The sequence below is a fragment of the Anguilla anguilla genome, chromosome 7, assembly GCF_013347855.1.
Source record: "Anguilla anguilla isolate fAngAng1 chromosome 7, fAngAng1.pri, whole genome shotgun sequence".
NCBI lineage: Eukaryota > Metazoa > Chordata > Actinopteri > Anguilliformes > Anguillidae > Anguilla > Anguilla anguilla.
Genome location: NC_049207.1, coordinates 14,995,442 through 15,537,551, shown reverse-complemented (window position 1 = coordinate 15,537,551; position 542,110 = coordinate 14,995,442). Strand labels below are relative to the sequence as shown.

The following is a 542,110-nucleotide window of genomic DNA, read 5'->3' as shown; positions in this document are numbered from 1 at the left end:
CAGGTCCAAACAAAATGCTTACTCGCATATGGAAGCACCCGAGAGCTCTCCACTTCCAGTCAGTGAACAACAGTTGACAGCATAGATATTTCCACATGTGGCTTTAAAAAAAGACGCACAAAGCTGTTGTTTGCAAGGAAATGCTGGAATCATTACTGAGATGTCAAGGCCTTCCTGAGGCTGCTAAATTTGATTTAAAGACACCACACTGTATTTGGTTCCTCTGAAGTCCAGTAGTGATTCACTTCTTTATCTCTTGATTTAAGAGGACACCGCCCATAAATAAGGATTTTATTGTCATGATTGTTGCTTAAAGATAAATATATAACGTTTCGTAATAAGTGTCCTGGTGCAACCTTTTAACATGTTACAAATTCATATACAACAAAAGGCAGTGCTAATACCTAGACTAAACTTTTGCCATTTTATAATTCTCCGAGACAAACTAAAACTGCTTTTGGTTACCCATTTATTGGCCTGATTGACCTTGGGAGTCACCCTAATCAAATGTATTAGGGAATAACTACTTGACTGATACCCTCCATCCCCGGATGACTGCTGGCCGCAGGCAGATTGGTTTCCAGATCATAGGGTGTCCCAGTACACAAAGGGTTAGTGATTAAATTGATATGCCACAGACAGATTGGCTGAGAAAAGGCCAGCTAGGAGAGTGCCGATTACACCAATCAAGAAGGCTGGATGGAACCAAATGGAAACAACTACTGGATGGAAACAACAAGATGTCTGTTTGACTTATTTGGTCAATTGAACAGGCTTTTTCTAAAAGTTAAGTTCTTAAGTTGCCAAATAGTAAAATGGACCCATAAGTTTAAATTGCTGTTTTATACGTCTGTGCCGTAGTAATGACAGGGTGGGTATTTTCCTGCCATTTTACATCTAAGCAATCACAAGGGACTGGGATCATGGACGTAAACTGAGCGATCTTACAGTTTCTGGAACAGAATCCAAGAGTGGTGTATGCTGGATTCATCTGAAAGCTGAGCTTTATGGCTCATAGGGGTCTTTGTTCTGAAACAACATCATTTCTCATCTGTTCAAAGGAGATTTATATTTTAAAACAATCGTAGCATGAATTATTTTTCAGTCAAAATTGACCAAATACATAAGTTCATAATGAAAGTAAAGGAATCGGATGAAATGCATGAAAAGTCATAATCTATAAAAAATGCAAATATTTACGCTACATGAGAACCAGGCAAGGTTTGTAGACTTTGTACACATTAAAATCTGACTGGAACATAACTGTAACTAAAAGGACGTATGGTGCATAATACAGGCCCAAGTAATATTTTACAGATTTTTGTGGGTACATTTATGAATAGCGCACATTGAGCCCATGAGTTCATGCAGTATTTAATGCAAAAAATATATATACACCAGCTTACTTTCTGACAAAATGAATGTATATCCCCAGAGGGAACGTGACATATCTTCAAATTAGCTCCATGTGGATTTAGATGCATGTAGACAAAATTAATGATACATTACGGCTTTAAATCTATAATTTTGCTCCCTAAAATTATGCACACTTTCCTGTGGAAATGAGGCATTCATCTGAACACTGAGGGATTATATGCAAAACCACAATCAATCCCTTTCAGATTTCTGACAGTTATATGCTCTCACAACAACTCAGAGCTATGGGCAAGTCTGACCAAGTTTAAAACTCAAGGGAGTATCCAGGTGTGGCCAGGAAACATCCTTACTTACGTTGCAAGTTTCGACTCACATGTTAAATGTGTAATTGTTGAAATATTTCATGCTGGCGCATATACATCCTTAAAATAAAGTCTATAAATCTATATGACACAAAAAAAAAAATCAATTTATATATATATATATATATATATATATATATATATATATATATGAACAATGTTTGTGATTGTACATTAAGATTGCTTTGTAAGAGAGTTTCACAGTGGTGGTCGTGATTGTTTGGCAGCTGGTAAGATTTAATTGACACTGGATCCTTTACCTCCAGTCACTGTATATTTGGATGGCAAATGCACGTCTCTCTGGTGTTACACAAAGACCCAGGAGGTTTTGTGATTTATGCATGGTTTTGTTCTATGATATGACCCATTTATGCTACAGCTTAAAGTGTACTGAAATAAGCACTCCAAAGATGGAAAATGCCAAAATAAATCAATTTAAAAATTAATGTTGCCATTTAGCCAAATAGTATTACATTAGCTATTAAATATTGCCACGTGGTTATTATGCAACATAATTACTGTAAATGGAGCTAACATTTTAGCAGACTACCTGGTCACAGAAAATATAAGATTTGTTTTTTTCATATTACCTTTAACTCAAAGCATTTGTTTGGAAGAGCTCCTTTCAGCCAAAGGAGTGCTTACTTGAAAAATAAGATTCCAGTTACTCTCCTGTAAGCATTGTTTTAAAAATGTTATTAGTGTATTTGTATCATCATGTTTTCTGATTCATGATTACTGATTATAACAAATATTATGGTAAAATTAATATACAAGCCTATTCAATCAATCTTGACTGTGAGAGAGCCATCCACACATATGTCTGGCCTGTCCATGTAGTGCATGCTTATACACACAGGGCCAAGTGACTTGAAAGAACTGAAGAAATATTGGGTAGCATTGCTTTGGAATACATCTTATTTAATTTCGGTGAGGCAAGATAGCCTATATTGTTTGTAGTACCGTAACGTGGCGTCATTTTGATATCAATACTTTTGAGTAACTTGGCATTTTTGTACGTTGAAAACGTGTTTTTTATGAGATTATATTATATTGAGACAATTCCGCAATGATTAAATGTGATTAACTTCTGTGATTAAATGAACATTTTCATGTGTACATGCCTTGTGGTCATATAACCTAAATACCAGCAATGCACAGTGGGATATGTGGTTTAGAAGGGATTTGACAGAAGACAACACTAATGGCAGAGAAGCTCTGTGTCTTTCCAGCCTTTTCAGTGTTATTTTCTTTCATCAATGTGCATGAGTTCATATTTTCTGTGTACTAAAATGACTGAAACAAGGTAACACAGTGAAGGCAGCAATGACCTGTGCCGACTGTACCTTGTCTAATCTGACTACATGTCTCCGGTATACTATAACTGCAAACCACTGTGAACAAGCATTGTAGAACTCAATTCCAGAGAAAGACCCCTGGCCTACATACCTCTTTGTTGTGTCATCTCTTGTGGTTATTTAAAATATCTATAATGTGAATGAAAGTCAAACTCAACAATATGTCTGTGGGCAATGTACATACTGTGCTTTTAGAACATAGTCAACTTTAATCATTAGAAGTATTAAAAGATATTGGGCCTCGTTCACAAAACCTTTCTTAAATTATTCTTACTTTTGTTCTTTAAAATGTTCCTATGAAAAACAATAGGAGATTCATGACATGTGTAGACCTTTTTTTGTGCATATCCTAGGTGTATGAGATGATGAAGGCTGGCTATTTGTGAATTATGCATAATCCTGTTTATGTGATTCGCATAAGGAAAAAGCTATGAAGAAATACAGATAAGAAAAAAATGCCGAATGGCGAAATGTTCTTGGAAACGTTCTTACACACAGTTTATGATCAAATGTGATCGTACACATGTTTCGTGAGGCCCATTAAGTCTATATTTGTACACGTGCCATTAATATATAAAGCACATTTTCACAAACTCATCTTAGTATCAGGCCTCATTCCACAATATTTGTTTCTGCAGCACAGTCCTGGCCACAGCTCTGGCAAACAGTATATGGTACATTTCCCATTCTAAAAAATAACCGTGCAGAACCGCAGAACTGCCTGGGCCCAGGCCCAGATCGTGTAACCTGTAATCTGCTTTTGGGTGTCTCTGTCAGAGGGAACCTCGCTTGGCCTCGGGCCTGCAGAGTGAGTGAAACAGAGAAGGTTGCAGCTGTGTAGCCTGCATTCCCTGCTCTGCCAGGACCCTTCCCTACAATAACTGTCCAGTCAGGCAGCTTCCATTTGATGTCAGCAATACATGCACACCAGAGATAATGAAACACAGAAAATCTGAACTGTGCACTCAGATGACAGAATTTGACAAACATTTTTGGAGGGTAAGTGCCTGCGTTTCCTGTTCTTCTTTTCTGGAACTACTGGCAGCCTGTAGGTCTCGTCGTGCCACCACTGGGTACAGATGTGCTACTGGATGAAAAACATGCAGTATGTCCATAGTCCAGAAGCAAGGATGGTTGAAAAAATAAAATAAAAACATCAAGCAAAAACACAAATAACCAAATAACTCACAAGTAAAGGTAACTACCAGTCTGACAGTATATACTAGCAAGCCCTGCCCATACCTGGACTAACCTATTCAGACAGGTGGGGGGAATGTTGGAATGAATGCTGGGATTTATCAGTGGAAGGGAATTCCAAGGGATTAATTAGGCAACATAAAGAAAAAAGAAAAGAAAAAAAAAAGAAAATATTTATCTATATACCCCTATGTCAACACACTGGATCAAACCACTGCATCCTCAAAACCCCTCCACAGCAATACTATTTCCTGGACCTCATTCTAAAAATAGGGCGAACAGGCGCACGCTCCTGCGTACCCCCGACTAAAACCTGGACGTTTCTCCTGCAGCAAGTTACCGAAGTTCACGTGATTTCCAGAATCAAACCGGTAGAACTGTAAAGGACATGAATATATAACAACGAGTACCACCGTCCTGACTAAATGTCACATCGTCAGCGACATTGAAATTAAACCAACAACAACAGAAAAAAATAATACAACACCACGCGCCAGTACTTATGGGAAGTTCGCGTCATAATGATATTTATAATAACTATCATCGTCTGACTAGTAAATACCGTTCACGTCAACATCCAACTGGTAATTACGACTGGGAATTTCGCATTTTTCTGAAAGCGCGGTTATATCCAACCGACCGAAAACAATGGGTGTCTGATGGAAGCCTCAACTCAGCTGAAGCCCACTATAAGGTAAATAAAACCTAATTTATGCATGTATCCTGTTTTGACCATGCATGCTGTTTCCCCCGCACTGTCCAGCTCTGCATATCTTAAAACCACATCTGAACGTTACATAACAATTCGTTTGATGTGCAAACACTCATTACAAGTAGCCTGAAAGTTGCAACAGGTAAGAGGCCATCTTGCTAGACAGGTAGGCCTAATCACCATCTTTGAATTTTCAGACAGCGGATGTGAATCCTTGCAGGTTATAATCATGGGAACTTTTCCTGTCACTGCCTTCCATTCCATATAACGTGAACACAGCATTATAGGATGTAATAATGATACATCTTTATTTATATAATACTTCACAGAGAAATACATTTAAAACAATGATCAAATTAAATGAAATATGAAGAATATTTAATAATAAGCAATAAGAAGTTGTTTCTTCCTCATGTGAGGAGACTGGAGTGAATAAAAAACTAAGGATGCTCTTTTTCATAGTGTTGTTATAACAGTAGTTTATTTATTTATTTATTTATTAGATGGAATTAAGAGTATCCTTTAAAATATCCTTCGATTATGAGGATACATATTCCTAAAATTGCTAGATTGCTGAGGATTGTAGGGGGAAAAAATGAATTGAAATATAATTTAAGATACAGAGAAGTAGTCATAGCTCTTTCTGTTACTTTTTAGCAGATGATTAGCTTAATTGAGACTTGGCATCCTAAGAATAACTGCAATTCTTTATTCAGATGAATTGAATCCTCAGACACACATCTGAATAAAGAGCTTGTGGGCTACCACCTCAGGAAGTGGCAGCTTTCAGAGTGCAACAGCTTCAGTACATCTGAGCTGGATGAGGTAAAGCTGTTGATGTGAAATACAGAATGCAGACATTTTCTTCCGGAGCCAGACAGTCTGGATATCTTCAGATGCAAGACATTAGAAATCCTGTTCTGTGATGTTCAAACTGAAGACGAACATTCAGACCTCTGGTTGCAATACATTTGGTCTGCTCTGAGCTTGCCGTTTTAAGCGGTGGCTATAGTACACGTACAACATCAGAACATACATTAGGTCATGTTATATCTAAGACTGTGTACTGTAATCAACTGTCCATTTTGTTTGGTCTGTTATATTAAGTGAGTCAGCATTAATCTGAATTAACCGTTGGGTCAAATACAAATTTTTTTTTTTTTGGATCAAATACAGAGTAGCTCAATTAAATACTAGAATTTTTCAACTGCAATGCATAATTTCAAATAGCAAAAATTGCTGGAAAGAAACTGCTGAAACATTTGCAGTAATAAATGTAACTTTGCTGCATAAATGTGAGCAGTATACCAACTACGCTGGTGGGGTTAAAACATTGTTTGCAGAACAATTGTGTGTTTCAATATGGAGTAATATGAAGCCTTGTCAGAATGGCATTTGCAAGTAAAAGTTATTTAATTGCAGCATTTAATGTATCAAAAGTAAGTTTTCTTGGTTCTCTAAGCAACTTCAGTGAGGGATATCTGTCTGGTAACGTATTAGACAGTCCAACATACCATGTGTACCGACATACCAAACATACTTACAGTACAGTGCAACTGTGAGATAAGAGGTAACATATTGTGTAGTAACTTATAGCAGAAATTGATATTTGATACTGCTTGAATATAGGGGTGCAAAATGAATGCTATGGAGAAGGTTTGCAACCCTTGCTTGTCACGCAAGCTACACTTTGCCTTCAGCCTTTGCCGTGAAACTGAAAAATGTTAATATGTAATATGTAATCTGTTAATATGTAGAGAAAATGTTTTCATTAGCCTTAATGCAAAGAAAATATTTGGCCTCACCTTCTAGCTATCAAAATATCTGCTGAGCAGTGCTTACCACCAACCCATGTGGCTTTGTCTTTGAATGAGTGTTACTATGTCTGCCCAAAGGTTGAGCTACAGTACCCACTGTTTTAGCCTCAGCAAAATGACCGGGACATTTTCTTTTAAATCCTTCCCATTCGCAGGAGATGTGTGTAGAGTTTACACAGGTGTCTGTCACATGGAGATGTCAGTAGCACACATCCAGGAATGTGGACGCATTTGCATGGAGTGGTGTTGCCTCCTGCAGATGTCAGGTGTTTGTTTTACTTGAAAAGAACACGAATGTTCAAGTAGTGCTCGGCAAAAAAAGTTATAAAATTAACACAGCAGTACAAGTGAATGTATGGCAGAGTTCTGTAAGATTACTGAGTGGGACCCTTTATTACAATGGAAGTATTAAATCCAAATCAGTTAATTCAAACAAATAGCAACTTCATGCAAGTTGGAAAGCTGGACATTCAAAAAAAAAAAAAACTATGAATGCATTGTCTTGTTCTCTTATGTGTGAAGAAAGTGGCTTTGAAGTTATTTCCCTCTTTGTGTGATTTCCACTTCTGTTTTCTCATGCTTGAGTGTGCGCAGAAATTTAATTTGAACCTAGAGATACTTGGTCACTACACTTAACACAGGATGAGGCACAAACCACCATAATCTACTGCATGAAAACCTTGTGTATTTCTAAATGGGCCTAAATGAAATCTTTATCATAAATGAAGGACACTTTTCATTGTTAAATGTGATCAAGCAGTGGAAAAATTGCAACGATTAATTATATACATTATTTAGATTATTTGGAACTGATACAAAGATATATATTGAGTATTTTGCATAGGCTACATTTTATTACTGCATTTCTTTAAAACCTCAATAATGCCCTGGGTATATTTGACCCCAGTTAATAGCTGCACAGGTGCATGTAAGTAAACAGAACACGAGGATTAAAGGTACATATTTTATGTGATAACAATTTGTACAATTCTTATGAGTACTTTTTGTGGAATAAGAACAGCACTGGGAAGGGAAGCTTTACAATGATTTTTTATGCACATCTTGAAGGTCATAAAGTGGGCTGCATAATGTAAGCATGTTAGTTATACTGTATGGAAAGACTGCTTTTTAACTGTATAACATTTCAGAAACACATCTCTTACAGTTTTACAGCAAACTGTACAACATACCTTTCCTAAAAATTCTGAAAATTAGTATTCAAAACAAGAAAAAATAAGCCTTGTTCTGATATTCAGACTCATTATTCCTTGTCATATTCAAGGAAATAAAACCAAGGAACTGAAGGAAACAGATGGATTACACATTAAAACTGCAATAGAGAGCACTGCTGTTCTACTTACAGTACCTGAATAAAGCATTTTCTAAAATTTAAAATAAAGTCATAGGACACTCGTATTGCAGTCAAGCAAGATACACCAAGGCGTTCTTGAAAAATATTTACTTTTAAAATCTGTTATGATTTTAGTTTTAGGAGACCATTCCAGTCTTCTAACTGAGTCATATTGTGGCTTATGTTATCTACATTTTTAAAGAAATGTCAAATAAAAACAACAGACAAATCTGGGTTATGAAATCCTTGCCTTTGTCATAGATGATGTCATTCTGTTGACCAGTTTTGGAACATGGAAAATAGATGCATGTTTTTTATTTTTTTCTTAACTATTGATATAAAATATGAAATTTTCATAGGAAAGGCAGCTATTTGCAAGGGTTATGTGAGATATTTTTCTTGGGTGATATGTGCTAAAAATCTAATGGGCCTGACCTTCCTGTAACAAAAGTCAAACCCAGACAGGATGTGAGATGAGTTAAACAAACATTGCTGTATTCTACTTTCTATAGTAATTATTTGTTTTATGTCCCAAAGAAAGTTCCCTAGAGAATGTGCACGCTCCATTCAGCTGTTTGATATTGAAATAGAAACATGTGGTTCATGCATGACTGTCATACAATGACGGGTCACACAATGGGAAATGAGAGGAGAGGTGCTGATGCACTGACCACAGCACATTTTTCACCCAAATCCATGGCTTACCGACTCTCTGCATCACTCAACAGATAAGCATCTCGCTGCTGAACGTAAACATTGACTTTAGCTCATGGTCACGGCCAAAGACACATTCACTGTGTTGATTTCTACAGCCAATTGGGAATAGGGAAATTGACTCCCTTCCTGGATGTGATCTGTGAGATAATGGCGTCCGACGCTGAGGTCACAGGCTTTAGAATCAGGAAGCTACTTCTGCACAGTTGCCGACAGCTATCTTGCTCCTCAAAAATGTCTGAAATGTACTCTTTGGAAAATAATCCCTCAGGAAAGGCCATTTAAGAGGCACAATCCAATGTCTCTTTGACTAATATCTACAGAAAGATTAAATATTACCTCTCAATCAAAATTCTAACCAAGTACTGGTCAGTTGACTTTAGTAACCAAAACATCATTTTCTACCTAAAAGGCACTCAGTCATCCAAAAAACCTAAATCAATGGTTGTTAGAACACTTTCTTACAATGAATGAAAAGTGTACTGTTCCTCCGAGCCTCTGAGAAAAATGGAAACACATTTCCTGGTGTGTGACAAGTTGCAACTACTTTTGGTCTGTGTGATAGAGGTGCTTGTACCCATGGCTACAACTAAAAAGCAAGTTAAACAAGTGCAGAGTGCATCTGCTAAGCCTAAGGCCCTGTCTGAAACACAGCCACATTGCTCTACCATCCATGCTGATTTTGGAGGCCATAATAAATTCCAAATTGCGCTTCCTTACACTCCGTATTGCAGGGCTATGTGTGACTAATCTTGATTAGTTTTGTGACCTGAACAGAGGACCCTATTCAGGGCTGAGCCACAAGGATCATCCTTTCATTTTTAAAGAAGTATTGCATTTTTAAAATTCCTTTATATCATCACAATTCTGGCAGTCACTGAGTTTAACAGAAGACAGTGATTAAGAATGTCAAGAACAGAATGTAATACTGGCTAAAATCCATGACTTTGAGATAAGGAGTTTGGTTGTGTTCCGCTGTTTCTGTAATGGACAGTGGTTAACTTCACAATTTTACAGTTATACACTCTATATACACAATTGTATAAGTGATGAAAATAAAAATTAATCTGGAAATACTGTATATAGGTTATATGGGTCCTAAATACCCAGTTCATGCATTAGTGTTTGGGTTGTGCAACAGCACAATAATGGAGACTAAGCAATTTACCACTGGCATTCTTGCATTAATCTGCCACGATTTGCAGAGATTACAAATATTAACTATTTGACCCAGCCTGAACACTTAACAAACTCTGTGTGACCACACCTGCAAATGAACCGAAATAAATAATATATGAAATAAAAACCAGACAGGTGAATGATTCAATGTTCAAATCTATTTTAAATTGTGAGTTTCTATTACTGGTCATATTTTTTCAATTGGCCAACTCTTCACTTGGTCTAGTGTGTTCTTGAGCATAGAGCCTAAATGAACAATGTTAGATAATTACATGAGGCCACATGAGACACTAAGGGAAAGGCATTTGTGCCACACACATGGATCCATGCTCAGGTACAATCAGAGGCAGACTCCCAAGACGCAGAACACCAGGTGCATGTGCTTTGCATGGCTAATTGCACTCATATCAATTCTGTTCAGTTATGGGAATTACTACATGACCTCATGCAAGCTTGTGAAATTCCAGGCCATGTGTTTAAGGGGAGAGGGTTCAGCGATGAGCCACATGCGTGTACAAGTGTTTTGTCCTCACCCCATTACCAACATGAAATGTCAGGGTAGAACTGTTGAGATCATAGCAAAGTAATCTGTTCCCAAGACAGTTGGGTTTAAGGCAGGTTAGGTCAGTTTGAAAAAGGCCATTAGCACTGGAATGTGGTCATTTGAGTCTTTTCCCATGAAATTGTGTCAGCTGCTCATGGCAAGGTAACACCAGTGCTTTATGACCTGTGCCACCAAGATGCTTAAATTATGTTATGTGAATGGACACGCATTAAATTGTTGGCCAACATCTGTACATGAAGAGTAGTAATGTGAACTGTCAATAAAAGTTATAATGGATAGTTTTCCTTTGATATGTATCCTGGGCTTCCAAGTGGGGTATCTTGCCATGCCACTTTCTTTTGCAGTGATACACCCTGTAGTCTGGATTGCATAACTTTGCTAAAGCCAATGGTGCCCGGGAGACCAGCAAAGTAGCACACAATTTGCCATAGCACCATAACTGCGGCAACACGCCTAGTGATCTGGAGAAAGAAAAGAAGCAATGTTTGGCTTCAGAAATGGAATGACATTCCAATTACAATTGGGAATTACAAGTTAGAGGAAAAAATTTGAATAAATGAGCAACAACAAATATATTATAAAATAATTTGGAGCATTTAATGGACTCTTTGCTCCTGATTCATTGTGCGGAAAAATGCTGTAGCATTGAAGAATGATGACACATTTGTTTAGGGAAGCACCCTGTAGCAGGGTTATTCGAATGAAAGGGAGTTGGTTCTGGTGAGCGTTAAACAATGACCTGGCTGCATTGCACAGCCTGACTGCACCAGGGCAGGGGAATTCACAATCACTCTTCCAGCTGAAGGCAAATGCCACTGTCAGTCTTACACCGAGGTGGTGGGGAATTTGCAGTGGATGCCTGTGCTGAGGCTTCCTCTGCTGTGCTTTCCTGTACTTACTGTGGCACAGAGAACAAAGAATGAATTAGAAAATGTGAAGTGCGCGCTAGCTTTTAAGAGCACATTATGAGGGCAGCTTTTAAGAGTGTGTTGTAAGAGCAGAGCATCCACAGTGCCTGCATGCCTTTTGCTGTCTGGGGAAAACATGGATATGGTCTTTGGTTTAACAGACATTCCACATCAGGTTAGTAGACAGGCAGCCTGCATTTAGGTTTGGGGTTTCGTGGCTCCAGCAGGCGCCGTGGGTAGGTCAACAAATGGCGGTTAATAACAATGGACTCCACTAGCACTGGCACACTGGGTCAGATGCTGGAGTACTGTACTGCTGGGAGCATGGCTTTGTATCAAATCCTAAATCTCTTGCTAACGGACAACATGGCTTTCATTATCTCTGCATTCTTTCTGGATGAACATCAAGGGTGATACAGAGCATAACTATCCTTTCTGTGGTAATTGTGCCTGATGATTAGCTAGCCACAGAGTGTAGCTCTGAGGTCAACTGTTTAAACACTGAAAAGGCTACAACTACTGTGTTCTTTAGCACTTCCAGTGATGCTTATGGGCCTTCTATTTCCCTTTTCCTGTGGAGTTTATCTTTTATGTCATTTGCCTTTGATTGCTGTTATAATTACTTGTTTCTACAACTTTTTCAGTAACTACTGGAACTAAACTTAAATACTTCAAATAAGGCTGTATTTGTTGCTTTGCACACAATTGTTTGGTTTAATTTAATAGAAACCTGTCTGGCAGTCAGGTTAACGGAAGTGCATAGTATTTGGATTGCGCCTCCTGTCCCTCAGGAGGAAGCTTGCACACTTTTGGCCTCACTCGGTCACGAGCAGCCCGCTGACCTGCTGCGTGCCTGGACGAGCCCTGGCTGGAGCTCGACCCTCGGCTACGCCTAGCTTCCGTTCCCGTCTGACAGGAGCCTGTGGGAGGCAGCATGACTTGGGTTAGCACAATCACAGGTCATGGAAAAGGACCGGCCTCTGGACAGTGACTTATTGCCTTTTCCACTTGTGTCCCGAAGGAGACAGAAATCACAGTCGTTCCTGAAGGAACGAGGTGGGGGGAAAAAACGCCAGTCACAAATGCAACCTTGTGCTATCTGTTTAACTCACACGAAGGACATGAACAACAAAACACAAGAAATTCACGTTTCTTCATTTATTAGATTGATTTAGTGAAGGATTTATACACAGCCCTATCCTTTGGTTCACTTACATGTCCAGTTCTCTGACGACCACTTTAGTGAACAAACAAAACTGATTGTGCAATTTAGTGTGGTTTAAATAAACTCCACAACAGAGAGCAGTGGGAATTGCATTCGGGGAAATGATTCCAGCCAACATCACATGGTGGAACTAGCTGGAATGCACACATGCTGAGAGAACCAAAATTAGGAGCAATACTGAACTTTTACTTTAGTTGCAAGCAGATATCATCATTAAGAGGAAGACACTTTGTTACCCCCGTGCATAAACTCCACCCTGGCCTTCACTACCTGACACTCAGTGGGGCCAGTTTGATGTGGACAGCCTCTGTTACCACTGGCGATGACATGATTGGCAGATCAGAGGCCGTCATTCTCACGGTTGCCAGCCTGGTTTAGCAGGCCCTGTGAGGGAGCTCTTTCATACGAGGCTATAGGAATGCAGAGCACAGCCCGAGCCCTGCAGACAGATTTAAACTCATGTTCCTTGACCCACGCCCATCTGAGAATCAATCCTTCTGTTAAACTGTGCGGTATTGCATTAGGAAATAGCACAGGTCTGTCTTAGTGTGATATATGTTAGTACTGGCAAACAAAATCCAGCATCCTCTTCCGTGTCAGCTATTTATTGAAATGAGGGGAAGCTTGAATGGTTACAGTTACAGTAAATTGAATTAGAGGAGCACTCTACATTAGGACCACCCAGAACATGGAAACTGCTGAGTTATATTCAGAGGAGGGTTTCCTTCCTCGGAAATCTTTTTGAAGTGGTGAAAGAACGGCAATGTAGGAGCAACCATGTCTACTTTGATTAATGGCATCAAATTGTCACAACATTTTGTCGCATTCAAGTTTTCTGTTGCAAAAAAACTTTAAATGCGCAAAGCTTTCAAACCCTGGGTCACAATGAATGAATCTTATTTTGAGCCAATTTAAACACAAATGGGTAACTTCAGTAATGGCATTGTGTGAATAGTAACTTTGGAGCATCACCATAACGTGACTGTCTAAAGACATCCATATGGTAAAAAATAGGGGAGTTGGACTGTTTACAAATATACGGTATCTGCATAATATTTCTCTACCCCTCCCATGACCGTTGACCTTTGCAGAGAGCAGATATCACTTTAAAATGGCATGGCTTTGTTTGAAAATGGACAGGGATTATTGACAACTCTACCATTGGCACAAATTACCAGCTGTCGGTCACTTGTCTTTTTCTGTGAAGCAGCACTGAGTCAGCTCTGCTGTAAGTGCTCTTTTTGGAAGCTGAACCACAGTTTGATTTACTGCTTTCAGTGTAAAAGTGTGCTCTTACTGAAAGCCACTTACTGTATTGACTAATGCACAAAGTGTATGCATAAACTGTATATTTGTCATGTTCATGAAAGCAGGAGGCTACAGGTAAATGTGTGAAAATAATGTAACTGGATATTTGTCTGTCAAAAAAGAAAAAAAAAATACACATTTGCCTGGAAAAAGACCACGGAAATGATACATTTCTGTCTTCCTGGGCTCACAAATAGCTATCCCGTATTCTTTTCACAGAATCCACTTCTACAATATGCTTTGCCACTGAGATGTAGATTTCATTATTACGAAGGCTTTCAAAAGTAATTTGCAGGTGCTTCAAGTGGCAGTGACATTGACCAGAAACAATATCTGGTGATATTGGTGATGGAAAAAGATGGAGCCAGCACACATTACCACCTGCTTAACAGCAGTTCAACGTTTTATGCCTGCAGCTGTGTCTCCTGCTGTACCTCTTCTTCTAAAAAGGTGCTCGGTGCTGACTCTACAGTAAGACCTCTGCATTTCCCTGTATCTTTCAAGCATTTGACCACGTGCTGGGCTCGGAACATTTCATTAACAGAACTGGTTTGCACTGTTATGGGAGAGAAGAGTAGAGTAACAGGCATGTGATCAAGGCCTCTCCTTCCCAGCCTGGTCTCCTACATGCCCTCTTCTTCAAGATCATGTTGTGCGACCAAACTATTGACACCTCCTCCAAGGATTAGGATTAATCTAATTACTTCGAGAAGCTTTGCTCCTACTTTAGAGAAAGAGCCGGAATCAAAGAGTGCTGACAGTCCCAGATGTCTCTCACATTGGTCATCTCTGGGCCTTGTCAGATCTTCCCTGCTATCGTGAAAGGCCGTTTTATCAATTTATCTTAAAATTGATGTCTTTAACCTCTCATGATAACCCCTGCCACACTCCATTTCGACAGCCAGAAGTGTATACCACGGTGCCAGAAGGTATGTCATGTTCTCCATGTAGAGCCGTATTGAACATTAAACACAAGTCACTCTATGTAAACACCAGATACCCACAAGTCTATCTATTCATCAAATATGTCTCTGAAACTCATCCTTCCTTCGCTGGCCCACTTCATGGAATTTTAATATTTTCATTCTTGACAGATTATGTAAATAAGGATCAAAATCATTTGATAACATCAACTCTATTTTTTTGTGAGGGCAAGAGTGCATTTTTAAAAAGTGCATTAGTGTTAATTTTTTTTTATAGAAATGTTTTTGCTTGTAATGCGACATGTCAAAACCTTCTATGCAAAATCACTTCCCTCCACTGAAAATATAATGAAAATGGACATGAGTGTTCTTTTTAAAAACTGATCTGTTGGTCTGTGTTTATATAGATTACTATATTGATGTACTTTGCATGAATGAGGCGGACTTCAGTAAAGACCATTTTCAACCTGCATTCATTGCTGTTGTACTGGATACATCTGTCTGTCTGCCATGCGTATTAAAGAGACTTTCAAATAGTCAGAAAATAGGGTATTTCTGATCATTTTCTGCTTATAGGATACATATCTACCTATCATACCAATTTATCTTTACTCAAAAAATTATAAATGAATTCATAGTCATCACCTTTATGAATCTATTGGAATTGAATGCAATGGGATTGCATGGTTCGGGTCAAGTAGTGACTTAAAGCTATTTTTAATGGGCTTTGCATAATAGAGGAATGTATTTAATAACTGATCTGATATGATTATGAATATGACTGAGTGTTATTTATTGACATTCTGCCATAAACAATAAACTTAATTTGCACCACATGTGTCATTGGGATGCAAGTCTTTTTGCAAATAATTTTTCATAGCAATACAATAATGTACTGTGCTAACTAATGGTTGTCGCATCACAAACAGATTTACTTTGCCTAAAATGCATGCTATTTATTCTTCCCCACACGGTGCTGGCCCTGGAGCAAAGCAAGGCATTTTCCAGAAAGCAGACAACCCTTTCAAGTTTCTCAGAAAATTCCAGAGCCAAGGTGAAGCACAATTATTTGTACCGTAGCCATAGCAACAATCACCCAAGAGTCCAGTACCAACATTTCAACCAAGCTTCTCTTACCTTGAAGACTGGTTTTCTGCATGGTTTCATAACTCATGTCTGACCTTGTCCCGGCAATGCTACTTCAGAGGAAATATGTTACATGCTTTAATATTGGAGATTACATATCATAAAACTGCTTTCTGTGGGCACTGTCTTATCAATGAAGGGCGATGTAGCTAGACAAACCACAGGTATATGTCTCAAGTTCAGAAAACAAAATGGCTGAAATTCTGTGGCTGAAAATATCATTTTAATCTTGTGAACGCCAACCTTAATTTACTTATAAACTGCATCGTTTAAACCAATTAAAGCATAGTTTAACAATAATAATGTTTGTCAAAAGGAGGTAACTGCTTTCCTTATGGTAGAACGGAGAATGTCTGTCTTTGAAGTGACTTAGGCACCAGTGACAGTACCTGGCAATCAAGCTCATATTTCTTATATCCAATCACTGAAAAGGAACTGAACATCCGCCACTAAAATATTTCTGGATGCTGAATACATGGTAAGAAATCCTCTCAAAAATAAATGGAAGGGAGGCAACTGTTGTATGTCAGTCTTTCAGAGGTTTTTCAGTGCAGACGTCATTATGGCATCCATACTGGTCACTACAAGGGCTTTGATCTGAGGCACTCGATTAGTACTTGGTCAGTTTACAACATATCGTGTGAAGCGAGCAGCGTAGTAAGCCAGCGTTTTTGTCAGCCTGTCTTCATGGACCTTGATTATCAAGCAGTTGGGGTGCGACCTTTTGACCCCCGCAGTCAAGGAATGCCCCAGTGAGCTGTGAGGTCTGAGATATGGACAATGGCTCTGTCTGCGCTCACCGAAACGAGGATTACCCCCATGCCAGGGGTGCTGGTGAATTTGTTCATGGGTGACCCCAGCTACTCTCCAACCTGCAACATCAAAGCAGCGTGCTCGCAAAAGCCAGCATCGGAATGAGAGACAGGCATGCTGGATAATATCTGTGTAGTGTACAGTGGATCACGGACTGAAAGCTCATTATTTTGGTACTGGTGCTGGTTTCCAAATGGATTTCTCTCCTTGCCTGACAGTTTAAAATTTTCACTTTGTGCACAGCCCTCACTAAGAAAATCATTTCCATATTTATACTGATTTATGAAACACATACATAGTGGGATTTCTTAGTAAAAAATAAAAAATAAATTGGGTTAGTAATTACTGTGAGAAGAAGCCACGTAATCAGCAAGTTTGCTCATTATATATAAAACAAAATCTTACTTGCCTTTTGAATGTTTAGATTTGCACATTTCAGTAGGCCAAAATCTTCAAACTGTGACTATCTGTTTCACTATACAATTTAATTTGTGTTTGGAAAATTAAGCTGTCCTTGTATCAGTTCTTAACATGACTAGTGTGTACAGTGGTGTGAAATTTAAGAAGAAGAGGTCTTAACTTCTGGAAGAAGATGTTATAAAACGATCGCCACGGAGATTAAATAATGAATTGTTTTGTAGTTTAGTTTCTAAATTGGAAAGGAAATGAAAACGATGTGTTTTTAATCGATGGCTGAGTGTCTGGAACCATTTTAAGGTAAGAAGAAACCACAATAAACAAAGTTGAATGCATGGCCCAACCCCGACCATTCTACATCTATGATACGTTACATCTGTCTCTTAATCGATGACACAAGATTAAATAAAGTTCAAATAGATTAATGGGCCAAATCCCCCCTCCCTCAACAACGCCCACCACTACCACCACATGTGTACTTTCATGACCTTGAAACTCAAGGAAAGCTTGATTTATGTATAAAGAACCACTTCCTTGTGAGATGTATTGAAGTGAATAAACGCATATGTCTGCATACGACCATTGCCAAAAAAGGATAGATGTCAAACGAAAGAGATATTTGTTGTCTTCTGACCCTTACAGACAAAATAAAATAGGAATGTTCTGGTCATGTGCCAGATGTCTGTCTGCCAGAAACTCAGACATCTTTATGCAACGATAATCATTGGTCACAAAAATAATCACAAAACATGGATTACCAGTTATCCAAGGGCTTTGTGAATGGCTTGAGGAAAGGTATCTTTTTGCAATGTTTTAACTTAGCTGCTGGAACCAGTTCAAAACAGGCTTTCATTTTCACCCCATGTAATAATATCCACCCTAAAATGTAAGGCAATTATGGACACTCGTGATTTTATGGTCAAATTACCTCGTTTTCCAGGTTTAATATGACCAGGCCAGATATGAGAAGAAAATGGAAATCACTGACATGAGTTTGGACCTTTTCCATTTGGACACAGTGTCCGTATACATAAAAGTGTCTTCTGAATGAATATATGGTATTGTCCACATAATAACTGCCTGCACCTGGATGAGAACTGATGTAGAAGAATCAGCACATTTACAGACACATAAGGAGGATCTTTATGAAAGCTGGTGTTGACATATATAGTGATACTTGTTTTTTACAATAAGAAGGGTTCTGATGAGGGTAAAAATTAAAGTAAACCTCTGATAAGAGGCAACAACTGTGTTCTGTATGTAATCTTTAATACTTTCTGTCTTTTTTTACCTAAAGATTTTTTCCAGTGTGTACTCTTTTGTGGAAGAAAAAAAAAATCAAACACGTTGTACGCACATTCTTTTTGGGGGCATTCTGCAAGCCTTGTATAAGCTCCAACATAAATATGGCTATACAGCACTTCTATTTATGAAGGAAAACATAGCCAGTGTTAATGTATAATAACTTCATGTGTTATTCACTGTAATGAATATTCTTCAGCTTAGCATATAGTATATCTGGTTGCTATGCATGTGTAAAGAATTTTTTGAAACCCATGAAATGTATGGATTACATGTTCAAGCTTATAAGTATTACTAGAGTGAGATGAAATGGAATATTCCACACTGGGTCTAAGACTTATGAATGAAATTGTCAGTGGACCAAGTATATGCTATAGTCGAGACCTTAATCCATAAGTAGGATTTCTTTTACAGCAGGGTTCTGTGATTGCTGTCAGTTAAGCATGACCGTTACCTGACATCTTTCTAAAAAAGTTACTTACTGCAGTTACTACTGCCAAATTTGCTATGGATGAAACTGAAATAATGTGGACGGTATAACTGGATATGAAGTCCACAGCTCTGTCAAACTCTGTTCTGATTAAATGACATCATGCTTTCTTTTACCTGCTTAAGTGAGATTATTCTCCCAACCTACATTCAGGTCTGGAGGCCAATGGCTATGACAAGTATGTAGTTAATTAAGGAGACTAAATACTTTGGCATCCAAGCACTGGATGTAATTAAAATCACTTTCCTCCGACATTTTATACAAAGAGTTACTGTACCATAACGTTTCCTTTTGTGTATTGTAAACATGGGGCTGAAGTCAGCCATTCCTGGCTCTGGCAAGAGTGTACAATATAATGTTCAACCATGCACTCAACAAACAGTTCAATCCCTGACATACCTGAGCAAAAGAAAAGAAAATCAGGATGCTGTCTTATTTCATACTTCATATCATTCAATGCCAAAGCTAACATCTGGCTCTGAGCATGTAAGACTAGTCATTTTCTGAAAAGCAGTGAAATGCAGTGACCAATCAATGTCGGTAACATCAAAAATCAAAAATACAAAAAATAGTCCATCAATTTTAATTTTAATTTCTGCTATTTACTTGGTTTTCTCTTTTTTTTCTTCCCACCTGTGTCTCTTTCTCCTCAATCTAGAATTGTGGTTCAAAATCCCAAAAAATCAAAAGGATTGAGATGCAAGAACAAATGGTGCCAGAATTCTGTCAATCAAAGACAACACTGGTGGTTTACCTTTGAACCACACACTGCAGACACAGCGTGAGCGTCGAGACGGTGGTGCCGAAAAGTGGCCATTTCAGAGGGGAGGAAAGCAGCAGAGTATTACATTGAAAGCAGCAAATCAAACTCTGTGTGTGATTCAGCTTCCAAAAGGCCACTTACAACAAAGCTGACTCAACGCTGCTTTGTAGAAAATGACAAAGTACTGACAGCTTCTTTTGGTGCCAATTATAGAATATCTATGAACATGTACCGTACTGGAGCAACAAGAAATGGGCTGTGAAAATATACTTTATGTTGCAACACTCAGAAAAACTGTAATGGGTCTTGTTTACGATTACCTCTTTCAAAAATGACAAAAGTCAGTGAACAAAACGTGTCATTCATATAATGCATGGATTTACAGTATTTGTTCAGATTTTTTTGTAACAAAAAATAAAAAATAATTATGATCACTAAATGTGCTTACAATATATAGATGCACAAATACGATTCAGAATGTTTTGTGTATAGACACAAATGCATTTCTTTCAGAAAAGCCTTTTTGTCTCTTTTTTTCCCATCCAATACCTTTGATGCCTTCATTCCCATTCAGACAGTTGAAGCTAATAATCCAGAGAAGGGTAAAATGCGCAACATTTTACAAATGCACTTACTGAGTGTCCTTCATAACATGTTCAGCCAGCCAAATGCTTTTTATCACCCTGAAATTTGTTTCCTGAGATGCCACACAACAGTAGACTGCATGGCTAAAGAGGCAGGCACAGGCACAATGCAGAAGCCAATCAATCGATTGCTGCTCGCGAATGGTGAGGCAGGGGTTACCCTACTGACTGGAACCCCTCTCACGGTTAAAATGCAGCCAATCATGCATCACTCTGTGGGCTAGCAATCATGCATAATTGTGGAACTCTGGTCTATATCAGTTCTTTTGGGACTGAGTCTTTCCAGGCTACAGGGTATATCATTGTGCTTCTGCTCCTTACTCTACTCAGATACTTACCATAGAACAGATTCTGCAATGCATATGGAAGGAGTATTGAATTATACAGTGAACACTGTGCAGCCCCCCCTACCCCCTGCCCCCCACCCCCTCTCTATCTGATAGGTATGTTATTATCCTCTACAACTAGCTATTAGTGACAAGAACCAAACATTAAAACACTGCTATATTATATTTGCAGAAAAGCCCAGAGAAGCCAATAAAAGCCTGGCTGAAGCAGACTCTGATTTATTTTAGAGATGCAAACTAGTTAGCATTTAATGCATGCAATCCTGGTTTTACAATTCCTTGGGATGCAAGGTACGTTGAAAACAATACACACTTCTTGTTTGCGTTAACAGAATGCAACTGCTGTTCTAAAACACTTTATGAAAATGTTGGTCTCACATTTTAGAACATGAGGCAGACAAGGAATGTATATGAATCCCAATGCTTGAGAATAAGATTTGAAAAATCTTCAGACGTGCGGTATAAGGACCAAATAAACTCTGTCAAATGACACGTTGTTTTTGATTTATGAACAGTGGTCATGCTTCACTTCAAGTTAGCTGGACATTTATAGACAGTAAAAAGGCACACTTCATGCAGTAAAGGGGATTTATCATCCGAACATGCATCTAAATACACATCCTACGTCCTGTCACATCTGTGGTTAGTGGTGTAAATTGAAAGATGATGGGAAGAAGATTGGAGTGTGTGACATTCAAAGTGGTATATGGAAAGAGTATTCTGACGCATCCCTGCCTTTTTAAATGACAGAAGAGATTACCACTCAGGAATTCAAGGTATTCCTCACAAAATATTTGCAATACTTCATTTTATAATACAACATGAAGGCTGTTGCAAAAAGGGCAAACAGCAATTGCAAAAAGCTAAATTGCACACTTGAAAATATTTCATGCATACACATTTCAAATGAAAATGTGCTTTCTCCTCTTACTGGGGACTTACTTGGGGTAGGTCACCAAAAAGTGATGAAGTACATGGAAGTGCACATGTTTATAATCCAAAGCCTATGGCCATAAATGAACTCCTCTCCAAACGTATAAATATTTACTTATCTTATGAGGCACCCTTAACTGCAATGGACAATGCATGTTTGCGTGAATTATGGCTGATATAGTTTGACTGGTGATCTCAGGAATTGGAGCAGATATTATTAGATAATGGTAACAGCAAAAAGGTTTAAGTTTTGTTCTAGGAGTGTGATTGTGGTAAAATATGCAGCTAGATCCAATATATTCTAAATATGTCTCATCTTCTATCTGCTACATTTGACCATTGAGCGCAACTCCATTTTCTACCAACATATGCTAAAATTAAATAAACAAACCCAACCGTATGTTTATTTACAACATGGGACATGGTATGAATGTATTTTAAATCAAGGAATGTTAAGTGTATAATTGAATTTCTCGCTGTTGATACAGACACAATATATGGGCTTCCTCCATTAGTTACAGCCCGCATGGAATTACACACAGACTTATACTGAACATATTTAGCCATAAATCATGGCCATGTATAAACAATATACGGAGAACATTTGGCCAAAGTTTCCTACATGCGATAAACACTTTTTTCATCATTTGGCTTTGATGAACTGCATGATGGGACAGAAGAGCAGGGTCTCCATGCCCCATGGCATATGTGAAAATAAAGAGTTAAATCACTGAGACAAGCGGTGATGAACTGCTGCGTGTCTGTGCCTCGCTGTTCACTCAGGTGCTGAACAGATGCCCCGGAGTGAAATGAACGAGAATGACCGATGCACACCGCTCACCGCAGACGTGCATCTCAAGCCGAAATCCTGCAATAATTGATTTGCTTTGTTATTGTTAGCCTACCGTACGGTCTTTTTGGAACTATAGAAAATGAATGTTTCCATGGAACAAAGAGAGTTTACGATTTCAGGTTTGGCCTTATTTTTTTCTGGTGACTGTTTTTCATATTGGAAAAATAATGGTTGATTTAAAACGTAATTTGCTTCATTATATTGAAATTGAACTGATTGAAATTGAATGTGTTTTAAAACATAAAACCGCAGGTGTTCATACTTGGGATCCTACCGTGGATCATTTTCCTCAACCGATTTAATGGCCTTTTAGTTGGTCAAATTCCATGCCCTCACCCAGAAGATTTGAGGAGCTGTGAGGGTGGACTTTTCTGCAGAATTGTGATCTTTTCCCTGATCCGTAGTGACTAAGGTCTGAGAAGGCGAGCGAGGTGGCGTTACGATTCATCGCCTTTGCTGGGCTTTGAGAGGCAAATGCTAGTCTCGGAATGCCTGCCTATTATTCTCAAAACGGAACGGCTTTTTGCCTATATAGGACCCTAAGCCCTGCAAGACCCAGTCACCAGATGCTCTGCAATCAGGTAGCAGGTTAGAAACAAAGAACACCATATAGGATCTGGTTATGTCTCAGTAAATGAAAGCAGTATAACTCAGTAAAAAATACTGGTATTGCCACCGACATCTGATATCCCTTAACACTCATTATATGAGCTACAGCACTCAGATTTTCCATAAGTTCTAAAAACCAGGACGGATCTGTCACTGAGTGAGGTTTGGTGCTTCCAGGTTATTGATGGCTGGATTTGTGTGACACACCCACCTGGCTTTCGATCAGGGGACGATTGGTTTTGGAGTGTCATTGAGCTCCCCAGGGCCCATGACATGGGGTTGACGCATCAACTGCACCTCCTGCTGTGGCTGCTTTTATGTAAACTCAATTCTCGTGGGCTTGCCATAACGGGGCAGCACCGGGACAAGAAACGCACACTGGCGGCTCTCCTCTGAACACATGGACCCATTCGATTTTAAGTAGCCCCACAGGTAACAGCTTTAAATAACAAACAGCGGGTTTTACTTGTCAGAAAAGCGTACACAGAACAGCAGGTTTCAATCCCTAGGTCTCTGCGGTCTTGTATATCTATCATACCGATATTGATACAAGTGCTCACGGGTGTCTGTCTGCATGCCCAAGGGGGGGAGGTAAATTTGAGAAGGTACTCACAAAGACTACAACTGATATAGCCGTAGCCGGTGCTTAAACAAACAGGACGCTGTTCTGCCAGACAGTCGCTGTGGTTTTATCTTTCAGAAAATCAGAAGCAGCAACCTGCGCGATGTTGCGTTGCGTTGCATTCAAGCAGGTTTATTGGATTACAGTGGAAAATGCAATCCATTTACTCATCAGACACAAGTCACCTGTTGGTGTTCCCCAATAAATCACGGTAAACAGATGAAACATCCATCATTGGAATGACATCTCCCATTCAGAGGATCAGTGAAAGTGTAATAACAAAATGTCAAAGGGTTTCATTGCTTTTACATCACGGGCAAATGTGCTGAAGCAGTTTGCTCCAGTTCTTTGTCCTATCAGTTACACTTCTATAAACTTCAAGAGACAGAAGACATATAGCATTGTCATTACAGTCATCTGTAGCCAATTACCAAAAGCTAAGCAGAGTTGGGCTTGAATACCGCTCGGCTGGCAGACCAGACCTGGACGTATGAGGTAACTGCTGATTATGGTGTTGGAGAGACAACAGGGGGCTCTCTTCCCCTTTTTAACCAATGCCTCAGTCCTTCATGAGAAAACTGCTGTAGCAGCTGCTGTCATTAAGGCTAATGTTAAACCAAGGTTGTTAAATGCATATAGAAAGTTCATTGTGGTGTCCTGGCAAAGTGCTTAATCTGGACATCTAATCATGGTATGGGTTTGGTGACTAAGAAGCTAAGGGGCTGTGGTTGTAAGTACAAAGTTACAGATGTGGACCAGTGCCACTTAAGTGTTTAAAGAAACATACAGATGTATAAAAAATATGTAAAAATGCAAACTTCAAATTAGCCTTTAAAAAGTGCATATATTGCTAATTAACTGTTTAATGCAAACTGTGTTCTTTTTTAATTATTAAAAGTAGAAGAAACCCATTTACCACTAGAAGTTGAGTCTTTCTGTATAATTTAAATAAACAGTAAAAAATAATTGCATATTATGACCTGAAATTTGAACTTACACAAAAAAATAGTGAGGTCCAAATGTATCCAAAACTGGTTTTAATTGATGGCAATAGTAATTACACACATGGCCACAAGGTGGACCCAGAGAACTGCAACTGTGCAGTCCTCAAAGGTCTGCGTTATCTGCATCATTTCAGTTTTGATGTGAAACAAGGTATGATCACTATAGTATACTGAATGCCACTTTCAGCTAATAGGATTTACGTATTTGTATGCAAAATCATTCAAAGAAAACGGGGGATTCTTGAGCAATAAAACTGCTGACTTAATAGACTGGTGTATCCCTTAGTGAAGATTATGGACAAATGTATCTGGCAATAGAACATAACACATCTGGATAATTTAAAGATCTTAGTACTGGAACCATTTGTTGAAATAAATAAATAAATAAATAAATAAATAAATAAATAAATAAATAAATGAATAAATACCCATCCTTACACAGTCCTGTCTTCACGGTGCCTCTTCAGGGGACACTACCGTCTACACTCCACCAGGTGGCAGTCATGGCCCACAGTTATATTTTTCTTTTCTTACCTGCAGTAAAGACAAAAGTCAAGAATGTATATGACAAAGCCATTTTTTATTTATTTATTTTTTTTATTTGGCTCTGTACTCCACAACTTTACGAGTGTAATCAATCCATGCACATGTTTTTTACCCCCCCAATTCAGGGCATCATACCATTTGGGACATATTGATGTTATGTAAATGAAAGTAGTCATGTTTAGTACTTTGTCACATATCCTTAGCATGCAATGACTACTTGAAGTCTGTGAACCATAGATATCAACAGGTGAGTTCTCTGGTGACAATCTGCCAAGCTTGTAGCACAGCCATCTTCAGCTCCTGCTTGTTTGTAAATGGTAAATGGAATGCATTTATATAGCGCTTTTGTCCAAAGTGCTTTACAATTGATGCCTCTCATTCACCAGAGCATTTAGGGGTTAGGTGTCTTGCTCAGGGACACTTCGACACGCCCAGGATGGGGATCGAACCAGCAACCCTCCGACTGCCAGCCAACTGCTTTTACCTCCTGAGCTATGTTGCCCTATGTGACATGTGTTTCAGGGCATAGTTGTCTTAGGTTTTCTCTTCAGCATATGAAATGCATATTCACTTGGATTTATAGGAATTTACTAACTTAGATAGTTGATGATTTTGAAAAATTCCTTTGTTACTTCTGCAGTATATTTGGGATCATTGTCTTGTTGTAGGATGAGTTTGGAGACATTTTGTTGAATTTGAATAGATAAGATACTTCTGTACACTTCAGAATTCATTCTGTTGTTATAGCAGTTATATCACCAATGAAGACAAATGAGCGAATAACTGTGGCAGCCCTGTGTTTTATACCATAGTTTCCCGTGTTTGAATTAAAGTTTTTTTTAATTATTTTTTTTTTTAATTGCATCGTCATTGGCCACAATTTTCTTCCTTATGGTGACATTTTGAAATAAACAAGTTTGTTTTCCAAGAGAAAATTACTTACAAATGTCATCAGCAAAAAATGTAACACATTTTACAACCCCCTTGGACGTATGACATCATGGAATTTCTACTGTCATAGGACACAGAGTAAGTCAGCAGATACTGCTGTTAGAAATAAACTGCAAGACGGGATTATTGCTTTGTACTTAAATACAAATATAGTGTTTAGTCATACATTTTTGATGAATTACTGAGGGTACAGTTTGAATTTGGTAGCTAAAGTATTGACGTTAAAAATGAAAAACATGAAATAAAAACATATAATTTTGTTAAGACAAAAACAACAACTTGTTAAATGCATTTAGTTCCTGTTTCTAAGAAGTTATAAAACAAGTGATTGCACAGGGTTTGCAACATTGCTATAGTTTCATTATTTTCATGTATTTTTCTTACATTATTTTGAGCTAGTGATCTATTTAGTTAACTAGCTAGCTATCAGTCGAGCTGGCTAATTTTGTTTCTAATATTGATAGATCAGAGTTGGAAATGGAGTTATCCAGCTAGTTAGTTTGCAGGATTGATAACGTATACAATTTACAATATGAGCTGCCAGCTAGATTGATTCTATCAAAACACATGGAGTGTTTGGCCAGATTATAGCCTGAGGCATTGAACTAACTGGTAAACTAGAAAGTCTAAACAAAGAAATGTGTATTAATATGTAGAGGAGCTAGGCAACACTGGTGATTAGCTGGTGAATATACTTTCACTAGTAGCTGGAAAATGAGCTGTCTAATTTGGGAATGGGGCGGCACAGTAGTGCAGTGGGTAGCACTGTTGCCTTACAGCAAGAAGGTCCCGGCTGGGGCCATTCTGTGCTTGAGTTTGCATGTTCTCGCTTTCAGCGTATTTCTTCAAATAGAAATAGACATTGGTCCACCTTTTGCTGCTATAACAACCTCCCCTCTTCTGGGAAGACTTGCTGCCTGGCTCGCCGTTGGCTTTCCAACTGATCCCAAAGGTGTTGGATGGGGTTGAGGTCAGGGCCCCGTGCAGGCCAGTCAAGTTCTTCCACACAGATATCGACAAAACCATTTCTATATGGAGCTCGATATGTGCCCAGGGGCATTGTCATGAAACAGGAAAGGGTCTTCCCCAAACTGTCGCCACGAAGTTGGAAGCACACAATTGTAGCCCAAACCATTCAAAACAGCCCCAGACCAAGGGGTGTCCACATACTTTTGGTCATACAGTGTATGTTATGAAATGTTATGCCTATTGCATAAATCAGTTTTATTTATATGAGTTATTCAGTAGGAATGATTTTGTCTTTGTTCAAAGACTAATCATTCTCAGTTTATTGGTAGGTTCCATTTCCTTGTCACTATTTACTCTAATGACAGCAGTAAACAAACAAAGCAAAGTGAAAGACACAAAAACACTCCAAACATGAATGCAACAGTCAAGTCACCGAGGACAGTGAGAATTTAATGTTTTAGAAGAAATGTTTATTTTAACAACCGAATACACATGCCAAAAGAATCATTTACAGCAGCAGTTTCTCTTTCGTTTCCCTCTGCTTCCAGAGTCCATTTCCCCAGTGGAGTGAGTGGAGCGAGCATGTGACCACTCCGTTGTCAGGAAAACGCAGCCGCGCTGTCCAACAGATACTGTAGTGTTGCATTGAAAGGTTTGCTAATTGTCTTTTCTTCAAATGTGTGGAACATATGACGACTTCAGGTGAAATGTGAAACACAACACATTCGGGAGAGTACCTATAGATGCCAGTACTTTACACTGTACCTTTGATTTATCTAAGGAAAAAATATATACACCTTTGAGAGAGGTTAATGTGTACTGAATTAAGAAGGGCAGGTCTATTACACACAACATTAATAGATACTAAATAATATAGAAAAACTGATGCACTAAAATAGCATTCACATGCAATTTGTACACAGTATCTCATTTCTTGGACCATGACAAGATTCTCTTTTTTTACATTAAAATTCACAGCTACTTTCTTTAGGGTATATATTATCTTGCAAACAATAGCAAATATTCACTTTTAGCATACTGGAAATGAACCCTGTAAAAGGAATTCATGAAGGAGATGCAAAAACATTGGCTATGACCTCTGTACTTTTTCTTCTCATCTAATTATGGTACTAAAAAATCTTAAAGCTCCTCTGATGCATTTATGAGGCATGGCAATTGGATGAAAATACTGGTAGAAACCAAATAAACCAAAGAGGTCAAATTCAGGGTCAAGTGACCTCAGATGAGTGTGTTTGTTCTCCATATACTGTTACCTAAATAATGTAAGCCCCATGCCATTATAGGCCATTGATTTTCATTCAATATTCCAATTTTTTTTTTTTTTTTCAGAAAACACACGATATGCAATGTGACATACGTGAGCTGTCATCTGAGACATTTTGAGGTAGCTGTGACGTTATGTTAATCTTGTTGCTTTCACAGCTTTATATCCAGCTTGTCCGTTCTACACACTCAGGTCGGTAATGGGAGGGTGAAGGTTTTGCCAACATCGAGCACTTCCTGCTGATAGGCTGGCATCCACATCTAGGGCCGGATTTTTAAAAGATGATTTGAATGCTAACTGCTCTCAAGTGTAGCAAAGCACTGAATGATAATGACAAGCCAATCGTTTTCTGTGTAACCATTTTCAGTAATGATAAAGAACACACCTGCATTATGGCAAATGCTTTGAGACCCACGTATAATATTGTAATGTTAACTCCCTTTTAAATTCTTAATGAGGGGTAGGGATGGGGATAAAACCTTATGTTGCAACTGCAAACCCCGAGTGGATTCAACACTGGTTTTTAAAATCTGTGTTGTAAAAGGCTGAAGCATTCTGGTACCAAATACACTTGCAGGTCCTGCTAATGTTGTGACTGTGAAAAAGGTAGACGCAGCCTACATGTCCTTTTGATTTAATGTTGAATTTGTCGGCCATCATTAACAGCCATATATTACATGTCGATACTGCAGATTTTACTGTTCATACCAAAAAGTCGAAAAATATGATTGCATGTAAAGCAAATATGGCCTTTCCACAACACAATGATGAATAAATTATAGAATGTTGTTGGGTTTAATATATGTACATACAAAAAATGACAGTTTACTTTTCAAAGACAAATTATTAATATACATATGGAATAGCGCATAGGTATTCACGGGAATATACTGCAGATTTAGTCTCCAAAAGATACAACCTGTCCAAATAACTTAAGTAAAATAATGCAATATGAAAGTTTAAGTGTTTTTACCCCATGGGGATGCAGTAGTTTGTGTGGGAAAGCAAGGAAACACACAATACAATACAAATTAAACTAGGTTAGAGACCTTTTAGATAGAACTCTGGTGTAAAAAATAAATCATTCCTTTAGAAACATGTTTAAATAGGTATCGGATTTGTTACAGCTTATTCAGATTATAAACGCAGAGACACTCTCAACCTATTGCTTTTGGAAGAGGATAACTGGACACATAAAACAGATGTATCAGCTTTGATAATTGATTAATGAGGCTTTTATAAACTGTTGTCTTATTATAAATAATAAAGATAATGGTAAGGAAAAATAGTGACCAGCATGTGCCATTTGTAAAGTCTTCATCCACATCTTAAAGACCCATTCAGAAATCCTCTATTTACATGGTTTGGAATCAGGACACCACAACAAAGCCTAGTAGGAGATTAATCTGAGATTAATAATGTCATCATTAAATGTTAAACTGAGTTTGAGATTGCTTGGGAAACTTCCACTGTGATTTTGTCCTCAAAATCACTTTCTTTATGTATCCTAAGGAACACTTCAGTATGTAGCTATAGTACGTGGTACCATCTTTTCCAAAGATGGTAATTTGAAGGTGTACCCCCACCTCAAAACCAGGGCAATCAAAACAACCAAACCATGAACAAAACTAAACTAAAACCCGGAATCGATGTCGAACATAGTTCTTGCCGTAGGCTATTTACAGGAATTTGCGTCCAAGTGTCGGCTTCTGTCATTCCTTGGTGGACATCGGTCAACAGGGTTTGAGTACGAACACATTATGGTGAAACCAGTCCTCTGCGTCATACCATTGTAAACATCTTCACCAATGCAATGGCTTGGATCAGGGGCATATTGCATTCGTTTCCAGTTTGAGTTTTATTTTATTTTATTTTTTAAGTCTGTTCAGAAGAAGTCTTTAGAAGATGGCGGTGCGGGGAGGCGTCAGACACTCCGTGGCGGCCTCTCCAGCTCGTGGGTCCTCCTGTTCCTGCCCTTCTTGTTCTCTTGTAGGTGTTTCCACTTGTTGGTGTGAGCCTGGGCGTTCTGCGCTTTCTGCCGCCGCTGCTTGCGCTCCCTCTTCCACACCTGCTCGCAGAACTCGTCCATGCTGTTCAGGTTGGGGTGGTTGATGAGGGACATGAAGTCCCTGTACCACATCTTGTGGCTGGCCGGGTGGCCGGGCAGTGCCTCCCTCGCCCGGGCACCATCGCCGACCTCCTCGCCCTTGTGCAGCAGGTCCTCCAGGTGATCGGTGTCGATGACCTCCAGCGTGACCTTGAGCAGCGTCTGGATGAAGCCGTGCTCCACCGCGTGGCAGTAGTAGATGCCGGAGTCCTTCCTGAGGAGGCTGCGGACCAGCAGGCCCTGCTCTGTCCTTATGAACCTGTCGTCTGATTTCACCTGCAGTGCCAGCAAATGCGTAAGATTAATATTCATCCTGTCTGTGTTAACCAATTGTTGCCGGTTAAGCAAAACGATCAAGAAGAGTAGCATGAATGAGAATAAATGTACTGACACACACACACACACACACACAAACAGTCTCTTTAACGCTAAGCCAGTACCCTCTCTCTGTCCCATGCCTCAGAGCCAAAAACAGAGAGTACAGAGCCCAAACAAAAATGTGTCACTGTCCCAATACCTTTACATTTAACCGTATGTAAATAAATACAATAAAATATAAATAAAGATAATGATTGTTTTTTCTTCTTCTCTTTTTCTGCCACTAAAAAAAGTCCAAAAAACCTGCAGACCTTTATCTAGCCTTACACATGCAGGGTGTTCCCTTAAACAAACCAGGACTCCTGTGTGTTTTCAGCTGTGCAGGGGCTTTTTCCACAGTGTCCGTGAAGAAAACCCCTGCTGCAGTGTTAAACGAGAATGCTGTGCAACACTGGAATGATAGGAAAGTAAAAGAAAAAACATGGGACAGATTCCAAAAGGCAGCAGCTGATATATATATATATCTGATCCCATGGTGAAGGGTTGCATAATAAGTGTAAAAGTTTGTAATTTTCTTTTTTTTGGCCTCCAGACAGCTTAAGGTCACCCAGTTTGACAGATGGTCATGGAGGGACAGACCTACACCTGCCTGGTGCCTGGATTTGATTCTTTCCACAGTCAGGTGATAGGGTTCCCTAACAGGCTAAGAATGTTAAAAGGGAGACAAGAAAAATAGAATCCTCAGCTCAAGTGAAACAGGAGAGCTCTATCCGAGGAGTGGTGTCACTTATAAAAGCAATATGCAGCTTAGACGCATTAGCAGAGGAGTACATCAGCTCCATATTTTTACAGGGAATCAGCTGCCATTTCCCTATTTTTGATCTTATCATGCCCTGGTTCAACAGTATGAACCAGAATATTAAGGTCAGCATACTATGACACGCACAATAATTCTCTTGTCTTACTGCCATATGCTTTTCATTAGTTTGAATCTGATATCGAATACCTACAGTGGCCAACATATTACTGTATTTAGCATGACTGAGAGCTGCTAACTCAATTCCTATTATTACACGGCATTTTATAATTTGTGTGAAGATCTCTCTTAAACATCACCGAAGCTCCTTTCATCACACAGAATTCACAAATTCATCTGATACTTATCTGATAACTGTAATTCCTATGCATTGCTTCCTCATTATGCAGGCACAATTATGTTATCATTAAATATATCTGAAAAATCTGGATGTGTGGGCAGGATTGAGCTCATTTCAATTCACTTTAAAATGACAAAAAGAAAATTTTCTTGCAAGTGAACATCTCTGACACGCGCTCAGGGATGTTCACCTCATGTTTGCGCTCTTCGTTCTGTTTCTGGAACTGCCAATAGATGAGCGCGCGCTGAGACTTGGGGCTGCACTCCAGAAACGTGCTGCTGTTCTCTACGCCATAGATGATCTTGTTCACCACGGTGCCTTGTCCATTCAGCTCATCTGTCAAAAGAAGGAGTAAGCAGCACATTAGAAATGCCACTTGCAACATTGGTTATGGTAGTTGCATTGCAAAGCAGCGTGATTTTACATTCTGCACATTGAAGTTAACATGCCATCTATCACAACACACAGAGATGCATATCATGTCTAATGGGATTTTCTACAAATAACTGACAATATCTACGTATAATGATAATTTAAGTCATGTAGGACACGATAGCAGTTTGGTGTTCTCTTTTAACAGTGAACAAAGCAAAGAAAATTACAAATGTGTAATGTTGTGGAATCTTATTCTCATATAGAGTATGCAGATTAATAGGGTATATATTGTGACATGCATTTGCACTTAAAAAATGTCCTGCAAACGAATTAGACATTAATACATTCACTGGTTAAAAAATTTCTGCCGACTACAGGGTTTACATTACAGTGTCCATTTGTCTTCATTCTTGTTGTGCTGCAATGCGCTAAGTAAATTTCTCTATTTCTTCTCAGAGCTGTAAGACTGGTCCTCAGGCAGAAAATAACCCGCCAGTTCTGAAAGCCATATTAAATGAGAAATCGATGCTCGGCCTACGCAGGATGGACGGGTAGCTGCGGTCTCTCTCCAGTGCCGAACATGAAAAAGGCTGACATTTGCAAAGATGACTGCAAGAGCGAAGCAGTAAAACACCTAATTAGCTACAAGATAGAAACAAGACAAAACTGCCCCAATTTAGAAGACTAACAAGGGTATTAAATTAAATGGGAAAATTCCATCCAGCACAGAGTGGACCGGAAGTATCTCTGAGGGGCCCTAAAGACTTTAATTAAAACCTTTGGAAATTAACACTTTCCACATTAAACACACACATTTATTTTCCCAGCATCTCCTCTTTTCTTTGATATATTCTCCTGTTTCACTGCAAAAGAGTGTAAATAGATTGCATGAAGCTATATTTATTAGCTGTTATTAGCTTGGTTGAAGAATATGCTTTCCATAGTAATGAAACTGAAATGCTGAAACCTTACATTAGTCTCTACTCAATCCATTCAACTTGATAGTTCGCATTGTTTTTTTCTTTCTTTTTTAAAAATGTTATTTCAGTTTTAGTGTATGTCTTGATTGCCACATAGTTGTATGTGCAATTAAAGATATTTTTGATACAAAAGTTACTTGATGGAATTTTAAGTAACTCCAAAAATAAACTTGCACAGTCATGTTTCCAGAAGTTTCAGATACAAACAGATTCATTTTAAGTATGAACTGGTATTTCTTTACTTAACAGAGGACAGAACTATTCTGAACTGTGAAGAGTGGATTAAGGCCTACCGTGATGCTGCAGGTCTGAACACTGTGTCAGTGGATCCCCATTCCTGATGTCCTGGCGTCTTGTTCGTCTACAAACGCAACAACAGTACAGTGAGCTAGCTCTCTCTTTCCTTCACTCATGTACAAATACTGGTGTAGTCAGTGCCATCATTGTAACACTAAAATTCATAAAGCCACATTATAACTCATAAAGCCAGCGCAAACAACTCATTGGGCTTCATGAACTCATAAATGATGAAGTCACAATGTGCTATCATTGTTATGAATTTGAACCAGTCCTCTATTGTTTTCTGGGGAATTTTTGACAAACAACAAGCCATTTTGATTTTTTCATTGGAATCAGTGATTGGAGCCCCACCAGGAAGCCTAACTCTTTAAGACTCCTAATGCTGGCCTTACACTAGAGAATATATTGAGTGATTTCATAGCCTTAGAAGTCGTAGGTAAATCTTGTCAGTCTTACAGTCTGTGTGCTCCCCCGTAATGACTCATGATTAATGTGAGATTCTATTAAGACGGCTCTGACTGAGTTTGTCTTTTTCTCATCTTGACATTCCGACAAAATCAGACGTGCAATATTATCTTATAAGTCTATATATCTAAAAGTCTGTAGTCTTGGCTCAAAATGTTTCGTTTTAATTACTGCTAAATTCTATTTATGTGATGCCTTGCTGTCCGTGGTAAGAGATAGAGCATTGTTTGGGTGCGCTTTCTGTGTGTATTTTAAATCCAAGGTCAGGCTTTGCTCCTCTGCTGCAGTCTCGGTTGCAAATTCATATCATTGCAGAGGTTCAGCTCTCGGATCAATAGACGGAACCAACATGGCTGGCTTCTTTTACAGGGCGCGCACCATTTGCTCCGCGAAGCTCGAGAGCAATGTTGAGCCGCTGTAATGTGAAGCTAAAATCAATAACCCGACAGAGCTTTCTCTTGGAGGGAGGCTGTTTTGCCCGAGTGCAGGCTAAATTTCCTCTCATCTTCTCCTCGTTCCACCTCCACAAATTTACGAGGAGGTGTGAGGAGCAACGCTTATGGTAAACAAAATGCTCTGGGTGCAATTTATCTTTCTGTAAGGAATTTTTACTCTTACCCTCAGGCGGTTTTGCCTTTGAAGATGCAGGTTTTTATTCATGTGCTTGCTCTCTGAGAGAATGGTGTCAAATGCCATATGTACTCTATCTCTACAAGTACGTACGCCTATGAGGTCATTACCCCAGTATAATGTCTACAATATGCACAAGACCTTACTATGCATGTTACCTCTCTATGTCCTTCCAACTCATTTGTACTCAGTATAGAATCCCAGAACACTCCAGTTGAATTTGTGCTTATATGTACATATGTGCATGTTTCTTGAATAGTTCAAATCAGTACTGTCAATAGGTGTAATTCAAAGGAACAATACACCAAGGGAATTTCTGTACTGCACAAATGGACTGCATTTATATAGCGCTTTTATCCAATTTAACAATGACTAACTAAAGAACTACATGCTCTTAAAATTAACTTTTTTTCCAGTTTTTTTAAAGAAAAATATTACCTTATAGATGAATGCATTTTTTTGGAGATAAATAGTGTTCTCAAAAACTTCAGCATATATAAATATAACGGGTACATAAAAGATATATTCTTCACCTCGTGAAACGTCCTGCAATGTACTCAAAGTTCCTTCTAAAAGGCTTCCCCTTTTCTTTTTGACATTTTTTATATTCCAGTAATATAAAACTGTTCCAGTAAACAAAACAAAAGTGTCTTATTTAAATTAGCACAGCATCAAAGACAACACCCCATTGTGACGCATGAGCATGAACAGATTACTTGCACTCCTGGATTCTCCTGGAGGTGACACTAGCCGAGCTTAGTTCATTTAGACCATAGCCTAACCCCTATACAGACTTGTCGGTTCATCAGACCGTCTAATGGAATTAACTCACACAGTAAACAGATTAAGATCTTTTCCATTTGCATTGAGCTGATCCCAAAAGCCCTTTGCAGATGTGCTGAAGAGATCCCAGTATTCCACGAGGAGGGTTAAATAACTCTCTCTGAGCCTCAACTCCTTCATTTTTTCCTCAAACATTCCTGGCGAGCCTGTGCGACCCTTGGCTGCCCGTCTGTTTCTCATTTCTCAGCTGAAAGCAAACATTTGGAGAGGGCTCGGGCACCTCCTGTGGCGCTCTCCCAGGATGCCCCACCGCCGCAAAGGGGTTTTGGTTTTGGGACGCCCGCGGCTTTACCTCTTGGCGGTGGGGAAGTAGCGGGAGCACTCGGTGCCGTCCCAGGCGCAGTACGGGTCCCTCGCCAGGCAGCACTCCGCGCAGGCCTTGCCGTAAACGTCGCACCGGTGCAAAGGCATCTGGGAAACGCCGATTTCGGAGCCAAGGTAGAGCTGTTGCTGTGGAAATTCAGAAAAAATAAAATGCCTTTTGTACAATCTTTTCTAGTTAATGTCAGGTAAGGCCATGCACAAGAATGCAAGGTTGAACTGGTGGATAAGAAAGTTTTTTGTAGAATCCTGTTCTCTCACCATAAGCATGCGGATGGTTGAATAACGCATTGGTATTGATATTGCAGTGGACACACACCAGGGCACCCTTGCATTCTTCCAAATCTGAGCTAAACTGACACTGGGGAGTTTTACTACATAAAAACTCCCCAAATCATTTAAAGAAGAGGGAGTTTAGTTATCAAGAATAATGTATACAACTTGTGTAGTAATAATGGAGAAATCACTGATCTGTGATGCATTCCAGATCCATCAACAGTTAACACAGTATAAAAGAAAATATGCTTGTTTTCGTTGTTGTATTGATTTTCTTTCCCCTTTGGAAAAGTTTATCTTTGTGTCGACACGCACTGAGGCATGCTCTATGGCTAGTGTTTCTTTGGAAGGGTCATGTTAGTTTATGCACACTGCTTTTCAAACAAGCTCTCAAAGTTTTTACTTTCAACCTCCGAGCGACCTTTTGCAAAACATTTGTTACCGCGAGCCTGTATATGTGTGCTCCCCTCTGTCTAATTTCCTGCAATAGTCCTCCCTATCGATGCAGTTCGGTACAGGGTGAAGATGAAACAAGCCGACAGGAAATTACACACACCTTTATTACTAGGCTGCTTACTTTTGTATTGGCTCAACTTGAAATATCATCTCACACATTCATTCCCTCGAGATGTAGGATTTGCATTGCAAAAGAAGCCTAAGTCCTGTGCTTGTGTCCTGTTGGACTGGAAGCCCAAGGAATGACAGGCTCTTAGAGAACTCCTTAAATGCAACTCATGCTGTGCCACGGTGTTTTTGTGCATCTGGCAGAGGCTGTTTTGGATGGAGATGAAATATGCCTGTAGGATATATGCACGTTTTGTTTTGCAAAATTGGAACAAAAAGTCTTGCCTTGCAAGAGCAACAAATATTGTTCTGCATATTGTTCATTTGCACAGTATTATTATTTGATTTGATACAGGTGGTTCATATGCCAGATTCTGCTGATATTGTTCTCCCTACCCTCAACCCCTCCTGGTTATTTCCAAAGGGTCGTATTAGGGTCTTATTATTTGTTCTGTACGACAGCTGTGGCAGATTTATCCTTTTTGGCGATACCCGTCTATTTAAAATAAAAAATTGTGTTTACATTCTGTAAATGCATGCCGTACCAAACCCTTACCTGCTTAGTTGAAAGTTCCATTGCTGTAATGGTGGTTGGTTCCTGGAGAGAGATTCACAAAGAAAGCACATATCAAAAGGAGGTATGGGGGTGAAAATGTCAGTGTGAAAAGTCACCATTGGAAATAAGTGGCAAGCAGCTCTGATCCAGATTATCTCTGCATCCTGGTGTGCCGCTATTAGTTCCACGGCTAGCGTTCTGCTCCAGTGATTTGGGGCTTATGAGCAGTGGAGAGTCCAGAGAGGCCTCATCTTGATACTTCTGGGCTCCTTGGTGCCTTGATGTTTTCGGCTCAGAGCTCGTGTGTTTAAAGAGAGCACCTGCATCCTTACAGAAATTTGCGGGCACCCACGCATAGCCGTGGCTCCAACCTCTGCTCTTCACACCACGTTGCCCTTTCAGTTTGTGCACAGCTTCAAAGGCCCCCAGAGCTCTTCTGAGCAAATCATCATCCTGTTGCTACATCTTGTAACTGAGCTGTCCAATTAGTTACAGGGCCAGTATTCTGTCAGGAAATGCCCACGTTTAGGAAACCAAAAACCTTGTGGAAGAAATTAATTAACTATCACTATTTTTCTTTTATGGCAAGCTCAGGGTAACTGCAAAAAAAATGGCTTCTCTATATAGTAGGCCCTGAGCTCTGAGTTTTCAGCTATGCTCTGAAATGAGCATTCATGTTCATAGTTTAATGGAATAATGGACTGTTGGAATAATATATTATGTTAAATTTACCCGGAATACAGTCATCTCCTCCAGCAGGACTTCCTCCAGGTCATGCCAGGTCTCTCTCGGTATGGACACCACTTTCAGAACAGTCCCGATGTCTTAAAAACAAAACCAAATAGGATCTCATTACACACTGCATATGTGCTGCTATGGCATTGGTTTCATTTGTAAAGAAGCATGAAGCTGATGTAACTTTAAAACAGTTTTTTAATGGTACAAGACCAGAGCAAACAGGTACAGTGAGGTTTATGTTATATTATAAATCTATATAAATTTTCATGTATCAAACAGATGTATATAAGCACCTGTTCCGATGAACATGACATCATACTGGCCATCCTCTGCCTCTACCCTGTCCACCACCATCTGAGTGAACTGGTAATCCACATCGGTCTTGATAATGATTGGCCGGTTGTTGATCGGATGGACAGCATTGAACATGGCAGGGTGGCCCCTTGCAAAGGTGATGACATCATCCGGAAGATCCTTGGTGGAGTCGAATCCACCAAAGGTTTTGCTTGGACACTGGGGACCACCAAACATGAGTTTAACATTATAAAACGGCATTTTATGAATGTTTTTATATTTGCGCAACAGATACACATCCTCGATGACTCACCGTTCCAGGACGTGGGTAGGGCACCCTCCCCTGGAACGGTACCCACTGGTAGTTGGGTCCGTCCCTGTGGGCGTAGGGCCCGAGGAACACTCTCCTCACGTCTGCCATGCTGTACATGCACACCGCCGAACCCTTGAAGATGTTACTGAGGGCACAAAGACAAATTCATTACAGTCAGTCTTCATTAAATAATAGTTTAATCTAGGTGATAAACTGCCCCCTCTAAGCATTTAAAGCCACACATTGACTATAACTATAAAAAGATGAATGCATTGTGCTAGTGTTAAATACTAATTTGTAAAAGATGAAATCATCTTACATACTGATTGTTATCACTTGCATAAGTTGGAAGTTCAGATGTTCTTTTGTAAAGCTCCTCAGAGTAGGAATATATGACATAATTTAATTCCTATTAATTCTGTCAAATTCATCGCATTTTGTAATTAATTTTTTTCTATAGTTTTGCTTTTTCTACATTTTCTGCAATTAAACCGTCTGGCCATTCCTATTTATCCTAATAAATATCTGTAGTTTAAGTTTTGAACTACAGATAGCAAAAAAAAAGTAGCTTCATGCAGTATAGGTAGGGTCACTAGGACAGATTCAGTCATGGAATTGGCTAAATAAATTCCATAATACCAGCAAATGTACAGACTTATGCAACTATTCTACTCTAATGCAGCTATTGTTCAGTCTCCAAAACAGTATAGAACCCAGTTCAATTATGCTGTAGCGGTTGTGTTGACGGAGCTGCACACTGCCAGAAGGCATGGAGAGATGCCAAAATGCTGTTGCACCACACATGTTGTTTGTTGGGCACATGTCATCAATACACTGGCAGAGGTCTGGGCACACCACCAGGATGTGATAAAGAACATTGCCACTTTGGTGACAATGATGAAGTAGCTTTCTGAGCGTGATTTGTTTTGCCCACAATATCCCACTGAGTACGGCCAGACATGGTGGCCATGTCCAGACATGGTGTCCACAATATGCCACTCCAAATATTCTTGTACCAAGAGTTTCTGGTGGGGAAAGCAATGGCAGTGCACAGTAAAATGTCCATTGTTCATTAAACTCTAACAGAGTACATATGAGTCCAATAGGGACCATGATTGGTTTAACACTGAACATGTTACTGTGGATGGAGAAGGTGTTAGGAAGCTGATTCTGGCAGCAGTTTTGACTTGGGTTCCGCTATCTGATTATAGTGCTATCATTACAGCAAATAAACAGCCAATAAATATGTGCAGCAAGGTTGTATGAAAACTGAATGTGTCATGTGTAATCTATCATTTCTACAACCCTTTCCATTGGCAATAATAAAAAGTACCTGGAAGTTGTGAACACCCCATATATGACTGGATTCTTGGGATCCTTTGAACTCATCAAGAAGACGTCCTCTGAAATGCACATACAAAATAACGTTGACTTACATATGTACTGTACAACACCATCACAAACAGTTAAATGTTCTTTAAAGATAATGAGGGATAGGGGGTGGTGACCACCACCACCGTTTGAATCCAACACACATTTATAACAAATGCATATGTGATCAAAAACATGATCACATGTGCATTTGTTCAAAATAACACTGATCAAAAACATGTTCACAGTACTTGTAGCACAAAGGACACTTACGCAGCTCATCAAAGTGCGTGTCAATGCCATTGACTCCTGGCACCGAGCAAATGAGTCGCGCTTTCAGGAAGGTGGTCCACTTATTCACAAGACTCCTGTGGCCCCCAAAATCATTCTGTCGAGCACAGAGACCAACATTCATCTGAGAGAGTTCACTTCTGCTAATTATTTAACATTTTGTTTATTTGAACTTTTGGTAAATGGTAAATGGACTGCATTTATATAGCGCGTTTATCCAAAGCACTTTACAATTGATGCCTCTCATTCACCAGAGCAGTTAGGGGTTAGGTGTCTTGCTCAGGGACACTTCGACACGCCCAGAGCGGGGATCAAACCGGCAACCCTCCAACTGCCAGACAACCGCTCTTACCTCCTGAGCTATGTCGCTCCGCCTTTTCACTGATGTCACGGAACGGAAAGAAGAAAATGATTTGGCAGAATACACTGACACAAGATCTTTGCAAGAACATTTAAACATTGGCAGTTAACTGAGGAACAGTTTGGGGAGGAACAGACCAGATGATATGACGCAGCAAATGTGGGAACAATGAGCCACTGTAGTCAATCAATCAACGCCCTGCCTTGTTTCTGTTTATTGACAAAGGCAGAGAGAGAGAGAGACACTAGGTCGTCCATCCGGCAGTTGACTGATTCATTTCTGTAGCTGGTTTTTTCTGTTTATGTTTGGTGGGGCTGGCAGTACATGAAGCAGAGTACAATAATAATAGTGCGGATTTATGATTTATCTGAGGCAATTAACAATACGAAAACTCCATAACCCAAATCAAAACAACCTGTACAAATAAACAAATTATTTTGGCTCGTTACGAACAGATTCCCATCATACCAAAATATCAGGTCCGTAATGAAGAACATATTGTTCTCTGCTCAGTGCTATAGTCATACTTAAAACATGAGCGGACGTAAAATGCTGATACTACCGACATTAAAACCATGCATGTACCTCTTTAAGATACCAGTTCATACTAAAAAAAGCTAGAAAAAAGCACATACAACTCCCTGCTCCAGTTTTGAAAGAGACAGATATTAATAGCTGGCTTGTTGACCATGCCGCGAGGGCAGCACTCCTAGTGGAGATCAACAGGAGTAAGGATGGGAAATAGGCTCTCAGCAGCTGGCCATTAAATCACAGCTGCAGTGTAAAGTGACCTGGGCTGAGCTTAGCTGCAGGCTCCGCACTAACTGCCGATCACTTTCCCCCCTCTCACAGACCCGCTGCCAAAGGGCCACAGACAGCGTTGGCCCCGCCCTTATAAACACTCTCTAGATTCCAGTTTATACACCAGCTATGGGGGGTCTGTCGCACGCCCCGGTTTGTGTTCACATTACCAGTAGCAGAAGACGTGAAGCTGCTTAAAACGTTGAACAGTTGAAGGAGGAGAATAAAGAGGCTGCCTTTTTTGCCAATCTGACAATCTGATTGTTTTCAATTTGATTTGGATTGACGGTTTTTATCCCACTGAGTGGTTGTGGCATGTGGTACCTCTGTTAGCGTGAGAAGAGCCGTTACCTTACAGAGCTGCCCAATCCTGGCGTGCGTGGCTTTCCCAGAGTGCTCTCCATCCATGGCGTTCTCCCGGAAGAACAGGTAGACCTTATCATCCTCTGGATTGTCACTCTCAGGAATCAGATGAACACTCACAAACCTTGGGTCTGAGCACCACATACACAGACAGACAAAGGTGTATGAATACGCAAGTATGCTTGGAGGAGCATCAAGCTAGTGATTAGCTTTAAACTGCCAGTTCACCCAAAAATAAAATGAAGCTATATTTCCACTTAGCTTGAGTGTTCTTTATCCATCCATATACTTTTGCTGAGATATAAGAAGTTTTTTAGATATCTGCTGAAGCTCACCCTGATACAGTGGACCTCAATGGTGCACTGCAGTAGTGTGATATAACATGCAGTCTGAGACTAAGCGATTAAACATCAGCCTGCGTATCATTTCATATCTATATTTGGTTCATATCTACACTTAATAACCAGTGAAGCGATATGAAACTCGCGTGTGCCTGCATGTGATATGCTCTGAGAGAAACAAACTGTACCATGTTACACTCTAATAGACATTGGTGTATGTGTATTTTGAGTCTTAAGAAAGTCCAAAACTGGAAATGTATGGCAGGTGTAGGTTTTTTTTTCTGTGCTAGAAGGAATCCTGCTGATAAACAAGGACATTTGCGGTGCAGTCAGACAATGTGTCCAGTTTCTTATTTTAATGAGCCCTACAAATGATCCACCAAGTAATATGGAACAATATTTTTAAAACTTGGTGGATGCCATTCACAGTACCTACCAATTAAACATAAAACAAAAGAGAAGTTCTCCTTATTTTGCCTGATGGTTTGTCTCACCTCCACATCAGGGTGTCTAAACAGCATGTGTTCACAGTCCTGCTGGGACTACTGTTTTACCACTAGACCACATTAAGCTTGCAATCAGCTGGCAAGCAGAAACAAATTAAATTGCTAATGAGACCATGTTTTGTCACAGTCAGGGAGAGCTGTGTCAGCTAAGATGGTCACACAACCCCTGTTGACATCAACAATTGTACCGTTAATGGCATCCCACTTAAACCTGTTTACCCAACTCCCAGCAATGCCATACATGCTGAAGCCAGCAAATGGTAAAATAACTAATCCCACTGATACATATTAATGGTGTGTGTGTGTGTGTGTGTGTGTGTGTGTGTGTGTGAGAGAGAGAGAGAGAGAGAGAGAACACAGAGGAGAGGGATGATGGAGAAAGAGCACCAGACATTCTGGAAGAGAGAGGGCAGTGAAAGTACTGAGCTGGTCTGAGGACATTGTTATTAGTATATTGACAGGGCATGTACTAATTGAACTGAGTTTAGCCGACAAAACTTTCCCCACAATGTTACACATCAGGGCTACACAAATTGTTATATCAGCTCACCAGATCTCCCCCACCTCCATGGAAGTCAGAGTTTCTAAATACGTTAAGTTTTCCCCTACCTATTTAAATCACCCATTCCTGGTGAAGCAGTCATCAACGAATGGCTTGCTATGGATACGTTAATGACATTAACAACAGGCACATAAGAGTATTGCTGTGGTAAATTTTTCCAGTTGACCTGTTTCAGAAAAAGCCTTTTGATGCACGTACACATTTTCCTTCAACAGCAACTGTGCACACACTCATAAACTCGGATAATGGAGACAAAACGTGTTGACAAGTCAGAATCTGATATCCATCTCCAAAATCCCAAAATTGCATTGCTTTTCAGAGACAACATTTTTTACAATGAACGCATTTTAAAAGGACAGACCCAGCGTGAAGAAGACATATTAAATACGTAATGTATCCATGGTGATAGTGTACACAAATATGAACGGGCTAATGCAGTGAAAATGCTAAATGTTGCTTTAATTTACCGTGTATTCACTGCTAATGGACAACAAAATCCAGTCATGCAAGTGTAAAAAAAACCAAGCTATGCCACTGAAATAGAAGAATGGAGTAAGGCTTAACTGCCTGAGAAAATATGAAAATCTTAAACCTTAAATTTAGCTATTGTGTTTTATAAATCCCCTCTAAAGCTGACAAGTTGCCAGAGGGTACATTACTCCTTTCTGTTAACGTCCAGAGTGGGCAGGAAGCATAAAGCAGGCGGGAATGAATAGACAGTATCTGATAACGCTGATCCTCTTAATACCATGTCAATCACAGACAGGATTAAAGGGAGGTGAAGCCAGCCATTCTGACCTCACACACTACTCTCTGTGAGCAGTTATGCTAAAAAAAGGAAAACTAAAAGGTCTCATTCTTTTGGTATCAAAAAGATGTAATCCCTGTTTATTGTGATGCAAAACAAATCGATGTTTGAACAGAATGAAGAAGCTTACACACCACACTGTACAGTGTGAGAATGGTAGCTGAACTCATGTCATGAAGACATAGTGATGGATTGATCTAATATCACTGACCAGAGATGCACACATACATTTCTAAACACACAGATATGTTCACTCTACTGCACTTAAAGCAAATGGGCCAGTTTCATTACCGTTCAACCATCTTGAATCATGCTGCTCCGTCCTGATTGGATGATGCTGACCCAAAGTCCGAAAAATGGCAAAGTCCCTTCCCATGAAGTCAGCTGATGTCCCGGAGTATAACTCCCCATCTATGAATCGAGAAGCAAATAATGTTTCAAGAATGTGGGGTCAGCACTCACAACTGTTTACATGGACTGCACTCAATGGACATGTGGTGTCCGCTGAAGAATGCATTGTAAAAACACATGCTTCTAGATACATTTAGGCCACTTACAGACTACACACATTAATACTCAATTCAGATTTTTTTTTTTTTTTTTTGCTCATATTCATTATTGAGTGACCCAACAGTACTGCCAATACAGAATTATGACAATAATCTGTTGCATGGAGTTACATAAAAATCACTCCACCAATGTACCTCCTGTTGGGAAGTAGGGAAAGTCCCTCTGTACCAATTCTGCCTTTGATTGAGGACATAATCCGGCCAATTGGCATGCACCCAGTGCTCGAACTGAGTGACCAGCAATAGGTGGTGAGTCTGTTGTTAAATAACTAAAATTCCTACTTAAACCAAGCTCTCTAGCTAATGTTAACTAGGCAAAAACTATTTTAAGGCACTTCCAGGGCCAATTGCCAGTGACAAAAGACAAGAGAGGTGACAAGTATGACAGGAGAATTAAAGGCTCACAGATTAAGAGGTTTAGAGTGATTGACTCTGACTAGCTGTGGGGGATGGGGGAACAGTAACAAAATGACGCCATCAACCATGTCATGTGTAATTTCAGCCTTGAAATTTCATTCATAATCCTGATGATTTTCCCACAATTTTTGGGTATTTCAATTAACATGTATTGTTCATCAGGACAATGTTCTTTCTCAGATATTCCAGGTACAACTTTTCAATGGCTCCTGATGTCTTTGACATTTTCGAGTTCACTAATGCTCCAATTATCAGTCAATGAATTAGCTCTCTTCATAGGTATTTTCTGTGGCAAATCAGTTCTAATGATAAATGTATTTGTGCTCATGCGTACAGATGCATAAACACAGAAACTGTTAGGGATTACCTTTACACAATACTTTTAGTAATAGAACGACATCTCAAAGTGCTTGAGTTTGAACAGAATTATGTCAGAAGGAAAGCGATTGCAGCCCTGCGTGTGTGCATTCCTCAGCCAGGGCAGCTGTTCTCATCTCTTGCACGGCACACGGCCAGCGCACAATGACGGGCACTCGGAAATCTATTCAGGCCCACCAGAACCTAATCTGCCGCCTGTCAGGCAGATCTATAGTTTAATTACTTTTCTCGCTGGGCCAGACAAAAGAGAAGTCAAGCACGGTGGAGCCGCCGCGGAGGGTGTGCAGAACCTAAGCCTAATCTCTGGAGCGCTGGCAGCCCACTGACACCTCGCACGGCGAGGGAACGCTATCTCATCACGGATCTGTCCATTCAGTGGGCGCGCTCGCCAGAGAAGATCTTGTCTCTGCAGCTCCTTTGAGCACCGAATGAGTCGCTTTCACTCCCCCGATGCCATTTTGAGCAGCAGCAGCAGGAAGTAAAAAGGTAATGAAAAACTGCAAAGTGGGCAAAACTTTTGTTTTCCACAGATTCATTTGCCTATTGATTTTGCTCAGCATTTACAGGAACTTTAAAATGAAAAAAAAAAAAAAAAACTAGTATATCATGCAGTTTGCCCTTTTGTAAATTATGTTTTAAAAAGACATATTACAACATTTTTTGTACCAGGCTTTTTTTCAGACATGACGCCTTTCAAAACCATCCACATACACCCTAAAGCACGAGCATATGTACTTTTGCACACAACTGGAAAGTATGGCTATCATGAGGTCTATACTGAAGCCATATTATTAATATGGAATAGCTTTCATGTGTGGGAATTTAGTGTTGCTGCTCCACCAAAGAACATGAAACAAGCCTCAACTGGCAGCAAAAGAGGTGTCAGGTCTGAGTCAACATATGTCAGGGATGACACGTGATCATATGCTTTTTAATCGGATATGAAGTGCATGTACGGATTATAGAATGGCCATTATTAAAATGGACACAGATATTACTTTTAGAGTTATTTGTGACTGAGAAAGTATTCATCTGGAAGCAGTTTGAGGACAGGGCCCTTTGAAGCTGCCCTCTACAATAAAGAGCTTTTGTGATGGAGGCCACAAACATCTGGATGTCGCCGCCATTGTGAGTCCTTTGTTAAAGAGTCTGTAGGAAGGGCACGTTAGATCACTGAAACACTGGCAGGAATGACTAAAAGAAGTGCATGTTTCAGCATAGCAAAGGTTCACTCTATAAGGCAAATGGCACGCTATATAATTGTAGCCTCATGTGTAAAAATTGTGTTTAAAAAAGTAACGGTTCCCTCTTCACATTCGGAATTCAGAACACTCAACTCAGCAGAAACCACACACATACACACACACACATACACATACACACACACACACACACACAGTGGGTTGGCTCTTTGTTGCCACATTCAATTGTCTCTCCACCTTTTGGCCACTCAGTGTGTCCAGTACTGCTGTATGACCCGAGAGGAAGGCGGACTCAGCATGGTCCTTTCACAACTCACCAATTAGAAGAGAAGCTGTCAGCAGCTTTGGGTCATAGGGACTCTTTCCACGGCCATTCTCAAAGTGTGATGCCTCCAGCCTGAAGACGCTGTCCTAGTAGCAGAATATTTAAAGCGTGTTCAGAGGAAGAGTTTTCAGTCTCATTAGCCTTTCTAAGTGTATTAGTGATTCACACCATGAATGCCCGAATCTCTGCCTCTTGTCTGAGATAATTAATGGGCTTAATTGAAAAGCTCACAGATTTTTTCTCCCAACTATTGTTTGAAAATTAGATTCTAATGGAAAAGAAGCTTTAAGACAGCAATTCATCTTTGATAATCATTGACATTTCGTGGAAGAAAATGGAAATTCCATTTACAAATGATAAATTAAAAGACCTCTCCACAATGAAACTTCTTTTTAAATACATTTTCTGCTTCATCTGGTTAATAGGATAACTTTAGGGGCAATCAGGAAATCATTTAGAGGTAGACCACTGTCACACTTGGCCAGTGAAGGGTAATTTGTGATATTAAAGAAAGTAGCATGGCGCTTCCCAAGATGGATAGACTCCCCAATTATACCTGGACAGTACAATTAGCCTCTTTGAAATATCTCCTTGCCATCCTAGTCATAAGGTCATTTAGGATGAGGCATGATGTAAATGGTAGTTGACCTGAGACAATTCAAATGGCCAAGTCAGTTATACTAAAGATCTCAAAATCAGTGATCATTATTACTCAGCAGAGGACAAGTAATCACCAGACATGTGACAGCAGAACACAGGTGTGATGTAGTACCTTGACAATGATTCAAGATAGAGAGGTGAAATCAATAAAACATGATGTTTCCAATTAAACTAAACCTTAACCTATGAGGACATAATTTATTTAATAAAAACAGAAACACTGCCGTTTATTTTAAATAAATCAGACAAAAATGAATATATGGCCAACATTAAAAAAAAAACATTCTTATTGATTAAACTTATTGACAGAATTCATGATTAATGACATTTTTTTTACATTTATTTATGACTGCGTCATTATTAGATTTTCAGTGGGGGAGACACTGCAGCCCCTTCAGAAAACGAATGCCAGCTCCAAGTATTAGCCACATCAAAAGGACAACATGCATATCCAATTTTAATGGGATCACTTCCTGTGGACTAACCAAGGACATCAATGTTTTCGAGGGACATCAAAACAAGACCGAAGACCACCGAGGAAATTTCACAACCATCTCAAAACACTCAAGCTGAGAAAGAGTGCAGACAATGCTTCTATAAAATAAATTATTATTTAAAAAATAAAGGCATTGAATTCATTTCAAAGTGTCTAGATACTAAGAATTTTTTTTTTACTTAAACATGATTCTGTGCAGCAGAACCATGCTTTTTGATAAATTTCTGGCAGTTGTGAATATTAACCACATCTTTGAAATTGGTTGATTGGGACATAAAAAACATGAACATGGTGTGAAGAGAAACACAACTTAAATACACCGATAAAATTAAACTCTGGAAGTCACACCACTTAAAAATGGGTTTCCTACATTTGTACAGCCCTTTTAAATTAAAGCTCAAAGGTTTTCTGGACATATTTATCAGATTGCTTGTGAACAGTAATTTATCATCACTGAAATTTTACCTCTGGTCGTTTTCCCACCTCCAGATAGGCACAGATTGGGTGAAAGGCCCCAGTTCCGCAGGCATACAGGTGGGTTTGGTTAAACGTCTGGAGCACCTTGATGAAATTTGAGCATTCTTTCTGCAGGGAAAGGAGAAAGCACAACTTCAGTTGGGACCTCACTGCTAAACCCGTTTCCCCCCATAAATATCAGATCAAAGGACCTTGTGCTGTGGTTTGGAAAAGTACTTTACCAGACTGTTGTCATTCAACATGCATTACCTCTGGTCCTAACGACTCAAATGTGGACACCTCAAACTAAGCCATGGATTCAATCAGCATTTGTCCTAAATTTTTTAAACTTAAATTAGATTTAAAAAATAAAATAAAATTTTATCATTTTTGGTGAACCACTGATCACAACCATAACACTCACACTGAAAGTTATGAACACATGTACAACGAATTTTCAGGTGAGTCAGTAACAAACATGCTTTTCATTTACAGTGTACATCTATCAGACCACCACCTGCAACAAGCACGGCATCTCAGGCCAAAACAAGTTGAATGGCTGTCAGCCATTTTAAATACTCAAAGGCCATGTGTGTATTTTTAAAGCTGCATGTAGGTGATAACTGACAAATGAGCTTGTTTTATCATCTGCACATTAGTCTGCGCCCCCTCTGGTGTTTATGTTGGAGATGATGAGGGAGATGATTGGTCAGCATTTCCTCCATAATAAACAGACGTGGGGCCCTACGAGCCCCGCCCACAGATAACACATAGGCCCTGTGTGGCCTCATTAGCTAAGGCTGAGGCAGACGGGCCTTTCCTGTATTGTTAAGAAAATAAAGATGCCCATCTGTATAAACAAGTGTTCCAGGATACCCGGGAGATTGTATCATCCTTGGCCCATGGAGACGGATACTCTGTCCCTCATATTAGGGACGCCTAAGTGCTACGAATGGGGTGCACATGCAATGATGATACCTTTTCACCATAAGAAAAAGCTTCACTGTTGGATAATAAAGAGTATTATTATGCAGTAACATTGCTTTGACAAAGTAAATTGTATTTTGCATTGTATTTTGGCTTTTATGTACTAGTACATCTGGAGCAAAGCAAGTTTTTTTTTTGTTTTTATCCTCATATATCTATTCCCAGATGGAATCCTTAATTGCTATCCTATGCATATCCCATCACTGCAACATCCTCTGAACTTTTTACAGCTCTTAGAGCCAACAACTTGTGTTCACTCTGCAATCTGCAATTGCTGCACTGGAGGACGGTATGACTTACACAGATGGTGCAGATAAGTGTACATATGGCTAGAGGAGTCACTCTTGTGTTATGAAGAGAACACCCTGCCGATTGAATCTCTCCCTCTCTGGGCAAGTCTATTGCCAATTATGCATTGCTCTGTCTTTCTAAACCTTGCTCCTGGTCTTGGATTAATCTGACTAATATGCCAATACATTTCAGACGTGAAAAGGCAGGGAGAGCTTTATATAATTACACAAATATTGTACTATGTTTGCTATTTAAAAACAACAAATGTATTTCAAATGAACTGTCAATCAAATGTTTTCCTCATACACATGGGACTTGCAGGGAGGATTAACATTTTTGATCTCAAAATAACTTACAGAACTCATAATCCAGATCATCATTTCAATTTTGACACAACAATGACAGATTTATTCAATTTATTGTCAATGGGCTGAGACAAGACATTGTTCCAGTTTGGAAACATCAGGCTTCAGTCAGCCTTTCCTCTCATTATAGCCCTGCTGACCTGACACAAGACAGCTTTGATAGGATCATCTCACATTCACCTTCAGCATGTTTGCTGGGTAACAAAAATAACACGCTAAAGATTTTACGGCAGTTCAGACAAGCCCTATTTAAACAGTGCTAGACATTTTCCACATGAACTCAACACTCAGTAGCTATGGTTCTCTTGCTTTTTGGTGGGTGTTCTTGGGATGGAAGCATTGCAGTCATGCCTCTGTATCATTTATGCAGTTGTCTCTCACATTTTGAGCCAATTCACTTGTCCTTCCACAGAAATATATCATAGCGTTTGTATTGAAGCCAGTGTTGTTTTAGAGCTTTTGGAAGACAAGTGCTATCTGCCAAAGTAAACTGGTAGTAGCAGGATCTTTAAAAAATCTCTCAACTGCCAAAAGTCTGTTCACTGCTGAGAAGAAAGCACTGGATGTACCTGACTTACACAAATACTTCATGAAGATAGCAAAATACAAATAACAATTGTACAGGTTATTACATGCAGCCTACCAAAACCTTGATATGCCATGTTTGAATAAACTCATTGTACTCATTTATATAACTCATATATAACAGCACAATGCACTTGAAAAAAAAAGATTAGAGAAATTACCACGGATCAGTGGATTAACAAGGAAGCGATCCAGTGGCTATTTTTTTCAGCAACATCTTTATAACTACAGGCTACAAGTTTTACAGTGGTGATTAATGCAAAAAGATTGTCTTGCATCTCTTTGAAGCAAAGCCACACACACACACACGCATTCACATAAGAAATTCCATAGGCCTTGGTGAACACAGAGTAATTTGTTTTTATGACCTGACTATTTTGTGAAGCATTCAAACTAAATTAGGGCACTTATGTTTGATTACAGTATATTACAGTACACAGGAAATTGTTTAACATTTAAAGAAAGAACAACTGCTCAATTAGGGCATTTTACAAATATTTAGCTTTTGCAAACATTTTTGGTTTTAACCTTAGTGCTGGAGCCACTGTTTGCTGGTTGTCCCTTTTGAATACTGTAGTATAATTCAAAATATATAATGATGTACTTTAGCATAAACTCTGTAAGGCTGCTTTAAAAAAGTGTTAGTCACACAGTATGTCTGATATAAGTATTGCATTACTTGCTACAGATGAATGGAAACAAGTCATGTAGAATTTTTCATTCCAAACCCTATGGGTCCCCATGGACAATTGCAAGTATTCTGTATCTCCCCCATGAAGGTTAGAGAGCCATGTAATTTTGATATAGCACTGAACTAGAAGTGCAAAGTGTGAAACACCACAAAGAGGCAAGGACCTTCATTTATGTATTGCGGTATTTCCATGCTCAACCTGGCATGTCGTATGCACAGGGGCAGACAGGAACTAAGTCCAAAACGTACAAGCCACGTATGGTGGCATGAAATCATTTGACCTTGTAGGCTGTTTTGAAAGTGGTACTTGGTTCGTTATCTGAACCAAAATGTATTGCATTTTATTGAGGTTTTATCATTTAAATAAAGAGAATGGAATCCTGAAATGTTCAGGATGGGGAGGGAAGAATGGAATCAATCCTTATAATACCATGCTGGCCCCCAGCCACCACCTTTTGTTGAATTTAATTAAGACTTTTCTCTTTGTGTCTTAGAATTTAAAAAAAAAAAATGACAATGGACAAAAGAAGCCACATCATGCGCTTAGCACTTACCAAGATGTCTTTCCCAGCCCACTTGCATTCGTCTCGCCTTGATAAGGTTGCTGGCCATGCGATCTTAAACATCAAAAGAAAAGAATCCTCTTAAGATAACACTTCCTTGACAATAGCATTCTTTGCAGTTCTGTGTTTTTCTTGAATTTTATTTTATTTTTTTTTTAATCACATAATACATTTGCCTCTAGTTATTTCTAAAAGTGGACTTCACTCTTACTTCACTCTAGTGTTTCTTTTGCGCCTCTACATCATGAAACCTATGCACTTGTTGTACGTCGCTCTGGATAAGAGCGTCTGCTAAATGCCTATAATGTAATGTAATGTAATGGACTGTTACAACAACCTCTTTAATTCAGTATGTATGTTATAAATCATTAACCTTACCATTTACTATAGTCACAAGAAAAAAACTATTTGAAATATTTTCTTACATGCATAGTTGAAGATTAAAATGATTTTTAATCTTAATAATTGTGATAATCACAATGCTTTTCCAATATTTATATTTCCATTATTTACAATATTCACCCCAAAACGAATTATTTTCAATAAACAAACAAATTTAAAAAACAAACAAACAAGAAAACAAATAAATAATAGTGGCCTTGCCCATAGGCTCTTCGTCTTATTGCAAACGCTTTTAAGAATCAGATAAAAAAGGTCCCATAACCTGTTCCAGGTGGTGTAATGAAATATCATACAGTGCATAGCTCCCGGGCGAAAAGGAGGGAAATCAATGTAATCAACCCCAGAGAAACGGACTTCGGGGCGAGAAAAATAGCTGAGATACGATCGGGGCAGAAATGAAACCGAATCGCGGTCTCGTGTTATTTGACTTCCTGACCGTCTCCAGTCCAGGCCGGTCGTCTCGGAAACAAACACGGCAGTCAGACTCTCTGCCAGTGAGAGAGGGAGGCCTGCTGCCGGGAGTCCGTTGGCCGCGTGTCTCCTCACATGGTTTCTGTCTCCCCCGTGTTTCGTTACACGCACGTTCTAGCGAGTGGAAAACAGGGCGTCTCTTTACACAGGCGCCTTTGCGGCTCATTGGATGCCGGACAGTGTTGGAAAGCTATGAGAAGTTCTCGTCGGGACCTCCTCTGAAAAGCCCATGAAACATGTTGCCTCATGTTTAGCTCTACCATTGGGCATTATACAGCAACAGTAAGATCAATAGCGAGGTTCAGTGCTAAGCCATGCTGCTGATATTGTAATTGATTCCCTATCCTCTTGAAGAACTGTTTTTGGACCGGTGGGTAATGTTCAACAGCCAGTGTGTACCAGTTGGTGGAGGTGGGAGTGGAAAGGGAGCTGGGTATTTCAGAGTTCCTGCCCGTGTTCTTGAGGGAAACAAAATGCAATTTGTCTTCACTTTGTTCCAGTTTGCCCTCCATTATTCATCCAGGTGAAGGATGTGCCTCTCGCGTGCTTCGGACAGCTGAGATTTCCGTGACAGCTTTGCCTTTAAATATTCATAGGAAGCTTTTCTGTTGAACCGCAGTCCCTGGTTGCCCATATCAGGGCTGTCAGAGGGGCAGCTATTCGGCCATGGGAGACCACTTCTCATTGGTTACGTCCATCACTTTCCCTTTTTACTTGATTTCTTGACAAGCTATATTTTCTTGAGATGGACAGCTTGTCAGCTTGAGTTTTCCGGCATCCACTCAAGTATTCGCCCAGTTCAAGATGCCAGGCACAGAGGGAGTGTGTAATAACAGGGGTATAGGAACTTTATTTCCACTCAATGCTAGATGACAAAAGCAAGAAATCTCACAATGCACTTCAGATCTATTTTTCATGGCTTGCATGGTTCAAGTGAACTTTCCTAGCATAAATTAAGGCCATAGTATTTTATGTATTTATCATCATCATCATCATCTTCTTCTTCTTCTTCATCATAATAACGTATTGTACCCGGGGAAGCAGGTAGCACTGGTGCCTCACAGCACAAAGTCCTGGGTTTGAATCCTGGCCTGGGCCTTTCTGTGTGGAGTTTGAATGTTCTCCCCATGTCCATGAGGGTTTTCTCCAGGTACTCCGGTTTCCTCCCACAGTCCAAAGACATTCAGGTAGGCTAATTGGAGACTCTAAATTGCCCATAGGTTAAATGGTGTGTGCCCTGCAATAGACTGGCAACCTGTCCAAGGTATATTTCTGCCTCTCACCCAATTCACACTGGGATAGGCTCCAGCACCCCCAGTGACCCTTACCAGGAATAAGTGGGTATAGAACATGAATGGATGGATGTATTGTACCCCTCTTAGCTCAAACAGGTAATAACATTTCTGAAACTGGAATAATTACACAAATAAATTCCAGGTGCAGTGCCTCGTTGTAGGCACTAATACAAAGTAGGAGCCATTTCAATCACTATGCTCTTAGTAAGAACTGTTTTGAAACAAAATAGTCATTTTCAAAAGGTGGCACTCCGTGTGTCAGCATAGTGGTAAGCCTGAGCAAACCCCATAGCATTGACTTTGGCTGTGCTCCTCCTTTTAGCTCTCATCACCCTTCCTCCCAAAGAAAACTCTGATGGGACCTACCGTCAAATAGTCCTTGTTTATGTTGAGCAGATTAAAGGAGAAAATGTGGTCCTTGGCTCCCACCAGCAGTCTGCCCTTCTCCTCGTCCAGCAGGAAGGTGTGATAGCTCGAGCTGTTAGCCAGGCCGTTAAAGGTAATTAGGTTGTTGGACTCCAGCATCTCTGAAAGGGAAAGGAGGACAAGGGAGGACATTAGGACAACAGGAAGGAGCAGAGAAATACTGACTCAGGAAAGCTCTGATTTTCTTTCAAGAAGCCTTTTCTCCGACCTGCTGCCAATGGCATTGTGGGTAGGAATATGACCAGGCCTCTTGCTATCCCTGGCAGGTGCGTAGCTTGCGGAAACGGGACCAGCGCTGAGGAAATTGCCAGCATCCGCAGTATAAACACAGTGTCCCTGGCAAGAACCCGCAGCCGCAAAGGCCAGAGTGTGTGACCTGCCTATGTAAATTAGCGACTTTGGGGATGCAACTCAGAAAATGTGACGTCTGTAGTGTGACTCACTGGGAGGCGAGCTCTGCCTCACTGACAGCTCACATCCACCCAGTCCTCAGAGTAATTCAAAATGAGTGGAAGGAAGTTCACTTCTGTGAGCCGTCATGCACATATTGCATTGTTTAGCGCATGCTCACATGCACAGGGTGCTAAATCTCAACAGGACAACAATGCTAAATAATTTTGATCAACTTTGTAAAAAAAATTAAGTCTGTCCATCAAAATAACTTTTCAGATTACAATTGAAATGTCCTTAGTCTCTGCCACCCATGATTCATGAATCTAAAGCCTCATGCTTAATGACTTAATCATCCTGAATTTGAGTGTGGTGAAAATATGCACATTTTTGACCATTCGCTCTTAATAATCTAATCTGTTCCTAATCTAATTCCATGGACTGATGCAACACTGTCTGCCATTTTGGAATTTCGTACAACCGTCAAGCGTGTCGTAAAACGGCTGAAATGAGATTACTGGATAGGCGCAGCATGACTCAGTATGTGCTCAACCATGTAATTAGTGCGATCATTCACACGCGGTTAGATATGCCCAATACCTCTTTTCTTCTGTCAGCCTCGTGAAAATGAGACCAGAGAGGCCCCTGCGATATTTAATTTATGACTTCCCCAACCGAATGAATTGTGAGTCAGATGAAAGGAGGGCAACCCGTGGCCCAGCATGGGGGATGTGGTCTTTGGTCGGTTTGTTGCATTCAGCTCAGATTTTGAGTGGTCTCTCTGAAATTTTAATCACTGATGGAATTTGCAGTGAATTTCTGAAAGCAACCTTCTTGGTGACATACAACACTGAGATCTTAATACGTAAGGTAATCTGCCTGATTATAGTATTATAGTACAAACTCATTGTACATATTAAGCATTATCAGCACTTCAGTATTAAGGTCACAAATAAATACAAAATTTCTTCCATTTCATTGGACAGTTGGTTTGAATTTGTGTTATCCAGTTGGACAGTGCTAATGAAGTGTGAGAACTGAAATACACATTGCTAAATTTTAATGCATATGTAGAGATGGGTGTTTGGTGTGAGCAGGCAGGGGGGTAGATCACAGACTCACAACCCTGTGGTTCAGCTACCTTTGGCTAATACCTGCCAGACTGTGCAATCCCAGCCAGCCGCCACACTTGCTTGTTCACCCCCCGAAACCCCGGAACCATTTAAACAATGGGCTCTACACTGGGCAGAGGGGCCAGCCAGGGTGTGCTGGATGGGTGCTGCTAACCTGCAGCCAGGGCTGGCAATGACCGAGGTGACCTTGAATGTGGCAGCCAACTGAAAGTTCCCTTAATATAAGCTGCCAATTATTATGAATTTTGTCCAAGCATAGTGGCCTTTCCAAAACAAATGAACAGAATGGCAACTGACCACGAATGCAAAATGAGTATTGTAAGAATGCATGTTCATTTCAACATGACTTGAACCACAGCAGTACAAGTATATATGAAGCTAATAAAAGTTGTTTTAAAATGAGCAAGAGGGTGTAATTCCTGCCATACCCATCTTTCAGAGTTTACAGGAAACCCACAGGAAACCCACAGGAAAACCAAAGATCGGTGCTCCAGAGGGTTATGGGGGTAAGGGTATGAGCACACATTAGTGAAAAAAAAAGATCCCACAAGTGACTCAGAAGAGCCCTTTCCACACCCCACTCATACCTCCATCATTAGTCAGGATGAACAGAAGCCAGGACAGGCACACCCCAAGGCTACTCTTTTACCCCTTGAGTCTTGACACCTGCACCCGTATTTTGGAATAAATGGAGAGAGAGAGGGTGGGTTCCGATTTCCGCAAAAAGGTTCCGCTCAGCAGTTTCTGGTGGTGTTAAAAATTAGTATGTGCCATACACTGCAAGCCTCAACCTTGCCTCATTTTTCCTTTGGCTTATACAGTGCCAGATGTGGCTTTTACTGCCATGACAATGACACACTTATTCCTCCTGTTTATTCTGGTGGAAAGTGAATGAATTCATTCCAGCTTCACAGTGGAGTTTTGGGGGAATTTTGGGGAGTTCAGCTCTGCCACGGAGACCTATTGTATTTATCATCATGTCATATTTGTCATCAGCTGGATCCAAGATTTGTTCTTGGAAGAAAATGTGGAGTACTGTAGGTGCTTGGGTGGGAGAGAAATTTGGAGCCACATTACTGCACAAGACAAAATAAACGTATCAATTTCTGTTAGCTGTAACTTAGCAGGAGCTTAAGAAAGAGAGAGTGCTACAACGGCGCAGTTTTATAAAATAGTTGTATAAAAAAGGTAATGGGAATTCACACAAACAAAATACGGGTGCAGTTTCAGTACTTGAAACAAATGAATTATATTATTGTTTACATGATCCATAAAACCCCACCGTGAGCAAGAGCAATGCTGCAATAGCTGCAGCAATAGTCTGTTTTGAGAATGGGTAGGGATCTGTTTCCACAGAAAGATTATTTTAGGCGGTTCGTATGCTGACAGGGTCAACACGTCTGTTCCAACAGTTCTGTTTTTTATATCAGCCGTTCCACATTATTATTATTCCACAGATATTATAAACTCTGGGGGTGCAGAGAGCTATCTTTTGTGTGATCATAACAAAAACACCTTATGATGGGTTTCCCAGTCTCTAAAACTGGCTTTTAGAGTGTGCTTGTATTGCTCTCTTCCTGACCTGTGTCAGTCATCAGAAGCTGCTGGCCGCGTACGCTGGCATGGGGAATGCAGGCCAGCTCATCTTTTGGATGTCGGAGTTCCTGTTTTGCCAGAGTACCTCAGGTCAGACCGGATCTGAGTGTGCGATCTTATCTTGAAAACATTTCCTATCAGATAACCTCGTAACGACTTGCAGTGGACAATCCCCCCAGTTAAGCATCGATGACGGTTTGAGGCTGAGGAGTCTGGGAAGGCCAGTGCAATAGTGATTACAGAATGGAATAAGGAACAGGGTATGGGAAACTTTTTAAAATTAATTGTAGGCTTGGCTAAGGGAGGAAATTAGATTTTCCTTTAAACAGACACAGTCGTCATTTTAAAGTTGACTCAGGGTAGCAACGGACACATCAAACTTGGGCAAATATATTAGCTATAGTATAGCTCCTAGGTGCCAAAATGTGTTAAGTCCTGTAAAACCAACTCAAGAACCCTATCTCTCAAATGCAAAGACATTTTCATTTAAATACATAATACAATAATTCCAAAAATCAACAAAAAAATATAAGCATTAACCAAGTCAGGTATGGATCCAGGTTTGCTTCTTGCATTCTGCTTCTTTAGAGAATGTTCGAGAATGGCTCCTCCAATCACAGCCCTCTTCCTGCTTCTGTTTAAAGAATGGTCCATGCGGTCAGTCATTGCTGAGTACACAATTATAGCCTCAATCACAAGACAAAAATGTGCATTCATGTAATATTTTGCATCCATTTAAATGCATCCTTAAATGACATATCTCATCTCCTCGTCTTGGTTTGTCATAACCTGAGATTTCATGGCACCTTAAATACAGAAATAGCGACAGGTTTAAATGCTTTACATGCCATCGTACTGCTGGTGTCTGAGTATAAATATGAGCATGTATTGTGCAGTATGTAAAAATCCTTACAATGCTTTTAATGGTGTTATGACAACGCAACATATGCTCATTCACTTTTGCTCTCGCACTCACACACCATAATGTCACTATAACATGATATTACTGTGCTGTATTATTCAATCTGAAATAAAAGCCATATGTTTTCATTATGAGAGAGGATTTATAATTGAGATTTCTATTAAGGCGGAACAACTCAATATAAGCTACGGTTTCGCCCTCAGGGATAACCAGATAGCCAAATACATCTTCATTTCATTTTAGCAAAATAGCATTTCCATCACTTAAAAACATCTGCCCTAATATAAGCCAATACATGTATTTAGTAATGCATAAATGTGAAGTCTACACATAGTTGCTAAGGGAAAGACGTTTAAATTGCCAGAACAGATATTCTGAAGTTTATTGCACGCAGCTTGATTTTGAGTTATGCATGTTATGATTCTACCAGCATTATCACATGGCTTTCCTTCCAAACTGTGTGCTATAAAAAGACTGCTACTAATGAACTGGACTGGGTGAAATCTGATCAAGGATGTGTCAGATCTGCTTCTACAATCAAGACAAAATGAGTAGGTTTGCCAATTCAAAGAGCACCATGGGACATCTGAAAAACTACAAAACTACATAAAATCTTATGGTTATAATTTGACTGATCCATGGAATTTATTCTTAACGGAAAATATCACCCCATTTTGGAAAATGCATATTTGGTTGCTTATGTTTATTGTGTTAGAAACATAATTCCAAAATGAAGTTTAAAAGTTCATCATATGATAAATACCGAGAACATGAATGCCACTGTACGCATGCTTTACATATTCGGAGTGGAGCTCTTCTCAACACATTTGGAATAATCTGTCTAACTTTATGAAGTGCTGATTATTATGTATGTATTGTTAATTGACTGCTTTTTATGTCAAGCAAAAACCTGTAAATATTTTTAATCAAATCCAGAGGAAACACTGTACCCATTCCACTCAATGCCCTGAGTCAGGCCAACCAGACACTTTCCTCAACTTGTATTGTTTTTTCATTTCTCTTGTTTTCTTTTGGTTGTTTCTTTAATAGAACTACCTTAGCTGCCTTTTGGCTGTGTGCAGGGACTGATGTGGTGACTGGTGTTATTTAGTTAGGGGTGAATACACTTACACGTACATGTATGCCATTCCACTGTAAGGTTCACTGCCATTAATGATATATCCACAGAAGAACAGGTCTATGGTGCTCAGTCAATAAAAAGAGTAACGCTAAGGTGGCCAAGACATATTACAAAGGACACCTGGCAAAGTTTTAACAGCGTCTTGTCCCCTGTACGGAAGTGCAGACTGAAACAGCCTCAGGCCTGTCTCTCAGTTTAAAACACAACAGACCTCTTGAATTATGTTGCTGAATTCTGTAGAGTGCCTTCTGTCAGACTCCCCAAATACACTAATACACCAAAAAGAATGAAATAAACCTGTTTTGGAAATGACGTTCACATGCCTAAGGCAGGGTAGTCAACGCGTGAAGCATCAGCTGAGCTTAACAAGCATGCCGATGTGGCACCGTAGCAGAGTAATGGCTTAAGCACTGTACCAGACCATGACATTCAGAGCTAGGGATTAGAATCCCAGGTGGGACAGAGCTATTGAACCCTTCAGCAGGGTGCTTCACCTCATTTGCTCCGATAAAAATCCAGCTGCACAAACAAACTTGAGGAATGCAAACAATGTAAACTTGTATCATCTTAAGTCTCCCTTGAAGAAGGGCATCTGCTAAATAAATAACAAAACAACAAATAAAACAGCTTCGAGTACGGAACGTGGCTAGCTTCCCCTTTTTAACGGCGTGTGGTTTCCTTTTGAAAGAAAAAAAAGATGAAAGAACGGAGATGAAGATGAACGTCATATATTTCTTTTGTTTATTTTTGAGATTTTTGTCTCCCAGAATAACAAAGTCCCAAGCAAGCCCTGACGCAGGTCCCTCCCCCCTGGCTACGTTCTCTTAGCCCCCTTTGATGCCAAACAGGGCAGTCTGAAGCCAGGCCCAGCGCAGTAAAACAAAAGGCCGCTGTGGACGGACAGAAAAGGGCCGGTGCCTTATAAGCCGGGGGGCACAAAGTGACTTCTCAGCTGGATAATTCCATTCGCCGTGGCGTGTTCTTCAAAAGCCCCACGGAAGCGCCTAATGAGATGACGACTGCACCTGCCAATGGGAACTCGCAAAAATAAATACCCACAAATTCAGCTAATCTGAGCTTCCTAATGGCTGTCTGAGATTGCAATTTTTGCCTTTGTAACCTCTCTATAGACTAGTTCTGTTAAGAATGCCAGTTGTGCTACCCTTGAAAGTGAATGGGAATTTATTTATTTATTTATTTACCAATACCACCAAAACTAAGGTTTCTACCGTATTGATATTAATGGTATGTCACATTATGTGTGATACATGAATGTATGCACATGAATATAATACATAACACAATTATTTTTGTTACATGTAAAGTGTTTTAGTGTATATTTCTTTAAATGTTGAATGTGTGTTTATGCTTGCTCACTGGTTATCACCCTGACAAAGGCATATTTTGCTGAAACGTTGAAAGTTGATAAAGCAATGTGGAACTTGAGTATGTGATTCTCTGATTTATTAATATTTACAATCAGTAGTCTGCAGGTCTTTAACTTTTGGGAGTGCGCCATTTTGTGTTTATACATGAGTGTAGCAACACACCACGTAAAACATAATGGGCCTCATTCATGAAACTTGTGTACGATCAAATTTGATTGTAAACTGCATGTAAGAACGTTTCTAAGAATATTTTGGAACAATTTCATCATTTTTGTTTTATCTGTACTGGTTCATGGCTGTTTCCTTATGCAAATCACATGAACAGGATCGCACATAAAATTTACAAACGGCTATAATACATCATCTCATCTCTGGGATATGCACAAAAACAAAGTGTGTAATGAATCTCATATTGTTTTTTTTTTGTTTTTTTTCATGGGAATATTTTTAAGAAAAAATAAATACTTAAAGAAAAGTTTTGTGGTTGAGGCTCAATGATAATAAAATAAACACTTGAAGTCACATGCTAGTCATTTAGATGTTACGCCTTGAGCAGCTTCACTGATTGCAGAAAGATTAGAGAAGGGCTGCTCAACCGAACCAGGCCCAGATCAGGCTGCTGGAACTGCCCACGGCTCAGTGAAATCAATATCTTCCACCCAATGGTCCTTTCCATGGAAGTGCAGTGAGTGCACATCACCTATTACTGTTAGGTGAGTGCTGCTGTTCTCTTCCTGCATTGCCCAGGACTGGGCATGTACCGTACCAACTGCACTGGAACAGGCAGCCCTGGTCCACAACAGAGCTGGGCTAACTCACCTCAGGGCTAAAGCTGGCTGCCGTGATGCTGCAAGACTGCTTTTCTGTCACATTACTCACTGCAGCTGGCCTTTGTTAAGATCAAGATGACTGCCTACACCTCATCTGCACTCAGAGTCAAGATGTTTCCCAGAAAAATGCAGGCCTAACATTACTCCCAGTCTGCATCTGGTTTTTGAATGTGCTTGGTGATGCTGTTCTTCTTCTTCTTCTGCCCAGGGCTTTGGGTGCTATTAGAACCAGTGTTAATGGAACCAATGTCATCACATAGCTAGTCCACTTTATAACAGCTCACTTACAGTATAAGCAAACCAGCAAGAGCATGGCTAGCAGTCAGCTGACACTAGAAAAACAAATGAGCAAAAAGACAACTTGAACTAACCAAAGCGAGCAGCCACAGTCAATGCCATCCCATTCATACCTGTCTGGACTTCTATCAAACATACATTTAAGGTAGAACTTGTTTCACCTTTGACATGAATGCCTTTGCTATTGTCTTGGTGTAGATATTCGTATCTGTTTATATGAGGAACTTTTCATATGTACTGCATACTGTAATACCTTCATCAGGACCACATTCACAACTCTGACTGTTCTCTTAGAACAGTGCAATAAACACAGGCAGAGAGGTCAGAGCTATTACAACAGGGCCAGCAGCCCCAGTCGTGCGCTTTGAGGCTGTTCTAGGTTGGTATCACATTATGAGCATTCAGAACCAGAAGAATAACACTCACAGAACCTGTACAAATATTTTCTTTAGACCTCCCTGTGAGCAGCTTTGGCAAGTCTCCTTGCGAGAGCCTTGGAATCTGTCGAAAATGAACACTGTAAAGCGAGCAGGGGGTCAAGGAGGACTTAGTTAATAGTTCCTTTCTCTTCCCCTTCTCTGTGCATGCATTCAGAGCAGAGAGGATCCTGTGAGCTAGGGCCTGCTTTGTGATGTTAAGTGCTGCTTACACAATCCACTTGTGCCGCCCTGTGAATGCCATCAACGCACTCCACGGCGCAGCGAAATATATTGATTCATGCAAAGCAATCATCTGACGATTGAAAAACATAATGGAAATGAAGTGGATTCTTTCGAACTTAATTTTGTACTGGAAATAAATAGGAAAGTTTTTTTCTGTCTGTTTTTTTCCTCCTGCCAGCACATTTTGCATCTCTTGTCTTTGCAACAATAGTTGAATGATTAAACAATTAAAGGTCACAACACTGTAAGCGAGTGCTAATTTTACTCCTAGAATGCAGTAAATTCATTAAATAAACCTGGTCCAACATTTGAAAAAATAAATAAATATATAAAACAGTACATTTTCTAATCTAAACTCAAGTGTACCAAAGCCCTTAAAAGAAAGTATATGATTTAAGGCAATGCCTTTGTATTTTCCATACTGAGAAACCTCTGAAACATGCTTCTGAAGGAAACCAAGGTCGCTACTGTTCAGAATTCAAGCTTTTGTCCTCCGGTTCAGTACAACTCAGGCATTGTCACAGCTACGGACACAGGTGTTGGAGACCAGCTTCTATGGCAATGGCCCACATGACAGAAGTGCTAAAATGTTATTGCAAGCACACAGATATTTGTGGGCTTGCGCTTCCATTTTCTTCCATTTTATGCAGGTTTGTACCAATTTCCCTGGATTGCTACCCGGGAAAGGAATTCAGAGCCGTATAGCCACCGGCAATTTTATTTTTAATAGCCAGCTAACAGTTTGAAAAGGGAGACAAATAAACAAAGTCATGCTTCAGGTGGATGTCTTGCTCAAAGTGATGCTGATACAAAGAGCAAACTCATAGCAATGTGTAACTAAAGTGTGTCTTTATGGATGTTAACTTGTCTGAAAGTGAGCACCACTCTGCTGTGGCATTGTACAATCTAACTGCTGAAGGGCTTCGTCTGTAGCTGAGTAAATAATTTCAGCATGTTACTGCAAATCTCATCTCTTTATTTGTTTTGTCCTCTATTCTCCAATGCAATATAAACGGTCAATTATAGGCCTGTCTCATCATTATAAATCCCTCTGCAAATTATTCTCTGAAAAGCATGCCCAACCCATCTGCTGAAATAAGTTATATGGCTTCCGGGCTTTAAAACCTAAACAGCTGACACAGGCCGAATGCAAATGCCTGATCTAGGAGCCTCTATCATATGATGAGGCAGACAATATCCTGCTGAATGAATCCCTCCTCATCAAAGATGATGCTATGTCCAGTTATGCATCACCCTCATTCCCAGTCGCAATCCAAACCGTCGCGCTAAGAGTTAGTTCACTGATAGCTGGATGAACTTCCCGTGAGTCACGCTACAGAACTACGCATCGTTTAAAAAATTCTGTGCAAATATTCTTGGTTAAGGGGCTAACCACCAAACTCGTGATGACAAGTAAGAAGTGAAAGAATTATTTGCCTGAATTCCTAACTGGAATTTGAGATTGAATGCCCTCCCTGTGTAACACCATATGTTGCGTATGGATTTGCAGATGCATTACAGTGTTCGGGGAACACATTATTTTGCTGAAACGCAATATTTCTGTCTCACCACATTCTGTTTTTTTTCCTTTCCATCATACATAAGAAACCAAGTATATAAGGAACCATTTAATGACACCAAATCTCCAATTGAATTTTGGGGGAAAACCACAAACTGCTATAGACATCACTCATTGAAAATGCTGTTGTAATAGAAAACTATATTCTATTAATGATTCTGCTATGCATGAGGGCTTATTGTTGATAGCATTTTATATTTTCAAATGTAATAAACAGCTGCAGTCACTGTACTGGGGATCAGTTTCCTGAAACTGTGAAACTATTAACAGTACAAAAGGGGGCCATCCATCTCAGTGGCATTGTTAGAGTAACACTGAAACTGTGGCACAAGTTATAAGTCCTTGCACTCCCTGGATGAATCTCCTGGTGAACGACTGCACATAGTCACAGATAACGCCACTGTCTGGTAGGGGTCAGTCATCCTAACTCTCTTCCTCTCGCACACCCCCACTCTCCCCCTGTCTTTTGTCCTGTTTACCTTCTGTCTCCATATTTTTTTTTTACCTCTCTCTCTCTCCCTCCCGTAATCACTACCTCCCACTCTCTGTTTTTGTCTCTCGCTGTTTTATCTTCTTTGCCTCTTTCGTCTCTTGCCGTCCCTACTCCCATCTCTCCTTATCTTCCTGCCTCCCTCTCTCTCACCTTCTCTACAGGTCAAAGTATCTCACACACTCTCTATTATTCCCTTTTTCCATCTCCCTCTTCCACTGTGAGCTCATGACTCTCTTCTCTTCTCTCGTGTTTTCATTAACTCTCCTGCACTCTTCCTCTGTCTCACCATCTCTCTTGACTGTTCTCCACCTCTTCTTGCATCTCGCACTCTCGCTCCATCCTCCTCCCTTGTGCTCTCTCTCTCTCTCTCTTTCTCTCTCTGTCCTTTTCTCCCTCAGATTTATTCTGTTACAGTGGATGTCAGATGCAGAGGGCAGATGGATGCACCGGAACAGTCCCATCTGAGACTGATAAAAATAAACTCTCTTACCCTACATTCTGATTGTTCACTGTGGTGCACTGTGGGGCACATGGAGCCAGGCTCAGTGCTGCCTTGTCTCTCTGTTATTCATTTAGATCGGCCAATTAAACCATAAAACCCTTTCCAACAACGTTTTCAAATGAATATCTGACTAAACTCCACATTATTCACCGCTGTGTTGATTTATGCATTTTACTCACAGGCAATTCATCTGATTCAGTGACAAAACTAAGCCCTTAACTACAGGATTCCATAAATAGATTACCTTTGGTTGTTTTCTAAATATATCAAGTGCATGGAATTACTGAGGCTGCTGTATTAAGTTAATTTAAATCCATTTTTCCATTTATATTACAACAGGTTACTTTGAACAATGTGCTGTCTCTCCTGGTATTAGGTAGTGCAGCATAGGTGGCTTCTGTAGGTGAGGAATTCATTAACCTTCCATTTTGAAAGGTAGAACCAGGCCAGACAATCTCATTTTCTCTTTAACATGAGGCAATGACAAGGGGATACCTGCGAGAATCAGAGCCATCCCATGGTCCCGCGCCACGGGAGCACAGCGCTCCTGGAACGCCCAGGAACGTCTGACACCTTTTTATTTCGCTCATCACCTGTGAACGCATGTCCCCAACACACCGGTCAGCACTGCGAGGTGCAAATAGAGGGTGTGGCTGCCAGTGCAAGCATGTAGGTGCTCTGGCATGAAATGACAAATAGCCCATTCCACCTGGCCAGGTACATCACTGTGCACCTTGTGCAGTGTCAAATGTAGGGCACACCAACATGTTGTAAACTCAGCAATGGAAAGGAAACTGTTCACACGCCCATCGAAACCGAAGTCGAGCCTTTAGATTCTTAACGTGCTTGTGGATTAAAAGCTTAATGAGGGCGTTAAGTAAAACCTTTTCTGTCCCCACAGTAAATGAGGCCTGCTTGTAGGTCTTGCGCACAAAACAGCAGGCTAGCTTTACTAAGATAAGATTTTCGTAAGGCTTGAGAAACAAATGTCACTCTTCACAGAGACTAATATTACTGTAGACCTTGGCTAGTGATATAATGGAGACATGCTGGTGCAAGGCACTGTTGCCATGAAAACCAAAGATGTACCCTTTTTCTGAGTGTTTCCTTTTCCAGTTACGTTGTGTTGATACAGTCGGTCTACGTTGCCTTATGTTTGAGTAAGCCTGCGATTGTTTTTATAAACCCTTAACACTAATAGACCCTTAAACCAGAGCTCCAGGCTCACCAGTCATATTGGGATAGCCTCCAGTTTGCCCTGAGCATAGCAGGGGATGCAGACATTTCCCATAGGCTGAGGTCCAGGCCTTGTGGGAGTCTAAACCCACAAATTGTCAGCGGGGAGTTGTTGACAGAAATCTAATGGCAATCATTGAGCTTATCTAATTATTCTAGCCCATTTAAAGTCTACTCCAAGGTTAATCAATTGACCTAAGGTATATATGGACATATGTGATATTGATTTTATTTTTCCCATCACTTCACAACTAAATAATTATTGCTATTTCTACAGCTGAACCTTTTCATATGGAATTTAGTGTGCTGGTATTACTCCCCATCATGGATGTTTAAGAATCACTCCGTTTTGTGGAGAAAGAACAAACCAATAGTATGCTAGAGTAGCATGGTTTTGGTCCTGTTTCCTAATAAAAGAAAGCCTGTCTCATATCATCAGCAGTGGGAGCAGAGAGCCCAGCTCAGGTCAAACCCCCATGTCAGCCAATCAGCTGAAAGGACCCATCTCCACCAGCCCCCTGCGGTGAGTGAGCCAGCCTAGCAATCCCAGTGATACCTGACACCCGCCCCACTGACGAGCACTCACAGGTGTGCCTACCAGCAAACACTGGACCCAATGTCCATTTGGAAACTAACTGCAAAATGCTGTCGAACCCCCTCCCCCTCCCCCTCCCCCAACAAATGGTGATGCAACAGATCGCACAATGCTATGTTAGTGTTACTTTCTTTATAGTACTATGTATTTTTGCATCGGTTTCTAGCTTCATGATACTGTCCAGCATCATTGTGGGCTGAAACAGCGTCTGTGGTTGGAGTCCCAGTTCCAGCGGGGGGGCCTACATGTGACTGTCACAGTTGGCGGTCTGTCCACAGACAGGCTGCAGCGTCTTGTCCTAGGCCACACAGAGCTAAAGAATCCCGAAAATATCCGGATATAAATGACTGGCCGTGTCCAGGGCAAGACATCCACTTAAAGAGTGACACTGAAGACTGTACTTAAAAAACATGTGGTATGTGGCTTTCTGAGAACAGTTCCACAGGGAGATGATCAAATGGAGGAAAACAACATTGTGGGGCTGGTATAATTGAGCTCACCTTGTAATTACCCATATCCGTCTTGTCACTGGAATATATCGCATCTAGGAATTCACGAGAATGTAAACTTATAATAGGACAGCTCCAGACTGTGTACAGTGCGGTCAGTGTAGAGCGTGTCTATTTTGAAAGATTCATGATGAATTCCTACAGCACACAGTCTCTTTTACAGGTCCACCCCTGCAAAAAATACTCTTTCCCTCAGATTTCTTACTTACTGTTTGTGGCTGAATGGGCAGCAATTATCCCAATTGTCATGTTGTTTAATAAACCCATTTAAGTTCTGATACATATTTTTACAATCAGAATATTTATGATTCCAAACAATTTAACATTGGATTCTCTCCTACAACCTGCAGGGGTCAGTGTTTTCCATAATGAAGAGCTCCTTAAAACAGCATTCTCAGAATTAAATTAGCCAATATGGACTCAACACATAACCGTAATATCAAATAGAATACAATAATATTGCAATGGACTAGAATTCTAGAAACTGGAACTAGAATTATGATTCTTTTGGATTTGTTTCAAATTCATGCTATGACGTCCACATTGGATTTACTTTAGAAATCACTGAACAATGTTTCCATCTTTAAAGACAAGCTTTAAATCCTCACCCGCAGAAAAAACACATGGCTGACATACACACAAACCCACTCACTGATGGCTTCAGATAAGAGCCTTGCAGGCGTACCTTTGTTGAATAAAATCCCGCTATACTTGGTGGTAAAATAGACGCTCCGCGTAATTATAGAGCCAGAGAGAGAAATCGCTCATTTTGCACTTCCTTGGATGGCCGTCTGCAGAGAATTCCTCTCACCATTTATTTTGTGTAATTGCTACGCTGGATGCAAGTGCTAAAAAATGAATGCCACTTCGCTTAACAATCGGTTTCTCTCACATAGTTTACTTTCGGCAGCGCTCTTCATTAAATATATTCTGACAACAGCCAGAGCGGAGCGCGAGGAGACGTCTCTTTTATGGACATCAAAAGCTCAATCTAGCACCTGTGGGGTCTGCCGTATTATTTATCTAATTTAATGTATGTGATTGAGTGGCCAGGTGCCTGTTCATTTGATTACGCGTCTGTTCTGACACACCCGAACATCCGAAATAGGTGAAATCCCAATTCAGAATTTAGCCAGCGTGGACGTATCCTTGGAATTAGTTTCAATAGAATAATATCATTTTGCTGATAACTTCTTTTCTCATTATGTAATCACTCTTAATTAAATTGGGTAAATATGATGTTTCCACAACAACGTGTCATTTTCTAAAATAGTTATTGAGGAAATGATTATATTCGAACCATTTGTAAACCTGCGGATGGCTTGTTGGTGAAATCGATTTTGTAGGTTTCTATTCTAGTAAATCTAAATCAGTGTTGTGTTATCTTTCTTAACCAATATTTGACCCATTCACGTATTATTATTATTATTATTATTATTATTATTATTATTATTAATAATAATAATAATTGTCTGCATATGAAACGCTAGTTTTTAACAAACACTAGGCATTCTAAGTATTCTAATAGGTATGTATTTAATAAGGATGCGTACCGTTTATCAGTCTACATGCTTATTTATTTATTGATTGATTCATTCATTCATTATAATAATATAATTACGCAAATGCCTGGTTAATTTAAAATCGCGCGGCATTTAAAACCAGACAGACTTCTTAGGAGTATTTCTCTAACTGGATATTTATACCTGCAAGCATTGTATTACTGAAAAAAAAGCTTGGTTAAAATGACATGGTCAGGCCAAACGGATCGGAATATATTTAATGAAATACCTCTGGGTAAGCATATTTAACACTATCAGTATAACTACTCAAATACGTAATGAATGCTACATGACCAATTTGACAAATCTAAGCGCATGACAAAATAGCTAATGATTTGAATAAAACATATTTACTTTGCATTGAATACGCAGTAAGCAATGCCTTTTCCTTTAAAAAAAAATAGTTTACAGCTCAATGGCTGTATAATTACTATGGTTACCTTGTGGGTTTGCCAAGGGCATTCAAAATTCATGTGAAATCAATAGTAGAAATACACACACTTATATTTAAAGTTCTGCAACTGTGCTAATTAAGGAGTAATAAATAATACTTAGAAATATCTCACTCAACTCAACTTCAGAAATCGTGGGTCAAATTTACACTATCCATACTTACTTACACGACTTGTGAGCATGTTATGAATTAATACAAATCAAAAAATAAATGAAGAAATATCATGAACATTTCACAATCCCACTGTCTATGATTGACGGAAACATACTTTCAGAACCATTTTTAAAAAGCCTCATTAAATTCAACCTTGGGCTTTATAGCTTGTTGCAAGATAACGGTGATAGCAGTTTCCCATGTAAATGGGTTTATAATAAATTACCATTCCAAAATTGGAGGTAATTTCAGGTAAACATTTTCCTGTTATACTGTGATATACTGTAACTGCACCACAGCCGTCTTAAGGCCTAAACCTGAAAGAACAATAGTACAGAGCTTGATCTGAACATGGTCATCAGAGCATAGTGCATACTGTAATAAAACAACTTTGTAATACGCTGTTTGAATGCTTACACTTCATTTGCCAATATTCGCATTCATAATATCTGCGTGCATGTATGAAGTATAGTGCTATAGCGCAAATAATGTACTCCCAAGAACAGACTGTAAAATCACTTTCTGGGCCAACAGAACAAAGTGTTGGTTTAGCTCAGCTGTCAAATGTAATTTCATTACAGGGCGCTGGAAAGAAACAACATAAAAAGGTGCAAAGAGTTAATATGTATTTTTCATTGAGACTTGCTGAGCACATGGAAACAATCTAAAAATATTGTACAAAATGAGGACTCCAGTTCAGGGGAACCAGATTTTAGTTTCCACAGCCGAAGCCGGGACAGGAGAAACAGGAATAAATGACTTACCCTTGTAGGAGAGCTTGAGGCGTGGGACGTTGTGTTTCGGCTGCTGCGACCCCTCGCTTGAAGGCAGAGACACTCCACAGAGCAGCAGTATAATCCCAGCAAGGTAGTCCATGGTGGTCCCGGAGCCACGGGCTCAGGGTGCAGTCAGTCAGCCAAAAAAAAAAAAAAAAAAACCCAATAGTCCCCAGAAGAGTCGGAACCCCAGAACCTGAGGGTGAACAGGTGACAGGGGACGTGGGTCAGTATCACAGAAAAAGAGCAGGGAAACGCTCCAGAGCCACACTCACATTGCTCCTGTGACAGTGTGGAAATCCACAGCCCTTGAACTTCACCCAACAGGTAAAAACTGACCACACAGAAAAATGTGTGGTGAATCAGAATCGGGAGGCTTTGGAGAGAAAGAGGAAGAGAAAGGCAGAGATGTCACCTCGGCTGTCCCACCACTGCTTCTCCTTGAATGATTTAGACCCCAGAGCAGTTCTCTCCTCTGTCTCTTCTAGCACACAGGCAACGTCTAATCCTGTCCACAGCTCGGCTAAACTGAATGCTGCTGCACCATCAGGGGGAGGGAGAGTGAGCGAGAGATCGAGCAGCTGAGGGAGAGAGAGGGGGAGAGAGAGTGCGGGAGAGAGGTCTCTCAGCTAGGAGATGACAGAAGATATCCTGAACAGGTTTTGTCTTAGCTCTCTCTTTCTCCACATTCTTCCCCTGTCTCTTCCTCTCTCATACATTCCCCCTTTTCATGATCTTACTCCTCTTTCTGTCTGTCACTTCCTCAGTCTCTCTCTGTCCCCTTGTCCCTCTCTCCCTGTCTTTATGTCTCTGTCTTTGACAGAATAAGGTGGGTGGCAACCAATGTCTTTAACTTCCCACATTCTCACAGTGTAGCCAGGAGGGGGGTATAACTCTCCTCCACCATGGGGGCTACACTCCCCACAGTGGAGAAGATTGGGCCAGTTCCCCCCTGTTTTGGTCATGTATTTTTAGCAAGGATCACACCGTGGCTGTCTCTTGAAAGAAACAACGGAGAAAGTGAGACGCTATTCTGTTAGCACCTCCATTTCTCCCCACTTCCACCCCTCTGACTGTAACACACACACACACACACACACACAATGCAGTACTGAAATTATTTAGTCAAATCACTGGCTTTCGATGCCTCAAAAACAAGCCCTATTCATTCCACACAGCTATTATTAAATATGGCGGCTTAACCTGCAAGCTTTTATGAAAAGACGATGTTAAATTATTTTATCATCAGGTTGGACAGACTACAGATGTATTGATTTAGACAATGGGCCAAATTGATTACTCTTTTAATGTCATAAGTCTGCAAGTGCATATAATTCATTTAAAGTTTTATGACTAAATTCTCAAGGGGTTGTCACTGAGTGCGAGGAAAAAAAATGGTGTTGTCTGCCTGCATCTTGTGTAAGAAACCTGACTTGTGTAAATGTGCTATTTCTTCCCCTCAGCTCCTACTCCTCCCAGCATGACACACTGCAGTTTCCTTTCAGATGGTGTGACCAGCACTTAAGTGTTAAAATGTTTGATAAGCAGAGCCACCCCACGCCACTCCACACCCCACAATGACCATGAAAAGACGCTCCGCCACAAAGTCGCCCCAGCGGGACATTCATTACCCAGACACAGCTAGGTCTAATCTACGGGCTATCTGAGATGTTTACCCACAACAAAGACACCGGATGAAAGGATCATTCTCAAACCGTGTTACAGTTTTTTTTTTTTGGGTCAACATGACAGCTATCAGGAAATATCAAAACATTTATCTGTGTTTGGGGCCACAGCACCTGCGACGGTCCCTGCGGAACGAACAAGAAAAAAAAAGTGGCAGATAAGATCGGGAGTGACGCGCTGAGAGTTGACCCTACGAGGCCGAAGCGCTTATCTTCACGTTTTCCATTTCACATTATTACCGGCAGGTCAGAATATTTGGGCAGTGACGTTTTAATAAGCTACGACACGCCACCGGCCCTAAATGAGAAGTCACTGACACGGGCTTCCAGAGCTTTCAGCACCCGCCATTAAAAATAGAAAACCTGCCGGACACTCCCAGGAGCCACTCTGCAGGGCCAGGGCCAGGGCCAGCGCCCGGAACGTGACTCATTATGGACGTGTCGGCTGGATGCGCGCAGAAACCAGTCACGGTCCGGCTCGCCGACAGGACGTGGGGTACGAGCCGAGCGTTGGCGGTGACAAAGGGAGATGAGTGAGGTTCTGAAGGAGGGAGCAGCTCTGAGTACTGCCTTTGATCACGCGAGCCCCTCTTTCACCATTATCTCTTGCTGACAGAAACCCTCGGCCTTGCATCGAGGACACCTGCCCCTCCCTTTAAAGCACTCACCTTGTACTGGAACTCTATACTTATAGTGTTCGACAAAAAAGACTGCACTCAGCGTCATCATCATTACTTGCTGCATCTATAACAGTAGACTTTTGATACTGGTCCACAGAGATTAATCTTTTGTTGGGACAGGAAACTATAGAAAGTTTTTAATTTAAGCTCCTTAAGAATGGGCTCTTTATATACATGATCATTGTTTTTGCTTGAAAGATTAATGAAAGAAACAACTGCAACCATGGCAATACTCCCGGACTAGCGGTACCCACCTCTGATCCAGCCATAAGTTACAGATATGTAACTCTTCCTCCAGGAGATCTTATGTCCTACTCCTTACCGTGTAACGCTGAAACTGCATTCACTGTGCACTGACGTACAGTGGGGTGGGTGTGTGATGAGCAATATCCATTTCAAGGTCCCACACATCCATCACCAGCTACCTTTTATAGGGCCCGACTTCCACTGGTCTCATTAAAACCACAGCACTGGGAGCCTGGGGTCTCGCACAGGTGATGGAAGGAGGCCGGTCTGTCTTTGAGAGCCCTAACTAGAGCGGCACACACCCGTGAATTGGCGCAGTGCCAAACACACCCTTTCAGAGATAGCCTTGGAACGAGAGGCAGAGAACGATTCCCTCCAATTAAAACAGATCAGGCCCAAGCTACTGCTGTGACCTGGGTCTAGTCTGCCAGTTCCACTGGAAAATATGTCAGTCTATGACCCTCTGAGGACACCACCGGGTTCTGCAGGGGCATGAAAGGTGCTGGGTCCCCAATGTCAGCCATATCATGCAGGGCCTGACCACGGTGGCCACTCTCCCACTGTCTGACACATCGCACTAACAGTGCTGTCAGCAGTATTCCCTGCATCTGCGTTTCGATCAGTCAGTCTTATCAGAGGACAACGCAAATGATTACTGGCATGACAATTCTGCTGTCATGTGTTAACGACGGTTCCAATCGGGGGGTGTGTAATGCCTGCAAACTCCATAGCCCGTGGCTATAATAATTTCAACAAGGCCCCTTTTTATATCTCCGTATGGAGGCGAGTGATTCTGACCACTCGCTTTGAGTGAGAAGCAGTGTCAGGGAGGGAGAAGAAACCACATTTTCCCATCATGGCAACCAATGACATGCATTCCAGTGTTCTCTTCCTAACATGGTTTGGACTCGATTTTTGTGGTATATAATCATACACATTCCACAAAGTGGAGTATGCATGTATGAATCTGTGCTGTGTCCTCTCTTGTACAAAAACAATTTCCCTGCAAAAGAATCACATTATACATAATTTTGAGAAACTAAAAAAGATTATACCCTGGAAAGTAACTCATAATTCCACGAGAAAAGTTAGATCACTGTGATTTCTTCTTCATTGAATTGAAGACAAAGCATAGTAATCTCTGCGCAAATCTTTAAAATACCCATTACAAAATGTCCATTAAAATGGCATTAGGATTTTCCCTGAAATAAAAGGAGGGTTGGGGGCGTTATTTCGGTAAGCTCCGAAAGCTGATCTTTGACTCAGTGGCGGGCGAGCCGACAGGTCCCAGCCTGCCCAAAATGTCAAGCTTTCTGCTGACCCTGCTGACATGTCTGTGTCCCCCTTTATCTCCCGAAGCATCATGGGACGGCACTCCAGCAGCAGTTGTTAGCCCCTTTGCTTTGCTACCTTCCCCTAATTAACATTTTTCCTCTTGCTACATCTGTTTTTGCCCCACCTTTAGTTCCTGTGTGGTCCCTCTCTCTCTTGTCAGCGCTATTACATATCCTAATTTGACTGAGAACTTGCCTGTTTTGCCAGCTCTTGTGCCTTCTTGTATGGCTCTTCTATATTACAAATTAGACATTGTTCAGGAAAGCCACAGTCATGGCAGAGCAAGCTCACTCGCTGTGTGTGATTACAAGACTGTCTATTCAGCAAATCATTCTGCGCAAGTCTAGGGTGAAGATTTTATGTAATGCCATCAATGCCCTTTGGGACCACAGTGTAACATCACAGAGTGCGTATGGAAGACTTTTTATGAAAGCCATTACTCTTCTATAAAAAGAAGCTGTGGTTGTTCACTGATGTTATCTAATCATTAATCGGTGAATTCCAGCATGTTTAGTGCTAAGTGTAACTGGTGCATGTGTGTGAAGTACATGTCCTTAAGCTATGTCACTACATATGTAAACATATAAGATATGTACAGTATGTAACTCCAAATATAGGTGAATGCTAAGCAAGTGTAAATAAATTATTTGAATAGCATAACTAAATTAAATGGCCACCGTATAGTTGTGATAAAAGAAACAAACCAAAAGGTAAATAAAACCAGATACAGAGTATGAGGTCACAGCATTCTCTGCTAATCGCCTAATGGCACACAGAACCGTGCTTGTAGAATCAAACTATGAACAGAGAGGAGCCTTATTTGTCTTATTAGAGATCACTTACACTGTAACTGTGCAAAAAATGGGCTATGATGGGGATATTACACTGCATTTAATCACATCTTCAACATTAAACACCACACCCATTTCCAGCTAATTAAGGTGTTATCTGCTCTATATAGCACTGCAAGTTGTTACCAATTAACTGCTAAAAATCTTGTTTTCCCACTGGTCATTGAATTAATGAGCATATAATTGAGTCTTTAACTGTTCTGATGAGTTTTTAATGTTGATAACCAGCCAGTAGTTTGTGACAGTTTGCTCACAGAATGTGCGTCACTTATGCAACGTCACACCTTTCAGGGTGGAAATGGATGTTTCCAGTAATAGAACCACAAAAAAATGCAACCTTGGTTAAAAAAATAATAAAAATACAAAACTGACTACCATCGCCCCACCCATGGAGTGTCTGGATATGCAGGGTTTGTTGATCAGTTTCTGTAATCATGATGTTTGTCCTTTTCACACGGCCATCCTAATGTGTGTCAATTCCACACTGTGGTCACAGTTTACGCTAGAGGAGGACAGCACATCTGCTGATATCTGCTGTGCTGATGACATCTTCAGTCACTGCCTCCCTCTTTCCTTCTTTATATCTCTTTAACAGAAGCTCTCTCCCACTGGACTGACTCTGACAATCTGACAGGAGTTTTACAACAGATTTCTGGGTAAAAATGGAAATAAAAGAATGAAACACTGACCTAGTATAGCAAAAGCTGTGTTTTTCCCAAATTTAGCAATCTGGTGCCAGTCTGGAGTGACTTGGTGAAGGCACCTAAAGCATTGTACAATAAAAGCCTCAGTTCCTCCCGCCCTGCTTGCTGTGTGAGTGATTTAACTGATGACAAATCAATTTAGGCATGAGACAGACGGGAAATATCCTAAATGGATATTAATAGGCACATCAGGAGGGAATAAAGGCCCCTCAGAGGCCATTGAAGGACTGGAACTAATCCTCGATCTGAAAGTATTTAGGTCTCATGTATATGTAAATGGGAGGTGGAGATTGGAAAGACAAGAAAAGAGGCTTAGCTGAAGATTGTCTGAGACAACAAAAATGATCATTATTCACCCTGTGTAACACAATCTTTGACCCAGAGCTCCCAAAATCCTCTTGTCAAGGTGAACCGGCCACTCGAGAATTTTAAAGCGCATTAACTTTTTCCCAGTCTGTCAGTGAAATTAAAGTGTAATCTAATAAAGTTGAGAGGATGTCTGTGTGGGGGTTAAGTTTTTTTTTTTTTTTTTGGAAGCAATGCAGTACTGTTTCAAAGTACGATTAGAAACCTCAGGCTGTTTAATTAGTCATATAACACCAAGGTGTTTAGAGAAAAAGTGGTAAAACTGGAGACATTATAAACACTTAACAGTATACGCACTGTTTCTAGGCAACTGGCATGCTAAAGCAGCCGGCTACTGATCATATAGCGTGAACCATGGTCGCAGTGCAGACAGCTCTCCTGTTCAATTAATTGTATTAATTCATGTATTTATCGACCACCAAACACATTTCTAATTTACATTTGCGCAATTTGTGTGTTTCAATAAATAAACCAATTAGCATGCATGCATACATTAATGAGGAAAGCTCATAAATGCAAATCACGGTTTAATATATTCCCATTGGCCGTAACACAATATCGGTGTGGTGGGAAAGCCTGGATCTCTGACACGGGCTGGCAACGACTGCTAGACAGATAAGAGCCCTTCAGTCCATTGGCACTATCAGATCTCCTCCCCCTGTCACAGTACTTCTTCACAGCATCTGATTACAGGCTTACAGGGCTGTAAAATTCATAAAATTAACCACAGTAGCTTGAGTTTCCACTCTACTGGGAATGACTCAAATAAGGTTCAAAAATACATCCAAAAACATTTGTCAAATAAAAAAGAGATGTACCCGATCAAGCAGGCAGGGAATGTTTCCCAGTTATAAATCACACATCAGGGACTTGTGGTTCCTCAGCTCCTCCTGACACTTTTCTGGGTGTGAAATGCCCAGCCGAATTGGACATGACCATAAGGAAAACACCCGTAAATTTAACACTTAGAGCTTACCCAGCAACGAGAGAGGAGCCAAGCAGATCAGTGATCTGACTTTCTTAGATGGATTTGAGTGCTGGATAAAGGCCATTACAATGAGGCAGGGTCTGGATCGGTCAGAACCCGCTGAGAAAGCTGAGCCCCGAATGGGGCTCTCTCCCAGCCCTGTCGAACAATGTGGGCCTGCACTAAAAGCCCACCCTCCATCTCTCAGTCATTCCCAGTCTGACCTCCCATCTGCCTCTAAGTGGTTCTGTGCTGCGTTCATTTTCACAAATTACTGACTTTCTGGGAAAATAATCCCATAAACACAAGGACTAGTTCAGCAATTAACCAGCATTCCACAGACTAACACCCACTGGTCTTGTGTTAGAGCACTTGTGCTGGTAACTACTATGTCTGGCTGTGTACCTAATTTGATAACTGTCTGAGAAAAAAAGCATGTAGTAGAACAACTTGTAAAACAAACTTAGTAAAGCAACCCCGCAAAAAGGTCATGGTATATCTGTCTGAATGATGGACGATTTTCAGTTGCCGTCCCTGTGAGACATATTTGAAACAAAGATGGCATTTTATTCAGCGTCATTGATACTAAGCTGCTCTTAACAAAGTGGCACACACATTTGGCATTCTCACGACATGAATGGCACATATTTCCATCGTGATGGTGCGCAGCTGTTGAAGAAGTCAGAATTCTTTGTTTGAAAGGGAAAGCCATCCTGCTTGTCATCGAGTTAAGGATGGCTGGCCCTGTGCCACTGCTGTTTACAATGAGTGACACTGCTGCCAAAACAAGAGACCTCGATTTGTTTGTCTTAGTTATCACATCTAGTTATCACATCTTTATCTTCATCATGAAGTAGACTGGAAATCACTGAATCTAAGAGCAGAACCATAACTACCTGCTGCTACTCGTTATGAGAATCTTATCCTGTGCAACTGCATCCAGCCTGCTTAAGTCAAGGTGACTAAAGGAACAGAGAAATATCTGCTGAAACTGGGTAGCATATATTCACTTTGTGGGCACAATAGTGCCCCGAGCTGTTGGCTGTGCCTTATATTCTCTCAGAGGTCAAATTTCCCACAGCATCCTTCATAGCAGAGAAGAGGCAGAATGCACCATGCAGTATTTATGACAGAATGAAGCACATGCTGGTTTACTTGGTTACTTGATTTACTTCATCTTGATTAAAAATGGATGAAAAAAGTAAATGTGCCAACACAGAACTATGAATAAATTAGTTTGAGCGACATGTTCAGGAAAAATTCATAGCAGACCTGTCGTTTACATCCATCACATTAATGAAGGTGCACTACTGGTACTTGTGCTCCATACAAGGACGTAAGGTGAGATTTTAACAAACCCCCCCCCCCCCCCCCCCACACCCAAACAATCAATCCCTACACATTCAGGAGGACATGTACTGTATCCCTCGTTCCCTACTAAATCTACTACTATGCCACTATGGCTCCATATAACACAAGGGACATTCACGCTAAAATAACATAATGTAAATGTTGTTTTTCTGGTACAAATAAAAGAACTGTAAAATGTGCTCTCCATTTCTACAAATTAATGTAACGTTTTTTGCAATCGAAACTTGAAAAAATCTTATCTGGGTCAATATACATCATTTTTAATTGACTGTGAAGACAAATTAATGCAAACCAATACAGCAAATTCAGTATTTGTAGAGATGAACCCCGTGTTTCTGTTTTTCTCCTCCCAATCCACTCGAACAAGGCAGACCCTTCTCTGCTTTTCTCCCCCACACTAGGCTTGGTAAAAGGTCATATTAACAAACTGATGGAGGATAATGGTGTGGCTGAGAGTGGGACAGGCCTCATCATTAAATTCTCAATGGAAATGTTCTGACCCCCCTGCCATCACTGCTTATTTGCTATTAATTTAAGATATGTCTGCCTGCTAACCAGCTGAATCATGACTACACTGTGGGACTCCATCCCTGTTCCGCCACCTGCATCAATTAATGATCATTTATGAATATTTCAAACTTATTCTACCTGTAAGTACCTACTGCGGGTCCTCTTCTATAAAAAAAGGAAAGCCTTATTTCAGCTGAAGTGTACTTTCTTAACTGTCCTGGCTGCAACACATAAGGAGCCTTGCATGTGCAAAATTTAATCTACACACCTGAGGTAGTGTACTATTCTATCTAGCCTAACTTTATGTTGTCAGACTACAAATTACAGCTACTTTCATGTATGACAGATGTCAGTTGTTGTTCTTCAAGAATATAATGCACTCTACAAAGATCTAATCAATCAATCATTTGAACATACTGAAGAACATAGAGTTCCATGTGTTTCCTATCTTTTTTAGTTCACACATGGGACACCGCAAGGCAAAATTAACTTGTCATAAGCAATACAATGCTATGCCATCGCAGGCGATTCATGCAGGGGATTAACAAAGCAATTTGACAATAAGGATGCAGACAATTGTGTTACATACCAGTTAGCATTCTGCAACTAGGCTATATATAAAATCTAATATACTGGTCTGCGCAAGCAGCCAGTAACTTACAGCAAAGTGAAGACAATCACTTCAGCTTAGTGTTATTTGAGACGTCTTCATGCTTTCTACATGGAGATGTGAAATGAAAAGAAAATGCCAGTAATGCATGGTGATAATGACCATGTTACAAAACTAACACTGCGTCCAGTTACAGCACAGCTGAGGAACCCTGGGAACAGAGTATTTCCATTCCTGTCCCTTCAAACCCTTCTCTCTCGTCAGCCGACTATTCAAACCAATGTACGTCTGCGCTGAAAACGCCTGGTGATACCGATGAGGTGGAGGGTGTCGTCATTTTACCGCTGAAAGCCTTTGGTCTGACTCACGCGTCGCTACGTTGGATTCCCACCTTGGCTCTTTGCTTTTATCAGGGTAGGAAAAGATAATGGCTGCCTGTCCTGAAAGGACGGCACATGTCCAAAAGCCTGGGGGTGATGAGTAATGGAGGGGAACATTTTCTTTCGCTTGCGTTCTCCACGCCAGGCAGAACGGGAGATGATACTACTGGATAAGATGTCGGAGGAAAACAGGCGTGTGGCATTCCTCACTTCTCTAAGGTTTCACTCAGCAGCCCCGCACATAATAGTCGACTATAACACTTCTGAGTACAATGAAGCTACAGTATTGTGTTTGTACAAATCAACCCCGTAGTGGGGGGAATCAGTCCCACAAAGAGCAGGACACGTTGACCAACCTGTAAATACGCTATGCTTGCGAAACTTCCTTCACGGTTGTGGTGCAGTGAAGCATCATTCGTCTTCCCCATTCTACAATCTCAGTCTGCTCAATAATAACACAATCTGCAACCATCGCGGTGGGCACCATCTTTTGCAAACTCATCCGTGTGTGATTAACACTCTGTCCCATGGCCTTCCTCATTACGAAGAAGCAAATGGACTAGCAATGACCTATAGCCTTCAAACCCAATCTGCATCCTGTGGTACTGTGTGTTTAACAACAGCATGGCTCTTGTCATTTGTTTTAAGAGGATTTTTGATGAATGATTCCTCACCCCGTGCCTCCCGGTTCTCACACTGAAGTAAGGCAGACTGTTGGTGTTGGCTCAGATGAGTGTGTACTCTAGCCCAGTCTGAAGTGCTGTCACAAGTGGATTCTGGGAAGGCACCACATCGGAATAGCAAATCCATTTGTGCTGGGCCTACAAGTTTCTGACAACTGTAGCTACATAGAATTTATGAATAGAGACAATTCTGTACGTTACATTACAAATACACCAGTGAATAATAAAAAAAAGAACTGTTTTTGGTTTCAAGGTTGTGCCTTTTATGAGTCTGAAATCAAATATGACAAAATCTATGTGATATAGATTTTATAATATATATTTCATAACACAATGTTGCACATTGTATGACTTATTGATATGGCATTCTCATTAAGGGAGTGTTTACAAGTTTCAACTCGACAAACACAGAAATACTCTGTACGAAGCCCCCAATGTAAAGAATTTACATTTTTACGGAACAAAACAGATCTGGAAAAATCTTACCTATCTCTTCCCGTCTGCTCTCTGTGTACCTTCTCACCTTCGCAACAAGCAGCAGCACAGCAGACAGGCACTGCATTTTTATTCTGTTAATCCACTACTGAATTGAAGGCTTTGTTCTTCACGTTCTGTGATTATACTAAAACAACACTTGTCTTAATAAAAATGTTGCAGAACCTGAAACATTCAGCAATTCACAGATAAGACACGCCCACAGCATAAACATGTTACCTGCTAAAGACAAGGTACAAACCTATAAAAAGTACAAATTCTCTGCTTTTTTCACAGACGCACGTGGTCCATGACTGCACATAATGCAACTAAATGATTAAATACAAAATCATGATATAAATCTAGTACACATTGTTCAATTTCCATAGAAAAATAGAAACCATAGAAAAATATTAATGTAAAACCGTGAAAACAATAAAACCATAATGACACTGTTTGAATGCCAGATTCTATTATATGAAGATAACAAATGTGCAATGTGAAAAATGTCCAGACATGACTTTTAAAAATATGAGTAATGCCTTAATTCTGCCTCCACTATGAATATGCCAAAAAAAAGTTCATTATTGAGACTGCTGCTGCCCTCATAAGCAGGAAATATATTTTGTGGTAAAAGCATATTCCTAAAAAAACAAGTACAATGTTTTACATAAAAGTGTATAGTCTCCATTTTGAGAACATACAAACAGTAAATATTTGTGTTTCTATTTTTTTGAGGGTATTGTACGGTTAAGTAAGTCTCATTGTGCAATACCAGTACAGACTGGGGAAATGATATGGTTCCAACCTAAAACAGAAGACTGCACAGCAATGGTTAGTTACATCGCCTTGCTGCATGCCTGTGTCGTATGGCAAACTTTATTGGGGTGAAGCCCGCCAAGCGCCCCGCTTTCTCAGCTGTGCTCAGTGTGATGCTATGAAAGCACAGGAAGCCCTGAGAGGCCTCAGCAGCTTTGTTTACGCACACTGGGTCCTCCCTGCCAGCATGATTCGAAGTCAACAATATTCAAATGGCCTTATCAGGCACGAGGCCAGCCCAGAGGACCATGCAGCTTTCACATGTGTTAGGGATGCCAAAATAAGAAATACCCGCCATTTTTCAAGATACATTTCCACATGGAAATGATTGGAGTTTAAGTACTCTAAAGGCATGGTAAAAAGTAATCAATGAATCTTCTTGTTTGTACAGGTAGTCTTTGAGTTTCTTCAATATGTTTAGGCCAGTAAGAATGATGTCACTTTTTGGCCATCTCTCGTATTGTGCTGAAATGTGAGAGAGCTCGCCTAAAAAAAGCAAGCTCGTGTGAACCATTGAGATCAAATTATTTCCGCGTCTCCTAACATGTGGCCCGATGGCCCCTTGACATGTTGCCCTGGCCCCAACCTTCACCGCGGTGAACCCTGAGCACAAAAGAGAGTTTGCAGAACGGCCGCAACGGAACACAATGCGTATACATTCCTTGGCGGGATTCCAGCTCTACCTGTAGAAATGCCCGGTGATAGCGCTGTGGAGAGGGATTAGATCAATTTGGCGGGGTACTTCAGACCCGACAAAGCCACACTTCAGGCCCACGCATCACTAATCACATCCCAGCTGGACACAGCAAAATGCTCCCTCAGCCTGTCTGAGCCAACCTTCCAACGTTTTCATAGAGAAAGGACAAGAAATTCAGACAGCCAGTCAGACGGAGGCTTTAGTAAAGTATGCAAAGTCTACTCAGCTTATTTAAAGACATGACAAGTGTTATTAAAACAGATGTCTTTCTCAAATGCGCCAACCGCAGTTTCATTCTGAAACCCTCTCTCTGCAACCCTGATCATTGGAAGTCTGTTACAAATAAACCAAAGTAGAGAAGCTTCATGCTGGAGAGTGAGCTCATATCTTTAGAAATGGATCAATAAAGTTCGGAAAAGACTCATATACAAGCACTTCGACAATTTTGGATTTGGCTGCCTGAGTCTGATATCCATCATTTTCCCTTTCTTTCAAAAACCCAAACACTGTGATACTGTGACACAATGTACTTGTGATTCATTATAAGCTGGCTATTTTCTTTATTATGTAAATGTTTTTACTAACTCTCACCAGCCTGTTTAATTCACCAAACGCACTCCAACTTAAACAGTGAGCACCAGTCAGTCCTTTCAGAAAGGCGATTTAAGCATTATATGCCTCGTTTCTGAACTTTCTAAAAAACCTGTGTCCTGTCTTCAGATTTCCAACCAGACCAAAACAGAACCATGACTTCTACATATGTGTTGGTGCACTCCACATGCACAGTGAATGTGTTCTGAACAACAGTGAAAACTGCTGTTTCTGCAAAACTTTCAATCAACAGCTCCACTTGATAAATGCCAACAATCTATGTTTCATATCTAACGCATTAGCATTACAGTAAAGGCAGATGAAACAGGTTCAACTCCACTGTAAGCAGTTTCAGAACTGATTCTACAACTCAAGGAAGTGAGCTGTGTCTCAACACAAAGAGGCATATAACCTTGGAAACCCATTAATTGTAGAAGAGTAGAACAATAGATGATCAGACTAAATTTGCGGAGTCCAATTGCAAAATTTCAAGCAATTAAAATCAAATCCCGGTTATGGTTTAGGCATGTTAAACATATATGACGCAACATTTAACATCATTTTTACATTTTTTTTTTTTTTACACCCATGGTGAGTTTTTAATTCATAACTGCATTCTGTTTAATCTGCTTCTGATGCCAATTGAGTTGAGATTTCCCACTAAGGTTACAATCAGTGTATTTTCCTGTTCAGACTAGTTGCTACCCTACAGTGTGAAGAGTATTATGTTACACTGTTGAGCGTAACTCAAGCAGTGTCCCACAGATTTAAACTGTAATACTTCCTGCATATTTCTTAGAAGACAACATTGAACCTATTGGTACATCTGTCATAGGGTGCAGGTGTTCCAAAAGAGCTACAGATTTATACAATGGCTAGATGTAAATAAAATGCAAATTCATATACTGAAAATACATCCTTGTCCAAATAACAGCATGCTGTTGTGTGCTTGTCCTGTGTTGCATTGATTGGCTGCTGAATATAGAGAACCAGAGAAAAAAAATACCCTCATTTGAAAACTACACACTGATTATATTTCATTTACATAATGGAGAAAAAGAAATTATACTCAGAGTTAATAAAAGAGCATTCAAAATGTACATAATGTTGCATGATTAGCATTCAATTTTAATATTCAAATACAGCAAACCTTAATAGTGCAACGTAGCTTTACAAAGTTTTGAAGCTTACACAAGGGACACAATAGGTTTTTAAATTATCATTTGGATGATTAATAATAAGTCAGATCATTCAGTGTTCATTGCAACACTGTTCTCACATTGTGCAGAACAATAACAATAACATTATTTATTTATTTGCTTGTTTTTTTAAGAGTGCACCTTTTTTGCAATGTGTTAAAACTAATATGTGATTGATTGACGGATCCCTTGACAAACACTTTATTGTTACTGAATACATCAGCATTGCTAGTGCGATGTGTTATACAGTTTCCAAGATTACACTACCACTACAGAGCATATAGTTTCTTGTTACTATAGCGTTGATAAATAGTCACATGAATTGAAACTATTTTGGACTTGCTGAAGTTAATACATAATCCTGTGAACCAGTATTATAAGCATTTATATAATTGTAACACACAACCAGTTACCATAACCATAACATAACCTAACATGAACATTTAGGATTGAGGGCTTACCTCATTTTTCTAGGTATTCTTGGTTGACAATGTGCACTAAACCTTATATACCACTGTATAGAATTAATCCATGAAATTCCCTCCCATTATACACTGTAGCCTGAAGAAAAACCATTCTGACAACAATAAATGGTGCATTGTTTAAAATCAGGTGTTTGACTGCTGGAATCTGAACACAGCGTTAAGTCACATGATTACATTGGCCTCCAATTCATTGTACAATGGTGCACAGATGTGATGTGAGCACATGTACGTTTTTAAAACGTTTTTTGTATAAATAAAACTGATTAAAAATTTTTTTTTTAATTTGCTCAAATTCATTTTCACTTCAAGAACAAAAAACAAAAAAAAAACAAAAAAAAAAAACAATCCATTACTTTGAGTATTGACTGCACTTGGCTAAGGGCATTCTATCTATCACTTAAAGCGATTGACAACATGTGGTGCTGATTAGGAAACTGTGTCTACAATCCAAACATTTATCTTAAACAATGGTGGTGGGATGAGGGGGGAGGGGTCATCGGTTCATGGAAAACTATGGTAATGGAGGTAATAAAGTGAAGGAAAGTCAATGCCTTGTGTTTGCTGTGCCCTGGACAGAGGACAATAGATCCGGCAAATGGACGTCTGGCGCTCGGCGTGAATAGTGTGGTTCACTTATGCGGTCTCCTTATCAGTGGCAAAACAGAAATGTGGCATTAATGGGCTCTCTGCCATTGTGTCGTATACCACTTAATCACCTTGGGGAGTCAGAACTACACAGTAAGTCAATGCTATAGAATCAAGGTGAAGGCAAAGGTAAATTGATCTGTTTGTTTCCACATCAATGGCAGATGGATGGCCAGAAACGCATCCTCCTTACAAAGTAGCATCAAAGAATGTATATTGCTTTGCAAGAACACGTGCACTGCATTACTTCAAGTCCTGTGACTCAAAACACCACTAAAATGCTCATTTAGGTAAGATTAGCAACTTTTTATGAGTCAAGTCATGCTGAATAACCAAACGGTTCATCAAAACCTGGGCCAACAGAAGACTGATCTAGGCAACTGCCGATGGATGCACTTCATCCATTATGAGTGCCTGGCTATTAGGTTCATCGACAGGTTCCCCTTGAGCCAGACTGGATTTGATAGCAGAGCAGGGTTGTGTGTGCAGTCCATCCTGAGACAGATTACATCAGCATCATACATTTGTCTGCGCACACAGCCTTCAAGTTAGCCCCAAACACAGTCAGAGTTTTGTGCAACACCTTCCTTCCACCACGGTAAAAACACTTGAAAGGCTGAGAACCCATAATAGTCATTCACTCACTTGCAGGGCGACAGGGATAATGACACTGAAGCATTGGCTCAAACCCGTAACTTTCCTGAAGGACTGCACTAGTGATGTGGCATGGTCTGAGTACTTCTTAAAATCCCTGTATTTCATTTACTTGAGAAAATATAAAAGTTGGCTTTGAGGCCTTTTCTAGTTGGCAGACATTTCTCTTTCAGAGAAACTGTTGAACAAATTTGAATATGCCAACATTCTTCCACTTCTCAACCTAAAGATAGGCACATTTGAACAGATGTTTCTAATTTAATGTACAGCCACCGTATATAGGCAGGAAGGCTCTACGAGAAACTAAACCTCTGGGCCTGAACTGGTCATTGTTCATAGCGAGCACTGCGAGAGCGGGCTGTGGCTGCCAATGTTTGTATTCGCGAGTAATCAGGACTAATCAAACCGCAGTAAACACCTACTGCGACGCAGCAGGCCACAATGGCTTTTTGATGGGCTGTAATTTTCCGCTGGTCCCTGAGCATTCGTTTGCATTCCTCACTCAGAGCGCTGCTAATGTTGATGTCACCGGCATTTTCCTAATAAAGATAAAATCAGCAATGCAAGGCCCGTCCTTTATTTGCATGTCCAATAGTCCTCAAAGTATAGCCCGTCCAATGCATAGTGTTTTTCATTTAAATTTTAAATGGGACATAACAGGACGATAAAAACAGAAAATGGGAAACGGAGGGAAAAGGTGCGCCAGTCGCACATTTCAGTGCTAAGAGGTCATTTACAAAATTACACTCTGTAGCTGTATATAATATGTTGCTTGAGTGCTTAAATATTTAAAATGTTTCCATATGCATTTATCTAATAGCATGCATGTTTAGATAGCTTCATACACAGGTAATTGGATACTTGATTTTAGGTAGTCTGCCATTTTGCATTGATGAGCATTCACTCTTTCTGTCCGCATTAGGTCGAGTCACATTTCAGCTGTTTTTTTTCCCCGCTAAACACAGGCATGTCAAGTTGAGCCACATTGTTTGCTTTCAGCCTCAGGGGAAAACACTGAAGCTGAGGAAACAGACAGTACCAATTTTCTGCTAATTGGATCTCAGGAAATTGAATGTCATTTTAATTTAGTGCTGGAGAGCCAGACAGATTTGACACAGTAAGTTTTTTTTTCAGACCAGTCCAGGTGTAGAGAGGCTGGCTGACTAGATATGGCTACACATTCCAGTGAAAGTGTTCCCAACCTGGGCCTACAACTGCCATAACGCCTGACTAAGGCAAGCTCTGGCATCCAGTCATTGAACTCTGACCAAGATTATGGGGAACCGCAATACAAGTTGTCCTTCAAATAACTGGTTAAACAAGTATTACTTTTCTCTCGATACTCTCATAACAGCATATAGCTATATAGTATTGTTCAGTATGTCCTCGCTTCTCTTACATACTATTTATTTATTTATTTTTTTTGCATGGCATGGGTTGTTGGGCAGACCCGTTTGCAGAGGGAAAGCTTAGATTACCGTAATGAGGAAACAAAATAGTTATGCTTGGTGAACTCAGATATTAAAAGAGACATTATACTTAGTACAGCTGCTCAGCCCCATCATAGATAAATAAAGAAATGCCTCTGCTTTATTCTATATATCTGATTACTTATTAGAGAGCATGGAGTGTTGTCACCAGTTCTCTCTAGGGCTAAATAATGCAGACAAAAAAAAAGAAAATCTTTTCCACTGTGGCTCAATTTTGCAGGACCAGAGCTCAGCTGTTGTTTTGAAGCAAGGCCAAAGCCTCATGCTACATTAGGTAGGCACTCCTCCCTGGCAGCTCAGTTCTATCGGTGGCACAGAGCATCCATTCACAAAGCAGGAAGTATTAGAGGCATAAACCATGAAGCCCTTCGCCCTCTGGGGTCCACAATGCCCCTAGACTGGCCAGCCTCTCTCGCAGAAAAATCAGCTCCTCTCTCATCGACACTGATTGGGCACTGACAAACTGAGGACAGCTGCTTTTCTGGCTCTGTTGCATAATTCTGGCTCTGGTATGCATTTCATCCTGTGGACCCCTTTGACCTTTTCTGTTCTCCAGTTTTTTTTTCTATTATTTGCTGATTTGTTTTCTGCGTGTGCTGCTTCTTTGTCCATTGTGAATAATTTGTATGTCTCGTAAATCTTTGAATGATGGACCGGGGATGGGAGAGGGAGTTTTCGGTGGGGTTTAGATCCTCAAAAGCAAGGGGAATGGAGGAAATAGGGAGGACTTGATATCTGAAAGCTGACATTTTGTTTTGACCAAATAAAAATAAAGAAATTTTCTCATTATGTTTACCTTGCCAAATAAAGCAGCCCTCCAAAGAAAGTTGTTGGAGGCCGTGGGGTATTAGAAGAAGAAAGGAAAGGCCTTGGCCGGTTATCTGCAGAGGACGAGGAGCTGCTGAGGACCGCCGGCATTGCTGTTATGCTAGTATGAATGGGCGGCACTCGAAAGCCTGAGTGTTTGAATGCGGGGCTGAGCAGAGCCTCTTTCACAAATGACAACAATGGGCTCTCTTCCCACATCTCCGCCGCACTGTATGGGTGAAAAAAATGGCCTTGTACAGTGTCCCACAAGCAACACTTTATAGAATGGCGGCCTTTGATGTGTTCAACCCATTACATTGCAAAGACTAAACATGTTAAAATGCCTTTGAAGTGTGTACTGTAGCATTTGGTAGTTGAAGTTGAGGCGTGGTGCTTCTTTGAAAACTTGTGTACCGCCCTTTCATCCAAAAGGCCCAAGTAGTTTGAATTTATCATCCTAAAAGACAAAGTATGGTTCATGAACCGTAATTCGTACATGTTTCATTATGTCCCTGGCAAAGCAGATTGTTTACCAATAGTGTAAACTGTTTAAACTTTGTAATAAAAATGACAAATTTGCAGAGTTTACTGCAGTGAAATTCTCTGTCGAACCTTCTGACTGGGAATGGTCTGCAGTTGTTCTGCATTATGTATTCAAAAATGTTCCCCAGACTTTACAATTGTGTTTACTGTGCTTATTTGACACAGTCTAATGAATTTTGCTGAGAAAGTCATGTCTTTCCAGTATGTTAAATGGACCATGGCAAAAGTGTTGTCTTGAGGGTCCAAGTTTGAGTTCAACTCAGTACGCTCATGGTCAGTAGCTATTCTGTGTATTTGTATGTGTGTGTGTGTGTGTGTGCATGTGTGCATGTGTGCACATGCACCTTTGTCTTATGTATTGAGAGCTGCATTGCCTTTCAATAAGAGGCCAGCACCATTTCGCATTGGTTGGTAGCGTCATGACAGACATTACAGTCCAACCAAGATTTCACGATTTCTACACAATGATTGCAATAACTTGCAACCATGTCTAATTCCTTCAATATTTCTGCATAATATGGAAGAATATTCACAGAAAACCCAATCTCACACAACTCTTGGATAAAAAATGTTCTTAAACATTTGTTTTTAATATGAAGGATCATTAATGACTAATTGCCATTAATGTGTGTTGCATATTTTTTCTTCAGCCATAAAATGCAATTTATTTTTTATAGAAATTCAAGGAAATAAATTGTTCAACACTTGTAAAATGCTACACTATACCTCTGTCCTAATCTCATAAATATGTACACACATGTGTATCAGATGTGCGTTGCTTTGATCTGTTCCACTGTGTGCATTTTCATCAGAGTGGCATATAAAGATTTATATGAAGAACATCATGGATCTTACGTAATGAATCTGCCCCATTCTGATTAATACACTTGTCAACATTTGTGTCACTTCCCTTCCTTAAAATTGACCAAAAGATAACATCAATCATCAGAAAATTCAAGCCCAGTTACTGTACATTCAGCATATTTCAGATTTCTACAAGCTACAGTCTGAGAAAACTGTATGGAATTTAAAAATGACTTCTGTGACTAGGGGCAACATTTCAGTGTAACACTGACAAAATGGAAAATGATCTATAAAAAGTCAGAGTGTGACTAATGGGGAACAGTCCTCTGGATTTTACTAGCTGTACTGAAGCAGTAACCACTTTAGCCAGTGCTACCACAGAGCAATTATTTATCCCACTAACAAACCTCAGGTCCCAGCAGCCTCTGCCCCCTGGGGTGGCCCCGTCACCCTGTGGTCTAGAGGCTTTACGCCACCCTGGGGTTTATTTGACAGGGGCTAAGATTTTCTCATTTCTGAGGACAACTAATTTTTTTATTAATTTTTTTGTGGGGGGGTTAGTGCTTTTTAGGATGGTTGCTAAATGCAGCCATTTGCTTCTGAGAGAAGGCAATGGAGAACTGTAATGTACATCAGGCTGACAGCAAAAAGGATAATGGAATCCAGTTTGCCTTTTGTGTTCTCAAGTACACACTTACACATCAATCTGTGGTAATTATGGGGGAGGGAGAAAACAAAGAGATGGGGGATTTAAGTGAATTATTAAAAATCCTCATCAAATTATGTACGTAAGAGGGTGTGATGTGATGATTTCAGTACATTTATCCTTTTATCCTTCCGTGACAGGACATTTTCCATATCACCGTGAGTGTATTGAATGGTACAGAATGTGAGAAATTAGCCGTAAAACGGAATGTCCTCCATTTCCCCGAATGAAATGTTTATAGAACATTCTTTGAGTACTCGTCTGCACTGTACCAGAGATCCTGCAGTGATTTTAAATGGCATGTGGTCTCTGCACTGTCAGAATAATTACAGCACATGCCAGCAACACTGAGGTTATACCCAGGGAGTACTACAAACTGAGCTTCTGTTAACTCTGTTTGGAAGATTTTTGTGCACATGTTGCTCGTAAATTCATAGATTAACATAAAAAAGAGCCTTTTGCATTTGGACCAAAATATATTTGGAATTAATTATATAAACCTAACGGTCAGTTTGCCACATGTGTTCCTAGATTTATTTTATTTTATAAATAAGAATATATATGCACAGATTTAAAAACCCTAAAGGGCTAATAGGATGGCAATCTCAGACAAAGGCAATACATTTAACAAAGAGAGTTGTGTAGTATTCACTCACTTGATAAATGAATAAATAAATAAATAAATAAATAAATAAATAAATAAATAAATAAATAAATAAATAAATGAAAAGGAATAATGAGGAAACTAAACTTAATTCAATTAATTCAGTTTGAGCTATGAATACATTAATGGTAGGGAAGAAAAAAATTAGCACCAGCTGGAATTGAGAACGATTTAAGAATGATTTGTTTAATAAGACAAGGTTTTGTTTGATACAATCCAAGGTAGAGTAGCTCTTAAATACCATACTGAGTTTGTCCCATAATATTGTGTAAAAGAATCTGAGCTTTTCATGCATCATGCAGGACTATAAAACATAGTACCAACAAAGGCAACCCAACAAAGGGTGTCATAAGGACAGACACAGCAAAGGTACAGTGAGCAATGCAAGGTATCACAAGTGGAAGTTAATTACAGTAGATGGCAAGAGAAAAGTATTGAAACTCACATATCAGCTTCCACAAATGTTCAAGTTGGAAGAAAAAGCCAATTTATCCGGTGATTTTTCAGTATATCTGACATCAAATCCATCAAGCCTTTACTGAAAGCAGCAAGGGAAATCTGAGTCAAACTACACTCCACCTAATGAGGCGATCTCCAGCCTGCTTCACTGTTCTCATCGCTATCATTTAATGTTCACAAATGTCAAACTTTGACACAGTCTGCCTTTTGTAGTTGATGTGAAGAGGCCAGTAGAGATTTCAGAAACCATCAGCAGAGTACTGTTATTCCATCTCAGAACTTCCCTGAAATGCCAGTCATAGGTGATTTTAGACTGTGCAAGGCTAATTTGACATTTAGATATATTTTGATGTGAGCAAAAAAATGCTAAACGCTATTTATGTACAGTAATGCCAGTTGAAAGCGACATGGCAAAAAATAAATCCATAAATGACAAATCCGTGTAAAATAAAGTGCTGTAATTTCTACATGGTGAAACCAAAGTGTATAAAAATACCCTTAAATAAAAGCAGCGAATGTGCACTTTAGCCACATGTGAATTGTTTCATTACAAATCTAAAATATATTTCATCAATGCATGTAACTTACACATATAACTATTAGATTTTTTTTTCTGGAACCGAACCATAAAATATTTGAAAATGAACTCAAGGGAACGTTTCCGGATGGGGAAAGGAAACACACTGAGTCAGCCCTCTTTTTATAAATGCTTGTTTGGTCCAACCATACTTTCCCCAAGGTACATGTTCACTTAAGGTTAAATTTATATTATTTCAGTTTAACTAAAGGGCTAAGCTAACTACACGAGGAAGTTCTTTCTCTGATTACATCTGCTATCTTAAGTTTCCTCACTGACCAGTTGTTAAAGGGTATTACTGGGTAGGCCACACTCATGGCTTTCATACCACATCCATTCAAAAGTGCGCCACACCCTGTGACCTTTCATATCTAGTATATCCACAAATTTCATCTCTTACTCAAATGTCTCAGGCTACAACTCCATGTCAGAGCACTGATAATTAACATGGTACTGAATGCACAGTGTGCAGAATAGCACAATGTGCCTCACTGCAGAGAATAGTCACAACTTCTGTATTCCAGTACAGTGAACATCTCTGTCTGTGGTCATCCCTGCTTGCCTCCGTTCTGGACAAAGTAAAAAAAAAAAAAACATCATGAAAGGAGGACAAACAGTCCACTCACACAAAAGGAGACAATGAATTTAGACACCATAATAGTTTAGGCCATATTCAGGAGAGGTAATTGCAGTGTATATTTTCAAATTGGATACGTACTTGATTTATTTATATTCCCTCAAGGCATGATCTGTTCCACATGAAGTCTCTTCATCACAGGCTATCACTCACAAGTGTAAATAAAGCTTTGAATTCCTGCCAGTACAGAACTCCATTGTTGGAGCACGTATTTTAAACAAGCAAGTTCATAAGAATCACAGGGTTTTCTGTTTAGAATGGTTATTTCAACATAAATCCAAGTGACCCTTCTACTGCAAGCATACACCGCGCTGTGCTACAATTCCCACAGTTATGCTTCTGAGGTGAGGGGCTGCGGTTCATTTAACTACCTTGTATTTTCTCTCACCCATTGTTGTAATACGGTTGACTTTGCAATCTTATTTTCCTTGTAAAACAACCTTTTCTATATCGAGCAGTGGGCAACTGTACTGTGTGCTATTGTATATTTATTATTTCACTTCGTCAAAAGAGAAAATGCTCTCCTGTCAACATGTCAGCAGAGCATAAAGTGTCAGAATTGGCGAAACAGCTCATTTCCTTCTGTAGCCTCTTTGGGACCAGGGCTGGTAACCAGGTGCTAACGAGGGTACAATCACAGCAGTTCAGTGGCTGTACAGCCTGCCATATGTACACTCAGTAAGGGCTTTAAACATTAGGCAATTTGAAGAACCTAGAAGAAATGTCTTATAACTGTCAACAAAAATAAGAATGTGGTATATTTATTCCATATTTCTAAAGTGCAGAACAGAAAGGTACATATGCCAGATCAAGAGCACATTTCACAAAGCCATTCTCTTCTTTTGATATCCATTTATGTCATTCTGTGTCCTCAATAACACCGATTTATCACTTCGCTGTATGGCACAGTACTATACTTAGGCAAGTCTTTTTCATGAAACTATTTTTTTCTGCTGCTGTAGCCTTTCAGTCACAGAGGCTCATCTTCAAAATAAAAAGTCATGTCGGAAATGTAATTTCAATTAAAAACCAAAAAAATTAAATAAAAATAAAGGCCGGGGAGATGTGGGGGGGGGGACTCTTCAGATGCAGAAATGCCAGTCAGTGTAGAGTCAGAGATTTCAGCAGCCATGTATCCCAAGAGCATGGACAGCACAGGCTCACACAGACACCAGAGCTATCTATTTCACTTCAGCAGTTCATATGTGCATTAATGCTTTGTGTGTGTGTGTGTGTGCGTGCATGTGAAAGTCCCTGCAGCAGTGTGCTGTTGAGTGACATTAGTCACACTATGTAAACCACGGAATGGGGAGGCGGGCCCTGCCTGAGGCACTCCCCTTTCAACACTCAGTGCGGCCATGTTTCACACAGATGCTGCACGCAAAGCACTGACTTCTCCATAACCCCTTAAAAAACAGCTTGTCCTCAAGTAGAATTACTTTGGGCCATTTAGCGATAGATTCAATCCAAGTACAAAACTCTTTATATACTGTATATAGATATATAGCGTGTTTATTGACTAAGGTTTATTTTCATAACTTGTTGACTCATCCTTTCAAAGAAGATTAATGCTGTAATGCTTATGTGTGCGAGAGTGCAGCTCTATCATTTCAGGAATGTGATTCTGTGATAGTGAGCAGTACCTTTCAGGTTCTGCCCTATTTGCAGCTCCTTCTCAAATCATTTGAAGCTGAAGGCTAAAGCCCTGACTACTGGGTGAACACCTCTGTATATAATGTCCCCAAGCCTTACATCAGCTTTTCTACACACTGCTGGCTCCTATATTAGCAAAATAGTAGCAACAAGGAACATGTATTTGCAAAGAAATACTGTCTCATAAACCATAACCGCTTTCCAACTTATATATTTGAAATATGTTCCTCACCCATAAGCTTTGAGACCTGCGCCACGCTCGGAACCAAAAGAAACATGGAGAGAGATGCCATTTGGGCACAATGCCGCAGGTGGAGTCGTATTTGCAGAGTGCACTCAGTCTGTTGGAATGGAAGTGATGAAAAAGCAGGAGATGGTAGGGGGGACGCTGTCAAAATTGTGCTGTCCGGGCAAGTGGAAGGGTGGGTGGAGCCCAGCCTGCCAAACAGGGCTTTGTGAATCCCTCAGCCCTATCTGAGTGGCCCATCCCAGGATACGTGAGCGCCGCAGGGGGAAGGCTGGAGGGGGTCACGCACGCTGCATCCGCAGAAAGGAGAGAATCTGACACCATGTCACAGTTTGCAAACAATGCAGCTCGTCCACTGCAGGAGAGGTCAGATGGCCTGAACCAGGAGATGATTTGTTTCTTTCGACATTCATCAAAGCTTTGGGTGGGGAGGTGGTGGAAAGACTGCTCTAATTCTACAATGGCCTGGTGAATCCAAAAAGTAACACAGAGGTCAATTGTCTTCCGTACAGGTTTGATGCTTTTCTCAGGGGCGGCTGTTAAAATTATGGGCGCATGTACCCATTTCCACAAAAGAATATGCTGGAGACAAAAATACATGCAGACATTCAGGACTCCACCATACATAGCTGAGTTGAGGATTAAAATATAGAGGGTGGTATTAGCCAGGTCTCCTGACAAGTTCCCTCAAGACTCCTCTAGCCATGATTAATTACACATTAGGGTACCTGCAAGGCAACCTTAAACATAATCTATGACATGCTACCTTTGTTTTTCTGGAGTTGCAGGCTTGGCTTTGCCTGTTACTTAGTGTGAGGCAGCTCAATAGTGTATGGTGGAGTGTGTGTTTGCGTGCCTGTGTGCATGTGTGTGTGCGTGTTGGGGTGGGGGGGGGGGGGGGGGCAGGTTTAGGTCTTGTCTCAGTGATTGCATACACTTAACACAAATGATTAAAAGAATTAGCAGCACTCCTTGGGGCTACTTAGGGCAGCTCCAGACTAGGCCATTCCAATTCCACAGCTTTTCTTCACAAGGATCAGTGGAGGATGGATTAGCAAACCTTTCACCCCACAGACTTCAGGAAGTAATTATAGAACATCTCACTGCGCTCCTGGGAGTCTCAGCCAGCGTGAGGCAAGTGTTGGATGAGGCTTGTGAGCATTCTCTCTCAAATTTAATATATCATCACAGTTCAAGAGACTGAAAAATATTTCAGTCCAGTCCAGAACATACTGTCAGGCTATTCAATCATTCAGCATCTGTCCTAAAATTAGACTAAAATTGAAGCATGTGCTTCTTTTTCTTAGCTTTCTCACATCACATTATCTCACTGACAATTGAACAGTATGCAGAGATTGATATTCCATGCAGTATAATGGTTAGGAAACTGGGCATACAATTCAAAGTCTGCGGTTGTGATTCCTAGCTGGTGCGTTGCCCTTGTAACCTTGAGCAAGGTACTTAACCTGAATTTCTTCAGTAAATATCCAGCTGTATAAATGGATCGCATGTGAAAACTATTTAATCTGTGCTAGTCAATCTAGACAAGCTCATCTGATAAATATTGCAATGTAATGTATAACAGACATATTGCCTTTTCGGTTTCAGACCAGAACACTGCATATTCCTACATTCTTTCTCTGTCTGAGAAGATTGAATTCTGAGGTAGGCCAGGATAAAAGCCACCAATGTTCCATAGCTCTCTAATAATTTAGAATTTAACTGTCAGCAAACATGCGCCATGATTCCTGTCCCAGATCAGAGCCCAGACAAGGCTGTCTTGCCCAACTAGTCACCTGAGTGAGAATTCAGGAATCAACGCTAAAGTGGCAAGCCAGGTAAATACGTTTTACCATGAAGCAGCTCCATCCATTCATGCAAATACCACTGATCATATGAATAAGGCTTAAGAGTTTCCATACCTATGAAATTTTTTTGACTTGCCACATAGAATAGAATAAATAGAATAAATAGCCTCATGTTCTGTTCTGATTTATTGATTGCGTTTGTGTGTGCGTGTGTGTGTGTGGTAAGGGGTGGGTGAAAGGGGTACAATATTTAACTGTGAATATAAGTTGGGTCTATTTTGTAATATAATACACTACATGACCAAAAGTATGTAGACACCTGTCATCCAACATCTTCTCCAAAATAATTATGGGCACTGATATAGAGTTAGTCCACTCTTTGCTCCTATAACAATACTCTTCTGGGAAGGCTTTATACTATATTCTGCAGCATCGATGCAGAGATTTGCAATGCTCCGGGGTATTGTCATGCTAAAACAGGCAAGGGCCTAGCCCGAACTGTTGGGGACGCACAAAATCATCTAGAATGTGATTATTTACTGTACAATTAAGATTTGCCTTCTCTGGAACTAAAGGGCCTAACCAAAACCATGAAAAACAGCCCCAGACCAAAGGATGTCCACATACTTTTGGTCATATAGTGTGTGTACTTTAAATACCTAGCACAGTAAATTATAACCATTTTCCAGGTATAAATGTGTGGTTGTCTGCATAATTTGATACTCTAAACTGAAACAAACGAAACTGTTACTTCTGTTCAATGCATGTCAAAGGAAAATGGTTGACAGTGCCAAAAATCAGGCAGAGAAGTGGTGACAATAGACAGTGAGGGAGGGAGAGAGAGAGAGAGAGAGAATGCAAGAGTGTGTTGACAGTAAACACTCTGAGTGGCAGGTCAGTTTTCGGGGGGTGGGGCGGGGGGGGTGAAACCAGAGGAATCTGCAGCCTCTCCCACGTAAGTACAGAGTGCCAGAGCGCAAATCACGGCCATACAGCGATGAAGGACCTAAATGTGCAGGGAGAGAGCATTACAAAGCCAGAACACCGAACACCCAGTGCCCTGCACTGCTTACTGGCTACTTCAGAACATGATGTCACAGAACTCACAATACCTTCTTCACTTTTCACCAGCAGACACACTAAGCACCCTACCTTGACATAGAAACCATGGTGATGGATGATAATTGCCTTTTTAGCAAATTTACACACTTGAAACTGAAGCACCACCCCCCCCCCCCCCCCACCCCCATATAATCAATCACTTTATACAGCCTAGTAAAACTGTCTGTGTGTCACTCACTTTCAGCATGGATCTCTATAATAATTTAGCACCTTATTATATGAGTTGAGCAAATAGTATTTACTGTACAAATCCATAAAACAGTTTTACTCTGTATAAACAGTGGGAAAATAAAGGCGGACAATTGCATAATAGGTTGAATAGGTTGTTTTGAATTGCTGTTATAAAGAAAACAAGTCAACACTTGAAACAAGAATTAAAACAGATGTGTTGACACCACAGTTCTGTGTTTTTGGCTGCCTTCATTTTGGGCTGTAAATTTAAGGAATCTGTGGCTTTTGCAGAAATATTTTTTTGTCCCATAAAGGAATAGGCTAACTCAAGAGGGAAAACATTGCTTGAGGTTTATATCAACAATCCTGAGGGTAACATTCTAAAGTAGCACTTAGAACAGGGTTTTTAGAATATTTCTCAGAAATGGTACAACTCAGTTCATTAGACGCAACACTACATAGGGAAGTCATAATTTGGCAGTGTGAAAAACTATTAATTTGATTTTGCATAGGATTGGTCACTAATAAATTTCCATATCTTCATAAAGCCTAAATATTAAATCCTTAGGGCTCTGAAAATTCAGACTATATCCTGATGATGCTGATCATATCACAGCTTCAGGGCTGTGATACTGTGCCCTTTTTCCTACAATAAACCATGCACTCGTTGTACGGAAAGGGAAAAGAGGTTCAATGCAATAATTATTCTGATGTGGACAGAAATCTAATCAGGAACCCAGCCGTACAGTATCACACCACCAGCATGTACTTTAAATACTGCGTTTCATTGCAAGTTGCCCACAAATTGAAGCTTCTTTAGAGAATGAGCAAACACAGAAATAATGTGTATGGGAATTGTCAATATTCAAAATAAGTACAATGCAAGTTGAAAAGTCCTGAAAAAATGGGAACATTCATGTATCACATCCAACATCAATGCACCACAATCTAAAACAGTGCTTCTCGCAAACAAAAAGTTGTTTGAGAAGTGATTCAGTTTTGAGTAACTGCATTAGTACAGGTATGAACGGAACTTAAAGAGAAGAATTGTAAATTCACATAGGGTTTAAAGATTTGCAGTTAGGGTGATTTAACTACATCCAATAAAGCAGAAGGGCCTCAGCAGATATCGCATTTTATTGGGTGAGGGGGTTAGTAAGCGGTTATTGACTTCTCTTGATCTAACTCCTATATGCTTCTGTGAACCTCCGTAAATGAAAAGCCATTATGCTGTGAATGGGATAAGAATAAGCAACGTGTGTGCTGATATTCTGCAGACCATCCATCGCATTGCACCATAAAAGGCTATTTGTTTATTAGGGTGCAGTACTATCCCTTGAAATCTGTAAGACTATATGAGATGCACATGTAACATGAAAACATCAACCCAACCCATATGGTGTTCTTGGAACCTCGTATATAAGAGTGGGATTATCAGACTAGGCCACAGGGAAGTGCCTTGTCAGTCAGGTAATCAAAGATTCAATTCAGTCACCTTCATCAGAATCAGGTAAACCGACTATAACTTATGAATACATATTATTTTCTTTTAAGTTTTGTTCCCTATAGTGACAAAAAGTTGGAAACAAGCCATGCGATCTTCTAATAAATCAGCAACTCTGGATTATTGGACTGTATTAATGTGGGTGATGAAATGTATATGGGACACTGCACCTCACCAGTGACCAGGGTGTACTTGCTCAAGGAGGTTGCATGGAGAGCTGTTTCAAAATAGGCCCAGGTGTGTAGTCTGTTACATAGCACAGCTGTAATGAGGTGTGTTTGGCATTTCACGGCTGTGCAATTCTCGACTTGGAGCAGTTTCAGAGGTACATCTGATTGAGTTCCGAATCATCAGCTCTGGGTCAGTTTTTCTGACTCAGATCCTGTTTTACACAACGAGCCTAATGAAAGCAATGATGAGTGCCTCTTCGGAAGAGCCAGAAACGATCCCAAATTTAGTTTGTCAGAACTAGCACAATACTTGCTGCTGTACTTGCATATTTCTAATTCACATTTAATATGCTGATGTCATATCTGCATGTATTCTTCACATGCAGTACCTTCAATTTTTCTCTATGCAAAAATGGGAAAGTTTGAATGCAATTTTGTATGCTATGCACAAGGAGCCTCTTTAATTTTAATTGTTCAGTGATTTTTCCCCAGTTAATTTCACAGCAGTCCCACACATGTGACCTGGGTGCTGTTGAAACACCGTGCTGCTCGGTATGTGAAATGATTTAAACCATGGGCTGGGGCCGAGTGATTGCCCTCATGTTGACTGTGAATGGAAATCAAAACACACAGCGAGGCTGTGCAGCTATAACAGCCAAAAGCTCTTGGGGCAATGATTGGTAGTTACAAGATGCTGTACTAGCTGTGTTGCGTTGAAAGTTCAACTGAATCGCCTGTCTTTGGAACTTCACAGTCCGACCATTTGAATAGGAGCTGGAGAACTCCAGCCAGACCAGGACCGACTGCAGAGTGCATACACTCCAGAAAGCTGTCCACCTTCAGAAAATACAAGCACTGAACAATTACATTTGATCCCTGTTGAAAGTCCCTCTACAAACAGTTCTACATTCCTCTTCTCTCTGAGCTAGGAGCACAGCAACATGAGGTCACCTTATTGTATCAAAGCTTTGGCTGAAAGAAAATGGAGTGTGAGCGGAAATACCAAAAACGCAAACATTCCTCGCCTCATTGCCACCCGTGTGACCCATGGGGAAATCACTGCGCTGGTGACAGTCAACGTTTGGCCTTGAAATGAAACTGCATTAGTCTCTCTTCAAAATATGCAATGCTATAACTGAGTAATCATACTGAAAAATGAGCAGAAATAGCTAGAACTAGACCACAGAATTTGGGGACTCTATCTAATTGTTTTGTCCCACTGTCTCAAGGAAGTACAGATCATGAAACAATTCTTGGAAAAAATGATTAATGAATTGTAATAATCATCATGTGGTTTGGTGGAGTATGGAAATCGTCATGCTTCTGTCTTTCTTGGTCTGCTGAGTAACATACCACTCTGCCAACATGGATACATGCAGAGAAGCTCTTTTAAACATACCCTTATACAGAACTGGACATTTCACATTGGGATTTCAGTTTAGGATCTCATCTACATTAGGGTCTTTTCACCTGCCACCTTGCATCGAGAATGTCTTGTTCACTACAGAAACAATCTCCCTATTGTTTCAGTGACTGTACTTTTAGTTCTTACAAGACAGTTGCAGGGTGTTTATTTCACATTTGATGAAACAGAGACCGCATAAGAAATTACAGAGCAATTCAGGCTGAGGACCGAGTACATCCTGGCAAAGCGGTCCATGTTAGCATTGAATTTATCATCTGATGGGTCCCCATTTCATTACACTTTAGAGCTCATTGTTGCTGGAAATGTCAGTGCAACAATGGCACTTCCTGCTTATGTAAAGTAAGCAGAATTCAAAGCTACTAATATCCCCTAGGCATCATAATGGCAGATGGTGAAATACAAATGACCAGAGCTCGATGACTACAGCAGAGGGGAATCACTCAACACAAATGGCTCGGTGAAGGGCAGCCAAGCCTGTTCTGTATCACACAGGTCTCTTTGCGTGGATGGCAATTAGAGTAAATGCACAAAAGGGCCGCATTATGGAAGCGGCTGAAACCGTACCGTACGGTGCACTCAACGGAGAACGAACAGCTGCACAATATCTATTTCTGCTTAATGGCGCACGCTTCTCTGTGCCTGGATACCGTGCCAAGCCCAATGGCCGCCTGTCGTCACCTTCAACAAATCTCCTTGGAATCATCCAAATACAAACAAAAGGGCCATCTTTCAGCGGACCCGCAACCCTGTTGCACAATTATCGCTCCATTCGAACCGTTAATTACACATACCTGAGGGCTCTCACCTTAAAAATGACAACTTACATCAGAATGATCAACAAAGGTGGAATTCCTTTTTTCTTCTCCTCACGGTCTATGATGGGGAAAACAGAAACAGTCTCAAGAGGCTAAATAGGTGCATACAAGGAAATGCAAAAGGACAACAATATCAACTTAAATGTGATTATACAAGCCCACCAGGCCTTTGGATGTGTTCCTTTCTGATAGCTGTGCTTCACTGACTGGTTGGACCCTCTGTCAGTTTCTGAATGGATTTTTAAAAAAGTTGCATTTCAGTTACATGGCCTAGGTATTGAAGGCTGTTCCTATAGGAAGCAGCTGCCACTTTCTGCTCCTGTTTGCTATTAGAAGTCGCACAATAGGAAAGATAGACACCCAAATAGTGCCAGAATCCCTCATCCCCTCAGGAATCATTGCTTCATATTTGAACAAAATGTAGGCTGTTGACACTTGAAAGGATCTGTTTTCAGGAGGTTGCATACAAAGATGTTCTGTTTACTGACCACATATTTATGTACTTCACTCACCCATATCAAGCCTAAAGGAATATAACAAAGTCAATCTGAGGAAAAAGTATATCAAAATATTGGTGTCATTCCTCTTTTATATGAAACTGACATATTTGGATCAAGGACCATCATTACCAGGTCAATACATAAAACACTGTTGTTGAAACATCCAAGAATTGAATCCCCTTTAGGGTCCACCAATTTTGATAGATTGATCTCAGATGACAGATTTGTGGGAGGCAACCATTCCTAGCAGAGGGCACCATTGGAATTCTATTGACCTCTGCATTATGTTAGAGGCAACAGATTGAAATTGATAGATGTTTAACCAAAACACATGTGACGTCTTGGACTGCACCTTCATCCTGTCCATCAGTTTGAAACAAAGAGCCTTGATAAATGTAGTTTGTTACGAGACAAAGCATGTGAAATGCACATCAATCTTTCATATATATTTAAGGGCAGATAAAATATGAAAATTGACATAGTCTTGATACAGACTTGTTTTGATATCTCCCCAACATTAAGGGATTCAATAAGTTTACTTTCAGAAAGAAATCATATGGAGTTCTGATATTTATAAGAAAATGCCAAAAAGAAATATCTATAAAGCAATGATCTGTACCGATTTTGATTCCTCCTCATTTTAAATAGTCTATTGTCTAATTTCCCGAGAGAAGTTGATAGTTATCAGAAGAAGATCCACAGACTGAGGACTGCTTACTCAGGCATTTAAATTAATTGACACTTACATGCTGTAAAGAGCACTTTCGGGGAAATCAATACCGCTATTTTCTACTTAGAAAACCCAATTCCATCTAATTAATTTTCTAATTTCCTCCCAGAACCCAATTGATTCTCCAGTCAAAAAAGTCAATTTGATCTTCTTTGTACTGAGATTATTGTTTCCAAATCTTTCATTGTAGCAGCTGCACTTATCACCTATTTGTGCAAGTATTTGTACAGCTTTAATAGTCACTTTTCCCAGAAACATTATCAAAGTGGTGGATCTTCCCAGACTCAGCATTCTCACAAGTTGTGAGAAACATAAATTTCATGTAAAGTCATATCTAGAAATAACTTTAAATTCGTATAATATTTTAAGTATTTCATTTTCTTGTGTGAACTATGAACAGTATACAGTAAAAATGTATATTTAAAAAAATTTATATACTTATAACATGCTGCCATACAAAAAATGCAATGCATTGCAATGTAAAAATGCCAGAAGGTGACCTTGGAACTATCAAATGTCATCTCATCAGATTCTGTCAAGCAATTATGGAGACATGATAAGCTCAGAGATGATAAAATATCAACCAATCGTCCAGCTTTATAACAAGGGGCTTGAACAGACTATGCTGATTCTGAGATAGACAGTCCAGAGAGACTGAAGTTGGAGCTTTAAAGCAGTACCAATGTACATGCACAGCATTTCACACTCAAATAAAATCTTTATTAAATCCCTGACCAGAATATCAAAACCACCCAGGCCACAATCTTCATTTAACTGGTCTGAGTAACTTGCACATGTGTCCGGTGGGTGGAGTTTTATGAAGGTGCTTTTTGCTAGACATTTGCTGACATTGGTTATTTCTGTAGTCTCCTAAACATTCTGCAGCAGGAGATCTGCATGCAATTAGGGGCTCGCTAAATGCAGTGTGAGGCACTACACCCACTGTCTAGACTTATTAACTGACTGGTTTAGAAGAAATACACAAAACTTTGACTGGATTAATACCCACCATAAATTAAACTGTAGGTGATGTGCTTTATTACAAAAAGTAAGAATTTCATTAACACAGTTAAGCCATTTAATGGCTGGAGTCGATGCTCTTTTGCTCCAGGGTGTTTATCTATCGACTGCATTGATGGTTCTTTATTAAACTGATTGAATCCATTTCTCTTTCTCGACATTACTGGGGTGGAAGTAGAATATAGATGATGGAATTAAATCAGCAAAGTTTCAAGTACAATGAACTGCAGAATGTAGAAACATCTAACATAAACATCAACTGTGAAATATTCAGGCAACACTCAGCATTCCTACAGTAATCACTAACCACAATAATGACCATTGGAGACACAGGAATTATAAGGTTCCATTCACAGACAGCATGGCTTTCACATATCAAGCCTCAGCATTTTAAGTAACATTTTGCATAGTAGCATTGTTTTATAGTACAGGCATATACATTGTTTTGGTCAATTGAATATTTCTATTAAAAACAGTAGATTTAACATAATAAATTGTCAACATAAATTTATGAACTTTGTACTAGAATAACTGAGAAACTATTACAACTGAACTGACACTGTTAAACTTAGAATCCTACTGTCAATTTCTTCAAAACTAAAATACCTGAGGAAATAGAATGGCTAAATTAAAAGCAAGCTATACCCAATCCATAAATACATGTATTGTGCTAATTCACTTGACTTTGGGTGTCTCAGCAAAAAATAGCATTGTCAGGTGCATTTCACAGCCACACACAGTAAATGGGAAAGCACTTCAGCAACATAATTTCTAAAATTATAATAGGGCATTCTATAATGTTCTGCAAGGTACACTGTGCCATAATATAAGGAAAGAACACAACACACCTGGAAACCAACTATCATTTTTAACTCCTCAACACTGTGACATAAACATGTCACAGTTTTGAAGAGTTAAATAGAATGTAAAATTGTAAAATGTGAGCATAATCTTTAGAGTATGAAAATAACAAATATTTTCACAAATCTATATTATACTATCATTAAAGTGTTTAAAATATTGAAGCGGAACATGGGATTGTAAGGAGCTGTTTCAGGGAACACCATCATGTCTGAAATTTGGGATGCTTGAGAACAAATTATCAGGAAGAGAATGCAGGACTTAAATTCTGGAATGACAAATGATCTTGTGGAGTAGTTAATGGCGCTTAAACCACTGTATAAAATTATTTAAATAGATATAAAAAGACCATTATTAAGAACCACACAGGAAAAGGTTCATTGTTAAATCAATTCTGACAGAGTCCAATAGGGAGCAATTGCAATCTATCAAAGTAAAATATATTCCATCAGAGCTAATTAACCATTTTACTGTGGAATTCTGATTTCTTGTTGTAAAGAAAGAAATATTCATTTTCTTTTTCAAAGTTCAGTAAGGGCAAATTCTTTATTATTTCTATAAATGTAACATACCAGCTAAAACCTGTGAGCCTCAAGACCCAGTGCTAAATTATGTGAGACCTTTTGATGAAGGTGAGGGAAATGTTGTGGACAGATAATCTCAATAAACCCAGAGCAACCGTTACTGCACAGCTCACTTCATTATACCAGCTCATCATAGTCTGTTTCCAGATACTGGAATTTTAAATGCAAGAGTCCAGATAGATAAAACAATACAAAATGCTCATTGGAAAAGGGTGTTGCTCAAAATGAACTCTGCAAGTGTCTGCACATCTGAATTCTACTTCCTCGGTGAAGACTGGTTTGCATTTCTATGCTACCATGCCTTGGACATTGAAAAAGCCATGTTGAAATGCATATAAGAGATCATATTTGATATAATAAATTCACTGCACTACCAGTTCTCACCTTTTAGAATAAGAACGTTGTTCTGGCATTTCTCTAAATCTATTGCTTCTAAACAACAAAAGGCTCAGAATAGAATCAACTCTGATAGAGTATTTTTTACACTAACATGACACCTTTTAACCAGTGTAAACTCACATAAACTTGATGAACACCTAGAATTTTATTGTGTGGTGAGTCAAGAGACAACCATTCTGCATCTTTATGTATCCCATAATGTGTCAAATGTGTAAAAAAAATAAAATAAATAAATAAATTAAATTAAAAAAAAGGTTAGCAAGCAATAAAGAATAAAGAATTATCTCCTACTACACTTATGAATGTCTTTTTCACCAAAAAAGGATGATTACAGAGCACATTCAACTATTATTTGGATCAGTGTAAAAAATAAGCAGCGTGAAAAGCAGTCAGTTGTTCAAGGCAGATGGAACCTGCAAGAAAGGTCCAAGCTGACCTGTGCGAATATTGCTTTGCCCCAGACTTTTAAACTTTAAAAGATTGCTTTTTCCCCCACCCACCCCTGAAAGATCAAAGGAGCCAATGTCAGATAGGGTACATCTGGTTATGATATCTCTGCCCTTCCTGGGAAAACAGACCCACTTCATTCTGCCATTAACTGTCTCTTTAATAAATGCCTCCATGATGAATTTACTCGGACCAGACAGAGTGACGACTGGGTTAAAAATCAAAGCGAGCAATTAAAAATATCACAATCATCTTTGATCATTTTAAACTAAATATTTAAATGCTCAAATACGGAGCTGCATAAAACATAACAGGCCATCTGACAAAGGTATGCCAACAGCTGTGAGTTGTGATGTAAATTCATCAATTGGTCATGCCATTGTGTAAGTGCTGATCAAAAAGCAAATCCACCCGGAGAAATTTTCAAATTGCTTGCAGTTGCACACACATAAACATGTCATAACATTCTAAAATATGACTGGTGTGTTATAAATCTTACTTAATCAACATTTCCGCCTATCACGTGTGTTCATTTTCCTTCAAGATCCCTTTCATTTTCAGATGTCTGGTATCAAATCCTTCTCAAACAATAAACCATTTCTGTAACTGCCTCAAGGTGACAGAGGCATAAAATTGCGCACAGGATGCTGAGGACACGTTTTCATAAAGCACAGTGAAAGCCAACAATAACCTGTCAGAAAAGGTCACTAACGTCCCATTTACTGCAGCCCCAAATAACTGACATTATTTCAACCCGCAATTGGCAATATACGTCAGAGCAATACAAATAGACACACAATGTGTACAATTGTTGGTGTGCACTTACTTCCTGCAGTTACGGTCTGAACGGATGCCCTCTCCTCCCCCACAGAGTTGCTGTTATACTGTTCTGGGCGTTTTTTTTCCCTCCTTCGCTGAACTGTCTGAGAACAGAACGGCGATTAGAATTACTGAGAATTAATAGAGTGAGCACAAATCACGTCTTTCCACATTCATTTCGTTTGTAGTCGAGCTTGCCAGCGTAGTAGCGCAGGCGCACACACAGAGCGCACACGCCTCCTTAAAAATAAAAAAATAAAAAACTGCCGTGCTCTAATTTGAGCGCAACATGTGTTACCCTGGAGGCTGTGGAGTTTCACCTACACCTGAGAGCACCTTATTGCCATCGCGCTCTCTCCTGGAGGAGCTGCCGCCTCGGTCTGCAAGGGAGTCAATGAATGAGAAGGTGAATGTGACTGACTTAGCAGGTGATCGAGTGAGCCTAGCTCAACAGGTGGGTGAATGAGCAAGTGAGTGTGTGAGTGAACGAGTGAGTGAACGAAGGTGCTGATGTGGAAACGGGGGTTGCGGCACACTGGATTCTCTCAGGAGGAGAATGGGAATAGAGTGTGTGTATGCATGAGAGAAAGAAGGAGAGGAGAGTCTGGTGAGCAGATGTGTGCGGTGGTCCCAGCGGAGCGAGGGAGCGCAAGGACAGGCCACGCCTGGGCACAAACAACACAGGAAGGGGGTGGGGGGGAGTCAATAATATTCCCCTCCAATATTCCCCATCCAGTCCCGCGTAAACCGCAAGCAACACAGTGTATTTCATGACACTGAGAATAAACATGAACGCCTGAAGCAGTTATCACCGAGGCTACCATAATGGGGGCTGTCTGTCAAACATGTTAGCATATTTAGCTATTGGATATGCTTTGCTAAAGGAGAACAAGGAAAATCCCTGACTGAATTATACATGAATAGCATAGACACATAGCATTGACAGAAGTCAGAAACATAATTTACACACATTGTGACACTGAAAGTATTGCTGCGTTCTCCTTGTGGAATAAACTGTATTGTACAGAAATCCCAGAATTGTTCATGAGGCAGATCAGTTGTCAGCAACCCACAGATTTCAGACAACAAATACAGGAAATCCCCATTGAGACATACTGTAACATTGCCGCATGTTGCTCCATGCAAATGTGTAGAAAATAGGCTGACAAGGTTTTCACTCTAAAAGTAAATATTTGTACAAAATAGCTCAATCCTCTGAATGGGCTCCTTTCAGCACCTGAAAGGTTGAAATACTGTCTGGATCGCATACCTTCACTATAACTCAAGGGAAAAGTCACTTGTAGATCGAGACATTTTACTACTTTGGAGAGAAAGTGCTCGCGCCATGGTAACGATATGAAGGGCCCTTGAAATTGGATTATGCAGGAGTAGAAACAGGAATGTCTACAGTACAACACAAAAGAGCTCACTTGGTGAAATGCCAAAGGTGTTGTACAAGGAGTGAAAGAAAACAAAATGCTATAAAATCACTGTGGGAAACAAGAGAAGCCTCACAGCTCTGGCCAGTGCCTAACACTATTCCTATTATTATACAGAAAATCACGTCTCAGGAAGTCTCAGCTTTAACTATCAATAGAAGAGAACCCCCAAAACTGATTATTGTTTGTCTTATAGTTTTGCTGTTCTGAAAACAGTGTGTGTCCTACTGCGACGGTTTGCAAATATCTTTGGGTGACTGCCCAACAGTCGTCAAGAATTCAGGACACAGGATGTTTCCGTGCAGCAGTAGAGCTCTGAGGTTCATGGCGTCTGTTTTCTGGACCTGCTCAAAACAGCTTTCCTATCTGAAGGGTTCCCACAAGTCACGGAGAGGGCTTCGTTTACTGTGCCAAAGGGAGCCTGACAAACCCGATAACCGTGAGGTCCACGAGGGCGATAAAACCGCCTCCTGCGGGAACCGTGATCCATGACCTGCGGAAGGCCAGCAGAAAGCTATCCCAGCTCCCCACGGACGCCGAAACACAGCGCAGATGCATAAATCTCGGCGGGAAGTGGTTTGCGCTGTCAAGCGCTGTCATAACTGCTTGCAACATTGCTGTGTAACAGCCACCTTTGAGGGAGCATTTTTTACGTTTGTGTGCACATAACCAATAAACTGAAAACACATGGGGACCACACTGGCGAACGGAGAGGCCGATATTGATATTTGCCAGGCCTTGGGCAGGTGACCGAACGTCTGGACCGCAAGGCCGCCATGCTGAAAGGACCGTAAGGAAGCAAGCTGCGATTTGAGCCTTTCCACATCGGCACTGAGAGTTTGAATGAAATGTCATCGGAAAGGTACCTGAGGCTGCGTTCAATCCTCCCGAGTTGGCTCGCCCTGAAGTGCTAAACAGTTATAAAAAGTAATACAATTTGCAGATAAAAATTACAGAAATGTTGAAAAGCAAAATGGTTGAATAGTTGATTCATGTCCAAGTTGTTGGTACCTCTTTATCATTTAGGTAAATATTATGATTGGCTACATCGTCACCTACCATCTACGATTGTGATGCAATACATAGAAAACAGCACAGGAAAAAAATGAACTGGCCCAGCTGGATTTGATTACTGAAGCACAGAGTAGTCAATGCCTTAGCCTATTGGACCGAATTTAGATCTATTGCCTATTACATCCCATAGAGTCCAATGCTCTCCTTGCCTGAAACACACGCTATATTACAAACTGGGATGAGTCAACATCGGAAGTTTTACATTGAGTAACCAAACAGATATGGTTTATATTATATTAATAATACTGTATATACAACTAGATAATACACCTTAAACGGAACCAAAAAAACAAGCCCAGGAAAAAGTTATTGCTTGGACATTCAGGTACATCTGAGACTGTAATTTATACATAATGTGCACATGGATACATTATAATAAATTACTGTGACAGTTTTTACAAACCATATATAACTTTAGCCCTGTTCTATTAACAAATTTTCAGTTTGCAGTTTACACTGGTTACAGGTGCAACTGAGTCAGTGGTCTAGAGCCAGAATGGTGTTAGGGGTCCCTTAATTTCTATCAGTCAGACATTGCTTCTACTTCGACATACTGTAGCATCCCCATCTTTAATAAAAGCTACATCAGTTCATGTTACAGTGGCAACTTGCAATTCAGTGTTTAGTACACAACAATATCAAGGCTAGACGGATGCTGGGATAGCCTGGCTGTAGGAAATATTCTAGTTGTGTTTAATTAGATGTATGTATGCTAGTAAAACGAGATATAAGATAGAGCTTATTAATTTTCCAATAAAACCGTAAAACTATTAATTTCAAAATAATAGGCCCTCTGTCAAAATTCATCTTCATTTTTTTCAGACCCCCCTATCCCCCCGCTAAAGCTTTCGTTGGGTTTTTCACTGACAAAGCTATATTGTGACCAGGTGTACTCGGGGTCAAAATCAATCGGGGGAAACTTGTGGGCTGGCGCTCGCCACGTTCCAAAACATATTGAACAAACATAACCCCTCCCTGCCCTCAGCTCTCCAGCGTGAATGGGGCCTCATTTAGTGTTTTCAGATACCCCAGGGGTGACCTGCTCTGTTTCAGACTCAATCACCATCCCGGAGGTGCTCTGAATGCCCCGGGGCTAAGAGGCGAACTCAGAAGCCCAGAATGCGTCATGGCTACGGCAGTGTGAGCTTCAACGCAGGCTCCCCCACCAACGCTCACCTGAGGCAGTTCATTTACAATAACCAGCTGTCACGTTGAGCATCTATACCAGAAATGCACAGCCCAGGCAACTTGTGGTGGCTTTGTGATTGGTCCACGAGCCCTGAAAGGATTAGAGTTGCAAACAGGGTAGACAGTCAAAACACAATGCTCAGAAGTCAAACTAAGATTTCAGTTTAAGGTAGAAAGTCATGTGGTGACAGCGGGGGTGATGAGGATTACACAATTGACTCCAGTGGAATGTTAAAAAAACAGGGCAAATTGGTGTGGAGGCCATGTAAGTTGTTAGAGTTCATCTGAGAGGAAACTCATCTATCAGAGAATGAAAAGCAAGCATAACCCAGCCTGGGGGCTTGCTGAAGGTGAATATAAACAAGCCTGGCCTTCTTTTAAACTGCCAGCACACACCACAGGGAGCATTCAAGGATCAGGAATGCGAGGCAGTTCTCGATGATGAAGTCTGCCACTTTTGGGGATGGTTAGTCAATCAAGCTCACTTTGCGATGCTCCTTGAACCGCAATAATCAGCCGTGTTTACCTTTTGTTCCATGTGCTTGGTTTGCACTGGATGTGCAAAACTAAACAGTGGCTGGTAGTCAGCACAAACATTCAACACAATACACTCTGCTTATCACCCTCCCTTCTTCCCAGAATGCATCAATACCACCGTCAGTAGGAGGACTTTGGCCTCCCTCCTCTTCCTTCTCCTGGCTATGGTGCTGTCTGTTCTGTAAATCTGACCTCCAGGCTGGCAGCCTGACTTAACTTGGAAGACTATTGGAGCGTCCTATTCTGTGTATCAAAAACATATTGTATAAAAGTAACCATATTAATTCAACAGCATACACAGAAAGCATGTGCTTAATGGAAACTATACTCATAGCAATCCAATTCTAATAAACATTTTTATGTAAGGCATAGCCTATGTACTGCCGCTCCTCACCCAGTTATCTAAACAGATGAATAAATCGGCAGCACACAATTTCTGAACGCGCAATGAACCTGCACTGTGATGGAGTTGCTCAGAGCCCCCACACACTCAGGCAGCCCTTTCACGTGTGGAGAGCAATTACGTCGCGCTCGGAATTGATAGTTGATGTCTTCCTAAGCTGCAGCAGCTGCAATTATCTATTCACGCATGAAATGCCTCCACACAAAATATCGATTCCAGCTGTGTGGGGGTTTGGCGTGCATCGGCACACTGATGCGCGGTGGAACGGGACTGATGCGGCTCTGTTTGTTTAAAGGGACGTCTGTCCTCAAGGTGGTCAGCAGCACAGGAACCAGTTTAAGGAGGCAAAGGTTGGCGAATAGCCAGTGATCTGCAAAGGGTACATTTCACTTAATATTTCGAAAATCTTGTTTTTTAATACATTCAATTCAGGACAGAGCAAAATATAAAATATATGAATGTTGTAACATTATATTCTAAGGCAGTTAAGGATAGTAACTTAATTTCCCCCCCTTAATTTCCTTATAAATGTGAAAAATATTTTATAATATTTATAAAATGGAGGTTCATTTTTAAAATAAAATAACAAATACAGTACATTTATTTAAATACACGGTTACATTTTATCTAAAACAAAATCTGAAATTAAAGCATTTCCCCTTATGGTTCATTAATAACCAAATAGCGTAGTCATGTTGGGTTACATTAGCAGATGGATGTCTGCACATCTACATTCCAGATCTCGCCTGTGTGGAAGTTATTTGGGGTACTTGGATGGCAGACACTATTTTAAATTTAAGCCCACAAGTGCACAGTGCATTTGCTCAAGACCACACCTAATAATGCTGGCTTGAGGCTGAGGAGGCTGGTGTTGCAAGCTCTGACAGCTAAGAGAGCCACAGAGCCCATTTAGATGAGTGGAGACTCACTCGACTGTGCTCTGCGGTTAGATGTTTTTCAAATCAGACCATCTGTCCAAAGGCATTTGGGTCAAGAGGCAATATCGTTCGTTCGACATGCAGTCAGTGATCCGCCTGGGGTTGCCCATGAATTACACCAAAGTGTCCTAGACTTACTTCTGTATATGCCCATGGGACTATATAATTGAGTCAGAGTAATGGAAAATAGGTATCTGTTAAGAAAATCATTTCCATTAAGTCGTCAAAAGCCTACACAGTATGCCAACACGTTGTGCTGCTGCGGTTTGCGATATAGATATCTGACAGATGCTTTATAAAGAGAACCTTTGTGATCACAGGTTGGGATAAAGCAAATGGTTTACTGCTTATAGACATGACCTTTGCATAACAAAATGGTGTCAAAAACTGAACTAAGAGTCTAAAATTCAGAGACAACCTGTGGCAAGAGTTTATCCACAGCATAAGTAATGTATTATTTTTATTTTTTCCATGATTTAGTCTATTGGCTCCAAATGTAGTGTTTTGTTTGTCTGTATGGAGATGGTGGCCAGTTATATTGGTAATTAAACTTTTAGCATGGTGTTGGTTAGCTCAGTTAACAAATGGATGTTTTGTGTTTGATGTACGGCAGAAAAGTTATTTGCAAACACACTATTTACATACCTGCTGATACAAAGTCACACCGATTTCTTGGATAAAATACGTCTTCCACAGAGAATATAGCATTTAACTGATACCAAATAGAATATTTTTTCACACACAAACAAACAAAGACAACAGTAGACTATAGGCTTATATAGTCAAAGTATCCCGGTTTCAGTGCAGTGAAATGACACTAATCTTTCACGTTCAGTTTTTTTTTTGTTATTTGAATTCTTCATTATATACAGCTCCCATTTTTATATAAATGTAAACATTGCAAATCCCAGGTCATACTAGAGGGCTACCAGAATAGCTATTGGCAAATGGCTTCCGAGATTCAGCTCCACATTCAGAGAGAAATTGCCTACAAAGCATTGCTACACATTCTTGCATAAATATTTGTTAATGGTTCATACTGATGTTGTTTCTGGTCGTTCACTCCAACATAAGATGTTGGCGTAACAGGACATTTGAAACAGGTGGGAGAGATTTGCCTGCTGAATTTTGTCTGGCCGAAAAATGTAGCAGGCCAAGCCTGGCTGAGTCGGCACAAAGCGATGGCAGAAACCTCTGCTCCTGTGCCACATCGCTTCTGGATGTTTATTTGTAAGTGTAGACGGCTTCCTACTCACACGCTAATTGTGATATAATGTCTCACACTGGTTTCTAGCTTTTTTTTCTGCTCTTGGTTTTGATTAGCTTCAGTGAAACCATTCTACTGTATAAAGCCTTTCAATTTAGTTGGTTGGCAATATTTCATCAAAATTTTTAGTTCACTGCAATCTGCTACAATATGGTCTGTACCTTCACTGGCCATTGATTAGATAATTTATTTGATTAATAATCAAACAGATGCAAATTGTGAAATGTGCAGGTCTGGGGATAACCACGACAACACATGGTAACCTTTTAGGTCTGAGAGAAAGGCCCTTTCATGTGATTAGGCAATGGGCAGCAGCTAAGCTAATTGGAATGAGCTTCAGCTGCTACCCTGTCTGTGTGTAGGACCAATGCTGTCCACCAGGGGCAGTATCCCATCTCTCTTCCGGGCATTACAATGTCTATATATGTTAAGCATGTTTTTCAGTTATAGACTTCTGGTCTTCATGATGGTGTACACCTTCTAGCTCCAAATGCAATCTCCACAGATGAAAACAAAGGCTAAAACCAAGATTGGACACTCACTGCTCTTTTATGTGAAAACAATTGATTCAAAAGGAAACACCTGAGTAACAATTAACACTTGTCAGTTATTTGTGAACATAATTTCGCACAGATGATAAAAACAGCTGGTGCGCCCATCCCACAATAGACCTTCTAGTGTTTCTGGAGAAAGAGTTTGACAGAAAGAAAAGATTTATTGGTTGATACAGTAAGTACAGGGCATGGTTCTTTCCAGGCTACAAGGGTAAGACCTAGCACACTCTGTGGTCAGAATAGAAAATTGAAACCCATAGACGTTTGGCGACAAGCCGACTGACATTTTGCTGAATAGAGACATTTTATGCTATCCAAACATCCCTGGGGCAAGTCACAGGAAATCAAATATATTATATCAAGGGGCCATTATAAAGGACTCTTATGGTGACACTGATATGAACCGGCTCTTATGCCCTGAAGATCTCATAGGTCAACTTGGGCAAGGGTTCTTGATAAATTGTTCCAGCACCACTGAACGTAGATAAGATGGCTTTCTGAAGTAAAATACATGAATGGGAATATTCTTGATGAATACCATGGAAACAACTTATGGCAGCTTATCAACAACTTCCTGGAAGGTTAGACAGATTTTTTTTCCCCAAACTGTCCTGTTCCAGAGAATTTCAGATACCCTTGGCAGTGATACATGGATGATCCTTACAGCCTTTAGTCCTTGGGTGGTACAACACGCATATTCTCAGTGACAGGATATCCTGGGTACAGTGTTTCAGAGAGGAAACAGGAAGAGACCGCATGCACTCTCTTAATCCCAGGTCAAACCTGTCATTGTGGACATGGGCTGCAGAGATCACGTCTCTCTGCCTTGCTTCCCAAAAGTGATAAAAGAACACCGGACATTCGTACGCGGGAGAGGCAGAAATTGTGGAGCCCAAACCGACATCGTGAAACAAACTGTCCAAGAGGGCAGGAAGAACGATGGGAAATACGACAAACTGGGCTGGGCGTTGCCTCCAACTACGCAGCAACAGACGGTACTCAAACAGCTGACTCAGCAGATGAAGTGTATTTAATGTGACACGTGAGACATCCTGCTGGAACTCATCCGGCACTTATGATTACATAAAAACCATGTATAAATGATGGAGATAGAAATAGATAAAAGGGATATATTGATGCAACACATGACATGATATCAAACTGTAAAAATCAATTATTTTTGCTCCTACTGTGACTGTTCTGCTCACCCAGTCACATGAGAAACTGTCATGTGACTAATTATATTTTATGTATAAAAGTACAGTTTTTTAAATTAGATTCAATAAACCAAATTCCTAAAGTTGTAGATCATAATATACTGTATAGTGGAATGTTTTTTTGTTTTTTTTTGGTACATCTACTGTAAAATGCACTTAATTCTATCTTTACCATGTTAATACAGAAACAAGCATACTTATTGTGCCTTCTTGAGTTTTTGCTTATACTATATGACTTAACCAATCTACATTTTACACATGATGTAAAATGTATCATGAGATACAAATTCACAGGTTAGGCTTTAACTGCTCTTGTATTGAGGTCTGTGGATGTGTATGGCTAAAAGAGGATGAAGATAGCAGATGCCTTGAGAATGTCCCTGAGCTGTGTTCCCCTTTAAGCTTGAGCCGCTGTGATAGAGCACATTGTGAACTACTCCTCAGCTTGTCACAGACATAGTAGGATGTGATATTATCGGGATGATCTCTTGCAGCCGACTCCCATTCATACACATTTATCGCCCATCAAATCCAGTTTGTCCAGAGAAATTGGCCGCAGCAAGAGGGAATCGCTTGGACTGTGGCAGTGTGTTTCACTATAACAGAGAACATTCAGCCTGATTTTTTTTTTTTTAAAGGCTGCCATTATTCCTAAAGACTTCCAACAATATTTAATTATAATGTTTTCCCATTGTACTGCTATTAACTAAACCCAAACATATCTGATTTTTAAAATAAATTAATAACTCTCTTTTGTATAGGAGGGCATTTCTTATAATACACAAAACACATGAAGGCACCTGATATGTTATGCAGTATGTATTGGATTATTTCACAAAAATCTGAATTTACCTTTCATTTTATGAATGGAGCTGTTATAATATCTATGGCAATTATAATTCCACTCCAGTTTCCACAGAGGAGATCTACAGAGTCACATTTCCATGCAGTTTGCAAAGACATAGATAAAACGATAAAGCTGTCCCACAGATTACTTGGATTTGCCCCCTCGACCTTTTCTCACACTGGAAAAAGAACTATTGATGAGGTCGAAGGTAACAACGCCATCGGTTTCGACATGTGACCACAAGCTTCCACAACTCTGAGGCCATCAAACAGCCACCGTGGGCGTTGAGTGAATCCTCAGCAGATGCTTTTTGCTTCAGCTCCCAGGGAGGCACTGGGAAATGGAACATCGTGAGGCGAGCTGTGGGACCTCATCCTTCACTGCTTGTCTCTTGATAGCACTGCGGCTCCACCCCCTCTCCGGAATGAACTGTGGCGCATAGGAACGGATGCGAGGAGCCTATTTTTTTTACTACCAATGCCACCATGAAGTCTACAACGGCTGTGAGCATAGGTGGCTCAACCTACGGTCAGGGGAGCAGAGTGATTCATGCTTTTTGAACCCCAGAATGGGGTGGGACGAACATGCATCATGAGCAATCAACTTTATTATTCATTTTTATTATTGTTTTTATTATTTAACTGTGGAAAAAGCTCTTACCTGCTCGTGCAAATTCCGGTTCCTAAAATCACTGAAAACTATATGACAGCTACACCCATTTTTGGATCTCGAAGCCTCTCATGACAATTAGGTGGTTTCTGCTCATATTTCTCACCTAGTATGGTTCCAGTGTTCTGCATCATTCATTAAGAAGAAAGCCATATTAAAATGTGAAGGAAGATAGGGAGTGCAGAGAAGAGAGAGAGGAGTGACTAACTTTCCATTTTAAATTCTGATAAGCCTTTGAGTGCCGCAGACACTAGCTTAATTAAGGACCTTAGAGTGGTGAAAGATGCTGAAAACCATGCAATAAATATACTTTGCGAGAACAAAGATTCAACTGACTGCAATGTCGAGCTCTGGAGAAAAAGCAGGCCTCCTCAAAAGCCATAGCATCCACCTGCTGCTACAACCCCGCCAAGTGGCAAGCCGGTTGCTGTCAGGCCCTGATTTACGTAGCTGGCAGAACAGAGGCCCCTTGTGTCAATCAGTGAAAACTGACCTGTACCCCCAGGAAGCAGAACTAAAACAAAGGAAGCCCAAGTGGTAAAACAATTTGCTTTCTGTGCGGAGGGAGATGGGGGTGGGGAGCGCAATCCTTAGAAAAACAGGGACATTAGCACTCACTGGGAAACGCAGCAGGGACTGCATTTTAGGAGTTTGATCTCAGAGCAGAGGTCTGAACTGTGCTCTCTGGGTCTGGTGCTCAGTAGAGGTAGCACAAATGGTAAAAGGATCAGGGGTGTTGGAAGTGGTCACATTAGCCTGATGGATCTAGCAGTGCTTGTACAAAGGCAAAGACACATGTATTAAACAGAGTGGAAGAGCTGTCCAGTGGGTGTGTCCTCTCTGTGGGTGTCATGACTTGAATGAATTCCAATGGCTTTTTAACTGAAGTGTCAAAATAGCAGGCTTCTGTTGGGCCTGTTTTGTAAATTTGGCGGTTGTCAATGTTTTAACATCATTCAGATGGCTTAAACATTATGGTCCTCACTGATAGTGACCAGACATCAACACAAACAAATGTCTAGAACCGTTTGTCTTTTTAATGGTTCCCCATTTGAGCTCAAAATTAACTGTAATTCACTCAATAGGTGGTCTTCTACTTATCATGAATAAAACAAATTAACAGTTTTAAACAGTTTTTTCAATATAATAAAACTGATTATATTTAGCATTCACAAACATAAATAATTCATATTATTTAGCATTTTATATTAGTACACTAGGAGAAGAGGGAATGCATGCTCATCATGTTTCAAATCACATTCCAGAAGAAAAAAAAACAACAACAGTGACATCAGCAAAACAGGATACCTGCAGCATCATCATCACGATCATGTTCTAAAACGAGAAACAGTTCAGCCTGCTGGAAAAAAAACAGCACGGACAGAACCTGCAGTGTTACGTCACTGGAAGGCCATCCCTGCAGAACAAAGCCAGCACTGTGTGTGTGTGACTGCGGTCTGCTCCTCCGGGGAAGCTGCTGATGAAGGCAAGGGCCGCGCTTGCTGGTTGTTTGCCCTAACTGCCTCGCAGGAGAGGTGGAAACACCGACAGGCCTTCAGAGAGATGACGAGAAACACGCAGGGAAGCCACGCAATTACGAATCCCACGTGGTGTTAAAAACAGACCCTTTTCTACATCATTTCCTTTTATTCTACCGAACAGCCTCATCACAGGCTACTTGCAGAAGCACCAAGTACCTGGTAATTTGCAAATGCCCAAACCACCCTACTAGACTAACACCCCCATTCACACTTACTTATCATTATCGCTGCTTGTTTCCAGACACCCGTAGCCATGGTAGTTTTCAACTTTACAACTTTGCCACCATTTTCAAACCATCTAGAAATGTAGAAGTACTCAGTACTTTAAGGTACAACATAGGTATAATTCCTAGGATAAAAAAACCTGTAACCACCAGGTAAAACATAAAAATGTCCCCAAAGCGCACTCTATCACTCATTCCTACTTCCTTCACTAGCAAAAAGGAAGCATTTACATAATCGTGTAAATGTATTCTACATATCTTTATGAAAAATATTTATATAGTTTCAACTGTTTCATTGTGATTTTATTCAGTATTCCTCTTGTTGTACATACATATGTGTCTCCAAAATTTGTATTGTCCATCAAACACTTTTAACATGACATGGAGATTTCACATATTGCAGGCTAATTCAAGACTGTCAGAGAGCTGTACTGTAAATCACTTTGGGAAAATCCATAGCTAGATACCTTGCTTGGTCCCAGACAGTGTGGAGCAAGAAACATGTGAAGCCATGTAAGGCAATGCTAATCTTTGGTCTTGATTCGGAGGGGATCTGCAGATAATCCAGTGAGATTTTTCCGGGATGGGATGAAGACCCTCAGACAAAATTTTGACCTTTTATGGTATAATCCATGGGATTGTCAAAGTTTGCATAAGATCTCCAGCCAGGGCAGTGAGCATGTGGGTCTACAGAGCATTGTTTAATGTTCTAACTCACCCTCTTTCTCTGAGAGGTGAACATTAACACATAGGTCACCCTCAGGGCAAGTCCTGACTGAGTACAGCTGTTCTTATAAATATCTTCATTTTTGCGTCCTGACACCCTTAACATATATGCATCGATCGCCAACTTCCCTGATTGCTAAATCAATACTCACAAAGGCCAGGCAATTTCAAATCACGATTGAGTCATTTGTTCCTAGATTAAATAATTTCAGGCATTTGTTATTTGTTTATGTGGTTTATGATATTAATTATCTTACTGGTGGCATCTTAACAGTCTTATTAATGGAATTTCAGCAGCAACTTACTTTGCTTTATATAACACAGAATGCTTAATAACTTGCATAGTTATATCAAAAATTCAATTTTATTAGTTTTGTTTTCCATGATGAAATACACATTACAGTGCAGATATGTTAAAAATAATAATAATAATTTAATCAAAATCACCATCCAGATCGTAGCCCTATCAGTCAGCCATCCCACCTTCAACTTTTACAACTGATGTGTTGGTGGACAAACAAACACACACACACACACACACACACATATACACACGCACGCACGCGCGCACACACACACAGACAGACACACAGAAAGGACATTTGTATAATTACAGCATTAATTAATGAAATGAGCAGTCACAAATTACTCCTGACATTTAAGGGTTAATTACGTCCATGCAAAATAAGTGGAACTGTCAACAATTAAGTCCATAATTGACTCCCTTATGTGTTCACTCCAAGAATTTCCACACATTTAAAAAGCTGAGCTAAATGTTGCAGGCAGAGTGGCACTTTTATGCTCTTTTGATCAAATAAAATGACCATGGACACATGCCCATGAGGTAGATTGAGTTTTCACAATGACCATTTGTTTCAATGCACATATGCGTATTCAGAGCAGTCTTTCTCAGAGTAAAATACATAATAATGCATTTTGGAAGGCTTGTGTAGATTTTGTATTTTAATTCCAATAAAGTGTTACCTTTGCCTTTAAAGCATCCTAATGTGTCCATTTTTCTTGCAATGGGGAACTTTGCTCTGATATCTGAGCCTTTCTGGAATCCCAGATGACTTGTCAGTTAATGCTGCCATCAGACTGATACTAATGCTAAATGGTTTTCCTTTCAAATCCAGATCTGTAAAAGTGAAATGATCTCCATTCACATTCTAAAATAATTTCTCCGCAAGCTTGGAACATGACATGAATAAGCAATGCAAATGACTAAAGTGATTCCAATATTTAGATGTACTATGTGTGTAATATTGTAATATGTAAAGATGCAATATTGCTCTTATGAATAGTAATTCTACTCCATGAAGTAGGCATGCTGATGACCTAGTGTGAATGCACACCCAGTTCAAATTAGCTGGAGAGATTACGAAATGAGGGACACTGGCCATGCAAAATACTGGTGGTTAAATTATATTAATGAGAGCAAAGTGATCTTTAATCAAATGCAGGTTGTAAATCAAACAGTGTTATATATTTGGGTGCTTTTATCAAGTCCAAAGCCAGCATCTTTCATACTGTCTGCTTCATCAGACCAGCTGATAATTGTTACCAAGTGATAGCAACTCCCTAATCTCCAATAGGAACTCACTGCAGCTCACTAGCCTCCCAAAGAAGCATTAACTGGCAACAGCTTTCTGCAGGGAATACCTGGCTTCCCCTATCCATCAGGGAATTTGTATGTGTATGTCACAGAGAGGAAACTTAATTTCCAAACCCATTCAACACATTGCATTTGCAGCAGTTGCATGAGTCACATCTACTCCAAGAACAAGGGCACTGAAAATATGGATTTATTTGAATAGAATGGCAGCCTAAAAGACAAATATTTGTCCATGCATGGCATTTGTAATTGTTTACGAATGAAAGGAAGAGGGGTAGGGAGATCAATGCGGGATCTGGAATCCAACAAAGAGGCCTGTTTGTCCACCCATCAATCAATGAGGGATTAGGAGGATTTATGGAGCCGATGTCTGTAGGGAACACAGACGTAGTACAAGGGTAACTGTTTTTGACATTCACACATGGGGCCACAGGTCTCTGTCCTTTGTGTCTTTGTAGTTTACTCGGTTTCATTGTGATTGGTGAAGATCTGCGACTTTGGTCTTTTTTTATCATAACTTTAATAGCATTTCAAACTGAAGTATAAATTGTTGTACAGGCCCATTTTGCTGGATGATGCTGTATTGACACACCACAGGGACTGAAATGAAAAATATTTTTTAAGAGTCCTTTGGTTGTAAGGAAATACAGATCTGTTTCTCATTTACCATCACTAATTTGACCCAACACTGATATGACTCATTAATCTTTAGACTAGTTCGAAGAGAAAAGTCAACTTTCCTATTAAATTACACTTTTTACACAAGAAAAATAGACTATAGAGCAAGAGGAAATATATATATATATATATATATGGTGTATGTGTGTGTGTGTGTGTGTGTGTGTGAGAGAGAGAGAGAGAGAGAGAGAGAGAGAGAGAAAGAGAGAGAGTGAGAGAGAGAGAAATAGTAAAAAGTATGGGTGTGTAGATGAAGACTTCATCAGCACAGGTGATGTCAGAGTAGGGATGCATGTTACCACAGCACAGGGCATAACGAAAGGAACAACTGTGCTGACATGCTGCGTGAAGAGATTTCAATTCACAGCAAGGTCGTGGGGGTGGTTGGGATAAACTGCATTCATGGTTCACATTTTATACGAACACGCATTTAATATACATGTAATGTAGTGCTTATTGGTGATGGGAATACATGGAAAAAATGGTGACGGCAACAGGCAGTTAATCAGATAAGCTTTCTCCCTGGTTGTAATTTCGCATTCTTCTATAATTTACCATGGCAATATGAGTTTTTTATGACCGTGTTTAATTTAGAATTCAGTGGCACTCAGATTTTAGGTGTAATTTAAATATTATTCTCTAGCCTCTGACCTCCTGTAAGGCAATTTGGGTTCTTATGGACGTATACATTACAGGGATTCAGGAATTAATCCTTGGTACATTTATTTTTATGAGACTCTCCTAGTTGAAAACACTATGAAATAAAAGACCTGCAAGATGCTTTATTAATAAAATGAGTTTGGTAATTCAAAAATGACAGCCATCTTGCCTCATGTCCCTAAGGATCTTTGAAGAACTCCATCATAAACTGAAAAAATATCATGGGAAGATGCTGTATTGACACTACAGATTTATTGCCTGAGATCAAAATTTAATGAATTCAGCGTTTTCACACTGGCAATAAATGCATTAAAATGGATTTATCATGCCTGCTACAGAGCTCACGCCACCTCCTCACGAAGGTAATTTACTGTAAAAAATTAAACTGTTTTCTTCAGGAGTGGAAGCAATGTTTTTGCTGTACTGCTTCATAATGTGAGGCACTGCTTCCTCTGCATGGGAACCCTTCACACTTCATTATGCAGACCACTCATGTTCAAGTGGATAAAATCAGAACCAGACTAAACACAGCAAAAGGTATGTATGCACACAACCATTCAGTGGAAATAGTCAGGCCAACTTTCAGCAGTTGATGACTGGATAATTAAACAAACCCTAAAAAGTGCATTTACATTTCAGTCAGGAGGGGTTGTATATATCTGACCGGGGTTCATTCGATGGACTAATTATAGAGGGAATTATGTTGAACTCACAATAAAAATTTAAAATGTTTTTTTTTAAAACAATAACATTGAAAACAAACCATATTCAGAAGTAGAATATGGCCATGTTTAATCACTGATTATAACTTTATGCTCTATAATGTGATTGGTCGGAAATGAATAACCACTTCAGTGAATCAAAAAACAAAAAACAAAAAAATAAATTTTAATCGAGGTATTAGGACCAAATACTGTATATCAATATTGTTTCATCTCATTGATGTGATGTGTATGCAAGCACTGATACAATCGAGCAGAAGCACTTTTTCCCATGTCCTTATCTCCTATTCTTAGCTGAGCAGTGGTAAAAACACTTGCTGAAATAAGGCAAGAAAGAACACAGCAGAAACTCAACCATCAACATCTGCAGGCCTGAGGGAGATGGCTATTGAGGCAAGACAATAAAACCTTCGCGGGACATAAACCTTTCGGGACCAGGCACACCTTTGTCCATCACAACCAGTTTCCTGTGAAGGGATGTAAAGACCCGCAGAAATTCAATATAGGGAACATGAGGAAACTCAGACCCCTTCTCCCCTGTGTGTTCTCTGGTTTTTTTTTTACGTCTTGCGACTGTTTCCAGAATACAATGCCGTGTTGAAAAACCGATCGACTTTCAGACTGGATTGGGCTGGGGGGTGGGGTTTGGGAGCTGAGGGTCCCAAGGATGTTGCAAAGACTAGATATTGCCTGAGCTAGATATCCATGAGGTGCAGATAAGGTAATGGCTGATGTAGAACTGCCATAGCTCCAAAATGACAAATTGTTAACTTTCACTCTCAGGGGTTGATCCTCTAAAAATACGTACAGAGCACAAGTCATGCTGTTCATTGAGAACAGCTGTGAATGCCACTACCCATGCCAAATTGAATGACTGATTCAAGCACGATTCAAGTATTGATGAAAATAAAATAACTGAGCACCCAAATAGTTCGTGAGTGTAGCTCACAAGTACAATAAATATGTCACTTTCTTTTTGTTTTAGCTGTGAAACAAAATGTTTAGTCCATCAGATCAGCCTTCATAAGGTATTTTATGAGAGAGGATTATGTTTCATCTCTGCTGCACTCGTTTACATTTTGAGGTTTTGTCTCTTCTTCCTTGTTTGAGCAAAATAAGTAAATAAAAGTCTCAAAAATGGTTCTTGGTGTCAAATTATCTCTGAATGCATAAAACGTGAAAGGGTAATTTTGTTGATACCTATTATTGAATATGAGCAAGCGTTGATTCAATAACAGGACTGTTACAAACAAAATGCCTTTTTACGATTAATTACTTTGGTGCATAAATAATGGTGCAGAAATATTAATAACAAAACAAAGGAACTGAGCCACAAAAAGTGACATGGTTATTGGAATTGTAAATCTAAATTATAATCTAGATATTTGTCTCTGCTCAATATACAACAGCCTATTTACATTATAGATTAAAATAAATTATAGGGGGCAGGATCAATGTAATCTTTTTCATCATGCAATTTGGCATGTGGTGATGAATAATTTCTGTCTCTCTTAACCCAAAGGAACCTTTGTTTAGAAGATCCACATTAGTGCCAGGTTTCAGGTCATTTTGAAAACCCTGATAATTGTGAGTGATAAGTCGTAATTATCTGTGTGAATTGGACATGCCCTGTACTGAGCCCAATTTGCATAAACATTTGTCATTTTGCTTCTGAAATTAATGTTGAAAGCAGTGTAGTTGCATGTGCTTTCCACCCACTGAGGGTGCATTGTGAATCATATGCAACTTTTCTTTTTTTCTGGTGCTTGGCGATGGCTGAAAAACCATCACAATCCATTTCTGAATTCCTCCTGAGATTTTTCAGAGAGCTTGCAATGTTTTAGTGATATCGAACAACACAGAAGCCTCCAAATTTAGCAAGAAACCTCCAGCCAGTTATTCTATCCTTCTTTTATCCTTTTGTATTTGTTTACCCTTAAACAATATTATGTGAATAATATATGTTGCAATTAAGTATAATTTCATATAAAATATGCACTTTTATTTATTGCTAAAACGTTTTCCTGTTTCATTTTCTTTGAGTCATGCTGCCTGTTACACTGCTGATTGCCTCCAGAAGTGTTGAATTAAGTCAAAATTCACTGAAGTGCTCAAAGTCCAGGTAAATAGAGCTATTTCTGTTATGAGAATTAAGCAGTTGCTTAGTACATGAGTGAAGTTTGTGTGAGTGTTAATAGCTTTTCCTTATGCACTGAGCGACCATCTACATTTACTCAGTCAGAGTAAACTGGGCCAGAATTAGAAGTTCCGTAGGAAGCTTTCATGTTTGCTCATATTACCATAACAATTTGTCATATTTATGTTACTAATTTACTATGTGCAGTATTACTATGTCCTAAGTCTATGTTTTTATGCTTTTTGGAGTTTTGTAGGTAACACCATCACCACAATGTCTGTCCTCTCAGCAGTAGTAGGGAAATGTAGATTTATTGTTTAACCCATCTAATAAAAAGTATACTTTCAAAATTTTTTCAGACAGCACAATAAAAACATGCATTTGGATTAATGTTTAATTATGTGAACTGATTGAAGCTACTTTGTCTTGAATACAGGATAATTAACAATGCAAATTTGCAGTTGCTCAGCACATAAAATAATTGCTTGTCTATATGTGGTACTTCACCTTCAATAACTGATGGGACTATTTAAAAATACCTAGAGAAACCAATGAGGAACACATGTTCCATACCACTCAGAGCTAACACAATATGAGTAAAATAACATTTTTTTATTAGAAGAATATCTTTACTGGGTGGCATTGTCTCCTCTCTCCTACTCTTCGTCTAGGTCTAACTGGGCTGGAGTAATCCTCGGCGAATCAGGAGAATGAATGACCACTGCAGTTCCCTGATTCCAGACTCCCAGAGGACACAATGGGGCTTCAGGTCAGGGCATGAATAGACAATACAGAAACATCACCCAAAATGGAAACACTGCTGATCAGGGATTTCAAATTACATTGTCTGAGACACAGAACACAGAATATAATTGTAGGTCCAAACAAAGGCAGAATGTACAGGTAATGATTAACTTGAGGGGTAGGTCAAATTCATTCCTTAAATCTGCATAGTTAAAATGCCACAAAATTATGCCAAGTGTTTAGTAATGTTGTTTTAAATAAAAATTTTAAGGTGTTTTTTTCTTAGTGAAATTCAGGTCAGTTAGGCTAAATAATTTTTAAGATCAGAGATCTTTCCATTTCTCTGGTTGAGGATGAAAAAATGCATAACTTTGATCAATTGTCTTGATCACTATACTGCATTGTACATACTGTAGCTGTGTAGTGATTCCTTTCAATGTCTTACATCATGTTCAAACTGCCATTTAAAACCTGTTTTCATTATATTTTATGTTGTCTTATACGTCCTTCTAAATCTTACATTCTTAGGATACTTTTTTAAAATGAATATCGCCCATTTTCTGTGTGTCATGGTTGCTTGCCCAAAATTACATGCAGACACGAGGGCAACAAGGAGCAAGTGATACGAATAGCTCCCGCCGAAGGGTGGAGAATTTATAGCTCGGGTCAAATTTCTGTCTCGTACACATTTTCCGTTCTGCAACACCATAACCTCGACTTTAGTACATGCAATAATCTTCAAGGACAGACAGTGTGTTGTTTTGCTTAGGATCTGGTACTGCGGTTTAAAACATAACACTGAAAAGTAGAAATGAAATGAAGATGGGCTTTGTTTTCTAACTGAAAACAAAATGGCTCCCCAATAGCTATAATTCACAGTTCCTTTGGGAGATAAGGACAACTAGGGTCCTGATAAGAGCAAAAGTATGCTAAGTTGCTGTACGGCAGCAGATCTGAGCCTGCTAATTGATCTGCCTTGCCCTGAAAAATGCTGATAAAACAGAATCATATCCTAGAGGACAAACATGTAACCCAACATTTGATTATTAATGGAACTTTATTTTAGATGATACTTCAAAATTGGCCAAAAAATAATGAAAATAATATTTAAAAAAATGTTTACAGTCTGCTAGCCTCCAAATGACAGATACATCCTTTTCAACACAGGAATAAGCAATACATTCTGCTGTTGAATCCACAAAAATAGTCAATCAGGGAAATGAAATGGCGATGCACAATCCATTTTATATGAATAAACATTTTCTATTAAATAACCAAGACATTTTATTTTATGCTATTTAGAAAACTCTAGCTATTAGCAGTAAAAAGCATGCAGTAGCACAGAGAAATGGCAATGAATGTTCTGAAAGTCTGGTCCAAGACCAAGCAGTAACTCAACATGTCTGAATACAATCCACAAACACAGAAAATGGTAGTGGAACAGTACAAACAGTACACAGGTGCACGCATACCCATGTGCAAAGGCAGAGATCCACACCCAAATGGAGAGTCTAGAAATCAATGAAATCTATTCAGCCCAAAAAAATCAGCAAAGGGTGGAGGCATTATAGCACATGGCAATTTTGGAGATTACAATCAGCTGCTGTATTGGGCTGCTTCTTTCCAGCACACTATAAAACACGGACATAGTTTGAAGTGTCTGAACTCCAAAGTCACAGTTAAAGTAATTAACAGTGTTTACACATTTGGAAATGCATTCTTCTTTACTTCTACCTTGGTGATAGAAATTATATTACATCACTAAATTTTTCTTTTTTAATTGGAGATTTTACTCAAAAGTTTAGAACTTTTTAAAATTATCATGTAAAATACAGTATTTGCAGGGCACATTTTCAGCACATAGTACATTCTTTTTTCGCATGACTGTTTCTGCGGTTGGCAACCTGTATCGTTTTCAGAGATCACATTTCTCCTGCCACCAGGTGAATGAGACAGCCTGGAAAAGTCCGATTCTCTTACAGTATAAACATAAATAAGGATATTGTGTCTCCAGATCAAGTAGGTGCCGGTGAAGGCTGCTTCCACACTGAAATGAGTGGGGAGGGCTTAGATCACTTTCTGACAGACAGTTCCTTTCGCCCACTCACAAAAATGCCATTATTGTTTATGGGGAGCCAGAAAAAATAAAAAAGTAGGGAGGGTATTCTGTTTTCAATTCCAGAAAAGATGCATTTTACGCTTGTACTGTACTACTTTTCTCATCTCTGATATTATGCATAACATTGGAGATTATCCCTGTGAAAATATGTTTTGTTGTTTACCCAAGTCGTCAACACACAAACATTCATTCGTTGGCTGTCAGCATGGTTCTGGGTCACCGTACACCCAACGCTGAGTAAATACTCAAGGCAATATAATATACAATGTGGTCTCAGTAATAAAACTTTTTTGTGTCCCAGAAGAACAGGTCACCTTGACTGTGAAAGGCAGTCTGAGGGAAAAAGTAACTGAACTAGTACCACCAGGGGTACGTTCTCTTTATGGCTGAAAGCAGGCCATAAAACTTATTTGGCACCTGAGAAGTCATTCACTAAAGCAAACAAAAGAACTCCCCCCGATTCCATTTGGACCAATCAAGATCTCATTTTCTTTAGACTTGGCAGTAGAGTGTAGAAATCTGGAAGAAATATATTTTTTGTTTGTTTATTCGTTTGTTTTATAATCACAGTTACTGCAGTATTGTTTTTATATGCTCCTGCTTACTAAGAAACTGATCCAGTTACCGTTCCATCACTAGGCAAGCCATGGTATTGTCAGCATAAACTGCAACACTGAAGAAGTATCATAATTTTCTTATTTAGGGAAAATAATAATATTAATATCAATAACAATATTCTGATAATGATAAAGAATGCCCTTTGTTAACAGATCTCAGCATGCCATGACAAGAGGGTGCAGTATGACTCATTAATGCACCAGTATCAGATTATTTCCAGTGTAGCGGCACGGTCACAGTGATATCTTACAAACACCCCTTTCTTCCTTCAATCATCAAGACTTCAGAGAAGCACACCGTTGTGAGTGAGCTCATTATTAGTACATCTTTAGCTGAGAGCAACCAAAAAAACATCCTTCTGATTTGGGTTGTGCACTTGTCTCCACACGCACAGAAGAATTTTATGTCTAGACCAAAAATGGTCAAAAAAGGCAGAAAGGGTGACATGAAAACTCCCTTGGAGGTCCCGAAACTCCTTTTTTGTTGTCTAACTGTTTAATACAAATGGCACTCCTCTTGTTGATTCTACTAGGGAAAATTCCACAGGTATTACATTTCTCTGCAACACTGAATGAGACTGGTAAATGGATAAGAAACTGTTGGTGTAGAGGGTGGGGGGTGTATATAGCTTGGGATTGTCAGGCCTTGCCCACCGCGGGAGCAGCAGGCGTGCTGCAGACAAATGGAATGGTGTTGTGTCCCGGCAACCGGGGATGGTTCTCAGAGACGGGCCCGCGGTGACATGACTGGGGTCTGCCGCGTCGGGGATCTAACGGCTGGCTGCGCCAACGGAGGGCGGCCCGGGGTGCAGGTCACACGGCTGCGCCAGGGACAGCTGCGGCGCAAGCCGGTGACCCCCACATACTGCAACAAGGCCGCACACGTTCCTCCGGAGGAAAATGGCGGACTGAGGGGATTTAGGGATTTATATAGGATGCCTGGTGCATGTGTGGTCTGTAACGCAATGCACTTTTTGTTATGGAATACGTGCCGGTGGCTGCTCAAGCAAAATTTGCATTTGTGGCGGAATGTCACGCCAACACACAGCTATCAAAGAGGCAATAAATTTGCACATCCTCAGCTGGGATAATGTGCGTGAGTTATTGGGCACTCTAAGATCTGAACCACAGAATGGTTGATATCTGATGTGGTTTTATGTTGCAAGAAGATTTTGGAAAGGATTTGAAAAGGAACCCAAATGAAGTGGCCCTCACAGGATCTTACATTACTTCAAACAACAATATCCGTACAGTAAAGCACAGTTACGTTTTTAACCCCACAAAACTACTCTTGGTTCCTCCAAGAAAATGCTTAAGAAAACATTGTCTGAAACAAATCTACTGTATCAAGTCGTTGCAGAGGTTTTTCCCGATTCCCTTGTTGTTTAAGCAGTCTGGCGTTAACACTAAAAATTGTGCCAGCAAAGGACTTATTCTCAGTAGAATTCAATTGCCATGACCATGACTGTCCAAATAACAGAGAAGTATGAAACAAGCTCTGAGGGAGGTTAACTGAGCAGAAACAAATCTGCATGAATCCTGTCGTGGGTTTTGAAGTATTTTTTTTTCAATACACAATTTTTAATAATTTTATATGAAAAATATTTTGTCTCTCTGAGCCATTATTCTGGGAAGTTCTGTACCTGTTTCAGATGAAGTCCTTTGCTCTTTTTTGGGCCAGGAGCACCACCCTAAGCATTGTGTGCAGTGTACTTGATCTATCCCAATTTTAAACATATTTGCTCGACTGGACTGCATATCTGTTTTCAAATATTGTGTATTAGACATATCACCTTGACTAAAATTGATTAAAATGCTACTGAGCATTTTAATCAATTCTGATAATTTAGTATACTTGAATGTGTTAACTGGCAAATTCTAACAGCACCTTGTAGAAGGTACCCCCTTTCTATAATGTCGTTCTTGAAGCATTCCAACCAATGGTCATTTTTGGAAAATAAAAAAAAGATAGCATAAAGAACAACCACCAAAACCAGTGCCATAGCAATTCATAGCAGTGCACAATGACAAAAAGTCCTATCAAAATATGTGGACAGTTAATACGTGCCTTTCATTATATAATCTTGAATAATTACAATCTTATCTCTTTGAAACCCATATCAAGACCATATGTCTGGAAATGACCCGTGCGTTATAAGGGCAGCGAACAGAAAGGCTGCTGCTCTGCCTGTCCGGGAATTAATTGAGTTTGCAGTTTAATGAATAGCAGGCCATACGACAAGGATGACCAGCTGTAAATAGTTTCGGCATTACTGATATTAATAAAGGTCATATTATGATGTCCCTGGGAGTGATTGAGCGGCGAAGGACACACCCAGGTAATGGGGATCCGTCCTCAGAGCTCTCTAGAGATGTCGCCCTGATGAGGCTAATAATAGCCCCCCTCCCACGCCCTAAGCACAGGCAGGGGTGATAACCACTGGACAAAACGGCTGCATCCTCCGACTGGACGTCTTTATAGACTGACATGTCTCTATTTCACCGGAATGCGCGCCTGGCATGCGCGTTTATGTGGAACCTATTATTTTTAGTCCGAGTAAACAGTTATCTTCACTTGAGCCGTCAGTCATCACCGTGAGAGGACCGGGGATGGAACTGTTTAATTATGAAGGCAGACCCAGCTCTTGACGGGAGGAGACATGTCCGACGCAAAAAAAATCTCTAAAATCACGCCCACCTCCCCTTCAATGTCTCCTCCAATGTCTGCCTGCTAGAAGTAAAGTTATTACCATCTCCCTGTTCACTGCTAATGTGTATATCTGTTTACATATTAACTAAATATTCTATTGGGATTTTGCAACCTAGCAGTTGTCAGTAGTAGAATCAAATGTGCCTCACGACTCCTCCATGGTGTTCATAGTTGATAGACTTATCCTTCCTGTCAGTTAATTATTGGTCCCTGCAGCAACTCCTTTTACAGGTTGCTGTGTGAACTTTCCCCCACAACTGCTTTTCACCGCCCCTCTGCTATGTAATGTCATTGGCTGGGTTCAATGTCAGAGTCAGCCACACAGGCAGAACAAGAATATGTAAATACCTTCAACAGTATGACATTCACTTGTGTAATTTGCATTTTGAGTAAGCGTTTTTCTGTGGAAACAAATATGAAAGGACAAAAAATGAATTCATTTGCACATTTACAGCGCTAGTCAACAACGTTAACATTAACACGTTTGGTTTAGCTAGAATTTTAACAAGCACCTGTTTTTTTTTTTCAGTAGGAGACAATAGCCTGCCATCATATGGCATCATGTAGCACCCTGTGCAACCAGGCAGTAAAGAAATACACTAATCTGCAAATGATTACACCGTGTCGAGGGAAAGAAATTAAATGGTTGGGAGATAAGATGGACGGTCTAATTAAGCAGAATCCACTGCACCACCGCAAACATAACGTTCTAAAATAACTGTGCATTAGATCTGAGAATGCAGAGTGCTTTAAGAGGATGCTGTGACAGCACTTGCAGGAAAATGACCCCAGCGCTTCCTGAGTGAGAAAGGGGCGCAGGTCGTGTTTGATTTGGCAGGGCCATCCCGGCTTTTGAAGGGATTTTTCCTGTCCCTCTCCAGGAAGTGGTGACGCGGGGGCAGAGATGGGGGTGGCTGTATCTAATGAGAGAGGGTTATTTCCGCTCTCTCTCTCTCTCTCTGTCTGTCTCTCTCACTCACTCACACGCACACACACACACACACCTGCATCCGCTAATCGGTTACCCACCCACACTGTTATCAGCGTTCTCTAACACTGAAAAACTCAACGCTGCTATACTGAAGAATTTAGCTGAAAACCCTGAGAATATGATGCTGATAGAATGATCCACACATCACAGCAGGTGACATTACACCCCAGGAGAGAATAGCACTGAATAAAGATATCAAAGTGTGTCTATGTATACAGGCATCACACTGTAGTGTGCAGTGTTGGAATTTTTCCATTATGTTTTCACAAGTTGCCAAACCATAGCAAAGCCTCCAATATTTCAGATCCACAACACAGACTTCACTGAATGTATGCATAATATTGACAGCAGGGCTGCTCAACCCTGTTCCTGGAGATCTATCATCCCTTTCATTTCAACCCTAATTTGGCACTACTGATTCTACGAATTAGCAGCTAAACAAGATTTATTGAATGAGGTGCGCTTTGGTAGGCCTGGGGTGAAAACCCACAGGACAGTAGATCTCCAACAACAGGGTTGGGCAGCCCTGGCCCAAAGGCTGTGAACAAAAAAATGTCTTTTTAACACCATTTTTATTAAACTGGCAGCTCTCATGCCAATTTTAATTTGTGGTGAACTATCTTGCATCAACTTTGCCTCATGGACATAAACACATCCTAGAGTATGAGCTGCACATTGTTGCCCTTAATTGATACTATTAAAATCACCTTACACATCACTGTTCATGAAACATCAGGAGGTTGAGCTGGCTTGGTCAAGAATCATAAAAGCCCCAGCCAAACGCACCGCAATAATCACTCACATTCCAAGTCACTGAGATCTATTGGCAGACCAGTGAGGCTGCCTCTTCTTTTTCTACAAGTGTGTTGCATTACATAGGGAAGTTTAAATGGGACTGAATAAGTAGTTGCATGAAGGCTATAATAGTTTTACCCATTTAAACAGAAAAACAAAAGCAAAATAACAATAGAATGGTCTTTGGTAGATACCTGAAAGAGGGTTTTATGTGCTATTGAAAGATTCTCTTTGTCTCCATATTTTTTTTTTCTGTAGGGATGGGCTGATTCCTCAGGAATTTATGGCACTGCCGTTGCATGGAGGAGCGGGGCCAACATCGCCGCATAAAACGCTTTACCACATTCACCTCTCCTTCGGAAACACCACGGGGCCATTAGAACAGAGCCGCCTTTGATGTGCACGCTAATTTGTGATGCCTAAAATGTCAGGGCGAGAGGCAGACCCATGGTGAGAAGGGTAACACAGGTGGCTAATGAGAGCATCAGGCTGCTCTCTGAGGGTTCGGAAATGAAGATGTATGCATTAAATGACACACCTTGACAGCCCTGGCATTTCGCGTTCATTTGTACAGATAATGGGATTTATTTTGCCAAACAGACTGGGGGGGCTCATTAGCATATATTTTGCATAAATTACACAGCACGGTGACAAAAGGCGCATCTCCTGCATTCCGAGCATCCGTGTTTGACTGGGGCTTTTGGCAGATGTTATTTAAAATCTACGGGTCAATGCCGTCTGCAAAAGCTTTAGCATTAGCAATCAAGAACATCTTTGTAGATATACATATTTACATATTTGTCAGTAGGTAAAACCTTGGGAACAATGGCTCTGTAATAAAATAATTGTTACTGGGCCAGGAGAGAAGTAGGTGATGTTATATGATTTAATGGCTCCCACAGATCCCTGGACATGACCGTTGGGATTCATCAAGCAGACACTACATTCTGCTCTTTATTTAGTCCTATGCACCATGTATGAATGTTTGACTTTTAAAATGACCATTAAATATTTCTAGAATCTTATTAAACTATTTACACGATGTCAAAATGTACTCAGATTTTTGTTATATTTCTTGCAGCTGTGTGTATCATGAAAAGGGACTGGTTTTTTATAACCGTATATGGACTATTTAGCAAGTCCATTCAGTGTACATTTTGCTGCCATGGCTACAATGATGGCTGTGGCTGTCATTCATCCTGAAGCAAAAAGTACTTTAGAAAAAAAGTGACCATGTAATAACCATTCATGAGAGTGATGTGCAATTTAATAGAAATGTGCACCTATATCCTGACATAGAGCACATAATATGGGAATCATCAGTCACCAGCTGAGTTATTGCTTATTCATGATTTGCAAATGTAGAAAGCCTAACTGTATAATCATTGCTTTTATTTTAGGGAAAAATTTACTTTTAAGATATCATGTTTTACCAATATTTGGCTGGCATTTTATATGAACAGTTTGGAATCTTTTCTCAGGATGCACATGATTTTTGAGTTAGTTAATTTGATTCAGTGGACAGCAGGTAAATTAAGACATGTCATGTTGTCAGTGGGAATACCCACCTGGCAGCCTGTATCCAGAGAATGACAGGCAATGCTGAGCATCAGTGACATCATTAAAATATGACAAGAACATACTATATCTTCATTAGCGCCACATTACAAACACTCCTTTGAATCTAAAAATACATTTTAGATAGTGTACAGTTAAAAACAGACAGTGGGCCTGTAGAATCTATGGTACTAGCCAGGCCTATAGCAACAAATATAATTTTGTGGAGGAGGGGCATCAGGGAGGTTAGAGGAAGTGGATCAAATTCAATACTTGAACATTTGATTGTGCCACTGATCACCGTTAGGGCCTACAATATTTTACAATAATCTTTATTTCTTTCCATATTAATGGGAAAAGGGATTTAAAAAAAAAATACTACTGGATGGTGGTTTAAAACACTGTTGACCAGTGGGCCAACTGAATATAGCAAAACAGTGATGATGACCATAGAATAATTCTATTGAATATATTTAGCCAACATTAATGATGTAACTAATATTAATCCATAGTAGGCCTATGCTACCTAGCTAGTGACAGTAATGTACGGTGGCTAAAACTAAAACTACCAAACTAAATAAAGCTAAACTGAAATTGAAATAAAAAGCTAGTGAATAATTTACTGTAGGATCAGATTTAGGTTTAGTTAATGAAAGTAAAAACAATAGTATATTTAATATGAATATATTATTATATTAAGTTTGTATTGATAAGCACTTTTTGAACATAAGGTCTGTAACTACTTAGAATTACTTGCAAGAATAATAAAGCATTTTAAATAGAAACATTGTCTGCATATGCCTTTATTTCCAAATACATAGATTTTGATTTTACCAAAGATTAAATTCAGTTGACAAAAATGACAAATGACAAATTTGAAACGTTTGTGGAAATGTTTGAAAGCACAGCTAACGATAAATTTGATTGTATGCATGTTTTGTGAATGAGGCTCATTGTCTCTGAGTTGCAGGTGTTAATTTCAAGCCATTTATGTCAGACCTGAAAAGATCAGATTGATTGAGGGATTTTGTGAGGTGTTTGAGGTGCCCAACTGAATTAGCACATCCTCCACCAGATAGGCTGGTCTCATCCTTGACCTCGCAATACCCCTGTCCTTGGAGAAGAAAAAAAAAGCCAAATGGGTTTCTCCAAAGGCTGAGTGTTTAAAATGACAGAAATAACCCACAGACAGTCCACATTCCATTATAATTGACTCTAGTATGAAAGAGCTTTTTCTATCCCTGACAGACTCATGTGTTCGACTGAATGGAGGCCAAACACATCATAGCCTTCATGTGTCTGAGGGGAATTTTCTCTCTAATCAGCCGAAAAACAGAAGGTATTGTTGAATGTTCAGGACAGAGAATCAAAAAGTAGACTGTACTCCCCACTACCCCAATGTTGCTGAAGTAAGCGACAACAAGTGACAACATTCTCTATTGTAACTAATGTTATATGCACTTTTTATATTATACTGTAGTCATAGTAACCCCTGTGACATTATATAATGGGAGACATAAACAGAAAATATATCCCATGACCTGTGTTTTCTTTTCACAGCTATGGTACATATTATATATATATATATGTATTTTGAACAATTCTTTATTTTAGGCATCCCTCTTATTAAGAAATATACATCTAACACTATACACGCCTCTACTCTTGAGGGTTTTTTCTTTTTTTTTACATTACAGGTATGACACTTGTAATATGCTAAATTATTATTATTATTATTATTATTGTTTTCTGCTTCCTGTTATTCTTCTCTCCCTCTCTCTCTCTCTCTCTCTCTCTCTCTCTCACTCATACAGCATTCCATTTCTTTTATCTTTCATCCAACTGTACTTGGTCGTGTGCATCTGCCACACACAATCTGTCATGGAGTTAATCCAATATGTGGTGTTTGGCTGGCTGGGCATCGTCAGGTGGAGTAAGGGGAAGCAATGACTCGTAACAGGGTGCAATGCACACTTCAAGTTACAGCAGCTAACTCTGCACTCCAATACAACCCAACTAAGGGACAGAAAGGTTATGAAAATACTTGTATTTATCATGTCTAGGAAGGAAAAGGACAGCAAAAATAAAGGGAATTGTGGTCATCACTATCCTGACTTACATGGTTACAGTCATTATCTTGTTGCAATAGCTATGGTGGTAAATCAGTGTAGGGGTAGTAGGCTTTAGTAAAACTGAAATGGCTTTGGTTTCTGTTGTTGTAAAGATTGCATAGTCTGTAAGCTATACTTAAATGCACATTTGGGATTTAATGAAATTAGTTCATAAAATCCATTATGTTTACCCATACTAAAAAGAACAGAAGCATTAAAATCACATTAAGAAGCAATATTATAATGAATAGTTTCTCAATTTTTTTTTAATATTTGGAGAAATTCAATTTACTTTGTGAAAAACAATTATCATCCTGTTGCCATCTGTTCTAACATGCATTTATTTTACACAGTCTGAAGAAATGTATGTACAGTGCTGTAGGATAGTGTGTTTTTTTTTTTTTTTTTTGGTTTCTGACAGGATTTTGAAACACCTATGATGTGCAATTTTATCATTGGTCATGCTGTTTAAAATTCCACAAATGCTCCCTGCAAGACATCAAATAATAACTATGACCCTATTGAATAATTGAAGACACCGAAAGTTCAAGAATTTCCACGCTTTCAGCATACCATTCTTAGCTTAAAGCATAATGTGTTCTGTCTGTATTCTGGCCATGCGAACACCCATTACACTCAAAGAACATTAAAGAAACAAATTGCCGGCTACGCTGAAGACCAGTTGTGTTCAATCAAGACATGGGCTTCTCCTTATACTTCCATCACTGACGGGCATTAACAACCTCCTGTCTTTAATGAAAATTAATTGCTGCATCTGCTTGCCTGCAAATATCGTGAAGCATTGATCATTTTATACGCAGTATTGCCTCCGCTGGCTAAAAGGAATGTCCACATGCTTTAATTATAAAAGTGATCCATTCCAGTTTGGTGTTATTGATATTCTTTTGCCAGGCTCCATAGAAAATGACTCCTGAATAAGTGGGCTTTTGCATGGAGGGTAGTTTATTCATCATCTTGTCAAATACTTTAAATGGGGCACTATTTTCACATCTATATAGAAATTTCCCATTGATCTCTTTCAAATGTAGACTGAGCCAATAGAACCTTAAGGGTTATTCTGAGGCTGCAGCCAGAAGAAAGATGACCCAATTAATTGGAGCTTGCACCTGATGAGCCTTGATGTCCATCTGACAACTCCTCCGGGTGGCTGAAAACTATGGAACCATTAGCCTAAGTGATGCTTTTCCAGCTCTACAGACACCTCCTATTTCCATGTTTCTGTCATTTTTCTTGGTCACATCCATCTTCCTTTGTTGAGCATTCCCTCAGCTCTGCGGTAGAGAGATCTTGAGGTCTGAATCCTTCTCTCTTCAGAATTTCCTTGTTTATTTTCATTATCATAATCTCCATCCAGTTTGTGCAAACAGTTACAAAACAAAAATGTTTGTCCTCTCCTCTCTGGATGGACGCCTTAGCTGTGCGCTGGCAGAGCTGTTGGGGTGTGTGTAAACTTATTCATCAGGCTGAGGAGGCCTGAGCAGCAGGGACGCCACTGAGAAAATATGAAGTGTATTATGTCCAGGGTCTGGCTGGAGGCCATCATCAATGGACTATGACACCCACACAAAGGAACTTCACAGTGCAAATCCAAGTCAACAGGAAAAAAAACCCACTATGATAGAATGCCATTTTGCATAATAAAAAATGTTTAACAGCTGTGGCATTTTGGCAACCACATAGCCATCTATTGATCTTACAGTCTGCAACAACTTAGCATGATAATCACGTCACCTTGACATTAGAGCGGTGTTGACAGAAGGTTGCATGTTAGCTGTTTTGGTGTTTGACAAGAAAACTACTTACCTCTACAGTATGTTACTGCAAGATATGCAACATGTAATTGCATGACATAATCCATGTGCAATGTGCTCTAAACATGTTTATATTAAGTACTCAGGAATAGAACTTCAATATAGGATATTGCAAAACTATAAAAAGAGCTAAAGCATCTCTTCCCACACTCAATGATGATCCTATGGCCTTTGTAGGATGATCAAAGACAGAACCACCCCATTGAAACGGTTTGCTTTCAGGAACAATTAGACAGAAAGTCATGCTCCAGGTCTCTTCGAGACGTTTAAGGTCATTGGAGTGAAACCGGACATTCCCGACCGTGACTCCAGCTGAATCTGAGGCTAATTCAGAGGTCACTGACCGCATTATATCTGCTGCCCTCGTGTCACGGTTTGTTTTAATCAGGGTTGCCACCCTCTGGTAAGTGTCCCAACAGTTGCCAAGACCGAAATCTGAATGGCAATAGAAAAGGATGGATCCAGCTTCAACGCAACAGCGGGAGCGCGCAACCTCTGACTCGAAGGCATTCAGATGTGAGGAGAAGCGCTCCAATAAAGCTGACATTTATTAAGAAAATCATGATGCAACCAGTTGGGTACCCCACACTCGTTTTGGCAGGAGGCATTCACTGGTTGCCAGGCAAGCTGTCATGGGCTTTGATTTCATTCTGTTTCCTACAGTCTCCCAATAAATTCCTCGATGGATTATATTTAATATCCATGACACTTCTCTCAAAAACATAAAAATGTCAAAATGACATTTAGGCTTGAGTAAAGCAATTACTTTGTGGACTGAAGGGACCCAGTATGCGGACATATGAAAGTGACCCCAAAATCACAGTAAATGTTCCCAACGGGTAAATATCATCCACTCCTACAGTCTACGAACATAAAGCTTGACTATTGCATTCCCATTTTAATCTGATGGGACCTTTTTATTAGCGGAGGATGGAAGGTCTGCCTGACTGAAACACTTCCCAGTGGAGTAAGGGAGTGAGACGGACTCCTGTAAACCGGCATTCCCATACAGAAATATTGTGTAATATCTCCAGTAGCACTTTTTAAAAGCTTCCTGGTCATATGGAGTTACACTCATTTTATGAGTTCAGGTTCTGGTGACACTTCCCTTTAAGCACAACCTTGACCGATTTGATCAACATGAACATCAGAGTTTTACCCTTGCCGTATAGTAGTGATTTATTTTACTGTCAACTTAGTAAGATTCTGAGGTGTGTATCACTCCATTATAGTTAAGAATCGACTGCCATGCATATATAAGGCAATTTACTGCTTTAAATTATAGACGAGGCCTTGGGCTAATTGTTGTTTATAAATAAAGCAGATAATTTTCCGTAAGAGCATGTGCATACTGTTCATTTTAGTTTGAATGAAGAACAAGAGTGAGGCCACAGTGTTCACTTCAGTTAAGATGTGTCCACTTCATAGTGTGAATGCATTTAGACTTGATTTCCCACATTCAACAATGCAGACCAAAAATGTAGATTTTAGGAGCCCAACAAAGCAGAAAAATATGTATTTATAAGCAGGCTATTCAGAAGTTGCAGCAGTAATTACAAGAAGAGTTTAATTGCAGAGCTGAATAAAACAATTAACAGTGCAGAGGTGAATAATGTCATTTGAGTTTCTTTGTTCTGCCCCTGTTGTTGCTGAATGTGTTCATTCAGCCAGATTTCCACTGTTCAACAGTTTTATTGAAAATTCCATAAAATAATGAGATTTAAACCAATTAGTGACCAGTTCAGAGAGCATTTTGGAGTATGTCAATATCTAAATAAATAAATAAAATGTAGCAAATGCTGCAGGCAAACTGAATTACGTTACATTACACTTCTTTCATAACCCAAAGCTCATATTGCTCATACATCATAAAAAAGCTAACTGCCATTAAATGTTGCATAATTATTCAAAAGAAAAAATGTTGTAATCATGCATTCATTTATGTGGTGTGTGACATACGATTTTAATTTATGAAAATTGCATTCAGGAACACTGAACACTATTAACACTTTATAAAAGTAGAAGTTCAAAATTCTGCTGCATTTTTTGTGTCCATGGTAACAGTACATGCTCCTCCCCCCCCAACACCCCCACCCAAACTGCTGAAGATTTCTTCTGCATATTCAAAACCAGCAAGATTACTATACCAGCACATGGTAATGTAGAAATACAATGAGCATTAAAGGAAATACACTACTCATGCATGTATAAAGGTACAGACTTTGAATATACATTTTTTCACCAGGTCTGTTGAATGTAAAACTTGATGGTGAAAAGAAAATATTTTTTTATTACTGGTACATTTAACAGAAAAAAAGGCTTTAATATAGGCTTTGATGAAGCGGCTGTTATGTTAGCTGGTACATTTTTTTCTTGGGACTGTTCATAGCACCAGCCCATACCTCAGTGGATGTCCTGACCCTCTCCACGTCAGCTCTTCAAAGTATTTTACAGAAAACAAGGACCAGATACCCTGGAGATTTCAAGATGTAGCCATAACTGCATTGACTCAATGTGCAAAATATTCGGCATTACAGCTGTCAGGAGCTTAAAAAATGATTTAAAGCAAACTGTGTGTGATTATTCATACATAAACTGCACAGGCATTACATCATGCTGAGATATAGTTGCGGAGCATGTGTTTTTGATTGAGTTGCTGCAGTCACATTAATACTGAAAACAACCCCATTTAGAATTATGCAATTCATTTGTGCCAGTTGACATATACAGTAATTTTAGGTTAAAATATTATGAAAAGCAGATTAACACCAAGGCAGTAATATATGAAAGTATTAAATACCATGTGATTGCATAAGTAAGATGACCCGCCTTTTCACAATCTGAGAATGAGCATCAATTATTTTTAAATAACCCCCACTCACAAGAGGGATAGATGTCGGAATTCAGTTGTTTTATCGCATTAACATTGATAAAAAATGAAAAACAATCCTGCTTACCTTTCGTATGAGGTTTCTAATGGACTGCCTCAGTCTCAGGGCTCAGTCCTGGAGCGTGGTCAGGTTCAGCGGTGAAACGACTCCAGCGGTCTCTTTAAGGCTATAACATATCATACCAGGGGTCACCAAGAAGCTGACAGCATGAATAAGTGGTAGTACATTCCTGGTCCCTCTTCTGACCTTACAATCCAGGATTCCTCTCGCACACTCGGGTTGAGTGTTTGTGTGTGTGTGTGTATGTGTGTGTGTTTGTGTATCTATGTCTGGGTGCCCTACGCACTGGATGGCCGCGAGTCCTGGACGAAAATAAGCAGCGTTTTAAAGCGAGGCGTTTAAAAGCGACTTGCTGTCGCGCGTGTGGTTGCGGGCAGACTGGTGGCTCTCCCCGACAGACGCTGCTCGGAGCAGTCGCCTGGCGCTCCTAAAACGACAGCATCTGAAACCAGTGCCGCATTCTGTTATGGAAACATGCCACCCAGCCATGAACAGATATTAATCCCTGCAGAGAAAAACCTGACACTCCTCTGCCAAGCGCTTCTCATTTCCATGAAAGTGTGGAGATGTAGCTTTTCGTTCATCAAAAAAAGTACTAAAAGCACACTCTTGGTTCTGAGATATAATTAGTGGTGGAAAAGGAGATTCTTTGTGACCATCCTTGCACTTAGCTTTCTGTAGAAAGGGGGCGAGGACTGTTTTTCAGTCCTGCTGAGTTACTATACTACATGTTCAGCAACAAGGCAAAAAACCTGATTACCATTTAGAACTGAAGGGATTTAAAATGAGACAGAAAAATACACAGCACCAAGAGTTTACAGATTCATGTACTGTATATACCGTATGCTTACAATGCCTTTAGTCCTGATTAGACCTAAATTAAAATAAAAACACAGCAATTTGGACAGAAGAACATAAAGAGCGTTTGGTTTATTAAATGGCTGCTTACTCTTCCCCATTTGAGCATTATGCACACTCTTGCAGCGTGTGCCAGGTTTGCCAGGATCCAGACACTTCAGTCCTGGTCTCCATGGCAATTCCTTTAACGGCCACGTGAACCTGCCCTCAGCATCTGTTTTCATTTTTTCCCCCCTTCAGTCGCTTTAATTGCATTTAGGAATTTGGCTTCCCTTGTTCATTTCCACAAAGGCACAAGAATATGAGTGTCAGACCTTGGCTGCTCGAGCCAGAGCACGATGAGTAACTCTGCCCCACGTTTGCCGTATTTGCAGTACAAGGACAAGCAGAGTCAGTGAGGTGTACTACAGTATGCCTCCACCCCCCCCCCCCCCACCCCCACCCCACTCCTTTCCTTGTCTTCTCGTGCTGTAACTCATCACATAGGGCTTGGTAACGAGAGAAATGGCGCAACAGATGGGCTTTAGACTTAAACCTCCGGCTGGCAGGAGCGATTTTGGGAAGGGTGTCGTGCTTCTCTGTGCCAATATTCCAAAGGCCAGCATCGACTACAATGGATTAATACTGACAGCACATAATGTGTGCTGCGCTTTATTTGTGGTTATTTGGCTTGTGCATTCATGCATTCACCGAAAACATATACTGTATATATTTCATGAGTTTATTTTTATTCAGGTTCACACCACTTAGTCGGTTGGATTTATGTTTCCGTGGATGTGCCGTTAGGATTGCATTTACATATGTGGAATAGGACAATATTGTTTATATGAGTGTGTTTGGGCACGCGTGCATGTGTGCGCAAGACTGCGTTTGCTCGTATGCATGTTCACATGTATGTGTGCGGGTACGCATGGTGGCATTCACCACGCAAGTGAGGTGAATGGAGTCTCTCAAAAGACAAGCAGTCAAGTGGCAGTTTGGGAGAGTGGTAGAGCACTGCCTGGAACCCCTCCAGTGCGCAGCTGCCACGGGTAAATTATGGCAATGCATTCTCTGGCCCTTGTGTGGGGACTATCTGTGAAGGAGAAAAACTTCAAGACCAAATCCAACCTGAAGTGGAAACTGTGACATCACTCTGCAGTCGGCTACCAAAGATTGCCTTGCTTTTACTCATACATTAATTTTGATGAAATGCAGTGACATGGTGGCTTCAAGATATATTTTCTCACTTGTACTAAACTTATTGTGCCCTGTACCATTACAGTGGAGTGCATTTGATTTATTTTGTCTGTCTTCACAGATGTTAAAGGTTTGGCATCTTATGTACCAAAACCCCTGGAAAACATTTAAGGTTAAACATCTTATTGTCAATAAAACAACATCTGTCACTTTGAAAATTATGATTTTTGACTTCTTAAGTACAGAACAGATATACTATGGATTACCCCTCCCCCCTTACACACACACAGAAAATAAAATGAGGTTCAGACCTATAACATTGCAATCTGAGTTTGATTGCATCAAAATCATAGTCTTGTAATTAATATTGCACATATTCATAATCATCCATAGCCTTTACATAATACACTGTTCCCAGTAAATATCAATTTATATAGCCCACATTTCACATTGATTTAAGCTTAATTCAGTCTTGTTTTGCACTTGACATGCTTTTGAGAAACTGCTGATTAGATTTCATTCTCTCCATATTGTGCACTTCAATCAGTTGACAGAACTGGAAAAAAGAGTCACACATAGTTCATTTTAATTTTCAAACTCTCATTTTTTAAAATATTATTTTAAAAGTTATAAATTAGGGGCTCTGGTTAACCATCGGAGCTCTCATGCACTGAGCTTATGGACAGAAAGAGGAAGTGTGAGCTAAATCCCTCACTGTGTTTGCAAGGCAAACAGCAGTATGACAAGGTCACCCTCTTTCACCATCAAACAAAATGGTGGGGATCTGACAAAAAACCACCATGCTATCCTCAGCTGTCTTCCTAAAGTGAACAAATATGATGCAACAATATAACCTCTTTTTAATGATGTCCTTTCCTTCCATGACTGGAAAAACAAGCAAAAAAAATGGAGCACTGACTTCGTCAAATGGCCTGCTTATCAAAAGATCCTTCAAAATGTGCAACGCTGCCGATGAAGACTATCAATATTCCTTAGTATCAAATGTGAACGGAATCAACAGAGGAAAACTACGCACATGAATTTATTGCAAATAAGTTTTCACCAATTTATCAGCAATGTAACCACAGAGTTTCTATCTGTAATATATGGATTAAAGGCAATGCTCACACAGCAATTTCTTAATTCTTTTAGTGAATGTAAAAGCTGAACCACTTTGTGGTTGGACTGAATTGCCTCCCTCATCTACTGTACATTCTTAAATGATATACTCAGAAGAGGCCAGTGTTTACTTGACGATGAAATACCTTACCTAAAATATTAAAGGGGTGAACAAGAGTCAAGGCTTACTTCTTTCCAGATGAACACTTAGTCGTGACGATAGGCACGTCCAATCCAAAAGTAAGTTTTGGCACTTGTGTTTTTGTTGTGGGGATCTTCATTCTAAAGTATAGCCCACAGCCAAAAATCCAGTGACCCCTGATTGACTCAATTTTTTTTCCAAATAATGTGTCTGCAAGACACAACAGCTGAACACACTCACTAAAAAGGAAGAAAAAAACAAGAAACAGGCTAGATAGTCTTGCCAATTACACAGGAGGGTTAAGCCATTCTACAACGCACCCGCACGTAGGTAAACTGATATTGGCACACCCAGTACCCCAAGATTGGCTGATCTGTGGCTCCACTACAAAAACTAACATTCCCCACTTTTCCTGTTGAAATCAGAAAAGACAAATATACCAGCTCTAAAACAACAAGCTCTCTCAAGGAGAGGAGTTTCTCTAGTCAGCACACTCCCAATCCCCAGACCACCTGGGACTACATGTCCCTGCTCGCTGACTGCTCAAGGATACTTCACCTTTCATCACTGCTTTCTGACAGGGGCAGGAACTTTGTGAGCCCATTTCCCAAAACTTTACACCTTAGCTCTTTCTCATTTGCCCACGGCAATCCCAAAATACATCAATCATGTCATTACATTGGATTTTAGCTCGCCCTCCCCATTCCAGAAAATCAATCGAAATGACTGCAGGCCTGGGGGGTTGATTACTATGGAAATTTTCACAGGAGTTTTAAGATGAACTGCAGGACTTCATCTCTCATGGACAGTGCTTGCCATTCTCTTCCTTGCTGTTGAGAGACTGGACAATATGGGGAAAAAAATATGAACACAGCCAGCATCTCAATTAATATTAAAGGGAAATTCTACCGCAAAACAACATTAATCTCATTTAATCAAGGCGTAACTGATTAAGTCTCTATAAGTTGTTGGCCTAAGCAATCCCTGCACAGAAATATTTTCTTTTCAGTAGAACAAGCACAAAATGAAACTGAACTGAAAAACCATGCATCTAGATTTTCTTTCTTTAGTGGCTACATTGCTAGTAAGTACTGTTAGTCTCACTTGAAGAACAGTTTCCAGGCCAAGTAGTAGGCTAATGCCCAGTCCCACCATTTGTATTCAGTAGGACTGCCAACCTGTGACTGCCATTGACTGACACCTGCCCCTAGCACCTACCCCATTGTCAATAGTAAAGCAGGATACTAGAGCATGCACATTAGTTTGTGGCTATATCTCTGCACTCACTGCATGTAGAGTTAACAAAGCTCATTTTAATAACAAGGACAGCTACTCTTTTATAAGGAAGAAAATAAAAACCAAGGGCGGCATTTCCCTTTAAGATCAGTTTTGTGATTAAATGTGCCGTGCAAAGCTTCAAATACAGATAAAGTTGTATTCTCTGCTGCCAGACCAAGCTACTGTATCCATCTGATCCACCCGAGCACAGTGCATCAGAACCACATGTGCCCTATGGGGTGTTTTCAATTCTTAACAGAGATATTCGGCTTTATGTTATTTCTCAGCACCCAAGACCTAAAATAAACATTTGCATTGGACACAAATATTGAAAGCAACAAAAGGTCAAGATTAGACAACTACTGAAGCTTTAAATAGCTTTGAGGCTCGAGTGATTGAAACATAGGCAAAATGCACTGAAACTGCGTATTTCCCACACAGAAATTTAATTAGGCTACATGTCATAAACACATTGGACTGCATTTATATAAATGGACTGCATTTATATAGCGCTTTTATCCAAAGCATTGCATAACCACTTGAGACAAGAAGTTAAAGTTCACGAGGAACATTTATTCTGATAATTATATATATATATATATATATTTAATATATTCAATTTTTTTTTTTTTTTTTTACTTTTCAAAAATGCCACCTATTTCTTCTGAATTGAATCACTCTTAGGAAACTGAAAAAAATGACACCATAACATTACCCTCGACCTCATCCTCTAGGTTTGTGCATCAACGGTGGGCACATACAGTACATGGGGTAAATTTGGCATTTTTGCAGTGCAAACGGAGGCTTGACAATGAAACAAAATGAATAACATTAAAAAACTGAAAACTATAGTTCTATAGTTCTAGGGGTAATACAACTAGCCTAATCAGCTAGCTAGATAGCACCACCAAGAAGGGATGAAGGGGGAGAAAGGGTGAGATGGAAAAGGAGGGAGACTAGGAGAGTGATAAGGTTGGTAGAGGGATTAAGAGCAGAAAAATACCAAAACTACAGCTAACTATTACATATCACTATAACATGGACAGTGATTCTCTAAGGCAAAAGAGTGCTTCGCTCAGACTCAGACTTAGCAGGACAGAATGCTTTTATTTGCCAATACATCAGGTTCTCATAATGTCATGAAGGACCTGGAATAGGGATGTTAACAGTTAATCAAGTAACTGTTAATAGTTAATAATAATGTTGATTGATTAATTGTATTGATTAAATGGTTAAACTTAATTACACCTTTTCAATGAATAGCCTAATGTTAGTGATTAGATTTTAGATTAGAAAGATGTTTCTCTGTCATTACACACAAATCTCCTTGACTGGTGGAAAGAGTCACGGTTCCCTCGACTGGCAGAATTCGCAAAATGTTATCTGTCCATTCCTGGAACATCGGTGCCGTCTGCACGAGTCTTCTCAGCTGCCGGTCAGTAGAATGCACACCAGAATCCATCCAAAGCACACATGCATACTTATATTCCTTAACAAAAATGCTTAGGTATTAAGGTAAGTAATGACACTGGCCTATGAGCTATGTTGTTTATGTTACGGCTATATGTGACAGCCTTCAGGAATATTGCCTATTAACAGTCTTTTGCTGAAATAGTCACACCAGTAGTACTGCATTCACCTCATGTAATAGGTGGCTAAATCATGACGACAGCCCACCAGCTGGCTCACCTGCTCTAAGTTTCATTATGGCTAACTGCAGCATAATAGTCACAGCTATGGTCAGTTTCCTTCCCTCTCTTTCCCTAAGCACATTTTTTTTCTTCTCTATATCCAAATAAAACACATTAATCTCAGTGAGGACAGATTCCATGGGCCAATAAACTCCTGAGTAAAGAAAGACAGGCCTGAATAAGCAGGCAACACCCAACATGAGATGTGCAGATAAAGAGAAATTCACACTCTGAGCTTTCCTGTTACACGAACAGACATTCTAGAATCCAGCCAAGCACAGACAGTGTCCAGGCTTCCTTAGGAAACAAACTGGACTGATCGGCATGGCCTGTGCCAAAGCACCAAGCAATCCTGCTCAACGTGTAATTGGTTTCAATGGTACTTACAGAGAACATCTAATGGTGCTGAATGTGATTGGGAGCTGGACCAGAAAAAGTGCTGAGAAGATCCCAGTGTCAGCAACCTCAGCACCTACACTGTACACTGTAGCTTGAGTTATAGGGACCACGAGCAACCGTTATGGAACTTTCCTAATGGAAGTAAAACTCAGTTTATTCAAGAGTGCTGGGACTATTGAAACAAGCAAGCTAATTTATTCTAGACAATTCCATAAAGCAGACAGAGATTTGTTTTTTAAGTTTTTTATGTATTCATTTATTTATTAAATGTATTTTATAACTTGAGAAAGTTTTTGTTGATTCCATATGTGACAGAGCGAACCCTCTGTTCTGGACAGGACGCTATTTTTTAAACTGTGTATCTGCTTATGGTAGCGGTTGTTCGGCACGAGTACACCGCTTTCATAAATGTAGTGCGCAGCATTAATATTTGCCGGTTTCTCAACTCAAACGCATTCACTACTGTACATCTGTTCACCACCATAATGTACTGCAAATAACTTAAACATAAATATCTGGTTTCAAACATGAAATAGATGTATTTTAAAGATGTTCAATAAGCGCAATGTTAGGAGCTGCTACCAACCGTTTTTTGTTCCGTTTGTTCCATCATGTTCAAACTGCAATGACGTAATCCGAACGTCACGATTCTGTGCAATTTTATTGGAATCGCTGGTCAAGAAGAATTGGCTATTTTTGAGGGGGGGAGACGGTAAAGAGCAGCTGGTAATATTTTCGCGTACCCAATTAGGTATGTGATTATTATATATAAAGTAGCAACTGATAATATATAATGATTTATATGTGTAAAAAAATAACGTAATTTCTTCTGTGAGATAATTGGATATTATATGCAAATAAAATGGATAATGTAGAGTAAGCAGGTCAGCTGCTGTAGGGTGGTTGGCAGTAGGTGGGTGTAATTGCATAGGCTGATTATTTAGTTTTTGTAAATAGCCTATATAAATGTTTGTACAATTGTTGGGGGCACTTTTGTAAATAAAACACCCCGCTTGGGTTGTACAAGTTTGAGTCTCATGTCCAAAGTTCACTGTAAAATCAGCCAACCAACCATCCTTGTAACACCATACAATAGTAATTAAAGTAGAAGGTTTTTTTATATTTGAGAAAATACAGCTCAGTGTTTATATTGTTGCTTTACATAGTATTTATTTTATTTTTCTTTGAAGACTGAGTCATTTGAAAGGGTTCGGATCTGTATATTGCTTGGCTATATGAGAAGTGAAATTAGGTGTAGCACTCGATATGTATTAGTTACATTAGGTGGGGCACTCAGTATGCATTCATTAAAGTCCTCCGTGTGTGCTTGTTACATTCAGTGGAGTACTCAATACAGTGTGCATTAGTTTCATTAGATGGAGTACTCAATATGTGATTGTTTCATTTGCTGAAGTACTCAATATGTATTCCTTACGTTAGGTGGAGTACTCGGTATCTGTTAATTACATTAGGTGGAATACTTGGAATGCTCTGGTTTTATTTGTTGGAGCTCTCAGTATGTTCTCGTTTCATTAGATTGTGTAATCCATACCTGTAACTAATACATAAACAGCAAAATTGTCAGTATACTCGTCTATGATATTGTACTTTCAACTTTAATTAAAAAGTCCCTTTTCATCATAAATAATGTAAAGTCTGTAAAAGTGGACTTAACATTGAGAAGGTTGCTGTGTATGTTGCGAATACAGTACTCACTTGTTTCTGACCATGTCAGATCCAGAGGCGTTTCCAGTGTTTGGGCAATCAGAAACACATATGCAGTCGCTGCTGAAAATGTTGGCACTGTTCTCTCGAAATCTGTCTTCAGTCAAACTCCCAGCCAACAGCTGTCATTCCAATGACATCCCTGTTTCATTATGGTCATGTGAATCACTCTGAGAGGGGCCAATTCCAAGAGAACACTCGGTATGTCACTCTGTTTACAGTGAAGACACGTGGGAAGATCTGGAGGCTGACGGTAAGGCTCCCCTCGGCCATCACTTTTCAATTCTGTATCCAAATTTCACTTTGGACCTTTTGATTGTTTATCCCTTTGACTGTTAGGCACTGGAAAACATTAATCGCTCACCACAGGGAATAATCTCAGGACCACCCACCTGCTGTTTACAATTCATCATCTGTACTGCCACCCTGAAATACTTCAGACAGTTTTTCATTCGATTCAGTTTCCATATTCATGCCCATGTTCCCCTCTCCTTCCCTCGGATTCTCTTCACATTTGGCTCGCTTTTGTGGTGCAGCAATGCTGACTCAAATGGCACGTTTGTAATGAATGCGCAATACTTGTGTGGTAATATCTGCTTTGACTAGTTCTTGTTCCGCATTTCCAATTGTTGTGCACTACCTGAATCTGGATACATTTAAACGTGCTGGCAAGGTAGGAAGAATTTAATTGCTGATTAGATCATATGAAAGATTTGAAAATATGAAGAAAAAAAAACTGCAAATGCATGCCAAGGTTAATATATGCTTTATTTCTAAAAGGGACTAAGCGTTTCCTGTATGAGAATTGAAAAGCATGGATGTAGAATATTGTGGTACAGTAAGCACAACCCATAGTAATAGTAATGGCCTATGTTTTGCTCTGACCTTAATCTAGGCAATACATAATGTATTCCATAGCAGTATAAAGTAAGCAATGAAAAAATACAGATTCAAGGATTTCTCACACAGCTTTGATATTTGCCATCATGAACCTTATCAACATTCCCCGGGACATCTGTAAAGGACTAGTTCCCAGCACATCACTGTAATTATGGCCCTGTTGAAATGTAATATGGACGCCAATTTGCTGAAATGCAAGTAATCCTATATCTTCTCTGCAATGGCCTAAGGAAAAAAGGGATCTGAAATGTAAACCATATAACATGGCCACATATTAGGCTACAAACTAATAGCATCTTGAAAACTTTATTTACTTATTTACACGGCATGTGCAGTAAGGCTGGGAGATTCTATGATTTTCTGTCTGATTTTCAACCCCCTCCCCCCTCCTCTAAGTTGGTGTTTTAATAATTTTTTAACGTTAAAGGGCACCTTGGGTTTCTTCTTGAAGATAAAATAGGAGCAGTAAATCCTGAGAAAGTTTTAGTTGGACACAAAGCTACAAACTGTACTTTTTGCAAGACTAGCTCTACGGACTCCCAGTAAAATTTTGGATAAACTTCTGAATCATCCTGCATATCTCCAAAGCACTCCATTATTTGGCCCCAACCCAGTCTCTCCAACTTTGTTCTGATCTACTCACCCTCGTGCTTATTCCATTCCTCTGCATGTCTTACTTCTCCACTTTCCTGCCACTGCTCTGTTGGCGATCACACTTTCTGTCTTGCAGCATATCACAGAGTTTCAATCCACATTCCTGAAATTCAGCTTTTCTTCTGAAAAGCTGCATTAATATTTGTCACAAGCTTAAGCTTCTGCATAATTATCTTCTTGTGGTGGTGCATTTCCCCTCTTTATTTTAATTGAGTCTAGAAAGTTTTCATGTGGAAACCGGTCTGTCAAAACATTGTATAATCATAGTTATCCAGACAGGACTGAAGAAACTATTTCACATGTCTTTTTGTTTCCTCTAATGTCTTTTGATGTGTAGCAGTTCAGATGACAGAGGTCATTAACCTAAGCATAAAGGCCTAATGGTTTAACTTTAGAATAGGTAATATATTCAGAATATTACCAGCCTCAGGCCTAGGAGGACCTGGGCCAGGTGAAATCCACTCTCCTTGTCCAGCAGGATTATAAAGAAGTCGACATGTTGGCGTGCATAGTCAGCTCTGGTGCATATTTTATTTTGCATTACATTTTCTATTTTCCTCTGTTCGGTTATACAAAATAAACATACAGCTAATATTCCAATGGCACTTTGCATTTCATCTCTAAATCCATGCACTGTTACCTAAACCATATGTTTAGTACAGCTCACAATTGCATTTATTCAAGACTACATTTTCTAATTAGCTACTTAAAAACTGTGATTTGCATTCATTGGTTAATAATCTGAAAAGTGCATTTGTTAACAAATATGCAAAAATACATTTACCTTCATTTTGTACGCAATTACATTGACAGCGCTGCAAAAAGCTATTACTGACTGACAAGTCACATAATATTTAAAATATTTGCAACAACCTTTCAGGATTAACCCTGTGCCTCAAACAATGAAAAAAAGCAATACTTCCTCAGGGACGTTTTATTGATTTATGAACTCCAGCATGGCTTTAGTTCATAAATCAATAAAAAAATTGTTCCTTAATTTAATTTAACTAAGGATGAGGCTATTTTCCAACCCTCAGGAACATCTATATGTCAGTAAGATCATGTAGTAATGTTTTGTTCATTTGCAGTGGAAATTGTCCTAAAGCAGGTTCAGAGTGAGAGTTGGGAATATGTTACATTTACTCGAAAATGACCCTGACATGTGTGAAAGGTATGTTGAGAAACTATGTACAGTATATTGTGACCTTTCACCGCTAGCAATATCATTTGCAGTACATGGTGTCATATTTCAGGCTTTCCAGAAGCATTTCCTCCAGTTAAATCAGCAGTAACATTCAACATATTTGTAAATGTCTAAGCTTCGGTTGCAATGTGCGAGATATACAGTATGGTTTGTATTTGGACAGTAACAGTTTTTGTTGTTTTGGCTCTGTATGAAACCATGAATATGAAATCAAAGTGCAGACTGTCACCTTCAATTTGTGGGTATTCACATCCATTGGGTGCTCCATGTAGGAATTATAGCCCATTTTATACACAGTCCCCTGTATGTTGGCAGATTTAAAACTATAGAAGTCAGACATACTTGTCGTCAACTTAATCCAAGAGAATAAATAATTAAACTTTTATAAAAGAACACAGAAGAAGCTACGAAGAAGCTAAAAGGGGGCAAGGTTGTAAGTGGTATAAAAAACATAAAATAATTTTTAAGAAAGAAGATGTCTGTTCTTGCTACAGTACCACAAGACCCAAGGTAATCAGCAGTTTATCCGCCTGTTTTAAGAGAAGTACAGATATTCATGTTCGACTGCTGATATCTGCAGCCACCTGTACACAAGTTAAATGGCCAGTAATATTGTAAAAAAATTGGAACCCTGCTGTTCTTAGCTATGCCTTATTGAAGTTTCTGTGATAACTTAATTCTGAAGCTTAGTCCATTTGCTGAAAAACCTGCTTGTAAACCTTGACAGAGCTTTGTTTGTGTATACAGTAACTGTTGTCATGTGTTCTCAGTTCTGAGCATTTTCATAAATGGAAAATGCTACATCATTAGAGCCTGTTAGCCTGATTTATGGAATCAGAAACGTCATATGACTTGAGGCTTGCTCAATGAGGTTTCCAGATTTTGCAACAATGCCTACTATAAAAATGAGACGGTTAAGGCATGGGACGGACTCAAGGTTATCCTCCATTCTTCTTAAATGTGTAGGGTTGGCTTATAGCTCCTGAGGTCCTAAAGGTCCTCTGAAACCTGTTTGCCATACACTGAAAAAGACATCCATCTTCATATGACTGATGAAAGAGTTTCCCAACCAGTGAAGAGGTGTCATGCTTCCAAAGCTCAATTTGCGTCTCGTCTGCTGGTCCCCCTTTGACCCACAGAGGAATTCCTCTTCAGCAGCAGAGCTCTTCATTAAACGCTCTTGTAATTCATTATAATATTCAACCAACTGTAATCTATATGCGGCCCGAGTCTCATGTGGTCTGACCTGAGTTGCTTCATTGATTATGTTACATCCTTATGTTCCCAGACTTACTGACCCGGGGCTGTGAAATCCAAACCCTTCTACGTGTGCGTCACTCAGTCTTTCGGTCACTTGGCCGTTTTATTTCTAGGACTCTTCCAGTATCTGCATGCGGATGCTAGAAAACTGCAGTCCATTTGAATCCAAGCTTGTTATACATGTGACCATGGTTTTGGTCTTGGGTGCTTCTTTGAGGGGAAAAAAGGAATGCATGTTTAGCAAAGACAAGGATAATACATTTTCTTGACCATTACAGCTAAAATTTGTTTCCTGTAATTTTCAAGATTGATGTAATGTAGTCATTGAATGTGACACCGAACGTTTTTAGTTAAATAATTCTAGCATATGTTTTCAGGGGTAAATTTTATTTCCTCCCCATGCTAGTCAGTGCTCATTAAAGGTTTTTGAAGCACACAAATCCACAGTTTGTGCATTTTAAAGCCAAAGCGATCCCAGGTGCTACCCAGCAGGTGTTCTGGGAGTGGTAGTTTTAGCTCGCCAAAGATCCATGTGTTGGAGGCAAGACAGATTCCTATGATGATCTTCAAAGAGTAAAGGCACATTTCTGCCAACCCACTAATACATTAATATCATTTCACTACAGAAAGTAAGCTACGCACATCTTAGTCATATGCAATATTGACATGTTTGTCCAAATTAATTACACGTAACAATTCAGTTACTTGTGTGAGCTATTCTGCTTCCCTCCTCCCCAATCACACTTAAGTTAAAGAGAGTTGGAGATGTCACGCTAGATTGTTCTCTCATTAAACCAATAACATCAAATTAAACATTTCTTTCTAAATTGTTAAGCCTACGGGGAGTCCTTATTTCCATGACACAGTAGGAGAAGGATTAAACCCAGGTCAAACCTGGGTCAGCTCATATTGAATTCAGGAATTCAGACAGTGCGATGCACCAGACAGTACGGTAGGCAGTTAAAAGCCTGCAGCAAGTGTGTGTGTACCTACCTTGGGACAGCAGTTTTAAAGGAACAACAACTATGTAGATTTAAAAATAAAAAGAAATGCTCTGTAAATAAGACATTTCCCTCTTCATTACATTATTGTGTGACTAACTATCGTGAGGTTTCTCCACTGAGATGGCCTTGCTGTGAAAGCATTCCAGAAACCCAAAAAAACCTCTAAAGTACTTTCAGTTACTGTTATGCCTCATTTTGTCTGAAAATAATCATAAAAGAAAAAAGTAAACATTCAGATTTTGGCTCTTCTGGAGCTGGGATACAACAGTATGGTATAAATGACTCAGCCACAATTCTGGGCTGTGCATTTTTTGTGGAAGTTTGTTGATTCTTATTCAGGAAAATCACTTTTCATATTAATATGTTTGGAACCATTTCAAGCTCATTTACATCAGTTATATTCCAGAAATGCATAATTCAATATGAAAAGTTTTCTGTATAAATAATCACTCTTCTATAATGTCAAACTCTTGAATATAATTCCTGATTTACAGCCAAATATAATGTAAGTAGAAGGAAAACCCAAACTTTTACGTTTTTTTGGTGCAGTCATCTTAAGTTATGTTACAGCATACATCTGAAAAACAAGAACTGAATATGTGGGTGGATTTGTTTCTTAGCTGTTTTGCTGCAGAGATGCAAATTATTAAGACTGCATTCGGGGCAGCATAGCTGCTGTCAAAAGCATAGACTTCAAAGTGTGCAGGATGTATAAATTCATTGTTCTTTTGCACTGACCTGTCATTGAAAGTCAGGGCACATCTGACAGCTCCTCCTTCTCCTGCGTGACCTATGGTCATTTGCATCTGTAACCGTGGAATTGCATCTGCAAGTACTGATCTGGGTCCATCATCATGGGGAAGGCATGTAACCCTGCTCTTGTGTTTGCCTCTCAGGCTCAAGATGCTGCTGGTCCTCGGAGAGGGCCTGGCCACACCTCTCTCTTTCCATCCTGCATAAGTTGCATTAACACAGATTTGGTTTTGTTAATGATGGGCGTGTCTTGCAAGGCGCCTGTTAAATGAAGCAGATGCAATGTGCCCCCTGCTGGCCAGGGTAATGCAGAGGGTACTGAGAATGCAGTCAGATATAAATGAGATTCCAGCCCACAAGAAATTGCTCTACACGATTATTTATTTTTTGTTTTCGTTTGTTTTGTTTTCTTCAATTCGATTTTACATTTCTGTTTGTATTATACCGTTCCTGATTTACAGTACTTACCAGCACAGGTTTTCTGTGCCAAAAGGAGTGACCAAAGTTTTTAGGTTTAAATGTGGAAAATTTTGTCCCTTTCATTACAACTGGTCTACAGAAGAGGCATTAATGTCGAAAAGCAGCTGATATATAAAGGGATTTGCGGTTTTCAAAATGGTGCCTGATTACACTTTGCTCTGTCTCTGATATCCTTCTGCGACTGGAGAGAAGTCATTTGTATTGTACAGCAGGCAATAAATAAACAATGGGTCTGCTAGCGCTCTGAAATGCATCGCTTGAAATATTTAGCGGCTTTGTCAAAAAAGAAGAAGAAAAATGTCGAGGAAGGATGTATACTAGAAACAATTCGTTATTTAATTTCAAACACAATAGAGTGCAGTATACAATATTCCAGAAAAGATTCTGCCAGGGATATTAACTCTATACCAGATATTAGTGAATATTGCCTGGTTCTTACACAGAGAAGATGCATATTTAAAGACAATTCCACCTCCCATAGTCTAGAAATAAGTGCATCTGTTTTGAAAAACCTTTTGGCAGTCTAAGTGCCAGGAGACAGTGCAAGGAATACTTACTACGTCACAGCTGTAGCACATGCATCCTGCATTTAAACTGCTTCACATTCATTAAATTACAATATATGAAAGATATATTTTACATGGAACAAAATTTGTAAGTTTGTAAAGGTAAAACATTTTCAAGAAAGTAGCACGCTACATGATAAATCACTAACTTCATATCCAAGACCTATAACATGTTTTGTATGGTAGTTTGATTTAAAATTCCCCTTTGTGTGCAGTCCTGTGACAGCCCAAGAACTCAGGCAGGTAGAGATGGCCAGCATTGAGCTCTCTGGGGCTCCATGGCAGCAAAGAGCAGACATATATACAGGGAAGAGGAGGGCATCTGGCGGGCAGAGGAAATGGAGGAGGTTCAGATGTGAATTGGAGCACACGTTCTACTGCTGATCACCAGGACCAAGGGAGGAGGACAAATAGGTTACAAGACTCAATCACCAGCCATCAATAGCAGGACTAAGCCTCAAAAAGAGGGGGTGGTCTTAGTATAATTCTGTACTTCCCTGTTTAGCTGGCAGTTTAGGGGACCAATAGAAATGTATGTGCCTCGTAACAATGGCTGAAAGCTGTACATCACTTAATTCTGAACAAAAAGCGGCTAATCTATGAAAACACTGCCAATTCCAAATGACATGACATTTTCCATTAATTTTATTTTGTAGAGATATCAGACATTCTGCTTGCCTGTAAAAACAAATAAGGCTTAATTGCTGTTTATTATTTTTGTTTTTTATCAGTTCAGCATGAATGCTGTTACCATAAATGATAATTTGCTTTGCATAGGCTTTACTTTACAGACAAAAGTCCTGAGTAAATTTTCAACTGTTCCTTGTTGGCCTTTGGACAGGGTCTCAGATATGTGCATCAACCCGTGTCCAGATCAGTCTGATCTGTCTCCTGGTCATCACAGTGACGTCCAACTTATCAAGATCCAGAAGACGGACTCGCTTCCCTAAGTACCCAGTCGAAGTCTAGCGACAAGCCACTGTGTGCTCTCATAAAGTTGTTGCATGTAAGGCTGCGGTTCATGATAAGTTCAGATCACACTCAAGAAATGAAGCGAGGCGTTACCTTGGGATAAGCAGTTTGTGTTTCTACCATAATCTCAACCGACAAAGTCTGTCCCTCTGGGCCTCAGTACTTGCCTGCAGGGTTTTTACTTGTTGGCAAGAGGGTAGATGTCTTATTAGACCATTCACGACAGCTGAGAAGCATGCTCCTGCCTAGTCCTCAGGGATGGGTCATTGGACTGTGGGAAATAAAATAAGGACATAACATCTGTACCATAAAAAATGCATAATTTTCACCAATGACGTTACAGAGCACCTGCAGTGTTTATGACTCAAAACTGCACTTTCAGTATCCATCTGACCATCTATAAATACATACATCTGTATGTACTGGCAGAAATATTTTTGAAACAGCCTTCCAAATGTCCTCCCGAATGTGTGAAAGATGAGGGCTGAAATAAAAAAAGACCTCAATCACGGCTTTTGTTCTGTCTCACTTGCGCCGCACACTTTAGATAATGGCAGCATGACACCTACCGCGGCAGGGCCAGTCCATTACCAGGCGCTGTGCTCATTATTCAACCGTAGTTTACTTAAATGGTGCTCCCATGGGAAATGGAAAAATGACAATCCCATTTAAAGACGAGGCACACAAAGGAACCAGCTGCATGAAACATTCCGATCAGACAGCCAGACTAATGCAGAGATGGCAATGGGATGTAGGCTTAATACACCCAACAGCGTCCCACCCCCCATCCTCCACCCCTTTTTACAGATAAAGCAATCTACACTGGTGAATTACAGATACTCACTGACAACAGATGGGAACCAACCTGAGATGGCATCACTAAAGACCTAAGATCTTGACATCTGCCGGTTGTACTTATTCTATAATAAACTGGGCTGAGTACATAAGAGAGGACAAAGGAGAGAAGACAACTCAAGGAGACAGACTTCTATCCACATGACACAGATCTAAACGTAGCCACAACCACACTCATGTAGTACAATGAATGGATTTTACACAAAAATTTGGAACACAACATAAAATTATTTGGTTGGGTTGGGTCGATTCACATTTTTATTGAGTTGGGAAATGAGATCTTAGTTATACATACACATACAAAGAAAAACATACAGCAGCAAGTGCTGTTTACACATAGTGAAGGCTGGAAATTATGGTTCTAAAATTCGCCAATATGAATTTGTGTCGAATGGATGCATTTACAAAGAGCGAGGAACATAGTGAAGACATGTCAGAACACTTCCCTGCTCCTACAAACACAGACACAGACACACATACAGGCACACACACACACACACACACACAAATAGGGTTCAGAGGCATTTCATCAGAAGAATGCCCTGTCTCACTCTAGACCAATCAGGTGGCATTGTGATTTGTCTGAGCTCAGCTGTCCAGCGACCATTAGCTTCCAGAATGTTTTTTTTTCCATCAGTGACTCGTCAAGACAAAAACTGTGCTTGATTTCCCATTTACTGTTCTCCTTGTGCTAGTATAACCTTGAACAAAAAAGCTCAGTTTATTTTCAAATACCATAATCTCACTTGTAGGAATCTGGATTCAATTAGTTCTGATCAAGGTACGGCCTACATGTATGATTTATACTAAATGTGCGGGTGGAATAACATTTTTTTTCAGGTTATGTTAATACAATATTAGTATTCTAAAAAAGGCACTGTACATTGTAAAACATGAAATAAAAACGATGAGGATCTAAAACCTCTTTATAAATAAAAATAGTATTTTGGCTACTGACACACTAGAAATGACTTATCGATCTACAAAACATCAACTTTATACAAAAAATATGCCACCTTCCTTGATACAACCAGAATGTTTGGTTTACAGTGATTTGATTCTCATTTATTAATAAATCAAAACTAAAGCATTCATGCTCTGCTGTACAAGGTAATTGGCCTATTTACAAATATTTGAAATGGATGCATTTTCGTCAGGTTATAGCTCAGCTACTCTGAACTCAGAGTACAGTCTGGCGGTTTTTTTACTTCTCTCACAGTCCAGCAGGCCCTTCCTCTGCCGTGGATCAGTGTGGCCCCTCGGCGCCGCGGCCCCCGCGGGTTTCTGCAGGCGTGGCCCCCGGTGGGAGGTGGTGCCTCCTGTTCCTGCTCTTCCTCATTTCCTGCATGTGTTTCCACTTCCCCGGCCCCGCCCGGCCCCGGGGCTTCTGCTTCCTGTCGCGGAACCAGAGCGTCTCGCAGTACTGGTCCACGCTGAGCGACGGCCCGCCCATCAGGCGCAGGTAGTCCTTGTAGCGGTGCCGAGCCTCGGTGGCCAGGTCCTCGGCCCGGGGTGCCCGGGGCTCCAGGTGGCCCTGATCGATGACCCTGAGGGTGATCTTCAGCAGGGGGTGGGTGAAGGAGTGCTCCTGGGCCATGCAGTAATACGCCCCAGCGTCCCGCTGGTGCAGCGTCCGGATCAGCAGCCCCAGGTCCGTCCGGATGACCCGCTCATCCGGCTTCACCTGGGGGGGGTGGGTGGGATGGGAGGGTAAGGGTCAATCGGACATGTTCACACGCACCCCAAGATACACCTGCATTTTCTTAACAGTGCCCTAGTAAAATTCAGCACTTCAAAGCCACCAGTTTCACACACAAATGGCACATTACACAGCAGTACTATAACACCTGCTTTCAGTTGGGGATGGGTGGGCAACTTGAACCTGGAGTTTTACAGTTCTCGTCTGCATTCTGTTTCCAGAAAACCTATAATTATTTAATTGTACCAGTCATTATAGTTAATTAGGCCAAATAAGCATGTGTTCAGGGCCTGGGGATTAGGTGAAAACCACCTACTCAACCCCAAAAACAACACAACCCACCATTTGTCAAGAATTTAATAACATTGATCACACTGCACCCTATTGAATGTTCATAAAAGCAGATGTATGCACAACTTTAGTTCTGCAGGCTAATGACTGCAAACAAAGTTTGATAACAGAAGTAAAGGCTGTGGAAAATCTGAAAGGTCACCTGCATTAAGATGACCAGGGGCAGGCGGGGGCGTGGGATATGAGGAGGAAGTGATGTCGTCAGGAAAAGGTCAGCCTCTTACACAATGCTCTAATGGGTTTTTTTTATGTGGTCTCTGCTTTCCTGATTCATCACGTGTCACGGTGCTGTCAGGGGCTAAAACTATACAGCTGCACCCGACTGAGGGGGCTCTAAGCACTCTGCAGTCAAAGGTGATTACGCTAAGGTGAAACAGATTATGGGATGGAAAGCACAGAGGGGGGGGGGGGGCATCTCTGCACATCCTTAGACAACAGATAAATGAGAAACCCTTATGAGGTGCTGAAACGACCTAACCTGATGGAACAGCCAGCCGCGAACAAATGATGTTCCAGTGCATATGTCGCCAGAGCCTGTGACCTTCTGCTAGCACCGGTGTTGTGAAACATTTACATGAAGAATACCGACATGCATTTTTAAAATCTCTAGGAGTGTGTCTCTAGGAGGTAAAATCCAAAGGGCTAAGCTCTCAACTGAGAGCACAACTGTTTTGCTTCACAATTTTCATTTTCCACAAGATTGAAGCACTAAATTAATTCAGTGTACTCTGCCACTCATCACATAATATTTGTAAGAGCTCCCATTCATCCAGTTCTTTTTCTTCCTTACCAGTGTTCCAACACATTACTCCAGAGTTAAAGTGTCATATTCAAACGAACATGGTCTCCCATAAAATCATGCTGTCCTCTCCATAAGGAAAATCAGACCTAGTAAACAATTCACTACCACAGCAAGTCTGGCTCTGAATCTTTGATGTCTACCCCAGGTAGTTGGAATTGGCGAGAATCGCCGGGGAAACAGGAGGCATCTGTGACTAAAGCACAAAGGCTCTGTGCTTAAGCGTGCCCAGATGGAAGGAGAGAAAGGGTTTTTTGCGCTCATGCTAAATCACCATCGCCACAGTCTTTCCGCTGGGGCAGACCTGACACTGCCAGTAGTAAATAATGGTCTGAGAACTAAGGAGAGGGCACAGGTTTTATAGGAAAGCACAAACGCTTTACGCTTCTCTGATTGAGAGGGCATCTGTACACAGAGCTTACCCTGCCCTTTGAATAAATCTTTAACATATTAGAGCTCTGTAAATGTTGTTAAAAAATTCCATGTATTGCTGAGAACTGGCACGGTTATAATTATCCACAATACATTTGTCTAATACATTATATAAGAATGAGGGTGTGGACTTCCTTGGCTGGTCTGGGTCGAACTGACCCGACTGGCCAAAGGAAATGTGGCCATGATGAAGCTCATTAGGATGCAGAGCGTAGCCGTGGGATAAAACACAGCGTCATCCACCTGACCCCCGCGTAACGGATGAGTCCTGAGGAAGGGGATGGCGGCAGGGAGGAGGCAGACCGTCAGCAACCGCGGACGCATGGGATGTTTTTCCGAGTCACCGAGAGGGGATGAGAGAAGTGGGCCGAGCCCTATGGGGGGGGGGTGGTCTATCATCTCTGATTGAGGCAGCAGAACGACCCCCTGACAGACTGGGTTCCGCTGGGTAAGTCCCAGTCTTTTCCCATGAGCCTCCATGTACCGGCAAGAGTCGAGGTGCGGTTGCTTGTGCCAGGACAGGGGGGCGACAGGGCGAGAGACACCCTCTGCTGGGTCGTCCGCTTCCAACCGGCCCCTGTGGCCCCCATCCCACCCATTCCTTCCTGGCTGGGCCACAGCTGCTTTCCTCAGACTGTCAGTGGGGTATGGTGTCAGGCCCAAAGCCAAATGCTAACCCTGGGTTAAAGGCGGTGTTACCGGTTTTCCAGTAACAGTGGACAGTTATATAATCTCAATGTGCCCAGAGCACTTTATACAGAATGCTGATCAGTGGCTGTTTTTGTTTTGTTTCTTCCTTTGGGGAAATCTCAGTCCAGTTTGGTCCTGTCAACAATCACGTACATCAACAGCTTCTTCCTGTGAATATATTTTTATAGATTCATTTTTACGCAGGAAAACACACCAGTGTTCCTGGAGTGGGACACAGGTGTGGGGAGCAGCTGCAGAGGGAGCGCCAGTGTCGCGTTGTGTGCGGAAATGACCGGAAGCCACCTTCACGTGATCAAGCAGCAGGTTAAAATAGAGCAAAAAAACACACAATGCCTGTGTGGCCTGCACGTGCAGAACGTTCACACTGCAAGATGTACGAATACTGAAAGAAGACCAGAAGAACATGAAAATCAGCCATGTCTCTTTAAAGTTTCTCAAAAGTGACCACCGGCAGAAAAAAAATTAAAATCCAGTGACCGACTTTCTGGACATGATTTCCCTGCTGTTTGCTTTCCTCTGACCGTCCACTAAATCAAAGTCCCCGGCCTCAGACGCGCTCGTCCCAACGGTCCGCCATCGAGCTGCTGCTAATTAATTCGGCAATCGATAACCAGGACAACCTTGAGTTCTGTAAAAGGCCCCGGACCCGTGTGTTAAGGAAGCAGTTAAAGAGCCGGGCTATTAATCACCAATGACTGCTGGCTCATGAGCGAGAGGGAGACCGATCCTCCCAGCTACCGCGGCTGGAGAGCCTCATTATGGCAGAGGAAGCATTTCTGTACGAGACAAGCTATTAACAATACTGCCTTTCGCAGCGCCATATCGCAGCCCGAAGACGGATAAGCATACAGGCCTGCGTCGTTGGTGGAAAACGGCAGCTGAGTCAGCAGGGCATCGATCAGGAGAATCAGTAGAGTTCAGCAAGCCGCAGCGACTGACTGCACACACCAGGAAGTTCACAGGCAAACTTTACGGTCATTTATAATTCTCCTTGAAGCCAAAGCCAAAACTTCAGATTGCTTAGAAAATAATTCAAGCATGTGACAGAACTAAAAGGCAAGCGTTCACACTTCATTAAAACAATCTCTGATTTAATGGTTGTAGCTAACTAGTGCTGACTTTTTGCTAAAAAAAGAAAAAGAGTGTTTTTCCAGAACTGTACAGAATGTGTCCACCTCACACAGATAGAGCAATCTATTGTCTTCCAGAAATATGAGAAAAAGAAGTTTCATTGTTTTTGGACAGCTAGAGTGAGATTATGAGTGAGATGTATGTTTGACTTCAGCCACAGTTTGTACAGTACTTCAGTTTAAGAAATCTGCAATTCTTTTTAATTAATTCCATGCAAAGCAAAGTGTGTGTAATTTTACACAGAGCTAAAATATATCTCTTTTTTTTAAATCCCAGGCATTTAATAAAACGCAGTTTTACAAGATTCATCTTGCAGCCAGCTAAATAACCAGGCCTCCATAAAAAATGCAAGAGAGCACAAACTCGCATGCATGCAGTTCATCACAGCGTTTACACTGTATCACATTGCACCTTTCTCATACTTCTTTTTTTTCAGTTCAGATCCAGACGCACACTGCAGCACATGGGGGACGCAGCGGTCGGAGATCTGTTTTTTTTGGTTTTTTTTTTTGGCGGGGGAGGATTGTAATAGGAAAAACAGTCGGGCCTTCTTGAAGTTTCCACACCTGTCTTTAGTGTTTGCGTTCCTCTGGGACTGCCGGGTATTGAGCTGTCAGAGGAGGCGTTGACTAAACCCCCCGTCCCTGTCATCCCGTTTAGGAGACGCGTGTCATCTCGCCCTTCTCCCTCCATCTCCTCCGAGGTCTCCCCCTCTTTCCGGTGCCCGTCACTCCTCGTCTCCATCTGAGACGGAGGGCTCTGAAGCATCCACCGCTTCCAGTGAAATACATTCGGCGCGGAGCAGAAGGAGGTGCCATTGGCAGGGAATTGGTTTATTTGATATTGTTCCCCATCCTCCTCGTGCACTTAGCCAGCCACCCTCTGAATGGTTTGTTTTAACATATTTGTTCTTGGCGCCACCGCTCATTTCTGGGGCAAAAGAAATATGTTCTTCAAGGTACATGACTTTCTGCTCAGTCTGAGAGACACGGCTACACTGAACTCCTGCCCTTGAAAACAACGCATTTACATTAGATGGTAACGTGTTATGGGGCCACACTAAAGAACACTGCAGTGAATGTACTTGCACACACTCTCTGTGGGTACACTTTTCAACACCAGAGAAAGATCACAGACCATTGATGTGGATATGCTATATTGGAGACAGAGGTCATTCTCATGACATGTCAAATGAAAGGCATGGTTTCTAATAAAAAACAGGCAGACATTTCTATTTCTCATTTTTTGCCCCGCCTCCCTTTACCCCTTTTCATCCTCTCTCAAGTAACTGATGTGTAACCAGCAGCCACACAGGGAATTCTGAAGCCCAGACATCTTATTGAATATCATTGATACACTTTTAAACTAAACACAGCATGTTCTTTAATGGGGTGTGTGCCTTCACAGTGTAATCCCGTAAGATTATTTTTGAAGAGGCTGTCTCAAGCAGCTAATCCCTCTGCAATCAAACATTCCATTTCACGTTTACAGCAAAAAGAAAAGTAATTTAGCTTTAGCCGGTAGGATCAATTTTTAGATATATTTTCATTTTCTATTTATTTATTTTTTTCATATATACTTCAGGTCTTTGGAAATCAACAAAGGGCGGCACCTCCCAAGCTTAATTTCCAGCGCACTTCGGTGAGGGCCATGGCCTCAGAAATGGAAATGATACTGGGATGGCTGGGAGCCAAGGCGTTTGAGCACACGAGGCTCCAATTGGCTCTCCTCATTCCCCTGGAAACCATGTAATTGCCAACCCAAACACCCAGGTGATCCCGTTGTGAGTTATGCAGTCGGGTGTGGTGCGGGTGGCGGTTGCAGTAACATGGCGATTTTCCAGGATAAAACGCCGAGCCTCCAAAAGCAACAATTCACTGATTGACCTTACACGTGACCTTACACGTGTCACATGTTAAAAAGCCATGATTCAGCAAGGTACTTCCCCCGCGAACCAGGCGTGACGTCCCAATTAGACACGGAATTACCCACCTAATCCTCCGTGCACAGAAGGGGATGTGCCCAGTTTCGCAGAACCTGCGAGGAAGACATTAGTCACAGTCTCACCCGACCTAAATCTCACCTAAAGTCTTTTTTTTTTTTTTTTTTATAATCTCAGCTCAGCTCAGCTTTATAGCCACTTAATATGGCTATTTAATCAGTTCATTGGTTGTGAATATTATGTTGCCTCTAAAAACACAAGTACTACTTAAAAACACAGCGAAAGGTTGGTGGTGGAGGTACCAGTTACAGTCCCTCGACATCACACTCAAAGGAGTGTCTGATAAATTCTTGGCACGTTCAACTAAACTGTTTCCTCAGGCTTCCTTTTTCCAAATGGCAGTCTTACAGGTAGGCATTCAGTTACTGGAGCATGATTAGTAAAATGAATGCCCGGCTATTGAAATCTGCTATTTCATTGAATGGATTATTGTATGGAAAGTGCTTATTTTCTCAACAAAAAGAAAACAGCTCACAGTAATGCCATTAGGGCTCTGACGGGTGAACGAGCTGGATGGTTGCCTAAAGGTTCAGAGGAGAAGCTTGGTTCATTTGGGGTCCTAGCGCTCAAGGTTTTCCTATCATCACTTTCAGAAAACCTACTGAACCGTGCTCTATTCTGAGAGCGATTGGCCGGCTGGATTTCAGCCCCTTTACCTCAATGCAGGAGATTAATTACGTGTACATGGTAGCTCCTCTTGCTCCACGGTATCGGAGCTCTTACTTATGGGTGAATCCCTCTGACTTTAGGTGAGAGGCCCTGCTATACTGTAGAGCTCCTTTGGTTCCAGGGTGGAGTCTATTTGAGAGCTGCTCTAGATCCAGGCTGCAGGCGCTCTTATGTGCAGATGAACTCCTCTGGCTCAAGAGTGGAGTTACACATAGTACAGTACAGCCCACCCAGATCCATGATTGAGTAGATAAGATTTACAGGACAGTCCAGGGTCGGGTCCTACCTCCTCCCGGTGATCGGATCCAGACCTCTGCAGGAACCAGCGGATCAGGGCCTGCTGGGACTTAGGGACACACTCCAGGAACGTAGAGTTGTGCTCCACTCCAAACATCAGCCTCTCTTCGGCCTGCACCATACTAGTGGCTACAGGGAAAGCATCGACACGGTTCTACATTTACACACAGCTTTGCCCATATATCATCACGCATTTGAATCTACTGCACATGCTGCCAAAGGTAAAGGCAAAAACAGATCATACTCACTCATACAGAAAGAATACCATGCAGATACTGTGACCAAAGGCGATGGAGAGTTTACATTCATCCATACAGTATGACACATTGATCCTTTGGCATTACATGGACTTTCCTAAAATGGTACGTTGTACAGAAACGAAACGATTAAATACACTTACAGTCCTCAACGTCCCAGCACTGGCTGGCAGGATCCCCGTGTTTGATATCCTGTCTCCTGGCCCTCCTGTGAACCCAAACATGAGCCCGACTGGTCAAACTCATCCTTCATTGGGAGACCAGGGTTTCCTTTTGAATGCGTCCAATCACATTGCAGCACGACGGTAAGAGGACGGTGCATCCTGAGTTGCCACAGAGTTAATGAAGCGATGCCCGAGGGCAGGTAAAGCTTGGTCTCCATTGCCATTTTTGCTGCTGATTTAAAGAGATTTTTCTTTTTTACCCTTGATAACCCATGTGCATCAGTCTTACAAATATGACAACTGCGTATGACAGTGATAAATATGCTGGAACTATATCTTCGAGGTACCGGGGCCAGGCGTTTGGGGAAAAAGCTGAAATGTCAGCATTGCCCTTGCTGTTGTCCTGTGGCATTTCTCGACCCCGTGTTTCCTTGCCCTTCTCAAGATCAATTTTCAAAGATCCAGAAACGCAATAACACAAGCCACCCTGGGGAGCGCAGAAAGCTCGTTTCTGCAGAAATAACAAGGCGGTGTCACTCGCTGCCGCGTCGTACATGCGCCGGACCTCCACCAAAACAACACTGACAGCGGACATTAATCATTGAAAAGCCAGGGCCTGTAATCAATTTTCTGGCCTCGAAGATAGTACACAATACCCCGTGGCACAAAAGGAACGCCTCCGCTGCCTAACTTTCTGCCAAGCTAAATCTCATTTTCCGATTCTCGCCGAGAACAAAACCGCGAGGCCTTGGGGACAGAGCCAGGGCCTGGATCAATCTCCAACCCTTCAATTAAAAAAAAAAACTTTGCACCCCCCCCTCCCCTCCATATACCTGAGGTGCACGACTCCCTGTTTCTGAGGGCTCCGAAAATAATGAGCCTCCAAATCCATTTGGCACCAGAACAAAAAAAGCTCCATTTCTTTCTAATGGGCATCAGCTGACAAGCAGACTCTGGGAGTTACCATCCCACACCTCCACACTTGGCTTTGAAGGGGGGATGGGTTGATAAGAGCGAGGAGACAGGGCGGAGGTGGAGGGGGGTCCGGGCGTACCTCTTGGAGGCCGGGACGTATCTGGAGCAGGACTGGCCGTCCCAGGCGCAGTAGGGGTCCCGGGCCAGGCAGCACTCCGCGCACGCCTTCCCGTGGATGTGGCAGCGGTGCAGGGACACCTGGGCCAGCCCGTCTCTGGAGCCGATGTACAGCTGTTGCTGTGGGGGGAGAAGGGCAGGCACGCTCTAATGCACACGCTCAGTGAAAGCCCAACGGCAGGCTGATCAGAAGTGAAGCTGGAGTCCAATCAGTGGATGACTGACACTACGGTGCCCATCCCAGCCGATTTCCATTTCAGGAGCACAATCCATTTGGGCCACAATTTTTGCGAGGCTTTGCTCCGCCACACAGGCGTGACGCGGGACGGCCCTCGGGGGCTTAACCTGGCGTGTTGCTCGGCAGTGGGAAAGGCCGATCCTGGGAAACGCGCCAATCCTAACTGTGAACCCCAGAAGAGCACCCTCATCATTCTAAATTCCTGTCAGGAAAACATCTTAACCCTCTTTTCGGCAATTAAATTGTGGAGACTTGCTAACCGCTGAGACGCGAAACTGGAGTTAGAAAGCGAACCCAGGGCCTGCTGTACTCCCGTGCGGAGTAAACAAGGTGCATCTTTTGCAGCCAGGGTGAATCATAGAGTCAAATCCGTTACTCCTGCCCTCCTGAACTTAGGCTGAACTCTTATTAGATAATAAAGTCCCCACAGAGTGCGTGGGGCAGGGGCCGGCCGGGCTATCTGTTTGCTGTTAAAGCACACATCCTGGTAATTAGCGATAGGTCTGAGAGACGGCCTTCAAAGACTCCCAGCTGCAGGGTTTCTGGCCCATGCTGTTGGGAGGCGACACAGAGGAAGTCGGGCCACGGCTGTGTTCTTTACCCACTAAACCTTAACCTGAAAATATTATTTCAAAAAATATTTCTGTAGTTTTATTACTATTTTGCCCTTGTTTCACAGACCCTCCTGTTGAGAATGTCATACGAAGTTTACTATGCATACCACTGAACTATACAGCTGGATTTGCGTTAGTTTCTTCAAGGTTACAAAGTTCCACTTGGGAATTCTGTAACAATCCTTGTTCCCCTCTGTGTATTTACCAAACAATTTTGTGGAAGACATCTCGGCAGAGCACATTAAATTCTATGAATTCAGATAGTATAGTGCAAACTGATGGTCATACATATGCATGTCCTTACCTGTTTTGAGGAAATGTCCATGTTCACGATCGGTGCAGGGATCTGCAGTGAAGAGACATTTAAAAACAAGTTCATATTGCAGAGTCTTTACCCCTTAACCGAAACAACACTAAAAATCACTTTTGCTTTTATGACAAATAAAATTTAGTCATAAAGCCACATGAGCTGTGTGGATGGGAGAATCAATGTTGCATTGTGCTCTAGTAATTGTTGTTTATTCAAGCTCAGTGGAGCCAAAATGGAGGCACTGATAAGGAAGGAGGGGCGTTGATACAAAGGCAACCTGCTGACAGGAGGATGAGAAGTCATTTTAAAGACGTCTGTCTCCCAGTGGAGGCTCAACACAAACACAAGACTGTGTGACTTGATTGGCTTTGCTCCACCTACCCGAAGGGAGCCGTCCTGGAAGCGTTTGTTCTGTATTTAGATATGGTATTAATACTTCATAAGACCACATGATGTGTCTGTAAGCACGAGCGCGACTCTGGCTTTGTTTAGTGGCTAGATGTCGTGAAACGTGCCTCCCCGAGATTCTCTAAGCGTTCCGCCAAAAACAACATTGTTTTTGCTATACCCCTGTCAGGACCTGGATAAATACTTCTGATTATGAATAGGCCCTGTCTAGACAGTGTTTCCTTGAGCAGAGTTTAAAGGTCAGGTATTGTATCTCGTATCGTAGGACTATGTAAGCACACTCGAAGATGTTTTCTTTTCTTCTCCGCCCTTTGCCACATCTGGCGAGACGAGCCGCAGCGCTTTATTCATTCCACCTCTCACCTGGAACACCTGCAGCTCCTCCAGCACCACCTCTTCCGTCGCCCAGTTCTCCTGAGTGATGCTCACCACCTTCAGAACCGTCCCCACATCTGGCAGGGAATACAACACAGCTCCGTTCAGGCACGCTAACCCTGTCTGAACTTATCGTCCCTCCACTCAATACTGAACCCACAACAATTACTCAGGGCCAATGGCCCTCCAATGAGTGATAAAATGAGGAAAAACACTTGGTTGGCAGTACAAGGCATCTATAATCCTGGTTTACGAAGACTCTTGGTGAGAGGCAATCTGTCAATATTTATGTGTTGCATTTTTGTTTGTCACTTATTATGACTTATTATAGTTCTGTATTTCAGATATCTGAAAACAATACACAATCCAAAATGGGAATGGTCTGATTGTCATCTCTGCTGTTGTGTCACAATGAAACTATGTTAACATTTCAGTCTGATCTACCAGCCTTTCCATTGAATAAGGTGATAGAATTACTGTAAAAGAGGAAGTTAGACAAATACATGATGAGTCACTATGTTTTACTACTTTTTTCCGATAAAAAAACAGTTTTAATATCAGATTTCTGGCTAAACAATTTAAATAGTTTTAAAAGTGTTTTGCAGTGTGCTATAAATGTCACTCACTCCAGGAAATGCCACAAACAACAAAAGTATATTGTAAAAATGGTCAGGTAATTGTGATTTGACTAAGAGACAATGCAACCAGATACACACGATAGTGAAGTAAGAAATATGAATTGCATCTCTTTTCCAACAACGTCCAAATCAGAAACAAGTCCTAACAAGTCTTTCCAAAAATAAATACTTAAGGGACTGGCTCCATCTGCTGGTGAACTTAACTAACTACACAGACACATTACTGTCCAAGAAAATATGCTGCAAAAAGCTTTCTGGGTGCCCTTTCAGACAGCTTTGTGCCCATACCTAATATAAGAGCACGTCCACCAAAGCTTCATTTGGGTCCGTTTCAAAAAATCATTCAGTACTGCAGACTGCAGACACCCTTCAGTTTTTCTTCCACTGTAGCAGATGCACTATGGTAAATTGCATCTGTATCTTTTGCTGTTAGTGTGTACATTTTAAGCATACACCACATATAAAGACATAGATACTACTGCCATAACTGCTCAGTATGGACAATATACCCACTGACAGGATAATTTATCAAATTCTGCGTGTCTACACTGCTGGGGGAATTGAACCCGTAGACCACAGAACTGCATTCAACTGGAACAGCTAATCTGTGTTACACAGATTTGGATAGCTGTTCCAGTTGTAACATTTTTGAGGTTTTAAACTCCAGCTAAACATTCCGTTGTCCCCATATTTTGATGGCTGTGTTGTAATCAAGCCAATATATAAACAATGCCAAACAAAAAGTACTGACAAGGTAAAAATCTGTTTTATACAGTGCATCAAATAAATCCATTCTGACCTTGGAAATGACATATTTAAAAGATATATCAGCAGAAAAAGCCTTTTCTATTTTTTCCAAATAATATCATACCTGTCCCTAGAAACATGACAGCGTATTGTCCATCCTCAGCCACAACACGGTCCACAGCTATCTGAGTCAGCCTGTAGTCCACATTGACCCGGGTGAACACGGGTGCGCCAGTGACTGGGTACACAGCGTTGTACATTAGCGGGTGGCTCTTAATGAAGCTGATCACTTCATCTGGAAAATCTTTGGTTGTCTTGAACCGTGGGTCATAAGTTTTGCTTGGACACTGCAATAAAAAAATAAAAGAATAAAGTGTTTATTAAGCTCAAGATGACATCATCAGAAGTGGGAAGGCCTCACTGTAAGCTTCAACGTGCTCTCTGAATAACTTAATTGGTGTTCTACTGACTGCTGTCTGCAGCAAAATTTACAATGGGGTTATAATTCCTGTACTATTTGAAGGATACAATTGTTAGGAAATTTGGAAATGACAATGTCTCCCTCTAGTGGTGAATGAATAAAAGCAAAATGACAGTAAATACTGCATAGGCTTCAATTCAGAGTACAGAATTCCATAAAGTGCATTGTCATATCAAATAGTAGAATTTCTGTTTTATGAGCTGCAGTACATTTGTGCAACTAATTTTAAAATAGCTCACTAGGATACACCGCAAACACCAATCAATATTTCAATATGCATTCATCAACTGCTTCAATTGTTCATTCGTTACATAAATAGGCACTGGCCATTTACGGTATATTACCATCAAAAATAAATATGATTAAATCATTTTTAATTTACTGCACAATATCAATTTAATTAGTCGTTTAGCTGTCATCTTCCTTGTATCCCAGTATTCAAAATTATCAGCTGAGAGTAAAGACCTGTTGATCATTGCACACCATATGCACTTTCTAAAAGAGATATGCTCTGTTTAGGAAAATCAGAACACATAATCAGTTGAAACATACAAAGCAATCCAACTTACCAGTTACAGGAGGGTTAACTGTCTTTACTGGGGATAAATAGCTGCGGGAATTAAAAATTGGATTGGGTCTCCAATTTTCTTTTTCTTTTTTAATCATATTTTCATGAACACAATTTTCTGGACATGAACTTTGCTAATGTAGAAGGAAAGTGTACCTGGGTAATACTGTTTGCGGGAACTGATCTACTGCTTACTATGCGCGGAACAGACAGATCAAAGGGAGGCCGAAAGCGCAATCAGATTCATTAGACAGTGAATAATATCACTGTTCAAATAAACGAGGCCAAGCCTTGGGCTATTTTGTTAGCAGGGCGAACCATCTCCCTTTGTAGCGCACTGGTAAATAAAGAATCCTTCACTACCGCCACGACAAGGACCCGTCCTGACAGGATCATTAATATGCTGCTAACACTTGTTTTCATTTCTGAAATGGTTACTTTAGATGACCCTTAGCTAAGACCCCCAGGGAGTCAGCAAAGAAAGATATGTTTTACTGCAGTACCTATATATAAACTATTCAACAGGGTCTATGAGGGCACTGGACCATCTCCTTTCCACTTCAGAGTACAAAACAATCTTTTTGAGAAGCACAAATATGCTGCATGTCTGCATGAAAGCTTTAATGGATGCCACCCTTAAATCTGGCCAGTACATTTACCCTTTGCCCTCTGGCCAACGCCTTGCGTTAGCTGAGCAGTTGCATCTGTAAACACTGGGACTGAAAATAGATTCACCACAGAGTTAACTTAATTTGAGGGTGATAGTCCTACGGAACAACAGGAATCCAATAATGTTGCATGGATTAAGACTCGTTCTGCATCTCAAGAATATCAACAGACAAAATTATAGAACTAATTTTTTTTTTTCCTGCAAGGTTGTTCTTTCAGTTGTCTCTCCTCTATAGTTTTGCAACCAGGGATTTTCTGTTCCCAGTTGTCATGTGAAGGGGAAAGTCACTTACAGTCCCAGGCCTCGGGTACGGTATCCTCCCCTCGTACTCCACCCAGCGATGGTCGGGTCCCTCTTTGTGTGCGTACGGCCCATTGAATACGGCTCGGATGTCAGCCATGTTGTACACACACACTGCTGAGCCCTTGAATACAGAGCTAGGAAACCACCGCTGATTTAGTCACATTTCACCTTTCTCACTAGCAGGCAATAGACATTTAGAGAACAAACCATTACCCTATCACAATGCAATTAGAAACCACATAATATTTTCAGGACCTTTTTATACAATTAAAATTCCATTGCTATGCAAAACATGCTTTACTGCCAATGTTTTGACTGATTTCTAAATTAATTCTTCAACAGAGGACGGTGTTAATTAACAGCCAATTATAAAATTATCAGCATGATACTGTTTAGACAACTGCATGAAATGTGTGGTCTTAATATCTCTGAAAAGCCTTGTAAATTCATATGAATTAATGTGAATTTAACATAATTTCTTTACTTAGAAAGTTAATATGGTTAATATTACTTCCAAACCAGTGTGAAATACTAAGAACGAAAATGGAAATGTACTCCCTGATTTATATATGCATGTCGGCTGGTTCAAATAATTATGTCATATTATATCTTATTCAGAAATGTAAGAAAGCACTATTTATGAGCTACTTCATAACAGTTTAAGCGAGCACTTAAAGATGCGTGAGTCAGCTGTGGGATATACACATGCCCAATCACAGGGCAAAGCCACCAATGAACATTTACATTTTGGGATTATTTACATTAGGATGCACTGCCTTGTGGGGGCTGTATGGGCAGAGAGCATGTAACTTCTCTTCCTTTGGAGCAGGAAGCAGACAGTGGATGTACCTTGTGGTGCTGAAGACTCCATAGACAGTGGGGTTTCTCTCATCTCTAGTAGGGAGCAGAAAGATGTCCTCTACAAACAGAATGAAAAAAAAATGGAAGCTGAGGCCTTCACTTCCTGTCTTTCTGCTCGCAACACACAGAGCCCTGTCGGCCGAGACTTACGCAGCTCGTCAAAGTGGGTGTCTACTCCGTCCGGCCCTGGTATAGAGCAAACCAGCCTGGCCTTGAGGAACGTAGTCCATTTGTTGATCAGACTCCTTAGTCCTCCCATATCGTTCTGAAAAACAAACGTTGCTATAAAAGATCTTTACATTACAGGCTTTTCCCTCGATTAGCACACACAAGACACACTTGAGCATGTGGTTCATTTAGCTGAATGGTGTTCTGGAGGAATTTCTGAGCTAGCTCTAATTAGTTCTCCAGGCAGTTAGGAGGAGCCAACAATGAATTATACAAATAAAGAACAGGAGAGAGGTGGGGGTTTTTGAAGTAAAAACAACCATAGCAATTAATTATTCAGTCAGATTTGCATATCATTATGCTCTGAGGTTCCTCCTCACAAAGCAACATCTCCTTCCTATACAACATCCGCAGAATCCGCCCCTTTCTCACCACCTACTCAACCCAGCTCCTGGTCCAAGCAATGGTTCTATCCCGCCTGGACTACTGCAACTCTCTTCTGGCTGGACTACCGGCATCTGCCACCAGACCCCTGCAGCTCATTCAGAATGCTGCGGCTCGTCTGGTCTTCAACCTCCCCAGACACTCCCACGTAACTCCCCTGCTCACTACCCTCCACTGGCTGCCTGTTATAGCTCGCATCAAATTCAAAACATTGGTTCTAGCATACCAGGCAGTCAAGGGATCAGCCCCAGCATACCTTCAAAAGATATTCAAACCCTACATGCCAGCCAGATCCCTCCGTTCTGCTACCTCAGGACGCCTAGCACCTCCCCCTCTTCGCACCTGCACTTCCAGAACACGTCTCCTCTCTGTTCTGGCCCCACGATGGTGGAATGACCTCCCTGTGGAGGTCAGAACAGCTGAGACTGTGACCCATTTCAAACGACGACTGAAGACCCACCTCTTCAGGCTGCACCTCTCCCCATCCCTTCCCCCCCTGTAAATGACTAAACTTAGGGTTGTAACTAGGCAGCTGTTTAATAGGTGACTTAGTTGATGCGCCAGTCTTAACGACTACTTGTATTTTTATTTATTTTTATTTTTCCATAGATTGCGTTGTTGCCGTTCTCGTTGTTAGTGTTAATCAGTTTAACCACCAGGGTCCAGGTTGAACTATGCGGTTGTTCCCTGTACTTGGACCGGTACTTCTCTCTAGGGGTTTCGTCATACTTGTTCCTGGTTATGGTTATACACTTTGTTGTAAGTCGCTCTGGATAAGAGCGTCTGCCAAATGCCTGTAATGTAATGTAATGTAATGTAATCTCCTAAGAGCATCAAGGGGAGACCCTTCAGTGGATTTTCCTGTCATGCTTTTGAATGACCTGAACAAATGATTCTATAGACCACTGCGTGACCGCTAACCTAAAGGTAAAAGCCAAGCTCTCAGTAAAGCTACAAAAATGCTCTCCGTACAACACACAAAGACCCTTAAGGCTTAATAACACTGTATTCTCAAAGCTTTAATCTTCAAAGATGGCCTAACTCGTGTTATTCCAATTATCCTGAAAAGAATCCCGCTCTAAGGAGTATTACAGCTTGCTCCTAAAGCAATAAAAGCCTGTGTGCTTTTACACAAGAATTTTTGCAATACAGCCTGGAATTTTTATTGGGTGGCTAGCTTGTCTTCAGAGCCGACAGAAGAAGATCGGTTCACAGGGTGAACTGTGTGTCACTAAAAGTAATTTCACTACCATCCAAAATGAACACAATGATTAATACGGAACGAAAATGTGTTTGTAATAGATTTTTTTGTATTTTTATGTAGTATTTACCAGTCTGGGGTGTAAAAGTGTATTGAAATTCTAGTCTAGATCCATAAGCAATAGGCATGCAAAATATATTTAAACATGCGTACAAGTCAAACGTGTACAACTAGACTACTACAACACGTGGATAAAACCCTTTTTCTGTAGTGAAGCCAGAATTGCCAGAGATCTAAAATGGGGATGAAATGCAGATGAATTTAACCTAATGCAAGATCACTTGGCTATTTTTAAATGGATTTCCAACATTGTTTTCCCAAACATGACTTAAATGAGCTGTGACGTACCACTGCCACATGGTTCCATACTTGTTGCTGGAATTGCAAACTAAACCAGCATCAAGTAGAAAACAGGCCCCATGATTTACTGTTTCAGAGTGTTATGCCTGATGTCTGGAGCCTCTCTTGTGTCAAAATTAATTGATGAGATGATGACAATAAAGACAAAAACACATCCCCACCACTTCCCTATCTAATTGCAATACCAGATGTTCAATATCCTAGCTAGTCCGCATAAACCATGGAATCAATGACTCCTGCAACTTCAAACAATGATATGACAGGCAAACGAATACAGAGGATATTTCTACCTCATTAATAACCCCCCAAAAAAGCCAATGCATATTTGAGGGTTTAAGAAAGAAACCTAGGAAAAATGTTTGATTGACTGTGTCAAGCACACATTCCATGTTTAGTGGCTTCCTGACAAACATAAACTTGGTGGTTGAACTTCAATAGTCTCCTGGTTCTCTTTTCCATAGAAGCTTTGCCTTTCCTAAGCATCGTTTAATACAAACCAGGAAAACTATACAACAGACTTGCATAAGTTTTAAGAGCTGCTGCTTTCTTCTGGACCTCTGCGACTAGCAGTTTAGGGGGAGTTTAGCGGTGATTTAATCCCCCCTGACAGGAGTGGTTCGACCCTCTTTCAGCAGATTACAAAAAGAAGAATGTACCAGGAAGCTCCCTTCCCGAGGGGGGTTTAAACACCTCTTACGCAAGGAGCTGTGCTCAAGACCTAGATCAATCAAATCAAAGCTGGTAATTCCACCCCTTCCTGTGCAGGAGAGGGAGCATCCACGCGCGGGCATGAGGTCCGTCCAGCCCCCCCTCCCGAGACTCACTCTGCAGACACGGGCCACGCGGGACAGGACACTTTTATCGCCGGAGCCCCCGTCCCGGGACGCCTCTCGGAAGAAGAAGTAAATCTTGTCGTCGTCGGGGTTGTAGGTGTCAGGGATGGGATGGGCCGCTATAAACTTGGCTTCTGTTGACAATTTATGGTGTTTATTTTCATCGCAATTCATAGCGTGAGTCAGATTTCACACAGCTTTTTTTTTTTTTTTACTTCACGTACAGACAGCTGAAAAGTCCACAAAAGAGGTGACGTTCACAGGTGTGTAAATTGATCTACAGTCCAAATGTACATTTACAGTCAAGTTCCAGGGCTGTCCCTACTTCAGCGTGTCATCTTGCCTTCTACTCCTTTAATGTCATTGCTAAGACTACTCTGCACAATAAAATGAAATTATGTCTCTGACAACCTCCATTTAATGCGCGCATTACTTCGCAACTAAATTTAATGGAGGAATTATTCCCATTCATTCGTTCAGACAGGGGAAATAAAAACGTGTGTGTGTGTGTGTGCATGTTACATTAACATTATGAACATTATATCTTAATCTGTGCAGCTCTGTTGGTCACTGGGGAGAGTTTACACTGAGGTAATGTGCGTCTGTTCTCGAACATAGAGGGGCTTTTGTTAGTACTGTACTAGGGGTGTTTCCAACAAAAATCTAGGAGGAAGAAAGGGTTTGAGTGGAAGGCAGGAAAGAAGGATCACAGCAGTCCTCCCTGAATGCCAGCGAGGTGTGTCAACATCTGGAACCCCATGAAACCGGCTGAACGTTTCAGTGTATCATTAACCCAGACCAAAGGCCTCTCCCAGCCCTGCCTAAACAGACAATGTGCAGCAGTGCAGGGGGGCATGGCAGTGGGGCTGCAGAGTCACATCCACTGGAAACACAATAGCACTGGGTGTGTGTGGACCTTCGTCATCCTGTGTAAACCCGATAGAAACACCACAAATGAATGTGGTGTACTCTTCACAGGGAACATAAGCACAGGAGCCCTTCAATGTAGATTAGCTCAGTGATGCTCAACTCCATTCTTAAGGGAGCTGCAGTGTCTACTACTTCGCTTGTGCATTAATTGTGCATTAAAGCCTCAATCTAAGTTATAATATATATACTGTGTATGGGACCTCAATCTAAGTTATAATATGTATATAATGTGTATGGGAAGTACGTTAGTTCATTTGAAGGTTGTGTTGGATAGGGAGTACAATCACCCAATCACCCACCCAAACACCCAATTATCATCACTATACTGTGACAATACAAGGCCTTCCATTCATGTAAATATTCACTCAGATCTGGATGTTAAATGGAAAGTTCCTTTAAAGGGTAGGAACTCAATGAATGAAAAAAAGGAGCGATAGGGACCCCAAACCTGTCTGATCTCTCTCTGATATGAGCAAAAGTGTCATGGGAACCATGCCAGGAATACTTATCAGCAGTGTATTAGCACATTGACCAAATATGGTCTGATCTTAGGACAGATTCTTCTAACACTAGAGAGCACATTCTCCAACTATGGAAGTGAAAGTGACTGAACATGACTAGCGTGTCAGATTGCATTCGTTCCGATTGGAGCTGAGCATAATGTGATTAGGATTTAGCTTTACCGTTGATCCAATAATGCTCCGATATGTCCGTCCTGATGTAATGCTGATCGTGAGGAGGGCCGAGGGAGCGGGAGAACGTCGTGTCCCTTCCAAGGAAGTCGGACGCCGTTCCAGCATACAGATACTGATCTGTAAGCAAAAAAGAGCTCAGGCTGATCAAAACCGATCAGTCAGTTAGCCAAGGCACAACGGCATGATGGGAAAACCTTTCAAGACCAATGAAAACTCAAGCTCAACAGCGCTCAAGGTTGGATCACGATAAAAAAAATCTTGATTCGTTCCCCGTAGACAGTGTAGCTTTCTTAAAGTTTATAAGTTCATTATCCGTTCAATATGAAATGAGTAAGAGGCACACCAGCAGAGCTGTCCCAGTGGAGAACGCATTCAGAAACAGTAGGGAGTGCATTGTTGCATCAAGTTTTGAGTTCTCATATATTCGCTTCTGAATTCAAACAAAGTGCTCTGTCTACTGCTATAGGGGAAGAAAAACTAAACACAGGGAACTGTGGTGGCTTCTCAGCATGAGTCATGTGTACATTAACCATTAGTCTTTCCATTCTGGTTTACAGCCATATACAACAGACACATGTTTATATTGGCAGAATAAAAACGGCTCTCTACTTGAGACCACATCCTTTATAAGAGGTTTGCTTGGTCGCTTCTCTTCAGGTCCTCATATTGGTACCAGAATAGAAAGAAAATGTATTCAGATTGCTACTGACAAGCTGCAGAGCGAGCACCTATTGGTGAGCTGCTCAGACACTTGGCCCTATAAACACTGCAAGACGGAGAGACCTGCACATCCAGCACCTTAAAAATCCACAACTTTACAGCATCACAAAGGACACTATGCACTCTGTGCTCTTTTCTGAAGTGGCTAAGTGGTTCAGGGTGATGTTTAAACAGTGGGCCACAGGAGCTCCAGTTTAGGAACTTCATGTGCAACTATGCGAGGACAGCATTTGAATGTGAAGTATAGTCACGCCTCTCAAAGTCTATACAGTAACCACTGAATAACCCAGAAAGCAAGGCAAGAGGGCTAACACACCTCCCATGGAAGTGAACTTGCGAAACACAGGTAAAAGAATTACAATGACCACTTAATAATTTTGATTGCTTAAATAAGAAATCAGATAATGACTCTTTCAGATATAAGTTGCCACCTTACCCATTGTTTAAATTCAGTCCAGTACACCATATATTTGCATGTATATCGAAAGGTGAAGGACAAAAAAAGAAAAGGGGCAACAAAAAAGTCTGCACACTACTGCAATACTCCCATGATAAATGTATTTACACATGTGTGGGCGCAAATAAGGTTATCATGGGGGCACTACAGCAGCCTGCAGACTGTTCCTTTTGTACATTTATGTTTAGCTCCACAGTTCAATACTGAATTTTCACCAAGGCTTTCAACGAGAGAACCAACAGGAGTGCAGCTCTCTGTGTCAGTGTAGGCCGAAGCCTGGCGCCAGGCCTGCAAGTGTACAAAGCCTTAAGTCCGTAGAGCCATGAAGAAGCTCTGTCTCTGCTCTGCCCTCCAAGCATAGGTGAGAACGGGCCAGCAGAGGTCATAAATCACATCTCTCATCAGAGACGGGAGCCTGCGCGTCGTCCCATCCTCTTAATCACCCAGTCTTTGACCGCCGCCCCTTCAAAGCGAGGTCCGCGTCATCGCCGACCGCGAGCGGGCCCGAGATTCATGGCCCTTTAATGGCGCTCAGATCATAAATTCTTTCATACGCAGGTCAGAGAAAAATCTCTCGGCATGAATAAATAACGGCGAGGCGGACAGATGAGGGGAGATTAGGAGGATTATTTTTTCCCCCTGTTTAACGCGGAGGCCATATATTCTCTTAATCTGCCCTCCCCGAGCGCGTTTCAGAGCATAAATGAGTTTGAACCTCAAAGGGCCGCGGGCGGCCCACCGGCCTCTCCGATCTCTTCATCTCCGCTGGCCTGTCTAAAGGTCAGCGGCTCCGGCTCTATGATTAGCCTATTGCTATTTGTTTTCAATAAAATATGAATATATATTTGCGGGAATGTGGCTTTTTGGTTCAGAGACGCTCAGCTGAGACAGACAGCGTCCGCGCGAAGGTGGGAGGAAGGACGTCGATCGGAACGGGAGGGATAAGGTCAGGCTAGCGTCCGAGGGGCAGAACGGCAGTGGAAGGGTTTTTCTCACCTGTTAGGACCGAGGCAAAGGGCTGCCAGGGGTCAAAGGGGCACTTCAGTCTCCCAGGCTCAATGCTGTGCAGATGGAGCTGGAATGTGGCATCCTGTGATGGGAGACAAAGTTTATTCAATATGGTGTCAAAAACATGTCATGTCTGATACATCAGATAACACCCATCTTTCAAAACGTATTGTTTTAATAATATACTAAAGCATTTCGCCATGGAATATTGACAGGATTCCATAGGAAAATGAAATTAAATGAAAGCAATAATTTATTACAGTACATCCTCAAACCTATCACTGGAGAATCAGATCTATACTGAGGCCATAGCATTGCAACAAACTCAATAGGCCAGAACTAGTTATGTGAATCTAACTTGAAATTTTAACTTCCAAAATCATCGCCTTGCTCGCTGTAAAAAATAGACAAACCAAACCACATGAAAAACACATTTTGTAATTGTATGGCGGTGCAGTAAACATGTGGGCCAGACTGCCAACTTTGAAGCTGTCCATCATTTCTGCAGTGCCCCTACCTCTCCACGTCCGCCAGTCTCCACAAAACCACACATCGGGAGGAAGGCCCCAGTCCCGCACGCATACACATGAGTCCGGTTGTAGCTGTGGAGCACCCGGATGAAATTGGCACACTCCGTCTATAGGGGGAAAGAATGAATGACTGGCTGACTTAAAAATGAAAGTCACTACATGGAGCGTATTAGCATTTTTGAAAGTAGAAAGAATACAATTAAAATCAACACGCTTGAGATTAATTAGCCAACTGAGCCAACAAGTCATGCAGTTGAGTCAAAGTCAAAGTCACTTAATTTTTAATTTGTGAAAAGCAAACTTCTGTAAGACGTCAGTTGAAATTTGCTAATGAAAAATATTCCTAGCTGAATATAAAGAAAAAATCAGACTTACATGAGGATTTTTCCCAGCGAAAATACACGTTTCCACTCTCTCTCTTGATGCAGGCCAGCTGATCTGCAAAAAAATATGCATAAATACAGCATTAGAATAAATTTTGCATAAGCACAGCCGGTCTGTGGCCAAAATCCCATTTCCCTTATCTAAAGTGGGGAATCATCTTCACATGCATTTATCTAAGTATTAATGAAAACTGCCTGCAGTAATCTTCAGCCAAACAATGCAGTCTTTGAATGCTGTCAACGACTCTGCTATATTGCATTCCATGACCACCATTTTCCATTCACCGTTTTTGAGCCCCACCCATTTCCCCCTATATGTCTGAAACATAATGAAAGCAACGGGCTGCCATGTGAACAAAAGGAACTCTGGAGATCTGAAGATCACATTACGTGCACAACTTACATTTCGAAAGCACAATTATCAGTATAACGGGCATGTATTTCCAGAGAGCAGGCCTACAGTACCGTGTGGAGGGCAAGCCATCCCTCCTGCCCTGCGTGTGCACACATGTGTTATAAAAAGCTTAACTGATTAACATGCAATCCTCTGACCTTTACTGGGGGAACGCGTCACCGTACATAACACCGGCCTGTGGAATCCATGCAAAACACCTTATAATTACATACGGACACAGGTTCTCGTGAAAGGACTTAAACTGAGGCGCTTTGAAGCAGTGTGGAGTCAAAATGTGAGTCCAGCTCCGACTGTAAAAGGCTAACACGCACCACCCCCACCACCCCCCGCCCCCTGATCCCTTCGAAGTGAAGTACAGCTCTCCGCTAGAGGCCCAGAATGGTCGTACTATACTGGGGCATGGAACATTGTGCACGATTAGGTCGGAGATGACTGCTTGCTTAGGGTGAGCGAAGCTGAAGAGATCTGTACACATCTGTCCCTGTGTGAGATATGACATTCCTGTTCTGCACCTTCTTTAATATTACAGGCCAAATTATATTGGTATTGGATATTAATTCATGTTATGTTAAATGAACGTATGTGTGTGTGTCTGCATGTGTGTGAGTGTTTGTGTGTGTGTGTGTGTGTGTGTGTGTGTGTTACTATCAGAGTTCAGGATTAGGGCCCATTTTGTGAGTCCGGATGGCATAGTCATTTGGGGAGCCTATGAGTTTATCCACAAGGCTAGCAAGGCAATCCTACTTCATTAACATGTATCAGAGTGTGCTTTTTTAAACTCAGTAAAAATAAATGTTGAGTCAATATGGAGGCATTTCACCTGCAGATGATCTAGTCAGACTCAGCTGAACTATCTATTACTGCTGTAGATAAGTACTCCAAGACTACAGCACAACAAAACATGACATGACAGTACAAAAACAATGAATTTAAATTATAAAGCACACATTTTTAAAGAGAACTGTCAGTCTGTGGTCCCTCTATACATTAGGCTGTAGTGTGGGAACATGGAGAAGCCGTGTGTTTATCATAGTTTATTGGATTAAAATAAGGATCAGGGCCTCAGTACCTCCCTGTCCATAATCTCTGGTGAGATGAGATATTGTGTGTGGGTATGTGTGTGTGTGCATGTGTACATGCGTGTGTGTGCATGTGTGCAGGTGCATGTGTGTGTGTGTGTGTGGTGGTGACGTGTTTTTGAATATTCCGTATTACTTTAAGGGTACTTCATCACATTAAGTCCTTTCACATCAAAAAATTAAGAGTGTTGTTTTATTCAACTCATATCCTTAATTCTCTTGAGAAATGCAAGAGGGGTTTAAAGCACTGCATTAATTATTATAAAACATACAGTTACCTCTCTGTTAGAATTAAAATGTTTCCAAAGCATGCTGTGACTTTGCAGCTAAGGTAAACTACAGTAATGCATTATGGGCTGTCCATCATTTAGTATGGTCCAACACTTAAATCTGTCCATGAAGGTCATTTACCAGCAATGCAATCCCTACTGTAACATTGCATAGGAACACTTCTGTCACCAGCGGAATTTCTCCACCTGTGTTAGTTCATTCATAGTACCTCTCACAACCTGGAAGGCTTATTCACAAACATGAAAAAAATTAAACCAGTCCTCAAGAGAAACATCATTCATGACCTTTTCTTTATGGCTAGCCTCATAGCACAAAGAAAGCCATTTAACCTGACATCGATCATAAAACCCATGGTCAAATAGTATATGTGTTTTTGCCACTAAATTGGATTTATGCGAGCACAACATCATCAAAATGTTACAAGCTTGTTTCCCCAAACACAATTAAGGCACAATACAGTATCGATAGGAAAACCTAACAAATATTGAAATGAAAATATCAGCTGTGGGCTTTTAACCCACTATCCAAACTCTTAAATGTATGTGTCTTCAGCAGGCTCAAACAGTACAGCGTTGCAGCGTTATCTCCACACCATCAGTCACCTCAGTGACAAAGAGTAGACACACACTCCATCCATCCATCCATCCATCCATCCATTATCTATACTCGCTTATCCTGGGAAAGATCACCAGGGGTGCTGGGGCGAGAGGCAAGAGTGCACCATGGACAGGCTGCCAATCTATCACAGGGCACATACACCATTCATTCACACACTCACACCTATGAGCAATTTAGAGTCTCCAATTAGCCTACCTGCATGTCTTTGTTAAAAGTGTGCCACAAAAGATTTAGAAATGCTTCAAAATTATGAATGTTCATGATTTTACTTTAACCAGTAGACTACTACTAATAAGCATCTATATAGATGAGGCAATGCTGTAGCTTTAGGCATGTTGAAACTATTCTAGCTTTAAAGTAGGTACAGTAGAAGGCTTTGTTAAACATCTATGGATTATAAAACAAGACCTTATCATTAGAAATGTTGAAAAAGGATTAACTTTAAAAGACACTCAGTAAAGTACTACATAAAGCATTGATGAATAATTTCTAAGGAAATACCTCAGCATTATGAATACTGAAAAGGGTTCCAAGTTAAAGCCTGTATTGCATAACAATTATACATAAGGCATCTATGAATGATTTTGAAAGCAATACCTCAAAACTGTGAATGTTAATGATTTATTTTTAAAGGGTTTCAATAACTCCAATACTTTACAACACATAATACCTGCCTCCATAGAAAATAACACTTCTCCTCACATTAGAGATTTTTTATGTGTCATGAACATTCACACTCCTTTTCAGTAGTTATTCCACCATTGTTTCACAGGGACAACACTACTGAGATATCTTCAAGTCTCTTTAGGTGACCTTTCCTCCATACAGAATTGTTCCAAGATCCTTCAGATCTTTCAGGCCGCACTGATTATAAATTCAAGCCACAAATTTTCAATAAGGTTTGAGTTATGCTTGGCATCATTATCTTACTGAAAAATCAATTTGCATAAAAGTTTGAGCTACCTGTCAGGAAGCCAACCGGGTTTTGGCCAAAATGTCTTGGTACTTGCTGGAGTTTATCATTTCACTGATCTTCAGAAGAAATCCAGGATCCGTAGATACAAAGCAACCCCATAATATTAAAAACCAACCACCTTGTTTCAGAGCAGGTATGACGTTCTTTCATAGGCATCCTTCTTCTGACGCCAAACCAAATTCACTTCTGGTATGCATGGCCAGAAAGCTGAGTTTTGGTCTCATCAGTCCACAAAAGCCAGTTACAACTGAAATTACAATGTGCTTTAGAAATCCCCAGTTTCTTATTTTTGTTGATTGGCCACAACAGCCCATTGAGGGGAATCAACAAAAATAGAAAAAAAGCAAGTATCAACAACCCTTTTCCCCTTCATTGTGATGGATGGTGCATGGGTTTACTTGTGTTACCTCATTTTTATACCCCTGTGAAACAGGAAGCCACAGCAGGCCACAAAACAGTTCCCTAGGACTGAGATTACATCTTCTGTATTTCATTTAAAACAACCACTAGAGGTAAGGCATTGTGACATGCATATTTTTTTAGCAAAAAAGCATGTTAAATAGCATATTCTTCTCTCAGCAATATAAAATAATATAATTTTCCATTTTTTGAACATGGCATGTATTGTTTACAGTAATGTACCCAGTCTTCTTTATCAAGCGTATTTAATGCTTTATGTTCAATTTGCCAATTTTATTTTTATTATATCATACATTTTCAGTAAGGCACTCTATAAAGCACTCCTTAACCATTCCTTCACTGAAAACTTCATATTACATAAAACTGTATTGACTAATTGAAATGTACTCAAATTTTAAGACTGAGAACCTTACACTGCAGACTGAAAAGCTTACACTGCAGATCATGAATTTAATTTAGAATATTTACTGAGGCAACTGATATTAAGAGTCATGCTCAAGAGCATAACATCTTCCCTCAGGTCAAAAGTCGAGTTCCATAACCAGCGCTCCATATTTCTGTGATTAAACATTTTAGGGAGTTATTTGCTGCAGATCTGAAGCCATTTGGAAAGGCAATATTTGCTCTGGAAATAAGGGGAACGAGAGAGGGGAATGTATCTACGGGAGATTTTCCTGGCAATAGGGCCAGAGCACGTTGGACAGATGGGGAATTTGGCTCAACTTTCCCATACCTTCGCCTATTGGCATGCACTAGGCAAGGTTTTCCAAGAGCAAAAAAAAAAAAAAAACATTCTTAGACAAAAGGCTACAGAAACCCAGTGACAGTGGCCCCACTTTAAAAAAAAAAGATTATCATAATAATAAGCTATCGCTCCTGCATTCCTTCAAAAAAGGGAAGAGAGAGACAGAGAACCCGTTCTTTAAAACCGCAGTTGTCATGAGACCTGGCATTCTGCCGTGGGTCTGGGTTTATGTGAGTGACCGTGGCGGTGAGGTCGGTGTGTGACAGGCACTAAATCTTCTCCCACAACCCCCCACCCCCCACCCCCCCACACCCCCCACCCCGGTGACAACCGTGTCCCATCATGCCACGGCCTGACTCTGCATTATCCTCACGCTGTGTCCCCGCACTCTCCGACAGTGACTGACAGCTTTCATTGGGCCGGCAGCCCCCAGAGAATTAATTGGCCTGTGCGCCAGCGTGGGAATCTTTTTTTACACGAGTGGGCGGGATTTGTTTGGGCTAGAAAGAGCGATCGGGAGGGAGAGAGAGAAAGAGAGAATGAAAGACGAGGTAAAGTGGGAGGAAGTACACAGCGCACTACGGTAGAGCGTTAGAAAGACAAAATGAAAAGAAAGAGCAGCACAGGAATGAGAGGTTACTCTCTATGTCTCACTTGCCAGACCAGAAACCACAGATAATGAATGGATTCAAAATGCCTGCATTCACCAGCGTGTATGCGCTGCAGGAACCTGTGGTGACGGGGTTGTCCCAGGCTATAAATCACTGGATGTTGTTGGCTTCCCATGACAATTAGAATAAATGCAGTTATTAAGCTGTGGTACATCATGGTAACCTGAATAAAACTGTTAATCTTAAAAACCCCACAGTCGCATGCAACATTACAGGCTGTAGAACTTCCAGGGATTTGGCAAAGTCATTTCCCAAACATTTATCGGCCTAGCTAAATCATTTATCAATTTACGGCACACACTTTACTTAAGATGTTTGACATGTTTATTTAAAAAAGCAATCTGGTGCAAAACAATGTTATCTGGACTGTGCTGGTGTTGGTGATGAGGAAACACCACTTGAGTGAAGCTAAAACAAAGTGATAGAAATCAAATAAACACCCCTAGCACTCCAAGACATAGCTCGCAGCTGCGTATACAGATCTGGGCTGGAAAATCCACTGCACACCCTGCAGAAAACGCCAACATGTATCATAAAACGCATGTCGCTGAGGTGGAGAAACGGCAATCATGTTGCTGGGACCCCCGTGGTGCTGCTGCGACCCCAGAGCTCGACGATAGCGATGATGTGTAGCCCTGTATGCAGACTGCAACCCGCTCTGGGGGATCATTACTGTCTGCGAATGGAGTCTGTGTCGCAGTCTATGTCAGACAGCCGCTTCTCAGAGTAGACTGCCAGGAACCATGAGAGATAGATGCTGCGGCTTCTTCTTCACGTGCCGGGCAGCGAGAGAGCGCTTACTGTATGATGTATCGTTTTCGCTCCAGGCCTGAGCTGGACAGCGTCCCACTGGCGGCCGGCCAATTCAAACGGAGACGAGGGCTGAAATCCTCCACCGCCACGCTGTCATTATTTGCAACTGTCTGGCGCTTCGTGGTGTGAAAGCACAGCGTGAACGCTTCTACCGCGTATCACACAGTGTGACTGCAACTCCCGCACAGGTCACAGTGCGACTGTTCCCGCCCTGGAGTTCTCTGCCTGGTGGCTCCTGACCCTTGGCTCACAGCATGACTGCTACTGTACCGCAGCTCAGAAAGTTGCAGCAAAAGCTGCTTTTCTGCTGTAACTACATGACTCTGCAGCAGCTTTCTACAGCAGAAATGGTGCATCGGAGAGTGACAATTACACATTGAAGCTTGTCGCTAAATTTCATCTGGAGGATAAACGGCTACTCACCATGGCGGTCTTGGCTTTTCTGTGCGCCTCGTTTGAGTCGTGGGAAGATTAACTGTAGCATGTGTGTGTTCTGCTTGCTCTCTTAACTCCTGAGTAAATTCTACATGTCTGGGCAACAACTGCTTTATAACTAAAGGACAACACACAATGACTACACAATGACAATTGTTCTTATAGTTACAAGTAGTAGTTACTAAAACTTTGAACTTGGAATTCAAAACAAATAAAGCATCAAAAAAGTGATACTCAATTACAGAAATTATCACTATAGAGGTGTAATTCCACCTTGCCGTGAACTGCCTGTAGGTAAATGATACTGCAGAGAAAGGGATATGAGGGGAGTCTCGAGCTTGGGGTCCTGTTCTCATACTGTACCTTCTTTGGGCTCCTGTTGAGGTGCTCCAGGTCCAGCATGAAGATGTGGTCCCTGGCCCCCAGCAGCAGGCGGCCCCTCTCCTCATCCAGCAGCAGGGTGTGGGAGTGCAGCCCCTCACGGAAAGGGGCCACAGTGCCTGAGTGAAGCAGCTCTGGGGAGAGGACAGCAACTCATCAGCTTACTTTGACACGCAAGCACACACACACACGGACGCGCGCAGGCACGATGCAAGCACACACACATATGCGTATGTATGCACGCACACATGCACACACACACAAACACCCACACACCTACTCTTACAGGCCTATTACACACACACACACACACACTCACACACACACGCATGCATGCAGGCGCACACACACACACACACACACACACACACACACCTACTCTTACAGGCACACCACACACACATGGATAAGTCAGACAGCCACACTACACACTCTCATACACACACACACACCATATTCATACAGGCACACAACACACACACAGAATCTTGTGTTGTACACACACACACACACACACACACAATCTCTCTTTATCTCTCTCTCTGACACTCAATAACTCATAACTGCATATGGTCTGTTTCCCGTTTGCATGGTTAATATTTCAATTGGGAACAATGCCTTTCATCATGGCAGGGTTTAGCAGTCATGCCCTGATGGCTTCTTAAAGGGCACGCTGCTAAGGAACAAAACAAGCTCTTGTCATGGATTTGACTTTTCACTGGAATGTACATTTTTCATTTAAGCACAGACACAAAGTATCCATGGCGTTCCACCAAAAGGACTCTCTGAGACACCATTAATAACCAGATTACTGATGTGTGGCCATGAAAAAACAGGCTTATCAAAAAGGCTTCCATGATAAGGGAAATGTCACATGCAACCCCCCATCATAATTACAATGCAGGTGTTGGTATATATGACTTTTGGTATTAATAGCGCTAACAGCACCACCACTGATAAAAATCTCATCAGAGTGTAAGAAATCATTGTTCCTACTCAGTCCAGTTCTGGCCAGTGAGACAATGGTCATCTCACACGGCACCATACTTAAAGTAACCGTGACCCTGCACAGCTCCTGAACATGTCTGTCAGGCAGGAGTGCAGATTCTATCACGATCAAAGTCCCCGCTCTGATGCCAGAGACTCTGAAATGACGCATCCACCGTACAAGGTCTCCTTTTATACAGCAGGCCAAATCTCCTTGGCGACGAAACCACATCTCCTTGGGGGATATCTTTCTGCTCATAACCTGAAACTGAACCTGATTTAAGTATTTTTGAACCTGACTGGCATGACCACAGATTGTCATCAACTTTGTGTTTTGTTTCCTTCAAGTGAAAAAGAGCTTTCTTATCCTCTCACTCTTGTTTGCTGATAACGCACAAATTGCTTTTAAATTAATTCTTGATGACCAACACCTTGATTATTGAGCAGTAGTTGAATGATAGCCTCACTGCTTTGATATTACTGTTTGGCTCTTGTTTAAATATTGTAACTGAATGTGTAGACTGTAAATTCAAAACCTCAAGCATCAAAATTTTAACTAAGTCAGCAATATTTTTATATTGTTTTTCCTCACTGCTATTCTAAATAAATCACACTTCCCCCATGCATGATAATGTGTCTAACAGTTGGTAAGAAATCACTTTTTAACAACTCACTCATGCAAACATGAATCATTTATCAACTGAAATTAACTAATCTTTTTTAATTTTCACAAAAACATTTTGTATTTTGCCTGCATGACATTTATAGACAGTAGATTTCTCACATTAATTATTTGAAGTCACTGATCTAAAACTACACATGTAAAGCACATCATATCATTATGTTTTGAGACAGCAGAAATCTGTTTCCAATTGTTGTATGTAGGATTTGTGACTTGTGAACCTATCATACTGACAAAGGTCAGTGGTCGAAATAATTAGGGCTTAATGTTCTTATTGGCAAAGACATTAGCTTACGTAAAACAAAACAAAAAAAGTTCATCTTGGGAGTAGACTTTCATGCAAACTCATAAGCCAATAATCCAACTGTTATGACATAACCAAAAGCAATTACTGATATAATGGCAACACACAAAAAGTGCTGCTTAGTTAAGAATATCTTTTATATCTTCTGTGTTCTGTGTTGTCTTAACAAGTCACTACTCAATGTAAGAATTCAACACTTGAACCAAGCTAGTTACATTTTATTGAATAAAGATCTTGTCAGAATCAAATCAGTCACTTGCTTTCATGGGCTTGCAGTAGCAACCTTTTGAAATAACTTCTGACTCTGGGCCAGTTGGAGAAATAATTGCCTGCTTTTGGATCACAGCACAACCTTCCTCGGTAGGTCTTGCACAAAAAAAGCCAGTGTGAAAGTAATTCTGTGACTGTAAGCTGCAGTTAGCCTAGCCTTCAGACAGTCTACTCTCTGCGATCCGCACGGAGACCTTTTGGCCTATCTGTGAGATTTCTGCAGAGGCCATGACCGAACAACTCCAAGCACTATGCGTGGATCCATGTACCGAGCGCCGGAACATGGACGGATCAAACATCGCCACGGCAACCCCACAAAGGAAGGCACAGGCTGAAAGGACAGACAGCGCGATTTGGCCTCCGGGCACAAGGGGCTTAGCAAGTTTTTCACAATCAATATTTGCACATCCATGGTTCCTCCCCGGTACGCCACTGACAGATTAGCTGAACCGGACTTAGCCTAATCTAGATTGTAAACAGGCTGAGCAAAGAGCCTGTGAAAGACTACCTAGAGCCCTGCTCCAGCTAACACTTTATCTAAAGAGCTCCTGTAGGGTACTACGTTTCATAGTAATTCAACATCATCTGATTAACACTTCCATTGAGAACATAATCCTTCCATTTATTTGCACAAGATAACGCCGCTCAGTTGACACTTGCGAGGAGAGACTACAGGCTGCCTTTCTTTGAGAAACACTTTGAGGCTACGGTGACGCAAGTCTTGTTCTGATGTATTGTTTTCAGAGTTGTAGGCAAGACTCTTGTTCTTAATTACAGAAGACGCTCTGCAGTAAATCGGATCAATGTTAAAGAATAATTCATACAGTATGAGTACAGGATGTTGAAATCTGAAAGAACATCATAGCTCAAAAACCCATTGCTCTGCTAATCAAATGTGGCTTTAGAAAGGGTCTGGCATTGTGAAACGTCCGACCAAAACAACACACTACAGCAAAAGTTTGTAGCCTGACAAAAAAAAACAAAACAAAAAAAAACATCTGGAAGGATGCATTTTCTTGGTATTACAATAAACATGGTGCATAAATCAAAAATACTCTACAGTAGGCTGAAAATGCTATACAAATGTAAGTGTTTGTACATGAATGCAATGCTGTTACCAAGCCACCCAGAATGAAAAGAGCAGTTTACAACTCAACCCATGATAACCCTTCCAATGTAGTTAGATTACCCAATGCAGCAGAACTCAATTCCTTCACAGAAGGCATGATGGGAAACAAACCAACAGTCGGTTTCATTATCCTATATCATAGCATACCAAAGAAATGCCACCCACTGTCTAAAAGGGAATCGGGATAGGAAGGGAGAGCTGGGTATTCATCTTAGATCAAAGAGACAGACAGGAGATTTTTATGGGTTTCACTGGGGATGTGGGATTCCACTGTTTAATTAGGAATTAGGTAGAGCGGATGTCTCTATAGCATATAGTTCTTTCTACACTGTTTGGAAATGCAAAAAAGGACAGGGTGAGAAAGCGACTGAATGAAAACAATGTAGCTTTTCTAGAAAACCCCAAACTCTTCCCTGCCTCAAGCATACAGTCTACACACTGAGACACAGTCACCCAAGATGATTGTATAAAAGTCTTGTTTTACTACTTAATAATATTACGATTAATGGTAGCATATTTGTTGACTGTGTCATTTTTTTTAAATGGAAAAGAAACTCCCAAATAATGTCTGCAAATGTTTTGCTCACAAACCTGGATTATCTTTTTTCATCTTTACACCAGGTAATTCTCAAAACACAATCATTGATGTAGAAAGGAGGACGACTGGATTTTACATGCATTGTAAATTCTAGATGGATAATTAAGTTGTGCATACTTTTGTATGGAGGTTGTTACACAGAACCCCCCCCCCCCCCGCCCCCCCGCCCCCCCGCCCCTCATTTAAAGATTTTCAGATTTAAACAGAGAAACACAAAGGACAGGTGACAAAATACTCATTAAAAAATGAGTGCATTCTAGCCATTTGTCTTGTCCCAATCACGGCACGTGTCCAGAGTCTATTTCCGGAAAGCGCACTGTCTGACCCACAGACCCACAGGGGACTTGCTCTCCAGGTTGAAAGCATTTGTAAAAAATGACACTGTTTCCCTGGGTCCTGCTGTAAAATTGCCACTTCAAACAGCCTAGAAGCCAATGTGTTGAGCATCCAATAGTCTACTAGGTGCCTGGGGAGGGAGAACAATGGAACGGCATCAAAAGTCACTAGCTCTATCACAACTGCTATCTATCACCTCTTGGAGCTAAATGGGAATGGCTGCACAGTGGAAACTTTGAAGAACGACTGAAGATTGGAAGTGTGATCTCACAAAGCATCTGTTTTTTCACGGGATAATTCGATAAGTGTTCCTAGATGTGTGCCTTTTATGGACACTGCACGTGATGCCGGGCAGGCCTCAGGCAATGTGACGGCTGTGAGAAGATGCCGAATTCTAACCTCTGTTGTGTACAATCTCATAGTTAATTTAAACATAACTATTGAAATAAGTAAAGAAAGCATGTATTTCCTGGGTTTTTCTCGAGGCTGATTTACCCCTTCAATAGAGTAGATTTAAGTCAGCCAGCATTCTTGGCTGAGGCGAGCATGCTGTTTTTGAAATGTGAATTGACACAGAGATGAAGGATTCAAGTGGGATCTCAGTTTGACTTGGAAGACAGGCAGCGGTCAGGGCTTGAAACCCAGAGCTGCGGTTCACAGAGACTGTGGCATTAGCCCCGCTGAATGCTTTAAAACCAGACAATGCACTGATGGAATCTTCTCTTTTATTTGTTTCTCTCTTTTCATTTTGGCTGGGCTATCAATCATCATTAAAAGCATTTTTTTTTGTTTTGGGGGAGGGGGGATTTAAGAAACAAGGGTGCACACCAACATGCAAAATGATGGAGACAGTCACATTTGTTTTGCATTCTTAAATTCTGTCAGTTTTTTCTCTCCCAGTTCAGACAGCAACAAAACAACTGCCATATATTCTTTTCCTGTTAATATGTTACAGGAACACAGCTGCCATATTATGACCTATACTTATTTTTTATCTAGTTATAACTGACTTAATTTGAATTTTTATCAACAGTTTCCAAATGGTGGGAAATGGTTGCTTTTAAAAAAAGATACAGTGATACAACCAAATACACTTGAATAAACATCAAATATTAACTTTAGGAATACTTGTACTGTAGCAGCTACATATTTCACAGACACTCTAGATGGCAAATGACATAGTTTCAAATGGTACTGCAATTATATTAAAGCCTCCTGAGACCCAGCATAAGTATTTAAAGACCCAGTTTAAGTATTTTAACAAAACATGTTGCACTGAAAATATTTTCAAAAAGTATTACTTTCATTCAGTCTTCCTTATAGTGTAGGTTTCAGTACAGTAGAATACATGGTTCCTGAGATTAAGACCAGAGATTCATGTCCCCTAGGTTAGGCAAGTTTATTTTTTTATAATATTGTAAATGTACAATTGTGATTCCATAAACACTGAGAGATTTCACGGTGTTAGACCTGTTGCTAGTTTGCCCATTTTAATTAACTCTAGAGGAAATACTACCTTTTGCGATGAAGCCTTTTCCCTGCCTGTCATCACCACCATTCAAAATACAAAGATGCTGAGATGCCATGCAGAAAAATGACCTATTTGGTCACAGAGGGCTCCATCGCTGAGGAGTTATGGCTGTTAAACAGTTAATTAAATACAGCACAACCCACTTGCTCCACCTGAACTACCTAAGGGCGCAATCATTCACATGCATATGAACAAACTATCAGAGACATTCAGGATTGCTTTTTGGATTGAATATATTTCATAATATCTATCATTGCTTTATGGCCGACCCATTGTTCTGTAAATTTCCTGACCTCCAGCAATAATATTGATAGTCACACACTCCCCAGCAGTCACCCACAAGACTGGAAAGATGAAAACTGTGGTTAGACAATCACTTTTGGGGCCCCGTATGTTGATATAATTCACAGCTAGGAGCTTGAATTGGCAGCCTCAGAAAGGAGAGCCGGCTGTCAACGTTGGCTCTGGACAAAATCAGATATATATAAACGAAGGATACGTGACAGAAATCAAATCAACAGCTGAGAGGCTTTGGGGGAAAGACCACCTTAGCTGTTGATAATCCTTCTGTGTGAATTTTAAACGTTCAATGTACACACAAGATAGCCAGCTTTGCCCTTGGCTATAAATCACCGTTGGGTTTAGGCTGTGAGGTAATTCTATGCATATACAGGGGACACAGTCACTCTGGCATCTCTGTTACATGCACCATCTGGCCCATTCCTGCAAATGAGACCACTAACCACCAAGCCTTGAAACCACAGCACCATATATATGGCCTTGTGTTATATATATGAATACATGTGTTCATCCATGCCTTTTAGTAAATTAAGAACTTTGACACCATCCTGTTTTTCAAATGAACTGTAATTCAAATATCCAGCCTCCTTCAGCAAGATTCAATAAGAAAGTTACACCAGTCGATTTCTCAGAATAAGGTGCTCCCATACCTTTGTACCCCAGTGTGACCCTGGGAACACTCTGCTTGGCACTGTCCGCCAGAAGGGCCGGCAGAAGCAGCCCGAGTAGACGCATCCAGAACCGGAGTGGACCGGGTCGTCTGGAGCGGGTGGTCACCCTGCCAGCCTCCGTGTCTGCATCCATGGTGAACACCAGCCTGCAGCGGAGTGGAGTCTTCAGCCTTGCGTAGGGAGAGCAAGACCAGGTTAGATGACAGCCAGGGAGGGGCCCAGATCCATTCAGGAGGGGTGTTGGGTGGGGAGTAGGGGGGTCTGTTTAAAAATCTCACTGAGCTCTGGAGAACCCCTAGTGTGCGAATACTCAGCTGTTTACCATGGGCCCTTCCCAAGCATGTCAATTCACTTTGATAGGTTCCACCAGTACCCCCCTAAAAAAACCCCTACCCCAAGCTCCAATTCTAAGCTTGTCAGCTGCTGACTCCTTCGAGCGCTTCCTTTTGTTTTCCAAAATGCTCATTCCTAAATCCGTTCCCCCATGCACAATGGGCAGCCTGACAATAAAAGTAGCCGTATTCGAGGTCTTTCCGACTGTTGCTCTTTCTCTCGCATTCTTTACCCCCCCTTCCCCCCTTTCTCATGCTAAGCGGTGTCCTTAGCGGTGGAGGGACTCTTTCGAAGGGACTCCCTCGGTTAATGATCATCGTACTATTCTTTTAGCCCATTCTGCTGTTGTTAATCAGCTGACCGCCATTGAACTTGTGGGTAAAAGGAGACGGCAATGATGCTGCCACACCGGCCACCCTTTATTTCAGGGTCAGAGTCCCTTTAAGGAAGTATCGCTTATGGATGCAGTGGCAGTTTTTAAGGCGACTAACCCCCCCCCCCCCCCACCCCTGTTTCGGGATGGCCTGCGGATCACGTCCCACTAAGGTACAGATCCCATTACCCATTATCTTTCCCACAAATCCCAACAGACAAAGCCTCATGCCATTCGCCTCACAAGGTCTAACAAAAACAAATTCACTTGAAATACGACATTCCATTCTGAATTGATACAAACAATTTCAGGAATTTATAAAGGAAAGAATTCAATTTTTAAATTGGATACCTTTTCTACTTATCATATGTTCATGTATCGTGCCATTGTTCTGTCTACAGATGCACTGAATTTCCAAACTATGAAGAAAGCATGCAGGCTAAGCCATTGTACACATCTTGTCACGGCAAGAACAAGGCAAGGCATTCTGCCACCGGATATTCAGTCTGTGATCCACCCACATAAACTCACAGATATCATATCACTTCTGTTTATAGCCTATGAAGTCTACACAATACAGGCAGGAATGGAAATGTCACTGTAATCCAAGTGGCGCCATACATCTAAAAAAGTCCAAGACATAGGGCTATAATGCAGAAAGCTTGTTTACTGTAATGAGGGGATGCTTTATTTATTCCTACATTAAACACTTTGAAATTCAACAGATAATGTTCCAAAGTATAAACATCCCCAGGGTATAGAATTAGTCTATACATGCCTTCTGACTTACTCTGATTTGCCGTAATCAACTTATATCCCCCTTTAAAGGCAACAGAGAAAAATGCTCACATCAGCTCTAAAATGCAGCAAGTAATTTACATTTTTTATTCTCCATCCAAAAAAGGCAACTTAATTCTTCTGCCTAACAATACTTGACTTGATGTGTGGAGTAATACTGTATGGCTCCAATTCAAACTGCTTAATGTTCTCCATACTGAAGGCACAGTAATTTAGGTTCACCTCAAAATTAAATGCATGCTGTTTATCATGTGAAGAAACTCCATTCCATTCATTTTTTTCAAAAGAGATTACTCATTATGGAATAATTGTGCTGCAAAATCCAACTGGATTTGATATTACCACAACTTCAGTTGATGTGTAATTAGGCCTATATCCATTAACTATTTATTGGACAGTAGTAAAGAGAGACTGGCAACATAACCTAAATTTTCCATGCTGAGTTTGCAATAATGTGCCACATTCACTCAAATCTATGCGGGCCTTAGCATTAAGAAGAGTAAGGAGCCCTCACTTAGGGCAAACAACAGTGCGAGCCTTCTTTTCTTCTTCAAATAGCAAGCAGCACAGTACAAGCATGGGTAAATGCCCTCCGTGTGTGTTTCCGAAAGAGGCAGCCTGTGAAATGGGTGTTTGTGTGAGCCGATCAGCCCACCTCTGAAGTGACGTAGGCTATGATATGCCCAAGTGGGAGCAGCTCATGCAGACTGCAAACTGTTTGTGTAACGTGCACACAAACGGTCCCCTGTCTGAGTTCCTCTGCCACACCGAAGACATTGGCACACGGCTCTAATGATGCAGGGCCCTGGGTCCCAGGAACAAAGATAAACTGCATAAAAGTCAAGAGTACTCACTAAGAAGCATTTATGAGAATGGAGTGGCTCGGTTTGGAAAAATTCAACATGGGCGATCAAACGATCACTCAACAGGTGCCAAATGGGTAAAGCAACATCCGAACGTCCAGGGACGATACGCTTGACTTAGTGTTACGATTCGCAATCTTTGAAGCACAAGCAGTTAAAATCATTATGGTCATGCTGAAAAACCAAAACGAATGTGCCGCGGCCTTTATGTATGTAAAAGAGACATGTTTGATCTATTCAGTGACAGAAAATTCAACACTATGAATTCAACACCAATCTCTCTTAACACTTATATAATTCTTTTTTTTCACAGGAAGGTGCAATTTTATAGCCTCAGACTACCGAAATGGAACTGCACCAAAGAGACATGAACTGCCTCATGGTTTAGCAAGGTGATCAGTAAAAAGGAAAATACAGCAAAAGTGAACTGTTTCCAAAACCAAAGATATTTTTTGCTCTATTATTTAATTTTCTTCTCAGTAGTTAATCTCAAATATCTCAAAGCTTCGAAAACTTACACTTAAAGGCAGAGCATTTACGAGTGTGCCTACTGTAGCTATTCATAAAAGTAATTTAATGGGGAAAAAGATACAGGTTTTTTGTTAATGCAAAATTAAACACATTTAGACATTTCTGTGATAAAATCTGGTTTTAAAAATAATCATAACAAAAACACTCATTACTTGAGGCAGGGAGCAAAATCAAAGTCCTTGACGCAGAGGAATTGTTTTTGCAGACAACAGAAACTTGTTGCTCCCTGGTTTGTAATAAGCTTGCCCAGACTCAAAAATAATGCTGTTTCTGTAACCTTGTATACAACAGCCCCCATAAGTAAGTTTTGCATGCCATTTGAATCAATTCACAAGTCTCACTGAACTCACACTATGTAACCTCCAGTTGGTGTGACATCTGTGGAGAGAGATGTATGCTTTCATTCATAATGATTTTCGAATGTCCCACCCAAACAGCAAACACACCCAATATGAAGGCAGCTGCCTCGCTGCCTGCATCCACAGAAGTGAGTTCCCTCTGAAGGTAGTGCATTAACAGAAAAAGGAACTTGAAAAGGCAATGAATTTGGGATGCACTTTGAAGGCAGGATGACGTCACAGAGCATTCACATACCCACACAAGATCAGTGTTTACTGTTACAGGTGACAGCTTGTACTAAGGCAACTTAGATGGATGCATTTTTTGATGACTTTGGTTTGGGACATGTCTATGAAGGACAAATAGGTAAACTTGTGAAAACAGTGAAAATTTTGCCTTCAAATGCTGCCTTCTAAGGCAGCTGACTTCATATTGGGACACAGCCATATTCATATTGGGCATTAATTCAAGAACATTAGTTATCTTGCATGCTTATTCTTGGACTGAAGAACAGAATGCTTGGCCTAAAAAAGAAGGAAATCACTAAATAGCAATTTGGCTATTATGTGAATGAATTGTCCTTTACTGCAATCTAATTGCACTTTGAAGTCCTTATTTGAATTACTGACATAAAAATAAAGTCATCATCAGACCAAATGAAAGCATTAGGCTTCATAAATCATCACTGTCGTTTCCTTGAAAAAATGTACAATTGTTTCAGACTACCACCAGACAAACAGCAAGCAATAAAGAATATTACAGAACAAAAAATATAATTGTAGTACAGTATAGAAGACCATAAGCCATGGAAAACATATTTATAACTGACAGAAGATGTTTCATTTTTCTTCTTGGTTAATCCTCTTCAAGGTAAAAGTAACAGTAAGCACGTACTCCCTATACACATAAATCACGAGGAGATGACAAGACCTGTGTTTTAAGTTCAGTAATCTCAGGATTTGGCAGAGGGACATCATGTTAAATGGGTGGGCATTCAAGTAGCTGGCCTGTTATCTGAGCTCACTGTACACATTCCTGCGTGGGTTTAGTCATTGAACTTCTCAACATTCTAGAAAAGCTAATTCATACAAAAAAATTCAAGTGTGCACCATATATACCAGTAAAGAATGCCAACACTGGCCATGATCAATGTTGTATTTTTTCTATACACAAATATTAGTATCCATTTAAGCTGAAGACTCTCAAAATGAAACATACTTAAATCCCTATCAAAATCAATTGAGAGCGATTTCAGTAAGTTAATAACAAACTTTTAAAATACATACAAACCACTGAAATCCAATAAGCCCATAATTTATATATGAAATCGCTCCCTTGTTGCTGGGAAAAGCTCTAGTTACTCTACTCATTTGCCACTAATAAAACCTATTCATCATTCTGGCAGCCCTCTTTGGTCTGACCAGAGCTTAATTATTTGCATGGCTATTAATACAAACAAATTGAATTGAAATGCCATATAAAGACTGAATATGTTTCCTGCTGAGACAAATTATATTTCTTTACATCCTCCTAATCCTGAAATAGTATAGCTAACATTTTGTCCGCCTCTCCAGTTTCTCTCTTCTCATTCACTATTCTGTGTCATTTTGCATGCCAATTCCCTTTGCACAGCACGGGGTCAGTGTGCGGAACTGCATCTGAATTGCTACGCACTTGGTATAAAATATGCTGCAATGCCATGACACCCGCAACAGCTGGCCCAGTCCAGCATGTTTAAGCTCTAGTCTTGGGGGCACACTGTTTTATAGCAAGTTCTGCTTAGCTCAGCTCAAAATTAGATTCATTTTTTTGATGTCATAATTTGATACAGATTGAGGTAAATCACACAACAGGTATCTACAATTTGGCTAGTTCTTCCTCCATACAGTGTAAATGTGTGCAACTGATTGGACATCTGAGCAGAAAGATATAAGTAGCACTCTTTATTCTATTCATTTTAGTCAATCTTTGCCTTAAACAAATTAATGATTAACATAATGACATATTTGTAAACTGTTTTGGGCATATGATGACTCACTGAATGAAAAATTATAAACACCGAGACAGCAGCTCAAAAATGTGTTTAAGGCAAAAATATCTGTTGAATTGCTCCCATTACTTTATATTTAGGAGCAATAAGCCAGCACACAGTGTGTCCCCTGGGACCAGGGCTGAGAAACACTCATCACTTAAACTGAAATGCCATATGGCACTTCTACTGAATGTGTCACAATTCAAGTGAACTTTTTGCAGTCGATTGTCACTTGGCCAGAATCCTTAGAATAAAGCCAGTGAAAGTAAAAACAAAGATTCATTCTGCCAACACGGACCTGCATTAAGGACACAGCTGTCTGCTATTCAAAGCTAGTTTCAGAAAATTGTCTTGTACTTTTTGTTCAAAGTTGTTTAATGGTATGTGTTAATCCTCATTTATCTTAATGGAGCAAGGTTTTGGAGCGCAGATCACCTATCAGTTCAAGCCAAGAGCAATGCCAGGAAACATCTGATGTTCACTACCTTATGCTCAGGGAAATTCCTTAAAGTAAAAGACCCTTCACTGAAAGAACTTTCCACATTCTACAACAGAGGTTGACTTGATCCTTGGTAACTCTAGACGCCCTGCTAGTTTCCATCGATGCCCTTAATGGTGCATGACAAAATGGACACTGCCTTAAGTGCACCGCTTAATCTTCACCTCTCAATTAAAAGAAGGCTAAGTAGTCAGTAATACCTCCTCTAAATGTTCTTTTATTTGTCATGTCAGTGGGCAAGAGAATATATTTCACTCACGCCAGCATTGGTTGGGGGAAAAAAATTAAGTACAGGGAGAGGTGACATTGAGAAAGCGTTTCAGAGCCATGAAAAATACTGCATTTTTTTCTTGCACATGTAGTTCCCCTTGTCTCTACTGACAGTGTCCCATTGTATTCAGACAGTGCAAAGTGGGGCAGCATTCTGTCAGTCTTCTTGACAGCAGGGACAACCTGCAGGGCACATTTGTGAGAAACTGAAGTTTTGATATGAAATCATAAAAACTAGTTTCAGCCCAGTGTTTAGTGTTGTCATGAGAGATTCATTGTCCACTGGATCCAGCGAGACACCTCGGAAAAATATTTACAGTGCACATACAGTGCGGTTCACGTGAGATTCACGGAAGGAATTTAGCCCTGGAGTACAACAGCAATGCCCCACCTGGGCTAAATATCAGAATGGCTCATGAGGCTAGTCCCCTTTAGCGGTTCACTTCATTGGCACCCCAGCAGTACAGGCATGTCAGCAGCTGAATGAGCCTTAGAACCAGGGACTGTGACACACTGGTGTTACAGACTCTCAGTACACAAAGGAGGACGGATCTTATTAAAGAGGACATATCTGCTCGTTCAGGGGAATCTGGAATCTCAACCATATATGGATAGTCTACAGTTCTAAAAAAAGGAGCATGATTATAAACAGTGGTGCCCTATTAAGCCAGTGTATGTAGACTGAAATCAAAACAACTGAGGAAAAGTACCAGGAGTGAAGGCACGTCATAGCGGGTTAAATTGTGCTCCGGGGCATTCAGAAGTGAAGAAAACATCACAAAACTCAGACTGCGCAGGCAGGAGATGAACTAGAGGCAGCAGAGACATTATCTCACTGTATGTGCTAGGTCACAGAAACACATATAGTGATATGAAATGTCCTACATGCTTATGACGAGACGTCATAATCAGAAAATTGCAATCAGATCACGTTCCAAAAGCCAGTTCAATTACATGTGTTTTCTTTCTCTCTGTTTTCAGAATCGTCATGGCAGAAATTCACCCCAGGATTTATTTACTCTTGTCATTTTTAGAGGAGCCATTGGGCTGGTGCCAGCCAGCTCGATGTCTAAGAAAACCATTTAGAAATAACACCAAGGTCCTCACCTTGGGTTCTGGTGGAGTAACGAACAATCCTGACACCGACTATTTAAGAGCCAGACCATTGGGATGCAGGCATATGACTGAGGCAGTTCCCATGAGCTCTAGCTAAAACTCAGAAATACCATAACACCCTTAAGTGTGCAAGTTTCCATAAAGTAAGTCTATCAAAGAGATGTGTTATCCATACTGTTAGCCTGAGACAAACACTTCTGTAGATATGCGACCAGACTTATTCAGAAACAGAACAAGGGATAATTTCACATTTTAACAAGGCACAAAGGGGAACTCACTAAGCAAATATTAAGGCTTTGGCTGCCTCTTAACACAGGAGACTGGCACAAATGTGTGAGAAGGAATGAAAGTGTGGGTGGAGAACTTCAATCTTTTGAAGAAACTAAGCAGAACATACAGTGTTAGTTTGGTATGATTGGCAACCAAGTGGCCTAAAACATCTGCAGAATATTATATGACAAATCTGATAACAAATAAAAAACTCAACCCTGGTTTTCCTGTTTCCCGATAGGGACCTGTTTATGTAATAATATAGCACTTACGTGGAACTTAATCATCAGTCCTAGAAATTGATTCAATTCTCAACCAAGATCCTGTCACATTATGGCATATTTAAAACAGGGATGCATCTTCATCAGAACAGTAATAAAATCTGTCGATTTATCAGTATTCTGTAATAATAAGGTTTTGTTATTATTATTAGTAGTAGTAGTAGTAGTAGTATTTAGCTAAATTATATGTTCACTCTTGAAGCTGCACTTCTAACTCAGTGATGTAACTAGAAAAGTAACAGTCCATACGATATTTAGCCAACGCTATGCCGTAGCATTTTACTCAATTAAATAGCGCACTTCGTTGAAATTGCATTGCATCAGTAGTGCCTGCAATTGCCAACTTAAACCTTTCAGTAGCTTAAACCCAGAACCAACAGCTCATGTTGCACGTAAATTTCCGAATAAACTTGCGTTCCGAGTCCAATACACAGAAAGGTATTTGCCAGTCTTTTCCAAATAAAAAATTTAACAACCATATAAATTCAGTTCAATGTATTATTATTATTATTATTATTATTATTATTATTATTATTATTATTATTATCCACAAAAGATGTGACCAGTAAGACAAAATATTAACCAACACACAATGCTGCCGCGTCATGAAATGGCAATGAAAACATATTAAACGAAATTTACAAATCAATAGCGGCATAAAATTATATTAAAACATAACACGTGTTCATGCTGACTCGACTGAGCAAGAGGAAACGTAACCTACCTGTATTCAAGGTGTTTCAAGCTTAGGGAGAGGAGATCCCCGGCACGCTTTTTGGCACTTTTGGCACAAGACAGTTCACGCACGAGTTCATACTCAGCCAAATCACCCGCGTGTCAACGAATGCACCCAAGATACTGCTAGTATGATAAGAACAGTGTTGTTACAGACGCACGTAAAAACGAGATTCCGCGAAAGTATAAACACATTAAAGATGTCTCACGTTTGTATATTCCCTAACGCTCCAAACGTTCAGAAGTTATCCTTGCCGCTCGCTGGTGGACTGTCAGTGCACTCGTGTGTAGGGGAACTACAGCTGGCCTAGGGAGTCGCCGAGACGGCGAACCTACAATTAGAGTTTTTTTTCCCAGCAGGGTGGGGTCAGAACAAAGCTACTCAGCCAGGAGCAAGCTTCAGGTCAGTTTCTTCCCAAACCAGCTGTGTTTTCCGTCTACCTGCCAATGTTGGGATTTGGACAGTAATCTTATTTCCATAAATACATTTTAAAAGGAAAGATATTTCAATGTCTAAATAATCTTTCATATTTTAGGGGAAAAGGTGTACAAATGTATTCTTCAAGAATGAATTGTGGATGATACACCCAGCTACTATGCTACTGTGGCTACTGCTTGAGCACTGTAATAAATACAATAACCGCATGCTCTCACTTCACAACTTTTTCTTCTGCAGTTTTTGCACACTGACACATCGGCTACTGAGGTGACACAGAGTGCACTTCACATTAACCTTGGCATGAACGTTTTATGGGGAACAAAATTAATCTGTAGAAACTGGAAGCAAAGTTTCAAATATGAATTTTCTTCCAACCTCTTAACACGATAACGTGTACTTTATTTTGACCACATAGAAAACTTTGTATACTCCTTGTTTTCGTCTTTTTCTCGTATACAGGTTAAGACACTATGTGACAGCTATCCCAAGCAGAGACTGTGAACTTAATGATAATTTAATGTAGTATAATCAAGATTTGTCTGTTAATGCTCTGCATAAAATAAAATAAAATGTAAATCTGTGAATTAACAATCAGGAAACTGTAGAATCATAGGCAATGGTTCGGTGTCAAAAGCCACGTAGTACAGCACTGTCCTGTCTGTGGTGTATGTTGGTTTAATTTAAAAGAATAAAAAAGTGGGGAAACGTATATAGTATATATAAAAACCTTCTTTTGTGAACAGTTATATTAGTTTATTGTGTCATACTTTACTATATCTGGCCAATGAAATGAGCTATGACTTTTTTCATGAACTATTTTGCATTTAGTTTTAATTAAAAGCTAGCTTACTCGATAGCTTACTAGATTCCCACAGTTCATTTAAAATTAAGCAATTTCAGTGTAGCTAACTGATCAACCAATTATGTCTACTGTACCAAACCAAAATTAACTTAAATTAAATCCTTCCCAAGCTATGATAAATTCCCTTTTCTAGTCCCCACTGCTTGAACTGGAACCATATTGTACACTTATTGCTCCCTCATCCTGCAGTGTCATTCTGAAATTAGCCCCAAGCAAACATATCAAACTAATGGCAAGTGCGGTTGAATATGTAGAAGGTTATTAGTGGAAGATCAAGTATCAGCACTGTGTTCTGAACAGCCTCAATAGTTTCACGAGCCAGTGATGGCTCTCCGCCCAGACAGAGTAGAGGTGGGACATTATTCATCGCCGTGTGACGTCCTGTAGGGCTTTCACAAACTGATCAGTGCATCAGGCCAGTCTGCCTTTCTTTACACATGGGAGTACAGTCCTGAGGATTTTCCATTATTCGAAGCGTAATGTCTGATTTCTGGCTGTGAGTTTTATCAAGGGGTGTGGGCCTACACTGGAATGAGACATCGGGGGCTCCTACTTTAGCGCACGCCGCTTTGCCAGGTTTTGGCCTGCGTTTCACGGTGAGGTGTCAAGAGCCTCAAACAACAGCCGCCCTGCAGTCCAAACAGAGAGGGGAGGGCTCGAGTGCTCAGTGAGAGCCAATCGGGAGAAAAATTGCCGAAATGGTGGCGCCTTCGGTTCGCACCATGTGACCTGGCTTGAATCTGCTTCAGGTAAAGCGAGAGTAATATTTGGGTTGTTTGTCGGAAAATGTCATGGACTTAGCAGTCACTGTAATTAACATTAAAAAACCGTGTGGATGAAAAACTAGCAGTTCTAGCAGAAGAGGCAGTCCGAGACAAGAGTCATATCTTTCAGTGAAAACAAGTGGTATCCTGTGGCAGGCTGACACATCGTTAGGAGAAACTAATGCAGCAATAACCCAAGGAACCCTGGTGGACTTAGAACAAGGTAAACACTGTCACAGTGCTACAAACTACTACAGTAACATAGCTGAGGTCTGAACATATGACTATTGGGCCCAGTTTTCTGTCTTAGCAAGTGCCTTTTACAACCAGAGCCACTAGGGAGCTCAGTACCACAGGTATTTCACTGCACTTCCCTGTGATTTATAGTGCACATATTAAGGGCATGCACAGGAATGAAAATAGTTGACCCCAGCCAAGTGTTAATAATTCCTTTCCATAACTAACTCAACCCAAGGTGCAATAAGCAGACACAAGCTGTTTTTATAACTATAACTATAACTGTTTCCTTTCTGTCGGATTGTAAATTAACATTAAAAATAATGCAGTGTTTCCGCTGGTAATAGTCAGCCATGGCGCTGCGCCACATCAAGATTTAGAGCATCACAGTAACATAAATCTCCAGAAATTTAATACATTTTTATGTGATTAATGATAACACACAATACAAAATTATTTGTGGCTTACTTCATTCCGCTAATCTGTTTATTTCATCCCAGTTCTGATAAGTGTCATTATAAAATTATGAACTACATACATGTATTATATTATTATTGTGAGATGACATAGCTATTATGGTAAACGTTTATTTTTTCAGAACACAAGTGAATTAGTACATGAAATGCAGATTTTTAAACATCCAGAGTTCCAAGACGCAGCATTCCATGGGCTAGCACGACCACTGATAAAACAGTGATTTTGTCCCCTTCACCCAGGTGAACTTGTGAACTTGCTAACAACTCCCCCACAGGTCTGTCAGAACAACATAGCACACAGTACAGGTATGCCGTAAGGAACCCTTTCTCCGCCCCCAAGGACAGAGCACCGCAGCTGATGCCACTGGAAATACTGTAATGCATAGGCTCTGTTAACAATACACAACCACGCAATACGCAACAATTTTCCCTTGTTTAAGGTCTTGTATTTTTTTCAGATTTAGAAAATATTTGACCATAACAATGCAACAGTCTTGCAAGAACAATTGGATGGATGAATTTGAATTTGATGTGGACTATAGTCCCTGTTGCTATGAGCCTGTTGCTAAGAGGAACTGCAAGAGAAACATGTACTGGTGTCAGCTCCAGCAATGGAACCACAAACAGGGACAACAACTTGGTGTCTATGTGGAAAATGTGAGCCCATGGAAACAAAAGAAGACTGCACTTGCTACCATGAATAGGACCAAAGACAGCAGCTGCATGGTGAGTCAGAAGATGTCCCTGACCATGAATCACCAGCCAAGAAGGTTTCAGGGCTTAATAGCACAATGCCATTTAAAAAATGTTCTTCTCTAGTGGAAGAATATATTAGAAACAACTGCTCAGCCAAATTTAGGTCAAGAGGGCAGCTTTCTAAGAAGTGGATATCTTGCTAGCTAGCCTCTACTTAGCTACTTTAATGGATTGCAAAGAATTGCGTGCTAAAGTCTCTATCTGGGTTAAAAACTACTTTTATACCCTTATACTAAGACCCCTATACTGATGAAAAAATGATAATTCCTACTTGACAGTAACGCAAAAGTGAGTTCCATGAGTCACATCACTTAATGTCATACACTATCTCAAGTTTGTTTATAATTGCAGTCTTTTAAAAATGAAAATATTAAGTCTTCATTAGTTTCGCCATATAATTTCCCCTGGACAAAGCTCCATTCACATTTGTACTACTGCTGTTCCTAGTTAAAGTAAAAACATCCATCCCATTTCTGATCACCAACCCTTTCCAGTTTCTCTATTCAGTCCTGCTCTGTTTGAGCTGCAGGTCTGAGAATTACAGAAACACTTCTGCATGAGAGAAAGGATCCAGGAAAACCACCCCCAAATATGTGCCTTCGAGGGTCACTGGAGAATCCAAATTAGAGGTTGAGAAATCTGTGAATAATTTCTTAACCAGCATTAATCAGTAGAGCATATCTCCTACAGAGATGCCAAGGGAGCACTTACTCTATGTATTCCACTTAGAAGACTGCATATTAGTACTAAGGGGATAAAGGTGATTAGGTAATCATATAATTGTTGTGCCGTAGATACCACAGTGCCAAAGTTTTCAGTCCAATCTTATAATTACACCAATTAGTTGTCAATAATGAGGATAGGAATCCATAATTATGGCACTGCCTGCCAAATTTCCTGTTTCACAATTGCTGGTATGGTGGCTTAACCACATCAGTAAACACCACACAACAAGAGATATGCAGGGCTATTCAATGGAATGAAATTGGGCTTCCCAGGTAAACTTGATTCATTTAAAAGCAATGGAGTTTGAGGTAGATACTGTTTTTGTACTTTGCAAAGAAATAACTTCTGACAGTCAAAACTACTTTTAAATTGGACAATTTAACAATTTGGGCAAAGGTACAACCCATTATGATACTGTAGGTCTCAAGACATGATAGCATTGCAATTTGGATGTAAATTGGAAGTACTAAATCAAATTAAAATATTTTTTTAAAGTATTTTGCCACCATGGAAGGAAGATGGCAAAAATCTGCACTTTGCAATGGTTCCTGGATGAACTTTGTTTACAAACATAGCTTTATTTATATATTTGATTAATTTAAAATAAAAAACTATTATGTATTCAGTAAAAAGAACATATAAAATTCTATGCCATATGATATTATGTGGTCAAATAGCAGGGCGTTTCCCATTTTGAATAATTTTCTGTGTTTCTGAGATTTAAAAAAAACATAATTAGTGATAGTGTAACCTATAGAGTACCTGTTGGCATGGTAACACATTGCTCACATGTGACTTTCCTTGGCAATCAGCATGCATTAGCTGCTTGTCGTCAGGTGCGATTGCTGCAGTGGATTAGCTTTTTGGTTGCAGAGTTTAAACTGCTGGTTGACTTGGTAGCACCGAGGATGTGCAGGGTAGTCTTCATATTGTCAGACTGACTGGGGACTTGTTTCTCAAGTCATGAAAGTTAAGTCCAGATCCCTCTGCGCTTTGACTGATATTTGACCCATAATTGCTCCATCTGTTGTTTTGGCATAGCAAAGGAAGTATATCAATGGCTGGCAGTTACATTACAGTATTTTCGGCGCAAGATATAACTCAAAAATCTGCCAAAGTGCTCAGTGACAGCTACTTGGCATTTCCCATCCAAGTGATAAGCCAATTTTTTATCTGATACCTGTTCACCTGTCAAATCTTTTAGTTTTAAAACAGTTTTAATTCAAATTAATCACTGTCGTGCTTGACAGGGCATTGGACAGGCTGTCAGCCTAGATACCAGAGTGTCTGCAGTCTTTCATTCTGCCAGAAAGCTGCTTGAACTACCTCATTCAACTAATCATGGTCTTAATTAAACAATTATTGCTAACCCCATTATTCTGAGGGTGTCAGTGACTTCGAGAGAGCTGTAAAACCTTTCTTCTTAACAAAGGCTTATGAAAAAATTAGATAATATATAGATCCTCTTTATCTATTGTTATCATTTCCAGTTTTTAGAATGCCTAATTGCTGTTGCAGTCCAGTCCCATGTAAAGCCATCGCAGTTATAACAAGACCCATAGTAATTACTGCAATTGGGGGTGAAATTTTAATAGAAATGGCTTCTATGTTGTATTTTTGTGCACTGTTCTGTAAAATAACATTTCCATAACCCAATTAGTTTCTATACTTTCACTGTAACCACTATTTATTTTGTAAAGTATTTTAACTACTGCATTAATAAACACAAGTTTGTTAGTTAACTGCATGTGTAATTCATTAGAACACATGAGAGTAAACATGATATATTTACACGTTGTGACCATTGCCAGAAACGGAACAAAACACCTTGGATCAATTAATACAAACAAACATTTGATGTCAGACTTCACAAACCAACACGTTTAATTGTAAATACATGCCTGAAGCCCTGTTAAACACACAACTGCATGGATAACATCTGAACAGGGTAAAATAATGCTTTTCTCTGCCATGTGTTTATTTGTCCAGTAATGGTACTTCATGTGCACATGACAAACATCCCAGTGTTTAATTATTCATTTGTTTTTGCCAAGACGTGCAGATGTGTGGTTGGTCTGTCATGTCATACTTTATAAGATTAAAAGAAAAATAATTTATTTGTAAGTCTTTGGCTCATAACAGTACTCCATCAAAGGGAGAGAGTGTTTTTCTGTCTTATGTGGTATCAAAATGAAAAGCACAGCCAATCAAATTTTTTTCAGTGTGAGATATTTTAATGAAACACTTCCTCAGTCTATTGGGGACAGACATTTTCTGGTTTAAATGGATTGTGTCATTTGAATTCTTGTTTTGTGATTGTTTTGGCATTCAATGTCTATGTCACAGGTGTGTGACTCCCGCTATGCTATCACTTCCATGTGTCATGTCTGTTATGCAAGTTGTGCGGTTAGCTGCATAATTACAATTTTACCGCCGGATGTTATGCTTGAATTATTACATATTTTATTTTCTATATAATCCATGTTACTTATGGGAAATGTGTGGCTATCTGGGAGACAGGCGATAAGTGTGAGCAAATGGAAGTTCAGCGACCTCTGTGGTTGATCGGGCACCCACAAATCTGCCGATTAAACCACATGTGAAAGGTCTTACTCTGACTAATGTCTGTGTGAGTCTGACCTGTAAACAGCAGTGTGATTACAAGCAGTAACTGACATCACTTGCTTCTGAGGAGAGCGCATGCTTGTCTGCAATCTCCTGAATTGATATCAGAGGTTGCAGTACTGGGCACTGATAAAATACGCTTGGGAATTCTATGTTGGTGAGAATGGGGGGGACATATTAAAGCATAGGGTGACGTACTCTGACCCTTTTGTAACCTACCCTTGTTACGTAACATGATTTTTATTCTCCCAGTACATCTCAGTACATTCAAAACAAAATACCACTGAAGTTAGTGTTAATTAAAACAATGCATGCCACAAAATGTGAAGTGGTCACATATAAAGTCTGCAGTCACAGAATAAATACAAAACGGAGAGATGGTCAACAATAAAACCGCAGCTGCAGTTAGAGTCTCTGTGGCTCTGTTCATTCTGAGCCTGTGTAAATATTGTTTTGGTATATCTAAAGTCCCTGCAAACTTTTTGTGTTTGAGACATTGGCCGCAGAATGTTTGTCCATACTGAACTTGCAGATGGGTAGGTTTCACAGTTACGTGAAATGGAACATGTTCAATGCCCTTTTCATTGAGCTTATGGAAAGCTGCAGTGGATAATGGTCAACAGACCTCACTGAGATAAACTGGCTTGATTCTTACGTTTTCTGTTGGAAGTTCTGCCAGCGTTGGAACTTTCACTGTTATAAGCACCCATAAATACATGAAAATATTCACATTCAAATTCCATATACAGCAGGGAAAACAACAAACAACACAGCTGGTTATATTACTGAAAATGACGACCATGTAGCTCTAAGCCTGTAAGGAGATATTAAGGAAGGGTTTTAATAAAATTGTTAAAAAGTGTAATATCATCCACCTGGAAGTCATGCTGTGGCCTGTGTTTCTGCAGCATAAAATGGATTTTTTCCCCATTATATCACACGTGCTTAGTGAGAGTGCAGGTGCTAAATGCATCATGGCGGAGGATCTGATTTTTGGCCACAGACACCATTGGGTTCCACTCCCAAGGTGTGCTATGTTAACATGTGTAATTCATTTGTCTTTGAGGGACATCCACGTGTTCACGCCGCAGATACAATAATGACTTATAAATCAAGCCCACCTCTTTATGGTGGCAGAGACTAGTAATGGGACCTGTAAAGCCGATGGCTGGTTCACACCTTAGCAACATTACTGGAGCCACAAATCTTTCTTCACACAAAGCTACATGAAAAGTATGTGAAAAGTGTGTGTTTTTAATTATTTGTTTGTTTTTGCCAAGATTTGCAGATGTTTGGTTGGTGTGTCATGCCCTGCTTGCTAAGATTAAAGGCAAAATCATTTATTTGTAAGCCTTTGGCTCACAACAATACATTAAAGGGAAAGTGTGTCTCTGTCCCACATGGTTTCAAATGTCTTGCTCAACTTTTCATTTTCATCCCATTCATTAATATCATATAATTCCATTGTCATATTTTAACTTAATGTTTAAATAATACACTTTGTAGATGAGTATTGAATTGAAGTTGAAAGTTCTGAGGTGTGAGGCAATTAGGCAAAAGATTTCAGAATAACCACAAAGTTTACAAACATTGACCCAGTAATGATATCTGGCTGCTTTCCTTTTAAAATATGATGGTATATCCCATGTATCTGAACTCATTTTCCTTGGTAAAGGAGTGATAAAAGTAGCCTCTTTGCTTTTAGCCTCTTTGATGTAGCCCCTCTATATTTCATGGACCAAAGCAAAGAGGCTACTTTTAGCACTCCTTTACCAAGGAAAATGAGTTCAGATACATGGGATATACCATCAACATGGCTTGAAGCTCATGTTGTGCTCTAGGAACGTACTTCAAATTCCTAGACTCCCCTCTCTTGAATGTTGTTGTTCTATGTGACAGTGGCTCAACATTGAACAAAGGAACGAGATTAATGTTTGTTCCTAATCATCTCTGCGGAGTCTTGATGACAGAGCTTTTAGTTTCCATGTGGCCAGACTGGAATTTGCTCCCCAAGCAACAAAACACAGCAAGTCGCCTCAATTTATTACACTCCATTCAAATTATGTTACATAAATGCAGAAAAAGTTAGGCATAACTATAGACACTTGGTTTGCAAGAGCTACAGCAACTACACATAATTATAGTTTGCACAGTATCAGTGGGTCATCAGCAGTACCAGTGCATAATGAATAATACTGTGAAAGAAATGTCCTGTTATAATATTCAGCATGTAAACCAACTTTAAGAACAAATGTTCAGAACCAATAAAATGACCTCAAAATCTGCTGATACCAGTGGTTGTAAATGACTAAAGTAACAAGGATCTTATGGTTACATACCTTCCATATTTTAGCATGGCTGTTTTTATTATTACTAGAGGACAGTTCAGTGCAGTGGCAGTCTGTCCTTAATCCAGTAACTGTGTCTTTCACATTTCAACCAGGGATGCCCTGGTTCTTTTCCTGGAAATCACTCACCTCAATAGCTAGAGATCTCATTGAACTGCTTATTAGTAGAATCAGGTGTGCCAAACTAGGACTTAAATGACACCTACAGGACAGTAGATCTCCAGAAACATGGTTGGGCAGCCCTGGTTTAAACAATAGGATAAAGTACACTGGAGGTCAGTAGACACAGTGGTGGGCGTAGGGATGCCCTCTTGTCCTTCCTCTGGATTACAGCCTTCCATTCCGCTCACCCTACAGCCTGCTTCTGGGCCCTGACCACAGCCACATTCCAGTTAATTTAACTGAAGGAGCATTCATAGGTAGTACAAAAGAATACACAATCTGGTTTTGGGCTGTGATGGCCACTACATTCCACTAAAACAAATAAATGAAGGCCTACCCAATTATGTCTTTGACTATTTATGTTTCTGTCTGTATGGCAGTCCACAATGATCCAGCTGTTTGAAGGGGCATTTCATCATAAAATGGTCTACTTCCTGCCAATTTTTGACCACATTCTTCAAGGACCGGAAAATAACATGCTATTTTTCTCATTTACTAAATGTAGAATCTTCAAAATCTAAAGGCCATTGAATACAATACCAAATTTCTGGCAGTAGGATAATAGACACTCAAGAACAACATGGCTCTTCATGAGCAGAATGGTGGCATTTCATGTGCATATTGGTTTTGTACCACCCTTTTATATCAATCTGAGAGCTGTATGACTGAACCTGTGAGAAGTAAATCTGGTATGTACATTGTTAACATGTCATGTTAAAAGTAAAGTTTGTGCATTTGACAAAAAAAATGCTTCCGTTCTATAATTCTTCGGCAGAGTCTAAAAAAAATGCAGTACTATATCACAAGTGAAGTGGAACACCGTGCTACAGGCTAAAAAATCTCAGTTCATATCACACGGTACAAGATGAACACTCAATATATTTCTACTTATTTGCTGACCAAGACTTCCAAGTTACAAATAGGCTGCTTGCCTTGCTTCAGTGGCAATATGAAACAGACATATCTTAAGAAAACACAGCACAGTAATATTAGTACAATTACAGTTGACTTAGCTCCAACACTCAAAAAATGGCCCCTAGCTAGCTGTGGCCTTTCAAGTCTCCCCCCATGGGGGCACTGATCCAATCAATCCTTGGAGAATCCAGTTGCATGCCATTCTAGTGGCATGCCATTCTTCTAACAGCTACAGAAGAGCAGTGGAGCGTTGGGGTCTTCTTTGGCTCCATTCTTTTCATTGACAATATTACCATCTCATAGACACTGATAGTAATTAGTTCAGTTTGCTTTTTGTTTTCTGTTGACTTGTGAGTACAGCTGTGACCCAAAGGAAGAGAAAACACAGATGGGTGTTTGCTTGCCCCATTGTAAATGGTCACGACAGCAATGGCTAATTTTAAGTCAGAGGAGAACATGATTTAATAAGTATATTAAAAAAATACTTCTCAATCCCTTTTGTCTGTCAAAAATATTATACGATTCCAGTCAAAGCAGGACTAGTGTTGGCAGCCATTGACATGCAGATGAAATCAGGGTGAAAACACATCTATTGCACTTCCTGTTGATACAGTAATGGCAGAGTAGCAGCTGGGCAGCAAGTATCCTCCCAGTGGAGCTTGAGGCTGGCTGTCCCCGACTTGGCCTGGCCAGACGTCTGATCATCAGATAAAACTGTCCATTCACATAGTTTCAAGGACAGACTGCACAGGGCAAATTCCAGCACTTCAATGTCATATAAATATGAAGGAATCCTTTGAACAACAGAAAGGGAGGATGTGTAATTATTACTTTTGCATTATGGTTAAATTACAGTTGGCCTTGCCAATCATCAGGTTGTTTTAGATCTCTCTTACAGCTTTCCTGGCAGTTATTTAGACCAGTTCTTCCTGTTATAACTTTATATCAGTTTTGGACAGCCAGTTGAACTTTCAAAGGTGGATACATTGCTACTAAATGCCATTATAACATTTTTACAGTTTTTTCATTTGTCAGTTTAGTTCAGGGGAGTTTTAGCATTCTGTTGATTTAGGAATACTTGTGCAATTTTTCTTTCCTGACTCATGCACACTGGAGAGTGTAGAGTAATTATTTCAGGAACTAGCAAACATTATAGGCTGACCCTGCTAATGACAAGAAAAGATAAGCCCCATTCCCTAACTCTGTTTTTTACTGGCTGCCGACAGACTGATCCGTATCAGCTCGCACACAGGGTCCAAACTCGAACCCTGGTCCACAACCTGGGAGGGCGACCCACAGCATGGGGCCAATCGCATCGTCTGTGGTCTCTGGAACAACCCAGACATGCAGATAGAACAAGTGCATGTTTCTCACTGCTTACTGAAGATAAGGACTCAGAGGGGATATTGCCGAGGACCCTGGGGGATGCCCAAAATTATGCCGGATTACAAAAAGGAGGTTAAAATGCTGAATTTGTCAGATTTTCCCATGACATTACAGTTTACAGAGTCTAAGCAAACCTGTACAGTAAGTTGAAATAACACCAAACAAACAAAAAAATATATTGGAAATAATAGAGTCCATTTTCCCCATTCCATCATTAAGGTCAATGCTTTTTGAGTTTTCCAGATTAGAATGAGTTTTCCAGATTAGGTATGAACTAAGTGACTGAAGGAATTCTATCTATTTGACTCTGAGTGTACAGTATAAGAGGGGATCGAGCATGCTCTGGCATTGCCTCGTTGGCCAACTTTGCTCAATAGAAAGATATGAATCACTCTGATTAAATATATCTGCATTTTAATTCAAATAACATGTGCTTCATATCCAGAGAAATCAACATGGTCCTTTTCCCACACCAGGAAACAACCCCCATATCGCATACCATATCAGTCCCTCCCAAGGAAGGAATCAGTCTCACATTTCCTTTGTCTCTTTATCAGGAGTTGACTTTGCGACGTATAAAGAGTTTTTTCACTCAAAAATGCACATGAAGGCCTTGGCCAAAATGCCTCAGGTTTGACACAAGTCATCATTTTACAATGGTACCCTTTATATTAAAACCATTTTTGAAAGGTTGATTAAAATGAATTAAATTGTTTCAAAACACACGTGTGTTTGTAGATAGAACATCTCTACTATGAATACTCTGTTCATAAATCTGAATTAGATTATTTTCAGTGAAATAAGTTTAAATTTTCGTAATACAACCCAGGAGCTAAGATATATACAACAGTGTGTAAATTACGCTATATATTATGGTGAAGGGTGTAATTTCAGACAGGGACACCAGTGAACCTGTTCCTGACATTTTTTAAAGGCCAATATTGTCCCCAGCGCTATAAAAAAGCATTCATATTTTATAGTTGAAAATGCACTGAAAATTACTTCTGACTGTGGATTTAAGGCAGTGAGGAAAGTGGCAGTAGGACCATACAGAAGAATGCCTGTCCTCCAAGTGCATTAATTGATGTCTGTACAGCCACCAGAGATGAGAGACAGTTTAGTCTTCTGCGAGAAGTGATGACATGCAGGGAATTGCCAGCTGCGGCAAGCTGTAACAGATTTACAGGACCTTAAAAAGTGCCCCACCTCCACAACTGGAATCAACAGCATGCCATAGCATTATAGTATACTACGTAGTGTGCTCTATATATTGTACTGTCTATAGTACATATACATGTTTTCTTATGCGCCACAGACAGCAAAGTTCATTCCCTATGTGAGCAGAGGTAGTTAACTTGGGTAATTTTTTAACTCACTGACCACATGATTGCTGGTACTATTTTATTTGGTGTCAATGGAGGTTTGATTGACAGCTGGGTTACATAAATGTCAAGGTTTGAATTTAGGTTTTCCTCAAGACCCAGAAGCATAAACATGACTGGTACCATAAACCTTAAAATATTAGCCCTTTTAAGTTCTCAGATTTGACAAGTGTCAAAATGGAAGCCAAGAACCCTTTGGAATTTGAACAGCACTCTGTTATATCTTGTTGGGCACATACCTTAAGCACATACATCGGAGTACATGCATGACTGTGTGTCTGAGTATGTGTGTGTGTGTGTTTGAGAGGGAGGCCGTCCTTTCTGTCTGAAATAAATCAGTTAAAATCATCACAACATCCTGCATCCCCACTAATGGCTGCTGTTTTTAATTGTAGTCAGTGAAGTGGAAAGAGAGGGAGTGAGATAAACTCTGTCGTCCAGGTTAAGTAAACTTGAGCGCTCAAGGGAGACCAGACTGCTGATGGGCTTTTTTATTCATTCTGACAATTGATACATTTTCAAGCTGCCATTGTACAGAGTGTGCAGACATTCATTCATTTTTATTTAATTCTTCCTCAAACACTGGCAGAACCAGTCAGTCAGTGGTCCAGGCGACTGGGGTTGGGTTCTCACTCATCGCTGGAAATCATCAACGCTGTGGCAGAAAGTTGTTTTTTCATGTAGTGAGATGGATTTATGAGAAAAGCGGGGACGATAGAATGAAAATACTACAACTGCAACTCAGACAGAAAGGAAACTGGGTTTGGGTGTGCTGAGAGATTAACTTTATACTCAGAAAACTCTTCAGAAGCAATTTCTTTAAAATCTGATATAAATATTTATAATAGCGCTGAGGTTAGGAAATTTGGTGATTATCCAAAATAACAATGAAATACTTCGCACAGAACCTGTCTGTACCTTATGGAATCCAAATGAACTGTAAAACTAACACGTTCAATTTGAAATGATTAGACCACTGTACCAGATAGCACATGCATGCCGGTTCCATTAAAAAATTAAATAAAATGGCATGCAACACAATGGCATTCTCTGTAAAGTGCAAATAGACTGGAATGGATTTAGTGGGCTGTAATTCGCAGGAAACAGCACAGAGACACCAGGCTCGGACCTACTTGGTGGGTCATTTACGACCTGGCTAACAGTACCGCTAACAGGGAAGTACAGGCACTGCCTTGTGATCAGCCTCATTATGAGAGTATCCCTCCTCTTAACCCCACACCTCTGCTGTAGCCTGCATGCCAGGCGCATGCAGCATGGCATCAGTCCCACAATGCACTGATTCACCACTTATTACTGTGTAATGAGGCTGAAAATGCTATTTAACACTTTTATGAGAGGCAAACATTTCTCACGTAATGAATTTAAGGAACAGAATTAACTGGGCTCTTTGAGCATATTTTTGAGGTGTCCATTAAGATACAAATTAATAAAAAAAGAACAGAGAAACTTTAATTGCATTCATTGGAATGCTTGCCAAGGTGACCGTGCAAATTTGGGTATTGGGAATTAATAAAGATGATGGGAGCAAGCTGGTAGGTTTGAAAGGCTGAAAGGCAAACAACAGCTCCTAGAGTCAATACAACATGTGTGAGACTTTATCTATTTAGGTCAAAGACATCATTCTGGCTTTCTACCAAAAACAATTAAGTTGCCGCAGGGAGGAAGCAGGTCATCTAAAAGAGAGGCGCTTGATGGACAGAAAAGCCCTTTAAACTCATTTCAGGTCATTATGTTCCATTTTCTCTTCACTCAACTAAAGGCTGTGAAACCCAGCAGAGAACAAGTGAAGGTGGCACTGGGAGGTCAAAGATCATTGGGTTAGCTTGTGGGCTTGACAGCTGCCTCCTTTTATTACAGTTTGTATCTCCGGGGATCCAATTTTATCTGTTTAAATGAGGTTCCTTAAAATAAAACGCTTCTTCTTTGTGAATATTTTTCAATCAATACTAGAATGTACCAGAATATGACTTCAAGTGTATGATGTGTGCAAGTGTTATCCCCTTAAACTGTTCAAATGCAATGCAGTAACTGCACAACTGGGATAAAACTTAAAAATTCCACCAGATGACTGAAGGACTAATTATCAGAAATAGAAATTATCCATTGGAAATTTGATTTTATTGCTCAAATAATGTTACCTTTATTCACATGAAATAATTTCAGTAACTACACTCCAATTTAGTTAACCATTGTAAATGTAAGTAAATTTAATCTTTAAGGGATTAATCACCCTAACAACAACCCAAGCTTTGAACTCAAACGCAATAATATTTATTGGAAAACCTAACTCACAAATTTGTCATCAGCGCTGTGATGTTTTAATGCTCCGCAGATTATTTTTGTTTTCCCAAAGCCCTTAATGCAAACACTGATAATGCATGCATGTGATAAAACAGTCTCAGAGAAACAGCATCCTAAATTTCCAGCTCACAAACTGTGGCGGCTCTCCCCCTTCACTTCCAGGCCACCTCATTTGATCAACCCTTCTGTTGTGTATTTTCAAAATCATCCCAATCCCCTGCACACAATCTGATTGAGATAGCACTGTCTTTTATATTGATCTTTTTTTTCTAAATAAATACATTTCTTTTACTTTTCTTTTTTTAATAAATGCTGCATTTTCTGCCAGGTCTATAAAACAATTAAAGACGTATTATTCAATATTTTAGTTGCTTATTAGTATCTTATTAATGATGAAAGTATTTGCTGTCTTTCCCTGGCAAAGGGACATACCTGCAGTGATATAATGATGCAGTTTACATCTGATTATATGCATCCAGCATTTTACAGCAGATGTATGTATTTAAACACTTCTCTGTGCTGCGCAGCAAGTCAGAAATAGGACATAGGCATGAACTGCACAACACAGCTGCAGAACAGCTTTACCATGGGTACGCTTCTGGTGTAGATCACCTCATGCACTGCCATTATTTTGGCTACACTTCACTGATGTCATTCAAATAAAGCTCAGTGGAATTGAGCAAATACATAGCAAGAGACTGAACATGAGGCTGATGCAATGACAGATAAGAAATACTGTATTACATATTGAAATGAATCTACTGCAAACACATACTTAGTACTCGTATAAGAGCACAAAAACACATTTTTGGTGAGGGAGTGAAAAACACAAATGACACGAATCTACTGTAAGTTTTCTTTTACTTTTGGGAAATTCTGTATCCACAAGAATGTTATCACGTTTTATCACAATATTTCTGTGGCCTTTTTCAGTGCAGGATGTGAGAAAGTTGCTTTCAATTACAGGCCCTCAGATTGGGTGGGAAGATATATGGCCTGTCACACAATATGAGCTCTGCATGTGGTAAACACGTTGTTGCACTGCATACCCTGTCCCCTAATGAAGGTAGTTTTTATTGAATGCTTTGGCTGGTGCACCCTAAGAGCTAAGCTATACACCAGCAACATTCTGTGACACCAATAACAAAATGGTGAGAGGACAATAAATCTCGAATGGCAGCAGTGAGCTCTGTGAAATACTGGTTCACAAAACCGAGCCAATAGATTCATTCGCAAATGCCTCTAATGACCAGCTGACAAAACCATATGGCAGTAATGGAAGACATTTTTTCAGGGTCCCTTTGAGTATGCTTTCAGTGTTATTCAATTAATGTACGTTTATTTGAGAGGGAGTGTGATGTCAAGGGTCCCCTTACATTCGAAGCTGTCAATTATAACCAATATAATGATTTGAGATACTCAAAAGATTTTTTGAAAGTTTCGCCATGGCTGTATATACATAAATGCAATATAGTACCAATATATACTTAATTTCCTTCTTAAAAGTCAGGCTTAGTCTTTTAAGTTTTCACTGTGAAACTGAAGTTATGCTATTCAGAATAAATAAAAACAGATGAGTTGTAGTATTAGCTTAATATTGTAAGGTAAAATATATTTAGTAGTTTATTACCATGTTTAATTGTCCACAGCATGTTATAAAATGGGATGAATTCTAATTTGAACGAGCAGTGAATAAATGGAATACAAATGCCCTAGCACCAACACTCCTCTGTGTCCTGGGTGCAGGTTAATGATGTGGCCTCTCTGTGGGACATGTTGAGATTCTATGGTTTTGTATGTTGTTTTGAATCTCATACGTCCCAGAAATTCAATAGAAAGAATTATTATTGCTAAAGAGTTCAGGGTTAATAGGTGCAAATGAGCTTGCATTTAAGAAGGATAGCTTGTTCACCTGCGAGCAGTGGCCCAGTGGAAGTGTCTGTTTGAGTGAGGACGAGAGCAGCTTTATGCCGGAGGTCCCAGAATTAATCAAACAAAGAAATTAAGCACAGGTGGGAGGCCTCGCATTGTCCTTGCAGAGTTCTTTTCATTTCTCTGTGGGAAATAACACAAATAAACATAAAAAAGGGAGGGGGAATTGGGATGGGGGTGGGGGGCATTTAATATGGCTGTCCAAGCAAACATTAGAGTTGGAGCAAAGCAGCTGCCGTCATCGTATTTTTCCTTGAAATTGCACAGTTTGGGTCACTACAACCAAATCACATTTTACCGGTTTAAAATAAAATGTATCTGTTAAAAATTCATAGATTCATAGAAATTGAAATTGTAACTTACATTCAGGGACATAGCTCACAACACGTTTGGGCTGCTGTCTTTCACTTATTTCTGAGAGAGGCAGAATTCAATATTGTCCATAGATAGATAACTAGAAAATGACGAATGCTGTGATGTCATAATTAAACATGATCTTGGATGATTATGAAAGCAAACCAACAAAAAAGAATGCATACAAGTATAGATTTATGTGTGGATACTGCACTGTTTCATCTGAATTTATATCTTTTAAAAAACAGCCTAGACACTTCGGAAAAGCTGTCATTCTGCATTTCCTAACTGACCAGAATTTCTGCTTGTTTACCTCTCGCTGTGTAGGAATTACTTCCTGCAGTGACTTGAAAATAATAATGTTGCTAAGTGAGACACATTACCGAGTGACCTCTGTTGCTGGGGTAACATCGTGGCATTCTCCAATTAAATGGACTGGACTGCATTTATATAGCGCTTTTATCCAAAGCGCTTTACAATTGATGCCTCTCATTCGCCAGAGCAGTTAGGGGTTAGGTGTCTTGCTCAAGGACACTTCGACATGCCCAGGGCGGGGTTTGAACCGACAACCCTCCGACTGCTAGACAATCGGTCTTACCTCCTGAGCTATGTCGCCAGCCCAATTAGGCCTGAACTTTAGCTGATAGCCAGACACCCTATTAGGACTGTAATTCTGTACCATTTTACCACGACCCCTAACTTTGCAAGTTATAATCCTTGGGCCAAAACCTTTGCACTTTGGTGACATGACACAGCATTAAGACTTTAATTTTTATTTAATGATTTGCCTGAAGTATTAGGCAAGGACAGGTCAAGCCTGTTGAAAGCCTTAGGGAGCCACTATTGCAGTTATATGAGCTGGATTTCAGTTAAGGGAGATATATACATCAAGTGGCTTAGTCTGAGGTTTGACAGGAGGGGCATGGAGATGAGATCAAAGCACATGTAGGTTTTTGAATTTAAAACATTTTTTATTTCAAGCCCACAGAGAATCTGAGGCGAAAGGCAATTATCCACAATGATGCTCCACTGCCAGTAATGGTGGTGCCTTATATGGAGAAAAGCTTTTGATTTGCAGAAACCTTCAGCCCATGCTTCTGAACACGGTGCTGAGTGGAAGCATCAGTGGTTCAGTGTCTTTGTGTTTAGAGATTCAATGGACAAGTTTATGGGTCCAATTCCCAGCTGCTTGAAAAAATAATAATGCTAAAAGCTCAAAAAAATGTATCCAGTGCCTGTCTGCGCCAATGGCACACATCGATAAGAGGGAGAATATTGATTTCATTTTTTGTAGAATATAACTGTGATAGGTTGTAAAGGTGAGGCCTACACTACCTTTTTACAATGTAGCCATAAATAAACTGCAGGGGTTTAAAGCGATACCTTGGGTATAGCTAAATCCAATAGACCATGTCTGTCCAGTATAATCTACTGCTCAACCATATCATTTACTAACATCCACTCTCGTTCGGGTCTCTCGGCATGTTTCAGTGATAAATATGTATGCTGACTGACAGATCTGTCACCGTTTTCATGGAGCATGGATTTCTACACTTTAACAAGCACCATATTGCACCCGTTAAAATAAAAATAAAAAATCTAACTAAATAGACCACTGTGCATCCACCTCTGGAGCAGGGTATGTAAACTACACAAAAGGCTGCAGATTTTAAGAAGGTGCACTCTTCGTATTTCTTAGTCATGATTGTGCATGTGCCTCCAGATTGATTATATGGTGCTAACAGAAGTTATTAGAAGGCTGCCATGGTTTTTTTTTTTTTAAAAGGTAAAGAAGTAGCTGGATTTCTTATCAGAGGGCATTGCTCAGTGGGTTTTAATCTATTTTGATTGCAGTGCTGGATTTCCTCTGAGACACATACCATTACCTAATGTCTACATTCGCTGTTTACCATGTTCAGACATATCTTCTAAGCTCACATAACCACTCCAGCTGAAATTGAAGTAGAACGTGAAAGCCTCAGAGGTCATCATGAGGGCATATTTTGCAAATGAACAGGAATGCATTCGGCCCCCTTTGCGATGAATTGGGTTTTGAATTGAATTATCCTTGCAATCAATTCGATTTATTTGATTTAGCAATAAAAGTTTTAACTTTGTCAAAGCATGTCCTCTTGCAATTAGTTTCCTGAACCCCCTCCCATTATCTGGAAATGATTATGAATATGCATGGGACAATTGAAGTGCAGGTGGGGAGATAAATCACATCTGGTACATGATGTTTCCTGCCAGCAATACTGTACTCTACAAAGGTCTTTTGTGGCTGTCCTGTTTTCATTCTATTCTTCATAAGAGATCATGTGAGGCCTCTATGTACTATCAGCTCAAACATACTATATTCAGCGGTATGGCAGCTGTTTTGCATGTAGTTCTCCATCTTTTGTGGGCAAGCTCAGTCATCTCACTGTTTCAGTACTGTGCCATTTCCCAGAACCCTCAGATTAGATTACAGCTACATAATTTTCATACCTGTGATGGCATGCAAACAACCTTGTATGTCCATTTTTGGTCAATTTAGTTTTCCTACAAATGTTGACAGATCTCATCTAAGTCTATGCACTGCAAATGTCTCATATCTCTACAGCAAGTAATGATGTGTTCATATTGGTAAAAGAAAGCTTTTTGTCAATTCTGATAATGACATTATTTGATGATATGAGGTTTTTGGATGACTCAGGTCATACATTTACATCTGACAAAATATTGGCAGTGGCAATGGCTATCGCAAAAACATATCTAGAATAAGAAATAACAAAAAAGCTGCAGCTATTCCAGCTGCAGAACAATGCAGTAAGTCTTGAATTTCCCTTGATTAACTTGAGAAAATGTTACTTTTTCTTATATAGCAGTTTTTCATTCATGCGCATGGTTATGTATTTTTCAGACAGATAGTGTTACATTAGCCTACTTTATCACATATATTGTTAATAGTATAGATGCAATTTATATCTTAGTGAAAACAATACTTCCCTCTAACTTTAAATTTTCTTTGTTTTAACATTGATCTACAATATTGCCTGTTGAGGTAGTTGTAACAATACTGTGATATGGTCAAATTGTAAAGGAAAAGCATATGCTGTTGTCACTATTAAAACACCTCATAATTTACCATCTGGAGCCTTCAGCTGGTATTTTTAGGCATTTTAACTACAACCTTATGAAGCCCTGAAGCACCACTAATGCTTGTAATTCATTGGTAAATGCATAGTTTTGTTCTTGGAGCCAAGGGATGGGATGGGGCTGGTAAAAATTAAGAATCTGGGCTTTTACCTTGAAAATTGCAGGACCAGTTCTCAGATGGGGCACCTACAGTACCATTGAGAGGGTAATCTGATGTGCAATACTTACATCCATCTGCAAATCTTGGCCTGTACTATATAAATTGTCCTGGACACCTCTGTCCAAGAAAGTATAGCAATGCAGTTGCAATAATAGTACTGATCATGTAATGTAATGAATAATAGTACTATTGTGAGAGCTGAATGGCATTGTTTGACTGGTACAGGTATACCTGTGTGTGATCTTTTGTGGATCCTGTCTAAATGAAAGGAGGAATTTAAGATATAAACAGAGTGGGCAAGAGACCATGAACCTCAGAGATAACCCTGTTCAGGTTTCTAACAGTTCTCCACCGCTCATCTTGATTAAGCAGCGAGCTCTGACTTCAATTGGCTCTCCCTTGGTGCTGAATAAAGGAGGACACAGGATGGGCCAGAGTGTATATTTTCACATGTATTGTGCTTCCCATGGCTTGGGGAGATTCTTTCAGCCTGTCGTGTAAACATTGTCTGCTGAGAAATGGAGATCAAGGTGCATGCTGAATCTGTGTGGAGGTGGTAGGTTATGACCTAATTCCCCCGTCAGTTTTCTCCAGCTGTTTAATGAACACCACTTGAACCTCATAGGGTCCTACCCAATCCCCCATCATTTCCCCTGACTGCCCAGTCGTCTATACCCAGGCAGTCGATTCCAAACAGCCATCCAAAACTTTCCAGTCATGTTTGGTGACGGTTTGTTTAAATCAGAGGGCTTGTGTACAAAATCTGTAGACATTTGGGCTTGAGAAATGCAGGGAATGGGAAAGCAGGTTGTGTTGTGCAAACAGGAAGCATACCTGCCAAGACAACAAAGCCAGCATAACACAATATAAAACAGGAAATGCAGCTGTAGACACATCAGAATACACAGCCATGGTATTTACAGCCATGCATATTTCCTCTCTCTTTCATCTCATTCATCTTCCTTTTGTGAAACACTCATCAACAGATGCAACATGAATACAATGAAAGTGAAGGGAAATAAGCAGCATGGCTGTGTGTGAATACCATAGCCATGTGTTCTGACGTGGCAACAGCTGCATTCTCTGTTCTTTATACTATGTTATGTTTGCTTTGTTGTCTTGGCAGGTATGTTTCCGGTTTTTCACAATACAACTTGCCTTCCCCTTTGCTGTATTTCTAAAGCCCTTTTACCACTGAGCCAGATTTCCAAATTTCCCTTTGTTTTCACAGCGAAGTGTCTGCAATGCATGTGGATGTGTGTTCATAATACATGTGTTTCCTGCCAGTAAATTCCATTATTCCAAGAACAGTCTGCTGAAAATCCTAGGTTGAAAGAACATTTGTGTAATCTGATTTCTACTATTTAATTAATCTATCATCACAGAAGAAGAAGAAAAGAAAATTATGAGTTGAGTCTGGAAGTAGGCGCTGAGCAGGAAATCTTTTAAATTATGGAGAATGTGTTTTTATTTCCCTTATTCTGGTGAGCATTCCTCTGCACCAAACTTTGCTCTGAGTTTTCATTGTAGTCTACAAGCATATAACAATTCATTTGAAGAACAAGCTAAAGATAAATTGACAAGATTAGCCAAGACTAAAGAGTGTGTTTCCTGATAGTGTATGTTTCACCATGTCAGGAAATGAGGGCCATGAAGCAGCCAATGAACTGTCGCTATTTGATACAGAGGTCTGGTGCCCCTCTGTGCTTTTCCACACTCCATGCGCTCTGTCTTAGTGCGGCATGTGCCGTGTACCACACGTAAAGATTTGAATTATTTGCATAGGCGCGTGCATCTGAAATCCATGCCGATTGTTAGAATTGTGAAGTTGTCTCACTGCTGTTTTCCTTTATTTAAATGACATGGCAGGCTGACCTTTCTCAGAGAAAGTACAGCCATGTTGTTTCTGAACAACATCTTTAACCATTTTTGTCAGAGAGGCAACAGAGAAAATATGCAACTTTAAAGTGACAAATTGAAGACAGGTCACCCAAAGCTCCTTGTTAAAAAATGTTGTTTTCTCAGAGTTCAAATATTAAAGGATTAAAAGTGCTTACACATTTTTGGTAAACATGACATTCCAGTGGGGAGCCTACAGTTCAAAAAATCCCAAGAAACATATTTTCCCAGAAAATACTATTTGTAGCAGCATCCTTGATTGTGCCATGAAAATACTAAGTAGGTTGAATCAGAGTTCATAAAGATGAGAGTAATTTGTTACAGCACAATTCCTTCGCAGTCATAAGCTGGGCTTTTCTATCAAATCTTCATATGTTTGCACAGTTTGAATGCTTTGGCTGGAATTTGCTACCTTTATGTAGAATCGGTTAGTACGGAGAAGTGTGAGCAAGGGGTTCATACCCTAGACGGACAGTGAAATTTCAAATAGTTAAAGGCATGGGTTTTCCTGGTGGTGCATCTAGTCATTCAGTGACAGACGCAATCAACTGGAGTGGAAACGTCTGTGCTGGCTGTTCCCCGGACTTCAGTTGGGTGCGGCGTAATTGGCCAGAGCACCGTGGTGAATCAGGCGAACAGGGGAAGCTTTTCAAAAAGAGTGCGGACATTCTGCCTGTGCCTCGCCAGCACTGTTTATCAGACACCACCGGCACGCCTATGGACCCCGCGTTTACTCTGGACAGGAATGCTGATACTAAATCACTGGCATGTACTGGGCCGTCACATCACCCACAGCTCTGAATTGCTGTGAATTACAGACCTTTTCATATCTCAGCCAATATTTCATGCAGTATACCAAGACAGTGCTATTTGTGATGTATTGAATCTTGTAAATATTAAGGTCATAGGCTGTACATCATCAAAGGTTTATTGAGATGGTAGTGTTGTATAAATGTTCAGTATATATAAACATGTATCTATGGGATGATTTTGATGACTATTAAACCATAAATGTTGATGTAAATGAATGCATTTCACAATCATTGTATTTTCCATCAGTAAAATTCATAGATCTCAGCTAGAGAATACTTTTTTGATGAAAATATTTTACCTTATAACGTTCTGACCACGTGTTTAAGGAGTATTTTTTTAAGTTTATTTTTTAAACCACTCTTTAAGGTCAACCACTTAAAGCTCATTGTTCCGTTCTACTCATTATGTTAAAGAACAAAAAGATTTGTTCTAGGAGATGATAAAATTAACAGCCGTGAAGTAAGTGTGGTAATTTTACAATCCCTCGACGCCAAAAAGCCTTAAAAAAGTTATTTGACTATAAACCAGCATGACACTGGCCCAAATCCAAGGCTATGTCCCAATTATCAATGCACACGTGCAAATCATTATGCTTTCATTGGAACGCAGGAAATTAGAAGGCATTCAAAGGTCACTGTATTAAGAGATTGATAGCACGAGAGATATTTTATAATTATTATTACACTCGTTAATTTGTACAATTGTTGGCAGACAGGTAATTGTGCAGAGTTACTTAAAACCAAGACAGGCAGCTTTCCTCCATGTTGCAGTGGACTGAGGCAGTGTAATATTATGGGATTATAATACAGAGGATTGGATGATCACTGTTCTGCCTTTGATATTTAATCTATTTCAATCAAGGAAGTTTATTACTAAATAATTGTTTGTACTGGACTGTACTGTACATAGTTTTGATTTAGTTTAAGCTTTCTACTGAAAGGCTAGTGATGCTTATTGTATACTATATGAATATGGTTGCTTCCTTCCAATTAATTCATTTCAAGTCCATTTCATATATAGTATAAAACATAAAACCCCAAAAATAAAGTGAGCTTGGTCTTTCTTTCTTGAATCAGACTTAAGAGGGAAAGAGTGAGAAAAAAAAAATTGAGGAAGAGTTAACGGCCTGAGGGGCCCTTTAAAATGAATATATCTGAGGAGGAACTTCAGTGATTAGGAGATAAAATCTGTCTGTCAGTATATCTGGCCCCAGTATGAGTTCCCCACATACCTGCTGTCTGCCGACCTTCTCAGAATCTGTTCTGGGCTCACGTACACTCTAAGGGGTACACTGACGCACTGAGGCACCAGCCACACAGCACAGACGCACAGCTGACATTCTGTGCAAAAGCAAGCATTTCAGAGACCATTCCGATATCGTTGTAATGAGGACAAGCCTGTGCAGATTTCAAAGCCAGAGCTCGGGTGATGTCTGCTTAAAACGGCACCAATTCCAAACAAGTCCAAACGTGAATTCTGTTATGCTTCTCGTATTTTACAGTTTAAATGAGCATGGATGGAATGAACATGCTGACCGAAAAAGGTCATTATCACAATACCTTCTGAAAATCATTTTCACTTTCTTCTCAGACAGGACCACTGCAATAAATGAGATCTGGGTATGAGTATTCTTTTGCACCAAATGTGACCTAAATTAAAGCAACAAAGTCAGAAAAAGCAGAAGGAACACGTCCCTTTCCCTGAGACACTGTAAATTTGCAGGGCTGCAGTAATTATCATAATGAATGCATGAAACTTCAAGTTCAGGAATGCAATATAATAACCAAAAGCAGGTGCGCAGGAACTGGGCAAGATGAGAACCAAAATCAACATGACTATTACAGTTATGATATGAGCGAAAGCTGAATTTAATTTGTGAAATAATGTGGGTGAAGTGAAGAGGAAGAAAGAAAATGCTCCTGCAACGAGCAGCTGTATAAAAACAGGAGGACATTCACGAACGGATTCTCTCTGCTAATCATAAGCTAATCAAAACAGAGGGGGTCGGCTTTTCATTCCACAATTACAGTGGGGTTCTAAGGTGTCATTCGCAAGCTCACTCAGTGGAAGAACAGACTCTGCGGTTAATTAGACTCCGTCAATGAAATGCCGTTCAGTCATTTTCATCTCCAGCTACAGTATGCGGGGCTTGGCAGCGTGGCCTGGGGTCGGCATGCGCAACGACTGGTGGCTTTGAACAGCAGCAGTTGCCACACACACGCTCGGCGGCCTGTTTACACAGCCAACAGATGGGCATTCCTCAGATCAGATGATTGGAGAGCCCGGGGTCAGTTGGCTAAGGGTCTCATATGAGTGTGACCTTGGAGCACGGGCAGCCACATCCACCCCCAGCAGAGGAATTATTGCACCAACGGCGGAAGTTTCTCTCTTTCTGTTTCCTTAATTACTGTATTTCTAGGCGTGGCAGGCTCTTTCTTGGTGGTACATTCAATCTAACTGCCATGGTGTTTCACCTTACAGTGACAAACATAAAATTAAACTTCCCAATGTGCCTTCAGCAACGTTTTTAGTTTTTAATCGTCTATCTCGTGCTGATGTGTATGAGTAACTAAAATAAATGTATCCGCTTACAGGCGTAACTCAAATTTGAGATCAAAAACAGCACAGTGGCCAGACTAGGTGACCCACCGCACGAGTATTTGTGCACGACCATAGCGGCCGGATTGAGAATGGGAAGTGAAAGGTGGCTGGGTAATTTAAGAAAGGTAATTTACTGGGGGTAAGACCGAGGTAATGCCCCCTCAGTTTCCAGAGTTGGGGCTCCAGTGAGTCTCATGGGGACCGTGAAGGTGTGGAGTGGGTATGGCAGTACGCTAATGATCTCTGCAGACCATGGCAGGATATTGGCTAATGGATATTCCTGTGATTTTTAGTTCAGAAGGGGTGGGGGGGTCATTGGACATTTGGGCTTTAAACTTTTAAAAGCTATTACAAGATACATCTTTATTGCTTTAAACCTCAGGAGAACTTGTCGCAGAGGAGGTTGCTGCAACCCAGTGCTTAATTTTTAATACCACACATCTGTTCTGTTTTATTTTAGGAGAAATTAATACCAGATTGATATAATGAGCCAATAATAAAATAAGCTTATCAACTGAATTTTATTATTTATAATTATGTGCATGTTTAAGTGTGAAGGTTTGACATTACTTTTCCACTTAAATGCTTTGAGCAGAAAAACCAGCAGTAATGCATTCAGTAAATGCAGATATTTTAATATATGAACAGGGTCTTGACCATTATTCTGTGCTCTTGTCTGTGCTCAGAATTAGAAAAAACAGCAAACAGCAACACTGCATTTTAAGCATCGCATTATATTATCGAAGGGCATGGTAACTACAATGTGACGGTATGGGTGCAGAGAGCTTCTGCAGTTGAGAGCTGCAGCTGAAAGATAAAAAGTGTTTGCCTGGAGCTCTACGGTTCTGACCAGAATGCTAATGACACTTTTCTGAAGATTCTGAAATATGAAGCTGCGTAGGCACAGAATCAGTCAGAAGATGATCTGGGGACAGACTTCTGTTCAGTGCAGGGCTTGCACCTGGATCTCAACAATAAGAAATGAAAACATAAGACCCCACTCAAGGTTTGGGAATGGATCAAGGTGTGGGCCAATAGTTTATATGGACTATTACCATAGTTGGAGCATGTTTTGCTATTACATGGATATGGTTAAGTGAAACTGCGGCATATGCAGAATTCTGTATTTCATACAACATAAGCCTGCAAAGAACCATATGTAATTTCTGTTTTTATTTCAAAATGATTGAACAAAACTGTTATGAACTGTATATACCCACACTAACAGAAAAGTAATATGTGTGTTGAGCTCTCAGGACTCGGTATAAACACAAATCATTTTCCTGTGTCTAAAAATATATATTTAGGAGTTACATGTTTTTATTTATTTTATTCAACATTGTGAATTTCACAGCTCAACACATTAACAATATTAATCATTGCATCAATCATTAAATACAATAAACATTTAAAGAGTTTATTAAAACATTTTTTGCAGTCAGCTTGAAGAAAAATAAGAATAAAAGGGCTTGATTGCATAGGATTCACGCAGCATCAGCAGACCTCTAATATGCAAAGAATCGGTAAGTTAAAACAGGCAGCATGTGCCACGTTTGACCTTTGTTTGTTTTAATAAAAATCCTGTATATCAGCGGTCAACACAGGCACAACCTTAGCTTATTGCATTCATAAATATGGCTCTAAAATAGATGTGGCATGAACCTTCGCAGGGTAGTAAAAGTGATTTCATACTTGGAATTCTCTTCACCGCCTCCCAGTGAAAGTACATTCAGCAAAATCATTTCAGCGCTAATATTTTGTCGGTTGCAGTTGCGGTCGTTAAAAGATCTGCTTGGAGGAGTTGCCGGGCCATTAAGAGTCTAACGAGGGAGGTAGTGTAAATGTTCCCCACCACCCCCCTCCCCCAGACAGTAAGCTTTCACTGGGTTTGTTTATTCATTTGGATTTATAGGCCAAATTCAGCCATTAAACCGCTGCATTAAAAATATGCTTCCAAATGGGGTGCTAATTTGGGTTTCTTGAAGAAAAGTGTCACTATGTTCACAAAATACAGTGTCATAAATTTTCAAGGTACAGAGTTTTTTGGAAGGGAGCATGAAGAATGAAGGAATATCGCCCTCTTGTGCCCATGAAAGTCACAGCAGTCCATTTATGGAAGTGACTGTGTGACAGTAGGATCTTCAAGAGATTTTTTTTTATATATGTGCTGCAGAATTAGAAACTAACATAAATATACATTCTTCACCTGTACATTAAGATTTATTTTCAACCTTATTCATGTCAATCAAAATAAATACTATTGGACATTATGCCTTTCACAATTATTTAAATTTGTAATACAAACAAAATCCCTCTTCCTATTCCTTCCCTTTTTTTTTTTTTTTTTTTGACTAATTTTAATCCAAAAACAATTGGCAATGAAAGCATTAGCTGATTAATCAGACAAATTTATATTGATTGGTACAAACATAATAAATTACCAATGATATACCAGCAACAAAAACTTTTATAACTATTTGAAGAATGTTGTATATGTATATATAGCACAAATGATTTTAAATATTCATCTTAAATGTAAAATTTGCATATTTAAGAATTCCAGCAGATACAAGTTCTTTGATTACTCAACTTCAAATATGATACCCGTTGTAATCCTATATTCTGCAGAGAATAATTTAGTAATGTCATGTCTCGCATGATATTGGCCATATATATATTCTGTTCAGAACTCTCTCAGTAGAAGAACACAATGAGTATTGTAAGCCTTGGACACACACTGGACAGATCATTTTCACTGTCGGCGTCTAGGTGAAGTTCATGTCATACATTGTTTATTAATGCTTCAGTGGTTTCATATTTGTGCAAAATAAATCAACTTTTAAATGAATGGCAACAAACCTGTAGTATAGCTACAAAATTAAGTGTGTCTGTGTGTGTGTGTATGCGCGCACGTGTGCCTGTATGTGAATCTTTCAGGCACTCAACTTTTTCAATTTTAGTTTAATCGCAAATACATTACCACACCCAAATTGTCAATTTCAGACAACAGAGGAGGATTGACAAATTAGAAGACTTATTGTCTTCTAATCTCTCATTTCAGAGACTGGAAATAAATTGAAAAGAATAAAATAATCCCCAATGGCATTGAAAAAATGACAATTGATCACTTTTTTACCCTGCCAGCCTCTGCCGAAATCTAGAGTTTTCACACTGGATATACTGTATCAGTACACATTCGTTATAATTGAAATCGAGGGAGCAGACTGAAAGATAGAAGCAATAATTATTCTATTGTTGCCTGGCCTTTACAAATTTATGAGAGGAAGTCAATTAAGCTTGAGGTACACGTTGGGGATGCATTTTTATAACTTCCACATTTGTGGACCAACATTTGATGCATTCAATTTATGCACAGGTAGGCCTTCAGATTTTTAAGTTGGGTTGTGTTCTTATTGTGGTATTAAAGCCTTTTGAAGAACAAAAGCAGTCTAATGCTTTATGTAATACCATAGCGTATTGCCAAATGCAATCAGAGAACTAACCAAATACAATCAGCTTAAAAATAATGCAGGCAGGGTTGAATGTTAACATCATAACAGCAAAGCCAGTTTGTCAGTTGTGATAGTTTGTCTCAATATAGTCCAACAGATTTGTGTGAACAAGTGACTGCTTCAGTAACCCAACGAGGGATACATGTTCTCTTCTTGCCAGCCCAGTCAGTACACGCAAGACAGAATTTACAACCAATGGGTCAACTGCAGTGCGCTTAGCTGGAGTTTACACCTCAGGCTTAAACCCCTTGACCACAGAACTACAACTGAATCCAAATCTGTGAAATAAGGATTAGCTGTTCCAGTTGTAATGCTGTTCTGTGGTCTATGGGTTTAAATCTGAGGTTTAAACTCAGCTAAGCATGCTGCAATTGACCCAATGGGCTTCCCACAGAGTGTTAGCACGATGCACAGAGCCATTAACAGCTGGGAATTCAGGTCATTTTCATACATTAGGTACCTGTGTATTTAGTCATTTTTCCTCTAAAACACAATCTTCAACATACTTGTTGGTCTCCAGAGTAACCACAGATATTCTGACCACAGTTTCAATACCACATGTTTACCATTTAAATTTGTGTTGTTGAAGCTAAACTCATTGCGATAGAAAACAGGATAAATGACAAAGAAGCACAAAGAATGGAACACAGGAGCTTGAATATCCGGTAAGGTTATGGAATATCTGTGGTATAATTTGAAATGCCAGTATGCATATGGTCTGAAAAGTGATTAAAGTTATTTAAAAGGGTCAGGGAGAAACCACAGAGAACAAATTGCTTCAGTTTGACACAGTTATGTCAAAATCAGTACATTATGAAAACATTATCTCTGAAAAGACTTGCCTTGCCGTTTCAAAACTGTGACCTTCAATATGTCACCCAAAGTCCTGAAGAAGAAGAAGAAGAGAAATTGTATTTAAAAGTATGCATATTAACATTTGTCCTTGCACAAGACATAGATGATTAATTTTTCATTCAGATAAAGGTTGCAATGTGTCACTTGTGTGAAGATGAATGATCTTTAAACTATAAATTTCAAAAACATTGTTTACAGTCTAAAATCACTGATAGATATAAGGAAGGCAAAACATCTTGGCTTGCTTTTCGTTAATCTCAGTAAAGGTTGTACAAATGGATTTGAGAGTTATGTGCTGGATAATGTGTTGGTTTTTATATTCTTACTTAACATTTCCCGCATTTAGAGTTAACAAAGCCATAAATTATGGAGATGGCATGTGAAATGTATTGCATCTTAAATAGTATTTCACTTTAATTAGTGGGAGGGAAAGCATGTGTTCATTTCATTGATTTTATTAAGCCATAATCACAGACACTAATGCTTTGCTGCAATTATGAATTCCATAACAAAATAAAATTGCAAGGTAGTGATGAAGAACAGAATGGTAATATATTTTTCCTGTGGAAAATATGAATATTCATTTATGCACAGTGGATTGACCGAGCCAGGAAGCAAACTCTTGTCATGTGATTGAAAGGGTTGCTGGAATGCTGCAGATATATGTAAAATTAAAAAATTAAAAATAAAAAAGATAAAAAGCCATGTTGCCTCTTCTGTCATCTGTGGTTGCGTGCTCTACAGGCTAGATGTTTTTTTGACCCTGCACCACATTGACTTAATTGTCAGCAAAAAGCAGCGCTTACATTTTGTCCTACCTTAGCACATTTTTAAGGACTCTGCTCTGTTCATATTTTTTAATGATATGTTTGCCATATTTGTCTAAAACTGTTTGGAAGCTGGTGCCTTAAACTAAAGACCAAAGCCATAAAGCAATTAGAAATCCCTCCCCCAACTTAAAGTCAGGATGTATATACAAGATAGAAATGTACTGTAGGATATTCTATGTACATCAGGGGTCTGCTGGTTTTTATTTCACCCTAAAATCAGCAACAAGTTTAGACCCATAAAAACAGATTAGGTTAGTAAACTGTGTAATCACCTTCTGTAATTGCTCCATTATTAAGTTCCAGCAAAGACCAGCAGGTCCTGCATCTCTTCAGGAATAAGGTTGCGGACCCCTGTTCTACAACAACGTAAGATATGACAAAAATGAAAATATGACATGCTTCCATGGCTTTTTCTATCACAAGTCTTTAATTGCAAACCAGAAAAGAAAACTAATGTTTTTTCACTCATTACAAACTTTAAGCAGTGTCTGTTTCTTTTTTCTCAAGGTTGACAGACTCATATATTCCAGCCCGACAGGTTATCAGTCACAGGTAGAATGGCTATTTTGGTCAGTCCAGCCACCGTGGCTGAAATGGTGGTAGTGTTCCTGGCTGGGACCCATTACTGAGAGAGTTTCTGGTCTATGTGTGGGTTCTGACTGACTGAGCACCAAGACCTGAAATTGAGCACAGAAGCATAGCGAGGTGTAGAGAGGGGAGCAACAGAGCATGACACATCAGCACCTGCAGCTTCTTGTAAATCAGAAACAGGATTTGATTAGCATCACATTCAGTACCAACCAATGAGTCAGTGCATTCTAAAACACGTTTCCATGGCTGCGGGTTTACATGGGTATGCCTATGGAACACTGGGAAACTGGGTCTTTGGTTAGTGCGCTGCTGAGCCCATCTGTGTACTGGGAAAGGCCTTCCCTCTGTGATGATGCTGTGAGGAGTCTGACTCAGTCACTAGGTCTGTACCCAGTCAAACTATTTTCCACTTACATCAGCTGATTGATTGACGTTCTTATGGAAGAGGGGTGTTGTGTTCAGCCTAGAGAATTCAGGTAGGCAGTTTGCAGTCCATTGATATTTACTATGATGTTTCCACTTTCTGTTCGCTATTTGTAAAAATGCAAATATTGGAGAAGCTATGACCATTGTTAACATAAAATAATCGGTTTGATACTTGGTTTGACGATTAATTTAATCAGACCTCACAGTGCACTCATATGAAGGCTCAACACTTTCCCTGATACAGCCTCAACTTGAATCTTCTGATATGTACCATAATATGTGAAAAATGATTATTTGAACAATAGAAAGCAAATGGATTATTAAAACAATAATGACAAGATGGAGTAAACAAAAACAAAACAAATGCAAAGCCCAGAATCTGGGCCATCACTCAGTCTTTGTTATCTTTGCGAGGCAGCTTTTGAACAGATCTGGTGAACTCAGCCGGAGTTGATTTAACACCTACACCTGCCTGTGTGGCAGGTTGGACACAGAGCCAGCCTGCACTGGTTCCAGAGTGCAAAATGATGTATAGATCATTCCCAATGACTGATGGAGACTGATGGCCTGTAAGGGGTCACTTCACTGAACACCAGCTGGGCAGATCAGAGGAATGGAAGTCACGTCCCCAAAGTCAATCCGGATGGCCTCAGATTCAAAACATGTTCACTCGAACGTTTCATTTGAATATAAATCTGTGAGTTTTGAAATTGCAGTCCAAAAAAAGTGAGTGTTCAGAAAGATTACAGCTTGGCAGCAAGAGGTTTTTTGTGTCGTGTTACGCACCACAGCCTGCTGAAAATGCACCTCTTCTCGGTGCGTTGCACAGAGTGGATTTTACTTGTGCGTGTGTGTGTGTGTGTGCGTGCGTGTCCGCGTGCGTGTCCATGTGTGTGCGTATGTGTGCGTGTATGGGTGTGCGTATGTGTCTGTGTGTGTGTGTGTGTCCATGTGCACTCAAGCAGGCCAAAAGGAAGGCGACCTTAATTGAGTTGGTTCTGGGACTTGCTGTTTGTCATGCCGGCCTCGTCATGGTGATTTGTCTCGGTTCCTCTCGTCGAGGACTCAGCTCCCCTTATCAACTGTGCGCAGGCAGCTGCCCGCCTGCATGCCCCCTTTACTGCACCAAAGTTCCGGCGCGGGGGGGCCATCGAGCCGAGCGAACTCCCTGCAAGGACCTGTGGTCACGTATTCGGCTGCACGCCGACCGAGTACAACCGACAGAGCAGACATGGACTTTGTGGTAAATCACAGACCGCGCTGCATCGGCTGGCAAACAAGCATGCGCGATCATCACCGCTGAACTTAGTGCACAACTCCATTTCCAAAGCCAGACGGAGCACAATGAGAGATTCATAGTGTTGTACTTCTCCGGAGTAAGTAAAGACATCTAACACACAAAGCCTAATCTTAACCATGGACCCAACTGACAGTGCACTGACAATTTCATAAGGCGATTTTGATATGATCAAGCATAACCTCTCAATGTGACAACAATAAGACTTATCTGCACTAGAAGGATTAATTCATGTTTACTTTCCAGCAGGTTTGGGTTCGAGAAGTTATCGGCAGCCATTATTAATTGATTAGGGGGGAAAAAATTGGGGCATTTTCGACTGTCAGGCTTTGCCAACACCCTCTATACCTCATGATCCAATTTAGATTGTCTGGAAGAAAAGAAAAATTGTGCATTTACAAGGCAGAAGCTCTTAACCACTGCCTGAAGTCAAACAGGTTCATCTTCGGCAAATTCTCCACATCTACAGATTTAACAGGGCTTTGCTTTAATTACGTCACCAACGTGTCATGCATTTCTATAGAACTCGTAGAACTCATTTCTATAGAACTAATTAAAACTGCAACACACACTTAAAATCTCAGCATAATTTGATTACATGTGTTTTGTAGACCTTCGGTATGCACTTATTGTACATCGATAAAAGCGGCTGCCAAATAAATGTAATGTAATGTAATGATTACCTAATTCAATATACGATATGTGTTTTGAAATTTCATATAGATTATAGAGTATGGCACCATTTTCTGTCTGTCACAAAAGCAGCTGATATTATTGAACTTGCTTGTAATTTATTTTGGACATTGTCTTTGTGTGTTTGTTTGTTTTGACAATTATTAAAATGGTTTTACAGGGCATACACACAGCAATGCAGGTAGCAAAATGATGTTATAGTTATGTGTTTTGTTTGTGTGGAGAGGAAGCAGCTTTGTATTCCAAAATTAATTTCTGTAAAACTGATTAAGTGTTATCTAATATAATACATTTAAACCTGCTGGTGGAGATACTACTAACGCAGAATTACTGAGATATACCAGGAGAGATAGATCTGGGACCCAACCTCAGTGCTGGGCAGCCAATGTGATTATTAAATGTGAGTGGGTCTACACAGTAACCACAATGCACTGCCAACAGAGAGAGAGCTGGTTCAGTTACATTCTTCAAGAGTTACATTTCTGCCTGTCTTCCAAGATATTGACCATTTTTTATTACAAATAAAATATCACATCAGCAGGTAATTTTCAATGTTAAAATGGGACTGGTTAGGCTATGGATAATTTACAGAAAAAAATGTATTTAGACACTGTTATAAAGTTTTTTCAAAGATTATCTGATGGAGAAATCATTAGTCAGTAAAAACAAAAGTAAAACAAGAAGTTTGTTTTAAATGAAATCAAATGTTACTGAATTAACTGCTTAAATATTCAGCATAAATTAGTTACTCATTTTGAGGAAATTGTACATATATACTTATATCTTTAGCATGTAATGAAAGCTGACCCTTCTTACAAGGTAATTTAAAGACACCTTCTACAAAAAATAAAATGCATTGCTAGGTGATACAATTCTACAGTCCAAACCGTATGGCTTGTTAAATAATGGTTGACATCATGGATGATATAATATTTAATATAAATTTATGTCTATGCTACATATAGTTATATAAATTCTTTACTGTATGTATTAAAATGCAGACCCAGTATGGACCCAGTTACTCACTCTCACTCAACTTGTGAAAGAAGATGCTACAGCCCAAGGTCCCAGTCTGACAAAGTGCACTGAAGAGTTTGCTCAGGACTTTTAGACATTTTTCATTACCTTCCCGATTCTCATTCATTACCCTTTTTTGTGCTCATCTGAGTGATGAATTGCTACCATACATGGCTGATATTAGAAACCAGTGAAGCAGTGATTTGATATAAATCCCATGACTTTTAAATGAGAGTCAGACAGGGTCCAGGGAGTCTTGGCTGTGGATAGAATCTCATGGAACAGAACCCCAGGATAGAAAGGTGCACTGTGACCTGTCTGGCACTTCAAGTCTATGCCCTTTGTCTCCTGAACATGCATAGAATACCACAGAGGATATATTGTCCGTTAAAAGAGTACTGGGAAGTTTTATTTTTTAGACATCACTTGACTGAACAGATGGAGAAGTTGTCCTTCATGAATTTTGCCCTTCAGTAGGAAAAGTGTGTCACAGAGAGACTGAAATACCTTCCATGGTTGTTCAAACATCACAACTTATTTTTGTCTCATTAAAATCAATACATTTACAATGGTATATGACTGATGGTTATAGCAGCTATTGACACAGGCACTGGCAGATGGTCCTTCTCCCTGTTCGTCCTCAAGTATTACGCATGCTACAAAACATAATGGAATAAGCTCTTTACCCATGATGGCTCACGTCAAGCCAAACATTCCCAGCCTGAAACTGTATTGTATGTTTTGATAGCAGCTACATAGTGATTGTGAAGACTGAGCTTGGGAAAATATATGAACTACAAAAAGAAATGGTTTGATGACAAGACTTCTGACCCAGCTGCCCTTGACTGGGCCCTGAAGGTGAATTACACCCTGGCAATAGAAGTCCAAGAGTGGACGAGACAGCTGGGAGCAGCCAGGAGAAGAGACTGAGATATAAAGATGTTCAAACAGAAAATAAATTTAATCCTAGACGTTAAATATGTTCAGTTTGCTCAGCTGTAGAAAGCAGCCAGATGCTCCTCCTTGCATAAACAGGGGAAAGATTTTCCTCACAGAACACAAAAATTAATGGCCGTGTAAAGATCTCATGGACTTTTAATTAGAGGACATACCCAAAGCTAGAGCAAACGATAAAAAGTGAATTGGTATGTGCACATATTGCTACAGTATGGCACTAGCTTTTAGTATGATTTATGTAAGAGTTTTAAATTATATCTTGCCGGAACAAGCGCAATAATTAAATGATCACTGTTATCATTTTAAGTACTCTTTAAATTTAAACAAGCAAATACATTTTCATGCTGAAGTTAAACATATTAAGGGTCTGATCCTAGCTCTTTTGAAATAATTCTAATCCAATTTGAATCGAGTCAGACTCAAATGCTGCAATGAATTCAAAGCTTAATGTCTGTATCCTTTTTTAGCATTAGCCTTAGGGATATAAGAGATGTGGAAGCTGTTTGATGGCATGTACTGATTGTATGTATTGTTATGTTGACTGTAGCTAAGTCTATACCCTCAAGGCTATACTTCAAGATGAAGATTAAAACATGAAGACCACCACAAATTCTCCATGTCTAGCTGAGGTATACAGTATGAACTATATACTGAAATCGAGACTTTGAGCATCTTTGAGTTTTTTCCTACCTCATTTATCAATCCAAAATTGCTTCATATCAGTTTGTTCCTATTACTTTATAACTGCGTATCATGAAATATGTTTGTAAATAACATAAACAATTACCACTGCCAATAAAATGTGGTTTATAACTAAGGCCACTAGTTTTTCTCCACATGCTAGAGGTCGCAATAGTGTCTTTGTCAAGCCCCTTCTCAAACAATTATCTCAGTAGCACCATCTCAGTAATCTGAGTTGATAAGGTAATTGCCACTAATTAAGCACAGGCAATGATTGACAGCGATGTTTGCAAGCGACACTCACATGTTAAATTCAGTTTGATTTCTTCCTACCATGGACATGCTGAAGTATTTTTAAATGCTGTTCAGGGGCATGTTTGATATAAGCAGGGGGAAATGCCCGCATTAAAAAGTAGAGAGGTTATATAACATGGAACGTACACAAAAATTAAATACAAAATAAAGAAATTCATGATTTAACTAATTATCAACTCATTCAATTATTCAACTATGGTCTTTAATCAAGACCTTAAGATATCAGGTGTCTTAGCACTGGACTAAAACAAAAACCTACACCCACACGGGTCTTTTTCTGATAAGATTGGACACCAGTGTTTCATAAGGATCCATTTTTTCTTTTTACTGCAGTGATACTCAGTCCTGGTCCTGGAGTTTGCTGGTATTTGTTATTTCCTCAAGACCAGTGACCGATTCAGACCCAAGAAACCAGATCACCTGAGTTAACTGTGTAATCAATTACTTTAACTGATCAATTGCTGTGCTACTCAAGTGCTGGGTAACAACGAAAGCCAACAGACCCTGCAACACTCCAGGACGAGGGCTGAGGACCACTGGCTCAAATAAATGCTCTTTGTAGCATTTAAACTTCCACCAATGTCCACATTCCTTCTTAACTCTCCCCATATTAGATCAACTGATTGCGTTTATAAATGTCTCATTTAGAAACTCAGTTGTATGACTAATTAAATCCCTGCAGGTCGCATGCTGGAGACAAACAGGCAGCCCTGTTCATAACATATCAAATGTTTATTATCAAATGTTTATTATACTTGTTTGAAATGTCCCAATTTTAATACTGGATTAAAGACAACACTTCTTGCATTTTGTTCCTGAACTTTCAAGAAGTTAGTGACGGGCCAGCTCTTTTTGAGCTTTGGCAAAGCAGCAGCAAGAAAATGTCCTCAGCATGTTTTTGGTACATTCAGTATTGAGCAAAGCAAAGACATTTTTTAGTACTACATCATCCCTGCAGGAGACTGTATTAGCACACAGCTAGATACAACATTGTTTTCATATGGACACAGGAGGTAAGCATTCAATACTGGATTAGGAACCTACCTTCAGGCAACAAGTCAATACAGTCCAATGCAGTTTCTTTGCAAAGAAACATCTGTCAATGGCATACTTTTTTTTTCTCTGACATTTTACGATGTTATTGGCAGTGTTTAAAGAACGCTGTTATATACCATAAAATATGTTCTCAGTGTCACAAACAGGTTTGTGGTTTGTGGATAGAATGTGCTGAAATGTGGGGAGAAAAGACTTACAATGGACACTGGGAAACATAATCATATCTTTTAGTTAATAAAATGTGAAAATAATATGAATACATATGGTGAAACAATAAGAAAGGCATTACAGAACACATCCAAAAATCTAGGTGGCTGACACTTCAGAAGAACAGACTCCATTTGGATAATGCAGAACCAGCTGTGACAATGTACTTCTTTCTGACAACTGAACAAATATGGAATTCCAGATAACCATTTCGTAAGTTGGAGGTGTTTACATACTACATTTGGGGAGTGAATCACTGATCACGGATTCTGCAGTAACAGGAATTTTCCCAGAAATAAAGCTTTTGATTCACCTGCAGTCTGTTTCTCTCATTGTCTAGCAGTGTCTGTGTTTATGAATATCATCTCTAATCTTTTAAATGAAAGCCATTAATATGAAAGGTTTATTGAATTATGTCATATGGCTTATGGTTTTCACAATCACATTGTAGGGCCACTTTGACAATGCCTTTAGCACACACTAACCACACCAGCCTTCAATCAAAGGTTCATTTTGAATACCCAACACCTGTAATAATTTGTGCTCCAGTTTTCTACAAATTAACATGGACACAAAAGTGTGCGCACAAAGCGTGCACTACGCACACCTGTGATGTCTAATATACTGGCTTGGAAACAAAACACAGAACCACATGGTTTCCTGCTTTAGCACAGTAGTTGAATGCAGCTCTTAGAAAATAAGACAGAAGGTTCTCACGGTTGACAAGCGGGCGCACAATGCAAAACACACCTGAATATTCATGTCTGTGCCTTTTTTAGCATATCACAGGGAACTACCCTTCATAAGCCTTCCCTGATTTCAAAACAGTGGTTAATTAACGTGAGAACAACAAACATATTAAACATCCAAAATGAGTCGAGCTCGGGTGTTTCGGTGCGAAAACAATACGAGAGGCAGCTTGTGTATTTCAGTTCCGTTTAATGATTCGTATGCAATAAATGGTTCACTGATGGAGTGTTGCATTAATTAGAAAATGAAAAGCGATTTGGAAGATAAATGAACCTTAAGGTCATCAAAATGCCTGGAAAAACACTTCACAATTAAGGTGGAAACATGCATATTCATTTATTTTTATAATCTTTGTAAGTGAGTTGATGGGTCTCTGTCCTTCCCTTCATTTACTGTTTCAAAATAAATAAAATAAAATAAGCAAGACACCCTGCTTTTCATTGAGAGCAGGAATGAAAGTATTTTAAAATGTTGATGATGAGGAACATCTATTGAGTAGACAGGGCTTGTCGTACAAATGAATAGACGTACTGTAGTGTAAAAGTCTTGATGTTGTGATGCAGTAGGTAATGTAGCAGTAATGGGAGCAGCAGAAATATTGTACAGAACAGAAAGTTGTAGTTCAATACCACTTCAGTCTGCCTTAGGAGAAGTACTAACTATTTTCTGTTCTTAAGCAAGTGGATTGAATTAACTCAATTTCCTTCAGCTATCCATTGATACATTTGATATCTGAAGTTCAAAGTAGAAACACCAGGCATTTGAGGATGCAATCACCAGGACAGTTTCATAACTACTATACTTATGATTCTACCAAAAAAAAAGTTGGAGACAATGTGAATAGCCTGGATATATTAAAGGAAAATGTTATACGAATTAATTATTTTAAAAGTCATGCTGTTGGTGATATGTTTGTGTACTGATACATTTTATGGCCTTGAAAAGCAGCTTGTTAAGGCATCCAATCTGATGTGTTTTTAATTACAGTGAGTGTGAAGCGAAGGCCACGCAACTTAATTTTACACTTGAATTAACAAACGCAATTTGCTCAGAGATTTGCTCGGGTTGGTTACATTTGGTGACACTTCACATTGAAAATACTGCGGATAATTCTGTTGTGTTTGCTATTTTATCATAGAAACGTTCTTCAAAAATATTGAAATTCCTACCCTTCCCCTAAAAAATAAAAAAAACGAATAAATGAAAATGATTCTGACTCACACTGCGGCAGTACAGCTGTCATTACAGGGCTTTTATATTAAAAACTTTGTCCTTCCACCAACACTCCAGTTAACTTCCTTTCCATTGCTGAGAAATTCATATATCAGAGAGCTTTTATCTGGTAATTATTCATCTCCTGCTGCCTTCACCTAACAGTCTCTCTCTATATGGAGCACGCCCACCTTGCATATCCTCATTCTTCCTTGTGTTAGTCTGCGAAAGGCTTGTCCTTCAGTCACTGTGATCCCTGACACCATCATGCGTTTAACTGTATCTAAAGCTTGAAGATCCAGTTGCAGCTACAGTTAGATACAATATAAATCAGAATTTCCTTGTAGCATAGCTTTGATTCACTGTGCAACACGTATGTGACTTAGCGAAATGTGGAACCTGTTAAATGATGTTTCTAAGACATGATCAGAGGTTTTAAAGTATTTTTATTTTTCTTTTGTACTGTACCGGTCTGTTTTCCACAGGTTGGTATTACATGGAAGGGTCAGTCCTCTTTTTAATCAGCCTTGCTTATTTCTTTTCACTTGTCTGGCTAGTAAAAAACATACACAATTTTTTTTTTTTTTAAAGAGGAAATGTGTCTCTGTCCTAGCCATTACAGAGCTCACTATATAAGCGTTGTCTAAACTTTAGGAACTTACAGGTTGTTTTTCATTAACAACATCTTTTTAGGCAGCACTGGGAAACAGTGACAGCTTTGACCACAGCCAGAGCTTGAAGGTGAAATAGCTATGTTGATAAAGAAAAAGGCGATCTGATCTCTAATGCAATGTTTTTCTTTCAGTTAGAGCCTTTGTTTATCCACAAAAGGAAATAAATAAGAAATTCCTGTTTCATCTATCTTCAAAAGCAGTGACAAAGCACCTGTGCTTTGTTTCTTTTTCCCACAAGAGGGTTGACAACAATCTAACTGCCTACTGCTACTAATGTGTTTTTTTTTTTTTTTTAATGGAATGGGAACACGTCTTTTAATATGACAAAATGAATAATAAAGTTCTAAAACAGTATGCTGCAATGTAAAGTATTTGTAGGTTTCATAGCTCCATATAGCAATGTAATTAGTATTTAAGAAATAATGTTTTAATGTGCAAATGACTTTCCTTGTCTCAATTCAGATATGAATATATTTTTTAAAGAATGAATTATATGGAACAGACTTCATTCCAGCCTGGTGTCATACCCTTGCATACCTTGCATAGAAATCTTTTGCTGTGCACAACAAATTACAATTGTTTCATTTCCTGGTTAATGCTCATCTTATCTTCCAAATATTATTTGTCAACTTCTGGAAGAAAAAATATTCAATTCACTTCAATTTTGTTTTTAAAGAGGTTCTTACAGAGACACTGTCACAAAGGTCCTTTACGGAGGAATCAATCCATTATCTGTGCATTACAGATTAACCCTTTCATCCATAACATTATTAATTATATTATGAATAAATACTGAAGCAAACAGGCTTGTCATGTCTGTTTCATGTGACATGCTACTGGGTAAATTTATCACAGTGATAATTAAATTAGCATACAGTATATCAATTTCAGCACCAAATCTAAATGCAAGTTGTCAAAATACGTAAACAAGCAGACACAGACAAAAGAAATCGTCACTGCTGCGAGATGGGCAAGATGAACAAGAAGAGACACTGACTTTTGTTCTGTGGAAAACCGTCCCTGTGAGACCCTCAAGTGGAACCCTCCAAATCAGCAGATAACAGCCATCTGAAAGAAACACAGCGAGAGCAGCGGTCTGATTAGGTAGGCGATTTGTACATGGGCTCCCTGTGATAATCCCAATTACGGAAGCAGCTTGTCCCCAGGCACCGCCAATTCATCAACCTGTCAGAGCAGAGAGGGAGACCTGCAAGTGAAACGCTTAGCAATCTTACAATGGACCGCTGATAGGGTCCCAAAAGTGAACATTCATTTCGCCACACACAATTAGAGTGACAAGCACAGTGATAAAACTGCAAATAATGTTTGTTTGTTTTTTCCTTGATAATATACATTACATATTCATTTACTTTATTAAAAACCGAGTGGTCTGCCTGGTGATATCTGTGACAGAAATTCCTGTCAGTTTATTAACATAAATAAAAAAATGCTCATATATTATATAGAATAAAATAACAGACAAGTGAGAAATGTATTTTTAGCTGAGCTGCTTCTGACTGTCTTTTAAGTTGTTGCTGACTTCCATTATTGAGTTTATCCTCATACCTGAATCTATACCTGTAGATAGAAGAAAAAGTATGAGGGACACTTGGTTAACAGGTACCCTGTTATTTGTGCCAAAAGAGTTTTTACAGTATATTGTGGATTTTATGGAACTGGAATTGACCCACCAATTCAATACGCTTTTCAATGTAGACCCTTTAGTTCCTGGCTTGTATCGACATTAATGGATGTTAAACTGGCCTGAGAGGCATTTAGCTAGGTAAGCATTGACTTGTTATTGTACAATGATGTTCTGTGGTAATCATTCATTTCCTAATACCAGGAACAATAAAGACAGCAATGAGTTTTACGAGCTTTCGTTCAAAGAATAACTTCTCGACTCTCTGAAATGAGCATTCAGTGATGTCGTTATGAACCAACAGGGAGCTGCTTTCCATCTGTGGAACTTATCTGTTTGTTTGCACTGAGGCACGTAATTGGCTGTGAGCATAATACACAATATAAATAAATTCACAGTCATGGTTGTTTCAAGAACCGGTCTGTAATTTATTTAATTCCCTTCTTCTTAAACTAAAAATGTCTTCATCTCATATAAAACTAGTTTAATCTTTATAATTGGCCTGAATTTTTAGGAGGTGACTATGAACAAGCATTTTTTATTTGGTAACTAGGAACAGGTGCTACAGGGATCTACATTTACCCCATTTGCTTGGTTTCCTTTCTAACACTGACCATGCTTTACCATTAAAGTCATTTTAAGTTACTAGCGCAACATATTTTCTTCAGACCAAGGAAATTTAATATCATTGTCAAACCTCAGATTATCAATGTGATGTTTCTCTATCTAAACAAATTTACACCAAAATTAGTTGTAAATGGATAAGAACTTGAGAAATGCATTCAGACTGAAACACATACAGATCTTGTAAACCAAGTGGGTGGGAATTCCAGAAACCCCTGTGTCAACAAGATTACTTTTCATTTGCCACATGCTTAATTAAAGCATTCATGCCAACATTTCTTGAAGAGCATGCAAATAAGACAGAAATTCAATTTTCTGTCAGAGGAACTACCAGGGTAGTTCTTTCCAAAAGGTTTTCCAAAAGGTTTTCACCTGCATTTATAGTCTGAGTTGTCATAAGAAACTGATTGCCTGATGTTGCTTGCTGATCCTTCCAAAAGCATTTCTGCACATAGCAGTCATTGGCCTTTTTTAACTTCCATCTGCCTGGGTAACTGAATCAAATTCAATTTCCCTCAAAGTTCTCTTTTGTTTTACTCCTGCTTGCTTTACTAGTTTCACCTATTGTTTCGTCAACCTATACTCTCGGAGAAAGGAATCACACAAGACTACAAATTTTTGCACGTAAAGATTTATGACTTTCAGAGTCAGACACATCAAAATAATATATGACCTGCTCTAATCTTATTCAGTTTACCTGAATTTATCTTCCTCCTTGTCATGCAGGTTAGTCTGGTAACAATAAATTAACAAATAAATAAATAAAAAACGTGTGTAACATGTGTGGGAGAAATGAGTAGTACTTCCTCTGTGTCATACAGGAACCCCTGTGGCCAACGGATGCATGGATAATATTGAGCTTAATGATTTCCTGTTTGCTGGGGGAGGATTACAGGTCATTGCATTTTGAACAGTAACCCAATTTCAGATTTCAGATGTCTCTGCAAATGAATTTGTTATGATGCTCTCCATTTGTGAAGAGGTGGGCTAACAGAATCCGTAATTAAATGTCTGATGGATCTGATCTGCTTAAATATCTTAATAGTTCTTCGATTAAGGTTTAATAGGGTCCTGATAAAGTTCAATAATAATGTCTGGGACTGAAATTAAAAAATGACAGTCTTGTGATTATTAACCTATTTTTTTCATTTAGCCCACTACATTTCAATATTAATGAGAAGACCTTTTCAGATAATATGACTAGTGAAACTTGGTTAAGTAACTTCCTTGGTGTCTTTTTGTAGCACATTGAAGCACATAGATGCCATTACACACGTTTCCTGTTGATGCAGAGCGTTCTGTCCCACGGTGTGAAGGTGGCAGCATTTCCTCTCTGTGTTGTATGAGATCTCGTCTAAATCCACACAGGGGGCACAGAGACCAGGCAGTCTGGGGCATTATTTGTAGAAACAGCCTCTTGGTCAGTGACCACCCATAATAATAGCAATGGCCTTGAACTTTCATCACAGTTTGCAGTTTCCTGTTGGCGTGACTGCCCCACGCATGAGGAAGCAGTCTTCTGGCTCAGAATCAATCAATCAGTAGGTCTCCCAAAGAACAAATAATCAAAAATCTTAGCCTGGATTCAATGAACATGTGTCCGTAGATTTATGCAACTTATTAAGACAATGATTATTATCTCAAAGCATTTTGGTGAGTCAATTTTGGTGATTGCAGAACTAAACCAAACAGTGCTTATTAAGAAAAATTAAGGACACTCCAAGGACACAATGATTGAATCCAGGTTACAATGAATGGAATAAACATTTAAATCTGAGAATGAAAGCATACTCCAGAACTAATTTATCTGTGTGAGGTATACTTCCAGACTCTCTTCCAGACACGCTGTGATTCTGATTGCTTTCCATGCCTTTTATACTCAGTTGTTTAAATCCAATTATCAACTTTCGAAAAAGGGAGCAAACCATGCTCTTCTGAAAGAATTATAGCCTTTTACAACCACAGTATTACTACAGATTTTAGTAGACGATAATAAATAGGTCAGGAATGCTACTTATTGCAACATATGAGGCCTTTAATACTGGTGTCTTTAAAACAGGTGTCTTCAGATCAATATAATTTTTTTGGAAAATTTCCCCTAATTCCATAACCTTGCGACCGGTTACTATTCCAAAAAGGGATCTGAGGAACTTTTGGAGCTATTTTGGAATTGTAACCCATCACAAGATTATGCAAGTAGGAAACATTCTCCAAAAAATCTTGTATATTCAGATTATTTTTAGCGTCATGTTATGACTTGCCTATGCAATACATAGTGTTGCCAGTATGCAAGACTAAGAAGGGATGTTACAGCAAGCAGAAGCTCATCAGAATTTGAAAACAATATGACCATTTGAATGATATGTCAGAGAAAACCGAATTAACACAGACCTGAGCACTTATTTGAACTCTGTGTTTTAGTGTGTTTTACTCTATGCATTTTTGCTATATTTGAAGTTGTGCAGTAACACCACGAAAAATAAGGAGTAAGCAATCAGTCAAAAATCTAATACGTAATTACATGTTTCTCAAACTTGAGAAAAAGCACATGTTAGTTATATTAAACAGAGGTCCTCGCATGTGCAGGTCTACTGGGCTTCTTTAATAAGGCTATCTGTATTCCCACAGGAAAGCAGGAAAGAGATTCCCAGCTACTTCCTGTGCAGGGTGATACCTAGGTTGTCGGGGCACCCAATAAATGGCACGAGATAACAAAAATCCTTCCGATCATCCAGTGCCCTGCAAAACTGCCAATGGCAATCTCCACTTAAATCATAAGAAAACAGTGCATTGTCTGAGCCCCTCCTTTATCTAGCCAGCCTTTATCTCAGTGTCACCCTCGTTACCCTTCCGTCATTCCTGTTGAAACCTTCCCTCATTATATACTTTTTAATTAGAATGAGATTTGGAAAGCACTTACGTGTGAAATATGAATTTCCTCCTTGGGCCTAATATTTTATTTAAATAAGCAGTCAGATTAATGATTGGTTAATGTTTAAATTCTTCATTTGACTGGAGCCTTTGCACCATATCTGTCATTAGACAGAGCCATTTCTATGCTGTGGACACTGGCAGATAATTAAATTCATCTTGACAGCTGAACCCTCAGGTTATGGATTCCCATACGTGTCCTAATCCTGGCCCCTCCATTTCTACTTGACAAATTCTCTGGCATCCTTGTCCTTTTAAGACCTTTAGCAGTGCCATAAATGGCCACTGACTCTTTGTGCACCATATCAGCTGTGCCTAAAGGGCATAACTGCAGTTCTTTGAAAATCCACATGGGAGGAAAGCCTAGTGTTGCTGACCTTGGTGCTGAAGTCACCTTCTGACAAATGACCTGGCAGACTCACCTTGAGCTGCCTGTCTCCTTCAGGAACATGCATAGTCTCCTGAGATTCTGAATTATCTAGTTGCCAAGCAATACAGAAGAGTTGAGCTTCAGTCTGATGAATGCTATTCGTTCAATCTCCACAGGCTCAAGGGAAGCCCTGTACTCCTTCGACAAAAAATTGTTTTCTTTTCACACTTGAACATTTGTATTTGTATGTACCGCTTTCAAAGCGGCAGTAATCCTGAATAATCTTGCCTGTTAAAAGTTAGCTGTTGCATTGACATTAACGATGAGGAAGGAAAATATTATACTTGTTACATCAACATCAAAAGAGTTGACACTTGCCCTTAAATTTCATTATCAAAGGCTGTTATCAATTCAGCAATTTGAGTGTGGATAATTAGAGTAGAGCCACAGCTACAATATCAAATTCTTTTATGGAAAGCTTGCTGATAGCGTTCATTGAATGAATATATTAATGGGACACTTGAAAAGAAACAAGGTTCTAAACGGCAAATGTGAAATGTTGATTAGAGCAAGCAAAAATGTTTGGAATAGCTGCACTTTTAAAAAAGCAGTGGTATCAGGTGACCGGGTAGCCATGGGCTTTGAAGCTACTAAGAGAGAAATTTGACAATGAAATCCTGAAGGAAATCATGAAAAATTCTATTTGAAATTTCTTGCTGGAAGCCTAAACATTGCCACATGCTGAGATTGATAAATCCAAGGGCCAGCTTGAAGCCAGAAAGGAGGGATAAGTGTTTTAAATGCTAGATAGAGAGAAATTGTGTCTTCCCTATAAAAAGGTAATGATATAAGCCTTTTCTAGGTTTTGTGTATGGAATAAACGACATTACAAGATGATGAGAAAATTATAATGATGGTAACTGACTGCACTCTTAAAAGAGCCAGTCAGGTTGGATAATACAGTAGGCTTACTTTGACAGAATGAGCCATGAGTACATTAAACTCCATTTTAAGAGAGAAGTATATTATTAGGCTAAAAAAAGTAAAGTAAAAAGTGAGTTGTCCCTGTGTAATGATAATTATAGTGTTATTATTACTACTAGTTGTGATAGGAAGGGTTCCTAAGTCATACTAGGCATAACACAGCTAGCTAATCTCTGTGGGTGAATAGATGGAACTACTGGCAGTAGATCTTGCCGTTATGTCACTGGAAAGATAACTAATAATTATCTACTTCTACAGAAACACCTGACATACTGCCAACTAACTATTGTGGGTTAGGGTGTTAGGGTGTTGGGTGTTGGGTGTTGGGTGTTGGGGGTTCGGGTTCGGGTTCGGGTTCGGGTTCGGGTTCGGGTTCGGGTTCGGGTTCGGGTTCGGGTTCGGGTTCGGGTTCGGGTTCGGGTTCGGGTTCGGGTTCGGGTTCGGGTTCGGGTTCGGGTTCGGGTTCGGGTTCGGGTTCGGGTTCGGGTTCGGGTTCGGGTTCGGGTTCGGGTTCGGGTTCGGGTTCGGGTTCGGGTTCGGGTTCGGGTTCGGGTTCGGGTTCGGGTTAGGGTTAGGGTTAGGGTTAGGGTTAGGGTTAGGGTTCGGGTTCGGGTTCGGGTTCGGGTTCGGGTTCGGGTTCGGGTTCGGGTTCGGGTTCGGGTTCGGGTTCGGGTTCGGGTTCGGGTTCGGGTTCGGGTTCGGGTTCGGGTTCGGGTTCGGGTTCGGGTTCGGGTTCGGGTTCGGGTTCGGGTTCGGGTTCGGGTTCGGGTTCGGGTTCGGGTTAGGGTTAGGGTTAGGGTTAGGGTTAGGGTTCGGGTTCGGGTTCGGGTTCGGGTTCGGGTTCGGGTTCGGGTTCGGGTTCGGGTTCGGGTTCGGGTTCGGGTTCGGGTTCGGGTTCGGGTTCGGGTTAGGGTTAGGGTTAGGGTTAGGGTTCGGGTTCGGGTTCGGGTTCGGGTTCGGGTTCGGGTTCGGGTTCGGGTTCGGGTTCGGGTTCGGGTTCGGGTTCGGGTTAGGGTTAGGGTTAGGGTTCGGGTTCGGGTTCGGGTTCGGGTTCGGGTTCGGGTTCGGGTTCGGGTTCGGGTTCGGGTTCGGGTTCGGGTTCGGGTTCGGGTTAGGGTTAGGGTTAGGGTTAGGGTTCGGGTTCGGGTTCGGGTTCGGGTTCGGGTTCGGGTTCGGGTTCGGGTTCGGGTTCGGGTTCGGGTTCGGGTTAGGGTTAGGGTTAGGGTTCGGGTTCGGGTTCGGGTTCGGGTTCGGGTTCGGGTTCGGGTTCGGGTTAGGGTTAGGGTTAGGGTTAGGGTTAGGGTTCGGGTTCGGGTTCGGGTTCGGGTTCGGGTTCGGGTTCGGGTTCGGGTTAGGGTTAGGGTTATGGTTAGGGTTATTATAAAAATTATTATAAAATAAAAACTTTTCACATATGTGGCATATTCAGGGTCGCATCAACTGACAGCTTTTCAAAATGACCACAGTAAAGACAGCATACTGGTGCCATCGTCCTTGTTCATTGTACTCTTCTGGGATTTTCTAAACAAAACAAATACATATTTGTCATGTTTATGAAAGAGATAGCTACTTGTACATGAGTGAAAATGTGTTATGTTCTCCTAAAAATTTTATCTGTAGGGGGCTGAGTTTTGTATCCCTGCAATTTGCCGCCTTCTTGTCACACTGACCTAAGTTCAATTTTATGGAAGATTACTACTGCCATGCAATAAATAAATAACTAAATAAGTAAATAAGAATGTCGCAGCAAACTGATATTCTCTGAAAGATTTCAAGGGCACACTGTAAGTATGGAATCACCTGGAATTACCAAAGAAAGCAAGAAGTGAATGACACAATGCATAGTTTATATTAATCCTGTCATATTTCATTCTGATAGTGCAGTATGAATCTGCCCTCTCTTATAGAGATTCAGGGAGGCAGGATAGAGGGCGTTCAATATAATCTAACTGCTATGTTAACTTGTTTTTGATTCCAGTCTGCATTACTGTTTTATTTTAACTTAATATTTTCTTTCCTCTTTTTCCAGAAATTTTCTTTCCTCTGTTTACCATACAATGTAAACTACTAATCCAAACACCCACGCACCTTGAGTGGAATGGCTACACATTACGTGACAGTACATTAGGAGTCCTTCAGGATTTGTGAAAGAATTTTAATGTCAGGATGACCCTGATGAAGGCTCTTTGCTGAAACATTGGTGGGTAAAATGAATCACAGCATATGGTGAGTGAGTGTGTGACTTTTTCCTTTACTTCTTACACTGTAACACACCAATATTCTCATTGGACACCTTAATGTTGTCACAAAATACAACACACTAAGCAGAAGGGCCAAGTACCAATATGGATATATTCATAAATAAAAAACATATTCTTTGTTAAATCTGGAAGCTACAGTAGACCTATCCAGGATTGATGCACTTTTCAGTCTAACTACAATACTCTGTGTCATTGTGTTTAAGAAGTACAGTTTAGAAAGTACATTTAAGAGCGAACTTTTTCACATGTATTACATAAAATTGTTCTTTAATTTCAAGGATAAAAGCTTTAAGCTTACTTAAAGTCTGCTTGAGGAAAAAGGAAAAATGCTTTGTGGTTAAATAGGGACAAGGGTATTATATGGTTTTATACATGAGTGCTTATCACACCAATTCTCCAAGATTTCATTTTAATGTAATTTCTAGTTTTGGTCCATTGGAACTCAGTATAATTAATAGTTCCTTCTGTTTCCTGCAGGTGGATTCCTTCAGAGGAAAAAGTTTTTAGATTCTTTAGTGAAAAGAAACTGATCACGGGACTTTTGGGACAGTGTATAGCACCCATATTTTTATTATTTTGATTAAATATAGAGGTAACATACAGCATGATCTATATCTCGCTTATATTCAGAACACCCTACCAAGGAAGAGCTTTTAAATGAGAAAAAATAGATAAATTCACAAAATGGATTATTTCTGATATATATATATATATATATATATATATATATAACATAATGTCCCCCAAATAGTCTTACGACATTTTATTATTCAAAACAAGTTCTGTGAAGTTTACAAACAAAAAAAAAATGCCAGACACGTTGCATGCAAACTCATTTAGTCATTGAAAACGTCATGGATATGTGTCAAACACATAATGAAAGGACAGATCTGTTGCATATTGGTTACATTTATGACAAAATTAGCATTAATGACCAGCCCCTAATCAAATTACTTTTTTGAATAGTCAAAATATGTTAGCTTGGTGGACACAGATAGGAAAATTAATCCCTAGTCAGCAATGGACCTTATGTCAAACTGTGGAAAGGACTTAGAGAAGCACAGGATGTGCGACGCGGGGGGTTACTAGGTTTGCCTCGGCCACACGCAATGCAAACACTGCGCTTGTATGAGAAGGAGATAGAGGCAGCCAAGCTGCTGACAGGCTCAACCGTGGCTTGCTGTTTCATGTCGGGGTCAATGAGGTGCAGAGGCCCATCTTGTCGTGCTCACACACCGTAGATATCAGCAGAGCACAGAGCAGGCTCCCCCACAGCTCCACTTTCAAGTCAGAACTTGTGTTTTTAAGTCTCGATTCCAGAAGAACAATGGATTACATGACAGAGTAAGGGCTTACTGAACCAAGCTAAACCAATACTGACCTCAATTAGGGACTACAAAGGAAAAAATGAAATCCACCCAACATGCTGTAACTGTTGCTGTATGACACTTCCATATAGAAACAAAAAATGGTCATACATGTGATTGCTTGGAGTGATATTGTAAACCTACCATCTCTTACCATAGAAGTTCCAATTGTGTCTAATAGCATGTGTGAGAGGTGCCATTCAATAAACTGTATGTCAATGTAACAAACGAGTTAGACATCTGCTCGAGATGGGATTTGAATCCATGCCTCTCACTCGTCCAAGTATTCCAAAAGCAAACGTTACCAGTCAGCTAAAGGCACAATCGCTTCTAGGCAAGGGCAATGTTATTTTTTTATTTGAGGGCAGCATCGCCAGAGTGTGTTGTCACGGTAACCTGGTAACCTGCTATGAGACCTTCGCTTTTCCACACTTCCACACTTTACTGTGCTTCACTAGCAAACTAGCCGAGCTACACCTGCTATATCAACAGCCCCTCAGAAGTGGGTAGTGGGGCAAACTAGCCGTGGATGAAACTACTAAAACCAGCTGAGACAGTAGTGCATGGAATCGATACACTACAGAAATGTTTTTTTAAAACATTATAAAAAATGGTTCATGATTGTAGAGCACAAAGAAATTCAGCTCTGGAAAGCATCATATGGAATGAAACATTTTTGTGGATGCATATATGAGCCCTGGAGCATATTGTACAATGCACAAAGAGGGAAAAATATGTATTTCAGTTCCTGCCTCTCACTCAGACTCTTATCACCTATGGTTCGCCTCTTGAGGGATGGAGAGACATGTCTTTAAGAAGAATACAAAACCGACATTGACAAATCAAAAGAAGTTCCTCAAATCATATTCAAGGTATGCACTGGTATATTATTTCTCAAGGAAAGCTGTGGAAACAGTAGTGTGGGCGTAATCTTTTTTGGCCCAATTGTGTTTCCCCACCTCTCTCTCTGTTCTAGTCTGATAATATTTTCTCAATGCGTCAATGTTGAAAATGCTATTAAAGTTGTTGATAGCAAAGCATGAACTTGTGATAAAAATGGTGCATTCATTTTTGTTGTAATCATTTAAACATTTCTTGATTAGATTCTCTTGATTGAGTTTGAAATCCATAAAAAATTCACTTACTAGCTTGACTATATTAAAAAATAAAACTCACAGGGCTTGACATGGCCACCAGCCCACTCCACCGACAGAGTTTTCTCAGAGCTCTGGGCATATATTTTTTGGTTTTTAGTGGCTCACTTTGCCAGTGGGGGAAAAAAAAAACTAAATATATATTTTTTCCAACTGTGAAATGATATGACAGTATGACTATCTTTTGGGGAAATGCCTTTAGATTACAATTTGGTAGCACTAAACATGCAAGATTTTGTTAGCACAATCTTGCTCTATGGTCACATTTGCGGTGGTTCTCTACAGTGTATGTACGGTGTAAGTGTGCTGCCCAGTAACTTTGAAAGAAAAACTTTGAAAATTGACCAGAATTGTCATTCCCTGCTGAATCAGATATCTGCATGAGCCGTTCGTTAAAACAGTCCTATCTTCAGTGTCACTGCCACACCATTTACTGCAAATGTGAATATAAAACTTAAGCAGCTAACGAGCTTGAGTCGCCTGAATGAGTACTAGTATCTTAATTATTTCATTTTAATGAGAGGTTAATGAGGATTCCTATGGCACTTTCCAAGTGATGCATTCTCAGATGTGTTAATGGTTTTTTCTTTTTAAGTGCATAATTTAGAACAAAATGTATATTTCAGTGTGTATAATAATATATAATTAATTGAAAATAAATACATGAACTTATTTGCCATGTGAATTGTGAGTTGATTTTTGCCATTATAGCAAAAATATACTTTAAGAGGTGAAAAATAAATATACCCAAGTGTGGTTGAGTAATATGATTGCCTTGTAACAATGTAACGGCTGTGATGGTTGAATTGGAGCCAATATGGAACATAAGATCTATATATTCCAGTTAAACATATTTAATTAACTCACATGGTTATAGCACAGCATCAGAATGTGCAGAGGTTACAATAAAGTTGTAGGTGATTATTATTGGTTTAAAGACTGTTAAACTAAGTTGTGTTGCAGTTGAGTTCTCATCCAGCTAAAAATACTACTTTAGTTAGTCATATTTGTGTTCAGATTTCTTTTCAAGCTAACCTTTTTTTTTTTTTTTTTTTTTTTTTACAAAACACCTTCAGAAAGGCTTCTTGGGGAGTCTTTCCGATATTTCTGTGACAAAGGTTGAATGGGGCCCATAAACCAGATGAAAAAGATTTCCTTTTAAAGAGAGACACATGGAGACTCTGCAGCTCCAAGATCCCAGGTGCATTGAAGTTGCAATTTCTCTCATCACAGATCATACTTCTTACTGTCTGATTTAACTGTCTCAAACCCTGGATATATCAGTTCTCACTGAAGGAAGAGGTGCCACTTGTGAATTCTACTGAGTGGGCTTTTTGATGCTGTTTTCCATTTCAAAGTGCACGCTGGGATTGATCCTATGTGTAGGTGCTGACGGAATGAAACAGGAGAAATCTTGTGCTTGACACATTGAAATTAATCTTGTCATAAATTGGGAGATGCTCACCAATATTTATCTATAGCTACAGTGCTCACAGCCCTTGAATAACCTCCAGTTGGTGGAGCTTATTACTCTATCTGGAACGATTCTTATGAACAGAAAAGCTGGAGGACTTAAGTAGCGTTTTCTTTCTGCAATATGAATATGAATTTAAAATTGTTCACAAACACAATCAATGCATTTTATTGCCTGTACGCCATTCAGAACTGGTTTAAAGTGTTCATCCTTGTTAAGGATCTTGCTTAATGGTACAAAAACAGCACCCCGTCTGGGAAGTGAGCTGAGAATCTTCTTATCACATCCCTGATTCTCAACTACTTCTACCATCAGTCAGACTGGATTCCCTTGATTTTATGGATTGTATAACCCCACAAAGATCTTACTGTGTGCTTGGTAGACACAATGCTTTATGGCTAAACTGAAAAGAAAAGCAAAGATGGCCTATTTCTGTCCACAGGGCTAAAAAAGACATTTTTTTGGAAGATATCTGAGACCAAGTTGGGTGTGCTGCTTGTCGCAGCAAGTTGAACTGCGTACTGACTTTTGCTGAGCTGTTACTCTGTCCATCTCTGCAATTGCCTTTCAATTCCACGAGTCAGTGGCTAGACATATTTGGTCTCTAAGGGCTTTTCTCTTCACTGTAAGGCTCAGAATGTCATGTTTCATGCTTCAAAAATGGAGAGAAAAAAGTCCATCCCTTCTGAATAACTTACACTGGGGTTATTCCGTGTTTCTATGGCAACGTGATGAGATACGATTTTAATTTTCACATTTGGAAAGGTATTTTTTGTATGCTGGTCCGCAGAGATGAAGATTGATCCGTCATAATAAACAGAGTGGACGATTTAATTAAATGTGTGCGTTTGTATTATTTCAGTTGAAAGGAGGCCAAAATGCCACTTAAAATGACAGAAAGAATAGAGGATTTAACTGGTCAAAACAATTGCTCTCATTTTCTTCCCCATGTGAAAACATAAAAATCTTCAGATTTATGAAGGCAGAGAAAATGTATGGTTTATAGTAGATCTTAAATTTAGCATTTGTAAAGGCTATATCTGATCAATTTCTGCAATTCTGCCAATCTCCTGTCTGCTTTTTTAAACTATGAACAGATGGGAAGAGACCATGGCATAAGAAATGCAGCATGTGAATAAGCATACAGCAATTTCAGTCCAAGCGTGAGAAATTATATTTCTGAAGAGAATTATATTTCATAACGCATTCATAAATGAATCTTTTCCACCAGGTTGGCTTCTCGGGATGTTAGAATCCTGCATTTTGGTTTTCGAAGAAAACCTTTTCAAAAAGAGAGTATTCAAAGAAAAGAGCTTATCATTAGGGAGACAATTTCCTGGTGTGGCTAACAGAGGTTCTTTTGAGAGAAATCTGGGACTTCTGTTAGTCCCTACTTTGTGAAAAACCCTGATACAGCCACCAAAGCCTGAAAGTTTGAGAATAGAATCCAACATCTTGTTTTTATAGACTTAAGACTTAGATCTTAAGTGATTCTCGCATAACAAGAGTTTCTAAACTTCACATTGAATATTCCAACTCTGCTGCTGTAATTTCAATAACTGGAACTCGAGCACTCCAGCGATGCAGAGGGATTAGTGTCTAAATAAATAATGATCAGATTTTTTATATTTTTTATTTTTTATTTTTACATCAAATTGTTGAAAGCAGTAGTAACAGCAGTATAACCTTTCCTGAAGAACTTCATTCTTCGCTCATCAAAATGGTAAAGAACTCAGGCTTGACATGAAACAAAGGAAAAGCCTACTGAATTGCTTGAGTATTGGGGTCTGCAATACAGTAACTATTGCTCCTCTCTAGTGAGTCAGAAAATATCTTACCACACGCTTCATACACCAGACAAAAGCCATGCCTCCTGCCCTCCCATAATACATGCTCAGCCATCACTCCCCTCACTGGACCTTTCCTTTCTAAAGCAATTTTTCCTGCTGCAAGAAACTGAATTAAAAATAATTTTCAAAAAATAAATAAATAAAAAAAACATGTATCCTTTTTAACAGACATTTCACTAAAGTAGCTAAAAAAAAAGAAGAAGAAGCAATCAAGGTAGTGGCATTTAACAAGCAAAAACGTAAATGTCTGTGACCCTCCCTGTCATTATGCATTTTGGTTAGATTAGATTTTATAGCATCCCCTTTGGGCAATTATGTTATATGCATCTGCTTATCAGTGGGTGGCAAGCCCCAGCTGTCTCCACATTGCAGCGAGCCATCAGGCACTTCATGGTGGGAGATGAAATGTAACAGCATTTAGCATTTGCTCCACAGTCAAGCAAGATTTAAACCGTTGACTAGTTAGCACACATTTAAAAAGCCATGTGTCCCTAATCACACTCCAAAAAGTCCAAAAACCAGAACCTGCTTATTTGAGATAAGATTTTGGAATGGTGTAAAGCTTTCATGAATAACCAGGGCTTCTGGGTAGTCAATTCTTTTACATAATCCAATCGGATTCACTTTCCTTTTCTGTGGTTTAAGTGATTCGTTTGATGGCTCTAGTTTCCACAATAAATGATGTGTAGCGATGTGTTACATCATATACTGAGTTCCTCTTCATCCCTCAGCTAACAAAGGCTAATGTAGATCAATGTCTACACTATCCTATTACACCATGTTTCACTATGAGATGATTTTGTGGAAATTAATGAAATGATGCAGGCATGCATGCCTGGTGGAGCACTGCACAATCTTTGGAATTCATCTCTATGTCATCAGTAACTGCCCAGCGATGTGAATGCTAAAATATAAAATGCAAGTTGCCATGGATAGAGGTCCTTAGCCAGCATAAATCCTGGTCAGCAAAATAAAAAAATGTAATCACAGGTAAGTTGAGGTCATAGTGTACCATACTGTTTAAAATACTGTGATGAATGAGTCCAATTAAACAGTGGCCTAGTTTTATTGGCCCTCATTGTCCTATTTGCTACACTACATTTCATTACTAGCAAGGATGGTAATCAGCAAAGAGCAGGAGCTCTGTTAAATAAAATTGCAACTTTACCAACTCTTAGGTAGCAGATGCCAAAAAGCAATTTACACACATTTACACATTGAAAATAATTAATCCTTTCACACTTTCACACATTTCAGTGTACTGGGATAATAGATCATTTTAACTGACATACATATTCAAAAGTGTGCCCACACAGAGAGAATCTTTACCCAGCCATTCTGCCAGGCCTTTACATCATATAGAATTCTGCAATTTAAATCATTGATAACCCAATAAAGAATTTATAGGTGTAGGCTCTAATCATCTCCCTCCTTTGCTGATCAATTATGACCTGCATTAGGTTTAAAATCTAGGTGCTGCCCCACAGAGCAATGACAGAGGCACTATCACCCTAAATACCAGCTATTATCAAACAATACATCCATGTCACTCTACAAAATAAAAACATCTAGTAGGTCCCTTAAATACTTATATCCCAGATACTTAAAAAAAAAAACAAATACTTAAACTTTACTTATAGCAGACTACTTATAGCAGCTTTACTGCACATTTGCAGTGTGGGAACTGTACTCAGATGAGATTGGCTTTTGGCTACCAGAGACAGTAGACTGTCACACCCCTGCTTCAGATCATGGATCACAGAAAAGACAATTCCATGAAACTACTCAAATGTGAAATGAGTTATTCTCAGCCACAACCATTGCTGGACTTCATGACAAATGTTACTGTATGACCATTCAAGAGAACTGACCAGCAGGGCTCAATTCTGAATAAGGAATCATTATCATAGAAAGTACATTCAGTAACACTTTACTAGAACCCTAAAACATAAGTCTAACATAACACTGTCATACACATTAAATAAAAACTGTCAGAAGATGCTAAAATGCAAGGCTGCCCAACCCTGTCCCTGGAGACTTACCGTCCTGTCGGTTGTCATTCCAACCCTAATTTGGCACACCTGATGCCACTAATAAGAAGCACAAAAAGATCTTTAGCTGTTGTATGAGCTGTGCTTCATTAGCATTGGAGTGAAAATCTACAGGACGGTAGCGGCCCAGGGCTGGGCAACCTTGAAATAACAGATGATCTCAGCTTATATAAAATGACATAAAACATATTTTTATTGGTAAATGTTATGACAGTAACGTCTGTCATAACATTTACTGTTAAATATGATGACAGTTTTAAGTCATTTGACATAAACTGACATCATTTGTTATGCCATCTAGTGATAGCTGTTCATCATGTGTAGGACTGTTATATAAGCCTTATGTTGAAAGGTTCAAGTAAAGTGTTACTGAACATTCAATACCAACAGCTGTCCAGAGTGATTATGACCTCTCTTTGTTAAAACAGTTCTGTGTTATTCACTATACTGTAAATTATTGGAAGAAAAGCAAGTCAGTATATTTTTGTCCTTTTTCATTTCTGTTCTTATTCCACAGTAAAGTACTGTAGTAAAGTACAAGTACAGTAGTTACACCATTTAGGCTAATCTGCAATAATCTGTTGGAAATGAAATCAGCAGGATTTTTAAACTGTCAAGGCACCGCTTTACATCATAAATCTCTTTACATATTATATCAACTTTTCCAATATAAATTGTGTGAAAACATTTATGCAAGTATGTTTTTTCAATGACCAAGCAAAGCTGTGTCATATCACTTACAGCAGCAATTCTTTCTTCATCCAAGCTATGGTAGAGTCAAGCAGATCTGCAGATCTGCAGATGTTTCTGTCTACACATACACATTTTTATTACCAAATTTTAATACCCAGTCGTTATCGAATCAGGAGAGCACAGTCAAGCATAAACTGCCGCACCGCCTCTTTCCTCTCCTGAAACCACCGTGTGTTTCCATAATTTGTGCCAGTACTGTACATATACATTTTCCACCTTTAAACCATGCTGTTGATAATTTCAAAATTGCCGACATCTCTTTATCATCATCTATCAGGAGCATGCTGTTACCATGACGGGCTGCACAGAAATATGCCCTGGGTGATAGGTTCCAATAGAGACATATCTCGTCCTTGTAAATAAAAAGCAGGCACACAATGGCTTTCGCTGAAAGTCTTGATGCATGGTGGCAGCCTGCTCATAGTCTTTTCAGGCGTAAGCCTGACATTTATCTTTTTCCATAGGGACCCAGGTCAGGCAGAGACAGGCAACATGTTCACATTACTGTCAGGGAGCGGTTTCCACATTTGGCATCTTTCAGGAAATGGAAAGCTGCATCTTTCTTCGCATAGAAAAAGTGTTAATTTTATTCAAAATTCTAATAAATCGCTTATGGAATAAATTTCTTCATCCTGAGCCCTCTGAGGTAATTCAAACTCTAAACTGATATTATCATGACCTGGAAAGGCTTTACAATGTGACATCCTAATACAAGAGGTGACAGACAAGGTGAGGTTTTTCTATTAACTTTTTTTACATTTATATTTAAATGAAATGTTAATTGTTGAGGTAAAATACAATTAATAATAAAATTATTTTCACATAGCTCTAATTATTTCTGTTTGGACAACGACTCATTTGTGATATTATGGCATGCATCATGGCCCAAATCATCACCAAACAAATCCTCAAGCACTTGGCTCGAACTGTACAGAATCCTGGCCTAGCAGCTTAATGTAAATTGATAATGCATATTCTGGCAAGCGGGTTGATGTGGAAAGGACTGTGGGCCTGTTGCTGTTAGCAACAACCAGCAATACATTTTTTCTGGGATATTTTAATGAGAAGAACTGGTGCACAAGCAGACAAGTGCCAATGAGGAATGCATTAGCCTGCCTTCTACCAATTTACTGTAGGGAGACAAAAGCATAGGAGAGAACCTGGTACTCTAGCTATGCCCATGGACACATGGACAGTGCCTAAATTCTAGCCTGACTTGGTGTCTCAGAAAACAAACAAATTGCGCCATAGTCACTACAGCAGTATCTGGTGCGTTATATGATGAAATGAACTGTCATTTCAAAAGAACATCATAGTTCATATGAAGTCGTATGAATTCAATACTTCTTAGCACTCTGTCGATGCTTTCGTCTGGCGGTCACGCATTTTGGCAACCCCAGAGACCACGCGGTAATCAGGCATGCATAATTATCAGTTTTGCTCTGAATTTGGATTTTATTTGTTCTGTTCCTGATTCCGCTGTGCCAGGTTTTCAATGGCCTTATCCTGGCAAACTGCCTTCCCTTTCCAAATGTATGGACTTCCTGTTCCCTGCCAGGCCTCTGCAGTTTGTGTGATTTCTGAGAATCAGAATCAGATTACCCTCATGCCTCCCACCCAAAGCTACCCCGCTGTGCTCTGTCAGCCAAGTCGCACAAAACGCCTCCGATGGGGAGCAGATTGAAGACCTCCCAGCCAGCATTCATTATCACCACTACTTATTCTAGTCTCTAGTACTTCCTGAGAGTTCCATTGAAATAACCACTGAAGACAAATAAAATAACAATGACAACAACAATAATAATCATAATCATAACAATAATAATAATCATCATCATCATAATAATAATAATCCAGTCAATTTATATATGGGCAGGTGTTATACAAGGTGGTTGAGGCATTATGGCAAAATGTATCTGTTAAAGCAGCATTTTCCCTTATCAAGAAAAATATATGCTTTTCTCATAGGAAATTTCCTTCTCTGTCAGACATTATTAAGGAAAACCTGCAGCCAGAATCTAATAATGTTGACTGTCCCAAGGGCCATCAGTACTGTGCTTTTTTATAATAGCCACCAAATTTTACTCAGTGTCTTGTGTATCCATACTTGCAAAACATAAACCACAGGCACAACTGCTGTGCTGCACAGGAAAACCTGCAGAACACACACCAGATGCTCGGGGGTTGTCACGCAAGTCACTAAAAAATAAATGGCAGCATCAGCTACACAGTTATTGCTCCTAATGGTAACTTGCCAATGATGTCAAGTCCCTTCATATCAAATGAACATAAAATCAATATTGGAGTTGCTTGAAGGAAATCCTTCAGTGCATTGCATTGTCAAAATCATCCTTTTAAATCCAGGCACCCACCCAAGGGCATTAATTAATAGTCTGTTTCTCCTTTACGTGTTTTCAACTATGAAGGGTCTCAGCCGGACTGTCAGCTTGAACTGCCATTGACTGAAGGGGTCATTAATCAGACAACATACATGGCCATTACTGTAAAATCTGAACATTTTCCAGAGAGTTTCCAATGTGTGCACTGTAAAAAAAAAAAAAACATACTGTGAATTTATAGTAGATTACTGTTAAATTTACAGTAAATACTTGGCAGCAGGGTTACCAGTTAATTACTGTACTGGATATTTACTGTTACACAAATTTACAGGAAAATATTTGAGTAAATACAATAACTTAGGGTATGTTCAAGAGGGGCAATTGTTTTACTGCACAAATCATGTATAAACACATTCTCCTTATAATTAATTACTGAACTAATTAAGCAATTAATATTATCCTGGCAATTCCTAGGTGTCAGACAATTGAATAGTGAAGGTTAAACCTTCATTAGTAAGACCTGAGATTGTGTTACGTCTGGCATTGACGGTGAACATTCCTGCAAGCCAGAATCATTATGTTTTAAGTAGCTTATTACAAGGCATAGGAAAGCACAAACATCTCACAAAAGTCCATACATTTACCTGGTTCATGTTACAGAGATATTTTCATTCCATCAACAATTCAAGGCACATTCAAAAGTGTGGAAACAATGTCCTTCACAGTAATTCACTGTAAAAAAGAGCCTTTAACCATTTAGTAGTATCAGAATTTCTCTGAATTCCCAGAATTAGATTTCAAATGTACAATTTATAGCAGTGTACAATAATCCAGTAAAACGATTTGGAGATCAACAGTGCAATAATTCATCATATGCTACAAAAAGTTGTCCTAATTCAATTTTCTTGGATATCAGCCTGATGCATTTCACCACTGGATGTTGCCTTGAACACCTTATCATTATAATAATAATAATTATGATCTATAATAATATATCTATAAATAATGAAATAACCTTCTTTTAGATGTTCAGAAACTATTCTGTTTCATTGCATGGCCTCCATCTCTCCTTGAAATGTCATCCATCAGTCTCCCAATTCATTTACCCAAAGGTCTGCAACAGGCCTCCATATGAGTGAATGTCACTGCTTGTTGGATATTGGCCTGGTACAAATGAGTCTTTAAAATGTTTAGGGCCCTTTTGCTTCATATGTCATTCTGCTCAATAACAGAGGAACAGTGGCAGGCTGTCCCCCTCAGTGCCCGAATAGTCAATGGGAAGATATGGTGAAAAACTGATGCACCTGGGCAAGAGCACCACGATGGGATAAATTCTATTTTTCAAAGATGTTACGCAACACTCATCATCATCAAATTATTTGCGAGTCCATCTTCTGCATTTACATTGTGCATTTCAACAACTCTGAATAATTGCATACATAAAACAAAAGAAATCTATTGTTGTTGGATAACAGTAGCTTTGATAAATATGGGTCAGCAATAAGTAGTACTTGCATTATGGGCTCTCATACCTGTAGCCACTCTTAAATGATGCATTATTCAGTTCAGCTTTCATCATGCAAATCCTCCTGAAGCAATGCATTGAAATTCTAAAAGTTAAGAAAAACTCATTGAATTTTATGAGAGCACAGCGTAGGGTGTTTAATTTAAACACCAGTACAATCTGAGTGTGATCTTGGTTGTACAGGTGGTTATTTATACATGTAGCCTGATGTGCTTTTGAATGTTCCATTTCAACATCTCTTACAACTGACCAACCTGCTTTATTACTTTTCTCTACAATTGTCACTTTTATGCAAGCCCAAACTTAAACCATACAGTGCTGGTTAAAACCAAATGATTTATCCCCAGTGTAACAGAAGCCAATTAGCCATTTTTCAAAAAAAATTTAAGCACCTCTGTGACCAGAAGTGCTCACTGAAACTAAAAAGAATGGAGGGCTCAAGTCCAGTCCAACTTCAAGTGATTGAGAGTCTCAAGCAGTCAGTTTTGATGAATGAAAATACCCTGTCCAAGCCCACATTAGTGCAGAGCTATTCTTGCTGAAAAGAGCTGGTTTGGAAATGAAGGAAGCATTACAACGTGCCATTGAATGCCTGTCATTCCACCCGCTTTTACAGTTCGGCTCTCTTTGGTGCATTTGTGGTCCGTGTTTGAGATTGAGGGCGGCCTGGCTGGCACACAACATTTCCCAAAACATATCATTTGCCTGTTTCAGATGGTATTTTTGTGAATCATGGCTACATTTTGTTGTTAAAGTTTCTGAGAAGAACTTTTTAAAAAACATTTATACTGGTGTTGATTGCCAACTATGAAGGAGTGATGTTTAGTGGAGTGGACTCATATTTAACGAGCGCTGGAGCTAAAGCACACTTACAGAGGCAGTGGATGAGGCTGGAGCAGAGACACCTTGAACTGGAGTTGGCCTGACTGGATCACTACTACGTGATCATACTGTACAATTTCAGATAGGGATAACTGCAATGCACATGCGTTTCTTGAAGGATTAGTTCACATTAAAGGGTTAGTCTTAGACCCAAGTCTGCTGAGCTATTCACCACAACTTATGCGATAAATTGGGGGGCTCAATCTCTCCAAACTCGTGTACCCACAGCTCACTATCTGTTTGCCATTAGCTATGTTAATCAATAAACATTGATGTTGAATGGCTGTGTAATTATTGTGATCAATAAACAACACAAATGTAAGACCAATATCTTCTTATCTTCGTAAAAATTGGTGAATCCTACGTTAACACGACCTCTGAGTCTGGTATTAACCTCTTGACCACAAACACGTAATTGGGCATGTGCATAAAATGAAACGGAACCGATTGAGTCAATTATCTTCAGTTTAAAACATCGCTAAGCAACGTAGGCCTGTAAACTATAGCACAGACAGCATTCCTGATCCGTTAAGAATGAGCATATGTATGAACAGGAAGGATGCCAGGCCACCACAGTCACCTCTCCAACCCAAATAAACCTGAATGCCTTGAGTTTGACTTTGCAGAGGAATAGCCCCATAACATTTTGTTGGATCCTAGATCTAAAAGTGCACTCAAGGTGTATCAAACCAAATGACATGAGTTCAAATGATAACTGCATATTTATGCAGCATAACCGTGCATATACACCCTCATTTGGGCTTAGAACAAATGAGGAACAGACTGAAACCATCACACAAGTCTTCATAACAGCATTTACAATCTCAGCATTTGACTGAAAGAAATTAAAATGAAATGGGGGGGGGGGGGGGGGCTAGCAGTCAGCACGCCAAAAAACATGTCTATTAAACAGTCATCCATGGGAATAAAATAATCACCATTCAAATGCTAACTACAGGGATAAGGATTTGGGTTTCCCTGGTAATTCACCCATAGTTGCATTCCCTCTTTGAGTGTACAGCTCCCCCTCAGGCCCTCCAGTCTCAGCACCCCTCTGACTCGAGTGCCATTCTGCCCACTCTGCCGGGCACAGGGCAGAATAGGGAGCCCTGAATGGGGCCGAAAGAAGGACAGGTGAAGCAATGGCGAATTAAAGGGTCTTTGGGGGGGGGGGGGTGGCGGGGAGCACTACATGAAGAGGTTTGCAATTAGCCTCGATAATTAGCGAACTGTGAAAAAAAGAGTTTTTCAGACGGAATGATGGTACGCGGCGTCAGAGCCCGAGCGGACATCTGAGCCCTCCGTGGAACAGCATCCACTGGGCCCTCAGAGTCTATCAGAGCTATGCCCTGAGAGCAAATGAAACATAGGAAAATAACCAATCTGTTCCACTGAGTGATTTTCACATACAAAAGTATTCACTCTCTCCTCTCCCGTTTCCTTACTCTTACAGTCCTTTTTCGCTGACAAACACATGCGTACCCACTAAAATACTATGTTTTTCTCTATTGGTTGCTTACTGTAGTACTTAAGCATCCATGAACACATACGCTAATTAAAAACGGAAAGCACACACTTATATATTTTGCACAGCATTGTTCCAAGTAACTAATACAACTACGACCTAAAAATAGATTTTAAATGGAACTACTGAAAGAAATACATTATTAATTCTGATGCAATATGCATTGCTTTTAGTTGTACGGTGATAAGTACATATGCATCTGCTAATTTATCCACACAATCATAACATGTTATGGTCTTTTCCCTGTGTTGATGTGACAGTGTGCAGACATCGCTGATATCAGCATGACAGTCTTTCTCCCACACAGGTTTTGTAGTCTCTACCGTAACTGCGTTTCAAGAACTCTTTGAAATGAAGAGTGTCTCATGAATGATACATAATTTTCTATCAAATCGAAGAATTAAATATTTAGTAGTGTGATAATGAAAATAATTTTCTGCTGAGTTCTGAAACCCTGTCAATGTTTTATAAAACTTGACGGACAACCAGTCATAGACAAATTTCCATCAATGAAGCCTGAACAATTATTTGCATCTGCAGATTAAAAAAAAAAAAAATTACAATGAAGTTCAGTCAAATGTCTTTGCTTCTTTCAGTAATTATTCATATATAAATATTTTTAATCATTTTACCAAACCAGAACTCACTGTCATGCAATAACATTGCAGTTTCTTTTCCATGTATCTGTGTTCATACTTTGAAAAATGGAACTTCATAGACTTTCAATTATTTCTTCTATAGAGCCTTACATTGTGAAATCCCACTTTAAATATTTGGTGTGGTTTAATTTACAGTGTTTTCCATACAGCCACTGATCTGTTAAAACAGAATTTTGAAATCTTAAGCCAAACAAACACAGGCAGTGTAAATTCAGCAGCTGGCCAATTATAACTAACAAGACAATCCTTCTGATATCATGCATCTTCCTTGGATAAGAGCATCAAAAACAAAGACTGACCTGGAAAACCACATCAAGACGCAGTTTCTATTATTTGACATAACTGCTATTTCTGTGTCAGTGGAAAACACTTTGAAATGCATCTTCTCCAGGCATCTTTAAGAGGCTTTGTACCTTTTGTTTGAGGACAAATCAGCGTGGCACTATCAGAGGTTCCTGAATGGTGGCTCTCAACCTGGGGAATTAAAAAGTGCCTGCCTTATCAACTCCAGATAAGGGACCTGGGCAATATGTACCCTTATAATTAAAAATAACTGTTATTTATTTGAGTTTATACACCATCACATAGAATACAATGGAGGAAGATCTGATAAAAGAGGTTGTTATGGCCTGTATTTTAGGTGAATTAGTCTGCCATATTATTTCTATATCATACTTTAGAGTATACTTTAGGGGACATAACAAATGTGTCATAACTTATAATGTGCCATATTTGATAAGTACTGATGCATCGTTCCCTGGAGATGTGTTCCATAGGGGAGGGACTAGTGGTGCGATTTGGACAGTGGCAATATTCAATTTAACAGACATTCTTCCCACACAATGGATATTCCTTTTTGTCTTCACTTAGTTTGCAATGTTGTTTCCACAACCCAATTATCCATCTGTACCCATATGCAAATCAAAGGAGTCAGAGGAGGAGTACCTCATTTTTGATCTGAATCCACAAGGCCCAAATTATTCAAATTGTTTTTAACCTTTCTCAACCTTTGCTTGTCTTGTATTTCTCAGTTGGTCTCAGGATAATGGTTGCACTTTGCAGGCAGTAGTCTAGTTATGCTAAATAAACAATTAAATGCTAAATAAATATGGAATATTCCACTAGAGCATTCATTCCTTTGAAACTTAAATTCAAGCACAATTCAAAGAAGCAAATTGAATTCAAGGAGGCTTAGACTATACCTATCTCACACTACTAAAAGACTTTTGCCTTTAAACATTTTCAAAATCATGCAAGTTTCATATTAAAGGGGCTCATAATTTGGCTATCACCTGGGACAGGTAATGTGTTTGCACTCTGAGGAAGCGAGGGGCTTTGGTAATGTCATCACCTGCCAGTGGACAAAGGCAGAGCTGGCCTGATCCAATAAGCATTAGTGACAAAACTGGCTGCCCTGCAATAGCCTTCGGCCCCTAATTATTCTGATATATATTTTTTAAATATAGTTTTGTATTCACATTTGGATCCAGTCCTGCTTAGGGCCTCTCAAAGGCTAGGTTTGGCACTGGACAAAGGACAGTTGTCCATTTTCTGGGTTCTCTCATGATTCTGCTTTGCTGCACGGTCAGGCATTCATTCTGGATTGGAGTAAAAACTCCTCATCTATTTGGTCAATTTTCAAGATGGGATCCAAAGCAAAGCTGTGCAAATTGTTAGCTATCAATAATATTTATCTTAAAAAATAACTGTCAGAAGTTTCACCTATGACTGCTTCATCTATGACTACTGAAGTATGTATAAAAACTCATCATCTATTTGGTCAGTTTTCAAGATGGGATCCAAAGCAAAGCTGTGCAAATTGTTAACTATCAATAATATTTATCTTAAAAAATAACCGTCAGAAGTTTCACCTATGACTGCTTCATCTATGACTACTAAAGTATGTATAATTATATAATTCAAGCTCAAGTCAGCTATGTCAACTATGACACGAGTCTGTAGTGGCAGGACACAAGTAGCTCCATTTACAATGGAGAGGGCAGGTAAAAAGAGGATAGCAGTTACAGCTAAGGACCAATTCTGAAATACACACAGCTCCTTACATTCTGAATAAAATGGTATGAGCATGCTCTTTACAAGGTATCCCAAACTCCAGTGTTGCAGGGTTGCACTAACTTATGAATTGTGACACATTTCAGCACTAGGGTAATTAAGGAAGTTGAGTGTCCAGTATACCCAACAGCCCTTCAGGATTGTACTCTAAGATCTCTACTCTATACACTCTGAACAAGCATTTTGCAAAGTCTTTCATTAATTAACTCCACAGTGAAGTTTTGGGAAAATAGAATGAAACTTCAATCCTCGTTGACATGCTTCTTTGGAACCATGTCATTGGAGTGCAGCATAAACCTCCCAGCCATGAAAGTCTACATTTCAGATCTTTGGAATATCCTGAAAAACCTGATTATTGATAGTTGCAGTTATATTTTTGGGCCATGAAAAATATAAACCTTTGTTAAGGGCACAATATAAATGAATATTTGACTGACAGATTTAGGTGAACATGCATAACATTTTCTTTCAGTATTTTCAGTTAAATAAACAGATTCCGTTGAATTTTGGATTCCCCATGACATTTTATATCCTGGCAAAGTACTGGTATTCATAAGATGTATGTACAGACTTGTTTGCTTTCTGCAATTGTGCTGTCAATGAACAAAATGTACATATTTTGCCTTCAAATGTGTCCTCAATTATGCAGTTTGTTGCTTTGAAGCACAGGTGTTGCAGTAAATTCTTGGAGCACCAAAGTGTCTGCTGGTTTTTGGTGTGTTTTGGCAGCAGTGAAATACACTTAACAACTGTGATTAGACAAGATCAATTGCCTGCAACCGCAAGCTCCAGCATTCTGAGACATAGTAGTTCATACTTGAAAAAATTCTTTGAAAAAAACATTCAAAATGGTTTTGTTGGATTGTGAAGCTTTGGTCTGAACTGGCCTAAAGTCATTCATTGGCTAATGACTTCACACACCATGTTCTCCAGGCCCTCATTGGCTTCTGACTGAAAGAAAATCACAAATACCTGGAGACACCATGGTCCTCCAGGACTTGAGTTTAACATCCCTGCTTTAAAGCTCAATGTATTTTTTTGGATTGAAGCAGTATTTAGGGCCATTAAACTGTAGTAAACTAAGTGTGCTTGGCAGGTGGCAGAGATTACTTAGTGAGTTTCAGTGTGTTAAAATTAAGCATGAAGTAAGGACATAATACAAAGTACTATATTTCAAATACAGTACTATCTGCTCCCAAACCAAACAATATGCAAAGAAAGTATAAGGAAATTATAAGGATGATAATATCTAAATATGTATCTGGTGCCACAGAATATATTTAACATTTATACATGCATAATGTATGTGTCTCTCCAAGAGGTCTAAAGACAAATTGTCTCCAGTGACAGTGTCTGAACTATAGATTACCTATGAATGATATCACTGCCACTGCTGTTAAAAAACCACAATAATAGTCTGGAATGAGAAAGCTGGTAAAAAGTGAGAGGCCCATTCCCATTCCCATATACTGTATATGAAGAGATCAATTGCTACCTCCTCACTTCAAGCTCTATAGTACAGCTGAGTGAAGAGGTTGCAGTACTTATTTAGTGAGCCATTAATCCTGTCCTTGTACTGTAATTTCACTGCTTGCTGGTCAGCATTCAGATACAATATGGCCTTCTGTTATTCTGAGAATTTTATTTGGTAATTAGTGCCAGATACATTCAGCAGTAATGGGTTGAGAGTGAGGCACCATACATTTATATTTAATGGAATATACTGTAGAAGATAAGGTGGAGAATTATAAACTACAGGATGGCTCTGTTCTGAATGGGCCAAAACATATATATGTTAATACAAAAAAGTCACTATATAAATTTGTCCCTAGGGTTGCATGCTTTCATTTAGTTATCAAAGTCCCATTTTTGGAGCCACTCCTTGTGCAGTCCTGTCAAACTGTTCTCCAAACTTTCCAAACCAAAATAAGGCTAATTCCAGCATGCCCTTCAGGGCAGATAAGCGGTTTTGTTCATTGAGTTTAATTGAAATGAAAATAATTGTGAAGTAATTTGAAAGATAAAGAGTGGGAAACTAAAGCACGGTTTTTTTGTGCTCGTTCAGTAGCTCTATTGTTCTGTGTTAAATTGAGATAAGTGTTGGATTTGAATTAAAGGGAGCACTCAACTAAAACATATATAATTGTGTGTCCTTTATTACCTAAAAATGTCAGTATATTTTATTGTTGTTGTTTTTGTAGTAATGTTAATTTTATGATAATGGAGAGCCTGGTTATTTACAAATCAATGTACACTATAATACCGTAGGTGTTGCCAATATTGGTGAGCCTTGAATAGGACCAGACAAAGAGGTTCTGGAATATGTACAGTAGTAGTCAAACTATGTATGTGCTGTTTCTATGGTCAAATATGATTTTGCAGTAGAATAAATCTAATCACTAGAGAAACCAAACTGACCAGTGTGAGGATTTCTACAGAAAAAGAAGAAATGATGGGATCATGAAGGAATGATGAAACTTTCAGTGTCAGCAATATCACCACTTGCTACCAGAACCGCCGCCAGCGGAGTACAGAAGAGGGGGCGTTTGAAATACCGAAAGGGGGCGATGACGTAACGCAAAGTATTCCCAGCTAGATAAAACACATGCAGCCCGACTGCGGCCCAGAATCCGCGATTCGGAACGTTTTGCGTGGCCGGAAACTAACATGTTGCTACTACAACCAACTAAAACTATTTGTGAGCTACTTACAGATGGCAGAGTATTAAATAATCTTAATATGAAAATGTATTACTACATAAAATAAAAAGCAAAATACATCTTAAAACACTCGGCTCATCGAAAGGCTACGTAGCCTGTCTTTTAATGGCTGGAGTAGCCACCACCACAAATATAAATGATATGTCTTAGATACACCAATTCAGCAGTTTTACCATGATTACAGACAAGTTACAATGACACCGCCACCAAGTAATTAATTGTGTTGTTCAACGTAACGCAACGTAACGTATGGGAGCAAGCTTAACCAGACAACCAATCAAAAAGTGGCTTTGCGTAACAGACTGCCCTTAACTAAAATGTTGCTATTGTAATATTTTCACTAGAAAGCCGACGCATTTGGGTGTTTTTCACATTCATCTTGACTGAGGGGGCGGGACAGTCCAGGTGAGGGGGCATTGCCCCCTCATGTCTCCATCCTCCCCCCCCCCCCCCCCCCCAGACGCACTTTCTTGTTGATAAGAAACACTTTCAACACATTTTCTTCACTTCTGATCAAACAATAAGCATTCAATCCTGGGCTATATGTTACAAGTGCCTGTCTCTTCAAGGCCTCTCCATCTCAACTGGAGTCAATCTGAATAAATGCAACACACCTTGCCCACAGTCATAGGTCTGGAGAGACAATTGTAGGAAGAGTGTATAAGAACAACAGAATCCTCACTGTATTGATTGAAGCAACATCTCTTCTTTTATTGATGCACCCCATTGTCAGATTGCCTGCACAGCTGCTGTGTGTGGTGGTATCGTTAATAAATAATTCACAAGACGGACTTAAATGTTTCATGAGCGAGGCTGCTGTGGTCAATTACTAATGAATTGGTTGTGGTGAGCAAGCAGCATGGTGGATAACCCAACAAGAATTGAAGGTACATATATGGATAATATGACAAAAAACATGTCACTATAAATACTGCTAATTATCAAAGTGCAATGTAATGTGTATACATGCGTTTAAAGCTTCTGCATTTAAAACACTATTGCAGGTATTCTCACTAATGTTCACTCTCTGTTTCAGCAGTGTTCAGGTTTTCTTAAAATTTGTAACACTTACCATACAAGTTAAAGCAGTGCACATAAAAGCTAGAAGAATAAGCTTTTCACAATATTTCAATGGCTTTGATTGTGGTATCTATGCTTATAGCCTTTAACATCATGCACACAGAACTCAAATGGGTACAGTACCATTCAGTGAGCTAACAGTTCCCAGCTGGTATTCACAGTGGTTTGCATTTACTAGTGCAAAATAAGATGAACAGTCTTTCTTGCATGACGGTTCCACTGTTAGGTGGCTGATTAATGTAACTGATTCATTACAAGTGTCGTGTTCGTAGATATATTAACAGCCCTAGAGATTTTATAAAGCAAACAAAAAGTATTCCACTAGAGCAACTATGTAATAAGGTGTGCTTGTGTCCTGCGTAAGGCCAAATCAATATCAAGATGCAATATTACACCCACATGTCTGCATTTTCACATTAAATTTCCACTGATTCACCCAAACTGGACTGTCATGCTAATCTTGTATATTTTCAAGACATTTGCGATACATGAATATTCTCCAGCCTTCAACAGAAGCTGTGCTGTTTTAAATTCACTGAAATACACATTAATCTACATTGACAAACACCTGGTCATTCTTTTAAATTAGTTCCTTCACAGTTCAGTTCACATTAATGCAAGGTAGTGTATTCGCAATCATGAGTGAACTACAGCAATTTCTTAAACAATTGCACATTCTTTTAATTTGGTGAAATAACCTGTATCCTCCACTGCCTTGTTGATAAGTAATATTGGACGGAAAATATGCATACAGGAAGTCAATTTAAACAAAGCATACAGTACTTTTATCTTCCCACAGTTTACTAAATTTGTTTTAACTACTACACAGTAAACTGTTCAGAGTTAAATCAGCTCTTACAGAGTACTCCATTAGAGATTAATTAACACTGGATATTTTACTGTGTACAAGATCCATCACTGATTGTTTAGCATCTCTGTCCTTTGTGAATCTGTCAAAAAGATTTTCTCAATGAAAACGAGGAAAATGTGAGAACAGCAGAAGACTACCCAGGGATTTTTGAGCAGCCCACTGGACGCGAGTGCATTATCAACAAAACGCCCCCGAAAGACAACAGCCTTAAACTCCTCATTTATCAACTGATACTTCTTTTTACAGCAACATGACATGTCACCTGTTTCTGCTATGCTGTCATATATGACATGGCCAACCCTGTATTTACAAGTGCACGTGCATTGAGTTGATTGACTAGAGCCAACCTAACATTTATTAACATGGTTAGACAATTATCTCCAAGTCATGACCAGGGCAACAGAAAAATGAAGCGCTTTGTAGAATTAAATACCTTTAAATCTAAAGTCAATTCACAAGAACAGAAAAAAATACTACATACATGTTCCCACAATGCCAGTATCTCAAGACACCTCCAGTACAATAGTACTTGTATGTAACACTAGAACTTGTCCTTTACCCGTTAGTAATTCTCATACATTGTTGAAGTCAAAGCAGGCCCTATATTTGGCAGTTCACTGAATACTCCATTTACCTCATTTAACCCATTCTCCCACCTCTGCTTCCCATGAGTGACTCTCTCCTGGGCGGAGCATGGCGGCAAAATCACAGCATGGTCACTTCCTGTGCCAGTCCACAATCAGGATTACTGCTGGTCCTTCCTGCTTAGAGCTGGGCTTCATAACATATATTAATAAGGGATCCTGTATCAACTTGGGAAAGAATGCGCTCTGGCACATTGAATTTTGATGTTTTGTCATCCATTTCTCATTTCTTTCAAACAAAACAAACGTGAAGGAATTTCCAAGCATTTTCTTATTTTAATTATGTTGTTTTCCTTGTTTCTTTTCCCATTTACCGTATGGTGTTAGCATGATGTTTGTGTTGAAAAAGTGTGTTTAAAGGATGTTTTGTTGAAATATTTTATTGTAGTCAATGCCACGTGCAAGTAATTAATTGTAAAGCACTGATTGCTGTTGTCTGATTCCTTTTCAACTCCTGCCACAGTTTCAAGTTGATAAAAATCAATAGCACATGGATTAATACAGACTCACTGTGCCACCAACTTATGAGACAGCCTTCTGTGAACTTGATTACTAGAGAACATTAATCATTACAGTTACACAGTAAGGGCAGAGGGGCTTCTTAAAGGCTTGATAAACGATGCTTTCATAATCTTGTTCATTTCATAACCCAATTGTTCAGTTTAAAATTAAAGGAGAGCGCTACATGTGAAAACACAAGCTCCTTGGGATAATGGGATCGCTGCTTGAACAGATGGAATCGCGGTATGAGGGGGAAGTCTGAAATCAACACACGCTAACTCTCCAAACAGAGGGAGCTGTAGGGGACTCTGATTTCCAAAGCGACCGTGCTATTGGGAAGTGACTGCATTCCATTCACACAAAAACTCCGATCCCAGTTAACTGGGGGGCATTTGGAGAAAAAAAAAAAACATGGCTTTCAGTCTGTCCCCTATTTGTGCTAAGCCCAACAGAGGGTACATGAGCACAAAAGAAATTGTTCCAAGTGTCACCATCCCTGACAGGACAAAGCTAGTCTTTTGCTCACAGACCAGCTAATGGACAAAAGACTCATTATCCTGCCAAACAGCAGTAAGAACTGCAAAGCTTGAGGAGGTTTTCTTTCTGCACTAGAACTGGCTGGATGGTTAACTGCACACTGAAACCACACAAAAAAATGGAGAACGAAACTCTGTATGAGTACCAGTGTTGCCATGGACCAGTGGAGGGAGGAGTTGTTGTGGGGAAATTTATTATGTATGCATAGCCAGCTAGGTTAAGGGTATTATTTGATAGAGAGAAATATTCTAGCAATTTATTTCTAGCCAGGAAACCATTGTCAAAAACTGTTTCATCATTCTTTGTTAAATGATGTTACATGCCTATTAACAATGGAGGTCATGAAATTAAACAAATTTAAAAGTGATTACATAAAGCAATCCATCTAAAAGATTAATCTTTAAATTAATCTCCAATTAACCAGTTCGTTTAACCTGCTGAAACATTAACTAGAAGCATTAGCTAGTTCTACAAACAATGGCAAAGCTTACCAAAAACCCTGTCATGCTTCCAACTGAATGCACAGCATGTTTCCTCTAAGAATTTAATAAATGAAAATGTTGTGCTTCTATAACAAAAACACCCAATATGAGGTTATGGAGGCGCAAAACTAGAACTAGAGTGATAGCTTAAGTAGTCTAGCCTAGGTAAAAAATAACGTTGTGCATGTTACAGATGAAAACTTAAAAATGTGATTTCTTTATTATACATTTTGTGGGGCTGCTGGGTTGCTCATTCAGTTAAGGCACCATGCTGTGGTGCATGGATGAGCTCCAAGGTCTCAGATTGAATCCGCACCATAGCAGTGCCAACTGTGGCCTGTAGCTCCATAGGGCAACGTGCAATTGTTGATTGCTACAGTATACCCAGGGTGTGAGAGGGTTCAGGATTTCATTGCTCCCTAGTGACCCCCGCTGGTTGATAATGTGATCAGGGGCTGCATTTTAAAGCTGCATATGAAAGGTCTTCCTCTGACTCCATGCAAGCCTAGCTGTATTACGTGGTGTTAAAAGAAGCAGCTGATGACACCGTGTGTTTTGGAGGAGAACTGCGGATGTTTACACTTTCGAATCGGCAGTGGATTTGTGCGTGAATGCATCTTCGGTTGCGGAGAATTGGACATTCCAAATTTGGGTGGGAATTGGGTAAGGACAGCCCCATGTTGAGCGCCAAATTTAATTTAATTTTTAATTATAAATTTTGTGCAGGTCTGGAGGCACATAGTTCACTGTAAAAAAAGAAATCCTTTATTTTTCTCTACTTTGCGGTAGCCACACAAGCAAAATTTCCAAGGGTATGAGAATTCATGCAATGCCGTAAATAACAGAACATTGTCTAACAGCACTGAGTAACTCACAAAAGGTTTGTCCATATGCCCCGCTGCTTTTTTCTCTAAATTCCCATGTATGGAGAGCGGCATGGGTGGAATATTTTCTCTGAGAGAAGAGACTCGGTCTAGGCCGTGTATGTCCATTCCCTGAGAGACTTATTCATTTTCAATGTCATTTGTTTTGTGTCCAGCAGAACATTCTTTAATAAATGAGTGCTGTAGCAAAGGCGGCTTTTCGTCGCACCTTAACAGTATAGTTCCAGCTCCAAGATAATTGTGTGTTGTACCGGTGCCCTGGAGGCCGTTTTCCCCTTGTGCTCAATGGCCTTGAGCTTCTGTACTTATCATCTGAGTGAGGGTATACACTTTAAGACACAAAAGTACACAATTTTTATGGTTTCGACAAAAATATGGATAATGCATTGATATATTTAGGAACGTTTCCAACATGCAGGATTTACTATGCATAATGATCTCTGTATCCTTAGATACTGCAGAACATGGAACAGAGTATATTTAAATAAAATGTATTACCATGATATTGCAACACTTCACAATATATTTACATGCATTTTTTTTGAATACACGTGAAATATACATTTTATGCAAAAAAAGTTCACATAGGAATTATGGAATTATTTGGAAGGCATGAATACATGTTGACACTGTGAATTAATATCACAGTGTAAAATAACACTAAATAAGAGCAGAGAAGGGTAAGGAACCCTAAGGAAGCCAACAACAAAAACTAAAATGGTACCTTACTGCTGTCTGATAATTTACTTTAAGAAGATCCTCTCAACATTGACTTTAAATTGGCTTTTATAGGTCTGAGCACTTTCCAAGCATAAAAACCTTCACTTATAGTGAATGTTTATTACTCCACTTTTGCACTCCTCAGAAACTTACAGACTTTAAAACTGATTTAGAATAGTCAGGTGTGTGCCCTCCAAATAATGTATAGTATCACTTACCGTGTATAGTACCGCATATAAGTTGAGCAGTTAAACTGCGGTAAACCTTAGGTGTTTTCACACAAAATGACTGATAATGAAATATAGCATTACAATAATAGTCACCAGACAGCAAGATCAAATAATTAATTAGCTGTACTAAATAGGAGAAAACCAACATAATTTATGTAATGGTAAATGAGCTTGATGTACGTATACCCTGTTCAGTGTCAATAAACCAAACCCCAGTCGAACTTCAGTTTTCATATTACCTAGAGTTGGCTTCTGTCAGTCTAAAGGCTGGTGAAAAGTTATTGTGTGCTACCATCCCTCTAGTTTAATTTTTTTTTTTTTAACTGAAAAGCCAAGCAACGCGTCTCTATATAAGTTCATACCATTTTGTTCATTATTTTGAATTTTATTCATGCAGCAAATTGCTTGTTATCTGCTGGAGAAATCTCATGCAGGTTTGTATCCACTTTTAGCATGTGTGCACTGCTTTCAAAGCATATAGGGGTTCATAACCACCATTCTTACTACCTGAGCTGTGCCAGAAGTGGATTTTAAAAGTGAGTGGAGCTTCCAAAGAGATTGTAGCCTTGTTCAAGTATTTGATACTTCTATGCCTATTGTAGCCTACACATAGAGCACAGAAGGCACTTAGCATGCAAACAAATGTGCTTAGCTTAGACTGCAGAGGAAATACCCTTGGTATTTATCTACATTGCAGTTTTTTTTGTTTTTTGTTTTTTTGTTGTTGTTTTGTTTTTTTAAAGGTAGATATGCATGACGAATGTAATATAAAATCAGTTTGTGAACAATCACATCTCCTCCTGTTTAACTATTGAGTGGTTTCATGTCAGAAACACAGCAGCCCCACAGATACATTCATCATATATGGTGCAGCATGATCCATAAAATATTAAAATATTAACACTCAATGTAAAAACAATTCCCTACCAAAAAACAAAGAACATAGGTGACTTTTTCAAAGTTTTACAAAACTTCTTTGAAACACATTTAAAACCTTTGACTTAAAAATCATACTTAATTATTATTATTTTAGTTTGTGATGATGTTCTTATGTGTGTGGGCCTAATGTCATTTTCAGGAGTATGAACAAGATTTATTTTACCCAATAGAAAAAAACGGTATCCGAGCAAGATTGATTGTTGTTGCTAGGAGACGGAAGCATCCTTTTCAAGGAGGACTGCTCGTTGAGAACTCGCTTCCCCCCTTCAATTCCCTTCGCTGAATCTTTCAGGAGGGTAGTGCGACCCTCTCTTTTGCTCGGAGCGCTCTGTGAACGGACACTCGAAAAGATCTGTGAAGAAACAGGTGAAGTGAGAACATCGGCCGCACTATCAACACAAAAGGCGAGTGGAAGACTTTTCCTGCGCGGATAAGCAAGACAAGAGCCCAAGACACGTGAGTCAAATTGTGGGGTTCGATATTGAACTGAATTTGAATTAAGTGAGTAACTGTATTTCTTGAAAGGAAAGAAGAGAAACTGGCGGCATAAGAAATCGTGTACGAATACAGTCAGAAATTGTGTGTAAACAGTCGGCAGATGTTATCAAGAATACAAAAGGGAAAACAATGCGGCGCTTAATATAGCTGAACTGGTTCAAATATAGATAGGAGTCAGCATTACGATCTGCATCGGAGGGGGAAATAGGTAGGGTATCCTACATTATCGCAGACACTGAATGCATTTTTATTTAGTGAATATTCAAAAGAATGGCAAATAAGAGGGAAATTATTACCCACTGTTTATTTACGTGCTCCAGTTTCATTGGAGCAGTTATTTTAATAACTGTAATATCAGTATTTTCCGCAAACCACGGAAGTTATTTTGGGTGTTACATAATCTACGAGACGTAGTCGCAGTGTTTAATTAATTTCATAAATATATATTAATGCAATACGGAGATTCATTAAACATTGCACAGTAGACTACAACGGGACGAGTGCGTACGATCCTTTCCCCGAGCCGAAATGCGAATGTAACTTAGCTATATCTTCAATGGTGTTTACATCCTCTTTGCGCGCTGCACACACCAACCCTGTACTCACCTGTCACTTAGTCCAGTTGTGTGACCCGCGGCGGGCTAGCAGCACATTGCCAACACAACTGTCATCAGTTTCACTGACAAAGCCACCAGTGCAGTATGAATATTTAGATGCAAGTAAAACAATGATTTTAAAATACTAAAGCCAATTTTTTTTCATATAACTTTAAACACGGATACCTAGTTTTTAGCATGCTATTTGTATATTCATGCATAATATTCTGAAGAATTCCACCGCTGATGTCCAGGGTATTTATATTCCTATCGTTTCCCTCAAAGCAAATATTTTGTATCCGAACGGAGTTATATTTACAAGACAACGATGACAGGCATCAATGTTTTTGCGCACACTCAATATGAGCTCAGAAACATACCAATTTGGTAATATCGAGTGGGAGCTTCTATTTACAGGCGCATTTCCAATGGTACCCAGCAATACCTGTGCGTTTCACAAGGGTTTCTCAAATGTATGATAGTAATGCATTATTTATACCAGCGAGATATCCGTGCAGAATTTTAATTTTCATGGTATGCCTTGTTCGAACGGGTGTTATTAATGTGTTACTGCCTCGCTCTTTCTTTTTAATTTACAGTAACATGAATCACATACGCAAACGTAATGAAGTATGGATAAGATTAAAACAGGAAGAAAAAAAATTCTACAGTATATTTAGATTTTCTGTACCATATGAAGGGCAGAGCAAAAGAAGAAGCGACATTTACTGCTTGGTTTATATTACTCATCTTTTAGACATTCGATCTGGGAATAAAGCGAGGTAAAAATCGAATTACTGCTGGGGGGAGGGTGTAGATTATGATGCTTTATAAAATCACTGTTCTGCACATACAAAGGAGAGTCAAACCATATAAATATGATTTTGGATGCAATAACGCACTCAAAAATGTTTACTGTTACTCGTATTTTGTGCTCCAATTTCTAATTAACAATAATATTATTATATTTCCTGGCCCATTTCCCAGCAATCCACTGTTCAGAAGACTATATAGCAAGTGTTATATCAAGCAGAGCCACAGTTAAACTTCAGTACAAACATTTCTGGATCAGGTCAGGATTACATCCCAGACTTTCTTTTTTTTTCTTTTTTTTTTTTGTGGGGTTGGGGCTGTGCAAAGCTGTGGCTGGATGTGCCACCCGGAAAGCCGTATAAATGACCTCTTCTTGGTCGGATTACATCATCAGTCATGTGTGATGCTCACTCCGTAAGGACGCAAATTAAGTTTCTGACTTTCAGACTGAGGCTTGATTGAGTTTTAAGTGGAAATAAACAGGGGCACTCACACAGTTTGACTGGGTCTAAGAAAGAATGCAGATTAGATGCAAATGAAGCGGATTCAAATGTCTGATCGCATTTCGTTGTGCCACAATGCCACCTGGGCAGGAAACAGTGTCCCCGGGCTGACGCACGAAAAGGTGCTGCTGAACTGGGTTCTTGAAAGAAAGTTCCAACCTGCATTCAGGTGCATCACTGTTTATGCAGCTGCTTAGCAAACCCGGCTTACTGTCCATTTCTTCATTGGACTGTACCCTGTTTCAATTAAAAAGACACTCTTTAGCTCCAGCCGTACTTTGCGGCTGGGAAGCAGAGATCACATCATGCAAATCAAACGGGGACAATGACTGAGTGCTGGAATGATTTCAGTGGACTCTTCAAATGAATGCAATGAAAAGCACGTTAGCGCGTGTATATTGCGCTGATAAGTCATAGTCACGGGCGGCGCAATAATCGGGATTTATTCTCAGATGTGTGTAAGGCAGTCTTTCGGCGAGTGGCAGACAGCGCTGCGTAGCCAAACCCTGAAGAATACCTGTAAAACAGGGCTGTCTCTCAGCATAGCTATGCTCCCTGAAATGTTCGCAAGTTTGTGCACACCATCATTTACATGGATGTTTTGTTTGTGAAATTCCCTCCAGGGGGGTTCCTTTTAATGTTATTCTGTGTTGCAATGGTTTGGGTCGTTGAGGTAATGGTTGTGATTCACTGCTCTGAAACTGTTTAATGTAATAAAAGTTAAATGAAAGACCATCAAAGATCAGAGACTGTAGAAACTGTGGTGCATTGACCTTAAAAAAGTTACACACAAGATTAAGTGTCTCCCCCCCCCCCCCCCCCAAACAGTATTTTAGGGCTCATTCTAAGTGACCGCTGAGCTTGTGCTGCAGAATAGGAACAGAAAAAAAATGTAGTGCTGGCTTAAATGAGTTTCTCAAAGTTAATGACAAAGTGCCATATGTGGCAGTTAGATTGAATGCCCAGTGGGCATTCGGTATACGCTCTACTGCCATCCCCTCTGTGTCAGGAGTGATTTTACAGAGGAAGAAACAGATAGACATGCTGGGAAACTGCCGATCCTTTGTCTCTTCCAAACACTAAGGTTGTTTTTGTGTGGCCTCAGAGCCTTGTGTGAAGAGATCTGCAAACATTTCTTTAATTAAAGTGCATAGGTCCTTTGGAGAAGCAGAGAAAATAAATTTAAAATGTATGGCAATATGTCAACCTGATCAGCTGGCCATGAATCTCAGAGCAATATAGTGTGTGCGTACATAGCGTAATGTTCATATTTATATTATTCCAATGGGGGAAATATTCATTGTAAATCCACCTTCACTAAGCAGTTATAGAGGAGCTGCTCAAATAATAATGCACCATGAGTGCACAATAATTGATAAAAGAAAAGTGGAGTCCTTTTAAAACTAAGGACAAATCATTTTCCAGTTCATGAGTGCAGTGACACTCATGTCTGTTTTTTTCTGCCACCACCACCATTAATAAGAGGGGCTTATCGGATTGTTAGTGGTGTACAAAACTGTTTTGTTTTGAACCGTTTTGTGTGATTAGTGGGTTGGGAAAGTATGACATGATTAACATTTCGCTACCTTTTCGTGTGTGTCAAATGTAATAGTCTTATGTGCACATAGACCTGCTGCTTTTCCAAAATCACCTCTCCCCATTTTGTTTGCCCGTTTCGGCCAAGTGTAAACTGATTCCTCATAATTCTGGGAAATGTTGTTTTACAGGATAATAAATAAGGGCAACTGTTGCCATTAAGCACTCATTACTTCCATGGATTAATTTTTAAAGGTGGACAAGATGGCATGCAAGCAATAATCAATTTAGTGCTTTATTTAGATCAGGCTCTTGTTTTGGTGCTGTGTTAATGTGCAGTGCTGACCAGGCAGGTGCTGTCAGTGTAAGCACTGCTGGAATGGTCCATCTGCTACTAACCTTCTATTGAGAAAAGACCTTTCACATAGCACTTCTGTGTATATCAACCGAATGATCGGCAAAGCTAAAGTTGCACTCCTTTTTTTTTTTTTTTTTTTGCCAATGCCATGGTAAAAGGACAACATTTTCCTCATTTTAATAAGAGAAGCATTTAATGTTGACTACCCTTACTAATTTACCATTTTGTTAAAATACATTTCTAACAAGTCATTAGAAATGTACAGTATATTACCGATTAAACATTTTATGTGATTTTTGTACTTCGTACCTACACAACATTCCCTGATGGAGTGTACTAGACATTTCAGTTTTCCTAGCCTATAATGCACTTAACTCAAATCTGAATGCACTCATCACGGTCTAACGCGAGACACACCTTCAAACTTCACCCCATGCACATATCTCTCACCACTTCACTGAAGCACCGGTTGTATACCCAAGTCTAAACGTATTTAATTAATCCGCCGCGGTGTGCAATTTTGGACTTAAGTTGACTTTGTAGGCATTCATCTCACATCTGAATAGATCCTTTAATAACTCGGTCAACCATGTTGTCCTTCTTAAAGATTCACTCGTTAATTGCCGCCAAGAGCAGATTCAGCAAAATTATGTGACGAGCGAAAGTCACGCAGCGAGGTGTAGTATTCTTAGCCTACATATGAAATGCGTCCTCAAAAGGGCAGTGCAGAGACACAGCTGTTTCCACTCTGTGTCAGGAGGCTCTTTATAAATAATGGAGCGGTCGACAACCGCTGTGCGCAGCGTCCATGCAGGGAGCCCAGCGGGGGCAAGGCGTGGACCGCGCGCTGCTAGCCACTTCACCCACAGGCAGAGCCTCGCAAAGCCCCAAGATTGAGCCAGTCCTTAGCTTTGAGTGACTTGTGTTGATGTGGTCCAAATAACACTAGAAAAACGATTAACAGGCATGACACCCGTATGATATATGAGGGTGTAAAAATAGATTAAAGTGAAATCCAATCTGATTTCAGGTGAGAGAGAGCCACAAGTCGTATGCATAGTCCTTTTAATATACTTTTTCATTAATCGCCCAATAGATCATTGGATATGATCCGTGGGTTTGACATTCTCTAATTATGAAGCTTTTCTCACCTATTTGGAATGCATGGGTGACAAAGCAAATGGTCTTTTTAACCCATATGCCCCAATTGGCAAATATCTTTACAGCCAGCTCAGTATTTTGGAGTTAAAATTTGTCTTTTAGAAGATAACTCTCCAAATTCTCTTTCAGCTGATGGACCATGATTGTAATGTTCTCACACAATTAATTGCACATATAATGAAATGGACAATGTTCAGACTTCATAGGATCTTTGTCAGGTAGACTGAAGAGCAAAGATGTCCATGTATTCATTTGTGTGGGCATCATGCAGTTCATTCTACACCACATGACCTATTGCACGAAGGCCACAATATGTGAACATGAAACTGGCAAATGTTCCATCCTCAACTGAGGTGGAGGAAGGCCATCTTCTCCTCAATGTTGTCTTAATTGTGCATCTGCAATAATATTAGATAAGGGTACAGCTGACTGTGTTCTGCATTGCAGACAGATACACATCCACAGTGGATGTGCTTCCTTTTATTTATAGAGCACACAGCATAAACCAGTTCAATCCACAACCAAAAAGCACTGCAAAAAGCAGACAGGCATCTTCATTTCTGAAGGGCAGTCTGCAATTTTTGCTCGCGAGGAATTTCTAGGATGTACCAGAAATTGATCCTATGTATTAATTTTGAAAGCATAGTGTAGTTCTGTGGCCTTGAGGTCTGTCCTCACAAACTCGGGGAAGTAGCCAGGATGTTTCAAACCCAACTACGCTCCACCCCAATAACCCGAGAGAAGAGTTCTCAGACAATTTCTTGAAAAGATGTGCAGCTTAGAGACAGCAATGCCTGTTGTGTTTACCCACTAATGTTTCTTTTCAACTTATCCTTCTGAATAGCAATGAGGCATTAGCCTGGATTCAATAATTTGTTCATGTTAAACAGGTAGCATTTGATGAAGTCATTTTTGTTGTACTTTTCTTTAAATTATAAATCAAACAAGGACAAATGTTTATAAACTCCAAGTCATTATATTCAAAAAGACATTGGCTGTGAGTCCAAAGTAGCTTGCTTTAGTATAATCTTCTTTGTGGTTTGTCTGTTATAAATAGCAGTGCCATTGCATTTACAAAAAAACAACCAAGTATCATCAATCCAGTGGTATCATACACCCACACAGCAGAATTGCAGTTTTGGCATCTATATGAATACGTCTCTACACACAAACATAATTCTTAGCTAAAAAAAAAGAAGTCAGCATCCCCTTTGTGTGCTGCAATTATTAGCCAAAAAAGTGTTGGCACTTCAAAACAACTGTACCGTTTTATTGCCTATTAAAACATAACTGCATTCTGTACAGTATAAATATGTGATTCCGCTGCTAAAAATCACCTCATTACATTTTTAGAGCTATTATCCAGTTAGAAGGTGCATGGGTAATCAGTTTTTTTCCAGTATGAACTCCCTTTCGCATCTTTTACAGCACCCAGCTCCTGGGGGACATGCTTCTGGCTGTTTAGCTCCTAAAAGAGAAGACATTCATGTGGAAATATCGATTTTAACAGTCAATTTTCAAAGTTCTCATGGAGGTTAAATACACAGTTGTTGGGAATTGGAATAGTTCTCAGAATTTTTTGTTTTGTTCATTGTGCAGAGCTGGGGCGGAGGAGACCCATTTATACGCATGCGCAGAGAGAGCTAGCCACAGGTGCCTAGACGGCCAGCGGGAATCACTCGAGCAATGAACAGTGCTACATCCGCGCAATATACCTACCGACTGTATCCCCGAGCAACGCAAATGATGTGCCACCCCTGTGGGGTTGCCAGCCAGTGGGCTTTTACAGAGTGAGCTACTGAGCAACTCTGGAATGCCATGCGTGTTTTCATCCTGAATGGCTAATTGAGACTTATAAAGCAGTTCCCTGAAAGCGTGCTTAAATGATCACTTTTGAATTAGTTATATTCTGCAAAACAAATTACCAATAGACGTGGTAACCAAAAATATTTGAAATATATGAAATATTAAAATATTTCTGGTGAAATATTGGGTTGTATTTTAATTGCAATTACTCCGCAGTCGGAATGAGATTTACAAGTAGATGGCAAATATTAAACGGTAAAGCATGGTGGGTTAGATTCTAATCATTTTGTAGTTCTAGATCAAAAGGGTACACATTGGTCATGTAGGCTATACTTACTTGCATATGGTAAAAATGCATACAGAATTAATATGGTTAATTTAGGTGATGAAGCGCTGCCAAGCCGCCCATGAAGACTTTATTTCATGCAAGCACCACAGAAATCTGCATGATCTAATCTGATTATAATTACTATCTGAATGGGCTAATTTAATAGAAAATGTCCCTGTCCCATTTAATTTCAGAATGCCCCAGGAGAGCTTTACGTAACAGTGCTACAGTGCTGTTCTGGGGGGAAAAAAGCTGAAATATAGTGCATTTCTTGTGACACTAATCTTTTTTTTGTGAAAGTTTTCTTCAATTTAGAAACTTCTATTTATTTTTTGTCCATAAAAACAAAATGACATCCATCAGTCAGTTACATTTCTGTGAAAATAGTTTCCCCCTTCTATTTGGGGAATCCAGGTATGGAAGCAAAGTCACAAATATAACTTGCAAAACACGACCTTCTGTGCATTTTCATCTGGGACCACGGATATTGCCCCACCATTGATTGCATGATCACTGATAAATGCACATAATTTGGGGTTTTGCAGTTAATCAAGTGGAATGTTTGCACTCAAAAACGGATCCATCGGCCACCTGAAGGTATTATGGGAAGGGCTCAACCCCTAAGTTCCCTGAAATATTAAGGGGAAGGGATTTAGGGATAAGCTGTTAGAGTAAGCTACTAGTACAAGGGGTACACTCCATGTTACTATGAAATAGGTAGAGTGGAACTGTACAAAACAGGCCCACTAATGACCTAAGAGAGAGCCTAAACAGACACTATATCCTCACTGCACAGCACCCCACTAATGGGCAGACACAGATAAAGGGGCCAGGGCACTAGGGCCCAGGCCATGGTTGCCAAAAGGTGGCACTATAGGGTAGACCCAAGGCTTATGTTGAGGGACAGAAGGAGATGGTGAATAAAACCAAACAATAAAATCGAAATCCCATATTGTAATTAACCAGTATAAATAAATCAGTAAATTAATTAATAAACACACAAGCCAAACAAATAAGTGAAGAGTAGTGCTACTGATAATGCTTAGCATAGGCTTCAATGAGCCTTGCCAACTATGGTCACCCAGGGTGTCAGACTGACACTTAGTACTCTACAACACACACATGGGTATATAAAATAACTGGGAAAACCGTGGTCAACAATACAGAGTAACAGCAGCTGAGTCTTAGATGAGCACAGATTTACATAGTAGATTTACACACAGGAGGATGTTTAATCACAATGTAGGTTTACACATTTACATACAAAACAATTTTTTAAAACACACAATATTGAACATTAACACCCCAAACTGTAGGTGATGATGGCAACGACCAGTGAAAACCTAGGTGACACAGCCAGGTGGCCTAACGGGACCCAAAAATAAATAAATAAAAATATAATATAATTTTCAAATACATTTTTTTTTTTAATTTAAGTCACGGTAAGAGTTACCCACCCAAAAAGATGGCACCCAGCAAATGGAATAAGTTTTTCGTGGTACGCGTAAAGTACTGCCTACATATTATAACACAATCGTTGAACATGAATTCGGGGCATGAGGTACGCCCTGTACACTGATACAAAACACAACGACAAACAAAGTAGTCCATGAATAATACCAAGCCCTGGTAAGTGACACCAGAGATTATTTCCTCCCCACAACAGCGAACAGTACAATTATAAAATTAAGTATGCTCTCTTCATTTCAGAATCACAGAGGGGTATCCGAATTTAGTTCAAACAAGTGTGAGTAATAAAATGCAACGTGCCGACTTTACAACGTCAATGATGCGTGTAACACTGAATAGTTCGCGACAATTAAGATGCCACGCCACGGTACTCAACCTGCTGCGTGAATTTAAGATATCTGGCTGCAAAATACAGATTTTTATCAAGGCACTTTTAACTACTTGATTAACATAACGAATTAAACGAACATAATATAACATACCGCATTTTGTTCTTCAAGCGTGCAGGCCAAACGCACGCCATTCGCGCTTTCATTTTGTAAAGGGGAAGTTACGTGTTTCAAAGAATTGCTCAAGCACCCGCAGGAGGGGCAAGGATGCATCATTCAGCGATTTAAAAATGGCGATCCTAGTAATAAGACATGGTCCCAATTCTGTGGTTGTTGAATGAATGTGAAGTTTGTATTAAAATTAATTATGTCCTGTCAAGCAAAAGAAAATGTTAATTCTCCACAGTCAACGGACTCATTATCAACCGCTATGTACAGTTGCTAGTTAGTGTTGATGCCTGATTTACATTCACAGCACCAAATAGCTGCCCATGACTTGACAAAATGATCGACAGTAAGTAAATATAGGAGAGATGCACCATAATTATAGCAGTTTTTGGATTTTGCTTTTTTACTCCGTAACTATTAAGCCTACCCCTGTGGAATTTTACTTCAGACAGCTTTGACCTGTCAGTAATCATTAACAGTTTCAGTAACATAAATAACGTAATCGAATCGGATACGATTAAAACCTTAGTACACGCAGTCCGATGTCACATTCATACCACCATATTAATGTTAATCAAGGAATCACATTTCCAATGGTAAGGTGAGACCAGCCACATTCTCAGGTTATGAAGCATGGGGCTTTATTCATGAAAAAGACTGCGTGTAAACATAGACAAACCTGAAATGGCTATAGTAGTTTATCAAGCGTTACATTTATCTGTATCAATGTTTTGGGATATATAGAAAACCTCATGTAGTCTGATCGCCACAGTAAGTTTATTATGGAAACTCTGAACATGTATGATTAAGGATCATTGTAACTTGTTATTAGGTTAAATAATAAAAACAGGCATTACAACAGCAGGGTCCATATTTAGCTGGGGAAAAGAAATAAAGAGAAACAGGTTGGCTGGGTCAAATTCACTGCTATGAAAGTGTTTCCAGTTTTATTGATGTGTGTTAAAAATGACCTTGAACTGCATATCTGAATGGCTCTTACATTGCTTCAGAGCAGTACTGTAACAGAGGTTATTTTTCAGGACCTTCTGGGTTTTTCCAATTAGTTTTTAATTGGTTTCCCCTCCTTGTTTCTGTCTGCTTCTGTGTCCTCTTGCTTTCTTTCCGCATTTCCTAACAACATGTTCAGTTTTTCCAAAACTCAGATTATCCACATCAGAACCAAAAGGTCTTCGTAGGTCAAAACTGGTTACCATTCCCCAGGCATAAAGACCACCATACATACCTTTCCTCTTCTTCTGTTAAATGAGAGCAAAGCATAAAATCAGTCATCTGTCTGTCTCATTGTGAGTAAATAGAACCAGTTTTTGTATAGTCACACTCATTTTGTTTTTATATTGGATCTCCTGTGAATTTTCTAAAATTGACAATGTAGCAGTGGAGCAGTTAAAAAATATGACTGAACTGTGTAAAAGCTTCAAAGAGTATTAAACCCACAATGATGTTAAAGTGAAACAAAAGTCTAAATGAATATTGTATAATAAACAGCATCTTTACAGCATGCTTTATGTCGGTTAGAATGTGTTTTTGAGAATGGCAATGGGCTTTGGGAATGATGAGGTACAGCCACAGGCAGAAGTACAAAAAGCATGTGTCCCAGCTGGCATATTCTGCCGAAGCACTTCCCTGGGCAGTGATGTGACCCAAGATCTGCATCGGATCCTGACTGTGCTAATACTGACTGACCAGGAGTCCCACGCTGCCGTTCATAATTGGCCACAATATTAGCCTGGGAGGCAAGTGTTTCAGTTGGATGAGCACTCCCTGCCTCATCCCTCAACTGCATCTCTTTTGATCTATTGTGCGTTCAGCCTGTGCCAACTGACCCAATACGGCACGGTAACTGCACAGCTCAGATGGTGGGCTGCAGGGAAAAGAAACTGTGCGTTTCTGAGGGCTTGCGAACTTGTGCGCACTCTCTCGGGTTGACAAAGGACGTAACAGTGCAGACACGGCATAAAAGTTTGATTTGCCGTATCAAATTGAGTGCTAAAAGGAAATTACGTTAAAAAGTTTTCAAAAAGACATCTCCCAATTAATAAATTATAGATGCATATCTGGATTTGCATGGTATATAATTAACATTTTGGGATAGATAACCTACATGAACCCTGTGAAACTAATTTACTCAGAGGGAGGTGCAGTAAGGGCCATTAAATTAGACGCCTATGTGGCTAAAAAGAAAAGGGGGGGGGGAAGCTAATTTCTGCTTTGCACTTCATAAGGTTGGCCAGGCGCCTGAAGGTTCGAATGGAGCTTGGCCCCGTTTGTTTTCCAATCCCCACATTTCCACCTCACAGTCCCTGTGAGGAAACGTGGTATGACAACGTGACTGGTCAGACAGCTTCAGTTCAGTGAGCACAGTAATGGTTGCCTTCACTTTGTCTGTTTGTCTTTGTGTCTTCCGCCAATGATGTGGTCAAGCTAATATGTGTTCCGCAACATTTTCCTTGCTTCTCAATGCAGTCTGCTCCCTCCCTCACACCTATCATCTTGTGTATGGGGGTACCTGTAGTACTATGCTTTTTTTTGTACTGTTTTGTTCACTGAAGCATAAAATACATCAAGAAGAGACATTGAATTTTTGTTTTTGTTGTTGTTTATATGCAGCCTTTGAAAAATTATGCCAAAATAAGATTCGGAATGCTGAATAGAAACAAAACCTAGTATCTAACCACCATGTATAGAGTGTATATTTTCAGATGGGAAAAAAAACTTGATTCTGTTTTTGCAGATATCAAAGGTTTTGTCACGGAAAGCAAACATACAGTAAAGAGATTGTATGAGATGGAAGCCTGTACAAAATAAAAAGTGGTCATAGATAAACAATGATTATTTTCCTTACTGTTTTCCTTCCATACTTTTATGTATTAAATACAGTGTTATTCCTGCAAAGCCTGAAAGAGTAGTGAAATAATCTTTCATTTGTTTATTCAAAGTGTACTTGGTATACTGTACTTGGTGTACTGTACCAGATCCAACCAATGATAGTGGCCTAACAATTTTAGCTGTACGGTTGGCTTTATAATTATCTTCACAGAAGTGTAAATAGTGAATGCTGGTGGCATCATAGCCTATATTGTTTCTCAGTGATATTCATTCAGGTAGCTTTGCATACAATGCCCACAGAAGGCGCAGTTGGCTCACTGGGTAACATTGTTAACTTCTGTTCTTGCTCTAATGATTCCCATTTTGAAAGACTGTTTTCTTTTATGCATTATGATGCAAAAAGTAGTTCACATTAGTGCTGATGGCTGTATTAGTATTGTCAATATTTTTTGTCCCATTATAATTTGTGAGAAATGGATCTCAGTCCTACTTAAATGTGAAGGAAGGCATTTATTGACTTAATAAAGATGCGTCCCTCAGCAGTAACACAGTACTTTCTTGAACCTAAAATTGTCACTGCAAGACAACTGTGAAACAGTGTAGGCAGATGAGAGCCGTTACTGAAAAAAACAGGCCGAAACAGATCTTAGAAGGTCCAACAACCTGTGTACACATTCTGTGCAGCGTCAGCAGGCAGGAGAAGCATGTGCAAGTGTGTCTGACCTCCTTTTGTGAGGGTGCTGTAACAAGGAATCTTGACATACTGACAGATGTGTCCCAGTGGTGAAATGCATCAGTGTATGTTGTGCGCGTGTGTGTGTATATATACTTGTGTGTGTGTGTGTGTGTGTGTGTGGACAAGGGGCAGTTGAACATTTGAAACTGTCACTGCATGTCTGCCTCCTCAGTACCATAGCATTCCTATAGTAGAAAGGAATATGCAGGGGAAATACTTCCACACTAAGAAAGCTAAATAAGGGCCAGGATCAATATAACCACAAGGTGTTTTATATTTGGTATCATTTTGAAAATGTTTAAATGTGTATTGCGTCCCATTCTTCTGGCTGTTTCTCAACACATTTTTATGTCTATGTCCATATTTCTTTTTTACCAGCTTGTAGTGCTTAAATGTTAGAGAATAAATTTCAATGCTATTTGTAAATTTGGGGCAGGAGCATCCTCTGAACCATTTGAAATGGGCTGCACCAGAGGACAGCAAATTAATGCAAGCGGTTCAGTCAGATCGCTAGCACCTGATCCAACAGAAGGAGTTACTGTTGCGCACCGAGGCAGGAAATACCCTGCTGATTGCCACCCTACTTCCTTCTATTTATACTGTGCCCTGCAGGGCTCCTGACCGCAGCAGGTGCTGGCACAGGCGGGATTCAGTCTCTGTAGTACACCTCTGCACTACTCAGAGCTACTGCTTGACCCACTCTCCTAGAGACCCTGAAAAAAAAACATAAAAAATGACATATTTTCATTGAATTAGTCAATTTGGTTCTTATTTAAGTTTGACTGCTTAGTAATTTCTTGCATATGTTAGCAAGGACAAACTGCTTTTCTGCTAGATGATATCCAGGTAGTCTGTGAAGTCCTGAATAGTACTCTTTTCTTTTTTCTTTTTTTCGGCCCTAACATGCTATAAGTTCCTGCTGTTCTTGTTTTCTTATTGTAATAGGCTTGTACTTAAAGGGGCAAAAGTGCAATGCATCGTTTGAGGAGGAATATTTCTTTATGTTCATTGGAATGAAGTTTACTTTCAATTGAAAAGGTACATAAATGCAATTGTTCCTTTCATCTATTTTCAAAGGAAGTAAAGAATAGAATAGAATATGTCTTTATTGGCCAATCAGAAGTGGACACTTGCCTTAGGCTTCAACCCCCATCATATGTTGAAAAGAAACTGAGAAATTTCAGACACACATATGGACATACTATAAATAGAATATCTGAACAGATTATATGAACCATAAAATACTGACCATGCATATTCATATACCTGAAAAGATTGTGCAAATGTAAATTATCCTGTAAATAGCGATGTAACACATGCTTACACTACTGTGCTATAATAACAGCACATGAACAAAGGAATTCTAATACACATTTTTTTCTCGCTATGGGCAATCGAAACTGCCAGCTTGAAGGGAGCATTTCAAATAGAGATTGAAGTTACAGTACAACACCAAGCTGATTTTGCCTGTATGTCATATTGAAAGTTAGGATGTTTTCCACAAGACACAATGTACACCTTACAGCATCCTGAATGAAAACAGACACCCCAAACCCAGTCAGTACTGCATGTGTGTGTGTGTAATAGTAATAGTAGTTGTTGTTGTAATAGTAGTAGTAGGCCTAATAGTTATTCTGTTTTGTATTTTGTGCATTTGTTTTCACGTGCTCATATTGATCATATTGCAATTTCTTTATGCAGTCGAGGAGATCAAATGTGTTGTTCTGCCTCCAAAGTGACATCATTTTCATCTAATAGTCTGGAACATTCTTTCACCGAGTACAGGATAAGGCAATTTCATTCGCTAACTAATCTTAATAAACAGAAACCTTTGCCAGCAAAAGAGCACCCTTCCTTGCCTCACAGTGTCACTTTGAGAATCCCGATCTCCCAATTGTTCAAAGTTAGAGGGAGAATGAAATACTTTCAGTCTCTGATGCAATAATGAGTCAATTCTGGAATGTGCTGAATCCGTTTTCACGCTCTTGCAGGTAATTGTTTGGCATGCAGCATGACCAGGCAGCCTCAGGAATTTCCCATTTCTGTTCAGGTGAGTTAGATATTTAAAATCCCTCAGCTGTCCCTTTGCGCAGTCCTGATAGCTGTAGAATAACGGAATGGGGTGAGGAAATTAAACTGAAGTGGGCTACAGGTTTGAATCTAAGGTGAATCACTGCTGTTCTAACCTGGTGAAATGCATGTCAGACGCAGTTTTTACACAAATATCCAGCTATATAATACAAATATGTAAAAGGCACGGTCTGCTGGAGTTAATGTAATATTTTATTGTCACGATGCAGAGTGTGCTATTCTTGAAAACTGAATGGAAATCAATCATATCGTTCAACTATCGAGGCCTTTAAATTGTTATCGGTCTGTCGTTTTCGGCAAGATACAGTGTATTGCTCAGGTGATGATGACATGAAAAGAATAAAGGAATTTGAAAGCATGAAAAAGTAGTTACATAAGGGTAACAGATAATTTCAGTAATATTTTTATCTTTGCACATTAACTCCAAATTTGTTGGATTAGCCTGCAATTATTTTGTTACGCGGAATTAAGGAACACCCAGGGTGATGCAAAATGCTTTACAGGGAAAAGTTGGCAGTAGATGGCTTGGGGGGGAAACATTTCACATTCAATACTTTGTAAATTTCCTCAGTGGTCCAAAAAGAGCCCTATTAATTATAACAGTTCATAAAATGAGGGGGCTATTTTTGGTAAGCATTTTAGGCTGTTCGTTAACACGCTGGGAAGTTGTGACTGTGGTGTTCATTAGGCTGTTTGGTAAGTTTATGCATACAGTACATGTATCACTGCATATCTTTCAGACCTGTGATTTACAAGGTCTGTAAACTATTCAGTATTAGTGGATGCTGCTATTCCCAGTTTATGTGTCAATAACATTTTTAACTCCCCTTGACAACCTCCATATATATGGTTATATGATAAATTTGGTTTTCTCTGTTATTATTAAGTAATATTTTTAATGTGACAGTTTGAATTTCCTGTGACACGCAAATGATAAACACCACCTATTCCCATGAAAATGATTTCCCACAATGACTGCATGTTTAATGCTCACCAATCTAGGAGTGGCCCTTTATGCATATTAAGTTAGGAATTATCCATGATGAGGTGTGTATTAAAGGGTTTTAATGCACGACATGGAGTCAAAGAGCCACCCTCCGCGAAGCCTCCGCAGAGTGTTCAAAGCCCTTAATGCACACCCGGGATTGGATTTCTTCTGCTTATACCATGGCCATTTGCCAAAGATTAAAGTTTAAGGAGGGGTCATTAATATTTTGGGGCAATTCACCCTCAAAATAAAAGCTTGACTTAATAGTCACAAAAATTGGTTTTAAATTTTTGACAAATTAAAAAATTAAAAATGGCTACTGTTCCAGTTAAATTGATTGAATGCTTTCAATGCAGTGAACGGTATTAACAATGAATTGGCCATAGATCAGCTACACTCATGGTCCTGTTCTGTTTTCCAGAATACAGCAGTACAGCTCCATTTGCAGTCATAATAATGCCTTTCCATTCAATGCTTGGCAGCTGTACAGAGCAGTAGATATGCAACTGGATTTCTAGCCAATGCCCTGCACTTTGTATCACAGGGGTTGGAAGGATTGGATTTTATACGCCCAACCAAGGCACTGAACTACAAGGAAATTTCCAGTGCTATAAATGGATAATAAATCCAATGCAAGCTATGCAAGTTGCTCTGGATGTGGGCATGGCATAAGCCAATTAATAATGTAACATAGTGTAGGCAGATTCCAGAAATAATGCATGGGAGAAATAAGTGTGCCCTTACATAGAACAAAGGGCTTGCATCCCTGCGGTCCACTTTAATTTGTTGAACAGATAGATGATTGGTTGTATGTGTTTATTTAAGCAATCATAGTTCTCACCTGATTATCCTGTTATATGATAGGATGTATGATAGAATTAATGAGGTTGATGCACATTTTTCCATTAACCAGATACTGTCCAAATGACCCTAGACAGGCCTGTATAGGCTAAAGTTTCCACGCACATCTACTTTATAATGATAAGGGGGAAGCGCTATGAATGCCTAATTTTCCTTTTTGAAGGAAAACTTCAGTTTTAATTAAAAGTAATGGCCAAAAGATTTTCTACTCAATAATCCAAAATCAGGAGTTGGAATCAAGCTGTAGGAGTTGTTCTGTGAAATAATTTAGGTGGAATGAAAATAATATTACGTTTGCAGTAGGGAACTTTCTCAATAGGAACAATGTTGTAAAAACATCTTGAAAATCATAACACCCATTGGCCTTGCCCACAGAGAGACATACTCCTACCCCTTACTTCTCCACATACTTAATTGTGAACACAAAGCACACTGCTCTGAGCCAAGTTGAATATTATAAAGTTAGAATGGCAGCTTAAAAGCTGTCGGAGGAGAAGAGTGCAGAAATTTAGGCAGAAAGAAAATAAAAAGAAAAAGAAGACGTATGCAATAGAACAGGTAGTGCGTTGCTGAAGCAACCACACTAATAATTCCTTCTGAAGTACAGTGTCTGTCAAGAATTCTACTTGATTTTTGGTTTATATAGTAAAAGCACTCAAGTTTGTTTTTACTGTGTGTAAGTATTGTAATGGTGATCAATCATATTCCTCTGTTAGCTTCTGTGAAGAAACCACTGCTCTCTGTAGTGTCAGAGCATCATCTTAGGCTCAACGAGTGCTGACAGAGACTGCTCCGCGTATAAGAAAAGCAGTCATTAGCATGCACTGCAGACTAACAGGGGGAGAGAGGAGTCGCGGCAAATTTGTTTTTCCCCAAGCACAGAGGGCTTTTAATTCTAATGAGGTTGACATGGAAATCAGCATACTAAGAGAAATATGATAAATACTGAATTTCCAAGGACAACAAACATGAACAAATGTGAGTTGCCCCAAATACTCCAAGATTTTGGTAATAAAAAAGCGGACTTTTTTTGTGTGTGCCTTCATTTATTAGTTACTTAGTGATGACAATAACAGCATAATGGTATTAGCATTAGCATATCTTTAGTGATGAGAAAAGGTCATTACTGATGATTTGTGAAATTATGTACTAGTCTTTAGGCAATTTCTCATTATCATGTACATCTTTAAAGATATATTCAAGTGTTCTCTGGTTTCTTTGAATGCCAGTTTTACCCAGGAAAGTTTGAAGCCCATGCCTTTGACTTCAGTTTTATTTCTCACCACAAATTCGGAGTGACAACAATGTACTGCAGACATCTGTTGTTGTTTTCATTGGTATTGCTAAACTGTCTGAACAGTGGCATCCAACCTGAGCAACTTGCTCTCATTTTTGGTCATTTTTCACATGATGTATAAAATCTAAAATTAATTATTAATAAATTCAACATTTTAGCACTTCCAAAAACCAATCCCACATTGTGAAGTGCAGAGAAAGGTGTCTGAAAAATATCTGTAAATATCCATTCTTTAGCTGTTTGCTTTATAGGAAAACTGGAAGCACTGAGCAGTCTGAAGGGAAAGTGCAGAAGCATGCCTGACATCAGGGTATAAGCATCCACAAGATATAGGAACCGAGGTGTCCATCCTCTAAATTATTCAAACCGCTGGGCTAACCATGACATAACTGGGCCAATGGACTGTATGTGTCTTACATCTGATTGGACCAATAATAGTAGTGTGCATTAGTATTACTATTAATGTTTTCAAACATCAGGTATTCATGACTTTAATATTCCACTTTTCACAACAAGTTATCTTGCACACGTGATGAACTGGCTTGGTTTTTGTTTTATTTATTATTAGTTTATTTGACATGCTCAGTGCACATTAATGACATTTCTGTAAGTGTACCAGTCAGACAGGGTGGCTAATTTTCATCTGTAGACCTTGGGTTACCTGTCTGTAAGCCTTTTACACCACTAGATTCTGACTCAGTTGAAAGGTTGCCAGAGCAGTGAAGTGGGGCTGTCCCCATTCACGGTCTTGACCGGGTTATTTCTACAGCCTGGGAATTGGTTGGCTAGGCAAAAGCTTCCTTTTATTATTTTACACTTCACAACTACATCACTTTGAGTGTCAGAAAAAGAAAAATGTGTTAAAATGGCATTAGCACTCTGAAGTGTTGCACACACTGCCAATGCATCCAGACTTTCATACTTCGTCTATTCCCAGTTGTTTGTAGGTGTCCAATGTGGTTAGGTTCTGTCACTGTTGTTTCCTCCTAGTAGATCTGTGCTTGTTATCTTGGCATCACTGTACAGGCCTACACAGTTAAAAATATAGTCTATCAAAGTAAAATATATTATCACAGTTATTTTAGCACAGAACATTTTGCCAGTGAAGTATGCTGCAAGCATGAAGCAATCAAGACCAGGCTTGACACTCGGAACTCTCTACACTGTGGTCAAAGTTTTAGACGCCTATATAGACTGAATGGTATTTTATTTTCATTAAACATTCTCATGTTGTTATGTACTTTTAAAACAAGCCTACATGCTAAGTGATTCATAAGCATGCCGTCAGTTTGGGTTCAGAAATATCTGCAATTGAATCAGTCCCCTGGACATGGGTTGCTTGGCTTTGAGGTGCTGCCAGCACAACAGATTTACCCAGGCTTTCAAATGTATCGTCAACCAGGGAATCTGAGGAAAGAAATGAGATTAAGTAGGCTTTGTGATGCTCCTAGATCAAAACACAAAGCATGCATCGGCCTCTGATCACAGGGTGATTCACCATACATAACCATTGGATACCATATGGCGTAATTTCAGAGAGTGTGCGGGAAAAGGAGCATATTTCGTAATAGAAAATAAATACTCAAATACGCATTGAAGGTTAGTATGTTGCTACTCTGTGAAATTTTCATTTCATTATATACATTTTTGGCCATGAAATTCCAAAATTACATTTTCATTTTTGAAAAAGAACCACATGCTGTTAAAATGCTACAATGTTATTGTGCTTCAAATTAAAGTGGACATTACTGATTGCTAATTGTATTATTTTTTATATTGTTTTGCACCCTTGTCTTGAAACAGTACTTAAAATTATCATAAAACATCTTGCAGTATTTATTTATATATTTTGCAGTTTGCATCTGTTACAATCCTTTATTTAGCAGATGCTCATATTCAGAGTGGCGTACTAGTAAGATGCATAAAAGCATACTGTAGGACAGTAGCAAGAGGACAACAAACACAGCTATAATAGTCCCATATGCAACTAATAGCAAAAAAAGGGCTGTAATTCATACACGGTTCACCCACAATGGATGTAAATACCCAAAACAACAAAAATGGTGTCGATGTCCAAATACTTATGGACTGGACTGTATATTACGTCTTCCATTACTAAGATAAATGCGTAGTGTTGTTAACACCTCATACATTTCTGAAAAAATAGTAAATAATTATTTTGACCTTCTCCTTCTGTCCAAGAGAGCTCCCTATTTGAGTTGTCTATAGTGAGGTGTTTTGGCTGATCTGTTTGCAGGACAGCAGCTGAAACCCATGCAGTCTCCTCCTCCATGTTCAGCCAGACAGGACACCTCCTGACGCTTCCATGGACGTCAAACGGGAGCCTCATTGCTTCTGAGCCTTCTCCCCGACTGAATCGCCGGTAGCACCACCCTTTTTCCGAAATGAAAATGAGAAATATGCCAGCGGGGATTGGAGTGCTGCTGCTGTTCACGCTTTCCAGAGGGATCGTCGTGTCAATCGGAGACTCCGGCTTCACCAGGAAGGAGATCAAGATTGAGGGAGACCTGGTGTTGGGCGGCCTCTTCCCTGTCCACGAAAAGGGCCTGGGGATGGACGAGTGCGGACGGATCAACGAGGACCGCGGGATACAGCGGCTGGAGGCCATGTTGTTCGCCATCGACGAGATCAACCGGGACCCCTCGTTGCTGCCCGGCGTTGTGCTGGGGGCACACATCCTGGACACCTGCTCTCGAGACACCTACGCTCTGGAGCAGTCGCTGGAGTTCGTCAGGGCGTCGCTCACCAAAGTGGATGACACCGAGTTCATCTGCCCGGACGGGTCTTACGCCCTGCAGGAAAACACCCCTTTAGCCATAGCGGGCGTCATTGGGGGATCCTTCAGCAGTGTCTCTATCCAGGTAAAGTTTACTTTGGCCATGCCTGTGCAAAGCATGTGTGAATGACTGGCATTGTGTTAAAGTCATGACAACAGGCTAAAAATCATCATATTATTTTTTTGTTATTGAGATTTTACATCGTAAGCCCAACAAATATTGGTTTCACAGCTAGCCTTGGCCTAGTACTGTTAGGATTGCTTGAAATCCCTGTATTTATTTCCAATATATCTCATTTGTTCCTTTGAAAGACAGATTGTTGGCCAGAGCTAATCAGCCTAACTTCCTATGAATCATCAGTAACAATACATATCAAATGGCTTTACTCTTTACTCGGTATCAAGAGTATATACTCCAGCTCACTCATTACATATTACTCAGCCAAATTTATGGCATATGAAACTAGGTACAGTGCAGAGACAACTATTAATTTCACAATAAAATATACAGAATTTCCTTTTGCCTTATGTAATTGTGACCCCAGTCTTGCTGGGCATGGAGAGAAGACCAGCAAGGCATTACTATCATTGCTATCGGTGACATTTCCAAGGAAACTGTGCATGTGATGTCAATTGACCATAAGTGGTTTATCATATTGCCCTGCCAGGTGTAGGGTAGGTTAAAGTTAGCCACTGCATTAAGTCCTCCCAACAATGCACCAGACACCCACAGGCTAGCAAAGAGGGATTATTTCTTCTCTAATATACACAAGCTGTCCTCTAGTATGTAAAATAGTCACTGGCTTGCCCACTATGTGAACTTTGGATTAGGGGCATTTTTCTCTCTAAAGATCTAAGCAAGTCAGTCCCATAAACAAATATGGAATCACTGACAATTGAAAAACCCCGAAATCCTGAATCCCTGGCTGGTAACATTACTTCATTCCACTGTCTGTTCAATTCCTCCTTCATTAGTGTGTAGCTGGTTTTCCAGACTTATTTAAAAATTTGAAACGAACAAGACATATTATGTCTGCCAAAAATGCCAAATCCATAACATAACCAATGAAAAGCTAATACCTACAGGAATTCTTGTCTTGCAGAAAGCCAAAGTCCTTCTTGGTTATTTAAATATAAAATGCAAAAGGCAGCAGTTTTTTTTTTTTTTTGAGCTGCTGGGAATAAATTTGTTTCAGCTAGCTTTCAAATCTCGCAAATAAATTTGCCAAAAGTCAAAGCTGCCAAAGCTGCCAAATCTATCCACCATTACCTGCCTGCTCTGCCCTCAACTGCTCAGCTAAATTACTGCCAGGGATTTTGGGTTGGCCCCATGAAGGTTGGCCCCTCCACCCAGGCCTCCCCATCCTTGCACTATTATGATTACAAAATTTTTGAGGGTCCCTGTCAACCAGGGCCCTTGGAATTTTGTTAACCCCCCTGACACCCCCCACCCCGTATGGCATCGCTGGGGCTCTGTACAACAGTTCGGAAAGGGACAGCAATACAACATGTTGAAACAAAAATGAATAAATACATGCACTGTTGCTCACCAGAATTGAGACAACGTATTTGAAAAAGTTACTAGATTCACATGCTGTGTAACTGGCCCCAGAGTATCTCTGCCATTATTACACTGTGTGCCATGGTTCTCCCATAGCTCTTGTGACAGAGTTGAGGGAATTTGCATAGTTTTGCATAAAATCCTCTCTGCCATTCCACCACACCACACAAAAGACTGCCCTCGCTATCTTTTTTTTTTTAAATCCGTAATCTCTTTACTATTCAAGATGTTGCTTTTGAATCCTGGCAAAGAGCCAAGCGAATTCTGACCTCAGCACACTCTCCCGTTAAATAACCGTTGTTATCCATCATGCGTGTTTCTTGGGTGACAATTAGTCATTGTTCTCGTTATAGCGTAGTTGTTGTTTTCCCTGTTTCAGCCCCGAAGCAGCTGTGTTTATGAGAGCACATTTATTTCAATGCTTGTAGCTTTTTTTCCACTCTGTGCTGTGGAAGGCGACTTTAACTTATACAGCACATATTTCTTGAAAAATGATTAGCTGTTGAACCATGTGGGACAAATGACCTATGCCTCACTGTATTTTACGTGCTGGTAAAACCGCCTTATATCCAATCAGTTCCTAATTAGTAAAATACATTTTGTGCCACCACCCATGTAATGTTTACTTGTCAGCACTGGAGCTGCTCTCAGCATTGTCTACTTCAACCACGATTTTATCAGAGCTAATATTTACATACTTTAAACTCCTCTTCTGGGCTTTTTCTGTGTATGCTTGCTTTCACAATTCACGCTCTCGCTGGAGGAAGGGTGCAGCAGTGATGAAAGGGGCCCTGACCAGTAATCAGCGTACTTTCATGCAGCCGTCCCTCAGCGATGGAACCACAGTGAACCGGGAGAGAGAGAAGAGCGTAGTGAGAAGTCCCATCAGTGCAGCATGGGAGTAATTAAGCCTATCAGCTCCACACAGTGCTAATGAGGGGGAATCAGATGCTCTGCTGGTGAGCGCAGTTTATTTAGCTTTAGCTCGTTTATTGCCCCGACAGAACGGCCACAGTGAGACCCTGACAAGCTGGAATACCGCTGACTTTGTACATCAGCAGAGAAACACTCATTTATCTCCACATGACCCAAAACAATGCTCCATTTCTACCTGTTTATGAAGAAGTGTAGGCATACGTCTGTAACCATATAAGCGTATCACCACAGGATAGTTCAGTGTAGTAGAAAAGACTGCAGGTGCTGCCTGAACGGTCACTATTCTGCTCAGGCTATTCAAGTATTGATCATGGCACCATGTGCCATGACAGTAATGATGCGTCATTAAACATAGTGACCAGTTAATGGAAGCACTGCCTTTACTCACTCATGAAAACCAAACAAGGGCTGTCAGTTGTTCCCTAAAAAGCCTTTTGAATATTTAAAAGGAAAAAAAACAAGCATTCCAATATATTCAAAAGTATATTTACATCTAATTCATAATATAACAAGTTACATAACATGTTTACCAGGCTTGTTATACACAATGGTCTCTTGGTGCTTAGCAGGTAATTCATGTGTGAATGAGGGAGGGAAAACAGACATAGGTGCCTCCAACTTGGTTATTTCTATGAACTCTGTTGGATGCAGTTTGCCAATGTGCCTGCACATTGCTTGTTGCTTTGTGATATCTAAGCTTTGCTAATTCTGTAAACTACTGTGTCCGTCTGTTCAATCTTCCCATGAGCTGCAGGGAATCCGAAACTCTTTCCAATCATTACTTCAGGGTGTTCATGAGAGATCATTTCCCCATTGACGGTTGGTTCAGAGTTTTCTGCCCTAATGGTGAAGGTTTAGTGTTGATTGACTCAAACAAATAGCGACTACAAAGTAAGAAAATTATTATTTTAATCAGATTAAAAGAAAAGGACAAGGAAAGTGCATCAAATGGAAGGGGTTTGAACATGCACAAATTAAAATATCCTGCAGTTCTTTTCACAATTATTTTCCCATTTGAATTAAACTTTTGTTAAAATTTTCATTCCAATTATGTACAATTGTAAATGTTTGTTTTTTGACAATACGACAACTTATAAAAACCTGGTGGAATACAATGGAAGCATGATAGTTTCAGCACTGTTTCTGTGTAAAATGTTATGTCAAATATTAATTGGGGTTAGAACAGTACTCAGTCACTCATTATTGAGTTGATCATTTCATGATTTTGCGCTCTCTCCACAGGTCGCCAACTTACTGCGACTGTTCCAGATCCCTCAGATCAGCTATGCCTCTACCAGTGCCAAGCTGAGCGACAAGACCAGGTACGATTACTTCGCCCGGACCGTCCCGCCCGACTTCTACCAGGCCAAGGCCATGGCCGAGATCCTGCGCTTCTTCAACTGGACGTACGTGTCCACGGTGGCGTCCGAAGGCGACTACGGCGAGACGGGGATCGAGGCCTTCGAACAGGAAGCCCGGCTCCGCAACATCTGCATCTCCACCTCGGAGAAGGTTGGCCGCTCAAACGCCAAGAAGTCGTACGACGCCGTCATCCGCCAGCTGCTGCTGAAGCCCAACGCCAAAGTGGCGGTGCTGTTCATGCGCAGCGACGACGCCCGGGAGCTGCTGGCCGCGGCCGGCCGCCTCAATGCCTCCCTCATCTGGATTGCCAGCGATGGCTGGGGGGCCCAGGAGAGCATCGTCAAGGGCAACGAGAACGTCGCCGACGGGGCCATCACTCTGGAGCTGGCCGCCCACCCCGTGAGGGACTTCAACAGGTACTTCCAGAACCTCAACCCCAGCTCCAACTTGCGCAACCCCTGGTACAAGGACTTCTGGGAGCAGAAGTTTCAGTGCGCCCTGAGTGGGGTGGGCGGGGACAAACCTCAGCACTTGCAGCCGTGCGCAAAGCACCTGGCGGTCAACAGCTCCAATTTCGAGCCTGAGTCTAAGATCATGTTTGTGGTGAACGCTGTGTACGCCATGGCCCACGCTCTACACAAGATGCATCGCACGCTATGCTCCAACACCACGCAGCTGTGCGATGCCATGAAAGTCTTAGACGGGAGGAAGCTGTATCGGGATTACTTACTCGACATCAACTTCAAGGGTAAGTTGTTTGTGATGAAATTTTCCATTCTCAAATGCAGGTGAATCCATGCTGTAACGGTGGAATGCATGCAGTACTCACGACAGCCTAATCAACGGCCAGACAGCGGCTAACAAAGCTGCAGCATTTTCTACTTCATGAGATGAATGATTACATTCAGTTGCAGGCGTCCTGTTTGCTAAAAGTCTGGAATATGAAAGGCTTTAAGTTGTCACAGTTAAATGTGCCATGAATATGTCTGATAATTGTAAACATATGAGAAGTAAAGCTCTTAGCTGGTGCAGTCCTGGCGTTGGGGAAAAGCTGGGGTAATGCTGCAGTTCTGCGGAGAGGGAGAGAGAACAGGGGGAGCGGTGCAGGGTGGGATGGCATGCGTCAGCAGATGATTCTCTTTGAAATCCACCATCTTCATATTTCAAGCAGCGAATCAAAGGCTGTGGGGCGCTGTCTGGAATGATAGCGAGGGAGGCAGCATCCCCGTTCGCACAAACCGCATCTGTTTTCATCCAGAGGAAGCAGTGGGGGCTGGGGGATGCAGTGAGTGGTCCCTCTGAGGTCTCTTTCCCTCTCCGTAATTGGGACTGCTGTCTCCCACATCAGTCTCCTATAGCTACCCATTCTGTCCGCAGCTGGATCTCAATCCCGCTTTTCATCCTCAGATGTAATTTGAAGTTAGCAAACCAGCCTTATAAATCAATGCTCAAAAGCCCCATTGTCAATGACGATAATTAAATTTCCGTTATGTCGTATGTTCTTTGAAGACGACAACTTTTTTTTTCTAGAACTGTTGCCTCTGATAGGTCATGAACATGATTGTGGTGATGATGACGATAGCGATGGCATCCAAGGTGAATGTTAAATAGCGGGACAGCCTGTTCTGTTGAGAATGACCTGGTGACTTGCATCTCTGCTGCTGTTGATGCTGTTCTGTGAAACTGAAGATTGATGTAGTAAAAGCCCTGGGGTCTTTGGCTGGCTTTTATCTTCAAATGAAAAGATCACTGTGGAGTTCTCCTCCTGCAGGAATTACCTTTCACGCAATCTTAAATATTTTAACATCTGCAGTTTGTCTGAAAAAACAATGGGTTGGGAGAGAGAGGGAGCCATATTCCTCATGCTTCATTGCCATCCATTTAACTTTCTTTATCCCTGAAGTTCATATGTTCTACTTTCCTTATTAGGAAATAGGAATATTGTGTCTTGCTTGTTGGGAAGGTGCTTTTTAAATCAGAAGACTGCATGTTCAGATCCTGATTGAGGCATTGCTGGTGTGTCCTTAAAGCATGGTGCTTATCTCCATTGCATTACAAGTGTGTGCAGTTCTAGTATTCTGCTGCCTCTCAAATGTACACTGTGTAATTAGCCCCCAGATAAGTGCATATGCTAAGCCAATAAATTATGTAGATGAAACCAATGTTAAAATAGTGTTTTACATATAAGGCAGGCATTGCAGTAATCATGATGTTATTGACACTCATAGGCGAACAGTTGCAAATGAAAACAGAGGCTGACACCATGCCCTCCATAAGCTAGCCAACCCTACTAAAAAAAGGACAGTTACAGAGAAGTGATATATGTACTAGGTCCACTGCCAGATCAAACTAAGAAGTCAATACATGTTTGGCTACCTCAGAGCAGAGACGGAGAGTGAGGAGTAGAGCAATGTATGCACACGCCTACACATTTTTTCCTCAAAGCTTCTGTTTACTGAAAAATCCAAAGCAGATGACAGAATCTTCTGGCAAGGCTATAAGCCTTGGGGGAAATGGCTTCCGCAATAAACAAGATATACTGTATGTATCACCACTGTTTAATACAAGGCAATACATATTGTTATCCAATCATTCCTGTTTTCAATGCTAAGATTCTCCATGTCATGGGTTATTTCTCAAAATAATGAAGACGCAGTGTAGCCATATAAGAGGGTACAGGCAGGCTGCTATTGCCATTAGAGTTTACAAATCATTGAAGTAACCCTATGGAAGGCCTGAGCCACACCTAACTGCTGAGAAAAAGGTACAAAAGAAAAATTTCCAATCTTGTTTTAAACTTGATCTACTTAAGCATTTGCTTGAGGAGAATTGGCTTGAAATCCTTTTTTCCCAGAATTCTCAGACACCCCTAACCCACACACTCTCTGTCATCTCTCACCCACCCACCTCCTCCTCCCCATCTGCAGAAAACAGATCAGAGCTATCGCAGACCTCAGCTTAAATAAATGTGATTTACCCTCCCCTTTCCTCGTGTTTTTATTGTTTGTATGTATAATATTTCTTGGACTGCCATTTTTTTGCTAGCATTTGAGGGCTGCAGAAAAATGGCCTGTTGGCCAGGGGTGGGTGGGGAAAGAGGGAGGGGGGGTATTGAGCTGAGAGTTTAATACTAAGCTACAGCAACAAAACTTTTCGGTCTCCCACGTTTGAAAATATGTCTTGCTGCTCAAAGAAACCAGAAAAATTGTGTCTCTTTGCTCCCCTCCAAAACCGTTCTGCAGTGGGTTTTTTTTTTCATCCTAGTTTAAAGACCATACTGTATTTTTATTTTATTATTGTTATTTTCTGCAAGTGTGGAATAGAGTTGAATATACTTAGTAATACAGAAACATACAAGCTGTATAATAGTTATGGACAGCTTGAACGTCACTAGCTTATTCAATTACAGTGCCCTTCAGAACTACTCGCACCCGAGATAATGGTGAGCAAAGATGCGAGCATCCAAAGAGATCATTTTTGGTTCATCTAAAAGCTCATTAAAGCTGAAGTTCAACTTGTGTGCTGTGAATAATAACACGCCAGATTTATGAGATAAATTATGAGATTATTTGACACGGACAGGTTAATGATGATACCTGCAGTCTCGAGCGCCAGCTGTGAGACAGCAGTAAGGCAGGTGGAGAGGAGTTCTGAATGTGACTGTTAGCAACAGCGGCTCACTCTCCCTTGAGGCTTTTGTTTATTTGGGAGAATCATGATCCCTTTTTTTCTGATTTCTTGATTTATTTTTGTCAGCTGTAATATGTAAATGTCCCATGATGAACCCCCACTTCGGCGACAACTATATTCATTTAATTGATTTATTTGTGTACAGACCCCTCAAGCCACAGACCAACACAGACCAAACACAGCAAGAAATTGTTCTATGGATGAATTATACACTTTACATCTTAAACCGGATAGACATTTCTTCTGAGTATATGCTCAGCCTGAGCCTTAAATGGAATACATTTGTGCTACTATTATGAATACAGCACTTGGGGAGAGGAGTCATGCAATAAAGCCAATGGGGCCTGGTTGAGTGATGTATATACTGTAAGCTAAGCTAAAAGGCTTTTGTTCTGCACTGATTTGAAAGGGTGACAGGAAAACATCAGGGTGAGGCGGCAGCACAGAAGGTGACGGACGAGAGCCAACGAGAGCCAATGCCGGGAAGACATAAAATAGGAGTCCGACCCTGGCGTCAAAGCTTAGTGTCACCCCCTGTAAGACCGCTACATCAATGACACAAAGCAGAGCAGGGTGACTCGCAAGGCATACAAACTCCCACACACATCTAATCTTAAGGGCAAGTGCAGCACTGAAAAACAGGTTATGGTTGTGTGCCTAGTGTGTGCATCCCAAGAGAAAGTACCGAGCATGGCTTTGAAGCTTGTGTAAAGACAAGCATTTACACCTCACTTTCAGTGAATGTGTAGATTTAGCATATATCAGGATGCATGATCATAGAGGAAATGTGGATAAATATGCATGAGAGACATATTTGTATGTTTGCTCCCATCGCATTCAAACTTTGGTATCATCTGGCATCATCATTCTTTTAGTGTCACCCTTTTTAAAATTTCTTTTTTTTTTGTTGTTATTTTTCTTTTGTTGATGTGTTTGCTTTGATTGTTCCATAAGGAAAGTGTTTTGTACAAGACCCTTTGGCCTTTTTTTTATTACTTTCCCTACACATTTATTCTTTAATGCTTGTTGCTTTTATATGATAATGTTTTTTGCTTGTGCAAAAATGAAAAGAATTTTAAAAATCTCACTCTGTATGCAGACAGTGATCTAAATGTAAAGCTGACAGTGTTTCAGACCAGCCCTTTAAAAAATAATGACAGTAGACTTCCCTTTCACCTCATGTGACCTCTGCTCTCTGAATGTAAGAGTGATGCCACTTCAGGCTCTTGTCTGCAGCTGGTCCTTTGTCATAAATACTGTATATTTCCTATAGATATATACAGTGAACATTCATATCAGTGAAACTGAAATATACTAGAATTTGACCTGCATGGCCTAGCTTATTCCACCTAAGAATTCTAAATTATCTTATTGAATAAATATGTTTAGTCAGCAAAACTAGACAGACATCACAAACATTTAATGTTTGCTTTACAGTACAAATACCATATAATGTCATTAAAATTACATTTACATGTTACATTGCCAAACAAGTCTGTACATGCACATACCATTAGTAAGCAGGTAGGTATAGTTATTTTTCGAGTTATCACATTTTGAACCCCACACTTACACACACATTCCAACCTTACTGATTCATGGCAGATTTTTGATTGCTTTCATGTTTTCTTGCACATCATTATATGTGTGTAATGAGGGATGCTTAAAATGAGTTTTTATTGGACATCTTGACCTTTCTCCCTTCTAACAGCCTCCCTGGTACCTTGTAAAATATATATTTTCTGTTACATAGGCACACAGCACATTTTAGCCAATTTCATAAAATAGCATGAATGAGAAAATAAGTGCTCTAGATATATAGATATGAGTTATTTTGAGTTATGTTATCCAATGCAATCTGCATAATTCTCTGAAGGTAATTACAATGCACCTGTTCTCAACAAACATCAAACAGTGTTTTCACAGCATCTGAAGTTATTCAGCCATGCAGCTGTTGCAAAGTCATTCAGTTCAGACTTTTGGAGACCTCCATAGTTGTTTGACTTTTATTCTTTTTTATTACTTTTATTTTATTAAGAAGACCACACTCAGGATACTTTGTGTATTACTAGCAATACATTAACCATATTTAGTAAACTTAAGTAGGATGTATCTTTGATCTGCTAAAAAATAAAATGCAATCTTCCATTTTTGCGATGTCATTTGCCACCTACGCTTGAGGAAAACAGTTGCAGTAGAAAACTACAATTAGCAAGTAGGATTCTCCAGAAACAAAAAACTTCAAATTTGTGTGCATGAGTATTTGCATATTTGTGTATTTGTGTTTTCTAAAGCTTTTTAAAAAGATTAACTGAAGCCCATTAAAACCACAGTAAGAAATCTTTAACAAATTATGTACAATTTCACAGCTGTATACCTACAGACCGAGTTTATTGAAGTAGGTGCAGTAACCAGGCAACAGAATTATGAATTAAATCCCTTAACACTCAAGCAGGTAAAGCTTTTTGTGTAGTTTCATTGTTATATGTGGTACAATATGCCACAGAAATATAAAGGAAGTTAACAACATACTCTCATGTCTATGCAACAGGCACAGCAACACAGTCACACAATACAGGATCAGACCATCAGCCATCAAAATAATTCTCCGTCCCTGAAGTTAAAGAATAATGTTGTGTAAGCTACTGAGAAAGTACAAAATATATTATTCTATGTTAAAGACAAACTGCACATGTGTAGAACCCATTAGCTGGCTTACCCTAGAATGAATCATATTTCATGAATTGTCAATTGTGTTCCAAAGCTGGTAGACCCTCAAGTGCCTATTTCAACAACCGGAATGCACTTCATCCATGAATTGGAGCACCAGTCTTTTAATCTTCCTACCTTACCGGGTATTATTAATCATTAATTGTTACAAAAATCGTGTGTATGAAAAATTTTGTGTGGCTAAGGAAATGTTTGCCTTTAAAACAGATGTTATACTTCTGACTTGGAATGTTTGTGATAAAAATATAGTTCTGATATTTTTGTAAATAAAATCCATTCTTGGTTCCTGCGTGACTCTTATCACCTCATTAGAGGAAGATGGGATGGAAACTCTCCATACATTTACAGTTATTGTTGGCAATGTTGCGTTTGTTACTTCAGAGCGACAATTTCATATTGAATCATTATAATTGCTATAATTACACTTAGACATAATTGCCATAATTACAGGATAAACTGCTGATAAATGAATGCAAAGTGTTTCAGGAGCACAGCAGCATGGTGATGGGTGGCCTGTTGAATTTTAATTTGGGAAAGACGCTGTTTTGATCATCGGCAGAGTTAAAGTAATAAAAAAAAACTGTTTTACATTGAAATTCAAGAAGCTTTTCTGTTTCTGCGATGTTAGAAGGCAATACTGCCATCTAAGGGTTTCCACATCCTATCTAAATCAAACTGGTATTTGTGACAGGGATAATGATCTCTCAAATGATGTAAGTAATCAATTTGAAAATGTTATTGCTGGTCATTCTGCTACTGTGCATAATTATTTAGATCCATGTTGTTATGATATTTCTGATATTTCATTTGAATTCTTTAAATGTTGTTTTTTTTTTTTTTTTTTTTAAGTTTACTCACATTCAATTAGTAGCAACAAATTAAATGTAAAGCCACACATTGTTTAATAGGCATGCAATAGATAGATAATACATGTCACACAAAGTGATATTGTCACTCTACCTCCTTGACTTCTTGAACATCAGCAAAGTTCAAACTCACCTGAGTCGTTTGTCTAATAAAATAAATTAAGGATTAATTTAATGAAAGTGCCTTTTGGCAGAACTGTGTGAATGACAGCACCGTAACTGAGCCAAGGTGAGGCTACAGATATGCTGTATATGTCCCTTCTAGGACTGAGCATGTTAGAGGTTCGTAATAGAGTTATGGCCATTAAAATAATATATATTTACAGTGAAATCCTTAATATTATTTGAATGAAAAAACAGTAGGCATCTCAACGAACAGCCAGATCTATCGAGCAGATTATGAGAAAGCAGTCAGTGTGGTGAGAAGGGGACTGTCTCTGTGATTTATGGAGTTCATAAACTCAAAATTGCACTTTAACTGACAAGCTGTTTTCCAGTGTGGTTTATCATGTGTTCACAGCAGTCCAGATTGTGACACATCAGCCAGCTATATTACAAGGCAGTTCAAATCCTGTGAGGCACTATTAAGAATGAATGCACCAAGTCAAAAAGAAAATTAGCTTTTTAAGTTTTTTTCCATACTTCTGGGCGACATTTTATTTGGAAAGGTAGCCCCTCAGATTCAGTAAGTAACCAGTTCCAAACAAAAGCACCCACAGATTTAACATGCTGGATAACATGGCTGCAAACAGTTGCATTTCCAACACTATTGTCTGCATCCCATTTTGTTCCATTATTGCTGTTGTAGCTCCATTACAGTATACTATTATCTTTAACCTGAGGGAAAGGTCATATAGGCTAGTTTCCTCGCCATCTGGCTGACAAGTGTCCATGGGCAGTTTTTGAAATTGAATCATGAATATTTGGTTTCTTTTGTGGGGTGGCTTGAAAGTCTGTCTTTGAAAAGCACTTTTGGTTGTTTGGTAAGATGCCCCAAGTCACAGCAGCTGATAGACACATAATTCAGACAAATAGCACAATACCCATCAAAGGTGATGAAAAGAATGGTCACACTTAGCAATTATGACTCTCGCTGATGAAATAGGCTGGTTATGTACACCTTTTAAAAATCCAATTGTATCTTACTCTGCAGAAAGCTATTACCTATTTTTTTGATAATATGCTATTTCTCTGATTTAAATTGCTTTTCTCGTGCAAGTCTGGTGCTTGAGTTCTTTGGTTTTTTGAATGTATGTGTCGACAAAATCTTTATTCAGTGTAAATGCATAAAACCTCAGAATTCCATCTTTCAAAAGTATTCTTTTTTTTCAGCGCCTTTCTCTCCGCCTGGGATTGACAGCTTTGTGAAGTTTGATGCCAACGGCGATGGGATGGGCCGCTACAACATCTACAACTACCAGAAGACGACGGAGAAATACGGCTACATCCAGGTGGGAGAGTGGGCGGAGACCCTGACCCTGAACGGCGAGCTGATTCGCTGGTCCCAGGGCGGGGTCGCCACGCCCACCTCCCAGTGCAGCGACCCGTGCGCCCGCAACGAGATGAAGAAGATGCAGGCGGGCGAGTACTGCTGCTGGATCTGCACGTCCTGCGACGTCCACGAGTACCTGGCCGACGAGTTCACCTGCGCCCCCTGTAGCCCGGGCCAGTGGCCCAGCGACGACCTGTCAGGCTGCTACGACCTGCCCGAGGACTACATCATGTGGGAGGACGCCTGGGCCATCGGCCCCATGGCCATCGCCTGTGCCGGCTTCGTCTGCACCACCCTGGTGGCCGCCGTCTTCATCCGAAACAACGACACGCCGCTGGTCAAGGCCTCGGGCCGCGAGCTCTGCTACATCCTCCTTCTGGGCGTCTTCATGTCCTACGGCATGACCTTCTTCTTCATCGCCAAGCCCTCGCCGGCCATCTGCACCCTGCGCCGCCTCGGCCTGGGCACGTCCTTCGCCGTCTGCTACGCGGCCCTGCTCACCAAGACCAACCGCATCGCCCGCATCTTCGGCGGGGTGAAGGACGGCGCCCAGCGGCCCCGCTTCATCAGCCCCAGCTCGCAGGTCTTCATCTGCCTGAGCCTCATCTCGGTGCAGCTGGTGCTGGTGTCCGTCTGGCTCCTGCTGGAGGTGCCCGGCACGCGCCGCTTCACGCTGCCAGAGCGGCGGGAGACCGTCATCCTCAAGTGTAACGTCCGCGACTCCAGCATGCTCCTGTCGCTCTCCTACGACGTGGTCCTGGTCATCCTGTGTACCGTGTACGCCTTCAAGACCAGGAAGTGCCCCGAGAACTTTAACGAGGCCAAGTTCATCGGCTTCACCATGTACACCACCTGCATCATCTGGCTGGCGTTCCTGCCCATCTTCTACGTCACCTCCAGCGATTACCGAGTCAGTACAATGATATGTTTGATATGCAACCAATGATATGTTTAGGGGAGGGCTACTCAACCTTGGTTCTGGAGGGATGCGGTCTGTAGGCTTTGTTGTAGATGAGCACTTAACAACTGTAACCTAAAACACAACAAATAATCGTCTTGATTGAAGCATTACCTTCCCTAGTTCAACAGTGAAAGTGGGTTTAATTGATTTGGAAAACCTGCTGGATTTTTCCCTCCAGGTCCAGTGTTATCTTGCATTGAATAGAATGTCTTTATTTCATTACCACAACTTCATTGTTTAAAAGCTCAAGTAATTGGTGTGTAAAGGTGTGAAAATATCTCAGGGGTTTGAAAAAGACAAGGACAGGGAAGGGCCTTTAAATTGAGACAAATGTGTTAGGGTAGTTCAGCTTCATAAACTCTAGAATGGGTGAACCAAAAAATAATAATTTTCTCTTTATAGCAAAAGAGATGGAACAGTTAGAATCAATGATCCATAGACTAATTTTGTGTTTTGCCAGCCAGCAAAAGTGGCAAAAAAAAACATTGCATTGAAAGTATGTATCACTGCAAAAAAGGTAAGTAAATGAATAAGAAAACAGAAAGAAGAAAATATAAAACTACTTATGAATATATTCAGCCCATCAACAGAAATAATGTACCATTTCTTAAGTATTGAAATACATTGCATACTTAAAGCAGGAGGCAAAATTATTTTTTATAATTTCACTCAAATACTTGAAGGAACTTTAATCATGAATTTTGGAGAAAACAGCTTTATAGTATCAAAATGAACATTCCAAGCTTTTGCATTAATACTTTTTCCATGAAAAAAAAATCAATGCTCTTTTAATATGGCAGAATCTACCCTCAAATGTGTGACATGATTAGGCTATATAGGCTGAGATGATTATGTAGAGTAATATTTTACCTGATCAAAACCACACCTGACTTACGTTGGGCTTTTTGGTTCTCTCCTCATTTCAAAATTGGATGTGCTCCATTTAATTTTTTCTTCCTGTTACATTAATGAAATACACAGAAATCATGTAAAGGTGCAATATCAGACAAGTAACCAACTATTATAGACCACATAACATTTTCTAAAACAAACAATAACAAAAATTAATAATATGAAATAGGCTGATTACTCTGCTTGGTAGATGTGTAAAGGTAACTATTATGGCCCATCTGCATGCACTTAGTCTGCTACCATTACATTATTAGTGATCTAACACAATTGAGACAGATGCCTGTCATAATTCCTGTTATGAATAAGTGGTTCGAAAAGGTAATCTTGCTAATACAATAGTTTATGAACTGGTTACAGTTTTGGTATTTCAAAAACTCTATATTAACATCTGTACTGATAAACGTGGACAAACTGTTGACAGCAATGCTAAATGTTTAACATCGCTTAAACAAAATTGAATTGTAAAATAGAGATAATTTGCATCTGTAAAGGACCCAGTCAATGAAGTAAAAACTAATTTAAGTCTTAGAAAAAGATGGACTGAGGGGATGATTAGGGGAATGCTGAGGTAAATTGAACTTCTGATCTGTCTTAAACCCATTTTCTCTTGGTTAAATGGCATGCAAAGAATGTTTCATTATACACTATGCATAAGATGAATTTAATACTGGCTTGACCTTTGAATACTGGAAAGACGATTATTTTAGAAGAACTGAGAACACAAGAGCAGTCTGTCCGGGGGCTAAAAGTTGTGTAAACAGCAGGTACAACCTGCCAGTTAAGAAAGGTGTCTCAGTCGCATGGATATCTACTCTCAGCCTCTGGTGAAATGCTGGTGTATACAGATATCCCTCACATTGTACAAATAGTTCTGAAGGAATTCAACGGTAGTTTTCTTCAAAATATAATAACGATTTAACCTTTGATTAACATAATTTCAATTAACATGCCTATCTCTGTTGAGCTTGGAACTATTTTTACATTTTCAGAATGTATTTGAGTGCAAAGACCTTACTAGTCAAATTAATTTTTCTCAGTACATTCAACAAACCGTTTCTCAGAGTTATATTTTCTTGTAGATTGATTATAGTTGTTCTCACCAATTTAACTGTTCGAATGCAGGACTGGAACTCTGTTTGTGGAAATCAGTGCAGCACAGAACAGCTGAGTGTGTCTTTTTCCACTTTCCCTTGGGTTCAGGACACATACCCCGTGCTTTCTCCCCTCCGCAGGTGCAGACCACAACCATGTGCATATCGGTCAGCCTGAGCGGCTTCGTGGTCCTGGGGTGCATGTTCGCCCCGAAGGTCCACATCATCCTGTTCCAGCCGCAGAAGAACGTCACCAGCCACCGGCACAACCTGAACCGCTTCAGCGTCGGTGGCGCGGCGGCACCGTACTCTCACGGTGAGAGGCATGCTCCATTACATACATGCTCATGTAGCAGCATCCACGTCCAAGGTGCCTTATGAATGTATTTCAAGAGAGATGAGCCTATGCATTCTCCATTCCTTCCGTAGAGCCAACAAGTTCGGATAAAGGCTTGTAGATTAATTAAAATATAGTGAGTCCTGTGGCACATTGAATGCGCAGAGGATAGCAAAGGGAGAAGGAGAAGCAGTTGACTGCACGTTTCGGTGGATGAGTCTGCCACCTTGAAGAATGACCTTCTGAAATGATTAAGCATGTTATAGCAGTGGGAACAATTAAGAGTGGGCATTCCAAGTTGGGAAACAGTAAAGAAAAGTTTGAGTCAAATGTCCTGAAACACTGAGAAATGGACCAGGTGAAACATTTGATATTTGAAAAAAATTAAAATGTACAGCCAGGTACCCTAAGGAGTAAGAGTAGATGAAAACACGTTCGCCTCCTGAGAAAATGTCAAAGAGCTGTCGGTTCTTAGACAGGAGATGATGTCTTTTTTTGTAGGTAAGGAAAATGAGGCGCTCTTTAGGAGTTCTGTCCTGATTTACCCTCTCCTTCACAGGTTCTGTGAGTGCTCATTACGTGCCCACTGTCTGTAACGGGAGGGAGATCGTCGACTCCACCACGTCCTCCCTGTGACCTCCATACAACCCCTCTAACTCTTCCTCTTAGACTGTTAGCAAATTTGCACATATTGTGCACCTCCTGTGAGCTAGTACCATTAATGTAGAAAGCGTGTATTACATTATTTTTAAGGGCTGTACATAAAAAACTGACATTGTTCTAGAAAAAAAAAGTAAACTTTATAGGATGTTTTTGGGGGAGTTTGATTTTTGATAGCTTTACTATGCTTTGTAAATAACCATAAACTCCATTGTTATACTGTACATTATTGATTGGATGCAGCAGTAACCCACTGACATGCTGCATTGGGAATTTTGGACAAACTATTTGTCACTTTATTTTGTAGGCCTCATTGTGATAACAGATTATGTGTTTCTATGTTGTATATAATATGTACATTACTTTTAAACGATGGTTTTAACAGCACAAGTTGACAGTGTTCCTCAAATTGACAAACGTATTTTAAAAATGCAATTTTGCTCCTCTAACTATTAATTGGTGTTTGTAAAGTCTGTAGGATGTCAAGATGCCTGTGCTGTCTGACATTATCATCTTGAGTCACAGAGTGTAATGACAATTAAACAGTGGCAGACCTTGCTAATAATATGTAACCTGTAGTAAAATGTAATGATGTTTATTGATGATGGCTTTTGTGCCTTAACTTGTCTTGTAGTTTTATAATGAGACTGTGTGCAGATAGGAAGCAGATGCATCGTATTGCCTCGTGCCAACTGCTTACATTTACAGAAGGGTATGCTGTTTAGCATACAATTTTTAAGGCATTGCTGTTTTAGAGACACAGGTATGTTAAGTCAATTTGAGTCTTGCCAACTGCTGTTAAAATAACAGGTATCTGGGTTTAGAGGCAATGTGAATGTCTTTGTGATGTTACTTTATTTATATATGAAGACCCAACAAGTCATACTCTGAACTATTTTTAAAAAATGAATTCAGGCAAACACGACATCAGACAGCAGTTACAAACATCTGTAGCGAACAAGAAGATGACATATGGAGTACTCCCAAAGCCATTCATATTTAATAAATTATCATAACAGTAAAGAAGATATTGTTTAGACTTGACTTGTACAACTCAGCATGACGTGCACCACAAAACAGAATATTAAAATGTTGTACATCAGAGCTTGCATAATATGAGAATATGAGACTTGTCTTCCAATGTATTTGAGTAATTAAAATGGGGCACCTTTATATGGCCTGGTTCCACCAATCAGAATTTGCCACGCCTTCTCCAAGACAAGGACATTCTGGATGAAAAAAAATGTTTAAAAAAAGGAAGCAAACTCAACATGGAGGCTGAAATGTCTGTACTGAAGTACCACCTCTGCTCTTCCCTGTTTTGTTGTGTTCTATTATGGCAAAAAATAATTTCATTTGCATTTAAAAGGTGAAATGTGCAAATGATTCAATATGGTCAATAGCTAACTTTACATTTGACCTCTTATCAACTGTTTTCTAAAATGTAATGTCCAGCCCATTGAACTTAGCCAAGGATCTCAATGGTGATATAGCATCTGAACACACCCAGATGCATATGGAAGTCTGTTGCTATGGAAGAAATGGAAGAAAACTGAAAATGAAATGCCTGAGATGGCTGAATTATACCCCAGCTCATGTGGTTAAGCAAAACTAAACCACAAAAGAAATGTGCATGTTGGGATTGCCACATGAAGTCGTGCTGTGGATTCGGTGAAGTAGCCTCATGCCCCAAGTCAAACAGTTTCTGCAGAAACATTTTTTGTCATGCAGTATATCACTCCCCAGTCCTTCTCTTGAGAGATACACAACATGGCACTATGGCCCATGTGGATGCCCGCAGCATCTTTCACTTCCCCAAAATCCTTTGGGAGAGGTCCTGGAACTCAGCTGGTAAACTCAGACAGCTTGGCAACATCTCTCTTCTTGCCTCCACTGAGGACATTGCAGAAGAGGACTGAGGATATGGCTGGCTAGCTTGGGGTCAAGTGCGGGGCCAAGCCAAAAGTGGGGGGATCATGTCTTGAAAATATGTATACACCCAAGTGGTCTCCCCAATGGTGCAATGAGTGAGATGGAATAGACACTGTGCCAGGCCTTGGTTTAATAATAAAAACTTTCATCCCAGCTGGCAAGTCCAATTTCCCAATTGTTCCCATGCAGAAAAACTGTGTTGTCTTGGGCCAACCTGAACTCAGGCAGTATCTGGCTAAGCATAAAGCAATAGTACAGTGCCAATGAAGTGCAATAACGAGGACATGAGCACATGCTAATAAACACTAATCAATCACTGTTTGAGTCTCTTTAATTTCTTGCCTTGCTGGTTTCATGACTGCATTGCGGAGACAAAGTTAAAATAGTCCTGAATGAGTGTTTAAAGCTTTAATCCTTCAGAAAAAATCCACCAGTCTACCCTTGAAAGATTCTCCCGGAAGAGAAGAGGATTCTCCAGGAAGAGGAACATCAGGATCAGGGCTGAGGAACTGCCTTCTCCAGTGAGTGGGGTTTGCTTGACTTAAGGGATAGTCGGGGAGCTGTGCAATCTGCATGACTATGCTCAGGTCTAACCCACATAACTGCCATGGCGTGGCCGATTATTCCAAGTCGTGCTTACGCGTTTGGATGTGACCTAAAAACAAAGTACCAGAATCCTGAGAAGCGAGGAAAAAAAAAGAAAGAAAAAGAACATTCATTGCTGAAGTTGGCTAAAAAGCTCCGTCATGCTTTTACACACACTTCTGACTTTAAAAGAGCAGAGGACACAATTAGTTGCGGTGTTTCAGGCCCAAAGGAAATCACAAGTTAATTTGTGATGATTTAAGCAGTGACTGTTTATCAATGACATTTTACATCCCTCAGCGTGTCCCTTCTACTGCCATCCAGTCTGCATTTCACGGGATTACAGACAGGCAAGAGACAAAATAGAGTTTCTGAGGGATTTTTTTTTAAGTCTCTCCCACAAGAATGCTGTGAAAGTCTATAATGTGATAAAGCAAAGCTTTAGAAAAATGTTCCTTTTATCAGTTGTTTATGTGCATAGACGACAGGTACAGGGAAGGGCTCTATTGAGAGGTTTTTCTCCCTCTAGGGCAGAATTTTTCGGCCATGCACATCTCGGTGACTTTGCTCCAAGTGGAATCATAATGGGTCTAAAGCCCCTTGCGTTAATCACAGCAGCCCGACCTCTGCTCACCCTTCAAAGTGAAGTCCTTTCAGCAAACTGAGAAAACAGGGTGTTGGGGTTGGGGCTGGAGCATATCTAATTTAGTATTCAGAAATGATCACAAATGGTGAACAGGGTGATTACAAAATAGCAGGACATCAGTTCCATTTATACCATTGAGTTCTGTAGCAAATGCACGTTGCCTTTGCAGTATAACACTGTCTGCATAATTTAGGATGTTTCACTGCATGATTACAAACAATAAAATTTCCAAGATTTGTGATTTGCTCAGGACAGGCTTGCTCTCCCTTAAATATGCTATGTATTGAACCAGAAAAAAATACAAATAGAAGCAGCAGATATTGGACATGTGATATTGATATTTTTATGGCAGTCAGTTTTAATGAAATTATGTGATGGAAAGGCAAAGATTCAAGGAATTTGTGGGCTGAAATGATCTCACAGAGTACTTATTCAGTCAGATACAGAACATAGCCTCAATCAGTGGTCTGAAAGGGTCACCTGACCAGGGCCATGAGCATCATTGAGGTACAAAACAGACAACTGGATGGGGACATTATCAAGCAGTGTGCAATCCCATAAACATTCATGTGACAACAATTTAATGTGGCAGACATAATACAGGACACCATAAGGAAACAAAATACAAGCACACAACCATTAAATATCAAACAAGAAGAAGTAGTCCTTAGCACAGCCATCCAGCTGATATTTCACATCAGATTGCTTCAGATACTGCCCGCGGACACTGGAACGCCATACCACCATGGAGATCTTGTGCATTTACAATGCTTCTCCATGTTCTGTCCCCACTGCTCAATTAAATGCGTGGTGGTTGGCCAATGTCACAGCACGCTGCAGCATGGGAGTCTCAGCCATTCAGCCTTTTCACACCTGACAAGTGGGAACGCTTCAAACGTTTGATGGAAGAGCTCATTGCAAAAAAAGCGACCTGCACATCTGTCAAAACAGGATCAAGAAACAGCCAGCAAGACACTCCTGGAACGCATGTCGGTAAAGTGTATTTTTGTGAGCGTATATCTCTTCCATAGCATATGTTACTTCCAGGTAACTTAGCGCCATCAGCCTCCATTTTGAATGCTGGTAGGGCACTTCCCACATTTCCAATTATAACTTTGTTGAGGCCAACGGCCATGAATATCTTCACAGGCTGAGTTCCAGATTGGTGGGTCATTTCACGGGCTTGTTAAGGGTGGGTTTTTCAGTCATAAAATGTCTCCCAGGCCTTTACCCCCACACCCACCGCTCTGGCTTGGGCTTCAGCTGGACAGACTCACAGCTTTCGTCATTACCCTGGAAACAAGAATGTGTCAGTTGCACGTCACTCCAGGAGACAAACCAAGAGCAGAATCCTTGCTCACATCACAGCCATTCTGTTTAAGGTGGCTGGCCACATGCAGAAACAAAAACCTTGGCTTTTCATTCCACACTGAGACAGACAATTCAAATCATACACCAACGTTTTACACAGTGCACTTTATACAACACTGGTTCCAGAGTAAATAAATACTCTCTTAAGTTCTTACAGCTGCCAATGGCCATCTAAATTAAACAGGCATTTAATAATAATTTAAAACAGGCTGAGGGGGAAAGGGGGGTAAAACACTGTTACACTTCCATGTATTTTCATATGTAGCATATATCCCTTTCATTTGAACCATTGCATCCCTTTCTACAATTGAATATAGTCTAACCTTAAAAGCAGCCATTTTGTATTAGTGGATTGCTTTTGGATCAAAATTAAGGAAGACACATCAGGGCTGTATCCCCCTCTACGGTCATGCATCATTGTCTGCAAAGATATCCGAGTTGAATTCAGGCCCTTTGATGGTGAAGGGGGAGGGAAGGATTAAACTTCCACTGATGTCTGAGAAACATTGAACTTAAATGCAGTCATCACATGCGCCAACTGCGGAACTGCCCCTGATTTAGCAGGCCACATGACACATCCTCAAATTCAGGGGTTGATCAGTGTCTGTTTTTGTTAGGCATTCAGTAAACAAATAATGTTTTGTCAGTGTGCCCTTGTTAAATGAATCAGTACAGGACAACCGCCAACCCCCTGCTAGCTCCCTGCCAGCTCCCCGGTTGTTTCCTAAATGGGCGAGAGCTCAGAAACACAAGAGCCGACTTCCCTAACACTGGTTTTTCAACAAACAAAACACTGTCCCAAACTCCCAACTTACAGCATTAAAGATGTAGTTTCATTTGACACGACACATTACTGAACATGCTGTAGTTTAATGAGGATGACAATGACATATTTTGCTATCACTTCATCAGGTTTATTCCTTACCACATAGAATTACTTGTGATAGATACAGGTGATAGCAGGGAGAGGTCTCACCTTTGCAGCAATGGACTTGAATTTTCCTAGGAGCGAGGGTTTGTTGGAGTACACCACCTCTTCTTCATTATCCTCACCCTCCATGATGGCGCAGCTGTCAGCCGCTGGCAGCTCGCACTCCTTATTGGCCGACATCACCAACCGGGAGTATTTATACTCCAGCCTGCCAATGAACAGAACAGAGCATGACTGGTTCACCAATTACCAACGGCATCAATCAAGTTCTGCAAGTAAGATCCAACAAATGATTATATTTTCCACAAAAATCACTAGTGTAAGCAGCTTTGTCTGTAAGGAAGGAAAAACCAATGCAGAAATGCCTGCAAGATTTAATTAATTGATCAGAATTTGCATATGTAATAAAGCTCCAGTAAGAAAGTTGCAATGTCTCCATGTAGCTATGATGCTAAAATTGTGAGTCCATTAGCCATGTGTTAGCTTGGCATTAGCTTGTGTGTTAACTGCAGATGTAAATGAAGGCACACTTCCCACACACCTCTTATTCTTCTTCCAGAAGTAACAGGAGAGAGATATGAGCAGCACGGCAGTGAAGGCCCCAGTCCCTGCTCCCAGTTTCAGCCAGAGGTCTATGGCCTCACAGGGAGAGGACCACTTCTCTGGGAGAGAGACTCCTCTAGTGCACAGCCTTGGCTCATTCCACACATAGTGGGTGTCCTAAAGAGAAACATCTCATGGTCACATGATGTTCACACTGTGTTTTTATGAACAGCCCGGTAGCGTTTAGGACTAGTCTTGATTTCCAGATTGTTTCAGGAAACGCCCAGTAATACAAATGTGTGAAAACTATATAATTTTCTTGAGGAAGGCAAAGTCAATACGAATTAAGGGCGGAAAAACGGAAATAAATTGTAATTCAAACCAGAGAAGAGAGGGGGAGGATTTGTGAAACCAATTTGTGAAAGAGGAGGAGCATGTCTGACCTGAATGCCACCTTTGCAAGCCCCCTCAATTTTTTGGTAGTCTGCCTCGGTGCACTGTGGGCAAGCACTTGCACTCTCCCACAGGAAGTAGAAAGTGCAGCCATCACAGGTCCCTGCTGGACACTTACTGTAGAAACAGGAAGTGAGCTCAATCAGACACTGTGGAGACACTCAGATTGGGTGAGCAGGTGGATGGTAATGCCTTGCAAATACATGACTGAAACAGGGGAACGTCTGTGAATCATCCCCTCCCTGCACAAACAGCACTATTTTCTCACAAATGTTCATCTGCAAAAGGAAAGAGTTTTTAAGTAATTCTACTGCAGTAGTACAAACTTTTGGTAAAGACAGATGGGCTTGAGCTGAAAGATAACTTAAAGAGGGCAAATATTCACCACGTCAGAATCCCACAGACCAAAGATGAAAATCAGGAGGAGAAAAAACTTTCCCTTCCACACTAATTCAAGAGCCGTAAGAGGATTTGGGTTTGATGATTTCACATGCCAAAGTGTTTCAAGACTGCTACTTTCACGTATCTCTGTTTTATAACCTTCAACAAAGCTGCAGCCCTTTTTTTCAGAGAATGAACTGTAAATGTGCTCTGACTTTGGATCAAATTATGTAATATCTTTATATAATCACATAAGAATACATAAGGATGAGAACAGTTCATTCAATCCAGGTTCTTCATTTGTGATGATTACCTCAGTAAGGAACGCACAGCCTCTCTGATTATCCATGGCATTGGCATTGCATGTATTTACATACTTATTATGGACAAAATACATGACTTGCCTATCATAATGTACTGCATGACATTCTCCCTCCATGTATTGATGTAATAAATATCTGCTGTACTGTAACCTCAGGAGGGTGTAATATATAGATTCCAGCAGAGGACTTGTAAAGCTTTACAGGCAGCAGTATGGTACATTATATACTCATCCCTCATTTTATACACAGTTAGACTCAGAAGAGGATACCTGGGCACTGTCAGGTCTCCCCGGTTGGTTGTCTCTGGGTTACACCGCAATATGATGACCGCATTCCGCCCTGTTTCACACGATGATGTTGCTTGAGGAGACCTGAGACCAAAACAGGCCATATAGTATTCAAATTTAAATAATCATAATTGTAAAAACATAGGGCAGTGATGTCACATCTGAACAAGCACGACCAGCACTAAATTTGCTTTAAAATGGTTTGCTCGTCCATTATGTGTGATAAATAAACAGAAAGTTCCACAATAAACAACATGCTTTTTGTTGCAGCACACAGTTCTTTGGCTGTCTTTTGAAATCTAACAATGCATACCCTTGTCAGCACTCACCGGTAGAAGAAGTTTACATCAGGCAGTCCCTTTGATGTTTTGCTGAAGAGATCTGGGCTCACACTGATACCGCTGAGTGCATTTTCCACTGTTGCACCTTCAGACCCAATCAGACAACACAGTCAGTCCAACATTTCAAAAACAGATGGGTATTCATGACATGACAAAGCAGCAGCATGACAAAACAACAGAAGCTGTCAGTCATAGACCATGAGTTGAAAATATTCGAAATAATATGATCACTAGAAAATGCCTTTCCTAAAGATTTCATTTTTCATGTCCCCTACCAGTCTATTACTGAACAGCGGCAATACCAATAGTAAGAGAATGGTTTAACAACAGGCTGCACCCAACTCAGCCCAATAGGGGGGCCTAAATCTGTGCTTGGGCTAGAAAACTCAGCAGTAATGCGAAAGAGCTCTCTACTGCAGTCAAATGTGCTGCACCAGGTCTCATTGAACAAACAGGTAGAAGCCCCTACTGCCTACCTAAAATCCCCTTTGGATCTCATCTCAGTTACTCAGAAACACTCCTTTCAGATCAACAGAAGGTTTGCCTTCATCCTTGTAATTAGACAAGGGCTATGTCTTAGGCTGACAAACAATACAAATTTGAACCCATAGTCAAGCCTTCACCCCAGTTTTACTTCTTTTATTTCATAGTGAGTCTTCCCCTTTCCTTCTACAAATAGGCCCTACCACCTCATTCTCATATAGCCTACAGAAAGTGATGCCCAACTTCCCTCTTACCCAGGAAAATGTCTGCCAAGCTGATGGACTGGGAGGAGACAGCTGTCCTGAAGCCCCGCCCATCAGAGGGAATGATAGTTGACATACAAATGAAGGTCTCCACGTTGTTCATTAACTCGCTGGGCTCTCTCAGCAGGTTCTTGCTGGACAGGTCTGTCACATTGTCATTGCAAACGGCCGCCCTCTCACCCTGTAGGCGGGAAAGGGCGGAATTGTGCATTTTGCTTGTGATTAGGCTTTTACCATTCTATAAACTACCACAGGACTTCCCCTTTCTTTTATGAAGTTGTCCTTTAGCTTCCATAAACTGCTATGACTGAGGAAAGCAAATCAGCGATGAGGATTACTTATGCACTAAAAATGCAATCGGAGTGTCCTTCGGCGCTCAGAGCGGGAAAGAACGGGTGCCCACACAGACTGCGTACCTCACGTCCGCACAGGCTGATGTTGAAGAAGTGGAAGTACTTAGTGCCCTTGGAAGTGAAGCTGGGCCCGTTCATGATGGAGCCCCCAGGGCCCAGCTGGCTGAAGTCGTAGGTCAGGGTCCGGTTGCGCGCCGCGTGCGAGAATGTGCAGTCGCTGAAGCAGAGAGAGTGCTCCTTCAAGGGGGAAAGCAAAGGCAACAAAGAGCCCCATTATTGGCAGCCAGAGAGAGAGAGAGAGAGCACCGGCGGTGACACGGAGGGGCGGTTCAGCACCGCGGAGAGCGCCTGGCAGCCCGACGAGCAGCCGTGATGAAAGGCGCCGTTGTTCCCGCCATCCGTCTACGTGCCCGCATCTGCAGGCCGCCTGCCTCTGTCTCCGGGCTGCCTGCAGGGCGTTCCTCACTGCCTGCAGGGCGTTTCTCTCTGGTGCCTCTCCAGAGTGATTTAGCGGAACGGAAGGCAGTCGGATCCACCAAACCCTCCCCCACAGAAAAAAGCTCAGATCCGACCTCATTACAGAATGCTGAAAAAGGACTTCCTCTGAGGTAGAAATCACACAAGCACCACGAAGGAACCAACAGGAGCCCCCGTTCTGACCAAAAATGCAACACTTAAGAGAATAAAATAAAAATGACAAAGAACTGAACTTTGAAACCAAAAGTGTACTAGTTAAATTTCCCAGGAGGGACACTATACTGTTCTCCTAAAGGTGCAGGTAACTTAACTGAAAATGCTTCTCAGTTTATCCACCAGCCTAAATTGATGCCATGTAAATCATACATTTAATGAGTCACTCTGCATTAGGCCACTGGCCAGTCAAAAAATGAAGAGGTTTGGTCCAAAAATGATGGTCTTGATGTACATTTTCTAAATCTTGAATCCTAACATGCAGCCAAGAAAAGGCAAATGTGAATGGCTTCGTGGTACAATACACTTTCTTATTTCCAAATTTTTCATTCAATAATGAGTCCTTCTACTTTTCCACCTATCTCTCATTCACTTACTGTAACAGCCATTCTATATGGAAATGAATGAGATCAGTATCTCAGGATAAACTCTTAAAACTACACTTTTTCAAGCCTGTGAAGAACTACAAGTACCTTGTTGCTCTGGCTGCCGGGACCACAGGGCAGACAGGCCTCCTTGCCGTAGATTTGGTGCCCGGAGAGGTAGGTGTCTGGTGGGCACTCCCTGCACTGGTTGGTTTCTTTATCGATGTAGTGTCCTGCAGGGCAGGGGACACAGGAGGTGCCAGGGTCCTGGGACACCAGGGCACAGGCGTGGCAAGAGGAGGCCACCCCATTCTGGGCATTGGTCACCGTGATGGAGTAGATCTTCACAATGTCATTGACAAACTGCCTGATCTGAAACAGGGATGAGACACAGTCATAGCAGAAGTATTCCAGAGACTTCCGCAGGCAGAACAAGATGTTCATCGCTAAAGGCAGTCATTAAAAAAACAAGCAGAATACACAAAATAAAAATAACAAGAACATTGTCTGGGTGTACTATAACCAATGAGCAGAGTGCATGAAGTGGAATAAGTGTGCGAGCATGGTCACTTATGCATTATGCAGTCAGCATAAATGAAATCAGGAGACATCCAAGCAATTACATGCACTTCAAAGGCAATTTCTCATATACAGACTTTCCAGGAAAAAAGAGAGGAGACAGACTGGAGATGACACTGCAAGTGTCGGTACTGTTACACAAAGGTCAGACACTATAGGCATGACTATGCTCTCTAGGGATATGATACATTACACATGTCTGTGCTGTTCTGGAGACAGCCATAGTATGCATCTGTGTGTAACAGAGATGCCAGTCACTGGCTACCCTTCCACTGTTGAGCCACACCATGGTGTGCCAATGCTTGATCTTGCCAAAGCTAATAGTGTTGTGCCCAAGTCTGAGGACAAAAGCCCCCCGGGCATGTTGTTTGATTGCACTGACATCTTAAGCACCCTTAACACAAAACAAGCTCTATATATACACCCTTTATAGATGCTTCACAAAGAAAAGTGACCGCCCTGGGCTAAATTCTACAATAGCTAAGATTACCCTACCTCTCGACCCACCCTCAGTCCTCTTGACCCATAGAAAGACAAGGACAAACCACACATCCATTCTGTGTTAGAGAGGTATAAAGATTCGAGCCACCAGGTGCTGTGTTGCAGTATCCCATGAGCCATTGCAGTACTCCACACTTACATCTTGGGCCTGGTTGGTCCTCTGGAAAGCCCAGGTGTAGGACACGGAGGCATTTTTGGTCATAATGTGGGTGTAGGACTGCCTTTCCTTGCTGCCCACCCAAGACTCCACCACATTGGTGCTCCTCCTGTTCACATCCTGCAGGGGGCAGCACAGGAATTGAACATGCAACTACTACTAGCAAGCACTGATGTCATAATATCTATTAGACCGAGTAGCATGTTCACAAAGGAAATGTGTAATTTTTGCTGCACATAACAACCATTCATCAACCAACAGTGTGATTCCTTTGTCCAGAGTACACAAGGTCACATTCCACATAAAGAAACTGCTGAGCAATGGCGACCATCTGGGTAAAGAATCTTTGTCATTCGGATTCAAAGCATATCTATATATAATACATGCCATCAGACAGGGCCTCTACAGTTTCCCCTTGGTGACATCTGACCCAGTCTCTGACTGCAGTCACTGACTCCCAGCATTTTGCGCATTTTGTCTTACAGCGTGACTCATCATTTCTTCACAGCTTTGACCCCTACGGCTGATAAATGTTCTGACACCAAATCCCATCAGGCCATAGAACAAAAATATCAGTATATAAAAATATAGGGAAAACAAAAACATGATTGGACTATGGTAGCCAAAGAGATGCCCCGGCCTGAACTAGCTTTTTATTCACCCTTAGGATTAGCAGATACTCCCATACAATCAATAACTCCAATTAACTAATAGTAGTCAAACTGAAATGAACAGGATTCAGTAGGCGGCAGTGCAATGGTATGGGGATGGGAAGGTTTGCGTTGACATACCACCATGAAGTAGAGCTCACAGTCGGCAGAGCAGATGGTCTCAAACACAAAGGTAATGCGGCCAAACTCTCTGCCTGTGGTTCCTTCCATTGATGTGGGGAGTCTAAAAGAACAAAGATCACAACCAATTCCTCCAGAGAAACTGCAACACATTTATTAGCCTGTTTCATAACCCTGATTGCAATGATGCTAAGATCCATCAATATCAGAGTCATTTTAGAGCAACTGCAATTCTCTTTACCTTTGCAGCGGGCACCAAGGGCTACTCTCACTCACCTCCCTTTTCACCACCATTTAACATATCTAATTGGAGATTGCTATTAATTTGATGCAATCTGGGTAATTTTCTGTCAATAAATTTTAGATTAGTTGTGTTCACAGCGAGAGGTAACTACATAAAGCAACTCGCTTTCTCTCACAATGCAAGGCAGATGCTGAAACTAGTGTAAAAAGTTCTCACAGAGCCAAACAGAGGCGCCCTTTAACAGCATTACCCCAGCTGTGAGTGCGTACGGGGACTGTACCCACTTGAAACCAGGGATGCGGAGGTTCAGGATGAGGTAGTCATTGTCCGAGCCCCCAGCTCCACTGTGGATGTGATCCCCCGCCACCTCCCATCCTGATGAACCACAGAGCTCAGTCATTCATTTGTAAAAAACACTACTCTTTAATACACATATCATGATACATTTTACCATATACTTTTTCTCTGACAGAAACCTCAATGAGATTTTCCAATCATCTGAGAAGGTGACTTGACACATTCTTGAACTTGGTTCAGGTCACCTGAATGGGTGGCAGTTAGTTGCCACCACTTTTGGGGGTTCATAACACCATATTTTAACAGTAGGGCACAATTAGTCCGCTGATGGGGAGGTGTAATGGTGGCCAGAGCACTGGTATGTGGGATACAATCCTAGGGGAGCAAACTGCCATTGTACCTTTATAAATGAGCAATGGGGCTTTTCACCTCTATTGCTCCTGTATAAATCAAGCAGTATAAATGAGTCACTGTGTGAAGGTGTGAAGCATATCAATTGCAGACTGATGCAATGCACTGCAAATGAAGTCAACCCATCACCTATTAAAGAATAGTACATGAATGCAACAGAATCTTGCACCACCTTCTGGACACCAAATATGACACTGTGACATTTGAAGCTGCAGTAGCAGCAGATAAGACTAATATTCTTGCCACCGGCACAACCAGAATTTTAATCATTGTATTGCATTACTCTAAGCTTGCAAGGAGCTCTTGCACAGTCACAGCCATGCACTTTAAGCAGGTCGTAGTCATATTGAAACATTCGTAATAAATAATAATTAGGATTAACTGATTCAAGTGTCTACATAAACACCCTCCCTCAAATGGGGACATAATTGGGCTGAATTTACTATATCGACTGTTGCCGAGAGGACAAGACAAGAGGAAAAGAGTATAGTGAATGCATCCCCCATGCTTAAATGTGGTCATAAGGGAGGAGAATGCCTGTGCCATGACTGTGATCTAGCTGCTGAAATAAGTCGATTCGGATTTGATAGCAGTGCGCGGGCCACACTCAGCATGCCCTCAAGCTACAGTGTACTTTTCCAAATGAATGTATTTGCTGAGGAAGGGAACACATGGAGGCCCTGAGGTATAAGTCCTGATATTAAAATGTGCTTTTCCCTGCTGTTCTGCATAGCCCATTACTGAGGCGGGAGGGGAAAGAGAGAGATAAGGAGTCTGCTGCGTCAGGGCTGAAGAGGCATCTTCCGGGTCTGCTGTTGCCACATTCTGTCAAGTTAAACTTCTCTCCTTCTCTCTTCATCTCTTCTTCCTTCCCTCATCTCTTTTCCACTTCTTATTCCTTTGTCTTTCTCTGTCTCCACCCTTACTTTCCCTAACCCTCTCTCCCCTTTTTCCCCCCTCTCTCGCACTGTCTCTGTATCTCCTCTCACTCTCTCTCTCTCTCTCTCTCTCTTGTTCCCTCTCCCTCCAGCAGTAGACAGCAGAACAAATATCATTTCTAGTGTTATAAAAATAAATAAATGCATGTAACAAGAGACATGTTGGCTTTGAGTGAGTGAGCTGCAACTTGGTTAAAATTTCTGAGCTTTAATTTTTGTCCTCCTGTGATGTCACAGCGCCATCTAGTCCCCAGATGCTCCAACTACACCCCACTCACCGTTCATGCCGTCGCACTTGGAGTTGCCCACATTGAAGCAGGACGTCTTCATAATGGAGGGTAGCGTGTTCCACCATTTGAACTCATAGCCCAGGGATGGTTCTGTGCCTGCTGGGCACTTCTCACATGCTGCCAATACATTGTTTTACAGCACAGGGTTACAATAACATGAAAGCCAGTAGAGGTGATCAATCTGAAGACCAGTGAACATTTTTGCCACAGAGTGCCTCCACAAAATAAAAGGTCACCTAATTTTTTTTATTTTCACACAAAAAGTCTGTGCTGCCTTAATTAACAGGATGATATATAATAATTAAAATAACATTTTAAATATTGTTTAGCTTCACATAGGTTATGCTTGTTCCACAATGTTACGCCTGTATTAGTGTGAAATTGGTAAAGTAGCAATGACAGTTAGAAAGTATAAATTACTTTCTAACTGGGAAAAAAGTTATCAATAATAATCTAAAAAAAAAAGATTTGAGCAGTCTTCAGTACATACTAGCTACAGTTGACCATATGGAGGACCCACGTCCTGAGTACCATACCAGATAGAATATGACAAATGCCTTCAAATACACTGTGAGGGGAAAATGTTCTGTTACCTTTAATGCCATCAGAGTAGGTGCCTGTGGGACAGGGGGAGCAGTTGGCTGTGTCATTGTTGTAGAAGCCGGGGTTACATGGTGGGCATGGCTGTCTTTCCCCAGAAGGGGGCAGCGCCACCGAGCCCGTCACGTTCTCTACGCAGATCTTGAGCTCGATCCACTTGTAGATGATCTGCGTCTGGAATAGCACAGATGTAACAATCTGCCCATTCTCACCTAACAATATACGGTACGAATGTCTGAAAACACTGAATGCTATCAATAATAAAATCACAGAGGATATTTGGGTGAGAAGTAGAGCACCCAATGTACCTTCCCCTCGCTGTCACAGGGTGTGTGGATCTGAAAATAGTCTTTCTCCGAACAGGCTGGTTTCTCCTTGCACTCTGTAGCCCCTTCAGCTGTGAGGTGAAGAACAGAGATTGGCTATTAAATTCACAGCACTGGAGACATGTCACATGGAGCAGCGTTCACTGCAGGTATAAAAACTGAAAACTGAAACCATGGCCTGTGGACATGCTTTTATCTGCAAGCTTCTATACCAACAACCGTCATGGAGGCACCTGATCCAAGTGGTTTCTCAGCTCTCTTCAAACATCAAAGAGGTCAGTGAGAAGTGACTCTAAAAAGTCAGAACTAGAGAGGAAACCTAAGCTGGTTCAAACTTAAACAATGCTCAGATGAATGGGGTGTTTTAGCAGCAGGCTGGGCTAAAACCCCATGAACATTATTAGCATTTATTATTTATTGAGACCTACATGAGAACTGTGTCTCCTTGTTGCAGTGGGTACAGGAGCTGGCTCCTTTGCCAGAGTAGGTATCCCTGGGACACAGTTCACAGGAAGAGGAGCCTGGAGTTTTACTAAAGGTCCCTGGTCTGCACTGGAAGCACTCGGATGTGTAGGCTACGCCTGGAGGTAAGCAGGAAAACATTACACTGACACAGAAACAGCAATACCCAAAAACAGAAACTGAACAGCACAACTCCACAACCCCAAAACACAGAACACCAAAACTTCACAGCCACAAAATACTGAACACTGAAACTCCACAAGCCAAAATCAGTGAACATCAAAACTCCACAACCCCAAAACACTAAACACTAGAACAAACATAAAGCATAAAGAAGTGAAACACACAACAGTGATACACACAACAACAAAACATGCAAAACTGATGTACACAATATATCACACACAATAATGGAATACACAGCACGGTAACACGTACATGACCAGAACACTCTGAAATGTTCAACAACAGAAAACGCAACATTAAATGTGAAACATGGCTTATTTTACCTTCGATCTGAATATTTTTCAGCAGTACCGGTTTAATGATTTTAGAACCTAGTAAAACACCAGTTGTCCTCCAGTAGAGGATGTTTGTACCAGACTTCAAGTCCACCTGCAAAAAAAAAACAAAAATAGGAGCAGTTTGTGTTGGCACTGTACTGACAATATCTGCTGTTCATGACAGCTTATTATCCTCTGCTTAAGAAGAACTGAATAACTGAACCCAAGAGACGTTAGAGTGTGTACTGAAACCCTCAAATTCATGCTGACATTATTTCAATCTAGTTAAAATAGGTAAATGTAAATAATTTTCTTATAATAAATTTGGAACATGACAGATATTTAAAGCAGAATATTTTGCTGTACATATTGTGGTAAACAGAGATTGAAATTCCAGGGCTCAGAAAGTAGAAGGACTGCCATTTATTTCTAACACCCATGAACTCACCCAGCTGATTTCAGTAATTAGTTGTACCTCCTGGCTTAAGAATTGTGCTAATTAGCAAATCCAGATAAATGGAACAAAATACCGGGGAGGACTTCTACTTTCTGAACCTAGCTGCTGTGTCTCTGAAATAGCCATTGTCCCACTCAAGCCTGCAACCCCCTTCCAGAAGTGTGCTAGCCACTTCCCTACTTGTTTCCCATGAGAGGTGAATAGACTATTAACACTTGCAGTATGATTCCCCCACTCTCCACTGTTGGTCAGCTTGATCCACTTTTTGTCCGATGTTTGGTCCATTTCCTGGCACTGATCATTTTGAATCTGAAAATATAAACACAGTACCCATAATAATATACTAAAGAACAGCAATCTTCATTGTCACTCATTCTTGTTCATACATTGGTTTCCATATTATATACTTGCTATGTGCTGAACCTGGGGAACAAGGGCAGAAACCCAAATTTTATACACAGCTTCAGATATAGTATGAAAACAATTTAAAAATAAGATTATTGCCTATAATTTATTGGACATCACCTTCAGGTTTAAATAATCTTATCATAAATAAGCAAGTAGAAATACTGGGGGAGGTATTAAATTCATACTTACAAAGAACTCAAAGAAGATGTTACTGTCCACATACTGGTACTCAAAGGAGACAGAGCCCTGTTTCTTGAGGTGGACTGCATAGATCAGGGACACAGTGCACTCATCCCGGTTGGACTCCAGGTGGGTCCCCTGGGGCACCCAGGTGGAGCTGGAGGAAAAGTCAGGGGCACTGGTCTCATTTCGGACTATCCACACAGGAAAGAATTACTAACTGACCAGTGTCTTCACTAAAGAAGGTTTTCCAATCATCTCTGGGGCCTACATTCCAATGAGTTGTAAAAGCTGGGAAAGCCACTCAGCAATGCCTACCCTTCCATATTCCTGTTTCTTTAGAGATAAGTCCTCCCAGAGGCTTACCGAAGAGCCTGGCATAGCTGTTGCTGTTACTGATTATCCCTACCTCACTTTAAAGCAATGGTGGTGAGCAAGGAGTTAGATGATGGTAAGTTGTGTCATATGACCCAGTGGCTCACTGACCTGTTGCAGCTAAGGGCCTCTTCTCCCGCAGGGCTGCTGGTCATGTAAGTTGCCAGGCTGGTGAATCCGGCTGGGATGTCGTCCCACTCATCAAAGCGGATCCCACTGCCCAGAGAGTAGGTGCCAGCAGCACACTGTGTGCACTGCTGGTTGGACATCTCCAGGAACTCACCGGCATTACAGGAGAAAGCTGAGACACAAGAGCGCCAGGCCAGGGTCAGAAGCTTCATATTGACATGCACAGGCCCTTCTCACGTACATCATAACCTCTTCTCACTGATCATACAGTCTTCACAACCTCTTCTCACTGATCATACACTCATCACTACCCCCTTGTCATTGATCACGACAGCAGTGGAAAGTCTAGGGGTCAGAAAGTCCTGCGATGTGTTACTTCCACCCATGAACTCATCTCACTGATTTGGTCCACCTCCTGGCTGAAGAATTGTGCTAATTTAGCAAATCCAGGTGATTGGAGAAAAACACTGAGGAGGACTTTTACTTTCAGAAAGTGGATTTTGCACCTCTGCTTCAAACCACTTCTCACTGATCATAAACTCCTCACAACCTTTTCGCACTTATCATACACCCATCATAACCTCTTCTCACTGATAATACGCTCATCACAACCCCTTGGCATTGATCACACACTCAATACAAAGGAACAACAGCAGAAACACCTTTCACACTGATCACATTTCAGATTCATCACAGTCTGCTGCACTGGTACAGAACAACACTGAATGTAACACAAAAAGGAAAGAACACAAATCAGGATAAATTCTCTCAGTATGTCCATTTGAACAAAACCTACTGTAAAACAAGCACATAAAAACCAGACTAATAATGGCAAGCAAAGAAAAAAGGCAAATAATCCCATAATCCTTCAATTTCCTTTACCAATGCCCTGAAATGACCACCACTGGAAGACACTAAACAATTTTGGTTATGACGGGTAAACCGGGATTATACTGTAGCTCTGAGTATGAGCAGTTTTAAATGGTGAATTTTCCACATTCAATTCAATTCTTCACAATCACTCCCATCAGCAGGTCTGAGAAATCATTTTAAACACTTTGCTTTCCAAAGAGGTTTCCATCTTATTTACAGCTCTAGCAGCAGGTAGGCGGTGTCCTCAGTGGACCTCCTTCACAAGCACATGTGCTCCTATAAACAGAACCCAAAGGGGAATTACTTGTTTTGGCACCGAAGACAGCTGTTATCTAAATAATTAATCATTCATAAATAATTCATTGGATGACTCTGTTTTACTTTAGCAAAAGCTGTACTGAAAATTCAGCTGTCACACAAATTAGCATGCTCCACCCATAATGCAACAGTCACTTGAAAAAGTGTGTTATACATGTGCAACCAAAAACGTTCTCTTTTTCAGTTGCTGACAAAATGGATAAATATGGCAATGGAACATAAACACAGTGATAATATTTTGAGTGGGTACTCAGACTGAAAAGCTGTGTGACTGTGAGCTGTAGCTAGCCTCTGCAGTCACAGCATGACAGTATAATAATGACATCCAACTTGTCTCACTGAGACAGTTGAGGCCTGTTGAGTGCTGATGGAGGTAGACAAGCATCCCAAACAGTTTTATGTATTTACATTACAAGGTGCATATGCATGCACAAACACACAGACACAAATGCACACACATTCACCCTCACCCAGAATCATAAGGTCACACACACCACATACACCCATACACAAATATGCACAACAGAACACCAAAAACAAACACTTACTCAACTTACGATTTCAAAAACCATGCAGACTACAATTTATATTCAAAAGAGATAGTAGGTACTATTTACTCCATAACTTAAACCAACTGTCATACACTAACACATTACATTATTTGTTTATTGGCATACACTTGTATCCATATATCTGCCTGGAGAGATAATTCAGGTTGAGCACCTCACTCATCCACAATCTGAGCCTGTGATCTTCTGATCCCATGCTTACTTCCCTAAGCACTTCTCTTTGAAGCCACAATGGCATAATCTAAATATAAATCTGAATCCAAGACTGACTAAGGGGTATAAATGTACAGGAAGTCTCAGCCCTTCCTCGCGGACACACAAATACCACAGCCTGCTCTTTCAGGCACTCACGCACAAGCTTCCCCGCACGTTGTCTTGGTTACAGGACCCCAATCACAACCTCCTATTAAAACACAACGCATTCCCCCCTTTTCAGGCACCACAAGCGATGATTTTTGTTCAATGAGTCATGTCAAAAAATAACAACAACATAATGACCTCTGATTGACGGTCCTTCCTGAAGGTCCAAATTTTTGGCACGTTACATCTGTTTGTTTTTTTTAAATCACCAGCAAGTATGATGATTCTGTTGCAGTTCCATAGTTGGCCCTCTGGCACCCATATCCACTCACTAAGCAGTGCAGATTACAGCCCACAGGTGCAATCTGCTGTACAGTGTGCTGTGAATTTTGCATACACAGCACACTGTACTGGTGCTATTAAAAGTGTTGTTGGTGTTGTCTTTGCCCGGTGCAATGAAAGAATGTGGAATCACATGCACCTGCGAGAGCAAATAAACAAATCAGCTAGCATTTGGGAATGCCATGTTGCAGACTAGAGAGATATAACACGCATTATGGGATGGTGTCCCAGATTCAAGGATGTGGTGCTGTGGATTAGAGAGGCATAAAAACATGATGTGTCCCAGATTAAATCAGTAAAGAGGCATACTGTTGACTTGAAAGTGCAGTGAAAGTCTCTTCCATTGACGGAAGCTCTACTAACAGTTTCAGATGCCTTCGCATGACAGTGAGTCCAGCTGAACCTAAATGTTAGGGTTTGGAGGATGCTGTTCAGTGCTACATAGGTTGTGGAAATTAGATTTCTTTCTCCAACATGGTAGCAAATGTGAAAGACACAGCCCATTCTATGGATGCATGTATTTAAAAAGTGAAAGAAATGAATAAAGCATAGATAGTCAACCTGAATTCATTAACATATTTTTGTTGAATAATGAACACATTGAGTCACCTTGGAGTTAGCAGGCAATATTGAAACACGCTTCCTATTTGAACAGAAAACTCCAGCCTGCTGATTAGCCTGTGACAAAAAGAGCCACACACACACAAGACACACTGTCCAAACAATAAGAAGGATATGATCAAAAGATTGATGACAGCAAAGGGGCAAGGGGGTCGCACTTACCGCAATCGGTGCCGCTGACGGGGTCTGGCAAGCCAGCGCAGGCACCCTGGGTGCGTGGGATGGCTACCCGCCACCGGGACCCCGTGCTGTCACATTCCGTGTACTCAAAATAGTAGTCTGCCTGCAAGACACAAGCAGGGCACACGACGGTAACGTACAGAGGAAAGGCCGCTACAGAGGCGCCATTAGTCATGTTCAGCTCTCGAGACAAAATAAAATCGTGCTTCGGCTAACTTGGAAAGCACGGTAGCGATATCATCTGCTTCCCACAGCTGTTCCATCAGCCAGCTATGGGATGGATCATTCATCCACCATGACTGCAGCTGGTTACGGGCTCATCGTTTTTTAATACCCGTGCACTTTAGATGGAAATCTGCCTTTGCTCTGGCTGTTTCTCTGAAGGACACTTCACTGTATGCTATATAGGAGTCATACTAGTGAAACAAATGGCGTGAATGAATCAAGCAATGCTAATAAATCCCAGAGATTTGATTGGCCCTCTTGGCAGGTTGACAGTATGTGTATCTGAGGTAAACTGTCAGTTATGATGCCGCCTTTTCCTTCATGGCTGTGTCCCACTGTGCTCTGCAGTAATATGCACAACAGTGATGAAATCTGACATTTTTCATTCCAAGTCCATGCGTGAAAACTTTTGTTTGTTCCATGTCAAATAAATCCACATTCCGTGTGGAACATGGAGCAATAAAATACTCTCTGATAATCACTGATGCTTCTTCAACATTTGTCATATTATTCAGGCAAGGCTTTATGCAAAAAAAGAAATGAAACCCAATGCATTTATTGTATGACAAGGGCCATGAACGAGTCACTTTAAGAAGAGAGGCACGAATGACCCATCTACCCTGACTTTTATTCTGGAGGAAAGGCCCTCTGATAGGCTGTTGGTTGGAGACTGCTGACAAGCCGCTGGAAGGAAAAGACACACCATGCAGGAAACTGATAATGTACCGTGGACTGTTCCAAGAGACCGAGACCTCCATAATCACACCACCAAAGGACTTGAGGAATTTATTAACAACAAAATAAATCCATCCACTGCACTTCGGAAAAAAAAAAGTTATACTTGTGACCGAGACCTGGAAAAATAACTTAAACATTAGCAGTTTAAATCAACCAAGTTAGCATCAAATTCAGCACAATTTGAAAATGTATACAGAAAATTAGCATTTCTACATCTAAAATCCTGGTCAAAAAGCTGAGTTTAATTTTTGTTTTTTTTTATTTTTTCTAATGGGGGGCCAGGGTATTGCAATTCAGAACAGTAGATACTACATTTGCAATCTCAGCAGCTAATGAACTGGTAAAATTCAAGTGCAGCCAGCATCAGGTTTATAAATCAATAGGAAGAAGTGATGTAGTAGATCCAAAGGCCCATAAGTGGTCCAATGGCCCTGTATTCCTGGGTTTAACTTACAGGATCCTTTAGCAAAAGTAAATCTATAAAAGCCACAATTCATCCTCAAGGGAGGCATAATGGTATTTGGTTATGCAACTGTCATTGAAAAGTATCTTCTTCCGGGCAGATTTTTCCACACACCATTAAATAAAGAGACAGTAAACCAACTGACAATTAATGCATTTAACTACAAAATGTATAGCATTGGACTTTTTTCTTTATTTAACTGCGTTACATTCACAGCTACCAATTTTTTATTAATGAACCCCTGCTGCAAAATACTTGTTTGATTTTTTTCACCTTACAATACACCGATCAGCCACAACATTAAAACCAACTGCCTAATATTGTGTAGGTCCCCCTCGTGCCGCCAAAACAGCTCTGACCCGTCAAGAGTTTTTTTAATCATGTGGAAATAATTAACGCTCTAACAATATCTTAGCTTTTTATAGCCCTGTAGCAACTAATAATGTAATAAACTACCAATAGTGTAATAACTCCCAATAATGTAATCCATTTCAAATTTTTTACGTAATAAAAACCAATAATGTAATAAGTAGTAGTAGTAGTGTACTATATTGATCCCTGGGCGGAATTTGCACTGTTGCAGCACCAGAGACAACAAAGTAACACAATTAGATACAAATTTACAGTAGATACAAAATATTAGATACAAATATACAGTAGATACACATATATACAGAAATCCAAATATACCAGAGGACACCTTCAGAGGTGAAGTCCATGCCTCGACAGGTCAGAGCTGTTCTGGCGGCACGAGGGGGACCTACACGATATTAGGTAGGTGGTTTTAATGTTGTGGCTGATCGGTGTACATTGTCTAACACACTAGACTGAGTCTGATGTGATCAGTTTCAAGGAATATAAATGTTATTTCACCGCACCCTCAATATAAACTAATAGGAGCATAAGCTTTATAATGAGTGTTTTGACAATGAAAATGCATCTGGAATCAAAGCACCTTATGCACACAACATTATGGATTGATACTTTTGTAGGGGATCTGTGTGGAAAATGCTCCTAAAATACTGTATATGCTTTGTAAAGGACATGCAAACCTTTCGCAAACAGTTGTCCTCTGACCAATTTGATCACAATGCAATTCATCCTACACCGTTCTAGCAAACATATAGCTATCAACACAGCTATTCATTTGTGTTGCTACTGTTGGAGAAGCATTGGATACATTCACCATTTGCTTAAATACACAGCAAGTTAAAGAAAGACCATCACAATTAGTTTGAGTAGGGGTTGTACTTTTGAATCCAAATATGACAAATCCTTTACACAGGAACATATACAGTAGAGTATATTCACAATACAAACCAGTAAAAGGGTATTACATATGCATTGCCACCAAGTGTTCTCAAAAATGTGCATTTACAAAGATAACTATTTTCTCCAACTTTTTTCACAAAAATGTTCTTGCCAAACTGTGTTCACGAAAAAGCAACATTTGCACAAATCCATAAATGTAAATTAAGATTAAATGTTGTTGAATCAAAGCCAGTGTTTCATCTGATAGTAGCATCTGTTCCTCTGCAACTTGCCTGAGTGGTGACATCAGCAAAGACTGCCTTGTGTCATGGTAACCCTCCCTTAGGATGGTCCCTCCTGAGATTACACCTGCCACAGAGGTGCATTTCTGTCAAATGATCCCAATAAAGGCACTTTCAACAATGTGTTTAATGTTTCCTGGAGCAACGATCAAATATTGACAGTGTGCATAATTTGACCCATATGTGTAATGAGACCCTGGACAAGTTTCACCAATGCATTGATTCAATATACAGGTCAAACTTCATGCCAGTGTACTGTCATAGCTTTTGCTCAGTCTGAGAGGGGCGAGAGGTGATTTGATATGATAATTTTAATTGTCCCCCAAGGACTTGAGGTAGTAAGATTTTTAATGGAAACCTGCCCAAAGTAAGTGTCATTTGTCTGTGGATTCATCTTCTGTTCTATCCCTAATATGTTGCTGGTCATTTTATCTTGTAAAAGCATAAATTAATTAATTAATTATTTTTTCTATATTCTGTGGGAGGAAATAATGGGCAATAAAAATGTGATTTACATAGCATCAAAAAAAAAAAAAATTAAGGATCTGTTGAAGAACCATTTAGAAAGTAAAGCATGTGACTTTTTGGGAATTAACCAGCACGAACAGGACATCGATATGAAAGAAATACGATACAGTATTTGCAGTACCTAAAGATCGTTTTGTAAATTCACGATTGCGTTTAAGTTCGTTTTCACTATTTATTTTTATTTCTTATATATTCATTTCGGACGAACTAGTACTAACAGTATTATGTTCTCAATAATCAATAAAACAAGAATCTCTAGTTACTTAGGCTAAATCGCATTGTGCCAGCGTCATAATAATCATACTCATTTTGAGGATCACGCGTAGCCAAAAAACGTAAAGGAACAAACTTTGGTATAGCCTACTATCTTGCAGTACGACTTATTTCCAACCACAAGCAAACTTTTAGTTTTCCAGGATGCAGTAAAATACAGATACAGTTCCTGGAATAAAATCAATCTAATATCCTGATTTTAGGAACCTCCCATTATTTTCCAGCGGTCACTTATCCCACTTTTAAGGTTCAGTTTACAATAGAACTAAAACCGCAAACCGACATACAACAGGCTATACACTGAATTTACAGACTAGCCTACATGGTCAAAAACTTAAATGAAAATATTCAAATACCAATCACAAAAAAATAATATTAACTAATGATAGCAGAATACTTGTATTTACCGTCTATCTGGAGCGTGACTTGACAGGCGCTGAAATGACATTTTATGCAACCTTACCCTCTATTGTTGAAACAATCACGTCGAAACAAACGTTTGGCAAGGGTTTTGTGCACGCTTACCTCTCCACATAGAGGTAGGTTCTCTTTAGCCCCTGATACCCACTGGAGCAAGCTGAAGATGAGAGCGCGGTGAATTACGGCGGAAACAGTCGTATAACCCTTGGAAAAAACGAAGTGTCCTTTCGACTGTCCCTTCTGTTCCATTTCAGTTCGCATAAATGACGACCCCTCTACACTAGAACGTACTATGTTTTATAAGTGCGGTTTGGATTATTATGGTACTTGCGCCTCTCTTCCACACTACACTGCTAAAGTGCTTAAGCGTTTGCTTGAGTAGGTTACATTTGGATCCACCGGCTTCTGACAGCACTGGCGTGACGTAATGAGTCTGCTTTGACAAAGTGCGACTCGGTGTAAATGTACGTTTTTTAATTTTATAAGTTAATTTTAAAGGGGGGGATTAATGTGCTATGAACAGTGAACAGAAACAACATAAAATTGATTTTGCGCATTTGATCGTCGTGATATTATCAACTGTAAATAGGCAAATTAGTAGGCTAAGTTCAACAACAAAAAAATGTTTTATTGTGTGTGCGTGAGTGCGTGCGCGAGCGTGTGCGTGCGTGCATTGCATGTGTTAAACTGAATTTGAAGATGGAAATTACCGGAGATTAAAAAAAAAATTAATTAATAAGCTAATGCAACAGCAAGAGAGGTTCACAACGTAACATTGCACACAACTGTAATATTACAACGATGAAATGTGGCAACAATGTGGAAATATTCTTTCTTAATACATTATGTAGCATATAGGCGATGAACAAATATGTCATACATGATATGTATCTTGCAAAACCAAACTGTATTTCCAGCTCAATAGCGGACTTACAACAGAAGAAATATTTGTTGAATATTACACTAAGAAATACTCTAATATAACTTGAATACTTAACATTCAACTAATTTGTCTGGAGTCTATAAATGTTGTCACACGTATTCTTGAAATTAACACATTCCTTTAGATAATAATGCACCAATCTGTAGAAGTCATTTTCCAGTCCAGAAAGTTGATTTCAGCAGAAACGCTGCACTATTCTCCCAGCTCCTGGCATAGCAATTACATACCCAATAATTGACAAACCCTCAAGAACACACTGCATCCGCACAACGAAGACACTTTCCTCCTCACGATGATATTCTGTTATTGTTGTCGGTGAGAGGTCTAAGGTGAAAGGCAATATAATAATGGGGTCTGTACACAACGAAGTGTAATATTTTTGCAATTCAGAAATGTTAAACTTGACATAAAAAATGATCCCAAAACATTTGGTTGCATTTTTCCCATAGATGCAAGCCCATGAGTAACTCTACACACAAAAAGGTTTGAAAAAAGGTAAAAATGCAAAGGCTTGGTAACTCAGTGGGAAATAACAAAGAAGAAACAAAATTATTAGTTAGCCCACGATAGAAAAGAAAATTCTATTGGATACATTGACGGTGACGTAGTTGCCACAATACTGCAGAGAACTTTACCTTTAATTGACGTTTATACTAAAAATGCATGAGCAAATATGCCCATCGTGGTTAAAACAGAAATTTATCGCGACAGATGGGGCCATATTAGCCAGCGTTATGTAAAATCACTTTACACCATGACAAAGGGAAGTGACTAAAGAGAGTAACCGTTCATTTCCGGTCGGGGCTGAGAGGATTGTTGTGTTCCTCCATCCTGGTATTTGTCTTCATCCTGGTCTCTCCGAAGTGCCCGGACCCAAAACAGGAAGTAAGTATCAAAATCAAACCTAAAATTCACGGTCTCTACGGGGAGATACTCTGTGATGGAGATTAATGCTGATAAATCAAAAAATAATGAAACGCAGTCAAAAATTAAATGCAGGGTTGGCGATGCTGCTTACATAGACATCGCTGACTGGCTTCCAGAGGAATATGGCGTCTGTGAATTTTCTTCTTCTTACTTTAGCTAGATAGCTAACTTGTTAGCAGACTAGCTAGTACCTCTATTTAAACATGGCGGAATTAGCCAACGTTAGCTAATCAGCTTTCCATTTGAACCAAATAAAGTCACGCACTTTATCGCTGTTTAGTTATGCCAACTAGCATAACGTATACCACTACCAACTTGTTTCTCAGTTCATGGGCTAATTTAGCTAGGATAACTAGTCACCCAATGCTTGAGACAACGTCAGAACCACACACACTGCTTTCCAAGTGGCAGTCGTTGTCCGAATGCTAGCTAGCTAGCTTGTAACGTTGATTCAATGTGCCCGTATCACCAAATGATTTTACAGCTGCCTGGTGAATTCACGTCAGTTGCATAAAATTGGTGCAGCTGGTATCTAGCTAGCTAATAGCTAGCCTAAATTAACTTGGACAACAACAGACTTGCTAACTACTAAGTTAGTTAATGGGAGTCATAAGCTTTTCAAGCGAACATTGTTCTGCAATGATTTTATTCTGGGGAAACTCAAAACTGGTATCATTGGATGATGTTCCATGAAAGCACGCGTGTTTACTTGGTATCATTTCTCAATTCACATAAAGTTAAGAGTGTAAATCAATATCACAAGAAGACAAACGTACCGAATAACTGGAATGCAACGTTACTCTTAAAAGCACGCGGCTATTCCCATTGCGAATGTTATTTTGGTTTGCAAACTGACAGAAATTGCAGCACGTTTTCTTACTTTGTCATTCGAATGGTTATTTACGACCTTACTGAAGGACATGAACCATTTCGCTAGCTTGCTAAGTAACAAGGTAGCGAACCCTGTGTGGGCTGTCCGTTCCACACATTGATTTTCTTGCTATTAGAATGTAAGAAATAAGAATGTTTTATTCTCCAGACTGAGCATGAACACAATTGAGGATGACTCAGGCACAGTGACTTTGGAAACAGTGAACTCCGTTACACTAACCCAGGATACAGACGGGACCATAATTCTGCACTGCCCTCACAATGGTAAGGCTGGTAACACACTGTTTTCTCTGGGGCAATGTTGAAAAATCATGGTTTAATGCCAACAATAGTAGGTTTCATCCGGGCACCGTTTCCTCCCAAAATCCGAAGACATGCAGGTTAGGTTAATTAGAGAGACAAATTGCCCCTAGGTATGAGTGTGTGAGTGAATGATGTGTGCCCTGCGATGGATTGGTGAACTGTCCAGGGTGTGTTCCTGCCTCTTGCCCAATGCATGCTGGGATAAGCTCCAGCACCTCCCGTGATCCAGACCAGGAATAAGCGGGTATAAATGATGGATGGATGGAGCAAGTTCAAAGCCCAGAGTCTAGACAGAGATGTCAGTTACATTTGAAGGATGATAGTTTTTTTTCTAGTGGCAGTGTTCAGTATTATTAGGTATCAGTTATTTTATGACTGCCTGAATGTAGGGTACCATATTCCCATAATGTGTATTACTACAACTAAGTGCTCTGCAACAAAGCCGGATAAGAATTGCCACTACTGGTTTTGTTGCAGATGCTGAAGAGTTGGGCTCTGATGACACGTTGGAGCCTGCGCACAAACGACTCCATCTGTGCAGCGAGGACGAGCCACATGTGTCTGGATCTGCCCCCAGAATCTCTGTCGTCACTCTCCCCAGTGAGTCTGCATTTCATCCATTGTCACCTGTAAAAGCACATGCATAGCGTCTATGAATAAAAATGACTTTTTCAGAATTGAGTGTGTCCACGGCATATTTTAAGGGTTTCTACATATTTGTGCAAATATGTATATATTTGCCTGTGTGGAAATGGGTGATACGTATGAGCAAAATTGATCTGTGTGCTAAATTAAAAGCAGTAAATCAGCATGAACAACAGTGAATACAATATGAATTGTCCTATGCAGTGTGGACTGTGCATGCTTTCAATGACCTAAATACATATCCGGGTACATGATTGTGAAACTGGAACCTGACAGATTTAATTCCTTTGTTAAGTTTCAGAGAAAGAGGAGAGTTTTGAGGTGACCATGACGGCCACCACAGAGATGACAGAGAGTGATATAAGTGAGGGAGCTGTGGCTCAGATTCAGGTACTCTGTGACCTCAAGGCTTCTTACTACCTTACTAATTAGTAATTGTGACCATTGCATGTTGGTCTGTATTGTTGGACTGCATTACATGTAATGCTAATTTGTATCTGAAGATACTCATTCATATTCTTTGCATGTCTGCTTGTTTCTTCCTGCTTAACTGAATAAATTGTAGGCAGAACTCAGTACAAGAAGTTTATGAAAATATATAACAGTAAAATTAGTGCTTAAAGCTTTGCTTCAGTGTAAGGCCAGTACAATGTCAGTTTATGGTATGATGCACAGATATTGCAGAATGCTGACTTATTCTTCCCTCAGAAGACCGAGGAGGTATCTCCCGTCAGTCAAGCATGGTTTACAACAAAAGAGGACAAGGACACCCTTGTTAATAAGGGTAGGTCAGAAATCTGCTTACTGTAGCTAAGGAAAATGTTACTGCACTTTACCAAATCTGAAGGATTTTTTTGTGGTTTCATTTCTGCAGGTCACAAGTGGAAACAGGGTATGTGGTCAAAAGAAGAAATAGATATTCTTATGAGCAATATTGATCGGTATCTGAAGGTAAACATTGATCTTAATACGTAAAATTTTCTCATCATGATTTGTCTGACGTATTTCAATTTCTGAGATAACATGCATCCCATGGGAAGTGCATGGTGTCTCTCCCCCCCCCCCCCCCCCCCCCACCCCCAAATTGTAATGATTTGGCTTGAAAACAGCATGTGCAAAAACATTTTTGTCAAAGGCTAAATTATATTCCATCATGCCCTGCTCTAATTCATCCTGTTCATGCGTCCCTCTTTCCTCTTCAGAGTCGAGGGATTCAAGATCCTACCGAGATCATCTTTGAAATGTCCAAAGATGAGAGGAAAGACTTCTACAGAAGCATTGCATGGGGCCTCAACCGCCCTCTCTTCGCGGTGTATAGACGAGTCCTTCGCATGTATGACAACAGAAACCATGTTGGAAAGTGAGTGTGGCGTAATTCCACCGGCTAGCATGAAGTTCTGGCCTTCATTCTACCCTGTTGCACATGGCTTGGTTAAACCAGTGTTACCTGTGTGGAATTCATTCAGTCATGTCAGTCCTCAGTATAATTTGATATGTTTCCTAAGACAGGGATTGTAAACTTAAATGGTTTCTTTTTTTTTTGTAATCACAGAGGTAATAAGGTCACCAAGGACTTATGTTGTTGTGGCTGGTTACAGTAAGGCAGTGTTGACAGTATGTACTGAATGAAACATATCAGTTTACGTACGCAGTTCTGTGAGTTTCTTTGCCTTTCTGTTAGTTTGAAAGCATGTTTTTCCTGTTTGTACAGGTACACCCCTGAAGAAATAGATAAGCTGAAGGAGTAAGTATTAAACATGGATTTCACAGTAGGTTACCAGTATTAAAATTGCATTTTGAAGATCTGTAAAAAAGATGGTTTATAAAATGAGTGTGTTCTATTTTTTCAGACTGAGAGTGAAGCATGGTAATGACTGGGCTACCATTGGAGCTGCGCTGGGGAGAAGTGCTTCCTCTGTAAAAGACCGGTGTAGGCTGATGAAGGACACCTGTAACACAGGTTAGTGTGCTTCACAAATGATCATTGAGCCCAGTGGAATTATGAGTAGGGAACTGACCACCTTCCCCAAATTTAAACCTGACGTGGGGTGATGTAATGACTTTGCGGCTGACAGGCTGTTGTAAAGACCTTCTCTGAAGGCCTGACACAGACAGTTGTAATGGCTTTGTCTTGAGGGCGGATACTGGCTGGAGCAAATAATTATACCCTGAGGCTGACACAGGCTGGTGTCATGTTCTTCTCTCTTAGCCTGACACTGGTGGTTGTAATGGCCTGCTCTCAGAGGCTGACACTAGCTGGTATAATGAATTCCTCCCCGAGGCTGACGCAGGACCTTCTCTATGACAGGGAAGTGGACAGAGGATGAAGAGCGGCGGCTAGCGGAGGTTGTCCACGAACTGACGGGCACGGAGCCGGGCCACACCGTCACCCAGGGCGTGTCCTGGGCCTCCGTGGCCGACCTGGTGGGCACTCGCTCGGAGAAGCAGTGCCGCTCCAAGTGGCTGAACTACCTCAACTGGAAACAGAGCGGAGGGACAGAGTGGACCAAGGAGGACGACATGAACCTGATCAAACGGTAATGCTGCTCCCTCTGTCTTCACATGCAGGTAGAACAATCCATCACCTGCACACACTGAAATTTCTGCAAACAAATGTATCAGTTTACAATATATTAGTTTACAGAAGACCTGTGGTAGGACACTGAGAAAGCAACATCCAAGGCGAACATGATTTGAGCACATAACTAAGCAATCGGGTCGGACTCATTGTGTCTGCTGTAGGATTGCGGAGCTGGAGGTTGAGGATGAAAATGAGATCAACTGGGACATCCTGTCGGGGGGCTGGAGCAGCGTCCGCTCCCCTCAGTGGCTGCGCAGTAAATGGTGGACGATCAAGAGGCAGGTCGCCAACCACAAGGACCTCCCCTTTTCAGGTCAGTGGCACTTATTCAGTGGAGAAGTCCCCCAGTGGATTAGATCAATGCTGTTCTTTGTCCTGAAATTTTAGGTGGCAGTCACCAAATCTGTAACTTATAGTTACTGGAGGAGAGGATTGCACAGTCGCTGAATCTTTGACCTATAGCTGTTGGAGAAGATGGCACAGTCACTGAATCTGTGGCATATAGTTGCTGGAGGAGAAGATTGCACAATCATTGAATCTGTGACCTATAGTTGCTGGAGGAGAAGATTGTACAGTCACTGAATCTGTGACCTATATTTGCTGGAGGAGAAGATTGTACAGTCACTGAATCTGTGACCTATAGCTATTGAAGGAGATGACACGGTCACCAAAGCTGTGTTTTGAGTTAAGCACCTTCCTCCCACAGTGCTACTCAAAGGTCTCCAGGAGCTGGCGGAGAACCAGCTGCCTTTCGGTAAGGTGGTGATGGCGGCACCTCGGCCCCCGGGCAGCGGCTCGCCCTCGTCCCTCCAGCAGGTCCAGATCCGGGTGGCCCGCCTGGACGAGAGCAGCAGCGCCTCCCACAGCCCTGTGGCGGCACTGCAGATACCCGTACAGATCCCTGTGCAGATCACGCATGTCGGTAAGCTCTCGATCATCTGAGTGAGTAGGCTGGGAGTTCATTTGTTTGAGTGGGTAGGCTGTAGGATACAATTTGGGATACAATCTTGGGATGCAGTGTGTGTATGAGTAGGTAGGCTGTAGGGTGCTGTGTCTATGAGTAGGAAGGTTGTGAGGTGCAGTGTGTGAGTAGGTAGGTTGTAGGGTGCAGTGTGTATGAGTAGGTAGGTTGTGCGATGCAATATGTATGAGTGGGAAGGTTGTGGGATGCAGTGTGTATGAGTGGGTAGGCTGTGGGTCACTGTTTATTAAAGATGCATCTCGCTGTCAAATCTATGCTTGTATCCTGTTTCAAAAGAACCAAAAGTATTATTGGCACCCCCACTGTCACAAAGCTTCAAATGAGATGTGGACCACTCTCCTGTTTGCCATTTCATCTTAACACTCATCTGTCTCTCTGTCTATGAAGCACCCTCAGATACCTCATCGACTGCTAATGATGCAGAGACTATAACGCTAAACGCCGGAACCCTTCAGACATTTGAAATCTTACCTGTAAGTTTTGCACAAACAATATATCATAATACTTCCTCAAGGACTAAAACTGGAAATATTGCGCAAGGACATCATTGTAATGTCTCAGCGTTACTGCTGTCGTTGACATCTGGCCTGATGGGTGCATTCCCTTTGCGTCAGTCTTTCCACCTGCAGCCTACGGGCACTCCTGGGACGTACTACATCCAGACGGGCTCCAACCAGGGCCTCCCGCTGACGCTGGCGGCCAGCCCCACCGTCACCCTCACAGCGGCCACGTCGCCCTCGTCCCCGGAGCAGATTATCGTACACGCCCTGTCCGTGAGTGAAAACCTGCTGCTCTCACCGCTGCTATCGGGCTGCTTGATCTTCACTGTGCTGGGCTGCTGCCCTGTGATGTCACTCCATGTTTGAATCTGAAACTAGCTAGTGAACCGTTCTACATTTCTGTAATTCAGGAACTGAAACGTTAAGCAGTATCAACTAGCTATAAGTGTGACTTTCATAGTAGTGAATGGTTAATGGAGGCAGGGCAAACCTTCCAATAAAAAGTGGATCTCTGGACATTTTTTTGTTGGAAATCACAGCACTGACTTTAGAGTAAAATGCATACATTTGTAATTATACAGTAGAAGGGGTAAATTGTAAGCGTGACAGTATTTGTAAGACTAATTATCTAGGTGCCCCCTACTCTAGTGAAGATTTATTGTTCACATGTTTTTTTGCTTATCCACTAGCCGGATAACTTGCTCAGCTCCAATGAGAACGTCACTGTGCAGATGTCCCACCCCGGCGTCATCATCCAGACAGTGTCCTCGGATGACCTTGCCTCCGCGGAGTCCCTCAGCCAATCGGCGCTAACCGTGGAGCAGTCCGTATTGGCCAGCGCAGAGGATGCTTCGGACGTGAACCTGGAAAAGGTGGGCGCAGAGGCGGGGAGCCCCCAAAGAGAAGGGGCGGAGCAGGAGGTGATCAGTGGCTCAGAGGGCGCAAAATTCCTCCAGAACCCTCAGGTGGAAGCTCCGGGTCACCTGACTGAGACGGGGGATGGGCAGGAGCACCTGACTGACACCTTCTCAGCAGAGGTACAGACAGCAATGACCCAACCTCACCTTTATCATTCTCATTCACTTCCATAAAACATGTGAAGACACTTCAGAGTTTGATAGGACAAACTAGTCTATAGCAAATTTGAGAGACCCTGTATGTGGCTTTGTGTTACCACTTCAAACTTTGCCACAAAGAAGTGGACCTGGGCTATTGCATTCAAAGGCCAGTGCGAAACAAAATGAGTGTCTATCTGCACACTTTCGAGGAACTGACTTTTTACTTTCTCCTGACAGACTTTGGGTTCTCCAACCATGGAAGAACACGTGGTGGAACGAACTGTAGGAGAGGGTGCGGTGATGATCGTCCCCTCCCCCAACAGCTTCATCCAGACCGCCGATGATATCGACAGCGACAGTGTCCTGCCCTTAACCACACTGACAGGTAAGATTAATGCCACTGATTTTATAGATTCTAATGTGAAAATGCCTTTCATGTCATTGTACTGGTTGTGAAGGCAGTGGCTCTGCTTGTGGGAGGTGGTGTCTCTCCCCCAGGATGAAGAACCATTCCTCAGACTTGTACAGTATGAATGTCTCTTGAAGTTCACTCAGCATCCGCAGACATGCTACTTTCAACTGGGCATGTAGTGATTTATACGTGTCAGTTTGCATAGACTTTGTACTGAAACTGACAGGCTGTGGGCACACTGTTCTATATTACAGATCCTATACTTGAAAATCAGGGAGAGAGCTCTGACTGACAGGATTGGCCTGTCGCACAACAGCTTCGTGCCAATGAATTGAATCGAAGTGGATGGACCCGAAAATGAACAAAATCACTACTGTTGGGAGCATGGGGGAGCCTCGGTTCTGAATCGCCAATAGCTTCTTTCTGTCGTGTTGGCAAACCCCAAATTTCTAGGGATATGCAAGTCTGACATTTTCTTCCTTTTATACACTAACGGGTGGAAAGGCAACCGTGATTTTCTGAGTTGGTCTAGACAAGAGGTCTTGGTATTGAGTTTGTTGAAGGTTTGTGGGGTGCCAAGTCAAATCCTGTAATATGGAAGATGACTCCTTATGCAGTACTGTACATCATTGTTACACTTATTTTATAAGTCAGAGGAATCACAGTGCTGGCAGTTGAGGCTGCAGTGGCAAATGCACATGAGGAAAGGGCACATGCAGTTCCTTAAAATGTACTGTAGCTGAAGACTAACGGGTTTCAATTAATATCGTGGGCGTGTCGTTTGAAAGATTAACCTATGCGACACTTAGAACTCTGCAGACAGAAAAAAAAAAAACTAGTCTATACTTCTAATAGTATATTTGCTCTTCAGCTCAGCTTTATTACAAAATCCTGGACCTAAACTTTTTTATGTAAAACATTATTTTCCTTTAGAGTTTCTGCTTTTTTCTGCTGGTCTGGTCTGAAATGCTTATTTGGATTAACTACTTGCATTATTCTTGCAGTGGGTTATGATCATTATCTGTGAACTCCTGTTTACTTCCTTTAGCTCAAACCTAAATAATTTAAGCCACTGCTGATGAAGGCCAGATCACCCTGGATTGTGCAAAGACAGCATCGCATCGTGTGACAGGCTAAGAAAAATTGTTACAAGGTTTACCATTCAGCCCATATCAGCTTGTCCTTTGCCTGTGGTTGAGACTGAATTCTAATATGGCTGTCTGCCAAGTATCCCAGTCTCTGATACTACAGCAAATCCCAACAGGATTCTCTGCGAAGAAATATTTCTTAGTGTCAGTGTATTTCAGACTCATTTCCACCTATATCTCGTGGTTCTGCTCAGCCTTGAAATAACATTTGCAGGCTAACTTACTCAGACCTTTTCTGAAGTATTTCAGGTAATCAGGTGATGATGAAGCTGAGGCAAACTGTGCCACTGTAACATTAATGCTGGACAAATGAAATACCATGTGGACAAAACCCTCCCATTACTTTGGGTATGACGCGGTTCATGTCGATAGTTCACAGGCAGGAGTTTCCCCATTACCAGCAGTGCAGCAGTACGTCTCACTTAATGTCCAGTAAGAATTGTATACGGTACAATTCATTACCATCTATTGTACGTTGGTCCTTCTTCAGACATTATTTGTAATGTGAAGTTGCACTGGGTTCACTGACAGGTTGCATTGCATAGTGTCTTGGAGCAGTGGCAGGTAATTGGGGGGGCACAAGGTTTTGTGGTCATCCGTTGTGCAGCCACATCAAAGGTCTAGAAATGAAGACTCATTCATACTAGGTCTAACTTAGCTAAACATGGTGCTGAAGTTATATGTTATGTGAGGTTTATTTCCTCTTGCAGCTTCAATGATGATGCTTACAGCTTTGATTTGTCCATGTTGTTAATGAGAGCTTGCAACACATTATTTCCTCTGTGTGTTTTCTAATGAATGTGTACTTTATCAGGGTTTCAAATCTTGCACTGGTCCTGTGTCTTTATTAGTTACAGGATGTTGTCACAGCTACTTCCAAAAGCCTGTGTAGACTAGTACAATAATTTATCAGAGAAATGGGGTTGTTTGTATGGTTTTGTGTTTATTTATTAATTAAAACTTTATAAAGCAACTTGAGTGTCTTAAGTTAATAATGATCATGTGATCAATGGTCAGTCCTTTGTTTTCCCACTGCATTCGACAGGTAAAAGTTTTTCATCAAATGAATGCGATTTGTGCATTTTTGTGAAGGATATTACTACTGTTCAGTACATCAAAAAATTCCACTTTGTAGTAAATTTTTCATTAAATTATATCATAGCAAACATCAAAATGTGGGGCTCACTCAAATCATACTGTCTTGTGTTTCCACACACATAAGAAGCAAATGTTTTTAAATTCCCCATGGTAATGTACTTCTGCAATCAAATTGCACCAAAGCTGATCAATATGTGGGTGTTATCCAGCGGGTAAGTTTATCATGCATATACATTGTGTGCGCTGTAAGTATCAATTATTAATTGGAAATCCACACCAAACCTCTACAAGATCCAAAATAAACAATCTGTTTATTACAGAAATTTGGTATAGAAAATGGAAGATTTACAGTCTCACTGATATTCCGTTAGAAAGAACTCCAGTTATACAATATGACAAAAGTGCAGTGATTTTCAGAAATCATGATAAGAAATTAAACATTATTATTTGCCATATATTCACAGAAGTGCTACAATAAAAGGAATGTAATCTCCAAAGGGGGGAAAAATATTTTAAAATTGCACTGAGAAACTATTGCAAATTCGGAATGTATAAATAGTTATTTTGTGTGAATGTGTATATACTCTGTGTATACACACACACTTCTATATACACATTTGTGCATATACACACATTTTTATATCTTAAAAAAGTTTAAGCTGAAGTAGCCTTGGCTTTTCCCACAGCACTGTCTCCACATGACTGTTGGCTTATTTAAATCTCTTTCTATATAAATTCCATCTACCCAGTGATCCATTGGTTGATTATTCCAGCAGATATTCTAGAAATGTACATAGGACATTTCATGGTATTCATCTAAAAGAATTAACTAATCAGTTCTTAATCTAGAAGAACTGATTAGTTCTGTTGCCACCCATAAAACCACAAGTTCTATGCGTTATAGTTGGAAAATGGCAGCAGTCCTATCTAGAGTAATGACATCACATGCGTGTCTACTCACACCTGAGATACATTGCCTTTTTCCACATGCCATATAAATACATTATAGGCTCAGAAGTGCAACCCTGCATGCAAAACATGGTGGCAATATCAAAGCCTTCATATTTAAAATTGTTTCTGAACGATCTTATGAAATGGTTCTATTTCATCAAAATGCTTCCATTATCTAATAAGCTCAAGAAAGGTACAACCTGATCACATTTAACAGCTTCTCATTTTGTGAGCGGCTCTTTAAGGCATACTTGATATTCACTCATTCATTTCCCAACATCATGAAAATACAAGTTGGCACATATACACAACAAAACTACTGAACCCAGGATATAATAGATCAGGTTCCGGAATTTGGGCTCCAGATCTCCTTGACGATACCAGAATATCTGTAAAAAGAAGATCATTTTTATCAGCAGTTCCGAAATTATTGAATATTGAATATTTCAGTTCATCAAAATAAAATGATTGCCAAGTTCAGCAAAGGCATGTATGATTCAGCACATTGACTAAATAAATAAATAAATAAATAAATACTTACTAGAACCAGAACTGCACCACATATCATTAGGATGCAGAAGGTAAAAAAAATATTCAATGGTCTTGGAGGTAATGAGGGAAAGACAAAAGAACTAATAATGGTTACCTGAAAAAGAAAAATTAAAAAGGGAAACTGTTATTTTATTCTTTACATAACAGCTTCATTTTTCATGTTTAATTTAGTGAAAAATTCCATTGACCCTTTCTGGCAGCAGATACACAAGCCATCTTTCTGTGAGCTGGGAGCACAAGAATAAATAGAAAAAGCTCCTGAAATCCTGACAGTGGGTTGCTATGGACGGACCATTTCAAAACCATGGTCAGATTAGATGGATACATTGATCTAATATAGAAAATGGTCCCTTGAACTAGACGACTGAATAAGTGGCTGAAACAAATGCAAAAAAAGTAGTTCACCAGCACAATAACCAATTTGTTCTTGGTCAAAAGGTGTACATTGCATATACTTACTAGAACTAGTAAAGATGTGAGTCCGCCCACTACTAAATTGACAATTCGATCCTGGGGGGAAAAATGAAAGAAAATTGGTTGGATATACCATTTTAAAGTCATCTTGACAGCAATTCTAGTCTGTGGAATAAGCATTCAGTTCAGCTGAATGGAACTATAAATTCTTACAAGAATGAGAAACTAATTTCCAATAGCTTGCATCCATTCACTCAGTATTTTTTTTGCACTAAGCAAGTGTGGTTCCATGCCTGTTCATGAAGCATGTCAAACGGCACAGCCATTGTGTCTTTTCCCCATCCAGGGCTTCACAAACATTTTTCAGAGAGCACACAAGTATTTTTCAGAGCACACTAATATACCATATCCTTCTACAGAAGCACACGACAGCCCATTCATACCCTGGCGGATGTCTCCCCAAACAAGGGCCTGTTATCCAGTCCGGCTGTCCCATAAGTCCGAGTTGGGAAATCGTCCATTTCTGCCTTTGAGCTGCAAGAGGCCTGTGGAGGAGGGCTCTCAACAGCAATGCTCCCTCATGGGGACACCTAGAGCACGTGTCTGTTCCTCTGAAGAGATGAACATTCCTCCAAGAGCCACAGGCCAGATGTTCTCGGGGGGAGAGGGAGGGCCTTAGCTGCAGTACATTGTTCTTCTGGGTGGACTTCCTGAAAGGGTGAAGGGAACAGTTTAACTTATCATAGTTACAATATTGCTGTTGCTGAGATTCCATGGTGTCATTTTGGGGGGGGGGGGAAAGAACAGCTGCCAACAGAACAGTTTCATTAATGTGGTTTATTACTGTTGTTCAGGTGATTTATAAGGAGAGATGAAATCAAACTGCCAGTCATTCTGATTTAAAAACATCACAACTTGCTAAGAACAAAACAGCTGTACAGTTGTGCATGTTGTGCAGTTGTCTCACTCACACATATAAACTACATACTGTAGGCAAAGGAACTGCCTTTTGTCATAGTGGGCAACAATTGACCCATAACACAAATCCACTGGCCTGACTCAATATGAAAATGTGAAAAATGGTACCCACCATATCCCCGAACAGGACTCAACAATAAGACCTTGCAAAATGGATTTCTTCCCTTTAGTTCAGTCACTTTTATGTGTGTGTGATGTCATAAACCTGAATTAACTATGCCCTTAGTCCAAAATCACACTTCCTCCAAAATTACACTGTGGATAAGAAGCCACAGGAAAGTGAACTGCAAAAAATTTGACACACCATTGGTGCTAGCAAACTTTGCCTTTCCTGTGCTCCCATCATGCACATTTCCTGCATCAAGGGCCAAAACATTCAAAGCTTAAAACCTTGATTGCTTAAACAAAGTAACATTAAAATGACTTGACCCAAGGCACATTGACATTATTTCCTTGTTATGGTTAAAACAAATATTTAAAATATAAAAATGGGTGTGAGATCAATCATGTTAACTATAACAGGAACAAAATGATTTAGTCTTCAATGTAAATGAGTAAAATAACATACAAAAATACAAAAGTAAAACTACAATACTTGAACGTGATTATCCAACTATTGAAAAGGAGAGCAGGTAACTCCCGACACATTAAAGTTCGGTAGAATATACATCTCAAATAAATTACCTGTAATAACTGCCTAAACTGTGCTGGATCAATACTCGCTCCGTCAGATGGCATTTCTGGGTAATTCGCCATACACTCACAACAAATGACAAGGCACGAGGAGTGACTTTTTCAAAGGGAATAAATTAATTGTAAGGACTGCCAAATGTAAGCACGGTCGTAGCTACTCAGTAAGCCTGTAAGCCTTTCATTTAAAGACCTTGTTTTAAACCGTGTATGTATCAGACAAACCAAATAGCACAACACAGTCGTGATTTCACTGACCTCAGTACCTAGGCTAGCTAACATTAGCAGGTAAAACTTAAGGGTGGCTACTACTTGAGCTGGATAGCGAACGACAACTTAAAGTTTAAATAACTCAGCCTGATAAGCACAATTATGCAACGATTGATTGAACTGGAAAATACAAAAGACAAAACTGCCGTTTTGTAGCCATCATGAGCCATAAAACATTTCGTTTGATCTAGCCACGGTCGTACGTTACCGTTAGCTAACTACATTAGCTAGCACCTAGCTGCACTAATTTATCTGCTTAAACGAATGACAGATTTTAAGGAAGAGAAACTAGTTTGACGCTGTTTTAGACTTGTTTACACGCTGGCTATCCAACACTTGAATCATGTTAATTATACTCAATGTATTACTAATGCACGTAAAGGTCTGGCAAAACTATGTAACTATTGCTAGCAAGGTATGGTATGTGCTTAACGAAAATAGCTAGCTAGCTAGCTAACGTTAGCGTTATGTACAAGAGACTAACAGCTGTGAGAGTACATACATAATCATGTCAGTGCATCGCAAACGAAATGTCAGCGAACTCACCAGATAAAAGACGTGTAGGTAACGTTAGAATTTCTGTTTTGACATTCAGTAGGTAGTGCTAGATTATAACTACCGTTATTTGCATGGGCACAACTTTGAACGCTGCCTTGTTAGCAATCGAACACTGAATCAGGTCAAAGGTTAAAGGGGACTGCCTTTAAAGGGGATGTTGACAAAATGGCAGTTTCGGCGGAAAACGTATAAACCGTGAATATGACTGGCAGTGCTGTTATAAAATAATAATAATGTTACCTCCAGTATTAACACACTTAATATAATTGGAAAACTGTTCACCAGTAAAACATTTGATTTAAGGCATGCCTCCTCATCACTTCTATTTAAAGTAGCCAAATTGCCTTAAATTAATATATCTGGCTTCTTTTTGCAAACTGCCAAAGTACATCAAGGACAGTTGTGGTTACAGTGTATTGTGTTGACGAAAAATGGGATTGTTCAACAGATCCCGAGTCTACCCAAATCAAAATGTTGTGGTGGCTGCTGCCATACATGTGCAATACCTTGCAACATGTCCACCCACTACAACCTGGAAAATAGATAAACAGCTTGTCTTTGAACACTGAACAGTACTTAGTTCCAAGTTATGTGGACTTTGGTCATTCAATTTTACTCTCAAATGAGTAACACAGTAGGGCATAGAGTAGGACAGGGAGTAGCTGCAGGTCTTACAGCATCATCAGCCAGCCTCAATATCATGTGTGAGAGAGTCCTATTCTCCTTTTTTCATTGTTAAACCAAATTATACAATGTCATAAATGCACTCACACGCATTTAATGGACCTGACAGTTACAGAGGTTTCCATTTTCTTATGTAAACAACCTTGCTATCTGGTAAAAATGAAGAATAAAACAACACAGGTACTACCAAAACAACATCAAACTCACAATAGCAACGTCATAAACACTTAAATTGTTCCTGTACTGACAAAGTTATACATGAAAGGTTACCTACCTGCTAAATGCAAGTACAGTGGTGACTGACTATTGCTACAGAAAATAGGTCCTATACACAGTATGTACTTGCACCAGTCATGTTAAGGAAGAATAGCCACAGTGGGCTTGTTTGGCAGATTTTTTGTTTAATCCCAGCCTAAAGCTTAGAAAACCTCCTACTGATATCACATGATAAATGTGTGACAGCTATTGGCACACAGCCAGCCATAATCCCTCCTTATATTTGAGTATGAAACACGGTACAACGTGATAGTTATACTTCACATTTTTTAAATTTATTACTTAATTTCAGATGTTTCATTATTTTACAGAAAAAAGTCTAATCAAATAAAAGTATATTTTCAGTTTCATCTGCACTAACAGAAATCTTGTTTAATTCCTTGTTTCATTCCATGTACACAAATGCTAATGAGTGCTTATATAAGAGCATTCCATATATTAAAACTCCAGTGAAGACATATGAGGCTTAGTATGCATACACTTTCACTTTATGGACCTCCCTGTCATCACATTCCCTTTTTCTGTTGTAGTAATAGAATGTGTTATCTCGTCGCTGTAGCTTTTTCACAAAGCCAGTTTCAGGCCACCGATCAATCTGAAATGAGAAAATCAAAAATAAAAACCAGAACATCGCAAATAAAAAAGTATAATTTAACCTTTACTACTGACATAGGCATTTTTGCTATCAATGTTATTAGTGATTATTTGCACAGCAGAAGTACTTCCCTCAGAAGACTTTCGCTGCTTGTATTTTACATACTGTGCAATGGAAATTTCATATAAGAAATTCTAGTTTTTTTTTCTTTTTTTTTTTCTAAAGGATTCAATAGCACACAGTAAGTTATTATATAAAGTTTTCAAACATCGGGACCTGGTAAGAAACGCATCATGCTGAAAACACAGTAAGACTGTAAATACCTTGTAACGAGACAACGTGTTTACTTGTTTGTACGTCGTTAGCAATACAATAATTAAGAACATGTTTAATAATTATTACCATGTCAACTTGTTTGATTTGCTTGTACTCAGTTTCGTCCCTATAACCGGCTTGCTGAAATCTGTACAGATTTTCCACTTCATCCGTCCAGTGCTGAGCATGGCTCATCGATTTTGGTCGGGCGGCACGCAGGTATGTGGCACAGGACATTTTGATCAAGGAACTAGACTAAAGCAAGAAAAACAGAAAGATCTATACACATATAGCCGAGCATAACGTTAGAAAAGTCACAGATGCAAGCAAGCTTGTTAAACATTTCTGCAACAGACAATTACACTAACAATACATGACAAGTCTTCCTCAGAGACACGAAAAAATGCAGGAAATACTGATAAAATAATGAATGATCTGTTATTTAACTTACATTACAGAGCGTGCAAAAAGTAGCTATTAACGTAACGTCAACTCCAGGTGATATCGTTTGCAAACGCGCAGAACGCTTAGCTACAAACCGATTTCATTTGTTTTTTTTTTTAAAGTGCTGACTGGTCCTCGGTTTCTTAGCAACCGTCAACGCCAAATAGTAAAAAAAAAATGTTGTCTCAGAATCCAATGTTAAGCTTGGCAATAAGCCATAAATTTAAGAGGTGTGGTCTCCCATGTGGCGCACAGTGCTGTGTAACAGTGAATGGCTGCATCAAACATGAAAATGGAAAACATTCTACGACGTTATAAATCTTAACGTTACCTTGGATACAAAGACAGTGCGCGTCCTCGTAGCAATACATTTTTCAGCCTCCTGTCCACTAGATGTCAGACTATTTTAAATCCCGCAACCTCGTTGACATCAACTCTTTAACGGTGCACGGGTAATACCAGACCAGACACTGAAGCAAAATATGTAATGCCTGACAGTCACCTTAATGCAGTACGTTTAAATCAACAAGCTTCCATTTTACAGTATGGGTATCTCTGGGATACCTAGGATGTGTCCAAGTGAAGTAATCTGTGTGATGGCAGATGTCATTCAATACATTTTTTAGTTTATTTAGTTGCGCTTCCTTCAAACTATTCAGTCAGTTCACAATGATTGGACACACAGGTCAGTTCCGTAATATAATGTACAATTCTGGAGCTATGGTTTTGAGTTAGAGCTAGAGGGTAAACTCAGCACTGTGCTACAGAAGTAATTGTAAAGCACAGATGACAGAATGTGGTATAAGTAGGGGGAAGCAGGTTGTTTGGCAGTTCTTGAGCCATAAACGGCTGTCAAAACATTTTGTGTTCCCCGGGGTTAGTGCAGCAGAAATTCATGGGCTGTTAAATGGCCAGTCAAGCTGAAGGTGAAGTTGTAAAGGTTGCTTGCAGGGTATAGCGCAGGTCTGAGCATTCTGCTGAAGCTGCAGTAACCATTTATAGCATAAGGGCAGGCAGAATAAGGCAATACAGACGGTTTTACATAATGGCATACACGGCTGGGATATGTTATACAATGGTTTTCACTATATCAGTGAAAATAAATATAACTGACTGGGTTAATAACTCTTTGTAAATGCAATAGTAATCTTAGATTTGCATTGGTGTATTTCTGCTATAGTCTGAAAGCTTGTTTGTCCTTGTCCTTCTTTAAATAAAAAAACTGTAGAATTTTCATCATTGTATTCTCTAGCAATTAAACGTTTTCTGTTTTTCGAGACACCTTTTCTCTTCTGCAGTAGATGGAAGCAAAATGCAAGTGTTGCTAATGGATTCAAAATAAAAAAGGATGAATTTGAAACTGACATGCTTTCCAGTTTTATGCATAGACAGCAATAGCTATAGCGCTAGTGAAGTAGCCAGCCATTTAGCTAAGGCACGGGCGCCACCAGTGTTGTTATTGAACTACTTTTGTACTATTCCCAAGTGTTCTGCTTTTGCGCCACAATATAGCCTACGCTATTTTATAGCAAAATAAATACATTAAAAACATCCCATGTTTTGTCAACGAATAATATGAGCAATTTCTTTCCACCGTAACACCCGGATCAAGCCAAGCTAGTAAACCTTAGTGGTAAACAGATAAATATTTTCATTGAACTTTGACCCTCCGATTCACGTTTTACCGGAAGTACATTGCGATTATTTCCTGCTGGTTTTTTTCTTGCTTTGGAGTTGGAGTATACTGTACGCAATTTAGAAATTCCGAATAAATATAAAAATCATGGATATTCTCAAAGCAGAGATTATGAGGAAAAGGAAGCTCCTCGAAGACAAAGAGCTTATTGGTGTAAGTCAACAAATTTGGCCGTATACTTAGTTAACTTAGTTCGATTGTGTGTAGATGCTAACACGCTGAAGATTTTTAGATAGCTAGCTAACATCACCAACTGGCCAATAATGAGCCAAAATGGTGCGTTAGCGGTACAAATATCTTGCTAATTCAAGAGGTAGACGCCATTTCAAAATATGTTTGTTTCCAAATGAAAGTTGTAAAAAGGCTTTGAACATGTATGGGTGTATCATGGCACCGAGGGACGATGGTAGTTTGCCACCGTGCGCTCACGACAGTAGCTGAGCGCATATTTAGTTTGCTTGCAGACGTTCGTTGTCGTGTATTAACACATTATTTATATACATATCTATCTAGAATAATTAGCAGCGAATAAAGATATGATAAACGGTAGTAACTGTCTCATGATGGTATTATCTTCTTTTACAGGAGTCAAAGAAATTTTTCAAACGATCTGAACTTGCCCGGAAAGAGGAAGAAGAATATTATAAAAAATGTGGATACAAGGTACAGTGGTGGTTTTCTGTTTACGCTCTTCAGCGCGAGTAGGACATGTTTAGGAAATGGTTTTCTTTCATATTGTTTCAGTTTTTTTTTTCAATTTCCATTGGCCCAGAGGTTTTGTTGAAAATGAAGGATATTTTATATACATATATGTCTGATGTCCCGGCTTTACAGTGGCTGATGTAGAGGCATAGTCTATGTCTAAGTCTAAAGGCAAGAAAATGCACTTTGAGTCACTCCAAAAGGAGCTTGTACTGGGATGTTATGCCTTCTAGAGGTGGTGCATGTGTATGCTATATGGTTAATCTTCAAAAAACGAAATGCATCTTATTTTGGGTTGGAACTGTTTCCTATGGAATGTGCAGCCTGCATGCCCTGTGACACAGCTTCTCGTCACCATTACTGTATGGGTCGTTGGGAATGAAGAACATGCACTGCCTGAGAACTGAGAAGGAAATAAATACTGGCACAAATATAGAAGTACAGTTCTATGTTTGTACTTGTGAATCAGTAATGTAATTAATCTCGTCACATGTACAAACTCTGGAAAAAGAATATTGCTCTGGTAGTTGCTTTGGAGTTACTTGAAGTGTGTTTCCTTGCTTTAGAACAAAAAACCTCAAATTATCCGTCACCATATATTGTGAAGTCGATTGGTCAGCATAAAATTCTGTAAGAATCTAAAATATTCTTCATTGCATTAAAAACTCTGTGGGCCGATCAAAAACATGAACTAAAACCAAAATAATGTATAAAAAACCCAGAAAGTGAATTATTCCCTTCAGGCAAAGTGATATGAATAATTTTTGAAAATGTTTTGCACATGGGGAAGAAAAAAACTAACAGTAAGCACTTGTTCAGACAATGGCAACACGAAATAATGAACGAGAAATTAAGTTCAACACACTTTCCTCAGTGCATGGCACACTGATATCTTGTTGACCATTAGGCGTAGCTCCTCTTCACTGGTCCACTCGCATTCAGTAGTGAACACCGCTACCTGACTCTTTCGTATCATCCTCTGTTCTTTGATACTAATGCTTTTTCTCCCTATCCTGTCTGCGTTGCGCTGTAGGTTGATAATGTGAAGCCAACAGGACAGGTATGAGATGACGGTGCACAGAGAGATGTGGTCCTGTTGAGTAGAAAAAGGCTGCATGTTGCCAAGATTTGATTTGATTCGTTTTACTTTTTAATGCACAGCATGATGAAGGAACCTTTGCATTGAAGTTGTTTTGGCTCAACAGCCTTGACTGCCTATGTTGCACAAATCCAGCTTCCGGATGCTAAGGCACCCCAGGCTTCAGTATTCTGAGACCTGTTCACAGGCTCTGTGTTCAGAAATACTGAACCTGCCTTCCGTTTGAGGAAACGCAAATGCTCTGCTTTTCGAAGGTGCTGTGTTGGTGAAGGACACATTTCCACTGAAACTCTGGCTGAAACGTACTGCTTTTTTTCTTTGTTAGACCCTGATATTTGTTGTATGTGACATGGCCTTGGTTTTTTTTTTGTTTTTCATTTTTTTATTGTTATTTATTTATTTTGCAATTCTGTTGTTTAGTTGGAATCTAATAGGTGCATGTTCTTCAGAAAGCATGCCCCCAAACTGTATACTTTAAGGATGACCCACAAAATGAGTATTTCATGTGCAATTCATGGAATAAATGCAATGGCATTTAATAAATGAGTTTGCGAAGCTTTGAACAATATGAATCATTTCACTGTAGACCAACCATCGAATGTATTTTGGCTAGGAACTCTTGAAATGGGCATGGGGTGACATTTTGATGCACTGGTCTTTGTCTGCGTAGTGAATTAATTACAGGTCTTTGGAAATTCTCACATAATGGATTTAGACAAAGTGTAAGGTGTTTATGTGCTTAAAAATGTTAAGTGAGATGCTTTTGAGAATAGGCCAAGTATGCACGTAAGATGAAGTTACTATCCTTCATTCAGCTCTTAGGAAGTGCATCTTGGGGATAAGAGCATCTGCCAGGCAATTAATAGTGATTGAGTGGGTCATGCTCTGCACTACCAAACTGGGATAATACCCAAGATTTATTCACTGGCCAGATTTTTAATTCCAGATTTTGTGGCAGTGAATTGGCATGTGGTTGAATATGGACATCATGATGTGTTTTTTTCTCCTTTTTTTCAATTATATTCTGATGCTTGTGTTCTACATGATTACATTGACCAGAATGAATAGAGGCTCAGCTGTGAAACACTTGTGTAACACTTGGGAAACCTTGTTCCTCTAATGTTTAAGATGGAGAAGCCAGAGGAGGCGGCGCCCTCCACCTCCTCCAATCCCGTGCTGGAGCTGGAGCTGACCGAGGAGAAGCTGCCCATGTCACTCTCCCGACAAGAGGTAAGACGGGGTCAGAAATGACCAATCAGACCATTTCATGCAAATATGAAAACGTATCCAGAGTAAGCATTTGGGCAAAGAATTCCTCTGCAGAGGAGATCAGTATTCCTGAATCTCTTAATATACTGGCACTCTGCTTTGTTCTGTTCTACCAGTGTCAGAGTGACCTTTCAGTCGCAGTTAATTTTCCATCGAATCCCTGGTTTCTTATGAGAAAATAAAGTCAGATGAATTGGCATTTCTGAATCAAGTCTGTACTTGCATTGACTTGGTTTGGTGGGTTCTCTAATTTGCCTTTTCTGGAGCATTCCAGGAATTTCACTCCTGTTAGACATACTTGTTAAATCCCGTGCGTGAAGTGCACCGGTGATCATTTTTAGGGAGCCTAGTTCTTTAAGTGGAGCCCTTTGGGCCCACCCACTCGCTGTGACATGAACGCACAGTGTTCAGGGCCCCTCTGTGGTGCCGTAGTGCCCTCCTCCCTGCTGACCGCTGTTCCCCCACGCAGGTGATCAGGCGGATGCGGGAACGAGGCGAGCCCATCCGGCTCTTTGGGGAGTCCGACTACGAGGCCTTTCAACGCCTGAGGAAAATCGAGATTCTGGCGCCTGAAGTGAACAAGGTAAGATTTGCTCTGCTTAACGGGATTAGAAATCACTTCAGTGGAACGTGGACTCTGGAGCAATTTATGGCATGTACTTAGGGTCTAATCCTGGGTTGGCTATGCATGATTAACTTGAGCTATTGGAATAATTGGTGAATGTTGGCAGGCAATTAATTTTGGCTTGTAATGCTATAGTGACCATTTAAGTCACTCAGGGTCATGGTGATAATAATAATAATAATAATAATAATAAAAATAGTAGTAATAATAATGTTGATGATGCTAATGTGGGGATCTGCGTCTGTGTGCTAAGGGCTTAAGGAATGACCTGAAAGCCGCCATGGATAAGATTGACCAGCAGTACCTGAATGAAATCGTGGGCGGTCAGGAGGCAGGGGAGGTGGACACACAGCACGACCTGAAGGTCCATGAGGAGAACACCACCATCGAGGAGCTGGAGGTGACCTCACACACCACATGTGACCTTAAGTACTGAGGAGAGAAATGGTTTGAAATGACGTGTTTGGATTTTCACAACAAAATACTGTGCCATAAAGAGTATTGCTTAAACACTAGGGGGCGATGTTTACTCTTTGCTGGTTTGGTTTCTCATTGCATTCATTACTGTGACCTTAGGCGCTTGGAAAGTCTTTGGGAACTGGAGATGATGATGGAGACATGGATGTCATTAACAAAGTGTTAAAGGTATGTCCTTTGTGACTTTCTTGAGGTCAATCAGATGGTTTCTATGAAATAACTTGCATTAATTGCAATAATAGTTCATTTTGTTCAGTTAATAGAGTTTTGACCTGTACAATTGTGTGAGATGTTTACAAAGAAACAGTAGTGAAATATTAGTAAACAAATGCACATGAATTACCCGCTTAAACATGCTTTGCATAGTTAAGTTTTATATAATTAATTTGCAGATGAGACGGGATCTTGCATAGCTTAAATTTGAATCCATAGCTTTCTCATTAGGATTATGTTCCTGCTCATACTACTATGACCAGCTCTCTAACCCTGTGTCTGGTCCACGCCCTGCAGTTCCTCCTGGGAGTGTGGGCCAAGGACCTGAACAGTCGGGAGGACCACGTGAAGCGGAGCGTGCAGGGCAAGCTGGCCAGCGCCACGCAGAAGCAGACCGAGTCCTACCTCAAACCGCTCTTCAGGAAGCTGCGCAAGAAGGTGAGCTTCTGCCCGGCTGCGACCCCAACACAGGGTCTCTCTGCGCGGCTCCCTCTGCATCCAGAGCACCGTCTGTCTGAAGTGCCTCTGAGTGGGGCCTGGAAATGTCTTCACCCTGTATGTAGCTTCAGTGGCACACAAAGCTACATACGAACTAGCGTTTCAACCCTTAGCCTCAAATCATCACTTTTGGCACTCCAATATCCTTAAATGGTTATACCTTGTTATACCAACAAGGATTCATTAGAAAAAAGCCTGCTAGGGCAAATCAGCATTATGATTCAGGTGAAGGGAAGTATAACCAGTGTGAAACCTCGATGCAGTGAAGAGCTCTATAAAAATTAGGCTACTTGGAGTGCAAATATATCCGGTGATGGATATAGTTTCATTGCAGAACAAGCAATTTGTCTGCAAACACACGCACACACACACACACACACATTTTAACAGAGTGTAAAACATGGCTGAAGGGCTGTGAATGTTTGCAGTTTGACTTCAAACTTGAAAATTAATTTTCTTGCCTAGCAGAAATGTTGACACAATTGTATGGCCGTTTTCACGCGACGCCAGACTATGAAAGATGAAGGCGCAAACCAGCTGTCAGGGATTCAATAAAGTTCAATAAAATGCAAACAAAACATTGCGCCCGCTTCTCTGCACTAAATAAGTGACTTTTCAGATTGCATGCTGATACTCTAACCAGCCTTTATTGTCTGGTATGGGTTAGAAATATTTCTCAATTTTCAATGGCAGTTTTTTCCTGTCAATTTTTATTTAGTGCACCGTCGGTCCCTATAGTTGAATAGAAGGCTGTGTGATAAAGGTGCTTTGAAGCTTCAGATGTCAAGAGATGATTAACTGAGATGATTGATGCATCACAGTGAGATTATTGATTAAGGAGGAGCTTGAACAAAGAATATAGCCTCTCCATAGTGCTGGAAGGAGGGAAGTCCTGGTTTTAAAGGACCGGAATGAACATGTTTTATTAAAGTTATCTTCACATTTTAAAATAATAGAATATGTAATGGCTTATGAAGGGTTGAATAATGAGTGTAACACACAGTATCTCTTGACAGAAGATAGAAGACCAATATTTACTGTATTTCATGAATGACAAGAAGGCTTATTCTGGACTGTTGATTTTGTCATTATGCTCACTCCTGCTGCAACCAGACCTTGTAATGGCTTGTTTTCCATCTATTTCAGATTCTTCCTGCCGACATCAAAGAATCGATCACAGACATCATCAAATTCATGCTGGAGAGAGAGTATGTCAAGGTATGGGTTTGTGTTTTAAGAGCACATTCAAAAGCACATTCAAGAATATGTAATGATGATAATAAGAACAGGCCATTCGGCTAATTTACGCAGTTCATTTACCTAATGGGAAAAAAATGTAAGCGTCCCTTTTATTAGAAAATTGTGCGTTCATGCAGTAAATGGTGGCACTATATTTAGATAGCTGTAGAACTCAGAGCACAGGACTTAACTGAACATATTTGAAATGCGGTGCGGTACTGAGTCTGACTGGTGTCTCGGGTGTCCAGGCCAACGACGCGTACCTGCAGATGGCCATAGGGAATGCCCCCTGGCCCATCGGGGTGACCATGGTGGGCATCCATGCCCGTACCGGGCGAGAGAAGATCTTCTCCAAACACGTCGCACACGTCCTCAACGACGAGACTCAGAGGAAGTACATCCAGGTGAGAGGTCAAATGCACTTCACCTAGACATTGAGGCCAGCTCTTGCACCTCGAACAAACGAGTGCAAGCATCAGGTCTGGATCCCATAATTATTTGAAATGCTTCCAGTAGCAAAAGTCCGTGCAGATGACTAACTGTTCTGAATGAAACAAATAGTTTTTCCTTTCATTTTCAAAACAAATTTCTTCCTTCGTATCGTTGCATGTATTCTTTTAGTTTTTAACACACTCCATGGGAAATTCTAAGGCATCTGCCGGAGTGTTTTTACAAGAGATTGAAATAGTATTTCCCCCGGGTCAGAAGAGCATTACAAAAGTTCTAGGTCATGCTGGGAGTTTTCTTTATCACATGTATTGTGTGGCTGTATGTGTGTTTGGGTGCGATAATGATTTGTGTTTTCAGAGATTCATGCTCTGAGAGCCCAGTCTTGTGCGTGCGTGCGCGTGTGTGTATACACATGCACACGCTAAAGCTCCTGTTGTTACCTTCCCTTCCAGGGACTGAAGAGGCTGATGACCATATGTCAGAAGCACTTCACCACCGACCCCTCCAAGTGTGTGGAGTACAAAGCCCTCTGATCTCCCAGCCTACTCTCCTGTGTCTGTGTGCACAGGTCAACGGTCGTCTTTCTGCATTGCAGTTTTATGCCAGTGTAAAAGGGACTGGTCTGTCTGTACAGCATCTTTTGTTTCATTTTGAACTCTTTGAACTCTACACGGTCATGTTCTTCGTTCTTTTCACCAACTTTCCCTGAATTATGGGATAGACAAGGAAATGTTGTTTTGTTTAACTGCTACAAGGTTTGACCACCTTTGTTTTCATTTAGCATAGTATGATACATTATTAAACCAGTGTGTGTAAGTTTTATTATGCAGGATCTGGCCATTTGAATATGTTGAATATGCATAAATTAGTCACAGGTAAACAGCAGTATACATTCATGTAATTAAATTGAAAACTCACTTTGACCTTTTGCTTGTATTGAAATTTTTAGTGCTGGATAGAATAAGGCTTGCTTATTTAATACTGATTATGTCTATTTTTTAAACAGTAAAATGTTGCTTGGCCAGACAAAATTGTTTCTGTTGGATTTTTTTTATTGACTGGAAGACATTTCCTCCTCTCTCTCCATGTGAGAGTGTGGTTGTTGGTGGGGGGGGGGGGGGGGGGGGCAGTCACATGTCTGCTCACATCATCGGTGTGGAGAATTTGAGAAGACGCCACGGGTGGGGGAGAACAGCCAATGGCTCAGAGAACAGCCATTGCTTTTTCTGCATGGAGAGACGTGCTGAAGCAGATTTAAAGTCAGAAACATTGCCCCGACTAAAGAAATTACGGAAGAAGAGGGTTCAGATGCTCAGAGCATATTTGGTGTGTACGTCTTCACACTCAAAGCAAGGAGATGATGCCTGCAAGAGCTCTGAAACTTCAGGCACCGTTGTTGGAACAGACTCTTAACAATGTAGGGACGATTAGAAGATTTCCAACACGTTCAAATACTTAATTTTTGAAAATCAGTTTTTGCAATTTTGCATTTAATAAGCTCAGATATAGGTTCAAAATACGAACTGCTGGTGCCAGACCTTAATAGTCACTTGATGGTGATGGGCGGCTCTCTGCCAAAAAGTGAAACAGATATTGCTCCTCTGTTGATCGACCATATTTACGGGTGGGTCTGTATAGAAGCTGTCATCCCATTTATATACTCGTTCGTTACTGCCGCGTCACGCTCTTCCCGGTCCCCTCCCGGCAGACGGCCAGGAGGGTGCAGGGCGTCGGTAAGCGAGCGTGCCCAGCGACTGCATTAACAGGCCTGTCTCCACGGGGTGACGTGTTCAGCAGCAGGCTGTCTTGATTCATCCCTGCTATAGGCCTGGCTCGAGACAGGAGGCACTTGAAATGCAGATGGGAAAATGACTTCGTGCGGCGTTGCTGCCGTAATTGTCCATTCACAGCGGCACTTTTGAGGGCTCCGGCCAATTAAAGTGTCATCCGTTTTAACTGGTGACAAGGCCCGTTTTACAAGGCAAAGCCTCTCAAAATGTAGTCCATTTGCATCTGTGTCGGTTTTGGCATTTCTATTTAATTATTCTCGTCAAAATCGAAGTATTTGCATGTTGACATTTTTCTGAAACCTCTGAGTTCTTTCAAAAGCAATTTGTATTTTAGTCTAATGGAGAAAACTGATTGTTATGGAAAATATATTCTGTTCCACTTTCCAGTGTGGAATGGCTATTTTCCAATGTGCCACATACTGTCCCAGGGGACCCTGCAGTTACATACCACCACACAGGATTCCTGGCCACAGCTGGCACAAGCTTCATTCAGGAAAGAACAAGTGCCCCTGCTGAATGTTCTATTCTAGAGACCAAAATATGGATCATTTTAGAGTGCTGGCAACTGCCAGATTACCAGTACACCAACCAACATTATTGGTTAAGTAATAAAAATGTCGCCACAGAGGGAGACTGTTAAAATGACAGCCAGTGTCTAGCAGAGCAGAGAAATGCGTGCGTCTGCAGGATTTTGTTTACGGCAGTTACCCTGGCGCGGTAGGCTAATCATCTTTAAATGCCAACACCAGTTCTCTTAATTAGACCACAGTAACCAATCTTTATACTCTGTACGTAAGAACAGCCTTCAGCTGCCATGCATGAGCTTATGAAGAAATGAGTCTAAATTCTCAGATCGCACAAACGATTGGGCTACATAATAGGGGCTCGCCTACGTTCTGGGGTGCGCGGGGATTGGACTTGGCTTTGCGACCGAGGGCGCCTGAAACTGAGGGAGCTCAGCGTGAACAGGGTCCCCGGTTGTCAACAGACCACCGCCTGCAACGCGGAGTCCGGCGGTGCAGCACGCACACCCAAACCTCGAGCAGCTTTCTCACGCCACGCTGATCTAACTGCTTGCAGCTGTCCCGAAGGCCCGAGCCAGCGCCGGGGAAACGCTGTTATGATAACTGGGTTTCATTAGAGCGCCGAAGGGGGATGGGGGGATGGGGCTTTTAGCCGGGTGTGCCAGGGGCTGTGGCGTCACAGAAAGCTCTAATTTTATGAGAGAGGGGTTCACCTAGAGAAAAAGGGGTCTCCGTATCTGTCTCTCTCTCCATTGGCTGACTGGGATAGTTGCCAAGCGGCGTTGTAGAAAAAGACGTTTCTGGCAACCACAAAGGGTGTAATCCATCACCTTCTGGGCTGGATGTCTACTTGCTGTCTCTATTTTAGTGCCCGTCAGAGGGGGGGAAATACAGGGACAGTATGATTAAAAACCTGACTGTAGCCTTTTGTACTGGTGCGCAACTGGACTGTGCGGAATTCTTTATATTCCCTATGTGTCAGTGTAATTTAATCAGATACAGTAAGGATGAATAGGGTAATGTTCTAGTTTTCCATGTCTTAGATTTAAAGGAAGGAATGATTGCGGAAACCTTGTGTGTACAGTTCCCCTTGTGCAAAAACACAAAAAAAACAAAATTCCATTTCTCAGGCTTAGCCGTGTCACAGATGTGTTTGGCTGAATAGGCAAACAATCTGTTTCAAACCAAACCAGGCTGTGTAATGCAAATACGCCAAGAGCAAGATTAAACAATGAACAATGGTCTTTGTTGGATAGTTCTGCATCTTTCCACTTTGCTGGACGTTGAGCTGTTGCCTTGAGCAAACAACTTGTGGCATCTGACCTGCAGCTCTCGAGAGAAGATAGTGACCTCATCTGGATACTTGTAATGGAGGTAAACAATAGAGACACTGCTGAACAAATAGCTGTAGAAAGTGAGAAGGGTAAACATTCTTAGGTAAACAGTTGCCTGATTTGCACACAACTTTCCGGAAGATCTTCCGAGGTGGTCCTGCCGACCCGCAGGCCACTGCTGACTAGCCCATTCATACGCCCTGGCAGAATAATGATCCTCTGTTTCTGGAGGCCACAGTGTCACCGTCATCTCAGGATGAAAAAGAATCCAGTTCCTGTTCATCTGGGTGGTGGAGAGAAAGCTATTGATCTTCCATTTCGGGGGCTAAGGGGTGGTCCAACTTGAGTTTGTCCTCAACCTTGGACTTGAGGGGTTTGGATCCTCAGCCAGATGCAAGCTCGGAACGATCATTGGGAGTAAGGCAAGACGTTCAGTAGTTCCCCTGCAGCTGCCTGTGTGCTTTTGGATGTGTGCCAAGCAAGCCCTGATCACCTTCCCAGGCTCCCCCCTGAGTCATACAGTGAAAACGGGGGCCACGGATGTGTGGCTCCACACCCTCAGATGGAGCAGAGGGACCCGATGCATTTGGCACAGGTGCCATTTTGGCAGATGTGATTTATCCAAATGCATCAGTCATCTCACGGCCCTGAAGTCAGATCGGGCCTGCAAAGAGCATTGTAACTATATCTATTATTTTTCCTCCTCGAGTCTCAGGTTTCCTCCAATGGTACATCTTCAGTGGTAGATGTTCAAAAGAAATTTCTTTGTAAATGTAGATAAATGTAAAAAGGGGCCTTTATGACTATTTGCTCTTAAACAGCAGGCTATTTATGTGCGCAGATATGCTTATTAAGTAGAACTTTGAATCTCCAGGCACACTACCTTTTATATGAATGGATCAGTTAAACAATGTCCCCTTGCACAAATGGCAAAACTCTGTTCCCAGTGAATAATAATGCGTGTGTCACTGTAATGTCCCAAAAAGTATTACATTAAATAACAAAACTAGACTTAAGGAATTAATTCTCAATTTAGCAGCACCATTATGCACCCTCAACTAAAGAGATGTTCAGAGATGTTCGCACCTGCTCCCACTTCATCCAAACTTGAAGGCTGTCTGTGGTGGGAAATAATTCACTTCATCTTAGCAAAGGCATTTAACCATACACATTTAGCACTGCTAGCTTACAGAACTCATTTTTGTGCAGTTGTTTTGTCCAAGTCGTAATACCAACCATAAGAAACATGCCTCCGATTACCCATGCTGTGAATATCAAGTGTGCAGAGTCATTAGGGATTCTACTCTCTTACCGTTCCACTAAAGGACAGGGTAATTGATTTCAGCATGGAAGATGCATACCAATTCCAGGCAACATGCACGAGATCACACTGTTCTGTTCATCTGGAAAACAACAGGGACGAGTCTCACTTCCATTTTGAGAACATTCAGCAATAATTTATTTTCATAATCTCAAGAACCACCAAGTTTTCTCATCTGGAAAAATTCATTATCGGTTGCCAACAACACAGTTTGAAAAAATGTAAAGTTACTATACAAATTCTTAATAGAAAAAAAGAATAAATTAACAGCGGAATTTGTTTCTCGTTACAATTCCACATTTTCTTTCTTCTACAACATATAGCTTTTGTTTGGTTACAGTCGAACAGAACCTAACAAAATCCAGATACATGCTGTACTGTCAGATGGAGGGAGAGTTTTAGTTTAAAACTAAAGTCCTTCATTTTGCACAACTTATATTAGGATTATTGATGACAGTAAAAGAAATTCCACACCTCATTCTGTAGCACCTGAAAGAGTTGTTACTATGCCTGAACTAAAATCTAATACGGATTTACCTAAAAAATAACTGGACATCAATAAAACAACGGTCAATGGTTTTTTTTTTTTTTTTAAAGACAGCCTGCCTTCCACTGCTGTAAATGATGACAGATGTGTTAGTTAATTCTTCTTTATATATAAAAAGTTACTTTTATTCTGAATAAATACAGCAATGCTGTGATGGTGAATAGGTAGAAGGTACAACACAGTTTTGGGTTTGATGATCATAAATTACCACAGGGTTATGGAGACAGAATGGTCCTCCCTCAAGAAGGGCACTGTTTAAAATTGACAGCCACTTTCAGTGATTTGTTCCAGGATCCACAATGTACCTGTGTAACATGCTTTGGAAGAAACAGGAAATGTCCTTCTTGGGCACTGAATGGGACCTCTTCATTTACTACACTTGGAATGTCAGTAACACACCAATATAGTGTGAGGGGCTAACATGTTAAGGACTTCGACAATAATCTGGGAATCTGTGGACAAATGGGACTGAACAGTGATACGTTTACAATTCATACTCTCACCATAATTTAGTCTGCTCAGAGATATTCCTTTGAGCTTCAAACTCTGAATTCTAACTGAAATTTGAGGCCTGCCACATTCTCAGATTATCCTGGTTACATGTTCTGTATTGCTACAGCAACCCTTTAGTCTGTACAGACCTGTAGGGAAGGATAACCCTCCAGTCTCTTGTATCTCTACCAAACACTACTCGCAACCCCCATCACCACACATCATATAATGTCAACCATTTTGATTGGCAGAAAGGTGTGCTTTATAATACGCATTTAGTTCCTAAAATATAAATTCAATGCAAGTGTGTACATGTGGGGGAAGGAAAGTCAGACGTATGGCTTCCACATATCTCTATTTTATCCTGTTTTGTATAGCTGATGCTATAAAGAACCTCCACCAAGTCCAAATGTAATGGCAGATAGCTCAACACGGTGGCGTAAAACCCTGTTTTCAGTGGAATATTACCACAACTGAAGTAATGAAGCAAGATATTTTTTACAACAGCTCAAACCCAAGTAACTTCTAATATATCACAGACCCCCACCCCATATATCAAGTCCCTCAGCTTTGTTTTAAAACAATGATACAAATGCATTGTCTCTGCAGAAGTGCATTTTTCCAGATACAAAAATGTGCTATTTTCTCTATGTGGAGAGAGAGAACACAACGCTGACTATAGCAGAGGTAGCCAACCCTGGTCCTGGAGTACTCCTATGCATGTTGTTTTTTGTTCCACCCAATCTTTTGATTAATTAAGGTTTTTGAAATCAAGTGTTTTAGTTTCACAATTTTTTTCTGAAACAGATTTTCACAGTCTGGGTTTGGCTCATTTCTATTTGTTTCATCATTTAACTCTTCATTTTCCATGAATGGTTTAGTTTCCAGTACGAGATGTCCACACTTTCAGAATCTAGGACTCAGAATCTTTGGTTACAATACTAAATGTAACCAAAAGCATTTGTTGCCTGAGAACTGATCTCACAGATTAAAGTCCTTAAATGAATATGGAATATTCATTACTTTGAACATTAATGTTTGACATAAAATTGCAGGACCAGAGTTGGAAATCCCTGGACTGTAGTATATTTTAAACAGTGAAATATCGTTGACCCTCAGACTGTTCTCTTACAACAATATGCTATTTGTGCAATAACATCTGCTGATGAAATCTGGATAAGGCGTAGTAAATCAGCATGCATTGATGATCTCTTAATGACAGCACCCTGATAGTCCATCACAGTCTTTCCAATGTTCAGTAAAAAAAAAAAAAAAAAAGACAGCCTTGTTTTCAGTGAGACATAGTGCAATCTGAGATCACTGAACACTGGGGTTTACTGTATGAAAACTTCCTTAGCAATGATGAACTGAACGAACAAGAGGTATGGATTAGGCTAGCATTTGTGGGGTTTATTGCCCCAATTGTAGTTAATATCATTTAACCAGAAGTGATGTTAAAGTGACCACAGTAGCATAAAGAATTTTATTCTACCGATACGTCTTAATGCAAAATCTCTTAAGTCTTTCATTTTCTTTCAAATCTGAGCATTTCGTGTTATTAACATTACTGAACCAAGACCTAATTGTTGCAATAGCATGCCTTGTATTCAGTGCACCTCCGTTCATATTCCCAAGGGCTTCGATCAGAGAATGCTTCAACAACCTTTTCAGGTTGTGGCTACATTGCAGGTTATGTTGCAGTTGCGGTGGCCAATAAACCAGGCCAATAAACCACTGGTAAAATACGGACACAAGCTGTACTTGATTGCTGGCCACTGCACAATGAGGCTGCGGCTCAAAAATGTGGCGCTGTGATTGGTAGGACACAGGTGGAGAAAACGCGACCTCGTGTCTACCTGCATACTGAGTACTTATAGGCGGTTAGCACTGTTGGCTCATTGACTTTCTGCTGCATGGCTGTTTACAGGCCACACAGGTGATAGAGCACCATAGTGGACTGGCACTTCTGTTGATCCGGAGTGAGAACTTGGGCACTTATGACACCCTGAGACAAGGATCCTCATAAGGGTACCTCTCACCGCTAATCACCCGCTAACACTGGACTCTAAACAATCTAATTAGTCACTACATTGGCATCTGGACCACTGTGCAAACGCTGAGATCTGAGGTTCTGAGATCTGATTGGCCAAATCTCTCCTGGCTGTAGACAAATACCAGAAACTCTTTAAAAAAAATGCAGTCTCATCTTACCAAATTATATGTGTGGGGTCACGTGACAGGAAAGGCATGTAGAAAGGGTTTGAGTGACACCGAAACATTTAAATGAAGCGACAGTTCCAGCGATCCCAAGAGAGCTGGAGACGCAAACGTACATTGACGCCGTTCCTCAGTTTTGTGCGGTTTCAGTGGGGGAGGGATTCACCGTGCAGTGCCAGGAAGGCAGTCACGCAAAGTCAAACAGATCAGTTCCGGCAGAAACATTACCGTTACGGCTAGGGAATCCAGCACTGGAGGGGAGGGGGGGGGGGTGTCTGGACCATGCTGGACACTGTGCTGTTTAAAAGCTGGTGCTGCTTAAAAGGATTGGTCAGGGTCAACCTCCATCAAATCCTGCGTTCCTTTAGGAGAGTGGATCTTTGGTAGTGGGAGGGGCTCAGGAGATGCACTGTGGCGGACAAAGACTTATGTGGGGATACTCCAACAGGGGGACGCTCACACAACATCCAAGAGGAAAACTCCTCCTTAAAAATTGTTTGAGATTTTCAAGAGATGGCAAAAATCTGTCTTTGCAGCTATTTTTTTAAGGAAACAAAACAAAAAACTAAAAAAAATTAAAAAACATGTATTGGTCTGTTACAAGAACCTCCATTTCAACCCATATTTTTTCCAGATCCTCTGGTTCGGGCTGAGGAGTTTCCGGAATGATGAAAGAGTGTGCTGTCATTGTCAAAAAAAGAGAGAGGTTAATCCTGGTTGAGCTAGACGATAGGCTCACTCTGCAGTATGGAGATATCAGTATTGCGCTGGAGATGGATTATGTCTGAGCGATCAGACTTGTGGCTTTGTGTCACAAACTCCCACAGTGGTTGGAAGGTTCCGGTTTGTGCATACAGCGGTTGCTGTGGGCTTGTTGGGGGGACTTGGTGCCCACCAGTAGGTCTGGGGCCTGGCTCACGGTGCTGTCCAGTCCTACGGGGCAAAGGGTCCCAGAGTCCCCTGCTGTATGAGGGGAGGGGGAGGGGTCGAGCCCACAGCCCAGCGCTGGGCATGGGTGTGATAAGGGGGGGGGGGGGGGGTGGTGCTTCCAGAGGAGGGCTGGTCTGGGGGAAGTTCCGCCCACAGACTCACAAGCCCGGAGGATGCTCGTGTGAGGGGTTGGAGGTGGGGCGACAGTGGTGGGGGGGGGGGTCAGACCAGTGTCCCCGGCTTAGCCTTCTCTCGTCCATACCACTGGACGTCTGCCAATTCCGAGTACAGAGGACTGTCCAAGAAACATTTGTCGTTGTATGAGCTGGAAATTTGGAAAGACACAGAAACAGTTATGGCTGAGGAACTCCACATTCTGTATACCTTGCCTCAGTCTTCTCACATGGTGGATCATAGACCAGGAGACTCAGCTCTGATTAATGGGATGATGATGATATACACCAGTATGTTTGAATCCAATAAAATTTATACCATACACCACTGCCTCCACTGGGACTCCTGAAAAAATTATAGCTCATAGTCTCACCACCACCTTATTCTCTCTGTAGGAAATATTACATACTCAAGAGTCCCATACACTATATATAAAAACATAACAAAAGCTGATTAATATAACAGGCTGTGGAGTGCATCTCTAAACGTTTCAGGCTGGTGCAATAATCAAGGACAAACACACAACTGCACATTGATTCACCTGTGGAGACATGAAGCTAAACATTCAGAAGCAGTTGGAAGACTGCAGGCAAGAGAGAGCAAGAGACAGAGGACTCGACCGCATTTGACAAGGCCGGCAACTGCACAGACGCAGGCCGGGTGCATGCTGGGAGATTACGGGCACAGGGGAGGGGGCCCGTACCGTACCTCTATTCGTCAGTGCTTTGGTGGGCTGGAGAATGAGGTCGGTCCTCAGTAGTAGGAGAGCTTCCTGCCGTGCCTCTGGACCCAGGGCAGCAGAGGGAGGCGCAGTGAGTTAGTGAAAGGGCAGGAACAGCAGAGAGGTTAGAGGAGGTTAGCGCAGAATGGTTAAGAGCTGGCAGTTCCAGCAGAAGCCTTTAACGGTGCAGGGGCAGAGCAGATGGAGGCTGTTACACGAGATGAGCTGACGGTTTTCTGTAGAAGATGCTGGAACACCTAAAGCGCTACGCCAGGGAGTTTGCAGTCTCATCTGAGAAGGGCCGGAGTGGGTGCTAGCCTTTGTTCTAGCACAGCACAGCAACACCTGTCTGAACGAATCAACTAATCATGGTATTTAATCAAGACTGATTAGTCCAATAAGGTGTGTTATTGCCGAGATACAAGGCAGAACATTTCAGACAAATGAAAAGTGACGCGTGTGCTTAATGATGGCTGACCTAGGATCAGTTTTGATCTTCAGCACATGGGTCTAGAACATACACTAAATGGCCTCTCTCTCTCTCTCTCCTGGTTTCTACTTCAGTGCTATTAATTGAATTTATTGCTGCGTGCGCATAAAAATATACATGCATATTGTTGAATAAGTGCGGCGTGACTGGATTAAGCCATGATTGTGACTGCATGTAAGAAGCAGGGCAAGGGACCACTAGAGCCTTTCAGGTATTAATCCCAAATGAGCAGGGCTATGTGAAAGAGAGGAAGAGAGGAAGAGGGAGTGAGTGAGCAAGCAAGGAGAGAAAAAAACAGTGAGTGAGAGAGAGTGAAAGAACGGAGCTTGCGAGATAGAGGTCTGGGGGGAGTTGGGGAATGGGGGGACCGAGAGAAAGAGCCAGAGGAGAGAGGGCTGGAGACTCACCCGCTCTGCCAGCTGAGGATGTGCTGGGGGCTGCAGGGGGGCGTGGCGGCCAGCTCGCTGGACGGGGTCGCGCTCCGCTGGCTCTGAGGCGAAGCAGCTGTGGACACACACACACACACGCACACACACGCACGCACGCACGCACGCACGCACGCACGCACGCACGCACGCACACACACACACACACACACATACACATACAGAGGGGTTAGATGGATTCTTTGCGAGACTGCTTAATTTAAGATATAAAATTAATTAATTGGACAGCAGGGTAGTATAATGGGTATGGAGCTTGTCTTGTAACCAATAGGTCACAGGTTTGATTCCTAAGTAGGACACTGCCGTTGTACCGTTGAGCAAGGTACTTAACCTGCATTGCTTCAGCATAGATCCAGCTGTATAAATGGATGCAATGTAAATGCTATGTAAAAAGTTCTGGACAAGAGCGTCAGCTAAATATCTGTAATGTGCAGTAATGCAGTAAAGCTACTTGGGTGGAGTGGAAGCCCTGATTAATGGACTGTTCTTGTTATTCTTCACTGCTGTGGGATGCTGGAGAAAGGCACAGTGCATCTGTCCTATGTGCCCAGAGGAAGGAGGCAGACCCTCACACCAGCTCCTCAGAAACACTTGCCATCACTCTCCATCAGTTATTCATTGAGCCGGCACCCTTGTCAAACGCAGCATGCATTTTTCATTCTGTTTATGCCGCGTGATATATTTACTGCCACTTCAGGTGCGGTGCCTTGCCCGACAACACAACAGCATTAATGAAAAACAACACGCGGGCTCTCCCTGTGCCTTTGTTAGGGATCACTTTGTGTTTGGCTGAGGATTTTCCCCAATCAATTTCACTGGCAACAGATGTGATTTGACATCACGACAATAATATGCAAGAATCTGAAAAATTGAGTGTAATTATTTACATTACCCTTGAATTTAATGCATTTGGCAGACGCTCTCATCCAGAGCGACTTCCGATTCATTCATTCGTTTAACATCCCACCTTTTATACAGCAGGATATTCAGTGAAGCCATTTAGTAACTTCCTACAATGGCATTGCCCCTCCTGGGAATCCAACCTATAACCCTGAAGATGCAAGCCCAGTTCTCTAACAACTGCCACCCCTAATCATTTAAAAATACAAGCACATTGAAAATAACACCGATTTGATATGATTTGAATATTGACATTCAGCATAATGTTTAAATAACATTTACAAAGCAGTTATCTATGGGAACTCAACTAAACAGCGTAAGATAATGGTATATATTTTATATTAAAAAAAAAAAAAACCTTCATATATCGTCTCTCTTTAAGCGATGCTAAAAGCCTTTTAAATGTAGCTGCTGACAAAATACTTCATGCAGGTGTCAGACAGTAAAAAGTTGGCACATCGAGAGGCTTAAAAAAGACTGCACTGAAGACACAAGGCACAGTTGTCAATCCCAAATTTCGACATTTCTGTGACCCGGTGCAGGTAGTGTAGTCTGTGTGTCTGTCGGGCAGTGTGCATGTCCTCAGTGATAGTTTTCACTGGCTGCGCTAGGACTCCAGCGCTTTCTCAGCTGTTAAACTGACGTGCTCTTCCACTGGAGAGAACAAAGACTCAGTGTGCAAGCTCCTCTTGGGGAGAAGGGCTTTGTTCCTGTGATTTTACTCTCCGGTTACAGGAGCCTTCACTAGACAGACAGTCTCCAGCACACGCAATCCTCACATGTCCCTGTTCTTTAAAGCACCATGACGGGACACGCTAGCAGGAACGTGCTCCAGTGGGCTGTGGTCTACACACAGGCATACGCGAGCGCACACGCGTGCACATGCACACACACAACAGGACAGGCATTTCAGCGGAGGGGGCTCACCTGAGGAGGCCTTGGCCTTCCTGATGCGCCCGTGTCCCGCGGCGCTCTGCAGCGTCCCGTACTGCGAGCCGCCGTCCGAAACGCCGGACCCGCCCTGCTCCCTCCTGCCGTGCTCCTTCAGCGACCCGGAGGAGCGCTGGTACCAGCACCTGAGCTCGTCCGAAACCGCCGTCCTGCTCACCCCGCCCCCGCCCCCGCCCTCCCGGCCCAAGGAGGGAGTCCGTACGATCTGCGAGCGGGACGGGGTCAGGCGCCCCCCGCTCCCCCCGCCCCCGCCGCCGCCGCCCTCGCCCCCCTCCTCGGCCCCGTGCCAGGCCTCGCGGTACATGCCGCCGGCCGTGTAGGAGTTGGAGGTCTTGAACTGGGCCTTGACGCTGTAGTGGCCCTCCTGGTCGCTCTCCAGGCTGCGCACCACCACCGGGGCGGCGCTGCCGTCCACGTACAGCGGGTACTCCTTGATGCGGTACTGCGAGGACGGCTGGCTCTGGCTGTGCAGGTAGACCCCGTGGTGCCCGCCCCCGCCGCCCACGCCGTTCTTGGCCGCCAGGTTGGGCATGCTGCCCGAGTTGGAGGAGCCCAGCTGGCCGGCGGACTTGTGGCGCTGGCGCTGGCGCTGCCGGGCCTTGGAGGGCGAGTCCTCGGCCAGGGTGGAGTAGTTGGGGTTGCCGGCGGACGAGGGGGCGGCGGGGTAGTAGTGCTCGGAGCTGGAGTGGCTGGCGCAGGACGAGCAGTCGTCCAGCGGGTCGGACCCGTTGCTGCTGCGCGTGCCCGGCGTGCAGAAGTCCGGGCTGCCCGTCTCGGGCTCCGAGCCCAGCGGCTTGCCCTGCGACTCCAGGCTGGAGCTCCGGTTGCGGAAGTGCTGAGCCAGGCTGTGCAGCCGCGTGGGGCTCAGGTCCACAGACCTGCAGCAGGGAGAGAATAAACTCAGATCAGTTATGAGAATGGGTCACACACACATACACACACGCACATATACAGTATATAACAATATACATTTAGAATACATAAACGCATTATTTTTACTGAACATGACGGGAAAACCATTTTTCTCTCTACATCAAGGATGTTTATGACCCTTATCCATATTCACTTCCACAGATGAAGAAAGGGATGGGATACCGTTTTAACACAACTGTTCACTATGCTGTTAAAACCACGTTCTGTTACAGCGGTCGGGGGCGGTGGCTGACCTGGTGGAGTGGACGTAGTGCGTGGCGCGGGTCCTCAGGTCAGGGGTGGAGGGCATGCTGGACTGCGAGCTCCAGTGGGGGAGGGTCCTGACCGGGCTGCTCTGCAGGGAGGAGCTCCCTCCGGCCTCCGAGCAGCTCCCCGTGCTGGGGAACCTCCTGTGGCTGCTGTGGAGGAGAGACACCCCTCAAAAACAGCACTCCTCTACCACACTCTAAAGCATACAGTACCTCTGGGAACCAAGAGCGATTGGTTGAACCAATGAAGACTTGAAAAGGGCCACTGCTTTGAATGTGCATGGTACGTCCAACTGAGTAAGCATGCTCTGAAACAGTCTTACATTCTTTAGAATTCTGCCCATTTTAGAAATTTTAGGAAATACAAACTCCCACCCTGATGAGGCATGCTATTGGACAGCCAGGGCAGTAGTACAGTACATGGCTGCATTGTTGGTGTTCATTGGTAATCCTCAGTGTGGACCTCCACCATATGACCTGGCAGCACTGGACACCAGCAGAACTCCCGCATGGTGCGGACCGGGTCGTACCCGTGACCAATGGCGGACGCACCTGGAGTGACCGTGGGAGGAGCGCTTCTTGACGCGCTCGTAGGGCTCGTCCAGCGAGGACTCGCTCCACTTCTTGGGCTTGATGGGGGACTTGTCGTAGTCGCTGCGCTGGTAGTGCAGGTGGCGGAGCCCCTCCAGGGACTGTGGGGGCGGGGGCCGGCCGTGGGAGGGGGGACGGGGCGGCAGGCCCCTGTGGGGGGAGGCGGCGGGCGAGAAGGTGACCGTCCCCTGAGAATCGTCTGGGAAACACAGGAAAGGCCTCCCTCAGTACTTTGGGAACTCTCAAAGCGTGTAAATTAACATCACATTATGAGCTAGTCGTGTGTCACACTCGAGCGCGAAATGAGAAAAGCAGGTTGTTCCAACATGAAAGATATGTGTGACACTCCAGCAGCTTGTAATTCAACCCTGTCACAAATGCCCTAAACACATCAATTCATAACATTGAACTGCTATGCTCTTAAATGGTGCTCTTAAATAACTTAAATATGACTACTATACTGACTCTGAAGCCAAAAATAACACAGCAGAATCCTCAGTCAATACTGCTGTCTCTCTCACTGTCTCCTTCCCCCTCGTTTTTCTCCAAACCTCTTCCCCTCACTGATATGCATACAGCGCTCTTTGTGTGCATGAACTATGCCTTCTGTATCCACAGCAACAGCTACATTTACTTGGTCTAGAAGGGCAATTAAGAGTGGGTGTCGACAGGGTCAGCCATAAACGGCACTGAGAGCACCATCATCAAAATGGCCGATCGGATCGGCGTACCGTCGTCGAGGACCAGAGCGTCTGACAGGGAGCTGTCTTCAGAGCCGAGATTCGCCTCTGTGAAGAAAAAGGGGGGCGTCAGAGCAGCTTGCAGAACTCAAAGGCTGAACCAAAACCGATTCTGATTTTCTCATTACATCCTGAATGTACTCTCTGTTCTCCCTCTTCCACTGCAAATACAACAATGATGTGGCTCAGGAGCAACATTCTACCAACAGTACACTTCAGATGCAGTTTATATAGCAACTGAGATGGATGGAAAAAGGTGACAAGGTCAGCAGTCTGTGATGATGGTGCCTGCTTTAAAACTGCCTTACTTATATTATTTATATGTTTATGATGAAGTATAAAGTACTAATGGACAAAATACATCTATATTTACTACCAGCTGGGGATGTTTTATTATTCCAAAGGGAAGTTTAGTCATTTGGCCAAATACTGACAACATAATGGGCAGAATGCGTATTTACCATATTCATACACACACTGTGAATGTCATTCTCACACAATTAACATTAGCGCTTGATTGGAAAGAGCTAACTACGATCCACAACAGCGTATGGCTTTAATAGGTTTTCTAATTATCTAGCTTCCCGGAGTATGAAATGAGATTGGCAAGTGAATTTCTTTTTAAAGTCTTTCAAAACTATCCAAATGTTACCCTGTTGTTTATCGTCTTCCCTTGTGCATTCACAGAAATATCACTCAATAACAGCCTTTCACTTTCACTGATTTCATCTATGAGAACAAAGCCAGGATACTGCCATTCTATTATTACTGTGCCTGTAGCCTGTGTTATATAAATCACCCTGACATTTTAAAAGAACAACCTGGGAAGAATAAAAACATTTAAAAGTACACATTTAAAAGTTTGCCTGGAATATGAGTATGGAGGTTTATAGGACTGCGAATTCATCTTTGAAGGCTAGATTCCATATTAAGCAAATGGGGCTTAAATTGAAAACACAGAAGTTTCCGTTAAGCTAGTGTTTCTTTGTACTGCTCACTATAGTCACCTGACCAATCAGAGCAAATACCTTCTGTCAGGAGGCCAATTGTTACACAGCACTAAAAATAGACTCAGATTAGATTAGTGTGACGCACCTGAGCGAATTGGACTGAAAAGCACTGAGCAGTTATGGAATGAAACTCTGGATTTTTTGTTTCTATGGCAGTGTGGCCATCTGAGCCAGGGACTCACCCTCTATAATGAGCGATGCCCGCTGCGTGGGCTTCTTGCCCGTGCGGACACGGTGCTCGTTGATGGCGTTCTCGATGTCCTGCAGCTTCTTGAGGGCGTTCAGGTAGGAGGTCTTCCGCTGCTTCTTCAGCTTCTTGCTGGTGACGTGGGGGTCGCTGGCCAGCCGCCGCGCCGCCTCGGTGATCTGCGACTGGATGGCGAACTCCCGCTCCAGCCTCTCCAGCTCCTCCTCCTGCCACAAGCACACAGACACAGACACACACGTATTAACACACACTAGCCTTTTACTGTAAATGCACATGCTTTAACGCACTACTGCCCTGTACATACCTGCATATCGGTGTTATGACTAAAATTCCTGTGTGGAATGCTGATGTTTTTCTTCTTTATAACATTAACAACATTTATCTAAAACATATCTCACCATATCTTAAATGGCTCACAAGTACTTCTAAAAATATCCTGTGATATCACAGACGTCTCTAATTCCACTGCCATTTTTTTCTAAAACAAAGGACTGTGATTGGGGGAGGGGGGACGGGGACAACTGGGCTCGTTCTGGGATCTCCGGCCCTCTCCCGCATCCAAGAACCACAGGTCAGTGACCTCAGCCCCGGGGCAGAGGCCCAGGGCGAAGGAGGAGCCGAACGGTCCTCGGGGTTGAGCTCCGCACAGAACGGCAGCGGAAAAGAACCAGCGGAGAGCTCTCGGAAAGGTAGGCGCGCTCATAAACGGGATTAGGTCACACGCGAAAGGGCTATCTCACGCGACTGGAATCCCTCGGACCAGCACTCCCTGCGTGCGCTCGGAACACGGTCTCCCACGCCGAGCGGATAAATGTCTGCCTTGCTTCAGCTCGCTGTTCATAACAGCGCATTTGGCTATAAGCTGGGTAGCAACAGATCCCTCTGTTTCTGTTAGGCAATCACAATATCACTCCCTTGGCTTTGTTTCAGTGCACACAAAACCCACTACTGCCACTTCCCACGATAAACATGAGGCTGCCTATTTTTAGACAGCAGACACAATTGTGGAAAGAGTAGGTAACAATGATTATTTAAGATTCAAATGGGCAGGACAATGAATCAATTCATGGTTAAGGATAAAACAAAATTTTTATTATTCAAATATTTCAATTAGCAAAGATTAAAAAGAAACTGACCCAATTTTAAATGTCATGATATTAAACAACAAGAAAGATGCTTAACATTTTGTTTCAGACAGTGAATCTGGAAAAGAAAAAGATGGGTATGAAATATTCAAATATCAAATTATTGGACGTGCACATACTTCATCACAGACCAAAAACTGGTCAGTTTAACTCTGCAGAAGTTTGCAGATCCCATTAACCATGCTGAAAAGGTCAAAGGTTGTAGGAAGTGCTCGATGTGCCAGTCTCTCACCTCTCCCTTTGGCAGTATCTTCTGTTCATCCAGCTTGAACGCTGTGCCAATCTTGCGGCGGACAGTCGGAGGCTCCTCGCCCGGGTCCAGGGGGTACTCCTTGGGCAGCTTGCCAGTCAGTTCCTGATGCAGAGAGAGACAGAACATGAGGACACTCCCAAATTCTAACGTCACTTGTTGGTCTACTATACATTCTGCTTGCAACTTGGGCCTCCCTCCTGAAGGGGGAGCCATCCTGGCCCTGGCTCTTACTGCCTCTCGGATGCAGATGTTCTTGAGCTCCTCCAGTCGCTGCCGCAGTGTCTCCTCCAGGGCTTCTTGCCTGGCCTTGAGGGCAGCCAGCATGTCCTTCTTGGCGGTCTGGGAGCTGTCCGACTCCTGGGAACCTGTCAATACACATTTCCTTGATTTGGTTCACCCCGCTAACAATGCACCGCACGACATCTGTAATAAAGCTCAAAACCTGACTCCAGGCAGATACTGCCACAGGCAGTCCCAAGCTCTTTTCATACAAACAACGAAGGTAAAGCAGTGAACCCTTTCTGACCTTCGAGATAACAAAAAAAAAACCCGTTCCAGACAGAGCCTAAACAAAGCTTGACCCTTCCATAAACACCCCTGCCCTGGGATCGGGTGATACTGGGTCAGACATCGGTAGAAATGTTATCTCTTCCATCTCAATAAAGAGTGAAAAGGGCAAATGTGGCTTTATTTCTGGGACAGGAGTGGTGGAGTCTAGTCTTTTGGGCAGTCACAATGAAAGACTTGCAGCATCACTGTTTGCGTGTTTTTAAAAAAAATATGCTCTAGTCAAGGGGATGGGGAGCAAGAGGAACCAACCAAGTTTCTGACAAGCCTTTCATTGAAGACACCAATGTGGGAGAACTTGTACTGATTCTCAGACATTTTTAGGCTCACTTCCCCCAGACATACCATACACTGTTCACTACTCCCAGATATACACTAGTGAGTATACCCCCTCTAGCAAAGATAAAATCAACACTAGGACCAACCTGAACTGGGTTTGTTGCAGCACTTCATAGTTTTTCCACATAAGGAGATAAACTGTAAAATATATGCTTGGCTCTCCTTGATAAATTAAAATGTGTCCAAAACAATTGGATGTTTTTAATGCATAATAATAAAATGGATAAATATTGAACAAAATTGTTTATTCCATGTATCCCCTAAACAAGAGTCTGAGACTCAGTTCACCACAGCTGAATCAAAAAGTTAAAACACAGATTTTTCACCTTAATGTACAAAACCTACGTGGCTACAGTAGATGTACAGGCTTATGCTACATGATAGTAGTACGGCTGTGCAGTCTTTGCATTCCACAGCGCTCTAATAAAATAAGCACTGGCTCATTGTGAAGGCTGGAAAAGTAAGAAGCGTGTTATTGTGACAGAGGTTCAAAAGGACACATCCGTTCAGACACAGAGCGAACATCCAGACGCTGAGCTGTTCGTCGAGGGGGCGAAACAAGGTGTGCAGCTAACAGTGGTGGATATCCGTCAGGCAGAGACTGGGGGCCGGCCCGAGCGGCTCCGTGTCAACAGTGCTTCCTGAGGAGAGGGGATTCACATGGGGGGGGACATTATACTAGCGGCACATTCATTCATTACCCTAACTGCCTGAAAGGAAAATGACCGGATGGTGTTAACTTTGCTCCCTGGGGCCACATGATTTAGTCCAGGGCTCATCTCTGTGTGACAGGCAAACCGGGCGTGTGAACCGACCGTTCGAGCTCCGACTCCCCGGGTGTGGAGAAAAGACAGCGGGTTGATGTGCGGTTTCCTGTGCTCACCCAGGTTGGAGCGGTCAACCGTGGGACGGTTGCATTCATAACGAAGACGTGAGATGGGGGCAGGGTTGCGGTGTTTACTCAACGTTATGGATTCTCTGAGAGCGTCGCTGGCCTGTCAGAGAAATGGTTCTCTCACGGCGACCTTGCACCACCATCGCTCCGTTGCTTTTCTATTTCCTGTCGCTTACTAGAAAGTGACAGAATTCGGGGAGGTGAAAAACATTCACTGCTCGTTGAGTGGCAGTACTCCGGAAAAATGCGTGCCTCTCTTGTGAGATGAGGAGCCGTGCAAGTTATCCACAAGACCCCCCGATGTGTCCTAATTTACAGCCACTCCCAAATCGATTTACGCACAAGTAACACGGGGCAAATCTTAGCAAGCCTCATCTTATGGGAGAAATTAGATTGCTGTAAGACCCACACAGTCCAAAAGAAGCATTCAGTAACACATGACACATATTTACAATTTTGCCTAAACTGCTACACTGTGCTTGACATTCCCAAGCAGGATTAAGGACCCTCCAGACCCTTGACACCAACCAATAACCGCACACAAGCATCCTTCTGTGCAACCCCGATCACTGCTTTTGCAAATAAAGATAAACATGCAGCACCACTAAAGAGACAAATCTGCTGCAATAAGAACAGAGCCGTTTCGCCGTCTGGTTGGGTTCCCAGCAGTTAACCCGCTGACGGCCCCACCCCCGTGCCCGTAGAGCCTGACCGCAGTGTCTGTTCGGGGGGTGGGGGGAGGGGGGTATCAATGAGGGCTGGTAATTAGGTGAGACAGCAGAGCAGGGGACCGTGTTCAGGGCTGCTCAGCCACTTTCTCTAATTACCCTCCTCTAAACGAGCTGGCCAGCCAAGCGCCGCGCCGCCCCATTAAAGCAATCACAAGATAACACCCAGTGGGCAAGATCTGCAGGAGCATCCATCGCAATCGCGTTGGTTTTCAAAGCTCCGCGGCTTGCGCCGCTCTGTAACCGATGGCGGTTTTTGCCATACTGAGGAGATGATAGCGAGATGGAGAAGTTTGTTCTTGACTGGCTGGCAGGTTTATTGGTCTTTCCTCCCTCAGCGATTTGTCAATGATCGAACCTGGTGGGGGCTCGGATGTCCCCGGGGGTTAAACTTTCAGGCGTTAAAATCCATTTCTCTCAAACGGAGGAAATGAAGGAACACTCCACTTGATGCAAGCTTCAGGATAAGGCCTTAGGGCAAGTGGAGGAAATATCCACAGAGCCATTTTTCACAGTGTGAAGCTTCCTCCAGAGAATGGGAGAAAGTGCAGGATTGCTGGCAAGGAGATTAACATGCGTTAAGATTTATGAAATAGCAACATTGTGGTTTTCTTATTTTTGGGGAGAAAAAAGAAAACAAAATAAAATAGCTGTGGGGGAAAATGTCTTAAAAGTGCAAGGATATGTCTACAGATCAGCAGAATGTGAGGTAGCATAAAAAGTAATTTACTGAAGATTTCAGGCAGAGGCTGAGCAGCACTACAGAAAAAGAGTGTTACAAATAAAAAAGACTCCAAATTAACCTCTTTCATGGCCTCATATGAGAGGCAGAACCTTCAGGTGCAGGAGCTTAGATCTGCTGAAATATAAAGTTGATGCAAATATGCCAAGACCTTGCTTGCCTGTGCTGAGCAATCCAATTCCCCGGCTGAGCACAGCCCTGTTGGGTTGAAGTGTGAAGCAGCTAAAAGCAGCCCAGTTTGCTATGAGATTTAGGGGTAGCAGGGCTGGAGCTGTGTTCTCACCCCACAGCGTGGAGCTGGGGCCACTTCCTCATCGGGGCCCACGGGCTCGCAGTGGAGCAGCCGAAGGGGCCCGCTCCATGTTGGGGTCACAGCCCGGGTCAGGGCCTCCTGCCTGAAGATGGAACCCGGGGTCAACTGTTTCTGGCAGGGCAAGGGCAGGAAGGCAATATTTCAACACATAAGCCCCAACCTCTCCCCTACCAAGGAACAGGATGCACTTCCAAACAGGAGTGCAAGTCCATACTATTCTGTACTTTACACCCAGGAATCACATTCACAAGCTGAGGACTCATTCAGTACCAGGATAAAAAGAGCTACTCTAAAATAAGGGCATGGTATGCAGTCTGATTTAAACCAAAGCAATCATCCTTTCCTACACACAGTGAGAAAAACCATAACTATGCTCTGCTATAACCTTTACCCCACAGCCACTGGTTCAGCTAAAATATGACTTGTTAAGTGAAAGATGACAGGAATTTAAATGCATTCCAAACCAGACCATCATCATTTGTCTGCAACTGTATATGCTTTGTGATTTTCCCATACTCATTCATTCAATTATAACGCTCTTGCTAGACAGTGTCTTGTTTACAAGTTTCTCAGCGTGAGACATGGAACTGAAGACTTAATCTCCTCACAGCCCCAGCCGACATACCATGCTCTAACAACTGTCCCCTGTCCAACTCCCACCACCAGCCCCCTCCTCTGCACGAGAGAGAGAGACTGCTTTCTCTGCATGTGTGGCCAATAAATAAGACATGCTGATCTCTGCTTATGAAACAGGACCCTAATGAGAAAGTATTAAACACAGCACTTCCCCTTAGGACCTCACCGCTCAAACAAGAAAACTGAAACCCAGGCCTCCGTCCAAAATCAACACGGAGAAGTCAGAAGGCCCTCCGGTTATTTCACACACACTCATTTCCTTCTCCCATCGCAGGCGGAGAAATCAAACCCAGACAATGGAGTGTATTGCTCACTCAGCCCGACATTGTCCGCAGCAGAACACACGCTCGAGCTTTGCGCGAGCACAATGTCCCGAGGTCTTCGAAAGGGTGTCTGTCACCAAACACATTACGCCAAACAATGGGGGCAAACAGCAGGCACAATGCACTAAAGCATGAATGTAAGCTATAATTACACTAGCACATGTACACACACTAAAACACAGCTAGTAAGAGAACAGGGTCCTGGGTTTAAGGCCTGGTGTATAACAGCAGAGTTCTTGTTTTGAAGGCCTGGTGCATGACAGTATAGAGTTCTGGTTCTGAAGGCCTGGTGTACGACAGTATATAGTTCTGGTTCTGAAGGCCTAGTGTATGACAGTATATAGTTCTGGTTCTGAAGGCTGGTGTATGACAGTATAGAGTTCTGGTTCTGAAGGCCAGTGTATGACAGTATAGAGTTCTGGTTCTGAAGGTCTAGTGTATGACAGTATATAGTTCTGGTTCTGAAGGCCTAGTGTATGACAGTATATAGTTCTGGTTCTGAAGGCCGGTGTATGACAGTATAGAGTTCTGGTTCTGAAGGCCTGGTGTACGACAGTATATAGTTCTGGTTCTGAAGGCCTAGTGTATGACAGTATATAGTTCTGGTTCTGAAGGCCGGTGTATGACAGTATAGAGTCCTGGTTCTGAAGGCTTGGTGTATCTCTGCTCTTCTCACCTGATGACAGAAGACTCCCACTACTCCCGCTGATAATCTTTCCCTTGCTGCCCATGTTGGCCAGTTTGGAAGTCTTCAGTGTTCCAGTCTCCGTCAGGTCAATCGCGATCTCACTCAGGCTTCGTGCCGCATGGATTTTTGACTGCAGAGACCAACGAAAAATAAGTTATTTAACAGAAAAGTAAACATTTAATGACTATATTTTATCTATTAAATAAAGTGAAGACACTATTTACAAAGGACCTAAACAGGCTGAGAAGATGCATCAATAATTCGCCAATTAGAAAAAATAAGATTGTTCTCTAGAAACCTCTGGACGAAGAACTTATATAGTCATATTGGACAGTCTCTGCCAGCAGAACATCTTAAGCTGTAAAAGAATCCAAAGATTACAGACCAGGCCCACAGAGGAGTACTCCACGCCAAAAACGGCCAAAGCCTGTGAACCCAGAGCTCTTCTTGCAGTCTTCTCGCTCACCTTGCTCTGTTTTCTGTCCAGGTAGAACTGGTGCTGGCTGATGGCCATGGCCCAGATGGACTTTATCAGGGCGGGGCAGGCATACCAGGTGTGCACCGCGATGCCACTGTGGCCAAACGTCCTTCGGGTCACCGACGCCCTGCAGTTGGAGGGAACATCAAAACCACTTTATATACACTGTATACAACAGTGTTGTTCTTTACAAGAACTATTATACATGATCTATAACTACCCAACACGGAATTATATTCTGTATAGACCAATAACCTGCAAAGATATGCTCTGGCAATAAACCTTGTTTACAAAGATATCTAGAAATTATATAGTGATCATTAAATTTCATTTAAATAACACACCAAAAATTAACTACCGCAATGTAATTAACATACTTTGAAGCCGCACAAACCCATTTTATAAGCAAGGATAATAATGTTTTTTGCACACAGTGGTGCTTATATACGAATTTGAAACCACAAACACTTTTATATACCCTATTTACGCTTACGTTAATATTTTCCATGGTATTTGAGTGTCATTTAAAACACAAAGCACTTTAAATACATGCATTTTATAACAGCCCTGATTGAGTTTTACAGTTAAAAAGGCCTATTAAAATGGTGCCACATATGGAGTTTCCCATATTCTACAACACAGGCTGTTGCCTGAGACACTTCTATCTGATTATCAAACTGGCTTTCACCTAACAGAGACATTAGGCTGAGAACATAAAACAAATATAGCTGTTTTCTTCTTTGGAAAAAAAAAGGGTTCACTGTATGTTAAGTAGACCGAACAGTTACAGCAGTGAAAGTGACTGCCATTTCCCCCCCCAGGCTGGTATTAAAGCATCATAAATCTTTTTTAAACCGTTAGCAACCATGCCTCAGCCTCTGTCAAGGATAGCTGGGAACAAATGGAATCTTCCACCTCGCTTCACTTGGGTGATGTTGCTTATTTAAAGGGACTGAAAGTAGCCTGATAGCAATCTCTTCTGAAAGGGAACGGTTTTAATGCAGTAACAGCCCTGCAAAGGTTGACCACTTTCAAACGCTGCTCTTTTCTCTTCCTGTACTAATATCCTAATATTAACTAGAATAAATATTTAAGCCTACTATACAGAGCTAAATAGGTACAGTAAAAGGCCCAATCAGGAAAGTGCATTATTGGATATATAAAATATTACAGCAAGGGCCATTTACCATGTCTGTGTTTAATTTTCAAATGACTTTTTCCAAATACACTGAGATAATTAGAAGAAAACTCAGCCATGTCAATCTGATATCAGAAACCCAGAGAACCGTATTCAACCGTACCGTAGGGATTCATTTAAGAAAGTGTGCTGTAGTAGAGTACAGCACATTCTCAAGTCAAGCAACTGCAGGGCTGAACTATCGACCTGTCCCACATACCATGAAGAGGAGGACAGAGAAGCAAAAGAGGGGTAACAGGGGAAATCCACATGATGTAATAGACAATGAAAACAGCAGGATAATCCATTTCTATAACGACTGCATATGTTCTGAAAACTTTCCGTTCAGATTTGTCATTATATACCCCACTGGGTTAGGTCAGCTTCTACACCTAACAGAATAGTCCACCTTGTGACTTGCATTTAGAAGTTAGTCTTATATCTACTGTATCAAGCAATCAATCGATGGCAACAGTCAATCAATTAATCGATCAATCAGACAAACCATATTTCAAGCAGTGTTATTCCAACAGAACTTCTTACAGAGGGGAAAGTTCCTATTAAGATCCAGCCAATTTAAAAGATAAATAAGTAATAAAGTACTATGAAGAATAGGATGGAATTCTGAATCAAGCACACAAGAACAGCCGCTAGTACTCACAGAAGAGTCAGCACAGACACCAGTTTTCTAAGACCGGGAGGTCAGAAGTCAGATGGGTTCCCCCAGCAACAGTGCCATGTTTTATAGATTTACCTGCGAGGGTCATGAACTTCCACAGAAAACTTCTTCTCTCTGAAGTACAGGTTCTCCAGCTGCCTCCATTGGAACACCTACAGCGCAGGAGAGACACACACAGACGTGACTCTTCCCATCTTCCTCCGCGGTGGCTGTATCTCAAGCAGAGAGAGGATCGCTGGCTCTAATCACATCCAGACGCGGTCGGGTTCGCAAACTCCGGCTGTCCGGCCTGGCTCTGCGCTCCGAAAAAGAGGGAAATGGCTTCTTTTTCTACTCACTTCCACCTCTTTTCCCTCTCAGAACTCCCGACAGCCACTCTCCCTGTGTTAAATCACTCCAAAGAGGCAGAGTGTGCTCGGAGGCGGTCTGTGGGAGTGTGTGGCTGCAGTACGGAGTTTCCTCTCCGTGGAGCAGGAGGCATTCTGTTCTAAAACCCCCCTCCGCCCAAATCCCCCCTGCCCCTCCCACAACCCATCCCACCTCCCCGTGGGACTGTACTTCCTGCACGAAAATCAGGCAGCCGGCATAGGCCTCCCAATCCAAGGGGGGGGTGGACAGAGTTCAGAGAAGCAGAGAGAGTTTCGTTTGCTATGGGCAGCTCCCCTCACTCGACCAAAACAACACCATTGTTGGGATTTTTCCCCCCCATTTTCCTCCCATTCCCCCATGTGTGCCTGTTCCAGTGGAAAATACACTGTATGTATACACTATATAGAAGCTGCAGCCAGCTGTCCTTTCTGACTGGAATCAGAAACCAAATCAAAAACTATGATACAGAATCTGTGGTCAGGGCCTCTTCCTTTTCAGGAGACAGGACTTGAGAGTAGAGCACACACACACACACACACACACACACACTCCACTCACTCCCTCACAGTCCCACTCTCTCTCTCTGCTGGTTAAAACAGTCTCTCTCTACAGGAGACACTGGAAATAGAAGTTTTTACATCTAATTATCATTGCTGTATTAAAAGGCTGTACAGCACAATAGTAGTATGAAACAAGCTATGTTCCATGGGAATCAGTTAACCCTGTGTGGAATGCATTAAATGGTGGGGTGGGGTGGGGTGGGGTGGGGGGGTTAAGGGGGAGGGGCAAAGAGGCAAAGAATGTGAACACTCTGGGGCAGAAAGGAAAGGCAGCTGACAAGACAAACACAAGCACTCTGCGCTTAGTCTTAGTCTAACACTTAACAAAGACCAGATAACATAAAACCTGAAATTCAATATATATACATGTATAAACATACACACAAGAAGGGGCCAACACTGTCTTTAGATGCACATGCTTGACTCAAACTTCCACACAGTTAAAGCACTGTATTCCCCATGCAAATCCTGCTTTGACATAAGCAGACATGTGATTGGCTAGACGCAAGTTTCTGGTGGAGACTCTCTGAAAAGTGGGCGTGGGACAGTTAACTCGACTCAGAGTTATAAAAATCCTGGTCTGAGGTGATTTAAGGGCCTTCAGAAAGCATAAGGGAAATGAAACAGCAAGAGGCAGCGTGATTTAATGGAGGCATTCATCAGTGTAAACATTCTTATTAAATAAGTCAACTGTGCAGGGAGTTTTCACCCCAACTGCTGATTTGCAAAAAACTGAACAACAAAAATAGAAGAACAGAACAGATGTATGTTGTTCCTGACAAAGTCATAGACTGGAAAGATGATTTGTTCATTTTGTTTACATTGCAGCTACAATCATTTATGAATGATTTAAGCGTCATTCAACCGATAAAAGTCCTGCATAGCTGATAGTCCATAAAAAGCGCTTAGGTTTCTCAAGTCACAGTTGGGTCCATAGACAAACGCGGTTAAACATTTAAACCACCCTGAGCCTTCCAGTGGGTTTGTATGGCTAAACGTGACATGGAACGCTTGAGTTCAGAGTCACCGGGGGGCAGGACCCTGGTGAGGAATGGGCGGGGCTCAGCGGCCCACAGCCCTGGCGACTCCATCGAACCGCCGGCGCACACACCGGTAGCACCGCCTGCCCTCCAGCCGACCCGTCTCACACGCAGACGGCCGACTCGCTTCCAGCCGATCCATCCCAGACACGCGATACATCTTCGGGGAACTCCAGCGGCGACACGTGACCCTCAGCGAGGCAGATTTAGCGGCAGCGCCGGAGACGCGGCGCTCGGCCCCTGCGTGGGCGGAGGCCGCTGACACGGTCGAGCGCAGGGCGGGGAGTGACAGGACAGGGCCTCGGAGAGGGGTTTGATGGATGGCCGTGACTAATGTTCGCAGGGAGGATCAGCTACACTTCGGCCCATATTTCTCCCGCAATTCTGGAATCTGGAACGCATGGCATGGCAGCCATTGGTCATTTGTGAATGTCCCTGTAATTTCCCGGGGGGGGGGGGATGGTGGTGTTGGGTGAAGTTGGACATATGCACTTATGACCAATGTACAACTGGCACTGCACAAAACACGCCATTTCTGATTTCTGAGGACAACAGTAAAGGGTGAATACGAATATGCAAACTGTCTGACTAGAAATATTTTGCCGCATGCAGTTTTTGGTCTCGGTTCTGTATGCGACAACCCTGTGCCCATAAAAGTGCTTCAGGGTGTATTTTTCTATGTACAATTCCTATCAAACAATAATTGCTCACGTGAATATGTGAATTCACATGTGGGACTGGTCGCCCAAATGTCAACCACCGTTCTGTGTAGAGACTCTCTACGTACTATCAAAGACAATCCACTGTACCATAAATCACTGGCACTGAGAATACAGCTCTAATTCACTTTTTGCTTTTGCAGGCTTTGATCTCAACTCTCTCAAAGTCTTAACACAAAAAATGGACTGGTATGTACAGGCCAATGAGTTGCAGACTAAGCAAACCCCAGCACAAAACAGGAACGGTAACTAACCAACAGCTTGGAAAGTGTCCGCTGGGATATGGCTGTGTGTTTACACCTGGACTCAGGGATTGTCAAATCCAATCCAAAGTTATCCCGGCTCCAGATCCCATAAGGCTGATCCATATGCTTTTTCATTCCGATTGCGCCGTATGGAATGAAAGCCATGTTCCTGGGAATTCTTTTCCCCCTGGTTTTATTTCTTGCGGTGGGAACTCTAAAACCTGTACTTAATAAAAATGCAAAGTCACAAAAATAGAGCTTTATGAAAGCGATATTTTTATTAACTCATTGTGTTTTTGATTTCAAAGATTACAGACTGGGACGTCTCCAGCACTCCCGATAATCTTCCATCTTATTGCCGACTTGTTTCCAACCTTTCTTGCCACACTGCGCTACCAAACAGCAGAAAACAGCCTACATTAGTACTGAGCCTTATTAGACTCACATTAAAAGGCTGTTTAATGTGGACAGTGTTTAAACACAGTAGCTACAATCGAATACTTTTTAATCATTCGCTCAATCACTTAATATTACCACCATGGAGCTGGTCAGAACCTCATGTTCCATTAAACGTTTTTCAAAAACACTCATGTCCTGTAATCAAATGAGTAAACATGTGTCTCTGCAGGCAGTGCCCTATGAAACCAGGCTGATTCATAAGGGTTCAGGAAATGCCTGTCTCAGTATCCATTAATCCCCCGATAAGACAGCGAAAACGAGCCTCCTTTTCACGAAGACAAAGGACGGCGCAGACAGAGCTTAACAAGCATGTGTGTTTGTGTGTGTGTGTGCGTGCATGTGTGTGCGTGCAAGTGTGTATGCGTGCGTGTGTGTGTGTGTGTATCTGTATGTGTGTGTATGCACGTACACACTATTGACCATTTACAGGGTACCATACTGGCTAACTACTGAAACAGACTTGGGCCTACACTTCCTCTGGTGATTGATTCATATGTGGATAACAATGAGCAAACCTTTTTATGACTTTTGGGTGAGATAAGCCGGCCAGTTAGTGAGAAACAAACACAAACACTCCATCAGTGCTTCCCATTTACAAGAACTAAACAGATCAAAGTAAGCATTAGGTTTGCAAGAACAACAATGGCATTGATGAATACTGCCTCGTGTAGTTCTGCAGTTTCTATGATAAATTAGACCAGAGAGTCACTAAAGGACAAATCGTACACACATCGGACTGAAATGTCTTATTTCACTTTGAAACTGCCGAGGCACTTACAATTCCAGTTGTTTTGCACACGCCGCGGGGATACCCTAAAAACCAGCCACTTTTAAAGCAGGCATTTCAACTTTTTCTTAACCAGTAACTGCTCCTTTGTTAAAGATGGCCCTCTAGCTGGCCAAGGAGTCATCTGAGAGGCTGTTTCACATACCGTGGTTGCCATGGCAGTAAATATCTAATATTTCTCAATGTACGCGGCTGTTGGCTCCAGCTCCCCCGCGGCCCTCTGGATGACCAGATCAAAGAGGAGGCTGTGAGCTGTAAATCTGGATCAGACACAGTGGTGAACTCAGCCTCCTTAAACAGGAACAGCTGAGAGGGGCAAGTCTTCTGCTGATGTTCTCCAGAGTGAAGTAAGCACCAATTATAGCAAATTACAACTTTTAACCCCGATACACAGGAAATTCATATCGCTCCAAAACACATGCCATACCAAATGTTTTTCATAGTGAGATCTGACTGAGGCACAGCTTTTACAACTAATTATCCAGGAGCTTTTATATCCCTGTAAAAGACATTCTATGACTATTGTCTACCATTATTGGGTTATATTTACCCACAGCCTTTACATTAAATCATATAGGAACTTTATCATGTAAAAGTACACTGCTCTCAAATTAATGCATACTGTAGTTAGAGAACATCGAGTATAGCTAAGTAGTCCTATCATTGACATTCACTATAATGGAGCTACACAAAGAAACAATACTATTACAAGATATAACTTGACTACAGAACTTCCCATCCTTCTGATGAGCCCTGAGGTTTGGGGGAAGAAAGAAAATAAGATCAAAGTGTGGAAGGGAAGGAGGACGGAGAACCCAAATGTCCCGGCAGGACCGGGCCCTTTCACCGCCTGCCATTAAATAATCAGCGCTGACTCGGACCCACCGGTTCCCTCCCGCGCTCCCGGTGACGCAACCCAATTAGCACAAGACCACGGCGTTCCAGGGGTTACCCGGGAAGTCCGCCGGAATCTGATCTCAAACCGCGGGTGAGACCAGCACCGTGCTGGAATGTCGCGATCTGCACGAAGCTGCTGTAAATATGTGCTGGGCAGCCTTCTTGCTTTTCCGGCATGTTTTTTGGCACTGGGAGCTGCAAACATCCGCAAAGGACTCCATGTCTTCCTACAGAGCCGCCATAAATCCAAAATTCCTGACTAAATGATTCCATGTGTAAAATACTAGGACAATGCTGGGAAACGGAACACTTCAAATGAGACGAATGAATACGGCTGAGTACCTCTGGTTTTGATCCCTTGTTATCAGGACTATCTGAAATGTTCACGACTGTGGGAAAAATGAACATATTTCTGCACAGGGACACACTGCACTACAAAGTAATGCTGAACTGCACAACCACACAGAATTAAACAGATTCACTTAAACTGTACGATGTGTTACGAGCTAGACGAGGCGATAGCAGCACTGAATGGAAACATTTTCACATCAGACTATCCTCAGGAAGGCAGAAAAGGTGAGAACTGTGGGTCTCTGAATAGAACACTGCCGTGTTGGTGACTGTGTAGTTTGGAACAGGGTTTATGACAGAGGGAATGTAAGGCAGCATTATTGGTAACATGAGGCCTAGGGGTGTAACCACCATAAAAAACACTATCGTGGCAATCTGGGGAATGACATTTTTGCAGCGCTAGTAACTCACAGGCACATTCACGGACTTCCTGCATCCTGGAAACGGCAGAACCTTCCTTTCATCTAAAGTCATTAGTCACAGATCTCAGGGACCAGGAGTTTAAGTACAACAATCTCTCTCTCTCTTCCCACTTTCAATTCTATCATTCTCTCTCTACCCCTCTCACAGTAATCATTCTCTCTCTCTCTCTCCCTCTCACTTCCAGTTCTCTTCTCAGCTCTAGTATCAGTTCCATAATTCCAGCATCTTACCTGCCCTGATCTCTGAAGCAGTTCAGAGAGCCATCCCAACAGCACATTTTACCAAGAGGAGCTCTGTGATTCAGGCTGCCTCCTTTTATGCTTCAGGTTATTCCACTGTGCTTACCGTGCTATTTACGGGAAACTTTGGGGGAGAGTATTTGGGGCTTAGTAGTTGTGGTGATGAGAGTGAGTCTGTGAGTGTGTATGTGTGTGTGTGTGGTGGGGGGGAGGGGCATAATATTAATGGTGCATTACTTTGGTTAATTTACTATTCACGCTTCACACACAAATTGCTTTACATACATCAGCACATCTCGGCATAACACGTACCCATAGTGCCATGACGTCGGGTCAGTTGGAGGAGGCAATTAAAGACAGAAAAGTGCTGATGCAGGGTTGCCACGGCGATGCCATCCTCCACTCCACTGACCAGGTAATTACCCTTCAGCCTCTGTGTTTTATGGGGCCGCTGCCATTGGAGGAGAAACCCCAGAGGACGCGAGAGAAGGGTCAATCACTTAAGTGTGTCCTCCTGAGAAGTTACTCACACTGCATAAGCCAGCTGTGGCTACTGCGGACAGCTGTGGTCAGGCCAGGGCAAAGGATAAAGCCACAGTTGAAAGAGAGTTTAGCCTCACTGCACCCCCATTCCTCCCTCTCACAAGAGTCCATTGAAACCCAGCGTGGGCCACCTCACAATGGCATATTCTGCAGCAATGCTGATCAAATCATTACAGCAGTTACATATTTCTGCATTTTCACTGAGCTTCGAATCAACAGTTAGCTACTTCTGCCCCCTCCTTGATGTAACATATTGTCTTTTATTGGCCCCGTTCCGGAGGGGAGGGGCCTTCTGTAAAGGTCACCGGTGTACCAGCCTGCCTCACACTCTGAACGCAGTCAGGGATCTGAGACCTTTACAGCTACCCTGCAAACACCCTGCAGGTTTCTGGACCTGATACAGAAGGCCAATCCTGCTGTGTTCCAACTGCCCTCGCACATCAAAAGCTGCGGCAGGCTTTTTTTGGCCCAGTCACTGCACTCTTCATATAAGCAACAAAATAATATAACAACCAACCATTTCTACTGGCTATTAAAGGCTCTGAAAGTGATACTAAGTGGAATAAAACCAGCAGACCCATTAGGGATTACAGAACTGACCCCCTCCGCCCCCCCAGATCCATCCTACTCATAAACAGAACACACGGCAATGATTTAACTGGCCTGCCAGCATTTTAAACCTCAGAAGTCAACGCCAGCCAAATAAGAAACGGAAAGGTGCTTACGTAAGGGTGCCTTCAGTTCTCAGAGCTATCGTAAAGAACAGCAGTGCTGCCATTTTGGCTCTGCATGGGGCCCAAGGCTCTTTCAGCCTTCAGTTCAGGCTGAAACACCACGGTTGCTGCACCACAGTTGCAGAAAGGCAGCAACGCAACTTCAGCAGCGGAGAGGCGACGCAGAAACATTACCAACGAGGTCATTCGAGGCTGCTGAAGTGAACGACGGCCGCCGGCAGGGGAGGAACTGGTGATCATGTCCCACCTTTAAAGAAGCTCATGAACACACGGCATCCCTCAGAGTAAGAGGTGGCTGTCTCTCTGCTAAGGGACAATGAAGTGGTCTGACCAGTGATGAGTGTTGCCACAGTCCGGTGAGCATTCTTACATTCACACTCTATGCTTTCCTCAGTTCCTGCTCCCTTCCCATTTCATAAGCACCAAAGAAGAAAAGGCAAAAAGGGAAGAAATTAGAAAGAAAAGTCATTTATAATGGAAAAGGCAAGAGCACCACATGTGCTGCAACTTTTCATGGTTAGAGCTCTGTGGCGTCCGTGCTGCGGTATAATGAAAACTGATCCATTGTCTTTGTGAGCTTCCTCTGCGTTTACAACCACCTGATCAGACAGACTCTGGCAGTGCATTAAAGCACCTGTCATAAGGACTTAAACACACACGCAACACCCCGCAAGTAAAGCCCCATATACACTCCAAGGCCACAGATGCTTCTCATAAAGTGCATACAGCATACTCAGCAACTAGAAATGAAAGAAGCAGAGACAGGAAGTGAATGGCATCAGTATAACAGAACCAACGCCACAGTGAGACACGTATTTAGTGAAAAAGACTTACCTTTCTGGGCTTCACCTTGTCCTGGTGATCGTACTGAAAGATGCCTTTGTAGCTCAGTCCCAGCCACCACGGAATACCCTGTTTGTCCTGTTGTGATAGGACAGAGAAGCATTCATCACACAAGGCACTAAGGATTGTGGGATATGCTATCATGCGCTCTCTTCGGCTCCAGGTGGCTGGAACAGAGCCTGATATTGGGTCTCAGCAGCTAGCTAGCCATATTAGCTGGCACAGCTAAGGCTAGGCTGTAGTCATGGGCCTCTCCAGCTGCTTTGCAAGATGACCGGTATGGTGTCGTGATTAATGACATGGGCTAGAAACCAGGAGGTTGCACAGTTGAATCCCAGGTGGGCCATTACACGCTTGAGCAAGAAATTTAACCCTGTTGCAGTTAATATCCAGCTGTACAAAAGGCTAATATGTAACATATAAGCACTGTAATATCCAGTGCCAAACAGGGTTCTCATAAAGGAACATAGGATGTTGGGGTGAGGATGTGGATGTGTATTGACATGCATTTTGTGTTGTTCTTCCATAGTTAGATTAATATTTATTTTCTATCCATTGTGGTCATTTGTCTTTTACCCTTCTAAACATAAAGGCATTTATGGAATCTTTGGGCACAGCACTGGTCCGTCTTGCTTTCAGCAACAGTGACTAATCTGAAATAATGCTAAAATGGATTTACAACCATTGCCCTTCAATTTGTGCTGTAACACAAAGCACCACTTGTTTCTCTCTGCACAACACACAAACCTGTCTCTGATTGGCTCAGTTGTATCCGAGGAGAATAAAAAAGTACTGAGCTTTTTAAGGTGAATTTAAGTAACCAGGGAATTTAGATCTCAGTATCAAGCACTTTCCACTGACTTAATTTGACACAACCTGAGTGAGATAGGAACCTACCTTTACAGCATAGTAATGGACTCCATATGTGGGGAGAGATTCCACTATGCTCATATAACTGTGGAGGAGAGAAAAAAGACTCATGGAACCCAGAATGCACTCTCAGCTATGAATGACACATATGAAACTAATGATTATAGCATTGCATATGCACATATATCCCATTACCATGAGCACCGCATACCCAAAGCTTTGGCTGTACAGAAACAAAAAACCTAAACGTATGCATGAACTCATTCAAGAATGCACACATTGGATATTCAGGTCACCCCTGGTTGAACTGACTCCATCAGTCAAGGTGACGGAAGAGATGAATTGTGCTATTGTAAATGCAAACAGTGGTCGTGTACAGACATAAAGGGCTCCTGGGGCTCGTCTTCAAAAACGATAGTGGATCACTTTTCAATGATCATTTAACATGTATACACAAATGAATGAAACTGTAAGGTTTGTGAGAAAGTCAATACGTGATTTAGGAAAAACCCCAGGGAAAGAGTATGGTTGGACAGTCCAAACAAAGGGCAAGTCAATGTTCTTTACAGGGCGAATTGAGAAATGAGCAGTGCCAAGAAACGAACAGAACCAGGTCATCCTGCTTCACTCCAGCAGACAAATGGTTGGCGGGTGACAGGCGGGGATCTCGTGTCCTACTTACTTGACGATGGCCTGGCCCCTGGACTGACCGTTGAGCTTCTTGTAGTGCTCGATCACCCGGTCCTCACTGAAACACGAAGCAAGCAGTGCGTCAGTTTGACACACGACAGAAACGCAGGCCGAAAAGACCCTTTTCATCCAGGGTTCCGGAGTCAGGATTTAACCTGTGTATTATCGGGGTGAAGCATATCATGATAATGTGTAAAATGATAAATTTGTAGGGAGTAAGATCGGGCATTTAGAGAAAGTGAGAGGGTGTATCCACCCAAATCGAATGCTGTTCTAGAAGTCCCCTCACACAGATCACACTGCCGTGTAGCGGTGCTAAAATATGCAGAGATCCGTCCATAATTCATCTCGCCAGCGGCAGGATGCCCGTGTGTGTGTCACGGAGCCAGATCTCAGGTCTCGGACCACTGCATTTTGGGATCTGGCCACTGGGGGGAATGTCAAGTGTGTGCTGATTACAAAAAAAGAGATGTTTATAATGAGGTCATATGATGTAATTCAAAATTCTTTGTTCATTTGCACTGTTCATTAATTTTGAGAGTATTTGCAGTCTTGGCTTGAGCACAAATGACAACATAATTTTATTAGACTGAACACAAAATTGTGCTCTCAATTCACTATGGGCTGTGCTCTTTATATAAGCTAGGATTGCACTCATTCACAACGGGGCTGTGTTTTTCATTTAGGCTGGGCTGTGCTCTGTATTCACACTATGGCTGTGCTCTTTAAACAGACTGGGCTGTGCTCTTTCTTTAGACTGGGCTGTGCTCTTTGTTTAGACTGGGGCTGTGCACTTAAATTAGGCTGGGCTGTGCTCCGTATTCACTCAATGGATGTGCTCTTTGTTTAGGCTGGGCTGTGCTCTTTATTTAGGCTGGGCTGTGCTCTTTATATAGACTGGGGCTGTGCTCTTTATAACGACAGGGGCTGTGCTCTTTCTTTAGGCTGGGCTGTGCTCTTTGTTTAGGCTGGGCTGTGCTCTTTATATAGACTGGGGCTGTGCTCTTTGTTTAGGCTGGGCTGTGCTCTTTATATAGACTGGACTGTGCTCTTTATTTAGGTTGGGCTGTGCTCTTCACTGAGACAGCAGTGTGACTCACCAGTAAGCCAGAGACGGATGCTCCTTCAGTGCCTGGGTGGGTAGAGCAGGCAGCTTCTTCAGGTCCGCCCTCGTGACTTCATTACTGATGAGGAAACAACGAATGAGGAAAAAAACATTCAACAATACAGCCACAAAACAAAAAAGAACCCAACCCTATACTTTGCACAACACCACATTTGAACTCCATGAAATCAAAGGGCAAAAAGTTCTGGAGTTAATTTCAGTAAAAACAGTGCTTTATATTAGACAGAAACAACTGCAACAAATTAAATCAAAAGAACCATCGTCATCCACGGGACTGGTTTGCACATCCTTCCTCTCAATCTGAAGAGGTGAGGCGAGGGTCACCAGTGGGGCTGAGGAGGGGTGAATGTGCTCCCTGTGCGGAGTTTCTTGGCATAGTGAAAGTGTGCAACAGATGTGTGCTCTGTCTGTCACAGGGAACAGCTGGATAGGGGAGCGATTGTAGTCCATGACTCAGACCACAGGATCGATCCCCCTACACCCCCCCAGAGACCTCACACACACAAGGCCCCCAGTGCAACCCACGCAGGGCAGCTGCCATTATGTGGAATGGGGGTTGGGGGGGGGGGTTATGGTGCATTCCGGTCCCGTGTGGCTTTCATGTTTATTTTTCTTGCTATTTGCGGAGAGGTCGTTGTATTTTACTACCTTTTAGCCTGACATAATTTTCCAGTAATGTGTACACTTCTCATAGTACCACCACACTTTTTGCTAACTTAACTGTGACAGGAATTTCATTTTCAAGCTCATTTTGAACCAACATGCAGCCAGGTTCACCCAATAAGACAACACAGGAAAATAAAACATGACAGCCACTCAGACACACTAAAACATGACAGACAACAAAGACACACTGTAAGACCACTGTAAGTGGATCATTCAGGACCCTTTATTATAAAATACCACAGTTTTATTTTCTTATATATCTGTGAGGTATGGCCTATTTGACATTAAACTGATTTACTCCAATAATAACGTCTGGATATATTAAAATAACTGCTCCTCCATTTTAAAAGCCGTATAAACAATAATATGGCATCTGGTGCGCAAGCCAGTAGGATGGAACTGAAGAGCCTTTCAAGTCTTGGGGGGCTAGATCTGAGAAAAATAAACACTGAAAATGGATGAGCAAGGGAACTTCTGAAGTAAATGACACATGCAGACGCGAGAATGATGCGCTTGTGCGTGCCTTAAATTTGTCCCGCTGGCTTCCGTCAAGCTCTTATCTCGATGCCTTGCGGAAGAGACGGCTCGCTCACCAGTGCGGCTCTAAGCCTTTCTGAGCTGTGCGAGCGCCATGGCAACACCGTAAACAAGAGACCCCCTCCGGATCGAGTGAAACACATCACACAGTAGGAGGGGAGGGGAAGGAGGAGGGAGAAATAAAAACGTTCTGAGTGTCTGCATTTCTCTTCTGTAGCTTAAAGAGAAGACCCGTCACCCTTCCCTGAAAAACAAGTCTTCCTTCTCAGCCCTTAAGGCCTTTCAGACCGATGCTGGAGCACCGCACGCCATCGCTGTGACTGTTGCCCATGGTTACAGAGCGTCATCTGAGCTCAGCCCTGCAGAACTGAGCTGCACCTGCAGGTGGACATTACTCATGCAGAGAGCAGTGGGCTTTTTCCCATCATGCAGTTCATAGAGCTGCTTTAACAAGGATTTCAGATAATGAGAATGGTTTATGCCAGCAGACGACTGGCAGCCTGTTTTAAGCAATGACTAATAAACCGAGTGAAGTAATATAAGACGTATTCAGACACAGGGTGGAAGTATGACACTCAAGTGTCTCTTTCTCTTTGCTTTTTCTTTATAATGAAGCTGAGTCACTGCCTAGATGACTTCAGGACGCTATATGGTGCATCAGCATATATTCCAAGCCTCATTCTAAAACTCTGGAGGAGGTATTGGGTGTCTGGGTGGAGATTAATCATAAAAACATACATTCCCAGGAATACACCCGTACACACACCCACGCACACGCACACACAGACACGTCACACACACATGCACCCACACGCACACACACAAGCAATAACACGTGCGTACACACACAGCTGCAGACGCAACACCACCTGGCGGTTTATGGAATTTGGCTGGGTGCCTCCCGACCAGAGTCACACTCAGATAGCTCACAGTGCAAATAAATGACTTGTCTGAGTGGGTGCGAGTGGGTTTCCGAGCAGGACGTAAATCAGAACGTCCTCATAAAGATTGAATTCAGAGGGAGGGAACACTCAACACACCTCACGCTGCCTGGACACAGAGGCAAAATCAATCACGGATCCAGAGACGCGATCTGAATACATCCCTACAATACGATGCAACCGCACCTTGTCTACAGGGTATAGTCAACAGAGCGGTCAGAAATTGTTTTTGGTACAGGTCAATGTGTACAAATCACAGATTTTAGATGGTTTTCAAATAATGTTTCACTAGCTGACACATGAAACAGGTCATTCAAGGGTCTCCAATGAATGGCTCTAATTAAGTTAACACCTGGTTGAAAGTTGCAGTGATGATCAGTAACCAGTAGACATCTCCAGTGTGTTGAACTATTCATCACTACATACAGAATAAAATAAGGGTGTTGTCAAAGTATTATGAGTATAATGAGTATATTAAAAATAAAAAATGTTATATCAAAATCTTAGTATCGGAAAATGCTTTTCAACTCTAGTAACTACTCCCTGTCCAGAATGTAAGCTATATTCTAAATCACAGATAAAGTCCAACAGACAGTTTGACCCTTTGCACCAAGTGGTAGGCCTAATTAAAATGTTTCAAAATGAAAAATCAGCATTTACAGAATAACAACTTTTAAAAACGTTTCAAAACTGTTCATTAATGGAAAGTTGTAAACCCTAAGGGTGTGACCCCTGCTATGGCTGACAGACAGCCGAGATTCTTGGCCATGGACCGTATCAGTACGTGAGAACGAGGTACTGGCACGAGTCTATAATCAGTTCCACTGTGTCAACCCCTCTCTGAGAGCTGATGCAGAGTGAGCTGGCCATAGAAAAACAACTCCATATCCCACCCCTCCACTCCCAGAGGATGCTGGGATACTTTTCCTAAAGAAAGCCAGCTCACACTCGGTATCAGGAGTGTGGCTAATGAACTGGACGTCACGCATGAATCCCTTTAAGATAAATATGCGTAGAGCCTAATAAGACAAAAATAGTGTTGAGGTCGTAGCGCATTGTTCCGTAAATTGCTGGAAACAACTGAACCACAGAGTGTATGTTTAATGTACTGAGGATAACCACAGTTCACTGCTCTGCTGCTTACCAGCACTCCATTCAGCTGAACCGGCACAAATGGCTTTTGGTTTATTCCCTATTGGCATTTGTATCGATTCGGCTGATTCTAGTCTTGGCTGGAGAGGTGTCATGGGGGGGTCCACTGACAGGATGTAAAACACTGCCAGAATCAAGCCCCTCCCAGGTCAGAAATTCATACAGATCTCACAGTGTGCTACAGTGAACAGACTAATGACATGGAACATATATCACAAATAAGACAAATTGGTGAAAAAGAGAACAGGAAAGGGAGAATGTAAGAAAGAGGACAGAATGCAGAAAGAGGTGATGGAGAGAAAGGGGGAGAGGGGGGAGCAGGGTATACGGTTACACAGTGTTTACTTGCTGCATTCCATCTTTCCTCCCTTTTCCTGCTCTCTCTCATTCATCCCGGCTCTCTCTCCAGGCCACCGAGCTGAGCTTAGGGGAAAGCCCTTGTGCTCACACAGGGGTACAAGCTGGTTATTCCTGGAACCCCAGCAAAAGGCTGTATATAGTGCAAAGTGCACACAGCTCTGCACTCTGCCAAATTCCTCAGAACGTGGGAACTTTCCAGGTACAGACCACAACAAAAGAAATTCAGTATAAAGTCTGAAATGTATGAGATGGAGATTGAGTTAAAGAGTGAGTGCTAATTACTTATCTTGGTTTTCAAAAATTGGAGACAGATGTATGTATGTGCAAATGAAGGGAGCAATTATGAAAAATGAATGCGGTCCAAACGTTCAAAGAGATCAATTTAAATGAATGCATAATAACCTAAATGAATATGCACAAACCATGGCATAACTTCAGTCAGTGGAAGCACAAATTGAAAACAGATTCAAATATTCTCACCTCGTGAAGTCACCTTTTGCCTCCTACAGAGAGGAAGAGAGAGGGGAAAACATTAGACACTTTTATGAGGGGTGAGCCAGTGGAGGGTACGGCTGTATCCTGCCCCATGCGGATCAGTGGATGGGGCATTAATCAAGGTGAACTGAAGCACACTCAGGGCTGAATCACTGCGAAACACGATCTCTCCCAGCAGGAGAAAGTCTCGTAAAGGTTATTCCTGGGGACACGCAAACCCCCAGCACCTGCATTCCCCGCCCCTCCCCCCGGTGTGCAGACGTCCCCAGGTCGGGCCAACGCCGGTGGTTCAAAGGAAAGCTGCTCTGTAGCTCCACCCCCGACTCGCTTCATTACGCTCGGATGTGACATGCGCCCCGCAGCCTCACTCTCGCCCCCTTCTGTCAGGAGGACCCCTGGCGCACAGAACCCCAGAGAGGCTGTGCATGGCCACATCTGGAATCTGTGCTTCTGTCTGACATACTCATTTGATGATTCCCACCTGGATAGAGTACAATAGTCCCAACACACCTCTTATGGCAAGGGTAGACCGAAGCCTGGCCTTGTTCGCATTAATAATAGTTTCATTTTCATCTCAGCAAGGAGGTCTGGGAACAATACAATTCTTTTGAGATGACATGCTAAAAATACCATTCTACTGGATTTTTACACAGGAGAAAGAGAGGGATGTATTAGTAATGGCTATTGTGAAAAGCTCACTTCCTGTACAGACTTTCAGCTGTGATTAAATGTCACATCCCTGCTTTTACAGATAAGGCCAGGGGCAGAGTAACAACAGAGCTAAACATAGGTGGCTGACGATGTTTAAATTACTCATGGATCCACTGATCTTTGTATCACAGTATGTAGTGGCCAACCTTCCTCTTTGGAAAAATACAGAGCATGTAAGGTAACTTTAATACTTCCAAGCTACTACCAGTTTTAAAATCTTACTGTTGAAGTTCACTGGCCATTATTGGCAGAACTCCATACTTTTGACACCTAAAACACAAAGCATCAAGGAAACAAAGAAAATGAAAAATAGCTTTTTTTGGAATCACACAATACTGAAAATGAACCGTGCTTCTCAGTTCATTTTTTATAAAGTAGAAAGAGCAAGCTAAGCGTAAGCTTATTGTAAAGTAACTGCTGTAACTGCTTTAACCTCCTTGAAGTGTTACATAAGAGCATATTCCAAGATGCCAGTGTTTGATTGGATACAACAGACATCTTCCAGGCTCCTAATGAGGTTCAATCATACCTCTGGGGTTTGCCTGCGTGTCAAATCTCTTTTTATATTGTGCACTAATCTTGCTTCAGATTTGAGCTTACAGCCACTTATTCTCAGATCAGTGTATGTCTGTGTGTCTTACCTGCAGTATGTAGGAGGCGAGCTCAAAGACCACCTCACTGTCCACCTCGATGAGCTCCTAAGGGGGAGTAAGCAAAAGGAGAGAAATGAGAACTGCTGTCTGCTGTTTGCTGAGCTCCCATAATGAGACGCTGAGGACTCCCCCCCCCCCATCTCTACTGCTAACCTGCTCTCAAGCCCCCCCCCCACTCCCTCATCTATGCTTCCAGTCCTGAGACAGGGCCCTGCAAAACATATGCCAACAATAATCAGTTATTTTTTGATGTATGACTCAAAATTATATGATATTAAATAACGTATCTCATACATGCGTGTCCGTGTGTCTCCATGAATATCAGCCTGATATTACATTTTAAAAATCATATCAAACGTGCCTTGGCTATGGTCTCTTTCATACCTTCCAGATGGTTGAAATGGAGTACCTCTCTCAGGACTATATAGAATACGTATTCTGCTATAAATCAGTAGCACAAGCTAGCAATCTTTAAATAAATATACTGCCATAATGCTAAAATAAGCTTTTCTCTCTCAGTGTTTAGTCCCAGCCAATCAGTCGGGGAGGCTTTATAGGGGGGATTGGGGTGGGAAGATGGGTTGAGTGGTGTTGTTACCATGCCAACCTGACTGGTCACAATAATAGCACCCCTTTCATGGTTTATCAACAAACACTAGGACACAGGGACAAGAGTGACCTTGTTCTTTCATTTTGTCCCCTCGGCTCTAATTGGGAGCCTCTTTCTTCAAAGAGGGAGACCAGCTCCAGCCTGCAGGTTACTGGAGGTCAGAGTCCTGTCTGAGTGAATGTCCTGTTAGCATCAGCAGTTTGGGGAACCCGCAGGAACTTGCTGAAGGGCCTGTCTGTTACTCGCTCTTACCCTGTTTGCTGAGCAAATATAAAAAGGAATAGGGGAGGTCATTCCAGCGCAGTGGGGACCAGTGCGGTTGGGTGAGCGTAAACCATGCTGCTTTTCAACGGTCACGGAACCATGTTAGCACAATCTGAATCAAAGCTGGCTGTGTCAGAACTGTGCTACCGCCTTTATACTGCATTCCCAGGAAAAAGGAAAAATAATTTTTTTTTAGCCCAGAGGCTGACAGCAGCGGAGAAATTTAACAGCCAGCCAACTACACCTTGAGCTTTTAAGTGCACCAGAGGCAGTGATGCTAGCCTACATGCCAAACAAAATAATGGGAAAGCACACAGAAGGCGAACTTAGCGAGCCCTTAACGGTTACAGCTCAAAAGTAAAACGGAATTATCACAGTGGGGCTACAGGCCCTACTCATGCAGAAGGCAACACGGGGAAGAAATGAAAGAACTTTCCTTCAATAATCAATAAGCTGTTAAGGAACAGTCGTAAGTAAGCTGAGTGAAAACTACATTTTAAGAAGGCACATTCTGCCGGGTGCAGTAAGTACAGCACATGAAACATAAATGTACAAATGCACTGGAGAACCAGGGCAATCCCAACTCAGAAGGGGGTGTGGTCTCAGCTGACGTCAGACACCATGACAGAGAATGGAAGCTTTCTGAAAACAGTGAAGTGACTTCCTGACCATGCGGCACGTTTGATTGCACTACAGGGTGGAAAAATGGCTCACTATTCCTCAGTTTCCCAAGCACCCCTGTAAAAGTGCTCCTATGACATGTCACATCAAAGGATGCTAACTGCCTTTCACAATTGCCCCATTCCCAGGTTCAAAGGCGAGAGTGATTTTTGTGATCTCTGTAGAGAAATCAATAGACACAATAACAGCCCATGATACAAAAGATGAACAAAAAGAGACTTGGATAAATAGCAGCCACAATCCATCCAAGAGGGGGCGGGGCATTGTATGGCAGGAAGCTTGAGACCAGCATGTTATTTCTTTAATTTAAAACGAAGATTCCTTCTAGACAAGTTCTCTGGAGCAAAGGCTGGTTTCACTATTGCACACGCAGAGTGCTGTTAGGAAGAACGCTTCACAGACACCCGGCAGGGAAAGACAGCAGGTGCCTGATCAAACAGAGGCGGGGGCGCTCTTATGCAATGACATGGGGGAACTCAAAGTAGACCTTCAACAGTATGTTCCCTGTTTCATTATCTATTTTCTCAAAGTCCCAGCTATTCTCAGGTAGTTATGTGAACAATGTAACATTCATGAAAGTGGCCATTCATTTTACAAAATTGGTACATGAAAATATTGCCAAAGACCGGTGCACAATAAAATTACAGAACTTACCTTATAGATGCAGGACTTGGCATTGAGGAAAAACAACTCAATAGTTGCACTGTCCTTCAGGTAGGATATACTTTCAATGTAAAACCTAAAATATCAAAAAGAAAGAAAAATCAGAAGGTCCATTCACACAGAAAAGAACATTAGAAGTAACAATGATAATTTCTCAGTACAACAGGGCATGCTGAAGAAATTCTTGAAATTGTCCCACTTTCTAACAAAGGTAGGCCTTCTGTTGTCATCTGATTACATCAATTAGCTAAGTCGTTTATAAGCTCTAAGCGATAATGGCAGTCATTTATGTCTCTCACAACAAACATGGTGTCTTTTGTGGGGGAAAGCACATGATCATTATATCAACGCATTACCATAAATACAAATTGACATTTGAACAAATTTAATACTCTGCATGACATCATAATGCCCTCAGTGAACATTGGGACTGAGATTCAAGTTCTAAAACAGACTGTAGAGGAAAAACAGAAAAGTTTGACCCACTTCACAGAGAGTTTATCCTGGACACATAAGCACAAACTGTTATATCCATCCACTAGAGGTCAGCAGAGACAAGATCATGACCTTGCGCTGTGAAATTCCTTGACTGGGCCAACATTTTCTATTACTATGCTTAACGCATGGCGCGATATCTGTTTTCTTTCAATTGCCTACAGTATCCCCTTATTTATTGGCAGGAAAGGGTATTTGGCAGGAATAAATCTGCATCCCCATAAAGCTGTAATGGGAGATGGAATGCAGATAGATGAGTGTAAGCATGCCTGTCTGTCTTCACGGCTCATTGGAGCCGTCCTCTGTTTGTTATGGCCGGGAGTCTTAGGGTTTTTTTTTTACTAGTACCAGCGAAGAAAGCGTGATGTGCCTGCTCTGGTGGCTGGAGACGTAGTGAACAGCTAGCACTGTGAAACATTTTCATCCTGGGAAACACACTGACCCATTTCTGCGGCTGCAGCTGCAGAGATGGCGTTTGTTTTCTTAGGGAATCGAGCCGCACGGATTCACTGATCGGACTGTCGGTGGACTGGCTGATAGTGTTCTCAGAGAACAGGATGAGTCATTCAGGTGAGCTATAGATCTGGGCATCTCTGCAGAACTTGCACTGCACAGTGCCTTGGGGCACAAACAATGTCAGCTGGGCAAAGAAGAAACCCAATGAGGGGTTTTAAATAACATCTTTAAAGGATAATTCAGTCACCATGTTCCCTCCTCTCTGGCTTACAAGCACAGTTTTGTGTATTCGAGCACACAGCCCCTGCCAATAGGAGCATGCTCTCCTGAATAAAACCTTAGTGCGTTCACTGAATTGTATTTTTGCTCACAGAGATATTAAACCCATGTGTTGGAGTCTTGCCTTTGAGAAAATCCACAGCACCAGGCCTTTTGAACAGTAAGGCTCAAACCAGGACGTGCAAACTAATCTTAAAAGCAACAGTCCTATTTTTTCCAGCAAGAGCTTCCGTCTGGCCATGGATGGGTAATTAGCGTTATTGTCACTCTGGGTTTTCACTGAGGTACGCCAAGTTTAACCATTTCACCAGGTGGTTGAAATGCAGTTTTCGAGGGAGGGGGGTTTTCAAATATCGGTTATCTATTTAACTGCAGTCTAAACGACATCCCTAATTGCGAGGGAAAGAGGCTGCCGCACATCGATGCAATTTTAGCACCTTGCAATCAATACACAATCAGGACTCACACAGATAATTATGCTCGTGTGCCAAGACGTCCTCTAGACCAGAACGGCTTCTGTATTAACTCGCCTTAAAGGAGTACCATGGTGGTTGAACGTGACACTTCCCAGTTGTCTTCAGGCAACAACAAAACAAATGTGCATAATTTTTTTATTCTTCAGTCATTTCAATGTACTTTAAAACGTATTTTTCTAAGCCTAAATTTCCCACTATAAAAATTCACCCGAACCGTCTGGGCGTGGTAATGAGAACTGTCAGTTAGCTATGATTGACAGACCGTGCCCCGTTACTATAGCTTCCCCCATGATACGCTCTCTTTGGGAGACTGAATTTTCACAAGCTAGCTAGCTTAGTAGTATATCAAGTATCGATAGATAGCTAAGGTAAGGACATTGACTTATATCCAATTATAATTTTTGCTATCTAGCTAGCCAAGTTAAGATAAAAGTACAACTATAACGTCCTCATAAAAGCAAACTAGCAAGCTAACGTTATCGATAACATTGCCTTATGAAAGCAAACCTCCTAGCTAGCTAACGTTAGCTAGCTAGCTAAATGAATATAACCAGAAATAATCTAAAGGCACTCTAATTTAAGTGAACCTAACGTTAGTCAAATATTTGCATTGTCTGAACAGCAGGACGGTGTGTCCTGTCAGATTTCTTTACGGGGCGTGGAAATGGGAGTGGTTACTGTATTCGTGACGTAGAAAAATGACAACTTTCTCAACCGGTTGAAAATAGGACGATGAATTTAAAACGCATATTTCTCCAAAAATACAGAATGGACATATTTAATACTTTGCTTACTGTGTTTCTTCAATGCCTCTTGTGCAAATAGCACATAAAACCGAGAAAGTGTGAAAATCACCATGGTACTCCTTTAAAAGCTGCGACTGCAACGGCCAACCGGTAAACCCAGAAATGAAGTCAGATAATTAATAAACTAGTGAAATTTCAGAGCACGGTCCTGCAGCTGGCGCGTGGGTGCGCGGACATCCACAAATCGCACGGAGGACAGGAACCGACGCAAGTTGCTGCGACAAACTCAAATTATGCAGCGGAGACGGAATCGCGGTTCAGATCTTTCAATACGCATTTGCTGCTTTAGGAAAGCTGCCTGGTAGATTTATAGAGCCGAATGTAGAGCCTTGAGCCCAGTAGGACACACGCACGTCCACAGCATATCACGAGAGTATGGAAACGCTAACAATGATGCAAGAGTGTTTCTGCCGTGAGACTTTCTGGCGGCTTTGTTCCCCCGGAGCCAAGCAGCTGTAAATAATAACAGTGCACTCATTCTGGTGGGCCGTGAGAAAGAAAGGGGCTTTGATCTTGCCGGACTGAAAAGCTCCGTCGTCTACGGTAGGCTGATGACAACCCCCGGGCCTCGAGAGCACTATTCATAGGCGCCGCCTTTACACACAGCAACTTTGTTAACCGCTACCGTCAATGTGCTCGCAAGCAAGGAAGCACTCTACAAAACGGCATTAAAGATTAACACTTAAGCAGTCAGGACTAGGAGAGGGTTATGAAAATATTTATCATTAAATAATTCTCTAAGCAGTGATATCCAGACGGCTTCAGACAGAAAGCATGTGTGCACTCTTGTGCTTTGTTTGCCAAACCTAATTTGTGAGTGAGTGAGTGAAGCTCCTGTAGTCTGGTCTGGGATGTCCGTGCTCAGCTGATTCACAAACTGTAGAGTGTTTTGTTTAGTGAAGCCCTGCCACTCCCAAGCAACATCTTGCCAGGAACTCAAGAGTCCAAGGAGGACTCACTGCAGATGAATGGGAGAAGCTGTGTGCTAGTGATTCATCAAACGCAAAAGTTATCTTCCAAAAATGTAACTCCCTTGTGTTTTGTCTGTGACGTTATTAGTTATTCTTGTTCCATTTCCGTGCTGGTTCAAGGTTTACCCATTTCAGCATCTTGTTTCTGTCCCAGAATACAGTCCTTACACCTCAATATCACTGACATGTACTTTAACCAATGCTCATTGACTCTAATGAAAATACATTAACTTCTCTTGCAGACATGTTCCCACAAGTGAAAACAACCAAATCAATAAAAGCAATTGGTCTTGTTTTGAAGGCCTGTACTACAGTGTGTAAGGACTGCAGTCTGATAGCCATGTAAAACACCACACGGTCAGTCTCCCTTTACCGTGACCATGAGTCTGACTCAGAACAGTACGGTCACAGATTTTGATGGCGCATAATGAAGTATAACCCACGTGGGAGGAAAAGGAGGCCACCCTCCATAAATGAGAAGTGACCATCAGGACAACTGCAGTGTTCTCCCCTGCAGATTCAGCATGCCTGCAGTCAAGGGCACTTACTGTTGCATTATGGGCCATCTACCCAGAAAGGCAGTACGTCCTCAATTAGTGGGCAAAGTTAATGTTTACTGTGGGAGGTACTGTGGGAGTCTTCTTAGAGTCCTGCTAAATTTCCACATAGACCACAAAGCCAGTTCCACCGCTTTCTCCTTTAAATAAAAACAACTATTTCAGGACGCAAGCAGAAGCCACTTTCACTCCGGGAATGAAAATGAGGACAGACGTGCATTTTGAATTCGACACACACATCAAAACATCCAGCCGGAGACCCTTCAGCAGCCGACATCCTGATGTTCCCCATCGAGGCGGCGTGTGAATTTCCTACCAAAAACATTTAAAGCCAGTCTCTGAGGGAGCCATTACAGAGATAAGAAGAGGCCCAGATTAGATAAGATAGGCTTTTAAAAAAGTAAATAAATCAATAAGTTCTCTATGTGAAAGCGACTGGCCCAGATCCGTTCCTATTAGCCCTGCAGATGCTCATTAGAGCACACGCAAACACACACACACACACACACACACACACACACAAATGCACACACGAGCAACCACACACACACGCGCGCGCGTGCACGCACACACACTCACACACACACATACAGTCGTAGTCTGCAGACACAGTTTCAACATGGCATCACAAATAAACTGCTCTAGGCCTCAAAAACTGGCTATTTTTTGTAGCTACATGGGAGATAATTGGCTATTGTGTTTTCAGACACACATTGAGTGCTCCCCTGATCCTCACTAATTCAACTGGCTGTTCTGCACAGCAGCTGATGGACAGATGGACAGAGGCCTTATGAAAAGAGCTTGGTCAGGTTACCCACATGTCCTGGTGTGTCGATGGGTGGTAAAACCAGCGGTAATGAACATGAAGACAGGCCGAGAGACCAACAGTCCTCAGGCATGAACTGTGTGTGTGTGTGTGTCCATTTGTGTGTGTTTGTGTGCATGTGCGTGCTTGGTGTAAGTATCAAAGCATCCTATGGCTTTAACATATGTACATTCATTAACATGCAAAGGCTTCCAGAGCACTGTATGTAATAAAAGGAATGCTAAAAATACATATTTTATGAATATGATCTATTCAGACTAGCCTCGAAGCTTCCCTATTCAGTAACCCATTCTAATATGCACCAAGCCAGGCTCAGACCAGCGGCGCTAACAAAAATAGTAACGCAAGCTGAAATGACTAGGCTATTCGGAATACTGGAACAGTAATGCAAAACACAAAGGAAACATGATTGCACTCAGGTTCTATAGTCTGACTGCACACTAGCCCAGTTATTGGTCACTGTATAATATACAAAGCAGAGACAGATGTAGACAAAGAACAAGCTTACTGGCTGGTGAGGGTGTTGCTTAAGGCTGTTTTAAGCTCACAGCTGTCAAAAGCCCATTTGGTCATTTGGAGAAAAGATAGGTTAAAAAAAGATGCATTGTCTTCTACACAGTGAAAATTTGCACAAATGCAAGAAAATTATATGAATTATACATATGACTGGAATAGCCTTCCCCTAATTCTACAATAACTAACATTTAGCCTAACTAGGGGAGGGATCAACACAAAGCAGCTTGTCATAGCCTGCAGAACACTTAGCAAATAGATTAGAGAATGTAACTGTGTCATTACGCTGAATTGCATATTTGCAGGGCAGACTACTCACATAGCGTAAATGTAGCATATCATTCATTTGTAGAGCTGAATATTTGAGTAAACATGATAAGTGCCTTGCCCAATGCTACAACCAGTCCAATTCACTGACTGCTACAGCACTCCACTCTGCTGCTCACAGTAACGAATAGGAATATTCGCAACCTGTATTACTATAATCATGAATAGCATGGGCCATTATAAAATCTTCCCCTCAAAAATACAACAAAGTGCCAAATAATACCTTACAATCTGAGCCTTCTGTCTTCTATGGTTGAATCTGTGCGCTCTGACTGAACAAAAGCCCCTTTGAATATGTGATAAAAACAGGACGTTTATAATTCAGCATCAATAACAGCCGATACACTGAGGTTAGCAATGATCTCAATATAGGCATCATGATTAGCTGACGGAATGGAGAGCAGTTTGGAGTCAGACCAGGGGATTCTGGAATTTTTAGTGCGCTGATAGAGCACACTGGCTGTGGTTCAAATGTGGGTAATGGACATTGTAACTGCTATATAAATGTGGGTGTACAGCTTAGGCGCTGGTGTTAGCCTGTCCATATTTAAAAGAGACTACAGGGAAAGCAAAGAGGTAAGGTAGTTGTAATGCTGCTCATTGTGTAATCCCTCAGATTGAAAAAGATAATCTGATGATAAGGACGCTAGATCGTAGTCCAGTGAGCGGGTTCACTGCCAGCGCATTAGCGTTCCAGTGTAATTAACACGCGCATCAACCGCGCGGATTAATAGAAACGATGGAGCTGATTGGCAGCATCCCTTGCCAGGAATTTAAAATGGGGTCAAAGCAATTCTAAGGGTGTTCACATGCACCTGTCTCTTCTCATTGCCCTTCCAATTTGTCTCAATTCATAAGCAGCTCACTGGCGCGCTTGTTTCACTACCAGAATATCAAGCGTTCATCTCCCCTCTCTTATCATCCCTCAGTGTTCAGGGGGCACCATCTCCAGCACCGATAAACAGAAAAAAGTTCCAGGCAGACGTCGAATGTTTTTTTTCCTCCTCTGCTCGCACCATCACGGTGTTCAGCCTCAGATGCCAATTAAAGCAGAAATGACCTCCATATCGCGCAGCACCATCTGGGACAGGCGCAAACTACCGTATCACCTCTCGGAAAGACGTTATCTCACACATGAGAAATGCACAATGTTTTCTGGCCGTACCCAGACCATGTCAGTGGAGGTGTGCTATTTCCACAGATAGCCTAATGTCTTTCACTGGATACACGGCCTTAGCCCATACACTGCAAAATCGGCTACTTGGACAGAAGTTCGGACATGGGTTCTGCTGTCACTTGTACTGGCACTCAATAGAAGATTAATGGAAGACTGTTCATTGTGGGAATAAAATAGAGGGAAATCTTGGGAGCTTTAACTGAAAACCAACATACACTCAGGGCCAATTCAGAGACAAACAGAAAGGAGTCAGGACACCAGAATATGTCCACGGTTCTCTGAACCCTTCTGTGCAAGCTAGATCACATGAGTTCTGTTGCAGCATGTGAGTATGCAATGGTCATAAAACAATCAGAAGCATTGATGTGGGAGATGTCTCTGCTACCCTTCTATGGGATTCAGGCCCTGAAGATGGGCGGATGAAGTCTTTGGGGGTGTGTACCTGAGTTCGAGAGGGCACAATTGGTCTCTTTTTCTTCCCTGTAAACCATTCATCACCGGATAAATACGGTTTTCCAGCCTCATTCTACCCCACTGTTGAAAATGCATATAAAATGAATGAAGAGAAGAACATTCGGTCGATAACAATTGGGGCACAGTTGACCATAGCAGCCAGCACAACCAACTTAATGAGAACGTAAATGCAGTTGAATTGGAGTTTCTAAACAGTTTAGCACTGGCTCACTCTAGCTGAAGAGGAAAGGGGACTGAGTCTGCTTAGTGCTCACCAGACTCTAGCCCTCTGTCACTGCGTCATTGGTGCGTGTGAGTGAGGTACCCACCTGACACAGAAGTACAGCACCACCGGGCCAGACTTCTTGGGGAACTCATGTTCCAGGACACGACGGTCCAGCTGCAGCCAGCTGAAGTGACCCCTGGAACAAAAAAATCAATCACCTCCAACCCATCACAATGACTGCCAGCTAAATGTGTTTTCAGTCATGAACATACACAAATACACACAGACTTGTATTGTATATAAGGATTATACATTAATAAAATATTTCTCAAACAAACATACACACGCACACGCACACACACACATATAACACGGCGGAACTACAGTAGCAGGGTTTGGCTTAAGGGTGCCAAACAATCCCAAGGTTGTGTTGAAGCATTTCAGTCCTGTGAGTAAAAGCATTCCATGACAGGCATGTAGCAGAGGCTAGCGTTTACCCTGCTGGTCGTGTTACTATTTGTTTAGGCTCCCTGGTGAAACAAGGATTCTTTGCATTGGGATCAGAGGTCACAAGTCTGAACTTTAAGTCTTTTTAGAAGCTGCCCAGTTCCCACATCTATTTTAAATTCTGGGTGGACGATCCGCGTCTCCGCTGGGCAGAGATGAGGGCGGACAGGTCATGTTTATTTCCGTCTCTCAGACTCTGGTGTACTCTCCACAGCGAGGGTCTCTCTGTGAATTGCTGTCTCTAAGTGCCGCTTTCTTCCAGTGTTATGGACCGGTGGACAAGGCTGGCATCCACCTGACATAAGACACAGGCATTTGCTAAGCTAGGGACGACCTCTACCTGCTACTGAGAGAGTGGATTAAATGGAGGAGCAAATGTCTCATTGTCTGCGAGCCATCGGTCTGCCAGAGTGTGTTTGGGGTTACTTGCCCTCTAAAAAAGGCTGCTGTGTGTCAAAAAAAGCTCTATTGCACTGCAGTCTGAATGCTGCTACACTCCACTTTCTCTGCATGGCTGTGCTCAGAAATACAATTGAATAACCTGTCGGAATTATAAGTCATATAAATCAAGATACTACTATTCAGAAGCTCCCTCAGTTTGAACAGGTTTTACGTCTGTTAAGTTAACAAAGTGCCCTGAGGGATGTAGTTAAGAGGAAAAGCTTAGCTTTCAGAATGGGACCCTAATTAAACTGACTGTTCATAAAAGCAAATATTCAAGCAAACGGAAGACGTGATAGTAGGTTCTTCTTAAAAGGCTTTCAAGAAATTTCTAAAAGGAATGAACCAGAGGTTCTTTCATACTGTTAATTGTAGCATATAACTTTTAAAAAAAAACGTGGCAGGCAGCCAAATTCTTAAATGCTAATTTATTCTCAAAGTTCTGTTTCTGGAAGGTGAAATGCAGTGGCATTAAAGAAATGTTAGTTTACACAATGAAGTCCAAAGTAAATTATTGGTGTGACGTCCGAGTATGTTAGAATCTGCTTTGCAAGGGCCACTGAATTGGTGTTTGCTTGCTTGGTGCTGAAACTTTTGGGGAGAAAATTTAAATCGAAAGCAATTTAACTGCAAGGCTGAATTGACTAACTGCTCAGTAGCTGGAGAACAGTCTTAAGCTCCGTTTGCCAGAAGTAAAAATCACAGAACATAGGAGCGCATACTCACGTCTCATCTGTGTACGATATTCCAAAGTACTCTTTCTCTTTCAGGTTGAAGTGGGATGCCACCAGGTCAAGGAGATCTTTTGCCATGAGTTTGGGCTGCGGGAGGAAGAACAGGCAAGCGTTATTCTCCAGCATGTGTGGTCACAGTTATTTCCATAGCTCTGAGATACCGAGGCGGCACTAGCAGTGCAAACATGTGCAAAGAGAGGGACTGGGCGCACGTACGGGCGCTCTAATGGGTATTGATTTACTGCGGTGACTCAGCGTCTGCGACGCGTCAGCGGGGTCTGCGGTGGCGCTCCGTCTCCTGCAGGACGCAACCGCGTCGGCGGTAATCTCCGACGCGTCTTCGCCATGATGACGAGCTCGCGCCATCGCTCAGAGGCAGGAGAGGAGCTACTGCGGAACCCGCGTCCGCCCTGCCGCGCAAACCAGCCGCGTCGCAGACTCTTTAAACCAGCGAGAAACAAGACTGCTGTCGAGGAGTGTTTTCGGAGCTCGCAAATTGGAAGAACGGTGTCACGTCTAAGCTCTGCTGCGCATGTTAAGTGTCTTTTTATCGGGTCATCTGTCTGTGTCGCCAGATTCTCGCCGTGTCCCAGACTCCTGGTGAAGTGAGTAATGTCTAAGGCTGTGTGGAGGGGGCCTGGAAGAAGGTGTCAGCATGCATGCACGCGTGCTCTTCCCCCTTTGTCAGCGTGGACATGCCCACCGTGATATGACACTATATTAATATCTAACTGAGGGTCTTTTTAGAGGGTCTCCCCTAAAAACTGCCCATTTAAATGGATGATGTGGGGAAACCTGCCTTTGGGAAGACCTGCTGAACCTCATCATTCCACCAATCATTGAAGGTGTAGGCTGTGTGTACGTCAGCGCACACATTTTGGGATGCATGCAGAAAGTCGCACAACCATCATGAATGGCCAGCATGGATAAATTGCTCAGCCACAATTACGTCATTTTGACCATGCAGAGAGACTTTCTGCTCAATTGAGCCCATGAAAAAAGGCCAAGCGTGTTTGTGTGTATAAGAATATAACTGTGCGTGTGTGTGTCTGTGTCCGTCACTGTCTGACAGACCACTTAATGGTCAATTTTCTTGAACTGTTAAAAGAAATAAGCAAAACAATGAGGGCAATCTTGCCATCACAAAATTGTACACTGGTCCCGCAGATATATTTAGTTTTACACACAAGGCCATTCTGCACCACACACTTCCTGCCTAGCCTGGCTCCTGCCCTGTAAAATGAATCTCCGAACCACTCTAATTACTATTTTTGTTCCACTCATGCCCGCAAAGGCCATTTTCAATTAACTGCAAAGAAAAGCAACAATAATCATGTAAACTGACTCTTCATGCCTACGCCTTCCAAAAATAGCCAGAGAAAATATAGAGCAATGTACAATTACATTTATGTTTCTCTCGCCAAAGCCCTGACAGGGAGAACTGTGGCAATGTGGCGCCTTGCAGCTCCGAAGAGAAGCCGATGAGTGTGTATTCACAATGCAAGTCAGCCGTGTACTGATAGAAGCAAAAGCCTCTTATCACATCTACTTAATGCAACGCATGCATTACAACTGAAAGCAATACAAAATGTTTTGCCCAGCTTCTTCCCATGGTGGGTGGAAACAACTCACCCTCAAGCTATATAAATTATCTCTACGCTCATTTGCACAAATCGAATACATTTACTTTGTTTGCTGCACTGAAAATGATCTCCTTGTTCACACAAGGAAAAACAACATGACGACAGTATGGTTGCAGTTTCTGGTGATTCCCAGAAGCACTGGAAGTTGAGAGGTGTTGAAACTCGGACTCAGTGAATTATTCATGTGGCAGCCTTGGTTGCTAACAGTTCTGGTTCACTCGTTTCTTATTTCTTCTTCAGTTTAAGACTACGGATCTCCACATGGCAGTTTACACATGCCATTTCAGTATTCAGTTCTTTTCCCTACCACCTAGGAATGACAGCGATAAAGATGCAATTTCGCTGTATTTATCCAATCTGTTGCAAGCTGTGGGGCTTTTCTGTTTGTATGTTTAATTAAAGCTGCACAGAAACAATGATCTTCACACTATGTGGTTTGGGTGATGTAATGACTGCGGCAAAATGTATAAACTATCCAGATGATTTGATGAACAGTGAACCAGTGCAGAACCTGTCCTACAATGACCCCCCCAATAAAAGAGTGATTCAACAGGCTCTCTTGATACAGAGAGCAATCTCTCAAGGAGAAGTTTTCCTGTCGTTTCCTTCAACTTTTGCAGACATTTCAGTATTGTTAATACACCCAAGAGACTCAAAACACTTTTATCTTGATTTGAAGACATATTAGAGTCTGAGGTCCTGCCCCCTCCCCATTTTACCATGACCCAAGCAGTCTTTACGGTGCTTTATGTTATATGTGTCGTATGAGAGACAGATTGTCCTTGGCTACAGCGGGCTGTGGCCTGGTGGATGAGGGCCTGCCTTGATTCAGATAGCAGACCATCTCTGAATGAGCTCTTTTTCTGATTGTGACTGAGGCTCTTCTCTCTGGGCTCTCCAGGCCTGGATGTTACTTTACTTGATCAATGCTGATTGGCTGATTGTTCTCAGATGGGTTGCCTGATGCTGCGGGCCCAGGGAGTAGGATGAGATGAGCAGTCCAGCTTATTTAAATCTACTGCTGTGGCCATGAGTTGAGGCAGGTGCAGCTCAGATCTACTTATTTTTAAATGATCTGGATGGGCTGCCAATGCAAATCAATGACTAGACAGACAAATTAAAATAATATCACCCTCAGGGATCTACGCACTGCCTGCATTAGGCTTTGAGAGATCATCTGAAAGATCTACAATACATATGCATGACCTTGTCTCGTCCCCCTAAAAAAAATATCTTCCATTAGCAATATCACTCTGCTATAAGATTACTGATTACAACAACTCCAGCTGCAGAAGGATGTCCTCTGAATGTTCTAAGGAGGGATAAGCCCTATCTTCCTGGAGTTGCCCAGGGTCTGTTTCTTCAGAGATGACTCCTGTTACCTCTACAGAGGCCCTCCTCTGACAGGTCATAACACTGAGGCTCACAGAGTGATCGCCTGCAATGAGAACAGGCTGTACCCTGATGTGGGAAATCTCCTGCCAAGCAGACACGACCCCGTGTGTGAACGCTAGCCTGCCCAGACTTAACAAATTGCTATTGACAAGAGAATTATAGAAAGATCTAGATAAGATCAGTGCCATGTTGCAGTGCTGGATCCTGAGCAAGTGAGTGATTTAATGCAGCGTTGCACTGAACAGGGCAGGATGGGCAGGACTGGATCAGCTGAAGGAATTCCAATATTCCAACACGGTTTTGCTGCAGCTCAAGGTTTTAGCCGCAGTCTTACACGTGCTGAGCAGAGCAGGGTGCACCGAGTCCCGGTGTGACGTCCATGTTTTGACTGCACGCGCTCGAGAGATCACAGCTTACACCAGACGCGCCATTAGACAGGCAGACACAGCCGGCGCTTAATACCGCCAGAGCGCCGTTAGAACCGGGAGAGAATGCTTACTTGGCAACCTTCCGGATCTGCACACCGTCTTTCCTGGAGAGCCAAAATCCATGTGGAGCCCTCCAGAATTACAAATGTGCGCTGTGCTGGGGCGTGCTGACAGGGAGGGGAGTTGTACAGGGATAACAGATCATACTGACACAGAAACCCCATAAACCCCTGATTCATGCCATGGAGGAGTAGAGCTTATGTTTAAACCTGGATAACTGCACTTTGAGAGCACCACTGGTCACTGTTCATGCTAAAGAGTTGATGTACTGACCAATGTGAGGTCCAGCTTCAACTGCATTTTTCATACATAGGTCACCCTTCAGAATTTGATACAAGTGACAGGAAATCATGACGATGAGATCTCCCACATGTTCCAGGCCACACCATCTTCCATAGCCAATCAAGAGGAGGACAAGGGCTATACTACAGGAAAAGAGCACCTCTGAGGGACATGAAGGCACAGAGAACCTAATCAACGGGCAGATTTAACCAGGTGGTTGGTTCATTGATGGTCTATTTGCAATGCTGCAGCATGAGAATGTTCTATGTGGTTCAAAGAATAATTTGGTGATTGCTCATCATACAACAGCTGTCTTTTACAGAGGAACAGTCAGGTGATACTGTCTGCACATCAATTTGGTCACAGTCCTGATTCTTCTAGTTCAACAACCTTCACCACAACAAATATAGAGGTCAAAAAATGTTCCACTGAATGGAATTTTCCATTATGTACCTTATATGGAGGAAAACATATGCCCTTATGCGGGAATATGAAGCAAATTAATTTAATGTTTTACATATTGAAGACATGAGACATCTGAAGTTGTTGTAGAATTTACAGATGCAATCCAAGTTAAATACTTTGACCAAAGTTACAACTGCAGCACACCACCCATGATTCAACCCTGCTACCTTCTAATTGCTAGCCTAGGGCCTAGACCTACACTACACATCCAGAGGGCTTATAAATTCCATGCCAGCTGCTACATTAAAGGATATTTTTCTTTCTGCCAGTAATGGGCTGTGTAACTGTGTATTGGCCAGCACATTATTGCAAGTCTTGCCAACATCAGGTTTATATGACTTCCTGCAGCCCTCACGGCCAGCTCCCAACTCTGTCTTCATTACAGTGAAACTTCTCTGGCTCCATTCATTCCTCTCCACTCTGGCCGTTTCTGTTTCTGCAGCTTTCCACCGATGCCCAGCACACCATGCGATGAACAGCAACCGCATGTCCTTCTATCAAAGTGGTTCCAAATGGACGACAGTCCCACATCACTGCTCAGTGGCCTCCTGTGGACTTCAGGCCTTCAGCATGTCAGACTATACCAATAAGAAATACTGTAGGAGAGAAAAGGCCATTTTGCAGGTTTTTGTGTCAGGTGTAGACAGGTAAATTAGACAGCTCTCACAGCAGGGCAAGGACTCTCCGAAGCGGTAAACTTCATCAGGAGACAGATCAGGGGCTGGACAGAGTAATGGCCAACAGTCACATCAGGACTGAATAGATTAAACGCACAATCACAATGAGTGACCGGCAGGCACTCTGATAAGATTACTACAGAACTCCGGTGCAACTCATTACCACTGTAAGAAACATTAGCATAACATAATAAGAATGAGATGGCCCAAAGCTACGGAAGGCAGTCTCATACAGTCTCATGTGAATAGGCTGCAGTGACCGTATAAAATACACAAACCGTGAAGTGTCTAGCCAGGCAGCAGTTCCTTTGACGTGGGCAATATTTCTTCATTTTTAAAAACTGCAACATCCATTTAAAGTTTGATTTACTTTGTGCACTGACTGTCCCCCAGAACCACAAGACGGTAATTATGGCTTCCTGTGAAGCATGAGGTCATCAGAAGTGCAGTGAAGAGCTTTTAATCAATGCTGAGATCAAGTGATATCTTGGACAGAAAGAGAACGAGACATTAGGGGGGGTTGAGGAGGGTGCTTTTGGCTGCTTTGTCTGAAAGGAAATAGCAAGATCAGCTCTGCAGACCATCTCTGGACTCAAATTGTTTCTGACACCCATGCTCATCTGCCAGATGAACTAACGGATGAGTATCTCCGAAGTTTCTGGCCCGCGTTACAGCGCCAGCATATTTCAGGCGCTCTGACAAAAGGAGAGCCCGTCCATGACAGGGCGCCAGCGCAGTGAGAGATGGGTCTCGCTCAGGCCCGGCTGTTCTACATCACGACGGAGCCCAGTTGCTTTCAACTTTGGGAAGAGGGTCCCAGCACGGCTGCTGGGCTTATCGGTGGCACAAGGACCCTTCTGTGAACCCGGAGAGTCCCTTTGCCTTTCAGAGCAGTTCAGCTCCTGCAGGGACTAATCCCCCGCCAAGTGTCCTTTACAAAGGACAGACAATCAGCAGGGCCTCAAGCAGGTGGCCGGCCAGCCGCATGGGACTGGTGTTAAGCCCACGCCCACATCCGTGAAACCTTAGACTTGGACCCGACACATGCTTCTTACGCTGAAGGGATACAAAAGTCAAGTGTGATATTTGACCGTAAAGGGTTTGTTCACAATTGCTGCGTTTGCTTAACGTAGCATGTAGGCTATTGTTAATTAGCTGCGATGTGATTAGCAAGTGCCTAGGGAACACTCTCCACCCCCATGCAGTCTGCCCAAGATCCCCAAGCAGCAGACACATGCAAATGTATGAGCCCTCCCTCTCCCTCTCTCAATCTCTCACTCTCTCCCCCACTCTCTCTCACACACAGTCGCACACACAGGCATGCACATACACACATGCATGCACACAACCTTGCACAGCCACACTTGCATGCAAACACACACCCATACACACAAAATGGACTTATCACAAAACGCCATGCCTCATACTGAAACTACATGACTAAAAGTACAAATCAGAAAATAGAAATGTGGCTGTATAAGAAAAAAGAGAAGGATGTGCTATCCAAGAAGATTTTATGATGTGTAATTTCAACACTGCAGCACAGCCATTTGGATTTTATTTGATGAATCACTTCATTTGAAAAAATGTATAAATACTAATGCCACTATGGGCCACTTTTAGCACTTAGCTTAAAACTGCTACTAACAAGCATAGAAAAGAGCAATACAGATCCATTCGGTAAAGGCAGCTGGTTTTAGTTATAACTTACACTAACTTGATAATGATAATAAATTATTATAACTTGATTAGTTGTGTCACACAACTTAGAAGATTCAACTTGCGCTTTGAGAGTGAGGCTAAGTGACTGAGCAAATATGGCTGACCCTTTCGTCAAGTATGCGACTCCCTGATCAGAACCATTCACAGTGTTTTGCTGTAGAGTGAAAAGTTTTCAGATTCGTTCAAACAAGAAAGAGTTTGACAGCATGTGACAACTCCACCAATTAATTGGTTTATGAAGTCTCCCTTTCCGATCACTAGTTTTCAATAACTACAGACCCACACCAAAATATTACAAGAGCAAGGTTGCATTAACAGGTAGCCTACTTGCTTTAACCGAGCATTAGAGTAATATTCTTAAATGCCCTTCTGTAAATGTCCATCCGGTCAAACCACCATGGTATTCGAAGGGAAAACTAATTAAATTGGATGCATAATATCTATTTACATGTATTAAGCCTCCAGCATGATACCCCTGCTTTACACATCAACAGTGAACATATGTAATGAACCAGACCACTGACAGACATGCAGGATCAGCTGCCAACCACACAGTAAGCTCTGGGTGTGTCTCTGGAAAGTGGCCCCAGGGTTTAAATCACTCATGTTTACTCCACTGGAAGCAGCAAAACCCGAGTGCTAAAAATTCTCCCAACACAACAACAACAAGGGAACGTCTTCCAGGCACAGCCCCCTATAGCATTTTCGCCATATCAACTCTTCTTTAGTTACAAAGTCAAACAGAAACTGAACAAGATCAAGACCTAGAAAATCTTTATAATCTATTATAACCATCTTCAACACACATTGCACCTGGCCAACTACAGCGTGATGATGGTACCAAGAAAAGTTATACATTTATAAAGCACTGTATATGCACTATGTGATTTAAGATTGTGTAATTTCAATATGTCATTGATCAGAAATATATATTAGACGTACTCATGCATGGGAAAATGAGACAAGATATCATATGTTCAGTTAGGGATTAGGAACCCTATTCGTTTCGGTCATGTATTCAGTAGAGAATACCTGGATTAGTTTACGCAAAGCATTCCAAAAGCCCTGTTCGGTAAGTACTATTTAAACAATGGCCTCGCCCAGCTTCTCAAAAAGTAGCTTTGGGCAAGGGCATTTCTTTGTTTGTGGATTGAAACAAATACAGCTCGTTTAGTTTAACGTGCATTTAACAACCTCACTACTGAAAGGAGTAGGCTACGGGCTAATCCAAAGCATTCTGTGCCAAAAGAATACTCAGTTCCACAGATAAAAGTAAAAGGCCAAAGTTATGCTTAGTCATTTTCAAGCAATGCCAGTGGGAAAGGGGAGCGTGTTCACCCAGCAGTACCTCATACCATCAAAGCTTTCGGCTCTCCGTTTATTAAAATCCGTGAGAAGAGGACACAGATTCATCATGTACGCCACGACGTGACGGCAACAAAAGGACCGTCTGAATCCGCTCACGGCGCAGTGCTGAATATCAGGCTTCAGATTTTATTGGGAACAGGGAGGTCTGCTTTTCGCGGAGACAGGCATTTGTTTTTCATTACACGGCGGAGGGGAGAGGAACGGTTTAGAGGATTTACGTTCGCTCCTTCCTTTGAAGCCCGCTGGAAACATCAGCCACGGTGCGCTCCTCAGAGCTCTCTGATCCTGAGCACATCTGACACTCCGCTCATATGCAGAAAGACGGGGGGCACATGAGCAGGATGAAGACATAGATGTGACTAGCAGGATGTGCATGTGTATGTGTGTGAGTGTGTATATCTGTGTGTGTGTGTCTGTGAGTGTGTATGTGTGCACGTGTGAGCAAATATGCTGGGTGGCTAACAGTAAAATGGAATTTTGAGGGCATAAGCATGGCAGAGAAACTCAGACCCTCTAGAATGAGGAGGACTGTAGGCTCCCTGTTCCTACTGCGGTACAGCATGACAAGGACAATGTGCAGGCTCCTCTTTCAGACCGCTCCGGGCAGGTCTTTTCCTGACACCTCCGAGGTGTTGAGATGTAGGTTGGCTGGGAGATCTCTCACTCTCAGCACTTGTGAAAAATCTCAGCGGTGCTTCAAGCCACCTCAGGTGATACGACGAAAAAATAAACTTGGGGTGAAAGCAGGGTTGGATATATAAAACCTGCCTGGAGACCCGCTGACTCAGTGGGTTCTTGGCACGTCCAAACAAACAATTAGCACGGGGTTCATTCATTCATTTATTTAATTATAACCTACCTGCACCAGCAGCTCCAGTTTCCTGTCATCGAGAAGGTGGACCTGACATCGCCGCCCCTCTGTCATCTAGAAAAGAAGAGACAGGGCAGATTATCCTTGGTGCACAGTGGAAGAAATCTCCCGAGAATGCAAGGTCAGGGTGAAACAAAGTAGGCTATACCATGTATACAAGCTCTCACACAGCCCAACACATGCTGTGTCTACAAACTGGGAATGATACTGCTGTAAACAGGGATTGCTTCTATTAGCTTAGATGCTTTTTTGGTTTTGTCTTGCCTATCAAAGAGATCATAGAAAATCTACCAAAACGAATGAAAACATATTTGATACATTTTCACCAACAAAAGTACAGCACCTTCCTCTACAGAAATATGCACCTACATGGATCATGACCATCAATGTTGACAGAAGCTCTTCTGAAGAAAGGATGAAATGAGAACTGCAGCTAGGCACCAACTGACACAACACCGGAAGCCAAATTCAGCAAGATCCCCAGTTTACAGTGGCACTCTATGCTAACACTGCTGTAAACATGCACCCTAGTCCTAGTTTCCTGCTTCGGCAGTAGCGACACGTACAGTTGACAGTAAAATTCATCGAGCCACCTCCCTATTGATCCATCCTCTCTGGGACTCAGTCTCTTTCGTCCCGTTAAACAGTTTGTCCCCCGAATGAGGGACAGGGCGTGCCGATGCCCTGTGGCTCGAGGCCAAACACGCTGGGTCTTGGCCAGGAAGCAAACCCCCTGAGGCTCAGCGCCTCTACCTGGTCAAAGTGCCCTTTCCCCCCATATTCCACCGAGCAAAAACAATGGGCCTGGCCAAAGCATTTTCCCACATCGCTAGGCCTTCAGCATTAAACATAGGCTGGTGTTGTCCCCTGTGAAAAGCCTTTATACGGTGATATTCTCTGTACATACGGTATCAACCCCTTATCCCACACCATCCACTTCACAGCTGGTATAAATTTCTCTTTAAGTGGTCATATATGGAACAGAAGGACCTCCAGGGGTCCCGATTATTGGCAATTCATTCAGCGATGAAGGAGCACGATCAACAAATATACCGCCAACGAGAGGATTGGGACACACATGAAACAACAAATGGGTTCTGAAGGAAAAGCTACTTATGATGATAGCAGATGTTTTTTTTTCAGTAGTCAACACATACAGGAAAAAAGTCTCCTATCATCATAAAACCTCAAAATCAAAGGCCTTGTTTGTATGGTTGTTTTTCTTCTCTGTAATCCTCTGCATGCTAGTGTTGTTTGCTCTTCTTCCCTGTAGAGGAAGAGTGGTAAACACCCAAACAATCGTATTGCCTATGAACAGGACTTCAAAGCACTGCCCACCACCAGTGCTCCCTAGCACTGAAAAAAAAACTGGGGCTTTGGAAGAAAAGATTGACCATCCTCACAGGTGATACATCTGCCTCTTGCTCTTTGCTTAAAGCAAAACAGGTAATGAACCATAAAAGCATGCTCTTGCATCAAATGTCTACTGTCATATATGATGAGACATCCCATTAATGCTGGGACAGGGCAGTGACACTGCAGTACAGTGGTGACAGGGAGACAATGCACATCAGAGCCTGCTGTAGGATGTGTTCTTAATGAAGGGATATAGTATAATGCATGCATCATTATTTCTGCAAAGAGGTGAGGGGAGAGAGGGTATTCAGCATGAGGATACTGCGGGGGAACTCCCTTGATGGATCCCCACTGCTTTTTAAAGATGCCAAGCGTTTCACTGACTGTTCCCTTCCGAGATGCTATGTGGGCGTGTACTGCAGCAGACCCTGTGCTGATCTCATTAGCTGTGTGCATATGGAGCAGGGCTGGCCCAAGCTGGGAATCACATGACCTCTCCCGCTACGGCTCCACTCAAGCGCTGGGACATTCTCCCTTTTTTAATTCATCAATACCGTTTGTAGTTCCTATCCACATCTAATCCAACCTCTTTCAAAAGCTCTTACAGTGACCAAAACAAACCGGATTTCTGCATATGCTATTTACGTTGTCATGTATTTACACTTAATTTTTAATGTATTGGGTGTGTTTAGAGCGAGATCACGTTTCTCCCGGTTGTTGTGCTCACTGACGTGCCAATCTGCCTAAAATGATGGTGATTGGAGAAGACGCATACTGAAGCATTTACATTCAGATCCAATACCAAGCCAGACCACCTCCAGATGCGATTCAAATGGGGTTCTGACAAATCGGTCCTTTCCTGTGTTTAGACCTCAATCATAAAATGCAACACATATTGTATCTGTCAAGAAATTGGAAACGTCACACAAAGACTAATGCTAACCGGGCAAGCGGACCACATGGAACACACATTCACTACCCGTCATGAGGAGTGTTTCTCAAAAGCAAGTTTGCAGTTATTTGTTCTGCAACCAAAGTTACGCGAGCCATTTTCATTCTACTTTAAACTGACATACAGGAAGCACAGTCCCTAAGGACAGCCCACAATGGAAAAGTGACAAAATAATGCTGAAGAGTTCACATTTCCTCAACATCTGGGGGAAGGACTGCTCCAGGATTTGAAGGGGGGAAAAAAGCACACCATTCTTTGTGCATATGATTCCCATCTCCATATGCTGAAGGAAAAAAACAAAAACAAACGCACAAAAACTTTTTAAACAGCACACTGCATAACTCTGAGGCCAGGAGACATTGTGCTGAAGATCTCAGATTCTAGCCCTTGTGAATAGTTGTTCTGACATGTGAAGAGTTGTTCTTAAAGTAGCCTAAGTGGCGACTTGGCAAATTTTGGAGAGCTCTTCAGAGCCATTCCAGCTCTGTGCATTAGCATCCTCCTGAGCAAAAAACACTGGGAAGAAACTGAAAGAGTGCAGGACTGGAGAGTAAGACAGGAAATACCTGCAGGCTCCTCCCCTTCCTGTCTGGACATCACAACAAGGTGAGTGCTAATTAAAGAGTAAGGAGTTGAAGAGACCAGGTATTATTTAAAGGTAGCCTATTTAAAGTACAAAACCCATCTGTTATATGAAGAGTCTGTTTGGACTGCCTCAATAGCAAGTGAACAGTTTTACATCAGCAATTCATATACTGCAGTGCTGAAACTCTGAGAGATCATTGAGTATAGACATGTCTACCAGTACTGTTCCTTTAGTTTTCAAAACTGGATTTTGAAACAAATGTCTATGCACAAAACAGCAATTTTTTGAGACGATGTACAAAATATACAAAATGTTAGCTAAGCTATGTAAAAAGTGATGAGGTTTCAGCATTGTATCCGCAACCTGAAGAGGGTAGCTAATACTAGCAACCTTAACCTTCTGGCCCACACGCCCTGCACTGCAGAAACAGACAGTGGACAGAACAGTCACCTGCTCTTGCAGGAAAGAGTTAATGAGGTTTTGTTTGCATTCTGGAGCAAGCAGACAACTGCACTACAATTTCTGTTAACTCTGTCATAAAGTGCCCTGCACTGATTTTTTGTAATTTTATTTTCTGCACACTACACTGAAAATGTTGATATTTGTTTTTTATATCCCCATGTGTAAAAGCAAACTAATTAACTAGAGCTAGTTCGTAAATAAATCCTATAATCCTCTTATGAAACATGTCAATGGAAGACTAGAATACATAAGTTAAACACCAGCAGCTGATTTGACAGGTTGAATCTTCGTGATGCCATCGTATTTCATCCACAGCCAAATTACAGGCACTATGATGAACAAACTCTTACCGCAGCGAATTTGATTTCCCTGTCGTTATATTTCGCGTTGTTGAATACATTGGCTAAATTTCGCCACACATCAACTTAAACAATTCATGAAGTAGCTGACACAGCTACTGTTTGAAATGTCAATGAATGTTATATGCTGAGTAGTACAGTGCCACGCACTACACCGAAACGACGTTACACACAAGCAACGTCGGCTACATTACATTAGAAAAATGCAACCCTATTTAATCAGGGACTTTCATGCATTTGAGCAAAATGACTTGGATGTATTTCTCAGCGAGTCCCATTTCGTCCATTACATGGCAAGTTTGAGTATTAAAATTACGATAGCGATTGGCTGCCTCTACTGGACAGACGGTTGCTCAGATATACATATTTTCTACTCCGTTGGTCATGTTGTCGACTCTACAAAATCTAAGCATGCGAGCTAACGTACATCCTGTAGCAGCAGCCATACCAGAATCATGCTCATGTAAATCCTGTGTTTCTCACGATAACTTTGCTGGAGGTAGCATGAGCTAGTTATATTTATTAAGCGATTTCTGTTTCTACTCAATGAAAAATGGACGTAATATGATCTTACCTTTTAAATCTCAGAATGTCTCCAGCATGAAATCCCAAGACACGGTTTAAATCGGTTGCCCGCTAATCAATCCCAGCGTATTAGCTTTGCATGAAAATCCAAGTCGAGAGGCTCTGCTTCTGGCCTAGAAGGACAGCAGCACCCATGCCATTGTAGCCGGCGTTTTCCGCTGGACACAGCCCTTCCCTCTGTTTTCAATCACTGCAAGCGATAAAGCTGACCACAGGCACAGCACCAAGACATGCCATCTCCCGGGTTAAACTCGCTTTTCACAGGGACACTGGGACCTTCGTCCAAGGAGCAGCGCTGCACTGGCGATATCCAAAACAGCTCCTTGTCATCAATCGACCCCCTCTTTTCCCGAGTGACACCGGCGAGGAGATGAAATGTTAGAAACATGCAGCAAGAGAGAACATACCATCAGAGAATATCCGAGGGGACCAGAAGCCGATGTTGGAGAAGAACTATCCACCGGTATCGGGTTAGTTTCCTTCTTTATTACTTAAACCTTTCACGTGCCGAAGAAAACAATCCTGACTGAGAAATGAGGCTGGATATGGGGGAAGGGATGAGAGAAAGGGGGGCATATCCTGCTACTTCTGACGCTGGGTCATGTGAAACCACAACCTTTACACACAGCAAGACGGGGTGTGCGTTGTGAGAGGCGGTCGGGGAACATCGTACGGACATCTGGAGCCACTGAGCAAAGCCAAAATCGTCAAGGAAAAGCTTCTTTATAATACACATACACGCACTCCTCTCTCCCTCGCTCAGTTCGTCGAGACCGATTTTTCTGCGTTCACAATGGAAGCCTTTTAATTGAAATGCCTTTGAACATTTCTTTTTATTAGCCCACGCTGCGGCGAGCGTATATCCAGATTACCATTTTCTTGTTCTCAAATGTTGACAATTAAATGTCAATGTTTATATTATTTTGAAAGTTACCATAATACGTTCTAAATATATTTCCATAACATAAATTAAAAACATTTTTAAACCCTGCAGCGTCTAGAACCATTCATCAGACAACTAGCTAAATGTTTTGTTTTGACCAAACTGTCCGTATTGGCTCAATCGGAAAGGATCATCATTCCCCACAGAATCGATTAACTGTACCCAAGGTGGCTTTGATGACTTGTGTTTTTGTTATGCTTTAAAATCCAAATGTACACAGATTTCTTTGAAAATGTGTTGAAATATTTCAAGTAGGCAATTTCTACATGTTACACAAAAAATATATATTTATTCAGTGAAGCCAGACAGCTAGTCCTAATTTTGACATACTAATTACATAGCAATTATTTGAGGTAATACTGAAAAGTGGTTGTAAAAATAGCGAGACAGCATAATACATACATTTTTTTTTTAATGACAAAGCTCCAATGAACGAAATGAGCATGACCAACTTTGCATGTATAGTGGTGGACAATTGGAGCAGTATTGTTGCCTGATGAAAATATTTTGTTTGTTAAGTGATCCTAAAAACGCATGAACCAACAAACAAACTTACAGCCTACCGCAGGGCACTGGATTTATGTTTGTGTTGAAAGAAAATGCTTTAAATTCTAATCAGGGAGTATAGGCCTAGTTGATGATGTCCTAGCCATTGTCTTTACATGTTTATGCCAGAGACTTCTGCTGTGAGACTAGCTACATTAATTAGCAGGTTCATCTCCTGCGTAAAACTGAAGTTGTCATATGAACTGTTAATGTAGTCTATGCTGTGTACAACATTGGTTACTTAAGTGCAGTTATTGGAAGTGTGGCAGAGAACACGCTTTTCTCTCGGAGTACAGACCTTTATCTTGACTGGAATATCGATAAATGGAAGTTCCGCTGTCTAAGTTAAATGTCTGCAGGTGATTGCTGTGTTTTTGTCTGTATTTTTTACTAAACGTTGCCCTTTCTGGCAGCTTCCTTGGTAAGCGGGCCTTCACCACAAGGCTCCCGTTGTTTTACAAAAAAAAAAAAGAGGATTGGAAGGCTGACCGTTTGAACCCAGGAAACCCAGCATGCACCAGGGCAGTTGGGAACGGATGGGAATGTCCAGGTTTGCATGTTTCTGCTTGGCGGAGGGCAGAGGGGGTGGTTGATTTTAGAATCAAAAGGGGGGCTACTAAATGTCAAACAACTCCCCAAACTGAGCATGGACAAAAAAGCTTTGAGGGGATGGGCTCAAAGTACAGTACAGCTGAATAGCAAGACCAGAACTCCTGGATTGTGTCTGCGGGGAGGACAGGTTGGGGGAGTAATTACAAAGGTAGGGAAATAAGTTTGCCTTATAAGAAAAGTGATGATACCTTGTATAATCAAAGAGATTTATGGGCAGGCAAGAGGCATTTATGTGTGGTTGCCCCAGAGCTTTTCACAGTAATGTAAAAGCAGCAGCAGCAGGATTCCCCATTGGGGACTAGTGTTTCCAGTGAGATCGTGCTGAGTTAAGGTTTCTCGGTCTCCTTGGTGAGAGGGAAAAGCTACTATGTCTGTAGCTTTCCAAGAGAGACATGGAGGGTCGTGGAAAGGTTTAAATGTAACCCATTCTGGGTCTGCACAACATAAACACTACTGGGCATGTAATTGATGCAAGCTGCAGAAGGCTTCACCCCTGACCCCCCACAGCAGTGGTCAATTATGAGCGCTTCAACAAATGAAATGCAGAAATCAAAAAAGGGCCAAGGATAAAGGTGCTGTGGATTGCCACAATGGGGAGTAAACTAAATTTGTGAGTCTCAGGGTTGCTGTTAAATGTAGTTGCATTTAAACAGCTCATGCTGCGTGCTTGCATGTGCGTGCATGCGTGTGTGTGTTTGCGTGTGCCTGTGTGTGGGGGGTGGGGGGGGGGATTATAGGTTTTCTTTTAATAGCAGCTTGTGATGATTAAATGCACACACAGTACATTTTAAAAGTCACTAATGTGAGAAAGGCCTGCTGGTGTTTATAATAAGAAACACAAAGAATGCCCCTCTGCCCCTACCCTACCTGAGACTCCTCCCATGTTTGCTATTGCATGCCATGCGCCATCCTCTTCCTTCTTCCTGTCTCCCCCTTACCAGTATGTCTAGCTGCTGGGTGAAGCTTGAGGTCTCATCATGAATGCCCATAGCACAATTTATGCCATTTTTTGTTTTGTTTATATATTTTAAAAAATGCAACATTACCCTCAGACTTGGTTATGAAGTAGACAAACAAGTTAGGTTTAGAGTCAAAGATTTGGACACTAAGACATTTATATTATCTGAACACCCAGTAGACTTTGGCTGAAAGACTGTGCTTACTTCTGTGAGAGATCCAAGTTGAACTATTTTATCTCTATCTTGCAAACAGACCCACACAAACTGTTTTGCAGGGAGATCATTTAATTGGGCACATTTAGTAGTTTATATTTCCAGCTTGTTGTAACTATTTAGTTGAAGAACACCTAATTTATCCAATTACACACTTAGTTGGGGGTTCTTGGCCTGTTTCCATAACACCTGGAATTAATTTCAAGCACTAACTAGATATGAATGTTAAATTACAATTGTGAGGTGATCATTTTTCAACTGTTCAGAGAGGTTTCTAATAAATCCCCGACAAGAATAATTTCTGCATACGTCAGTCTCCAACACAGTACTCAACTAGAAGCCTGTAGGGTACATTCATGATCAAAGACTGAGATTCTGTGTGTGAATATTCATTACTTGGTTCATCCAGTACAGTACATCACTAGATCAATATTCAAGGCTGAACGCCATTATTGCTACAAGACACAGCTACTCTGTATCTCTCTCACTATCTGTGCTTCATGTGGTCTAAGATTAAGGATTCACAAGTTGGTGCTTCCATAACTTTATTACTAAACAAACAGTAGTTATTTAGTTAACACAGTAAGTTGATTTTGTGAATACCATTGACCACTGCTGATGTTTCCTGCGGTGCTAAATTTATTTGTCACTTAATGATGCAGGATTTACTGCATATTTATTGCATATGATTGAATGTAGTGCTAGCAAATGTTTTTAGAAATTAAAAAAATTTATTAAACTTTCTGTTTGATTGGTAGCAATGAAGAGTTCCTGTAGCAGACCTTAAAATCTCCAGAGACAAGTCAAATATACTATATGTGTCTGTATAAGAGCAATGTGTTTCCAGTTAGGACTTTCAAAAAAATTGAGCACTTCATGTTCAAGATTGGGTTTTAGATGTTTTCATGTCCAGTTTTTCCTTTTGTCTTATTTTGTGACACTGTTCTATTTCAGGCCTGCATTCACAGGTCCAAGTCTTTCCTAAATTAAATCATATAAGGACCTGAGGGCATAGCCTTTATTCTCTTCTGAGCCCAACGGAGCAGAGGTGATATTCTCATTACTAGAGACTGCCAGAGGTCTGTCTACCTAGCTGCTATACAGATGGCATGTGTAAATTGCAGTTTTCCCTCCTCTGTTGCAGATGGCAATGTCCCTTCAGCTAGCCTTGTCTCACAGCAAACCACAGCAAGGTGAACCACGAGGGCGGTAAACCTGTTTTAATATGAACACAAATAATGTTTCTGAATCTTCATGAGAAGAGCCCATATTGTGTCTGTCTACATGCACTTACGTGTTGTATACTGATTTCAGATAAATAGAACATGGTCAATTATTGGATGATAAATATGAAAGGTTCACAGGCTCATACCTAAAATTATAGGGGCTATATGTGTGTTTTTACATATAAAAGTACTAGAAAAATTGTAATACTGAATAAATATTAATAATGAGTACACATACACATTGCATTAAGTGTTCATGGATATTTCCTGCTTTAAGTGCTGTTGACTGCTGAACAGGTGAATTATTCAAGGGTAGATGATATCATTTGTAGGTCAGAACAGCCATTTCTCTCAGCATCAGGTCTGAGAAAAAAGTAATGGTGCGTTACGACACACATATTCAATGGTAGTGAAACAAGGACAAGCACGGCTTTACACAGGTACACTCAGGAAAAAGGGTTCTTTGCCTTGTCTCCATAGAGGAATATGTGTGAAAAGTGAAATATGCCAGATTGAACCATTTTTGCCTGACAAAGGACATTTGTACTAGATAGGGTTCCTCTGTGGAGACACAGAGGAGCCTTTTGGATCCCTTTCTCCTGACTGTATCGCGCTGAGCTGTGCATCCCCATGATTCGAAGAGGGCCACGACTTTGCAGGGGAAGTGCTGTGAACCAGAGTCCCCCTTTTCCATGGCTCAGTCCCCACAGAGTGTATTTATAGTGAGCCATATTCCTCGGTAGTCAAGACAGATTAATGCTGCTCTCTGTAAAATGCTTCCCCATGGCTGATTGTAGCCTCAATCTTCGCAGCGGTCACCGGGCTGTACCATCCCAAGCTCCTGAAAACACAGCCGTCTTTGTTCTGCGTAGCATCACCATGAGAACCAGGTGAAAGGTTTTGGAAAAAAACATTTGAGCTTATTTAGCTTACCACTCAGAGTTGAGGGGTAATAATATGGTTAAATGAGGTGACATAACAGTCACGTTGGGCTGGATTGGATGTTGGATTCATTTGCCTCTGAATGTGTGGCTTGTTGCATAGCAACACAGTAAAAGGTAACCATTACATTGAAGTTTCAGAGCTGCATAACTAACATATATCTTAGACAAATGTTTATCATAAATGAGGAAACTGTTTCACTTAAGTGCATTTCTGAGCTAGGTAAAAAGATGTGGGAGGGGCTAAAATGTCAGACAGGCCGTAGGGGAGCCAATCCCCCTATGTTACATGTGGTTTGATTACTTTCCATACTGTAATCTCACCTATCTGTAACCCTGTCTGCTTTCCCTCTCTCTGAGTAACGTGATAAAAATACAATAGGAGGGCTGGTCTGCTCCCCTTTACAACCAAAAAAAATATGCGGGAGGTCACACTTATATGAAGGAGAAAATGACTTGGCAAATCTGTGAAAGATGCAGGAACACGACTGAATGTCACACAGTGTACCTGTTGGGGATTGTAATACAGGAAGGAACATCAGAAGAAAGGGGTGTTTGGAGAGTGTTATTGACTGTGCTATCAGTATTTACTAATTTGTTAGCATTTCTTACTCTTTGACCCTGAGTCAATAAGGTATAACACAGCAACACCATACTGCAATCCCCAGGATAACATACCTCCCTGTCCTCCTCCTTCTCCTCCTCCCCGAGACATGTTACAATATTTGACTTTAGGACTCAATGACATCGCACTGCACAAACCCATGCTTTTTTCTGGTTAGGGCTGACAGATTACGAGTTTTATTCTGCGCTTTTTAGCTGGAGCCTATTTTTATCCAGGCCTCTTATGTAGGCCACACACATCTGCAGATTCTAGGTTAGAAATATGAGTCAGTGGAGCAGACTGCTGTGCAGAGCAGCGTGTGCAGTCATACATTACGCTCAACGTAGCAGCGCTGTCTTAAACTCGCATTGTTTGTGGCTTGGGCACATTACTTTGCAAACGTCCATGTCTGGGGGGTTAAATGTGAAGCATTTACTATGCGTAAAGCCGTGCATCCATTGAAACAATTCAGCTTAAGCACCTTGCTCAAGGGCACGGCAGAAATCACGTCCAGGACTTGAACCTGTGCCAGTAGGCTTACAAGTCCAAATTCTTAAACCATTATCCCCCATACTGTGTCTTTGTTTAGGAACTCTTTGCTTCCATTTTGAAGGACAGGTCAAAATGCAAGCCCTGTTAAATGGAATGTGCATCAGTGTGGCCTTATCTGGCATGTCGTGCTTGTGTGTTAACTGCCACTTCTGGGAACAGGGCCCAAATCCAATGACGTTTCACAAAATCTTTAAGCACACGGACTTCAAATTCCACTCAGACAGCCACTGAAAAGAGGAATTGTTACCATGCCTTGACGTGCGCTCTAAACTGCGTGCCTCCAATTATGTCCGAATTTTCTTGGGCAAATGGGACCCTTCTTCTCCCAGACAAAAGTAAAAATGGCACTTGAGCGTGGACATTAAGGAGCTGCTGCCAGCTGCGTCAGTTTAGCAGATTCCTCAGATGCCAGGAAGAGCTGCAGAGAGCATTTAAGGCCATACGTTCGCCCTGCAGTTTACTCAGGGATTTTCAGTGGAATTCGAAAACCCCCCAAGGTGCTTCTAAAGCAGAAATGGTAAGGCCAAAAGCAAAGATAGAAAGGTGGTGTGCATTTCCTTCAGGGACAACCCGATCCTGACAACGCGGCTAGAGTGTCACCACTTAGGCAGCCGAGAACAGTGGCGTGTCTGTCTCCTCTCCAAATCCATTTGGATTGGGGTGACAGAAAATAGAACCGGTGGGGATGCTGTTCCTTTGCAGCCATGCCAGTCCTGATAGGAAATCATCAAGAAAAACATGCAAGCATCTCACAGACAAAATGTTGCCATTCCCTTGAAATACTACTCTATGTGGCCTGTATGACTTCAGAGAAAAGGTCTTTATGGAAAGTTCAAATTTGAAGTCCTCAAACCTGGGTCCTGCCCTCAGACAGTTATGCTACACAGAGATAGCGCAGAGCTTCCCCCAGCATTTCTCACACTTGTTAATTTAATGTGTAAAGCTCTGTTCTGCCCACCCAGGTTGATGTAATGGCCAGAGCTGTAGATTTGGGCTTGGGAGTTTTCCCTGACTCAACACAGAGCCCAGTAAAGGACCGGAGGGATTTGTTTTTGCGATCCAGGTACAACACATCGTCAATGCCCAGAATGCAAAGTAGAGGCACTCTGAAGCTCTGCAGACTATTCATAAATTCTGCAGGTATCATTATGCATGCACTCAGCACTGTAGCAACAGAGGCCAGATAAATAGCTGTTCTGGCTGAGTTTTCATTCTCCCCACATAACTCTGTAGACTAAAGGATTCTGGCTGACTCTCAGTCTACTTAAACTCCCAATTAGCAAACCAAACAGCCAGAGATGTGCTAAGCAAAATCTAACTATCTGCAGAAGTTCCTCTCCTCCCATCTGCAAGCAGGCCACGTTACAGATTTTATGAGGGAATTCTCATATTCTACCTTCATCTGCTTTTGTCTGTAGGTTGTCCAGCAGGGTGTCTCCCCCAAAATTGAAAATGAAACTTACAACTAGGCATTGGTCAAAAATAAATCACACTATGACCTGCAATGAAATTACACTAAGTGAAAGAGGGCAAAAATGGTGTTCCCTGAAAACTAAGAAGTAAACGTATGGAGACAGGCTTGCGGCAATTGCAGTGGGCCTCCGTTTGAGACAGAGTGGTCTTTTTAGCCTCTCAAAGCACAGATTTCCCACCCGATCCTGAGGGTATCTCACTAATGGACGTTTGGGTCCTGGGAGAGGAGGTGACAGGCGGCCTGTAGTGTGTGACAAAGCTCTTTTATTCTCCATTATTTCCTGTATCCAGTGCCGAGCCGACTCTGCAGTTTTTACATGGCCCTGATGAAATGGGAGCTTACCACAGTTCCACCTCAAGCTGTGAATCGTGCTGGGTTTGATTTCTATCCTGAGCAGGAATGGATCCAGCTCCACCACCTTTGCATATTTAAATACGCATTGAAAAAGCTGCCCCTTCCTCTTGCCGAGAGCTAAGAGACTAGGATGGAAGGAAGGTGTGTGGAAGAAGCCAGGAAAGGGTGGGACCAAAGTCAAGTATTTGGCACATTTCAGGGGGGAAGTAAGTCTGGAAGGACTATTGTAATTGTATGGTGCCTGTTTGAGTTGCCGTTTAAGATTCCCAAATGAGAGAAGGTAGAAAAATAGCATCAGGTTGTCTTCCTTACCTCAACCAACCTTCACAAGCAGAGACATGCATTCATGCATAGCATAGACAAAAACACCTGCACATACTCATGCATACACATGCAAGCACACACAGCAGTTGGCTTAGCCAGATACATTTGCAATACAAATAAAATCCAACTAGCCGCAGCCAACATCGAGTGTACGCAGCTCTTTCTGCTTGCTGCTTAACTCTCTGCTTTCCCTCAAACCACCAGCACACAGACAGTACAGCATGCAGCCTGACAGGTAGAACAAATTGGTACAAATGATTTGCTCCATACACACACTGAGTCATACTGGGAATATTGTGTGGAATAGACAAATTGAAAACTAACACAGTGTAGCTGAACTGTACACAGCCATGTACATTTTTTTGTGAGTTCACTGTTACGTGTGTGTTTGTCTGTGTGATTGTACCTGACAGTGTACAAGAGGGTATGTTTTTCTGTGTACATGTGTTTAATTGCATGATGTACTGGTGGATTTCACTGCATTCTGGCTGTATAAAGCCTACCAAGCTTAATACAGCACTGCTCTGTGATATTTGGGTCAGGATTCCTGCTTTCCAATCCCAGACTGAAGGGTGATGTGATTAGTGATATAGGCTGCTGCCGAACGGGAAGTTAAAAAAAGCTCACAGAACTCATTACTCCCGCATGGGCTGAGGTTTAAGCCAAGGAGAGGGGGATCCAGATGTGTGTCTGGAGTACATGTGTGTGTGTGTGTGTGTGTGTAAGGGGGGGCGAGATGGTGAGTCCTGTACTCATTTATTACTCTATTTTGCACTGACAGGTACAAGTTACAAACTCTTACAATATTTTTTCCTACTCGACAATTATAGTTGGTTTCATTTGATGGAAATTGTTTGCACTGTTAAGCCTTTCCAAATTAGTTTCTATATATAGTAAGACGTAATTCAGTATTAATTTTGTTCATGTTTAATGATCTCTGTGCCATGCAGCAAAAAGAGACCTTGATGAGCACTATATATCTTCTTCCATTCCATTCAGCTGTATACCCATCTGGCTTTAGTGCATTCAATCCACATTTATATATGGACTTGTTAATTATTCATCTTTTCATCAGGCACACATAACTGTCCAGACATTGTTAACACATTGATTGGTTTTTCACTTCATTGTTTAATATAATAGTCTCTTATGGAACTAGAACTCTCTGGAAGTCAACCGAAAAGACATGTTTCAGAAATCTCACCATCAAATCTATTTCAGAAATCTAGGCAGAGATAATAGAAAGGTCATTGTGTCCTTCATCTGAAGGAATATGCAACACTTTCAGAGTGCAAAGTACAGACCAGGCCAAGTCATTATCTGACTCAAAAAGAACCCCCTGGATCAGCTTAGAGGCTGTGTCTAGCCTTCCTTGCACAACTGCGACACCTTAGGTGTCAAGATTGTTACTTCACATTCCCTCATGACACAGACTTGACCCAACACAGGTGTGGAGACTGCAACTCTCTACTCTGGCAGATCTTTGGCAATGCTGTATGACTAGCCAAGGAAAGGACTAGGCCTCACTCCATATAGAACCTTGGAGATTTGAAGAACACAGGCTGCCTTCATCCAATGTCCTCACATTTTCCTTGTTGTTCTCAGAAGCTTTCTTTGTTGCAATCTGAATATTGAATACGCAGCACAGTTCTGATCATGCATTCACCTCTGATTTTGGGCGGAAGTACAGTGCCATTTTGATGTTATATGTTTTAACAGCTAAAGCTGTTTTCCGTGTATCTATTTTTAAGTTTCTTCAGCTTCTTCAAAATCTACTCTTGCTGTAACTTAATCTGGTGATTCCACATTCTGATCAGGGTAAAAGGGAAAAAAAATACATTGCCTTCCAGCATGTAATGACTGTGTTTCCCCTACAATGCACAAATAAATATGAATCTAAAGTTACACACAAATCATATTTCCTGTTGTTTTTCACTCTCTTACCTTGCTGCTGAAAGGCCACACACAAATGTATTATTTAATAATACACAAATAAATATATAAATGAAATACCAGCGTTCAATGCTCTGGAGAGGCATGATGCAATCAGTGAGCACAGTAGGCTGGTTCGTGCTCATTTCTCATTTTGGTGTTTTTTTTTTTTTTTTTTTTGGCAGCTTAAGGGCAAATAGAGAACTGCTGGCGTGTAAACAATAATTTGTCCAAAGACGTGAACCTATTTCACAATGTGGGTAGAGTCAAGGAGACTCCGTTTGTCATGTATACGTCTGGAAAAGCTTCCTGTTTTCATTCGATTCTGTGGCATTCGAATGCTCTAATGGCACCTTTGACCTTTGCACAGTCAAACCTCTTTTTGCATGAGTACTGAGGATCGCAATCTCGCAAGCTGCCGGAGGTATTCAAACCACTGTGCAATCAGGAAAAATCTCCATAATTCCACTGTAGTTTTTTATTCGGATCTCCCAGGGAAGATTATTATACACACATTTTACACATATGGCCTGTTTTTTTATGGCACAATGGTTGTGAAATATTTCAAAATATTCAGTGCATTTGTTCTCCCTATGAATTTAAAAACACATATACTGTACATTACCATATGGTATGTGCCAACTGGAAGCAGACCCATGGGAAGTCATTTGTTCCTCATTGAAATATAATGCAGTCGGCAACATGTCTAGTTTGCTTTTGCATGGGGAATCCATACAATAGGTAGGCTTTATTTTGGAAGGGTAAAGCTTTGTGTCGCTGACCCAGTATTGATGTTGTTGAATACATTTTAGGAAACCGCAAGTTTCAATACTTATTTCACAGATTCAAAAAGTAACCAAACAAATGTTTAGTAGACATAGCCTGTAGTGATAACACTCTTCTGCAGGAGCTGCTCAGTCAATCAGTCAGCCAGTACGACAGTCGTGGAAATTTCCTTTTTTTGGCTACATTCATCGCCCATGAAAGAAAATAAAAAATCACCAATGCTCAGCTGGGGGAGAGATTCCCTGGCACATGAATGCCTTAGCTTCAAACATGACAGATTATCTGGAAGTTGAAGCAGAGGATATTCCCTGACTGATACGCTTGAAAACCAAGTCACTGGCCAGCACACTCTACTCCAGCTGCTCTGAGCACGATGTACCATACATCATAAAAAATGAACTGTGTGAAATATTCCATGGAAAATGAAGGGGCAGTTACCACTCATTGAAATGATCACTGCTGCTGTAGGTTGTGAAATCAAATATTATATCTGTTTTTGTTTGGCATACTCTCATGGCGATTGCTGGAGGAGAAACATTCATTGTGGAATCCCCCCTTTTGCGATATATGAGGTCCACTTGAGGGAAGGGTATTTAAAGGCAATAGCATAGAAAATATAACATTTTGTCAGTTTTCTGCTCTGGTGATAAATATCTCCTGTAAAACACATTTTCATTCAAGTTTTTTTTTTTTTTTTTTAGCTAGCTCCAAATGCTATGCTATAAATTATTTGATCCTCCATGTCTGAATATGATATATAGCCTAATTGGAAAGACTGTCCAAAGATGACCAGCTCATCTGCAACATACACACTGTCTCTACCCTTGTCTTGTTCTTAGTGTTGTTATGTGTTATATTCTCCTTATGGAAATTCCTCCATTTTGTTTTCTTCTTCTTGTTCCTTATGCACACATTTGTTATACCTTCAGTATATAACACTTTTTTTTTTCTTTTCCAAAGAGGCACATCGGCACTTAAGTTTTCATTAGCATGAATGCTCAATGATACTCCAAATATTGTTTGCCATGTGTTGTGTTTACTTATTTATATTGTTAGCTATCTGAATTATTCATACATTTTTTCTTTACCTTGGAGGATAAGGTAAAAGCATGGTTCATATATAAAGAATAAGTCTGCAACTTAAACTTCAATCCCAAGGGTCTGCGTCACTGATATAGGAACTGCGTTCTGTCTGGCCAGCAGAATGCAGACTGTGTGATGAGAGATGAGTGATGGCCAGGGAATTTGGTGCACATAGTTCTAAAAAATAGATTGCGTGTAATTACAACTATAACCATATACAGGCAATCTCTGGGTAAGGTGCTGTTATATTCAAAGCTGCCATTATGAGGCATTGGGATGTGTCCTCCTGCCCATTGTCAGCCACAGTGTCCAGGCGAAGTTTGGAGCACATCTCAGCGTATCCCAGACGCCGCCGTCTTCGACCCGGCAGGCTTTGGCAGAAGGTTTCCGGCTCGGCTGCCGTGTACTCTGCTCTCAGGCAACTCGAGACCTCATGCTGCGCTGCAGAGATGGCGCGGATGATGGGAGCAAGCGGCCATGCTTCCTGCTGGCGTACGCTGGCTTCCAGCTGGCCCTCGCAGTGACCTCCGGTTGAGACGTAATGGAGAGAAATGACCTCACTCCTTCAGCCCCTTGGTGCCCCGCGGGATCCTGGGAAATCAATGGCTGAGATCTGACACCTCCAGATTTCTGGCTCCTGGTGCTTTAGCTTTGTGCACTTAACTGCAGCTTCTCAGACCATGGCCCTGCCATCTCCACACACAGACTACAGCACAGAGTAGGACACTGTAGTCACATGCAACAGTATGGGGCTATAGGCTGAGTGTTAGCCACAGAGCTTAATATGAGTTGTTTTTACATCTTCTGTGCAAATACATCCTTGATATATGAAGCAAGGTATTTTCTGACTGAAGTAAGGAGAAGAGTTTGCATATTGGATTCAAAGGTTATTGGGTTCATGTCCCATAACATTTTCATGGTACACAAAAGTAACATTGTAAGTTTGCCTCAAAAAGGTCAACTTACACTTTAATAGTTTTGTTGATGGGTAAGGTGGCTTCAATAAGGTTAACATACTACAACTGAAGGGCAAAACAACCAATTCCATTAACGGCTGAATAATGAAAAATAATTAAATCTGAATGGCCAACATCAACAATAAGAAACTACTTAATCTGTGCCTTCATATGGATTCTCTTGCGCTGTTATTGAAAATTCAAAAGCCCATTAACTGGTAGGTCTGTTACAGTGCCAAAAGCACAATTCCCCTCAAATTATTTTTACAACTTTTCAGTTTGTATTTGGTATAATCACCTGTCTCAGGGGATAATCCCCCAAGATTTACAATATGGATGGCATCCCTGCCGCAGAGAAAATCTGGACTCAACCCAGCTGAGGCTTATCTCATAATGGTATGTATGGATATCCTCACACACCATCATTCTGGCACAGTGATCTCTGCATAGATGGGGCTACCTCCATCATCTCTGATCAGAGTATAAAAATTATTAAATCTGGATGCTTTCTCTAGTGTATAACAAAACAAAAAAAAATTCCACAGTTTTGTGGTAAGTCACCTGGACCTTAAAGTGTGTCAGAAAAATAATTGAGTGAATTTTCATCGGGTGGTTTGGCACATTCTCACATTACCAGCGGAATGAGATTTCAGCTGCAGCTAAGGAGCTTATGTCTGACAATGAGTAAATGATAGTGAAGCGTGAGGCCAGGGTGAGGGGCATCAAAGCAGAGCCTTCCTAATGCATGCTGGTATTACTGCTCTTGATAGGTGCACAGGATGATTCTAGGGGGAAATGAAACCACCAATGGGATGTGAGTAGTATTGGACATACTGAGTACCATTTACTGTATGTCATTTACGTATTTATTTCTGCATTATTTGTAACATCATTCTTATTGTTCTTATCCTTTGGAATTTGGAATTCCCAGCCACATGTGTACACCTGTCCTACCAGTGCAACATCCTTCATTGATTTGGGAGAGGCCAGAGAAGCACATCACCTTCTCCCAAGACTGACTTTATAGAAATGCTGTTATTTTCTTGACTTCTGAGCTGTTTAGGTTCCTACCCTCCCTATTTATGAAATCCATAGGCTTCCTCACTTCAACCACAAATCTGTTGAATCCTTTGTGGGATATTTATTAGCAATATACATTTCTGACATAAAAGTTAAAATGTTTTGCAGTTCTCTTTTGCAAATATCTAAGTTTCAACCAGGCTCTAGCTCAGATTCAATTTAAATGATTTTATCATTTTGCCATAACTCATTCCTTTTCAAAATTCTTAATAATACTATTTGTTTCTGCAGTTATTGACTAAAAAGATCCGACATCCCTGATTGAAATACTTCTATAAGGAAAAGCCACTTGGTTCAAATGCACTCTGTGGAGAGCAGTGTTTATTCAATGTCTGCTGCAATATCTCTGGTCTGTTTTTATTGCCATAGCGTTTATCACAGAGCTCAAAAGGTCTGTGGTTTCCCATCATTACCAAAGACTTTTAATTGGAAAACTGACATCATCACGTCTACGAATCAGGCGGTCACAGCTCTAAAAGCTGATGCTGACAAACTTGAGGAGTTGCCAAAACAATCCCTACTGCGGACAAGCCAGCTAATGCTAACCGTGATTAGTTAAAGGGGACTAAAACAGAGCTAGTGGATATATCTTAATATCACAATATTCTCTACTATTGTCATGAAAAAACTGGGATTCCATTTTGTGCACAGGAAGGACTGAGACACGTCAAAGTTGGGGGGTTGGGGATGCCGAGGGGCTAGTGATAAACAATACAACAACAAAGTAAAACTGAGAAGTTAGATTCTCATCCGGTCACCCACTCAAAACTTTCAGGAACTCTCACATCCTGTCCTGGGAAAATCAAACTCTGCAAGGGTGGTGACTATAGAGGGCCACGTAGGGATGGGAATGTTTTGGATTGGGCCATGTATGGGGTCTGTCACAGCTGCGGGGCTCTGTGGAGCTGGGGTGGTCCCCGTGGCTTCCCCTGGCTCTGGAGCAGGGGACTGTAGCTGAGAAACAGCCGTTCTCACACTGGAGAGGATACCAGTGGAATCCTCTCTACCGGCCAAGAGACTTGAGGGATCCATTATTCCTCCCACATGGAGGACTATCAGCAGAAAAGTGTGGTATTTGCTCCAATGCAAACAGTTACAATTAGCACAAATGCCAGCAGTCACCTAACCTCATCTGTTCTTGATGGGAAAGATATTGGAGTGAAACCTGGATTTTAAAAAAGAGTGGCTTTGGCAGCAAAGTCCTGTCTTTATATGTGCGCACATCAGAAAGCATTTAAATGACCTCTTATCTTCCAGGATGTCTTTGATGGTGTATGCCGAATAAAGATTACCAAATACATTAGAGAGGAATCCGTGCCAAGAGAGAGGAAGAGCCTGAAACGAAATCCTCCCAGATCTCGGGGAGCAGGATGTCTTTCATTACAGGAGCTATTTTCTCTGGGACGTGACCGAAAAAACCTTTCTGCTCTCCGAGTAAATCTTGACAGATTTAATCTAATATACGGTAGTGTCTCACAGTGCAGAATAAGGCAGTCTCGAAAGAATTTAACTCCTACCGTGCAGTCTGGGAAATCATGTAAGAGATATAGCAGAGATTAAGATGGCAGTGAATTAACTGTGCTTCACACTATTAATGCATCCCATCCCACAATTCGCGCGTAATCACAGATTGAATTTGATGGACGTGTCTAATGGCTGTCAGTGTAAGACCAGCATCATAGAGTGGGAACATGGCCACATGGAAAAACAGTGAGATACCGGCGCCTGCATCTATTTCTCCCCCGTCCCTCCAGAGGAAATCCTGTCTTTTGGAGACTGGAGCAGGGGGGAGGAAGACAGCTGCCCCAGGCATGCTTTTCACTGCATGGCCCCTCTTCCTCTCTATAGATGGCGCACCTCCTTGCTCAAACCCTCACAACAACGCCCTGCAATTATGGGCTGGATGGGGTCATCCTGTAAAACAAAGCCCTTCAATGGCAGTGCAACAAGGGAGTTAAAGGCCTCTGAGCAAACAGTTTTCTTAAGCTTTGTGAGAATGCAGGAAGCGTGGTGTGGTTTCCTTGAGGCCCATATATTATGAGTCTGAAGCAGTCCCACAGAGGCCTGAGTCTGGCAAACATACCCTGACAAAAGTGTCTTGGCACATCAATGTGGTGTCATGAAGCCTTCTGCTTATTCAAAGCTAAAGCTGGGCCAGTCTGAAACCCCTGTCAGCCCTTAACAGGGCTGTGCCCTGAATAAACAGGTCCAGTTCATTTCTGTGTGTTCTGTTCTGCTAAACCAACCCAGAGAAAAGTTAGAAAGGACTTAAGAGCTTTCCTTGCAGATAAGTGTTGAGTGTTCAAGTGAGAGAGAAAAACCAATGCTGTTTCAAAGGAATATTCTGGAAGGATATGCCTGCAAGACAGGTGGCAGGGTCCCCTGCATCCTGCCGTGGACAGCCATGTAATGCCAGACAGTTTTCTTGTTAAAACTGTTGAATGGTAGCCACAAGGCTTGTTAGTCTCACTACACATGCCAGGAAAGGATGGCTAGAGGTTGCATTAGTCCAGCTAATAACCCAAAATGGATGGCTAAATGCACTCCTTGCCTTGGAATTCTCCTTCACCCCTAGACTGAAACTCTGACCTTTATTCTCTTTTGATGAAGTCTCCGCCCTGAGGCACGCTCATTACTGCTTCCTCCCTTTGTGAGTGCACGCCCTGCGGCACCACACACATTTGAACCCTGTCCCCATAGGAGTGCAGGGCCCACTCGCACGGAAACGGCTCCCCTTGATATTCTCCTAGACTTTTGCCTTAGAGCTTTCTCTGCATTTGTTATTGTAACCTCAGGTTCAGCCATCAATGTTCCCCTGTACTGAACTATGTGGAAATTAGCTCCAGAGCAGTCTTTCATGAAACCAGATCGTGACATGGTGGAACAGACGCAAACATCGTCGTGTGGAGTAGTTTGACCTTGGACTGGTAATGTAGTGAATATATTAACATTGCGGCTACACTAGTGTATGGTACTCATTTGTATATACCATTCCAGTGTTCTGCCAGCATACAGGTTTGCACAGAACACAGAGAAATGTATTCCACTACAATGTCTTGTACTGTAGACAAAAATTTAATTGCATATTCAAGAGGAAGTTTACATTCAACACTTTGCGTGTTTACAAAGCCCATCCTGCTGTACTACTTCATTGCTAATGAAGCAACTCGTCACAGCTACTGCCAGCATATTGTTCATGTGTGCTGTTTGACATTGTATGACCTTGATGGGGAGAGACCAAAGTGACAAAGCCTTTGCAGGAGCCAGACCCTTTTACTCTGTCATTCTTCACTCATTAAGTTAGATCTGATTGTATTGATTGCACAGGAGCAGGCATGTTGTGTGTACGTGTAGCGGGTGTGGCTCGGCTAGTTCGCTAGTAAAGTGTCTCAGTACAGGTGCAATAAAGTGAAGATCTTGTAGCAGGTTACCATGACAGCATCTCCGGCAACACAACCCTCAAATTCAAAAATAACAACATTGCCCTTGGCTAGAGGCCTTGGACGAGTGAGAGGCCTGGGTTCAAATCCCACCGCAGATTCAGTCAGTTCTCTGACTAATTACATATGCTGATCACTCACTCTCCTGATCCCAGCCTGTGAGGGGTGCTCTACCTGCCGTCTCCTTGATGAGTATCTCCTTCCCTTACCCTCCGTCATGGGCACTGATTTCAAATCAATAGATAAGGACAAGAGTTCAATTGGGTGAATGGAAGACAACATTTGGGCCTGCTGGCTGTTGCTGAGTAGAGGAGGGACCTGAGGCTCTATCTGCCTCGGTAATTGTGGGTCATGGGGCAGGCAGGGGTGAGCTCTCTTCAATGAACAGTATCACTTCCACCTATTCGCACCCTCATACTGACAGAGAACAACAGAAGATGGACAGGGGAAGAGAGCTCTTCTGTGAGATGGAAAATTGGACAAGACACATTTGTCTTGTTACCCCAGGAGGTGGAATAGTTGAAAAGGCTGTGTTTTTTGGTTTTATGGTTCTTACTAAATCTTTATTTTGAATAAAATATAAAAGTGAATTTTGTGCAGAAAACCACTGCATGGAAAATTAGCTTTTACTGTTAAAAAAAAACTGAGGAACCATGAGCCTGGATTCCCAAAGTTATATTTCAATACAACTGATCCTTGCCAACTGATCCTTGTGAAGAATAACAAAATGTAGATCTAAATCGTTTGAACTGATCAGAATACGCAATAAATAGTGTATTTGGGCAGTTTCTTTTATGGCCGTCTCCTACCTTTCACAAGAGAAGGCCATAAACACTGCCTGCTGGAAAACACTGTGCAAGCAGCATCCAAGAATCAAATGGCAAAGAAATCCTTTCACGTTCCTTCAGCTCAGCGGTGCATTGCTGTCAAGAAGCCCTTTGAGTCAACCATAGCAACACCAAATCGAGACAAAAAATGTCGTTTTTCCACATGCAGCCTCTGAATTCTAAGCGTAAGTCCTTTTTTTCAGTCCAGAACAGGAAAAAATGAGTCAGATTAACAAGTGTACCTTTTTTCATCAGTATCAGTGAATAAAGCACATAATGCCTCAATCCATTAAGGCTGATGGACAAATGTTTCATTGAATAACACAGAAATATTCATAAATATGACATTCTGTTAGTTATTTAGTAATACCTACAGTAAAGAGGACCGGTCATTAATTTAAATGACCAGTTTCCTTTGACACTGTCCTAAGCACTGGAGTAGTTTCATTCCTACCTGGTACACGGTCCTTGGGATGCACCTGGGTTTGGCCAGCAGGTAAAAAGCCCTCGGATTCGCTATGTGCCACCTCCTTAGAGCTGTGGAAGTCAAGTTCCACAGGAGGCCCCGTCTGGAGAAAAAGACATCCCCAAAGCCAACAAGCGCACCATCCATCGCGGCTCAGAAATGACGCTGGTTAGCTACCCGGCCAGGTAAATTCCACTGTGCGGCAAAATCTAATACCTGCCATTCCCAATGGTTTTTTCCACCTTTCTGAACTGCACCCTGGAGAATCAGCTTGGATGGCTGGCCACAGGAATTCACGGTCACTTGCCTCCCACTCACATATTAAAAAATGTCCCCCCCATTTTCCACTACTTCTTCTCAGGTGGCAAAGAGACAAATTCAGGATGACAGCCTACATGTGTTAAACGCAAACCCTCCCATGTAGTAAGACGGTGAGGCAGTGGGCAGGCTGGTTCGCTGCGTTTATTTGTTCTGAGAGGAAATGAGACTCCTCTGAAATTCACCGATAGGCTCCTGGCTGCAGAAGGGCGGAGCTTTAGGGAGCGGGCGAGGTGACGTCTCCTCTGCTGAATATTGGGTGCACTCGCAGGTTGCGCCCCAGCTACACGACACCCTATATCCCTTTCAAACTGTAACACAATAGAGCAAACTTAGCACTCTGACAGGGTTCGCACGTCCCCTAAATGTGCCAGGATCTTGGCCGGGCTCTTTTAAAAAAAGGCCGGTGCTCTTTGCCAGCATTCTCAGGTCATGGTGTGATTTGCTTTTGTTTGCCCTGTAATTTTGGGAATATAAACAGCACCTCACCCTCCTTCCCCATTCTCAGCAATGGCAGCCAATAGAAGCAAAAGCTGAACCAAAATGGGCTCTGGCAGAGTTAACAACAGCTCAATTCAAACCGTAGACGTTGGTTTGGTTTTTAAAAGCACCACTCTGCATCTCTGATGTAGCCTCCTTGGCTCAGAGCCATGAATGAGAGTGTCTGCCACTAGGAAACACTTCCCAGAATCCCAGAGCTTTTAATATGCATCTTAGCATTCCTCAGATCAAACTTCTACGTATAAGTCGGACTGACGCACAAGTATTCAGCTGACACTTGCCAGAGTGAATAGATTATACCACTGAGCTGTTGCAGTTAATATAACTAATGCCCTTCCTTGAAAAATCCTCCTTGAAAAGTGTAGACCACCAGAGGACTTAAAAAATCAGGAACAAGAACAGTAAAATGCAGAAGGATGTTAAATAGTAAAATGATAAGTTTTAATTCAAATAACAGTTCATGTGAGTCCAGTGGGGATCACATGTATCCTACTGGACCGAAATACAGATATCGTAGATATCGAACATTTTACTGTGCACCACATTTACTAACATGTCCCATCTCTATATGTGCTGCCATTCTTTAGATTACCAAGGTTAAAACAACTTTATACTGGGGTTATCAGTACAGTGGAGGCAATCTGGATTATCCAGGGTCTTTACTACTCCCTCTCTTTCTCCCATAATAATTCCTGCTGCTTTTCAGTGCAATCTTAATTATTCTCTCCCGAAAGTCTAGTTATCCACACTGACTATATTTGTTGGCAATAATCACTAATCTATACTCCATATCTATGTTTCCAGTACACTCCAGTAGTCAACATAGACCACAGACACATTTCCTGTTGTGGAGTAGTTAAGACAACGGATTTTACTTTTTCATTAAGATGCAAGCTTTACATTCAGCAAGATATATAAATAGCTGTAGGCTATAAATAAAACTACTGAAAATCTGTAAATCAAAATAAATGGCAGTGTATTGTGATTAGTTTAAAGAGAAGGACATGTGTATTATATCTGTCTGTCTGTAATGATGATTGATTATTAATTTCTGTGTAAAGATTCACACTAAATAATATGTTCATGTTCTTTATTATATCTCCTACCATTCCCTGCTGACAGGCTGTGAAGGCTCAGAACTAAAGTCACAGACTCAGATTTGTGCATCACAGCATCTTACAAAGTCTGTTTACTGTTTACTGGCGCTTATAGGTTTTTTTCTGCAATTCAGCAACACGGCCTAAAATCAATATGCAACGAGCTCAATACATTTTAAAACACATAAACCTGAGTGAATGCATGTTCCTGACTGTCAGTTTTATGGGAGACTCTGACACGTGATTGCCCTTAATGTCTATCAGACATTAAAAGCTCCCATTAAACCCACTATTTTGCAAAATGGTGCCAATTTTCAATGTTTCTTAGCAGTAAATTAAGGAGGAGAAAACCTTCCTATGTCTCAGGGACGACAACTCCATGCAAATTACACAGATAGCCGGTATGCTCTACCTTGGATTAATTTTGAACTGTAATATAATCCAGAAATGCCAATCCATGATTTGTTTCCCCACAAGCAATTAATCCAGATTCACCCATGACCACACAGGAGAACATAACTTCCATCTGGTCCCACTCTTTTTTTTTGCTCTGGTGGTATTTCTTCAAGTGTGCAGAAATTCAAATTTGCTGTTAAAAATCTACTACAAGTTTAATTGCAGCTTGTATAATGTAAATAGAAAGGATGCACCCCCGTCTGCTCTTCAGGCAAAATAATTGTACTCCAAGACATTTCAGACTTGAATCCACAAGTTTAAGATTTAATCCACAGACTAATTGTGGTTGCTGTATCTTTACAAATTTATTGTCATGACAATGCTGTTGTGAGTCTTCATTTGTGGGGCCTGCAAATATTTGCAGAAGGATGGTTTTCCCAGGACTTTCTGTCTGTGTTCAAAGTCTTATGGAACCCTGGGAAAGTTCACAGAACTCTCTGACCTGATGTGAGAAACCCCCCCAATGGAACTCAGAGAGAACATTCTCAATTAGGTGTGTTTGTCTGATGTGCAAATGTTCTGCCACATACAAAAAGTAGCTGGCTGAAAAAAAGTTATGAATGCTAGTGCATTTAACTCCTTCTATCCTATAACATGCTTTGCTCAAACTCAAACACCTGTTTGTGAGCTTCTGGGTTGCCCAAAATGAAGGGTTTCTTGCGGAAGCTTTGGTTTAAATCTCACTGTGCTATGGGAGAGGAGCACTGTCATGCTCTTAGAGAGATGAGGCTCCCACATGCTATCTGTATGCCATCTGTATTCCAACACAGGACTTTAATCGCTGGTCAAAATCCGGCCATGGTGGGAGGAGGAGGAGGAGTTGGGTCCCCTCAGTGCAGCCCACTCCAGACATGAATCTAGCGGCTCCTTTGATCACTGCCAGCACTAATGCATGGTCAAGAACAGACCCGGATGCCCAGAAGGGATGGTTCATGCTGGAGGCCTGACTACCATCGATGGGAGGTCTTTAAATTTCTAAGCCCCATTGTACAGGGCAGCTGCAGTCTGGAATAGAGGTTGTGACTATTATGTGCATCTGAGGCCAGTGGTCATCTACCACCAACCTGCTGGGCATAGCAGAGCTTAAGGATTTTGGTTTATAACCCAAGTGGCTGGTTCAAACTGGGAAACGGGGCACTGTTGTCCTATCTTTGAGGTAGGCACTTCACTTCGAACTTGAAGATAGAGCTATTTGTAAGTAAAATGACAAGTTGCACATCATATGTAACCTTGGATAAGGATGTCTGCCAGGCAAATAAATTGCATAGTGTGACTCAACCGACTCTGAAATGAAGCATGATCGAAAGAACTAGGTCACACACAGGGATCCAGCGCTCTACATCAATATCCAATCATGCTTAAGAGTCAGAGTAATTTGCTACTCTAATTTGTATCATTTGGTGCACATTTGGTCAAGTCTGTCGGCAGGCAATACACAAAATGACAGAGGCTGATAGTCATAGGGAGGAAACTCATACAGACACATGAATGTTCTCAAATCAATTATGAAGAGACCCAGCTGATACTCATCTGTGAACCAGACTCTAGACACCGTTGGGGTCACCTGTGATACATCAAATAGTGTCTGAGAATTGATTTCAATCAGTCCGCTTCAAGGATTTTATATTACAGGTGAGTGGAGAGGGATCAATGCAAATTAATAATGATGTTCAACAGCGCACAAGGGAGAAGTGGTGAGCAAGAACTCCATGCCATTGGCTGTAGCTACATATGAACAGCACTGCCTATCTAAATAGCACAGCTCCTGCTTATACTGAGATGTTCGAAGTTCATGTTTTTTTTTTTTTTTGCTATATACTGATGTTGACCTATTTCATACAGTATATGGGGTAATCATATGCTCCACTTTCCCTAAAATCATAAATATTAATGAGGATTAACATATAAAAGCTGTCAACCCACAGGGGTGCTTTGTAGGGAAAAACAATTGGAGCAAGTGGATGGTGGTACTAGCAAACACACGCACACACACGTACATATACATAATAAGCTACATACATGTGCATATACTCACACATGCACACAAATCTTCACGCACACTTGGACAATGAATAGAGACGTCAGGCTCTGATTTACAGAAGGATGACTCATTCCAGTGCAGACAGCACTATGTCCATCCCATTCCATAATCTCAACAACCAGTGAAGCACACCATTCAGCCCTTCTATCTACTATACAAAGGCCTCCAATGTTCTGAAACATTCTGGGGTCTCTCTATCTCCTGTTTTTGGGGAATGAAAGCCCTGACTTCTCCTTACTCCACCCCCACTCGCTCCATGGTGCCTTTTCTGGGAAGCACGGATTTGAATCTAATTAAATCCATAAAAATATTCAGCCCATCTGGGTTGTACATGTCAAGGGCAAAGGATATTAAAGTTTGAAGCGCCGCTCTCAATGGCATCATTAATCAGATATATCCGTATGACCTAATGGGTATCTGCTAAATTTCCAGATCTGACAGTTTTTAAAGCCTTCCAGCTATCGCTTGATCATGCACCACCCGTTGGTCTCTGTGACGACCGGACATCAACGGTATCTCATCAAAGAGAACCCAGAGGCCTACAATAACAGTCTCTTCCCCTCCTTCACGCCAGGGGTACAGAGTTTGAGCATCCCGACAAGCTGAGTCCACGGGGTTCATAAGACTCCAACCCAACCCCACGCTCTGATCAAGGTCTCTGACCACATCGTTCCCATTTCAAAGCCCCCTACGACCCCAAGTGGGGGCCTTCTGTCATTTCAGCAAAGTGGAAATATAAACAAATGAGTAATCAGAGTCACCTTAGAGAGAAAACTGACTCACACCCACGGTAGTAGGTTAGTGCTGGTCACAGGTCATTATGTTTGCATAGATTGAAGTCATATATCAATATGATTATTCTAATGAATTTGCATTATAGTTTCAAGTACGTGTCAAGCAGTTATATCTAAAGGGGGTGATGTGGTGATGTGGGAGGACCACTACAAGTTACCTTGTATCATCTCTAAATTGCTGAATAGAATATGTGCCTGTTATTGGACAGTGACATAACTCCATGAATTGTATGACAGTCTTCTCACATGACTGGGCTGAAGAAGAGAGGTCCTGGTACATCTTCAGCTTGGAGCAATGGACCAAAGGCTAGTGATTGGCCCTGTACTTTAACTAGAGGTGACATTATGTATAAATTTAACGATGTTCAATTAGTCCTGCTGCCTTGGAACATGACGTGTAGTTAGTCAAAGCCATTATTTTCTATGCATGCTGCACGGTGAATTCACTTTCAACTCTCCATGCAAGAAGAACCCAATTATTTCTTTTCATGAAACCTGATTAAATGGTACGCCCGAGGGACTTCAAAATTTTGGTTGACGTGTATCCGGTGAAAGCCAGGATGGGGTTTTCCTCCCTCTATTCAGCACTTTTGTGTATTGCTTGTTGTTATTTGGTTTGCAGAAAGACAGACTCAAGGAATGGCCCAGTAGAAATGAATCCCTCTTATGCTGAGCAGTCCCTTTAAGGAATACCTTCCCATACAATATACTGAAGCTGTCATCACTGCCTCATATACAGCTCTGAGCAGGGAAATCTTTGGAAACACAGGGTCAGATCACACAACCCCTCCTTGTCCCTGGTTTATAAGACAGAATGTTTAACGGGTTTTCAAACATTAACTTTACCTTAATAGGGTTTCAAAAGCTGGAGGAGTCAGGCAGGTATCAGGGTCCAGAGAAAAAGGAAATTGTGAAGATGTTCAAATCTGGTGCATCGTTTCTGTAGTTATGAGCCTCGTCACGCATGAAAGAATATAAAGAACAAGAGCCAATCATCAAAGGCCCTGCAGGCCTGTGCCTTCTGTACTACACCACATGCATAGTCACTGCACACACTTGGGGCAAGCACACACACACACACATACAGCCTTCTGTTGTCTCACAAATATGCACACACTCCATCTCTCTTACAAATAATGTACTCATTCTGTCTCATGCACAAATACTTCATTTTCCTTATCTCTCTCATTATCGTTTTATGTGTGTAAGCTACACATATGGATTACACATGTAAACCATATCTCTATGTGCAGTTAGAACACAGATTGGCCAAACATGGCAGAAAGAGGCAGGTTACTGGTCTCATACAGAAATGAGCAAACCGTTTGTGCAGATATTCCCACAATGTGACCAATAAACCGAAAACAAGCTCATTAATTTAGCAATACTATATGCAGGGGGTAAGATGGGGATATAAAGCTGCAATCTTTAATCCAGCCACAGGGCAACCTGCATCCTATTTGAATAAATCTTCCTCTCTCTCTGTTTAATAATGCCGATGATGGTTGATCTGTCTCGGAGACGCGCATTGAAGTCCGCAAACCAGAAGGCATGCAGATTAAAGCTGTCGAAATATTAAATCAGTGGAAAGCAGCAAGAGAAAGCCTTTATGCAAGGGAAGATGGAGTTCTACAGTGAGCAAGCATTACAAAGAGGCTACAAAGGACGGTCATTGTCATGTCTATGAATATCTTTGTTATGGCTCTGATTTATTTTGATGATATCATAACCTTCTGGACCTACCTATTTGGTATTGATAAATAATGAATAACACCTAGTCAAGCCAAAGATACATTATTTTTTTTATCTTAGGCTTTGTTTGGTTTTGATGCTCTTTGTTTGCATGCTGAATTTGCAAATAATGTTTGTTTAGAATTTAAATTCATGTGCATGCAAATCCAAGAAAGAGAAATAATGTGAGGAGGGCTTTTTAAAATTCAGTTTAGTTTCAAGGATGTATTTGCACTGTTAGCCATGGAAGCCTTTATTGTAACAGATACAGATTGCCCATTATGGTCATCTTAAACTCTACCCAATGAATGATACTTCATCTCATTTTGAAATACAATAAACTTGCTACTGCCTGCCATTCCTGAAACAAAATCATTTTAAATATACCATGAGTTGTTCTATGAGAATATAATTCAGAAAAGGTGTTTGGTAGTACATTCCTAGCATTTAAAAATAAACCAATTTAGGGTGTTATTCCTATTTCCAACTAAACACAATGCTTGGGGTTCAATTAAAACTCCAAATTGTCTTACAGGATAAGTCTATTCTAAGTGAAATGTAAGATCCTACGTTAAATACAAACCTTATACCAGCTTTGCTCTTTCAATTTCCTTGGCTCAGCTGAGCTCAAAAAGTTTTAAATGCAATGAATACTTCATACTCCTACCTTACTGATTAACAAAACATAAAATCCAAGCAGTTCTCAGCTGTATAAATAAATTGTGTCTCTCCACCACACTCTGACTGTGGCATTCTATGTCTTAGTGGTAGAACACAGCCCTGTCTCCCTGCCAGTACTTTACAGGAGTCTAAAGACTAAAGAGCTTAGACTGTTCAGCTTTAATGTCCAAGCACGACGGATTTACACTGGGTCCAGTGAGGGCGTGCACCAGCCTGCCATTACATAAGACACTTATCCTTAAACAGACAACAGCCAGTGTTTATGGCATTCAATTCTACATGCTCTCCACACAATGCGGGAACAGCCATTAGAATGTATTTGGGGGAACATAGGGGAGCAGGAAATAAAGTGAATGAACACAATTAAGATTGAATGTGATTATGCCCGGCTTTGTGCAAACCATAGAGCAGCAATTATGCATGAGGTGTGAGGTGGGTATCAGACTTGAAAGTCAGGTGAAGGTCCTAGAAGGAGAAGTGCAGGAAAGGAAAACCTATGGAGTGCCCCAGGGCCAAACCTTGATTCTCATTTTAATTAATGTGATAGAGCTGCTAACAATCGGGCACAATGGTGATGTAAAAATGTGGAAATAAAATATAACACAAGGGGAACGGAGCGTGCGAAGCTGGCCCATTTTTTTGTGCCAATGGGCTGTTTTATGAAGCGCACGGGAGCTTGAACGAATATCGCAAGGAAAATAGTCACATTAATATAGCACACTACCGGTAATTACAAGCCGTTGTACACTGTGAGGTTCAGTGAGCTTAAAGAGCTGCCCCTTTAACAGCCTTAGTGTGAAATGCCCAAACCAGCCCATCAGACAAGAATGTATTTTTACTATTCTGAAGTCCAAGTTCCACTCTCTGAAAAGCGGGCCTGTGCCTGTTCTGTTTGCTTACTGCAGGGTGTTTGAACTCTCCTTAGAATAATGTGCAAGCCAGCAACTTCGCAGTAGAGGCCCCACAAAATACTGAAATCTGAAAATGAGTAAAATATCTGAACGAGTACATACATCTCTGCAATCTTTCTCGTGCAGTGTGTGTCTGTGGGGTTTCAGAAACAAACCAGTACAGCATCAGTGAACCGAAAAAAACACCATGTCATATCTGGTTTGATCAAATTGATGTAGCATCTCATTGTAAACATAGCAAATGAAGGTTGTATGTTTGGCAATGCACGCTGTGGCATGTCATCTCCCCAGACATGCCAGATGTAATGATACCACCATTTTCACCCAAGGTAACAAAAACAGAATGATAGATTCACATTTTGACAGTGTTCTCCACCTAAAAACATCCATGAATTTCCCTTAATGTCACGGAGTGGGAAGTTCACATGTGCACAGTGCCACTCATTAAACCACTTGGTAGCCTTGCTCACCCATTAGTGAACGCAAAGAAGAGCAGATAACAACTATAAATGAAAGTTGACCAGGAAAGCGTTATCTACGGAATCAAGAAGGAGAACATCCCCATCACAGCTACCCGGTGGCCCCAGAGTAAAGGATTGCCCCCCCTATTTCAGTCTTATTATGTCCAAAGGATTAAGCAAAAAGAAAGAACCCCCCCCCCCCAATTTAAAGCAGAGTGAGGTAGAAAAGAAAGACAGAGGAGTAGAACAGAAAGAAAAAGGGGATCGGGATAAGAGAAACAGAGAGTTCTTACCCTCTCTGCGCTGCTGTGTCTCAGAGTCCCACCCGGCAGCTTGAGGAGCAGTCTGCGGGTTCGACCTGGGGTGACGACCCCCTGCAGCACCATCGCGCGTTGGGAAGGAGAGCACCACGCGTGTGTGTTTGTGCGTGTGGCGTCCCGTCTCTACCACTCCACTCTGAGAGTCTGCCAGGCAGGCAGGCAGGCAGGCAGCACAACGCGCTCTACACCCCCCTCCCCACCCCCCACCTTCATCACCACCCCCCAGCGTCACAGCCTGTGAATCATGCAAGAGCCTATCCTGAGCTGCCTGGCCCCATTCCTCTCTCACCATTATGCGTGTGTGTGTGTGTGTGTGTGTGTGTGTGTGTGAGGGACGTTTAAGAGTTTTAAGGTGAAGGGTTAGTCTGTATGTGAACAATATGTGTATACATAATGTATGAATGGATGTGTATGCATGTGTGTGTGTGTGTGTGTGGGGGGGGGGGGGGTATTTTATCTTTCCTTCTGACAGTCTCTTTTTTCTCCTTTACTTTTCCACACTCTCTCTTTCCAGCACTGCTGGGGCTCCGTGCCTATGCAGCTGTACGGAAGGGGATTCCTGTTCCCAGGAACAGTACCCCAGAAACACCAGTCCAGTCTCACTTCTCCAGGCTGACCACTGTAACCAGGCCACTCATTTTTTCTGATGGTGTGGGATTTATTATTCACTGAGGTCACATGACCCGAGGGCGGCTGTGGCTCCCTGTGTTGCTGTACACCGGGTCACATGGTACACCTCAAAAAGAATATCTGATGTTTGGCCATCTGGTGCTGAGATTAACTCTAAATCCTGCTTCCAGCTTTCACCAGGGTCTGTCTGTAGCATGCAGGGAAATCACTCGGCAGATAGCGCCTGTATCTTGCATGCGGAAACGTCTTCTAAAACACAGCAAGGCTTTTTGTCAGACGCAGCAATTACCCACCATGTTCCACTTAACAAAGCTGAAATGAGCCATTTTACACTGCAAAGGCACTCTGATATGACCCCCAGAAACCAAACGATCTAAGTAATTAATGAAGTCTTTTATTATTGCATAGACCTCTTCATCTCCAGAAACTCAGAACTGTTTAACTGTAACTGATGGTAGTGTTAATATGCTTGACCCAATGGTATGTTGAATCATTTTGCAAGAGATTCTCCTAAATCAGAGATAACTAATGTTGACCTATGTGGAGAGAGGCAGGGGAGTCATATTTCCTGATTAATCAAGAAACACTAGCCTCTCTCCATTAAGGAAAGATTGATTAATAGATTAAAGGTGATGTGATACAATCCAGATATCAATGGAAATTCTATGATTCTATGATCTGTGGCACACAAACAGACAAAGCTTTCATGCTGGAGCTGGACAAAATCATACTGCAGTTCCCTAAGGGTAAATTAATCCTCAAAGACTGCAAGATGTGTTCTTCTCAGGCACACACATTAAAGATTTTATGCAATGAGGAGCTTTGACAGTCTGAAAAATTAGAGGTGGCAGATGTACAAGTTTTCTTAGATAACACTTCACATGGAAACTGGCTACAGTTCTCTGAAATAACGCTGTCTCTCTTTAAGCTTTGCCAATTTAGTGATTGCTGTCAAAGTCAAGCTTTCATTCCAACAGATTGAAAAAATCTCCTTAGCTCCAAGGGTAGCAGTGATAAGACTGGAGCTGAAGGTATTTTAATTGCACACAAACATGGGGTTAAAAATCTTGTCAAGGCATATTCTATTCAAGAGAATTCCCTAAAATGATAGAATGTTCTATTTACATAGCATCTTTTAAGGTGCAAAATGAAATTCACAGTTTTAAATATGAGTATCAAACAATGATTTGTTGTGACACCATATCAGCCTGTTACAGCCTAGGAAAAAAAAAAGATTGAATCCTGTTTGGCAGCATCTAGAGCATTAGGAAGGCAAGGGAGCATATTATTTACTTTGGGCTGAACTGAACAAAATCACCTGCTTCAAATGCAAATTAATGCAATCTTCAGAGCAATTATGCATTAAGCCAAACACATTCAGGAAATCATTGAGCTTATAGATCCCAGGAAAGTATGTTTTCCTGAGGTGCTGAGAAACCAATGAAGCCAGATCCAGCCCAGGCCCATAGGAAGGCTACTGGAGGAAAATAAGACTTGTGCCATTGATTATCAGAGCTACTCTACAGTATCTACCGTATCTAGCTATCTCAAAAGCAATGCTCCCTGTGTATACTATGCATGTGTTTCTGTGTGTGTATGTTTGTTTGTCGAGAGAGGGGGGCTGCTTTGTCTTTCCTTCCAACTATATCTCTTTTTCTCTCCTTTACTTTCCCACTCTCTGTCTCCACCCACTTGGGGCCCCCTGCCTATGTGGCTGGAGGTAAGGGAATTCCTGTTCCAGTACCCTAGCAATACCGGTCTCTTCAGACACAATCTCTCAATCGTTTAGTTATTAAATTGACCATGTCATTGCTGTTGATGATATGACATGCCATATTCTGCTGGTGGGGGAATGTCAGATTCATTTTATCATGCAGTGGGCAGGAATCTGATGAGGATTTTGTTACATTTTCTAACTCATTAAGACATTTTAAGAGACTCTAAAAGTGGTTCCTAAAAAAACAGAACATAAATGCATTAACACCCCACACTGCGTAATAACCCTTAATAGCTTCACCGCAGGAGTGGCTTCTGGAGTGTCTCAGCATCTGAGCAGAGAACCACATGCCACTGCTTTTCTCAGCATTCGTTTGTGAGTTTGGTCTTTATCGGGTACCATCTTAGTGGAGTAAGTGCACACACAGGACCCACAAAGCATGTGGTGATGGTTTTTCTATGGTAAGTTTTTAGAACAAGGCAGGTTCACTCATGTGGACCGGAAAACTCAAAAGAGAGACAGAGAGTGTCACTAGCTGGACTTCCAGTTTGAATCGTGAATAACTGCTTCCGAAGCCTCAGCAGGATATACAGAAAGTAACCGCTTTAACAAGCCTCAGATGTGGTAAAGAAACAGGAATGCATCTTATTATGGTGCTGACTTCAACTGCCAAAGCCACCCACGGTCAGTTCAGAACAACAACAAGGGCTCTCGTAGTTGTAATTATTTGAATTTGAAAAAGTAAACTGACATTTAGACTCTGCCCTATTTGGAATGGTGAACATAAGCTGAAGGACATATTTCTTTAATATGTAGAGTGCATGAACAGATGTAAGCTCAGTCATAAAGTGGTGAATCGTATTAATCCCTAAGAGAAGAATCCTTCTTGTGCTAATAATTCATTATCTGACCAATTTCAGACATCCATGTCCAGCACTATGTGAACATAACTATTGTTCCAGGAACAACATCCGCTGATAGTGCTCATATATATGAATGATATAAATAAGCTGCCACTAAAATATTTTCACTAAATCTATAATTTGTTCAATTTTGCAAACAAAAATGCAGAAAATAGGTTAAATCTCTGGATTTTTGGAGGGAATTTTGAAATGGCTCTGGAGAGGGAGGTTGTTCAGCACAGCAGTGATGACATCAGGGGGCGATGATTGGTTAATAGGAATGTTGTTCCAGGAAAAACATGGAATGTTGATCCAGGAACATGTCCTATTTGAGTAAATCACGTTATCCCCAAATGCACATCCACTGATACAGCCCCTGAGCTCTCTTATTCCCTCAGACAGATTTGCTTCCATTCTCTCATAATAGTTGAGGCCGCGAGAACACGTTAATAATTCACAATTAGCATTTTACAGAGGAATTGCAATGGCTTTCAGAAATAAAAATTTTTCTGCGATTAATCAGAAAGCATAAGCATCGGTCATTGATCTGTTTAAAAAAGATCTAAGTTGTTGAGTTTGTCAAATTTTAATAACAAAAGTGGATTTTCACTAATACTGTAAAAAAAAACACAGGTGCTTTTGTTATTGGTAATTCTTTTTTTTTGAGAGGAGACCCTTGTCAAAGGCACCCCCAAAATAAAAGAGTCAGTGGCTCACAAAATTGCGACAAACTTAATCAGAATCTAATCCCTTGTCGTGAGTATCTGAGTAGATTGTTATTTACTGTTGTGGGAGGGGCTTCCTTTGTTGGAAAGATCAAAGGCTTATAATTCCCAATACAGTAATATAACATTACATTATTGTGCTAACGGACAATCCTCTCTCATGCACGTACAAACAAACACAATCATGTTAATCACTGAGCAAAAAAAATATGAACAAAGCATCCAGCTCTGCAAATGAAAGACTATAATAGCGACAGCTGACCACTCGGCCGAGCCCTAACAATGTCAATATAACGGTCGTACATCGGTGGCAAGGAGCCCAGCTCTCCCATTCATGGCTGTATTGGGACAGTATCAAATGGGCATCCAGTACATGCTGTCCTCCACCCTGCCCTAACTTCAAATGACATCATAACAGACTCAAAGTTTCCTGCTTCGCTGTACAGCAAACAGTATGATCACATACTGCAAGCCACTCATTAGAAAAAAAAGCCTTGCAATGGCAAAAAAATAAAAATGTAATTTTGTTCTAGAGATTGCACCACATCGGAAACACACAGTAGGTAGCAGGTTCTGTCAACAGTGCAGTTTCTGGCTCTCAGACATTGCCCACCGTCATTTCTAAGAATGAGTAACACCCCACCAGTACTGTCTTCTCCAAGTCCTATAGCACTCTGTTAGAACAAATGATTTCCATTTCATGTGGAGGCGTTCAACAACAGCGGCCGTATAAAGAGCTCTGGGGCTCTCTGCAGAACTGGATGGGATCCAAGTAATCTCCTGTTCAAACAGACTCTGAGTGCTAGGCAGACAGTGGGTTCTCCCAGACCTCGCTGGGCAACACTATGAAACTAACGAGTGGGGGCAGGTTCTTACGTAACATACCAGCAAATCTCCTCCATCTGCATTAACAATGAGGAGGCTCCTGGTTCTGAAAGAGATGGGCACTGATAATGCAAACATTCTTTTTGGGCTTTCATTGTTCAGTGTCTAGCTGCTGCAACTCAGTTGAACAAAAATCTTAGCAAATGGCCATTCATTTACTTGGCCTGCATTCAATCAATGTACTCTTAAATTTGATTTACAAATAAATGCAAGAATTACACTTTTCTTCACAAACTCGGCTTGATGTGTTAGTTTTAGTGATTGCTGAACTTGCCTCACAATGATTATGAAGAAATGATAATAATTTAATAATAATAACTTTTAATTGGTAGTCAGTGTTAAGGACAAATGTTTATTGAATCTCAGGCATTGTCTCAGTTTATAACTGTTCTTGCAGAGAAACATTAATACCAGTGTTCTTGGAATGTGTTGCTGGTAGCTGGTGGCACTGAGAAAGGGGGGCAAAGGATGATTCCTCTATAATTACATATATACAGAACAGTGCATTTTTGCGAGTGCTCATTCTTGGTCGGTCAACACGGACTTTGTTAGGAGCACCATGTGCACTTGTTTTATGATCAGCTACTGCTGCTTGCATTCCGTGTCCTTACAGAAAAGCATTTAATTGTAACAAAAAAAAAAAAGATTTGTTGTTCCAAATAACAGACTCTATCCCTGTACAGACCTCACCCATTACTTTCTCTTTCTCAATCTACCTGTGTCCTGTGGATGCCAGGAGGCATTTCAGTTCATGGCAGACCAGACATAGCATCAGAGGGAGGTGCCGCCATGCTGTCATCCAATCACTTCCCAGGGAGGGTGTGGCACTGCAGTAGCCATGCTCTTCACCACAGAACAGCATGAGTCACTACAGCAGTGGCCAACTTATGTAAATCTCAGCATCGGGAGATCCTGTGTGTGTGTGTGTGTGTGTGTGTGTGTGTGTGTGTGATGGGTGAGTAAATATAGCAGAAAGTCACACATGGAAAGGATTTTCATAATGGTCATATGAAAAAAACTGTATTTCAGTCAGGACCACTGTCATCAAAGGGAGGGCAGCAGCCTGGACAAAATACAGTTATGGATAAAGCATCTGCCAAATAAATGTAATGTAATGTAACAACTCATGTGGCCTGTCTGAGCTACACAATGCTCCATTTATGTAACACACTCTTCCCAGTCCTTATTCGGGCAAAACAATATGAACCCCATCTCCTCCTGGCACCCATCAATGCTATACACGAGATACCATTCAGGCCTTAGGAGATGAATAAAATAAATAAAAAAATAGACCCTGATTTAAGAGATTAATCAGCATCTTCAAGGTCATTAAGGTTGAGTGCCATTCCATGCCATTAAACTGCTCAGGCACCTGCAAGCTTTTCTCTGTATCATTCAACTTCTCTACAAAAATGAAGTGGTGAATGCAAGAAGTAGAAAGTAGGCCTCAATCACCCCACAGATACTGAAATGCCTGCCACCTCTTAGCTGTTGACAGCACGGGTACCACAGACATTACCTCGCTCTCAGCTTTTAGTCTTTCCAAAGGTCCTTCCACCTGCTTTCACTCTTAACCTAGACAAACAAATGCCTTATGCAACATAATCGAACAGCACTCAACTTCCAAGAAGATGGATTTGCACTAAATATGTCTTTTCCAGAGATCATACAAATGCAGGCCAGGCTGCGAGGTCAAGTGCTAAAACTGACTGTCCTTGCTGAATGACAGCACATCATTGCTGAACTCTTTTGAACTCTTGTTTGGTATGACATCAAGTCTCTAACCTCAGAAGTAAAAGAACCTGTCAAGCCCCAAAAGTGTCTTTTGTTTCTGTAGGTCTAAGGGAATTAATCTCATATGCAAAACAGGAAGTGAATACCACAAGACAAAGCTAAGGTAATGATTCAGTTATTTGTGGGCACATAGCTCTTAACACATATTCAGTAGAATATTGGAAGATTCCCAAGCCAGCCCAGCTCAGTCCATACACAGTCTTTGTTTCTTAATGCTGCAGTGTCACCCCAAACCGCCATACTGAAACCCCACATCCTGTTCGCCTTAAATTGGAGCACGACAATCGCATTACTAGACCTTTTCAGCTGTACAATTAACAGAGAGAAAATAAATAGGGTCCACATTGTTTTGACCCTTAGCAAAGCAATATACTTATCTCACAGGTAACTCCACATTGACATTTATGGAATGTAAAGTCTTTTACATGGGCCATTCGCAAACAAATTGGTTTTTATCACCAGGCTAGCATAAAGAAAATGTTATTAACTCATCGGGGTGGTGGAAATAGAATTCTGGCCTATTTAATCTAATGCAGTGCCCATCACTGGCTGTCGATGAAGGCCAACGCTTTAAACCAGAAACATGCCAATTTAATTGCCTGTTGACATAGGCCACGCTTTATTAAGAAATGGTTTATGAGAGGTGAAGCTTCGTGGGATCCAGTTATACAGTAATTCCCATTGCACACAGCTATTGTTTAGAAGCATGATGTAGCCATAAATGTATAGCATTGTGGCTGTATAACATTTATTTTTAGCAACCCAGACATGAGGCAATCCTGTAACAGAGCTTACTGTCTGTTACTGTATAAAATTCTCTCTGGGACATGTTTTGCTGTTGCTCCGTAAATCACATCAAGTAGTATATGTACTGTAATACTTCCTTACTGAATACACAAGAGGATCAATTTGTGTCCACACATGCTCACAGTTTGTGGCATTTCGTCAGATAGCTTGGTGAACTTTTGGAGCAATCTCATTTTACAGATAATGAAAAAATGTGCTAATAGCTTCCTTTAATTGCTTTGTGATTCACAGCAGGCAATTAGCACACAAAAAATACATTTACTTGCAGAAACCCTTAAAAGGAGCATCATTTAAATCCATTTGTGAATCGGATTCACGTTATTTCAGTCTAGAAAATGTGACATTTTTGTATACAGCCATCTCAAAGGTTAAATGACTGACTAATGCACATTTAATGTAGCACTCATTAAAGTCCTCTGGGCTCACAAGGTTCCCTCAGTGAGAGTTGTGGCTGTTAAAATCAGAGATGAGTTACTATAGCAACAATCGTACAGTACAGACTTGCATTAGTCATCATAAAGTCTCAATACTGACAGATTCAAAAGGGATTTGCATGTAAGACCAATCCGTTTTAATATTAAGCACTGATACTGTTACACTCCATGGACAGGTGAGCAAGAGAACACATGCACTCCACACTGAATGGGAAAACGAGCTGTACTCGTACTTACGAACACGTCCATGAGAAGGTGCTCCACAGTCACCTCAAAGTCCTCCAGTTTGGCTGCCAGAGTCATACTGCTCCGGGATTGGATCAAGAACCAGAACTCCCAGTCACAGTTCACCCTTTCCTATCGGTCCCCGCCCAGCCCCCCTCCACCCTCAACTCTTTAGTGACCCTTCTAAACCTAGTATTCTTACACAATGCCTGTATGGCACACAGTTAGGCCCGATGGCTCTCCCTCAATCTCCTCTAGTTACTGTCTCCAGGTGGTGGCCTCCAGCAGCACTGTCCATTCTACATCTATAGGAACCATTGCAAGCAAAGCGAGGAAGCCTTTCTCTGACAGGAATCCCAAAATGATGCAAACACCAAGAGCTCTGGGCTGTAACTGAAATTTTGATGGGCAGGAGAAGAGTCGAGAGGATACAGCAAACAGTGCCTTATTGACACGGATATTTATAGGAGCAGATCATTATCAATTTCTCCGTTGAGCCCTGACCTTTTGTTAGGCACTGTCCACAGTGGAGGGCTTTGTGCGAAGGGCTGGGGCCTACTGGAGCTGTGACCAATGCAAGCCTATTCACAAATGTGCCCGCCATCAATGGCCCTTTGTGCGCTTATTAAGCTCCATCCTGGAATTTTAAGGCTCGGATAAAGGTCCGGTGGAAAAACATGGAAATCTGTGTCTTTCTTGCGGGAATCTTATGCAACACGCGGGGATACTGAAAGGATATCAAAGCTTGTTTACGTGCAAGCCCATGGGAGAGTTTGACAGTTGTTTTGATGAAACATGTGATTTACCAGCTGATTAAACTGATCTAAATTATACTTTTGGGTAAGGTTATAAGATAAAATACAATTTTACCATCATCAAATAAGGTTGTAAAATTATATATAGAACTATTGGTTCTGCTTTAAAACTGTGCAACCTGTTAGTAATATGCTGGCTAGTAATGTTAACCAGAATGATAAAAAAACAGTATTCTGATAAGAACTGCTCAGAGGTTTTTGTTATGGTTGTAAAGAGCAAGAAAGCTCAAAACATGACATTATTGATTAGTCTGGTTAGATATTTGACAAATAATAATAATAAACAGATATCATTTGTCCAAAGAATTTGCCTGATATTGAAAAAGATCTCCAGACGCCTTGTGTGTTTGTGGAGCCAGCTCTATGGTTCCATCATTAAAAGCTGTAATGAAAGCTCTGTAATGTGGTTTATTATTGCCAGCATGTTACCCAACCACAGCACTCTGTACTACCGATCTGCCCTGCCATAATCCTTTCCCATAGTAAGGTGCATTTTATTTTTCCTTTGGTCCATTTTTGCATTTCATTGTAATCTGAACTCATACGAAATGAAAATATGAAATGAAACAATACTATGAACTGTTTTCAGTGAGATCTAGCAGTCATTTCATTTCACAGTTAATTTTCGTAATTGGATTTTTATTACACCGAATAAAATAAAAGGCATTGTTTGGGATTGTGAAACAGCCCCATGCATAATGTGTTCTAACACAATGTCGAGATGTAGTTCAGGGTTTTCTATTGCTATTTCATGCCATCAGTGTGTATTTATCTTGTGGGGTAAAGTTGTTGGGTTGCTCCGACAACCTCAGTTTTTATCAGGAACGAAATGGCCCACAGTACTGGTAGTCCCTTTGCTGGGGCAAGAGTACTTCTACTATAGATACTCAGATGCTGGTAGCAGTGCTCTCCACAATTTTCTTGGCTCCCTACCCACATAACAAAAATTATACGGGTCTTTTTTGCACAGTGTTTGGAAAAAGTGTGGCTCATTGCCTTCCTTCCTTCCCGCTTGTCAAGATGCCCACACATCAGATCCTTGTCTATATGCCTGTGTACTGGATAGACACTGATGACCCACCAGGTTTATCTCTCAGCTCTCAGTGGGGCCTTTCTTTTGGTGTTTCAGCATGGCCTCTCGCGAGGCAATGACACAACAATGCAGTTTCAATGTCTATATTTGAATATGTGTTGCCCTCTATGTCACCGGGCCCTTGTTCACCACTGACAATGAAGGTGGGTGGGGGGTGTATGAGAGCTTGGGCTCCCTTTCTGACCTCTGACCTCTCACTTAAGGGTGAATCGGCAAGGGCCAGTCAATCGGCTGTGACAGAAACCCTCTTCCCCTCCTCCCCCATGATGCGGTCAAAGACGCCTGACCTCTGACTGTCCCTGTCTCAGCAATGCACTTGACACAAAAACCTTGATGAGCATTTTTAAGCTTTAAAGGCATACTATGCAGGATTTTTTCCCTTGCTTCGCTTTTGTGTTTACAATCAAAAACAGTGCTTTCTCCATTCTCAGCTCTACCTACACCACATATCAACTACACACCATCAACTATGAATTTAGAAAATGCTATGTGTCTCTCCCAACCATGGATATTAGTCTGTAGTATTTGAACTACTGTTGTATCTGGAAAAAAAATCTTAAATCATACAGAATAGTAGGATTTTTTAAATGGTGGACTCACGCCTATTACCTTGCTAATGATAGCTAGCTAGTTAACCCATATGAGCCGAGAGAAGTGGATTGGAATCTTCTTCTCTAGCCTTGTAAAATACTGTTCCTGCAGCAAATTTTCAGGCCATCGTGGCCAGCCAACTAATGTTGGCAAATGTAATTGAATTCAGTGAGCTAATACTGACAACTGACGTTACAGAATGCTGACCAGCCACTTGATTAGTTTTGTTAGCCTTAGGTGAACCCCCCTACTGTAAGCCATCTGAAAATGCACCATTGTGCACTGTAACCAATCCATACATCTCATCTTCTTCTCCTTCTTCTTCAATTGGCCACATGTTTTTTAGTACAGCCCACAAAGGAAAAAGCGTTACACCCAAAAATGTTATTTTTAGAATGACAAATACAGGCAGACAAGCAAGGACTGGGCAGAATTGCACACAGACCCAGATTGCCAGTGCATCACTATTATGAGCATGGTTGTTTTATAATATTTTCAAGGTGAAAATCCTGCATAGTATACCTTTAATAAAATAAGACCACAACAGTGCTCCTGGAGCTTCGTTGCACATGACTTCCCTTTTCTATATATCTTATGCGCATTGATGTGTTTACCAGCCATGCACTGTGCATGCACACACATTTTCAGTATGATGACAACGCCCAAAGCATTCCATTAATTATCTTGTTTTATCTGTAACAGAAGATAACTAATTTTCAGGGTGCACATTTCCTCAGCATTCGAGCCTGCAGCGTTAAATGAAGAATCTGCCGTAACTTAGCGTAACTAAAGCTGTGATGAATGCTGATATGAAAGTGTTCCGGTCCCAGGGGATGACAGGCAAGCATTATCCACAGTACCACTCACACACATCCAGGACAGTATCACAGTTATCTGTGCGGAGCTCTGAAAACAAACACGAATATGCCTTGACAATGTGAGCAGCGGTTATTAAACTGGGAATATCTCCTATGGCAAAATAAGCGCCAGCTCATATACACGCACCAGCATAAAGGGCTATTGAGCTGCACGCCTGCAGTGTGTTCTGACCTCTCAGTCTAGTCGTCAATGGGACAATTGATTCATAACAATACTGGCTTTATTTCACAAATTAGCATCTGTAAACAGCGACCACGCAAACCACAGATAATACCCTGGAACAAATCCATCAACTCTTTTTTCATATAGCTCCTCATGCTGCCCCTGGTATTCACTTCCTTGTGTAAAACAATGCACACACTCATTTGACACTGTCCAGTGTTTTTGGAGGCAAAACAGGTCCACCAGGTTAGCTTACCTTAAACCTGAACATTTCTGACAGGTTCTTCTGCAGGCACTCAGGCAGAGAAGGAGTTCCCCAGGTCCTTCGGCTGTTCAGTAACAGAATTTTTCATGTTCCTTATGGATCATGTTGGCATTCAGCTTTGTCCTGGTACTGTACCTGAGTCTTCAGACACCATCAAAGCGTAATGGTTGACAGAACTGTCTAGCCCCTTACTCCAATAACCGGTCTGTCATTCCTCAATGAAGAAGTGACTCAGGATTCACCAGATTCAAATCGGTGACTGCAATAAAACTCGGAGGCACTGTTTGCTGCCTTTCTCAGGCCAAATGAATAAAGGACACAGCTCTGTACCTTTGATAGTAGGGGAAATACAGTCCTCAAGGGTACTGTGAAGACCATGAAGTGGCGACTTACTGTAGCTTCAGTCTATTTTTGTCCTGTGCTGCAAGCTTCTTATCTGCCTGCTAACTAATAATGGCCTTAAGTCTAGCCTTAGTCATGTTATTTAAATATTGTTTTTGTGATAATATCGTAAATCGACAGTAGCACTTGATGTGAACGGACACTTGCGAAAATGCTCTTAACTAAATTTACCACAGAACCACATTATTCTCATCTTCCTGAGAAAATCAGCAATCTTTATTTCCAACCAAGAAGTACTCCTTGCTTCAAAGGTTCCTGCATAATGAAAGCATGTCAGTGGTCTTGGACAGCCTGTTGGCGCAGGTGGATGGCTAAGTTATCTTTGCAAAAGATGATAGTACTGCCCCTCAGAGAGCAGAGTGCCTGACAGAGGAGATTGCCAGCAATTATAAAGGTTAGACTAGAGTCATCACCATTAGACCTCTCCTTCTTCTGTTGTGTGGCGCATTTGTGCGTGCATGCGTGTGTATGTGTGTGTGCGTGTCTGTGAATGTGTGTGTGTATCTGCCTCTCTGTGTCTGGCACTGATCTCTATTCAAGGTGACCTGCAGCTAATAGGTGGGTTAAAGGGCTCTATAGTCAGCATGGCCCCAGCCCCTGCTTCAGCACTTCCAGTTCCTGCAGCCCCCTCCACCAGCTGCCAAAGTGCCCTGAACAGACCTCCTCTGCCACCAAATGGTTCACTGTGAACATTTGAAATGGTGCCAAAGTACACTACTTTGACTGTACAGTATCATATTCCATCCCAGGAATTAAACATTTCAGTACCATTTCTGCTCTAGTAAATTTGGCTCACTTATTTTTCACCAGACAAAGACAAACAGCGAAAGCTACTTGGTGAAATTACCCTATGGCAATTCCTGTATTAGCATTCTGTAACAAGGTAGAACACAAAGGCATTTGTTCAAACTCACTGGTGTGCTAAATTTTTCATGAGTGTGGCCTAGTGTTTCTTACATTTTTAATATGGACATGGGGGTTGGGGAAGGGGGGGTTGTACGAGCTGTTCACTCCCTGTCCCTCTTTTAATGATCTTGTTGACATCAGACATTGTCCTCACTTGACCAATTCACTCCAGTAAAATCCCCCTCCAATCTCAGTACAAACCTATGTCCAAAAGTCAATGCCCTAATGTGCTCATAATTCTGCACTTCTATTCATGCTCATTGCTGCCTCCAAGTTGACCTCACATGAAATCACCACAGTCACGATTGTGCCAACAAATTAATTTGTTTTATTCTTTCAGAAGATATCAGCATATACATCATGTATTACCCATTTAAACAGCTGGGTATTTGATTAATCAATTTGGGTTAAGCAGTGTGCTCAAGCATAAAACTGCAAATCTTTATATAAACTTGTAGTTATGAATCAGACAGGTTCAAAGACTGTGCAGTGTTAAACTGCACTGAACCCATTCATGGGGACAGCAGAATGGGGACATGACTCACACTGAAATTCTACTGAGTCATGCTGACATGTGGACTCTGCCCTACTGTCCGCAGAGGGGAGTAGTCAGTGGCCACATGACCTGAGTGGTAGGTGGGGGCCGGCCTTACGAGTGCTGCAGAACCTGCAGATGATTGGGAGCAGTGGTCTGCTCTTATGCTGCACCCATCCCAATCTCTGCACTCACTCTGCTGTTCCTGTTCCAGGCGTAACATTCTCTGACGAGACCCCGGTTCATTCATTACTCAGTCACCTTAGCGAAAGGTTGCTGTTTCTGATGGCATTGATATTCATTTATTCATATCCAGGTGGCAGGGTTAATGGATGTGTGCATACCTAATGCAGGCCTTGAAAGAAGGAACAGTTTTTATTATTGATTCTGTCACTGGCAGATGGATCTGTGAGGACAGAAGCTCATTGGATCATCTTACACCTGCCCACTCAGTAAGGCCAATGGCCATCATTTTGGGAGAAGGCTGAACAGGGCAAGATCTGTAATGTGTTACGAGGAAATTAATTCCAGGAATTTATTCTGGGAATAAAATAACATCTGAAAATGGTGCGAATAGACCCTGCTGATGGTCAGTTGCATTTAGTCCTACTTCTTATGACCTGTGTTTGGTAGTGAAGAAAAAGAAACTTATTTCATTCATTTACCATAGATACCCTCTCATTCAGCTAGAGAACAGCCTGACGCTACTTACAAATGACAAACATGCACAAACGTTTCCAGAGACATGACCCAGTACAACACACAGACCAATTTATAGCTGGCCTGGTACTTGAGGGGGCAGACGCATTGTTTGCACTGTCAAACAGGGTGGCCCAATAGGAGTGTGGAGAAGATCACACATTAAACACCAACCACCCACTTCTCACTATTCAAATTACCCAGACTCCCCCGAGAAGGCCTGTTGGAGGCCTGCAATTCATAACTGAGCATCATTTACATTCATATCAGCATTCACCTGAAGATATGCACAGTGGCACTGTGGCATTTTTTGCTTTAACAGAAAGGCACCTTCAGCTTTAACAGAACTGTTCACTTACTGTACAATCGTAGTTAAACTCCTTTATAAATCTGCGTGGCTTCAAATATTTTAGCCTGGTAACATCTAATTTCTGAAATAAATGATAACCCTGAACTGGGGTAAAAATTTGAATTTGTCTTTCAGAAGTTAATATTGTATTAACTTCTGTAAGACAGGAAACTGGCCTTGATTTTTCTACTTCTTCCTGCTGAAGTTCTAAAGTATTATTCAATATTATCGATCAGTTACTGACCTGAGAAAACCAATGATGCCAGCAAGCCAGGAATGGTACCTGATGCTGTGCCCTCCAGCCTTAAGCGACTAATTAATATGCAAAATAATGCGTAGCGAGCTTTGACTGACAGCCTGTATAATCTAATTAACTAGGCTGGGCTTCCTGGGGACTGGAGCCCTTCCCAAGGGCAGCCAAGCAGGGCATCGGGGGCACTGAAGGGGAATAGCAGGCAGAGCAGAGGCTAATTATAAGTGAGGAGACCTGACTCAGACAGGAAGACAGAGAAGGGCAACGTGGTAAATATTTGAAAAATATACTGGGGGAGATGGCAGACCAAGTTAAAAAAAAAGCAAACAACACAACTGCATGCTCTTAAGAGTTCTCACTGGGAAAAGACCTAATTTTCTAAATGTGTCTCCAATGTTTGTTTTGCTCTGGCAGAAAAGCAAATATTTCACATGAATATTTGCTTTAAAATTTCATTTCTGCCAAGAGCGACATAAACAAACAATGTATTTTCTTGGAGCAAACACATACACAAAAGGATGAAAAAGTGGTTTACTGTCTGTTGATTACTTATATTTGCAGATTGAATTAGTTGTAGAATAATCTCTGTATTTTTCAATTTTCAAGGGGTAAACAGGCTACACACTTAAAATAGTTCTGTTGCCAAACAACTGTTTGAGCACATGTCTGGCTGCTTGATACGCTGTGCCTCTTTGTCTGTTGTCCACCATCAGCATTTGGACAATTTCCCAGAATTCTCCAGCATTTGGTGGTTCTGAAATCCTGGGATATTCCAGAACTCTCCTGTTTGCTTGTCATTGTTGCTGTAAACAATAAGAGATCTGACATACTTTGATCAAAATCTGGGATATTTCCAGTGTGTGTGTGTGTGTGTGTGTGTGTGTGTGTGTGTGTGGATAACTCCTGTGGCAAACATAAATTCACTTGTCTTTGTTTGCATGAAGAGTATGATCCCATATTGTGTTTGTTAGTGTTAACTGGTAGTGCAAAGTCCTCTCTGTCACGTAAACTCCAGTGCTCCAACACTCTCAAGTAAAACTTGAAAAATCACTGCTTCAAATAAAAGCTTGCTGTAACTGCTGGTGCTGCGCTGTTCCAATATGTTTTTATGCTCCAGAAATATTCCACATTTATACAGTTGTTGTAAAAGCTGCTCGACATATAGACAGTAAAAATATATTTAAAATGGCAAATGTGCCTCCATCTTGAAAATAATGCTTGTAAAAACAGATATGAGCCAATATTACCTGTAGATGTTACACCTTAAGGACAAGTAAAGTTGATGTAACTTTCAGTTCTAGTTAAACATATTGGTGTCCAATTTAATCCAGCTTGTTAGCCTCATGAAAATGCTCTACTTTTAAATCCCCCTTTCTGGTAGTTTACAAAAGCATCTGGGCAATACTAATACGTTGTTACCTTATCTTTGGCAGGGGCTGGTGCTGGTGCAATCCTCCTGCAAATTTGGTTTTCATGGAAACGAAAATATCCCATTTTGTGTGACCCAAAGGAGACTGGCAAAGCTCTCAATTTATAACAGCCCAAGTTTCCCAGAAATTCTGGGTGCCTCCCACATTTAAGCTTTGTCTCCCTTCCTCCTGCAAACAAAGTAAAATCTCCCAGCAATGCTTTAATATCATGGAACATGTCTATTTTATTGAAATCTCATGAAATATTGAATACGTTGCAAAGCTTTTTGGGTAACGCAAAATATTAAAATATCCTGAAAGATTCCGCATCTCCCAGAATTGAACCTATAAGTCTCCTGGAAAGTAATCTCGCCAGGTTCAGCTGTCTGACAGCAAATCATCAGAAACCAGTGCTGTCTCGCCTGTGCTGCCATTAGCATGTAATCACCAGCCTCTCCTGCCTCTTATTGTTTTTCAGTGATCATTATAAAATCTGACCCTTCACATTTTATGATAACCGAGGGAGTTTTGCAAGGCCATGAGCACCACTAAGACCACCCTACCTTTCCCCTTTCAGGTTTTAACAAGGACATTAACAGCCTTTTGGATAATGGGCATGTCAGCGAGAGACTGCTCAGGAATCGCAGCTGTGTTTTTTGGGGGGGGGGGTGACAGCCTTAGGATGACAGCCTTGAAGGCTGGGCAGTCTCCTCCAGGGACAAGCTAACAATGGTTCCTCCTCGGAACATCCATTCTTTGTTCCAGTCCAGTCCTTAATATTTAATGGGAACCTGACCAGCTGGGTGAACAGTCATTAAAGGCCAAATGGATGAAGAAAGCACAATTTAACCTACAATTAAAAGGAATAGAAAAAGGAGCCCATTTGCCAGAGGAACGTCAAATGAATAAAATAATTATAAAATAAAGATTACGCTACTGTAGAGACAGCGATTCAGTGATTGTTGCAGTTATCTAGATAATAAGCTTCCAGTCATTTCTTATAATGCTCACCTAAGATTATGGACACATATGGACACTAATTAGGTTTTAGCAGACTTGCATCAGGGGTATTTTTCAGAAATAATAATAATTATTATTATTCATGGGACCTATGGTAAGTGATTTTAATTGATTTCAAATTCAGTAAAATATTTGAAAAGGTATTAGCTGTAAAAATAAAATTCACAGAATAACCTTGTTTGCCCTTCAAAGCCAGGAATGAATCATTTGTGATGCAGAGCCATTCCTTCCAGTGCAAGCACATCCAGGAACTGGCATATGTGTCTGTGTAACAGTTATGTCTAATTGAATTTTACCATGGTATCTTACATCATGATGATTTTACTACATTATTCTTATGACCTACGACATTGATGACTGTTTATAAAGATGCTCGGTGGTATCAGTAAAACATGTCACGATACCCCGACAGTACCACAATATCTTGCCTTGGTCCTGTTCTCAACATTGACCCACCAAACTGACCCCAGATTAGACTTTCCGAGATGTAAATGACCAAACTGACCCCGGATCAGGTTTTCCAAGCAGTGACACATATAGTCATTAGGTCCTAAGAGCAGTTTTGTGGCAGACCCACTGGTGCCAGCCCCAACTGCTTCTTTTCCACCAGTCTGTTTGATCGACTCGCACCTGGCTGTGCAGACCCTGGCCTTTGATATCTTCACCCCAAAGCAGGGGGGCATGTAGCGCTCTCATTATTTCTGCATTAGACGGCTGAGATCACGGGCCAACAGTGAACCCTTTATTTATTAGACGGCAGCCGGGATCTCTGTAATGTGACAGCTTGGGGGTCCCAACATTGTTATTAATAATGCATAAAGTCTGGGGCACCAGGCCTACCATTTGTCCTTGTCACACCAATACAATTAAGACTGATGACCAGTGATTCAAAGGGCTGAACCATCAACCATCAAAATCAATTTCCAAATTGGTTGTGTATCCTTGGGGCAAATATGCATTCTGGGCAGCCTTTAAAGCCCAGCATAGAACACATGCCATTAGACTGAAGCTATCGTATGTTGAAGATACAGTTTCCTCTAAGCCCCTGTGCCAGAAAAGCAGAACTCGGTGCAGAACATCAGTGCCTGTCTGGTAAGGGCGCTCTCTGCTGGTGAGCCCGATTACTCATGGGTCACATGAGGTTCAGAGGAGAGATCTGACTAGAGGTCGTGCCTTGACTTCCCTGTGTGTGACCCTGAAAGGTTTTCTTAATTAATTAAGGATGTTGACACCCGAGACCTGTTTCCTAGTGAGGATGGACCCTCTGTTTCTTGTGATTTGATGAAACTGTGGACTTCATATCATGATCAAAGAAATAGTGATTCTTTCAGAAAAAGGGGCCCCTGTGTTAATTAATAGCTAGTAGTACACTGTCAGTCACCAAGGATTTCTAACTCGAAAATCCCTGGTTATTATTCCTTCAATCATTAAGCTTTGAAATCAGTCTACTGAAACACCATTAATGATGCAACAGCTAATTCTATGAGCATCATCACCTCTCTGATGCTACGCTACAGTTCTAAAACACCGTCTGAAAATGAAAAATAAATAGCTAGGGACTATGTCTGACCTTACCTCGTTATTTGCAAACACATGCGCAACACTCCAGTTCCCTTGCTGAGAAACATTTTTGCAGCCCAGGGGTTAAAATAATCCCAAATCACAGCAATGCTGTAACCATAACAACTGACGCCCACCCACAATTCCAAGCTGCTCTAAGATTCACAGCAGATAAACAACCCATTAAATGCGCCCCCTTTCAAGAGGCTGGGTGCTTCCTGATTCCTCCTACTTTTATACTAGCTCAGCAGGCACAGTAATTATGATTATGTTCAATAGCAAAGGGGGATAATTAAATGGCTTCATTGTTTGAGTTGGGGCTCATTACACCCTAGATCAAAGAGTCTGGGCTGAGATGCCCATAAAGAAGGCAGTGTCCCTTTCGTTTTATTAAAAATTATTTTCCACAGTGTCTTACTTGTAATGGCTGCTGTTTATTAAAGCTGGTCCTGGTCAGCCCTGATAATACTGTAAGCGCTGGGCATGACAGATTTTGCATATCACCCCTCAAAGCAACAAAAGGCTCCATCCACATCGTAGCATGGGAGGATGAGGCTTTAGTTAGACACATGAAAAGCCCTTTTCTCTCCTGTTGTTCCCTAAAATGTCAAAATGCCTGGGGACAAGCGCTTGACGCAGTACTGAATCACAGGTGTAGTGTGGCAAAACATCTGCACAGGCACACACACACACACACACACACACACACACTCAATGATCAGAGCACTTGTAACAGTACTTTCAACTAAACCTGTGTCCACCCTGCCTTTGATGTTGTTGACAGTGTTCTGACCAGAATTCTTTGATATTGCTTTTCTGTTCACATGACCAGATTAAACGATTTTCCATGCATTCATTTCCCAGACACCAATAGCTATTGTGAAAAATACAATATGTTTGCTCCTTGTTGCTTTTTTCATGTAGCTTGAACTGCAGGACGTTTTCAGCTTCATTCTGCACAAAGCTAGTTATTTTCTGTGCGAAAGTTGGAAGCAATGCATTGGCCTCTAATTTCATTTTATTGACAGAAGGCAGTCAGATGCAAGTTATAAATATGTGACCTAGTTACAATTGGAAACTTGCAACTCCAAAAGTAAATTTCTTGCCTGAATTCTGACAGAGCAAATGTATCTGTTGTTTCACATTTCAAATTTATCTGTCCTTTTTTTTTCAAAGACAATAATATAGTCCTTTCACCACAACTACAATTCAGCAAAACTCATTTATTTATTTTGATTTTGAAACCACCTTTCTCGATATCCAATGTTGTTGAACAAGGTCAACACTTTAGGAGGATGTCCAAGCCAGCAGACACACCACCATGTTGAATACGTTTACAGATGCCACAGTTGGGCACTTAAAATTCAAAAATCCTCATTGTCTGGTGCATTTCCTGCTCCTGTTGTCCTGCTGCAAGAAGGTATAAACTATAACTTTTTCTTGCTTCTTGAAAAACATTTAACTGATGCTTTTGTGTGTACTCTTATTAAAAAATTTTTGTCTCATTGACATAAAGTTAAAGCTTGAAGTTGACTTGATGGAAAATAAATGAACAATTCATTTAACAGACAATCTGGCAAAATTTAAACTAAATAACCTAAACTGTCAATTGTAAATGTGACAGATATTTAAAAAGAGCGTAACTTTATATTAACACCTAACAATGAATCGTCTTCAAAGGAAACTTAATCATCTGCACAGAAATTCTTTGAATCACCTCCCTCAGGCTCCTTACTTTGAGAGTCTTCAGAGGTGTAATGTTTTTGAGCGAGCTCAGCGTAGAGTCATAATTATATTCATTGAGGGTTTCCCACACCTTTTGTCATTCAAGAAACTATTCCCAGAAACTAAAATAAGGTTTTCTATAAGTCCTTGCCAGAGTAGATTTGTCTGTGCCAATCCAATAAAAAATGCAATACTCCATATAGTTCAGATTTAAAAAAAAAAAAAAAAAAAACATTTGTTACAACAATAATCAGTCCTTCCTTTTGGTTATTCTATTTTTAAAATGAGGTTCTACAGCTGTAACTTCTGCAGCTCTGATGGTACAATACATATTAGAGACAAGGCTATTGGTCTACTGGTATTTTAAAGCAGTTATTCCTCTCATTAGAATTCATAGGCAGTTATATCTTGGCAAAACAGAAAATGCAGTTTCGCAGCTGTGTCCACCAGCTTGTAAATAAGCAAATTAGGCATCAGAGCTCTTTAGTGAGAAAACTGCGATGAATGCATCCTTTGGGACAGATCTAGATATTTGGCACACGCTGATAAACAATAGGAAAAAGTTGTTTCAACAAAACGCATTATCAATAAAATAACAATTAAAGACATATGATCAAAATAAAGTTAGAATTACTAAAGCACATAGATATCAAGATATTTCAGTTCAAAATATATTATTTGGCTTAGAGGACCTGAAAAACCACCTCTTTAAAAGAAAGCTCTTACAGTTCATATAGTAGGAAGTACTGTGCTATGCTTTAATCACAACATTGTGCAGGTGAAAATGCATATAGTTTTATTTACATATGTAGACACACACACACACACACACACATACACACGCCTCCGGCGAAAAGTAATGTGTGCGTGTTGTGGTTGTGTGTTAGGGGGGTGGGGGGTGTCAATGCTAACAGTTGACTAGGGTCAACAAATCAAATCTGTCCAACATAACACTCCCAGGTCACTAATCACATCAGTCTTTTCTAACACCTCTCCATCATGGATGCCCTGGAGCGGTCTGTTCAGAAGCAAAAACAATATATAGCAGCAATCACAGCACTTCTGGGTCTACGATAATACTGTCAGCTGCCAATAAAGTAGAGTACTTTACAGTCTTCTCACATCGAACAGTAAATAATGCACTTATTATATTTATTTATGCTATTTATTCCTCTGCATTAGGAATTTATTCCTCTGCATACTGTACAATTTCTCTAGACAAAGGGGGAGGCACATTTCTATACGTACGTGGTGCTACTGTTTGAATAGAACCATACAGGTTGACTTAGAGTACAATAGGGACAGTCTTTCCACCAAAGTGACAGAGAAGTGATGCCTTTAATCAAGCCATCATTTTTCAAATCTGAATATGTACTTATGAAATACATTACGGTAATGAATAGTACATTCATGACAATTACATGTACTATCAGGGGTAGATGTGTGAATAGTGAGGGTCTATATATGCTGATAACCATGGACCAGAAAATCAAACATCTGCAGCCTCCTTGATTATAAAACCAGGGCTGGCATCACTGATTGCCAAATGGGAGGTCATTTTTTTTGTAGAAAATACAGTTTGTGTCAATAATTTGGGGATTAGCAGAGGCAGCTAATCAGTTAAAGGCAGCTTTGATATCATAGTGCAGACACAGTATGGACTAGCTTCATGGCTATGGGGAACGTAATTCATAAAATATGTCCAGGCCTGGACTGTACCTCTAAATCGTTCAAAAACAGCAAAATAAATGACTTCTCATTTGTGTGGTGTTGTGTTAGGATGTTTCTTCCATAAAAACGCAATTAGATTCTGTGGGATCTGCGGCTTGTGCAGATCTGTCAATTATATGAGGCAACACAGCAATTATGTATGACATACAAATGCTAAGGCACCATTGGCTGCTGTTGAACAACAGAGGGAGGGAGTCTTGTGGATTTGTTAAGCTTCTGTTCACAGTTTGCCTGGAGGGCAAACAGGAGTCAGCTTGGAACTCCACAACGCTAATGATTACAGGAGAGAAGGCATATTTAATTATCTGTAAGGACAGTATTTTCACTGCAATGAAAGGTGGGAAGTGTCTCTGATGCACACACACACACTGTTATGCCCTGTTCGATTCCTGCATTGAAATAGCTGGTGTCTTACTCCCCTGGATTCATACATATGTCTAAAGGGTTTATAGGGGTCATTGGGTGAACAATGCTCAAAACCCATTCAGCACTGCTAGCTCTGACATGTGGAGAGACTGATGTCTTTCTGCACTAAACCCCAGTTTTCTTCGTGATTGGCACTGACACTGCCTGACATTGATTGCGGATTTATTCAAATGCATGCTCCGTATCTTTGTGGTAGCATGATATATGCATGCAGAAAGGGCTTTGTATTCATAGCAGTGAGGATTTATGGAGTGGAGAGAGCAGGAATAATTCCTTAAATCATATGTGTGGGGCATAAAACCTACCGCCAAAATGACAGGAATGGGACGAGCAGGTAATCGTGTGACTTGTGGGAATGTTGCCATGACAACATAAAAACTGACAGAAAAGTGCCAGCCTGACCAGGATTTTCATTTGATGATGTTCTCTTTTTGTCCTGTGAAGGGGCAGACAGGGTTTGCAATTGGGGCATTTTATCAGGCATTGATGATACTAAAGGAAATGTGATTTGTGAGATGTTTTTGTTGGTCCAAAGAAATTGGCACAGTGCATTCAAGAGGGAACACACAGAGCAAAGTTGCCTGAACATCAAGAGGAAGCTATCACACATTCCTCTGATGCCTCCTGACTTGGTTAAAACACTGATGGGCATGAAGACAGGCTATTTGGATCACAAAGATGAAACTCAAGGCCTGGGGTGAATTGGGTTTCACCTCACAAGACAACAAAGAATTATATAAACGCCTTGACTTTAAACATGACTGCTACCTGTACCCCATAGAGGACAACAGACCTCTGCTTCCAGCATTCAACCCTATTTGCTTTTCCATTTGTGGTCACTTACAGCAAAGGTCTTATCTGAACCTGCTCCTGAATTGGCCACCCCCCCGCCCCCATCCCCAGCAGCTTTGAATCCCCGCACTCCACCCACAAAAATTTTTCGGGTGATATTCAAGGTCAGTAAAGGAACAGCACGGTGTGAAAATCCACAGACATTTCAATGGTATAACTTAGATCCTCCTCCACTTTGCATTATATACCATGATTCCTAATTCTAAAATGCTTATTGGAACGCAGAGCAAAGATGCCTGTTCTGGGGGTTATTCCCCAGGATTCCAGGGTCAGCTTGTATCATCAGAATCAGCTTCAAACACAAACTTCTAGAATGTTTAATGATCAGAAACCCTAGCAGAACTGTCCCAGTTTCTGGTGTTAATGTGTTTTTTGTTCACTCCATTGAGCTCCTTTGTTCAGTGAAATAGATCAAGTTTTAGTCACTGATACTTCATTAAAGCTAATGATCGCAAGATGGCTGATCAGCCACACTCAGTAATTCACACAATGGCTAATGCTCTGTGACTGAATAAATTTAGAATTATTTTGAAAAGATAAAACTTTGGAACGTTCACTTTCTGAGCCTGTAATTACTTTTCTTAATTACAAACATGATACCCTTTCATTGAATATCTGTGCCAAATGTACTGCATAGTATTGTTCTGACACCCCTGAAATATCAGCTTTCCTGTGGGGTTGACACAGTCTCTTGGTAGAAAACCTAGAGGGGTACACACAGGGTACTGCTGTCTTTACCCTAGCACTTGTTCTATGAGAAAGGACACATCATCTGCGGTGCACACCATACAGCACAGCATTGTGAGCCCTGACGGAACTCCTCCAAACAGGAATTCCCCGTTTTACAATATTTATGCCTGCGGCACTCTGTAAACAAAGGGTATGCTACTAAAATCAATAATCCCATCTGTGATTTAGTGCAACAACATGCCATAAACTGAAAGGACTTTATGCATCTGTTGTATTTCACTTCTTTTTTGGTGCTAGGCATTGTGATAAACAGTGTATTTATAAGGAAAGATTATTTATTTATGACAGCGTTTTTGTATGAATGCACATTACAGCAAAAGGTGGATGCATTTTTTATTGTGATTCACTGTCCACTCCTGATTTGTCTCAGACAATATTTTTCATGTATTGGGTGGTGTGCTATGGGAGGTGGTGTCCTTGAGACCCAAGGCCTGCTCTTTGATTTATGGGCACAGCCGTGCCAATAGCATCTGGGTGATAGCTTCTGAAATGCTTCCTGTTGTTAGTAGATTATAACTTCAAACTGAATGCTTTAGTTCCTTTGTTCATTTTTAGAGTGATGCGCCCGTGCTCATGCACCTGAAGTGCTTTGATCCACCCTATCGGAGAGCTGCTCATTACAGGCAACATCACTCCACTACAACGCTCCATAACTGTGCGATTTATAGATCTTTACTCGTCAGAAGGGTGGCTGAAGAAAACCAATTGGAACCAGATGAGTCCATCAGCTGACAGACTGAGGCCACTGTATGGCAGCAGCCAAGAGTACTGCCTCCAGCGTGACCTCTCCCACCAGGCTCCTACTTTCAGTTCTTAAGTTATTCATTGTGGGTCCTCCCCCTTTCTAAACCCTAATGGCTAGTTTAACTTTTACCCCCATTTGGAATGCTCAATCTGCGTGTGCCCATACCATAGCTGCAACCTCCTCTGTCAATTATAAACACACAATACCAGGCAGCTTTCACTCTGCAGTCTACCAGCTAAGCTTGCATAGATACCAGAAGTCAGAAGTGGACACTTCACGTGAAGCTTATTCAGGCAGAGTGTGGGCACCTGTTTGGCCAGAGGGCACTGTTTGTGCATGATGAGACACCAAAATCCCTCCGACTGAAGTGCCTCATCTTTGGGTGACACACCAAGATCATTATTACCTGCCCTGCAGGGCCACCAGCCACAGCCAGTGCCGGCAAGGACTGGATTTTATATGAGATCATGGTGCCCATCCACACAATTGAGTGAGGTTTGGCTAACATAATTTTGTTGTTTATCTTGGGATCTTAGAAAATGCTCTTTTTTACTTGATGAGGTGGGATTTATCAATATGAATAAATCATACTTTTATTTTCACCCTCTCCAATTGATGCTAGCTATCCTGTAGTACTGTGTGGTCTGTGATGTGGAAAACAGTCCCAGGCACATTGGAAGAGACACAATTGAAAAAATAACACATTGGATTCTCATGGGTATGAGTCATCATTAAAATGGGAGCCAGAGATCTTGTTATACTGACTGTGCCAGTCCCAGTCACTGAAAACGGGTAAGCTCCTTTTTTTTTGAAGCAATATAACTGCATTTTAAAAACAATTGACTTATTACGTCAGCCAACACACTTTTTAATGAGTGTTGCCTAAAAATTGATTTGAAATTTTCTTAGAGTTAATAATGAGAGTAGAGACAAAACCTTTTTTTTTTCCTTTTTGTAAAGTAACACCGTTTAATCCCTGGATAACCATGTGTCATTGATTTCCCATTTCAGTAGATTCTCCGATAGAATCGTTCAACCTCTCTTGCACTCTTGGATACAGAATTACCACTGCATCCTGCTTGCCATTATGCATTCGATTGTAACCCTGCTTTGATTTCTGCTCATAGTAATAGTAGCAGGAGCAGCTCAGCACCCTTGAGGAGCTGGATATCACTTTTCAGATATGTGCTCCCATACCGAAGCAGGTCTTTGGGTCATTGATGTTCCGTTGGGCGGTTTACTCAAGTTCTATTACATGTCTACGGAGTGCTTCAATCTACAGCTGTGTTGTACTGTCCTACATACATACATTACAGGCAATGCTTAGAAATAGGCAGCATTCCCCAGAGTGTTCTCTGTGCTGCATACTCAAAAAGAGGCTAAACCCATTTCAGCTGTGTGCCATCTGTGTCACACACATACTTCATATTTTCTATGTGTACATTCTACATCTTTTTCATTTAATTCACAGTGAATTCTGAGCCTGGGACCCCTTACGAATACGTTCTATATTAGATGTAGGCTACAAAAACATGATTCTTTAAAAAGTGTCTAACAGTAAAGACACAATGCTCTACTTTTCAGTGTACAGCAAGGTTAGCCATTGAATTTCAGCTCTATATTCATGGTCATATTTAGTTGTTAATTATATTATTCCCAAAGTAAAATAAATTACAATCTTCAATCTTGTCAAGTTATGCCAATTTCACCATACGGAAAATGCAATAACTATTTTATGCATAATTAATTGTAAGGTCTATTTTGTTTCTGCAGTGTAGTTAATGGGAATGGCTGTTGAAAGAGTAATGTGTGAAAGATCAGCTCATTAAATTTTTCATTTTGGTGTAAATGTAATTTAACTGGGTCATGCTGGCTGAGGGTACCAGATGACATCCATCGTTACTACATAGAAATCCAAGCACTCGTTTGTGTTAAAAATTCATATATGGACATTGCTATTGCTATGTGATGATCCAGAGTTGCCAAGCAACACTTCAGTATTACTCATATACAATGCTGATAAATATACACTCAAATAGACTCCTTTTTTCTCATCCAAATCAATATATTGTGAAAAAATGTGTCAACTGCATAAAGTGAATTGAAATAGCCTTGTTATGTGATGGGGTATGGACTGGGATTAACAAACCCACAACATTCCTACTGAGTCATCTTTCCTATTAATGCTGATGGAAGATCAAAACCTGTATCTATATATATATATATTTTTTTTAATTGACCTAATGCAAACACCCTAACCCATGGAAACAAATATAGAAGATCCAGGGAAAAATGAATGCTAATTTTACCAGCTGTCTGCACCATGCCACAGGTACACGTTCAGCATGACCGTGACCATTCCCTACCCTGGTGACCATGCTACTCAGTCAATGGTGCTGTGTGTACAGTAGTATGGCCCTTCTGTCAGATATAATAAAGCAAATTCCAAATGAGGCCTGACACTCCTTTTTGTACTCCAATCACAGGCATGACTGCCTCCTGATAACGCAATGCATTCTACTTACTGCTATCTCAGCATTATAAGAAGGAGAAGCACCAAACCCATGAAACATCAATAGTGTCTGTTTAGGACGAAGAGCCTAGCTGAATTGCACAGGTAGTGCTGCACATTCAGAAAGCATTTGCCATTGGTCTCCCTTATACAACTGAATGTCATTCCTATCAATTCACTATCAATTTCTAATCATGCTTCATTAAATATTTTAAACAACGGTGTTGCTGAAAGCTATCATCTTTTTAAAAAACTGCCTACGCACTTCATCGATAGGCTCCTGGAATAATAATGCTCCTTCAAACAAACCCTGAATTCAAACTAAGGACACCAAGCAGTTTGGTTTGGGGATTTGGCCAGTGAAGGCCAGACGATATTATATGTCAGCCACCCCACTCTTTGTGCGTGTTTGGCAAGCATTACCGCACCCCCACCCCCCACCAAACCACCCACCCCCTGAAAAAGACCAATTATTTTGGATTTAGATTAACTGCTGGAAGAAATACATCTTTGGACTAGGTTCATAACAGAGAACCCATGAGTGGCTGCACCATCAGGTCATCTCATAAGGATTAACCATCTGAGTGCTAGCTAATGCTATTATTTCAGTCCCCTCTGGCTCTCCGGTGCTGGGCAGACATGACAGTGGATGGAGCCTCTGATAATCCAGCTGTGCCCCGCGGCTCCGGCTGCTTATTACACCTGCGCTAGCTTCAGCAGCTCTCGCATTAGCAGCCGCCAGGGCCAGAAAGGTCAGGCTGGTCATTCAGATTGGATTGGACAGGGTCCCCACACCCTGCAATGCCTTCCGACAGCCGACAGGATTTATAAGCAGGCCTCGCAGCAAATGTTCCTGTGATCATTCTATGGTTATACACCCAACCCTCCCCCTTAGTGAGAAAACACGACTACTCCTACGTGAACTAACATCGTGCTATGGAGAGAGACAATCTGCAAACACCTCAGGTCCTATGGTATTTTCTGAAAAACAATCACTAGTAGGCTACAGCTGGAATTCCTGTTTTACATTTGTAGTTTAACAGGATGGGGACAAAATTATTTTCAAACTCATTGAAAGGTATATAAAGTTTTTGGTTCAGTACACAAGCATACAACATAGACATGTGCCTTACAGCTTAAAATGCATCGGTATCCACAGAAAAACGCATGAGTGATAATCACTGCTTCCATACAGCACTATAAACGCCCTGTAAATCCTGGTTATGGTTTAAAATCATCATTACTGCTAATGTACACGCCGTAAGAGGGCTTAGGACGAATGCAAGGTGCCGCGTGAAAGGTTGTTCTGTCCGCGTAATGAGGCACGGATGTCTGGAGCGCCGCGCGTAGCACTGTAGCACATCGAGTTCAATTATCGGAGCCGCTCTCTGGAGACGCTCGCTACGCGGTCACCGCGCAGGACGGGGGATGTCGGCGCGCGCTGCACAGCCCGCGCAGAGCCATTAATCACCCGCAAACTCTCAGTACTTTCAGCACCCTAATGGCGACATTAAAATCTCATTTCATCTGATCACCGCTTTTGCGCGGCTCTGACACTTTCTCGTGCATATTTCCTGGAACATTAAAGTGCTAAGCTTGACTGTGCTGCACCTATCCAATACACACACATGTATATATATATATATATATATATATATATAATGAAAGTGAGCACATACACAAACTATACTGTTGGAGTGGGAAGAATTTGTGGCTGACTGAGTAGATATGTACCTACGCATAGAGTAATACTACATAAATGCATGCTTTCTATTTATGTAATATACCCTGGCCAAAATGCTGGCCAGAATCCATTTCCCAGTTACAAAATAGTGTATAAATACATATTTATAAACATTATTACACATTATTTAAAAAATGCATTGTTTCACCATATAAATATTTGTGTCATGAGAGGCACACACAATGACATACTATCCGTGCAAAAAGAGGGAATTCCTCATTTCTCCAGGGCACTGTTTCTGCATCGTATTACTGCTGGATAGTATGAAGAGTACGCAACAATGCAACATGAAAGCTGTCATAGAAGTGGAGCAACACCTCCAGCATTCTCTGACCTTGATCTGATTTAATTTCACATTGTATTTTCATTGGGCAAATACTCCTTTTCATTCTCAAATTGCCCCCAACAAATGTAAAAATGGCATAAAAACCAACAACTTCCAACCATTCTGTCTGTTCTAAAACAATACATAGAAACAGCAGGTATCCTTAAAGCGATGTAAAGCAATGATGCTGTGGGAAAATTAAGTGAAGATTATCTTTTTAATCAGGTCCACAAGCAATTCACTGAATAGCGAAATGTTTTCCAGAGCGCTTTATCTGAGCAAACAGCTGATTGACACATTCCATGACAGCTGGAAAATCATCCCCTGCTCTCCCTCGCCAGCGTTCTTTCCTGCCTCCCATGGCAACCCTGCAAAGCTCAACTTTTCTGCTTTCGTTCGCTGAGGTTACCTACCCGTGTCCTCATTGGGGAGAGAAGTCCTTCCATTTCAGCTTTCTCATTCCAGATGGTAATATCCTTTTAGGAGGGTTCTGTGTGTCTGACCATGTCCACAAAAGCAAACTCCGGTCACAGAGAGAGGAACAACTGAGAGAGGTGTGTGTCGCCTCCTCCAGACCGAGGGAAGGAAAGAGGGAGAGATCTAATGAACTAGCTCCAGCTCCTGGTGTAGCGTCTGTCCCCCGGCACACTCAGGCCCCCCACTGGGTTTGCTCCTTCTTTCCCTGACAAATGATCCCTGGATTTTTCACGCAGCTTCGCTCAATAACAGCCCGGCAACAAGGCTGTCTGTTATTCTACTCCCACTCCTTCTCTTTCTCTCATGTACACACCCTCTCTCTCTCTCTCTCTCTCGCTCTCCCTCTCTCTCTCCCTTTCCCTCTCACTCTCTCTCACGCTCCTCCACTCTCTTTCTCTCACAGGGGACACACTGGAAGGTGCTTGGCAGAGTTTAATTGTTTGCCCAAACAAAAGGGGGTCTTTGATGCCTAGCAACCTGATCTCGCCCTTTTCTTTAGACTGAGCATGACTCACTGTCCACCCCCCCTTCTTACCCCAGGGCACACATACTGTACACACACCCACACACACCCATACAAACATACAAATCAAAGCAATCTGAGTTGAACAAGCATCATTAGCTCCAGCGGTATAAATACTCATGTCTCTCCTGTTTCTAATTCCATCAGATACCTACTGTATATGAGGCTATAAATTCTCCTTGGGGAGAACCTGCACTTTTCAAAGGTACAGGGTCTCCTTCCTTTGCACAGAAAGGTATTATTGGGATAGGCCACCAGCTGCAAAGGCACTGCTGTTCCGCAGATCTTTCAGTTCTGCAAGTACAAGCACAGTGGGGCCAAATCCTCGTGTCTCTGTCTATTCAGCAGAGGGTAATAATTCCATTAAACGTCGAGTGGCTGTGTTCAGGATGGGGGGTCAGGGGAAGGCTCCCCCATACCAGGCGCTCCGCTGAAGGATGTCCGATGTGCGCGGCTCAGCCCGATAGGCTGTGGAGCAGAGAAGAGGGGGCTTACGGTTTCCCATGGAGACTGTTCTGAGCCATCTCCCCTGTGCTTTACCTCAGGCCCCCCTGCTGTCACAGACTCGGCTCGGTCTGTGCCAAAACAGCCTCTCAACTAATGGTCTGTTCATCCCTAGCTTCATACATCGAACAAGGCCACCAGCCAAACAGACTACAAGTACAGTACTAATGGCACAATAGTAGTACAAGTAGCATCATCAAATTTGTGAAACAGATTCTTGTTAAATTACTGTGCAGCTTGTATATGGCTCCTCTACGTCACGGCGATATGAACAATAGCAATTCAGAAACAGAGCAGAATTTGAAGGATTTATGATCCATGCGTTTTCACCTCTTGCATGAAGCCATCCAGCATGTAATAAACATACATGAGGAATGCACAGCTGTGTTATGGGCTTCCCTGTTTCTGCACATGAACGCAATCAATGATTCACCAGCCATGAAGAATGTCGAGCCCGGAGGTATTGCATTTGTAAATGTGCGCGGATGTGAACGGAAAAACCCGCTCAAGCACCGTAATCTGACCCAGGCTTGCCCTAAATGCACCCTGCTCTCATTGGTAGCAATCAACAAACATCGATTAGGTTGATGGTTCAATGTTATATTATGCAATACAGAGGAAGAGGGCAAACGAGAATGAGCACATATACCAAGGGCAAACATCGGGATTATTATGACTATCACAGATGAATTCTATGTCAATACAAATTGGTCCCTGTTAGCTCAGTCATAGCCACAGGGTATGAAGTCTTGAACAGCAAAGAACGTAGTGTCAGCAAATTATGGCTTTGGAGGCTGTGACATTAGGACTCAAATTAGTAACCTGGGGACACGGATCTTGATCAAATGACTTGACCCCTGATAAAACATAACTGCTATCATAGGACCTCAAACTCTGTACCTAAGGAGATGTGTCGGTTCAGTGCCATTTGTGTCCAATGTTGTAAAGTCGTCTTGTGGATAATTTTTCAGGGCATGGAGGTCAATCTCCAGCACTCTCACAGGCATCAGGGGAGCATTAGCGTCTAGGCGTAGGATGTCTCTAGGTTGTCACTGCCCTCTGAATGGCACCATCTGCCTGCAATTTGTTCCAAAGGTCTGCATTGCCGTTGGAACAGATGTCATGGGTCATCCTCCTTTCTGTCTATATTACAAGAGAAGAGAGCTTACTCTTACTCTAAGAGGACCTTGCTCTTACAAGAGCTTGGTGGTGGAGGTAGGACTGGACCCTCTTCTGCTAGGAGTAATATAGGGATAATATCAAAAACCCAGAAGAGGGTGCATGTGAAGGCAGCACAGGATCAGGCTGGTAGGAATAAGCTTTGTAGATGTCAACAGGAATTCATTTGACACCATGCACATGGAAGCAATATGCAATATTCAAAGCAGTGCGTGATTGTTGCATGTCTTGTGAAAATGGTGTACTATTTAGTACTTAGAGTAAGCCTTTTTTGCTGAATGTATTCAGCATGTGTTCAGCTTATATCCATAAACTGAAGGCCCTGAAATATTTTGGTTGGATGGTAGCAGATCTATCCCTGAAAAATTGAATCCATTCAAATTTAATAATCCTTCTGGAATAAACTCTGGCTGTCCCTGGGCTAATTGGGTCCAGATTAGTCACTCCCAAGTGTCCGTGCGGCGCACTGGGCTGCCCAGAGACAGCACAAGCTTTTCACTCCCATTCTGCACTCATCAAGCTAGCATCCCACTGTTGCTGTGGAAACGAAACAAAGCAAACAGCCACAGCCATTCTGAAAACCCACAGCCATTCTGAAAACCTTTGAACTCAGCCATCTCCTTAGAAATTGCTGGCCGCTGTGCTATTTATATCTGTTTTAAGTATAGTTTTATTCTTAGCCCCCCCACCCCCCATGCGCATGCACACTCAAACACACATGCACACACTTTCTGTCAAAATTATTTTACAAAAAAATGTTATATATATTTTCTAATATTAGTCAAGGTCAATTTGGCAGAACCATTTTGATTAAAGTTACCATTTGTTTTTAACATGGTTCACTAGCTGTAGGATGCTTGAAAGGGTAATATAATTAACTAATGCTAACTCATAAACAAATAACAACACTGCTATAAAAAGACACTCCCACGCTTCATTTCTTCCCACACCTCATTTGATTATAATTACATTTTCAGCAAAAAAATCCCTTTTTCAAATGCCAGAGCCACGCATGTTGAAACAGCCCTGTAAAATATCTCAATTAAAAGAAAGGCACTGCATCTTTTTTCTATATTCTAGAATATTCCTTTTTTATATTCTTGTCTCACAGGCATCATACGTGAAGCTATGTTCTTTCATAAAATAGTCCACAGTCCAATGGTTCAAGTAAAGAATGATTTTTAAAAAGATTCAGCTGCCTACTATGAAACTTGGGGAAATTGTTTGTGATGACTGGAATGTAAAAAAAAATAAAAAGTTACTTTTTTTTTTTTATCTATTTGAAAGTAAATCGTTTATAAACAAAAGACAAAACAAAACAGCCAAGACATCCTTCACATCCAAATTATACTTTGCTGCTCAAAAGTGGCAGAATGTAAAGATGGTAAGAGCAAGGTCCTCTTAGAGTAAGAGCTGACACATAGAACATTGAGCCTTTGTATGAATATTACACAAAATAAAAGGGTAGATATGCATTACATAGACTTAGTGTAAATTTATATTGTGTACTGAACATAAAGCATATTAAGCTTTAGAAAACCAAACCAACAACGCCACCTATGTGTAATGCTTCTCCTTTGCCATGAGCTTTGCTTTACCAATTAAAGCTAAGCAGGCGTAAGTAAAGGCCTTCTGAAGCTATTTACATGGAAAAGGGGTTACAATGTGTGTCAACATGATTGGGGCTCTGCTAGTGTTTTTTCTGACTGCAGAGGTTATTAATGTGAAAAATGGGGAACTGCATGTGTCAGACCAATGAGACAAGGAACCAATGAGCTGATAAGGTGCTATTATTTACATAATGTGTGTTCCAACACAGACACATTCACGATTACACATACAAAAATAACCTCAATGCCCATGCACACACACACACACACACACACACACACACAGACACACATCTTCAGCATATCTATGCACACATGTGTGTATACACACAAACACAAATGCATACACTTTGTCCTACAACCACGACACAAAAACACATAGAAACATGGCTTCACATTAGTGTGTTGTGTGGCATCCAGCACACCAATCAAGGCTCTATGTAATTACAACTGGTAGCTATTAATTTAGCAATTGATTTGAGCTGACAACCAAGTGATATGCCACAACACAGCCCTACGATCAATTCTGCATTGGACTTACAAAGACATCAAGACTAAAGAATGTGACAATCAGATCAATATCCCACTGTGCCTTCTATTGCACATGCACTCTACAGTCTATCAGATACACCGCATAGCTAGTCACCAAACACCATGCCTATGCACTGAACAGTCAAAACTACTTTCATTATAGTTTTCAAGCAATATGTACAGCTGAAAATAAGAAAATTATATCAGCACTTGGTCAAAAAGGCCTGTACCCTTCAACTGAAGTAATTGCAAAAAAGAATTGCAATGCACATGCGACAGATATTACCCCATAAAAATACATCCCTGCCTCTAGTTTTAATATGGGCATAGTGCTATTCAATGACTGAAATTGAAAACTGAAGGTATTTTCCTGTTAAATAGGAAAAGAGTGCCTCTTGTGGCCATGCCCTGTAATAAGCCCTCACTCGATGTGGAAAGAGCTATTTAGTGACATTTTTTGGTGTGAGGAGCAGGTTTGCATGCAGATGCAGTATTTATACCTGTTCCTCATTCAGGAATGCCCAGTTTGGCTCAGTGACGTCTGCCTACATATGAAACATGATCCCAATGAAAGACATTCACTCCAGCATCACTCACTGTACCTCTGATCGAGGATCTGGCTCTACTGGTATTCACTTCACTTTTCAGCTTAAATATTTACCTTGGAGAGCGAAATCCAATATTAGGACAGCTATGGACGTACATTAATGGAGTCTCACTCACCCTCCCACACAGAGCCATCACATAGACAAAGATGCTCTCCTGTGTGACAGGGGTTGCTCATGTACTGTGTGATGCAAATGACCTCCCTGGTCACTTGTCTTCATTTTCTAGGAAACTATCTGATTTCCCCTATACTACAGCATGCTCCACAGTTCTCTATGGGTGACTGAACAGTGCCAAGACTCTTCTTCAACGACAAATATGACCCCACTCATACACATCTGGGGCCAATTTAATGTTACTGTTGTTATTGCTGTTATTTTGGAAAGAAATTGAGTTCAGGAGAGCAATTCAACCCTCAATTGCAATGAATACAGAAGCACGCCTGTCACCTCCATACAGTACATTTCCACAGGATGAGAAACATCAAAGGAAAGCTTATTTTTGAAATTTTTGTGACTTCCCAGTGGAGTATTGTGTATTTACAAAGATCACAGTTTGGTGCATGTTGATGTCCAAATAAGTGCAGTGTGCTGCTCTGATCTGCTAGTGCAGTGTGTGGTGAGCCATTTCCCATTGTGCGGTGTAATATTTGTGTGATTTCCCAGTGCACAGTGCTGTAGGTCTTGATGCCAAAATGAAGGCCTACCCATTAAGGTCTTCAGTGGGGACAAGCAGGGAACATATTCCAGAGGGAGAGTCAGATTAGCCAAAGGCCCCTGTACACTCCTATGTGTGCTGCTGTACAAACAGAATCCATCCAACACAAGCAATGAGAGAGAGAGTGTAAGTGACTCCCCACCAGAGAATGCATTGCTACATCTGGCAGGGAATAACACAGGGCCACTCATTTCCCACATACAAGCTTGGAAATTGCCCCCTGATGTTTCATTCCACTGTAAGCTGTATGCTGAATGTTTTTCAGTTGTTTCAAAGTATAAAATGCTTCGCTATTTAAGTGTGTTAGTGTACTTTTCTGTTGTTTAGTATTTTAGTGTAGTAGTAGTAGTAGTTTACTACAGCAGTGTGGCAAATATAAATGTAGGTCAAACTGTTCATGGTTCATTGTGTTCTGCATGCCTAATTTGTTAATGCTAGGGGGAGCAGCATAGCTTGTTTGTTCCAATTGTTTTTTTGCAGAAAGGGTGAAAGCATTCCAAAATTCATTCCTCTGATTCGAGAAGTCTGACTGAATTTTCTCACGTTATAGTAATGAGATTTCAGTGTGCCAGTTCACCAAACTTCACAGCTTTTCTGTTGGCACAGCAGAGAATGCAATTAATCTGCCATCAAGACGCACCTTTCTTTCAGTGCTGTCTCTAAGGGCTGTTCCACAACGCCCTGCTGTTTTCAGATTCACATCAATTAAGGCAGACAAAGCTTGCATTGTGAGCTTCCCCATTCTCAGAGAAAGGTCCCTCCCACTTTGCCATGGCGATGACCTTGAGGATGAGTCAGGGGAACTGTGTCACAGCAGGTGGAGCCCACGCTCTGGGAATAAATGGAGACTTCAGGCACCCATCTGATGTTAAAGGTCCCTATCATTGTTGTTTATATTTGTCGTGTTTTCCATTCACACAGTTGGATTGTGAAGTTGTTTTGGTTAATAGCCAATTTGTACTACGGGAAGGACCCACATGGGCTGAAACCTACAACCATCTGGTCACGAGTCCCCGATGGTTCCTGATTTGCCCAGCAATGTATTAAGATTATTTGGTATGAGGGCATATTAGCTAATAAGATGTAAACCCTTGTAGACATGATTACACTGTGTTGTGGAATTGGAGATTGTAGAAGCACAGATCCTTTTGTGAAATGTTCATTCAACATTTCCACACAGAATTTCATTGAAGAGTTCAAGATCCCTGCTGTGGTAGCCTAGATTCTAACGCAGCTCAATACGTGATTGTTCCTCAGTGGTCGAGTCAGTCACTGTAGTGTTCTGTTTTCCTGCCCTGTGCTGCCCAGGCTGTGTTCGGAACGTGCCAGCCCACACCCTCACTCCAGCCACATGAGCGGGATTCAGTCAATCACCCACGCCATCCTCTCAGAACGGACGCTGCCACTCTTTTCTAGAGCTGGCCTGGCAGCCACAATATTATTCCTGCTACAAAGGAAACTCCTACGTTTCAAAAGGCAAGGCCATTCTGTCAGGGACAGCAAACCGCTAGGGACACTACTGCACTCAATGTTCATTCCTGGTTTCGATTACAGAGTTCCTGTTGCTGTTTAAGGTTGAACTCAGGAATTCCAGCAATGGGATTTTAGGATCAGTAATGCAGGCATGGAACTTTCAGTACAAAATATATTTATGATAGCTTAGTTATCAGACAGATACTTTGCTTTTCTGTACTAGGACATTATTACAAGTATTGTCTGATGCAGCAGATGACTGAGAAACACTGGGGAGCCCTTACCTCTCTTAAACCATGGGCGATAGGAGCCTGACCCTGGCTGCACTTGGCACTGCTGTTAAATTGGATGGAGAAATGAGTGCACAATGCACTAAGTACTTGAGTGCTTGTGTCAACACAGCACGACAAATCGCCCAGGTTTATTAATGGAAACAGGGAACGCGTGCATCCTTAGCAATCATTTAGGTACTCGAGCCTGAGAGGAGAGCCCGGCTAATGAATTCAATTACTGGGAGATATATTTTTTTGCAGTATGGCCACTGCACTCATAAAATCATCTCACGGAAAAACAGCCTTTTACATTCAGTCCTGATGGAGTGTCACAGGTTGTGAAAATTGACAGCACTCAGAGTATAGGATGACCATAATCCCAGAACACTGGTATTAAATAAAGCTCTAATAGCAACTGAGCAAACAAAGGATTAGCCATGCATCTAAAACAGACAATGCTACCTAGTATTATGTATTACATTATGAACTATATGATTTTGTTTTCAGTTGCATTCTTGAATTAAATGGGATGAATACGGAACATCCAGACAAAAGATTGATGTACGGACTGTGGAACTATGGTATGAGGATCAACTGAAATTGCAGTGATACTACTACTACTGCTACTACTACTAACAATAATAACAATAATAATAATAATAATAATAATAATAATAGCAATAATAATAATAATAATATAAAGGAGAAAAAAGTCATAATCTAAAATAAGATATTTTAATTTTATACATGGTCACAAATGCAGCTAACCCTCAGGAAGACCACTTCCTTTCACTGAGCACAGCCTGAGCTTTTGTCTGTATTTAAATATATACACACATTACTCAGTCCGTAATTTAAACCAAGCACTGACATAAGACTGCCCCTCTTTCACAGAGACAGCCGTAAATGGCCTTACACGAACCAAATAATTTTGCTCGATTGTAAATGAAAACCAGCGCCGACAGGAAATGTATTTCCTCTTTGCGGAATTTGCTGGGAGAAAAATGAAATACAGTTGTAATCATTCACATGAAGCCAAACTGCTGACAGCAGACATAAAACTGTCAGCAATTTATGCCCTGCTAAAACTGCAGTGGCTTAAGCCTGCTTGCAAGCAGGAAGATAAGAGTAAAGGCCGGGGCCTGTATTTCAGTCATGAAGACCTGCTGAGCATCCAGACTCATTTCCTTGTTTCTGATGTAATGACTAGTCTTTACATTATTATGCATTTATATTTGAAAGTATATGTAAACAGTCCACACAGCAGCTTTTTGTTATCAAGCCTCCATTGACCTGACTCGTTGTTTTAAGTCCGCAAACGTTTGCATTGAAACCAATGTCACAACCGTCACATCAAAAACAATATGGGGTGAGGAGGATTCCCACTGTTCCCACTGGTTTTTTAAAAAGTCTGTGATTCATCCATTTCTGAACTGACTCCTCCCAACTGAGTTCATTCATTATGAAAGCTCTCCTTTCACCTAAGATTTATCCAGGAGGAGCTCTCAAGTCTAAATCAGATGAGATTTAACGTGCCTAATTCAAGCTACTTCCCCTTATTCACATTTTTTCAGTCCACCATTGTCACAAACTTGGCAGGCTCGAACTGCTACAGCACCTGAAGATTTTTAAAACCTGTAACAGTACACAGCAGCATAATTGTGTCAGATATAATCAGGAATAATATATTCCTTTTGCCTCCCGGTGTGCCAGAATTAAAGTGGAAGCACAGGGTGCCAAACCTGTGTCTTTTTATTGGATGTGGTCAATAAGAATACCAATGTTAAGCAAGCAAGTAAATAAATAAATACGGACCACACATAATAGACACGGCTTATACTTTAAAGACTGTAAAGACTCACTAAAAATATAGATTCTGCAAATGGTGTTTTCCAGTTTACAAGTATTTAACAGTATTGCGTATTCCAGGAAAATACATTTTATATCACTGTCAGCAGCTGGCTTCCGTAGAGGCTTTTAGCAGTACTAAAACTCTGTTTAAATTGCAGCTAGTTCAATTGGTTTTTAAAGTCATTTTGATAGATCCTTGTAGGGATAATAGTGCAGTGTGTAAGCAATAAATCCTGAAACATGCTATCAATGGTCAGATAATTAATTATTAAAGACCCTCTGTAATCAAAATATTCATTTTTATATTGTGAAATTCTAAATAAAGAAGCCAAATAAAACATACTTAATGATATTAGGCCTATTTGCCGATTCCTGTTAATAATTTCCATACTTTAATTTTATTTTTGTTTTTATTTTCCTGTTTCCTATAATTTTATAAAAGTATGTATAGTACACCTTTATCCAGTGGCTTAATGAACTCTGTAAATGCAATAAAATATTGGCTGCTGGGTGGCTCATCCTGTTAAGGGACTGGGATAGATGGGATGCTGAGGGATGGGGGCATGAGATGGTATCAGGCAGCCAGGATAATAGCATGTCATCTCAAACCAGAGAAAAATATATACCGTTCGGGGTCAGTATTCGTATTAAGTTGTCATGGTCTGTCTTAACACACACACATGCACACACACACACACACACACACACACGCAAACACACTAGCATGTAAGAGGAAAAAAGACTGTCCTGATACACCATTATTGCTAATGGCCAGCTTTATTTTACCGTGAGTCACACATAATATTCAAAATCAATGAAGTTTATTAAATTACAGCACTCATTTCACACAGCCAGTACATTATCCCATCATTTGGAGAATCAATTGATGCAACCACAGAATTAATACTGACAAATTATCCTGTAATGTTTCTTCAGGAATATTTCAGCAGAGCAGGCTGTAGGTTAACAATGGTTTAAGCAATCAGTTTGCTGTATTAAATTTAATACAGACCCTGTTTAGGGTCAGAGTGAGAGAGTTTTGCATGCAACATGGCTTGCTACCAGATGATCTATGCACAATGTATGTTCGCAGACATGTTTGTTACTGATTTGAGTGCTGGAGGCCAGAGGGGACAGTCTAAGTAGTGACATTTGGCATCTTGGGTTCATTACCCAGCAGGCTTTGGGGGGCTGGGAGAAATTTACATAACTTTAGTGTAATAAGGACATTTCTATCTGAGGCTGTTTGAATGCATCGTCAAACTAACACAAATAAGTAGAAATGTTCAAAGAATTTTCGAGACTTACTTCTTCAAAACAAATACAATTTCACTCTCTCTTTTGTCATTTAATTTATTTGCAGAATTTCAGACAAAGGAAAATAAGGCTTCCTTTGTTGTATTAGTGGTTGCACACAAACAAGAGTGTGTATACTTTTTATTTTGAATGTTTATTCAATCAGCAATATATATATATATATATATATATATATATAGTGGAAGATATTGAGGGAATATAAATATAAATATAAAAAGGGCTGCAGTTTTAACAAGGACCAACCGATATGGATGTAAATACTCTCAACTCGCTCAACATATCGTAATCAATGAAGTCATAACCCTCCAGCCATGCAAAGTTGGCCCCGGTAGTGCTTTCGGGATGGTCTCCTAGCAACCGTTGTCAGGGACAACCCCCTCACACCTCCAGACACACATGGCTCCCAGCAGCAGAATCTGCCATTCGGAGACGGGCTGGAGACGACAGGGGGACTGAAAAGAGAGACGGTCCGCCCTCTCAGATACTCGCCACTTTTCATCTGGATCACGCTCTGCAGCTCAGCCAGCAGGAAGAGCAGCGTTATGGAGTCACGACAGCTCTTTCCTCTGCTCTCTAAAAATACAGACAGTTCCTTCTTTTATTGTTTTCAAATTTTGTCGGGTAAAAATTTTTCCCAAAAAATCCTTCCAGCGTGACTTTATAGGATAACGGTAGTCTTGGCTCTGCTGTGAGTTGCCCAGACCTTAAGTAGTCACACTGTGCTCGCCTTCACATCACAAGTGCGTGGCATCAGTCTTCACCACGGGGCTACACCACCCCCTGCTGATGGCTCTCGTCCGTGTCTATTTTTATTTCTTGTAGAATTCAAAGAACGGAAGTGATTTTTAAACTCAAGCCCACACAAGAGACATTTTTTGAATCTATGTGTACATGCCCCTTCACCGTTAAGACGGGTGGAACTAGTGACAGAGGACGTTCTTGCTGGTCAGGCTGTGTAATGTCTCGTCCCTTTCCTCTTTTAAATCTGAATGTGTCATGCTCACAGGCATTTTGATGTGCATTCACTCGATGGAGAGCACAAGCAAAGGCTGTGGTGTAACAGTGAAAATACCAGTTATTATTTTATTCTTCTTTCAGAACTGCACAGGGCTGGTTCAATACCTTTCCCTCAAATTTCCAAATATCATTTCCCAAATATTTCCAGATGATGTTTCTTGAAGGTATATCACTGGTGATATTTTGCTGACTTTTGTCGAGAACTTTCAAACTGGCTGTACACACAATGGAGATTACATAAAAGCACATCACAGAAAGTTAAATTGATCTGAAGAGGGATGTGGTTGCCAGCTCAGGCCTGGGCATGGCACAGCAGCTGCAATTTTGTCAAATAAATAGCCTTTGTGGCATGGTGGTGCGGGGGATAGCCCTGTCACCTCAAAGCAAGTCTAACTTGAGTTTAAATTGCCCATAGGTATGTCAGAGTTTGTCAGTGAATGGTGTGTGGGCACTGCAATGGAGTGATGACCTGTCCAGGTTGTTTTCCTGCCTCTGGCCCAATGCATGTTGGGATAGGCTACAGCCCCCCTGCGGGTTAGATAATGGACACCCTCAGTTCCAATTACACCCTCAGAGAAACCTTTGAGAGAAATGTGTTCCACGTTCTGATTTATATACCCCATTGTGCCATATGTATTTTGGACTTGGAAAAAAAAAATACATCTGTCTGATCTATAATTAATGGGGTTAACATTTGGTGCACAATTTTGGGACACTGTAGGAAACTGCAGGCCAACTGTATTCTCCAAAGGCTTGTAGTGGTTTAAAAATCTGCAAAATGACAGTACACACAAATTTATGTGTCAATGGCTGTAATGAAATGGGGCTGATTGAACAAACCTAGATCTAGAGCTCTGAAAATGAGACCATATATGAAAGAACTGTAGGCTGTGTTGCCATTTCATGCTGTGTACGGTTATCTCATAGAGAAACCGCAACGCATCATATTCCAAACTGCCACAGGCACATGCATTCAGATGGGTGTTAGCGTGGGCAGGTAAGGAACAGTTTACAAACCAATTTCATCTGTGGGATTTCTTTCTGGAAAATTGCCTTTTTTATATTGACTGTTCCACAACACACAATACACACAGAAGCAATAAACATTACATTTCCCTCCAGCAACTAAGCCTGCTTGTCTCAGTTTCATTATTGCCTGAGGGTGTTGACAACAATTAGTACTGCTGCTGTTATAAAAGTGCTCTGTTCACTGTCAGAAACCAATCAGAATTTACAACCATCTGTCAGCACATCCTCCCAACTCAATGTGCCATAAGACATGTTTTCTTATGACTGGTAAAATTGTACATGTATTTCCTCAAATCATATAATGACTACACTTGGTTTTGCAGAAATGAACCAGACTTACAAAAGGAATTAATCTATCACTCTTATACAGTGCTTATTAAAATAATGGAAAAATCAACAGAATCATTATAATAATGAAAAGTACGCTAACAGATGAAATGAAATGACCATCAGATCCATTAAATGTTCTGTATTTAGAACAGAAAAAAAATAAGTTGGAGTCAATGTTTTCACCAGCTTTTTTGGTTCTTTTGGTACACATTATTCATTCTTTTGGTAATAGCATTCAGAATGTTTTCAATTATTTTATAATTTAACATTCAGAATGTTTACAATTTGTGGGAAACAAAACCCTTCTGAAAAACCGCACAATATCCTTAATGCAAACATGTATCATTTTTATGGAGTGTTTTTCTTTTTTAAAAAGAAAGCCTTGATTCTCATAAGTTGGAGGCAATGTTTCATAATCAACATGTAGAATTCTGTCATAATTCTTAATTTTTTAATATTCATATCTTTTATATTCATATTTTTAATAATTCATATCCCAATTACAATGAACTTATTTTGTAGTATGTGCATTCAATATTATTTTGAGCCAGGACAAGGCTATAAAATTATTTATATGCACTTATATATGTAAATTATATTAATGTAATGTAAAAGTAAATGGAATTACACATACAATGGGAAAAAACTGACATATTGCTTTCATATCACTCCTTGAAGAGATTTGGCAAAAATTGCCATCAAAGAAAACTCATTTATTTGTTGTGATGACCTTTGACTTTTTCATATCAGTAAGATTTCATCTTTGATGACAGGGCAGCACAAAATAAATAAATAGTAATGAAAAGGCTCTTCTTTCATGTCACATTTGCAGGCTGCTTGTGTCCTGGTCCAGACAGGAATTGGGAATCTTCATCCGATTGGATTTGGCTGCCTCGTCCAAAATGCATTACCAGACATTACCAGACAGCGGTCATTTTGGGGAGGTGAGTGACCTCTGTCAGGCCACTGCAATGGAGCCGTTCAGCTCGGAATGGCGGGCACAATTTCTCCATTACCAGAAGCCCAGGAACAACAAATCGCTAACAGCTGCTGAACATTATTTAGAAGAGAGGCAGCTGGTAAGATTGCACACGTTCATTAAAATCCACCATGGGGGACCCCTGGAGCGCAGCAATCCATGCCTCTTCCAAATGGGAACGCGCTCGAGCCCTCATCTCTCCATGACAGCGGAGCCGGCGCAAATGGAGTAAAATCGAGGAAAATGCGTTCAGTCAGCGGAGTAAATGATATGTAAACATGGCCCTTACATTTATCTGCCTGAAAATGAGACCATTTAAGGCCATTATTGCTGTTTGCGTTTACTCTGTTTATCATACGAAGGTGATGCTGACAGAGACAGACAGACAGGACCACAGGCCTAGAATGAGAATAAGCTGCGTGAGCCAGTCGAAATATAGTCACTGTGTCGCCCTCTAGAGGCAGCAGAAGTCATACTTAGTTCAGAATTACAGAGACATTTTGCACATAATTTAGTCATTCAGCTGGATATTTTCAGAAGCTAATTTGATTACTTCACTTAAATAAAGGAACAATAATGCTACAAATGACATGGGAATGTGACACTATACCCAGATCACAAGTCCTGATGCCAGACATTTGCCTGACATAGCAATCTTCATGAGGAAGTTGATTCTGTTCCTCTCTCAGGTTTGATCCAATAGCGGTGAAACCTTGTGGCCATGTCTGTAACTCAGTCAGTGCGCTACTTGCTTTGCTAAGTCACTTGTAACAAAGGACACTAAATACTGTCACTTTTTTTTGTACTGTTGCCAAGGGCTGGCTACAGCTCAGACACTGTTGATTAAATCAAGCCCAGAATTGTTCTTTACCACAGTTTTCTCTTTCACTGACCACTTTGCACTTATGCCTTTTAGGCAATGCTGATTCAGTGGGGCACATTCAGGATCCAGGAGAAATCAAATGCTCCTGGAAGATCTGAAGAAAATACTGATTCAAGGGAAAAATTTGTAAAATATTTTTGAAAATTCTTAATGATGAGGTCATTAAATAAGATCACTGACTTAGCAGCACATAATTTTAAATATTATTCCAATGTATACATTTTTTTTTTCGGGGACAAAATAATATGTAGCAATATAACCATATCATTCACAAAATAAATTGCTTGCGCAATCCTTATATTAGCAGCTTGTAGCTTTACAAGGACTGAAGATTTGAATTCACTTCCTTCTGTTCCTGAGCACTCTCCTGATTTGACTGTTGTCCAGCCTGCAACAAAATCACCAGTGCGAGACACATTCATCAGTTTGAAGTATGATTCAGTAAATTAGTTAATAGCTGCATTCATTTTCAATAAATTCATTCAACTAATAAATGGAGACATGCTACATGTACAGGTCTTTTGTTTAGATCAGCCCCCGCAGAGCTGCCTACCTGCATGTGACAAAGTGGCAGAGGAAAGAGGGTGTGGCCACATTTGTATATGGAGCCAAAAGAAGGTCATTGGGAGAAGTGTCTGGATTCTGATGACAACAGCAGGGAGAAACAGTGGTGTGTGTGTGTGTGTGTGTGTGTGTGTGTGTGCATGTGCCTGCATGCGTGCATGCGTGTGTCACACTGGCAGTGCTATAGCCTGAATGGGAGGTTAACACAGGCTACCTGCTACACCCCTGCCCTCCACTCTATGCTCCAAGCCCTGCCAGGCCCTGAAGCAGTAATTCAGAAGGATGCCTCCCCCGCACAACCCGCTGAACCCACACTCCCAGACAGGGAGCCACACGTTTGCCCCACAGCAAGACTCTGTCACTGGGGGGGGTCACGGGAGTGATGGCTGCTATATGACAGCGCCCCAAGGCAGCTCATCTGAGTTACAGCCCCAACCCCCCCCCCCCCAAACCCGCCCCCACATGCTGGACTCTGCTCATAACCAAAACATCACAGGCCGTGGAAGCTGGAGTCTGGTGCATCGCATCTCTTTCCCGATATACACACGGCCGAGATGGATGAGCGGCCCAGCTTTCTGAGTGAAAATTGCTTTCAGATCCCTTGCTTCCACCAGACTGTCAAAACACAGAAATTAAATGTAAATATGAGGATTTCTTTATAATGAATTTTAGATTCTTCTGGTGTTGGCATTAAACAGGGTTACATATTGCTCTGGAGAGAAGGCTCTGTTACTATGGTGATCGCTGTGAAGTGCACTTCTGCTGGTATGGCACATGTAGTGTTAACTTAGCAGAGAGGAGGCAGAACTGAAAATTCTGACTTTGTTGAAGCTCAGAGCGTTCCAAAATTCTGATCATGAATATTCATGAAATGGCATGCGAAAATAGAACTAAAAAAGGAAAGCACATGCACATTTTTTAACCAACCAGAAGAGGGATGAAAGAGCTGAATATCTTGATAGCATTGTAGAATATCTGCTTGTATAATAATTGACACCATTACCAAGCAGTTTGTTTTCAGGTCTTTTAAAGTAAATGCAAAAAAATGCAGCAAAACATTTTTCAGTTATTGTGACACCTGCTAGTTATTGTGATAATATAGTTATTGTGATAACAGGTGGACAACAGAATAAGGCCTGTTTCTGTGGTATGATGACCCAGATGTCGTTGTGTGGTAGCTGCAACACTACATTTAGAATAGAATATAATACATATAATACGCATGCCACAACTGACCTTTAACACATAGGGGTCCTCACAGTGGACAGTTTTTTTAACGAAAATTGTAGCCTATAGAAACTGTTTTGATTTAACAAATGACATCTAGACAGCTGCTATCTAATGGCATCTGATCTCTGCCACAATAATAGACGATACAAGTTAGGAAAGCACCCGACTCTGAATAGTGTACATTTTGATAAGTGAGCACGAGTAATATATTACATATTCTAAGGTGGGGCTGGAGGTATGATCATGTGCATGTGTTGCCCAGTTAATATATACACAGCAAAAGAAAATCCAGTTTGAATGTGAAAGGTCCTGTCATTTTCATTGTGTGTTTCCTTAGCGCTTAGCCTGGGGAGACTTTGAAATGCCAATGACCTATGGGGTTGTCTCCCTTGGACAGACACTGCAGTGCAGTGAAACTCCTGTTGCTGCTGCCCACAGTCGTTTTCCCTCTGTCACTGGAAAGCACATCAGACACACTGAGCTCGGCTATCTCAGTGACCTGTAATTGAACCGCTGGTTTTTGCTGCTCTCTAGGGCAACCGATCAGAAGTCAAAAGAGCTGCGTTTCTGTCTTTGTAATGCCTATGGGATTGCATATGTTGCGTGGGTACGTAAATACCAAGTTCTTCATTTATGCTTGGGAGAGCATAAAGTGAGAGAGAGAGAGAGAGAGAGAGAGAGAGAGAGAGAGAGATTGAATGAAAGAGAGTCTTTAACTGCTACAGATAATTTGGAGATGATCGAATCTCTAATCCTGAGAGAACCTCTTCTATTCCAGAACAGAAATATCCTGCAGGCACATCTAGTGTAAAGCACTTTGAGCTACATTTTATGTATTAAAGGTGCTATATAAATAAAGCTTATTATTATTATTATTGTGCATTTCCTCCACTGTTTGGTTGTGTTTGCTGTTTTCCCATGAACACTTAAATTATTAACCCGTTTGAGCACTGTTCCATTTCCCTCCACTTTTCATTTATCTTTTTAAGGGACCTTGAAACAGTACAAGAGCTCATTCCCAGCCATTTTAATTGCCTCAGGAAGCGCTTTAAAGGTAATGAAAAATCCACTCTAATTGCACCAAGAATAGCACAACTGACCCCACTGCGGAACCCCATGTTAAAAAAGTGGTGCATAGTAACAGTTCATTACCATTGCTTGAAATGAGGATAATCTTGATTGACAGGAGCCACATCTCCATTCCACTGACAATAAGAAACCCTGCTGGGACAGGCTAAGAATAAAAAATGCACATCAATGTCTGAGCCAAGGAGTTCAGTTAGCAATTCGTCTCTGCACAGATAAATACAGTACAACAGAATACTGCAAAACACAGACACAAAAGAAGCTTTGTACACCCAATAGAACATACAGATTTTTTCATTGTGCGTGATATTTCAAACATCTGTGTACTTATGATATTAAAAATGTGATTTGTGTAAGGTCGCATTATGGTAAATTGGGAACAAGAAGGTTGTAAATTCAATGGTGGGGGCGCAGCCACTGTACCTTGGAGCAAGGTGCTTAACCTGAATTGTGTAGTGAAATACACAGCTGTATCGCAATAAAACACAACCTCGGTGACTCACCTTAGATAAGAGCATCTGTAACGCAAATGAATAACCAGCTACTGTACCAACTACAACTCTTGCTCTCCTGCAGGCACGTTAATAAGACAGCAAATAAAATCGGTATGTTTGCTGTCATGTGAGGATTTACACTGGGGTTGCCATCTTTCAACAGGCTACTTAATATAGCTCATCACAATAACAAAAGATATGTTCTCCTTTTTAACAAGCGCCATATGGGAGGCAACCAATTCCCACATGGGACTATCTGATGCCTATTGTAGGCGCATGCACGCATGCCCAATGTCAGATCACTGTGGAGAGCAGGCGGCAGGATAACATTCACTATCTCATACATCTGCTGTGTATCTGAAGCAGATGGCCCACAAACGGGCGTACTGCTAAGGTCTCAGCTGTACATTTCTCTGTTTGGACTGAGCAGTGCTTCAGATCCTTAGCAGACTGTGGTACTGTGAAACTTTCTCTCTCCATGAAGGTTAATCCTAAATAACGCTGAAAATATCCACCATAGTGAGGCTAGTGAGATTATCGTTAAAAGGAGCGCACCACACCAGCATCTCAAGGAATTTGTTCAGCTGTGCATAAAAATAGTTTGTTTGAAAGCACAACATTAATCTGCTGTGTTTTCGTGTGATTGGTCCTGTGTATTATCCTACGCACTTTCCATTGGATAAACAAGTTAAGCTCCATGATTTGTCAGCTGACAACTGCTGATTTGGAAACATGTTATCGATAAAACCCCGATATATGTCAAAAGGAAAAGTGAGAACTCCTACCTGGCTAACACAATAGTGCAGGCAAAGCCCTATGGCATGTAATTATTATTATTATTTTTAATATCACTAACCAAGTAGGACCAGTGGTTGCCCACAACTAGTGGCATACAACTGGCCTCTTCTAGCCAAATAAAGGGTTTCCTGAGCTACCTCCACATTAGGTCTTCCCAGCAATGCATCACGCAACCACAAGCTACAAGTTGTCCTCAATGCCACGATAGCCCCCTCGTCTGTTTGGATTAGAGATAGCTGTGCTGTGGTAATATAGAACACTTGCTATCTAACTAACTTGCAGGCCAGTGAATAGGAGAAGTGAACATACAGTAACTGCTGGGCTTTGTTGGAAGCAGGTGGCACTGCAGTGATATGAAAGGCACAATGGGCCATTTCAAATCAAACGGGATAAGAGGGTGACATTTTCAGGCTATCTGCACAAATGAAAAATACTGTAAATGCGCAGCTATGTTCCCATGTTCATCTTGCAAAGCCAACAGACTACACTTTGCATTGCAAAGCTTAAGTGAGTCAGAAATAGTGCAATCCGTTGGAGGGATAGGCTTTTCCAAAGTCAGGTCTGTAACCTAAAAACTATTGACACAAATCCGTTGACGCTTCCAACATGTTCTGGTTTGAGCAAATGCTTGTGGGCATGTGTAGGTGGGACAGAGAGCTGGAAAAAATTCTTAAAACTCCCCATGGATTATTGTAAATATATTTCAAAGCCATAGCTCTTAAAGGCTATGCTAGTGATATTTGCAATGTGTACAACATGACCTGCCCTTAACTGCACAGTGTACATAGGAAAATTGACCTTTTTCCATATAGCTGCAAGCATACTGTAGGTAGAAGAAGCTTTTGTGTAGTTTCAATGTCAGCTAACATAAACTTTATATCAAATCGATTTTTCCAGGGCACAATGGATGGAACCAACGAGATTGTCTCCAACCCAAAGAGAGCGTCCACCGTTAGCTAGAAGGTACATGCTGCCCCTTCCCTCTTCCCCTCCCCCCCCCCCCCTCTCTCACACACACTCACACACACACACACGCACACACACGCACACACCCAGGTGTAAGTTCAGCATTCACATCAATCAGTATACAGCACACTTTCAGCCAGTGGATACCCATGACTGACTACACAAGACCCACCCCTCTGGAGGTGGCGGTGCTATGGCAGAGTTTCGCTGGTTATGCAAATATCCAAACTCTGCTGGGTTTTGAATGTATTGCGACTTGTTTAAAAATCAGTAATGCATGAATACAGCTGTGATAAGCTTGGTGTGTAGTAACCTCCGCCAACCCTCCCCCTTACATCTTCTCAGTTCATAACCATAGACTGTGCTGTCGATCAACCGTGAACCGCACAAAGCCTCCACAGCTATGCTTGGGTGAAAGTCTGACATGAATTAACATGCAAATGCAAACCTTTACAGATACATATCTGACATGTGCCATTCAATTCATTGTGAAGTGAGAGACATTTCGTATTGGATGTGTGTGCATTTGCATCGTGATATTGTAACTAGGGAGTTCATGAATAGAGTAGCAGGCGGCTGTGTTGGAAGCATAGAGATTCGGTTTGTACTGCCATGCGAAAAACCAGGGCTCTCCAAGAACGAGTGTGTCTGTGACATTAAATAGAGAAGCAGTGTGAGAGTTCTGTGTAACGGTCCACCCACTTAATCTCATAAAACGCTTACAATTAAAGGACCTAATGTGACTGCTCTACCAAAATCATGAGCTGGGCTTGCTTTTATTTGTTTAACTTCAGCTCTGGATTTTGAAAGATGCAGTGGCTGAGTTAAGCAGCTTAGCATTAAAGCATGTTCTTCTATGTACTGCCAAAATGTCCCTATGACATCTGAGAATCTGTGGGTTGGCAACACACAACAATGATGCGTATTCACAGCGGCCCATATAAGCAACCTACTTTTCAGATGCCTGAAGGATGCTTGTTAAAACGCTACAGATTTATGTTTCTCGCTGGCACAGTAAGCCTTGCACCAATATGGGCATGCAAAATATCTGTACAAATATGGATCTGGGGCTTTCAGCTTGCTCAAGAACCAGGTGGAATAAAGGGATTTTCAAAGTTTTTGAATTTTTAAAATTATAAGTTGAGCTGTCGAATGGAAGAATTTCAAATTTGATATCAGGTTGAAACCAGGCTAGCATCAGCAGTGGGTCTATATATAGTAACAATCAGGACAGATATGAGTCAAGCAGAATAATTTAGCCAAGAAGTTTCACATCAGCAGGGAATTCAGATAGAATACATCCTCATTTAAAGCGGAAGTCGGTGTAGCAGTCCTCTGAGCTCGTTGAGGACACTTTGTTGCTGGGCAATCTGTAAGCTATGAGATATTTTCCTCGATCTGTCAATTAACCTCTTTACCTAAAAAACTAGTCCTCAACACCCTATTTACAGTATCACTTTGTAAGCTTGTATGTAATGCACTGAACCTGAATTCAGCCCTGAATTACCATTTACTGTATTTTGCACACAACGAAGTTAGCATTTAGTTATCGGATATGACACTAACTAACTCAGTGAGCTAGATAGTGAGCTAGATCGCATTTGCAAGCATACATTCTGTATCTGCTAAGCAATGAGTTATTATGGCTAGTATAACATCATGCCATGTAGTAGGAGTATAAATTAGTATAAATGCAATTAATTCTTCTAAAAATAGATGCACAATGATGGCTGAGCAAATGCAGTGCACTTGACCATTCTTTGTGCTGCACTAAGTCAATTATTGCCCTAATTCCAAAGGCAGTGCAGCTCTATAATTACACGTGGAGGATGCGCGCTATAATTAGTATTCTGTGGAAGGAAATGAAATGCAGAAATCGGAGAGGATCCCATTCCTGCCGCATTGGATTGAGGGAAGAACTGCTGACCGTACAGACTGAAACAGAGCAAGAAGAGAGAAAATCCATAAAATATATAAATAAGTATAGATGGAGCTCGTTAATCTCTGCTCTGCTTTACTTTTAGGAGTGCATTTACCATTGAGGCCCATGGTAGGTTAGTATTAAGAAGAGTAGTGCAGTGATTGGGCATTTTCATTCAATCTCATGCAACTGACATGTATAACTCTCGTTTCATATGAAAACTGTTTGCATTTTTAATACTTTTACCAAAGTATGGCATACTCTATATATAGTGCCATAAGGTTCATATAGTATACATAAGGTATGTACATAGTTCAAAGTAGTGTATTTGATGAGAAGAGCTTACATTATATGTAATTTGGTGTATATGATTAAAGAAAAAATTGAATGTTTTTCTTAAGCTGTTTTATATTGCACAGCATGAGGTTAGAATGAAAGTGCCAATATTGCAGCCATCATAGTGAGTGGGTCAAGTTGGGTCAAGGCTGTACTGTGACAGCAGTGGTGTGGAGCCTCTTTGAAAACCTTAAACAGTCCTCACACATGGAGAGAAAAAGAGAGGCGGAGAGATTAAGCTGATCCACGGAGAGCCTACCGAAGTCCCCCTGTGGCGCGAACAGGAAGCATCGTAACCCCCGGCCTCCTCACAAACACTGCACGCTGTGACAGCAGGATGTTATTTATGGGCTTTGTAGATGGCCTTATCCAAGCCATCCAGAGTTTCGCACAGCATGGGCTCTGGAACTAGGTCAAGTGCCACCATGCCATAGGGTAGAGCGGCAATGCACCCTGGATTCGATCAAGCAGGAGGATCTGGTTAGGAGCCCAGCTCCGTGACTGCAGAACGCTCATGACGGCACCGTAGCTTGTCAGGAGCTGAGAATTATGGCTTGATACAATCGAGGCTCCGACTCAGTGGGTCCGGCCAACCTAAATCATGTGAGATAGCATCTTTTCTGTTCCAGGTTAGCAGGCCTTGTCAGAAGAAGAGTAAAGGGTTGGCGGGTGGCCCTGAGTCCTGCGCTATGATCATTATTGCCTCTGACACCGGGGTCAAGCTGCAGCAGCCGGTGGCATTTAAATATATACAGAGGGTCAGAGCCCATCGCAATGAATCAAAACCTTCATACCTCTGGCTGTTCTCAGATCAGCGTCCCTCGTGGGAGCGGTGCGGAAATCAAAGCTTGTGTATTCAAAGGCAGGCGCTCATGCTGGGTAATATCAGCAACCCATCCCGCAGGGACCGGTCTCACTCCGTCTACCTCCGGATTCTCCGCCCAGAGAACAGCGACGGCGTCTAGGCAGTCTGTAATGAGCGACGCGCTCACAAAGGAATGGTAATTCTCCCTCACCAGGGACACTTTGCTATTGTTTATGGCCAGCAGGTAACAGCAGGGAAGAGTGTCAGCAGACAACTGATCTAAATCCAATTTGAGGAAAATATAATAATAATTTTCACGAAAAATTTCCATCACCTTGGCCAGATAAAAAAAAAAAATCTGTTCTCTCAAGAAAGGGAATGAAAGGTGTGAAGCTCAGCTCAAGTGGTACATCTATCACTTACACTGATCTGTTTTTGGAAACCGGTCATGGTGGAAGTGTTGCATAAAAATGAAAGTGAATTTTCAAAGCACTCCAAGATAAATTCACTTCAATACTCAAATGTAAATGTGAATGCTGACTGATGCTGGCTCTCCTGTTAAAATACATGTATGCAGCGTGAATCACATGTGAAGTAACTAGCCGTAATGTATAATTGCATTTACAAGCCCTCCTCCTGTGTTTGTTGCATATGGAAACAAAACTTAATCGTTATGCTTCTTGAAGTTATAATTGAATACATGAAAAGTCTGCTTTGTGTGTGGACATTGTAACTGACATCAAACACAGGCAAATCCTTGTAATTATTTCATTCTAAGCTATGCTGGTAGTCCCTATCCACTTGGTAACTGAATCAAGAGTGGTAATCAAGACACACAGGCATGCTGAACTGCAATTAGTGACATATTGCCATGACACTCAACTGATTACAGTTTGAGGTATGATGGATGTATTGGGATAACATCATTAAGCAAGGTAGGCCACATGTATGCAAGACAAAGAAAAAAGTCTAACGCACTCAATGAAATGAACAGCAATTCACAAGTGGATGTCATTCATAAATTCACATATAATATGGAAAAACACTCTTGACTTGGTTTGCTGATGAATTACATCTATATAATTTTAGTAGATACAGGGTCTCAAATTCTTAATTAACATAATGCAGCTTTTGAAATATTGCTTACATCACAGTGTGATGATATACTACCACCACTTTAGCACCCTTTGTATCAATGCTCTACTAAAGACTTCTGAGGTTCTAGAACAAAAGACTGTTTGATCACAACAACAGGTTCACATGATGTTTAAACCAATTCTAACAAAGCTTTGTCATTTCCCCTGTTTTTGGGTACCTCATCCAAAAAGTAGGGATATTTGATCGTTGATGACTTCTGTTACATCGACCCATAAAGCAGACAATGTAAAAAGGCCAATACAACGAAATCTTTCTACTGTATAAATGTGAATCTCTTTCTTTGTATAAAATATATTATTTCCTACTGGAGAGCAGGGATCCCACATTGGGTCAGAATTAGGGCTTAGTCCTTTATTCACAGTCATGACTGAGACTGGCAGGCTGTTCTCCATAGTAGTTTTATTACAGTTTAATGTCATTTCTATCTCTGGTTGTTACAAATGCCCTGTGTGTTTATAATCACATTAAACAGTGTATTTTAAGGAAAAAAAATAACACAAAACTATCCAATGTTTTACAATGGAAAAAGTTTGTTGTCAGTTCACATTATAACAAAGTCATGTCTTGATGGAATAAAAATGCATACTATCCATGAATCCTCACACAGTGTACATGTATTTTAATGCATTTATACTTTAAAGATAACCTTTTCCATGACTAACCCAAATTTATGCTTTGATTGCCATGTTAGTAACTTAATTTGGACCTTGCTTCTTGGTTTTTGTGTACTTATATTTTGAATCAAAATCCAGGGGAAAATTATTGTGGATGTACAATGGGTCTACTAATGTACAGTCAGGTCAATGGCCCTTTGAAAAGCTGATTTTAAAATACTGCCGTATTTATCCATTTTCCCCACATGTCATGTTATCACAGCTTGGTGCCTTTTAGGATTTATTTTAAGTAACAGAGAGAGATCATTATCCATGTGAAAGCCTGGCTTACTGCTTTTCCTCGATAGGCATCAGTCACCTCATGCTAGCAGATGCTGCTTAGTGGTGAAATCTTATGAACTCATTCCATCTTTGACCATGATACCATCTCATTACAGATCAGATGACGACATACTACTCCCATTTTGAATGTGTATGTAATCAATACTAAGTCAAAACAGAGTTTAAAAAAAATTCATATAGTCTTAGTCTGCCCTTAAACTGCCATGAACTGCACATAAAAAGTAGAATACTAAAAAAATACTTGAACAAATGGGTTTACACTCAGATTTCAGACATTCATTTTGTGGAAAACCTTATTACAATGCAAATGAGTTTGAAAAATACATTCTAAAATTGAAACTCAAAGCTAGCAGGAGTTTTTAAGCCTATAGCCTCGTCAAAAAAGAGAGATCATTTCCTGCCAGGATAATTATATTGTGTCAATATGAGCTGTCTCTGTGGTGCTGCAGGACCTGATGGTTAGGCAGCGCAGGATGCTCTGGTAACTATGGTGACTAATCTAGCAGGTGGACGGGCAGCCCAGCGGGACCCAGCGGCAGAGCTCCTATAGTGTGGGGTTCTTCTGTTATTAATTCACTGTACTAGGTACTAGGCCTTGGGTGGGGTGTAAAGGGGGGGGGGGGGGGGGGGGGGGGGGGGGGCAGGAGAAAAAAATAGGCTTAATGATGTCACACGCAAGTTAGGCTTTCTACATAGACAAAAGGCAAAAGGCAAAAAAATACAGCCATTTCATGATGATGTCACTCTATTAAAGTTGATTTTACAGCCATATGTGGCTTGTTTGTTCCATATCTCATGGTTTAATTTCTATTAGTCATGAGGAAATAGTCATGAAGTCATGAGGAATATGAAGTTGAATGTCCTTCATTACAAGCTTTCTCAATGCCTTCAGAATAGTCATTTTCAAAATATTCATCTTTACATTCATATATAGAAAAAGTAAGACAAAAAATGTATTCAGTGGAAACAGTATTTAATGAAAATTAACATAGTCTTGCTATTTGAATACCCAGAAATTGTGCTATATGGCTTTGAGTATAATTTTATGTGACGTTTTGCTACTTATGGTAATGGGCAAATAGAGCATGGAAATGAGAGCTAAATTTGTAACAACAGACTATATTCTAGATGCCTTTTATGCCAGACTTACCAAAGGTTTATACAGAGATATCCCAGAGGCACAGAGAGATAAATAGAATGGACCCGTCTGTTGTTTTAAGCATTCACTGAAAAGACAAATGACTAATGGGTATTAGGCTCACCATGGTTGTCCAAGAACTTGGCACAAATTAATAAACAGATGCTGTTATTTACATGAGGGATGAAGGGAAATGAAAATTTGTATATTTATGGGAGCAAACAGGTTTGCATCTTGATATTTGTAAGATTGGGTGTGGTCTGAGTACGCACAGTTAAAGCCAGTTATGTTTCGCTGTCAATGTGACAAGAAGAAATTCATAACATGTTATCTGAATATTAGAGGAAACACGACTGTTTCCATCAAGGAGAAATGAATGAAATTATACTCATAGTTAATAGCCAAATGAGAGTTGTAAAATATTTATGAGCACAGCAGAATCAAATTATAAATATTCATCAGCAGGCCAATGCTGAATAAATTCAAATGAATATTTCAGTTGGGTTTACAGTCTTAACACAATCAGCATGATGTGAATGACTGTTCAGTAAAAACATGGTGACGACTGCATAAATGAATTTATGACAAGATGCTGTTGCACAAGAAACAAAACTGGAAAACATTTTGTCAAAATCAAAACCAAAATCCTCTCACAAACAACATTAAATTTTCATGTTTTGGGTAAGAGATGATGAGCAGCACTGTGAGACAAAATCTAAATCTGAGTAAATATGAATTTTAATGCACAAGTTTAATGGTAGCCAAGAGTCTAATTCTCTTTTTTATAGCAGGAAATACAAGAAAGAACAGCTTTAACTGGTCAGGCACCAAGTACCCTGGTCACTGCACCTCATGTAAAAGTTAGAGAACTGTATTTTTCCTGCTTTTCAAATGTGGAGCAGTAACAAAATTAATCTTAAACAGAACTGGCTTGAAGAGCTCCATATTTGATCCCCTTCCTGGAAGGTCCTTTACTTGCTCTGATATGGCAATGAGAGGGAGCGAGGTTTTAGGGGGAGGTGCAAGGGCTGAACAGAGGAGTTTTACTCCTGCTGAAACAGGATTCCATCACAGTGCATGTGGGTTTCTAGTATATTAGACTCCCCTGGGAGCTGGGACAAAGACAATGGAGTGGAGTTGTGTGGGGCCCCACCCTCACTCCCATCCCAGCACAGGAAAGGTCTTATCGCCATGACGACGGGAATTCCTGACAGGTGTGGGACACAGGTAGAGCCATGATGCAGTGTTCTCTCTGGGAAGGGAGTGCAAAGCTTGCAGATTTCCACATGCTGCCCTGACAAGCCTCTGCTATCTGAGCCAAAGAGAACTGCTACACACATGAAAGTAGAAAGCAGCTCCTGAAACATAAAACCCGCTATCACCGCCTGGCTTTAGCTCTGCAGGCTGAAACGAAAGGATTCGGCAGTGAAACAGCTATCAGTGCATGAACCTGCCTGCTTGGTGGGGGAATAAGGGGCTTCTCAGCATCATTCAATTCTGCCTTCCACATTGCGTTTGTGAAAGAATTTTGTTTACAATTGCCACAGTGGTCATCTAAACCATGCTCCTCAAAATGCAGTTGGTTTGCACAAAAACCATATCAACGTGACCACTGCTCCTCCGAAATCCTCTCCCTGCATGAAGAGCAAGCTCTAATGCAATCTGTGATGTTGTGATTTGCTTTAAATGAATCTTATCGCAACAAAAACAAAAGTCTAATTTAAGAAGCCACTAATTTCCTTAAAACATGCATAGCCGTCTAAATACCCTAGAGCGTTCTTAGGGCACACAAGGAAAAGCAGAAGAGAAAGTTACTTAGCAGATTAAAGTGGAGGACTCAGGTCAGGAGTGAAAAGGCTGCAGATTGTGTTTTATCCTGATGCCCCTAGCAGGCAGGACGCAGACTTGCACTGATCAGGTGAAGGAGAGTGGAGCAGCGGAAGGCTCAGGTACGGCAGGCTGTGGGCTGGAGGGGAGAGCCTCAGTACTCACCATCAGAAGGCAGACGGCAGAGTCGGGCATGAGCTGAATGGCCATGGTGTCTCCGCTTGCTCACTGCTGCTGCTGAGGACGATCACTCGAAGAGAAAAAAAGCCCCTGGAACCAGGACGCTCCCACTCTGCTCCCCGGATCCCCTGGAGCACAGGACGCTGAACCTCCGAGCCTCTTACCAGGGAAACGGCACGCCACGGACTGCGCTCAGAGGAAGGCTCCCGCAAATCCTGCCTTCATATCTCAAAGCGCACATGACACGAGGAAAAAAGAGAGCCGAGCGGAGCGTATGCGGGGCGGGGGGGGGGGGTGGGGGGAGAGAAGTGGTTTGGGGGGGGGGGGGGAGCACTTCGGAAAACGGCTACCAGAAAAATATTCCCAGGCAGAGCAGGAGAGAGAGCAGCATCCTCACTAGCGATGGTGTGGAAATCGTATTAAGCGTCGCCTGGTTGCTTAGTTAGGGTACGGCAAACACACCTGAATGCGATTGGGCTTTTTAACCCTCTGAGGGCTGTGGTGTCGCAGCAGTGCCGGTAATCCAGACTCCATTTTTTTAAAGATGACTGAGCACATGGCAATAAATAATTCAAAGAAACGTGGTGACTTTGTTCAACGTGGCTTGTGTACCATTCGCGCCAGTTACTTCAAAGAGACACTACAAACCAGGGAAAGGTGAAAAAGGGATGGCAGGTACATTTCTTAGGGTGGGAATGATGCACAGAACCTCATGCTCACAAATTGTATTGTACTACTGCCCCTTCTCTCAGTTGAAATAGAATTTGTGTCAGGAAGTCACCATCTTTCACCTTGCTGATTACAGTACCTAACTGAAAGGGAGTCCAGAGGTCCCTGTGGGGCTAACATACTTTCTTCAAGTGTGCAATCACAATGCTGGTTCTACACCAGAATGCCCAACACTCCAGAAGGCACCAGCTGCATCCCTCTAACAAGCCCCATCCCCCCTTCTCTCTCTCTGTGGGGCTCTGCATTTCCAAACCCCCCTCCCAACCCCCCGCCCTCAACCAATTTTTCCTTTGCTGCTCCTGCATACTCACAGGATTAATTACAACTGCGGAAGGCTCTTAGGACACAAAGACAAATTAGTTTGCCAAAATTCAGCGACTGAGTGTCTTATGCCATGGCAACCAGAAGTATGGGGCTAAAAAAATGAATATTTAGACTTGGCTAGTTTAAGACTGCACAAATCATCAGTGAGGATAAAAATGGGAGATTCCAAACCACCTAGATATCCAAAATCATTTACATTGTGAGGTGCTCAACATTCATAGCCCAATGTAACACAATTTGATTTGTAGTACCTTCTCATCAACCTCTCTAAAACCCTAAACATCCAAAAAATATGATGACATCTAATTTTACAGAATGTATTTGTAATTTCTAAAAAGAAGCACAAACACCTACCGGTTTATCACCAGAAAGGTTCATTTTAAAGTTGAAATAGTCAAACAGTCAGCTCAGAACATTTCCTCGTGTAAAATGTAAAATGCATTAAAAAGTATTAGATGTTGAGCCAAGACTCCCTGTTTAAATAGAACTAGACTCCAAGCATAATCAGAAGCAGTGAGAGATTCATTAAGATCATGTGAATGTAGTCAAGTATTCCTGGGAACTCCTGCAACTGAATGGGAAGAACCAGGTCAGACAGAAGAAATAAGAGGGGGTGGTTCCCTGGAAATAAAATGGTTGCAATGCCAAATATGGAAAACGTGATAATAATAATAATAATAATAATAATAATAATAATAATAATAGGCCTGAACCAGTGAAGTAAATGCTAAGTAACCACATTGTAAGCTTAGTCAAAGGTACCTGGGTAATTGGCATCTGAATCCATTATGTAGTAATTTAACAGCACATTACCAGCACCACTGAGTCTTTCTATCTCTTTGGGTGATTAAATTGTAGTGCCCTTTAAGTTTGCCCTTGAGTCTCTCTCTCACAGCAGAATAAAAGCTGACTCTCCTTTCTCCTCAATGGAACGGCAATCCTGTTCTTAGTCACGTAGCGACTAATCAATGGTAGCGCTATGCAAATCCTGCACAAATTCTCCCTCCCGGGAGGAGAGAGAATCCCTGTGCTCTCATACACATCAAGGCTGGTTAGTATCAATGCGCTTTCCAACATGCAAAATCCTGCAGACCCACAAATAGCACTACACCTTATGTGCCCTTCATCCCTCCACATGAAATATTCAGCGGAGCACCTTTAAACCTGAAGAGAGAGTGGACTCAGGATCTTAAATGCTGTTAAACTAAATAAGTGACACTTCTAGTAGCAGATGATTGCTTGTCCACACAGGTACATATTTACCAAACTGTCAGCTGGCTTTTCATGCAGGTGAATGATGGAACAAACTACTAGGTCATGTCATTTGTCAAATTATTGCCATACATAAATTACATAATTACATAAAGGGCTGGTTTCACAGACAGATTAAGCTTAGTCCTGGACTAAAATGAGCTTAGTATGGAAAATCGCAATTCAAGTTAAATTTATGTCTAGGCTTAAGCTATGTCTGTAAAACTGGCTGAAAGAGAACATTATAATCCTGCCTTACTGACTAAATGGAAATTTGTAACCTGATTTCACTTCGCTTCAATGTTTCCATTCTAAAGTGGTGAAAATAGACAGGTATTAAACAAAAAATGATTTCAATTTCAATTTACAAACATTACATTTTATTTTTTTTTTTTTAATGTTAGAAATAATGTTAGAAGTTAGTTAGACTAGAAAAGCATTTTCCAAAAAAAAAAAACATAGACTGTGTCAATCTGCACATTGAACTCATGAAGATTAAATGAAATACATCTGAACTTACAAAACCAGATAGATCTGACAAAGGTCGGCCTTGTGCCTGTAAACTGTGGTAACATGTTGCCACTGAACCAAATTGTGCAGTAAAAATCTTCCACTGTCCTACGCCCATGTCATGTCGCCTACACAAACTGGGTAATGCAAATTTACGCAAAATATTCTGTGCTTAGGAGTATTGTGTTGCAACTTGCAACACATATATTGTCTATCTCCATTTTTCATTTTTATCACACAGTTCCTTCTGGATCCTCACGGCATTACCAGTCTTGTCAAGAAAGGAGAGCGTGCCTTATTGATTAAAGCCATGAAGATAAAGAATAGTATGCAGAGGGAAAGTTTATCAGCACGGGCGGAGGCTCCGCCTCTCGGCCATCTTGCTTTAATCTGATAGAGTGGCACTATATCTACAGGCATGTCACGGCTGTGTCACAGCACTAGGCTGAATGCGTAAGAAAGGGGATTCTGTCTCTCATAAATGTGCTGTTATTGCAGAGGCGAAAGATAAACACAGAGGATAATTTCATATGAGAAAGTAAACGTACATTCGAAGGTCACGCATCACATCACATGCATCCTGCGTTATCTTAACACAACTTGTCACATCCATCTTGATCATAAATGGCAAGCTCGTAATTATAATATTTACTCAAATCCAAGCGCTAATGTTGCTGACAGTTTATGACTTCTTTCATTCACTCATTCAGGGCAATGGCTTGAATTCAAATATGGGGTAATGGCCATCACCATCTTTGTGCTTTGAAGCTAGGTATACATTCCTATGTTCCAAATTTTCTTTATTTTATTGCATTTTTCTCAGCTGTGTGCCCAGATATGCTGATATGCACTGTAATTGCATTAATGTGGAGAGAGATTATTCACAATATTATTGACAAATGCATGTACCGTGATCCAGAAATGTGTCACAAATGTGATTTAACAAATTTACTATATACAAACAAATATCTCTCACATTAATTTAAATGTCGATTTACAACTCAGGTTGAGAGATATATTTGTCTATAGATAGTAAAGTACACTTGTGACTTGGCTCTTATTTATGGACCGTGATACACGCATTTGTCGATAATATTGAGTCTAATCTCACTCCATAGTCAGATGTAAATGAAGATGCATGGATCTCCTGCTGCAAGACCAACACAAATCTCTCTGCACCAACTCTAAATCTTATTTAGTCTGTCAAACTTCTGTATATTCCTCTATTTGTAACCACTGCATTGTCATATAAATTATCTGTATAACTGGAGGTTTTGATATTATACTCTATATGTCTTAATTATTCACAAACCAGCCTACAATTCCATGATCCTGACAATACATAAACTTAAATGAATCCACTATACATAATCACATACCTCATGATTGTCTGTGTGAGTGATATATCAATGCAATTCAATCTGTACAAATCTGGCAGGTTTAGCAGAAACAAAGCTTTTAAAACCTCACAACTGGCACAGGTATACAGCTCAATATGGCCACTAATGGGTTCACTGGGGAATCTAACTCTACACTGAGTCTTGAACAGGTCACAAAGCACACAGGTATTGGACGTCATTGCACATATGGTGCACAGGGTTATGAAAGTAGATAAGCACCCCGACTTCTGGGTGATGGGATACAGAATGTAATAGAGTATCTCAGGCAGTGGCAGGAAATAATAATGTCCTCAAGTGCAATGAATGTTATTTGAAATCAATATTAGATCGTGTTACATTATTGGAGAGATTATCAACACTGCCAGATCACCACCTTGAGTTTGAAGAGCTCAGGAGATGCAGGAAATTGGACAAAATGGCTGACAGGATACCCATTTTATACGAAGGCCTTTTAACCTCACGTGTATCTCAGTAATGCAATAAGATGGAGGATAGTGCCAATGTTATTGCACGTATTATGAATTTATATAGCTATATTCATAATACAAATGCAATTCAGGTGAGCTGAAGGGTACAACAACAATAATTCAACTGGGACTCCAACCTACAGCCATCTAGTCCAGTTAGAGTCATCTGTATTACACCCATATTAAGATGGTCAGGGCAGATGTTCAAACTAGCCATGTATCAGTACTGGAAGTACTTTGGTCTAGATATTTTTATGCACAAAATGTTCCTGAGTAAGCCATCTGGCAATAATCAAACCACACAGAAGATTATTTATTGTAACATATCAACTGGCACAGCATGTGAAAAATGAAGAACTCCATTCTGTCATTAACACACCATGATAATGCAAAGCATCGCGTGCTTTGATCTCCTCAAACATAACACAGTTCAATGGAATGAGGGGAGACAGTTGCACACCAAAAGGGCTGCCAGTTATAGGCGGCGCACCATCTACTTGTAATTATAGATCATGTCGGTGAAGTTTCCAATTGTTCCCGCAAAGGACACAACGTTTTCAAAAGTCAATTTCAGGACTGGTTTAATCAATCCTGCTGACAATTTTGAATTCAATAAAGAAGGCAAACAGACAGAGATTGGATGGATATGGTATTTTTGAGTTTGTGCAAGCTGACTAGTTCCTTTGTTAGTCAGGGAGTCGGTGACTGATGAACAGGCTGAGAATGGGTCAGGCCCCTGGAGAGGGACAAGCCGGTGGATCCCCAATCTTCATTCCATCTGTCTTAATCTCATTGTAACTACTGAGATAAAGGCACTGGAAACACAACATGCTAGAAAGACTGAACTGAGAGCCAAGCCAGTGCCATGCAACAAAATTTCCTCATTGTGAGTTTTGTGTGTGTGTGTGTGTGTGTGTGTGTGTGTGTGTGTGTTCAATGAACCCTCATTCATCGAAAATATGAGTGTAATTATCAAGCTGTGCTCCACAATGATCATTTTAAAGAAATTTCTTATTGAAACAAGTTTTTTACCATTATTTTTATTACTTCTTGGAGATTTAATACTGAGCAGCAGTGTAATAGCTGCACCACAGCCACCGTAAACAGAGAAGCTGACACCTGGTTTGTACGAAGAAAAACAAAATTATAATAATTGTTCGAACAAAGAAGTCTAGGAGCATGCCCAACTTCAAGACCCGTGGACAGAGAGAGCCGAGAACACTTTCAGAAGAGCATCACCCTCGGATTTCCTTACGTTGGTCTCCTGAGTTCCACAGGTGAGCTCAGTTCCCAAAACAGAGACAGATCAGCCCATACACTTCTGGGCAACCAGCACCCCATTTGGGGCAGAGGGACATAACAAGCATTCAAATAAAAATGCAGAATAACCTGAATTAAGAACAAATCAAGTTCAACACATTCATATATGTTCATCAGTTGTATTTACCTCATGCCTGACTCAACAACATAACCACACAGCTGACAACCCAACCCAAAGCTACTAAAACACAGCCAATAGAATGAAGCCGAGAGAGATTGTGGGTGTTAGCACGATTGACCGCTCAGGGGAATTGCCTGTGAAGTCTGGTTGGTGTTGAAGCACCTGCAACACACAGTCAGAAAGTCACAAATGACATCTTGAGGGGTGATGAGTTTCTGCTGAGGACCCACAGGCCTCGGCTGGAAGGTGCAGGCTCTCATTTGTAGTCACGCCCTGCACGCCTGCCATGGGCCAATTACCATTCATGTATTCATGCAAACCGTGAATAAATTGCCTTATAAGAAGGGTAAGCTGCTTGAGGGGCAAACAAGAGAGCATAATGAATTCAGTACGTAATGGAAATCGAAATATCAGGTTTTTTTTTTTGGAAGATACTTGCGTCAACCCTGCTGCAGTTCTCCATCCGTCAGACTTAAACACTGAACATCTCATGCATGAACAAACATGTTGTTGTTTATTTTACTAGGCTTATTCATACTCCTCTCATGTAAGGCATAACCCCAACTCCTTTTCTAACCAATGATATGAATTCAGTGAAGGTGAATGCAGGAAGTCAATTTTTTGTACACCACCCTCTGGGAAACTGATTAATACACTGCCGGATCCCTGGCATGCCTACCACTAGTACAAGTGCAGCTCTCAGATGGAAAACATTAAGATCAAACTTACGATCTGTGGCTATATGATAAGAGTTGCGGCTACATGATGACTTCACAATGCTACACTTTTCATCACGATGAGACAATGTGTTGAGAAAATACTCACACTGCAGCTCAATGCCATTTCTTTATCTCTACAAAGTTCACGGTCATATTGGAAAATATATTGGAGCAATGATATACATTCCTTATCAGCAAAGAATTAACTGTGACATTTAATTTTTTTAAAATATATATTTTAGTGAAACACACATGAGATGTATACGTTTACCTGTGGTATGTAGAGAAAGCAAACAGGTGCAATCACCACCTGTTGATCCTCACCGCTTTGATGATATTTCTAGCGGCAAAGCTGTGCTGCTAGATGCAGACAGACAGGCATTCAAGATGATAAACTGGAAACTGCTGTGGATGGTATACAACCATAGATAATGAAGAGAGAAGCTCTGTTATCAACATGGTATCAGGGTGTTGGTAGAGGGTCTCACCCTGCTGGCAGGAATCCAATATGGCCAAGGTGCACTACTGCTCGCTGTATTCAGAGACATGAGAAAAACACGCACCCGGTTACAGAGAGGGGAAGGAAGTGGAATTCCAGTGAAAAGGATGGGGCTCTTGTGCCCTGAAAAAGAAACTGAATTGTTTCAGCAAACACCCGGCACTAAGTTATGTTTGCCCTGGCTTTGTGCCTGAAACTTTCAGAAGAAATAAATCACATTATTACATTTTGAAGGTTTTACATCCTGTACATACATCCAGGAAGACTTCTAAATACAGAACATCAACAGACAAGTTCTGACCTATTTTTTTTCCTTTCCAGAAGAAGAGAAGCACGTAAAGCAGCTCATATGCAAAGAGGGAACCGTGGATTCTCCATCCCAAATCCTACACCTGCTAAAAAAGGATTAAAATCCTGCATACATTTGACCCATTTACTACCAAAATGTATCCCATATTAGAAACCCTTGTTCATTTCAGTGTGCCCGTTCCATTTTTGGTGAAGAGGATTATGTCAAGGAACTAAAAATAGTAACTTTTTTCTCCCTCAGATTAACACCACATATTTGGAAATTAGTCACAAATTATCACTCTCAAAAATGCAAGTACCAAATGACTAACACACGTGAGCTGATGAATATGCAGCAGTTGATTCTATTTATACTACAGTGTGAGTCTACTAGAGTCAGTGATGAGTATCCACTGGCTGAAAGTTACCCTCTGGACTGCACTGAAATGACTTGTCTGCTGCATACTGATTGATGTGAATGCTGGACTCACACCTGGATATGTGTGAGTATGTGTGTGCATGCATGTGTGTGTCGGTGTGTGTCGGTGTGTCTGTGTAATCTTTTAACACAGGAAATGTAATGTATGAAGTACTCAAAGTATACAAAGTATTACTGTAGCAATGAATGCAGCTCTGTTCATTAGTGAACTTCATAAAAGTTCAGGGTAGGTTTAAAACATATTTTGGTTATTAAAAATACCATTGAATGAAGGAATGAGGCAGTGTCGATTCATGCCTTCGTTAATCAAAAACAGAATATTTCTATGTCACTTCTAGTCTTTCCTAAAAAGATCACAGTTTATTTTTTGTTTTGAAGCCATCATACAGCTAAGCCAAAAACAATATTTATCATATAATACCAAGTAAAGCCTTCTTCAGAAAGATTGTGTTGTCATATTCAGCATAAAAATAGCTCATATTTAGGGAAACTGGAAGCTTTATTCTGCTTGTTTAAAAGATGAAGCAAGGGGCCGTTAAACAAACGAGTGGCCCAGTAAGATTTCTGGTGTTCTGCAGAAAAGTATGCCGTGACATATTTTTAAAAAACATATAAACGAGTTACAGCATCCCTCATATTAGTTATAAGCACTTCTTATATTATCTTACACACACACACATATATATATATATATATATCCATTATATTTTTTCCAAGGAACAACACTGAACTCAAAGGAGAAAAATTCTACTTTGACAGTATGATATTTATGTTTTCAAAGATGAATCTAAAATCACCTTGTAATACAGGTACAGGCAAACTCCAAAAACCTTCAGAAACTGATACTCTGGGCCACAAATAAAAGACATTCATACCGCTCTGCCAAAATATGTGAAACCTGGAATTCATTCTCGCAGACAGGCAACAGACCAGATGATAAACAAATAAATAAATAAATAATTAAATAAATCGTCAAAAGCTTTTCAAAATTTAAAATATGTCTGGGATAATTTGGTAATAGGCTGCATATACAACTACACAAAAGTATTTAGGTTACAACTATTCTTTTTGATGCCAGTAATTCCTACAGATTCTCTGTGAATTGCTGCCATCTACTGGATATATATTGAATGTCGCTGGGAGACAATATGTTTTTTATTAAAGAGATTTTTATAAGCTACCTCTATTAGATCTTCAATTTTTTGTTTCAATGTTTAGTCGGACCCTTGAAAAAAATGTCATTTTATGTGGCTCATTGCAAAAACCTCAAAAGTGAGGGCTGGGGATCCAGACCTATCTCTATGAATGCTGTGGCCAACAAATATATCTGATCATTTTCATAGTGTCACCACACTGACGTTACACCATTGTAATGGGTGTTGGGAAAAGTTAATCAAATGTTAATGCCAAATGTTAATCATTTTATTGAAAAGAGGTCAAACCAACAAAAAAAATAACCCACCAGAGCTCACTCTATATAGTAGTACAGTATGAAATCCAGGACGGCATTGGCAGAACTTTACACTCATCTGTCATGCATTAAATAAACACAGCAAAATATCAAATATGATGTAAAAAAGGAAGTCATTTCAGTCCTCTATACCTCCCAGCATATTGACCCTATTATTCCATTAACAGAATGTTGTTCTTCAGTTGTTTAATTAGAGACTTGAACATAGGCTCCATACCTATTAATGTCCTCAGAGAAAACACATGCTTACAACTATGTGGGTACAACTAAGATAATGGTTAACAGTGCCAGTTTCCATGCCAGGGGGCATGCAGCTACATAAAGTAGCATTGCATAAACAGTGTTGCAAACAACCACCCGCTAGCAGCCGCAAGCGCAGACTGCGCCACTCCCAACATGCCACTTGCGTTGGTTAGTATTTTCATTGTCGTTTTTGTTCTTGCGCTGGGTGGGTGCAAAGGTGGAATCAGTCAGTGATATTTTAACATATTTGAAGGGTCTGAAGTATCCACTAGCTAGATGGTCTATGCAGAACTAAATCGATTAGGACATACATTTTGCACTAGGATTGCCATTTACATCCTTAAAATTGGGTCTTCATGTTGGAGTGCATGTTGTCTGGGCTCCTAAGTGGAACGTACAACTCTGTCGGGTGGTTGGTGGGGGGTCTTGGTCATTATAATGTATGGACACAAATCATCTCCTCCAGTCCTACAGCCCATCTACAGTCAGCATGGTATTACTCACCTCACAGAGTAGGAGCTCCTCCCATTGATCAGGCACCGGTGGTTCCTGCGGCAGCTTCATGAATACAACACGGTTCTCGGGAATAAAAACTATTCATATGCAGAGATTTGGTGTGAAAAGCAGAAAAGGGAAGTGCATATATGCCAGCTTGTACCCTTCAAAAATGACAGAGGACTTTGCAACAATTAGCGGTGCATCTAATCACTACTGGGCCGTTTTTCAAGTACAAATTGGGCAATAAAGAAAAGGAGGTGATAACAAATCAGCGTATTACCCCTTTCTCTCTGTCCCCAGACTCACAAATCTCATCTTTTCAGAGTAATGACTGATAGTAATGTTTTCTCAATTTATGAATGTCATAAACTAACCTATTTGTTAAGCAACTGAGGAATCTAAGGAATGTCTGCTCCCACTGAACTCTCAAAAATGCTGAAATAAAAGACATGACTGACTTGTTTGTATAGTACTAGTGTAATAGCAGAATCCTATTTTAAACATTCCTCATGTGCACACACCATGACCTGAAATTGCACAATATACCTACTGAGAGTATTATTAGTAGTTTTGCCATCTTTTTGCACTTTTAGAAACAGATCATACATTTCCACAGTTCCTTTATGTGCACTTTGGTGTATGTGTAAGCAGAATCAGAGTGTAACACAGCATCAGAAAATTGAGCATTGCAAAATCATCTTTATTAAGACAAGCTTTTAGTTGTGTAAGAAAAATAAGAGTCCACATAAGGACTGAATTATGCATGGATTGGTGAGTTCCTTTCACTGAAATACTGTACAAAACGGTCCTCACACCATCTGTTCAAGTTTAGCGAAGCTCCATTCATTGGAAAGAAATATTGGCTGGAGTACCATATTTGTTAATCCTTAATTCTGAATTTATTTTTAAAAAACGACAAAATATGTATAAAGGAAAGTACACACGTCACACCTAAGCTTCTGCTATTATTTAAATCAGGTGTATCAAAGGGAATGTAGAATATAAAACAAAAAAGCAAGCAAAGTGAACCACTCAGGTGAACACTTCTGACTTCCACAAAACAGGGAACACGTGTCATCTCATAAGATAAAACAAACACAGAGAGTCTGATCAGCTGAAAATTCCACTTCTATGAATTCAGGAAATTGACAAAAATGCATAAATAACAGCACTAAATTTGGCGTACAAAAAGATTGCGGCTTCAAGAGTTCATCCAGTGTCCGAGTTTCCATTCATAATGTGGAAAAATAAAAGTAGCTTTGCGTAAAAAAACCCTTTTCAGTTCTGTTTGTCAAGGTGACGCTCTTCTTTTGGGGTCCGTCTGCTTTTGACCAGTGGCAAATTCCTCCTCCCACTGGTACCAGTGTTGTGGGTGAGATAAGCATATACTGGTGTAAACTGGTGAATACTGGTGAGCTTCTCAGCTGCAGGGGACATTTTTAGCTACACAGTCAGTCACTTTGCTGCTTAAAGGGACACGAGGGACCGGGAACACCAGGAACTCCCACCAGACTGCCGTGGCTATAGCAACATGTGCCGTGGACTCCACCCCCTGGTCTCTAAGGAGTGTGTTCCTGTGGCTCCTCCTCCTGCTTCGTCCTCCTCAGGTTGCCTTTCATCTTGACGAACTCGGGTGTGTTCTCCTGCTCCTCTTCGCCCTTCTGCTGTTCCAGCTCAAGCTAGAAAAAGATCGCACACACACACGTAAGCGCACGCACGCACGCATACACACACACACACACACACACACACACACATGACCAGTGAGTAACCAGCGAGGTATTTATCAAATGAGGTCATCCATGCAAACGGGATTAAAAAAGGCAAGTCTGTGATATAGGACCTCTTGCCATCTCTACTTATCACAGATTTGTGCCAAACAGATTGACATTCAGAATCCAAATCCTTCCTATTAATGGCATTATCTTGAATTAAGCACACAATCTTGAAACAGTTACATAAACTAGGTCACCGCTGTTTAGCTTCATGACCCATTTATGACTTCTACTATAAAACACATTCCACTTGGTTCAACAGTAACCATGCTTTCAAAATATGCAATTTCTCCTTGATGTTTCACTCCCTTGATTGTACAGTTCTCAGAGTGTGTAGCTTGTGGCTCATGAAGAAAGCTTGCATCTCACAGAATCATGTGTCCTAATATAGCTTCTACTTTACATTTTTTGTATGGCATGCACTACACCACACTGCATGAATGAGAAATGCTCCTGGGCTCCTCACCTGCTCCAGCTTTTGCTGCCTCTTCATGAGCTCGATCTCGAGGTCAGACCTCTTCTTGTGGGCCTCCTGCTCCTCCCTCTGCTGTTTGAGCACCTGGTCCCTCTTCCTCTTCTCCATTACCTTCTGCAGCTCCGGCTTGTTCTGCGGAGCCAGGCCCCTGCGGGGAAAGGCTCGGGTCACGCACAGCATCACACACCGCGTCACACACCGCGTCACACACCGCATCACACACCGCATCACACACCGTGTCACACACCGCGTCACTCGCAGGAGGTCCGCTACACAGCCACCCCATGAGAAGTACACCCTCTGCTCCCTCTGAGGCTCTGTGAGGAATGTGCTAAGGACACGGTGAGCTGATGGCCTTTCCAGCTTTTTGACATAATTTAACATCTCCAACTTTCTTCTCGACAAGCTCATAAAATCAAATAAATGCACTACCCATAAATGTTCCATGCCAGTGTCCCTGTACTAATGTAGCAACAGACCCAGTCTGAGTGCGTAAAACAGTTGAGGGAACACACTGTAATAAGGGCACAGACCTCAGTTTCACCTTTCCCCAAACGTTTCCACAGTTCGTTCTGATGGAGTCTAACACATTATACAAGGGCTGGCAGACACTGAGTGTAATGCCAGGAACCAGCTGTGCTTCCATTCGCTCTGAAAGCCATTTTCCAAACTTTGCCGGAAGTGGTGAGTAGAGGAATCATAGTGCACTCCCTGCCAACTCTTCTATGACCCCATCTGAGCATCATCACTGCCAGTCTAATAAGTAATTGACACATACACTGGGGGATGATACTGATGTGGCTTAAAAGCACTCATTAATACATGATATGTTCTTGGTTTATTTTCATTCACGTTTGGTCAGTTACACTCCTATGTAAGACCTTAGAGTACAAAATGTTTAGTCCAAGTTCGGCAATCTGCATTTTCATATAAAGTAGCTATATAAACTCACAATATACAAACACACAAGGGGATTATTGGGGGGGGGGGTACTGTGAGATTAACTTTTAATCTGTGTTTGAAGATTAATCATTAGTTTGAATCACTTATATCACTCAGCACTGAGAGCATTGGCAGCTAGCTCCAACTCCATCAGATCAGGCTGATTTGCACTCTGAGTTCTTTAACCTCACAGATCAATCTAATATCCATATCACGGCAACCATTGGACCTGGCCCCGCTGTTATGAAACACAGCAGTTACACACTGCCTTCCGTGACAAGATCAGGAAAAGGCAAGAGACCGTGCAGGCAGAGCCATGGGTGTAAACGTCATGTCGGGTGTGAAATCGTATTTAAGTCCTGCAGCCGAGAGTCACGTGGATAATGGAAAGAGCCTGAACGCAGATGGATGTTAGATAACTTAATGCACAATGACTGGACCTAAATGAAGCGGCTTTGTTGTGATAACTATTATGCAAGAACCCCCCTCCCACGTCCCTACCCTTAACAGCCAGGGGGCAGATATGAAAACTCTCAATGCACTGTACTGTGGAGCTGACCAACTGCAGGGGGAGCAAATGATTACGATGACTAATTTCATAGGGACACAAATAGCCTGCGGATCTGCAGGGGTGCCCCAACCCTGTGACCGTCCAGCCTCCCCCCAACTGCCCCCACACCCCCAAAACAGACTGCTCCAGTCAACACCGCAGCTGCGTTCAGCACTCCATGAATGCATGATAATTGTTGGAATGTGTGAAGTGATGAAGACAGGCACTTCAAATTAGTCTGGATATCTGCATTTCCAGCTACACGTGAGCTCAGCATGCAGGACAGGGAATCTAGGAGCTTCAGGTTAGTCACTTGAATTCAGCTTTGTGGATTAAATTTATCATGCTTACAGAGAGTCCACAGGTTGTGGACCTCTCTTAATCTCGGAACACTTCAGAATCAGGAGAGTAAAATTAAGACTTTAATCACATTTCACCACATGCTTCCTTCACTGAAGGAATTCCAAGAGACCATTTTAACCCACACTGGAGTCTCAGGTGCATCAATCAAAACATACAGAGATGTGTTATTAAGGAACAATACAGAGGTGTGTCATTTTAGATTTTAGCATACAATAATTTAATATTGTGGATTGAATGTAAAAAAAAATACTGGTGTAGGAGACATGCACTAGTAAAGATGTTTTTAATGTGCGGTAAAAAAAAATTTTTAAACTGCACTTTTTCCACATGGGATTTGTATATTCATGCAGGATATTCAGGAAAGTGAAAACAGACCTGAATCAGTTTCACTGCATCAATGAAACAGTAAGTTGACTTCACTAAAGCCGAATTTCAAGAGGCCATTTAACATGGGACTTGAGTCACACGTCAAGTGATTTGTGGAAACAATGGAATGAAATTTTAAAAGGTGATATTCCAGCTGTTTCGGTGAAAAAAACAAACCCGAAAGTGGAAAAAATGAGCAGACAATGGTCACCGTTATGTAATGGTGACAGCACCTGGGATTGGTTATCTAATAACTGCAGCAGCATCTCCGATTGGCCCGTCTCTACCCCGCAAGCCCGCAGCTGTGATGTCATGACTGTTTTCATATGCGTGGAGAATGAGAGTCAGGGCGCTGTGGAGCGGGGCTGGGTCCTGTGGGCGAGGCCCGGGCGGGGATGTAATCTCTCTTACGTAAGGCCTCCTCTTCCCGCTCTCCACCGAGCCCTGCTCCACGGCACCTAATCCCTCACAGCCTGGGGGGCCGGCGCCTCCCGCTCCCGCAGCGCAGAAGGGAGGGACCGAACACTCGTTTCCCCCCGAACCACAGAAACACCGTGCTTTTGTACCCTCTGACGGACAGTCAGAGCGATAACTGCGCATCAGTGCACTGAAGCGTGCGACCATGTGATGTAACACTGACTGCTGAGTGTAAATACAGAAACATAACACAATGCAGTGCCTGCGGGCATTAAAGAGATGCACTGAGCAGTGAGGAACGTGTCTCTGTGTGTGCTTTATACACGGATATTCTGTCAGAGTCAGTGGACATGGGCCAGGTCTTTAGCTGTGAAATCACTACGGGTCAATGTGTGCACGTCCAGCCAAACGCTTCAGTCTCAGTTACAATGTTAGCACAAACCATACTGCATTACACACAAGAGGGATGACAGCTCCTGTGTTTTCATTTGAGGTCTGTGCTGCTTGTCAGTATAATCTGAAACAAATTAATTGCTTCCTGAAGCCTGGGCCTCTTCAGCTGTATCCTGTGAATCCTCTGTGTGTACTGGCTCTACATTTTTTAATTATCCAAGCTAACTGGAAAGTGTACTTGAGTGCTTCCAGAATTTTCTCTTTTGACAGAGAGATATGCAGGTAGTGGATGATTATCATTTGTCTTCATTTAATTTTCTACAGACATGTGTTTGCT

At 41.1% G+C, this 542,110-nt stretch overlaps 10 protein-coding genes, 3 long non-coding RNA genes and 1 pseudogene across 38 annotated transcripts in view; 6 read left to right on the top strand and 8 right to left on the bottom strand.

Annotated features, from left to right (window-relative positions):
* Nucleotides 1-27,823: 27,823 nt before the first annotated feature.
* sema3ab (sema domain, immunoglobulin domain (Ig), short basic domain, secreted, (semaphorin) 3Ab) lies at nt 27,824-143,590 on the bottom strand. Of its 2 annotated transcripts, XM_035425496.1 has the most exons (19): nt 142,913-143,589; nt 108,051-108,147; nt 71,117-71,324; nt 54,851-55,011; nt 52,308-52,370; nt 48,844-48,963; nt 47,215-47,308; nt 44,623-44,742; nt 42,103-42,245; nt 40,572-40,686; nt 40,261-40,330; nt 38,928-39,072; nt 38,614-38,833; nt 38,315-38,406; nt 37,583-37,624; nt 36,158-36,315; nt 33,921-33,988; nt 32,463-32,608; nt 27,824-31,073 (listed from the first exon to the last, which is right to left on the bottom strand). In XM_035425496.1, the coding sequence occupies exons 3-19, from the start codon at nt 71,226-71,228 to the stop codon at nt 30,615-30,617; spliced, it is 2,328 nt and encodes a 775-aa protein (XP_035281387.1). In that variant the 5' UTR covers nt 71,229-71,324; nt 108,051-108,147; nt 142,913-143,589; the 3' UTR covers nt 27,824-30,614. The 2 variants fall into 2 exon arrangements, with proteins under 2 accessions (XP_035281387.1, XP_035281386.1); XM_035425495.1 differs by lacking the exon at nt 108,051-108,147 and having other exon boundaries at nt 30,615-31,073; nt 142,913-143,590.
* LOC118231570 lies at nt 32,536-33,258 on the top strand. The gene is made up of 2 exons (XR_004766100.1): nt 32,536-32,623; nt 33,104-33,258. It is a non-coding gene; the product is annotated as an uncharacterized LOC118231570 (long non-coding RNA).
* On the top strand, nt 123,150-136,764 carry LOC118231569. The gene is made up of 3 exons (XR_004766099.1): nt 123,150-126,464; nt 127,151-127,248; nt 134,714-136,764. It is a non-coding gene; the product is annotated as an uncharacterized LOC118231569 (long non-coding RNA).
* Nucleotides 143,591-160,172: 16,582 nt separating the features above from the next.
* Nucleotides 160,173-205,962, bottom strand: LOC118232434 (semaphorin-3D-like). The gene is made up of 18 exons (XM_035427425.1): nt 205,633-205,962; nt 197,183-197,373; nt 190,378-190,529; nt 183,544-183,606; nt 183,156-183,275; nt 182,627-182,720; nt 180,442-180,570; nt 178,820-178,962; nt 175,913-176,027; nt 175,751-175,820; nt 174,891-175,035; nt 173,004-173,226; nt 171,483-171,571; nt 170,706-170,747; nt 169,512-169,669; nt 168,437-168,501; nt 168,026-168,165; nt 160,173-161,629 (listed from the first exon to the last, which is right to left on the bottom strand). Exons 2-18 carry the CDS (start codon nt 197,334-197,336, stop codon nt 161,192-161,194), a joined length of 2,340 nt encoding a protein of 779 aa, XP_035283316.1. The 5' UTR covers nt 197,337-197,373; nt 205,633-205,962; the 3' UTR covers nt 160,173-161,191.
* A 47,903-nt stretch (nt 205,963-253,865) lies between these two features.
* Nucleotides 253,866-286,490, bottom strand: LOC118231875 (annotated as a pseudogene).
* Nucleotides 283,293-323,115, top strand: LOC118232260 (metabotropic glutamate receptor 3-like). 3 transcript variants are annotated; one of them, XM_035427093.1, is made up of 7 exons: nt 283,293-283,541; nt 298,226-298,284; nt 303,729-304,353; nt 308,008-308,875; nt 316,746-317,815; nt 320,011-320,185; nt 320,766-323,115. In XM_035427093.1, exons 3-7 carry the CDS (start codon nt 303,877-303,879, stop codon nt 320,840-320,842), a joined length of 2,667 nt encoding a protein of 888 aa, XP_035282984.1. In that variant the 5' UTR covers nt 283,293-283,541; nt 298,226-298,284; nt 303,729-303,876; the 3' UTR covers nt 320,843-323,115. The 3 variants fall into 3 exon arrangements, with proteins under 3 accessions (XP_035282984.1, XP_035282983.1, XP_035282985.1); XM_035427094.1 differs by lacking the exon at nt 283,293-283,541 and adding an exon at nt 297,224-297,272; XM_035427092.1 differs by lacking the exon at nt 298,226-298,284 and having other exon boundaries at nt 283,294-283,541.
* A 1,232-nt stretch (nt 323,116-324,347) lies between these two features.
* On the bottom strand, nt 324,348-348,142 carry elapor2 (endosome-lysosome associated apoptosis and autophagy regulator family member 2). 3 transcript variants are annotated; one of them, XM_035427091.1, is made up of 22 exons: nt 347,826-348,142; nt 341,647-341,767; nt 338,444-338,633; nt 337,967-338,114; nt 337,589-337,678; nt 336,919-337,024; nt 336,376-336,528; nt 335,930-336,018; nt 335,615-335,795; nt 335,010-335,138; nt 333,370-333,460; nt 332,842-332,944; nt 332,033-332,170; nt 330,922-331,185; nt 329,822-329,995; nt 329,397-329,586; nt 328,648-328,744; nt 328,301-328,402; nt 327,318-327,444; nt 326,873-327,051; nt 326,377-326,539; nt 324,348-325,322 (listed from the first exon to the last, which is right to left on the bottom strand). In XM_035427091.1, exons 3-22 carry the CDS (start codon nt 338,599-338,601, stop codon nt 325,257-325,259), a joined length of 2,748 nt encoding a protein of 915 aa, XP_035282982.1. In that variant the 5' UTR covers nt 338,602-338,633; nt 341,647-341,767; nt 347,826-348,142; the 3' UTR covers nt 324,348-325,256. The 3 variants fall into 3 exon arrangements, with proteins under 3 accessions (XP_035282982.1, XP_035282980.1, XP_035282981.1); XM_035427089.1 differs by lacking the exon at nt 347,826-348,142 and adding an exon at nt 345,970-346,417; XM_035427090.1 differs by lacking the exon at nt 347,826-348,142 and adding an exon at nt 345,852-345,934.
* On the top strand, nt 347,600-357,227 carry dmtf1 (cyclin D binding myb-like transcription factor 1). Of its 2 annotated transcripts, none has more exons than XM_035427096.1 (17): nt 347,600-347,692; nt 348,774-348,889; nt 349,406-349,528; nt 349,869-349,963; nt 350,285-350,357; nt 350,448-350,524; nt 350,776-350,933; nt 351,285-351,317; nt 351,424-351,533; nt 351,882-352,110; nt 352,316-352,467; nt 352,861-353,076; nt 353,524-353,609; nt 353,751-353,909; nt 354,326-354,673; nt 354,932-355,079; nt 355,361-357,227. In XM_035427096.1, the coding sequence occupies exons 2-17, from the start codon at nt 348,781-348,783 to the stop codon at nt 355,396-355,398; spliced, it is 2,154 nt and encodes a 717-aa protein (XP_035282987.1). In that variant the 5' UTR covers nt 347,600-347,692; nt 348,774-348,780; the 3' UTR covers nt 355,399-357,227. The 2 variants fall into 2 exon arrangements, with proteins under 2 accessions (XP_035282987.1, XP_035282986.1); XM_035427095.1 differs by having other exon boundaries at nt 350,282-350,357.
* Nucleotides 357,228-357,637: 410 nt separating this feature from the next.
* Nucleotides 357,638-362,840, bottom strand: tmem243b (transmembrane protein 243, mitochondrial b). 2 transcript variants are annotated; one of them, XM_035427102.1, is made up of 5 exons: nt 362,724-362,840; nt 359,713-359,979; nt 359,315-359,365; nt 358,845-358,949; nt 357,638-358,692 (listed from the first exon to the last, which is right to left on the bottom strand). In XM_035427102.1, the coding sequence occupies exons 2-5, from the start codon at nt 359,788-359,790 to the stop codon at nt 358,570-358,572; spliced, it is 357 nt and encodes a 118-aa protein (XP_035282993.1). In that variant the 5' UTR covers nt 359,791-359,979; nt 362,724-362,840; the 3' UTR covers nt 357,638-358,569. The 2 variants fall into 2 exon arrangements, with proteins under 2 accessions (XP_035282993.1, XP_035282992.1); XM_035427101.1 differs by lacking the exon at nt 362,724-362,840 and adding an exon at nt 361,754-361,906.
* Nucleotides 362,841-362,975: 135 nt separating this feature from the next.
* Nucleotides 362,976-364,548, bottom strand: meig1 (meiosis/spermiogenesis associated 1). Of its 3 annotated transcripts, none has more exons than XM_035427104.1 (3): nt 364,411-364,548; nt 363,723-363,890; nt 362,976-363,320 (listed from the first exon to the last, which is right to left on the bottom strand). In XM_035427104.1, exons 2-3 carry the CDS (start codon nt 363,870-363,872, stop codon nt 363,192-363,194), a joined length of 279 nt encoding a protein of 92 aa, XP_035282995.1. In that variant the 5' UTR covers nt 363,873-363,890; nt 364,411-364,548; the 3' UTR covers nt 362,976-363,191. The 3 variants fall into 3 exon arrangements, with proteins under 3 accessions (XP_035282995.1, XP_035282997.1, XP_035282994.1); XM_035427106.1 differs by lacking the exon at nt 364,411-364,548 and adding an exon at nt 364,087-364,351 and having other exon boundaries at nt 363,723-363,914; XM_035427103.1 differs by lacking the exon at nt 364,411-364,548 and adding an exon at nt 364,087-364,346.
* A 1,216-nt stretch (nt 364,549-365,764) lies between these two features.
* Nucleotides 365,765-373,378, top strand: prpf18 (PRP18 pre-mRNA processing factor 18 homolog (yeast)). Of its 4 annotated transcripts, XM_035427097.1 has the most exons (11): nt 365,765-365,928; nt 366,361-366,438; nt 367,511-367,537; nt 368,705-368,806; nt 369,315-369,428; nt 369,724-369,870; nt 370,047-370,115; nt 370,458-370,598; nt 371,805-371,876; nt 372,146-372,301; nt 372,800-373,378. In XM_035427097.1, exons 1-11 carry the CDS (start codon nt 365,863-365,865, stop codon nt 372,878-372,880), a joined length of 1,053 nt encoding a protein of 350 aa, XP_035282988.1. In that variant the 5' UTR covers nt 365,765-365,862; the 3' UTR covers nt 372,881-373,378. The 4 variants fall into 4 exon arrangements, with proteins under 4 accessions (XP_035282988.1, XP_035282989.1, XP_035282990.1 ...); XM_035427098.1 differs by lacking the exon at nt 367,511-367,537 and having other exon boundaries at nt 365,766-365,928; XM_035427099.1 differs by lacking the exon at nt 366,361-366,438 and having other exon boundaries at nt 365,778-365,926.
* Nucleotides 373,379-377,425: 4,047 nt separating this feature from the next.
* LOC118231657 (FERM domain-containing protein 4A-like) lies at nt 377,426-526,469 on the bottom strand. 13 transcript variants are annotated; one of them, XM_035425694.1, is made up of 24 exons: nt 458,267-458,759; nt 434,649-434,714; nt 425,742-425,836; nt 424,171-424,263; nt 416,497-416,581; nt 414,276-414,332; nt 412,909-412,931; nt 408,747-408,830; nt 407,639-407,704; nt 406,984-407,041; nt 406,078-406,164; nt 397,953-398,029; nt 396,010-396,148; nt 395,532-395,673; nt 390,544-390,677; nt 390,292-390,414; nt 388,889-389,120; nt 387,688-387,744; nt 386,918-387,155; nt 386,351-386,515; nt 385,161-386,062; nt 383,295-383,391; nt 382,385-382,459; nt 377,426-381,827 (listed from the first exon to the last, which is right to left on the bottom strand). In XM_035425694.1, exons 1-23 carry the CDS (start codon nt 458,423-458,425, stop codon nt 382,387-382,389), a joined length of 3,252 nt encoding a protein of 1,083 aa, XP_035281585.1. In that variant the 5' UTR covers nt 458,426-458,759; the 3' UTR covers nt 377,426-381,827; nt 382,385-382,386. The 13 variants fall into 13 exon arrangements, 12 of the variants coding, with proteins under 12 accessions (XP_035281585.1, XP_035281577.1, XP_035281581.1 ...); XM_035425686.1 differs by having other exon boundaries at nt 396,010-396,151; nt 458,267-458,757; XR_004766117.1 differs by having other exon boundaries at nt 381,754-381,827; nt 382,385-383,121; nt 396,010-396,151; nt 458,267-458,758.
* Nucleotides 437,211-441,278, top strand: LOC118231658. The gene is made up of 2 exons (XR_004766118.1): nt 437,211-437,574; nt 439,225-441,278. It is a non-coding gene; the product is annotated as an uncharacterized LOC118231658 (long non-coding RNA).
* Nucleotides 526,470-537,171: 10,702 nt separating the features above from the next.
* Nucleotides 537,172-542,110, bottom strand: part of LOC118232286 (protein FAM107B-like) — a 21,494-nt gene continuing 16,555 nt past the window's right edge. For both annotated transcript variants that reach the window (XM_035427160.1, XM_035427159.1), the window contains exons 3-4: nt 538,734-538,890; nt 537,172-538,171 (exon numbers count right to left, since the gene is read on the bottom strand). In XM_035427160.1, the coding sequence (XP_035283051.1) occupies nt 538,052-538,171; nt 538,734-538,890 (277 nt within the window). In that variant the 3' untranslated portion in view covers nt 537,172-538,051. The remainder of the gene's footprint in view (nt 538,172-538,733; nt 538,891-542,110) is intronic.

Coding starts and splice junctions, on each gene's coding strand:
- tmem243b (XM_035427102.1), bottom strand. CDS start 359,790: ATGGACGATTTCCCAACTCGGACTTATGGGACAGCCGGACTGGATAAC. Junction 359,366..359,712: donor TTGGGGAGACATCCGCCAGG/GTATGAATGGGC, acceptor TTTTCCCCCCAG/GATCGAATTGTCAATTTAGT. Junction 358,950..359,314: donor TCACATCTTTACTAGTTCTA/GTAAGTATATGC, acceptor TTTCTTTTTCAG/GTAACCATTATTAGTTCTTT.
- LOC118232260 (XM_035427093.1), top strand. CDS start 303,877: ATGAAAATGAGAAATATGCCAGCGGGGATTGGAGTGCTGCTGCTGTTC. Junction 304,354..308,007: donor TCAGCAGTGTCTCTATCCAG/GTAAAGTTTACT, acceptor CTCTCTCCACAG/GTCGCCAACTTACTGCGACT. Junction 308,876..316,745: donor ACTCGACATCAACTTCAAGG/GTAAGTTGTTTG, acceptor CTTTTTTTTCAG/CGCCTTTCTCTCCGCCTGGG.
- elapor2 (XM_035427089.1), bottom strand. CDS start 346,125: ATGCGAACTGAAATGGAACAGAAGGGACAGTCGAAAGGACACTTCGTT. Junction 336,529..336,918: donor GAAAAATATTCAGATCGAAG/GTAAAATAAGCC, acceptor GCTTACCTCCAG/GCGTAGCCTACACATCCGAG. Junction 333,461..335,009: donor CAAGTGCGACGGCATGAACG/GTGAGTGGGGTG, acceptor GTGGTTCATCAG/GATGGGAGGTGGCGGGGGAT.
- dmtf1 (XM_035427095.1), top strand. CDS start 348,781: ATGAACACAATTGAGGATGACTCAGGCACAGTGACTTTGGAAACAGTG. Junction 348,890..349,405: donor TCTGCACTGCCCTCACAATG/GTAAGGCTGGTA, acceptor GTTTTGTTGCAG/ATGCTGAAGAGTTGGGCTCT. Junction 349,529..349,868: donor CTCTGTCGTCACTCTCCCCA/GTGAGTCTGCAT, acceptor TCCTTTGTTAAG/TTTCAGAGAAAGAGGAGAGT.
- LOC118232434 (XM_035427425.1), bottom strand. CDS start 197,336: ATGGATGCAGACACGGAGGCTGGCAGGGTGACCACCCGCTCCAGACGA. Junction 175,821..175,912: donor CACCCACTTTGACGAGCTGC/GTAAGTCTCGGC, acceptor TTCTGTTTGTAG/AGGACATCTTTCTGCTCCCT. Junction 169,670..170,705: donor TGGACATTTCCTCAAAACAG/GTAAGGACATGC, acceptor CTCCCCCCACAG/CAACAGCTGTACATCGGCTC.
- LOC118231657 (XM_035425682.1), bottom strand. CDS start 458,425: ATGGATGGTGCGCTTGTTGGCTTTGGGGATGTCTTTTTCTCCAGACGG. Junction 434,715..458,266: donor TCCCAAGGACCGTGTACCAG/GTAGGAATGAAA, acceptor CTTCTTTTCTAG/ATGACAGAGGGGCGGCGATG. Junction 414,333..416,496: donor CCAAGTCCTGCATCTATAAG/GTAAGTTCTGTA, acceptor ACTCCCCCTTAG/GAGCTCATCGAGGTGGACAG.
- meig1 (XM_035427104.1), bottom strand. CDS start 363,872: ATGTCCTGTGCCACATACCTGCGTGCCGCCCGACCAAAATCGATGAGC. Junction 363,321..363,722: donor AAATCAAACAAGTTGACATG/GTAATAATTATT, acceptor TTCTCATTTCAG/ATTGATCGGTGGCCTGAAAC.
- sema3ab (XM_035425495.1), bottom strand. CDS start 71,228: ATGGACTACCTTGCTGGGATTATACTGCTGCTCTGTGGAGTGTCTCTG. Junction 55,012..71,116: donor CCTCAAGCTCTCCTACAAGG/GTAAGTCATTTA, acceptor TTTCCCTTTCAG/AGATGCTGGAGTCCAACAAC. Junction 40,331..40,571: donor CACGCACTTTGATGAGCTGC/GTAAGTGTCCTT, acceptor TGTGCATTTCAG/AGGACGTCTTCTTGATGAGT.
- prpf18 (XM_035427097.1), top strand. CDS start 365,863: ATGGATATTCTCAAAGCAGAGATTATGAGGAAAAGGAAGCTCCTCGAA. Junction 369,429..369,723: donor TGGCGCCTGAAGTGAACAAG/GTAAGATTTGCT, acceptor CTGTGTGCTAAG/GGCTTAAGGAATGACCTGAA. Junction 372,302..372,799: donor CTCAGAGGAAGTACATCCAG/GTGAGAGGTCAA, acceptor CTTCCCTTCCAG/GGACTGAAGAGGCTGATGAC.